The 540000-nt window shown below is 45.4% G+C and overlaps 6 protein-coding genes and 2 long non-coding RNA genes across 25 annotated transcripts in view; 4 read left to right on the top strand and 4 right to left on the bottom strand.

The window, feature by feature from the left end:
* AGBL1 (AGBL carboxypeptidase 1) overlaps positions 1 to 61962 on the bottom strand; it is a 402258-nt gene extending 340296 nt beyond the window's left edge. For both annotated transcript variants that reach the window (XM_083475009.1, XM_083475010.1), the window contains exons 1-5: positions 61486 to 61962; positions 28370 to 28433; positions 27469 to 27615; positions 26450 to 26581; positions 21754 to 21847 (exon numbers count right to left, since the gene is read on the bottom strand). In XM_083475009.1, the coding sequence (XP_083331135.1) occupies positions 21754 to 21847; positions 26450 to 26581; positions 27469 to 27615; positions 28370 to 28433; positions 61486 to 61536 (488 nt within the window). In that variant the 5' untranslated portion in view covers positions 61537 to 61962. The remainder of the gene's footprint in view (positions 1 to 21753; positions 21848 to 26449; positions 26582 to 27468; positions 27616 to 28369; positions 28434 to 61485) is intronic.
* Positions 61963 to 136628: 74666 nt separating this feature from the next.
* Positions 136629 to 142716, top strand: LOC310693769 (uncharacterized protein). The gene is made up of 2 exons (XM_083476133.1): positions 136629 to 137562; positions 138127 to 142716. The coding sequence occupies exons 1-2, from the start codon at positions 136860 to 136862 to the stop codon at positions 138423 to 138425; spliced, it is 1002 nt and encodes a 333-aa protein (XP_083332259.1). The 5' UTR covers positions 136629 to 136859; the 3' UTR covers positions 138426 to 142716.
* Positions 142717 to 148880: 6164 nt separating this feature from the next.
* Positions 148881 to 184355, top strand: KLHL25 (kelch like family member 25). 2 transcript variants are annotated; one of them, XR_014519052.1, is made up of 3 exons: positions 148881 to 149068; positions 170438 to 172380; positions 179610 to 184355. XR_014519052.1 is itself a non-coding variant. In XM_083475102.1 (3 exons), exon 2 carries the CDS (start codon positions 170455 to 170457, stop codon positions 172222 to 172224), a length of 1770 nt encoding a protein of 589 aa, XP_083331228.1. In that variant the 5' UTR covers positions 148881 to 149068; positions 170438 to 170454; the 3' UTR covers positions 172225 to 172264; positions 179610 to 184355. The 2 variants fall into 2 exon arrangements, 1 of the variants encoding a protein (XP_083331228.1); XM_083475102.1 differs by having other exon boundaries at positions 170438 to 172264.
* Positions 183987 to 423185, bottom strand: AKAP13 (A-kinase anchoring protein 13). 12 transcript variants are annotated; one of them, XM_083474930.1, is made up of 40 exons: positions 422921 to 423132; positions 363302 to 363393; positions 349069 to 349112; positions 335724 to 335874; positions 326795 to 327091; positions 318298 to 318481; positions 311199 to 311388; positions 304774 to 307633; positions 296670 to 296746; positions 260489 to 260570; positions 254621 to 254757; positions 248400 to 248767; positions 245185 to 245238; positions 242190 to 242252; positions 240880 to 241072; positions 239085 to 239193; positions 232092 to 232217; positions 230550 to 230592; positions 226817 to 226949; positions 215431 to 215596; positions 213238 to 213305; positions 212088 to 212151; positions 211471 to 211606; positions 210094 to 210203; positions 206838 to 206984; positions 205562 to 205812; positions 204250 to 204375; positions 203789 to 203906; positions 202413 to 202661; positions 200729 to 200805; positions 199113 to 199294; positions 197456 to 197538; positions 196406 to 196585; positions 194829 to 194990; positions 193642 to 193712; positions 192834 to 192878; positions 192217 to 192267; positions 190882 to 191331; positions 189721 to 190021; positions 183987 to 188600 (listed from the first exon to the last, which is right to left on the bottom strand). In XM_083474930.1, exons 3-40 carry the CDS (start codon positions 349099 to 349101, stop codon positions 188551 to 188553), a joined length of 8187 nt encoding a protein of 2728 aa, XP_083331056.1. In that variant the 5' UTR covers positions 349102 to 349112; positions 363302 to 363393; positions 422921 to 423132; the 3' UTR covers positions 183987 to 188550. The 12 variants fall into 12 exon arrangements, with proteins under 12 accessions (XP_083331056.1, XP_083331061.1, XP_083331060.1 ...); XM_083474935.1 differs by having other exon boundaries at positions 248400 to 248764; XM_083474934.1 differs by lacking the exon at positions 422921 to 423132 and adding an exon at positions 413269 to 413318.
* Positions 423186 to 438200: 15015 nt separating this feature from the next.
* On the bottom strand, positions 438201 to 475017 carry PLEKHO2 (pleckstrin homology domain containing O2). Of its 2 annotated transcripts, XR_014519053.1 has the most exons (7): positions 474508 to 474982; positions 464461 to 464613; positions 455614 to 455730; positions 449718 to 449822; positions 445320 to 445418; positions 441277 to 442948; positions 438201 to 441192 (listed from the first exon to the last, which is right to left on the bottom strand). XR_014519053.1 is itself a non-coding variant. In XM_083475123.1 (6 exons), the coding sequence occupies exons 1-6, from the start codon at positions 474514 to 474516 to the stop codon at positions 441767 to 441769; spliced, it is 1665 nt and encodes a 554-aa protein (XP_083331249.1). In that variant the 5' UTR covers positions 474517 to 475017; the 3' UTR covers positions 438201 to 441766. The 2 variants fall into 2 exon arrangements, 1 of the variants encoding a protein (XP_083331249.1); XM_083475123.1 differs by having other exon boundaries at positions 438201 to 442948; positions 474508 to 475017.
* Positions 475018 to 481295: 6278 nt separating this feature from the next.
* Positions 481296 to 498348, top strand: LOC310693335. The gene is made up of 4 exons (XR_014519097.1): positions 481296 to 482849; positions 483804 to 483920; positions 496629 to 496678; positions 497446 to 498348. It is a non-coding gene; the product is annotated as an uncharacterized lncRNA (long non-coding RNA).
* Positions 498349 to 511340: 12992 nt separating this feature from the next.
* LOC310693357 lies at positions 511341 to 518645 on the bottom strand. Its single transcript, XR_014519123.1, has 3 exons — positions 518384 to 518645; positions 518158 to 518205; positions 511341 to 512605 (listed from the first exon to the last, which is right to left on the bottom strand). It is a non-coding gene; the product is annotated as an uncharacterized lncRNA (long non-coding RNA).
* The window catches only part of PCSK6 (proprotein convertase subtilisin/kexin type 6), a 109772-nt gene continuing 87115 nt past the window's right edge, over positions 517344 to 540000 (top strand). For 2 of the 4 annotated variants that reach the window (XR_014519049.1, XM_083475029.1), the window contains exon 1: positions 524012 to 524663. Coding sequence is in view for 1 of the 4 variants with exons in the window: in XM_083475029.1 (XP_083331155.1) it covers positions 524493 to 524663 (171 nt within the window). In the remaining 3 variants the exon portion in view is untranslated. Of the gene's footprint in view, positions 517550 to 518713; positions 518851 to 524011; positions 524664 to 540000 lie in introns of those variants that run through there. The other 2 variants (XM_083475030.1, XM_083475031.1) reach the window with 2 other exon arrangements.

The following is a 540000-nucleotide window of genomic DNA, read 5'->3' as shown; positions in this document are numbered from 1 at the left end:
AAGGCAATTTCAGATCCAGTGCCGATATAGATTGAGATAAGATTCACCACTGTAAAGGCTTGTGGGGAAGGGGAGGGTTTCAATAGACATTGCAAAGAGAATAGAGGTGGCGTCAGTCTGATATGTAAGGGAGAGCATTTTAAAAGGTAAGTTCCAAGTCACATGGTATGGAATGGGCCTTCTAATGAGATGGTATGCAGCTACAGAAGGCTCCATTCTGCAGAACTCAAGTGATTGGTTGGGTCTATGAGATAATCTTCTCTAGTTACAGCACCCCCCCCCCGACTACAGACCTACACCCTCAGTGGGAGTACAACCCTGACCAAAGCACACAACTGACCAATTATCTGGACTCAGGGTCAAGGGAACACCTAGTTGGGCATGTCATTGCTATCACCTTGTTCACGTCATCAGGCCACATCATTGAAATTGATCATGTGACTCACAGGAAATGCTGGAAATAGAAACCTATACAATGGTACCTTGGAAGCTGAACACCTTGGCTCCTGAACAAATCAGCTCCCAAACGATCGAAACCCAGAAGTGAGTGTTCCGGTTTTCGAACATTTTTCAGAAGCCAAACGTCCAGTGTGGCTTTCATGGCTTCCGATTGGCTACAGGACACTCCTGAGGCTAATCAGAAGCTGTGCTTTGGTTTTCAAACAGTTCCGGGAGTCAAACGCACTCCTAGAATGCATTCTGTTTGAGAACCAAGGTATTGTATATTAAATATACATATATATATAAATAAATAATCCATGCTCCAGGTTACGCATGCACACGTCAGCAGCAGAAATATGAAGTTACACAGCTCAGAAAATTCCGCCACTTGTTCTGCATGAATAAGCTAAGACCCAAGCAACTTACATGGGAATATGGGAAACTGCATTATATCAAGTCAGACCATTAATCCAGTATTGTCTATTATAACAATTGACAGTGGCTCTACAGTGTTGGTGCTGACCTTTAAAGCCCTAAATGGGTCCAGTATATCTGAAGGAGCGTCTCCACCCCCATCTATCTACCCGGACTGAGGTCCAGCGCCGAGGGCCTTCTGGTGGTTCCCTCACTGTGAGAGGCCAAGTTACAGGGAACCAGGCACAGGAGGACCTTCTCAGTAGTGGCACCCACCCTGTGGAACACCCTCCCACCAGATGTCAAACAGAACAACAACTACCAGACTTTTAGAAGACATCTGAAGACAGCCCTGTTTAGGGAAGCTTTTAATGTTTTATGAATTACTGTATTTTAATATTTTGTTGGAAGCCACCCAGAGTGGCTGGGGAAGCCCAGCCAGACGGACGGGGTATAAATAATAAATTATTATTATTATTACAGCAAAATTTTCCCATCTCCACCTGCAGATGCTGCAGATTGAACCTGAGGCTTTCTGCATGTAAAAGAGATGCTCTACCACTAAGCTATAGCTCCTCCCATGTGTCCACATGGTCTCTTTTCACTTTTCAATCCTGCTTTTCAATCCTCATTTGTAAGTAGCAGTTAAACCACAGTTTCCCAATTTGGATGTCATAATAAACTGTTGTTTTATAAGCCAGGACAGAAGGACCAAAGCTAAGCATGTAGAAAGGGGGATGGGTGAAAGAGGAGGGAGTAAAGAGAGACCCAGCTCATTCATGGGCTTGTGGCTGGACCATCCCAATACCTCAAAGAAAACCACATCCGAACTTGAGAGGAGGTGGAGTTGCGGGCTTCACGCCCTCTCCACATGTGTGGGGGCTGGCTCTCAGCCTCCGCACAGTTGAGGGGATCCCTGGCCGCATCATCCCCTGGCCAGCCAATCGACTGGCCTGGGGGGGCGTGGCTTGTGCAATATCACACTGGCGCAGCCAGAGATCTCCTTCTTTTGCCGCCTCAGCTCATCGGGTTTCCTACCCTCCCACCCTTTAGGTTTTCCTTTTGACCTTGCTATGGACTTTGGTTGGTCACCGTTAAGGGGCCTGGTAGGAATTTTTTCCACTTGGCAAATTGGCACCAGCCACTTGGTTTTTCGCCTACCTTGTAGCAAATCGCCACAACTTCCTCGGCATTGGTGGTTAGGCATTGGTAGGGGTATTGTCACGTAGATGAAGGGGGGGAGAAAGAGCCATCACCTCACCCGAATATCGAAGGGTAGTCCGGTAAAGAATTCCGGGGGGCGTGGCCCTGTCCAAAGCCTATGGAGGTGAGGGCCTAAGGCATGCCCCCGAGCAGTGACCCCGGGGGAGTTCCTAGTTGATGTGCATCAGCAGGTCTCCCCCTACTGGTGGTTAACCCTTCCCGGTCTTCAAGCAATCGGACTGAAGCCGGATAGTTGGTTAGGACCAATGCCTAAGCCAATACCACTCATTCCTGTAAACAATGAAGTTGTGGCCATTTTTTGCCCATTAACCTAAATATTTGTGTCATGTGTCTATTTCCACTGGGGGGGAGGCGGAAACTCACCATGCAAAGCTTGGGTGCCATGCAGATGTGAGTTTTTAAAAAACCAGGTCTGTGACTGTATAATGAAATTTGTATTTGCTGCATTTGTATTTCAAATTATTTGTTGCATTTGTTTTTCAAATTGTTTGGTTAGGAGCCAGATGACTACTCTGCTGCAAATTATTTAGCAGCTTGACAGTGCTGTTCAAAATGCATAATCATATGAGATGCTTTATAATCAAAAAGCCTTAGAGCTAGAGAAATGGACAAAACCTATAGCGATCTGGCTGCCGAGCCAATCGCTCCGAACAACAAAGGCCTCTGAAGCACCTCCAAAACCAGCATGTTGGACAGGGAACAAGCAAACAGATTGAAAAATGCTTCTTGCACATTCAGTGTGTGCAAACTACGGACATAAGCAAGGAGGAAGCTCTTCATTGTTCTCTGTGCCAAATGAAAATGAGATTATCTAACAAGACTGGACAAGCACAAAGATGTGGTAATAAAGGAAAACAATCTTTTATCTTGATACGGCCAAACCCAGGGGCCCATCAAACTTCACAAAATCCCTCTGCAGAAACACACTTTTGTGTAGAAATTAAGCAGGTATGAGGCCGCATATTGATGGTTTCATGCAGGCAGGATTCGCCATAGCTAGCTACAAGGGAAAACATAGGTGTACACAAACACTGCATGATTTTCATGCTGAGTTCAGCCTGAAACTGTGTCCCATGTAGAATTTTGCAAGATTTCTAACAGCCCCTTAGATCTGGGATACAGCACAATACAAAGGAACAAAGGATGAGATTGTGACTCCACCACCCTGGGGTCCTCTAGCTGGCTGGGGCCAATGGGGGTTGTAGTCCAAAAAATTAAATTGCTTTCCCCACCCCAATTAATTCTCCTTTTGCTTGCAGTGGAAGAACATGGCTTACCTTGGGAAGGCAAATTGAGAGTAGCCAGGCAATCTGCCTCTGCAGCTACTAGTGCGAGTGAACAGTGGAAGGCAGAAGAGCCGTAGCACCATGATGGAAGAATTGTTTTGCATGCAAAAAGTCCCAGGTTCAACCCCTAGCATCTCCAGGTGGGTCTGGGAAATACTCCTGCAAATAATACCAATGGGATCCCCAACCCTTAAGCACTGGGCCATCACAGTTAAGTGTGGGTGAAGGCAAAGCTATTGTGTTAGGTGAGCATTTGGTGTTAATGGACCATGAGGAAGCACACCACAAAACTGTGAGTGGTTCTGGCTCTTCCCTGGGTATCATCATCCCTCCCTTTGTTCCTGTGCATTGTGCTGCATCCCAGCTGTGGCTCAAGCCCAGGGTTTCCCAAACAGTTCCCATCTTCCTTGACCATTGGCCCTGCTCGCTAGGGGTGATAGGAGTTGTAGTCCAAAAAGAGCTGGAGGCCCAAGTTTGGGAAACCCTGCTCTAGCCTGATTAGGCAGTCAAGAAAATCAACAGTTTAAAATATACACTATAACAGGGCTGTCCAACAGGTTGATCGTGATCTACCAGTTGATCGTAGGATCTTCCCCCTGCCCCGCCCCCGCACCAAAAACAAAAAGGTGGACAGCCCTGCACTATGATAAAATTGCAGATTAGAATACATGTCAGCTTTATATGTCAAGGTAAAGGTAAAGGGACCTCTAACCATTAGGTCCAGTCTTGGCTGATCTTGGGGTTGTGGCACTCATCTCGCTTTATTGGCCAAGGGAGCCGGCGTACAGCTTCCGGGTCATGTGGCCAGCATGACTAAGCCGCTTCTGGCGAACCAGAGCAGCGCACGTAAACGCCTCTTACCTTCCTGTTGGAGCGGTACCTATTTATCTACTTGCACTCTGACGTGCTTTCGAACTGCTAGGTTGGCAGGAGCAGGGACCAAACAATGGGAGCTCACCCCATTGCGGGGATTCGAACCGCCGACCTTCTGATCAGCAAGTCCTAGGCTCAGTGGTTTAACCCACAGTGCCAACTGCTTCAAGGAAAGCTTATCTAAATAGAAAGGTTTTTAGAAGGTGCTGAAAAGAATACAATGGGCAGGGAGTTCCAGAGTTTAGGAGCTGCCACACTATAAGATTGATTTGTTACAAATGCAGAAGAATAGCTACACATTATGGTCTGCACATTCATCCTAGAGGTGCAGATTGAGTCAATCCAGACTGGAATTTGCAAAAATCGAACTCCTCATGTCTCCCTCCCCACCCCCTGCCCTAAACTACTATATGCAGGTCACTGAACCCTTCGCCTCCTACAAGCCTCTGCCTCTCCCAACTGCTGCATGTTATAAGGCACTCTGGAGATAAAAGATGCTACCATCAAAAGAGAACCCAATACAGAGTGTTCTCAGACTGTAACGATGTATGGGAGATAAGAAGAGTGCTCATTTTTAGACTTATCTGCAAGGAGATAAAATGCAGCAAAACTAATTTGAAAACGCCGAATGATTGGGGAGGGCTGGGGTGGAACAAACTAGAAAAATGTAAAGACCAACTTATAGCAAGATAAGGGGGAAATTGCAGGATGTGTTCACCCCAACCCTGGCCATGGGGATGAAATGCATGTCAGTGGAGAGGATCTGCTAGAAGAGAGCAATGGGAAACATAATATCATACAATGAGCCCACTGGTTCAGGCCAAAGGTACATCTTGTCAAGCACCCTATTTTCACAGTGACCAAGCAGGTGCCAATTGGACTGGGCCAACGCACCCATGAGGCAAGGTGAGGCAGCCACCTCAGGTGGCAAGATCCTCCAGGGGCAGCAGATCATGATGTCAACCTTTCTTCCTTCCTTCCCTTGTTCCTGGTGTAGATTTTCCCTGATGTCCTTCTTCCCTGGTGGGGAGGGGGAATGCCATTTTGGTGGGTCATTTGAGTGGGGGGCAAATACAGGGATGGGAATCCTGTGGCTCTCCAGATGTGGCTGGACTCCAACTCCAATCATCCATGGGCCGAGTTGATGGGAGCGGGGGTCCAGAAACTACATCTGCAGGGCTGTAGGGACCCACCCCTCACTTAACAATTTTATAAATAAATAAATGCTTCCACCCATTTTGGCGGGTGGGGGGGTTATATTCTGTACCAAAAAGTTTTACAGTTGCTTCCATTCCAGGCGGCATCTTTAAGTGCTGCTTTTCCACAGTGCTGCACAGAAACTGACCCACTGATTTACTGAAAGTTTTTTTTTTCCTCCTGTGAAAAAGGCTTACATTTTTTTCCACCTCAGTCTTGGGACACCTGAGAATTTCTTTAGAATTTCAGCGGGTGCAGGGTTCAGCTCATCATTACAATGTGGATGAGTGGCGTGTGCATGCATTTGTGTTTCTTTCCACTGAATGTTTCTCAGGTTCTCTGCAGCCTCCCTAGCTGCCTGCACTTCCTGATCTGAAAAAGCCCCATGGAAGGAGCTGCCTCGTGATGTCTTCCCCTGGGCCATCACTGAAGGCACCCAGGAAGGCTGCAGAGTGCAGAACCCTGATGAGATGGTCTATAGAATGAAAGAACAGACACTCACAAATACCCCCCGGCTGCTTGAAAAGTAAGGTAAGCAGGACGAAGCCCCTGTACAGTACTCCACCCATGAGAATTTCACCCAATTTTTTTCTCCCCTTTGATTTCTTTTTGAAGTGCCATTTTCTGTTCTCCTAAGTGATGAAGAATGGTCAGGAGAAATGGCAGGAGAAATTTTTGGCACGGCACTAAGCAAGATTTCAGCTCCTCCTTGGATTAAGTCCAGGGGCAACTCAACCCCAGGCTTTGTTTATAGATTTCTGTCTTGGTGCTGTCACTGTTGATAACAGCCAGGGAGGTATGAGTGAGGTGAAGAGTACTGACAAGTTTATCATGGCAGGAGCCTGTGTATTGTCTCCATCGCCAGTCCGCCATGCTGTACCAAACTCATCGTACTTGGCCTTGCACGGAAATTTAGGGTAAATTTAGGAAGGACATTTCCTTGGGGCTGCAGAACCAGGCAAGAATCTGGCAAGTCACAATAAATGCCTAGCATATTTTTTACTGGATTTTCAGACTCTCAATACTGCTCAAGCAATGCTTTTTGGGAAGGGTTGCCCAGTGTAATTTCCAGTTTAATCCTAAAAGGGGAGAGTGGCTTGTCAATTGTTGACACCTACAGTAAGAACATAATAAGAGCCCTAACTGGATTAGGCTATTGGTCCACCTACTTCAGCATCCTGTTCTCACAGTGGCCCCCCACATACCTATGGGGAGCCTGATAGCAGGACCCGAGCTCAAGAGCACTCTCCCCTCCTGTGGTTTCCATCAACTGGTATTCAGAAGCATTCCTGCCTCTGTGGAGGCAGCGCATAGCCATCATGGCTAGTGGCCCTTGGTTGCCTTATCCATGAATTTTCCCAGTCCACCTAAAGCCATCTAAATTGGTGACCATTCTTGTCTTCTATGGGAGTGAATGCCATTGCTGAAGTATCTGCTGAGTTTATCTATGTTCCTGGGTAGCAGACTGAGCAGGCAGATGGGTTACCTGTTCACAATCTCCTCCATTAGGGTGAGATGTATTTCTATTTAAAATGTAGACATTATTTCTAAATTGGCATCTATAATAATAATAATAATAAGAAGAAGAAGAAGAAGAAGAAGAAGAAGAAGAAGAAGAAGAAGTTATTTATATCCTGCCCTCCCCAGCCAAAGGCGGGCTCAGAGCGGCTAACAACAAGTAAAAATAGCACAGTGTACATAAAATCACACAGTCAATTCATTAAAATACATTCTAAAATCAATTCAGAATCAAATTAATGGCAACCATTGGGCTAGAGTTCTGTGAGGATTACAGAAGGAGAGAAGGGGTCAGCCTGTGCCTTGGCCAAAGGCCTGGTGGAACAGCTCCATCTTGCAGGCCCTGCGGAAAGATATCAAGTCCCGCAGGGCCCTAGTTTCTTGTGACAGAACGTTCCACCAGATCGGGGCCACAGCTGAAAAAGCCCTGGCTCTGATCAAGGCCAGCCTAACCTCCCTGTGGCCTGGGATCTCCAAGATGTTTTTATTTGAAGACAGTAAGGTCCTCTGTGGGACATATCAGGAGAGGCGGTCCTGTAGGTACAAATTAGCGCCTTCAAATCTATGTCCTCCTTGTTACTGATAAGGTGTTTTCCCCTGCTTTTGGCGATGAATCACCCAAGCCGACAGAAGCTGCAACGGCAGCAGCTACGCAAAACCTTTCAGGATATAGAATAGCCCCAGGTGATTAAAATTATAATGTGTGTGTGTGTAATCATCTATGGTGAATACAATCAGGAGAGGGGGAATCAAATGTGCACAGTGCTGCTAACAGCTGAATGAAAAACATCCTCTTCTGACACTTCTCAGGAACTGTTTATCATCATGCAGTTCAAGAGCCCTCGCGGGATTCTTTCCCTTTTTGTCTCAGGGACACATGAGGAAACAGCCAGGCAGGAGGGTGAACTGAAACATCTGCTGCCGTTGTCTCTGCAGTGATGGTAATTCCAGAGAGCTTGCATACAGATTTCCTCTGTGCAATCAGAATGTCTGAACAGCGCCAAAATCCATTTTATGACCTGGGCCAGGGGTTGCCAGTGCGGCACCCATGGGTGCAAAGGCACACTTGAGGTGCACAAAAAGCCAATCTTAGATACCTTGCCTCCACACACAGGAGGAGGTGAAGGTGGTTTTCTCCCATGAAAAGTACATGGAACTGGAGGAAGAAGTGGAAAGAGTCAGGATCGACAAAAGGAAGTACGTCTTCACAAAGCACAGAGTTAAATGTAGTTAAACCATTTGCTTCCAAATACCAACATCCTCCTTCAGATGGCGCCAGAGCTGTTGTCACACCATCGCCTTGGCACCTGCCATCTGGAGCAAAGTCCTTTTGCAACTGCCTCTCCCCACCTCGCTGGCTCATCGTCTATTTTCAAAACCTCATCCGAAAGCATCTATTTCCCTCCCGTGACTTTGCCTTTTAATTTTCCAATCTCTCTCCGCTTCTGCCGTTTCGCTCTTCCAGTGCCAATACCATATAATTCGGCACTGTAACTATATTTACCCCGAGAAGCATTTCTGACATAGCGTTGCTATGAAATCAGACTTTATTGCTTATTACAGCTCAGGCAGGTTGTTCTGGGAAGGAAATGATATAGACCGTAAAAACAGATATGCAGGGAGAAGTGTGTAAATGAAGATGCCTTGACTTCAGAGCTCATTTGTTCTATTAAAATGGCCCATTGCATAGAACTCAAATGCAGTGTTTTATTTACTTATCCTACTGATGTCACCTCCCTCTGTGCCATGCAATCTGAAATATGAAGTGAGCTTAATAACTACCTAGTGTAGCAGCGAAGACAAGTTCCTTTCTTCTACAGCACTATAGAAGCAGCACTACTATCTTCAATGCCAGCATGTGTGCTAAGTACTGGACAAAACACAGAACCCCCCCCCCCAAAAAAAAAAATCCCCTGCCTAGTCATAGTGAAAGCTATGGTTTTCCCAGTAGTGATGCATGGAAGTGAGAGCGGGACCATAAAGAAGGCTGATTGCCGAAGAATTGATGCTTTTGAATTATGGTGCTGGAGGAGACTCTTGAGAGTCCCATGGACTCCAAGAAGATCAAACCTATCCATTCTGAAGGAAATCAGCCCTGAGTGCTCACTGGAAGGACAGATCCTGAAGCTGAGGCTCCAATACTTTGGCCACCTCATGAGAAGAGAAGACTCCCTGGAAAAGACCCTGATGCTGGGAAAGATGGAGGGCACAAGGAGAAGGGGACGACAGAGGACGAGATGGTTGGACAGTGTTCTTGAAGCTACAAACATGAGTTTGACCAAACTGCGGGAGGCAGTGGAAGACAGGAGTGCTTGGCATGCTCTGGTCCATGGGGTCATGAAGAGTCGGACACGACTAAACGACTAAACAACAACAACAACAATTATGTGCAAAGTTAAAAAGTCCTTCCTTTTGTCTGTCCTAAATCTTCCGCCATTCAGCTTCACTGGTTGAACCTAGGTTTTAGACTAATGAGAGAGAGGGAGGGGAAACTTCTCTCTGTCCACACCAGGCATAAACTTGTACACCTTCATTCATGTCCCTCCTCGCTCCCCTTGTCTCTCACGGCTTAAAAGCTGCAAATGTTTTAACCAGTACTATTTTTCTAGAAAAAGAGGTGCCGGAACTCACTGCGAACGCCTCCCTTGTTGTCTTATAATGGCAGTGGTGCCCACCTAAGAGATGCTGGAACTGAGCTGTGGCTGAAAAAAAGCCCTGGTTGTAACCTTTCCTTATATGCATAGTAGATGGGAAGCTGCTGTGTCGCTCTTGCCTCCATGTATACAAAGCAACATGCAATTCTACTGTGAGATGCATTCAGCTACAAGCTGTTGTGCCCCAATTAGTGGGAGGTTCTGCCTTGTACACAAGCTGTCCTTCTCAAGAAAGTGCTTTCCTTTTCCTTTCCTCTTTTTTTCCCCTTTCTTTCTTTGCTTAGCAGGATGTTCTATTCTAAATACCATGTGCAGATCTGAAAGGAAAACTCACAAATCTGCCTGTGACCTAGCCAAAAGTACGTATATTTGGAGTTCTCCTCTGGGAACTCCAATAGGGGATCAAGTGAACTGTACAGTAACTTCCAAATAAGTGGGCATTAACTAACAGCGAATTCTTGACTGCATTCCAATAGAATTGTATGTTCCTGTCCAAGTAAACACCCAAGCAGCTCGGCACAATTAATGAGAAATCAGCAACTAACAAGGGGAATTAGGGCTGATTTGCTTCCCGCTTCACCTCCAAAACTGCTGCCAGATAAACATATGTATAAAGCTGTCCGAAGACTATTCCTCAAAATGTACCGATCCTTGGCAGCCACACTTGTATGTTGCCAAGGAACTAATCAGTGTGTCGGTGCACTGAGTTCATTTCTCATGCTCAAAATATTGGCTGGCAGAGACTGAGGGAAGAAGGGGCACTCTTGGGCTTCCAACTTCTGCTCAAACATTGGGAGGCAGAGGCTAGTTCAACCATAGCAGAATTTCACAGCTTGAGCAAACAGTGTGGTCTTCCGGAAGCAACCAGTAGGGTGGTGGTGTCAACCAGATCTCTTGTCACCAGCTTCTCTGCACTTTCTGAGGTGGGAGGAACAACACGGGCATGGTGCAAATGTGTTGGGTTGACTCCACCAGTGTGTTTGTCCCATGCTGTCTTGACCCTGTCCCTTTCGGGAAGCTGCAGTGCCATCAATGGTGGGTGGCCAAGTAAGCACCCCCATGCCGACCACTACCGATGACTTCAAAACCACCATTAGTGTACTCCTCCCTGTCTTTGGCCTTGTTTGAGAACTTGAGAAGCATGCTGGATCAGGCTAGTGGCCCATCTAGTCCAGCTTCCTGTTCTCACAGTGGCTGACCAGATGCTTGTTGGAAACCTACAAGGAAGATCTGAGCACAAGAGCACTTTGTCCGCCTAGCAACTGGTGTTCAGTGGCATACCGCCTCTGACAGTGGAGGTGGAACATGGCTGTTGTGGCTAATAGTCAAGGTTGGCCTTCTCCTCCATGCATCTTTCTAATCCTCTTTTAAAGCCATCCAAGTTGATGGCCACCACAGCCTCCTTTTTTCTTTGCCTGTTACCTTTGGTCCCCCAGTTTCAGCTATCTGAAGGTCTCCTGCTCTCTTCTGTAATGCCTCTAATCTTTCTATTTTGCCTCTGGGGATGCTTAAGGAATTTGATCTTCATGACTTCATATACAAAATTAGCAGATCCACTTCTCTCAGTCTAATGTGTACACGAGAGCTTAAGCTATCCATTGGATTTTATGCTTCTCTGCCACGGGTATCTCCTTTCAGTGTTTTTCAGTTCATTTGCTATTATTTTCTGAGCTGTTTTTCTGTTTTCCTAAGCTCTTTTTATTACATTGTGTGCATCGCCTTGAGACATATGTGGGGAAGATGACTAATAAAAAATAATTTAAACATGTCCAATATGCCTTTTAAATGCATACGTTTGGAGAAAATGTGCATTTAAAAGCACATGTTGAGAGAGAGAGAAATACAGTATACAGTTAAATAGATATTAAACGTTATTTTGTGAGGAATCTTCTTTTTTCAAATTGCAGATTAATGTAGAAACAGAATGGAATCCTGGGTTTAAAATGTGGAAGAATCATAGAGCTATATCCATTCCTAATTGGCTCAGAACAAAAATCTTTCCCAGAACATCTATGTGATCTTCTATGATATGTGATGCCACCTAGCTCTGTTCCTTTAGATCTCGGCACAAAACCATGAATTTTCCTTTGGCTTAAGCCCTTAATCTTTATTCTCAAGTGAAATGAGCATTGAATGCTCATATAGCTGCCTCTGATCATGTTCATTTCTAGTTACCCTCCTTCCTTTCCAACCCTTAGTCAATCAGAAGTTCCCGCAGCCCATGTCAAAATTAGATGGAAAACTCCTTAATGCAAGGATTGGCTGTTGGCTTTGAAAAACACCATATACAGAGGGTGGTGAACCTCTTCAGAGACTGAATAAGTCTGGATCTGGGGACTCTATTCACTAGCCCTGCTTTGAGTGTTTTGGCCTGCCTGGAACAAGTCCTGAACCCTGATAATGCTTCTTGCTCACCTGGATGGAGGGTAGAGAGGGATGCTTGAGTGTGAGAGGAACTAGTGTATTGCACAAGGTAAAATTTACATTCAAAGCTCTGCCCACCTTTGCCTCTGTCCCCACCAACCACTGGCATGTCCAGCCTGGAAGGTTGTCCAGAAGAGAACGTGTTTCTCTGTCTGGAAAAGATTCTCCATTTCCGATATCCAGTGGTGGTGCATTCTTCACCATGGTTGAAAAATGTCAGACATAGCAAATCATTGCATAACCATTCTGGTCACTTTGCTTCTGCCCACCCTCCACAACCACAAAATACAACTGCAAATCCCAAGTTCACTTTATAGATTGAGTTGTATGGTGCTATCTATGTGCATGGCATTTTACGAAGTACAAGAGGACAGATCCCGAGGTACCTACAAATGTTATTTTCATCTCCACTTTCCTCTCTGTCACATCTTGCCCTTAATCAAGATGCCCCCTTGGCTCTGGGCAATACCCACTCAACCTTTCAGTAAAGAGAGGGCAGTGCACTCTGAGCTTATGCCTGTCTTTTCTAAGACAGCCTCTGTTGTTTCGCTTCACAGAGGAACAGGAACTGCTGAAGCACCAATAAACAGCGTTTGAGGATAAGCAGGAGTGCTGATCGCTTATTCCTGCCATAAATTACCTTGTAACCCCAAGGCTAAGTATTGCTTGCATCCGAAGGCCCACCAGTGCCTCGCTGCTCACAATATTAGAAGGCCATCCAGCAAGATTTGACACTTCTTTGAAAGATTGCCACTGGTGAGTTTATTCACTGACGACTGTGAATCGCATAATATTAGAAATGGCTGAAAAATCCGCCCCTATCTGATCCAAGGTGGGGGAGTACATTTCTGACGGGGAATAATGAGTCATTTGGCATGCATCCCAAAAAAGGTCAATTGGGGCATGGGTGAACCTCCATCTAAATAGCCCAGGGGCTGATGCCAGTGAAATAAATAGCACCATGTATCTTGTTACTACATGCTAGCAGGCTTAGTAAATAGCTCTTGTCTCTGTGATTGACAGGGCTGGCTCTCGAAGTGACCTTGGCTTAACCGGGAGATGGCTGGCCACCTTCATGGAATGGGATGTATAGACATCTCTCAGGAGGGGTGAGCTGTGCATTCCATATTCTTGGAACCTAACCAAATAGCAAGGACCATACATGCCTTTTTGAGGGAAAGCTGTCTGCTCCTTCCTTCCAGCCAGAGGAGAGATTTCTGAGTGAGTGCAAGAACTAAAGGGCGGCTGCATTTGTCCGGAGTAAGGGGTAAATGGGCATATGAGGATTGGGGATGGGTGAATATGTCAATTTTGGTTTCTCATGTTTCCAGTCTTAGAGTACAGCAACCCACATCAGTTTGCAATTAAACTACAAAGTCCTCGTGAAAATTCAACAGTGTTTTAGAGCTAATTCTCTAATAATAATAATAATAATAATAATAATAATAATAATAATAATAATAATAATAATAAATGTTTCACTTAATAATCCTGAGCTGGTAAATAGCGTTAGTCAGGAGTTTTAAGATTTTTTTTTCAAAGAAAAAATACACCAGAGGTCGCTTGGTCTGCTATAAGGGATGTGAGTAAGGCATGTACACGCAGGTCCCATAGAACCCTAGAGTTGGAAGGGACCACAAAGATCATCTAGTCCAACCCCCTGAAATGCAGGATTTTCAGCCGAAGACCCTGACATATAGCTCTCCGGCCTGTTTTAGAACCTCCAAGGAAGGCAAGTCCACCACCACTATCCTCACACTCACTATCTGAAAATTCACTTATCTGCATGTAAAAGACGATGCTCAAACCTCACTGTACATTCCACATATTCAGATATCTAATCAGCTGCCTTCCTTATTTCCTTGTTTGTTTACTGGTTGGTGGCAGCCGTTTTCAGGCGGAAACCACGGAGAGTGTGATCAGATGAATCAGAGAACAGGAGAAATTGGATAGACCATTTTTTCCCCTTTTGTTTCTCTTTTTCTGATTGGCTGCAGCCATTTCAGGAGGAAACCATGGAGAGAGGGAGGAAAGAGATTGGACAAATTCCACATTAGAAATGTTTGCATAGGAAATAATGAAACTGTAGACTCGTTATGCGAATGCTCACCTAACAAACGATTTCTAAGGAAGGTATCATGATTGTTAAGAGGGACTGTCACATTTTTAAAAGGTGTAATTATTTTTAAAGTGTCAGAAACACAGAAAAAGAATATTCAGCAAGAAATTCAGCTGAAAACTAAAATTAACACTTAGATTTTACGTTGAAATAAGTGGAATTTTATGGCCACAATCCGAAGCACCCTAAACACATTTACTTGAAAGTAAACCGAGTGCCGCAACCCCAGAGTCGGCCACGACTGGACCTAATGGTCAGGGGTCCCTTTACCTTTACCTTTTTAAACCTCATTGAACACAGTGGGACTTGGATCTGAGTAAGCTTGCAGAGGGTGGCACTGCACAGTGTCTACATTTGACTGAATATTTTTAATGGAATTTACTTCCAAGTAAGTGGGTTTGGGATTAAGGTACTTGTCTGTGACGTTATCACGCAAAGATTGCTCTGAGCATTCCCAGGATAATGGCTGCAAACTTTTGCATTAATGAAGCTCTCAACTGAATGAATTTTCCAGCAGCGTCAAACCTGCTGTTTGGAAGGCCCCAAACCAGCCAGCCATGCTCTGTAATCTCCTAGCCACACTGGTGCATGTCAGATTCCCATTATATATCTGCTTCTCTGGAGCCATAAAGTGCCTCTATGGCTAAACGCTATTCTAATCACAGGCAGCAATCCAGCAGGAAGGACAGAGGGAGGGCAAACAGGATTTGCTTACTCAGTTAAGTGTAGCAGGGACCCATCAATCATGTCTTCAGTAGCTGCAACTGTCTGAGGCCAAGCACTTCAAGAGCCAATGAATTTCCAGGCCCACCGCTTTGCAAAAGCACGCGCATGCACGTACGCCGTGACCCCAGCTCTTAAGAGGCACAGCACATAAATCAAAGAGGAATTTTCCTTAGGATGCTTTGAATGTCTAGGACACACGTGGGTATCATTCATTGAACTGCTCGTTGCCTTCAGCTTTGAATACTAAATGTCTACATCCCCGAGTCTTGTTCGCTGAAAAATACATGGCCAGATATTTAAAAGGAAGGAAGTTGTATGATCAGATGCTTGTTCAGCTCTCAATTAAAGCAGGGCGGATTGTGGCCCAAAACTGTAATGTCAGGGAACTGACATCAGAGCGAGAGGCGAAGGGGAGGCTCTCTGATGATGCGGGAGAAGGACCCAGCAGCAGGGGGAGAAACAGCCCAGTAGAGGGGGAAGCAATTCAGCGCAACACCAGGGATAGAGGGGGGCTGATGGGGGAATCAGAGAGAGGGCTCCAGGATTCTTCACTGGACATCAGTGAGGAGAGCCCAGGTCCTCTGCTGCCCACGCCCTCCCTGCGCAGGAGGCTCCCGCGCAGTGAGAGAAGGCGGAGACTGGGCGTCAAACAACTTTTATGCTGGAAGAGGTTCAAGAAACACCCACTGACGGATTCTGCCAGCGATTGAGGCAGCCACGTTGAGAAGGGGCTGCGCGGTCAGAAAGGTTTAACAAGGCAAATTAGCCTAGAGAGGAACCAGTTTACGCACGAGTAACTCATACCCACTAGATGTAACTTTATAGATTTGGAGCAACTAGAGAGAGCAAAATGTTACCAGAAGGATGACAGTGTTACATGTGTTGTGGCAAAAACCAGGAAGGAGTTTCGTGGAATTCAACTAAGGGTAGAATTCAACATCACACTCTTCCAGTTGCTCCATCTGCTGATGCATTTCAGTCTGCCAGACAGAATGATCCCCTGCACTGTTTGGGGGATTCTCCTGATGCTCCCCAGAGTGAATTTGGGGTTGGGGGCAGGGAGGGGGAGGGGAGGGGGAAAGCCGAAATGTGCAAGCAGAAAAGTCCTCGTGCTTTTCCTTCCACTGACAGGGCTGGCTAGGTTTAATCCCACCCTAGCACATTTATTATGGGATAAGCTTTCACAGACCAGAGTGCACTCCATCAGGTGCATGAAACGTAATCCTAAATTGGCAGGAATAGATACGTTAGAGGTGATGTGAGTTGAGCAGCTAATTTGCAAAGCAACTAGTCACTGTGCACATTCACCGTGCATTTAATCAGTTCACATCATAAAGAGGGAATTGGGCGTATTTCCTGAGCAGTAAGCAATGGGTTGTATTCTGTGCTGGTCCTGCTCAGAGTTGACCCCTTGAAATTAACGGACATGAATAACTTGGGTCCCTTCATGTCAATTGACCTCAAAGAATCCTTGAAGCTGACTTTTTTAAAGGATCTTGAGTGTTGTTAGGAGACCCCTATTCTGATCACAGACCTACAATTTCCAGAGTTTCTTGTGGAGAGGGACTGACTGTTAAACAACTTTGGGAATTGTAACTCGGGGGGGAGGGGGGAAATAGGGGTCTCCTAACATCTCTCAGTGCCCTTAATAAAGTACACTTCCCAAGATTCTTTTAAAGTGTTTAAAGTGTCATCATAGTGCTTTAAATGTATTGTGTGAATGTGGCCTTAATTGGATATAGCACTCCATATCACTCTATACTGGGGTAGTTAACCTTTTTACACCTACCGCCCACTAATGCATCTTTCTTGATGGTAAAATTTCCTTACCACCCACCAGTGCTCAATGGAAGGAGGATTCAGCTTGTGACGTAGAACCCCCTACCGCCCACCTAGAATCCTGAAACGCCCACTAGTGGGCGGTAGGGACCAGGTTGACAACCCCGCTCTAGACAGTGGTACCTCTGTTTAAGAACAGCCTTGTTTACGAACTACGTATTCAGTATACGAACTCTGCAAAACCAGAAGTAGTGTTCCCATTAGCAAACTTTACCTCGGTCTATGAATGGAAGCCGAACGGTGGAAGGACACTGGCAGTGGGAGGCCTCATTAGGGAAAGAACGCCTCAGTTTAAGAACAGCTTTGGTTTAAGAACGGACTTCCAGAACGGATTAAGTTTGTAAACTGAGATACCACTGTACAGTGGTACTTCTGGTTGTGAATGGGATCCGTTCTGGAGGCCCGTTCGCAACATGAGCAGAACGCAACCCGCGTTTGCACATGCGCGGGTCGCAATTTGCCGCTTCTGTGCATGCACGTGACGTCATTTTGTGCATCTGCGCATGCGCGAGCGGCGAAATCCAGAAGTAACCCTTTCTGGCACTTCCAGGTCGCTGCAGGACGCAACCTGAAAACATGCAACCTGAAGCAAATGTAACATGAGGTATGACTGTACAGTGGTACCTCGGGTTAAGTACTTAATTCGTTCCGGGGGTCCGTACTTAACCTGAAACTGTTCTTAACCTGAAGCACCACTTTAGTCGCCAGAGCACAATTTCTGTTCTCATCCTGAAGCAAAGTTCTTAACCTGAAGCACTATTTCTGGGTTAGCGGAGTGTGTAACTTGAAGCGTATGTAACCTGAAGTGTATGTAACCCGAGGTACCACTGTATGCGTATGTAGGAATGTAATGTTTCCTGAGGATGAGCATGCAAGGCTTAGCTGCATGGTAGATGGTCCCAGCTACTGCAATCTGCACACATTCAAAAGCCACATGAATGAGGTTTGCGTTACACACCATCGGTGGGGTGTGTATGGAAGTAATCTTTGGTGGAGAAAATTTGATCAAACGTTTTGAGAAACAAATCACAACATTGGAAGGAAACAGAGAACTGACAGGAATCTGATCTTTTTACATTAAGCTCATGAATCTGCAGATAAGATACATTGATCTACATGCAATGAGAATAAATACTGAACACCTTGTTTGCCAAATATGTTGGCTCAGTGGAAGAAAAGTGACCTAAGGGGTGTTTGTGGGGTTTTGTGGGGTTGGAGGGGGTTATGATGATTCAGACAGAAAATAAAACTGAGGAAAAGGCAACTCTGTAAAACTCTGGCAGCCTTTCTCTACACTTCTGGAACAATGAGGAAAAGGAGAAGATAGATGTGGAAATGATGTGCTCATTAATGCAAGTTATAATGTGAAGAACGGTCTTACGACCGGAGATAAGTAATGGGAGTATCTTGAATTCTTACAAAGGTAATACATGAATTGAAAGCAGATACGATGACATTAATATGTGGCATTAAAATCTTTCATTATGATAAATGCTGTCTGGCGGAAGAAACTTTGAAAAATAAAGGTGAAGAACCAAGCTCTATCTTATGTGAATGTTTGGCTCCAGGTGCTTCTCAGGCTCTTTCTCCTCCCCCCCCCTTTAATCTGTTCTTTGATAGGTTAACGTCCTTTGATGTTTCGTTATATGTATTTGCTGTGCTGTTGAGTGAATTGCAAGTTTCCTTTTGATGATATGGCTGCTGAGGATTGCAACTCAGTCTTGTCACTTTTTTTATTTGTTTGTTAAAACATTGATAGCCCATCCCTCCCCCACCTTAAAAATATGTTTTTGAAACAACAGAAACAAGTAGAACGCAATCAACAGGAACACAACAACTGCAGCACAACAAAGACTTCAAAATCAGCAGAGATAACCACTAAATACAGCAGTAGTGGGAGACCCCAAATTGGGGGTCAAATGCAGCACTCCAAGTCACTCTATCAAGCCCTCTAAACTCTCACCAGACCACACCTACAGTGGCCCTGTGTCACACCCTGAATGCTTTTGCCTGGCTGGAATGGGTCCTTGAACTCTGATCATGCCTCTTGCTTGCCTGGATGGAGAGTAGAGAGGAGTGTTATCAGTTGGTAGAGCATGAGACTCTTGGGACTCAGCTACGTTAGTAAAGAAACAACGATTTGAATGCACTATAAACATGCAACGCCAGATGGTGCCAGAGAGCAGGACATTTTTATACACAATTTTACATAGGGTTTTTTTAAAAAAAATGTTATAACGATTTAATTTCTGACTTATTTATAGAGTTTTTTCTTGCATTGCAAGACGATGAATTAGATGATCCTTGTGGTACCTTCCACTGACACCAAGCAGGCGTTTTCATTGTACTCTTTTCAGAAGTGGCTAAAAACATATTTCTTTAGGAAAGTCTACCCAGATGTGTAGAATGTTGACATGCATTTTAACCTGGGTTTCCTTCCTTCCTTCCTTCCTTCCTTCCTTCCTTCCTTCCTTCCTTCCTTCCTTCCTCTCTCTCTTTCTTTCTTTCTTTCTTTCTTTCTTTCTTCTCTCTCTGTCTCTCTCTGTTTCTTTCTTTCTTTTTGGCTTATTATTGGTTTCTAGTTATTCTTTTAATGTTTTATATGACTGTTTTAAACTGTTTTTGTTCATTATTTTATTTTATTCTTTTCTAAAGTACTCTGAGGTTTGTTTACAATCAAACAGTATATATATATATATATATATATATATATATATATATATATATATATAATGCTCCACCCACATTTGCCTCTGATCCTGTCCATCAGTGGCACATGGCCCTTGGGAGGTTGTTCAGAAAGGAATGTGGCCCTTGTGCTGGAAAATGCAATGCAGAATCGCCATGAAATGAAGGTTCCTCTGAAGAGCCATCTCTTTTCTATGTGGCTGAACAGGCATTGTCGTGAAAAAGAAAATGCATGGTGTTCACTCACTTTGCTGCCCAGGTCCTGCTAACTGTTGGTGTCCCTCCTCTCCTGTCTTACGATGCTTCATCTTTAAACTGGGCTTGGGCCAGAGACCCCTTCAAAGAGAGGGCTCCTTCAAACTGGAGACTGACTTCTGTAAACTAGGCCACATGGCAAACCTAGAAGGCAGCAGGGTGCCCTGACAGCTGCCTGAGTGTGCTGGGTGCAGGTGAAACATTCATTTCATGGCGATTCTGCATTGCCTTTCCAGCACTATATGAAAGAAAAAGAGGACACAGCATTGCATAAAATGCACATGTGCACTGTCCAGATTTCTCCCACCAACCCCAGCCAGTGTGGCTGTTTTGCCTACTTCAGCACAACCCTATGATACTGATGGAACTTGTAGTCCAAAACATCTGGAGTGCACCGGGTAGAGTAACACCTTTATTGGAACCAATGACTACGGTATTGTTTTTATTATTGCTATACAAATTATTAGGGACGCGGGTGGCGCTGTGGGTTCAACCACAGAGCCTAGGACTTGCCAATCAGAGGGTCAGCAGTTCGAATCCCCGCAATGGGGTGAGCTCCCGTTGCTCGGTCCCTGCTCCTGCCTACCTAGCAGTTCAAAAGCACATCAAAGTGCAAGTAAATAAATAGGTACCGCTTCAGCAGGAAGGTAAACAGCGTTTCCGTGCGCTGCTCTGGTTCACCAGAAGTGACTTAGTCATGCTGGCCACATGACCCGGAAGCTGTACACCGGCTCCCTTGGCCAGTAAAGCGAGATGAGCGCCGCATCCCCAGAGTCGGTCACGACTGGACCTAATGCTCAGGGGTCCCTTTACCTTTATACAAATTATTATTGCTGTAGCTATTACTATCATCATCATTATACAGCAATGCTATGTTCTTCTTGCATCCAGCCATCTTAGGGGCATCTCTATTATTGACATATTATTATCATCACCATCATTATCACAATTGTAATTTTGCAGTGCAATGTTCTTCTTGTGTTATTATTATTATTGCTGTTATTATTGTTGCGATGATTCAGCAGCACTGTTATTATTCTTCAGGGGCGCTATGTTCTTCTTGCATCTGTCCATCTTCAGCACATCTTTTCCACAGTCGCCCATGTCTTGAGCTTTGATATTTCTCGGCGCGCCTCTCCTCTTGCTTCCTGCCACATCAAAGCAGCAAGAGAAGCAGAAGCAGGCGCAGCTCTGGGTCACGTGCACCTTCTCTTTTATAAGGCGTGCACGCCTTGTAAATCTCGCTCTGGGAACTGGCTGGGGACAGGACCAGAGCAAGACAGCTGTGTGGCTAATTTTAACTTCACACTGGAGAGTCACAGCAGCTTTCAGACTTGGCAAGGGAGAAAAAGGCACTAAAAATAAATAAATAACAGGGTCTCTCTGACCCTTGAGGTTTTAGTGGGAGATGCATCTGCAAGGCAGCATACTGTGTTATCCATTCAGTATCCAATTCCTCCTCCTGTTTCCATGACATTTAGGGGACGGGCTGCAACGCAGCAGTAGAGTTCATGGTTTCGCATGCAAAAATTCCCAGTTACAATGCACTGTATCTCTAGACAGGACTGGGAAATGCTCCTGTCCGGAGCCCTAGAGAGCAATGGCCAGTCTATGTAGACAAAATATAGGCAACATGATGTTTTCCAGATGTAGGCCAGATGTAGCTCCTTTCATCTGTTAAACGGTCTCCCTCGGGAGGTTGTGGACTGCCCTTCCTTGGAAGTTTATCAGCAGAGGTTGGATGACCACCTGTCATTGATGCTTTAGCTGAGATTCCTGCATCGCAGGGGGTTGGACTGGATTAGCCTTGCAACTCTACACTTCTATGATTCTACCTCTGATGTTGGCTGCAGCTTATGGGAGTTGGAGCATCTACCCCTGACGTAGAGACATATCTGAGCTTGGTGAGCTAATAGTCTGATTTCCTTTATGCATGTGGACATCAACGCCTTGGCTTAATTTGGGCTGGCACCTTAGCATAAGGGGAACATTTACCTCTGTTCACTCCCCAGCCTGTCACTTTGGTCTTAATACCTTTGCCACACACACACACATACACGTCCAGAGAAGGTATCCCAGAAAGTCCCCCCACTACCTTGTCGTTCTGGTGTGCTTCTTGGTGTAAGGTGTAATGACTTTGAAGAGCAGCTCCATAGCTCCATTCACTCCCAACATGGTTCCCACGGTAACTGTGCAAAGGAAGAAAATAGGCAGTCAGGCTAAAACTGGAGGGGGGGGGGAATAGTATGGTTTTGGAATCATAGCCTAAGAAAGTGGGCTTCTGGGGTTGTTAACAAATTTCTGGCTCTCTCAGCAATCTTATTATTATTTTTTATTTGTTTATCCAATTTCTATCCTGCCCTCCCTCTCAAGGGAGCCCAGGGCGGCAAACTACATAGCAGTAAACAGTTTAAAACAAATAAAAACATCCAAACATATTTCAAAAATAAAAACCTCTTTTCAGACCAAGGAAATCTGTAAGGGAATGAGAGCAGTCTTAAAGAGTTGAAGCATTTATCCATCTGGCCCCACTATCCTGCCCCTTGACTTGCTAGTTTTTAAACTGTGGGTTCAGGAACAGGACCAGAGTCAGCAGGTGGTACTCTCAGGTGGATGCTAGGGCCCTAGCAGAGCTTAGAACTGATGCCTGTCCTTGGGGCCCCATTATAATAATCCTTTTTCTTGTGCACTGATGAGCACCAGGCACTGGGCCTGGAAAGCCGTGGCCATTTTTATTCCCCACGATGCATTGCTCTGGGCAATGGAGGACACTAATGCGGTGGCACCCAGTCTTCATTAGAGGACACTTTGCCCAAGGCTTCTTCAAATCTGGAATCAGCCCTTTTGGTGAAACCTGGGGAATTACTCAGTCAGGTGTTCTGTAACTTCCCTGAAAGAGTTTGCCCACTACAGGAAGATATTTCCCTGCTATGCTCAGCAACATGATAAAGTTGGGTGTATTGGGGTTTAGTCATATCTCAAAATGGCAGACTTGTGGCCAGCACTCTGTGTGAACTCTGTGTTCAGTCAGTGTAGAAAAAGGAATACCAACCCTTGGAAGCCAGTGGATTGGACACATTAGGAATTTTGAGGAAATGCTGTGCAAGCCAGTCCCAAAACAGCTCTTATGGAGGTGTTTAAGAGAGGTCAAGCCAGTACAAACAGGAACCAAGCAGGAAGAACAAACACTTTTTAATCTGGTGATCCAATCAACATCAGGGCACACTATGCAATGGACTATCAATCGATTCTAATCACGATTCGTTTTTGCTCAGTAGCAACCCAGTGGAATAGGGACTAAAGCCTGCCCATAAGAACCAGACTCCAAGTGAAACAAATCACTCAGTTTATTAATATACAAAGCTTAAGTGAAATGAAAATGAAATTATGAATCTTATAGAACTTATAGAGAAAATTGAATTTATAGGAATACAAAACAACATAAAATATGATTACATTTAGAGCGACTTAAATCAATTGGATATAATTTGCATATGAGCTATGAAGTAGCATTGACAAAGCAATCAAACTAAACGGAAGATGCACTATTATGGATTAGATCACCAGATTAACAACAGTCTCCCACCCATTGTGGATTTTTGAGTGGAGATTTCTGCACAATATGAGGTACTGGTAGGCACACTTGCACCCAAGGCACCACCCTGACAAGCCCTGGTAGAACATACAGCAGAGTCCTCTGCAACACATACTCTCATAGGTGGCCCATTTCTCAGCTTTGATAAACCATTTGCCCTCGTGATTTCTCCCTTGCCATCTAAGATGATAAATTTGCAGGAATGTACCCAGTCACAAAACTTCACGTTCACACCATTTGTTGAAAGGGCCCTGATGTTGTAAATATTCCCACGATTGCAGAACAACACCGCAGCCATTAACACAACACTGCAAACCCTACAAGTGTCCCTATTTTCCAGAGACAGTCCCAGATCTAGAGAAGCTGTCCCAGTTTCTGATTTGATCCCAGAATGCCCCTATTTCCATTGGAGAAAAGTTGAAGGCTATAAAGTTATGCAGCCCCCGAGCCAAAGAGCTAAGTAACTATAAAACCTTAGAAGACATCTGAAGGCAGCCCTGTACAGTAGTACCTCGGGTTACATACGCTTCAGGTTACAGACTCCGTTAACCAAGAAATATTACCTCGGGTTAAGAACTTTGCTTCAGGATGAGAACAGAAATCGTGCTCCGGCGGTATGGCAGCAGCAGGAGGCCCTATTAGCTAAAGTGGTGCTTCAGGTTAAGAACAGTTTCAGGTTAAGAACAGACCTCCGGAACGAATTAAGTACTTAACCAGAGGTACCACTGTATAGGGATTTTTAAAAATGTTTACTGTTTTAATATATTTTTATTATATATTTTGGAAGCCACCCAGAGTGGCTGGGGCAACCCAGTTCTATGGGTGGGGTATAAATAAAATTGTTGTTGTTGTTGTTGTTGTTGTTGTTGTTGTTGTTGTTGTTGAATAGCAAGTCCCTATTTTCATCGGAGAAACGCTGGAGGTTATGACACTGGCCACACAGAGAGATCAGTGTTGCCAGCTTCTCAAGTGCCTGTACCATATTTTTTTCTGCCATGACAGCAGCAGCACCCACAACTGAGCTTGGCACACACTTTCGACTTAGGCATCCCAAGTGGCTGCTGGCTCCTAAATCTGGCCTTGCACCTCAGCATTCCAGCTCCTCATTCTGCTGCATGTGGCAACCAGGCAAAGTGTGAGCAAGGACCCTGACACTGCAAGGCACATGGAGGGGGGCTGCGGATAAAGCACCCTGCAATCTAAATCCAGATGCATTTCAGTGCCATCTCTGTTACATTCACCTTTCGAATAATGCTTATCTCAGAAGGGCTGGAAGAACATGCTTGGCAGCCTTCCCAGGAAGGTCCATAGTGAGAAGCCAGTGGGGCTCCTGTAAACACATAGGAAACCCACGAGGCCAGCAGCCAGTAGCATTAAATCTTCAGGGGGAAGATCTGAAATGCTAAGCTTGTCGAGCCATGCCAAAGGCTGGTGGCCCAATTAGGATTCTCCAAAGGGGAAACAACCACTAGGTTAGAGGAGGTCAAGAAGGAGCAGCGAGAGCAGTTGGCAAAGACTGATGACGTCGGAAATTTGGGACAGAATCACCAGTCGTTCCGCCAGAGAGAATCATGTGCAGACCTACCACTAAGCAGGGTGAAATAACCTTGGAGAAAGCAGCTAGAGAAATGTCCACCACCACCACCACCACCCCACACACACATCTTTCATAACAGTAAGATCTTGTGGACACTGAATCTTGTGGAAAGCTGAATGTTGGAAGATTCAGGGCATATAAAAGAAAGTCCTTCTTCACGCAGTGCATAGTTAAACTATGGGACTTGGTCCCACAAGTGGCAAGGATGGCCACCAACTTGGATGCCTTTAAAAAAGGATTGGGCAAATTCATGGAGGGGAAGGTTATCAATGGCCACTAGCCGTGGTGGCCAAACTTCCGCCTACATGATTGGAGGCAAAAATGCTTCTGAATACCACTTGCTGGAAACTACAGGCAGGACTAAGGTTGCTAGACTCCAACTCCCATCAGCCTCAGCCAGCATAGTTGATTACCAGGGGTGAAGGAGGGTCCAATATCTGGAGGGTCACAGCTTAGCCATCCCTCTTCTAAAACCTGCCACATTCTACCAACCCAGGTCATAATTGTAGGTGATCACAATGGCACCACTAATTTGCCTGCCTATGATGATCCAGAAGCTGAGAAGTGCCGGTTTGAGTAAGCTGGGGTTCTGAATTTTTAATACAGTGGTATTTAATACAGTGGTACCTCGGTTTTCGAACAGCTTAGTTCATGAACAACTTGGAACCCGAACAGTGCAAAACCAAAAGTAGGTGTTCCAGTTTCTGAACTTTTTTTCAGAAGCTGAAAGTGCTCCATTTTGAATCCCCCTGTGTTTCCTGTTGCGCTGCTAATTTGCATCCCCCCCATTGTAATTCAAGCCTTCTGTTTCTGATTGCAGTGTTCTAAGGTGATATTTGGAGCTTATATTTGGTGCTTTTGTTCTTGCATTTTTTGTTTGAGGATTTTTCAGTTAATTTGTTTTTGTGACTGTGTGGATCCCAGTTCAGCTACTGATTGTTTGGTTGATTGTGTGACTATGGAAATGGATAAAAGCCCCCCATCCAAACAATGACTATCATCAGTGCAGGAAAGAAAAACATTTTTTTTTTTATCATCTACAATGCTGTTTTTTTTAATTTTATAGTACAGCACATTGATTATTGCTTTCATTTTATGGATCAATGGTCTCATTGGATAGTAAAATTCATGTTAAAATGCTGTTTTAGGGGTTGTTTTTTAAAGTCTGGAACGGATTAATCTGTTTTGCATTACTTTCTATGGGAAAGTGCACCTTGGTTTTGGAACGCTTTGGTTTTGGAACAGACTTCTGGAACGGATTAAGGTACCACTGTATTGTCACGATGTTCTGGATTGTGACTCCCATCATCCCATGTGGAACGGAAATCTTCAGTGGGGACAGAGAAGTTGCTAGAAGAAGCCCCCCACTAACCATCTCCTAAACAAAACTTGCTTCCCAAAATTATCCACTCTATTTGCAGGCAGTAAAACTGGGCCGGGGGACCACTTTGACAGATAAAGGGAGAAAAGAGAAATTATCCAGTGATTTGGGGGGGGGGGGTAGGAGTAGGACTGTGCATCAGCATCATTCCATGGAATTATGGGAGGAAAGGGCTGTTAACGTACACAAGGAAGAAGGGAAAGGGATTGCATACTCACCACTAGAGGCATAAACATGCAGTGCCCAAAGGCAGTGGGTGAGATTCTGGTGGTGATTTAGGTTTTTCCTTGCCAAGCTGAGTGTCATATCTATCACCTCCAATCTTTGTGCCTTCAGCCCAAACTTCTTATCTGAGAGACAGCAGGAGGAGGAGGAGGAAATGATTTTGATTATTTATTTTTTAACAAAAATTTTGAATGTCACAGGACGGTTGTCAAACCTCCAAGCAATTTTCAAGAAATATTAAAATTATCAATAAAAACATTTTTCAAACTTATTTTTTAAAAAATTGAAACTAACAGAAAAAGAGATTAAAACACATCAACATCCACGTGCCCGGATAGACTTGCCTTTTTTAAAAAAAATGTCTGACGCAAAGTAAGGTAGCTTCCTGGGTTCCTAGGTCCGCCAACCCCACACCCCGGTCTAAGCCTCAGTGAGGGAAACACAACTGAATACTACCTCTGTGGCTTTGACAGTCCAAAGTGCCTCAACTAGGGACCTCATTTTTTTGAGGTGACAGAAACATCTCACTCTGAGATGTGGGACACAAGGTAAAAGCTAAAAGGTAAAGGACCCCTGGACGGTTAAGTACAGTCAAAGGTGACTATGGGGTGTGATGCTCATCTCACTTTCAGGCCGAGGGAGTCAGCGTTTGTCCACAGACAGCTTTCCCGGTCATGTGGCCAGCATGACTAAACCATTTCTGGCACACAGAGGACTGTGACGGAAACCAGAGCACATGGAAACACCATTTACCTTCCCGCAACATTGGTACCTATTTATCTACTTGCACTGGTGTGCTTTTGAACTGCTAGGTTGACAGGAGTTGGGCAGAGCAACGGGAGCTCACCCCGCTGCAGGGATTCAAACCGCTGACCTTCCGATCGACAAGCCCAAGAGGCTCAGTGGTTTAGACCACAGCGCCACCCGCATCCCTATGTGGAACGCAATGACACAGCTAGCAACACAGCATCGCAATACTGATGGACATGCACCCATGGTTCAGCAGCTGTACCTTTTTGGCCAACTTTGGCCAGCAGGCGAAACAAGGGCAAGAGGATGTCATAGTCTGGTGTGGGAGTTTGTGTCGCATTCACCAGAGCCTGCAGAAGTGCTTCGCTGCCGCCTTTGCTAATTGTATAGTGAAGCCTCCTGTTCGTCCCTAAGTGGAAGCAAGAAAATGGAATAGTTGCCAAGTCCTTTCCCTACCACACATAAACATACAAGCAAATCTTCAAGTCCAACAAGACCCCTGAAAACTCAGAGTGGCTTTCACATTATTTTTTATTTACTTACTTACTTATCTCAACAATCTGTATACCACATAATCACAGTCACCTCTCAGTGGTGTAAAGGAGACTTGATGCAATAGGGCTGAGAGTAAGTTAAAACTTACTATGTTTTTATATTTTATTATGTTTTTATAGTCTGCTGAAAGTTGCCCAGAGTGGCTGGGGAAATGCAGCCAGATGGGTGGGGAATAATAATAATAATAATAATAATAATAATAATAATAATAATAATAATAATAATAATAATAATATCAGAATTCAGCCTGTTGGGCTAATAATAATAACAATAATAATATAGATTTTCAGTTTGAGTCTGTCTGACCTCAATTCCCCATTCACTCTAATGGACCAGCCTTCACTAGAGGGCACCCAGAAAGACTGCACAAAAGTGAAAACAGTGTCATGATTTGTAGAATGAATGAAAGGGCACTCACAAAACTCATCAGCCACCCAGGAAAAAAGGATAAAGTGAAACAAACAAAAACAAAAACCGACCCATAAGTTTTACTGAAAAAAGTTCCCTCCCTTTTTCTAATATTCAAATGCAATATTTCTTTTCTCATTAATTGATGGGGAAGGGATTTTTGGCAATGCACTACATGAAATGTTCACTTTTCCACTTACCAACAGAAAGGAGGCATGTGAGAACACCCAGGATATTCAGAATCACATCCTTATCATAGGAACTCTGCAATATGTAAAGACATTGTTGTAAATGCTATGGTGCATGCCAAAAAGGAATACACAAAGCGCTCTCTCTCTCCCTCTCCCCCACTTTATGAACCCTTTGGGTAAAATGGAATACGGAGAGAAGTTCCACAGAGAAGAGACAAATGATGGGTATTCAACAGTGGAACAGATTCCCATGAGAGGTGGCGGACTCTCCTTCCTTGGAGACTTTTAAGCAGGGGTTGGGTGGCCATTTGTCATGCATGATCTAGTTGAGATTCCTGCATTGCAGGGGGTTGGACTAGATGACCCTTGGGGTCCCTTCCAACTCTACAATTCTAGGATTCATGTGTCACATGCCGCCTGGCATGTGATCACTCTTCACTGTCTTGGAGCATTTGCTGATATCCACATTTAAGAGCTGCTGGGACGGTAAGAGAAATCAAGAGTACAAAAACAGCCGAGTGCCTTCTGGCACCTGAAAACTAAACAAGTTTATTACAGTAAATATCTTCATAAACTGTAGCAACACAGGAAAGTGCTTTATACTGGCTCGGATCATTTGATCCACCTAAATATTTTTTTTAAAAAAAGGTAAAGGGATCCACCTAGCTCAGCATTGTCTATGCCAGCGTTTCCCAAACTTGAGTCTCCAGCTGTTTTTGGACTACAACTCCCATCATCCCTAGCTAGCAGGACCAGTGTCAGGGTTGTTGGGAACTGTGGTCCAAAAACAGTTGGAGACTCAAGTTTGGGAAACCCTGGTCTATGCTGACTGGAAGCAGCTGTCCAGGGTTACAGATCAGAAGCCTTACCCAGCCCAACTTGGAGAGGTCATGCAAAGCAGATGTTCTACCACTGAGCAATGTCCCTTCCCCAACCACAGCAGGGGGTGAGGAACCTCAAGCCTGAGGGCCAAATGTAGTCATCTAGGCCTCTCTGTCTTGCCGGTAGCATTCTTAACAGACTACATCCCTTTCGACAGCCTGTTCTGCACCTTCTTCATGTAATCGTGGGCAATTTGCCCATTCATAAATAAGCAGAAATTGCAGCTTTGAGTAACACCCAAATACTTTTGAAATGAAGCTGCCTGCCATTGCTGATGCTTAATGCTAGATGAAGCACTCAGACACATTTTTCCCCTTCAGATCCTGTAGGGGGCTGGTTTAAAATGTGTTGTTTTTGTTTCCACTGGGTAACATGTTTGAATCTCAGATCAGCTGCTCAGCAAGTCGCCAAAAAAAACCACCTTATGTCATCACCGCTTGTGTTAATGGCTTAGGCAACAGGCAATCCAATCAGCTAAAATAAACAACTCAGTGCAATAGGAGCATAAATCAACACAGTCTTTATTGCTGAAATCTAACCATGAAATCCGTCCACCTGGTGAAGAAAATGATACAGTACCCGCCCCCTAAGGTTTGCAAAGTGACTGGTCAACTTGATCAGGGATGAGCACCATAGGTCTAAGGCTCAAATGCAGACCTCACTACCTGTCCCTTGAGGCTCCTCAAAAGCCACACATCTTATTAGGTGCCCTGCTCTGCTGTTCAGCAACATAAGGCACAGCCCAACCCTAGTGGAACAAGGCAAGCTCTAGGGTAGACAAAGCTCTGGAACCATACTAGCAAGGAACAAGCCGAAACTGAGCCCTTATATAGTAGATGCAACCTGATTGTTAGCACTGCCTGTGCTGCATGTTGCTGCTTGACTTAAAGTGGCCCACTCTTCTCCAGTAATCTCCTACTGTGATAGATTTTGGGGAGGGGGGCTTCAGGATCTCCTGGATCTTCAAAAGCAGAGTCTTCTGAATCAGAAGAAGGCAGTGCCACATCATCAGGCTGGGGGGGTGTTCATCTGATAGCAGAGCTTCTGGGGCTGGCGTTGCTCAGCCTTCCCCACAAGTCCTTGCCTCCATTACTTAGTAAAAAGGAATCTGACTCCTGGTCCCTGACACCAGGGAATATATTTCTATAATGGGATGCAAATAAAAACTTCTGTGTGTGTGTATTAGTTTTATGGCATTTCTGTGGGTGTGTCTACATGTTACAAGGTAATATGGTCAGAAACCCTATGTGAATGTCATAATATTAGTGCAATGGGACATTTCTGGGAGAGAATCACTAAGTAGAAGGGGATGTACTGATTCTCCCTTACAAAGACCCTCACCACATCCTGGCTATGACACTGAAAGTAAACCTAAATGGAAGGAATTTGCGCGGTAGTAGAGACTGGCTAGGGGAAATCCAATAGGTGTTTAAGTGGTTGTGTATGGGACAGGTTTAAGAACCTCCCATTCTTCCATACCCTGTTACTTTTGCAAAAGTGTTTTTGAGAACATGTGTACTGTCACCTTGAGACACCCAGAAAGTGTGTGCTGCTGATCAAACCCAACTTATGGGGAAGGAAAGAAGCAAAACACATAAGAAATTTAGCTCAGGAAAGGAATGCATGACTTCATCTTCCAGACAAGGGGTGGAATATCTGGGGTTGGCAAATCCCAAAATACATGGCTACAAGGCTTCAGGCAGCACTTGAAGTTGCTCCTTCCTTCACCTCTTTCTACATAATTCCCTTTGTCGGAGTTGCTGTTCTGACACTGCTGGCTCCATTGAGTGTTTGTGCTAAATTCAAACGCGAGAAGCAGATCAAAGCCATGCAGAAGTCAAGGTAGCTCTGTTTGTGCCTGATTTAAAGTCACAGAAGAGAAAAGGAAATCTTAGGCAGGGCTGGGTATTCAGCACCAAGGACAGCCAACTCTTGCCACTAAATAAAGTAGGGATGGGGGGGGGATTCAGGTTGGATCCCGCTTTAATGTGAACCTACCTAAATTCACACACCCTGAAACAATACACAAACTGAAGCACAGCTATCCTGAGAAATCTGCAATTCAAAAACTGGTGCCTTGTTGAAGTCAACCCGTTGGTATTTGTGGCTCAGTGGTAGGAATGTGGTTCAATTTGCATTTCCATACAAACCTACCTAATTCACAGTTCTGGAAATGATACACAAACCAAAATACTGCTACCCTTCAAAATTCACACTTCCCTGAATTTTCCAATGTAGTTCTCCAAGCCAAAAAAAAAATGTGTACAGAAAAAGTATACACATTAGAGGTCTGCATAAAAATACAGATAATGCTTAAAATAATGTACAAAAAGGCATTAAACTAAAACAAAGTGCGTACAAAAACGTGTTTTAGGAGAAATGTCCACTATAATGGTGATGAATTTTCAGGAGAACATTTCAAGAAGAAAAAAATGCAAGCTGATGCAGAAATGAACTCAAGAGTGGGAAATGACAAAATGTGGAGAAACTGAAAGTTCACCCATCTTTAACACAAGGCATCATAATTGTTGGGGCTGGGCTACTGGCAGCAGTCTGGAGTTGAGCTAGGAGCCCAATGCTTGGAACTGTGGGATCATCCAGTAGTCAGAACCAAATGGAAACCAAAGAGTACAGAGTAAATCATGGGGCAGGGTCAAGAAGCAAGTCACAAGTTAGGACTGAAGAGCACATCAGGATGGAAGGACAAATGAAGAGGCAGCAGTTGTCAGAGGTATTTCTGGGAGAAGGTCAATGCTGAGGTTGGGGATTATGGGCATGACCCTCCTTTCCCTTCAGTATATATCTGGGGAACACTCCTGTGTCAGTCCCAAGGCATTAAATGTATCCAGACTGCATTAATCACACAAAACCAGTCCACATGTTTCCAAGTGTGATCACATCTTGGAGTAAAGGGAAGACCAAGAAGAGAAATAGAACCAAATCCTCCTATTTTATTCAGTGGGATATTTATCAATAAATATTTTATTTGATGTGAAGGAGGAGAAGAAAATCGCTTTATCTTCCTCAGGGTCATATCAAACGAGCAATTAAAAAATAAAATGCTCTTCCAAGACTGAAGCTGGGCGATGGGTGGGAGAAAACAGGGTTTTTTTGTATTCTCTTTGTATATTAATAATGACTTTTGATTTTTTTAACATTGCAACAAAATCATTGCTAACATCAGCACCACAAAATGGTTTGCCACATATTAAATAGCTGTATGTTAGCCAAACATGAAATGTCCTTTGTTACGTGAGAAATATTTCCCCATAGTTCTACAAATCAACTCCTCTTTTTCCCCTAACACTATTAGAGAGCAATCCTAACCAGCACCAAAGGATAGGTTGGAAGTTGTCTTCCCCCAGTGGAAAGGAGTTCCACCAGAAGGACAGAAGCACTGTGCAACATGCCCTTGGCATATGCAGGGAAAGCTCCAATCCAGTGTTCCCACGGAAGTACCCACAGAGGGAGAAACTCTCCACTGCCAGGAGGCTAAGTGCATAGCTGTACCCTTCCTCACTATCCATCTCTGCTTTAAAGCGAGATTTGGTTCATCGGAACATGATGCTTGGGAATGGCTGTGGAAACTCCACCAGCATCAATTCTCCTGGACCCACTTCTAATGCATTTCTCAAAGCATCCAGTGTTCAAAGCAAAGTTTAGCTGGGTCTTTCTCCAGCTTTTTAAACTACCCCTTCCAATTCTAGTTCCCAGGTCTTTGAGGGCTGTAGTTTTTTCCTGACGTTTGCAATGCCATGGGTTTTTATCGTATTCAGAGTGAATACACATTTCATTCAAAGTCCCACTGCATCCTAGAATTTGCAGAATCAGGGCAAACTAAGACCTTTCCAGTCAAAGAATGTCAATTTATTCAACTGACCTACTGAGCCCTGACCTGGCACCAGCTATGAACCTCTCAGAGGACAAACCAGACAGACTGAACACTTTGAGAAGCAGGCAGGTCCCCTTGAATCCAAAGCTAAGGATATTGGGGCTCTCTTGGTTGATACCATGAAGAACCTCTGAAACTCTAAGAGGAGGAGGTAGAGAAGCCCCCACTCCAATTTCCAACAGCCTTGGTGCCAAAAGCTTTCAGTCCAACCTGAGGAACAATGGCACAGTATGCATCTATGGGCCCAGAGTTATCTGTCTACACAAAGCTCTACTTTGCCTTTTCATCTGCAGGTGTGTCAGTGCTGGACCATAGTCTTGCCTCGGTAATGGACTGGATGAGAGTCAATAAACTGAAACTCAATCCAGATAAGAGTAAGGCACTGTTAGTGGGTTGTTTCCTTGACCGGATGGATGGGAGGCTGCCTGCCCTTGAAGGGGCTACAGTCCCTCTGAAGGAGCAGATACGCTGCTTGGGGGTACTCCTGGACCCATTGCTGTTGCTTAAGGCTCAGGGAGTTTAGTGGCGCAGAGTGCCTTCCATCAGCTTAATTCTGTCATCTATGTGCTCTGGTAACCTCTAGGTCAGATTAATGTGACCTGTTACTATGAAGATGGTTCAGAAACTTCAGCTAGTTCAGAATCAGTGACGTAGCATGGGTGGGCTGGGGGGGGCATGGCGCTTTTCTTGAGGGGGTGCAAACAGAGGCAGCTTCCTCACACAAAGGCCCAACACTGCCAATTGCAACTCCATCTATGGGTCAAACCTAAGCCGAGGGCAGAGAGAGGAGAGTGGGCGGCAACACTGCCACCCGCTAAGGCAGCTTTCTCACACCCAGCCGCAACTCCACTTCCAGGTCAAGCTTGACCCAGGGAAAGAGAGAGGTTCTTTATCACGAGTGTCTACTTCTTAGGGGTTTAGTCTTGTTTTAAATGTAGTTGTTGTTTGGTGTGTTTAACTGTTTTTAAACATCTTGTGTATAAATTGCCTTGAGACAGTGCTTTAGGAGGTGATTAATAAATTAATTAAGGGATGTGGGTGGCACTGTGGTCTAAACCACAGAGCCCAGGGCTTGCCGATCAGAAGGTCGGCAGTTCGAATCCCCATGATGGGGTGAGTTCCCACTGCTCGGTCCCTGCTCCTCCCAACCTAGCAGTTCAAAGTGCAAGTAGATAAATAGGTACCACTCCGGCGGGAAGGTAAATGGCATTTCCGTGCACTGCTCTGGTTCGCCAGAAGTGACTTAGTCATGCTGGCCACATGACCCGGAAGCTGTTGTCCGCAACTGGACCTAACATTCAGGGGTCCCTTTACCTTTAAATAAATTAATTGCATTAATATCATTATTATTAATTGTCTGGGCTTTTCTGCATGGATCAGGCAGAACCTTCTAAATGGCTTGGCATGTGCAAATGGAGAATAGTGTAGGCTCCTCTGTCCTTTCGCCAAACCAAAGTGGCCCTCAACCCAGCATTTCTATTTTGGCCTCAGCAAAAGTAGGCCAAATAAATGCAATGGAGCCTATTTAAAGGTGATGAAAGGGGGCTCTTGAGGCTCAATACAGACATATTAAGTAACAACTTTAATCCTCCAAGAAAAGTGCCCACAGCTGAAGAGGATCGTGTATCCTTCAAACTGTACATTGTGCATCTATGGAGGTTTTTCCAGAACAGGACATGCAGTTGACAAGTTCTCATTCTCTGGTCCTCAAAATTGCTATACAAAAAGTGGCTTCGCACATTACCAAATGTTGACGCGGGACGGAGTCCCTGTTTGCATCTCCTTGTGCACATAAAGGGATGTACAGCATGTATAGAAGGTTGAGTAGACACCATACCCTTGTGCTGTAATTTTTTACACAGGTGTCTGACCTCCACACATAAGGACCAAGGTGTGGGTTTTGCATTCTTTTCCAACATGGGCACAACTTTTGCAAACCATCACAAATGCCTCCAGCTCCTCAAAATTAGAAGTTTGCAGGTGTGTGCAAAGAAAGAAGAGGGGATTGCCACATTACATGTGTGGCTGGTTGCCATGCCCATGCTTCATTGGCAATGTTTAAAATGCCCCCATGCCCCTCCTGGAGATAAACTTGAAACTGAGCCAAAGCATCTGCTATTGAGACTATTGCACAGGAGTCTTTCGCTGTTTACTCCTGATTTCAGGTCTCTTCCTCTGTTGTTTTTCTCCTCTGGCCTTTTCTGCACTATACATTTAAAGCAGTATTATACTGCTCTAAACATGCAAGGCTTTGTTTGTTAAGGGTCCTGAGAGTAACTGGGAAACCCCTATTCCCTTCACAAACCTACAGTTTCCAGAGTGGTTTAACAATCAATCCATCTTCCCAGTAGTGGGGTGGGAGAATGGGGGGGGGGGATCACATCTGACAACCAATGTGCCCCTTTGGTTCCAGATAGCACATGGGTAGACAAGTCTTAAAAGCCCGGGACACAAATTTTAATGGTCTTCTAGCAGCTATGGTGGCTCACTTACAGAAGTAATGTATTTAGAAGTAATGTATTTAGTATTCTCTGGAAGTGTATACTCAATTCTGACCAAACTAGGCCTCCTAGAGCAAAATATACACCAGGAGTTTGGTCAGAATCGAGTCTATACTTCCAGAGTTAATGCTAAACACATCACTTCTGGTAAATGAGCTGCTAGAGGGCTGTGAAAATTTGGGTCCCAGGCTTTTTAGACTCATCTACCCATATACTTTCTGAAACCAAAGGAGGGCATTCAGCTCTCCTACCCCACAACAGGGTTCTCTGAGAATTGTAGCTGTGTGAGCAGAAGAGAGGTCTCCTCCTAATAACTCCCAGAAACCTTAACAAACGACAGTTCCCATGTTCTTTGGGGGAAGTCATGACTATTTAAAGTGGTAAGATACTCCTTTGAAGGGACCTCTGTCAATTTTTAGATTGTAACCACCTCGGGGGGCAGAAACCTGGCCTCTTGTACTCAGTAAAGTGCCATGCCACCTGGTGGCATTTTGTGAAAAATAATTTATGCATTTTCTACATCATATGCTACATCTCCTTGGTTGCTAATCCATAACTGATACAGTGCATTGATATCTCATATCATCTCCTCATTTGAATTTTTGCTGATGTGGCATTAGATCTAGCAATTTAATAAAAGATAGGGAAGTGTTGGATTAAATGACTCTTTGTTCCAATCTCTCTTTAGAAACTGAAAAGCATTTTGAAGTTCAAAATATCCTGGGGTAGCCAAGGGCCTGATTGGAAGGTTCTGAGGGCCAGATGGGAGCCATAGGCTACCATAAGCAGATTCCTAGTGCCCAGACATGGGGCAATTCCACCCTTCAGGACTGGAATTAGGAAGGAACTTGCAACTGAAAGTAATCTCACTGCAACACTCTTTGGTCCATGACGGATAACTGCAAAAACTAGACTCGGTAGCATCAAATCTTGTGAGTCCCTTTTTGTAAACTTAATTGCTTTTCTCCTTTGTTCTCACTCTGGGGTGTGAAGGTTTTTAAAAGATGATTTTTAAAAAACAAAATAGTGCCTCTATGCAAGCTCCCCAGACACCCCTTGAATTGCTTTATGCTGTTTCCCTCCCTTCCGTTACTAATGCATTTTTAATCACACAATTATTTTATTATGCGGTACTTGTCATAAAACACACTATTGTCTAACCTTAAAAGGAGTCTCATCAAATTAGACTATTGAGAGAATCAAAGAAATCTGAAAGAAAATCAAAACACCTGATACTTTGCAAGCAGCGTTTTCAACTTTTCCCCCCTCCCATTAATGTTTCTCATGTTCTTTCAAAAACAAGAAACCCAATTTTCTCTCGGGGGTAACCTTTTATTTCATAATAGGCTTGCTTATAATATACTTCACCTTAACATTTGTTCTCATCATTCGTTTCTTTTTAGTTAATGCATTTTTGTGTCTTTATGTGAACTCTCATTTGTTGAGGGCTGCTGTTTTTCTCCCAGCTGAAACTCTTTCATATGCTGTTAACCAGGTTCTTTAAAATGTGATTTGGGGGACTTTTTAATGACAATAATCTATGTGCAGGTCAGTCCGAAGCAAAATCTTTATTAGGGTGGCTTTGAGCCAACAATTTTAAAGCTATGACTCCCTTAAACCCTGCATGCAAATCATTTAAACTGTGTTCCACTTGAGAGTCAAATCTGGGCTGACTTCGAAGGAGAAAGGAAAGCTCCTAGGTGGGAGGTGGGAGGGTCCACCATTTTCTGTGTGAGACAAGGGTTAAGGGCTACCTTTGTGAGACGACTCTGGGTTTTCTCTTCTCTATTCTCCCTCTGTTTTGTTTTTATTTAGATTAGTTTCTTTTGTCTTAATGTATTATGAAAAAGCTTTCATAAAGTCTTATGGGGGGATGAAATCTGGGCAATGGGAGATGTCAGAAGGGGTTACAAAAAGGCTACAAGATGCCCCTCACACTTTACTTCCATTACAAACCATCTTTTTGTGAAAAAAACGAATGCCAAACCATGGTGCTCATTGAGCTCTTATATGCTCTGTCTTGCTTGGGAAGCAATACTCTTTTTTTTTTTATATAAAATTTTTATTGGTTTTACAGAATTTTTTAAGAAAAACAAACAAACACTTAAAAAGACAAACATACACGTATAGTTTCAAACATATTTTCATAAACCTCTTTTCTTGGACTTCCCCATACCCCCCCTCTCTGCATCCCAATGTCCATAATTCTACAAGCAACTCCCAATTGTTACTTTCCAATCTCTGTCATCTTAGTCCTCTTTTGTATTCTAACCTTATATCCCTGTACCCCTTTGTTTCTGAAAACCACAACATTTTAACATTCATTAAGTTTATAGTAGTCCTTAAGATAACTTTTAAATTTTCTCCATTCTTCTTCCACCGTCTCTTTTCGTTGGTCACGGATTCTGCCTGTCATCTCGGCCAATGTCATATAGTCCATCACTTTCATCTGCCATTCTTCCAGAGTGGGTAAATCTTGTGTCTTCCAATACTTTGCGATGAGTATTCTTGCTGCTGTTGTAGCGTACATGAAAAAAGTTCTATCCTTCTTTGTCACCAATTGGCCGACAATGCCCAAGAGAAAGGCCTCTGGTTTTTTAGGAAAGGTACATTTAAGTACCTTTTTCATTTCATTATAAATCGTTTCCCAGAAGGCCTTAATCTTCGGGCATGTCCACCAAAGGTGGTAGAAGGTACCTTCAGTCTCTTTACACTTCCAACATTTGTTATCGGGCAAATGATAGATTTTTGCCAGCTTGACTGGGGTCATGTACCACCTATAAACCATTTTCATAATGTTTTCCTTTAAGGCATTACATGCCGTAAACTTAATGCCGGTGTTCCATAACCATTCCCAGTCAGCTGACATAATGTTGTGTCCAACATCCTGTGCCCACTTAATCATAGCCGATTTAACTGTTTCATCCTGTGTATTCCATTTCAGCAACAAGTTATACATTCTAGATAAATTCTTAGTATTGGGTTCTAACAGTTCGGTTTCTAATTTTGATTTTTCCACCTGGAAACCGATTTTCCTGTCCTGTTTGAAAAATTCCACTATTTGACGATATTGAAACCAATTTTGTACTTTATATTTCAATTTCTCATGACTTTGGAGTTTGAACTTATCTCCATCCTGTTCTAAAATTTCCCAATACTTCGGCCATCCGACCTCCATATTGAGTTTCTTCACTGCTTTAGCCTCCACTGGTGACACCCATCTAGGGGTTTTATTTTCCAATAGATCTTTATATCTTATCCAAACATTAAACAATGCTTTTCTGACAATGTGATTTTTAAAGGCACTGTTAACTTTGTCATACCAAAGATATGCATGCCAACCAAAAGCATTATTAAAACCTTCCAGATCCAAAATGTCCGTGTTCTCGAGGAGCATCCATTCTTTCAGCCAGCAAAAAGCTGCTGCCTCATAGTACAATTTTAAGTCCGGCAGGGCAAAACCCCCTCTTTCTTTAGCATCTGTCAATATTTTAAATTTAATTCTGGGCTTTTTGCCCTGCCAGACAAATTTCGAGATATCTTTCTGCCACCTCTTAAAGCATTCCATCTTGTCAAGAATCTGCAAGGTCTGAAACAGAAATAACATTCTAGGCAATACATTCATTTTGATCACTGCGATTCGGCCTAACATTGACAATTTCAAATTTGACCATATTTCTAGATCTTTTTTAATTTCTGACCAACATTTTTCATAGTTGTCCTTATACAAATTCACATTTTTAGATGTTAAGTAAACCCCTAGGTATTTCACCTTCTTGACCACTGTCAAACCTGTCTCCTCTTGAAATTTCTCCTTTTCCATATCTGTTAAGTTTTTCCCTAAGACTTTAGTTTTTTGTTTATTCAACTTAAATCCAGCTACCTGGCCAAACTGTTGTATTATTTCTAAAACCTTTTTCGTACTAGTGTTTGGCTCTTGCAAAGTCAATACTAGGTCATCTGCAAACGCTCTTAACTTATAATGTTTAGCTCCGACCTGCACTCCTTTAACCTGCTGGTCATTTCTTATCATGTTCAGCAGCACCTCCAGAACTGAAATAAAAAGTAATGGGGAAATTGGGCACCCCTGTCGTGTTCCTTTTTCTATCTTAAGTTCCTCAGTCACAACATTGTTTACAATGAGTTTAGCTTTTTGTTCAGAATATATTGCAGCCATACCATTCTCAAAACCCTGGCCTACCCCCATCCCATGAAGATTCTTCCTCATAAAACTCCAAGAAATATTATCAAAGGCTTTCTCCGCATCCACAAAGATCAGTACTGCTTTAGTGTTTATATTCACCTCTAGCTTTTCCAGAATGTCTATTACATTCCTTACATTATCTGCTAGGTGTCTTTTAGGGAGAAAGCCTGCTTGGTCCTTATGAATCTTCTCCATCAACACTCTTTTAAATCTTTTTGCCAAAATGTCTGCAAAAATTTTGTAATCCACATTAAGCAATGATATTGGGCGGTAGTTCTTAAGTTGGGTCTTTTCAGTCTCTGACTTTGGTATGAGTGAAATATATGCTTCTTTCCACGATTCAGGTGCCCTTTTTCCCTCAAGGATCTCGTTACAAACTTCTCTTAATGGTTGAGTCAGCCATTCCTTCAGCGATTTGTAGTATCTGGAAGTCAGTCCATCTGGTCCTGGAGATTTGCCCAATTGCATATTCTGAATGGCAGCCTCTATCTCTTGTTCTGAGATTCTCTGGTTCAGATCCATCTTGCTTTGATGAGAGATATTTTGTAGTCCATATTTTCCAAGGAATTTGTCTATATCTTCTTCATTTTGCGGGCCTTGAGTGTAAAGTTTTTTGAAGTAACTCAGAAAGCAGTTTCTAATTTCATTGGGTTTAGATATATTTTTTCCATCCACCTCTAGGCTTGTAACTGTATTTAATTTCTGCCTTTTCTTCAGTTGCCATGCCAAAAGTTTGCCACATTTATTTGCTGATTCAAAAGTCTTTTGCTTCATTTGCTTTATCTTCCATTCAATCTCTTGGTTCATCAATTCCATATATTGTGTTTGATATAACTTGATCTCTCTTAAAATGTCCTGAGACTTTGGTTTTGTTCTTAATTTTCTCTCTCCTTCCTTTATCATTTCCAAAATCTTTTCTTTTTTCTCATTTTGTTTTTTCCTCTTTATTGAATTTTGTTGAATCAAAAATCCTCTCATCACCGCTTTACTTGCATCCCAGATCACTCTTTTCTCCACGTCGGTCCTCAGATTTATTTCAAAATAGTCTTTTAGAGTCTTTTGGGCCTTCGTGAGGATCTCCTTATCTCGAAAGAGGGTGTCATTCATTCTCCATCTAAATTGACCAGTTATTGTAAGTTTCATCTCCATCTTCACGGCATTATGGTCGGAGCAAGTTTTTGGGCAGATTTCCACTTTCTTAATCTTTGGGGCCATACCACTAGTAATCCAAATTTGATCGATTCTGGTCCAGGTCATCATTGCTTGGGAGAAAAAAGTTCCCTCTCTCTCCAGAGGGTTCCTTGTTCTCCATATGTCTATCAAGTCCATATTTTCTGTCATTTCAAAAAAAGTCTTAGGAAGTCTCCCTTCCTTACTAACTGTTAGTCTTTGTGCCTTGTCCATATTAGTGGAGACCACGCCATTCATGTCTCCCATGATTATCATATTGTAATCCAAATAGTCAGTCAGGGTTTCATGAAGTCTCTTAAAGAAGTCAGATTTGCCTTCATTTGGTGCATAAATTCCAACCACTAAAAATTTTTCTCCTTGTATTTGTATCTCCACTGCCAGGTATCTCCCTTGTTCGTCCTTGAATATCATTTTTGGGGCCCATTTCTCTTTCACGTATATTACAACTCCTCTTTTCTTAACTTTATCTGATGAAATAAATTCTTGTCCTAGCCTTTTATTTATAAGTAGTCTCCTGTGGGCTCTAGTTATGTGAGTTTCTTGCAGGCATATCAGGTCCAATTGTTCTCTGTTCAATATATGAAATACTTGTCTTCTCTTCAAAGGCCCATTGAGCCCATTACAATTCCAACTAAGGAATTGCAGAGCCATCTTATTATTTTTCTAAAACTCCTCCAACAGCTCCAAGTTGTTGCTCTTCTTCTGATGGTGGTGGTTTTTGTCCGATCGAGAGATTCAAAATCTCTAGTGCTCTCCTCTGTTCTGCAAGTACGTCCACAGTCCCCTTCTGCAGGTCCTCCTGATTTCTTGCCAAAAATTTGTCCTTATCTTGAATTGTCTTTATTTTCACCTTCTTTGCCTTATAGTCAAATGACAGTCCTTGTGGGAACTTCCACCTAAAGCGGATGGAATTTTTCTTTAACAAAAGAACCAAATCCTTGTAGAAGTTTCTTAAATCCAAAATATATTTTGGAATGTCTTTAAAGATCTGTACAGCTGAATTTCCAATTTGCAAGGCCTTTTCAAAGTGTAGTCCTAATATTTTGTCTCTTTCCTCCTTGGATCTGAGTGTGATCAAGCAGTCTCTTGGGGTCTTTCTGTCTTGCTTTTTACCCAATCTAAAAGCTGTCGTGATTTTAAATTCATCTTCCTCAAGGTCCGAACAATCCACAAACTCCCGTGTCAGATATTCCACAAGATTGTCTCTTTCATTCTCCGGAATCAGTCTTAATTTCAAATTTCTCTCTTTTCTCTGTAACTCCCACAAGGCCAAAGTTGCATCATGCTCATAAACCTTCTTAGCAATCGGCTCTAATTTCTCTTGTGTCTCTCCAGCAGTAGCTTTAGCATCTTCGGCAATTTGACGTGTGGTAGCGTTTTCCTCCACCAATTTATTTATAGATTCTGTGTTCTGGTTTAGTCTTACTGATATTTCTGTTAATTTTTGTGTATTCTCTGAAGTCTGTTTTGTCAAAGACTCCAAAGTTTGGTTTATCTTGAGCAGAGCATCTGTCACAGCTTCCATAGAGGCAGCTGTTCCTTTTTCTTGTCCTGTTGTTCCTGCTGATCCGGCTGTTACGCCTGAAATTGAGCCTCTTTTCTTTGTCTGTTGCTGCTGCAGCTGTTGTTGTTGTTGTTGCTTGGTCTTGGCTCTTGTGACTATCTCTTCTTGTGAGCCACTCATGTCAAGGTCAATTCCCACGGGATCTGTTCCCCGTTGGAAAATTCCACTGTCTTAGGCCGTGCCGGACTTTACTTTATCCTCTAGGGGGAGCAAATCAAAATGGCCATAGAACAGAATATCCAAATACGAAAACAAAGGAGAATGCCCAAAGATGTAAAAAAGGAGATTAACACAGTCAAAGTCAATGTTGGTAGAAACTTATAACTTCAAATTGCCACAGTTGCCCAATTTATACTGTTTCTTCTTATAATGTACTGTAGCCAGGCACTGTGAAAACTTTGTATCACAGTATCACTTTGCAGGAAAAAGTCAGTTCAGTGTCCTAAAAGAGGCAGGCCGTTTCATGCTTTCAATAGGTGAGACAGCAGAGGATTTTTACTTCAAGTAAATCGTGCAATTATTAATCTCATTCACCTCCCCTCTGCCCTGCTAGCTAGAGGGGAGATCAAAGGTCTAAATGTCCGGTTTAGCTGATCAAAGAGTGAGTTTCAACGGATGCAAGTTTAGAGTTCCGTTGCTTTCACTTTCATGCAGTCGGGGGGAGGCAGACTTCCTTGATTTAAATCTCCCCGTTTTTAGCCCAATTTTCAAAATTTAAAGGGTCCCGATTATTTTCCAGCTCTTACTCACGGGAATTCAGTCCGAATTTTCTTTTCAGGAAGGAATCGGCGCTCTCCGCTTATGGCGACGCGGCTTCACTTCGCAGGCTGGGTAGCGACTCTCAGCACCGCGCTCACTCCCGATGTCGATCCGTAGCCTTTAAAAAGGCTCTTTCACGGTACCGGGGGGCGCAAAGGTGCCCACCGAGTCTCCTTGTTCTCAGGCTTCAGCGCCTGGGATTTTAGGGGTCCCCCGCTCGCCGTAGCGGGTAAGACCCGAACTTGCGAAGCAGTCCTTCTCCGGAGCTCGGAGGTAGGACCGCCATTAAGCGCTGGCACCGACCGGAAGTCTCGGAAGCAATGCTCTTTTTGCATACCAGGTCGTACACCAGGTCCCATGAGATCTCATGGAACTGTCCAAGTTCCCGCAAGATCTTGTGGGGCATCCCAGGTATTCTGAAGCCGACATGCAGAGGGGGCTTTGCTTTCCTAGCAAAGCAGAGAGCTTTTAAGCTCTCTGCCTTGCTTGCATTTAACCTGAAGGACTTCAGCCCATGGTCTTCAACCGCATCAGCTCCGCTGCAACAGACCAGGTCCATCAGGCCTCTTTTCTCTCAGCTGTCATCTGGAGGCAGCCATTTTACCAGGGATTGGAAACCGAGTGTTCATTGTATCACCTTTGCTAGATGCCTCACTCCATCACTTCCTGCCTCTGAACTATGGCAGCTGGTCTATACAGGAACAACTATCTAGAAATTGGTGTCTGAGTTTTTAGTTTTATTTTCCTCTTCCCTTCTTGTCCCCCTTTTTCCTTGTGTGTTGTTCATTTTACTGACTGGTTGATAAGAATGTAAGCCTGCAGGTACTTGCAGGTGTCTTGTTTTGATTTAATATAAGCCACTCTGGAAGCCTTTTCTAGCTGAACAGCGGGGTACAAATGCTCTAAATAAATAAACAATATCGTTAAAGTGGCACATAAGTCAATTACACATAAGTTGCAATAGTACCAAATGTTATTTCAGTTTTAGACCGTGGGCTTGCAGGGGGGAGACACACTCTCCTGGGAGCCAAACTGTTTTGGGCCCCCTCAGTATCTTTTGGGAGGGGGCTGGGCACCCCCAATGTTGAGGGGCTGGAGGAGGCTGAGCACTGAGCCAAGTGCAGAGCCGAGCATGGCTCCAGTGGCCAGCTCCTTCTCCTCCTCCAGCTGCTGCAGAGGTGAAGGAGGGTGGAAACATCCTCTTGCGTCCTGACAGTGGCGGCTCCAGGAGGAGGTGGAGGAGGAGCTGCCGGCCATTGAAGCTGCGCAGCCGCCGCATTTGGTTCCATCCCCCAATGTCCTGACATCATGCACACGACGTCCCCCCACCCATCACCCTCACAAGCTGGCACCTCTGCTTGGAAGACTGACATCACTGCTGCCAGAACTTCAAAAGCCAGTTTAGCCAGTCAGAAGCACTTGGGGGTGGGGCATGGGTTGTTAGTTTCTGTGTTTTACCACTGTGCAGTGCTTTTGGAGTCACAGGACTCTGTTTACATTCCAGAGACATTCCAGGCTGTTGGAAGTCTCACGGAAGACAGGAGACGGATGTGATGTTACTGGTTTCCTGTTCCTTTGTTTTCCAGTTGTTCTCTGCCTTCACAGAGAGAGGATGTATTTTTCTTTGCTGTCTGCGTAGATAGTAATAAAGCATAGCCATGTAGCCATAAATCTCATCACTTCCGTGTGCTGCTTTGATTCTCTGCTGAATGGGGTGTGCCTGGAGCCTTATCAGTGGCTCAGGTCGTCAATCACATTGGAGGGCAATTCCGGAGGACAATGAGCTTTATCAGCTCGGTTGAATGCAGATTCTGACATGGAGCAGGGCTTGTGAGGGGTATGACCAAGGGCCACATAGGGAGGCCAGGAGGGCTGCTCCCCCCCCCAATCTGATCTTCCCCACCACTGCTTGAGCAGCAAGAAGTTGTATTTCAAAATTTCTGGAAGGTACCAAATTGGAGGATGCTGCTGTTGCCTCTCTGCTCATTTTCTAAAGTGCTACGGACCAGAAATGCCTCCTTTGTAGATCTCAATACCAACAGGGAATTGGGGGGGGGCTGAAAATATGATGAGAGCTTTTATGATGAGGCCATGAATTTTTCTTTTGGGATAACAAGAGAGAGGGCACTGCAATTGAAGATACCTCTCTCTTTTTCTCATTACGCTCCTTTTCCTGCTTATGCGTAAACTTAGAGAGCCTTACCCAGCAAAGTGGTGCTCCAGACACAATTCTGATAAGATGAGGGATCTATCTGACTTCAGCCGTCCCCTCTGAAACATCCTTCTTTCTTTCTTTTTTACCCAGGCAAAGAGTCACCGCGGCGGATGTGAAGTGGAAGCGCATTTAGGAAATAGATTAGGAGCGAAGGGCGAGCGGAGCTTGTGCTGTACGAGATTGGGCCTGGCTGCATGCATCTCTTATTAACTCACTTGAACTTTGCCTCTCCCCTCTTAACTCTCCTGCTGCTTACCCATGTGGAATGCAGAGTGAACTACAATATCTAATTTATTTCTCTGTCTCCTGTAGGGCCAGGCTATAGCATCACCAGACTAATGTCGCTGTTAAAGCTTGTGCGCGCATGTGTGGATGCAGGTGTCTGGGGGAGACGGGAGAGGGGATTTTTTTTCAGGGGGAACTTGACATAACTCAGCTCTTGCACCTCTCAGGTGGGTGCCATTGCCATTCTAAGAGAAAAAAGGAGACATACATGGTGAGTTCCGGCACCACTTTTCCTAGAAAAATAGCACTAGAGGGGATGATTCAAGCTTTAATACTCTCACTGCAAATTCTAGAGTGTTTTGGAGAGAGGCAAATTTCCACAATGGAAACCCTCCTCCGCAAGTCTCTAATAGGCTCATTTCCTCTTCCTTGCAACTGTTGCTATAGCCCATTTCCTCCCATCTACATCTGGACCCAACTAGTATTATATCTCAAAAGCAGAGGCTGCCAACGTCCTCATCCTGACCATTAGCCCTGGTATATGCATTTTTCTATACATTACTTGGAAGGACAACTGCATTGCGAAATCCAGTGGAATTTCAAAAGACAGCACTGTTTTGGCCCACATATTGTTTTGGAAGGTTTGAATGGGGTACGGTTTCCCTTAAATGTGAACAGAATCTAATCTAAAACCCCACCCCACACCCCTAGCAGTCACACATACGGCATACCCCCCACCTGCAATCTGGAATGCCCAGGAAAATCTTTTCTACTGGAATCAACCCTTTGATTGTATAAACTGGTCCTGGTGTTCATGTACACATATACATAATTGGCCCATTTGTTTCCAGAATAGCAATTTATTCCTGGAAGGATGAAGTACACAGAAAAGCAGCTCAGCTTCCAATGACTTCAGCCATTCAGCATTTTAATCGCAGGAGAAGGTCAGCTGTACCAACCTTCCCTTCCCTGCTGGTGTCCTTCTGTCCATCTGTGCTGCAGACAGGTGGGTAGCTCAGATGCCAACGCAGAAGCATCTGTTCTTCCCACTATTTCCCAACTGCCACCACTCATGCTTCCAGGTAGATCAGTGCAAAGCAGAACAATTGCAACTTCATCTTTCGCAAGAGGCCGTGGCTACCTGATGCTTCCAGTTGCAAAGGCTGTCTAAGGTGGCATTAAATATTCCTTCTTTTCAGCTTTGGCTCTGAATTCATTCAATTTAGCAGGGCTGAAGTATTTCCAAACAGTCACTTATATTATATAAATATGCACTTTTTTCCCAATCATGTTTGGCATGTTCCTGCTTCTCTGCCCTTTCACTCCATGGCCACTATTTTTTCTTTTTCTTTCTCTGCAATTAGTTACAGGGATAATCCCAGCCAATCAGCAATTGTGTCGTGGATGGAATGATGTTACAATGCCAGTGGGTTTTTTCTGGGGGGATGCATAACCCTAAACATTTTGTGAATCTAAGTTTGGCCTCATTGCGGGGCAGTATTTAAATATGAATAGGAAAATGAGAGTACCCCTAAACATTTTTTGGGGGGGAAACACTGCACAATGCTACATAGAATTGCAAAACAAAAACCCCTGACAGCATCTAAAATGAAACATCCAACACAAAACAAACAAACGAAAACCCTGACAGCATCCAAAAACAAAGAAAACATGTCTCAAGATCGGGGGGGGGGGGTATTTTCAGAACAGCCCAACATGTTTCAGCCAAGTGAAATTGAAAAAATGGCCTACAGAGATTTCTGCAAAATATATCTTCCATACAGTTACAAATCAATGTGTAAAGGACATTGAATAACTTTTATTGCACAGATTCCCTAGACCACAGCAGCACAAAGCAAAATACTAAAACGGAAACCAGGAAACAGAATTTGCATAAATGCACATAAAAATCACTACTCAATGTTCGAGATTTGTAATTAGTAAAATTAGCAATCAGGAAAAAATAAAAACATATTAATGTTAAAGCATAAAAAATATTTATAAAATAACACACATTACTGATTTAGTACAAACCATGGTGAACAATGCAAAAGTAAACAAGGAAGACAGCCTGATATAATGAATGATAATAAACTATCAATAAGGGAGTGGCTATTTTTGTGTTAATGAAGGATACTGAACATGTGCAGCAGCGATATAGCTAGCAGATCTCTGCAAGCTGTTTTTCAATTTAACCACATAAGGCCTTTCAACAATTACCGCTCACCCCTTCTGAGAGGTGGGCAGGGTTTGCGACCCAGCACGGGGTTTCCCAGGACCAGGGTGCCACCCACCTTGGCTACAGGGTGGCCTTCACCCCGCCCCCATCCCAGCAGACCAATGGGCTGGGGGCGAGGGCCTGAAAAGGGGTCCCCACCCACTCCCAGCATCTTGAAACAGTGCCACATAGTGAATCAGATCTGGCAATGCTTACTGATGGGGGGAAAAACCTGTAGGAGTGAAAGTCTTGCCATTCATCAAAGCGAAGTGACGTGCTTCAGGTAGGGAAATGGGGTAGATGGAGGCAGGAAATGGAAATAGTTAAACTATGCAATTCGCTCCCACGGGAGGCAGAGATGGCTACCAACCTAGATGGCTTTGAAAGAGTAGGAAAGAGTCCTTGGCCTACAAGGCTCCTAGCAACACTAGCTGTGCCCCGCATCCACAGCTGAAGGCAACAGTGCTTCCAAATGCCAGTTGCTGGAAACCATGAAGTGGGGAATGCACTTGTGTTCAGATCCTGCTAGCTGGATAGGACTAGCTGGGCCCATTGGCCTGATTTAGGCAGCTGTTCTTATGTTCTTGTGTTTCCGGCTCTTGTGGGAGGCACCATTTGTGTTCCACTTGAGGTCACACAATGAGAATGAGCCAGCACCACAACTGAGAGCAAAGGCCATGCTTCCTATATTAGTCACATGGGGACTGCCACTCAATCAGGGATCATACAGTAGGTGGGATGATGTCATAATCCTATTGGGCTGTGTGATGACATCTTAGAGCAAACTCAATAGAAGGGGAGCACAAGGGAGGTTAAAATAAATGAGCAAACATGTGTGTTCCAAAAGTATCTGAAAGGGAGCTATTTTACAACAGTGTCAGAAAGGTCTTTTAAAAACCCACCCTGTGAATCTATTTCAGCCCCGCTAAGTATCATTGCATGCCAACGTCCAAGCTAAAAAAACTGCTGCATGTCAGCTATCAAATACAGACAATATTTGGAAATCAAATACCATCAGACGTCTAATACATGCATCAGCTACTGGCAAGTATTTAGGTAGTGAAGTCCATGTCCCCTGAAAAGGGGGTGGTGTTAAAAACTGTAATAGATAAATAAAATATTTGGCATCAAAATTCACAGAGCATAATTTTCCAAGAGCAACTGCGTGACCCAACTATGCCTGGAAGCACACAGACTCCCCATTCCCTTTTCTAGCAAATACACCCTTCTCTGGCATGCAGGATGGTGCTTTGGGTCCCATTAGCCCATTCCACAGCCCACCAGAAAGCCTCACTGTGGACAGGTGCGCATAGCCTCTCCATGAGGCAAGCTCTTCCGATGAGGGAAGCGGAGAATTCTTTTGTCTCCTAGCTGAACATGATGAGAATGCAGCCTGGGGGCGTGGAACCTGGCAAGCACCCTGGCCCTCAGACGGGGCTTTTAGCAAGGCCTAGCTCAAATTAGTTTGCTTGCACCCAAGTGGGAAACTACTTATTTGGTTTCTATCCCACCCTTCATCCTGTAGGAGAAAATGTATGTGCAGGGAGAGAGGAGATGGTGGGGAAGGACCATAACTCATGGGCTTTGCATGCAGAAGGTCTCAGGCTTAATCCCTGGGTAGTCCTGAGAGAATATGCAACTTGCATGCAACTCTGTCTCTGCTTTCTTGGTGATACCTAAGTGGTCACCTTAATTATCTGGCTGCTTATTGGGTTGAGCTTTGTTCTTTGTTACAGAGAACATAAATACCTATTGGTCTGCATATGGGCCACACTTTCCTCCCTGATCTGGCTAAAACCTCCCAGATCTGGCTAAAACCCGAGTGTGGCCTGTCATCATGCTGCTATAGGTAGAGCTGCAATTTAAGCTAAGACCTTGGGAACCCCACAGAACTTCAGTAAACTTCAGTAGTTTTTGTAAACGGATATTTTACGCCCTTCTCGACAGGTGATGCTGGATGCCCAGTGAATTGTTCACTATGAGACAAGGCAAGAAGTAGTGTGTATTTTTTTAGATTGTAAAAAATACTGGATGGTGCCAGAGATTTATAGTATTTTTCCCCCTTTCAAAGAGATCTTGTTTTAGGGGTGGCTTATATTTGGACCAACGCAGTATACAGTGGTACCTCGGATTACATACGCTTCAGGTTACATGCACTTCAGGTTACAGACTCCGCCTACCCAGAAATAGTGCTTCAGGTTAAGAACTTTGCTTCAGGATGAGAACAGAAATTGTGCTACGGCCGCGCGACGGCAGCAGGAGGCCCCATTAGCTAAAGTGGTGCTTCAGGTTAAGTACAGTTTCAGGTTAAGAACGGACCTCTGGAACGAATTAAGTACTTAACCTGAGGTACCACTGTATTCCACTGCCACCAAGCACTCTGTGCTATCTACTGGGTTGAGAGAGCCCTTGCCTCTCTAGACCAATTTGTTCAGCTGTGACTGAGCTGGGAGCCCAGGTCTCTTTGACTCCTTTCAGAATCCCTGCTTTGATGTGGAGCCCTTTGAAGTCTTCTGGGTTGCCAAATTCCACACGAAAAGCTTGAAGATTAAAGTCACTGTGCTTAGCTTGTGATGAAGCAGTGTTGAATTATCATTCGGTTTTCTGGCAGTGGCACCCACTGAATTCATGGGAAGCTGATTCATGTTGTTGCTCTTTTAAGGAGCACAGGTGAACAACAGAATCGAGTGGCAAAGCTTTTCCAGGACTACCATTTTTCAGTGGCCATCAGGGTGGAAGGAGCACCACACAGCATGTTTGAGTGATATATAAACACCTCCTCTCCGTACCTTATTTTAATATATGAATAGGGTATGTCTGTGACCTGGATTCAAGAACAAAGGTACTTACCATCTCTAAAGAATGGTCCGTATAGTTAAAGCTATGGTTTTCCCAGTAGTGATGTATGGAAGTGAGAGCTGGACCATAAAGAAGGCTGATCACTGAAGAATTGATGCTTTTGAATTATGGTGCTGGAGGAGACTCTTGAGAGTCCCATGGACTGCAAGAAGATCAAACCTATCAATTCTGAAGGAAATCAGCCCTGAGTGCTCACTGGAAGGATAGATCCTGAAGCTGAAGCTCCAATACTTTGGCCACCTCATGAGAAGAGAAGACACCCTCGAAAAGACCCTGATGTTGGGAAAGATGGAGGGCACAAGGAGAAGGGGACGACAGAGGACGAGATGGTTGGACAGTGTTCTCGAAGCTACCAGCATGAGTTTGACCAAACTGTGGGAGGCAGTGGAAGACAGGAGTGCCTGGTGTGCTCTGGTCCATGGGGTCACGAAGAGTCGGATGCGACTAAACGACTAAACAACAAAGAATGGTCACATTGGCCAGGTAATACAATCAGTGACCAGTATCAGCAGGGCCAGATTTAGATGACGAGAGGCCCTAGGCTACTCCACTTGTGAGGCCCCTCCCCCACCCTCACAACTAGAAGAAAATGGAAGAGTGTTGTAAACAAAATTGAGTGAACCCAAGGATGGTGACAGGTATTTAAAATTCTACAATTCACAATTTCTCCTCTAAAGGACATAAGATATTATTGTTAAATACAATGGTGATTTTAAAAAATGCATAAAATTAACACTGAAAAACTTTTGCAAGAACTGAACTTTGTAAACCTTTTGTGGCCTGGGCAGGCCTGGAACTAGTTCCCATGTCTAGTTCCTCTCTAAGGAACCAGGTTCAGCCTTCATGGCATTTAACCATGGCTCAGAATCCTCTGAGGTTAAACTTTGGACCTTTTGGAAGCTTGAAGGTTCCCAAACCTTCTCTAAGTAACTAACAACAGCTGTATCTGCTTTGACTGTTTTAGCAAACTCTTCAGCACACCTTTTGGGTGGTTTACCCTTTGTGGCCATTTCAGAACTGCATACTATACACAAGTCTTCCATGCTAGGCTTTAGCAAGCAGGCCACAGGCCTGGGCAGGCCAGGCCGTCCTCTTATATACCTGCTGGGATTGACAAGGCATCTGACCCTCACCTGAATTTCATAACTCTCCTGTAGCTGCCTCTGATTACGGTAGTTATCATTTAACTCTTGGGGAAAATAATTAGCATCACACGTCATGTGCATGGAAGTTGCCGAACCAATTAACCAACGAGAAGGATTACTGTTAATAACACCAGTTTTCCTCTAACTTAATATTGCTGGATAGTTTTGATGAACTGCAAAAACATTTTTAGTTTTCTGTTGCCACCCTGGACCTTTTCTTTATTAGTGCCACTTTGTTTTGTACGATTCCTTGCAAATGAAGGAAAACAACTTTTCTACTTGTATATGTTGATAATATATTCTTGGTTACTGAGGACAAACAAGATTATACAAAAACAAGATTGGGTGCAAGCATGGCCAGGACATAGGCGTCCTGATTTTGACAAAGGTGACCTGTGTGCATGCTTGCTTGATTAACAGCTGTTGGGAACTTCAAGGTTCCTGCTCTCCCTTCTTATGGTCTTTGTATGGGACCTGGAGAATCCAATAGAGAGCATTCCATGTCAAGGAGGAGGGAAAGTGGGCACTCTATCAAATGAAAGGGCAGGAGTTACACGGAGCAGGGCCTTTTCACTGGTGATGCCCATTGTATGCCTTGCTCTTCCCAGACCTGCTCTCTTTGGCCTGTATTTTGGAGCTTTATAATTTAGGAAGACTTTGGAAGAACTGGTTGACAAGTCTTATCAGTTGCTGACGTATGAGGGGATTTTATTTGCTGCTATTCTGTGCTTCTGGTGCACCAGGATTTACACCAGCGTAATAGGGTTGGCCAGGATGCCAGAAGGGATACAATTTATGAGCTTTCTCCATTATCTGCAAAGCAACAGTGTTCAGTCAACAGTGCAAAGGCTGTGCTGAAGCATTCCCTGCTGGTTACCTGCTTTCAGCAATAGGGGTCGCTGTTTGGTAGTACCCAATTGGTTAGCTGTCAGATTCTAGAGCTCCCTGTTGGTGGCTCTTAGGTAGTTCACAAAATAAAGAGTCCATTCATAAAACACAGTGTTCATTCATAAAGCAGTAACATAAATCTCCATTGCTACATATTGGGTGCATATTTCAGCGGTTGAACGTACAAGTTTATGGCTATGCTGTAGTGTAGTGCTTATGTGACTATGAATAAAAGGTGGCTGGGCTCATTTTCTTGGGGTTTGGCGGGAAAGAGGTGACAAAACTGATTTCCAATAAGTAGCTCCCCTTTTATTTCCATAACAAGTTCTTGAGTCTGTACTCTGAATGGTGACACCAGGGACCTAGAAAGTGCAGGGCTTGTCAGTCCAACCCCTGCACAGTCTCATCAGGGCTGACCTTAAGGCAATTGGAGCAATTTGGCCAAATTGGGCGCCTCGTGCTGCTCCTAAGGGGGCCCCTGCACCAGGGCCCTCTAGATGGATTTTATTTATTTCTATAAGATTTTGCAGACTTTGGCTGTGAACTAGGGCCCTACCAAAAAAAAAAATCAAGTTGCGCCCCACTGCTTCAAATTGGGCCCCACTGGCTAGCCCTGAGTCTCATAGTTGCTGGGCCTGAGTTGCCCTGCCCTGCCCTTGCATGAAGTCTTGAGTTTGCAATTTTGGAAGAGGGGAGACTGAGGCACTGGGGAGAGGGCAGGCTGGTGAGGCCCCCTAGATAGAGGCCCTAGGCTTCAGCCTACGTAGCCTATACATAAATCCGGCACTGAGTTTCTGTGGCACATGTATGATGCTTTTTGGGGTGGTCTTTGGCTAAGGGGCTGGGCAATTTCAAAAGTCTTTAAAGGTTCTTGCCCACCTTTGCTCTGGATCCTCATCTCCTTGCAAGGGGGGAACGGACTCTGAGCAATAGAAAAATAAAGATCTTCCTTGCTTTCAATGGATCCTGCCTCCACTCAATTTTCTCTGACTGATAACGGACTTAGTGGGGACAATGAACCGCTTGGGCTATAAAAGCCAACCTAAACTTTTTCTATAACAGTACCACTTTAAACAATCATGGTTTCCCTCAAGGAATCATGGGAACTGTAGTTAAAGGGTGCTGAGAGTTGTTTGAAAACCCCTGTTCCCCTCCAAGAACTACAATCTACAGTGTGGTTTACCCAACTAAGTCCTCTTCCCAGGAAATTCTGCGAATTGTAGTTCTGTGAGAATAATAAAAGTATTCTAACAATTCTCAGCATCCTTAACTACAGTTTTAAGTATTCCTTTTGGGTACCCCTGACTCTCTAAAGTGATATAGTACTGCTTTAGATGTATAGACCAGATGGGGCCATATAAACATGTTGATTTAAAAAACAAAACAGTAAAAATATTCAAAGACAATTATGAAAAATGTTGGACAGAGGTGAAGAAAGATCTAGAAATATGGTCAAGGTTGAGACTTTCCTTGTTAGGCCGAATTGCTGTCATCAAGATGAATGTATTGCCTAGAATGTTGTTTTTGTTCCAGACACTCCAGATCTTGGACAAGATGGACTGTTTCAAGAGGTGGCAAAAAGACATATCAAAATTTGTCTGGCAGGGCAAGAAGCCCAGAATAAACTTTAAGATTTTAACTGATGCAAAAGATAGAGGGGGTTTTGCCCTGCCGGACCTGAGACTCTATTATGAATCGGCAGCTTTTTGCTGGCTGAAAAATGGCTACTTCTTGAGAATACAGACATTTTGGATCTGGAAGGATACGATAATAGATTTGGCTGGCATGCATACATATGGTATGACAAGGTAAAATTACATAAAGGCTTCAAAAACCATATTGTGAGGAAAGCGCTGTATAATGTTTGGATAAGATATAAAGATTTGTTGGAAAGTAAAACCCCTAGGTGGTTATCACCAATGGAGGCCAAAGAGATAAAAAAACTAAATATGGAGTCCAAATGGCCAAAATATTGCGAAATTTTAGAACAAGATGGCGAAAGAGTTAAATTGCAGAGTTTTGATAAATTAAAGTCTAAGGTACGAGACTGGTTGCACTACCGTCAGATAAATGAGGTATTTAAACAGGACAGGAAAATAGGTTTCCAGATGGAGAGGTCGAAATTAGAAACAGAACTGTTAGAACCCAATACTAAGAACTTGTTGAGAATGTACAATTTGCTGCTGAAGTGGAATACACAAGATGAAGTAGTAAAATCAGCCATGATTAAATGGGCACAAGACATAGGTCATGACATAATGTTTGATGACTGGGAACAGTTATGGAATACAGGTATTAAGTTTACAGCTTGTAATGCATTAAGAGAGAATATAATGAAAATGATCTATAGGTGGTACATGACCCCAGTCAAACTTGCAAAAATCTATCATCTGCCCAGTAATAAATGTTGGAAATGTAATGAGACTGAAGGTACCTTCTATCACCTTTGGTGGACCTGCCCGAAGGTAAAGGCCTACTGGGAAATGATCTATAATGAAATTAGAAAGGTCCTTAAATGGACATTCTTGAAAAAGCCAGAGGCCTTTCTTTTGGGTATGGTAGGCCAATTGGTGCCAAGGAAGGACAAAAATTTTTTTATGTATGCTACCACAGCGGCAAGAACTCTTCTGGCAAAGTATTGGAAGACGCAGCAGCTACCTACTCTGGAAGAATGGCAAGCGAAGGTGACTGAGTACATGGGTATGGCAGAGATGACCGGCAGAATCCGCGACCAGGGGAGAGAGACGGTGGAAGAAGACTGGAAGAAATTTAAAAAATATCTTAAAGACTGTTGTAAAATTGATGATGGCTGAGATGTTATGGTTATAAGAAATAGAGAATTGCAGCTGTAAATCATAACTTTAAAAAATGCATAACGAAAATGAGCGAATTAACTGAAACGAAGGGTTGCTGAGAAAGGGTTAACATAAGGATGCAGAAAAAGGGAGGTATGGGGAAGTCCGGGAAAGAAGGTTTATGAAAATAAGTTTAAGAAATTATACATGTTTATTTGTCTGTATGTTTTGTATGGTTTTGTTTTGTTATTTGTTTTATTATATGTTTGGAAAATTAATAAAAATTATTAAAAAAAAAAAAAACAGTAAAAATAAAATTAAGCTCCCCGAGACAACAGCCCAATGGACACTAAACTCCATGCTGCACCAGAAAACTCCCCTTCAGTTCCCAAAATTGTTTTCCTTTTGGAAAACCTGCAAACAAGGTGTGAAGTTAAAAATTCGCTCACATTGTTGCTCCCCAGTGACTGGGATTCAGAGGCCTGCTGCTGCTGTTCCTGCCATCATAACTCATAAAAAGGTAAAGGTAAAGGGACCCCTGACCATTAGGTCCAGTCGTGACCAACTCTGGGGTTGCAGCTCTCATCTCGCTTTACTGGCCGAGGGAGCCGGTGTACAGCTTCCGGGTCATGTGGCCAGCATGACTAAGCCGCTTCTGGCGAACCAGAGCAGCGCACGGAAATGCCATTTACCTTCCCGCTGGAGCGGGGTACCTATTTATCTACTTGCACTTTGATGTGCTTTCGAACTGCTAGGTTGGCAGGAGCAGGGACCGAGCGACGGGAGCTCACCCCATCGCGAGAATTAGAACCGCCGACCTTCTGATCGGCAAGTCCAAGGTACTGTGATTTAACCCACAGCGCCACCCGCATCCCATATCTTGACTCACAGCCATTCTCAAAAAAAGGTCCCACTATGCTCAATGGGGCTTATGCCCAGGTAGAGACAGGGTAGAAATGTGGTTCACATCTCAGTGCAAACCTACCTAACCTGCAGCTCCCATAACAATACAGAAATGGAAAAACAGCTATCCTTCAGAATTCACACTTCTCCAAATTATTTGATGAGGATCGGGGGGGGGGGACGTATAAAAATATATATGTGGGTCAGTAAGTGAAGATGCATATATTTGTGAAAATGACAAAACAAAAATACATTATATCTGATTTCAGAAATGTGCATTTTAGGAGAAACATGCACTAGGATACTCACAAATTTTCATGAGGACCTTTAAAACGTTTTTGTGTTTTTTTGCAAAAATGCTGTAGAAATGTAGCAAACAGAATTTAAGATTGGAAAGACGGAGGGGGGACAGAATTGACATTTGCCTATCCCTACTCCCAAGTAAGTATGTGTAGGATTGCAGCCTCAGTCAATACCAAACATCATTGCATAGGGTATCAAGGCAGAGGATTTCCCCCTTGACCACTGCATATAGCAATATCTCAGTCTGTCATCTGCAAAGCAAGTGCTGGGAAAGAGGAGGAGGGCAATTCATGATGTCTAAGGGAGGCGCTTGTGTCTGTTCCCTGCTAGGCTCCTGTCTTGTGCAGAGAGGAATCCACACATCCTCCATCAACACATGATTTTCACCTCTTTCGTTTTGAATTGTAGCCTGCTGTCAAGCTGGCTGTCCAGCACACTGGGATGCAGGTCACGCAGGTACCTGCCAGCCGTCCCAGAGAGTGCCAGCTCTAAATGAGCACAATCCAAAACCCAGAGGTTGTGGCCTCAGCAAACATGTGTGCCGTTCCGAGTGCTGGAACTAAATCCAGGATGCCTCATATAGTGTCGGCATCCACTGCCAATGAATAACAAGGGCATCCTGTCATCTTGGGCTTTGGAAAGATATTGGAGGCTCATCAGATCTTATATCTGTTTTAACACATTGGGGTTTTACTTTTTCCCTTCTGACATGCTGTGGAATTACAAGTTATTTAAAAAAAAAAATATCTAGCCTCAACGTTTCTTGTATTTTATTTAAAACTTAGGGGGCTGAATTCAAAGTTCTGTGTCTGCAAACACAGTGGCTCTTGCACTAGTAGGTGCATTCATTTTCATTTAGCATAGCAGAAAAGGTCAAACGCTTTTGAATACTCCCTAATTTTGAACTCTGGGAAACAAAACTTAAAAAAACAACAACTAAGTTGAACTATTTTCCTTGAAGTGCTTGTTTTCCACATGCACGGAGTATTGGGGATGAAGGACACTCAAGCATGCAATGAATAAAAGCCCATGCAGCAAGAAGCAGTATATTCTAGGTTAAGGTGGCACTGCTTTATTTCGCTGATTCGATCAACTGAGTGGTGGGTCTGAATGCTGAACTTCAGAGGATGCATGAAAATAAGGGCTCATTTCAGGACAAATGGAAAAACTAGACTGAATGAGGCCCATTCAGTTCAATTTTCACTTATCTGGAATAAACACAGAGAAGACAGAATGGGCATGAATGGGACTCCTCCTGTGTCCATTCAGACCACGATGGGGGTCACATACCTATCTCAGGTAGTGGCCGAGAAGATATTACCATCATTTATTTTCCTCGCTCCATGAACATCCCAGTGCAGACTTGCTCTGGGATATTTTGTGGGGGAATTGTAGCTGCCACACACAGAGAGAGGTGGGAGAGAGAGAGAGAGAGAGAGAGAGAGAGAGAATGGAACATTTTTCTCCTAGCCACCACCCAACATCACAAATGGTCTGCACTGGGATGTTCAGGGGGGAGCAATTGGAAAGGGGGTACAGAATGTCTGCCAAAAGCAGCTGCTGATGTTCTCTACACTACCTCCACAGGGGAGGACCCAAAATTATTATTTAAAAATAGCGATGTGATTGTGAATACCAACATGAAAAATTAGCAAATACAGAAAGCATTAAAAAAATGGAATTTCAGTGAAGGAAACATGGGATGAACAGATTTTTAGGAATAATAATAATAATAATAACCTTTTTGCGCACTCTTACATGAAATACAAGGTGTGAGTCTTCAATTTGATCTGCATTTTGCAGAGAGAAAATGAATTCTGCAAATCGACAGAGCTCATGAATTTTACACAAGGAACAGTCTGAATACAAACGTCTGCCACACCAAGACATCTGTAGTCTATGTAGTTCTACTTTGAAGCCACTAAGTCTTTTTTCACTTGTCATATGCACTTCCACAACACATGGCACAACACACCACCATTTAATTGCTTCTGCCTGTCTTTGAATAGAGACATTTTTTTAATTGCACCAAGGAATGAAATTTTCCGTGAAAAAGTTCCAGAAATTAAATGGCTTTGCTGCCTGACTTCAATTTTCTTTCTAATTATGTAGCGGGTTTTAATTAATGGGGGAAAGCCAGTGAAGTAGCAATCGTAGTTTTTCGTTTTCTTTATCACATTTTCATTCTGACCTTTTTCCGTGTGGCTCAGGGCAGTGGACAAGGTTTGCCCACTCCTGTTCCACTATCAAAACAGCCCTGTCAGATAGAACATCCCTGTAAAGGAATGACTGGCACAAAATTATCAAATATCCAACATGGCTGAGTGAGAATTTGAACTAAGGCCTCCCTGCTCCTAGTATAAAACTAACTACTAGTTAGTTGTACCCAGAGAAGATCCACTGAAATTAATGAACCTAAGGGAGTAATGTCCATTAACTACCCATTAACAACATACAACAACAACCAACAGTGACTCAGGGGCAGTTTCATTCCTCCATTTGTTCTTTCTCTCATATTTAAGCCATAAATTGTGCATTTTCCACTTAGTGTAGTGCTTAGAGTGTTGGACTGGCACCTGGGTTCAAATAATAATAATAATAATAATAATACCCATCTGGCTGGGTTTCCCCATCCCCACTCAGCCATGAACCTCACAGGTGGGCCAGTCACTGCCTCTGCCTAATTTACCTCACAGGATTGTTGTGGTGATTAAATGAGGCAAGATGAGAACCATTGTACGGATGAGAACCATTGTATGCCGCATTAAGGTGGGCTGACATTAACAACACATTTTAAAAACACCCTTATAACCTCTTCCCTGCCTCCACACACACACAAAAAAACACCCACAAAAAACTGACAAAATCAGGGCTTTGATTTAGCAGGGAAACTTCGGGACCTGCTAAATAGGGACAGAGGAGTGTATATAGCTATCTACCAAGAGCTGGGAACCATTTTTCTCAGCTTGATGCTCACATTCCCTCATGGACTGCCTTCTAAGGGCCACATGCCAATGGTTTGTAGGGCCACAAGCAAAAGTAGGTGGGGCAATTCATGTGATTCCTACCTTTGTACAGAAGGCTAGCTCCCAAACTCAGAGGCTTCTGTACAAACATTCAGACAAGCAAGAGGCATAATCCCAGTCCAATGATACATTCCAGCTAAGCACCTCGTAAAGGTGCAGAGCGGGATCAGTGGTGGCTCCAGAGATGAGCTGTGGCCTGGGAAGGGTCCAGAGGGCCTGGTAGAAATTCCTGGCGTGTGCATTTGCCCCCTGGGACCTGAGATTCCCAAACTTAGAGAGAGGGGGGAGGGAGGGAGAGACCCACTAGGGATCCTGCCATTTCCACCACCCTTCTATTTACTGCCTTCATAAAGGTAAAGGGTTGCGGCGCTCATCTCGCTTTATTGGCTGAAGGAGCCGGCATACAGCTTCCAGGTCATGTGGCCAGCATGACTAAGCCACTTCTGGCGAACCAGAGCAGCACACGGAAACGCCGTTTACCTTCCCGCCAGAGCGGTACCTATTTATCTACTTGCACTTTGATGTGCTTTCAAACTGCTAGGTTGGCAGGAGCAGGGACCGAGCAACGGGAGCTCACCCCATTGCGGGGATTCGAACCGCCGACCTTCTGATCGGCAAGCCCTAGGCTCTGTGGTTTAGACCACAGTGCCACCCGCATCCCTACTGCCTTCATGCTCCTGCCTTAATGACAGACATGCTACATCTCCATTAGTGCAAACTAGGATGCTCCTCTCCCTCCACAGCAGCTGCTGGGAGGTGTCACATCCAAGATGTCAAAGATGCTAGCATAACCAGCACGAGCCTTAATTCCCAAACTGCAAAAATCCACCCTCTGTTTGCAGGTTGGAAGGTTCAACCTCCCTTTGGGCTTTCACCAACATAGGAGAGATTGTTTTTAAGAAAATTCTGTTGAAAGGTTTTTACATATACAGAAATCATTCTTAGGATTCAGGTGTCTGGAGTAAATAACAACAACAGCATCCATTCTATGCAGCTACAAACCCAAGTCTGATTTCTAGCACTTGCTTTTTAAAACAAAAACAAAAAAAGGGGATGCTAGACCTGAATGCATAAACCGGGGGCAAAAATCATTTGTTTTTCTGTTCTGAAACCCAAAACAAATCCCAAACTTGCAGCAGACTTAAAACAGCTAGGACTGCTGCAAGAAAAGATTTCAGTGCAAACAATCTATTGCCTAACATTTACAAGCATCTGAATGTACAAAAAGCACTCTATGTACATTGCAAAGTTGGTCAGTACTGTATTATTCTTTCTGTGTTGCAGACGGAGGGCTGAGAAACAGACGCTTGCCTAAGCTGGCCACCTGATAAGTTCATGGCATGGGTGAGACTTCCTGGTTCAGTGCTCACAGTCTCATTCCATGCACCCAATCTGATTTTGGACAGCAGGGAGGTGTTAAATATCAAAGCAGGTACATCCATTCAATTCTTATGGCTGACCTTGAGACAGGAGGGAGGCAGGCAGGAGGGAGGGGAGAGAGTAAGACAGAACCAACAGGGGTCTCCCCATTCCAGCTACTTTGAAGTCCTCTTACCTGAAGCGTAGAGAGAAGAACTTGCAAGCCACTAACTTCTTGCTCAGCCATGCTGCTCTATGCTCACTCTCTAAGTACTAGCGGTGCATGCAATTCCAACAGTTGCTTTGCTAACAGTCCTCGGCCTGATTCAGAGAGAGCAGCTAAACTCCAGAGCAGGAGAAAGTAAAAAACCAGAGCAATGCAGCTCTAGACCTCCACGCAAGAGATAAATGTACACACAGGCACTCACACTCTCCCTTCACATACACACAGCCCGCCCCCTGGTCTCCTGTCCCTGTAGTGGTCTCCCACGGTGACGGAGAGATTAATTCCTATATAAAGAATCTGAGGGATTAAGCAAAGTGCTCTGCGAAAGGTCCGGGTGTTGGGTGCACAGCCGGAGGCGTGCAGGGTGGGTGGTGATGGCAGCAGGAGGAAAAGGCAAAGAGAGGAGAACCACAGATCCTCTGGGCAAAGCCTGCGAAGAAGGAGGGGAGGGCGATCAAGGCTGCCTGCCTGTCAGACATTCTCAGCTGACCTGCTGATCAGTTCCAGAGAGCCCTCAGAGGCCAGTCTGCTCCGACTGCTTCTGTCCTAGTGAAATTGGAGACACATGGAGATTGACAGGGCCCTAGACATTGGCAAGCAAAGGAGTCCTGCAGGCTTAGTAAACCAGAGCTCTTCACATGCTTTGTTTTTAAAAAAAAGCTGTTTGTAAGCTGCAGCCTATCTTGTATGCAGTACATGAACTGGCCTAGGTGTGTAGAGGGATTTTAATCAATAATCAAGGCAAGTCAGTAGGCTGGTCAGCAGCTGAGAAGAGAGAGCTTGGGGGGCTCCCAGCAATCATTCAAACCTGAGCTGTCAGGTCCAAATGGTGGATCTATTTTAGTACAGCTTTGAACTTTATTATATTATGAATCTTTCCTGTGCATGCAAAAATCTCCAGGATCTCCATGTGAGGATGGAAAAGACTCCAGTCTGAAATCACCAGAGAGCTGCTGTCAGTCAGTGTTGGCAAGACTGAGTTAGATAGTCTGACTTAGGAAGCTGCCTTATTCCACTGGTCCATCTAACTCAGTTTCGTGAACACTGACTGGCGATGGCTCAGTGGGAATCTTCTATGGGAGAAATGGATAAAAATTGGGTGAGGAATTGAGGAAGGATTAACTAAGGCGTGATCCTGATTGATTGCCCTCCCCAAAAAAAAGCTCAACAATTTTGGTCAATCCAATGGATAGATCACTGCCAGTTTTTTTATAGTGGGAGTTGATCACAGTCTCTTGGGAGTTTTACATGCCTGTTTTAGAGTAAGTTGCTCACTAGGAGCTCTCCGTGGTGCTGCAAAAACTTGTCCACCTTACTGCCTTCACAGGATCAGAACACAATGGCTATGTATCCCCCAGCCTCGGAACACTTTAGACAGCCATAATTCTGGTTTTCCAAGATTTCAGCACAATCTGTCATCCAGCAACCATGCTGAAGCTAAGCAGGACTGGCAATGGCCAGTGCTTGGATAGAGAAGACCTCCTATGTTGCTCTGGTAAGGTAAAATGTAAAAGAACTCTGGATGTTTAAGTCCAGTCAAAGGCAACTGTGGGGTGCGGCACTCATCTCACTTTAGGCCGAGGGAGCCAGCGTTTGTCCGCGGACAACTTTACGGGTCATGTGGCCAGCATGACTAAACCACTTCTGAGCACACGGAAACACCGTTTACCTTCCCTATTTATCTACTTGCACTGGTGTGCTTTTGAGCTGCTAGATTGGCAGAAGCTGGGACAGAGCAACGGGAGCTCACCACCATCGAGCAGATTCGAACCGCTGATCTTCCAATTGGCAAGCCCAAGAGGCTCAGTGGTTTAGACCACAGCACCACCTACGTCCCTCGTTGCTCTGGTATGCAGAAGCAGGTGAGTGGATCCTCTGCCCTCTACAACCAAGACCAAACACCAACACACACACAGAGGTGATGGGAGTTGGTGTCCAACAAACCTCTGGAGATCATTATATGGGCTACTCTTGGGCCGGAAAGTGAGCAGCTACAGGAACCTTAATGTTAGTATTTCACGCCTCCGATGCTGCAGATGAGATTGGTGTAAATCACATGCCTGTCTGGGAAGAGTGTGGGAATGGAAGATAGTCTTATCTCTTCCACTGTATGTGCTACTGTACTTTTGCTTTTACTTGTTTCCTGTTGCGTGGCAAGTTCTAGCCTCCCCCCTCAGAAATAAAGACACGAGACACAAGAATTTGGGTTAATGGGTCAAATTAGGCCACAACTTTATTGATTACAGGAATTGAGCAGTATTGGCTTAGGCATTGGTCCTAACAACTAACCGGCTTCATCCCGAAACCTGTCTGGCTGCAGCGCGGCAAAGAGGGAGACCCTCAGCCGTGCCAGACCTAAATGCGGCTAGGCCACGCCCCCCAGGCTAGCCGATTGGCTGGCTCGGGGATGACGCATCCAAGGATTCCCCTGGTATCACGGGGGCTGAAGTCAGCCCCTGCAAGTGTGGGGAAGGGGCGTGAAGCCCGCAACCCCACCTCCTCCCTAGCTCGGAAGTGGCTTTCCTCTCTCAGAGCTGGAGAGAGAAAACGTCATGATTCCTTTGTCTGTACATAGTGTGCATATAAATACGTAGATTAGCTCTACAATGTCTCACGCTTCTTGCTGTGTTATGCTAGAAGATTAGTGTGCATATATCATTTGGTATATGTCGCTGAAGCGCACTGGAGAAGAAGGGAAATGCCTTTTCCAGAGGTGAGCATACCAGAGGATGCTTGGAGTTCGGGGGCTGCAGGGGCACCCCAGGGCGTTTTCCAACACTTAGGTCCTCACTCCCTGTCAGGTAGAACTCCATGCCAACAGTCAGTTTCCTCAGGATTGGAAAGGTAAAAAGAAGCATGCTTAGGCCTCTGGTTGCCCACCATGAGAACTGGTCTGATCTGATGCTGGTCTGATCCAGCAAGCACTTCCTCTTTCATTAAAAGCTGAGATTTTTTGGAAGCTGGACATTGTGCCCTGTTCCACATTGTGTGCTTTCCCTGCACCCCTGCAGAATCACCGCTTACACTCAGCCTTTTGCATAGTCAGATATAGAAACAGGGCAATCAGAAGATATTTCCTTAATAAACCACCGCCGGACGCTTCATCACTTCCCACCACTTCTATCCTGCCATAACACGATTGATAACAGACTTTACATCCTGAGGAGTATTTCCATCCACCTTTGTTCTCAGCTTTGTTCTCGAAGCCTTTGTTCTGAGAGCACCCAAGTGACTTACATCCAAGCCTGGCTATGTAAGAACCCTGATCAATGCTTTTTTCTCCCCCCCCCCTTTTTTTTTTTTTCTTTTAGCCTTCCTCTAGACAATTATGCTTGATGAATAAGCTTTGAGTGATTACAAGCCAGTTAGAAAAATAACAACTAAGGCTGAGGGCCATCCCCAGGTTTGAGAAGGTCTCTTACAAGGTGTCTCCAAGTGCCCAGGTTACTGAGCCACCTGGCCTACCTAGCAACAGTGGCTGAGTCCCAAAAGATGCCCACCATTTTGAATTCCCACAGTGTCCAGAAGTGACACGACATCAGATCCCCCAGAACTCAGTGGGAAACTAAACAAAGCAAAGTGGCTCCCAGATCTAGCAGGCAGAATTCACAGTGCTGGTTATGACCTATAAACCACTATCTGGCTTGGGGCCAAACTACCTGAAAGATCGTATCTCCCTGTGTAAACCTGCCCAGGTGCTAAGATCCTCAGGTGAGCACCTACCCTCAGTCCCTTCAACAACAGAAACACGATTAATGTTGACACGAGAGGGTGCTTTTTCTGTGGCTGCTACCATCTTGCAAAATTCCCCCCCCCCCCAAGAGAGGTTAGATTGGCTCCCTGTTTGCTATCATTCCACCGGCAGGCTAAGACCTTCCTATTCAGACACACCTTACAAAACTAAGGTACAGATGATGCTGATCACTGAGATGCTATTGGGGCAGACTGTATTTTAACTGCTGGTTTGAAATGTCTTTGGGTGTATTTTAACTATTGTTTTTTATCTAGTTTGGTTTTGTTACTTGGCTTTTTATAATGAAATTTTAAATGTTGCAAGCCTTCTTGAGTCCCAGTTTGGGAGAAAGGTGTGATATAAACATATTTAATTTAAATTAAATTAAATTAGCAGCTGCCATTTGATAAATACATAATCAGGAGTAATGTACTGGTGCGCACACACACACGCGCAGAGAGAGAGAGAGAGAAAGAGTTTGTAAGCTCTTGGGAACAAGGACATGTATTTTGTTCATATTATTCTGTAAAGCCCCATTGATGGCATGAGCTAAATGCCTTGATAATAATGTTAAGAACATTAGAGAGACGTATGGAGAGAGGTGAGTGTAAGTGTAGAAACCTCTGACTTTTGCATGGCTATGTTGCCAACAGTGCAAAGACAGGAGTTGCATTCATTGCACCCACTTTTAGCTTTGACTCCACCCACTAATGGCATGTGGTCCCTAGAAGGTTGCCTACAATGGAATGAGGCCCTCAGAATGAAAAAGCTTCCACACGACAAGGTGTATATTTAGAAAGACAGCGAAGCAGAGCAGAGCAGAGTCGGACTACTTGCTGGGCATACTATTCAGATACAGTGGTACCTCGGGTTACATTCGCTTCAGGTTACATACTCTTCAGGTTACAGACTCCACTAACCTAGAAATATTACCTCGGGTTAAGAACTTTACCTCAGGATGAGAACAGAAATTGTGCGGTGGCAGCGGGAGGCCCCATTAGCTAAAGTGGTGCTTCAGGTTAAGAACAGTTTCAGGTTAAGAACGGACCTCTGGAACAAATTAAGTACTTAACCCGAGGTACCATTGTAGCCAGTTTTGCAGATGTGTGCTGAAAATGCAATGTCAGATTACAAGGAAAGCATAATATCTGCTGCCACCCCCCCAAAATGGGGACCAAGTCTTCCTTTCACAGGATGGTTGCCCCTTTATTTGCCTCCTGTGTCTCCCTTGTTTCTGTTGCTTTGATCTGCCCTACCAACCTGACATATTAAAAACAAGTTCTCCTAAAAATACTGCACTCTGCGCATCCTGCAAGAATCTCGACTTGGAGAAATTAACACAGCTGTCAACTGTGCTTCCAGGGTCAATCTCGGAGGCTTTGTCTCACCCTGGCAAGGCCCAGCATGTCTAATAAAAGAATTTTATGTAATAACCAAGGGAGAAGAAGTGTAGAGGAACAATGCTGCGAGATGAGCAAAGGAAGAAAGGAAAGGAAGGGAGAAGGGGGGAAAGCCCTTTGAAAACATATTTTATAAGCCCGGCTAGCACTCAGCATGCTGCAGTGATTAATCCATTGACAAAAAATGACTTTGCAGCTAATTAAAGGCAGCTTAAAGAAGCTGTTTTGCTGGCACCCCTCTCTGGTGCTAGTGGTAATTGCACCTGTCAGCAAAACTGGGTGAAACTATCAATTTCCACAGTGTTATATATTTTTGCACATATACATATATATTTTAAAGGAAAGTGGCATGCGGTGCAGGCCCATAACCCAGTTCAACTACATCATGGGCTTTTCTTCTGACAGCCTCAAAGTAATAGCATTTACTTATGCCATTAATTCTAGTTCCATTGTGGGAATGCCAGCTGTCTGAATCTACTGGAATTGGAATCTATTCTACCTCCAAAAATACCCAATAAGTCTTCCATTTCCTGAAAGTTTAATGGTTCCCTGGATCATTGGTTCTCAACTGGAGAGACCTGGCCCCCTACTGGGCTGCAGCCTAACCCAAGGCACGTTGCAACAGGAGTGCTGCCACATATTGAAAGAAATTATGAAGTGTTTCCTGATTGCATTTGAGGGCTAAATGCAGGTCCCAGATCAGAAGTGGTTGAAGCCTAGTGTTCTAGATCAAGGCTAATTCACATATGCAGTGTGGTCTATCAGTTGATGGATGAACAGGGCTGAATCAGTTTATATTGTTTGCTCCCCTATCTGCGGAAAGAGTAAGAACACACTGTGCCCTCTCCATTAACCCAACATGCCTCCCCCACCTCCAATGTCAGTAGGTGTTCATGAGGAACATAATGTTCTAACAGGAAATATGCAAAAGGAATTCAAAGCATGTAGGCACAGAAATCAACAGCGCAGATATATGGTGACATCATGCGGCAGCTAGACTTGTGGCTGGGGGCGGCCGCCGAGACCATATAACACCAGTCCTGAAAGACCTACATTGGCTCCCAGTACGTTTCTGAACACAATTCAAAGTGTTGGTGCTGACCTTTAAAGCCCGAAACAGCCTCAGCCCAGTATACCTGAAGGAGCATCACCACCCCCATTGTTCTGCCCGGACACTGAGGTCCAGAGCTGAGGGCCTTCTGGTGGTTCCCTCACTGCAAGAAGCAAAGCTACAGGGAACCAGGCAGAGGGCCTTCTCAGTAGTGGCACCTGCCCATCAGATGTCAAAGAGATAAACAACTACCTGACATTTAGAAGACATCTGAAGGCAGCCCTGTTTAGGGAAGTTTTTAATGTGTTACATTTTAATGTATTTTTAATCTTTGTTGGAAGCCACCCAGAGTGGTTGGGGAAACCCAGCCAGATGGGCGGGATACAAATAATTTTATTATTATTATTATTATTATTATTATTATTATTATTATTATTATTATTATTGCATCAGAGGGAGTGCAAGGAGGAGAACCATGCATTTATTTCCCACTACAGGTAGGGGAGCAAACAGAAGCAGCTCACTGGGTAGGGCAGGACTGCCAGGCTAGCAACAGGTGGGCTGCTGTTGCTTACCAGAGCTAAGAGACCTGAGGCAATGGGGAGGTTGGCATGGTTCAAACACACCAGCAGAACCAATCCAGTGCCTCTGCCAGTGCATTTGCACTGCAATGACCTCCTTGCTGCCTCAACCCTCTCCGTTGCAGTAAGCAACAGCAACCAGCCTGCCAGGTACTTCTGGTAGCAAGAGGGGAAAGTATTATATGAGCTGGTTTTTAGTGACTTGCAACAGAATATATGAAATTGTGCTCACTGAAAAGACCCTGTCAACTAGTACTTACCAATCTGAACTTAACTAACAGCAGTCCAGAGAGAGGAACACCTGATGCTGCTGCAGGTAGGGTCATATGGTGATAAGTGGTCCTTCAGATAACCTGGCCATAAGCCATTTAGGGCTTTAAAGGGTGGCCAACAGCACTTTCAGTTCTTGCACTGGCGTCTGCATTTGCATGTAAGGTGATGTCAAGCCAGAATGTCCTTCTTTAATTATCTTCCAGTTAATAACCAGGAAAAACAGCAGGGTTGAAATGTTGATTCTCTATTGAGTATCATTTCTACATTGGACAACAATGTCTGGATTTCTCATTAGAAGTGGAATTCAGAAATAAACCAGAGATATATAGAAAGCTGTTGCTGAAGCTTTGATCTCCCACTGAAAAGATGAAATACTTTTCACCTTCAATCCCTACAATAACTGGGGCCAGAGGGGTTTGATGGTTTCAGATAAGCATTTTAAACAAAGTTCAATTTATTCTCCTTCAACCCTGACAGATTGATTGTCAGATGACTTCTGAAATAGTTTCAGTTAGAAGACCTATTTATGATAAGCTAATCTTATTTTGGGGGGAGGGGGTGTGTGGGTCATGGGCACACAATCTTGGAAGTGAATTCTATTTATTTAACTGCTTGGCTGGTCCCTGCCAACCCCATCACCCCCATGTTCTGGCACCCAATGAACATTCTTACAATGCTAATGAATAGGCTCTGTGCCTACAGATAGGATCCAGTCCATGAACTATGCCTAATTTGTCAGCTGTATAGTTTGGGGAACACTTGATGTGAGACAGAACACTTCACATCTTTTTTTCACATACACAAGCCCCTGGTGTGCTAACCATATGCAATTCCACCAGAGAAGAAATAGCTGCACAATGTGTGAGTTCTTCTCATCACAGAGGAGCTTTCACATCAGCTCAGTGGAATAACGGGTCTGGCTAATTCTGAATATCTCTTTCTAGCATGGAACCATTTTCCAGCTGATGCAGCATCCCAAAAAAAGTCATTGGGAATAAGCACCAGTCTTTAAATACTGCATTTATTTGTGTATAAAGGTAAAGGGACCCCTGACCATTAGGTCCAGTTGTGGCCAACTCTGGGGTTGCAGTGCTCATCTCACTTTATTGGCCGAAGGAGCCGGCGTACAGCTCCCAGGTCATGTGGCGAACCAGAGCAGCACACGGAAACGCCGTTTACCTTCCCACCGGAGCGGTACCTATTTATCTACTTGCACTTTGACGTGCTTTCGAACTGCTAGGTTGGCAGGATCAGGGACCGAGCAACGGGAGCTTACCCTGTTGCGGGGATGCAAACCACCGACCTTCTGATCAGCAAGTCTTAGGCTCTGTGGTTTAACCCACAGCACCACCCATGCCCCATATTATTTGTGTATACATAAATACATAAAGCTCCCAGGTGAGAGCTAGGAGGGTCTGTCATTATGGCCCCATCCGCATTATATATGTAAAGCAGTATGATAGTCATGGCTTCCCACAAAGGTTCCTAGGGATTGTAGTTTGTCAAGGGACCTGAGAATTGCTAGGAGGCCCTATTTTCACACATCAACAATTCTCAGTTTCCTGGGAAGAGGGCTGTTTATTCTGAGAACTATAGCAGCTTAGGGTTGCCATATTTCAAAAAGTGAAAATCCAGACACAAAAGTTGTTCTTTTTTGCAAAATCTCCTATCATAGCTCTATGTGGGGAATAGGAACCTCCCACGAACCAAAGGCAAAAAGCATTTTAATTTACATTTGATTGATATGAATGCCAATTTATTTGAAGGAGGGGAGGGTCATTTGGTTCATACAACAGCCTTGTGCACTATCTCTCAACGTACTTCACAGGGTAGTTATATGGGCAAAATATACCAACCCATGTACAGTGTCGCAAGCTACTCAGTGAAAAGGCAAGATTAAGTGAAATTAGGCTCCCATTCCTAAGGCTACACAAGAGAGCTTCTTGGTAAGTTTCATCCTTGATGATGATGATGATGAACACCAAGGCTTCAGATCTGATCAAAGAAGCATAAGGTAAACAGAGGAGTCCATGGACTCGGTTACACTGGGCAATTATAATGTTAAAAACGTGTTATAAAAATGTGACACCAGAGGATGCTGTAGAGCAGTGATCTGTCCCCAATGGTAAATTGCATTGAGAGCTTTTTAATAGCGTTTTTTTAAATAGCGTTTTCCCTGTTACTCCCTGTTTCCCCCCTTTACTTGATGGTCTCATTACTGAAGTAGAAATATTATCCAGGTTGTTGCTTAAGAAAACAAAAATGTCTTACAAAAACAGACTTCTTTCCAATCTTACATTTCCGTATCTTGTGTTCCATTACTCAACAAAACAATTCCATATTTCGGGGGGGGGGGGAATCAACTGTTCTACAACCTTCCTTCTTTCCTTTGGAAGCAGCTCGGTTAATTTATCAGTTTCCGCAAATCCCTTGCATTAGATCAACCACTCTCTTTTTCTTGGAGCTTGTTGACACTGCCATTTTCTGGCCCATGCTACCTTAGCAGCTACCAACAGAATGCATACTAATGATTTGGTACGAAGTAGAACTGATTAAAAGATTGATGGTGAACAGAAAGGAATATGGAATTTCTTGTCATTTCTTGCAAATCACAAATTAAGAGTTCTCACACCTATTTCCACATAATATTTTTCTCCTTTTTTTCTTTACCTTGCCACTTGCTAAATGTTCACTCCTCCATCCTGTGACTAGCAGAAGTGGAAGAACCCTCATGGACTGCACAGTTGTGACCCAACAGTCATGAATGGTGGCCTGCAAGGGGGATTGGAAACCATTCTGGCTTTGCGCCTAGGGCTGCAAAATTGGTACAGCAGGGACAGAGTTTAAGCAATTGGCTGGCCACAATACATGGCCTGGTATGCTGCATTTGACTTGGTGAACCAAACAGTTTCTGGACCTGCTATCAACTATGGAAAGTATTTTTATTATTATCTTTAAAATAAAAATCCTATCCACTAGTACCAGTCTGATGCTTTGACTTTGAATATCTACAGCCCTATTAAATGTTTCTTGCAAACAAATTGCTCCTTGGCCCAAATCCAGGTGAAAATGTACGTACCAATGCCCTAAGGAACAGTAAAGTCGTAACAATATGGACAAGTGTAAAGACTTTAAAGAGCTCTCCAGGTATACACAATAAGCGCTTGTGCAAATCAAGGAGTAAAGATAAAGGGGGGGTAAGAGAGAATGGAGCTCATAATCATTTTACGACTACATTCATTTTTATGAACATCCTTTTGTGTGTGTGTGTCAGAGCTCTCCTAGACGGATTCAGGTATTGATCTTTCCAGTATTGTTAACTCATAACCAGACCATATTTGAAAACATAAAAGTTTAAGAGGGATCATAAAGAAAAGACAGACGGCTTCGGCAGATCACCTCTCACCACGGGGAATTGGGAAGCATAAATCTCACCAGGTTTGGGGAGGCGGGTGGGAATTATGCACGTCAAAATTAATTCCTGGCCGAGTCTATTTCTTAGGGCATCTATAAGCTTTAAGTCATCATATGAAGATGGAATGACAGATGGCATAAAGTTAGGATGAGGGGAGCTAAGGGAGCTATAAGTAACTAGGAAAGAGGGACTGGAGGAATTATATCTTCCACATACTTCCTGCATGCAGAGCTGAGCAAGCCTGCATGCATTTGCTGAAATTCACTCCTTGTTCTGGAGAAGGAGAACAACTCAGTGGAAGAACACCAGCTTTGAATACAGAGGGTTGGTGGGGATGAATAGGAGCAACAGACCTGGGCTCTGCACCATGCTGGAGGGGGGGCACATTTGGCACTGGCAGCTACAGCAGTCACTGCCTGGCTGGCCTCCTGCTAGGGATGGAGGAGAAAATTGATTTTGTTCACAATTTAACGAGAAAATACCTAATTTGCAATTATTGAACCCATAAACAGAACACAACTATCTTTTGAAATTTGCACTTCTCTGAGTTTCGAGATGCAGTTCTCCAATCAAAAAATATGTGCCAAAATGCATATATTATGGGGGGGGGTGTTAAAGCCCATATGTTAATGAAAATAATATAGCTAAATGTATTATATCACAGCAAAGGGCTTGCCGAAATGTGTCCCTTAGTCAAAACTGCATACAAAAATGTGTTCATTGGGAGAATTTTGCACTAAACTGCTGGCGATTTTGGGGCGGACTGTTGAAAAAAAATCACAAATTGCGGCAGAAGTGAATTTGAAAAATTTGAGAAAGTTAGATAACTGGAATCAGTGGGTTCACACCTGGCTGCCTTCAGCCTCTGGGCGAGGATCTCCACCTTCTCCCCTGCTAAAGTAAGGCAGGGAGAGAGCAAGGAAGTAGAATCAAAGGCTGAGGAGAATTGTTAGAAACTGAGATATGAACGTCAGAAGCTAAATGGCACCTTAAACCTAGGTTATGGGCGCAAGAATGAGATGTTTAATAAGAATAAGAATACATACACACAATACTGGTCTAGATGGACCAATGGTCTGGCTTGGTATAGGATAGCAGATGCCTTTGTTCTGTTGCCATTTTCAGACACTGACTTTGGTGGGTCTGTAGCGAGAACGGTGTCCATGACCAAGCAGCAGACTATGTTGACTAAATCTGATGCACTGATGGTACCATTAAAAGAGTTCCATTGGTGGAACGCAGAGAATGGAATGGTAGGAACTGGACTCAAAAGTATGTTGGGCCGAAGCCAACCAGGGCTTTGTAGTTTATAATCAGTACTTTGAATCCTGCCAGGAAGAGAACAGGGAGAAATTCAACTCTCAAAGTGCAAAGCTTCCCCCACCCCCACCCCAAAAAAGAAAACAAAACTAGTCCTATAAATTAGGAAGCCTTGAAATGAATGCACTCACCAAATGTTTCTATCCTGTAGTCACTTTTACTTAGACGGTGTGCTCATTGTTTATTTTATGTGTTTGGTTGTTTGGTTCTAATTTATGTTCTCTACCCCACCCTGGTATCTGCAGAGACGAAGGCCAGGTTTCAAATACTTGTCATAAATAGATAATAGTAAAATCCACAACAGTAGAACATAACCTTGCCTCGGCCTTCTCTTTTTTCCTGATGTAACTCTCTCTGATGTCCCTTAGATTAAAGCTCCTTTCAACATGAACAGGTGTGGGAAAATGCAACTTGAGTGGTTAAACTGAAAAGCAACCAGCCATTATGCATATTCACCAAAGCTCGTGGAGAATGTGCACATAATCTGCCCATGAAGAGTGAATTGTGCTCATTTCCCAGTCACTATACATAATCTCCAACAGGCCTCCCTATCTAATCCTCAGGAGTTTCCCCATACCACACCCCCTCTCCCCAAGTCACTTTCAATATTCCTCGAGTGATTTTGCCTGGCTGTGTCCTTGAACTCTGGCAATGCTTCTTGCTTGCCTAAATGGAGGATAGAGAAGAGGAAGTGTGTCTGTGCAGAAACTAGCCGACCGTACAAAGGTCATTGTTCTGCCAACTTTTGCCTCTGTCTCTGCCCACCCCTGGCATGTGGCCCTTAGATGTTTTCCCAGAAGGGAAACTGGACCTCAGGCTGAAAAAACGCTCCCCCCCAGAGATTTAGAGGATGGAAAACACGCCAAAGAAAGATTGTCGCTCAGCTGACCTTGTTAACATGCTCAGGGATGGCTGAGGTGGATGATTGTTATCGTGAATCTGCAGCTTTTATCTATTAGCCAGAGGGTTTATATCATGTTTACATTGTGTTTGACACAGTGCAGCCAAATCTGTGTTGCAAGGCTCAAAATGCTCCTGCACAGGGGACACAAGATAGACCAAGCCAAGGGAGACAAGGACAAAAACACTTGTCCCATGCAGCCACTTTGCAGTGGGAAAGATGCTGCAGTCATTAAAATTAGCAATATGTATATACACATGTTTGAAAGAAAGAGCCAATTCCCACTCTGTTTTTTTGCCCAAACACAGCAATGTACCATGAATGAAGTTCCGGGTTATTTACTACTGCCCTCTTCTGGACAAAACCAGAACCAGTTCTGTTTACATCTGGGAGCCTGTTTGTTGCAAATGGTCAAGGATTATGGGAGTTGTAGTCTAGCAGCACCTGGAAGACCACTCAGTCCTAGGGTTGCCATATTTCAAACGGTGAGATATGGCAAAGTTATTGAGCTTTTTTGGCAGATTTGCAAAAAATTAAGTAGTTTTTGAGCTATTTTTAAGGGAAATTGCCAAAAACGACACTCAAACGTGTGTTGCCAGGGTTCAGCCTTCTGCATGTAAATAAGATGTTCTGCCACTGAGCTACAGCCTTTACCCAAACTGCAGGAATAACTGACCACTGACCAGACACACAGATTACCAGGTCACACTCTGCCCTACTCAGGTGGAGATGCATTGCATGACTATTTAAATTATAGTAATTGTTTCTATACATGCTCATTTTATGCAAATCAAGGAGGGTGTGGTGGATTTCTTCTTTTTCCACAGTGTGTAAGTGGCTAACCCGGGGCAGGAGCAGAAAAAGAAAGCAGTTGCCCTGACTGGGTAGGGGTTGACCTCAATGTAAGTTGTTTCGTCTTTCAGCCTTACAAAGAATTGCCGTAGAAATTTTAATTAGAACCACCGAGTCACAGCCAATCCCTTCACGCTCACTGTGTCTGGGAGCAGATTCTGAGCTTGGAAGGAGGCCTCCCTTCAGGATTTCACCGGCTTTTATTTGCACTGCAACTGTATTAATTTTATTCCCTCTGACAGCTGTTTTAGACCATTTCACTCTCGGCTGGAAGCATGATCAAGCCTGAAATGCGGGCTGTAAATAGAAGCCTGAGTCGCACAGTAAACTGATTTAATGTGTAGCATGTTTTATTAATGTTGCAACATTTATTGTGTATTTTAAGTCGTCATTGATTTTTATTAAAATAGACACTTTTATTACGGGCGCTAAATAAAATACTGTGTTTCCTTTCTCCCCCTCTTCTTGCTGTGAATTCTAGTTAATTTGGAAGTGCTTATGGAAGCTGGAGCTGAATCTTTCCAGCTTTAGTCAACTTTACCACTTGGCAGCATAGACATCAAAGAACAGGATCAGAACTACTGGCTCCTTAGCCGCTGAAACTGAAAACCCCCAGTTCCATTAAGGATTACTGCTGAATTCTAGCTAAAGTGGAATTGAGGGCCAGTATTGGGACATATTCAGAAGACTATTGTATTATGAAGAGTTAGGTGTAATGCTCTGCAAATTTCCCCTTGGGATGCCTTCAAAGGTGCCCAGGCACAGACCTGGACATAGCACTTCCTGGTGGTTAAAATAGAGTAGAGCTCTGCAAGAGTTAATCACAACTTGCTAGAGTTAGCATTTTTTATAGAAAGGCCAAGTGATGTAAGGAGTGGGAGACATGAGGCCATGAATCCTTTAGAGAAAGTGCCACCTGGGTCCCCACATGACTGTAAGCAGTGGCGTGGCATGGGGGAAACCACAGGGGCAGTTGCCCCAGACACAAAATTGCTGTCTCAATACAGTGCTGTCTCAATACAGCTGCATGCTTCCATCGCTGGGATCCCTTGAAAATGGCTTTTGCATGTGAACCAGGAAGTGACTTCTCCAAACAACAGAACATCTCTGCTTTTCTTATCTATGCAGCTGCAATCTCCTAGGTGATGTAGATGCCGTAAGGCAGTTGAATGCGCATGCATACTCTGTCTATTTCCCTCCCTACCACCCACCTTCCATATGGCCCCGGTTGCTGGCAACCCACGGTACATCACTGCTCATAAGACACTGACTTTGCACTTTAAGTGCTGAGCAGCATAGCATGGGACCATCTAGGCCACCCCAACGCTTTGCAGCCCACTGTTCATTATGACTACTCCCCTAGACTTGCCAGACAGAAACGTACACAAGGTCATGGGAAGGTGACACTCGTACAGATGCTCAAGTGTTGTCAGGACTCCCAAGTCTTCCAAGGGCCAGTGGGAATCGTAAGGGGAGGGGTGCAAGTTGGTGGTCCTTTTGCTCCCCTTATTTTGACAAGACTTCATTTTCTAAAGATAGCCTTCTTTCCTCTACTATGAAAAAGCATAACAAGTATATATCAGGTGTAGCCAAAGTGGTGCCCTTTAGATGTTGAGGAGTATAACATCAGTCCCAGCCAGCATGGCAAAAAGCCAGAGATGATGGTAAGGTAAAGGTAAAGGGACCCCTGACCATTAGGTCCAGTCGTGACCGACTCTGGGGTTGCGGCGCTCATCTCACTTTATTGGCCGAGGGAGCCGGCGTACACCTTCCGGGTCATGTGGCCAGCATGACTAAGCCACTTCTGACGAACCAGAGCAGTGCACGGAAGCACCGTTTACCTTCCCACTGGAGTGGTACCTTTTTATCTACTTGCACTTTGATGTGCTTTCGAACTGCTAGGTTGGCAGGAGCAGGGACTGAGCAACGGGAGCTCACCCCGTTGCGAGGATTCGAACCACCGACCTTCTGATTGGCAAGCCCTAGGCTCTGTGGATTCACCCACAGCAGATGATGGTAGATTTAGTCAAAAACATCTGGAGGGCACCACGTTGACTACTCTTACTCTTACATTCTTCTGCATGGTTAGCTTGGTTGTCCGATTCCCCCCATAACCTATACATGCGGCACAAAGGCTGTAGAAAATGGGACTTCCGGGTTAGCGCCATCGGCAAATGGCGGAGTTCCTCCGACCGGAGGAACTGGCTCCATGGAAACTGGGTCTTCCCGCCGCGGCGAAGGTGGGGACCCACTAGAAATCCCAGGCGGAGGAAGCCTGGGAACGTGGGGTTTGGCAGGGCACCAGGAGCGCCCCCCAACGCACTGGGAACCCATTTTGGGGCTCCGGAGTGAAGTGGGGTGAGCAGCGCGGTGCTGCGAACTGATTGCTACTTTCACGGAGTGAAGCCGCACAGCCATTGCCGGAGAGCGCTGACTTTTTCCTGTGGACAATTGGATTTAAAACAAGTACCCGTGAGTAGAAACAGAAAATTGGATCAAGAAATATCTTAATTTGGCACCGAAGCGGGAAGGTTCAAAACAGGAAGTCCGCCTTCCGCTTTTTGTACATAGACTGAAGCAAAAACCTTGTAAGCTAAAGCCTGGAAAGTCGTTTAAAAAGTTTAAATTTCCTTCATTTATAATTACTGAAACCCCCTTGGAAGCAGGAGAAGGGGGGGGACTTTGTTTAATGCCTGCAGGAGAGGGAGTGAAGAAAGATAAGTTTCCACCGTCTCTAACCTGGGAACGGGGTGTCAGAGACAGAAATTCTTGGAGAGGTTCATTGACTGTGAATGGAATACTTTGACAGATAGCTAAAGAAGAGAAATAAATTGATTCCAATGTTGCCTTCTGCATTCTAAAGAAACAAAATATCTGAAAAATGAAAGTAATTTTCCTTTGTTGGACTTGCCTTAAAAAAAAAATGGATACAAATAGAAATTGTCTCCACTAGAGGGAGTTTGCTAAACTGTTGCTGCAGTCTACTTGAGGACTCTACAGCTGTCAGATTAAGATCGTGGGACCAGTCCTTTTTGACCTTGACTAAATATGAGCTGGGAGGAAGTTTTGGTGCTTGCTTTATGCAAGACAAGTGCCTTGCTGGAACAGATGCATGAGAAGATGGATTTGATGAATGAGAAAATGGATTTGATGACTGTTGTGGTTAATAACTGTGGACAAACAGGGGATATTGATACAGAAACTATTCAGGGACCAACTCAGGAACCTGTACTGATTGGGCAAGTGCAGAAGATAATGGAGGAGGTTGCGGTTGCACCTCAAATAATACAAATGGAGAGACCCGAGGCCCTACAGGAGCATAAGCTGCTGTCTTTGAAGATTGAAGTTGGAGTCAGCCAGGGGGAGTCTGGAGCTAAGGAGGTTCTTAACTTTGGAGAGACCTCGAAAGATGTTTTTAAATATTTTTTGGACTACATTGATGACTGTGGGGAGTGGGACTCTGGGGAATGGGCTGGTTGGATGAAGGGAGACGAAGATAATTTTGGGTTGGAATCCCCCAGAGACCTACTCCCCAACGAGAAAGGAAAGAAACTAAGAAAGAGACCAACAAAAGACAAGGAAAAGTGCAAGTATAAACAAGAAGAAGAAGATCTGCAGAAGGGACATGGAAGAGACTTAAGGGCCTTGGACATTAGATTACCAGGTTGATGGACTAGATGGAATGGACAGTAAGGACTGACATGACCCGAGACCAGGAAGAAGAGACGTTGGATGAAGATTGGAAGAAAATTTATAAAGATTTTTTTTCCCCTAGGGAATTAGTCTAAAATTAATGAACATTAGGGAAAATGTTGGAATGAAACTATATGACTCTAGTAGAAAAGATATCAGGAGTTATGTATAATCGAGTATTAAGCGTTAAGTTTTAAAGTATTTTTTGGTAAGATAAGGTTAAATAACTTAAGGTAATTTGAATAACAGAATATGGGGAAAGGATGGAAAGGATTTGTTGAGTTAATGAATAGGTTAAATTGTTAAGATAAATTATTTAGTAAAAATTGAGAAAGATGGAAAGAATTTGCTGAAATAATCAATCAAACTAGAATACAAAAAGGGAGGTATGAGGAGGTCAATGAAACAAGCAAATGGAAGTTAAAGATATGTAATATGGGATTTGTGTCTTTTTTCTTCCTTCTTTTTTATCTTTTTGCTGTATTGTTGCATTGGTTTTTATGTCTTGTTTTTTCCCCCTTGTTTTTTCCCCTGTGTTTTGTAGTGTTGTTTTTAATTTTTTCCCCTTTCTTTTCTGTAATTTTGAAATTATTAATAAATATTTTTTTATAAAAAAGGCTGTAGAAAATGAGAGCTACTTTGTACTAAGAGAGAATGCTCAAGCTTACCAGCATGAGCCACATTAAGCCTGGCAGGTGGGTGAGCCACCTACTTGCATCATCCATTAATTCCTAAATGCTCCCCGCAGAAGTTACTTCTTCTCTGAAACCAACCTGCCTTTGAGAGCACCAGAGGACCCTTAAATGTCTGGCCAGCCAAGGTGATTGTGTTCTGAGTGGGACCCATTTATCCCATCACTGGCAAGCATTCCCCACAAACGGCACACTGCTCTTCTCTTCAGGCTTCTGCCTCGCCATTTAGCTCTTGCAATCAGGTCCTGAGAGTGGACAATCAGCTCTTCACATTTGAGCCACATTATTAGGAGGAAGCGGTTTTAAACTCCAAACGTAACAAGAATCCGATCTCTTACTTATTCTGCATACAGACACATCCGTTTCTTACTGGCCCAGGCTTCTATGCTTCTAATAGCAGGGCCGTGCAGAGCTTGTCGGAGGCCCAGGGTAGAATTCTTTTTAGAATAAAGTTATAAACTCAAACAAAAAGAGCAGTCGGTCCCTTGCAGGGCCTTCTAACCAGAATAGCCCTCCAAGGCCTGGGGCAAGTGTACCCAGCTGCAACTCTCTCTTCTACACAGGCCTATCTAACACCAAGTGTGCACACAGGATTTTAGGAGGTGAAGCTCCTACTACTTAGCTCTATTCAAGGAGGAGGTTTTCCCTGCTAAATGTCAGCATGATGGACTGCTAGTTTAATGCTATTGTTTTACTGTATATTTTTATGGGTGGTATTTTAATTTTAATGTTTATTCTGTTGGTTTTTATACTTGTAAACATCTTAGAGTTATGTAAAAAATTATTATTATTATTATTATTATTATTATTATTATTATTATTATTATTACTACTACTACTACTACTACCACTACCACTACTCCCTCATCACCTCTAATTGCTTGCTGTCTAACTTTCAGCAGAAGTAAAACATGGGATAAACTTTTAAAGTTGGACTTTTAAAAGAATTTTTTTACATAGAACAATGCTTCTTTGTTATTTTGACTGAAGAGTAGAGATGGGCAAGTTTGTCAAAAACTGATAAGAGAGAGAAATGGAAATTGACAGACTTGCCCAACTCTTTAGTTCTCCACATATCCACATCACCTTGCAATTTATTTATTTTTTTAAAAGCCTTGTGAAAATTATTAGCATTTTAGTGTGAATTTCTCCCAATATACTTAATTAGCACGCATCTTTGCCTAATGTAAACATTTTAGCAAAGCATATTTCCCCTAATATTTCCATACCATAATGCATATTTATGCACTCTTTACCCTGGTGTATGCATTTTTACACATATTCTTTTGCTAGAGTACTGCATTGCAAAATTCAGAAAAGTGCTAAGTTCAAAGGGTGCCTGTGTTTCAGCTCACCTATCGTTTCAGAAAGTGAGGGTAGCCTCACTTCTGAATGGGAACTGAATTGAATTTCTCCCCCACCCCTACAGAAGAACTAGTGCAACTATCATTGCTAACTTTTCAGTCTTCCACTGTAACTGTGTCCTTTTTTAGAATGGCTTGATCTACAGACATTAGCAGGTAAAAAAAAACATTGATTCCAAAACTGTTTCATTTCCAGCTGATTTCTGATGTTCAAACCACTGTCAAGAACACATGAGGAGGCATTTTTCTTCCTGGGAGAGTTGGTTATACAGTGGTACCTCGGGTTAAGTATTTAATTCGTTCTGGAGGTCCTTTCTTAACCTGAAACTGTTCTTAACCTGAAGCACCACTTTAGCTAATGGGGCCTCCGCCTGCTGCCGAGCCGCCGGAGCACGATTTCTGTTCTTATCCTGAAGCAAAGTTCTTAACCTGAAGCACTATTTCTGGGTTAGCAGAGTCTGTAACCTGAAGCGTATGTAACATGAAGCGTATGTAACCCGGGGTACCACTGTACTATATTCAATGCAACTTTGTTTGGAAATGAGAAGAACTGGTGCCTGTTCTATTGTCACTGACATTATGGAAGTATATCTGTGGGGCTCATCTACATACTTGTTTACAGCAAACTTTGCTGCTCCTGCTTCCTGATTCCTTGAGGTGAAGAGTCTCCCATTTGTCACCGAAGTCAGCCACAGAGACCTTAAGCCGCTTTCTGTTCAGACAAGTTAATCAGGTGCTCCTTGTCATCAGAGTCGTCTTGGGAAGATTCATGAGACCCTCGTACGAGCCGGGTAAGAAAATATACTGGTGTCCATGTTCCACACCATTTTGAAGTTATTTCTGGAAAGCCAATTTCAGCACTCCTCGAGATTAGATGGGCAAGTCAGAGATGGAGAGAGAAAAAGAATCCAGGCCTGTGCTTCGTGAGTGGCTCGCTGAGTGAAAAGTTTCCCTGCTGCAAAATTCCTGAGCTTTTTTTCCGCACTTGCAAGTGGTCTGTGCTTTTAGCAGGTACTTCATAGGCAGAAACCCAGAAGGTGAAGCCTTTATCATCATCACTCTCTGCCCTCCAGCATAATCCACCTGAGGTCAGCCTGACCCTTTCCATAACAGAGGCAGGATTTCAGTCGAGTTCATAATGAACTATTACGGACCTCTGGGTAACGGGGGGGGGGAGAGTATTAAAGGCTAACTATTTGTTAGCAGAAGCTTTAGCCACCTGAGCGCCATTTTGTAGACCATCTGCTTAACACCCTCAGCCTCACCTTTCTGATCAAATGCCTGGGAGAGGCCACTTTTGATTGGGGGGTTTATTGTTCTGGTGTTGTCATCTCTTTTATGCTATAAACTGGCAGGCCTGAAGCAAAACTTCAATTGCTCCAGTACCCGAGTAAGACCTGCTCAGGAATGTGGGGGGGGGGGAGAGAGAGAGAGAATCCTGAGGTGGTAGAATGGACTGTACCATTTCAGACTTCAGGTGAGAGGAGGAGGAGGAATAACATATTTTTTTTAAAAAAATCCCACTTCTTGTTGTTTTAAAAACATCTGTCCGCAAAGTAAAAAAACATGTACACGCAGATCCTGCTATCCAAACACTCATTATGCAAAAATTCACTTATCCAAACACAAGGAATGAGCACACAAACCTCGCTATACACACTATAGATTCAGTTATCCAAACATCTGGAGCTGCATGTGGTACTGTAAACAAATAAGCAGCCTTAAACAAGCCTTACTTTTTGTGTTGGAGATGAAAATGCTTGCTGGTTGGCAATCTTTTGGGGCTTTGAAAAAAGGGGGTGTCAAGGTGGGTGCCATGAGTAGTGCACTGAGGCACTGGCAAATGTCCAGATATGTGGACACTGGACCTGCAACTTCCAGCTTCTTAGGTTTTCCCTTTATGAAACAGCACCTTTATTTATTTGAGAAATTTCTATACTACCCTCCTGCCATACTACCAAGGTAGTTTACATAAGAACGGAACAAAATAAAGAGTGCAAATTACAAAGCCCGGAATCATAACAATATAATTCGCATAGATTGAGAAGAGGTTTCAATTTGTTGAGAGACCGCATTTAGCTCATAGTGGTCCACCTCTGGAGAATAAGAAATGGATATTTTACAGGCCTTTGACACAGAGTTCTACATCTTTAGAATTACACGCCAATCTCTCAAGTTACACAGCTCTTGAGATCAGAAGCAATAAAAAAACCTCTTCACCTGAGGCAAGTTTAACAGCAGCTTTTCTTATTTCTTTAAAAAACAAAACAACCACTGCTTTTAGCATTTCTTGCTACCTCAAGCAAGTTATCACTGATTTGGCATCAGATGCAGATTGTGTGTCATGTCACTGCCAAATAATGTAAGAAATATATCCATATATTCTTATTTATTATCAGTGTTATTCATTAGATTATATATTGTTGACATGCCAAAATGGCTTCTAATAGGAACCAAGAGGAAAAGAACTTTATAAAAGACTGGGGGAAATTGCAGATTATCTTAAATGTTATTGTAGACAGGATTAACTTAAACCAAACAGTTAATGTTAAACGATAACTAGGGAAGAATTGTTAATTGGAGTAATGAAGGAGATGCAGTGTTATAGATTAAAAATTATAAGAAACCGCAAAGGGAATGAGGGGAAGTAAAAATACATATATTTGTTGCAAAATATTGCATTGTATTTATGTAAAAAAAATCTTAAAAATTGAAAAATAAAATGTATATATAAAAAATTATTCCCCCCCCCCCAAAAAAAGGCTTCTAAAAATCTTTTTGCAAATAAAACAGGAATTAGAGCTAAACTTGTGCTATATCCCACAAGAATTTTGGCAGTTGTTGTGTGAAAGCTCAGATATAATGCAAATATTAACCGTTAGGGAAACATAGGGCAAATGGAATAAACTGCTGTGTGGATGCAACCTTGTGTTATATTTTGGTGTACAGTATTTCTGGAAGTGGCTTTTACTTTGTGTTAAAGCTCAAATATAATATGGAAATAAACAAGAAAACATTGGGGAAACAGAATAAACAGCTGTGTGAATGCAGCTACACTCAGCTACCCGTAATCAAATGCAGAAAGTCAAAAGAAGCAGTGTGTGTGTGTGTGTGTGTGTGTGTGTGTGTGAGAGAGAGAGAGAGAGAGAGAGAGAGAGAGAGAGAGAGACTCATCTACACAGCTGCAAATAAAACATTTTTAATGTGTTGTAAAGTGCAGTATACAAATGTGACACTAGATGGCAAAAGTGAGCAATGCAAAATTCCATGTATTTTTCAAAAAAAAAATTTAATCAGTTTCACAGCATTTTTATGTGTGTGTAGATTCCACCAGAGTCTTATGCATTCTTATGAAATGGAAATGCTACAACTCAGAACACCATCTCTTAATCTGTATCATTTATCTCTAGCCACCTGGCAACGACATTTTTCAAATACAGAGGTAATATGTACAACTGAGGGAAATGAAACACTTTCTCACTCAATTTCTTTGGTATGTAAAATGAAAGAAAAAGATTTGTTTCTCTGTGTTAAATGCCTTGCCAGCTCTGTTTATATTGACCCATTCGTTATCTGTTGGTGTAGTTTAACTGTGACATCACTGAGGATTATTTTCCTCCCTCCACAGCATGATTTTCTCATGAGGTCCAGATAGCTCTGTTGTCCAGCCCCACAATGAGAATAGCACTGTAACAAGGTTATAATGTAAAGCACTAAGCAATTAGCTGGCAGATTTACCTCTCTGTCTTAAAAGGATTTTTATTGCTTAATCAATCTCAAGCAATTTATAAACAAGACTGGGGTTTTACGGTGGAACATAAATCTGCCGTATTTGCTTCCTGGATAGAATGGGAGGGTATGTGCGCAAAGATCTAAATTTCAAGGCGACATTTTATCAATTAAAAACTTTTTTTAAAAAACTCTGTAAGGGGTAAAATTCAAAAATAGCAGCTATCCCAGAGAGAGAAAATAGAGAATTGACTTATTAGGCCACAGCTGGGTATTTGCAATGACTTCCAGGTACACAGTTTCTTGAGAGAGCTGAAACATTGATTTACAGTGCTTTTCTATACATGTCTACTCAGAGGCAAGTACATTTGAGTTCAATAGTGTTTACTCCCAGGAAAATGTGTATAGGATTGCTGCCTTTGTCCTGTATATACCACAGCAGTGGTACCTATTTATCTACTTGCCCTGGCATGCTTTTGAACTGCTAGGTTGGCAGAAGCTGGGGCAAAGCAACGGGAGCTCAGCCCATCGTGTGGATTCGAACTACCGACCTTCTGATCAGGAAGCCCAAGAGCTTCCCATAGGACTCTGGTTTACCACTGTGAGAGCAGGATAGTGGGTTACATGGGCCACAGGCCTGATCCAGCAGGCTCTTCTTATATGGTTGGGTTTCAGCTCCCATCACTCCCAACCTCTGTGACCAATGTTGAGGGTTGATGGGAATTGTAGTCCGCAATATCTGGAAGACCATGGGCTCCTCATCCATGCCACAGACACTTAGCGGTGACAGAGCACAAGACAACAACAAATACGTACCTCTGTGATGCCTGAAGAAACAAAGAATATGGTCAGAAAAGCGGCATCTGTTGCTCAGGAAACCCTAAACCTTTAAGAACATAAGAACGTTGGTCAGAAAAGCCTGAACCTTTAAGAAGATTGAATGGTGCCACACTTGCAATCCAGTGTTCGGTTCTTGATGCCACATCACCAAAAGGACTTTGCAATGCTGGAAAAGGTACGGGAATGGGCTGCTAATATGGGAGCAACTCCCCATTGAGGAAAGGTGCAATGTTGAGCCTGTTTAGTTTAGGCATGAAAGCAGACAAAACAGAGGTTCATAAATGTATGCATTGTATGGAGAAAGAAGACAGAGGTGCTTTCCTGCCTTTAATAAAGTCAGAACCTGGGGTCAACCAATGAAGATGAATGGTAGCAGATTCAGGAGAGGGGAAAGAAAGTATGCCAACAAACAGTGCAGAGTTCAACTCCTGTTAAATCTCCTTGGGATGTTTTATAGTACATGATTCATAAATGAAATAAATGAACAGGCTAAGGAATTGACTCCAACATGACCGCCAACTTTAGACTATTTTTAAACGGGATAAGAGAAATTCATGGAGGAAAAGACTACCTAGGGCTACTAGATCATGTGTATCCACAGGAATTTTTCTTAGGTGGGGGGCAAAATAAGACATTGAGCAGGCTCATTACTCACCAAAAAATATGAGCAATGCTTATACTTTTTGTCTTATGACTCAGGTTCTGCAAATGGGAGAAACTCTCTCTTTTTTAATGGAAGCTGGAGATTATGGTTTATCTGGTGGAGGCTATTCCCCACTTGGGACGCAGGTGGCGCTGTGGGTTAAACCACAGAGCCTAGGACTTGCCGATCAGAAGGTCGGCGGTTCGTATCCCCGCAACAGGGTGAGCTCCCGTTGCTCAGTCCCTGGCTCCTTCCAACCTTTCAGTTCGAAAGCACATCAAAGTGCAAGTAGATAAATAGGTACCACTCCAGCGGGAAAGTAAATGGTGTTTCTGTGTGCTGCTCTGGTTCACCAGAAGTGGCTTAGTCATGCTGGCCACATGACCCGGAAGCTGTACGCCGGCTCCCTCAGCCAATAAAGCGAGATGAGTGTCGCAACCCCAGAGTCGGTCCCTTTACCTTTACCTATTCCCCACTTACTCACCACTATGAATGCCCATGTTCAGGATACCAGTGACTAGGGAACCACAGTGGGGAAAGGGCTACTGACCTCATGTGTTGGTTGTGAACTTCCCATAGACATTTGGCTGACCCCTGTGGAAACAGGATGTTGTGCCAGAAAAAAGCTCTGCTGATGTTCTTCTGCCCTTTCAGCCAGGAACTCTCTCATGAAGCATCTGCAGCATCACCTCTCTCTATTTCCACACACACACCTTCAATTCCCCCCCCCAAAAAAAATCTTCCTCTTCATCCTTTGGCTTAATCCCACCTTGCACAGCAGGAATGAGGGACTCCTGCCCCCTGGGCCAAATTAGGCCCTGCAGTTTCCCTTCAGACCAAGGCTACCTGCCCTACACCTGCCATTTTATGTGAGCTAGGTGGAGATGGCAGCTGGAGCACCTGTGCAACTGAGTTTTCCTGTAGGGAACTCAAGCATGCAGCTGATCTCTGCCTATGCTGGGTGTTGCGCTGAGCCACAGGACTGGCAAAGCCCTTTGTGCTACAGTTCCCAAGCGCCCCAGAACCAGCTGAATGCCAGTTACTTCGGAAGCACTGTGCAGGGGACTTTGGCAGATGGCTGGGATAACCTGCCTGTCAATCATCTGGTGCTATGTGATTGACAGGTAGGTTGTCCCACCCACCTGTCAAAATTAGTCTGCAGAGATCTCTATCCCACCAGGCCAAAAAGGTTCCATAGCTCAACAATGTACCACGTGGTGCAAATGTAAAAAGATTTTTTTAAAAAAAAAACTGTGGGGAAATTATTTATAATGAGGTAAAGAAAATGTTCAAATTAACGTTCATCAAAAAACCAGAAGCCTTCCTTTTAGGTATCATGGCTGCAGACATTCCAAAGGAACTAAGGAAGGTATTCATGTATGCAACCACTGCCACGAGAATGCTGATAGCCAAAGGGTGGAAGGGAGATAAAATACCAACTAAAATGGAGTGGCAGGTGAAATTATTTGAATATGCAGAATTGGCAAATATGACAGGAAAAATTAGGAACCAGACAAACCAAAAGTTTAACAAAGAATGGGATGTATATAGGTTATGTTTAAAAGAACATTGTTCACATATGAAATCTTTGACATGCTTTGATTAACTTCTGCAGTGTTATATGCTACAAAGATTATAGATAATTTATGATAAGTTAAAAGTCATACAATATGCAGTCAACAAGGAAACGAAGGACCCATACTGAGGCAGACGGAAGACTCAACGTACTGAAGAACTTTATTTTATATATAACATTTTCTTTGTATTTGATGTGATTTGTTTTTTTTCTTTTGTTCATTTTGTGGTGAATGGATTCAATATTTAAAATCAATAAAGATTAAATTGCCCAAAAAAAAGAAGGTTCCATAGCTCTACTGGATAGAAGCTGAATCTAAGTATGTACAACTGAATTTGTGTGCATTATTCCTCAAAGTACCATTGCCTTACCGTCCTTTCCCTCTGCTTTTCTTGATCTTCTCAAAATTTAGATTGTAAGATGTTCTAGGCAGAGACCTAGCTTTTTCTTGTGTTTTCTAAAGGTCTGCATATGCCAAAGGCATGCCGTGACTGTTGTTAACAGTTCAGAAGTCTCCTGTTTTTAAAAGTCCAAAGCAATTAAACGGCCATAAAAGCATCTGTTCCAGCTGTCAAAAGAGAATACGACAACTTCATTATATTGCATTGCATAAGTAATTTCTCCTCTCCAAAGGATTCCCGGGACAAATGCCTTTAGTCCTTCACTGGGGCACCTTTTCAATTAATCACCTGTCAGCCAAAAGTTGTCCATCAACTGCCAGGCAGCAAATTGAGTGCATGCTTATGAGGGCTAAGGAAATCCCAGGTGACTGCTCACATAGATGTCTAGGAACACGATCTCATTTCTTATTGCAAGAATGGGAGGGAGACTATCTCTGCATGATTTAAAGGGCCTAGTTCTGGAGATAGACTAAATTGAGGGGATTATGCCCACAACAGCACATTCTAACAGTGCTTTTGTGGTTGCATAATTCTAAGGCTGATCGCTGAAGAATTGATGCTTTTGAATTATGGTGCTGGAGGAGACTCTTGAGAGTCCCATGGACTGCAAGAAGATCAAACATATCCATTCTTAAGGAAATCAGCCCTGAGTGCTCACTGGAAGGACAGATCCTGAAGCTGAGGCTCCAATACTTTGGCCACCTCATGAGAAGAGAAGACTCCCTGGAAAAGACCCTGATGTTGGGAAAGATGGAGGGCAGAAGGAGAAGGGGACGACAGAGGACGAGATGGTTGGACAGTGTTCTCGAAGCTACCAGCATGAGTTTGACCAAACTGCAGGAGGCAGTGGAAGACAGGAGTGCCTGGCGTGCTCTGGTCCATGGGGTCACAAAGAGTCGGACACGACTAAACGACTAAACACACACACACAATTCTAACTCATTATAGCAGTGGTACCAGCTTGCATAAAAGTGTCCCCCCCATCTCTCTCTCTCTCTCTCTCTCTCTCTCTCTCTCTCCCCCCCCCCCACTTTTAAATAAAGTGATTTGAGCCTACAGTCTGCACACTTGAGACACAGAGCAATGTAACAGCTTAGAATAGCCATTCCACATTTAGATCTAGTGCTGAGCCAACAGTTCACCAAACAGAACTTTTGATTGCATTGGGGAGCTGGGGTTCCTAGTAATACAGGAGTGTTCTCTGTAGCCTTTGGGGGATTGGGTACACTCTTTTGGGGGGAAAACATTCACCAGCATTCCTGCAGCCTCCCTTTCATTCACAATGTCAGGGTGCCAGCCAGCAATAAATCACATGGAGTACATGAAGTTAACTCTTTATTAGCAGAAACCAGGCCAGCTCAGGGGAGCCAGCAATTTTCATATACATATTTCACATACAAAATCTTATTTCATACACATTTTTCACCTAACATACTCTCTCTTTTTTGGCAAAGCAATTTCCCCTGATGTAATGGATTTTCATATGTTATTTTCACTGGTAGTATATGAATTTTTGTATACCTTACCTGCACAATTCAGAGAAACGCAAATTGTGGAGGAGACCTGTGTTTCAGTTCACATATCGCTTCAAAAAGTGAATTAGGTAGATATGCCTTTAAATGCAAACTGAATCGAATTTCTCTTTACCTCCTCCACGCACGCCCAAGTATATGGGGTTAGAATTGTAGCCTAAGTCATCTGTATTCCCTCCTCACAAAGAAACTGAACCCTGCATTGGCGGTCACATGGGAAAGTGCATAATGGAACAATCTGCTTATTCTCTGCAACCTCAACTACAGAGATCAAGGCCAGACATTCAGAACCCGAGTCCCCTGCTTTTCAGCAAATCATCTACTTCAATTATATATTTTTTAAACACACATCCTTTGAGATAGCCTAGGGGAGTTTTCAGATAGATACAAGTGCAAATTAAGATAAAGCTGTATGTATAGATAGAGATGTAGATAAGCAGATACAGATTCCAATATAGAGATCTGCAAGTGTGTCGCAGAGCCTGTGGGCCATTATGTATTGAATGAGCTATGTTCCGTGCAGTGACTGTACGCAAGGCTCTCGCTTTTCAACACCTAATAGGAACAAATGTATATTCACACAGTTCACTGATTTAACAGCTCTTAGCGTTTTTGATGAATAGCCCATTATATTTTCAATTCCTAGACTTTTATGGCAAAAGGTTGGTGGGGGGAGGGGAGTCAAAGAGCCAGCAACTCACTGGCTTATACCTTCCAAACTCGGCAGATAAACTCTGCTTTGCCCCCCGATTCAACAGCAGGGGGAGGGAAGTCTAAGGCAGGAACAGATCCCCAAAATAAAAGGATGGGAGAATAAAATATTTGCCTGTGCAATTATGTCTAAATTAATACAAGATATAGGATTAAAGCAAGGAATACATAAAACTAATATACATACATAACAGTAGAAAACTGATTACTTTGTATTAACTATTGGAAAAACATAGGACAAATCAATATATATTTTATGTATGTTTTCTTTATTACGATTAAGCTATTAACATCAAGAACAGTAAATAACTTTTATGAATCTGATGACAAAATAGCTTCATACTTCTTTACTCCTTTATCATTGTGTGCATACTGTAAAAAAAAAAATTAATGCAGTTAATAGCCTAGTGTTTGCACAAACATTCTCATTAACGCAATGCAGTAGTTTTCATAAAAACCACCTGTTGGATCAGACCAGTGGCTCATCTATTCCAGCATCCTGTTCTCACAGTGGCCAACCAGATCCCTATGAGAAAACACAAAATAAGACCCAAGACCAAGAGCACTCTGCCCTCTTTTGGTTTCCAGCAACTGGTATTCAGAAGCATTGCTGTATCCAACTGTAGAGGCAGAGCACAGCCACCATGGCTAGTAGCCATGGGTGGCCTTTTCCTCCCTGAATTTGTCCAATCCTCTTTTAAAGCCATCCTAGTTGGTGGCCACGCTGTGAGTTAAACCACAGAGCCTAGGGCTTGCCAATCAGAAGGTCGGCAGTTTGAATCCCCGCGACGGGGTGAGCTCCTGTTGCTCGGTCCCAGCTCCTGCCCACCTAGCAGTTCAAAAGCACATCAAGTGCAAGTAGATAAATAGGTACCGCTCCGGTGGGAAGGTAAACGGCATTTCCGTGCGCTGCTCTGGTTCTCCAGAAGCGGCTTAGTCATGCTGGCCACATGACCTGGAAGCTGTACGCCGGCTCCCTTGGCCAGTAAAGCGAGATGAGCGCCGCAACCCCAGAGTCGGTCACAACCGGACCTAATGGTCAGGGGTCCCTTTACCTTTACCTTAGTTGGTGGCCACCACTGCTTCTTGTGAGAGTGAGTTCCACAGTTCCACTATGCACAGCTTGGAGAAGTACTTTCCTTTGTCTTCCAATGTTCAGCTTCATTGGATGCCCACAAATTCTAGTGTTGTGAGAGAAAGAGAACATCTTTTCTCTACCCACTTATGCTGAGTTGCACCCATGGAAATACTGAGACTCCTTGGAATTCCCCAATCAGAAGCAGTGGACGTATGGTCCCTGAAGGTCCCATAGCTCGGTGGCAGAACATAGGTGTTGCATGATAGAGGTCTCAGGTTCAATCCCTGGCATCTCCAGTAACAGGTTGATCTCTGCCTAAGGTTCTGGAAGGGATGCGGGTGGCGCTGTGGGTTAAACCCAGTGGCGTAGCATGGGGGGTGCAGGGAGGGCCGGCCGCACCGGGCGCAACATCTGGGAGTTAGGGTTAGGGGGCGCAAATCCACGGGTTAGGGGGCGCAAATCCACAGGTTAGGGGGCGCAAATTACTTGCCTTGCCCCAGGTGCTGACAACCCATGCTACGCCACTGGTTAAACCACAGAGTCTAGGACTTGCTGATCAGAAGGTTGGTGGTTCAAATCCCCGCGACGGAGTGAGTGCCCGTTGTTTGGTCCCAGCTCCTGCCAACCTAGCAGTTCGAAAGCAAGTCAAAGTGCAAGTAGATAAACAGGTACCGCTCCAGCGGGAAGGTAGACGGTGTTTCCGTGCGCTGCTCTGGTTCGCTAGAAGCGGCTTAGTCATGCTGCCAACATGACCCGGAAGCTGTACGCCGGCTCCCTCAGCCAATAAAGCAAGATGAGCACCGCAACCCCAGAGTCGGCCACGACTGGACCTAATGGTCAAGGGTCCCTTTACCTTTACCTAAGGTTCTAGAGAGACACAGCCAGTCAGGGTGCCTGATATGATTGGTCTGATCTGGTTTACAGCAACTTCCCATTTTTTTAGGGCAGTTTGCTCATCACTGCCAGGGCTGCTATCCTGGAGACAGCAGCTGGTTCCACAGGTGAGTCAAACAGATGGATTTGTAGCTTGGTCTGAGTTTCAGGCCAAAGTCAGCATGGGCCAGAATCAGACCACTAGTGCCAGATGACGGTGCGCAGGTGAGTGGCAACAGCTCTGACCCCTGCAGCAGAATGTCTCACACCAGATCACTACCTTGAAGCAAGGAGAACCCCAATGGAGACAGGGAATAAAGACTTTGATCCTCCTCTTAAGCCACTAACACTTGTTTGCTACAAACCCACATGCCTCGTAGGCCATTTTGAACATGTTTAGGGCCCATTTCATGTGATGTGCTGCCCAGGTCTTTGGGGCCTCCAGTTGGCATGCATAAGCTGAGATGAAACATTCTCACTGCGGAGGAAGCCCAGTAAGTGCCATGCCTGGCCCTGACCTGGTACCAGAGTCCTTGGATGACAAAGTAGGCACCCCATCCCTCATCCCCACACACACCCTCCTCACCATTTCCACTTCCAGTCAGGGAAGGTGGAACAGGGAGGTATCAAGCAAGCTTGACTCGACCTCTGGCTGCAGAACGTTTGAAATGCACTGACAATGGGTGGGGCCCAATTTTCCACAGCCTTTTTCCCCACTGGTATATTCATCCTCTCCTAAGTGCCTTGGGGCAGGGGCGAAGAAGAAGAAGAAGAAGAAGAAGAAGAAGAGGAGGAGTTTGGATTTGATATCCCACCTTTCACTCCCTTTAAGGAGTCTCAAAGTGGCTAACATTCTCCTTTCCCTTCCTCCCCCACAACAAACACTCTGTGAGGTGAGTGGGGCTGAGACACTTCAAAGAAGTGTGACTGGCCCAAGGTCACCCAGCAGCTGCATGTGGAGGAGCGGAGACGCAAACCCGGTTCCCTAGATTACGAGACTACCGCTCTTAACCACTACACCACACAGCAAAGGGCTGCCTAAGCCTTCTGCTGCCTTCTTGTTGTCCATGCTGAAGGATGAGGACCTAGCCTCCAGGAAAATATGTGTCCACCAGGTGAAAATGAGAAGTCAAATCCACATGGGGCAGCTTCACTAAAGTTTGCTGAAGATGCAGTGGGTAGTCCCCCCCCCCAGCTCTGCTCCTTCATCTCCCATATCAGAAATTTAAAAATAGAGGAGTCAAGCCTGAGAATGTGACCATGTCAGGACCAGCATCATCAGGCATCTGCTAAGGATCACAACCCAGCAGGGGGTCACCCAGAGATCTAACACACACACACACACACACACACACACACACACACACACACTGCCTCTTCAAACATGTGAGTAGTGACAAGTTACAGGCACTGGCCTGAAGGCACCTGAGGCCACCACCTTGCTGAAACTAAGTAGGTCCAGATCAGGTCTAGATATGGTCAGTGCCCACCAGGGAACCACAAATATGTCAACTTGGGTTCTGTCATGGAAGAATGTTGGGGCATGTATATCTTCATATATGCATAGAAACGTAAGGCTGGCGTCACACAGCTCCCATTGGAGGATTTACATTCAGTCAGGACAAGGGATGGAAGCAAAAGAGCAAGCAGGTTTTGAAAAGCACAGATTCAAAAAACAGCAGAGATTTGAATAAAACAGGGAAGCAGGGACTCTGAGGAGTTGTGAGGCTATGTCGGGGGGGGCTTGAAGCAGCTGTGGGGGTGGGGAGTCAATGAAAAATAAAGGGTTGAGGTTGGTAGGGGGTAGGCAGGGTTGGCGAGCAATGCAAGAATGGGGGGTGGCCCCTAGTAATAAAATAAATAAGCAGGATTTGTCCTTGCTGCAGCATTATCTTCAACTTCAGGAAGTGGTAACCATTCACTTCGTTCTGTTTTTGGGAGGAGAGTTAAACCTGCTCACTTCCTCTGAAATCCCAGCCATTTAAAAAAAAAAAAATTTAAAGGCTGCTCCTATATGCACAGCTCCATTGTAATTTCTGTTTCTTTGTTACACAGCAGCCAAGGTGGGGAACCTCAGGGCCAGGGGCCAAATCTAGCCCTCAGAGTAGGAATGGAGAAGAAATTCGATTTTGCTAGCATTTTCTGTCCTCTAGGGCAGTGTTTTTCAACCACTGTTCCACGGCACACTAGTGTGCCGCGAGATGTTGCCTGGTGTGCCGTGGGAAAAATTGAAAAATTCGAAAGATTTTTTTAAAAAAAATGTCACATTTTCGCCCACTAGGCGGGCGCCGGACTGTGTCCACCCTATTTTCCATCCGTCCTGGGTGGGGATCAGATCGGATGGGATCGGATGAGATCGGACAGACGGTCCGCTCTCATCCAATTCCCCATAGAGAGCAGCGGGGCTCTGACATCTCCCTCTCCGCACACAGTGGTGGTGTGCCTCGTGATTTTTTTCATGAAACAAGTGTGCCTTTGCCCAAAAAAGGTTGAAAAACACTGCTCTAGGGGCCCAAGGGTAGTCTGGTACACTAAGGATAAGGAGTAAGCATCCATCCGGTTCAGTTTTCTAGCACCCTTCGGTTCCATCTAAGACACCTCACATTTCCCTTGACATTTTGGACATGAAAGCTAACAACTGTGACCCACACACTAAACATAGACCAAAACTAATTGTCACATGCTGCTGGGTGTAAGTCCTGTGGTACAGCCTGTCAGGAGGGGGTGGTAATTTTTTCCTACTCCTGGTTTATGAGAAGCAAATGCATTAGGTCTTTGCAGACATCAAGGTATTGCCAAGTTTCCTTTTCCCATTAGAGGTCAAACTCTCATTATCTCTCCTTTGGTGCTTTATTTTCCCATTCACACTTCACCAAAATTCAGTTTCTTCAGCATGCTGTTTTCAGCCTAGATTGAATCTAAGTCTTGCATTCCACAAGGGTGAGTGCAGTTACCGTATTTTTCGCTCTATAGGATGCACTTTTCCCCCTCAAAAAATTAAGGGGAAATGTTTGTGCGTCCTATGGAGCGAATGCAGGCTCCTTGGCTTCAGCGATATCAACGCAAAGCCTCTGAAGTGCAGAGGCAGCACTCCCTCCACGCTCCAGAGGCTATGCATTGCTTTCGCTGAAGCCTGGAGAGCGAGAGGGGTCAGTGCGCACCAACCCCTCTCACTCTCCAGGCCCCCAAAGGCTTCAGGTTCCTTTTGCTGAAGCCGGGAGAGCAAGACTCTCCTGGCTTCAGCGAAAGGAACCCGAAGCCTTTGGAGCGCTGCGCGAGGTCCCGCTGCCCTCCAGAGGCTTCGCCGGCTGTCCCAGAAGCCTCCGCAGGGCACGGGGATGAAGGCTCCCCATGCCCTGCGGAGGCTTCGCGCAAAGCTAGACCAGCTATCCCAGTGGCTATCCCAGAAGCCAGAACAGCAAGAGGCTATCCCAGAAGCCAGATCCCTCTTGCTGTTCTGGCAATTCAGATTTTTTTTTCCTTGTTTCCTCCCCCCCCCCCCAACTATCATCTGGTGCGTCCTATAGAGCAAAAAATACGGTACTTGATATGTGTTTGAAAGCCCTTCCCTTGCTTAGGTGAGTCTCATCTTTTTCTGCCCCTCCCCAGCAACACTATGGAAGTTCACAGTCCCTGCTCAAAGCAAAGGAGAAATTAGTCTTCACTTTTAATGTCACACCTTTCTTTGTGGTTGCATAAGCTGTGGTTTAAAGCAGGCAGGCTGCTTACAATTCAGGATTCATATCTCTAAATGTCTCCTCCTTCTTCAATCTCCCGCTCATTAAGTGACAGGATCTAATCACAGCTCTAGTCCCCACATCCAACACACAAACACAAATCTTCCCAGAGATGATCAAAATAGCTATTTTATTTATCTTTATTCTTTCGCAACCCTTTGCTTTATTTGCATATTCAAGTGGTTATTAGGGGGAGAAAAAGTCATGCATGCAAATTTGACATTCAGATGTCAGATCCCTCCATAAATAAGGTCAACTATGATGAGGACACATGTTACGTCTCCAATTATAGGTCTCTTAATGTCTAAATAATGCTAATGTGAAGCATCTGCCATCAGCCCATAGCTCACAAAAAGAAAGTGGGGGGGAGAGGAATGTTTGTCAGTTCATCAGTTTGATTCAGTCTTTGCCATGCCTAACCTGTGAACTCACTAGAGATCTTATATCTAAAACAGGCTAAAAACTGGGCGTTGATTGTTTACGCCCTCCATTTCCCAATTATTGAATAAGCAGCTGTGAAGTCTCAGAATGTTCGCCAACATTTTTCCCTCTGGGGTAAATGTGTCAGCAACAGAACACTGGCTAACAGCACAGTTTCTTCATGTTCAGGAAGCTTTGCATTTGCACACAAAGCAAGAAAAGCGGGGAAAGTTGGAGGTAGGTGCTAAGGAGACTGAATTTGACTTAAATTGACCAGCCCAAGTAGAGACATCACCTTGCCAACAAAGGTCCGTATAGCAAAAGCTATGGTTTTCCCAGTAGTGGTGTATGGAAGTAAAAGCTGGACGATAAAGAAGGCTGATCACCAAAGAATTGATGCTTTTGAATTATGGTGCTGGAGGAGACTCTTGAGAGTCCCGTGGACTGCAAGAAGATCAAACCTATCCATTCTTAAGAAAATCAGCCCTGAGTGCTCACTGGAAGGACAGATCCTGAAGCTGAGGCTCCAATACTTTGGCCGCCTCATGAGAAAAGAAGACTCCCTGGAAAAGACCCTGATGTTGGGAAAGATGGAGGGCACAAGGAGAAGGGGACGACAGAGGACGAGATGGTTGGACAGTGTTCTCGAAGCTACCAGCATGAGTTTGACCAAACTGCAGGAGGCAGTGGAAGACAGGAGTGCCTGGCGTGCTCTGGTCCATGGGGTCACAAAGAGTCGGACACGACTAAACACACAACCAGCCCAATGCATGGTTGCTGGTTTCTAGCCAATATCAAGTTGGTTTTAGAGCAAGAGTACAGAAAAGCTGACAAGTTCGAGGACATCTCCTCTACCTGGCTGAGATTTGGATTCATAGATCCACCTCCATCACCTTCTTCAGCTGACTGTTCACCATTAAGAGTGGTCAGTCTAGGGTTATGATCTAGGAATTACCAGTTCGCTCACTTCACATAAGCACCCCAAATGCAAGCAACCCCCCCCCAAAAAAAAAATAGTTAAGTGCTTTCTCTGTTTCCAAACAAGACACCAGCTGCAAATCTCAGCAATACTCATTCTCTGTCCACCCACTGCCAAGAACATAAATGACAGATGACATTGTATCTCACAAGGCTTTACTGTGCCGCAGATGTCTGAGGTGGTCATCTGCCAGAGCTCTGGTGACAGTTTCACCATCTGATCTCCTGCTGTATATTTATAGTCAAATAGTGTTTCGTGTAGCTGTACGCTTCCTGTTACATAACCACAGGAGAAGGAGCTAATTGATGTCAATGTCTTAAGGTCTCTCGGGTGTCGGATGGCTCAAGCGCTTGTATCATTGCACAGTGCAAAGAAAAGGTGACGGAATATAGAGTGACCAGGGTTGATGGCAAGATTTCAGAGCTTGCCGCCAATTGCCTTTAAGGTTTCTGGGGGCATGTGGGGGACCTGGTTGCTTAGAATCATACAATTGTAGCGTTGAAAGGTATCCCAAGTGTCATCCCTGGTAAGGCCGAAATCTAAAACATCCATGACCCAATCACCATCCAATCTCTCCTTTAAAAGCTCCAATGAAGGAGAGTCCATTCCAAGGGAGTTCCTGCCATCTGCCTGCCCCATCATGTGAGAATGGGCTTTGGCAGTGGCAGCCTCCCCTCCTCACCCATTTTCCAGCAGCCACTACAAGCTGCCCAAGGGAGGAGGCTGGCAGTGGTAGCCATGGGATTCTCCTTCGCCACCGCTGCCACTACCACCACTTGAATCAAGCGCCAACTCATCCTCCTCCCTGAGCTTCGTGGTGCCAGCCCTGGCAGGGGAAATAGGGACATTCCGGGATTAAATCAGAAGCTGCGATGGCTTTTGTAATTCCAGGACCGTCCCTGGAAAATTGAGAGACTTGGAGGGTGTGACTGTAACTCCCATAATTCTTTGGGAACTCTGGCTGTTTGAAGTGCTATGGTGCTTTAAATGTATGGTGTGAATGTGGCCATATGAGATTACTTTTAAACAAGCTGAACCCTGCCCTCCCACCCACCCACCCCCCAAAAAACACCCCTCTAATGGCTGCAGCCTGAGCAGCGGGAGATAATATGAGAGGCAGTGTATGAGATTAAAATCTCTCTCCCGCCTCTCACTTTGATTCCAGTAACTTTCCTTTTACGAAGAATCTCGCCAGCACAAAAAAGAGCCATTAACAATATTTCCATCTCTGCCTCTTCTTCCCTTTCTTTTTATTACATTTATCACGAGTAATAGAGGAAGCCAGCCACTCATATAGTACAAAATGTGCTCATTCAACCCAGTTCCCCCGCACACAATGCGCGGAGCCTATTGCTTCGGCGGCCGCCTTATTTTTCTCTGCCAGGTGCTGAGCGCCACCCACCTCCCTGACAATTGCTTCGGCACAATTACTGTATTGATTTGATGCAGCATTAGCCCCGCACTGGAGATGGTTTATGTTTTTTAATTTGCAATTAGATAAAAAAAAAAACAGCCTGTGTCTCTTCCTCAAAAGACAGCTGACAGTTGTTTAGGCTCCAGCAGAGGGTTGATGGAGTGAACTTTTTACTTGACTTCGTGAAAGCCGTTTTCTTCGCTAACTCTGGAATACGCCGCTGCTTCTCTTTCTCTGAGAGGCCTCTTCATCCCCTAGAAAGACGAAGTCTCTGCCCCACTTGGTTCAAAAGCTGCTTAGGCAGGAAGAGCTGAATAGCAAAGCAACTACAGTGGTACCTCGGGTTGAGTACTTAATTCGTTCCGGAGGTCCGTACTTAACCTGAAACTGTCCTTAACCTGAAGCACCACTTTAGCAAATGGGGTCTCCCGCTGCCGCCGCACCGCCGGAGCACAATTTCTGTTCTTAACCTGAAGCACTATTTCAGGGTTAGCGGAGTCTGTAACCTGAAGCGTATGTAACTTGAAGCGTATGTAACCTGAGGTACCACTGTATCAGGAGAGACCAATGTTATGCTATTGATAAGAGGGGTGGTGATAGCATCTTACATTTTTATCACCTTGTTCATCCTGGAGGATTCAAAAGTGCTCCACTGATTTGAGGGATCCGCTCATCTGATCCTTTCCACTTGCCACCAGCCCACCTCTGGGCTTCAGAAGGCGGAAGAAGCTGAATACAACATGCGGCTAAGCCTTCTTGGGTGCCTCTCAAAGGCCTGGCAGTAAATTCAGTCAAATAATGGTTTCCATCATAGTGCATTGTTGAGATAGACAGAGATGTCAGTGGAAGTTAGGCACAAAGGAAGAACCTGGGTAATTTAAGTGTGTATGGAGAGAGGACAGGGAAAATAAGAACTCTTTTGTCCCCTGAGATGTGCATTATGTTCCCATCATATTCTCAAGTGAGTTGAAGTTGTTGATTTATAGAGCTGCACGAGATGGGCATCCGTTTTGATTTTCAAGCCAAATTCAGCGGTGAGAAAGACATTTCCCCTGGAAAATATTTGGTGCACATATTCACTGTTTTCAGTCATGTTCAGTGCCGTTGTTGCTCATCCAGCATCTCTCCCCCCCCCCCCGGCCTCCCAGTCCTTGTTGCAGCTTGATTAGTCATTCCTGGATGATTTATTCTTATAAACAACACTTTTGTAAAAACAACAACATGGTTACACCATGCCAAGGTTACAACAATTTAATGTTAAAATAAAGTTACACCAATGACTGAAATATAATTAACAATGGCATGAAGGCATCCATAAATACCAGTTGGTTAAAATAAAACTACTTTTTCAAAGGCCTGTCTCAATAGCACTGGGTTCTGGTGACATCTGAAAGAAGGCAGGAATGGTTCCTGCTGAACCTCTGCTGGCAGGGAGTTCCACAGAACAAGGCCTGACGCAGTAAAGACTTGGTCCCTAGTGAAGGCTGGCAGAACCTCAACTGCGAGGGGAACCATAAGACGTGTCCCATCATAGGCTTTGAGTGATCAAGTTGGAGCATAAGTGCTCAGACAGTCCTTAATCACATGGGAATACGTATTGGATAGCAAGGGTCAGCAAACTTTTCCAGCAGGGGGCTGGTCCACTGTCCCTCAGACCTTGTGGGGGGCCGGACTATATTTTGAAAAAAAATAATGAATGAATTCCTATGCCCCACAAATAACCCATAGATGCATTTTAAATAAAAGGACACATTCTACTTATGTAAAAACACACTGATTCCCAGACTGTCCACAGGTCGGATTTAGAAGGTGATTGAGCCGGATCCAGCCACCAGGCCTTAGTTTGCCTATCCATGGAATAGGGCAATGTCCCGACATAATGTAGCAAATAAGCTGTAGCCATATGATGGCCCCTGAGGGTGCTAGGGAGTGAAAGCAGTGCTCCCAGAATTGTGACATGGGTGATCTCACCAGTTGGGAATCCCAGGACTCAGCTACATTCCTAAAGATAAAGCGCTTTATATCCGTTATAACACTGTGACACCAGAGGGCGCTGTGGAGTCCCGTCTTTCGCCAACGGGATTTCCCTCTGTATGAAGTTTACAACACAATTAACTGAATTGCTTTTTTGATGTGCCTAGGTCCAGCCCCACAGTGAACACAATGTTGTTGTTGCGACACTAGAAAGGATCAGATCTGACTCCACTGAAGGCAACTAAAGGCATCTGAGAGCAGGTGAGGGCAGTGTTGAACAAAGAACAAAGGAACAATTTCACAAGGAACTTGTTGGGAGAGTGCTCTGGGCTATCAGCAGCCCCCCCCCCCAATCTCCAAGCATCCTCCGGTGAGCATAGCTCTGGAAAAGGCATCCCCTTTTCCTGGAAAGGGCTCCAGCGACATAAACCAACTTGATTTATGCACACTAGCCTTCTCTCTTGACACAGTACAGTGGTACCTCTGGTTGCGAACAGGATCCGTTCCAGAGGCCCGTTCACAACCTGAAAAGAATGCAACCCGCGTCTGCGCATCTGCACATGCGCGGGTCATGATTTGCCGCTTCTGTGCATGTGAGTGACGTCATTTTATGTGTCTGCGCATGCGCGAGCAGTGAAACCTGGAAGTAACCCATTCCATTACTTCCGGGTCGCCGCGGGACGCAACCTGAAAACGCTCAACCTGAAGCAAACATAACATGAGGTATGACTGTAGAAGAAAGAGGCATCCTAGTTCTAAACTACTATTTATTTACAGAATATTTACAGACAACAGCATCATGGCATCTTTTCTCTCCAGCTCCAAGAACAAACAGAACAGCGTGAAAGTGAAAGTACAGTTTCACAGAAACATACCGGAAGAGAGATAAGACAGTCTTCCATTCTCAGGCTCCACTCAGACAGGTGTGTGAAATATACCAATCATAAAATCAGCATTGGGGAGCATGACCCCCCACCCGGGGGGGGGGAATCATCCCAAAGAGGAGTTGTTTTTAGCTCCTGCCAAAAAATGTTCGTGAAATAATTTCATCTTGCCCTCCAAGTTGCTACTCTTGACCAAGGAGGAGTGGAGCTGGCTGGCATCTAGCTGGCCTGGCCCCAGACCCAAAATGTAGCAAAGGAAACACTCTCAACGCCCCTCCATTCCAGAGATTCTTTCCCTTCTCAGAATGGAATGCATGCACTAGGAGCAAGATGGCATCTCCAAAACAGGCATAAGATTCTGTTCTAAACTTGGGGCGTTCTAAGTGAGCACCAAACGTTCCATGGATGCCATGTTTTCCAGTACATCATCCTCACGGGGGTTTATGCATCTTGTTTATAGTTCCCAATGTGAACTTTGCTCATTTCTAGAGGGCATGCCATAATGTTGGTCGACTGTCAGATAGTTCATGTGTCACTCATCCCTTTGTGGTCTGAAGGAACCTCTCTAACTAGCTGTAATAAGAAAAAACGGGAAAGGGAGATTTGGGGATGAGAAAATACAAGGCTGGATAAGGATGAATTCTATTCGGTTCCCATTTAAAGCCAAATCCATCAAATTTGCATGTTTGTAGAAGCGTGCATTATATTAGGGTAAATTGCTTCCAAAAATGTGTACATTAGTCAAAACGACATATAAAAATGTGTTCATAGGGGGAAATTCACAGTAAAATGCTGATGAATATCCACTTTCCACTCCACTGCCGTAATGCAACCTACGTAGCTACTTATGCAAGTTACGAATTTAATGCAAATAATGACTTAAATATTTCCAAACCATTCATTTCAATGTAAAGGAAAAGTCAATACATTTTTTAAAAAATATATCATTAATTGCAAATCGCTTGCAGGCTTAAAAAATAATAATGTGTGTGTGTATGGATACTGACTGTATTCAATGAATTGATTTCCACTCCAGACAAAAAAGCAAAAGCACAAACAGCAGCAATTTCTATTTCTGCCGCCAGCAGAATTCTGTGACATTCCTCATTACAACCAAGTGTCAGAAGACAGACAAGCCACAGAAAAATAGACTTGCAAGTACAATTTAACCTCAAATTCTGTTTCTTCCTGGGTCAGGTTCCTCCAATTTTCATAATCCTTGGGGATTAGTGTCCTCCACTCTCCTGGAGTGACACTGCAACTCGCAAATCTCTCCATTTTATACTATTTAAACACTTGAAATGTGAAGAGGTGATCCCCTGAGGACGTTTAACAAGAGGCTTAACAAAGCTTGAGAAAAGAAAATTGTTTCACATCGGGGGCAGTCTGAGAAGAGTTTTGTTTGCTTTTTTTAAAAAAAGGCACATACCATAAGTGGGACCATTCAAGGTCAAAACATACATTTATCTATTTGTTATTGGAAAGTGTTGTCACCTAGATATAACTTTAAATTCCCTGTTGCGAAGATCAGGTAGTGGTTTAGACCATACTTTGAGGAATCTCTAAGTATTAACTATTCAGTGGCACAGAGTGCCCTCCATCACCTCCAGAAGGTGGTCCAGCTGAGCCCCTTTCTCGACATGGATAGCCTAACTTTTGTTGCCTATGTTCTGGTAACCTCTAGGTTAGATTTCTGCAATACCTTATATGTGGGGATCCCTCTGAATACGGTTTTGAAACTTCAGCTGATGCAGAATTTGGTGGCCAGGTCTCTTGCGGGGGCAAGGCGATCCTGGCCCGACTGCACTGGCTGCCAATTAGTTTCCGGGCCCAATTCAAAGTGCTGGTTTTGACCTGTAAAACTTTAAATGGCTCAGGACCACAATACCTCAAGTACCACCTCTCTCCATATGAACCTACCCAGACCCTGAGGTCATCACCTGAGGCCCCACTTTGTGGTCCAGAGACTGACAACACAACGATGGGCGTTTTCTGTGGTGGCTCCACATGGATGGAATGCTCTCCCCAGAGAGGCTTGCCTGGTGCTTTCATAACATATCTTTAGGCACCAGGTGAAGACATTCCTCTATAACCAAGCCTTTGGCTGATTATGGTCTTTTAAATGTGTCTGTGGAGAGGGTGTTATTGGTTTGTTACAGGGAACAAGTTACAGGGAACCAGGAAGAGGGCCTTCTCAGCAGTGGCACCCGCCCTGTGGAACGCCCTCCCACCAGATGTCAAAGAGAACAACAACTACCAGACTTTTAGAAGACATCTGAAGGCAGCCCGGTTTAGGGAAGCTTTTAATGTTTGATGCATTACTGTATTTTAATATTTTGTTGGAAGCCGCCCAGAGTAGCTGGTATAAATAATAAATTATTATATTATTATTATTTGTTTCTTCATTATGCATTTTGTATTCTCAGACTGCGTTTTTATACTGTAAACCACCCTCTGATCTTCGGATGAAGGGTGGTATGTAAGTTTCATAAATAAAATAAAATAAATATGAATATAAGAAGAACCAGATGAGTCACCTCAATGGCCCATCTAGACCAGCACCCTGTTCTCACAGATGCCTTTGGGGGACCCTCAAGCAAGACCCAAGCACATGAACAATCTCTCCTTCTGCAGTTTCCAGCAACTGGTAATCAGAAGCCTTGCTGCCTCCAGCTATGGAGGCAGAGCATACTCATCATTGCTAGGGTCCATTTACAGTGGTGCCCCGCAAGACGAATGCCTCGCAAGACGGAAAACTCGCTAGACGAAAGAGTTTTCCGTTTTGGAGGTGCTTCGCAAAACAAATCTCCTATGGGCTTGCTTCGCAAGACGACAATGTCTTGCGAGTTCCTGCTGTTTTTTTTCCTTCCCCCCCCCTTTTTCTAAGCCGCTAAGCCGCTTATCAGCTGATCCGATCAGCAGATAAGCCGCTAAAAGCCGCTTATCAGCTGATCCGATCAGCAGATAAGCCGCTAAAAGCCGCTAATAGCGCTAATAGCGCTAATCCGCTAATCCTTCAATGGGCTTGCTTTGCAAGACGAAAAAACCGCTAGACGAAGAGAATCACAGAACGGATTCTTTTCGTCTTGCGAGGCACCACTGTATAGCCTTCTCCCCAATGAATTGTCCAATCCTCTTTCACAGCCATCCAAGTTGGTGGCCATCACTCCCTCTTGTGGTAGTCAGTTCCAAAGTTTAACTCCACGCTGCACGAAGAAGTATTTTTCTTTTATCTGCCCTGAGCCTTCCAACCGTCAGCTTTGTTGTTGTGGCCACCTGCGAAGTGGTTTGTGGATTTTTAAAAGTTAAATGGAAAAGAACTTTTTTTTAACCCCACAGAACAGTCTGAGAGGGACTGGTGAGCCTTCAGAATGTTGTAATCATGAGGGGACAGCAGGGGCGTATGAAGGGGGGCAGAGGGGACGGTCCTCCCCGGGTACCACTTGGGGGGGTGACAAGATGGCCCGCTGCCTCCCTCCAGCTGTAGAGCGGCCGAGGGCACGCACACAGTCAGTATGGGTGCCACTCGTGCAGTGTCCGTACGCGCTGCCGAGAGTGCGCAGTCCATATGAGATGCCAAGCATGCGCAGTCCATACTGACGTTGCACATGCGCCACCGGGCAGTTCACCCTGCCCCTTGGTATCCCGCCCCGGGTGCCGGAGAGGGTTCCTCCGCCACTGGGTGGCAGTTGAGATGGGTTGAGGGAAAGAAAACTGGTGCGGCCAGGAGTGGCCAGCAGGGAGCAGTGCCGCCATAGACCTCCCCTCCTGGCAGCGATGTTGCTACCATTTCCCCCCCCCCCATGCCTACTGGGACCACCCTCCTCTCTCTTTGACGGGCCTATCTCTCTCCTACTTTCCCCCACCCCCAACTAGCTTGCAGGTTTTTGAAATTAGCCTGGGGGCTGCAGGTTGCCCACAGGTAGGGGCAACACTGCAAAATTGTGTTCTGCATCCCATTTCTAACATCTCATTCCCTGTGTAAGATTGCTTCATGTCTTCATGTGTTTCCTGCACCCCTCGTGGTATCCAGTCACAGCTATCCTCTGCTATTGCAAAGCATTATGCCCAAGTGTGCTTTCCTTCCTTGAGTTTGTGTGATAAACAGCCCTGAATTTCAAAGCGAACCTTGCCTTGGACTTTTAATACACATTGGCCAACAAAATACCTGCTTGATGCTCGACAGGCAGACCTACTGTAGCGGAGATATCAACGCGCTCTGAGTCCCAGGTGATGCAATTACCCACTTAGCTTGTACCGAAGCCTCATGGCTCTGGAGCACATTATCAAACTCATCCAGCACTTATCGCTGGGTACCAAACAACTTGCACCAGTCTTCTCAGATCGGGTTAATCAACCCTCTGGTATGCCAACCGCATCCAAACCACCCAGACTATTTACTTGCTTGCTATTGCGGGTGCCATTGAATAGTTTTATCAGGCTGCTCCACAACAAGGGGGAGCCAGACTGAGAAGAAATACCCATATTTCTCCTCCTAGAGAAACTCAAGTTGATTTGGGGACTCGAGATGTTAGGTCCTGACATAGCATCTGAAAAACACAGATAAAGAAGACAGAACAGCATTATCTTTGGGGGCTGGGAGCGTCTTGTTCTGCGGAGAATGCCTCTTCTCTTATTGACACCACCCAGGAAGGCATTCCTCAGATTATATGAATATATTGCCATGCCCAGAGGCAGAGCATGTTCAATCCCCAGCATTTCAAGGTAGGGCTGGGAGAGATCCCAGGCTGAAATCTTAGACAGGTGCTGCCAGGCAAGACTGAGCTAGATGGCCCAGTGGTCTGACTCAGTAGAAAACAGCATGTTCCATTTAACATTTGTTAAAAAACCTGAAGCATTTTTATTAGGAATTGTAGGGAAAGATCTGCCAAGAAAGCTGAAAAGCATCTTCATGTATGCGGCCGCGAGAGTTCTGGTTAGCACAAGGATGGAAGACTGAAGAAACCCCAACTAAAGAATCATGGCAAGAAAAATTGATGGACTATGCAGAACTGGCCAAACTGGCATACAAGCTACGGGACAAGGATAACTGTGACTTTAAAGATGAATGGGAACCCTTTACAAAGTATTTGAAGACACAACAAAGTGAACTGGACTCCTTGGCTGGTTTTGAATAAACATTCACAAACTTTTTATTGATAATAATCAGCTAAATAGTTTGAGGATTTATACAACAGTGTAACATGCAGAAAACAGCATTTTTAGGGAAATCAAAGACTGGAACTGAGGGAAGTCGGGGGTGGGGGGTGGGTGGGTTCTGTGGGGGGAGGGAGGGGAGGGAGGAAAAATGGGGGGAAATAAGGATGATATGTTTCTGGATAATATGTTTTGTTTTAATTTTGAATAAAAAGTTATTTAAAAAAAAGAAAAGAAAACAGCATCACAAGTTCTCCCAAAGAACCCTGGGAACTAGTTTCTTGTGGGTTCTGAGACTCGTTTGGAGCCCCCTGTTCACACAGCTCCAGTTCCCAGAGTTCCCAAGAAAGAGGGATTGACTTTTAAATCACTCTGAAAACTGAACCTCTGTGAGGTGGTTAGGAACTCTCAGCACCCTTAACAAGCTACACTTCCCATGATTCTTTGAGGGAAGTCATGACTGTACATGGCTACCCACATACTGTACATGGCTACCCACATCTCAAGAGCTTCTTTTTTTTACAAAAGAAATCTTTTGACTTATTTTGATGGTGATGATAAAACTTACTTCTTTGTACACATTAGATGAGAACGGGGGGGGGGAACACCCCAGTTTTCCTGTTAAGCCATATTTCTTCCTCTGTTTATGGCTTCTCTTCTTCCTTTGTTCATTAGGCTCCGAAATATATATGCAATGCAACAAAAGCATTTAGTTAAAGTAAAAGGGTACTTAGTGTTAAAACACATTGTAAAATGCACTATAAGCCTCCCATTTGGTTAAGAATGTGTAAACATGCAGGTTGCCAACTGAGGGTGGGGGAGAAATGTGGATTTGTTTGCATTTTAATAAGAACCTAACTAATTTGTAAGGGACGCGGGTGGCGCTGTGGGTTAAACAACAGAGCCTAGGGCTTGCCGATCAGAAGGTCGGTCGGTCGAATCCCTGCAACGGGGTGAGCTCCCATTGCTCAGTCCCTGCTCCTGCCATCCTAGCAGTTTGAAAGCACGTCAAAGTGCAAGTAGATAAGTAGGTACTGCTCCGGTGGGAAGGTAAACGGCGTTTCCGTGCGCTGCTCTGGTTTGCCAGAAGTGGCTTAGTCATGCTGGCCACATGACCCGGAAGCTGTACGCCAGCTCCCTCGGCCAATAAAGCGAGATGAGCGCTGCAACCCCAGAGCCGGTTACGACTGGACCTAATGGTCAGGGGTCCCTTTACCTTTACCTAATTTGTACTTCTTGAACCAATACGCAAACTGAAACACAGTCATCCCATGAAATTGTCACTGCTCTGAATTTTTGCAATGCCGTTTTCCAGCCAAGCATTATGTACAAAAATGCATATATATACCGGTATATATATAGTGGGTTGCAAGAATGTTTATGTTAGTGCATGATGGATGCAAAAATGTGTTTATTGGGAGGAATCTGCACTAAAAATTTCGCTGACAGTTTTTCGCAAGGTGTGTGTGTGATTGCAAATTGCAAACTGAACTTAAGACTGGGGAAATGAGAAATTGAAATTGACATATCCATTCACCCCTAGCTGCATGTCTCATTTTCATAGATAGATAGATAGATGATAGATAGATAGATAGATAGATAGATAGATAGATAGATAGATAGATAGATAGATAGATAGATAGACTGGTTGCCATTCTGCTCTGCCATTTGGACCTTTAGGGCTTAAGCTGAAAAAGCTGAGGCCATCAGAAGCCAGCTGTATGCAAGGCACCACTTTTGCCTAGCTTCCTCTTTCCTGATCCCCTCCAAGGGATAGTTGATGATTCAGCCATGTAACTAAACCAGTGCCCATTTCAGCCAGGCAGTCTCTGCACAGTGGAGACCTCCTCCTCCATCTACATTCACCTAATGTCGCCTTTACATCCTCTACCAGGACCTAAATTCTTATCAGGCGCACTTACTGACACTCTCCACTCCTCAAGTTGCGCTAACAAGATTTGAAAGATGCTATTAAGCACATTATTCCAACCTCACGTTGGTGCCCGCAAGGTTGTGAGTTGCTGCTGTTGTTTTAATTTAATAAATATATTCTAGCACGATAGCAGAAGCTGTTCTTGGATTAAGGAAAGCAAGGTCATATCAGGGGCAATTCTGCTTATTTGCAGCCTGCAGCTAAATGGGATGGTTGCCACCTTTTTTTCTGTGATTCGGTTCCTGCGCCTTTTTAAATCTGCCAAAGTTTTCTTTTATAAGATAGAGGCTTTTAAGTGGCTGTGCCTAGACTTTGGAAATCTTTCTCTATCCCTCTCTCTGTTGGCCTTTTGCAAGCATGTGAAGATCTTATTTAAACGGGCCTTTGACCTGTCAAGACAATGACTTTCGATTGCTGCTTTTTATTGGGGTTTTTTTTAAAAAAAACAACTGCTGGCTCCTTTAGGCAGCTGATGTAGCGCAGTTAAAGACTCAGTTACAAACTCGGGAAGTCCTTGATTCAAATCCTGCCTCCATCATGAATTCACTAAGTGGCCTTAGGCAAGTGTAAGTGTAGAACAGTTATCGAAAAGCACAGATGAAATGCAAGTATCCACCACAATATTATTTAAAAAACACAGATTTTAAAAATCACAGAATTTCAAACCAAGTGTACAGAACAAAGAACTGCAAATGCAAAATTAAAAGGCGCCTGAGCTTTCCCTCCCCTCGTCCCTCCCCATCTCTTTTTCCTTGTGTGCCGTGCCTTTAGACCAGGCATAGGCAAACGCCGGCCCTCCAGATGTTTGGGACTACAATTCCCATCATCCCTGACCACTGGTCCTGTTAGCTAGGGATGATGGGAATTGTAGTCCCAAACATCTGGAGGGCAGGTGTTTGCCTATGCCTGCTTTAGACTGTATCTCTGAGGGCAGGAATTGTCTTACTAGTCAATCATTTTCTATTACAGTGGTACCTCGGGTTACATACGCTTCAGGTTACAGACTCCGCTAACCCAGAAATAGTGCTTCAGGTTAAGAACTTTGCTTCAGGATAAGAACAGATCGCGCTCCGGCGGCACGGCAGCAGCAGAAGGCCCCATTAGGTAAAGTGGTGCTTCAGGTTAAGAACTGACCTCCGGAACGAATTAAGTACTTAACCTGAGGTACCACTGTATTCCATTCTGCCATGATGATTCAGTTGAGATTCCTGAACTGCAAGGGGGTTGGACTAGATGGGTCCCTTCCAACTCTGCAATTCCAGGCCCCTCTGGGGACCTTACAGCCAAAGAACAGGGTAAAAATGATTTTTAAGAACAACTGAAGGCAGAGGAGCAAGGCTAGCTGTAGTTAATAATGATAATTGAAAAAGCAGCACTAGCAATAATGTGCAGGTGTCCAATGTGATAGCAGGGTAAGACTTTGTATTAGCAGTTCAGGGCCTTGGTCAGCAGAAGGAGCAGAAGAGGGCACCCAAAAGGAAGCTGGGCTTCCTTACCATGATAGAATTGGATAGAATCATGCAGGGCGTGGAGAAAGTGGGTAGAGAGAAGCTTTTCTCCCCCTCTTATAACACCAGAACTCGGGACTTTCAATGAAGCTGAATGCTGCGATATTCAGAACAGATAAAAGAAAGCCCTTCTTCATGCAGTTCAACTATGGAACTCACTGCCACAAGAGGCAATGACGGCCACCCATATGGATGGCTTTCAAAGAGGACTGGACAAAACCATGGAAAGAGAAGGCTAAGCATGACTACTAGCTTTGATTACTATGGTCTGCTTCCACAATCGGAGGCAGTAATGTTTCTTAATACCAGCTGATGAGAAACCACAGAAGGAGATAATGCCAGACCCTCCATGTGTCCCTATTTTCCAGGGATGGTCCCGGATTTACCTACAGAAGCTGTCTCAGTTTCTGATTTGATCCCACTTTCCCTTAGGATGCCCCTATTTTCACTGGGGAAATGTTGGAGGGTATGGTAGGACGTCCCTATTTTCATCGGAGGGTATGGAGTTATGTGACCCCCAAGCCAAGAAGACAACTAACTATACAGCCTTTAGAAGACACCTGAAGGCAGCCCTGTATACTTTTATTATGTTTTTGATGTATGTTGGAAGCCACCCAGAGTGGCTGGAGCGACCCATTCAGATGGGTGGGGTATAAATAATAAAATTATCATTATTATGATGATGATGATGATTATGGAATAGGGCATTGCTATTTTCATCGGAGAAATGTTGGAGGGTATGTAATGCTATTGTACCCGGGTCCTGCCTGCAGGCTTCCCAAAGAAATCTGGGCATCTACTGTGAGAACAATAGGGAAGCCATTGGCCCTTCATATGTTCTTACCATAGATTTATTGATCTATCACATTTACAGTGGTACCTCGGGTTACATACACTTCAGGTTACACACGCTTCAAGTTACATACTCTGCTAACCCAGAAATATTACCTCGGGTTAAGAACTTTGCTTCAGGATGAGAACAGAAATCGTGCTCTGGCGGCGCGGCGGCAGCAGGAGGCCCCATTAGCTACAGTGGTGCTCCAGTTAAGAACTGTTTCAGGTTAAGAACGGACCTCCGGAACGAATTAAGTATTTAACCCGAGGTACCACTGTATATGTCATATCTAAGGAGCTCCTCTTCCTCCTCCTCACCTTATCCTCACAACAACCCTCTGAGGTAGGTTCGGCTAGGAGACAGGGAGGCAAGGTTCACTCATGATGGAATGGGAATTTGAACCCAAGCCTACAAGGTTCTATTCTGACACGCCCAACAACCTAACCTCTACACCACAGTGGCTTTGGAAGTGATGTAATACATATTGCTATCTAAAGTGTAAATAATATTGAGCTGGCTCCAGTCCTGGCCCCCTTCCTAGGAAAAAGGCCACAGCCCATTGACTGAGCCTCTAGTTTGCATGCAGATGGTCTCAGGTTCAATCCCCAACATTTCCAGTTGGGACTGTCTGCTACCCTGGAAAGCTGCTGCCAGCCAGTGTAGACAAAACTGAGCCAGATGGACCGGTGGTCTAATCCAGTATGAGGAAGCTTCCTACGTTCACCTGCTATATACTCATGGTAGACCCATTGAAACTGACGGATTGAAGCTAATCATCTTCATTAACTTCCAAGTAGGCCTAATGTTGCATATAACTCACTAAGTCCAGAGTTTAAAATGGTCAAACTATGCTATTGCTCCCTGGCTGTGAATGTTTGAACATATAGTCTGCAAAGTCTCTTTAAGTTCTGCGCTGGAATAATTCACATTTTTAGGAAAAGCGAAAGGGGGGGCGCTTGTTATCGGAAAAACAAGCCAAGGGAACCCTCTGGAGTTCCTCCGGCACTCATCTCCGCCGTAGTCATTCTTTCCTTGACACCTACTCCCCGCTGGTTCCAATTATGTAGGTTATGTTCCTGCCAGTTTAGCTGTGATGACGGCTTTAATAATTGATATTAACATGCTTAATATGCTCACTTGCTATTGCGTGCGCACGCTTGTGGAAGTGTGCGCTTCTTCTTTCGTGGTTCAGACTGAACCGAAGTCAAAATAGCATTCTGTATGGTTCTTTGGTAGAGCAATGAAGTCCTCTTCGGAAACAGAATGGACATCCTGATGTTTGAAGTCTGGGCCACTAAGAATCTGCGTGGGGTGGTGGTTAGAATATGAGGAGATTTGAATGCTCCCAAATCTTTTCCCACTTTCTGAAGAAGATGAAGAAGAAGAAGAAGAAGAAGAAGAAGAAGAAGAAGAAGAAGAAGAAGAAGAAGAAGAAGAGTAGTAGTAGTAGTAGTAGTAGTAGTAGTAGTAGTAGTAGTAGTAGTTTGGATTTGATATCCCGCTTTATCACTACCCGAAGAAGTCTCAAAGCAGCTAACATTCTCCTTTCCCTTCCTCCCCCACAACAAACACTCTGTGAGGTGAGTGGGGCTGAGAGACTTCAGAGAAGTGTGACTAGCCCAAGGTCACCCAGCAGCTGCATGTGGAGGAGCGGAGACGTGAACCCGGTTCCCCAGATTACGAATCTATCACTCTTAACCACTACACCACACGAGTTCTCTACTTCCTGTGGAACAGAACCTAGGGACAGGGAGCACAAGAAGCTGTCATATACTGAGTCAGACCATTGGTCCACCTAGCTCAGAGTTGTCTGCACTGATTGGAGAAGCTCTCCGGGGTTTCAGACAGGGGTCCCTCCCAGCCCTACTTCTATGTTAGAAGAAGAAGAGTTTGGACTTGATATCCGCCTTTCACTCCTCTTAAGGAGTCTCAAAGCGGATAACAATCTCCTTTCCCTTCCTCCCCCACAACAAACACTCTGTGAGGTGAGTGGGGCTGAGAGAGTTCAAAAAAGTGTGACTAGCCCAAGGTCACCCAGCAGCTGTATGTGGAGAAGCGGGGAAGCAAACCCAGTTCACCAGATTACGAGTCCACCGCTCTTAACCACTCCACCACGCTGGCTGTTAGTACCGACACCTTGAACTTGATCCTGTAACACATTGGCAGCCACTGCAAGCAGTGTGATAAGTGCTGGTGGTAGTTTGCCCCCACAAAAACATTGTAGCCACTACATTCTGCCCCAGCTGTGACCTCCCATGCATTGCAGTAATCCAACCACGAGGTTACAAATCAGGACCAATATATTTTGGCACCTGAGGCAAACCCCCAAGTGGCGACCCCTCCCCTCCAGGGAAGCAGGAGTGTGAGAAGATCTACATCCGGAATAGGGTGTGTGTGGAAGAGATATGGACATTAGGATCTGCTGCCCCAGTGGATCCTGCTCCCTGAGGCAGTCGCCTTACCTTGCCTCATAGGCAGGAAGGCCCTGTTACCATTGCATGGGCAATTGTAGTCAATCCATCCCAATCCCAGAACAGACATAGCTGTTTTACCAACCCATTCTTAAACCGTGTAAGACTAGGTTCTGAAATCACCCAGTTCCACAACTGCCCTTTGGCTCTTTCAATTTTCTCCTCTGAGCGGTGTTCGATTACAGAAAGTTCTGCTTTAAACTAAAAAATATGGGGCAGTTATGCAGTGACCCAGCCAGCCAGTGTTCATATTTTCGGTTACCGGCTGCAGTGTGATTTCATGTGTTGTTGCTCAGGCAAAATTCATCATATCCTGCCCACCAAATCCTAAGTTCCAAATTCCTCAACCTTTTCTTTTGTCAACTGCACTGCAAAATGGGTCTGCTACCAGCAGTTCTTTGTAAACACTCAGTACTTAAGCCCTATTACTGAACATAGAAAACAAATCTTCAGATGCTGGCAGGGACATCTGCCAGTGACCAGTGGCGAAGCTGCATGCTCCGCTACCAGGGGCAAAGAGCAGGCGTGGGTGTGGCTGGTACCCCCGGGGTGTGGTGCGCATCCTGGGGGCGTGGCGTGCATCCCAGGGGTGTGGCACGCATCCGGGGGCATGGTATGCCGCCCGCGAGCGTGTGACGCGTGTTCTGGGGACATGATGTGCCACCTGTGGGGTGTGATGCCCGGCGCACAGGGAGTGCACGGCGCATGTCCAGGGGGGGTGCTGTAATGGCACCCTACCAGAATAGTGGTACCAGCGCGGTCCGTTCCCTCCGCACCCCCGTTCCTCCGCCAGTGCCAGTGACAGACCTTCTTTAGCAATAGATTTCCAAGCTTTGCAGTCAGCTTCAGCTAACAGATGACTGATCTGACCTGTCTAGGAAGGACTGCCCTCACTCTAAACTGATCTGTCCAGCAAGCATTGCCCTCACTCTGCATAGGCTTCACTTGCCCTCTCTGAAATCAACACAGCTGTAACAGCAACAAAGTAGCACAAAAGCAGAAGCAGATTGGGTGAAAACAATGGCTATGAACCCAGTTTTAGAAATTGAACAGTTTCATTGAATTAGGGGTCGACGAAGAAAAATAGTTCCACTCCACAAAGCACAGTCCTACCATATACCTTTAATTAAAATGCTAAATTTCCTCTGTCTTTTGGTTTCTGTTTCTGAAACTGGTGTCAAGACGTTCTGTATGTATGTACTGGTCCAGGAAGTACAAATTAGGTCCGTACCAAATTTCTCCCCCATCATTAACAATGGATGATTTAGCCTTTCCCCCTTTCCTACTGTTATTTAATTCTCATGTGCCCACTCAGGCACAGCTGCAACTTCCATGTCTTTCTTGTACAGATTAAATCTCAATATGGTTTCCAAACATCCTCCCTTTGCTGGAAAAACATTTGACAGCTGATGAAGTTTTCTTTGGGTGCTTCCTTCATCTTCCCCCCTCCCACCCCAGCCCTACCCCCAGCCGCCCACAATCTCAGATGAAATCCTAGTTGGATGAGCAGTTGCTGCAACCAAGTCAGTTTTTGATCGAGTTGTATTAACTTTGAAAAGCTGACTGACTCATGCTTAAAATGGAGCCACTTAAAGGCAGATGAAAGACCTTTTTATCCGCGTTGAAGGAAGTTGTTCAAAAGCAGCAACAGGGTGGTGTGGTTTTTTTTATTCCTGAAGACAAAAGAATCCCTTTTCTTACTTTGCTACTCTCTTGGAAAAGATCCTTTACAGCACTAACTTTGTTCGCCAGAGACGAATAATGGGAGGCACAGAAGGAGGTGGAGTGAAAATTTAATAGGGAGTTTCCTGCAGATTGTATAAAAGGTGGCGTGTAGTTTTTAAACTGATGGTGATAGTGTTTAGGTTGACAAGCAAGCTCCAGAACAAAGCAGGTCATTCCATAATCAGCCTGAGGACGATACACACCACTGTATCCTTTTGTGATTCTGGAATTCCTCAAGGCAGCATTTCTCAAACTGTGGACTGGGGAGAGGGATGGGCAAATTGTCGATTTTTGTTTCTCTCTGATTCCCTCCCTGCCCCTCTGCCATCTTACATTTAGTTCCCCACATTTCAATGTCAGTTTTCATTTTTTTTTTCCTAGTGCAAATTTCTCCTAATATACACGTGTTTCCATTTTGCCTAACATACAAATTTATGCAAAACAATTTATCCTAATAGGGTGCACTTTTTGGTGTTATTTTCACTTATATATGCATATTTAAAAAAACATTAAACACTTCCCAAGTTTATCACTTGGCTGGAGAGGTATATCTTTTGTGCTGGCCTGCATCTGACTTCAGCCTTGACAGAAGCTGCCTTATACCAAGTTAAACCATCGGTCCACCTAGCTCAGTACTTACAACACGGACTGGCAGTGGCTGTCCAGGATTTCAGGCAGGAGTCTGTCCCAGCCCTACCTGGAAGTGCCAGGAATTGAACCTGGAACCTTCTGCTTGCAAGGCAGATGTTCTACCACTGAGCTATGGCACTTCCTCACTCACACACATGACTTCAGGTTTCTTAAATGAACTAACACCTAAACGTATATAGCCACACATTGGAAGCCGAACGCCTTGGCATTCATACGTTTTGACTCCCAAATGCCACAAACCCAGGAGTGTTCCAGTTTGCAAACATTTTTTGGAAGCCGAACGCACTTCATTCATTCCGGAGGTCCGTTCTTAACCTGAAACTGTTCTTAACCTGAAGCACCACTTTAGCTAATGGAGCCTCCCACTGCCGCCGTGCCGCCGGCGCATGATTTCTGTTCTCATCCTGAAGCAAAGTTCTTAACCTGAAGCACTATTTCTGGGTTAGCGGAGTCTGTAACCTGAAGCGTATGTAACCTGAAGCGTATGTAACCCGAGGTACCACTGTAACCATATAAAAATATAGTCATAGAACCATAGCTGTCAACTTTTCCCTTTTCTTGCGAGGAATCCTATTCAGAATAAGGGAATTTCCCTTTTAAAAAGGGAAACATTGACAGCTATGCATAGAACTGTAGAGTTGGAAGGAACCCCAAGGTTCATCTACTCCAGCCCCTTGCAATCCAGTCCAACCCCTGCAATCGTGTATTAATACTTCAAACCCATATATAAATGTGTTTCAGTCCTATTCCTCCTGCACTGCTGAACAGAAAACCTTACCAGCCTTATGCCTTGGGGGGGGGGGATAGATTAATGCACATCCTTTATCACGTTAAGGCTATAATCCTATGCACACTTGCCTGGTAGCAAGATCCATTAAACAGTTTGGCACTTACATCTAAGTAAACATAGATAGAATTGTGCTAAAGTGAAGACTAGCACTCAGCAAGGAAATGATACTTATATCTGATGTAGAAAATTGAGTCAGGCTCTGTGAGTGTCTTCATTTCTCTCCTGAGCCAGTTTGTTTCTTTGGTCAAGGAAATATTTGAGGAGGTGACTCTTACTTGGACATAGGTCTGAATTCTCAAGGAAGCTCAACCTTTGAAGCGTTCTGGCTTTTTTCTTGCAAAACGTGCCACATTCTAGGTTTGAATGTGTCAGGCACAATCAACAAAACAACCCAGCGTGGCCAATGCTTTAACCGCTACTGCCATCTTGTGGTCGGTTTAAAACAACGTCTAGCTGGAAGTTAAAATAAAAAAAATTCCTTCCAGTAGCACCTTAAAGACCAACTAAGTTAGTTCTTGGTATGAGCTTTCGTGTGCATGCACACTTCTTCAGATACACAGTGTGTATCTGAAGAAGTGTGCATGCACACGAAAGCTCATACCAAGAACTAACTTAGTTGGTCTTTAAGGTGCTACTGGAAGGAATTTTTTTTATTTTGACTATGGCAGACCAACACGGCTACCTATCTACTACTAGCTGGAAGTTGTTCAATTGCTCTGGGAAAGGGGCAGGTATATATCAGGGGTGTGGAGCGTCAGGCCCAGAGGGCCTCTCCAACTGAGACGCCCTCCTCCATGTCAAACCTGCCTCTAGCCTTCTTCTGAGCACTCCTTAATGGCTTTTGTCTTGCTGGAATGTGTGCTTGAATTCTGATCCCATCTGCACTATACAATTAAATTGGCACCATACCACTTGGAACCAGTTGCGGCTTCGCCAAATGAATTCTGGGAAGTGTCGTTTGTTAAGGGTGCTGAGAATTTCGGAGACCCTGATTTCCCAAACAGAACTACAATTCCCAGAGTCACACGCCCTCCAACATTTATCCGATGAAAACGGGACATCCCAGTCCATAATGATGATTTTACTATTTATTCCCCACACATCTTAGCGGGTTGCTCCGGCCACTTTTGGCAGCCTTCAACATATATTAAAACATAATAAAACATTAAACATTTTTTTAAAAACTTCTCTATACAGGATTGCCTTCAGACGGCTCGGGTTGGATAACTGCATAACCTTCAACATTTCCGCAATGAAAATAGAGACATCCTAAGGAATAGCGGGACATTCGGGGATCAAATCAGAAACTGGGGCGCCTTCTGTAAATCAGGGACATCCCTAGGAAATAGAGACACTTGGGTGGTCTGAAGTCATTTAACTATCGTTTTCTCTTCCCATGGAACTCTGGGAATTGCAACTCAAGCAGGGGAAGAGGGGTCTCTTAAGAACTCTCAGCACCATTAACAAACTACATTTCCCAGGATTCTTAGGGTGAAGACATGGCTGTTGAAAGTGGTTTGATACTGCATGGAATGTATAGTTTGGGTGGAGTCTGTCATAATGCTCATTGCTTTCCTGGATGGTCAATGGAGCGTGCACTGACTTTTGCATGGCTGGAATATAGCCTGCTGCAAAAAGGTAAGTGCCGCATCCATTGCTCCACCTTCTTTTACATCTGGCCCTGCCCACCATATGCATGTGGCCCCTGGAAGGCTGCCCATGAGGGAAAGTGGCCCTTGGGGTTAAAAGGGCTCCCTGCCCTGGTGTAGACTCTTAAGTCTTCTGTTGCCATGTTGCATGAGGGCAGTGGCCCATTTGCCCTAGTGGACCAGCCTCCACTGCGCCTAATTTATATTTTTTTAAAACCCAACATTAGGTCTTAGAATCATAGAGTTGGAAGGGACCCTGTGGATCACCTAGGCCAGGGGTCTGCAACCCACGGCTCCGGAGCCGCGTGTGGCTCTTTTACACCTTTGCCGCGGCTCTGGGGTGGATACTAGCAAGGGGAGGAGGCGCATGTGCGCCCCGACACTCCCCACTGTGGCGGGCACTGTACTGGCTGTGACGTCACATGGGGGCGGTACGTGCGTTAGTCACGCACCGTCCCGACGTCACCTTCCCACCCGCTGTCAGATCGCGGCTCCGGAGATATATTTGTTTTAAATGTCGCAATGGTTTTGCAGCTCCCAGGTTTTTTTCCTTCAGAAACAGGTCCAAGTGGCTCTTTTTGTCTTAAAGGTTGCAGACCCCTGACCTAGTCCAACCCCCTGCAAAGCAGGCATATGCAGCTGCCCCTTATGGGGATCAAACCTTCAGCCTTGGCGTCACCATCACCACGCTCTAAACAACTGAGCTATCCAGCATCTTGAGATACTGACTGCTCCTATCCCACCAGGTTCCACCTCCTAACCTGACTGTCCCTTGAGCTCCCCAGCTTCACCTCCTGCCTCTGTGTGTGTTTGAGACTCAGAACACCAGGCAACCACCGTGCAGCCAATTCCCATAGACTGCACACGGCCTCTGCAAAATTTCCCAGATTCCACTGCGACATACCTGGGGTCCTGTTCTTATAAGATGATGTGGGGGAAGATTCTCTGTAACAAGGCGGGTCAGCACAGAACCTTGAAAAGCATTGCATAAGATGTTCAAATAGAGTCAATGATGCCGTTCCTTCTTCACATGGTGAATTCATGCTCTAAGACAGTCCTCTCAAACTTGCCACTCTCTAGGGCTTTTGGACTACGATTCCCATCAGCCAGCATGGCCAGTCATATTTAAAAGTATTTGTGCACTAATTAGTCCTTGGTTGGTGGCCATTGTTTCTGTGTGGTTGTGTGCTTTTAAATCTTTGTGTATCTTGTAATAAAAACTGAGAAATCAGCAACCAAACAACAAAAGCAATCTAAATTATATACCACAAGAATCTGAATTCTGTGTCCTGCGTAGATTGTGTGAATTGAGCAAATTTGTATAATATCTCTTATTTTGCTTAATTTAGTCATGCAGCCATAAGGAGATGATAGATAGATAGATAGATAGATAGATAGATAGATAGATAGATAGATAGATAGATAGATAGATAGATGATAGATAGATGATAGATAGATAGATAGATAGATAGATAGATAGATAGATAGATAGATGATAGATAGATAGATAGATAGATAGATAGATAGATAGATAGATAGATAGATATAGATGATAGTAGATAGATAGATCCAAAATAATGAAAGGGCAGCTGTGGTACCCAAGAATTATGGCTCTTGCCATAACAATTTGTTGAAACTCTGCCCCATGCTCTTATTAATGAACCAGACTGGATTCTGCCACTCATTATTCTCAGGCACTACTACTTAAAGGCGAAAAGGTTGCAGCAAGTCCAAGTAGCTCTCTGCAGAAATTGCACATCTCTCTTTTATGGGTTGTTTAGCTGCAATTACTCTTCAGTACAGAGCCAAATGTACATCCCATAAAAAGCACTCTTCTTAGTAACATGCGCAAATGGCCGCCTCACATAAAATACCCATCATTCAACCATCGGTCTCAATATGCGTCTTGCCCCTGAAGCCTCTTTTCCTCAGGGGAAGCCTCCAATTAGTAACTGAATTCCTCCTCTGCCGAACTCTCTTAAAGCATCGGTAAGTAAAGCCAGCCCGTAAAAGATGCGAGGCTGCATGTGTCGCAGGCTCTGCAGCAAATCTGGCAGCAGTACCCAAGGCCCTTGCTATCTTCATCCCAGGGCAGTTCAGGGGCAGGGGAAGCCACAGGAATGCCCATTGCGGCTCTCCAGTGCCACCCTGATAATGGCTGGAAACTGTGCTGCTGCAGCTTGTGAGTCCAACTCGACCAGAAGACTTTGGTGGGATAATAGACATCCTGCTGGCTCGATAGACCTCCTTCAGATTCCTGCCAGTAGCAGTGTGATGAGGAGGAGGAGGAGACACCAGCCATTGAAGCCATGTGGCTTCCATGTTTGGCTCTACCGTGGCTCCTCCCAACATCCTGATCTCACGTGCATGATGTTGCAACATCATGCGTGCAACCTTGCCCCCCCCCCATAAGATGGCACCTCTGCTAGCTAGAAATCATGAGCTACAGGTTCTTGAAATCCAGGCCAGACCCTGCTTCCCTCAGCACTGTACAACTTCCTTGCGTAACCTGACCAACCATCTGCCTGCCTGCGTTACCTATATCGTCTGCCTTTGAGATGACCCCTTGCCTACCTCCAACCACACCAATCACTCAGTCTGACAGCTAGCATCCCATGGACTCTGAAACATGACTGGTTGGGGGATCTCTGACCTCGCTGAGCTGTGATAGTATATCTGGTGAAATGGAAACCAGTGGGGGAGGATTTGCAAAGTGGGGGAGGAGGACGGGGGAGGGTTTACACAAGAAAACCAGTGGGGTGGGGAAAGGGCTAAGCAGACCCTCTCACCTGCCACTTCTCACCTGCAAATGCAAAACTTTGTTGTCCATTCAATGGCCAGTCAGATGCCTGAGGACATGGGTAAACAAATGATGCAGGCAGATGCCTGAGGACATGGGTAGGCCGCGGGCCGAATCAGGCCCAATTGCCTTCTGGATCCGGCCTGTGGACGGTCCGGGAATTGAGGCATGGATTGCCACCACACACATTCTTTCCCTCTCCCTCCCACGGTGGCGGCCCCTCCTCCCTCCCTCCTCCTGGCTTTTCCCCGCCCTGCCTAGAGGAGGAAGGGGGCTGGGCTTTGTTGGTGCCATCAGCAGAAGCAGTGCTTGAGCGGCTGCCATTTTAAGCAGCCCCTCTCCGGAGCCCTTTCATGCGCCACTCATCGTCCTGCCACCGCCAGCCCCTGCCACTTGCAAGACACAGGTAAACAGCTACCAGGGCTTGTGGTGCTCTTGCAGAATTTTTTTTTTTTCAAAATATAGTCCAGCCCCCCACAAGGTCTGAGGGACAGTGGACCGGCCCCCTGCTGAAAAAGTTTGCTGGCCCCTGCCTGAGGACCATAGAAGTCAACTCCTAGGGGGTCAAGGTCCCTTCGGGGGCCCCAAATAAAATATTTGAGAGGGCAGGCCTCCCCAAAGTTGATGGGCACTGCTATTCAAATGGGGTGTGTGCACCGCATCATGCGATCAATTATGCGAAGCGGCGCTTACCTGGCTCCGCCCCCCCCAAAAAAACGTATTTTATTCAAGTTGGCACCCATGCTGCAGACCCAAATGCAACAACCCACTAGTGATTCCCAGCAGCTGGTAAGTAGTGTTTACAATCTGCTGCCTGCACCAGCCACAGGTCAGTGCCAGGCGGGGGATGTTGCAAATCTTTTGTGTCTGGTCTTCCCTTTCCCTCCCTCCCTGCCCAGCCAGGAAATTTAGCCTGGAAGCCTGCAAGCTGTGCTGAAGGAACAGAGAGGTGCCTTCTGTTGCATGACTGGAATACAAACGGATGGCATGCAGTTATCTCGGTGTCACACTCTGATCACTTGGAAAGAGGCATCATCATGCTTCGCTTAGCCTCCCTACACTCTGCACGTAACAAATGTGAAGCTTTGTGTAAGGCCGGGGGGGAGGGGGGAGAGGGAGAGGAGGCAGCTACGTTGCGTTGGCACAGAGGGCACCGCCAGCCCTCTTATCACCTGGAAGGAAGAAGCGGGTGCCAACGGAGAGACAGACGACTGCTGCCCACACGCCCCATATAACTTGGATTAATTAACTGCCTTTCATTTGTGACACCTCAGCATGAATTTTGCATTAGGCTTGATTCAGTAAAGTTCACAACTGACACAGTCCCCTTTTTATGACAATCTTCTCAATTGTTCCTTTCATGGAAGAAAGGGGGGGGAAACACCCAACCTGGCTTTTTTATTTTTTAAAAAAACCCTTTTCACATTTGAGGATGTCATAAAGATGTTTGAGCTGTCTCTGGCGTACCGCTGCCTTTAATCTCGAGAAAGCGATTTTATAACCCACTCATGCCTACAGCATTGTTGAATGAATACTGGGGAATGAGCCCCCACCCCACCCCCCTATCCGTTTACTCTATTAACGCAACAGGCTTTTTTATTTTATTAATGTCAATGAGAGGCAACCAAGGCTCTCGCCTCGGTGCAAGGCTTGTCACGGCAAAAACATTTCAGTGGGAGGAAGCTTAATGAAGGTGATGGATGTGACATGATCGCATCAGTGCGCATCCTCTGGAGTTTTTAATACACAGAGAGTGGATCGCCTTGGCCAATTAGGGCTGGCGGTGTTTATCAAAAACAGAATCTACTCTCTCCTTCCTCAGTCTGGATACACCGAGCCGGACATCCCCAGAGATTTGTCCCCACAAAAAGAGAGAGATGATGAATGTGTTTTTTGAGACTTCGCAGGGAAATATATGTTCATGCTCTTTCAGAGAGGAAGACAGGCAAAGATTGATGAAAGGAGGTACCTAGGAATCTGCGTATCCAACACGTTTACATGTCTGCCATGAAAGCAGAGTCTCTCCAGCTCGTTCTGATCTGAAAATATCCACTACCCACCCATCCCATCTTTCAAAAGGGAAATTTGAGCCTTAAAAATCCTACCCACCCACCCCCCAAAATCAGGCATTGAACTATCTCAGTGTCTTTCCTCTCCCTCCACTTCCAAAATGAAATTCCTTTATTTGGGGGGTGGGGAGCAGAGGGCAGGTGAATTGGATTCCTTCCTTAATTTGTTGACTGATTTTAAAAACTAATCAGAAAGCAAATTATGGAAGCAAATTACCAGACCGAGCTCTACCATTAGGCAGAGTGTGGCAGCTACCTCAGGTGGTGGCTTGCTGGGGATGTGGAGGCCGGTGGCAGAGTGTGCTGGGCCTGGGGGTTAACCCAAGAAACCCGGTCCAGGCCCAGTCCCGAATCCAAGGATTCCGCGAGGAGTCAGTCTGACAGGACCCAGGCAGGACACAAGGCAGGAAACCAGGCTAGATCGGGTGCAGGGTCTCAGGCAGGTTCTAGCAAACATCAATGTTGCTCCCGCCAATACCAACTATGTGAAGGTTGTGTCTATGCGCTTGGTTCTCCAGGACTGTTATTCCGTTGTCCAGAACATTATAAAAGGCTTCTGCCAAGGCTTCATGGAGAGCTAAACGTTTTCACAATTTTCCACTCGTGTGTTTATTTCTGTTACATCTTGCTGAATCTGAGCCATTTCAGCTTTCAGGCTGGATATCTCCTCCATAAGATCAGTAATGTTTTGATCCAAGGCTGAAACTTTGACATCCACCTGAGTTAATTTATCTTGCATTGGTTTCAGGCATTTAGTCTGTGACACAATTTCCTTAAGTGTGTCGGCAATGAAACTCTCCAGTGCCATCTTTCTCTCTTTCCTAGCCTCTTCCATTTTCTGTTTTGTATTTTGCTGCATGTAGTGGGAGTGGGAACAGAGTTTGAATCCCCGCGACAGGGTGGGTTCCCATTGCTTGGTCCCTGCTCCTGCCAACCTAGCAGTTCGAAAGCACGTCAAAGTGCAAGTAGATAAATACCTTCCGGCAGGAAGGTAAACGGTGTTTCTGTGCACTGCTCTGGTTTGCCAGAAGTGGCTTAGTCATGCTGGCCACATGACCTGGAAGCTGTACGCCGGCTCCCTTGGCCAATAAAGTGAGATGAGCGCCGCAACCCCAGAGTTGGTCACGACTGGACCTAATGGTCAGGGGTCCCTTTACCTTTACCTTAGTGGGAGCAGAGGATGGGATGGTTGGGACTTGTCCTTTTTTACTTGCCTTGGCTAACATCAATCACCTTGCCAGTGACAAATGGGAGATAATGAACTTCTAGGAGCCTTTGAAGTTGAAACAGGCCAATGATAAGAATGTTACTTGCCCAAAAATGGAAAGAGGAAGAAGTCCCAGAGAAAGAAGAATGGATACAAAAACAATATGCAGAAATGGCAAAACTTACTGGAAAAATAAGAAATCAAGATAACAAACTGTTTATAAAAGAGTGGAAATGGTTTATTGAATATTTACAAATAAACTGTAAAGAGATAAGGAACATTGGCACGATTATTGTAACCTGCACTTTTATAAGAGTATATATTTAAAGTAGATGAAATAAAGAGCAAATAAGTTAATTTGGATATGCAGAAAATATTAAAAATAAATTTAAGAAACCACAGAAAGAGGGGGAAGGAAGTCGAGTTTTGAAATTATGGTAAAATGATTGTAAAATTATTGAAATGTATAAAATTGAAAATAATAAAAAAGAGACGTCTCCACACAACTTCTGGCCCATCAATCTCAGTTCAGTGCACACCCCTTCCCTCCTTGGTCCTGCTTGTCTGGAAGAGCAAAAACTGGGGTGGGGGTTGCTAAACTATCTATTAGCAATACACAAGTTCAATATGCAGACTGTAAGAGATTATTGGAGTAAAGAATTGGAACTTTCATTATTACCCAGACAGTGGGAAAATGTATTAGCTTCAATACCAAGGTGTTATTAGATTTAAAATTAAGACCAATACAACAGAAAATAACAACAACAACAACAACAACAACAACAACAACAACAACAACAACAACAACGTTAGTTAGTTAGTTAGTTAGTTAGTTATATTCCGCCCTTCTGCCTGTGTTTCCCCAGCCCTTTGGGCAGCTCCCAACAGAACATTAAAAACATGATAAAACATCAAACATTGAAAACTTCCCTAAACAGGGCTGCCTTCAGATGTCTTCTAAAAGTCAGATAGTTGTTTATTTCCATGACATCTGATGGGAGGGCGCCACTACCGAGAAGGCCCTCTGCCTGGTTCCCTGTAACCTCACTTCTTGCAGGGAGGGAACCGCAAGATGGCCCTCGGAACTGGACCTCAGTGTCCAGGCTGAACGATGGGGGTGGAGTTATACTGGGCCAAGGCCGTTTAGGGATTGAAAGATCAGCACCAACACTTTGAATTCTGCTCAGAGATGTACTATTTATTGGACTCTTTATGACTGTATAAGAAAGGATTTGCTAAGATAGCTCAGTGTTGGAGATGTGGTATCACTATGACTGTGCAGAAAAAGTTAAATTTTTCAGCAGAGCATATTTTATTGAGCTATATACCTGCAGTATGGAAATTATCAACGGAACAATGGAAATGGATTTTCCGTGCCCTAATGGTGGCCAAGAGATTGATACTAAGGAACTGGAAAAATAAATATATGATACCCTTCAGCCAATGATGACAATATGATATCACTGGCAATTTATGAACACACCACTTACAGGCACAGATGCTGTATTGATAAATACAATAACATTTGGAATGAGTTTATGCAAAATGCAATAGGCTATTAACATTTACATAAGCATTAGTACAATAACACTATGCCAACTTATACAAGAATGTATGGAAATATCGTACATTGTTGTATGGGGTTTTGTGGTTTTTTTGCATATTTTCGCTTTTATATGTAGCTTTGTTGTCGTTTTTCTCCCTCTCACTTTTCCTTCTTTTTTCTGTATCACTTTATTACTTTTAAATGAAATCTCCTTAATAAAATATATACATATTTTTTAAAATGATGGGCCGTACTTATTGTGGCCAGTCAAAGGTTGTTTAGTTTTGCTAGAAAAAAAGGGAGGTGACCATGTCATTCAGCCCAAGAGAATATCATGGCCCATAAAAGAATACGTAAAAAGAACACACAAGCCCCTTTCTGATGCTGTTAGAATAAAAGCCTAGTTTTATGAACTGAAATGTAATTATGCCTTTGTTTATCGCAAGGATGGGTCCACCAAGCCACTTTTGAGGAGCGCAACATGTTCTGATAAGCGAGACTCTCGCCTGCCCCATGATCCGCCACCTCCCAGCTAAGCCTGCTGCCTTCAAAAACAGCTTCTAATTAATTTAACCCCAAGCACAGCGCAGGCAAAATTTCCTGCTGGCAATTAACAAGAAAATAAAAGCCGGCATTCAGGCAGGATCAGGGGCTCCCTTCAGAGCCTGATGAGCCTGAAGCAGGGGAACTAAACAGGAGTATCAAGGGGGGAACGGATGCCTCCGCTTTTAATTAAGCAACGGAGCACAACCGCTGATAATAAAACGAAACAGAGACCCAAGGAGCCCAAACTGTTGACTGTCTCAGCAGCCAGACATTGAAAGTGTGAGAGAACAAGAGCTGGGGCGGCGTCACCAAAAGAGGAGAGGAAACGCAATGTCAAAAATAAGGTCAGGAGAGGACCCAGGTGTGCATAAAATTTGCACATGCTAATTTATCTGGGCCGATGAAAACTCTGGGCCCCTCCAGGCTGACCTTTCCTTGCGGGTGTATTCTGTAACATGTCACCGATGCAGCCATCGTGATGGGTTTATACTGGACTGTCCACACATAACTCCATTTTTTATTTGTTATTCTGTGGTGTTTCCCCAGGCCACATTCACAACATACCGTATTTTTCCATGTATAAGGCTATATTTCCCCCCAAAAAATTAAAGTTTAAAACTGGGGGGTCGTCTTGGAACATTTCCAGAGGGTGATGCTTGGAAAGTGTTCTTCAGCCCCATGGAGCAATGTGGGGTTCCTTGGGCCCTGATTTTCTCCCCTATGTTGTTTGACATCTACATGAAACCACTGAGTGGGGTCATTCAGAGTCTTGGAGTACAATGTCAGAAATATGCTGATGACACACAGCTCTCGTTCTCCTTTTCATCTGCAGGTGTGGCAGTGGAAGTGCTGGACCATTGTCTTGCCTCAGTAATGGACTAGATGAGAGCCAACAAATTGAAGCTCAATCCAGATAAGACTGGGGCACTGTTAGTGGGCAGTTCCCCAGACCAGATGGATGAGAGGTTGCCTACTCTTGATGGAGATACACTCCCTCTGAAGGAGTGGGTACATAGTTTGGGAGTACTCCTAGATCCTTTGCTGTCGCTTGACGTTCTGTTGGCCTCAATGGCATGGAGTGCCTTCCATCAGCTTCAGCTGGTGGCTCAGCTATGCCCCTATCTGGACAAGGATAACCTAACTTCTGTCATCTATGCTCTGGTAACCTCTAAGCTAGATTACTGCAATGCATTATATGTGGGATTGCCTCTGAAGATGGTTTAGAAACTTCAGCTGGTGCAGAATTCAGCGACCAGCTTACTCACTGGGGCACAATTATGTGAGCACATAACGCCAATCCTGGCCAAACTGCGCTGGCTGTCGATCAGTTTCTGGGCCCAATTCTAAGAATTGATTTGGACCAAGAAAGCTTCAAACAGTTCCTAGGCCTTTGGCTAAGTAAGCAATCTATGGCCTTTTAAACTGGGGGGGGGGGGGAGAGAATGGCTGAATCTACACGTATATAAAAAATGCTGTGAAAATGTTTTTTTTAAAAATGTTTTAAAATATATATTGAATTTGCCATTAGCTCACCTTTGCCATCTAGTGCCACATTAGTATAATTCACTTAAAACAGTACATTTGCAGCTGTATAGCTGAGTCCAATGTTGTTTTTGTTTGTTATCATGGTATGCATTTTTGTGTTTTTATATTGCAAACTGCCCTGCGATCCTTGGGTGGAGGGTGGTCTAGAAAATACATAAATAAAATAATAATGATGTGCATAATAGGAGAAATTTGCATTAAAATGCTGATGGATTTTCACGAGGACTTTAAAAAAATGCACATGGATATGAAAATCTGAATGAACTGAATGGAGCATTACAAAAATGAGAAACTGATATAGAAATTGACAAATTCGCTTGCCTCTGCTCATCCCACTCTGCTTGCCAACACTTTGGGATGGCATTTTGCGAAAAGCACTTCCAAAACACACACTCAAGGAAAATCTTGCCAAGTAACACCCTCCATTTTCTGTCCTTATCGGCACCAGTCATCACTGAGTAATAGCTTGGAGTCAGGGCAGCCTGCTCTCGTGATTGTATGTGTGGCACTTCTTTGGATAAGTGGTTTTTACATGCGGCAAGGTGTGACATCAATCTAACTCTAATTGCCCCGGCAAGAAACCAATTGTATTTTTGAAAATGCAGCCATGGCTAAGAGGCAAAGTTATGACTCAGGCAGGACCCGGTTTGAAATCTCACTTGTGCCATGAACTTGCTAGGTGGCCTTAGAGAAAGCTACGCTCTCGCTCTCTCAGCCTCAGTTTCCCATCTGCAATATGGGGATGTTAATAAGGACTTACCTTACAAGGTTGTCATTATTTATAAAAACAAGGGAATGGACGTGAAGTACTTTGAAGACTGAGAGCTCACTAGGTGCTTAGATAATCATTCTATCAGGATAACACATAACATGTTGTTTTCTTACACGAATGAGAGAATCAAACATGTGCACCTATGTGCTTCATTATATACGAACGCCAGCAACGTGCTCAATTTGTCATGTGTGCATACATGCATCATGTAGCCAGCAAGACATCCATCTACAATCAAAACTTGGTAAATCAGTAAGGTCTTTGTTGTTGTTGTTGTTTAGTCATTTAGTCGTGTCCGACTCTTTCCCTCAATCAGCCCCCCCCACCTGCCCTCTTTCTTACAACCAGTCCAGGAGGTGGCATTGCATGTCAGCTTCCTTCTCCTTGGTCTCAGTGTTGTGCCTTGTAGAAATCATCAGAGAGGAGGATGGGGAGAGAATCAGGATTAGTTGACTCCATCTGCCATTGGCTCTGGCGCCACCTACTGTTGAGCTCCCTGCTTTCTACCCTACCAGTCCTTGTGGGAACCAGCCACCACTGCTGAGGCAATTGCCTCACTCGGCCTAATGATAGTCCAAATCTTCTTGGGAGTGGCGCTCTCAAGATGGCATTAGCTGCCTCCCTGGGATGATGTTCACACACTGTTTCATCCGCCTTGAACTGTTTGTTGTCAAATGCACATTTAATTCATCCATTAAAGTGTGTGTGGTGGATTTACTGCTTTAATTGGGTTGTTAGCCCTAGAGAGCATTCTCTCCTTCCAGTTGCACTCCTGAGGGAAGACAGGCTGTGTGCTGGACGCTGAGGGATTTGGGCGAAACAGCAGCATCATAGATTCCCAGCTATCAAGTTCAGAGACCAAAGTGCCACGTCTCACAACCCTTCATCCAGACACCATTGTTACCTTGCCCTGACCAAATCTGAAGCATGAGGGGGACAATTTGTCACATAAAGAGGCTGCTCTCTTGCTGTGTTCGGAGAGACAGTTTTCACCTTATGAAGTCCCCTGACACGCAGCCCATTTGGGACAGTGTCTGGCCCATTTTCTCCCTGTCTGACAGTCGCACATCAGCGACAGTTCCCATTCGAGGAAGCAGACACCCTAATTGACTCATGAAAAAAGAGAATGGAGGGGGGAAGGAGGGAGGGAAGTGGAGGTCCTCAACCAAAATAAAGCACCCTGAAGCCTTCCATCAGTAAACTTGTTGCCATAGGAACGGCTGGGCATTCTTGCTCATCCACAAGCACAGAGCTACGACGACACCTACAGATCAGTCACAATACAGCAAAAGCTTCACCGGGCTTTGTTTTTTTCATGGCTAAATGACTTGGAAACAGAATGGAAGACCTGCATGGAAATGTGATAACTTAGCATTCCCCCGAGGAGGGATGGAGAACGTCCGACCCAAATGTGGCCTCCCAGACCTCTCTATCTGGCCCTGTGGAGTCTGCCCCTAGGCTGCATCTCCTCAGCCACGCCCCTCACCAGTACCTTCCTGAGTGCTTTTGCCTGGCTGGAATGTGTCCTTGACCTCCAGCCATGCCTTCTGCTTGCCTGGATGGGAAACAGAAACGGACGCATGTAGAAATTAGCCTACTGCACAAAGGTAAAATAACATTCATGGCTCCATCCCATTTTTGCCTCTGGCCCCACCCATGGGGACCCCAGAAGACTGCCCAGAAGCGATTGTGGCCCTCAGGCTCAAAAAGGTCCCTACCCTTGCCCTATAGAGCTTACCAGGGCTTAGCGCCAGAATCTGTTTTTAGGGTGCAGTAGAGTCAGTCATGACTGGACCTAATGGTCAGGGGTCCCTTCACCTTTACCTTTACCACTCCTTTTTGCTCTCTTATTCTCTGCTCTGCTGAGGTGGGATAGAGAGAACAGCTGGCCCACCTCCTTCCATCCTTCCTTCCTCCTTCCATCTACCTTCCTTCTCTCCACACTCACCTGCATGAAATTAGGCCAAAGACCATGGGTTATCCAGCCCTGTGGATATTCTGGTGTAAGGGCCAGCTGCTTGATTTTCATTACCAATGCAACATTGACAATTATGCTATAGTAAGGAATGGGAAAACTTCTGGCCCCCTGGATGTCATCAGGTTTCAACTCCTGTCATCCCTAGCCAACATGGCCATTGGTCAGGGATGGGGCAGCTGTGATCCAACAACATCTGGAGAGCCACAGGTTCCCCATCCCCATCGTCATAGGTTGAACAATAGGGACCAGATAGCACTGTGACACAAACCCTGAACTAAGCAAACTTGTTTGCCACAGTGCACTGAAGTGCCACAAGAAGAGATGAAGGATGCCCTGGAAAAAATTGATCACCGTGTTTGGAGTTTTCTTCACTCTATGCTTTTCAGAGCGAGGAGCTCCAAGGCAGCATTGACCCCTGCTGTCATCCTCTCAAAGGAAGAAGTAAAGATGCAGAGGGATTGCCCACGGTAGTCCAGTGTCACACCTAAGGGTGAAGAAGAAATTGGAGTCAGTTCCTGTTTAAAGGCATATTTTCCCAGTTCGTACTTTCTGAAACATTACGTGGACCAGAACACAACCATCCTTCTAAACTTGCACTTTCCTGAATTTTGCAATGCAGTTCTCCAATCAAGTAATTTGTACAAAAGTGCACATGCTAAAGAATGCATTAGAAATGCATATATTGGTGAAAATAACACACCAGATGCATTATGTTAGGAGAAATTGCTTTGAAAAAAATTCACACCAAAATCCCGATTTATTTTCTTCTTCTTCTTTTTTAATGCAGACTGATATGGAAATGTGGAGATCTGAATTTAAGCTTGGGAAAATGAGAACCTGAGAGAAACAAATCTCAACATATTTATCCATCCCTAGTTGCAGCTGAGTTGTGCTACTGGGAGAATTTTAGAGGCATCACCACTGCCCAGAAAGCACAGCTCCATCCCTGAGCCCTGGCTAACTCAGCAACAAACAGATTATGGCTGTAAGAGCTTAGATATTTTTCTGTCACAATGTCCAGTCTTTGAAACTCTTGGCCTTCAAGAAATCGACAAAAAAGCACTCATATATTCATGTAGGCCCATAAAGAATTGAATCCCCCTCCTCTACCATCTCTCTCTCTCTCTCTCTTAATTCTCTAGGGTGCCCTGATGCAACCTAAGCTGGAGCTGACAGTCATGGCAGGGGCAGGAAGAACCCACAAGTATCACAATGGCTTGTGGGTTCATAGCTCATGGTGCCCTTCTCATCTTTAAAATGGGTGCAATAAATTTTGCAAAACTTTTTTAAAGGACTGCCGCACATATGATGTCATGGCAAGCATGCTAAAAAAAACCTAGATTTTCGATTTGATCAGCACTTAAGTGGGACAGATCTGGGTGAGATGATGTCCCATAAATAAGTGCTGAATGAATAACAACTCTGCTTCCATCCATGCAGAACTTGTTCACTGCCCACCCAACTGCCCATACCCTCCTTTGATACCTCTCAGGGGCCCTTCCCTGCTCTCCAGTGCAGCACCGTTAATGGATGTGTTCCTTTTGTGTTTAATAACCATTCCTTAAGAAATCAGCGGCTGGGAAGGCTAACAAAGCAGCCAATGTGCAAACCGTGAGGAGTGGGGCCCATTATCCTCCTGCTCTTGCTGGCTCCCACGCCATGGGCAGCAGAGTGGAAGAGCCAGCACCTTGTAATTAAGTGCAAACCAAGGAGATCAATTAAAGATGTGGGAGAGGGAAAGAAAGGGAAGCATTGTCATAACAATATAAGACCTCTGAACATGAGCATAGCTGAAGCTGAGCAAGGGGAGGAAATGATAGGGTGGCCTGCAAAATTGGTTCTGGGCATAGCAACGCCCTGAATTAGTGGTCTTTGAATTTTCCATGACCTCGGGGCAAGATATAGGGGAGAAGTTTTATTCAGTTTGCATTTAAAGGAAAACCTGCCATATTTGCACTTTCCAAAACAAATTAGAAAAGTTGGGATGGAGTGAAGGAATACATGAAAATATATGGTTCCGGAACTGGAATATTAATAGATAATGTGTTAAATGTGCAGAGAATAATAAAGGAAACAATAAAAGAATCAATTGAATAATTATTACACTACAACAACACAACAAGATGGAAGAACTGAGATCACACATGGGTGGAGAGGAGTAGGGGGGTATAGGGGAATTTATAAAAAAATCTAATATAATATTTCTAATTCCATTGCATTTATATATAGCAAAGGGAAGTCTATAGCAATTAGGTATATTTTCATCTAGTCAACTATGTAATAGGCTTATGTTACAAAATGAATATGGATTTTGAATTTGATGTTTGTAATTCTTTTTCGGTTTTGGAATAAAGTTTTAAAAAGAGAAAAAACAAATTAGAATAGTTGTGCCTTCTTCTTAGGGAACCCCGGGGATTGTAGCTCAGGGGTCAGGGCGGAAATGGAGATCTCTAGTGAGATTTTTTAGCAGGTGTTGTAGTCAGGCACAGTGAATTAAATGAGCACTATCCCACCACGCTGTCCTGAGAAAAAGCCCAGTCTCCAGGCTTCTCACTCCGTTCCTTTATACTAGATAAATTCTGCCGCAGGCCTGTGCTTAGAGCCCTGCCACAAACTGTATGTAATCCCCTTTTTAAAAAACAAAAAAGCCATTATTGTACATTACAAACACCTATGTGTGACCTGAATCAGTAGTTGAGATTCAGACATCACAGCACTCATACCAAGCTACAGTTCTCATTTTCTGTCTTCCTTTGAACTAGATAAACCCTGTTGCAGGCCTGTGCTTAGATCTTTGCCAGGGACTGTATAGAACCCTGTTTAAAAAAACCTGTTACATCACAAACATCTTTGTGTAACCTAAATCAGCAGTTGTGAGTCAGATATCACAGCAACCACACCAGACTACCAGTCCTTGTATTGGTGGAGGAAATAATGACAGCTGAAAGCTATATTAGTTCTATATAACTTCTTATCCATCCCACCTTTCTACTTCTCTCTGTCTTTTCTATTTCTCCCTTGTGATGAGAGGGGAAGTCACACGTTGTGGTGTTATTGGTGTAACCCACCTTACATCAGCTGACAACCAGCTGTGGGTTCTGATCCACCAACTGAATACCAGTGTCATAGGAACACAAGAAGATGCCTTACAGCATGTCAAACCATTGGTCTATCTTGCACCATATTGCCTGCACTGACTGGCAGAAGCTATCCAGGCTTTCAGACAGGAGTCTCTTCCAGTCTTACCAGGAAATGCCAGGGATTGAACCATATACAGTGGTACCTCTGGATACACACACCTCTGGTTGCGTATCCTTCAGGATGTGAACACGGGTAACCCGAAAGTATATTTCCAGGTTTCGCCACACACACATGCGCAGAAGTGCTTTAGGCGCCGCGTGCATGTGCAGAAGCGGCACCTCCAGTTACAAATTCCTTGGGATCCGACCGGAGTTCTGAAATGGATCCCTTGTGCAACAGGAGGTACCACTGTATCCAGAATTTCCCAGACATGTCTAGAATACCACAGTTGGAAGCAGTGTCCAGGCAGAAATCGTCCAGGAAAATACGGACGTATGGCAAGCCATGTCAGTAGTGTTGGTTTTGCTGATTTTCTTTAAAAATAGCTCCGAAACTTCATTTTGGGGGCAAATAACTTTGGGCAAAACTTTAAAAAGCTCCACAATTTAGGCTTCTAAAAAACCCAACTTTTCTGTCTTGATTTTCACAGTTTGAAATATGACAACCCAATCTTTCCATTGGAAGATGCCCTGCACTACTTACCTGGGAGTAAGCCCCATTGAACTCTGGCTTACTTATGGCACATATGGAATTGCTCTGCAAGGCTGAGTAACATTGGGGCAACTTACATTACGATGTTCTGCCCCAAAGATTGGTGAGGTTTTGTTTTATTAATGTTCCAGAGTGTTTGTTTGCGCATTTGCATTTGTAAAGCTGGGTTTTGTTTCAGCCTACGCCTTTGAAGAAACAGAAAGCTCTTACATCTTAATATGAAATCAAGTTTTCCTCCTAAAGCCATTTCCGACTATAGGGAGGAGAGGGGGTTGCGGTTTAGCCCCTCCTCCCCAAGCGCGGGGGCTAACCTTGGCCCCCGCGAGAGTTGGGGGAATCCCTGGGCGTGCTCGCGACCCCGCCCGCCTATCGGCGGGCCGGGGGGAGGCGTGGCTTAGGGTATTTTAAGCCAGGCACGCCCAGGGTCCGCCCTCTTCACTCCCGACCAGCTGAGAGGTCAGGTCGTCCTTCTCATCGCTGCGACCACGTGGATCAACAGAAAGGGACCTTCTAGCAGGGAAGTGGCTCGTAGCTTTATTCTCGTGCTGTGCGCTCTTCTGCCTGTTGCCCTTGACGTCCCTTGCTCCGGTGTCTCCTCTTTATCCCTGTACGATCCCTTCCTCCTGCCTTCTGCCGCTACCTCCCTTCCTCCCTTCCGTCCGTGATTTCTCCCTTAAAGCTCCTCTGACATGTGTGCGCGCGTTTGATTGGTGTATCGGTTCTCTGTGAGGAGCACCTTGGGTATTGCGAGTGGCAGCCAGCCTTTGCAGGCTTGTTTACTCTTTTAAATACTGCCACGTAAAGCTAGGAAGCAGGGGAACAGATTATAGAGCCTGTTTGAAGGTGTGCGTTACAGCACGTGGGTGTCTCCTTTGTTTTGGTATCAGCTAGCCGGCTCAGTGTATTCAAGCCACCACGTGCGTTTCTGCTGTCCCTATTATTTGCCGTTCCCCTTGCTGAGTGAATTGTTTTTGCAGTCCCTTTGATTCAGTGATCCTGCTTCCCCCCCATTCCCCGTCAGCTTAGTATTTTTTTTTTTTTTTTTTTTTTTTTTTTTAGACATTGTTTTCATTTCCCCCTCCCCTCGCCTAGAGGGAGAGTCGCTTTATTTCCTGTTGCTGCTTAGGGCAAAGGGGGTAAAAGAGCAATAGCAAAGGGCTTTGTCCCACAGCCTTCTCATTTGTAAGAGACAGCGTTTATTCAGGCAAAGTTGCCCTAAAAATCACCAGCTCTCAAAGCTCTCCCTGCCTATTTAAATTGCATGTGGTTGTGGAGTTTTCGTACAAACAGGCTGTTTTGCCCCATGGGGCTTATCTCATTTTAAAATCATTTTGGTCTTAGAAATAGAAATAGTGGGCATTCCCTGCCCCTTCCTTATTCATTTATTTTATTCTGCTCACTTCGTCTGCTGAATCTTATTGCAAGTATCTCATTCTGTTGCCATAGAAGCAGTTGCTGCCTGGGGGGCAGAAGCATAGTAGCTAACGATCGGTAGTTAAGAGCTTTTGTCCCTGAGCCTTCTCCTTTGTAAGAGGCAGCTATACTGTAGCTGCACCCCCAGGGTAATTCTTTGTCCCTAGTTAGCTAGATCGATCAGTATTGTGTCTTTGACTGCCTTTTGTTTGGGGGTCTGAGGGGCAAGTTCTTTGCCTTCCTATTGCCAACTTATTGCAGCTGTTCACTTTATTTCTGTAACTGTTTTACCTCAAGATTGGAGAGTCCCCCTGGTGGTGCAGCAATAAAACTGCTAGCACATTTGCAAAGCTAAGCAGGGTCCGACGTGGTCTCAAATTGGATGGGAGACCAGGTGTTAAAAAGTCAAACATCAGATTGCTAGAAAAAGGTGGAATATATTTCATTTTACTGTTTTACTGCAAAGTATAATATCTGCACATAGTTATTTCTGTGATTTACATTTATAAGTGCGATTTATAAGTTATAACATTTAGGGTTACTATACTAAATATATATATATATATAAAAAATAAAAAATAAAATAAAAATAAAAAAAAAATAAAAAATAAAATAAATAATAATAATAATAATAATAATAATAATAATAATAATATAATAATAATAATAATAATAATAATAATAATAATAATAATAATAAATAAACAAGTTGAAATTGTTTAGAAGTCGGATCCCTTCTCCCAAACTCCTGCCAGTGTAGAACGTACTGAACTTGACAGACTCCCATCTGCGGGAGGCAGTTAGCTAATAATATCCCTGCAGCCACATACACCCTCAGGTTTTGCGGATAGTATCTGATTTGCTTACGCATTCTAAATTTGCTCAGCAGTCATGGATTCCGGAGGAAATCAGCAGTCCACCACTGGCGGCGACCAGCCGGTCCCCTCCACAAGTAATGGGGGCGCGCAGGCTTCAGCCGTACCTTATGATCCTCAATCTTTACAACAGTTTTTCAGGATGTTCGAAACTCTTTATAGGCAATGTAGACCAGGGTCCTCGGCGCTGCCTGCTCTAGAGCCTTCGCAGGACGTAATACCTGATACTCCCCCCTCCAACCAGGGGCTGTCAGGGCCCTCGGCTACAGTGACGGCTGGGGCACAATCGGTCCCACCAGCAGCCGGTGCCCAGGCGACTGCATCGACAGCCGGTGCTCAGCCCGTTGCCGTAGCTAGTGGCCGACCCGGTACGCGGGCGCAGTCCGCCCGCTCTAAAAAAGCAACACAAGCTACCAGTAAAGCCAAGGCCCCAGCAAAGGGCAAAGGTAAGGGGAAGGCACCCAAAAAAGGGAGCGGCAGTAACACCATCTCTCAAGCTATAGGTTTACCAAGTGCCTTTCAGGAGCAGGCGCACAGTTCCACCGAGGACAGCGTGGGTTCTGGTTCCGAAGGGGAACTGGGGGAGAATCAGTCATCTCAGCCATCGGTCGACGCCACTGCCGGTGTGCTACAAGGGGGTAAGAGGAAGTCCAAAAAGAAGCACACGTCGGCCAAGAAGAAGAGGAGCAGGCATTCAGACACCGAGGAGGAGGAATCAGGTACGTCCTCTTCAGATTCTGATTCTGAAGGGCCAATGGATGGCTATTGGGGTATTGGGGAGTCCAATCATGGGATCCCCCTTTGGGCTCATGAGAGGAGGGCCAATTCCCACCGAAAGGTTTTTAACGGGGTTCTGTATTGGAAGGATGGGACATTGGTAGAGGACGTTAAGGTTGCTACCGATCAGCCCACAGACTTCATTCTGGGAAACCACTTGTCACATAGGAAGAGGAATAAGATCCTCAACGGGGATTACGTTGATATGTTTACCCTGCTCCCCCCAACAAAAGTAACAGGAAAAGGTGAGAAAAGACGCTCTTATGGTAGAAGGAAGTATAGAACGCCCAGGGCGGAGCGCACATTCGAGAACTGGCTAGACGGGTACCAGGTTTTCATGGGTGTAGTTTGCGCAGCGTATCCCCACCGCGCCATGGATTTAGTGGCTTACCAGGCTCATGTGAGGCGAGCTCGGGCTCTGGCAGGTGAAAACGCGGCATTAACGTACGACGAGAACTTCCGGAGGAATGCCTCTCTTCACCCCACCGCTCGATGGGACCTCACAGATCCTAACTACTGGGGCTTGGATGTAAACCCCTACATCGAGAAGAAGAGTCAGGAGGCAGCTAAAGCGGGTAAGATTGAGCCAAAGAGGCGTCGACAATGCTGGGAGTTCAACAGGGGCGTGTGCTCTCGCCCCTTTTGTAAGTATCTACATGAATGCGAGCAATGCTGGGGTAATCACCCCGCTTCCGCGTGCTTCAAAAATAAGCCTCAGCCCTTTCGGGGGGGCAGGGGGTACTTCCTTAACAATCCCAGAGGTGCCCCCGGTGCATCCCGTCAAGGTCACACCAATCGCCAGTAACACTGATCTAGGTTTGGCATTCTCCCCTATTCGCCTGCAGCCCCTCAAAGCCCTATTGGAACAATACCCAGATAAAACCGCGGGGAAATACCTCTGGGAGGGGTTTTCTACGAGATTTAGGATCCCGGTGGCTACCCCACCCAACTCCAGGGAGGCGGATAACCAAAAATCTGTTAGGGAACGGCCCGACATAGTCAGAAAGAAAATAGAGAAAGAAATCAGGGCAGGCAGGGTTGCGGGTCCTTTTCTTGAACCGCCTTTTCAGGGGCTTCACCTTTCCCCGCTGGGCATCGTGCCAAAGAAGGCCCCGGGGGAATTCCGCATGATTCACAACCTCTCTTACCCGAGAGGGGGTTCTGTTAATGATGCGATTCCTCAGGAGCTTTGTACAGTGAAATACGCCTCCTTTGATCAGGCTGTAAAAATGATCCGTCGTTTCGGTCAGGGGGCGTTCCTAGCAAAATGCGACATCGAGTCCGCCTTCCGCCTTCTTCCAGTTCACCCAGATGACTTTAAATGGCTGGGCTTTAAATTTGACGGTGCGTATTTCATTGACAAGGCTATGCCCATGGGCTGCTCCGTTGCTTGTGCAGCCTTTGAATCTTTCAGCACATTCCTGGACTGGGCCCTACGCAACAGGACAGGGTCTTTTGGCGTATCACACTATCTTGACGATTTTATTTTGGCCGCAGACAGTAAATTACGGTGCTCCACTATGCTAAAGGCTTTCACATCCCTAGCCGGCGAATTAGGGGTACCCCTAGCCGCCGGCAAGACAGAGGGCCCAGCCACATCCCTAGTCTATCTGGGTATCGAGTTGGACACCGTGGCCCAAACTTCCCGCTTACCCGCTGAAAAATTGGTGGCGCTCAAGACAATCATACAACAGCTCTTGCCTCTAAAGAAAATAACATTGAGACAGATCCAATCCCTGCTAGGCCATTTGAACTTCGCTTGCAGGGTGGTAGCCCCAGGGCGGCCATTTTGCGGCCGTCTGGCTCGATTGGCGGCGGGCCTCAGAGCCCCTCAACACAGGGTGCGCCTCTCCAAGCAGGTAAAAGCTGACCTGGGGGTGTGGTTACAATTCCTAGAGAAGTACAACGGGATTTCATTATGGCAGGATACCCTGCTGCTTAATGCCGACCTCCAAGTTCAATCAGATGCAGCCGGGTCCTCAGGTTTCGGTGTTTATTTTCGCGGACAGTGGTGTGCCAAAAGGTGGCCCGCGGAGTGGCAAGGTCAGCCCATCACCAGGGACCTTACCTTCTTGGAGTTCTTCCCGATTGTCGTAGCGGTGCATTTGTGGGCGGATCAATTTCGTAATCGCAGGGTTTGTTTTAACACCGACAATCAAGCAGTGGTAGCGGTCCTCGCTAGGCAATCTGCACGGTCCACCAGGGTGGGTAATCTATTGCGCGCCTTTGTCCTTCTGTGTTTAGAACAGAATATTTACTTTTCGGCCAAATTCGTGCCTGGCATTAATAATGACATCGCGGACGCTTTATCTCGTTTTCAGATGGAGCGCTTCCGCTCATTAGCGCCAGAAGCGGACCAATCATCGATGCCTTTCCCGGAGCATCTCTGGAGGATTGGGAGCGAGATATAATGAAGGGAGTATTCGGTGCAGTGGCCCCGTCCACAATGAGATCGTATAAGAAGGCTTGGGTCGATTTTTTAAGATTTCGTGCACGCATCCCTGGCTCTAGTAGTCACGCCACTCCCTCAACCAGGGAGGTCCTCCGCTACTTGGCACACATGAGGGAGTTAGGCCGGGCTCCTAAGACACTCAATATTCACTCAGCAGGGATCTCGTACTTTTGTAAAACATTTTTCGAGAAGGACCCCTGCGCAGCCTTCATTGTGCGCAAAACTCTGGAGGGATGGCGTAGGCAGCAACCCCCATGTGCGGACAGGAGGCGGCCTGTAACTTATGAAATTCTGTTTAAGATTCACAAAGTTCTTCGTGAAATTTGCTGGTCAAAGCATGAAGCGCGTTTATTCTCAACAGCGTTTTCCATTGCTTTCTTCGGCGCCCTACGCGTAGGCGAGGTAGTATGTGAAGGGGATGCCAGCCAATCTCAGAGGGGAATTTTGATGAGCGACCTGACCCTGTCTAGAACCGATCTCATAGTGCGGGTGCGGAGCTCAAAGACAGATCAGCAAGGCAAGGGGGCCCTGCTCCGGCTGCCGGCAGCCCACGGGAAGGGCCCTTGTCCGGTTCGGGACACTAGGCGTTTTCTTTACCTAAGGCCTAGCGGCCCTGGTCCGCTGCTGATACATGCGGACGGATCCCGCCTTACTAGACACCAGTTCACTAGGGTTATGCGGTCGGCATTGTCGGCCTGTGGTTTCCCGGCATCAGAATTTGCTGCTCACTCCTTTCGTATTGGCGCAGCCACCACTGCAGTACATATGGGGCTCCCCACGGAGAGGATTAAGGACTTGGGGAGGTGGAAATCTAACGCGTACAAAGCCTATGTGAGAAGCAACTTGTGACTGCGTGTTGCACCCCTGACCTCCGCCCACTGTTCTATTTGCTTTTCAGAACCCACGAGACTGCGCATTTGGTTGGTGGGCCACAGCATCGTGCACTGGGCCAAGTTTCATGCCTTGAGAAATGGTCTGGGCGGCAACCTGAATTTACATCCCAGGGTGGAGCTGGTTTGGATAGCGCGTAGAGGGATGCGCTGGAGTGAATTCAAACCAGCCGTGATGGCCAGGGCTGCGGCCGAGGGTCCGCCTGACGCCCTAGTGATTCAATTGGGAGAAAATGATCTCGCTTATCGCAAGGCGATCGATCTGAGGTGGCACATTTTTGATGATCTGACCGAGTTGGTAATTGCATACCCACATGTCACAATAATTTGGTCCTCGTTGCTTGAGAGGAGGACGTGGAGAGATTGCGTGAGCCCAGTAGGAGTCAACAAGGCGAGAAAGGTTTTAGAACGAGCGGTGGAGCGTAGAGTGGCAGCTCTGGGCGGGTTCGTCATCAGACACCCGGGCATCCAGTTCAGCAACGAGGCCCTCTACAGAAGGGATGGCGTGCATCTGTCAGATGCAGGGAACGACCTATGGTTGGGTGATATCATAGCGGGGATTAGGTCCTGGGTTCAGGGGTTTCCATAGGAGGGCGTAGGAGTTGGTTACAGGTTTGAAGGTATTGGCGGCGAGCTTTGCTCGAGTGGCGGTTAGGCATTGGCTGGGGTTCAATTGTTATGCAAATGGATGGGGGGGAAGGAACGCCATCACCTTCCCCCAGGAAATGGGGTAGTCCGGTACAGGACTCCGAGGGGCGTTGTCTTGTCCGAAACCTACCTAGGTAAGGGCCCCCGGCACGCCCCAAGCGGTGACACCCGTGGGATCCTAGTTGGCGTACTCCAACGGGGGCCTCCCACGGTTAGTGTTAACCCTTCCCGGACATCATGCCGGGTAGCGGATAGGAGCCAATGCCTAGGGCCAATACCTTCAATTCTCTAATCAATAAAGTTGTGGCCATTTCATGCCCATTAAACTTAAACATCGTGTCCTGTGTCTTTCTTTCTGGGGGAGGGGTTTTGACACGCAAAGCCATTTCCGACTATAGGGAGGAGAGGGGGTTGCGGTTTAGCCCCTCCTCCCCAAGCGCGGGGGCTAACCTTGGCCCCCGCGAGAGTTGGGGGAATCCCTGGGCGTGCTCGCGACCCCGCCCGCCTATCGGCGGGCCGGGGGGAGGCGTGGCTTAGGGTATTTTAAGCCAGGCACGCCCAGGGTCCGCCCTCTTCACTCCCGACCAGCTGAGAGGTTTTCCCATCCCACCCACCCTTAGACGCTTAGGTAGCCGTAGGTAGTCATGACCTTGCTATGGACTTCGGTTGGTCGCCGCAAGGGGCCTGGTAGGAATTTTTCCAAGTTGGCGATCTTCCGCCAGTTGGTTTTTTCGCCTACCTCGTAGCAAACCGTCACAACTTTCCCTGTATTGGCGGTTAGGCATTGGCTGGGGTTCAATTGTTATGCAAATGGATGGGGGGGAAGGAACGCCATCACCTTCCCCCAGGAAATGGGGTAGTCCGGTACAGGACTCCGAGGGGCGTTGTCTTGTCCGAAACCTACCTAGGTAAGGGCCCCCGGCACGCCCCAAGCGGTGACACCCGTGGGATCCTAGTTGGCGTACTCCAACGGGGGCCTCCCACGGTTAGTGTTAACCCTTCCCGGACATCATGCCGGGTAGCGGATAGGAGCCAATGCCTAGGGCCAATACCTTCAATTCTCTAATCAATAAAGTTGTGGCCATTTCATGCCCATTAAACTTAAACATCGTGTCCTGTGTCTTTCTTTCTGGGGGAGGGGTTTTGACACGCAATGTCTATTGCTTCCCTCTAAGTGTGCTTCCAATCATAGCCACAGTGGAAGCAGCAAAGTAATGACAAAGTAATTGCATCAGGCACCAGTTACCCAGAAAAAAAGTTGTGTTCTCAAGCATACCTGCAGCTTAGAAAATCCAGTGTGAAATAGCCTCTAAATTGTGAGTTTCAGACTAGGATTTTTTGCCTTCACTAGAGGGCTCTCTCCAGTAAATAAGAATTCCTTCATCATGTAGCAAAAGGGAAATCCCCCTAAAGGTATGAGCTGTAGAAGTACACAAATAAATTCATCAAGGTAAGAGTTGCCAGCAGTCCACCCTGACTGGTTCTTTTGATTTAGGGCCAGCTGACAGAAAAGCAAGGTGAAATAAATAGATTTTTCCTCCACAGCCTTTAAAAAAAAACAGCAACATAAAATCTGATCACATAAGATCAAGGTGGCAACTATCCTCTGGCTCTCCAGATATTGTCGGGCAGCACTTTTCATCTTCCTTGATTATTAGCCATGCTGGCCAGAGTTGGGGTCTTAACAACACCTGGAAGGTGTTAGCTACCCCTGGTCTTAGAATCTCACTACTTCCACTCCCTTACCGCACATGCCTACTTCTGTTGCCCCATGATTCACCCATGGAAATGGCAGGAAATAACTGTATGTTGGCATACTGCCCCTTTCATCACTTAAGTCCCATGATGTTCTGGGTTAAGGGGGCTGCAAACAGATTTAATTTTTTTCCTGGAAGCTAGCAACACAGAAATAAGTGCTAAACTTCCACTGTATTCCACTAGATTTCCAAAAGTGGCTCTTATACCATGCCAAAGCTCAAATATAATGTTGAAATTAACAGGGAAACATCAGGGAAATGGAATAAAGTGCTGTGTGGATGAAGCCTTAATTTAAGTAATTTATCTGGAACTGATATCAGAAAGGAAGAAGTGTCTTTAGAAGAATGGAGGCTGTTTTCCACCGCAGAGGGAATGATTATGCTAAAATATTTCCCTTGGAAGCGGGCTACCCTTTTGCTGCCCCCACCCCAAAGAATAAAATAAACCTCATTTGTGTTGCGTGGGAAGACTGGATGCATTTCAAAGCAATGCAGTTGCTAGTCTTAAGCTATCAGTGTGATTTGGCCCAAACACAATGTCAATCTTTGATTACTTTCAACATCCTCCTTAGAGGCTCTCCCCCATCATATAAACATGGCCATTGTCCCAAAGTCAAGGGGGAACACTCCTTGTGAATGCCTAATTAGTTCCCCATTAGCAGCTCTTACAGAGAGCAGATGCAGATTTCCATCTCCAATGCCATCTGTTGTGCCTTCTCAGTCATTTTGCATGTGAAAGTGTGCTCCTGGTTCTATATTTAATGGCAATGTGCTTGCAGCCATGGAGGCGGAGGAGAAATGCCATTTAAAGTTGGCAACTCAGTGCTTTGTTGTGTCTGCCTTTGTCCCGAGGTGGTGAGGCAGTGGGGTGGAGCTGTCCTCTCAACAACAGCATCACTGCCAGTAACCTGGACAGTGCAGGGGCAAGGCAGCAAGGTCAAGGCTGGGGAGGCCCATTGTGGTACCTCGGGTTAAGTACTTAATTCGTTCCAGAGGTCTGTTCTTAACCTGAAACTGTTCTTAACCTGAAGCACCACTTTAGCTAATGGGGCCTCCTGCTGCCACCGCACCGCTGGAGCACAATTTCTGTTCTCATCCTGAAGCATAGTTCTTAACCTGAGGTACTATTTCTGGGTTAGTGGAGTCTGTAACCTGAAGTGTATGTAACCTGAAGCGTATGTAACCCGAGGTACCACTGTATTTGAATGCTCACAGGATGGTGTTATGAGTTGAAGGGAGGGCAGATCCCCTTAAACTGTTGAATTTAGTAAATATTAGAATTTAGCTAATATCTGGAGCATTAAGAGAAGATGCCAGGTGTAGTGTAAAAATACAGGCTATACCAGTTTTCCTGTTCAGGAGATTGCCTGATAGAAGTGCCATTAAGAAACAAAGAAAGCAGAGTAATGGGCCATTAAGAATGACTGACAAAGCAAATATTGTTGTTCCCCCTGCCCTGAGTAATGGACAGAGACAAAAGAGTTGGGAGGGGCAGGTTGCCAAGGGTACCAGGGGCATGATGTCAGCACAGGGGGAAAGTGTCCTTCTGCATATGGTTTTTGGAAAGAATGAGAAGCAAGTGCGGGGCAGAACTCCATGCGGGCTGCCTGGGAGAGGCTGTACCCAGAGACTGGGAAGCTGGCTTCTACTCTGGACCCGAGCTTGCTGAAGCTATGGGAGAAGCAACAAGAGACAAACTTGGGGCGTACTGTTCTGTATTCCCTCCACCAAGGCTAAGATGCATGTATATGTAAATAAAACCATATATCTTAAAGACACTACGGTCTCCGCTGTGCCTCGTTTTTCTAAAGGAAGACCCCTGGAATCTCTCACCATTCGGCAGAGATTGGAGTGGACCGTAACAATATGCAAGTCAAGGACCTGGATGCCTTTTTGATATCTACTCTCTTTGATGACATCCTGAACAGATTTCATGACAACCCCATCTTGGTGTTCTGCTTCCTGGAATGGGCAGAAACAGAAATGCATCTGGGCTACTTCGAAACACAGCCAACGCAGTTTGACATTCTTTAGCAATATCGTGGAAGAGAATTTCACATTCTGAAAGACATCGCCATGACCATGTGACAACATCTGGAGGGTACCAGGTTGAGGAAGGTCAACTTACCTCAATGGAGGACTCAACCAGGACTGACAAGGTTACTGAAGCAGGCAAAAGCAGTCAGGTTGATGCTCCTTCCAAAAGTGCTCTAATACAGAAGTGGAGAAGCCAGGGCCCTCCAGATAAAAGAAAGTACTTATTTATGTAAAAAGGTAAAGGGACCCCTGAACATTAGGTCCAGTCGTGGCCAACTCTGGGGTTGCAGTGCTCATCTCGCTTTATTGGCCAAGGGAGCCGGCATACAGCTTCCGGGTCATGTGGCCAGCATGACTAAGCCGCTTCTGGCGAATCAGAGCAGCGCACAGAAACGCCGTTTACCTTCCCACCGGAGAGGTACCTATTTATCTATTTGCACTTTGACGTGCTTTCAAACTGCTAGGTTGGCAAGAGGAGGGACCGAGCAATGGGAGCACACCCCATCGCGGGGATTCGAACCACCTACCTTCTGACTGGCAAGTCCTAGGCTCTGTGGTTTAACCCACAGCGCCACCCGCGTCCCTTATTTATTTATGTAGTGCATAGTTAACTTATGGAACTCACTCTCACAGGAGGAAGTGATGGCCACCAACTTGGATGGTTTTAAAATAGGTTTAGACAAATTCATGGAGGAGAAGGCTATAAATGGCTACTCAACCTAATGGCTATGTGATTTCTCAAGTGATGGAAGCAGTATGTCTCTGAATACCCGTTGCTGGAGGCCACAGGAGGGGAGAATGCTCTTGGGCTCAGGTTCTGCTTGAAGGCTTCTCACAGTCATCTGGTTGGCCACTGTGAGAATGGGATGTTGGACTAGATGAGTCACTGGCTTGATTCAACAGGATCTTTTTAAATTGCTGTGGTTTCCAGCTGCCCCCAGTCCCAGCCAGCCTAGCCAATGGTCTGAGATGATTGGAGATGGAGTCCATCCAGCAATATGTAGAGGTCTCCCCCACCTTCTGCAACATATATGGCCACATCATCAGGTGCTCTTGTTGCTGCTCACGATGAGAAGGGATAATTGACATTTCATTTCGCCTAGAAGGAAAACTGACTGGCCCCTAATGCAAGGCAGCTTTTCAAACTGACAAGGCTGCTCCCTTGAGAATTATGCACTCCAAACGCAGTCCTGGGAACAGTTGCAAATAGGCACTCAGGGCAAAATGTCTCATCAGCATCTCCATGCTTCTTAAAATTGCTGTTGGGCAATCTTTTGTCCTAACAGTGCCGCCTGAGGAAGCCATTCGGAGATGGCAAAGAGCAAACAGCTCACGGTTAAGTGAATCTGATGGGCTTTATTACCCTGCGCTCTGTCTTACTGGTGCAAAAAAGGGGCAGTGATGCTGAAGTCCAAGAGCTGCACCAGGGTGTATCTACTCATCATGGGGCAAGAAAGACCCTTCGGAGACAAGGCTCTTTTCTGAAAGGTTTGCAGCTATTTCCTTAGTTGGCTTTCTCTGCAGACAGCCGCTATAAATTTCCCCCTATCCATGGATGTGGATGGCAGGCTGGGTTAGCTAGAGTTTGCTGAGGCAAGAGTTTTGTTTGAGGGGCAGCCCATTGAATCTGCTCTCAGAATTAACAACTGCTGCATTTATGTTCCTCGGTGGATCTTTCCTAGACTGGAGCGGTTGGGCAGAAATTATCTGAAAAGGGGAGGGTAGGCAGCTAATTAACACCATCGTATCTGATATTGCTTTTAGCCATATTTATTACCATTATTATTTCATATTTTGCCACGAGCCACCTTGGAAGGATTTGTAACCTGAAAGGTGAGGTATAAAAATAAACTCCGTCTAATGCTGAAATTGCCGCTGGCTCAGAGTTTGAACTTCTGGCGATGCTAGTAACAGCCCCGAGACCTCAGGGTATAGGGTGGTGTATGAGTTGAATAAATAATAATAATAATAAGAGAAGGAGAGGATCCTAACAATGACATGTCTAGCAACTTACTCTGACAAAATTGTAGTAAGGCGCCCACAGAATAAGGGGACGCGGGTGGCCCTGTGGGTTAAACCACTGAGCCTAGGGCTTGTCGATTGGAAGGTCAGCGGTTCAGATCCCCGCAATGGGGTGAGCTCCCGTTGCTCGGTCCCTGCTCCTGCCAACCTAGTGGTTCGAAAGCACGTCAAAGTGCAAGTAGATAAATAGGTACCGCTCCAGCGGGAAGGTAAACGGCGTTTCCGTGCGCTGCTCTGGTTCGCCAGAAGCAGCTTAGTCATGCTGGCCACATGACCCGGAAGCTGTACGCCGGCTCCCTCGGCCAATAAAGTGAGATGAGCGCCACAACCCCAGAGTCGGCCACGACTGGACCTAATAGTCAGGGGTCCCTTTACCTTTTTTACCCACAGAAATAGAGTGGAAATAGAAGCACTGCAATCTACCAGGGACAAGTGCCAGAAAAATAGGGACTTTTGCCAAGGGCAAAACAAGGATTGTCAGGATATATGACAGTCTGTCAGAGAGACAGTGTAGTATAGTGGCTAGAGCACTGGACTAGGACCTGGGAGACCAGGGTTCAAATCCTCCCTCAGCCATGAAGCACACACTGAATGACATTGGACTGGGGCTGTCTCTCAGCCTAGCCTATATAGTCTAGCCAACTATTTAGAATATTGATTTGTGTTTTAACCTGTTTTTAGTTTATGGTTGATTTTAATTTTTGAATGCTTAAAATTTTTGTTCGTAATATTTTTTTATCTGTAACTTTATTAGTTTAACGTGTGTGTTTAAAAAAAACAATCAAGCAGTGTATTAATTTTATGACATAAATAATAAAATAACCTACCGCACAGTGTTGTTTTGAGGATGAATTGAGGAGTGTGCATACCACATTCAGCTCTTCCGAAGCAAGACAGGATGTAAATGTAACAAATAAACAAATAAATAAAACGTGAGGGGTGGGAAACAGAAGGAAGGGATGAAAAGAGAAAAAAGACAAGTGTAATAAGGGACTGATGCAAGTCGATGCAGTTTCCTAAGTTTAGGGGTTGTTTTGATTGCAGATGGGCACAAATTGACTAAAACTGTTGAATTATGCAATTAAAAACACGCAATTAAAACCTGCTTTTTAAAGGGGATGTTGCCATTTAAATCCCCCGTCTCAAGATAGAAGCCCCTATTTATGTTACCCTCTAACCAGCATTGATAATATTTTATTCTAATTTAGAGGCGCCTGTGCCTTTAATGAGAACAACAACAACAACCAGCCTATGCTGTACTGTACTCCTTTCTTTCCCCCCGCCCCTTTGGAGACTTTCAGACCAATCCTACAGCTCCACCCAAGAATCTTTTCCGCGCCATCTGATTGGTGAATCAAAGCGCTGAGCCACTCGCCTTTTCTCTCCCAGGAGACGCATCGATTGGCGCGGCCGGGTCACTCGTCACAATGCTCCCTCTTCTGATTGGCTGCCTTGCACGTAGGCTGCAACCTCCACCTCCTGTTTGGGGAAACTAGTTACTTTGATCACCCCCCCTCCCCATTACATTGTATCATGTGAATGAGTTACTTTTAAGTGGCGGGGGAGAGGGCATGAGTGCTAATCAGCGGAGGAATCTACTGTGATCCGCGAAGTGAACCATCATCCTGGAGAGATCTTGAAGGTGAGTACTGTACTTTTGATAGGCGCTCTTTTCTGAAGCATCCTTCTTGGGGGCGAAGAGGCGTCACACCGGAGGGAAGAGTCGGTACTGGAGAAGTTAACATACAGAGCGCTGATCTGGATGCAAACGAGATCCAAGTGGGGCCACTGCTGTTACCTCTGAGCAGGTTGCTTTTGAGCCCAGCCTGGACAATCCAGCTCCGACGAGCCCGCGCGAGAGGTCAGGGGTTCGGAGAGAGGGCTCTGCTGGTTGCTGCCTGCCAGGGTTTTGCGAGCAGGGTTTAAGCAATTTGCAAATAATGCTGGAAATAACCAGAAAGGCAGGGAGGGCGAGAAAGAGAGAGAGAGCGCGTTCAGGAGGTGCAAAAACCCTGACTTTGAAAAAACAACCCGCAACGCGTCCAAAATCAGTATTGCTGTCTGAGTTTCAAAACTAGAGGTGGGTTCTATTCTCACCCCCATCCCGATTATTTTATCTTTTGATGCAAAACCTTTTGGCCTGGAAACATTTTTTTTAAATGCATGCTAGCTTAAAAACATTGACATCTTTTTAAATATATAGTCATGGTGTTGGAAGGGAAACGCTTTCTTGCGGATTCGGGTTAAAAAACATGAACTCCTTTGTTTACTACATAGTTATATGATGGCATATGAGGTTAGGATAATACCAGGACAAGCCTACGGTTCGCAGTATGGGATCTGAGCTTTTTTGTTGTTGTTGAATTAACACCCATCTTTTTTCTTGAGCTGGTTGTTTTAAAATAAACTCCGAAAGTCAATGTGGGGTTATTGTGGACGGATGCGTGCTGCATATGAGTGTCTTTTAATGTGTGTCTGTGGTTTTGAGAGAAGGGAGACTTTACAGAACAGCTTTTAGAAGGTGATGTGCACTGCAACATAATTATTTCCAGAACCCTTTCTTGCTCTCTTGAGTGCATTTGAACGCCCAGGGAGACCTTAATTAGGGTCACGGATTGCTGCTTCACTACATTAAATACCTAGCTTCCCTGCTGATGCTGGTATATGACACTCTGGAATGATGTCGTCTTTGTCTGCTGAGCTAAGACACAGCTTTAAAATCCATGATCACCATTCTTTTTTGTTGTCCGAATTCTTCTGATATATACATATACATACATACATATATATATATATATATATATATATAACACACGCATGGAGGTGGGGGAGAAAAGAATATATTGTGTGACCTATATCAGACGATTATATGTGTGAGACTAAGAGACTGCAGGAAGCTTAGCTACTGTAACTGGATGTGTTTGTTCATTAATTTCATATAGCTAGAAATACACTGAAAGTGATATTTGGGTCACCACAGGGTGCTGTTTACTGCAAAAAGCCCCCATTTCCTGCAGTACTTAGCCAAGCCGTTTATAATCTTATTCAGCAGCAAACAATGGATCTTGCTTTGGAGGGCATGCATGCTAGTAAAAAAAGAATGATTGTCTGGAAAGTGACACCCAGAGAACCTTTGTGTATGTGTTGTGTGCCATTGTATGCAGAAGCACCTGATTCAGGCTAATCTAGTTTGAATTGCTTGCTATTTAGGCTATGGTTGTTGTTTTTTTACATACTTCTTCCCTCACATCAGGAATTTTCCTTTATCCCTGCTATCTTGATTTATTTTTCAACAGTGCATATTCCAATATATATATATATTTATGTTAATGAACATGACTAACTTAGGTCTGAAATTTCACTGGTGAATGCCGGCCCCTCCATGAGGCAGATGGAGGCAGCTGCCTCAGGCAGCGGAATCCTAGAGGCCCTTGGGCAGGCAGGCACCCCCTTGATGCCTCTGCAAGAGAAGGGAGGAGAAGAGGCTGTGGTGGCTTTGGGGTCCACTGAGATCTCACAAGAGCAAAATCATGCAGAGGCCTCTGCAGGGCTCTTACATTTTTCACTAGTGGATGTTTCCAAACATTTTTTTTTTTTTAAGGATAGCCTTGTGCACAAGACATTGCAGTAATCCCCTTCTGTCTCCAGCACAGTGCTGCAGCTTGTGTTGGGATGGGCCCAGGTTCAGTTTCTGACACACCCCCAGTTTATAAGAAAGCACCTCTTGCAGAAGAAGTGGCAAAGAAAAGAAAACAAAAACCACATTTGAAACCTTGGAGAATCATTGCCAGTTAATAACCTACAAGTCTTGCTGGATCTGACCAAAGGCCTATCCTGTTTACAGTAGTGTGCCCAACACTGGGGCTTGCTGCTTGCAATCCTGGAGGCAGCCTATAAGCAGTGAGGGCTAGTCCTTTAGCTACCAACCTCAGTCTGCCTCCCTTCCCACTTATCACCAGACTTGGAGATTGCATGAGATGTCAGCTTCTTCCTCCTATTTCTTGCTGTTGTTTAGTCGTGTCCAACTTTTCGTGACCCCATGGACCAGAGCATGCCAGGCACTCCTGTCTTCCACTGCCTCCCGCAGTTTGGTCAAACTCATGTTGGTAGCTTCGAGAACACTGTCCAACCATTTCGTCCTCTGTCGTCCCCTTCTCCTTGTGCCCTCCCAACATCTTTCCCAACATCAGAGTCTTTTCCAGGGAGTCTTCTCTTCTCATGAGGTGGCCAAAGTATTGGAGCCTCCGCTTCAGGATCTGTCCTTTCCTTGAGCACTCAGGGCTGATTTCCTTAAGAATGGAGAGGTTTGATCTTCTTGGAGTCCATGGGACTCTCATGAGTCTCCTCCAGCACCATAATTCAAAAGCATCAATTCTTCGGCGATCAGCCTTCTTTATGGTCCAGCTCTCACTTTCATACATCACTGCTGGGAAAACCATAGCTTTAACTATATGGACCTTTGTCGGCAAGGTGATGTCTCTGCTTTTTAAGATGCTGTCTAGGTATATCATATTAATAGACCACCTTTTCTCCAAGTAGCACAAGGTGGCATACATGAATCTCTTCCTCCTCATTTTCTCCTCATAACATCCCTGTGAGGTAGGGTTAGGTTGAAAGACTGTGACTGACCCAAGGTCACACTGTTAATTTCTTGGCTGAGCAGGAATGGTCCCAGGGTGGTTTACACAATATAGTGGTACCTCTGGATACAAATGAGATCCCATGATGACTTTCTGTGATTTATATCTTATTAGAAGATTTTCATTTATAAAAACATAGTGACCAAAAAGAGGGGGGAAAGTGTGAGAATGAAGAAGGGTGGAAGTCAGTTACATTACCATACATTAGTATAAAGATGTTTATAACTTATTATCTTAATACATTTAATACATATAAATAAACCCCACCTAATATATTCTGTATAAACTCATTCCAAATATCATTATATTTATTTAGTGAAAGTCTGCATCCATAAGCAGTTTGTCCACATGTTGCTAATATTGTCATGTTGTCAAGCCATTGATCATATGTCTATTCGTCCGGTTCATCGGTATCAATCTCCACCATTAGAGCATGTAGATTCCGAAACCTGGGATACTGTGGTCAACAGTATCAAAATCCACCAAGAGATCACAGAGGGTGAGCAGGTTCACACTTCTCCCTCCTCTCTCCTGATAAATGTCATCAACCAGGGTGACCAAGGTAGTTTCAGTGCCATGACCAGACCTGAAGCCAGCCTGGAATGGTTTCACAAACAACACTAATCTGGATAAACGGAACCCATATAGAGAGGGAAACGGGATCATAGTGGCAAATGCCGGCCCCAAACTACACACACTTAGTTGGTCATGGGAACAAACCTTGTGTGTATGGGCTCGGAACATCCAGCCGTAAACTCTGTACATAAGCGCATGTACATTTCATTGTCTCCACACTAAGAGCCAGTGTGTTGTAATGGTGAGGGTTCATGTCCCCACTTGGTCATGAATCTCACTGGCTGAACCTGGGGCAGTCCTCCCCTATCCACCTAATGTACCTCAGAGAATTAACATGAGGATAAAAGGCATGCACTTTGTGGGGCTTCCCTTGGGATTGGTCTGGAAGGTGCAGCTTGGATAGGATGTTGTGGCCAGATTGTCAAGTGGAACACCTGGATGTGCATATTACACCTGCGCTGAAGGAACTGCAGTGGCTGATGATCAGCTAGCAGGCCATGCTTAAGGTACCTGTTATTAACCGATAAAGCCCTCAACAATTCAGGACCAGGTTGCCTGAAAGACTCTTTGCCCCTATATAGACCTGTAAGATCACTTAGATCAGTGTTTCCCAAACTTGGATCATCAATTGTGGTTTTTTTGGATTTCAACTCCCATCATCCCTGGCCACTGGTCCTGCTAGCAAGGGATGATGGGAGTTGTAGTCCAACAACAGCTGGAGACCCAGGTTTGGGAAGCACTGACTTGGATCATCTAGGGAAATTCTACTCCTGGCACAGCACTCTACAGAATATCATAGGGCAGTGACACAGAAATGGGCATTTCCAGCTGTTACCCCTGGTCTGTGGCGTGCCCTTCCCTCTGCCATACATGAGGCAACAACTATTAGCTGTCTTGTGAATGCTTATCTCTTTGTCCAGGCTTTCCATGAAACATAAGATGCTGCTGCTTTGTTGGAGTTTTTTTTGTTGTTGTTCCATTTCTGTTTTAATGACAGTCTTTGCTTTTCTATTGTATACTGCTTAGAGATCTTTAAAAATATTGTAAATGGCTTTGAAAAAAATCAAATAAAATGGGTGTGTTGGCAGAAGGATGGAGAGATATGTATGCTAATAAGCTCATGAGCTGAAAGATGGGATACAAAGGTTGTTGTTGTTTAAAAAAGAAATTGTTATTAGCATGTGTTACTGAAACTGCTGCGTTTTTAACACTTGGCTATAGTTTTTCAGTTATCCGTACAATGATCCTGTAAGGTAGCGAGCATGACGACTCTGAAATCACCGGGGGGGGGGGGGAGGTTGAGTATGAGAGCTGCTATCAATTTCTGGAGGCAGTCGATGGATTCCTGCCTGAGATGAGGTCTGAACCCAGGGCCACCCTGGCTAAAAAGCTCCCTTCTCTCCACCAGTGTGCTTCCTTTGATCTAGTTAAAGCACAAACTGTGAGCCTCATCTCCATAATTCCAAAGCAATTTGCTGGTTCATCAACTTCTTAAGCAACAATCAGAGTCGGGAGCAAGTGGAACAAGATAGACAGGACCAGGTTAAATGTGTGGACAGGCTACAATTAAGGACGTGCCGCAGAACGGTATATACTCTGTGCTTGAAAATCTAGCCTCTGTGCCAAGTTGAGCAAGATTTTGGGCCTAAAATATTTAGTTCTGCAGCCTGAGTACAATGTAGACATGTGTCTCTGTTTTATCCATATCTGTTGTTTTATCTACTAACTTAAAAGAGGTGAATCTTTCCTGTCAGTATTCCTGAAGAAGGCAGCTTGCAGAGAATGTCTGTTGTGTCCTTTTTTTCTAATGGAACAATAAAACTGACTTGTGAAAACTGCAAAAGCTGTAAAACTAAGAGCAACAGAATAAAACCGTATTTTAAAAGGCCTGAGAAAAATAAGGGCACATGATGGCAAAAACACACTACAGAATAGAGAAGGGGACCAAAGCAGCAGCTCCCTGGGAGATGGTGCCACAGCTGAAAAGGCCCAGATCTAAGCATCTGACTAAAATCTGGATGTGCAGGCAAATACACGTGAGAAAGCAACAGTACCTGTGTTTCTGCCTTCCAGGGGAAATGACTTGTTGGAACTATGTACACCTTCAGAATTCTTAGATGACTGGCAGCCCTTGTGATTCATGCATCCCCCTCAATCCTGAGGACTAGCGCCTTGCATTTTATTAAAAACTGAAAATCTTATGGTTCAGAAGGTGCAGCATTGCACATCACACACCAGATTGCCTGCAGGTAGAATACATCATTAGAGACCAGGAGCAGCCAAGAATTTAAGCCTACAAGGAAAAAATCCAGCAGCAAGCAACAGGAGATCTGAGTCGTTGCGGACAATCCCAAGCCAAATAGATGAGGCTTGCATTTATTTAGGTTGCATCTCTCCAACTGTTGCCAGCGATGCTTGGCAATCTGCTGGCCAGATGTACTGTAGGAAAAGGGCAGGTGAATTGGAAGTGCAAATGTTGAAGCTTGTTTATGGAGAGTTGCATTTCTTCCTTTCCCTTGCCAACAGTAAATTAAATTGCTCTGATGCTGCCTAACAGGACCCCGTTCTGCTGGAATGCCTGCTACGAAGCATTTGGGATCAACTTGTTGCATCAGCCCACAACCACCGACTTGACTTTTAACCACAATCACATCAATGCGTCTTTCCTCATCAAGTTTACATCCCCACAGTGACAATTAGCACTAATTCAGCTGGCCAAGGAGCCCTTTCTGCCAATGCTGGGCAGTCCTTTTGCAACTTGTCTGTTTTGCAAACTTGCAGAGGCTTTAAATTCTGATTTGTCGGCCAAAGGCCAGCCCGCCTTTGCCCTTCATTCCAGAGGCGGAGATGGGTGCCTTTGATTTATTAGGCAGGGTGTTCATAAAGGCCAGAGTGAAATAGGGGGAGGGCATGGTGTTGTGGCCTCCTAACCTATGGACCACTAGAGTCATATTGTGGAACAAACTCTTTTCCATTCCAGTGTTAGAAACTCAGCTATATAGGCTAGGCACCAAATGGCTCTTAAAACCAAGGTTACAGTCGCCAAAATTGGGGCAAGATGGCTCTAAAGTCTTATTTTTCAGATGATGGACTGACTCTGATTGATTCTCAATTAATGTTCAGATGACCTTGAACTAGGTTAAGAGCTTTGAGAACTTAAAGAAGAAAAGTCACTTGATCCAGCGAGAGTCCACATATACGGTATATTGGCCTATTCTGACTTCTTTTTCTTAATGGTAGCTGCTCCTGCTCAGGCTGCACAGAAAAAGCAATTTGGCCAGCATGACTAAGCCGCTTCTGGCGAAACCAGAGCAGCGTACGGAAACGTTGTTTACCTTCCCGCTGGAGCGGTACCTATTTATCTACTTGCACTTTGAGGTGCTTTCGAACTGCTAGGTTGGCAAGAGCAGGAACCAAGCAACGGGAGCTCACCCCGTCGCGGGGATTCGAACCGCCGACCTTCCGCTCGGCAAGCCCTAGGCTCTGTGATTGAGACCTGGCGCCTGGCTAATTTTGAACGCTGCCTTTGGCATAGCCTAAGTGCTGTGTGCCGCTCCGATAAAGAGTATCTTTCAACTTCATGCTTTGCCAAGATCTTGTTCACAGCCTCTTGAACCACACAAAAGCAAAGGTACCTATGTACCACTGCAGATATCAGAGAACAGAGAGCAAGGCCTCCATTACTTAGTGGCTGAGCATCTGGTTAGCATGCAAAAGGTCTCAGGTGCAATCCCCAGAATCTCTAGGAAGAGCAGGAAAAGACTCCTGTTTGAAAACTGCTGGCAGTCAGTTTGAAGAGCCGCTGACTGTGGAATATACAGGTTTGAGGTGGATCAATGATGTGAATTGGTATAAGGCTGCTTCCTGTGTTTCTAAGCTTTTGAGATCCGGAACTCTTCGTCAGCAGGGGGGTTAAGGGAAGCAGAAGGTGGGGAGACACTCATTGGTGTTAAAGCGATTGGCCTTAAGGCAGAGTGTGGGAAGAAGTAGCAGGCTTACTAGAATAGGCCAGCCTTTCCTAGGCTGGGGACTTCCAGCTGTTTTAGACAACATTTCCCATCAGCCTCTGCAAGCACAGCTTCATGTTAGCATTGTAGCTCAGTGTCCAAACATCTGCTCTGCATGAAGAAGGTCCCAGGTCCAATTCCTAGACCTGGACCTATTAAAATCTCCTTGTCTAAAACCCTGGAAAGCCACTACCTATCATTGGGAACAGGACTGAGTGAGATGGACCAATAGCCAGGCTTTGTGCTGGATGAAGAAATAAACAACATCTGATGCCTTAGTTTTGAAAACAAAATCCAGCAGTTATCTTAGATCTGTCTCCAGTCTTGAACACGAAACAAAGAGGTTCATTGCGCTAGAGAACAGCAGTTAAAAGAAACCTGGTGATTATTATATTAGCAAAACTAGAGTTTAAATACATACTTTCGAAATAGATATTCCTGGCTATTTCAGGGCATTGGCCAGACAGGACTTAGGCATTGTTAATGCCTCCGAAAAAACAATGGCAATTTGCAACGCTCAGTAAGCTGAAGGCATCAAAGCGTTGGAGCTGCATTGCAGCAAGACTTCAGCGCAATGTTCCTGACTTTGAATCAACAATAGAGCAAACTTTGAAAAGAAAGTCCCTAGAGGTACAAATACATGCCTCATTTGCACACACACATGAAAAAGCATTTCTGCTTACAGAATTGAGGTTTCCCTCTTTGCTTCCACCGTCTCCCAGCTCTAATGATAATAGTAGTGTGGTTGTATTTGATAAATGAAGTCAAATCTAATGGGTAATGTTTTATCTTTGGGGACAAGCTTGCTTCTGAGAGTCGAGACACAAGCTTGTCGGGTTGGAAGCTTGCATGGTTCAACGTATGTTGGAAAAGCAAGACAGATCATTTTGGGCTTAACTAATGTACAAGTTACCTTCAAAAAGATTTCCCCTCCCTGAGGATCCCCAGCGGCGCAGATCTCTTCTAAAGAGTTTTGAATGTGCTCACCCAACTATTGTTTCCATTTCCAGAGGGGTATTATTACTTGTGTTTCAGTGCAACGGACAAAGGGTATTTTGGCACCTTAGATAGGGGGACATTTATTATGGTGCAAGGTTTCATGGACTGTACTTCATCAGATCCACTTGCATCTAGTGAATTGGACTCTAGTCCGTAACCCGTGGAAGCTTAACGTGCCAGAAAATTCTTTCTTATAGTTCCCATGACTCTCAGGCTGGGGACGGTTCTCCAAATGTGGCCCCCTGGTGTCTCTCTGTCCATTGGGACTCTCCCAAGGACACACCCCTTTCTTTCCAGGCCCCCTCTTTCAGCAGCTTTGCTTCCTTGGGTGCTTTTTCCTGTCTGGAAGTATTCTGAGATTATGGTAGCACTTTTTCTTTCTTTCTTGCCTGGATAGAGAGAAATGTGTACAGCAACCTCAGATTTTTGCATGGTTGGAATGTAACCTAGTACACAAAGGCAAGAGTTCCATCCATTGCTTCATGTGCTTTTACCTCTGTTCCTGCCCAGCAGTGGCCCCTGGAAGGTTGCCCATGAGGCAGTGTGGCCCTCTTGCTGAAACAGCTTTCTCACCCCTGCACTAAAATGCACCATCTATTTTGTATCCCTGGGGTTCCTGCAGCAACTGCAGTCTCTAAAATGTTTCTAAGCCTACCTAAATCTTTTTAAAATAAATTTTATTTTAAAAAGATTTTTACATTATTCTTTGCATTACACCACAAACAATCCCAGTATCTTTATGGGGATTCTTCTAAACCCCGGACTTTCCCCCACTCCTGTCCCTGGTTTTCAATATTTATCTCTTCTCGTTTCTGCGTCTAAATACCTTTATACAAACTATTAATTTTCCTTGTTGATGTCCTTTATCAAATTATATTACAAGTGCTAATCCAATCCTGCTAACGTTTTTAGGTGCTTACAGTGTTCCTTCATGTATTCTACAAAAATAATCCATTCCCTTTTAGATTTCTTGTCCTCTTGGTATCTGATCTTCCCGGTCAGTCTCGTCATTTCAGCATAGTCCATCAATTTCCATAGCCCTTCTTCTTTTGATGGGGTTCTTTCTTCTTTCCATAAAGGTAAAGGTAAAGGTACCCCTGACCATTAGGTCCAATCGTGGACGACTCTGGGGTTGTGGCGCTCATCTCGCTTTATTGGCCGAGGGAGCCGGCGTACAGCTTCCGGGTCATGTGGCCAGCATGACTAAGCCACTTCTGGCAAACCAGAGCAGCGCACAGAGACACCGTTTACCTTCCCGCCGGAGCGGTACCTATTTATCTACTTGCATTTTGACATGCTTTCGAACTGCTAGTTTGGCAGGAGCAGGGACCGAGCAACAGGAGCTCACCCCACTGCGGGGATTCGAACCGCCGACCTTCTGATCGGCAAGCCCTAGGCTCTGTAGTTTAAGCCAGGGCACCACCCACGTCCCTTAATCTTGGTTCCACAAGGCTACCTAGAAGATCATTGCTTTGGCTGCAGTCCTTAAAGAGCTTAACAAAGTGCATTTATTTGAGCCCAAGGAAGCTGCTCAGACTGAAGGCGAGGTTGGCTACACCCAAACTTGTGCTGCTTAAAATATAAATGGGGGAACACCCTTTGCTGCTAAGGGTAAGCCAGGACGGCCTTTTCGTAAGGCATTGGCCAAGGGAGCGCCACCCTCTCTTCTCCGGTTGTCTTGCATTAGCCTTGTGGAACTGAGGACATTGCCTACCTAAAATTAATTGGCAGCCCCCGCCTATAAAGGTACAATATCTTTTCTTGTAAATGGGATGGGATGCTTCTTTCAAAACCATTTTTGGCAGCTTCTGGGAGTTTTGCCACCACTAGTTCCCTCTTTTCGTGCTAAGTATAAGTTGCTATTTTTACTCCTCCCTTTCTAAATGTTTACTGGGAGGGTGTAATTAGCAACAAACATCTGTTTAGGCCCAACCAGCTGCAGTGGCCCGTGGGGAAATGTGTTGCTGCAAGAAAGGCCTGGAGGAAGATGATTTGGTTTCTGACTTCAGGAAGATTCCCTCCTTAAAGGCTCTGGTCCTCTGTGGGATGGAGCAAGTGGGAATGTCCAGCTGGAGGCTGGGTGTATCAATGACCATTGGATGTCCCAGAGGTGCCGATTGTTCTTATGCTCCATTATAAAGACATAGGTTTATAGGTTTATATCGAGAGATTTACTCCTACTCCTCAAAATGATCATGGCACTTCCACAGCATGGATGGGGGAGAAATTCCATTCATGTTTGAAGGAAAATTTGACCTAATCCACACTTTCTGAAACAGTATGTGAACTGAAACAGGGCTGTCTTTTGAAATTTGCAGGTCTCTGACCTTTTCAGTGCCAATCTCCAGCCAAGTAAAGTGTACAAAAATATACACTAGTGTATAAAAGTGCAGTATATTAGAGGAAATTGCATACAAACATGTGTATATTAGGAGAAATTAAAATGATTATGAATTTTTGGAAGTTCTTTTTTTAAAAAAATCTCATATGGATATGGAGAATTGAATTTAAGATACGGAAAAATGAGAAACTGAAATCAACATCTTTGCCTAACCCTATTTCACCCTACCCACAAAACTGAAATTGGGCACACATGAAGCTCAGAATGCCCTGATTTCCAGGAAAGTCTAAATGGGTTGATATATGTATAACACCAGCACCCTTAAAAATGAAGAACATGTGGCACACCAGAGAGCTGGTGTAGCACGATGGCCAAAAGACTGAGCTGTGGATCAGGAAGACCCTACTTTGAATTCTGCCTCTGCCATGAGCTCACTAGGAATCCTTAGGCAAGCCTATTCCTCTCAGCCTCTGGCCTCCCATTTGCTAACTAGGGATGCTGAGAGTTGTCCAAAACATCTGTAAGGCCCTTGGTTATCGTAAGGCAAGGTTGGGGAGCCTCTTCCACCTCAAGGGTCACATTCCGTTCTGCGGCAGCCTTCCAGGGACCACATGAGTGGTGAGAGGGGCCAGAGGCAAAAGAGGGTGGAGCAATTGATACAAATATGACCTTTGCCCAACAGCAGTGATGGCAAACCTTTTAGAGACCGAGTGCCCAAACTGCAACCCCAAACCCACTTATTTATCACAAAGTGCCAACAAGGCAATTTAACCTGAATTGGTGCATAATCTGCAGTAGCTGACACTACTCTGACTCCTAAGGTAAAGGTAAAGGTACCCCTGCCCCTCCGGGCCAGTCTTGACAGACTCTAGGGTTGTGCACTCATCTCACTCTAGAGGCCGGGAGCCAGCGCTGTCCGCAGACACTTCCGGGTCACGCGGCTAGCGTGACGAAGCTGCTCCGGCGAACCGGCACCAGAGCAGCACACGGAACACCGTTTACCTTCCCGCTAGAAAGCGGTACCTATTTATCTACTTGCACTTAATTGTGCTTTCGAACTGCTAGGTGGGCAGGAGCTGGGAACGAACGACGGGAGCTCACCCCGCCGCAGGGATTCGAACCACCGACCATGCGATCGGCAAGTCCTAGGCGCTGAGGTTTTACCCACAGCGCCACCCGCGTCCCTCACTCTGACTCCTACTTCGCCCTTAAGAAAGAAGTACCTGGTTACCATATTGCATTGCATTGTATCTGGGGAATTTGTGTGAAGTCTAGGCAAGCTCTGTCAGTGTTTGCACTGAAAGAGAAGATGCATATAGATCTTTTTGCCGTTCATTAACCCAACAATTGCCCATTCTCAACACCGTCGTTTGCCTTCATGAAGGTTAAGTGTAGTTAATATGTTTTGACATCACCACCACGAGACCAGGTTTGTCTTCTCTATGAGATACTCATCTTCACTGTGAGGATAAAATATTTGTTTCTGCAGCAGCCGGAGCAGCTTGTAGAGAAAATAAATTCCAACAGTGTTTTCCCTGCTCCCTCGCCCAGCCCCGACTGGCCCCTACGCAGGGTGTCCGGCGTGTCCCAGGGCACACCCTCACCCGCTGCACTTGGCTGTGGTTGAGCTTGGTGAAGAAGCATGCCAGTAAGTGGGAGGCGATCATGGTGTGGCAAGGCTGCTGGGGCGCAGAGCACCCTGCCCAGCGCCTCCCTTTGGCCCTGGCCAGAGGGTGTGTAAAGCCTCAAGCAGCAGCAGGAGGAAGGTGGCTGCTTGGCTGCCCAAGTTGAGCTGAGGACTCAACACACCGCCCTTGCCTTCTGCCGGCTCTCTGCTGGGGCGACGGCGCACGTGCCCACAGAGAGGGCTCTGAGTGCCCCCTCTGGCATGCGTGCCATAGGTTTGCCACCACTGACCTATAGGCTAGTTTCTAGCCACACCTTATATCCAAGCAAGGAAGAGGCATTGTCAGAGTTCAAGGACACATTCCCACCACTCAAAAGGTAAAAGGACCTGTGACCATTAGTTCCAGTCGCGGATGACTCTGGGGTTGCGGCACTCATCTTGCTTTATTGGCCGAGGGAGCCGGCGTACAGCTTCCGGGTCATGTGGCCAGCATGACTAAGCCACTTCTGGTGAACCAGAGCAGCGCATGGAAATGCCGTTTACCTTCCTGCCGGAGTGGTACCTATTTATCTACTTGTACTTGATGTGCTTTCGAACTGCTAGGTTGGCAGGAGCAGGGACCGAGCAACCCACCACTTAAGGAGAGTATAAAACAGGGGTGTAGGGGGTGTTACCAGAAGAAAATTCTGAGGGTCGTATTTGGCCCCCTGGGCCCGAGAATCCCCAAACCTGTAATAAGGGTTGCAGCTAGAAAAGCATGTGAAGTTCTTTGAACACTTGAAAGTAGCATAGAAATGTTTGAGGGTGCTTATTCCTCCCATGTGTTTATTCAATGAAACAGGAATTCCGTGCACAAGTCACCCAAGATGGGGCAGGGGTGGGGTGGGGATTCCCACTGGGAGGCAAGTAGGTAGATCTGTGCCTGCAGCATGTTAGCTGAATGCGCTAGCGTGCATCCCGTACAACATGTAAGTTGTACAATGCAAGCTGGCATTGAAATGGCAATTAAAGGCGGTGCTGACAGAAGGATTTATTCCCTTATCTTATTTGTCTTTGTCATCTTGCTTCTAGCTGTCCTCAGCAAAATTCCCCCTCTGCTCCCCAACATAGCGTCTTGCTTGCTGTTGATCCCTGCCCAAAAGTTTGAACCAGGTGCCTTCAAACTCCGGCATATTCATCTTTGGCAGATTAGGTGAATAATTAGCTCTCGTGTTTACAGAACACTTTGCCCCTTGAGTCACTCTCCAGAGGAGAAGCTGCTAAATGCCACACAGGATGACGAGGGCAGACATTAAGGGAACTCCACCTCTTGCAAACTAAACTCAATGGGTGGAATATCATCAAGTGGTTAAGGATTGATCAAAGTCAACACCTGGCTAGGAATCCGCTGTGGAACCAGGCCTCAGGAGGGTTGTTTTTTTCCAGACACAGCACTTGGATCGCATCAATGAGGTTGTTGCCTGATTAACAGACTGAGATTTTATATAATTATTTAACTTTGCATGATGGGGGGGGGGGAACAAGGTTCTGCAGCCAAAAATGATGACGCAGAGATCAGTTGCCCTTCTCTTAAAACTGGAGTGGGAAACCTTGTTTCTGTCTACAGTAGTACCTCAGGTTACATACGCTTCAGGTTACATACGCTTCAGGTTACAGACTCCGCTAACCCATAAATAGTGCTTCAGGTTAAGAACTTTGCTTCAGGATGAGAACAGAAATCATGCTCCGGCGGCGTGGCGGCAGCAGGAGGCCCCATTAGCTAAAGTGGTACTTCAGGTTAAGAACAGTTTCAGGTTAAGAACAGAGCTCCGGAACGAATTAAGTACTTAACCAGAGGTACCACTGTACTTACAAAGAGTAGTATTGGGTAACTGCCTTGGCCCACAGAAAATTGCAGGTGACACCATGGATGATTTTGTTGTTTAATATTGATATGAACCTGCTAGGTATGAGACAAGGTGGCCCCATATACTGATGATACCAAGCTCTGTTTCCTGTGTAACATCTGAATCAGGGGAGGCTGTTCATGTCCTGAACCGTAAGAACACAAGAGGAGCCTGCTGGACCCACTTAGTCCAGCATCCAGTGCTCACATTGACCCAAGCAGGACAGCAGAAGAGCACTTCCCCTCCTCTGTGTTTTCCAGCATTCTGGTGTTCAGAAGCATTACTGCCTCCAGCCTGGAGGTAGAGCATAGACATTGTGGCTATCAGCCATTGATAACCACCTTCTCCATCAATTTGTCCAAACATCTTTTAAAGCCATCCATGTTGGTGGCCATCACAGCCTCCTGGGGGAAACGGGTTCCATAGTTTAACTATGCAATGTGTGAAGAAGTCCTTCCTTTTATCTGTCCTGAATTCCAACATCCACCGGATGTCCACAAGTTCTAATATTACAAGAGTGGAAGAAAAGTTTTTCTCCATTTGTTTTCTCCATACCATGCAGTTTTATAAACTTCTATTATGTCATGCCATATTCACTCCCCCCCCCCCAAACTAAAACGTTCCAAACACTGCAGCCCATGCCTGGAATGTGAACTACTAAATAGCAACAGAATCCTGACAAGACAGAGACTGCATCCATACCACACATTTAACACATTCTTATTCCGCTTTAACAGGTATGGCTTTCCCAACACAATTATGAACGTGGGCCCTTTCCGTGGCACGTAGGTGCTACACCACTGAGCTGTGGAGGCATTTGAGTGGTCACTGTGGGTGTCAGGATGCTTGTCAAGATGACTTATTGGCTGGGTGGTGCTGTGGTCTAAACCACTGAGCCTCTTGGGCTTGCCGATCAGAAGGTCGGAGGTTCAAATCCCTGTGAATGGAGTGAGCTTCCGTTGCTCTGTCCCAGCTTCTGCCAACCTAGCAGTTCGAAAGCACGCCAGTGCAAGTAGATAAATAGGTACCGCTCCGGCGGGAAGGTAAGCGCCATTTCCATGCGCTCTGGTTTCCGTCACAGTGTCCCATTGCGCCAGAAGCGGTTTAGTCATGTTGGCCACATGACCTGGAAAGCAGTCTGTAGACGAACGCTGGCTCCCTTGGCCTGAAAACGAGATGAGCACCGCAACCCCATAGTCACCTTTGTCTGGACTTAACCATCCAGGGTTCCTTTATCTTCTTACCTATTAATTTCAAGTATTACTAAGCACTGGTGTGCTGTGGTAAAAATCGTTTGCGTCACATCAGCTGAATGCCTTTGCACCCAGAGCGGCTTCAGTGCCACATCTGCAAATCCGTCATGATTCAGACTAGTTTAAAGGGAAGAGGCAATAAAAGTATGCAGTGCGTACGCCACTCTGCAAAGTTTAACAGTGTGTTTTCTTTTAAATTGTTTCAAATCCTCCGAGCCTTCAGGGATCAGCACAGGAAAGTGAAAGCTTTAAGTGGGTGCTTTTGCATGCTGGGAAAAATGAAAGTGTTGGTTAACTCACTTCTCTGCACAAGCCTAGGTATTTACTGGGTTGTGTGGGTGCCTCAGGAGGCAGATGCCTAAATTGATGCCTTTGAGTAGATTCATACATATTTCATTTGTTGCTGTTTTGGTGATGCTGAAACCTCTTGCATCTGCGCACATCCATCAAATCTTGGGCTAAGCCCCAAACTTTTAATTCAGAGTTGATGTCTTCTTGATGACTCTTGGTTACCCCCGGAATCAGCCCTTCAGGAGCAGAAGCAAGAGCTCTGGTGGGCTTGATTATCTCTGTAGCAACAGGAACCTCAATCTTGCCAATAGAGTCCTGCCAGAAGCGCTTTGCAATAATGCAGTGTTTCCCAAACGTTTTTGGGCAACGGCACACCTGTTAGCCGGAAAAAAATCTCGCGGCACACCACCATTAAAGCCCCGCCCCGTGACGTCAGCGCGCAGCGTCACGCCGGGAGGGACGCACAAAAGCGAAAGTTTTTTCCCTCCCCCTTGCCGGGGTGGGAGGAGGCAGCAGAGCGAGGGCAGCTGAGGCGGCGGCGGCTGTTGTGGTGGTGGCGGCGATAGCGGGCGGAGGAGGAGCCGTCGCCGGGAGTTGCTGCTGCTGCTGCTGCTGCTGCTGCCCGGACATGCCGGCCTCCTCCTCCTCCGCTCCTCCCTTTTGCGCGCGCTGCCCCGCCGCTCGGCACCAGCACCGCGGAGCCGCCCCCGGCTCGACGCGGATCCTCGCCGCCGCCGCCTCTCGCCGCCCGACTCGCCCGCCTCCCTCCCACGGCACACCAGCCGGTGTCTCACGGCACACTAGTGTGCCGCGGAACACCGGTTGGGAAACACTGCAATAATGTACATTGCACATAGAGCCAGACTTGTTCAAATAGCACTCAGCTGGTCACCTGTAAAGGAGTAAAAGTTACTTCTAGGTGAGCAGGAAAGGAATACTTACACAATGCTTCTTTTTTCCTTGTGTATCTGGAAAACTCTCCCGATAGCTAGAGAAGGAGCTGAATTGAAATATTTAATTGGTGGTGGGAAATTCAATAAAGCATGATGCATGCAGTTTAAATTTTATAAGCAAACAAATTCAAAGCTTTACTTGTAAATATTTTAAGGTATTTGACCTCTATAGCAAACACTTCCCTTACATTATTTATATTTGCTGTGGGGGGGTGGGGTGAAGGCACTGCAAACATAGTAATTTTAGCAAGCCTGAAAAACTGCATGTTTCCTAGGAATACTGTATTGACCTAAAATAAAAGCAAGTTAGATTTAATGGGCATTATATTCCTTCCGATTGTCCTTCTTTTTTTATCTTGCCTTTTTTCATTACGCTGCCAGTTTTACTGAAACAATGCATTTCTGTCGAATGTTGTTCTGGGGAAATGTCCAGAAATCTCCCCATTTATGCCCCACACCAGTGACCTGCCCCCCTCAAGTTTCTTCCCCAGGGATTTGAGTCTCTTTCCATTCCCAGAAACATTATAATTGAAACCACCAGTCTCTTTACCTATCATCTGGGAATGTGTACCAGGAAGGCGAGGGGGGGGGGAAGGGAGGGGAAACCACCCCTCAATTATTATTCTGGGATTTTAGCTTTGTAATTTTCCTCTTTATTTCTTGCATGTGTGGCCAAAAATAAAATAAAATAGGCTGTTCCCTCGAGCTAGATCCTAGTCAGCGGGAGTGAGCAATGTGGGCAATTTGCAGCAAAACAAACCCAAATTGGGGATGGAGTCTTTGTGTGGGTAAATAACTCTTGGCAAGGCCTTGTTGTAGCAAGTGGAAGGATGTCTGGAATCCAGATGAGTCACCTCAGAACAGCAGGTGAGGCCTGGCTTGCCAGGAGCCAATGACCACCAGGTGGGCCTGCGCAATTCGTGACCCACCAACCGAGCACAGCCTGCTGGCAATGTGTTGTGGCTGGAAAACACTCCCCAGCACTGCTGCCTTTAAAGAAAAAAATAATATTATTTCTGCAGGCTGAGTTCAAAAGGGTTTGTCAAGCCCTGGAGGGTGGGGAGCCTGGTCAGCTGACTGCAGTTGCTATTTGTCCTATCTTCATAGAGGAGATGGGAGCACTGTTGACCTGGGCTTTATTCATACCATACATTTAAGCGCTGCCAGGGCCAGATTTAAGTTTGATGATGCCCTAAGCTACTGAAGGTAATGGGGCCCTTTATATGTCCAGCTGTCCTTTGTCAACAACAGATCGTCGCTTTTTTGTGTTGAATATATGCTATATGGTATTTTATGGACCTAATAGGTATCTAAAGCCATTTGCACATAACAAAATATGTATTTTATCAAAGTAATTGTTGAACTGAAACCAGTGATATTTTAGGGAGCAGGCTAGCAGGTGGGGCCCATTACTTACAGTACATCATAGGAACCTACACAACACAAAACACTGTTGCTGTATGCAGGTTTTATATTATTTGTTTTTAATCTTATATTTTGGAAATGTACATCCAGTTTTTCCCCCTTTAATATTTTGGGGGGCCCCAAGAGAGTGGGGCCCTAAACTATAGCTTGTTTAGCTTATACGTAAATCTGGCACTGAGCGCTACTATACTACTTTAGAGAGCCATTTAAAAAAAGGTAAAGGACCCTTGACAGTTAAGTCCAGTCGCGAACGACTCTGGGGTTGCGGCGCTCATCTCGCTTTACTGGCCGAGAGAGCCAACGTTTGTCTGCAGACAGTTTTTCCGGGTCATGTGGCCAGCATGACTAAGCCGCTTCTGGCGAAACCAGAGCAGAGCACGGAAACACTCTTTACCTTCCCACCTATTTATCTACTTGCACTTTGACGTGCTTCCAAACTGCTAGGTTGGCAGGAGCTGGGACTGAACAACGGGAGCTCACCTCATCGCAGGGATTCGAACCGCCGACCTTCCACTCGGCAAGCCCTAGGCCCAGTGGTTTAGACCACAGCACCACCCATGCCCCTGCTTAGAAAGTCATGGCTTCCCCCAAAGAATTATTTGTACCCCGATTTTCTACACATAGGTGACCAAAGCATACTAAAATAGAAAATAAAAGATGCATACTAAAAAACATCTCTCCAAGCCTTACTGTCTGAAATATTTTAGGTGGAGCTTTCAGAGGCTGAACCTGTGTTACGTAGTGACTGGGAGTATTGAAGAAGCCCAGCTTCAAATCCCTTATCTGTCCTAGTTCATAAGTTTATTGTTCTGGCCAAAGACCATGACACACAAACCCCTCGTCAACCATGGAAACTAACCTGGTGACCTTGGGACAGACACTATTTCTGAGCCTGCCCTACCTCACAAGGTTGTTGCAAGGATTATGGGGTGTGTGTGAGGGGACTTTCTTTTGGGGAAGGGATATAGGCTCTGTGGTAGTGTCTGCCCTGCATGTGGGAAGGCCCCACATTCAATCTCCAGGTAGGTCTGGGAAAGTCTCCCTGCCTGAATTCCTAGAGAGCAGCTGTAGGTCAATGAAGGCTCTACTGAGCTAGCTGGACTCATGGTCTTAATTCAGAATACAGCTTCCTATATTTCCATGTGTGCACCACCTTCAGTTTCTTGGAGATAGAGTGAGGTGAAAATGCAATAACCTGCGACCTTGCTATGGTTGCTTTCTAGGTGGAGGACAATTTCAGTGGAGTAGCTTCAAAAGATGTAGCTGTCGATTTGCCAGCTGTTCATGGGGTTCCATTAACTCATGTTGTGTTAGCCTGAAGATTGTTATGCTATGGGTGTAGCTTGCCAAGAGATGGAAGGCTGTCATACCCATACAAAAACACTCTAAATAACTATCTAGTTGGGCGGGCGGCTTTGGGAATTATTTGTTTTGTTTTAAACCAGTTGGTAGACAGGTAGGCCTACCCAATTCCCTGATGGGAGCTTAAACCTGTTTTTTGCAAAGCAAATGAGTCTGGCAGAATTGGGAGCACAAGGCTGTGCAGAAACACAGGCTCGAATCTCTGCACCTTGCTAATAGCCACCTATTTTATAAAGAAGCCAAACAGCCTGCCTGCAAATTGCAGCAATTTCTTCTTGCACTCAAAGCCAGCATGACCCAGGCTAAGCCAAGAGCAACACAGCGCCCTTTTCTCTGAAAATACTGTTCCCTTGACCAGGCTTACGAACGCCTGTCTGCATGCAGAGTATAGATTTATTTTTCTTCAATGTCCAGTGGGAGAATGGTGTGAAATTTTCATTTATTTTCATATTTGTTTTGAAAAAAAAGAATGATTTCTTGCGAAATGAATCCCTCCTGACACCCCACGGTTCATGTACAGTTAGAATTGAGAAAATGATGTTAACAGGATTTTTCAGGGTTTGGATTGCAAAACTGAGCCGAGCACATGTCAAAAGGGTGCAGTCTCTGATTTAGTAACTCCTGGAAATCAGAGTAGAATTAAAATCAAGAATATAATAAAGTGCAAAAAATAACAATAAATTTAATAGCAAGGATGATTTATAATAAACCTTTATTTGAAACACTCTCGAGTATTCCAAGTGTTTCCTAGTTGGAATCTTTGCAGCAACTCTGTTAATTTAAGTCAGTATTGTGATCCCCCATATTGCAGATGGAGGGATTGAGGTTTAGAGAGTAAATAACTAGCCAAACGGGGCAATCCTATGACGAGATCTACTGAGATAAGCAGTTTAGGCTGCACTGGATCTCCAACTCAGAAGCTTATTCCTAGTTCAGCTGGATTTAAGGCCCCAACCAGGGCTGGCCAACCCATGAGGCAACCGCCTCAGGTGGCAGGATTCACAGGGGCAGCAGACCCCAATGCAGATTTTTATTCGGCTCTTGTTCATGATGTAGATAGCTGCTTTTCATTGATGTCACTGTTGGATCTGAAGAAGTGTGCATGCACACAAAAAACTTATACCCAGAACAAACTTAGTTGGTCTCTAAGGTGCTGCTGGACAAGTTTTTAATTTTTTTATTTATTTTGACTGTTGGAGATGGATTTAGTCATTCTCCTAGGTGCTCACCCTCAGCGCCTGATAACTGTAGGCATACTTCCACGGAAACAAAACGTTGCATTTAAGTGTTTGGGGCAATATGCAATACATGTTTCTGGCTCATTTTCTTGAATGGCTCTTGGTAGCGTACAAAATGTGTGTCCCCCACCCCCTTTATCCTCACAACAACTTTGTGAGGCAGACTAGACACTGACTAGTACAACATTGTCTGCTGAATTTTCCAGCTGAGGATGGGCTTGAAACTGGGTCTCCCTACTGTTAGTTGAACTTTCTAAGCACTCTGCCACATTGGGTCGTGATAGCCCATGCTCCATGATTCTTGGTTTTTGTAGCGGTGGGCCTGCATTGCTGATCTCAGGTGAGAAAAAGGAGCAGGTGCCAACCTGTTCATTCCTCTGAAACTCAGAATTTCTATGTTCATTTTCTTACAGATAGCAGTCCAGTAGTCATGTCAGTCAGCGTCCATGAAAACCGCAAATCCCGAACGAGCACTGGTTCAATGAACATCTTGCTGTTCCACAAAGCCTCCCATCCAGACTGTGTCCTGTCTCACCTCAACACCATGAGGAAGCACTGCAAGTTCACTGACGTCACCCTCTGGGCCGGGAATAAGTCCTTTCCATGCCACCGGGCTGTGCTTGCTGCTGCCAGCAGGTACTTTGAAGCCATGTTTAGCAACGGCCTTCGCGAGAGCTTGGGTGACAAGGTGAATTTCGACGATAGCCTGCACCCAGAGGTGTTGGAGCTGCTGTTGGACTATGCTTACTCCTCCAAGATCATAATCAACGAGGAGAATGCAGAGTCCCTCCTGGAAGCAGGGGACATGTTGCAGTTCCAGGACATCAGGGATGCAGCTGCCGAGTTCCTTGAGAAGAACCTGCACCCTTCCAACTGTCTGGGCATGATGGTCCTTTCAGATGCTCACCAGTGCAAGAGGCTCTATGAGCTTTCTTGGAGGATGTGCTTGGTCAACTTTGAGACAGTCCACAGAAACGAAGATTTCAATAACCTCTCCAAGGACACCCTGCTGGACTTGATTTCCAGTGACGAGCTGGAAATTGAGGATGAGGAGAAGGTCTTCAAGGCAGTCATGCAGTGGGTGAAGCATGACTTGGACAAGAGGAAGTCTTTCCTCCCAGAGATGTTGAAGCACGTGCGACTGGCCTTGCTGCCTTCCGAGTGCCTGAAGGAAGCCATGACCTACGAGGAGCTGATCACGGCGGAAGACCAGAACAAGCAAATCATGGATGAAGCTCTTTGGTGCAAAAAGAAGATCTTGCAGAACGATGGGGTGGTCACCAGCCCCTGTGCCAGGCCTCGGAAGGCTGGGCACACTTTGCTCATCTTAGGGGGCCAGACGTTTATGTGTGACAAGGTTTACCAAGTAGACCACAAGGCTAAAGAGATCATCCCCAAAGCCGACCTCCCCAGCCCTCGAAAAGAGTTCAGCGCCTGCGCCATTGGCTGCAAAGTCTACATCACTGGAGGCAGGGGCTCCGAAAACGGGGTCTCCAAGGATGTCTGGGTCTACGACACAGTGAACGAGGAGTGGTCCAAAGCTGCCCCAATGCTTATCGCTCGGTTTGGACATGGGTCAGCCGAACTGGAAAACTGCCTCTACGTCGTCGGCGGACACACCGCGGTGGCCGGGGTTTTCCCAGCTTCTCCTTCCGTTTCACTGAAGCAGGTGGAGAAGTACGACCCTCTCGCCAACAAATGGACCATGGTGGCCCCTTTGAGGGATGGCGTCAGCAATGCGGCCGTCGTCAGTGCAAGGCTGAAGCTCTACGTCTTTGGTGGGACCAGCATCCACCGCGACATGGTGTCCAAAGTCCAGTGCTACGACCCGCTGGAGAACCGGTGGACCATCAAAGCCCAGTGCCCCCAGCCCTGGCGCTACACGGCGGGCGCTGTCCTGGGTAGCCAGATCTTTATCATGGGTGGAGACACGGAGTATACGGCGGCCTCCGCCTACCGCTTTGACTGCGAAACAGACCAGTGGACGCGGATTGGGGACATGACGGCCAAGCGGATGTCCTGCCACGCTTTGGCCTCTGGGAACAAGCTTTATGTGGTGGGTGGCTACTTTGGGACCCAGAGGTGCAAGACGCTGGATTGTTACGACCCAACTTCGGACACCTGGAACTGCATTACCACTGTGCCTTACTCTCTCATCCCAACAGCGTTTGTTAGCACTTGGAAACACTTACCGGCTTGAGGCACACAGTCTGCAGGAGAGAACTGAGGAGCTTGAGGAGGTAAGGTATCTTAAGGGAAGTTTCTGCTGATGCCTGCAGATTCCTCTTTTGCATGGACTTCTAGACAGGAACCCTAGAAGCTTAACAAATATAAAAGATGTGACAACCCTGCAAAGGTGTATATTTTGATGGCGTCTTTGCTCTGGTACCATGACAAACATTTATTCATTTATTTTTGAGTTTTGTTGTTTTAAGAAAAATTATAAAGGCCTTCAGCTTTTCTAGGGTGAGTTTATAAAAGCAACAACTAGAGACTTTTTTGTGGGGTGGATGGGAACTGTGCTGAAAGCATTCCAAGCAGAAATAAAAATGCCCTAGTGATTGCCAGCTCTTGAGGGGGTTACACTTCTTTGCTGTGGCTTGAGGCTCAGTTGGCTTGTTGCCACAGAGCACGTTCCATCAGCTTTGGCTGGTAGCCGAGCTGCACACCTACCTATCTGGACAGGGATAGCCTAACTTCTGCCGTCTGGTAACATCTAGGGCTGAGTCTACACACGGGAAAACCCCGCTATAAATAAGTCAGAAAAGAAAAGAAAAACGCTATGGAAAATTGTGTAGATTTTTTTTTTTTTACCCTCCAGTACCATCTAGTGTTGCATGTTTATAACGCATTCAAAACGTGGTTTCTTTCCCAGTGTAGCTGAGCCCCGAGTTGGATTAATGCAACACATTGCATGTTAGGCTGCCACTGAAGATGGTTCATAAACTTCAGCCGGTTCAGAATTCAGCAGCCGGGTTAAAGGGAAGTTCTCTACTCACCGAGGCAAGATGTTTTGAGCACAGGACGCCACTCCTAGCCCAGCTGCACTGGCTGCCAAGTGGTACCTGGGCCCAATTCAAAGTGCTCGTTTTGACTTACAAAGCCTTAAATAGACCAGAACTGCCTTCCATCAAGGACTGTCATATGAATCAACCACATCAACGAGCTTGAGAAGGCCTGGTTAAGCTTGCTGTCCTCTTTGGGGTTCTAACACAGAAAGAAGAGGTCTGCTCTGCCATGAAGCAGCTGCTTGCTGCTGCTATGGGACTGACCTGTGTTTCCCCCAGTTCCAGCCTCCAGTCCTTTCACACCCCATTGCTGCCCCTTCCCACTCCCTCCCCTCCATGCCGCACTGCCTGACAACTGACACAGCCACTTCAGCATCTAATTAACTGCCACTTAGCTATTAAATACTGCTGCAGAATGCATTGAGGAGTCCATCTTTTCTCCAGCTCGGGTTACAGGGCTTCCCCTTAAGAGCTGCTTTCACACCGGAGATTAATTTTATGGGCCTGCCATGCAGCTGCGTCCCACGTAGTGAAGGGCCAGGATGCTTGTATCAGCAGCAGCTGAGGATAATGGCTGGTGGTTTTCTTCCCCATAAGAAAAAGACCCAAGCTTTCGCCATTCTTAACAGAAAGAGGTTTCCACCAGGAAAGCTGTTTCAGCTGGGTATAAGTTGTCACAAAATGCTCTCACATACCAATACATATTAGTTTGTAATTATCCTTTCCTTCTGTCCCTGCACTGTCCCTCAATAACAATAACATCAGGTCCCAGAATGGGAAGTCTCCTGAACAGCAAACTACCAATGTTTTCAAGCCACCTTCAAGGGAATAAAGGTAAAGGTAAAGGGACCCCTGACCATTAGGTCCAGTCGTGACCTACTCTGGGGTTGTGGCGCTCATCTCGCTTTATTGGCTGAGGGAGCCGGCATACAGCTTCCGGGTCATGTGGCCAGCATGACTAAGCCGCTTCTGGCAATCCAGAGCAGCTCATGGAATCGCCGTTTACCTTCCCACCGGAGTGGTACCTATTTATCTACTTGTACTTTGACGTGCTTTCGAACTGCCGACCTTCTGATTGGCAAGTCCTAGGCTCTGTGGTTTGACCCACAGCACCAGGGGATACTCTGCCCTAAAAGGGTTGAGAATGACATAGTTTTACACCTTAAATGTTTGGGCCAGATTTTACTGGGGATTTCAGGCTACCTCTGCTGACAAACAGGTTCTTGGGCTTTTTATAAGCAAAACTGTTGTGTCCCCAATGTGCTCTGTAGTTTAGCAGCAAAACCTGTGCCAAAGAGCAGTGAAAAATCAAAGTTGAAACAGCTGGAAAAACAGTGATGAAGTGTTTGCTGAAATATACACTTCTGTTTCTTTACTTACATGTATATACACGCACACACATACCTTTAACGTCAGTGATGGGGAAACCTTTGGCCCATTAGATGTTGCTTGACACCAACTCCCATCAGCCCCAGCGAGTGCAGTCAGCGTTCATCCATGATGGAGTTGCAGTCTAGCAAGACAGGAAGGGCCCAGATTCTCTTCCTTCTCCAGTATGTTTTCACAAACAGAGCTTCTCCCCTGCAATTAGTACTGGGGCAGGAATGATATTGGCAGAGTCAGATAGGATGCCTCTGCCTTTTTTTGCAAAGGACAGGGCCTCCATTTCAAAGCAAAACGTTGTTGTGAAAAGATATGCAACTCTTAAATCACACTTTCTCAATAAAGGGACCTCCACTGGTTTTCAGACTATGACTCTCAACAGACCTGACCAGTGTGGCCAGTAGCTGATGTGAGTTGTAGTTGAAAATATCTGGACGTCACCAGGCTGGGAAGGTTGTCCTAACCTTTCAAGATCTTACTTGGAGGTTTGTAAATCTGAGCCAGAGATGAGCAGCAAGCTCCCGGCTGGAAGTTCTTGCTGCTGCGGTGGGGACAGATTGGAGTTTTCAAACTTCTGCCTTAACTGGCATTCTCCCTGACAAATTGGCTTCCTTAGGGCTTGGGTTCCTTGTAGTACCAGCAAGCATTCATCCGTTCAACTTCTCCCTACCTTCTGTCCTCCAAGAGCTGCTGCATGAATTGGATCAGCACTTGCCAGTGCCCCCAGAAGCCTGTCCTCTCTCTTCTTTAGAAGTGATTTAAAACAAAACAAAAAGAGGCTGGAATAATCTATGATGATATCGACAAATTGAACCATTGCCCCTGTAACGTATATACGTAATAATGCTGGCTATAAAGGAGGAATGTGACCTGGATTGCCTTTCCCTGGTGTTAATCGCATTAGATCATATTTCAGAATGAATTCTCGTTTGCTGACCAGAACGTCCAGTGACACTAATTTATTACGCAGGCAGTAATTCTGCGGATTAACTCTGATTAACATTGTGAAAGTAAAGCCCAGATATGCTTTCCAAACACAGCACGGTGTCCTAGATTTCTGTGCTGTAAACTGGCTGCTAGTGCTCCATAAAAATGGATTTCAGGTTATATTGGCTCACCATCCCACTGCTGTCCTCGATGCTCACATGATTATCTCCAACCACCTCTTCCATTTACATATATTTAATGCTGTATTGTTTTTAACACTCGATTGGGAGCCGCCCAGAGTGGCTGGGGAAACTCAGCCAGATGGGCAGGGAATAAATAAATAAATAAATAAATAAATAAATAAATAAATACTCTCCTTTTCGCTTGTTGTTTTACTATGTAAAAACCACAGCCTAAATGAGCGTTCCCCAACCTGGTGCCCTCCACATGTTTTGCAGGTGACCACAATTCCAATCAGTGGGAGTGGATGGGAGTTGCAGGCTAAAATTTCTGGAAGGTACCAGGTTAGCAAAGGTTGGCCTCGACTACCAGTTGTCAAACTAGTACGATTTTGTTGGCCTAGCTTGGAAGAAGAGTGAGGCTGTGGTGCTGAACTTCTGGCTCCTTTGCCAATCAACCCATTTATAGTTAAGCAACCCATGGGCCTCAGGGAGTTCAAACACCACGAGTAATTAATTATAGATGGCTCCCCGTGACTCATCTGCTATGAAAAGCTGCCAGCCGTGAAACTCTGCAAGAAGCTGACTGCTTGGCAAGTGAGGTACTCTGGCATTTCCAGTTCATTTGGCACATTTCTGCATTTGGATCTGCACAAGATCCAACCACGCAACTCACCTGCTTCCTCCCTCCCTCCCTCCATTTGTGGAAATCTAGTTTTTCTCCTCTGGGGCTGTAAAAGCAAGCAACCTGCTTAATGTACCAACTTGTGTCTTATCTAATTCCATTCCCTGCATGAGAAGCCCAGCTGGATCAAACCAAAGGTTCGTCCAGCCCAACATCCTGTTCTCACAGTGGCCAGCAAGATGCTTATGGGAAGCATGCAAGCAGGACTCTGACCACTTGTGGTTTCCTGCAGTTATAATAATAAAATAATGATGGTGGTGATGAGGATAATTTATACCCCACCCATCTGGCTGGGTTTCCCCAGCCACTCTGGGCGGCTTCCAGCAAAATATTAAAATACAGTAATTCATCAAATATTAAAAGCTTCCCTAAACAGGGCTGTCTTTAGATGTCTTCTAAAAGTCAGATAGTTGTTTATTTCCTTGCCATCTGCTGAGAGGGAATTCCACAGGGTGGATGCCACTACCAAGAAGGCCCTCTGCCTGGTTCCCTGTAACTTTGCTTCTCACGAGGAGGGAACCGCTAGTGATCTCAGTGTCTGGGCTGAATGATGGGGGTGGAGACGCTACTTCAGGTATCCTGGTTTGCCAAAGCATCCTGCATCTGACAGAGGAAACTCTCCAGGGTTTCAGGCCGGGAACATTCCCAAGTCTTACCTAGAGATGCAGGGGATTGAACCTGGGACCCTGTGTATGCAAAGCAGAAACTCTACCACTGAGCTACAGCTCTTCTCCAACTAGTACCCATTGAGAGCCTCCAGCAGTCCTCATCTAGATAGAGGGGGATCTTGTGTTGCTCAGTTCTTTGGCTGTTAGGGACTTCAACGTGTATGACTGACGGCTCTCGGCATCCCAGATTTGCTTTCCCTTTCCATCCATTTTAGGCTCCCTTTGTCTTGCATCCTCTTCCTTTTCCAGACACCTCCTTTCCTACCCTTCCTCACCTGCTCTGCTCCTTGGTAGCTTCTACACAAGCTCATCCAACAAAGAGCCAAAAGGCCTTTAGTTTTAGAGCAGTTCCGCCAACAAAATCTAGAGCCCCGTCCTCCTCTGACATCAGAGCAGTTCAGCCAATCGTCACCTGAACATTCCTCAGCTGCTGCGAATCCACGTTGTTGGGCTTGAGGTGCATTGCCTCGCAAGGAGGAATTAACTGGAATGTCCTCTGTAACCTGGGTGGGAGAAGACTGGCTACAGAAAACGGGCTGGTTCTGCTGAGCAGATGGTTGTCTCCAGAGCCTGTTTATCAAGCCAAGCTGGGTGGGAGTGGCTGCCTTTTGGAAACAAAGTGTTGTGCAAACCAAGCCTGGATTGAAATCTTAAGGTATGACACAAGCACCAGCACAGAGCACTCTTACACAGCAATAAGGGAAAAAAGGCAACCCTACTCCTTCCTAACATGATGGTCCTGTGCCCAGCATCATGGGTAGGGGTTTCTGAATGTGCCAGGGAACTCTCCAGGTATGCAGAAGATATATTAGGTAAAGGTAAAGAGACCTCTGACCATTAGGTCCAGTCGTGGCCGACTCTGGGGTTGTGGCGCTCATCTCGCTTTATTGGCCGAGGGAGCCGGCGTACAGCTTCCGGGTCACGTGGCCTGCATGACTAAGCCGCTTCTGGCAAACCAGAGCAGCGCACGGAAACACCGTTTACCTTCCCGCCAGAGCGGTACCTATTTATCTACTTGCACTTTGACGTGCTTTCAAACTGCTAGGTTGGCAGGAGAGAAGATATATTAGTTTGCATTAACCCCCCCCCCCAAATAAACTCCTAATGGTCTGATGAGGACTAGGAGCATGCAATCCCCCGCAGAAGCCACAGAATATACAGCATTCAACCCCATCTGCACAGTGCATTTAAAGCAGTATTCTTCCACTTTAAATAGTCATGGTTTCCCTCAAAGAATCCTGGGAACTGTAGTTTGTCATGGGTGGTGCAAGTGCTTAGGAGGCACCCCCCCCCATTCGCCTCACACTTTACAATTCCCAGGGTTCCACAGAAAGAGGAATTGGTTGTTAAACCACACTCTGAATTATACTTCTTTGAAGGGAATAGGGGTCTTCTCGCAACCCTTCACAAACTTACTAAGTCACTCAAACAGTTCCTATCAACAGCTTGTTGCCAGTTTTTTGATTTGAAAGATTCTGGCCCCTCCACCCAGTGACTCTGAGCATGTGCAAAATGAAGTTATGCTGACTGGAACAAGAGAAGTTTTAGTTTGTTAGAACTAAACAAACTAAATGGATGGGGGGCATTGTTAACAAAAGCAAAATTTACTGAACTTGCATTTAGCTCTTCTGCCTGTGCTTAAGGCGGCAAACAACCCAGACACAATACACACAAGTAAAATGGCAAGACGTATAATTAAAAACATGAAAAAGAGTAGCACTTGCAAAGAGTCCAGTCATCAAAATCTTAGCAAGCTCCGGTAACCAAAAACGTAAAATACAGGTCCTGAAGCAACATAGACCTGAAAATCTAAATGCTGTGACAAAAGTTCGGCCTCACAGTAACTTCTGAAACAGTGTTGGGAAATTTGTGGTCTTCCAGATGTTTTTGCCCTGCTGGCTGGGGCTGATGGGAGCTGGAGTCCATCAACATCTGGAGGGCCACAGGTCACCCATCCCTGAGAAATAAATAATAATAATAATAATAATAATAATAATAATAATAATAATAATATTTATAAACCCCCCCCCAATCTGGCTGGGTTTCCCCAGCCACTTTGGGAGGCTCCCAATAGAAAAAAACAGAATAAAACACCAAATTAACCCCTGAGAAGGGAAGGCAGCAGGGGCCTTTAGGTTGCACATCCAGAGTTTGCACCTGAAAAGCAGACTGAGCTGGCCAACAGGGCACCTGGTCAGAGTCCTCCTTAAATGGACATTTTCATTTGTATTTGTATTATTTCCAAAGGTTTGTCCATGCCTAAAAAAATGAGCACATTTAATGCAAATCCCCGTGGTCTTCTGACAACTTCTTTTGGATATACATAAGGGGCCACCCTAGCGACGGGACTCAGTTGCTATGCAGTTCTAATCTCTGGACACAAGATGGAGGACTAGCTCTGGACTGGTGCCATTTTGCTTCGCAGAGGGCAGCTCGGTTTGCTGGTGCTCAAATCGCCAGCTGCTGCGCTGACACATGAAATCAGATAGCTGGGAGAAGGAAAGCAAATAGTCCCACTGTTGGTAGGTAACTGGGAGGCGGACTGGGAGAACGAGGACTGGGCAGTCCATTTCTCTGAGGTGGTTCCTGCAAGCTTTAGTTTATTGTCCAAAAAGCCTTTCTGGAAACAAGAGGCCTCCCCCATCCGGGTGTCCTCCAGATACTTTGGACTCAAGGGAGCATATAAGTAGTTGTGTGGTCAGGATATTAATGTTTTATTCCCTCTCTCCCCACAGATAGCGACACTGAATTTGTATGTCAGTAGTGATACTGGAATCTGCACAAGTGGCTACTGGCTTTGCTGTCTACTGCCTCCCACAGGGCTCATTCCTCGCTGCCTCAGTATGGGAAGGGATGTCAGGCTGCTCCAAGAAGTAACCGGATGGATGGAACCTGAGCAAATCATATTGGTTTGCTCAAAGGTAAAGGGAGCAACGCACTGTGGAATCCTTCGATGGCGGCAGCTTTGCCAGCGCCACATGGGTGCCATGTTGGCATCGGCTGGGTTTGGAAGAGAGCCCAGTAAGGGAAGGGACTGAAAAGCCTCAGCATCTTTCTTCAGACAAAGGAAGCCTTTTGAGGACTTCAGAAACTCGTCTCTCGGCTGCACCACATGAATGAAGCACAGGCACCTCTGCAAGGGCTAGATTTGCGTTGAGTCGTTTTGGAAAAAAAGCAGCACGTCTTTCTTTGTACTACTTTGATGGTTCCCCAGGAGTTCTGACAATTTTAATAAAAGCTCTTTGGGAAGCTGTCTGCTTTGGACGGGGCTGCTTCTTTTTGAAGTACACCTGATGTAGGGATAATGACAGGGCTAGTGAAGCAGTAATTACAAACACACTGTTCCCTGGTATGGTACAGCCTGCAAAACACCGCCGTAGAAATCGAACGAAGCAATGCAACACTGGCAAAAGCGAGGTTGGGGGGGAAGAGGGACAAATACTGAGGCTCTCCTGCAGAACCTGGGAGGGTTAGAGTTAAGCCCTTGTACAAAGGCAACCTCTGTGGGCACAGGCCTTCCCCTGGTGCCCACAATGCCTCATTGTCCCTGCCAGGAACTCCTTCAGCACCCATGAAATATACCCTCAAAAATACACAGCTCACGATTTGGCTCCCCCTACTCTGTTCCTGTCTGCATTGGCGCTCAGCCTATCATGCATTAAATGTGCCCACATTTCACCAGATGCCAGGATTGGGCACCCGCCCTTTCTTCCGTCGAGGTCAAATAGCTTCTCTGTGAGTGAGCTTGGTGGTAGCTCCTTTTTCCTATTGATGGGATGACTGCACCCTTTCGTCCTCTGGTCTGCTCCTTTAGGTGTGGTTTCCATTTTATATTATGCCACACACTCTACAACAGGGGTCAGCAAACCTTTTCAGCCATGGGCCAGTCCACCGTCAGACCATGTGGTGGGCCAGACTATATTTTGAAAAATAATAATGAACAAATTCCTATGCCCCACAAATAACCCAGAGATGCATTTTAAATAAAAGCACACATTCTACTCGTGTAAAAACACGCTAGTTCCCAGTCCGTCTGCGGGCTGGATTGAGAAGGCGATTGGGCCGCATCCGGCCCACGGGCCATAGGTTGCCTACACCTGCTCTACAATAGCCATTTTGTAATTGGTACCCCCTACAAATATCACTCAAGTGTCCCACTCCTGTGCTGCAAAGATGGGAGCCTGTGTCATGTAGCTAGGCTAGGATGGGTAGGAAAGGGACCCGGGTTCAAATCTTTAATCGGCTCTGAAGTTTACCGGGAAAACTTGGGCCGTCTCTCAGCTTCACCTACCTTACAAAGTTGTGAGGACAACAAGGGGTTAGGAGAGTAGGGGGGGCATTTATATCACCTAAGATTCCTGGATCTCTTGGATCCCCTCTCTGTTCCTCTTCTATGGAGCTACTTCTGCACTCCTCTCTTTGTAATTATTTATTTTATACAAACGCATTATTCTTCTAAAAGAAACACCCTAAATCTGAAGAGGTAGTTTAAATTATGCAAAGGAATTCAAACACATGCAAACATATTTAATTTCCAAGATTCTGAACGCAAAGTTTAACATTCTTCCGCAAAGAATTTAAGCAAGCACCTATGTGTTTGGGGTTTTGTTTTGTTTTTCATAATCTTACAAAACACACAACATAAATACAGCTATTTATATGTCACTGAATGCTCAAATAGGCTCCTAAGCAGTTTACAAATATCCATAATTAAAATGTACAATCAGATAATTGCACAGGTAAAATAACAATTCAAAACAGAGACTTGGGTGCATTGCAAAAGACAAACAACAGATTCACGTTTTGGGTTTTTTAAAGCTAGTTTTTCTCTTCTCCCTTGAAAGGCCCTGGGAGGGAGAAGGTTGGGGGAAGAGGGGTGTTACTGGATCACTTTGGAGGACAAAAGAATGAGAAATTATTTGTTCCTCTTTAATCTTTAGACTGGTGTTGGCCCAAAAATCCAATTCAGAGGCGATTGGCAAAAGCAAGAGTAGCCCCCCACAGTCTGTTGCTAAGGGATTAAGTAGGAGGGGGGCACAAAAGAGCCTTTGCAATAGCTGAATAATAAGGTTCAGCCTGAGGGACATTTTGGTTAATGCTTTGGGGAGGGGGAAAGAAACGCTGCATGCTAATACCCAGCCCCAGATTTATTCTCCAGGCTGAAAACAAAGAGCATTTTGTAAACAATGATGGGTTGTCTGCCTTTCAGGGTCAACTGCTTACCCCTTTCTCATGCCCCAAGTCCCGTCTGTTAAGACGCTGCATCCAAGTTGACTGAAAAGAGGGATCAATCTCTGGCATCGTTCCTGGGACATGAGTGTAGCAGAGTATGGCTATCTCGTCCTGTCAGATCAGCCTGCTCAAATTTATCTCCCATGATGCACAGAAGCGTGAGATGGCCATTGCTGTACTAGGCCCCATTTGCAACATACAGTGGTACCTCGGGTTACATACGCTTCAGGTTACAGACTCCGCTAACCCAGAAATAGTGCTTCAGGTTAAGAACTTTGCTTCAGGATAAGAACAGAAATTGGGCTCCAGCGGCGTGGCAGCAGGAGGAGGCCCCATTAGCTAAAGTGGTGCTTCAGGTTAAGAACAGTTTCAGGTTAAGAACAGACCTCCGAAACGAATTAAGTACTTAACCCGAGGTACCACTGTACACTGAAAACACAATGAGATTACTTCAATAGACATTGCCACCGCCCTACCCCCAGCCTGGCAAATAATCCTGGAAACTAGTTAGTTAAGAGTGCTGGCATGTTATGTGACACCAAGAATACTGACCGTGGAGGCCCCAAATCAGGACATTAAATCTCATTAGTTACAGAGTGAAAGTGAGATTCGTAATAAAAAGATGAGTATTACCAGCAGTGAAAATTCATAGCCCAAGCCTATTAGTCTCCAATTTTGCCAGCTCATTACCAAGCAGCAGTGAGGAGAAGGGCTGCAAATTCATCGATTTCAAGGTTTGCTCTGTGCGCTGGGTTTCTAAAGTATGAACGACCTACGCTGTGTAAGAATTACACGGAAAAGCGGAGGACAAAATGGCGTTGTCCACGCTCATCTTTTCTCTTTCATCAGGGTCCATTAAAAGAAGCAAAGCTAGGGACTGACTGCCTTGCGAATCCCAAGTTGAGCAACTTGTGGCACGGTCACAACCAAAGAGGCTGTCATTTCCAGAGAACCCAACAGCCGCCTGCTTGAACTAATCCCGTCTTCACGCTGCCAGCATTCTTCGTGTCCTCGGCTCTCCCAGGCAAAGGTGATGTGCTCCACCACTGGCTCCCTTCCATCGACAAAAAGGGGCCTCTAAAACCCAACTCAAGGGGTTAACCCAGGTTACTCACACAAACACACACACACACACACACAAAGTACAAGGGAAAGGAGTGAAGCATTAGAGTGGAACTGAGCCAAGAGCTCAGCATAAGGAAAGCCCTGCTGGTTTAGATCAAAGGCCCAGCAGCCTATTCTCACAGCAGCCAACATCTGGGAAACCCAACAAGAGGAGCAAAACCCCCACATTTGTGATCCCCAGAGACTGGTATTCAGACGCAGTCCAGAACCAGATGCACCGATGAACCTAAGGCAGTTTCCTATGGCCTAAAGCACTCTTCCAGTGGGGAGTTGTTGTGGTCCATAAGGACTTATGAAGAGCCCTACTACATCGCACCCAAGGCCCATCTCATCCAGCCCCCCGTTCCCACAGCAGCCAAGCAGAGGCCCGTAGGCAATGCTTTTATTTTTGGTTGAAGAAATGAGGTGCCCGTACTCTTTGATAAAGGTGCTGTAGGTGCCAGCACAAAATGGCCGCCAATGACAGCCCGTCCCCCCTGGCCACGGTGAAGACAAGATTCTGGTCTAGATGGGCATTTGGGCCTCATCCAGCAGGCCTCTTGTTATGTTCTTTATTTCTTCCTTACCCAGAGCCTCATGAAGGCATCCCTACCACCCTCACTCTGGGCACTTACATTTTCCTTCCTCTCTTCCTTTGCTGCATGGGAAGAAAATGAAGTATCCATTCCAGGCGTTCAAAGGAAGGGCTTTGAAAATTTCCATTCAACGCAGTTTGATTTGACATGAACAAACAGACAGACACAGGCAGGCAGAAATTCATCAGACTTAAAACCAAGATTTATTTAGAGGGGAGGGGGAAACGACTTTACAAGAAATTGCTCTCATTAATTAATAAGGAAGGCAGATAAATAAAAGCTATTACAAAAATCTGATTTTTTTTCTTCTTTTTTTGCAAATTACAAGGGGGGGGGAGCTTTGTAAAATTTTACAATCAGTAACCTACTTTTTACATAATTACAAATTAACATATAGCAGTTTAGGTTGTTGGTGTTTCTTTACCCTCTTCACTGTTGTATGTTTCTATTTTTAAAGTGTGTTTTTTAAACATTACTTTCAACCAGAAATATGAAACAGGTACCCTTATACAAGCCTAGATAGTGGGGCGGGTGGGAGAGAGAGAGAGAGAGAGAGAGAGAAAGTCCAAATGAGTGGACAACATCATTATAATACATTTCTCTGGCAAGTATGCAAATGTACTCGTTCACTGTCAGAAAGGAATTATCATACCTTTATTTAACCATATATAATTCAGCTTTCCCCAACCTGGTGGCCTTGAGATGCTTTTGGGTCACAACAACTCCCACTGGAAGGAACCAGGTTGAGGAAAGCTGAACCAGAGAATTAATTGAATAGAAGGAACCTTTGAACACCTACAGATTTTATTTAAATACACAAATGCATATCTCCTTTTTTTTTTTACATGTATGTAACACCGGACTCTCTGCGTGAAGAAAAAGAACAACGGCAGCAGACTTTTAGAAACTTTTCTTTTTCTAAAATGTTACCACATGAAATGGCATCCCATTTTGCTCCCAGCCTCTGGTGCCTCTCGGCATCCATGCAACGACCCACGGACAATAATAATAGTAGATTAAACCATTCATCTTGAGCTTTAAAACTGAGCTGCACTGCTAAAGGGGAAACCCTGTGGATCGTGTGTCCTTTGCATGGATGAAAACCGGATTGTAAAGCGCGGACGGGGAAGGGGATGGAGGGGGAAACCATCAACAACAGCTAGTCTGCTATAATTAAATAAAGTTGGAGACAATAGTTTTTGAGAGGAATGAAGGTGGTTCCAGGCAGGCTCTGCTTTCTGTGTCCTATACATGCTCATTTTCTCTCACTGCCACCTCTGGACAAACAGCTTAAGGGGAAAAAAGTTACCCCAGCCTGCAAAAACTCATTTAGCAGCACCGAAAATGGGGTGAGCATATCCAATGTGAGAAGTGATCTGCCTTCAACCTGCCTTTAGATCTCTGAAACGTGGCGAAGAGACACTGGGTTTTAGAGGTTGTTCCCTAGCAGTGGTCAATTGCATTCAATGCTCTACAGGCCATTTTTTTAATTTATCGATTTAATATTTACAGAAGCAAAAAAAACCCCACTTTGGGCTTGACAAAACAGCTCAGTAAATGTTTCTCTCTTCTTTTTAAATCCAGATCTCTTTCAAACAAACAGAAAGATTTATTTATTTTTATGGCAAGCCCAGCTTGCAGTCAAGAGAACAAGCAACAACAACAACAAAATAATTAAAGTAACAACAATAATAAAAAGTAGACCTCCACAGCTGCCTCCTGCTGCGCTTTTGGAGAGTGAATTGCTTAGAGAGCTTTCGGACTCAGCCAGGCTGAGGGAGGTTCTCCATTGCTGGCCAAGACAGACCCGACGTACCTGCCGCGGTCCCAGCACTGAAGGCTTGTTAAAGAGTTTTCTCTGTTTTTCCGCGCAAGATTCTTGCACGGAAAAAAAACAACAACACAAATCCTGAGATGCTCTAAAGGGAGAAGGCATCAGGACAATAGTGCAAACCTTTCGTTAAAAAATAAGTCTGAAAACGTGGTAGGAAAAGGAAGCTTTCAAAATGCTTCAGGGATTTGGCGGGGCAGAGGCAAGGCGAGAGAGCACTATTTGTGCCCTTTTCTCCAGTCTACAGGAGTAATCTCTGGGGAGTCTATATTATTAAAAAAATATCATAACAGGGGACCTTTCATCTTCCCTTGGCATCACCACATAAGGAACTACTTTGCCAGCTTGTTCCACAGTTCTTTTTGCATTGGCACAAGGTGCTAGGGAGAAAGTCCTTTCACACACCAACTCCAAAAAAATTCCCACTGGGGCTGCATCCCTCTCTGCCCTGCTGCCTTCCTGCTCCCAGTGCAATGAAGGATTGAGTTTAATCTCTTCACCCACTCAGGGTCACCGCTTGCTTTGCAGAAGGAAAAACAGCTTTCTGAGATTCCATACAGAAAGCACCAATCTCACAGGATGCATTTCTGAACCTGATAAAGCATCACCTGTACAGGAGTCAGCAGGTGCGCCCATTAAGTGTGACTGGTGGAGCAACGCCAAATAGTCAAGAAGTCATTGGATCTGGCCTGACTCACTATGCTGGTATCCGCCAGAGTGAAGGACGCTCAGTCTGCGACTCAAACACTGGAGTGTGCATGGCCAGAAGAATGAACTGGAGTCCAAAAAGAAAAGAAGGAAGAACTATGCACCAAACCCTCCTAAAGGCTGAGCCACCCAATCATTTAAAAGCTGGGAAACTTGCCATGAATGGATTCCCCCAACCCACAGGGTTCAAATTGCAAAGGGAATTGTCAAAAGTTCACCCATATCACATGGTGCTAAGTCCGAGAAACAAATCCAAGTATTTTCAGATGTCATAAGGAACCATTTTATCAGTTTGGGGGGGGCATTATTTATCTCTTCCACCTCAAAATGATGGTCTGCACTGACGCAACCTGTGATGCCAAATTTGGAACTTTGCAATTCTTAAAGGTGGCAAAACTGTGGCCCTCTAGCGGTTGTCTGACTACAACTCCCATCATCCCTGACCATTTGGCTGTGCAGGCAGGGGGCTGATGGGAGTTGGAGTCCTACTGCAATTAGAAGGCCACACCGTTCGCTCACCCGCCAAGTTCCCCTTACCAGATGAGGAATGTTCAGAAGCTACAGTGGACTCCGCTATGCATGGAAATGAAAGGCCATTGCACTTCTGCTTATATGGCTCATTTCCCACCCAAGTTGCCGTCAGTTGAACACCCTTCAAAATGGCTATGAAGGTAGCACTTCTAGCAAAGAGATGAACCAGCAAATTTGGAGAAAAGCAAAAAGCAGAAAGCCAAGGGAAGAGAAATAAGAATTTGGGCTGCTGTTGATTTTTGCCTCTAACCATCTCTTGGGCAAAAGCAGTCAGTGATCTCTATGGTGAATTAGTGGCTTTCTAGTTGAAACTACTATTAATACTGAAGGCTGAGATGGGAGAGCTGGGAAAGGAGGTGTTCTTGGGCCAGGGAGTCAGGCCTTCCCTTGTGCTCATTTCAAAAGGGACTTGAGAGTAGTTGTGATTTAAACATTGGCCTGTTGCGGCTTTCCTGAAGTGGCTTCTGAAGAAGGGAAGGGGAGCATGTGGCTCTTAAGAAGTTGTTGGACTACAGCTCCCATCAGCCTCAGCCAGCATGGCCAGCAGTCAGGGATGATGGGAACTGGAGTCCAGCAACTTCTCAAGAGCCACAGATTCCCCTTCCCTGTCCCTAAAACATACACTCCATCTCTTTCAATTTTCAAAGATTGCCCGTTCATATTTCATTCCGACTTGGTAGCCTTAGCCAGCTCAAATCCATTCTTACACTTTTGCTTCTATCAAGCAGAAGATGCCTGATACTGTCCCTGGAACTGTGAACCAGCCAAGTGAAGTGCCTCCAGTATTCCCACAATGCACCTGTGTGTGGATCCTGCGGCACAACTTACTCTGTGTGCAAACAGGTCCTCAGAGCCTCTCTAATGGGAAACCACCTTCCTAACTGAGTTGGCCAATTTGCCGCTACGTGGCCTTGAGTCCATTCCCCAACACACAGATGGATATTTTGGGGGAGAAGGTGTTTTTGCCAGTGGAAGAAGCACTAGAACAGAGTGCCAACAAGTAAAGAGATATTTAATATCAACACAGTCCCTGAACAGTTTCAGCTAAACCTTTAGGGAAGAGCTAAGCTCAGCCAGCTTTTTTCTGTACAGAATTAAAGCATACCCCAACGGATATACAGCTACATTTTCTATATTTATATTTATATATAAGTATATATACAGTACTATCTATATATATGGCAATGTAGAAAACATTGCATTAAAGAGCCCCATGCTTTTGCTATAGAGGGCGATGGTTTTTGGTGGACTTCCCCAATAGAAGATCAGCCAAGCTGCCACCCAGGATGCACTTTCCCCCCAATCTTTGGAGATGAAAACAGAAGCAGGGAGTGTCTGTCTTAACAGCCAGCATTGCACACAGAATGGATGCTTTTCTTTTCCTTTCAGAGAGACACGTGCAGCCAAAACCAAGCCCGCCCAGTCTGGCCACACCCAGCATCTGAAGCTTTTGCCTCCCCTGCTTCCTTTTAAAAGGTAATGGATCCAGGACACGGGCAGAGCCGGCAGTTGGGAGCAGGCTGCAAATTGTAGGCACGCAGGTGGGTTTGCGCTGCAAGGACAATTCAGTTCAAGGCAGGCAAGAGTCGCTGCTGCATCTGCCCTGTGCTGGGGAGCGCTCTGCAGGGCACAGCACGGGACAGCCTCATCCTTGCAGGAGGTGGAACAGCGGGGTCAGCAGAAGATTTCCTCGCCCTCCGGTGCTGCTTCTGGCGACTGAGCCTCTGGACAAGGGAAGGAAATCACAAGCAAACGACATCAGGACCATGCAGAAGGGGCACGTATTTCCTGCTCTCCCTGCTCATAGCTGTGAAGACCTTAATGCCCAAATTAAATATTCCAAAGGCAACCTTGAAGGTGCTCCTGACCTGCTTTCAACCCCACCACTGGGTATCGCAACGAATCTTTCCTTGGGCAACAACAAACCTGTGCCTTCAAAGCAGGCAGTAGTGACAGGCTGTTGTAGCAGCAGATTTCTGATTCCCTTTCCAAGGCACGTCAGGAGCTACAGAGGAACCAATTCTCTTCTGTCCGCACCGGAGGAAAGAACTGCAAGCAGTTCACATCGAGCCATGGTGCACCCAAATCCTGGCCCTGAGAATCAGATGACCCTGGCAGTGGTGGAGCTTCATGCTCTGGCACCAGGGGGCGGAGAGCAGGCAGGGGCAGGGCACATCCTGGGGGTGTGGTGCACCACCCACAGGGGCGGGGCATGCGTCTTGGGGGCGGGGCATGCTGCCAGCAGGGGCGTGGTGCCCAGCGCGGGGGGGGGGGCGTGGACAGCCGCAATGGCACCCTGCCAGGATCGCTCTGCTGGGGGCTGTGCACTCCCCCCGCACTCCTCTTCCTCCGCCAGTGGACCCTGGAGAAGATTGCCCGCATTGCTTAAAAGGCACCTCTTCCCCTTCCTCACTTCTTATTTCTTCTAAGTGTCCAAACAGGGCTTGCCTGCTGCTGCCTCTTCCTTCCCTGCTCCAAATAGCTGCTTCCTTTCCAGGTGTGAGGGCTGGTCCATTATGGCAAATGGGGCGCTGCCCCACTAACCTCAGTCTGCCCAGAGCCAGCGCCCCACTTGTCTGCCTTCTTACTTACAACCGGCTCAGGGGGTAACTATGGCTGTTTGCTTCCTCCTCCTCAAGTCTCAGTGTTGCCCTTGTATAACTTAGCAGGGAAGAGAAAGATGGGGACAAAGCTACAATTAATTGGCCCTCGCACCACCTACTGTTGGGCCTCCCAGCCTTCTGCCCTATCTGTCTCAATGGGCAGCAGCAACCACTGCAGGTAAGCTGGTGGAAGGAGGTCTCATGAAGACATCTTAGCAAGAAGAAAGAGCCCTTTGCTTACCGGCTGGCTGAGAACGGTGCCCTTTGCCCTTCTTCTTCTTCTCCTTCTTCTCCTTCGGCTTGGCCAAGCCAAAGAGGCGGTTCTGCACCTGACCCTGTCCGTCAGCTGCCTTGTTGGCTTGGCTCGACGCCGTCGTGCCAAGCAGGTGGAAAGCGCCTTTCTCCTTGTGTGTCCTTGTGAGGCTGTTCCTTTTGGGCGACGCAGACAGTTCTTTCTCCAAATGGCCCTGTTGCCTGGAAGACGAGTTGTCAGGCACAGGAAGGGAAGGTGTCCTGGTCATCTTGCCGTGCTGGTTGGAAAGCTGCAAGGCAGGAGGCAAAACAAGTGGTAGAAGTGAAACAGGTGTGGTGGTGGCGGCACCAGGAGTCCAGGCATCACATGGATAGGAGAATGCCTCCCCACCATGAAAATAAAAGGCTGCCTACTGGATGTTTTAAGCCAGTGTGACACTGTTTTGCAATGAGCAGTCTGCAGGGGATTTGGCTGCGCAATCTGTTCCGCAACAATTTTCCGCTAGGAAGAGATCACAGGATGGCCTGTGGGAAACTAAGCAGGGCCCAAGCACAAGAAACCCTCCTCTCCTGCTGTTTCCAGCAATTGATATTTAGAGGCATGACTACCTCCAGCTGTGAAGGCACAGCACTACCATCTCGTCTAGCCGCAACTGATAGCCCTTCTCCCCCATGAATTTGTCAAATTCTCTTTCCAAGTCATCCAACTCGGTGGCCATCACTGTCTCCAGTGGGAGTGAGCTTTACTGCTTAATATGCACGGTGCGAAGAGATGCTTTCTTTCATCTGTTCTGAAGCCTTCAATCAGCTTCCTTGGATGCCCCCAGGGTCTACTGTTAAGTGAGAGGCAGAAAAGCTTTGCTTTCTCAAATAGGGCTACCCCGAAACCCTGGAGAGTTGCCCCACTGGGCTTCAACTGGTAAGTAAGGACCCAGCACTGGGTCTAAGATGGGTCACAGCTGCAGCACTACGGCAATACAAATACGAAGTTTTACAAAAATAACCAAAACGGGTCTCCTGTTAGAAGGTGGGTCTGATTTCTGAAAAGGCTCAAGTCTTCTGGTGTGGGCCAGTAGGACCAAACTCCGTACAAGGTGGCTTCCTATACGCACCTGCCTTTGCCAAAAACTAGAGTGAGAAGGTGACTTACTGGACTGTGGTTGGGCTCTGCCCGCAGCTGGGAGATCTGCTCCATGTCCCTCTTGAGCTGCTCCTTCTCCTTCTCCAGCTGCTTCTGGGCTGCGCGGAGGTGCTCCAGATCAAGCTGGTAGGTGGCCTTCTTCTGCTGCAGCTCCTCCTGCTCCTTCTCCAGGCTGTGGTGCCCCTTCTGGAGCTGCTCCTCCCGCTGGGCCAGCCGGGCCTCCCGCTCCGCCACCTCCTTCTCGCGGGCCTCCCACTCCCGCTCCCTCTTCCGCTTCTCCTCCTGGTGCTGGGCCTGCTGCTTCTGCAGGTTGGCCAGCTCCTGCCGCTGCTTCTCCAGGCTGCGCTGCTTCTCCTGCTCAATCAGGGAGTTGGGGCGCAGGGAGCTGCGGGTCAGGGCCCTCTCCGTCAGGAGAAGCTTCTGGTCCTCAATGTAGGTGTCCTGCTGCACGACAACAGCCTGTGGAAGGGAGGGAAGGCTTAGGGAAGGCTGGAGCTCGGGGCTCGGAGACACCCTGCCCTCCAGTTCAACCCCTGCTCTCTCCAGGAAGGGCCCGGAGAGACGCTATTCTGAAAGGACAGGAAGAGACTCCTTTCCTTGGATTGCCACTACCAGGTGTTGTAGAGAAGAGATGGGGAACCTGAGCTCATATGTGGCTCTCTAGACTTCTATATCTGAACTTGGAGTTCTACTCAGGCCATGTCACTTCCCTATACCATGTTGTCCTCTGGTGCTGGCCCTGCACCCTCCTTTAGTGTTCTTGCCTGGCTGCAATGTGTCCTTGAACTGTGATAATACCTCTTATTTGCCTTGTGCATAAGAGTGGTGTATTTCTGGCCATGCCCAGTTTGGCCCCATTATCATGTGGCTCCCAGAAGGCTGCCAGCAAGGGAAGGTGGCTCTCGGCTTGAAAAAGGTCTCCTACTCGTGGTGTAGACAAGGCAGAGCTAGTTGTGCCCATGGCCCGAGTGGGTATGAGGCAGCTCCCTCTGTTTCGGACCTCTCCACGCAACGGGGCTGGCTTGAGAGGCATTGTATCCTGACAACACCAATGCCATGCTCTTCCCTTGCACATAATCATCCCTGCTTCTGGGAGAGACCCTTTATTTCGCTGGACCCCTTGCTAGAACTGAGGGCTCCCCCAACATTCTGCCAGCAAGTACACCAGCAGAGGGAAGCTTAGTCTAAGCCTAAGCACCCCAACCCTTCTGATATGGAGAGGACTTGTGAAGACTTTAAGCCAATATTACATGGTGCATTGTGCAAGCGGAGAATCCACACAGCAAAGAGCCCTCGGCCAATGGCCATATTCCTCTCCACCCCCTCCTCCTGGGAGTTACTCACCTGCAACATACCCAGCAAGCTATGGAGGTGAGTGATGCTCTGGAGAACTTGCTGCAGGAGGGGAAAAAAGAAATAAGCTGCTGTCAGCTGCTGATTCAGTTACTGGCGACACTGATCTGCTGCAGTGTTTTAGCCCAAGAGGGGCAGAAGGGAGAGCACACTCTACTATTGATCAACCATTAGCAAACCTCAAGTGAGCCTCTGTAACACTGATCAAGCATCTGACACAACAGAGTGTTCTGGACTGGTGTTCATTGTGAGATGGGTGCTCCTCATGCATGCAAAATTGTTTTGCAGTGTCCACACAATGTGTTTGGCATCAAAATGCAAGCCCGTATCCTGCTCCTTCCACAAACTTAGTGTGGATATCTGCTATTTTTTATTTATTTTAAAGTCTTCTTGCAACAACCCATCTGCAGATTAGACCCTCATCTGGAAGCGCCCATATTCTTTGGATATCGAGTTTTTGTGCTATTTCCTTGCTGGTTGAAAACGTTTTGGTTGTTTTTAATTGTGTTGCATGCTGCTTTGGAAACCGTGATCCTGAAAAGCAGAGACCAGGTTCCTTTGGCTGTGTTCCTCAGCAGAGAAGGCCAAGTGAGAACAGGAATGTTTACCTCATTGTTCCTTTTCAGCACAAACATCAAGTTAGCTGTTCCTCCCTGGGAAGAGATCAGACAGTCTTAATGAGAACAAGGCAGAGGAAAGATAGCAAGGATCAAAGTCAGCCTCAGGCAGCAACACTGATCCCCAGGAGGAGACAACCTGTGACCCTCCACTTATGGATGGACTACAACTCCCATCATCCCTGACACATTGGCCATGGTGCCTGCAGCTGTGGGGAAATGAAATCCAACAAAATTTGGAGGCCCACAGGTTGCCCGCCCATGCCTCGCATCGGGTGTTTAGTCCATTTTGCCTCAAACTCTTTAGAAAGGGGAGACAAGGCAGCAGCTCAGAGGTAGAGCATTTGCCTTGCATGCAGAAGGTCCCACGCTCAACTTCCAGGCAGGGCTGGAAGGACCCTCTCTGCCAGTCAGTGTGAAGAAAATAAAATAAAATAATTAAAAACAAGGCTTTATGTGAAGGGGTTTTAATGTTCCAGAACAGTGATTATTTTTTATTTTGTTTGTTTAAATTGTTGTTGTTTAGTCATTTAGTTGTGTCTGACTCTTCGTGACCCCATGGACCAGAGCACGCCAGGCACTCCTGTCTTCTTTCTTTAAATATCAGGCCTCAAAGTTCATGTTTTTCAGGAGGAAAAATAAGGCGCTGCTGAATGAGCCAGAATGAGCCCCAAGGAAATTGTCTGGGTGGGCACCCACATGGGAGACTGTGGCGTTTGCCTCCTAGTTTGGGTCAAGGAAAGGGTTAAAATGGGTGTGATGTGATTGGCCAGTGAGAATGCCCGCCTCAGTTCCATACCTTCTTCAAAACACTGTCCGACTCTGTCCTCCGAAGATCCTGCACATCGTCTCCTTCAACCTTTTCCACCCCTGAAAAGTCAGATGTTAACGTGAGTTCCTTAGGCCCAGGAAAAAACATAGAATGAATGCAATATTCCAGCCGTAGAGCTGAGGGCAGTCTAGAACCACCTCTCCGCATTCTTGTTTGAAATGAAGTCCTCCACTTTCTTTCTTTAAATTGTTTTAAATCATTTTTTTAAAAAGCAGTTTACAGCAATCACACACACACACAAACAAACACACAGAGAGAATTACAGGTCACTATTTCAGAAAATCGTGGCGATATTCTGAGGCAATCTGCTAAGATGGAGCACAGAGTATAGTTTAACTTGTACAATCAACTCTAACTATTATACAAACATGCTTAATATCTGAGTGTATAATTTACATTGAATATGCACGGAATATTCCTGGGGGTGGGGGTGTGACACCATACAGGGATTCTTCGTTCTGTGTACTTTCAGAAACCAAAAAAAGAAAAGAAAAAGTTTTGTATGTCCAGTTGACAGGGCCTTGTCTGTAGCAGCCCTCTATTAGTGGAATGGCCTCTTGGGTGAGGTGTGTCTGTCTTCCTCATTATTGACTTTCAAAAGGAATTTAAAAATACTACCATCCATGAAAGAAATGGTCCCTACCAACCCTGAAATCACTGTTGGAGATTGTGTGTGTGTGTGTGTGTGTGTGTGTGTGTGTGTGTGTGATTTTTATTGATAAGTTTCTCACCATAGACACCTTCAGGAGGAAGAGTGGGAATATAAATGGAATAAACAGATTTTAATAAAATGTTTAAATGGTCTGCATAAGACTCACAGTATAAAGAAGTTTTCAGCAAACATTTCAAGACTAACACAAAAGATGCCTACTGAATCTCCATGGGGAAAGCATCCCACAAGATGCCACTAAAGACTCAGTTTCCTGTTGATGTCAAATGAGCCTCACCAATTCGGGGGACAACCAGCAAGACTCCCTACAGGTGATCTCAGCGATCGAGCTGAAGCAAAAGGGTTCAGGCGGTCCCTTAAGGTGCCCCAGACCGAAGCTTTTCAGGAATTTACAAATTAAAATGAAGACCTTGGAGCAGATGGGCATGCAAAGACCAACACAAAAGCAGTGTGAATTCTAGGGAACACCATGGCAGATACTCACCCTTGCAGACATTCATTTGGTGACTGTCAAATCCTCCAAATGTCTCTGCCCTCCTGGGGAGGGAGACGGGTCCCACACCCTCTTGCTCCAAGGTGAGGCTGCTCATCTGCTGCCCAAGGGCACTTCCGAGGCTCCTGCTCACCAACCCTTGCAACAGCTCAACTGAAAGGAGAAGAAGCAAGCAACCAGAAGAAGTTGATTATATGACCAAACTCCATCCATGCTAACCTGCTAAGGTAGATTTGAATGTTAGGAAGAAACTAAGTTGTGAAGGCAGTGGTGGGTGACTTATGGGAGTCTGCAAAGTCACCCGCATTCAAGCTAGACATCATGAGGATTCATCCAATGCTTGCAAAGCACACAGGGCTTTACAGAGAGAGTAACATTAAGATGAAAAGTCCCCGAACCCAGAAAAAACTCCCAATCTGCACTGAGACAAAGAGGAAGGGCAAGAGAAACAGGGCAAGAACACGTGCAAATGAAATTATAAATGCTTATGCTAGACTTTGGCAACCTGGTGCCCTACAGAAGTGTTAAGACTACAATTCCCACCAGCCTCAGCCAACATAAATGTGCTTATGTATCGGGACCTTTCAGCAATCAGTCTTTAGGTAAAGGTAAAGGTAAAGGGACCCCTGACCATTAGGTCCAGTCGTGACCGACTCTGGGGTTGCGGCACTCATCTCTCTTTATTGGCCGAGGGAGCCGGCGTACAGCTTCCGGGTCATATGGCCAGCATGACTAAGCCGCTTCTGGCGAACCAGAGCAGCGCACGGAAATGCCGTTTACCTTCCCGCCAGAGCGGTACCTAATATCTACTTGCACTTTGACGTGCTTTCGAATTGCTAGGTTGGCAGGAGCAGGGACCGAGCAACGGGAGCTCACCCCGTCGCAGGGATTTGAACCGCCGACCTTCTGATCGGCAAGTCCTAGGCTCTGTGGTTTAACCCACAGCGCCACCCGCGTCCCCAATCAGTCTTTACTTTCCCTATAAACAAAACTCCCCAAGAGCAGCAACATCTAATAACTGCAACACTCAACAGGCTAGGTAGGGCTGGTGGGAGTTGGGAGTCCAAAACGTCTGAGGAACACCGGGTTGGCAAAAGGTGGCTTAGGCTTAAGTTTCAGAAAAGGATGAAGGTTAAGGGTTTAAGAATTGGGTTGTGGGTTCAGGAGAGATTTGAAATGATGGTGTGTGGGTGCGCATGCCACCAAGCACAGGTGTCCTGCCTGGGAGACTATGCCCCCTGACTTGGGCAAAGTGGTGGACAAAACGGGGGACCAATTCCAACTTCATTTCCTAAATTAAATCTGTCTAACCACTTTAGATCTGTCTCACCTTTGCTGCAGTTTAGATCCCTGCATCCTAGCTTAGGATTGTCTACACTGACTGGCAGCAGCTCCCAGGCCTCCAGACAGGGGATGATGCTCCCTGCCCTCACCTGAAGATGCCAGAATTGAACCTGGAACCTGGAAGTAGACACTGCCGCCCCTGAGCTACTGTGCATTTGCTAAGGCTGAATATACAGGTGAATATACAATTCCTTCTGGGGAGAGGGCAGTGAATGGAAGCTTACCTTCAGTTATCACGCTCTTCATCACACTTTCCCCCTTGGGTGCCTCTTCCGTGTTGGCCCGGAACAAGGTCCTAGCCCCAGAGCTGTCCTCGTGCCCGCTGCAGTCTGTCATGTCCCGAAAGATCTTCTCCTTCTCCTCCAGCAGCGTGATAATCTGCTGGTCTTTTTGATGGAGCTGTTCTGTGGGGTAGAAGGGGAAGGTCAGTCGAAGAACTGCTGCAGAACACAGAATGTGCCTCGGCAACTCGGTGGGACTCGCAATCACTGAGACCCAGGCCCCATCTTCTGGCAAGTCAGGGAATCACAGGAATCGAGAGAAACTCGGGTCACAGAGAGTTATTACCATGGGGAAAGGATGCTTTGCAAAATGAGGGGACAGGGCAAACTGATGCAAAGCAAACCAACACTGTACCTAGTCAGACCATTATTCCTTCCAGCTAAGAACTGTGTAGACAGTGTGGAGCCCTCCAGACGTTCGACTGAGATTCCCACCCATCCTAGCCAACTTGGCTAACAAACAGGGAGTTATAGTCATGTAACATCCAGAAACCCCCAGGTTTGCAAAAGCTGGCTTAGGTTTAGTTTCAGAAGGTTTATCTCGAGGGAGACAAAGCATGGGTTTGGATGACAAGTTAAAACAAAACTGTGGTTCAGCTCACAGCAGCAGCAAGACTAGAAGAGGAACGAAGTGGCCACAATGAGCTACCTCTGGGAGCCCGGCACATTCACACTAAACCATGGTTTGGCTCAGTATTACATATGAACTGAGTCAAAATAGAGTAAGTGAGGGGAGGTTTAAGAGCCAGTGCAGTGCTATAATTAGCGAGTTAGGTCTCAGTACAGGGCATTTGGAATCAAAACACCGTGAAGTTTACTGGGTAGCTTCTAAAAGGCCTGTGGCCCTCCAGTTAGTGCCATCATCACTGACCACAGTGGTTGGGGCTGCTGGGCTTATGACTCTCATATTTGGATGGGCGTTGGTTCCCCAGCTCTGCACATTTATGGCATGTTTTAGGCAAAGGTTTTGGTCACAGCTTCTGTTGTTTTTACCTTTCAGTTCCCGGGCTTTGGTGTCAAGCACTCGCTTTTCCTCCTCCGATTCACTAGGGATGCCTTCATCTTCTTCCTTATCCCTGCAGGAAGAGCCAAAACAGAGTAGAACAGGGCAGGAAAAACATCAACATCTCTGCATCTTTTTTGAAACCCCTGAAGTGCTCATTTGGGATGTCAGTGGGAAGCAAATGTTTTAGGAGGAAGGAAAAGGCTTTCATTCTTTGCAGAGGCGACAAGATTTCTGGCAAGGCTTAGAATGCCTGGACTTGAATATAAGCAAACCTTTAACAAACATTACAGTAAGCCGGCCAGTAGGTGGCCAATTTTGCCTACTGATGTCCAGCATTGGGCAATTTTACATCGGATGGATTTGTAACTTGCATTATTTAGTAATTTTTTTATTTTGTTGCTATTTGTACTGAATTCTTGTCTGGCGGTACATCTTTTCCCGGTTTATTTAACTTTACAGTAAGACACTATCAGTCATATTTAGTTTTATGCTCATTTAAGGTCGTATATAGACAAGATACTTAGCTGTATGTACAGATGCTACTTATTTATATAACAATTCAGTTTTAGCAGCCTGCGGCTAAAAAAGCAAAGTGGTTGATTGATGATTAAACTGCAGAAATGCAGTGGATTAGCTTATCTTAGAATTGCTTTTGTATACCTCATTAACTTTAACAGCGATGTCAACACAGCTCAGTTACACATAGACCTTTTTCCAACAAAGGGATCTGTGTCTTTTGCATGCCTGCTTACTATATAGTCCTGTTTAATAGTTTACAACAACAATCAGCGTGTAGAATGCTCGAGCTAGCCAGAAATTTTGGAACTCCTCCCTTTTATTCAATGTGATGCAAGGACACCGAGCTTAGGAACACAGGAAGAGCTGCCTTATAACTGAATCAGGCCGTTCGTCCATCTAGCTCAGTAAGGTTAAAACCCCTGGACAGTTAAGTCCAGTCAAAGGCAACTATGGGGTTGTGGCTCTCATCTCGCTTTCAGGTCAAGGGAGCTGATGTTTGTCCAAAGACAGCTTTCCGGGTCATGTGGCCAGCATGACTATAAACTGCTTCTGCCACAACGGGACATCATGACGGAAGCCAGAGTGCACAGAAAAGCCATTTACCCTCCCACAGCAGTGATACCTATTGTACTGGCATGCTTTCAAACTGCTAGGTTGGCAGAAGCTGGAACAGAGCAACAGGAGCTCACTCCGTCGTGGGGATTCGAACCGCCGACCTTCTGATCAGCAAGCCTAAGAGGCTCAGTGGTTTAGACCACAGCGCCACCTGCATCCCTTGTCTAGCTCAGTACCCTCACTACCCTGTCTGGAAAGTTGCTCTCCAGGGTTTCAAACAGAGGTCTGCCCCAGCGCTAGCTGGAGATGCTGCGGAAGGCATGCAAAGCAGATGCTCTACCAGATCTATGGTCCTTCCATTCAACATGGCACCACAACACCATCAAAAATGGACATGTGGGTCCTTGACCTGCACATCCTAAGAGCATTCAAATACTGGAGCAATGCTCCAGGGCAGCCTCCACCTTGATGCCACCCTGCCACAGAGACACAGCCAATCCTAAACTTGATTGCAACTGCATTCCACACACAATGCCCATGCATTCCGCAGACCAACCACCAGCTGCTTACATAGTATTCATGGTGTCCTGGATGCTTTGTATCCAGCTGTTGCGCTCTTCCTTTGAGCTGGCGCGAACTTCCACCATTTCTGGGTCCTTCCCTCCCATGCTGATAAGGAACAAACCCTTCTCCTCATGGGCTACTTCTCGGACAATCAGCTTCTTCAGAGATATCACTGTGGATTTTTGATCCTTTTGGGAAGAGAGGGGAAAACAAATCAATCAGCTTTCAGTCTGATGCAGCCTGACAGGCCTACTTTTCTACCTTAACCACTACAAGCCCTAACCAATGGATTATTTAATACATATCCCCCTCTAAGGTACTTCAGTTTAAACACACACACAGGTACAGGGAGTTTCTCAAGCCTGCAGCCAATCTTTTGTTTTTGTTTTATTAAAGATTTTCTTGTTTTACAGAAGTATGTGTAATGTCTCTCTTATTTTTTCCATGTAACGTTTTTACAAATCAGTTTCATTACCTGCAGCCAATCTTAGATGCTGTGGCGAATGAGAGCAAGCAATGTACTAAAGCATTTCAGTAGGTTTTAATGGTAGGGAGAATTTGGACTAGGAAAACATCTTGGCTCAACTCTTCACTACTGCTCTGATTTGTCCAACACAAGTCCACCTACTCTATAATGAAGCTGCCCTAAATCAGAGCCTAAATGGGGCTCTAGATGTTGGTTTAGATTGGATTCATTGTACAGCCGAGGAGGAGAACCAGTGGCCCTTCAGAAGTTCCTGGAGTCCAGTTCTCAGCATCTTTGGCCACCGGTCATGCTGGTTGCGGCTAATGGAAACTGGAGCCCAACAACATCTGGGGAGCCACAGATGCCCCATTCGTGTTGCAGAGAGTCCGGAAACTGACTCTCTTAAGCTGTGCGTTGCTTCCTGACAGTATATTTCCTTACTTATACCAACACAGGAACATCATCACAGATTGCCAAATTCGTTTCTGCGTCTCTGCAAAGGGTAGGACTGAATGGGAAAGGAGAACAATAAACTTTTGAAATGCACAGTTAGGTAATCACTACTGCATGTTATGGCCTTGAGGTCAGCTAATGCAATGAAGACTTCTGGGGAACTTAATCGCTTGCTGCAATCTTGTGGCATTTTGGTTGGTTCTAATAAAGACATTGCCCCACTGGGCATTTTGGAGGTCCCCCCCCTTAAAGATCAAAAGCACCATTGCATTTTATAGGTTTTTGAGAAGATTTTTAAAAACCAGCTTTTTAAATCCCATTTTGTAATTTCATTCTGTACAGTTCTGCTGTTTTAACGTGCTGCTTTATTCCTGCTATTTCTTGCTCTTTTAATAACGGTGAGCTTTGCCCAGAAGGGAGCAAGTGCTTTAATAAAATAATAGTAATAAATTTGAAAGATGCTAAGGAAAATGTACACAGAGAAAATAGGAGCCAGGAATTTTTTGCCCCCAAACAAATATATTCAGAGGCTGTGTGCCTTTCCTTAAAAATGGTAAAAAGGGGTGAAAGGAGCAGATAATTTTAAAAACAAACGAACAAAAACTAAATACAAGAATCATATTTGATTCAGCAACTCATTTTTTAGCCAAAAGTATAGTTATTGTAATTATTATTATTGATTAGAAAATACTAAAGATCTTACCAGAGATGCAAACACATATTTCTGGTCCTTTTCCTGAAGAAATATCAGAACATCTGAGAGGAGAACAGCCTGGACTTCTGGCAAAGAAAAACACAACAGACCATGTAAAAACACACAAACACTTGCTCACTTCTAAACCTCAAGTTCTTTGAGAGACCTGGAAGCTTAGGGAAGAGGTGGCTAAGTGGGCAGGAGAGCGCAAATGCTCCTTATTCACAATCAATGCTTTTGTCCTAAGAGGAAAAGGTGTTAAAACGCTGTTTTTCTAAGGAGTGGTTTTTGCTGGGTATAACTCTCATTGGCTGCAGGCAGCTCTCCATCCACCCACCTCGACCATCAGTATCAAAAGACCAAAGTGTCAGGTCAAGGGGAGTTTCTCCAAAAGTAGTGGCCACAAGCAGCAAGGGCAGTGTTTGCAGCTCATCATTTCACTGTACATGAAGTATTTCTACAATACTAGTTTCTGGAAACTAAAGGAGAATTCTCCTTGACACATGGCAGGATGCTTACAGGACAACCAATATGCTCCAGGGTGAGAGTTCACCCAGAAGGAGAGTTTAACCATCTCCCCCAGACTAAGGTTACCAGATGTCCTCGTTTCCCAGGGACAGTCCCCGGATTTACAAATCAGTCCCCATACAAAATCCACTGAAGTTGAAAAGTGTCCCTGGATTCATTGAAAAAAATCTGGTAACCTTACCCCAAACTGAAGGTGGCACATCCTGGAGCAACTTAGAAGGCAATGGCAAACTTGGTTTCCACAGCCCCCCGGGCTAAACACTATTCCAGCTGAATCACGCTGTACAAGAAGCAATTAGTTCTTTAGGATCCACCTCTGCTATTCAGATAGTTTCCCAGGTACCATATAACAAGTGTCCAGCAAGTATAATGTACCAACCTGGGTCTGTGTGCTGGACAGAAGCATCAGAAGCATCACATGGCTGTGCAGGAAAAAAATATCCCTACAGGTAGCACTGGGAGGGACTCACTTCTGAAATCCTGGAGAGGCCACTGCCAGTCAGAGTAGATAATACTGAGCTAGATGGGCCGATGGTTTGACTTGCTATAAGGCAGCTTACTATGCAGGGGTGGGGGAAACTGTGGCCCTCCAAATACTGGGGGGCTTGGACTCCCATCAACCCCATCTAATAGGGGCAATAGTCAGGGATGACAAGAGCCAGGGTCCAGCAACACCTGGGGGGTTAACTCTGCATGAAGGTCATCCCCCAAGGCCCTGTTGGTGGGCAGCTATACAGGATGGGAGCTTTGCAGCAGTGACATCCAAACTCCCACCCTAGAGAGATTCACCTTGCTTCATCTTGGCTGGGGTTTGGAGAGCACATTAAAGCACTGCAGTTGCAAAAGGCTTATGGGGGTCCACTGCTAAGTGAATGGTTGGTGCTGCTGCCGTCTTATGCCAATATTGCTGGCTTTATTGGCTGTTATTATGGTCCTGATTTTTCTCTCTCTTTACAACACAACAGTTTTAAAGTACTGTAGGCCTTTGGAAATCCACTGAGAGGGGAAAAGGCAGGGCACACATTTTTAAATAAGCAGCTGTGCTTAAGCAGTCTAGGAATTTAAAAGACTGTCCCAATGTGGACACCATGGAGGGTCCAACAAATTACACCTTTATCCAATATGCAGGGACAGGAAGGGAATACAGATGGCAGGGCTCACTTACCTTTCAGTTTGCTGGCTGCATTTCTCAGGGAGATGGGCCCGTCCCGGACAAACTTCCTGCGCCGCAGGTCCTCTCTGGCGAACATCTGCCCGCTCTTCATTCTCATGATAGACTTGCTGTCCGTCCGGGTGTAGATTTCATTGAGGCGCATCTTCTTCTCGTAGTTGCTGACTTTGCTGTTCACAGCAGTGATTACTTCCTTCACCAGGTTTAGGGACAGCACCAAATCTTGATGTTCCTCGTCGTTTTCTTAAAACACAAGGAGACCCACCTTTCAGTTCTCGCTTAATTCTTTTCGCCCAGCTCTTGAGCTTTAGCTAACTTCTTTTACGTTCCCTTTCCCTGACCCTCCCAGCTATTTGCTGAGCACACATTTGACAGTGACACTTAGATCTCTCTCAATTTGTGTAGAGTTGAGGTGGGGAACCTTGGGGCTTGGGGTCGAATGGAGCCCTCCAACCCTCTCTGGCCTTCAAACTCTCCCCTGGCTAAACCCTTTAGCTGGCCCTTCTTCACACCTAGAGTTTTAGATAGATAGATAGATAATACTTTATTCGGCTATAAGCCCACAAGGTAAAAACCAATCAATAAATAAAATAGCATTTTACATTCTAAAATATCAACTAAAATATTTCAACTCATAGTCTCCTTCACATTACATACAATCTCTAGATGTACCATATTGTGGCCTTGATTATAAAGATGGTGGATAGAGTTTACTAGATTTTAATAGTCATGCAGCATTCCATGACGTCTTTTATATGAAAGAACTGAATTCAGGAATCTGGCAACCTGTAATGTTCTATAAGAATCAATGTCCTGGAGTAGATAGGCTAGATGTGATTCAGGTGGTTTAGCAAGAGTTTCCAAAATGATTGAACTCAGAATCCTTGATCGGGGAACAATATATAAAGGACAATTAAACAAGATATGACACCTAGAGTGTTTTTTGGCTCTTGCTTGCCTTGCTTGTAGGGGTGTGGAGAGACAAGCTAACTGTATGGAGGTAAAATTAGCATCGAGATACAGTACAAGTGCCAAAACAGGGATCATTGCCAGAAGCGGCATGAAGAATCAGCAGACCCACACAAACCTACACTTGTGCAATTGAACTAAACAGAAACAACTTAGAAGAATGAGGGTTTCAGAAGCCGCAGGACCATTTCCATGAAATGGAGGCTGCTGTAGAGACAGCTTTCTTTCACCTAGAATATATCCTAAGACAACAGTCTCTCAGCAAGCAAGCACAAAGGGATGCTAAAAGGTTTTGCAATGGGTGCTTTCTATGCCACAAGCCCATTTATAAAATGCCAAGGTTTCTGAGGTCCATATCGCCATTTGCTCACCAAGGTGGAAAATGGCAGCTTTTCTCCTACCTTTGGTATGCTGCAGTATTCTTTGTAGCAGCACAGGATATTTGGTGATCCTCTGTGTTACTAGCAAGATGCACTCAGGAATGCCCAGACGCCTCACCACAGAGCTGCTCATCTTTTTCTAGAGAAAGAAGAATGAAATGAAAGATAAAGGGTACACTCCTCACCATTAGCCTGCTGCTGCTGCGGCTACTGAGCAGTTATTCCTTGCAAACTATCCCTACCTCACCCCACTTTGATCACACACACATATTCTGCCTAGAAACTGGATACTAGAAGCCCAGGGTTAAATATCTGGAGGGCCACAGGCTCCCTATCTTTGCAATATGTGGTTGACTTTGGTGAAAGAATCTGGATTTTTAAGGAGGAAGCACAATATACAAGAAACTTCACCTGCATGCTTCTTCCCCCTATTCCCTACCCCACCTCTATACAAGAGAACATTTGCAAAATACTGGTGTTACCTTGATGAATGCTTGAAACCGTTTCTCCTTGGAATGAAGGTCTTTAAAATAATTCACCGCCTCATTGTGGTGCCCGCAGAACTTGCCGTAGGTTTTCTTCATTTTCTCAGCGTTCTCCCCAGAAAACTGCCAGAAGTTAAAACACATGTTAAGAGTTCACCAGCGGTCTCCCCAAGTGGGTAAGGCAACTTAATCATCAGCCACTCGCTCAGCTGAAACATCACAGCAGACCATGGTTTGTGCTAAACGTCCCAGCACTTCTTGTGGGAAAATGAAAGTGGTGGCTCTCACGGTGGTATTAATGTTTTTATTCATTTATAGTTGTTTACTCATGTCCCACTTTTCACCATCTTATGTCTCAGAGTGTCTTACAACTATAAAAATCCCATAAATTAAGCCTTAGAAATTTAATCTCTTGGAAATTTAAAGGAAGAACATCCATGATGCAAAAGCCTACCGAAATAAAATGGTTTTAACCAGACACCTGGAACTTAGCAGGGACAGGGCCTGTCTGACTTCTAGAGGGAGGAAGTTTGACAGAACTGGGCCCACAGCACTGAATGCATCACTTCTTATTGATGCAAAGCTGTGTTTCTGATCCATGGGAGACCACTAATAGTGCCCCTCCCCCCAATGATGTCAGTGATCAACTTGGGACACTTTTGCATAATATTAAGGGTTACAGTTTTGTTTTTTAAAGCCCCTTTTACACATTTAGGGTTATAATTGGACCTCAGAGAGCTATGAGTTATGCAATCTGACTTCCCTGAGGTTGTGCCCCTTCTTCAGTAAACATGCCGTTCCTTCTGTTGTGCTTCAGTTCTGCTCCCATTGTGGTTTTGCTGCTGCGTGTTTTTCCATTGGATTCACTAAAAGAGCTATCTGACTCCAATCAAGTGAATGTTTAAAATAATCTCAAAATAAATAATGTGTCAATCTTTATGCATCACTGTACAGCATCATTTGGAGCGCTCCACAGAGATGCTGCAAGGAATCAAATAGGTCTGCTTGCAAAAGCAAATACTGCCTTTGACTTCACTAGAACGGCTGGATCCTGCCTCAAGCCTACTAAGCAGGATTTGCAGCGACGTGGGGGCTTTAGGACCCGATATAGCTATTTGCTCCTGCTCACACCTGGCAGAATAAATTGTGCAAAACAGACACTTAATTTGCTAACAGAGGCTGCAGAATTCTGCCATTCCTCACACAGAATCATGGCTTTCAGTTTGCTACATGTGCAACCCAGATTAGTCGGACTGAAACACAGGCTCTGTGCCCTGCGCTGCCCTCAGATACACTTCCCAGTGCTTACTTGGTTCACAAGGATGTCCCCTATCCTCTTGATGACAAAATTCTTCTCGCTTCTGTCCGCCAGCGACTCCTTCTTCCTCTCCAGAATCCGCTGGAAGAACTGGGTGTGGATGTTCAGCAGGTCGTCCAGGCAAGGGAAGACTTTTTCCACCATCTGCTGCTCATACTGCAATTCCTGCACCATTCCTCTGCTGTACACGTCGCTCATGATCTTCAAGGTGCGGACGTGGTGCATTTCTGTCTGCATCAGTTCTGAAGAAGAACAGAGAGGGGTGAAGGCAAGACAGACACAGGGGATGTTAGCAGAGAAGGGCCTGGCAAAGCAGAGAAAAGCCACAAAATGTAGCACTGGCCATTACAACGTTTTCCAGCCTGAGGGCCACAGTCCCCTCTAGGCAAGTTTCCAGTGGCCACATGACAGCAATGGGCCAGAAGCAAAAGAGCAACTCATGCTAATTTTGCTTTTATATAGTAAGCTGGTTAACTACACACCAAGGATAGCCAAGGTGCTGCCCTCCAGATGTTGTCCAACCACAACTTCCATCATTCCTGACCACTGGCCATGCTGGCCGAGGCTGATGGGAGTTGTAGTCTAGAAACATTCAGATGGCATCACATCGGTATCCCCTCTGTAATATATCTTTTTCTACCCTCCATCCAAACAAGCATGAAGAATCATCTGAGTTTAAGGGCTCATTCAACATAGGCGAAAATACTCTAAGGCATTGCAAAGCAGGACTAGTTAGGAGTGTGTCCACAGAGTGCGAAGATTCCTGAAGGCCAGATAAAAAAAGGCTTGGAGGGCCACATCTGCCTCTGTAGTTAGAGGTTCCCCACCCCTGGGTCACAGAACTTGGCTCTCAAAGCATCTCAGCTCTGGTTTAGTAACTGGGAACGTTCCTATACTTGAAATCAGAACTTTCTTGAGGCAGTTCACAGATAATATAAAAGGCAACAAGAATCTCCAAGAATACACACATCAAACAGTAGCAACGTGATAAAACAGGACAGCAAAACAAACAACAGAATCTTAAAAGGATGAATTCTAGAAGAAAAAGAAAACACCAAGGGGGAGAATGCCTTCTGAAATAATGAATGAGATTGGGGGAAAGGGGCTTCAGTCGTCTCTATACCATCTTGTCCCTCCCTGGGATTAGCAGAAGAAATAAATGTAAAAAAGAGAAATCACACACTTTTGCTAATGTACGAAGGTTGCAGAATTTTGCCTCTGTGCTTGCAGAATTTTGATCGCCTTAGAATTAAATTGTGACGCTCACCATAAATGACATCTTGCCGCTTCACAACATCCTTCTTTTGTTGCCGGAGAAACTTGGCGTCTACGACTTGACTCCAGGACTGGGCTTCCAGCTGCTTTGAGTCTGTTTCGAAATCTCCCATGAGCTGGCCTTCATTCATATCTGCACCTGGGTAGTGGAGAGAGGAAATCTGAATGGCAAATGCTCCTAGTATTTTTATCCCCAAGTTTGCTGAGCTGCAGGGTTGATGCTTTTAACAATACATGTGCTACAAAATATAGTATTGGCGTCTCATCAGATGATGACCCAAATTTAGGATCACCTGTCCAGGAAGCATAAGGACCGCAGAATTCATAGAACCTCCTTGAAGACATGTCAGAATCTGAGTTAGCGGATCCTGAACTTTGGAAGAGCAACTCAGACCTTTTGGGTGGGGAGCTTCAGACAATCAAATCCTGGCTTAATAAGCCAGGATGTGCTTGACCCTCTGTGCTTCTTCATACAGCCCCTTCGTACAAGAGAGGATTTAAAAAATCCCCACCCAAAAACAAACCAAGAGCTGGAAGACAGCTTTAGATCACAGCTTCATAGGCCAGGTCACACATAAATGGAAAGTGCAGCTCCCTAGTTTGCTTCCCCACTTCCATGAAGAGAAGAGCTAAGTGGGAGCAAATGGGTAACATGGGTGCACAGAGCTCACGAATATTCTGGATTACTGAGCCAGGATTTGAGCACATGAACCTGTTCCACCCACCACCCAGAAGTGGTTCAGCACAATGAAAATGTACTAGATTGGTTCTGTCAGTGCTTTCGCCTCACTCTTCTCAACACCTTGACCTGCTCTCTCCTAGTAAGTAACAGAGACCCATCTGCAAGGAAGCTAGAATTGAGGCTTTGTCCCCTCCACCCCAGCAAGTTCTTTCTGCCGGTGGCTTGCTTATCTTCCACTGGGGAAGACAAGAGCACCACCGAGGCCATTCCAATGCGCCACTTACAATTTAGTGCACTTTAGTTCAAGAGGCAAGGCTTTGGGAGACATCAGGCCCTGCCTAGGGATGCAAGGACTCAACGGAGGACTCAGCAGAGTCAGCAAGCATTTTGCGACTTCCCTGGGAACTCTCCCGGCAAAGTCCAGGCCTCTATTAGGTCTCTAAAATCTGCACTCAGCCTCTTCAGCTGAACTGCTCCTACTGAAGCTTACTCTCCTTCAGCTTTACACCCCAGGGGCTTGGAAGTTGACCAAACAAGGCGAGCTCCAGCCATTATTTGCATTTATGTGTTACCAATATGGGAAGCATCATTATGTGAATTGGACAGGAGAAGTAACTAGTAGAGATGAACAGAGGAAGGAAGGAAGGGTGGTGCATTTTACAGGGCAAGAGGAACCTCCCCAAGCAGTATCACACCCACCCAAGCAATAATTTTGGAGGAAGGGTCTTTTTCATCCCATTCTGAGTGCAGGCAAGAAGGAATACCCTCAGTGTAGTTTGAGTTCATGATGTTGTTGCACAGTAAAATCTGACTGGCTAAAGGTTGCTTTGATGTCTTTATCACATTACCGAGCGTTGAGATGATCGTTTGTAGAACCATTAAACTCCATTCGGGTAACCATGTAATTCTTTTACCCCCCTTTTGTTTTTCAAAAGTCTTCCATAAGTTACTTGGTAGTTAATGCTTAGTAAATCCGCAATTACAGTGTATATCTCCAAGAGCGAACCATTTATGTAATGACATGTAATTGCATTGTAATTAAGGTGCAATTTATCCGCCTTTGTTTACTCTGGTGAAATTAACAGAATGGTTGAAAGGGGCTCTGCGAAGCCTGCAAATTCGAGCTATGAAAGCAATTAACAGATGAGCCTGGAGCCGAGGATTATCCAGCATAGCAGCACATCGCGCAGCGAGAGAGAGAAGGAAACTGCTTACTTGTACTCTGAATACAATTTTAGAAAAAAATTATCTGCTACCAAAGCAGCCACTGCTCACTGCTGCTTGAAAGGACACCATTCTGCGTGTCTTAGCTGTGCCTAGATAAAATGAATTAACGGATGGGCTATGTCCTGGCGCACAAAGAAATTTGGTTTCCAGGTCCAAAACAACCTACTCAGACATTGAACAGAAAAAGTAATCATTTGATTTGGGAACTATGAAAAGATAGCAGGCCACATAGTGGCAGCAGTCACATACTAACCCAAACCACATGTGGTCTCCCAAGGAGGAGATTGTAGCCACTCTTCTCCCTCATCCTTTTAGCTTAGTAAGTTGCAGCAACTAAACCAAAGTTTAGTTTAGCACACTTTTCAAAACTGGGATTGTGGTTAAGATCTCTTCCCCCTTATCCACAATCTGGAGTGAAGGTTTGGTTTATGATTTTTAGACTGTGGTTAAGAAGGAAAATGCTAAAACATGATCCTGGGCTCAGGTGACTTAGTACCGTATTCACTCGAGTCTAATGAGCCATCAAATCTAATGCACACCTCAGTTTTCAGAACCTTGAAACAAAACAAAAAAAGTATTTGCTGGTGAATGTAAATGTGCCATCGAATCTAATGTGCACCTTAATTTTATCTATGTAATTTGGCAAAAAAAAAAAAAAGACGGTGAGCGTTAGATTTGAGTAAATACGGTAAATCAAACCTTGGCTTAGCTGCCTTGCTGTGATAACAAAAACCAGGAAGGAGCAAAGTGGGTGCAATACCTCTCCAGGAAAAAGCACTGGATCACCATGACATGCAAACCAGACCAGTATATAAGAGTGTGAGAATTGTGTTATAAAAGTGAAACCCCTAATCGTAATTGCCAGCCACAATTAAATTTGGAGCCTAGTTCTAACTGAGGCAATAATCTTGTGTCTAGGCTGTAGCACAGGAGTTTGGACCTCCGGATGCTATTTGGCTACAAAGCCCATCAGTCTTGATGAGCCTTGTCAGTCATCCCCCCCAAAAAGCTCAACAACTCCAGTCCATTCTCCCACACCCTCGCTGCGAGTAGATCACAGTCTCTTGGGAGTTGGACGTGCCTGCAAGAATATATTTGCACATAGTAAAACTAGTCCATCAGGAGGCAGTCTACAATAGACCTAATTTGATTTGGTGGATGTTTTCAAGGACATTTTGTACACATAGGAAGCTTCAAACCATCACCATTTGCAGTTGAATCTTGCTTGCTGATTTTAGCCACTGTGAGAACAGGATGCTGGACTAGATGGGCTATTGGCCTGATCCAGCAGGCTCTTCTTATGATCACTACTTGAGCCTGTTTTACTGTTGCCACTTACCTTCATCTGTTAATGACTCCATGGATTCGTTCACCCGGCTTATTTTATTCAAGGAATCCGTTGACTGGGAGAGGAACTTCCATGAAAGTATGTTTTCATCGTTCCCAACTCTGGAGGGACACAGAGGCAGAAAAGAACAGGCCATTCAGAATTTTACCTTTGCTGGACAGCTGACTCAGGAAACCTGGGTCTCCACTGAGGAATGCAGGGAGGATGTGATATGAGATGGGGAAGGGGCAGCTGCCTGCATCTTCTCCCCTGCAACCCCCATTCCTCCAATAGCATTCCTACCTCAATCAATTGCTTGAAATCTCCAATTATTCAAACACATCAATTATTAACATCCTTCTGCCAGCAGGAGACAGCATTTATGCCCAGATGTGGTTATGGTATCCAAAACCAGGGATGGGATACCTGTGATTCTGCAATTATCGCTGGACTAAAACTCCCAACTCCCATCGTCCCTGACCATGCTAGCTAGGGCTGATGAAAGTTGGATTCTAGTAAACTCTGGAGGAGCAGCGCAGGTTCCCCATCCATACTTCAAATCATCTCACCATACGAAGGTGCGAACCTCCACTCAACACGCCAGGTTGTCTTACAAGGGTGAGGAACCTTTTTGGCTTGGTGGGCCGGATTGTTATCTGTCTCCATCCCCATGGGCCAACGTTGACAGGGCAAACCTCCTGTTGATCACCTGACGTTATGACACCCAGTGAATGGTAGCTGGGTTGTCCTATACCCATCCTTTGCACAATGTTTGGGACCAGCAACAGTAGAGGCTTTCTGCATGGGCCAGCAGTGCAACAATAGTTCCCCCATGGGCGATTATTTTGTGTAATCAATCCAGCCTACGTATAATGGCACGCAGAGACATATAACAGCAGGTAAACCGGGTTGGGCAGAAACAGCCAGAATGAAATCCGTGCTGGGCCAAATATGGCCCATAGCCTGTAGCTTCTCCACCCCAAAGTGAAACCACGTACAGAGGAGTAAAACTACTGATTCATCTAGGCCAGCGGTTCTCAACCTGTGGGTCCCCAGATGTTGGGGGACACTTAGCTAGCAATGCCAGAGCTCAGGGATGATAGGAGTTGTAGTCCAACAATATCTGGGGACCCACAGGTTGAGAACCGCTGATCTAGGCAGTCACTCTCCACTCTGATTCGCATCAGTTCTCCAGAGTTTCAGGCAGGGTTCTCTTGCAGCCCTGCCACTTAAAATCCTTCCATTTGCAAAATAATAATAACCAGGAACTAAGCCTGGGATTTTCTTCACAGGCTCTTCCTTTGAGTTGTGCCTCTACTCACTGTTCAACTCATCAAACCATGCGCTTATTAGCGCCAAATGTACCTGCCCAGAAAGAATGTCCCTTACCCAGCAATGTTCTGGATGGAGACGCTTTTCGAAAGGGAAGGGTTATGCTGGGATCGCCTGCTATTGAACATGGAGGTCACGGTGTTCTCATCAGGGGCTAGAATCGCAGATCGAGGTCTCTCTTTTGGCTGAGAGGCTGCAAAGGAGGACATATTGTCACCATCTCTTTAGTTACAGTCAACAGGCCTGTGAGAATTTTATAGCAACTTACAATAATGTGAATAAAAATACACACATCAGTACAAGTGAAAAAAACAGAATTAAACAACACACATACACACACGGCAATCACGAGTGGTATAAGAAGAACAGGCATCATTACGAAGCTTTGCAGCTGCATTTTCAGCACAACATTCAGAATTCATGCACCACCAAGGTAAGAAAATATATATATATATGCTGGAAAAGTCCTACTCCAGAGTAGACCAGCTGAAATTAATGAGCCCATGTTAGTAATGTGACCAGCACTGGCTACCACTTTATGCTCTGCTCATGATCTTAAAGCACATACAACTGCTTCTATGTCATAATTACAATAAGAAAAGGGGAAAAAAAGCTCTGGTGCCATCTTTTGAGCTGCTGCAGCGAGAAGTAAAGAAGGGGGGGAAGGTACTCACGCTTATTTCTCATAATTACTGTAGGTAACGAGGAAGTATCATTGACTAGAAGGCCTCCTCCTTTCTGGAGATGGAAAGAATAAAGAGTACAAATGAATTGATACTCTGCATTAGAAACAATTTGTTGAAGGAGCTTAAAATGTACACAGGCACCTCCACATTTACCCTTAAAACGTGGCACAGCCAACTTGTTAGTATTCTGAAGACTTTTGTTTCATTCCAGCAGGCATTTTAACTGAATTCTGCTTCTATAGGTTAAGTGGATTTTTACTCTTTTGTACTGAACTTTTGAAAATTGCTTGAGAGGCCTCTGTAGTTAAGCAGTATATAAATTAACAGAATAAATATGTCCAACCATGGTTTGCTTTGTTCAAGCTAACCATGATGATGAACCAAAGTTTGTTCTCACATATGCAAGAACCAGGGCTGGAAACCAATGTATGAACTGCCCCCAGTATGAACTGATACGGACCCTGAAATCCTCATCTAAGGCTTCTCTTCATGTGCCCAGTCTATGGGAGGTCTGGAGAGCAGCTAAACAAGAACAGGCATTTTCAATGGTGGCTCCCTGCTTGTGGAATGCTATTCCAGAGAGGCTCGCCTGGCGCTATCATTACATATTGAGGTTTTACCTTTTTGCATGTCTTAAATTATGGTTGTAAGTCTCTTAGGGATTTGTAAACCACTTTGTAAAAAATAACCAAACAAACCTCAAAGTGGTTTACAATCAAGAAGTAGAAAAAATTATCTACCTGTCTTTAGGTGACAGGCAAATACAATTTCTCCTAGACCTCTGACTTTTAATTATCTGCTGTCTTATTCAGGGAATGTGATGTTTAAGTCCTGCCTTTTCAAAATGGGAATGAGGTTTATATTTTTCTCTGTTTAAACTGGTTTTAATTCATGTTTGTTTATTCTTGTAGGTCAGTTTGAGTTCCGCAGTAGAAAAAAAATACTGAATAAACAAACATTTAAAAACAGCAGAAGACGTGAGATTTTTCAAGACAGAGAAAACCTGCTCTTCTAAAAATCAGAGGTCTGTGCTCTGGACATCCTGGTCATATTACTACCATACGATTTCTAGGCACAAACAGAAAATTTTGGATAATTGTCTCTTTTTTTGCACAAAAGGAAACAAGAGCACTCTTACCTTCATTTTGGCTTTGGCACAAGCAACCACGTTCTCCTTACAGTTTTTATGGACCAGAATACCACAACCTGTATAAAATGAAGGGCAGCAGCACATGTCAATATTTGCCTAGTTTCTCGTGCTGGTCTTCAGAGTTTAACAATTCAGACCTCCTTATGTGCCCAGCAGCCATCGGGACAGCTAAAATTTGCTTTCTTTCGTGTTAATTATTTATGCCACCCAAAAGAAAGACTGGCTCCTCCTAGCATCCTGCCAGCAAATATTCCAACTTTAAAATGCAGAAGAATGGGGAAATATCAAGCTCAGTGGGAAATGAGATGTAAAAGAAAGCCAATGGACCAACATCAAAGTAAATAGAGACATTCTCCATTTCCCCCTTCCCTTACTACTCAGATTTCCAGTAAAGGAACCCTTTGCAATTTGTAAGCACCCAAAACTCACTTCCCATTCCTTCCTCTACAGAACTCACAAGGAGCACTGGTCTTGCTATACACATGCCCTATGCCATCACACCTGGGCTTGCATCATAGAGAATTTGTGATAAAGCAGCTACAGTCAATCTGACTCCTGGGCAAGATGAGCACTTATGGGAGCTGCTATCTGTCCAAACCAGCTGCTTAACTAAGCTATGTTTTTCCATTTCTGCTCTGAGCTTCTTGAGGGAGAGAAATGTTATGTGTTGTCACAGAACATCAGAATAAGTTGTCAACTCTTCCCATCACAAGCCCTACGGCGCTACGTTATGCATACAAGACTTTGGGGGTGGGTGCGAAGAAAGCCGAGCTACTTTCGTTTCTCATAATCCTCGTCATCGCCACAGTCAATACTGGTTGGGCAACAGATAAATGTCTAATCGGTTAACCTTTGCATTTTCACCTGAGTCAATAGCAACAGACCAGCAACTTCAGGTTCTCAGACGAGGAAATGCCCCGTGGAGATAACGTGGCTCAGTTTTGACATTGTACACGTTAGGCAAAGGAAAATACTGAATTGCGTCACAACCTGTGAGTCAGGTATAGATCCCCCAACCCAATGTCTGTTTAACAGATAGCTTTGTTTTATTTACTTATTTTGCTCAAAAGCCTCACTTGAACCCAAACTCATTTTGATTAAGGGCTCACAGCACATGCTGACTTTAAAAGCCCTGACGTAAGGGTCAGTATTCTTAGGTTTTAAAAGGGACTATACAAGGAATATTCTATTCCCCTTCTGAACACTTCCTCCCCCAGGAAACTAACTTGTTAGATGTAATGCCATCATTTTCTATCTGGAAACAATAATAATAATTTTGACCTGATTTTTGTGCTATGTTTCCTGGAATGAAAGGAGGAGGGGATTTGTCTCTGGCTACTTCCGTACACAATGACTTACAGTTCAGTATTCACCCACATCACTAAAGAAAATGTTACATTCTGAAAGGCATCACCTTTTGCCCGGTCATGTGAACCAACTAGTAAGCATATAAACTGAAGACCAGAACTACTAGATGTGTGAGAAGTGATTGAAAATGAACGCATTGCAGTCTAGAAGGTCATTAGCAGAGGTATGCAAAATCGTAACAGGAAAGCAAGAATTTTAATGAATACTTCCTTATGAAAATGGTCCTTACTGCAAAACCGAATTTCGTTTTTTGCGATGATGTCATACACCAAGGGCAAAGGGTTTCAGCTCTCCTGACACTGAACCATTCAAACACCTCCTGATTTCAACTTCTGGAGTCATCCATTCATTTGAACCCAGATTTCCCTGGTCTAAGTCCAACACTCTCTAACTCCGCCACAGCACAATGGATTTTTTTTTAATGATTTTTTTTGGTCCTTGTTTCTTTGCTGCTGTTTACTTTGTACAACACTTAGCGCTGGGTGAAGACTGGATTCAAATCTCCCAAATCATCCATGGAGCTCAATGGGTCAGCTTGCGGCCAGTACCCAACTCTCACCTTAACCTACATCACAAGGTTGTTGGGTGGATAACACGTAAAGGCAAGATATAAAATAAATAAATTTGGCTTGTCCTGGGTGTTCAAATTGGCCTTATTTTTGGAACCAATTTGGAGTCTATGAAATTGCTCTCTGGGACCAAAATGGCAGCCACTTTTGTTAATTTCACCATCACCCACCTACATTTTGATTGGAAAATAATGCTCCACATGTCTGTCCGCAATAGAACACAGGGCAGAAAAATGCCACTCACTTGCACAGGCAAAGGAATCCTTGTTAAAAGGCTTCAAACAGTGGCAACAATGGACAGGCCCCACCGTCGGGGTGGCACTGAAGAGGTGCCCATTTATCATCTTCTTGTCCTTTTCTTTGGAGTCTCTGTCCTTCTCTTTTGTTTTCTCCTTGTCTTTCTCTTTTTCCTAAAAGAAAGAAAGAAAAGAAATGTGTGAGGATGGGAAACCCCAAAGACAATGAGCTCTTGTGTGTGTGTGTGTGTGTGTGTGTAAGACACTTTTCACCTGAGGGAGAACATATTTGGGAGCCATATCACTGGACACCACAGGTATTCTCACCTCCCATTCTGTCTCACACCAAGCTCAGTCCTGAGTCATTGGCTGTGGACATTCAGAATGAGGCACATCTGAATCAGCCACATGACCAAGGCTGTAAGTATTTACCTTTGCAAGTGCCTGCGGACATTCACTCCTGTAAGATTTTTTACTATTGCACTTTTATTAATTTATGAATCACCTTTCTTTGCGTGTGTCAAGGCAATTTACAAACGTATCATAAAAACAGTTAAACTAGGTGGTGGTTGTTTTTAAGTACAAAAAATAACAAGCTAGGTTTAAAAGCAATACAAAGCAAACATCTACAGGAGTAATATTTTCTTCTAGCTGGAAAAGCCTGTTGAAAGAAAAATGTGTGTGTGTGTGTGTGTGTGTGTGTGTGTGTGTGTGTGTGTAATTAATTTTTCCAAACATTTTCACAATAACCATCAAATCAAACAATTACATTATTTCACGAGTTGACTTCCCACTCTCACCTCCACTGTTCTTTTGTTCAAACCTTTTCTTCTGCATTTTATCTTTATCTACAACCAAAAACCCTCTATTACGATATCTTGTCGTTTTTCTTCCACTTGCTTTTATCTCGAATCCCACTCGCAATTTCATTTGACTCTAATGCTTTTTTAAGTAGTCCACGAAAGACCTCCATTCCAAAGAAACATGTTTTTAATTGCTTCTGGAAAGCACAAATAGTGGGTGCCTATCACAGTGATAGCCACCAACTTGGATGGTTTTTTGGGTGTTTTTTTTTAAAAAATGGAGATTAGATAAATTAACGCAGGATAAGGCTATCAGCGGCTGTTTAACCATAGGGCAATGGTTACCTCCACTGTCAGAGGCAAGGCATTATGCCTCTGAATACCTGTTGCCGACCATCAAAAGTGGGAAGAGTACTACTGGACTCAAGTCCTTCTTTTAAGTTTCCCATGGGTATCCAATTGGTCAATGTAAGAACAGGATGCTGGGATAGGTGGACCCAATTTGGTCTGATTCAGCAGTCTCCTTATTATGTTCTTATGACTGATGAACTCGGTCATATTTAGTATGAATCAGCAGATATTTATGGCACTTGTCAAGCCACGGACCTCAAATAGTATTTCGGAGGACAAAAGATGATTTGCAAGTCTGTTTAATTCTATCTGTCTGCCTGCGTAGCAGCGACACAGTTAACTGCAGGAGGGAAGCTGAAAGCGTTGGCAGCGATAGCGGAACGGTGACAAAAATAATGGCAAGCCCTGCAGTCTTCAGGAGGAAAAGCTCTGAGCCCCCTGGATGACACATGCAAATCTTGGTAACATGCTACGTAATTCTGCATCTCCGTGTCTCTCTGAATTCAGTCCTAAGTGTCTCGAGAAGCACAGTGCATACCTACAATTATGACTGTAACCCCTGAGGGAAGTCTTATCTTATCAGCCCCATTTCAAGCACTACATTCCAAAGCGAGAATGCAAAGTTATAAAGCTATAGCAAGCAGTCCTTCTTTCAACTAGGCCTGTCTGAAGCATCAATCCTTCTGTAAACACACTTTCTCGGAAGTAAGCACCACTGAATTTTGTGAGACTTACTTTCAAGTAAACGTGAGCAGGCCTGGGCTGCTTGTCTGCTGTGGCTTCCATAGGTGTTTTATCCTGAGCCTAAGTTTGCTACCCTGATTCCAAGGATGCAATGACTTGGGAGAGTAGTGGAGGCTACTAAGCAAAGATGCTTAGACTGTGGCCTTAAATCTGGGGTAGCCTATGTAATGCCTCCAGATGTTGCTAGACTGCAACTCCCACCATCCCTGGCCATTAGAAAATAAAATAATAATAATAATAATAATAATAATAATAATAATAATAATTTATTACTTATACCCCACCCATTTGGCTAGGTTTCCCTAGCCTCTCTGGGCAGCTCCCAACAGAATATTAAAAACACGATAAAACATTAAACATTAAAAACTTCCCTAAATTAGACCATGCTGGCTGGCTGATGGGAGCCTGCCAGTTTCCAGACTGCACCATGTTGGCTACCTTTGCGCCAAACACATTGCCAAGAGTTGTTGAAAACTACACTCACTGTCAATCCGAAACTTACTTCTTTTCTGAAACCACGGAAGCTTTCGTTACTATTGAACTCCTATCAATGATACAAATCGTGAATTTTAATCTGGGAGAGACATTGCTGAGTGAAGAACGTCATGCGCCCCCCCCCCAAATAAATCACTGGAACAAAGAACAACTACACTGGACGTTGCTGCTTTAAAATATTCAGTAGCATCTGAAACATTGAGGAGTAGGAATTTACAACGTTGCCATTCTCAGGATACAAATGAGATCCTTCAGTCTGCAAAAACAAGTTGGAGCAAAAGAAAAACATACTTTCACCCCACAAGGAATAAATTTTGCTCTTTTTTGCATCTGCCTTTTGCACACCTTGTGTGTCCCCCCCCCCCCCGCAACATGATCTGCACACAGCGTTTGAGGAACTTTACTCTTACTCTCAAGAAGCCCTTCTGCCAATTTAACCCCTTTGTTTGTTTGTTACACAAGAAAATCTTGAATAAAAGATAATTTTACAAACAGCCCTCCTGCCTCACTGTGTTGAACATGAATCTGTGCTGAACCACGTGGGGTCTCAAAGGATGGAACTCTCTCTCTCATTCACGCATAACCCCAAAAACCTACACAGAAAAGGCTAGGCTGAAATCCTTGTCTTTGACATGCAAGTTTTCTATGTAAAGGAAATGCTTTTTATAAGGAGAGGCATTCTGTCACGCAGGCCCCCACCTGACTGAAATGGTACAACCCAGATGGAGGTTTATTGCGTCAGTGAGAACGAGACCCAAGAATGCTGGAAGAAAGTTGCTTGGTGCTGTGGCTAACATCGTGAAATTTACAATTTTACTTTAGTCATGAACTTACTAAGTGGCCTGACGACACACACTTCTCTTATCTTCAACGCTTCCTGAACAGAGCAAGCTTGGGCCAGGTTAAGCATAGCCATTGGGAAGGCAATATCTTTCTGAACGCCAGTTGCTGAGAATCTGAAGCAGAGACTGATGCTGTAGTAGTCAGGTTCTGATTGTGAGCTTCCTACAGGTATCTGGCTGTCCACTGTGAGGACAGGATGCAGGCTAGATGGATGGACCACTGGCCTGATCCAACAGGGCTCTTCTTCTGCATTATAGGAGGTTATTTGGAAAATCCAGGAGGGCCATGATATAGCTCCTAGAGCGCTGGCTGAGACCAGTTTTGAAAGAACATGCCAGAACGGTTCTTAAATACTGTCACTGGTTAGCTGCCTGTTTGCTGGTTTAGGACCCAGGTTACCTAAGGACTGTCATCTATGCCTAAATTAACCTGCCCAAGTATTGAGATTATCTTCAGAGGCCTCTGTCCGTCTGAGATGACATGAGTTGAGACTGAAGGGCCTTTTCGGTGGTGGCACTACAGTTATGAACTCTCCCCACAGAGAGACATGCCTGGTAATGAATCCTTGGCAAGAAAGGGCCTTTTTATTTGCCAGGGTTTTTCAATGATCCACAGCTTTTAAGTGTTAATGGCTGCTGGTCCCTACTGTGTCCTCAAAACAAGCCTGAGAGGTAGTTTGTGTTGGTCACAGGGAATTTCAGCTGAGGGTCTTCCAGTGAGTTTCACGGCTAAGTAGCAGTCTGGACCCAGAATTGCCTCACTCCCAAGTTCTGTGCCACACTGGCTCCATATATTGTAACTGCGAAGAACTATTCTATTCTATACTTGTAAGACGCCTAATTGAAATGACGGGTGCGATGTCGAATTTTTACAAAAAGCAAACAAACAGGAGAGGGTAAATAACACCAACTTATTGAAGGCAGCTGTTGCAAGGATTACTCAGTTAATATGTTTTGAGATGCTTTGAAGGCTCTGAAAAGACTGTGTAAACACTAAGTAGCATTATTGCTTAATCCCGTCTTCTCCTTTTGACATCAAAGAGCACGGATAACTCAAAGAGGCTAACAAGACGCCTACACGCGCAGCATGAATTCTAAGTTTTCTTCTCAACACCTATGGCTCAAGGAGGCTTCTGTGTGAGTCAACAATCCTTCACTTCCAGGACTTTAAGCATCCATTTGTCCATTAAAAAGGTATCTTTTACCTGAGCGCTTTGCTTCTCAGCCAGCAGGACCAAAGCAAGCACCAAGATTCTAAATTCCCCAACAAACATAGCCCTTGTTTTTAAGGGATTGTATGGCTTTTGTTTGGTTTAGGACCAGCCTCACTCCAATAATGAGAGAGAAAAGGGGAGCGGGAGGAGGAGAGAGAAGAGAGAGAGAGGCAGGCAGGCAGGCAGGCAAGCAGACACTGGCTTCAGTTAGAAAACAGGAAATGGTGTATAACAGCTTCAGGAATGGAAAAGGCCTTTTCAAAACACCAATCAAAAAATGTTTTGTTTGTTTTTTAAAGAAACCCACGACCCATCATTGAAAGCAGATAAAATGGAATCTTCTTCCAAATCCAGTAGAGATGGCATGAGAGTTCAGGCCGCACCAGAATGAAAAAACGGTTTTGGGAGGATTTGTTCCACTGTACAGCCAAACCTGGACTTTCAAGACATCAGCCTCCAAATCAGGCACAAGCAACTAATGCTTTCTGTGTTTAACACACACACACACACACACACACACACACACACACACACGCCTCAGCATCCAAGGGCCGTAGCTCAGTGGTAGAACATTTGCTCTGCATGCAGAAGGTCCCAGATTCAATCCCTAGCATCTCCGCTCCTGGTATGGCTGAGGGTATCCCCTGTCTGAAACCCTGGAGAGCCTTTGAGGTAGATTGAGGTATTGAAGTAGATGACCCAATGGCCTGTTTCAGTAGAAGGCCACTTCTTCGCTTATCTGGCGAGACATAGACTCTTACCTCCAAGTGCCACCGTCCAATCAGCCTCACCGTGATCTGGGGTACGTCGGATAATCTGTTCCATTTTAGGGACATGTTTCCCAGAGATATTAGTGCAGGAAGAGCAATGCCGGACACCTATCCATCCATAAGGTTAGTGCGGGGTGTGTGGGGAGAAAACCCTCCTTGCTTGCTGCTAAGGCTGCTGTCATGTAAGGGAGTTTGGGGGAAAGGAAGTCAGAAACAAGTTGAGCAAGAGAAGGAGGGAGGGGAGAAGGAAGGGCTGTTTCTTGCGAGTTTCCTCGAAGAGGATCTTAACCCTTCCGATGCTAGAGAGGTGACAGCTGTTATCTCTCAAGAGATTTTAAAGAAATTTAGAAAAAGTAGTGGATGAGTGCAGGGGAAGCGCTCTCTCTCTGACAGACACAGACACACACACACACACACAGAGAGAGAGAGAGAGAGAGAGAGAGAGAGAGAAAGAAAGAACAACAAGAGTTTATCTCACACCCTTGCTAATAATCATTTCCGATTGCTGGTGGCAAACCAGCAGACTGTAATGATTTGCACTGCTCACTACGGCTTCCCTGCAATTTTCAGCTACAGAGCCAGTTTCAAAAGGCACAGCTGCATCTTTAAGAAGATGGTAACGGCAACCTGCAGTATTAAAAGCAGGCACTGAAAAGAGACTTCCTGTTTCACTTCCTCTTTTGAGATTTTTTTTTTCTTGAAACAGAAAGAAAAGAGGGGAAAGGACAGCCATACACATTTAAGAACACAAGAAAAAGCCCATGCCTCCAGCAATTCAAGACGAAGGAAGCTCTGCCTATGTGTGATGGTTAAAACTGTCAGAACACAACCAGGAGTTCTTTAACTGATGGTGGACTTCATGTTAGAGGGAGCTCATGATGACCACCTCAAGTGGCGGGCGTTCATCAAGCTCTCTGCTCCTGACATCATGGGAGTGCGCATGAGAAGTTAGCACAGGGATAGCATATGCAGCTGACACAGGCGGCCATGTTGAGACACACACTGTCATGGACTGGCTGGGTGCAGAGAAGTGGTGGGAGGCACTGGCTAGGGAACCCCCGGCTAGGGAACCCCCAAGGGCATCGCCAGGGGAAGAAGGCTCAGAGCCAAGGGTGGTGGGGCAACGATGAGTGGTCAGAGGGAGAAGAAGGAGCAGACTGGGAGGAGAAGATGTCGGAAGCTGAAGAGGCAACCGTGTTTGGTGAGCAGGAAGAGGCTGTGGCAGAGGGTATGGGGTCAGGAGACAGGCTACGGAAGAAACCTCCCCCTCCTGCTGCAACCAGCTCCCCTACCCCTGGTCTCCTAGAACATGCAAAGAGGGCAGAACAGAGAGGGGTTGTGCACAGGCACTGTTTGCAACTGCTTGGGAAAGACCCTGGAGAGGAGGAGCTTTAGGACGTGGTGAGAAGGCAGGGACCTTCAGTCCTTGCAACTGCCTTTTTGGAGCAAGACCTACTGGGATGAGCTGCTGGGACCACTAGACCTGTGCTGTTTTGGTTTCTTGAACAAAGAGTTAACTTCACTGGCCTCAGTGTTTTGCTTTGATTGCTGACCTACGCTTGACTCCAGTTACACACACACACAAACACACACACGCACACACACACACACTCCAGTAACACAGGGATGGAGAACCTGTGGCTCTTCAGATCTTGTGGGACTCCAGCTCCCATCAGGCCTAACCTACATAGTCAACAAGAAGACAATATGGAGCCCACCAACAACTGGAGTACCGCAGGCTCCATGCCCCTAAGTTACTGGAATTTTTGGGGTGGAGTGAGAAAAATCTCAACATAGCTACAGTTTTCAGAAGAAGCCCAGCCTTGGTTCCTTACAACATGTAGCTCTGCTTCAAGATGAGGAGCATTCTTCTGAGTGTGGCATAAGAGTGCTGGGACCAGGACCAAAAGATCAAGAATTCAAATCCTTCACTCAGACATGAAGGTCACTGGATGGCTTTGGGCCGGTCATTCTGTCTTGGTCTAAACTACATGACAGGGTTGTTGTGAGGAGAGGGAAACTGTTGAGGGTTTTTGGAGGAAAGGTCAGATATAAATGTAATAAATCTATAAATAATTTGTTTAAGCCAAGGGTGAGGATCCTCCAGGTGCTGTTTGACTCAAACTCCCATCAACACCAGCTAGCATAAAGGTAAAGGGACCCTGACCATTAGGTCCAGTCGTGACCAACTCTGGGGTTGCAGCGCTCATCTCGCTTTACTGGCCGAGGGAGCCGGCGTACAGCTTCCGGGTCATATGGCCAGCATGACTAAGCCACTTCTGGTGAACCAGAGCAGCACACGGAAACGGCGTTTACCTTTCCGCCTGAGTGGTACCTATTTATCTACTGGCACTCTGATGTGCTTTCAAACTGCTAGGTTGGCAGGAGCAGGGACCAAGCAGCGGGAGCTCATCCCATCATGGGGATTCGAACCGCCCACCTTCTGATCGGCAAGTCCTAGGCTCTGTGATTTAACCCATAGCGTCCCCCGCGTCCCCCAGCTAGCATAGCCAATGGTAAAGGATGATGGGAGTTGTAGTCCGGCAACATCAGGGGGAGGATAGGTCTTCCCACCCCCAGTTTCAAGCAATGAAAATTTTACTTTAAATTGCTCTTTTTTTATCCACAGGAGGATGAAAAATAATAACAATCACTTGCTTTGTGTATAGTACAGTAACAATTTCTGACTATAATCTGGAGAAAGCCTGGCTGTGAAATCGATTGAACTGATAAAGCAACTGGGACCTAAGCTGTTATATGTATGTGCAATATCACTTGCTGTACCCTGAACATTTTATTTTTAAGAATGTCTAACAGGCTTCATGGAATATTGTGCAAAGCGAATTAAGTGGTTTATTGAATGTTCTCTCATAAAGGCATAACCTGCATAAGGCAATGGAAACTGAGACCTCCACAGCAAATAGCTAAAGCAGGAGCAGTAAATTGCACAGGGCCCAAAGGGCCACATCACATTGTGGTCAACCCTCCACCATGCACTTGTCAATCACCTGATACCATCGGAGATCAGGTGGATCCGACTCCAGCCAAAAGCTGTGCAGCTTGCATTCAACATCAAAGGTAAACAGTGCTGAATGCAAAGTGTGCTTGCAAAGGGAAAACTGGGAGCAGATTCTAAGGTCGTTCCTTTACAGCCACACCTTTTGCCTGTCCCACATCTGACATCACATGTGATGTCAGTTGAGTGACAGAAGGGCATGGTCCGTGAAAAGCAGCCTCACACACACACACTTTGAAATAAGGAGTGTGGTTTTCCCCTCTCACCATCTTCAGACAAACTCTCACGAAGTCTGTACACACAAGAGACACACACACCCGCAAAAGGAAGCCAGTGTCCCTTGCACAACTTTGTCTAACAGTGTTGTAATCTTTAGGAAAGATCATTGCCCGCACACTAAGGCAGTTTTTTAAAATCAAGTTGTATATAGCAACCAAAGTGCTATTGATACACAGCAACTCAACTTCATATCAAATAGTTGTTCTGCTGAATAATGCAAGCCTTTGGGTTCTTTCCTTATTAACTTTTAAATTCCTTTTCAGATTACTGAATTGTATGAAAAATTGTGGGACAATGCAGTGATATTTAAGATACCAAAGCCCTTAAAAAAAAAAAGTCGTAAGGAAGAAATTCTGGGTGTAGTCAACTGAGTTTTACTCAGAGTAGACCCACTGAAAATAATAAACATGATTAAGGGCTTATCCATACTTACCTTTAGCTCCGCTCTTTCCAGGCAGAGCTTAAAAGCTCTCTGTGTGTTTTCCCTGGAGCTTTCCCCGCAAAAACCTGATCTTTAGTGCTCAACTGGAGCAAACCTCAATTTGGGCTTTCCGTGGATTGCTGTTTGCTCCAATTCAGCTTTAAAGAATGGTTTCTATCTAATCTAATCTATCACAGGGGAAATTCTGGAGCAAAAGAAAGAACACTCAGATATGGAGCTTTAAAGCACAGACCATGCCTAAAAAGAGCAGAGGAAAGTGTGGATAAGCCCTAAGTCAGGTCCATTAATTACAAAGGGTTTACTGTAGTAAAACTTAATTGACTACCACCCCCTTTTTATAACTAAACGAGTCTTTGTTGTTTTTGCAATTTGAGGATGGACAGCTCTAATACTGAAAGAATTGCTATAGCTAAGGCTTTGTTTTCCTTTTTTTGAAGGTTTAATTTAAGAAGAAAAACAACCCCGACAAACTTCTGCTTTTAAAGCTCCTGACTTTTACATCATCCTTCCAAGGCATCACCCGTACTCATCATACAGTCGTCTGCTTCCAGTATCCTAGCTGTGGACTATCGCTAATGCGATCAGGTAGCTCTGCCAAAGGAGAAGTTATTGGCACACCGCATGGGAAAGACTAAGTTAAGCTCAGCTTTCCAAACCTCTCTTGACAAACGTCCTTCCCACCAGCATTTCTTAGAAGAGCAGAAGGGTTGCAGGAGACAGGTGATCTCGCTTGACTCTCAGAGCATAACTATGAGAAATACAGACTTTCTGAGTAGGTTTGAATGTAGGAACATAGGAGGACAATTCCACAGAAGCACAGCTGGTTACCCATTGATTACTAATGTGATTATGATTGTAGCTGAACACGGCTGTGCAGGCAGTGTTAAGAACAAATGAAGATCCCTTAGCCAGCATCCTGTTCTCAAAGCAGCCACCCAAATGTGTGCGGGAAACCCACAAAGCAGCAGCTAAGTGCAACAGCACCCCCCTTCCTGTGGTTTCCAGAAACTAGCATTCAGAAGCATATTCATTCTAAAGCACCAGATTACTGGTGCTATTGGGTGTACAGAATACACAGGATTACCCATACCTCCTTGATGACCCTGTGCATGCTGGGCACACTTCCAGGCAATACATAATCAACAGTGGAGACTGGTGCTCTGCCCCACTAACCTCAGCCTGCCCTCAGCCAGCCTCAACCCAGCTGCTTCCTTGCTTACAGCCAGTCCTGGAGGGGCGGCCCTACCTGCCAGTGTCCTCTTCCTTAGTCTCTGTCGCTCTTGCAAAACACCAGGAGTATGAAGACAGAACTAGAATGAGTTGGCTCTGCCTGTTATTGGCTGCAGCACCTTTGATCTCTCTGCCACCAATCCTACCAGTACCAATGGGCGACAGCCGCCACGAATAGTCAGCTTTTATCTGAATGGAGATGCCTTACTTGTGCACGGAGTTTCCAGCAGACTTCTCTGTGACAGACTAGTTGAATATGGGCAAAGTTCCCCCACAAATAGGGAAACATTCAAACCATGCAATCCCACCACCATCACCCGTACTATGACATGATACAATCCAGGAATCACTTTCCCATCTCTCCTGCTGTTTACTTGAAATTGATTTTTGATTATCTCTGCCTTCAGCTAATTGTATTTTGTTGATAATTTTCTCTATTAGGACCAATTCTCTATCAAGCCGGTTTGATGGCCCTTCCAAGCCTTTTAAAACTGGGCTATAACATGTCTAACGGCTAAGAATAAATAATATCTTCATTCTGACAAGTTTTCAACTGCTAATAGTAAATAACTAATAGTAAAATATCTTCATTCTGACCATGAAGTACATTCAATAAAGATAACTCAGGGGTCTGAATGACATGTTGAAAAGCAGTATTATGTATTTCTAGAAAAAAACATCTCCCCAATGCAATACCACCACAAAACATGGTATGACTCTACCCTGAGTCTCACATCTTCACAAACAGAGCAGGTGACAGGAAGGGTTAATACATGCAAGATAAAACAGGTTCAATATGCCCGTGTCACAATATTTTCAGAGAGAGTTCCTTTGTAGACATCTAGCTCCTTCCTAAAACCAGACAGCCAGGTTGAAGAGGCAGGAGCCGCAGCCATCAGAAATGGCCACGTTTCCCCCTGCAGCTTTCCGTTAACAAAGAGTCATTTGCTAAACCTGCTGTTGAGAGTAAAGCCATTCTGGCTCTCTGTGCTGAGAGATCCTTCCTTACTCTGGAACTGAGTGCACCCACCCACCCGTTCAAGTGTTTTGTACCCTCCACCAGAGGGGGAAGCAATTATGTAGGAAAAGAACCTCAGATTATGAGAATCTCATATTTAACACAAGATCAACCTCCACGCTCTTCCTGCCATGCTCAGTGCGCCGAACCGCCAAGGCCGAGTGAGCCACAAACATCTGGAGTTACTTACTTTGCTCTTCTTACTGCTGACCATTTTATTCTTGAGGTAGCTGAACGTGCGACTGACTTTCGTTCCACTTTTGCTGTCCAAGTCCTTTCTGGATGGGCTGGGAGGCAGGAAATTGCCGCTCTCCTCGCAGATGCTGGAAGCCAAGAGACACAACATTGTCAGGGAGCGCACAGAAACCCCTTCTTTTTCCCACTTCTGACAGCAGAAACTGATTTTGTTTTGTTTTGTTTTATTGTTCTATGTTACCAAGAATTCCAGCCCATTCGTGTCTTTAGATCGTGCATCTTTTTATGATAAATCCAGCATTAAGTTAATGACAACTGCAGCTGCCAACTCTCCTTTACTGACCCTTCTCCTGTGCGGAAGGAGACCACAGATACGAGGGGCTGCTGGTTTGGAGAGTGAGCACATTCAGGAATCTGCCAAAGGAAAAAACACCCTTTGGAGTAGATCCTTTGGAGGATTCCAGGCACTGCCCAGAAACCCTGCTCTGCTGGCAGCAGCAAAGGGGCAGCAACAACAACCTGCCCCTCCTCCTCCTCAATACAGTGGTACCTTGGTTCTCAAACGCCTTGGTACTCAAACAACTTGGAACCCAAACGCTGCAAACCCAGTAAGCGTTCCAGTTTGCGAACCTTTTTCGGAAGCCAAACGTGCTCCGTTTTGAGTGCCACACTTCCATTTTGAGTGCCACACTGTTTTTGCTATTTATTTTGTGTTTTTGTTTTTGAGGCTTTTTGTTTTGTTTTTGTGACTGTGTGGAATCCTGTGTGGCTGCTGATTGATTGTGTGACTGCAATACATTGTTTATTGCTTTCATTTTATAGATCAATGGTCTCGTTAGACAGCAAAATTCATGTCAAACTGCTGTTTTAGGGGTTGTTTTTAAAAGTCTGAAACGGATTAATCCATTTTGCATTACTTTCTATGGGAAAGTGCGCCTTGGTTTTGGAACTGACTTCCGGAACAGATTAAGTTTGAGAACCAAGGTACCACTGTTTTATTTTTAATGATACTTATGACCTGGTCCAGTTCAAGGTGCTACTATTCATACATAAAGCCGCAAACAACTTGGGACCAATTCACCCGCAAGATTGCCTTACCCAATATATGCACACACAACTGCTTCGATCAATGGAACTAGCACCGTTTACAGGGGCCACTTAATACTTGTTCCACAACTGTAAGAAATTGAACTTTTAGTGAGGCAGCACCTACATTTTGGAACTCTCCCCACCTACTGCCATCAGGCAGATGCTTTAACTGTGCTTTTTCAGTGCCTGCTCAAAACCTTTTTGTTTAGACCAGGCATAGGCAAACTCGGCCCTCCAGATGTTTTGGGACTACAACTCCCACTGGTCCTGTTAGCTATCCAGATGTGTAGAATGCCAAAGTTTACTTCAATCTTTTTCTTTTTGTTTACAGTCGATTTTACTTTTTGATTTTTTTAAAAATACTTGCTTTATACTGTCTCTTATTGATAATTATAACAATTTAATCTTTTTGTAAGCTGCTTAGAGGTTGTATTATAACCAAGCAGCATATAAATGTTGTAAAATAATTATACCGAGCATGCCATTAAATATTTTATGTTGTATCTTTGCTGTTTTTTCACTGCAAGCCACTCTGAATACTGTTTTAAATTTAAAGTGGTGCATAAATATTATGTCCTGGCAAATACCGTATTTTTCGCCCTATAGGACGCACTTTTTCCCCTCCAAAAATGAAGGGGAAATGTGGGTACGTCCTATGGGGCGAATACAGGCTTTCGCTGAAGTCTGGAGAGCGAGAGGCTCTCGCTCTCCAGGCTTAAGGAAACTCTGCGCAACCCTCCGGGCTCCGCGCAGCTCTGCGCAACCCTCCGGAGCCCGGCGCCAAGCCGCGCCGGGCTCCGGACAGTTGCGCAGAGCTGCCTGCATTTTGAAGCCTCGGGTGTGCTGAAGAACGTGCCCGGGCTTCCCACAGCTGTCTGCAAGCCTGGGGAGACCGGCACGGCTCCCTAGGCTTGCGGATAGCAGGCTGTTCTGGGGGCTAGGGTCGGGGGAAGCTCGGGCTTCCCCCGCGCCAGCCCCGTGCCTGGGGGGGGGAAATATTTTTTTTTACTTTATTCCCCCCCCCAAAAAAACTAGGTGCGTCCTATGGGGCGAAAAATACGGTATTTTGACAGGCAGAAATTAAGCAGGTGAAGCTTTATCTGTGGCTTCATCTCTGCTCAAGGAAAAGCTTCACATGTGTGCGTGTTTTTTTTAAAAAAAGAAACAATTGCTTTTCTACAGTCAAGCAGTATATAAATTGCATGAAATAAAGTAAATACATTTTAAAACGATAAAAGGGTAAGGTCCATGGGGGGGGGGGAGAGGATCTGGCAACTCTAATGAAAGCTGTGTTGCATATTGCAAATGGGCCCAGCACCTTCTTAACTCAAACAAGGCCTGTTGTGCCTTCAACAGGTGAGGCTTTTTACCCCCAAGCTTCTCTGGTTGCCATTTTCCCTTAAAGGCCAAAGGAGTCCTGCCAAGAGCAGGCAACCAACCATCCTAAGTGCGAAGAATCATATGCATGCTCCAAATACCCACAGTGCCCTCTGCTGTCTGAAAGTGCAAGTACAGCTTCCTGGAAGATGAGGAGGAAATAGAAAGCAGTTTGTGCTGTTTCCGGTAGGCATTTAGGGTGTATGATTGTGTATGATTTTCTCGCCCCCTTAGATTTCAGTAACATGTTTCATTTAGCCAATCAGCACACACAAAAATCAACAAACTGGGAAGGTGTCTTCCACTCTTCCCAATTAATCAGTAAAAGTAAAGGTAAAGGGACCCCTGACTATTAAGTCCAGTCGCGAACGACTCTGGGGTTGCAGCGCTCATCTCGCTTTACAGGCCGAGGGAGCCGGCGTTTGTCCGCTTCCACAGACAGTTTTTCCGAGTCATGTGGCTAGCATGACTAAGCCGCTTCTGGCGAAGCCAGAGCAGCGCATGGAAACGCTGTTTACCTTCCCACCAGAGTGGTACCTATTTATCTATTTGCACTGGCATGCTTTCGAACTGCTAGGTTGGCAGGAGCTGGGACCGAACAACGGGAGCTCACCCCTGCTGACCTTCCAATTGGCAAGTCCAAGCAGCGCAGTGGTTTAAACCACAGCGCCACCCGCATCCCAATTAATCAGTAGGCTAATCTAATTATTTAAAAATTATTTTAATACAAGAACTTATAAAAATTGCAGATAGCTAGGGCCAGTGTTATTTTTCTTTAAAAAATGTTTAGGGGTACTCTCCTTTTCCTACTCATATTGAAATACTGCCCCTCCATGAAGCCAAACTTAGATTCAACAAAATGTTTAGGAGCATGCGTACCCCTGCATGCCCTCAGAAAAAAAGCACTGGCTAGGGCCATTTCTGACGCACCCCCACCCCATCCCTAAAAAAGGAGTAACACCTCTTTTTAAAGCTGATATCTGCTTTTACAGGCATACATCATCTAAAATATGTAAATGAAAGAAAAGAATGATTTATCCCCTTTAGAAGTATTGTCCATTCCTATCATATGCAAAGCCATGCAGTTTTAGTCACTTAATTAATGAATTGACTAAAACTCGCACAGTTAAATCAGCATGATTTCTCTTGATTGGGTGACAGCCCTGATTTTTCTATTTCAAGGAAATGGAGAGAGTTTTAAGAGTTTGCATAACAAAACAAAACCCTGCCTTCAATTTTAGGGGGGGAAACCAAAAGCTCACCTTTGAGTCAATGAACTGCCGGTACTGCTGAAAGATCTGTTACCTGAGGAAAGACAAGGCGAAAAGGTTTTTAATTAACAATAATTGCACCTGGGATTAACCTTGATGGCTATGACACATTCTAACGCAAAATCCCGGTGGAAAATTGGTCCATTGGGTCCACTAAAGGTTTATTAACCATGGTTATAAAAGTAGTAACTCTGAATGGGTTTTCCCCATTCTTTCTTTACAAAGTCCTGAATAATGAAGACAAGAGGGGCTTGCTTGTTCACTTGTTTCCAGATGTTAACACAACTGTCTCCAGAGATACCCTCCGGAGCATCCCAGAACTGGTTACTACTGGCATCTCAGGACCTATGATTTACAAAATAACCAACACAAAAGTTGCACAGAATCCCAAGCGGATTCCTGCACAGCTGGAGAAAAGCGACTCAAACATGACTGTGCAAGCATCACAGGCTCTTATTGGATAGCAGATATGACATCACTGGTGATAACTGGGAAGTAGCCTGCAACCTAAAACTGACAGCTCTCAAGAAAAAGTACAGAGAAGCCCCTTGTTTAGTTTCACCTCCAGGCTGCAAACTGGGTGGATATCAGGCTGTGACCTTTGCAAGACTATCTTGCAAAAGCGGAGACGCAAGCAGAGCGTGCTTTGAGCTAATTGTCAAGATGACTTCATGGCAAGAAGCTCACTATTTGAAATTCCTGTAGTCTATAGAGGCTCCACCCGCCACTAACAGTTTAAAACTGCACAGAGCTCCAGACTGTGGTTGACCAAGGTGCTAAAGGCAAGTGATTATAAAACACTGCTTTGAGTTCTATCCGCCTCTCTCTGCAAATTAAGAAAGTGATCATCACCTGTTCTGATTATCTAGACTGCATCTATGGAGGCCCATGCCAGTTAAAGTCTCAACTTCTCAAAACATAATGGTGTTGGAATAACTTTAACTAGGAGAACTGCCCAGGACCTCCATTTCCCATCCGTAACCTGGGCAAACCAGGGATCTCTATATCACGTGCACCAGAAGCATTATCAAGAAATTTCTCAAGTAAATAATTCAAATGAATTCCTCACCCCTGCTATATATCAAATGTACAATTCCCAAGCAAACACACACGGTTTAAAAACATACACATATCCGTGACTCTTACTGTGAAGCTTTCGACATGCAAGAGTGTGACGTGGCAAAACTACAATGGTGGCGTTGAACCATTGCCCAAAGCAAACACCTTCCCCTTCCTCGCCAAGGAATGACCCACAGTGAAACAGCAAAACAGATTTTCAAAAAGCTTGAGCGCCGTGGCATCTACAGGAGACAGCACAAAAGCACTCTTGGGAGTACCAACGTTTGTAAGCAGTTGCGAAGGGAAGGCATCCCTTTTATGATGCAGCATGTGAAGTTCAGAAGCACAAAGAAAGGGATGAGGCAACTTTAGCAAGCAGCACTTGCATTAAAGAAAAGCCAGGTAAAATGTAAGCGCTTCCCTGCCTAGCGCCACCCCAAAGCCAGCTTCATTCTGCCCAGGCAGATTACTTACTATCCAACTCCTCATCCTCATCACTGGAAGAAGAGCCAATAGAAAAGACAGTTTTAGACTTAGGAATGAGTGGAGAGATGCTGAAGGAGAAGGAAATTCGTCTGGATGGCCGAGTCCGTCCCTGGGCTGAGAAGTGGGTTAACAGCAGACGTTAAAGCATGCATTTCAACAACAACAAACAATAGTAGATAAAGGAGAGGGGGAATGGCAACAGGAGCAGCCAAGAGCAAGCCAAAGAGGGAAAGCAAAACCAATGCAGAGCAGAAGGCTTTCTTTTTTAAGGAGAGAGAGAGAGAAAAATAACACAGGTTGCATTCAATCTGTAAACTATAGGCTTGAGGCTTTTTATTTACTGGCAACCTTTCCCACAGCAATTCTTCAAAGGCAGAGGTTCAAGAGCAATGCTATAAGATGCAGGCATCTCTCTTTAGTGACCCCTGGATGGCCAGCCCTCATTCGCGCAAGGATCTGATTGAGCATGGTGCAACACGGCTATTGAAATCCGCAGACACCTTCTTCTTCAGCTGTGAGCAAAAATCCTCTCCAGCATAATAGCTTGGGGAAAATAGGGACCCACCCCATGACATTAAGACCCCTACAAGCAACTTGGCTGAGGAAGGTATAGCAGGTTTAAGACATGGCTTATAGCATACCATACCATGGTGAGCCAACGCGGCTGATGTTTACAATCTACAGAGACTGCAAGTCATCCCTCTGCGATCTACATCAGGACTTGGTGCTATATTCCTTAAATCGGTTATATCCCAAACCTCTAAGCACTTAGGGTACATTTTTGGATGAATTAAAATTGAAGGTGCAGCCACATTTCGCCCATTAAGTTTGCTTTTGGAGTGTGGATGAGAAAGAATCAGACAAGCACCCACCTGCCCACCCCCATCCCCGCATGAATCATTAGTCTGGATATACCTCCTGGTTGGAAGGAGGCATGCTCAGAGCAGTGACTCTTGCAGGGAAGTAGCAGGGAAGCTCCTCCAAGGGTAGGTAGTTTCAGAGACTTCTCTACATCAAGACTGATTGGATGATCCCAAACATATCTGGTGTAGAGAGAGGGCCAAAGTTACCCTTGGTCCAGTTCACAGGAAGGAGAGCAGAGCAGAGCAGAGCAGTAATGTGAGCAGAGTCACAATGGGCAACCCCCTTTGCATGTTGGTGGGGACTTTGGGGTCACAAAAGAAACTATTAAGTTTGTTGATGGAAGGACCATAGCTAAGGAGTACAGTATGGCCTCTGTATGCAGAAGGGCCTTCAATAAATTAAAATGAGCATTGTTCTATGTGGAACAATGTTTTTAGATGGAAGAGGGTTGAATCACTGAGTCCTTCACCTGCAAGCTAAAGTATGACTTGCTAAGATGCAGACGAAAAGGGACTACAGTCCAGCTACAGAGCATTTGCTCTGCACACAGAAGTTCACAGGCTCGATCTCAGTCAGCTCCAATCAAAAGGCTCAGGCTATGGGATAGATGTTCCTCTGTCTGAAATGTCAGAGTTGCTGCCAGTCAGTGTATACTGAGCTAGATGAATATACAGGCTGCCCTGGGAAAAGTTTCCAAGTTGCTGTCTCTCATAGCACATTAATGGGCCCACCCCACAGAGTTGGGAAATTACTGGTTTAAAACAAGACAAACAACTAAACAGAATTTAGAGGGTACAATACAAGGCAGCACCACCACAGGTAGCAGCAGAAAGCCACCACCCTGAGCAGAACTATCTCCTAAAAGGAAGAGCTCTCTACTGCAGAAGGCTCCAAGTGCAACCTTACCTTGCAGAAACCTTTTTACAAGATCCATGTAATTCTTTAGGGTTCCTCCTGCCCATTAACCCCACAAAGCAATAAGGGTAAAGATAAGGGTAGTTAACTCTCACTGCAATCAAAAAAAATATTTTGGAGAGTCCTGGCTCTACAATACTAAAGATATTCTGCATGGAAATACATCCAATTTCTTTCAGGGAAGCTTCCACATAATGAACAAAATCCAGTCCAAATTGATCATACCCATAATCCCAATCAATTCATCTATGGAGATTTTAAAGACATGTTTGACTTTTCCACTGAAGTTAATGGGGGTTACTGTGCATGTAACCCTAAACCTTGGTTTAGCATTACATGCACAAGCCAGAATGAGCCTGAGCAAAGCCAAATGTCCATCTTCCCTCTCCCATACAGCCAGGAAGAAGGGCTTTGTTAAAGTTTAATTTATGGTTTCAAAGAATCCAGGGTTGATATGTTGGATCATGCTTTGAAATAAACTCTGGTCAGTTTCTTTAAAAAACAACCCAAATCCAACTAATCAGTCTGTTTCAAACCACAATCGCTGGTTTGTATGTAACAAACCTGGATTCACTGAAACTAACTGCTAGGAACGTCCTTCTCCCAGGATCACAGGAGAAGGGGATGGAAGGAAGAGCACTCAAACCCAAGACTTCACTCAGCAACTTGTTTGCATTCATTCGTGTAGGTTCAAACCATGGTTTGGCGTTACATGCAAATTCAGCCCAACGACACCTGAAAGACGCTTCATTTTGGCTGGACTGCACCCGATGTGTAAGCATAGCACACAGCTTTGAAGACTCTTGATGCTCTTTAGTAAAAGCCAGGCCCCATCTCAGCAGTTAAAAGCCTCTGCACAAGCTCAAGGTTTTGGAAGCGGTACATTTGTTTAAACTTTAAATGAATTAGCAAGCACAGGAAAAGGAACAAAGTCAAGCTATTGTCCGATGGCTTAAATCCTCAGTACTGAGGTCCTACCCCTATAGAACCACCCAGGGGGGCGCTGTAACAACTTTTCTTCCCTTAGCTGACCCTTACAGTTGTTCACAAATGGCACTATTACTTCAAAAGGTAAATACACACCCTACTGTATTAAGCTATCAAAAGGGTTCAGTTGCCTTCTTCATAGTATTCTGGCTATTCTTGGAATTCCCTTGAGAAATGCCACCTTTTCTATCGGACCCCTCTTGTGGCTTTCTCAGATATTTCCCTGCAGGAGGAACCTCCAAATTCACTACAAAATCTCAATCCAAGAAAAACGTCTTTGGGAATTGTAGCTTACAGTAGGAAAGGCAAGCAAGACTCAAAACCGAAACAGGTTCGCTTCAATGAACTCCCCGCCATCACCAGCATGCCCTTGGTCCTTCCTTCACTGGGGGGGGTTTCATTCTTTAAAAGCTTCCGGCTGCCTTTAACTACCTCTCACCCCCAGCATTTTCCCCACTGATTTTTTATATTTTTTATCCCCAGGTTAGGAGCAGCCTTTGGGACATTCTGGCAAAAGAGCTCTTCTAAAACCTCCACTTCTACAAAATGCTGACGATGAAGAACAGCCAAGCATCTGCTTGCCAGCAGCCTTTGGGGGGCGGGTCGGGAGGGAAGTGCAACAGCTCAAGGCTCCTACGGGGCTGAGGTTTCCCTCTGCAATGCATCAAGCCATCAGATCCCACATTCTGAGAGAGAGACAAAGAGAGAGACTTAAGCCTGCTTCGCTTTCTCTCAGCTTGTACCGAGGGAATGCAGGAACCCTCAGGCGAAAACGCCTTGTTAGTGCTAATTGAGATCTGAATTCAACCAAGGCCGGAACCAGACCTTTGGGCAGGCATTTGGCTGTCACTCAAGAGTGGTAGCACCACTCCTCCTCCTCCATCCCCACCCCAAAAATTGCTGGGACTACAGAGCATCCACTGCGCTGCATGTTTCTTTGCTGCAATTCACTGGCTCTCTGCAGGGGAAGATCCGCCGTGCAGTGATGGCATTTTTGGGGAGTGGGTAGGATGAGGGGAGAACAGTACAGTGGCAGAGCATGTTTTCTGCAGGCAAAAGGCCACTCCTTCAATCCCTGGCATCTCCAGCTGTGTCTGGGAATGGTCCCTGCATGAAATCCTAGACAATCACTGCCAGTAACTGCAAGCCAGAGATAGGAAAAAGGCAGGTCAGGATCTCCTGGTAGAGACTTGGGTGATCTGCAACAGAACACCAAGGATTTTCAAATCCCAATTGTTCAGGTGTGGGGAACCTTTGGCCCTCCTGCTGAGCTACAACTCCCACCAGCCCTAGCAAACATGGCCAATGTCCAGACGCAATGGGACTTGTAGCTCAGTAACATCTGGAAGGGCAAAGGTTTCCCATGGCTGAATAATAGCAATAGCTCACCACCCTCCACTAATTAGGCTGCTGAAACAAAATCGGTTTGGAGGCAACCCAAGAATGCATTTTTGCATTAAAGAGCTATGCGCTCAGTTGAAAAAAAACAAATTCCTGGGCTAAGTTGCACTCAGAAGTGCCCTCTTCCTTAATTCTATACCTGCTCCCTTTTCTAAGCCACTATTTGGACTTGGATCCAGGCTGATGGTTCGACGAAAAAGCAAAGCAGATCGCTCAAGCTCGCAGTCTGCCCATTCCTGCTGCAGACAAAATACTAAGCTAGATGAGCTAATGGTCTGACTCAATGAGAGGCAGCTTTCTAGATTCCTACTGGATTTCCTTGAGGCAGAGGAACAGGGTGGCAGTTTCAACAGCAGTTACACTTGTGTACAACCATCTACTTCCCGTCAGAGATGTGATGCTTGGTTGCTGCTCTCAAGAGTCCACTGTGCATCCTCCAGATGGTCAACTGCAATGCTGACCCCCACATTTTTATGAGAGTTCTTTCCCCATACCTGCCAAGTCCCAGTTGGTAACATATGCAAAAGGAGATTCTGCAGGGAAGGAGGGAGGAATGTGCACAACGAGCCACAGTTTGCCTCAGACTGATGCAATGCCACTCCTTCCAAGTTGGATGGAAAGTTTTCCTCTAATGGAACAGGCAGGGGGAATCATTCATTTGTCAGGCAAGCCTGTTTTCTGGGAAGAAATCTCCCCCCTCTTTTTATTTTTTGCTTTTAGTGTTTGGTTAGCAACTGAGGAAGAAAAAGATACCAAATGGTTATTTCCTGTTTCTTTTTCTTTATTTTTTAAATGACAGGCTTCGGGAGGGAGAGGAAAATTGGTGCAATAAGGCAAAGCAGATGAAGCGGTTATTTTAATAGATGGACAGCTTAGTGCTTTGGTTACTATTGCTAAGGGACAACAACCTCTAGTCAACATCTTTATTAGTCACAAGTCCTGAGAATGGTTTTTCTAAAAAGGCTTTCCTCCTTGTGAAGCATCCTTAAGAAGCTCCCTAATCAAAAGGGTCTCTCTCCTGTAAGAGCACCCTCTTTGCTAAAATGCTTCAGGAGGGTGACACTTCTGCTTAAAAATAAAGGGTCAAACAAAGGCTGTTGCTGGCTGATATTGATGGGAGTGGCTGTCATCTGGGAAAGACTTTTTTTAAGGAAATGGCAGAAGTCACCTATGAGTCAAAATCCAGATTTCTGAATGAAAATGAATATGGGGCAAATCCAATCAGATGCTCAGGGCTGGCCCAACACATTTTGCTGTCTGAGGAAAGCAGCAAATTGTGCCCTCCTTGAATTCAAGGCACATAATTCCATTACTATTTTGGCACCTGAGACAGAAAATTTCACAAGTGCCTCTCCCTGGCAGTAAAAATAGAACAGAAACATATCGCATAACTAACCCTTGATCCATATTCCCCCCCCCCCGGGGTTTTGCAACCCTTTTATAATAAACCAAAATCAGCTGCCTGAGGCAGCCGCCTCACTCAGCCTATTGTTAGGGCCGGCTGTGCAAATGCCGCAATCTCAAAACCAATATGGAATGGAACTCCTCCACCTAGCGCAAACACTACTATCAGCACACTGCAGAAAAGGTTCAGGCATGGGTACAAAGCATTATAGCAATGACTTCGTTCTCACGTAAGAACAGCATTGCTGGATTAGGCCAAAGGCCCATCTATAGTCCAGGATCCTGTTTTCTTGCAGTGGCCACCCAGATGTTTGTGGGAAGCCTTCAAGCAGGATGGGAGAGCAACAGCACTCTCCCTGCTTACTGTTCCCAGAAACTGGTATTCAGAGGCAATTCTGAACTAGGTGGAGCAAAGGTGTGACTTAGCATAAGGCTGTTCCCTATCACCTAAGGCACCTTTCCCCATGGGAGTTGTGCTGGTCCTTAAGAACACAAAAAAGTCCTGCTGGATCAGAATGAAGGTCCATTTAGTCCAGCATCTTGTTCTCACAGTGGCCAACCAAACGCTTTAAGGAAATCTGCAAGCAAGACATGAGTACCACAGTGCTCTTGCCACTCTATATTCCCAGTAATTCAGAGGCAGAACACAGTCACTGCACATGTGTCAAGGCTCATGAGATGCTCAGTGGATCTGTGCAAACCAGCACTTACTGACATAGCTCTGGCATCAACAAAACACCCTCAAGGCGCACAGTCATCTAACAGGTGTGTCATCGCATATCCGCTGGAGAGTGGAGCAGATGTAGAGATTACTTGTTCTCCACGTCTCTCAAAACTCCAGAGATACGTAAAATCACCAAGTGGGTATTTTTCAAAAGGGGGAGAATGTTAGTCACAGGGATCATGTTTGTGCTTTTTGAGGACCACCGAAGAACCAGCTGCTTCTGATGTGAGCTAGCGCTGTTGGAAGTGGAAAGGTGCAGCAGTGCTGTGTTTCTGGAGGATTGAAGTCCATCCTTGTTCTCTGCAACCACCTCCACCCCAACTTTGTTTATCTGAAGATTGCCAGAAAAGATTGACAGCTCAGTGGGAGGCTGCATGCTTTGTATTCCTAGGTTCAATTCCAGGCAACTCCAGTTAAAAAGACTCTCTGGCAGCCAAGCTGGGGAAAGCCTCACCCTGTGTCTCCTTAGAGAATCACTGCTTATTGGAAGTGGGCAGTAGTGGCCGTGATGGACCAAAGACCTGACTCAGGATAAAGCAGCTCAGTGTGTTTGTGTTCTGCTCCAGTTATTTATATCCAAGCTGCCATGGCACAGGAAAAGGGGAAGGTGCTATTAGTACACACAAGGTGCAGTCACCACCAAACGCTGTATGCAGCAAGAAAGACAAAGAGCCACGTGTACTCACTGTCTGGTCCAGCTTGGCCAATGGTCATCAATGACATGGACTTAGTCAGTGGGGGAGAAACAGGAGTTGCAGTGAAGCTGAAGGCACGGGGCTGAGATCTTTGGCGTATCTGCAAAAAACAAGACAGCAAAGCTGAACTACAAAACCTCACTGCACAAAAGGGGACAGGAAACCCGTTGCCAAGAGGTCCAATCCCTAGCATGATCCCATCTGAAGCCCTGGAGAGCTGCTTCCAGTCAGGGTCGACAATACTGAGCTAGACAGCTCACAGGAGCCCCGAGGAAATTCCCATTTGACTTCCAAAGCAGCAGACTCCAATCCCAAGCACGTGGTCTCTATTATTCACCTGAGTGGATTTCTCCTGTGCAAGCTGAGACCCACCAAGTAAAAGGTTGTTTAACTCTTTCCTCACCAGCATGAGCAAGCAACAACATCTTCAGCAGAGCACCTGTGCATCTCATCTGACCAGTCTCCATTTGCTGACTGCCTTGTGCTGGCGAGTTAAGCAGCTGAGATCGATAATAAGCAGAGGGCTATGTCCAAGTCTCTGTTAATGCTCACAACCGGGGAAGAAGCAGCTAAAGAGCCCTTTGCCTGGGTCTTTGCTTAGGCATGGATGAAACCAATTCAGCACTCTGGAACTTGGGGACAGAAGAAACACTTGGCGAACCTAACATCCACCAACACCGTGGAACCAAAAAGGCACCCAAGCGGACTCCCCATTGTAGGACCACCTTACACACAGGTTCAGACACTAAGTATGCCACAAATGCTAAGCAGGCGCAACACAGAAAGGTGAATGCAGAGTAAATAGCTCAAAGTGGCACAAGCAAGCCCGTCAAGACTAGCCACATGCTGTACATGGGTCCCTCACCACCACCCCAGAAAATATCCCCAGGTGATCTGAAAGGAAGAAACTCCCAGGTTCAATTCACAGCATCGCCACATAGTAATTAGAAGCTCCTGCCTGAAATTCTGGAGAGCCACTGCCAGCCAGTGTGGGCAATGCTGAGTGAGCTAAATGGACCGGCAGTCTGACACTGTGCAAGGCAGCTTCTTCCTGTGCTCCTGTGAAATGGGTTTAAACGCGCAAACCTGCCCATTTTTCATCTCCATAGCAGCCTTCTCATACCTGGTAGCCCAAAACATGCGGAGCGTACAGCTCCCACCATCCCTGGCTACTGGCCATACTGGCTGGGAGCTGTAGTTCATCTGGAGGGCAGCAGGTTGGGCAAGGCTGAAAGAAATATAATTTGCCCTCTTCTCTTAAGCTGTATAAAAGCAGGGTCACAGAGTGGGAGGCAGGCAGATCAAATGAGGAACAACCTGCTACAGATCTATTCAAGGAAACTGGAGTTCCCTTCTGGCAGGAAACGGCCCCCTTATGTCCTCACTGCGACACGACAGTCATTCCGTTGACTCATGTCACTTCTGCCGATATCTGACTGGGCCACACTCAGACCATACATGGGAGCCGCTGAGAGTTGTTAGGAAACCCATATATTCCCCTCACAGAGGTACAATTCCCAGAGTTCCCTGTGATTAACAACTCCTGTAGCTCTGGGAGGGGAATAGGAGTCTCCTAACAAATCGCAGGGCCCTTAACAAACTACAGTTCCCAGAAGCCTTGGGGGGGGGGGGGAGCCTTTACTGTTTAAAGTGGTATCATAGTGCTTTACATATATATGGTGCAAATGTGGCCTGGATGGGCTACTCAGCTCACCGTAGATATCATACAGATGGTATTAAACTCTTAATGAGCGAGGGGGGAGAGGGGGAGAAGAACCTTGTTTACCTGGCGGTTAAGACTTCTAATTGCCCCTTGCTCTAGTTCCAGCTCCTCTTCGGTGAGTGAGACTAGAGACCCACGCTCATCATTTGCCAGGGGGCTTTGCCGGAGATCTTTGGTGTTCAGAGTTGCCGTTTCGAGGCCGGAGGGTGGCTTCTTAGTACCATCACCCTCCCCAGCAAGGCCTTCTAAGCTGTAACTAAAGAGAGAGAAAACAGATCTCAAGCTTCTGCAGATTCTCGGTGGATCAACATACAAGCTCACTGTATATCTGAGAGGAAGCTTCCAATCAAAAATAGGTTTTAAAATCAGGGGTCGCCAACTTTTTTGGAGCTAGTGGGCACATTTGGAATTTTGAGGAAGTTCTGTGGGCACCACTCATAAAATGGTTGCCATTGAGGCATGGCGTAACACCAAACAACTGCCACATCTAAGTGAGCAGAAGTAGATAAAAGCAGGACCACAAAATGGTTCAACCATACTCCCCCCCACCCCCTAAACCAATATGGCAGGGATGGGGAGGCATATATATCAGCTCCTTGCAGACACCACTACATTGGCAACCCCTGGTTTAAATGATTCGGTTGCAAGCACACTCATATCTATCTCATCTCCTTGGTTAGTTAACGTGATCTACTGTTAGTGCAGTTAGCAGCGGAGACAACAACTGAATGGAATATACTGGAAAAGGGCTTCGTTGGCTAGCTCAAACCCTGAACAGGAGCACTTCACACTGCAGTGACTTCCCCCAGGCGAAAGATGCTGAAAAGCATGACCAGTTTGAAAAGCTATTTTGCAATGGTATTTCGTTGGTTTTATGGCTATGCTATATACCTACTTGTCAAACTTCTTGAGAATTTTTTTAGATGTGATTTTCTAGCAGCCACTGACAGCCTTATCCTCCTTGAATTTGTCTAGCCCTCTTTTTAAGCCACCCATGAGGGTAGCCATCACTACATCTTGTGGCAGTGAATTCTGTATTTTTAAATATGCACTGTGTGGATTTTTTTCTTTTGTCAGTCCTGAATAGTCCAACACTCAGATTCAATTGATGGCCCTGAGTTCCAGTACCAAACACACCAACATACCCCTTCTTCAAGTTTGCATGGAGGAAGGGCCACCACAAATTCTGGCTTGCCAAACTTTGAGCATGTGCTCAAAGGCTTCAAAAGGAAGCAAACCAGACAGAGACTGAACAATACTCAAATCAGCAGACACACGGCGACACCACAAGGCTACAAACACCACACCAGAAGCCGATAACTTGGGGTTTGCAAGCTCCCTCTATGGCTGCAGCACATTTATGTATACTCTACCTTCTGCCATTCAGATCAGCACCCATGGCGGTGCACTGGACATCAGAGGGACACCAGCTCAAACTGAGGACACCAAAAGGCAAAAGAGAGAGCAAGAAGGCAGCCATTACAGGGCGGTCAGAGAGGCAGGTGCTAACAAATCCTGCTATCCATTAAAAGGAAAACAGCTCTTTTAAACCAAAGCACCTGATGCTCATTTGTTAATGAGGGAGAGTAGTGGATTGGCAGGCATGCCTCAGCTTTGCAGTAGGGATGTCAGCAAAGAGCTGCTTTCCCCCCATTAACTTTGCATGGACCAGTTTGTGAATGCCTGGACATGTGTTCAACACATACACTGCCACAAAGAAGTCCCTTTCTTCTGATCTTCACATGTGAGAGGGTCTGAGGTGAAGGAGGTGGTCTCTCCTTAGAGAGTTAGAACTTGGGTGAGTTAAGTTCTGGCCCACAGTGCCTGAGAGAAAGCTATGTCTATGTAATTAACTAAAACCTAGACTAGCTATTGGGTGAGCTGCTCTGATGTCACAGAAAACCCACAGACACTGCAGCTCCTAGGGAAGTTTCAGTCCACAGAATATTGACCAGGATTGGGGGGGGGGGGTGTTAGTGAGAGAAAGAGAACAGCCAGTTTGGCTGGGACAGCCCCAATGGAAAGGATATGGCTGAGAGAAATAGGGGTAGGAGTGAGTTAAGGAGACAAGAGAGTTTAACAGATAAGGCACCCAGAAGACAGGGTAATTAAGAATCATGGAACCTTGGGAAAGAATGAATGGAGGAGGTGGAGTTCTGAATGGATGGATAATTCATGAAGGTGATTAATGGAACATTCACATGAGAGGGAGGATTGAGGAAGAACATCACCCAGGATTAGGGATAGCAAGAACTGTGTTTTATTGGCACTGAACAGAATAGAAAGGCAGAAAAAAATCTATGAAAACTATGGAACTGTGGGCCAAAAAAGCCTATGTAGGGGACCAGGAAGAAGGGGGTGTGTGTGCCTGAATACTGAAACAGTTCAGTTATCGTATGTTTGGGCTACATACCTTTATTTAAAAGTATGCCTAAACTCCCAAATGTTTTAAAATCTCTAAGTGGTGTACACTGTGTGCAATATACAAATATCCATTACAACAAAAATACAGCCTAAAAATCAATGAAGCAGAATAAAAACATAAAAGCATATAAAAGGATTCAAACAGATTCAGGCATCTAAAACAGGGTCCAATCTACTGGGTCAGGGAAAGTCTTGTCAAAAGGTTAAGTTTTTACAAGGCACCTGAAGCAACTTTTGTATGCGTTATTAACGCAATCGTGCACTAAATGCGTTGAGACTGACATTTCCTCTTTTCTTTCTTTAATGGGTCTAACACAGTATACCATGGCTGGAGTCTTCCTCTTTCAGCATTTAAAGCTCAACAGTGGGCGTAATAATAATAATAATAATAATAATAATAATAATAATAATAATAGACAATCAATTTTCTAAGCCACCTTCTGCCAAATTTGTAGAAACATGTTTTTGCAAAAATCACCACTCAAGCATGGGATGCCCTATTAATTCTGGCAGGATTAGGCTTGCTGAGGTTTTTTGGTATGGAAATCTACAAATCTGCCTCAAGCAGCGTGTTTAAATTTAAATTAGAGGGTGGAGGAAAAATTCGTTGAACACAGAACGTAACAAAAAACAGGGAGCAGGAACAGACTTATATACCCCCAGCTTTCAAGGGAGTTAGACTGTTTTTGTTTTGTTCTTAAAGGAAAGGGATAAAGAAAAGAAAACCAGCCAGATCATGGGTACTGAATATTTTGTAAATCTGTTTCATCTCCTTCACATCTGCCTATTCTGAAAAATCTAGGGACAGTTTTGCAAACAATTACCGTATTTTTTGCTCTATAAGACTCACTTTTTCCCTCCTAAAAAGGGGAAATGTGTGTGCGTCTTATGGAGCGAATGCAGGCTGCGCAGCTATACCAGAAGCCAGAACAGCAAGAGGGATTGCTGCTTTCGCTGTGCGAAATATTTTTTTCTTGTTTTCCTCCTCCAAAAACTAGGTGCATCTTGTGGTCTGGTGTGTCTTATAGAGCGAAAAATACGGTAATTATATTTAACTGAACTGTTTATATTTTGAGTACTGCCATCTAGTCAAAAGGTTGTGCAGATAGTAGCTCAGTTTACATGGGATAGGCTTTATCCAATACTGGAGCTCTGCTCATGCAAGAAGCTTCTGTGCATGCGATGGAGCTTCCTCTTCTCTCTCCTCCACTAAATTGCACCCAAATTAGTTCAGGAGAGTTGGGGGACCGTCTGGAGAAGATATGGGGGAGTGGGCGGGGAGGAGACGGAGTGGAAGTCCTGTTTTGCGAGTGGAAGTTCCCTCATGCAGGATGGGATACAACCCAATGTTTCCACTCCTCTAAACCACCACTTGGGAGGAGTGGGAACAAGTCTTGTGTCTGCACACTCCTTCCTCCTCTCAGTCAATTAGTTACTTCCTGGCTTGGCAAACCATTGTTTCCTGTTACAGTCAAATAGCCAAATTACAGCTTGCACTACCCCACCCTCAAAATCAAACCTAGAAAGGAGTTCCAAACCATGATTTGCAATTCCTGGACTCTAGACATAGGGGAGAGGAGGTGGGAGGGTGGAGTTACGCAAGCACAAGGCTTATTCCTCCTCAGAAACACTGTGTGTCAACTGATCCATTTTATGGTACATAATGAAGAACATACAATGGGGCTGGGGCACGATCCTGCACATTTACAAAAAGAACCCAAACCCTCAAACTACGCTCTGTTCCTGCCACCTCAAACAGCAAATCCATCCATCCAAGGAAAGTAGTCCAGGAACATTTTGCACTGTCTCAAACTTGAGGGGCAAACCTGCTAACAAGCTGGCCAGTTGTGTTGGGATAAACAAAGAGATGTTGGCATAAAAGCAAAAAGTTAGTAGCCATTCAAATGCAACATGGTTAGTCAGCATCAGAGTGTGGCGCTGTACCTTCTCCTATGGGTGGGAGGCTTCCTTACACCATCCCCCAGCACTCGCATTGAACTGAAAATGAATCATGGACAGTGGTCAGTCAGCAATGACAAAGGCGCAATATGAACAAATGAGCAATCCCCCAGACTGGGACTGGCCGGGGAAGTACTGGGTAAAAGCATGTGGAACAAGAAGTGGAGAAAGGCAACATGTAAATAAGGGCATGTTTTATAAAGCTCCAGCAACGTACCCAGAGAGCAGTAAGAAAGTCACCCTGGGTCTAAATCAACAGACTCAAAAGGTGAAGCTTTTGCAGGACCAGTTCCACTTGTGAACGAAGGTGCAGGAGAGCTGCACGCTTGGATACATCTACACCAGGCATAGGGAGCCTGAGGCCCAGGGGTCTTCAAGCCTCTCTCTGTCTGGCCCTTGGACTCTCCCAGGCCCCCTCCCCTCCCCTTCCTAACTAAACCCCAAACTAGCTGTGCTTTGTGCCCTCTGTTTTTGCAGGTTGGAAAATATCCTTGACCTCAGATAGTGCTTGTCTCAATGGAAGATAAGAGAGGGATACAGAAACTAGCAACAATTTGCATTTCTTGCTTTTTCTGTTTCAGCCTCTAGCCCTGCCCACTGGCTGGCATGTAGCCCCCAGAAGGCTGACGCTAGGGGAATGTGGCCCTCAGACAGATAGAGGTTTCCCATCCCTGTTCTACACACATAGGAAAAGCAGGATGTCAGGGTGAAGGTTCAGACTAACCTGACATCCTATTTTTCTATGTGCATGGAGGGTGTTCTCACCATCACGTGATCATAGGAATGAGCCAGAAGGAGCACAATCTAGGGCAGATTTTGTTCTTTATTCTGCTTATTGTATTTACTGACAGTCTGTCGATTTAAATCGGGGTGGACCCATGCAATCTTAATGGCCCCCAAAGCCATCCCAGAATTATATGCATGGATTTCAATTTAATAATAATAATAATAATAATAAAAAATTTGAGAGGGAGAATAGATGCACAAACTTCAGTCTGCACTCACTTTTAAATTTAGCTTTGGCGTGTAGCTCATGGAGGGTTTGCAGTGAGACAATATGGTTCTCAGATTAGAAAAAAAATTACACCTCCCCTGCTTTAAATGCACAGCTATAATGTCAGGTGACCCCCCCACCTGCCAACACTACCTACCTTCTTTAATCTTGAAGCCTGAAGTGTTACCTGCTTTGCACCTGTAAACTCATCAGCCACTCCCCCCCACCCCCAGTGCATGAGGGTGAGTCGTAATAAGGCAATAATATGAGTCACAAGAATGACTTTGTCCTAAGAATCCTACTAGGTTATAATCACACCGTTGATTGTACACAATCTGGCTTTCTAGTATTCTGTCAATTTTCTTCAGCTATCCCGTTTTTACTTAACACACACAAACAACCTGAAATTAAAGGTTTCCGGCTGCCCCATAGTAACAGACAACAGGGAAAAAAGAAAGTTTCACCTCAATCTGTAAAACCTAAAGTAACATCTGGAGTTGGATTTTATGGCAAAGAGCGAAGTAACTATCTGATTGCTTCTCTTCATGCCATGAAACTTCCAGCCCTGTGCCCTGGACTGAACTGATGCAGTCCAGCAACACACTTCTACCAAGCAGACAAGCAGAGGAGGGATCAAGCAATCCGCTCCTCTTAGCAACCTGTTGCATTTCCATGTGGGTTGCCAAGAAGGGCTTTCCTTCCTCTGTAGCTAGGATACAAGAGCCACCTGCCCCCCTCCAATCCATTCACTCACCTGTGTGAAACTTAAGACACAAGGCTGCTTTAATCCTTTCTGTGGCTTGCTGCGACCCAAGTGCACTCGTTCCAAAACCAAGGACTCGTGCTTGCACTTGTGGGACGCATATTTTGACCTCTCAAATTGAAACAGAAAGTTTTTATCTGGGACTGCACGAATACACGTGACACCTCATCGTTGGTGAGTGCAACTTTCGTTTTCTTGAGCACTTGGGAGAAAAGGGGGCAGAATCTGTGACCATCACCATTGGAGAAGTTCAGAAGGCAGCGCAAAGTGTCTCTCTGATTTCCGAGCTTCTCCGTAGCTCAGTGCAGCAGGGAAGAGATAGCCACACATGCCTCCAGATTGTGGAAAGAGGCTTGTTCTATCATTCAGAGTGCGTCCAAAGTTTAACCAGACATGACTGACAAAAGCCCTGGTCTGTGGCGTGCATAATTTTGTCTGGCTTCTAAAGCTGGCCCCAATTTTTGCCCCCATATTCTGCTATGCTGTATGTATTTATGCTAACAACATTTTTGTTGTTGTATGATAATCAATTTTGCCAGTAACAAAAATATCCAGCCAGTATTTCTACAAATGAGAGGTGGACATGCTATTGATTTGTCTCAATACAGCTTCATGGGTAGATAATTTCTAGCTGATGAACACTGTGTGTCAGCTAACTGAATTTACTCACTGGAATCCATAAAATTATATTTTATGGTCGAAAGTCAAAATAATGTTGTTGGGTTTTTTTTAAAATGTACAAAGAAGGACTTACGGCGATTGATTGTCACAGAATTCCCCCCCTTAGAACTCAAGCAATAAAAGACAGTGGTGCTTTTGCTGACCTTAAAACTCTTCTTACTGCAGCCTTGTATTTAAGAACTAGACAGGCAAGAAAGTGAGGAGGCTGGCAAGGGAGGGACCGATCCTTCCATTCCTCCTTCACTATCCCACTTGGTTTCTGCGCTCGCTGCAGAGGAAGTAAAGCATCTTCTCTCCACATCCAGCACAGCAGCTACACAGGCCGGAGCAGGGAGACAGATCACCCCTGTGCCTCTTTCACTAGTTTGCTTGGTAGAAGGCTATTTTTTAACACTGCTTTGAGAAATTGATTCCCATGCTGGCTGCAGAAAAAGGAGCTCCCATTCTTCCAGATGGAAATATCAGCTACTGTTCCCTTAGCTGGTTAGTAAAAGAGTAATAATAAATATTGGGTTGTATTCAACTAAGTCCTACTCAGAGTAAGACCGCTGGGTGGTATTCCATGGACCTGAGCTAGTCCTAGCTGTATATACTCTGAGTAAAACTTCACTGCATACCGCCCAAAAATTGCAGGCTAATAACTTTTACGAGCTTATTTGCAAGGCTGCCTTACTGCCCTCTCCCACCCCCCAAAAAAATAAAGATCACAAGGCTGAAGTTGCCACAGCTATGGGTCACTGGGTGCCCACATCCTTTACTCACCTTCGATGGTTCATCTCGGCCTCGTTGCTGCCATTCTTCCCAGGGCCCCAGCTATGCCGGCGGAAAGGAGACAGCGGCCTCATGGAGCTCTTCAGGGCAGAGGCAGGAGGGGGCACTTCCGTGATGCTGTCCAGCTCTTCGTCCAGCTCTCCGGAGACGCCAGCTTCGCCATCTTGGCCCTCGGCGCTTGTTGCCATGTTGAAGCAGCTGCCATCCAGGCTGTACCGATCCTTGGGCCTGCTGATGCCTAGTGCCTGAGGGAGGGAGATGTCGCTCCCAAGGGACGAGTTCCTTTCTAGGGACAGCGTATCATCGGCAGAGAAACTAGAACTTGTGCTATCGCCCACCGACTGCTCCTCTTCGGGCTGCTGTGAAGCAGGGGTGGGAGCAAAGGAGGAGGACAACGACAAAACAAGCAGAAACTGTATTAATCTATCTAAAATTATTTGCAGATAATCAAGGCTGCAGGCAATATTTACACAGACCTACATGGCACAGTAAGATAATGAGTTATTTGAAACAACTCCACAGTTATAAAAGTCTTAAAACTACAACCAAATCCATCAAACACCAGCTGAAGGTTGCTGAACGTCTTGCAGCCTTTACAGAAACAAAGAAGAGAGGACCTACTTTTAGAAAAGCAGACCTGTTCCAAAAGTTGAAGCCCACTGCAGTAAAACCCCTGCTTCTCACAGACACAGTGAAGAAGGTGAAGACGAACCCTGCTGGATCAGGTTGAAGGCCCATTTAGTCCAGCAGCCTGTTCTCGCACTGAGTAGCTAGCTAGATGCTTATGAGATGCTCACAGCAGAAGATGAACAGAGTGACATTCTCTTGACCTAGGATTTCCAGCAACTGGAATGTAGACACATAATGCCTCTGGCATTGGAGGTGACATTAGAATTTTAGGAATTCTAGGTGCCAAAATCCCAAGGGAAAAGACGATTTATGTATGTGACCATGGCTGTGCAGATGTTATTGGCCCAGAGATGGAAAGAAGATAAAGTCCCTACCAGAGAAGAATGGCAGGTCAAGTTGATGGATTATGCTGAAATGGCTAAAATGACCGGGTATCAGAAATCAGGAAGACCAAAATTTTAATAAGGAATGGGGAAAATTTATAATTGATCTTAAAAACCATTGTTAACAATTAAAATCATTAGTAGGATTGGAATATCACTTGTAGATTAATGGTGAATTTTGGATACAATGGAGAGGTAAAAGGTTTGGATTATTATAAAATATGCAGGAGGAAATGATTAACAATAGAACCCACAAAGGGGAGGAGGGAATGCCAGAAAATTCTCTGGAATCTTGTTTTTATGTTGTATGCTGGATATGTGACTGTAAAATTTTAATCTGAAAACCAAATAAATAAATTTATATTTTAAAAAAGACATTGGAGGTGGATCTCATCTCCTCCAGGAGCCCATATAAACCCCTAAGAAAGCCTTCTCCACATCTCACAGGAAAGAATTCCATAGTTAAACTATGTGCTTTCCATGCTGGCGCTGTTCATATTGGAGGGCCACAGCTCAGTGGTAGAGCATCTGCTTGCATGCAGAAGGTACCAGATTCAATCCTCAGCATCAGGTAGAGCTGGGTGTATCCCTTTGGCTGAAACCTTGGGAGAGCAGCTGTCATTCGATGTACACAATACTGAGCTAGATGGACCTGTGGTGTAAGGGTCTTCCCTGACCAGTGATAGGTTGTTGACCGGGGCTGATGGGAGCTGGAGTGTAAGAACATCTGGACAGGTGACAGGTTTTGCATTCCTAGCCTACCATCCATTTACAAGAGATTGTCAACAACGCCTCAAGGAAAACTGCAGATTAACAACAAACATGCCTAGATGCGCCTATTTCTCATTATAAAAGCAAATAAAAATAAAAATCTAGCTGCCCTGTGGGCCTCCAGATCTCATTCACATTAAAGATAAATGAATGTGTGTTAGAGGACTGGAACCAATATTAGTTCTACTAAGAATAAAATATACAATTCTATGAGTATCATAGGTCCTTTAGCTACAAAGGGTCTACATTGGGCAGACATACGATTTAAAGATTTTAAAGGTTTTTAAAGATTTCACAGCCAAATTCTGAGATTAGTATTTGGCAGATGCTGTTGGCTTTCTTTTTCTTTTTCCGAATCTTTTTTGAAGTATGACATGGGGTATAACTGTTCAGCATAGCTAGGTTTTTAGTCATGTGTTTTAAAGATTATTATTTTTTGACCATGTAACTTCCATTATATTTTAAAACATCATGGTACTAATATTGCCCCTTTTTGTCTACAACTCCTGAAGGAGTTCTTAACTCTGAAACACCGAGCACCCTCCTGCTTGGTTAACCTCGGCCCCAAATTAAATGTAGAAAGATGAGGCAGCAGAGATAGCTAGGAAGGGTGATCTCACTGGGAACCAACTCTCCCGGAGGGGATTTACAAAACTCTTGCCAGTTATTTTCAAGACAACGTAAAGAAGAAGTGCCTCCCACATCCTCCTTACATAACTGTGACTTTGCACAGAGATGCTTGACAGAAATCCCCTTGAGCATATTTTATGCATAAACTGAACATAGATACCGCATGCAGCATAACACATCACATGGCGGGATGGATCACAAGCCTTACATGAATATTGTTGCAAGAGGTTGTTTTTGAATCCAGGAATTTTTCCATCGCGGTAAAATCAAGAAGATGCCACTTAGATTACAATTAGCATGGTGCAGTGATTACAGTGTTCACAAGGACCGAGGAGACCCAGGTTCAAATCCTGACTTGGCCAGGAGGCTCACTGGGTGACATTGGGCCAGTCAACTATTTCAACAAAACCTCGCTGGGTTCTTATGAGCATGAAATTGGGGAGGGGTGAGAGAAGAGCCACACAAGCCACCTTTAATCTCAGTAGAGGAAAGATGGGAAACAAAATGTAATAAATAATAATACTGTATTGCATCCTCACCAACTCGTAGATTTGCTTCAAGGAACTGTAGTAAAAGGTAAAGTAAAGGACCCCTGACAGTTAAGTCCAGTCGCAGATGACTCTGGGGTTGCGGCGCTCATCTCACTTTACAGGCCGAGGGAGCTGGCGTTTGTCCGCAGACAGTTTTTCCGGGTCATGTGGCCAGCATGACTAAGCCTCTTCTGGCGCAACGGAACACCGAAACCAGAGCAGCGCACGGAAACGCCGTTTACCTTCCTGCTGGAGTGGTACCTATTTATCTACTTGCACTGGCATGCTTTCGAACTGCTAGGTTGGCAGAAGCTGGGATCAAGCAATGGGAGCTCACCCCGTCGCGGGGATTCGAACTGCCGACCTTCTGATCGGCAAGCCCAAGAGGCTCAGTGGTTTAGACCACAGCGCCACCCACGTCCCAAACTCCTGAAATGTCTTACTGCCTTTCTTTTTAAGAACACAAGAACAGCCTGCTAGGTCAAGACCAGTGGCCCATGTAGTCCAGCATCCTGTTCTCACAGTAGCCTACCAGATGCCTGTGGCAAGTCTGCAAGCTGGACATGAGCACAACAGCACTGCATCCATGGCGGTTTCATGCAAGGATCATCTGCATTCAGATGAAGGGATGGCTGCAGTTGGGTTGGAGAGCTTGGAAGGTGAAGTTAAGTTCAGGAGGAGTTTGACAAATGCTAGAATTAGAGTATCATTGTGATCTACTGAGTGACCTTGCTTAGGAGGCACACACCCTCTCACCAGACACAGGTTGACAGGTGAACCTGAGAGCCAAGGGCATCCCTGGCGTCAAGGCCTAGAATCTGTTTTTAGGCCTCTGCCAAACTCCAGGACGGTTTGCAGGTGGGGTGAGGCAGGAGATGTGCTGCAAGCATGGATCTCGACAGAGCAAGAACCAAAATACACGGCCGTTCTCAGGTTGAGAAAGAGACAAAGAGGGCCGAGGCAATCAGTAGGGCTACTCAAGGACCACAAAGTTGCTCAAACTGAGATGTTGGTTTGGATGCGAGGGCTTCGTAAGACCAGGAGGGCTCCTGTTCCCTTTGGGTCAGCTGCTCATGTTTGGGGAAAGTTATCGGCAGGTCATATTCCGGCTAAAACTGCAGCCTGTTTTTTAATTTTTTTTATTTATATACTGCTTAATTGTAAGGGGATGGAAAAAAGACCTCTAAGCAGTTTACAATAAATGTTAGAATTATCAGTAAAAACAATTAAAACCAGTAATTTAAAAAATTATCTAAAAACAGTTAAAATCAGAACTAGACTTAATGATTAAAACGTAACAACCTACAGACTGCTCCTTATCCAGATAATTTGGTGGTCCCTCCTCAGTAGGAGACATGTGATGTTAGGAACCTGGGAAAGGACCTTTTCAGTGGCAGTTCTTTATGTGTGGAATTCTCTAAAGAGATGAATCTGGCCCCATTTCTCTATAGTTTTAGGTGGTTAGTTAAGATACATCTTTTCTAGCAGGCATTTGGAGGAGGAGGAGAAGCCCTGGTTGCTGCTGCTGCTGCTATGTGACTTGTAGTGCTCTTGTGTTCGAATCTTGCTTGTGGGTTTCCCAGAGGCATATGGGTGGCCATTGTGAGAGCATGATGCTGGACTAAGATGGGAGGCTGGCCTGATCCAGCAGGCTCTTCTTATGTTGCTGTTTTCAAAGCACTATGTCAATGTATGTATTTCATTTGCCTTTTATGAACCTCCCTGTGGCTTGTGCAAAGGATGGAATGTAAATAATCTGAAGAAGCATTTCACGCCTGGGGTGCAGTTCTCTGCCCACTCTCCCCCAATTTAATACGCTTCTCTCTTGGGTAGGCGTTTCTTCAGGCACCTTCCAGAACAAAAGGCAGGCGCATTCTCACTGCAACTGTGAGATACTGCTTGCTAATACTGCTTCCAGGAACCCTCTCCTTGCTCAGTTGCAGTCAGGGCTCAGGGAAGCATAAGACGCTTCCTGGGAATTCTCTTGGCTTCTGTCACATCCTTGGTTACCCTCTTGGGATGATGTCACTGCTCATCATCTACTTGCAGAGGGAGAAGGAATGAATGCCTCATGCAGCTTCACTGCTCTCACAGGCAATGATGAGAGGACAGCAATGTGGTTTCCCTGAACAAACTTTGGCCAGCTCCAATTGCAGCCCCAATAACAGAGCGTTTATGCACCCCGGCACACAATCTGAGGATCCACCGACAGAGGTAATGCAATAATAGGTGCTCTGCCAGCACTTCCAAGAACACTCTCATCTGGTTTCAATACTGTGCTCCAAATATTCTACTTATAAACAACTTCCTTTTCAATTCTTTGGTGCTACATTACACAGATGCACGTTAAAAAACAAAAGTCTCTCACAGAGAACAAGAAAGAATAGAAAACCGTTGCAGCAAAGCCAACTATTAGGAGATTTTTTGTGTGTATGGGGGAAAAAAATCTGAATTGCATTAGTGGTAGTTGATTTCCCCCCTTTCCCCCACCCCCCTGGCCAGAAACCAAAGCCAGAATTTTGCAGATGAAAATTACAATTCATCTCTATGCCTCACCCTTTCCTCCGGCACTCCCTGGCTTGTGCACACAGCTGAAGGAGTTGGAAAGTCATTTCTCAACTCCATGTCCAGAACTTTTAGTCTGCTGGCCGGGCGCCCTGTGGCTCTTGTCAATGCTCATCGAAGCACCACCGAGCACGGCACCTATTTCGGCAAGGACCTGACGCTTTATAGTTTCAACATAGCAAAGTTTCTAGCTTGTACAAAGGACTCTGAAAAGAAATTAGGTCTTGGAACGCTAAGGTCACTGGACGTTCAAGGGTCTGCTGGGGAAAGTGACTGGGGCGGGGTGGAACAGAGGGAGGGAGGGAGGCTTTAGCAGAGACGACTGCAGGAAATGACATTAGCGAGCGTGATTCACTCAGATGGGAGAATGTCGCAATGTCTGCCCATAGCACTGAGTGATCATTCTGAGAAAGGATAATGAAGAATAAATCCATTGTGCATAAACAATGGGACCCAGCCCAGGCCATTGCACTGGTGTTGCTGAGTGCGTATCATATCGCCAGATCTCCCCAAGATACTTACTACAGGGCATTTCACAGGGACTAATAATCTCTTAATAAACATCTGGGATAACAGGATGCTAGACTAGGTGGGCGATTGGCCTGATCCAGCAGGGCTCTTCTTGTGTTAAGAGTTTCATTTAGGTGCATCTATGCAGCACCAAAAAAGCAATAATCAAACATGACCAAGACTCAAGCCTTACCTTCCCGAAGTCCACCTCGTCCATCCCATCTCCTGAGAGAGGAAAGAGGTCACATTCGCTCTCAGATCTTCTTTTAAGTACGTCTTGCGATGAGGTACAATCGCCACTTAGTCCATCTTCTAGGAAATTATCACTTTCTGGGGAGGGGGAAAGGAAGGGGGGTGGGGAATATATGGCAGTTTGAGATTGCTCACCAAACTAATGCAAGTGTCATTCAAGAGCTACAGTAGTATAAATATGAACCAAAATATGAATTACCATTGAACTATGGTTCTTCTCCCCCATTCCAAGGAATAATAAAAAAGCTTAATATTTCTATAGCATCTTCTGAAGTTCAAAGTGCCTCACAATCAAGGGTTATTAAATCAAGAACCCTTGCAATAACCCTGTAAGGTTCTTCCATGCTAAGAAAAAGAAGTAAATTCTGCACCCAGGAAATCCCATTTCTGCATTAAGAAAAGCTAAAATTCTGACTGTGACATGTATTCCTTTCTGCAGATTTGCATGATTTCTCATATTCAGCCCATTTCTGAAAATTGTCATTCTGCATACTTTAGGCTGCAGTCCAATAGCTCTGAGGAAGATCAGGTCTTCCCTCTCTGAGGGGAACAGAGCTCTGACATCAGAGGAGGAAATCCAATGGCAGATCCTGCTTCCCTGCCACTACCTGATCCACTGATGTGCTGGCCCCAACCACCAAAGCTGGAGTTCAAACACTGGTGGGGCCCAAAAATGGGTGCACCAGGGGAGGACACAAGGCCATCTGGGTCCCAACATGCCCCTAAACTGGGGAGAAATACAGGCAAGTTCAGGAGTTCAGCCAAGTCTCTTCCTCTTATTTCCCTTCCATTGTTCCCATTGGGAAAGTTGTTTTTTTTTTTCTTTTTAAACAAAGCTGCAAAAATAACAGAGTTGAACCTTTCTCCGTCTTCACTTGAACCCAGCAATGCACTGAATATGCTGGTCAAGCTACCTTTAACCTCCCCCCCCCTTTTTAAATGAAGTCTTTCACAGGCAGGGGCTGAGAACAACGCATGCTACTAAAGCGAAATCCAATAGGAATCATATCCATCCGGACCTCCTGTTTCCACGGATTCTACCCATATCTTTCAAGTACAGTGGTACCTCTGGTGATTAATTTAATTCGTTCCGGAGGTCCGTTCTTAACTTGAAACAGTTCTTAACCTGAGGTACTACTTCCAGGTTAGCGGAGTCTGTAACCTGAAGTGTTTGTAACCCGGGGTGTTTGTAACCCGAGGTACCACTGTATATCTTCCCAGCCATAAGGCCTAGAAACTTTCCTTTGAAAAAGCAAAAACCTGAGCTTCCCAGAACTGCATACAGTGGTACCTCGGGTTACATACGCTTCAGGTTACATACGCTGTTACAGGCTCCGCTAACCCAGAAATAGTGCTTCAGGTTAAGAACTTTGCTTCAGGATGAGAACAGAAATCGTGCTCCAGCGGCGCGGCAGCAGCAGGAGGCCCCATTAGCTAAAGTGGTGCTTCAGGTTAAGAACGGACCTCCGGAACGAATTTAGTACTGTATTTTTCGCCCTATAGGACGCACTTTTCCCCCTCCAAAAACGAAGGGGAAATCTGTGTGCGTCCTATGGGGTGAATACAGGCTTTCACTGAAGCTTGGAGAGCGAGAGGGGTCGGTGCGCATGGGACAAAAAATACGGTACTTAACCCGATGTACCACTGTATTCTTGTAGAATCAGGGCATAGACACATCCCTGCCATTAAACGACACCAGCATTACTGCTCCCATGTTGCAGACTGTGGCTGCAACACAGCTAGGCTTCCTTACAGCTTGAAAAGCAATTCTTTGGCTATGCAAAGAGTCAACACACATTCTGCATCCTCAATGTAATAGGCCTATTTCACGCACCAGAAAAACTCTGCTGGGGGAGATGAGTACCAGGAGTGGAAATACTGGCATTCCACAGAGGTGCTTCCACACCGCGGAGGGAATAGCTCTTTTATTTTATCAGGTGCAGTTTCTTTCCCTGCACCTTCTCCACTTTCAACCCAACCTTGGCAAGTCTGCGTTTCTTTTCCATTGTAAGTGGGAAAGGAAAAAGTTGGGATATGTATGGGTTGAGGAGGGGGGAAGAGACTGAGAGAGGCAGGGGCGGGAGAGAAGACGTAACAAACTGCAAGCCAGCATTCCCACCAAATCCAGCTGGCAATTTAACAGACCATGTCCCACCACATTCCAGACGGAAAAACAAGCCGGCTCCGCAAGAAAGCTCAGATGGAAAATTGAAAAGGACGTTCCAGGCTGGCCACTGGGCACATACCTTGTCCAAAGAAGTTAATCAACTCACGTGCTGAGAAAAGGTACAGCTAGGTCAGCAAGAGGGCATGAGGAAGGTATGAAAGAAAGCACATCTGCCCCCCATAGTAGCAGTAGTAGTACTACTACTACTACTAGTAGTAGTAGTACTACTAGTAGTACTAGTAGTAATAATATTAATAGTAGTAGTAGTGGTGGTGGTGGTAATAATAATAATAATAATAATAATAATAATAATAATAATAATAAATAATAATAATGGGAACTGTAGCTTACCCCTCACATGAGCTACAATTTCCATCACTCTTAACAATCTACACTTCCCAGAATTTTGGGAGGGGGAGCAAAAGTGTTTCAGGTGTGATTTAAATGTGTATGCAGCCTCTCACCCCTCTTTCATTCTCATAAAGTTTCTCAAAATCACTTTACTATTCTAATACAGTCGTATCTTGGTTCTCGAACGCCTTGTGACTCAAACATTTTGGCTCCCTAACGACGCAAACCCAGAAGTGAGTGTTCCGGTTTGCAAATATTTTTTGTAAGCCGAACATCCGACGTGGCTTCTGATTGAGTGCAGGAAGCTCCTGCAGCCAATCGGAAGACGCACCTTGGTTTTCGAACATTTTTAGAAGTTGAATGGACTTCCAGAACGGATTCCGTTCAAGAACCAGGGTACAACTGTAGTGGGATCATATTGACTCAAGTTTTGTCACTGTGTTTTTTTAAAGACATGTATAAAACGGGGTGAATTTGACAATGGCCTGAGTCCAGGCACAATGCAAAACCATGGCTCCCTGCTATGAGAAGGATGGGGAATCTGAGGTCCTCCAGATGTTGTTGGACCACAACTTCCATCATTCCTGACCATTGGGCCATGGCAGCTGGGCTGACAGGAGCCCAGCAACATCTGTCAAGCCCCAGGCTCCTTGTGTGAACAAACCATAGCAAATCTTAGCATATCGCAGGTGGTGACAGGAAGCTTTTCCTTCCAATTTTAAAAGCACACCACAGTTCCCTGTTACATCCAAACATGGGTAAAGTGGTTTTTTTTTTAATAAATAAAAAAATCTTGAGCTGCTGAGCAAACCAGGATCAGAAACAGTGGTGTTTGATCCTAGCTTCTTCTTACTAACAAGAGTTTAAAAAACTTAAGTTAAGATGTAACAGGGAACTGTGGCTTGCTGAAAATGAGAAGCAACAGTTTCCCATCTACTTCTCTGGTGCATGGAAGGAGAGGAAGGGAATGTGCGAGTCAATGGTTTGGTAGGGTGTTATTTGTGTAGTATAAAACCACAACGTCTCATTGCCTCCAAAATGGTCTACCGATTCCAAATTAATGTAAAAATATGAACATGTATTAAGGATTATTTTCAGAAGAGCGTTGGAGATGGGGAATGGAACTATGGTACTGGATGGCATCTAGGGCTGTAATAACCCCATATACCTTTGTTGTGCTTTTCCTCCTATAACTCTAGAACTCCTGCAAATGTGATTTTAAAAACACACACCCAGAGAATGAATTGTTGAAACCTCTTTATGATGGATGATGGAGTTAAAATAACATAATTACTGGCATGAAAGGATGTCTTTCATCAAATCTGGGCAAGTTAGACCCCAAATACCTTGGAAATGCAACTTGCTATTTCCTTACAATCGTTTAAAAATTGGGGCCCGAGTGACCACAATGCCCTTTTACTGAAAGCCTCAAACCATACACACATGCCAGGCTTGAAACACCAAAGGGCAATTAAAGCCTCTGCTATGGAAGAACAAAGGGAGCTATGAAGCAGCACAGGTTTCAAGGAAATTGCTTTTCTCCCACTAGAGTTAGTTATGACCAGAAATGTGTAGAAGGAATCAGAAACAAAGAAGTGTTGAGAAATGGGAGTGGGGGAGGGAGAGAATAATTTGTCCTATGTGCACTAAGAAGGTTGCTTTGGAAGTGTACCATGTCTTCTCAGGTAAAGCCTGGTTTATTGTGGGGGTTTTTATTGCCTTTGCTTTAAGTGTGTGCCTGTGTGTTGTGCAATCTGAGTCCGTTTCCACCTCTACTGATGGCTTGATAAGCCCCTACCAATGAAAACACCATCACAACAAAGCTGGAAGGATGACAACAAGTTCCTAGCACACGTGCCACGGGCTTCCTGAGCACGAGCGATTTAGGGCTTGCATCCGTCAACATCCATCACTTGCAAAGCTCACAGCAAAACGACACTGGGGACCTTTCCAATGTAGGGACTGGCAGAGGCTCCCTGGTCTAAAAACGCAGCAAGAATGAGGTGGTTCAAGGCCAGGGAGGGGAGAACACATGGCCGTACCTCAAACAGCATTTGGGGAAACCTAGTGTCACTTTTATACATTTTCCACCGTATTTCAGTACAAGTCTTTACAAGGTGGCTCACAGTCAAAGAACTCGCTTGTTTTTAAATACTCTTCTATGTTAAAAACTTCCTGCAACAGGAAACCAGCATAGCAGGCAAAGGACTAAGCAAGAATCTCTACCAGTTCTCTGTCTGTAGAGAGGTATCCTCTCTCCTCCCCTTTAAAATAAATAAATAAAAGGAAGCATTTAAAAATATAAGGCCCTGGATAACCTGTGGCCCAATCACCTGAGAGAAGACCGTCTCCCATCCAAGTTGGTTGGAATCTCAGGATCTCTTGGTTGTCCTACCAACTGCACAGCTACATCTTGCAGTGACCAGGAGGTGGGTCTTTTCTGCTGTGATGATCCACCTTCGGAATCACCCCCCGTTCCAAAGGTAAGACAAGCACCACCCATGTCAAAGTTTCAGCACCTTTTAAAGATCCACCTGCTCGCCCGAGCATTTGCTGATGTGTTTTGTTATTACTACATCATCTTGCATGACGTAAGAGGACATGGGGTTTGCCCATTGGGGTGCAGCTTGTATTAAGACTGTGTCTTTCCACAAGGCAGGACTGTTCTGCATACAGAAAAGGTTCTACCATCTTGCCAACAAGGATAGCAGCTGGGAGGTTATGCAGCCACCAGAGGGCATATTTAATATAAACTCGGTTTGCAGGGAGATTATATGATGTTAAGTCAAGCAATTGTGATCCTTTGTGTTCTAACACAATTTCCCATCACTTTCCTTACAGCAAATGGCCCAATTTAGGGAGGGGGGAATGAGTTTGTTGCACACAAGCATGAAATCTCATTGCACAATTTGAGTGTTAGTGTAAGATGCATGGAGGGTCACAGGTTCATCACCCCTGGTCTACACTGACTGGCAGCAGTCAGCACTGATGGGTTCCAGACAGGGTCTTTGGTCCTCTCCAATTCTTCCTGGAGATGCCAAGGATTGAACCTAGGACCTTCTGCACGCAAGGCATGTGCTCTACTGCTGAGCTACGGACCTTCCCAGGGCTTTTTAAAGTTTAGAATTTGCACTGAATCGTGCTTGGAAGCCAACCTTGCCCACTTTAGGCTAGCAAAGAGTTCCAGAGAAATCAAATGCTCTGTGCAGCCTCTCACCCAGAGAAGCCAGCTCAGTAACAACAGCTTGCCTTTCTGATTTTATATCTCGAAGACTAAAGAATTCATCTTACCTGCAGAACGACATGGGTGCTTTGGCTCCAACAGTGACGGATCCTGAGCAGTTTCAACAGGACTCCAGCTTTCACGGTTAATCTAACAGAAAGCAAGAGAGGTGAAAAATTAACGGGGATATTTTCAAGTTGCCTCTGTACTCATGCCAATGGCATCAGACTAAACAGATCCAAAGTTCAGCAAATAAAACCCATTGGTGCCTGGATAAGAGGGAATAGTCTAAGGCTATGCAATCCTTAGAGTGCTGACTTCAGACACACAAACACACAGACACATGTATAACTCCACAAGTAACTGTTTGAAATTCCCTCTCTTTTTAAAGAAAGTGGTTATGTAAACTGCTTCTATCAAAATATATAATAGCTTGTTGGTGGTTGTTTGGTTTTTAAGAAAACTATTTGGAGAAACAATTTAAGACACAAATATAAGATGGGCTATCAACTCTCTGATGATCCATGTAAGAAAATATACAAATGGAATTTAGCAACACCACATGTAAATATTGATACAAGTTTCAATAAGATGTCATTATCAAGTAGTACCCAAAAGACTTCAGAGAATATAAAAATTTACCCAACTTCGTTTATACTGCAGACAGTGAACACAAGGACAGTGCAAGTTCTTATTATAGAAAAAGTTTGAAGGAAACTGCTTGACTATATAAAGTATATTGTTTGGGTTCTCCCTGCTAAGACTTAAACCCCTTCTTATGCACCCTGAAAGACGGAGGCTAAAACTCAAAGCTTTCGAGTCAAACCTAGAGACTGTGTGAAACTAAATCTCTTCTATGCTCTTGATCGCCAACCCCAGATGAAAGGTGGTGAACCTAAGAGAGATATCAGCAGACTTGGGAGAATCAAATGCTTTATTATTTATTTAGAGAGAAATGGAGGAGGGGAGAATGCAACAGACAAATGAAGACATAGTGAGTGTTGGACTACAATCAGAAGCCTGGGGTTCAAATCCTCACTCAGCCATGAAGCTTGCTGAGCGACCTCGGGCCAGCCACAATCTTTCAGCCTAACCCAAAAGGTTGTTGTGAGGATAAAACACAGAGAGAAAAGAACTAGAGAAAAGCTGGAACATAAACGTAGTAGTAGTAGTAGTAGTAGTAGTAGTAGTAGTAGGAATAAAAATAAATATAAATATAATCTCACTGGGAATGGAATATTGACCAGCTGTTGGAGCAGAAAAGAAGTACAAAACCTGAACACGAGCACTTCACGCTGCAACGTTTTGTTGTAGGTCCCACTTTTAAACATGTAAACATACACAAACCTGTCATGTACAGAGTTGGATGGTTGGTCCATAGAGCTCAGTACTACCTACTATTACTCGTTACAGCTCTTCAAGGTTTGAAGCAAAGGTGTTTTCCATCACTTGTTGTCAAAGAGTTCCTTTTTAAATTGGAGATGACAAGAACTGAACTCAGGACTTCATGCATTTAAAGTATGCCTTCCACCACTGAGCTATAGCCCCCTCTCCCCGGTCACCTCAGTACACTCTACACATTTTTTGATGCTGGAAAAGCTCCCTAAGTATAAGTGTTTTTGCAAGATTCACCCTTGCTGATATAGCTATAAAATCAAACTAGAATCACTGGGGGTGGGGGGAGATTATTTTTAGCTTTCATTTCCTTTTAAAACCCTCGGGTCTGCATTTCCTTTAATCATGTTTTAATTTAGCCTCCAGTGTGCAAAGGACACACTTTATTTTCCTGTTTTGATAAAAGGAGCTTCTGATCCCTGTACAATATCAAGCCCACGTCTGTATTTTGGAGGGAAAGAAAGAAAAGTAGTTCAGATGCTGTAAGAAGATTCCTAGCCATGAAGTTGATAAGTAACCCACCTCTCCAGAGTTTTGACTATTTTGGATAACCCCACCCCAACCCCCCAAAAAACCCTCGCAGGGTGCCAAGCTGAGGGGGCACAAAATTGATAACAACAACAACAGTAATAATTTATTTATACCCTGCCCATCTGGCTGGGTTTCCCCAGCCACTCCCCAACAGAATATTAAAAACATGATAAAACATCAAACATTAAAGACTTCCCTAAACAGGGTTGCCTTCAGATGTCTTCTAAAAGTCAGATAGTTGCTTATTTCCTTGACATCTGGGTTGGGAGGGCTTTCCACAGGGCAGGTGTCACTACCGAGAAGGCCCTCTACCTGGTTCCCTGTAACTTGGCTTCTCAAAGGCAGGGGGAACCGCCCTCAGAACTGGACCTCAGTGTCTGGGCTGAGTGATGGGGGTGGAGACGCTCCTTCAGGTATACTGGTCGGAGGCCGCTGAGGGCTTTAAAGGGCAGCACCAACACTTTGAATTGTGCTCGGAAACGTACTGGGAACCAATGTAGGTCTTTCAGGACCAGTGTTATGTGGTCTCGGCAGCCGCCCCCTGTCTAGCTGCCATATTCTGGATTAATTGTCGTTTCCGGATCACCTTCAAAGGTAGCCCCATCATTGGGAAGATCCATTTGGGGTCGCCAAATTTTGGCCTTGCTCAGGGCACCATACTACCAAATACTACTGAACAGGTACACCATGCTCGCATCACACATGCAAGACACGGGGCATTCACGCAACACATCAGTGTGCCTCACAGAGTACACAAGTGGCGTCAGCATGCCACAGGGCATGACCACACCACAGGGCATACTAACATCACGTGGACACACTGCGGGGCATACTGATGTCATGATTGCAGGCTATGGGGGTGTGCACGCCTGGCGTGCTGATGTCTTGCGGCCACAGCCCCCTCAATCGCGGGGGCAAGGCAGTGCGTGTACTACCCAAGTCAACCCTGGGGGAAGACAAGAGAGAACGGGCTGTCGCACAATTCCTGCATGAACAGAGCCGTCAACGTGCTTCTCTAATTAGCTGCTTCTTTCCAGGTGAATCAGAAATAGGTACTTCACCAAAGTGCACGAACACTTACTTAATATGGGAGGCAAACCTGCATGGTTGATTATAGAAGGACAGAGTCGTGAAGGCCAGGTGGGAGAGAGAACCACCATTCATTTTCCCTGGTTGTTTTTCCTGGCGTTTCATATCTGCAGAACTTTAGGACCAGGGGCTTAAATGCAGATATCCAAATATCTCTATCTGGCCCTTGGGACTCAACCTGAAGCCTCACACCCTCTCCACAAACCACACCTGTCTTGGGTCCTACTTTGTACTCTGCATGTTTTTGCCTGGCTGGAATGGATCCCTGAACTCTGATAATACTATAAATGTTAAATTTGCATGCACTGCTCCACCCACTTTTGCTTCTGGCTCCACCTACCACTTGGCCCTTAAAAAGTTTCCCAGAAGGGAATGCGGCCCTCACCCTGGACGACAACATCAACTCAATCTATTATTAACACGGGAAGTCACTGGCCAATGAGAGAAAGCTATCACAGCACTGAAAAGTCGCATTTACAACCACAACCACCAAGAGCACCTTCACAGTCACTCTTATTAACAGCATCTAGAAACTGCATCAGGCTAAACTAGCTGTCCCATCACTCAGCACATCACATCACACATTTAAAGCACACAACTTCCCCAAAGATACTCTATGGCAGGATAAGATGGGATATGAATGAGGATTTCCTAACTCCTAACCATTTCATAGTACAGGGCAAAAGAACAGTGACTTCCAGTTATAGGAAAGTAGTCAGAATCTGGTTCAATTCACCTGATGGCTTTCCACAAATCTGCCTTACAGCCAGATCTGTGTCATGCTTTGGTTCTGCAGGACTGAAAGGAAAGTGTGACGTTGGATATTAAGCACAGAATCCACATTGCTAATAATTTCACCTTCAGTTTTAAAAGGACTTCGCTTTCAGCTTCCAAACTGCAACAAGATGCTTCAAAGACTAAGGGCGCTGTTGGCTAAAACCTCAAATGCCACAGAGGTGGCCAAATGAAATTTCCAGTGACTAGAGGCGTAACTTCAGCAATCTGTATGACCCCTTTTCCCAATTCCATGATAGCAAACCAGAGTTATATCTAAGAGAATGGTACAACCAGTTCTGCAAAAATATTGGCAGAATTTCTGTATATTTGCTGAATTCATGCAGCTCACAGAACTCTGCCCTGTGGGATGCAAGATTCAAGTCACCTTCGCACACAGAGTTTTATTTTTCATTTTTAACTTCGCAAGTTTGATCAGGACAGTTTGGGTTTCTGCTTTGTTTTCCTCCCTCGATGAAAACCAATTGAACTAGACACTTTTGAAATCAGAAACGGCCTGGGAAATCTTATGTGCAATGCCCCTTTAGCCTCCATTTCAGAAATGTCCCTCCTTCCCAACTTTATATCCTAGCCAGACTGCATTGCCCGTTGAACTGGCTGCCTTCCTCCAGTCGCCTTCTCTGCCAGGAAACTAAAGCTCTTAAGAGTGACAAAACATTCCCAGACTGCCACCTTACTGTTTAGTGGAGCAGTTACTAATTTTAGATTTGGGGGCGGGTGGAGGGGGTGAAGAGGGAGAGGGAATGCTAAGAACCGTTAGCCAAGAGAGGTATTTGCAGCTCCCGCCTACACACCCTATTTAAAGGCAAAACTAAATCTTTATTCCAATGAGGAAAAAGAAAACACATATACACAAAGTTCGGGTGGCGGAAGGAGGGGGAAGAGGGAGGCACCCAGCTTTATATTAAAATGCCTTTTTTAGGCAGATGACAAAGTCATCCACACAAAACAAATGGGAACTCAAATCACTTGCATTTTCAAAATCAGTCTCCTGGAGGTGTGGCAACTTGCCTGCTTGGTACAGAAATTTTAATTTCTGGAAGTACACAACTCTTGAAAGATTTGTATTCAGGCACACTTGGTTAGACTGTATACACTGGACAGCGATGGGTTCAGAACTGAAAGGAAATGGACTCACAGAGTTATTCACTTGATGGGAAAATGTGGTTCTGTTAGGGAGGGATTAGTGAGTTCCCATCCACTGGCTGTAGAAGAGCAAAATTTGGAATGGGAAAAGGAGTAAGGAATTGGCAGTTTAAAAAAACACACCAAGAAAACTTATTCTACTACTACTACTACTACTACTACTACTACTACTACCAATTTACATGCCATAAGTAAGTAGTTCCTGCACTAAGTACAGGAGGGGTATTCTCAGGAGGGTTGGACTAGATGACACTTGGGAAAAGCAGAAATTGCCACCCAAAAAAACCCCTGTTGAATTAGGATGCACAGAGTTCAAATTCTCTCTACCATGAAGCTCACTAGTGACTGGTTAGCTGAGCATAATCCAGGGAGCTAATACTGGTTTGATGGACAGAGCACATCATTCGGAATCTGACTGGGGGAAAACCCATTCATATCCATCACTTAGCAATGAACTTTACTGGATGACCGTGAGACTGTCGCTCTCACTCAGCTTAGCCTACCCCATAAGGTTGTTGTGGCAATAGAGCGCTCCACTCTGAACAGCTTGGAGAATACAAACAAAAACAGTGACCAGCAGAATGACTACTGTACAGAGTACAGCAAATGCAACCAAGTCAGATAACTATACCAAAAGCCACCAAACGGACAAGTATAAAGAGAACATTGCCCATCTTTCTATTTTATTTCCATTATTGTAAGCGCACTTGTACTGGGCTTATTACCTCTGCGTTCACCTATCGAACCACCGAGAAAAATGTTTAAGTGAAGGTTGCGTGGGGTCCCCCCTCTTTTCTGAAAACCCTGTGCAATTTTGCCTGTGAACATTGCACACCTCACTTCTGAGTCAACGTGCAAAGGGATCACGCTGCAAAATACTCAGCTCCTTTGCAGTTTTAAAGCAAGCGATTGGAAATGAACGGATTTCCATGTCCTACCAAGTCCCATCATGACAAACAGCTGGGAAGAACAACAGCGGGAGAGAAAGCAAGAAACATCTGGCTTCTTCCTGCAACAGGAGCTAACAGAGATGCAGACCATGAAAACCATGAAAAGAAGCAACAGCACCATACCTTTAAGAGAACAACATCCACAGTTCTGTCCACCTTCGAAATGTCACACAGGCTGTATCGTCTCTTGTGACGTTCGTACATTTTGTCTGAGGATTGGGGTTATGAAGAGCAGGGCTAATCATCAACTCCAGGGTAGATTCAGCAAGCAAGAGAGAACTAAAAAAAAAGCTCTCTCTCCCAGATGTGTTTTTTTGCTAAGGGTCCTGGAGTCTCAGCAAGATCTCTCTCTCTGAATCACATTGAGTCTGGCCAGTTCTCTCAACAGGAAGAAAGGGGGGAGAGAAACTTCACCACTGTGACTGGTTGATTTTTTTTTTTTTAAAAAAAAGACTCATTGGAACATAGAGCTACTTGTATAAAAGATGCAAGCAGTACGCAGGATGGATATGGTTGGCTACGCAGAAGGAGATTTGCTGCTTGGGACAGGGGCACGCCAAAACTTCCTTGAATCTTTTTGCCACCGAAAAGTTTCCCAGTCTGGTTTGAAAAGACTTCAAGATCCAAGGAAGAAGAAAAAAGAGGGAGGGGATAAGGACCCAACAGCCAACAAAATCCAGATGTTTGAAACAGGAACTTTCTATAAACAGACAAAAAAAAAAGGCACGTTGTTGTCTCCCCGTGCAAAAATAAAATAAGATCCAGGCTAGACTAAATCCCAATGTGCCTAATTCAAATGGAGAACAGTAACAAAACACAAACGTTAATTTTGCTGCGGAGGGAGAAAGTGACCGCCAGAGACGTGCCACACTTTTCCTTCTGATCTTCTCTGTGAGTATAGTCAGTTTTCACCAAACGTTGCTCTAGAGTAAGTCAAAAAGTCTAATGACAGCAGACAGCTGGGGGTGGTGGAAAGGATATAAAAACCACTCCCTCCTGACCAGAGTTGAGACGTCACCACTTGCTCACTGCCCTGGTGTTGTGTGAGAGCTGAAAACTTAATTGTAATTTTGGGAATGTGATTCATCTCTTTGGCTGGGGGAGGAGAGGAAGAGGGTTCCTCCTTTCGGTTCGCCTCTTCCACCTTGAGAAGTAGCCACTCTTGCTGCAAGAATAAAAACCGAGGCTAAACCTCCAATTTTGTTTCTGAACAAAAAAACCAGGGCTCTTAGAGGATCAGTCCCACCCGCTTCTCTCTCTTGTCCCGGCCCTCGCCTACAAGCGGTGCCTCTTTTGCTCCCAATAACTTACAGTGGTACCTCGGGTTACAGATGCTTCAGGTTACAGACTCCGCTAACCCAGAAATAGTATCTCAGGTTAAGAACTTTGCTTCAGGATGAGAACAGAAATCGCACAACGGCAGCGGGAGGCCCCATTAGCTAAAGTGGTACCTCAGGTTAAGAACAGTTTCAGGTTAAGAACGGACCTCCAGAACGAATTAAGTTCTTAACCCGAGGTACCACTGTATTCACATCGGCCAAGCCTAGAGAACGAAACACACACTGCCACACAGTTCCTGATTTCAAAATTGACAGGAGCCCCCTTCAGTCTCCACCCCTGGTCTCTCAGGGGACAGGCTCTTTTTTTGTATTTCTGCTTACTTTACTTGAGTTCTTCGCTTCAGAGTCAAAAAGACTCTGTGCAGGGAAAATCGGGGGTGGAGAATTGGACGATGAATCAGGGGGGAAGGATGGCAACTTTTCCACCAATTTCATTACAGGAGAGCAGCTATGCCAGCTTGACACACTAAACACCCAACGCCTGCTTCTTCTCCAGTGAAAAAAGGGTACTCAGCAATAAGTAACGCTTGAGGATTTCAGTCATTGCAAACACTTGCATGCAGTGTGTCCCAAATCCACACCTTTCAGAATAACACACAGATCACCATTTAAATCAAGGATAATGGATATCTCTGAATGCTTTTTGACTCTGAATCCAGTGCTCAGCTAATGAATCAAACTATGTACACTTTTTCAAACTCCCTATATATGTAAGTATCGGTTTCAATGAGGCTGGTTGTTGTTGTTGTTGTTTAAACAAAATAATGGAACAGAAGTACAGGTGAACCTATGCAAAAAGTGACACGGCCCAGAAATAGTTTTGTCCTTCCCTGATCAACAAAGCAGTAACATGTTGGGCAGAGAAAAAGCAGTATGCTCTTATGAGAGTGAACACAGAAAATGTTCACAGTAGGACCGTAGCTCAGTGGCAGAGCATCTGCCTTACATGCAGATGGTCCTGGGTTCAATAATCAGCTTCTCTGGCTAGGGCTGGGGAAAGGCCCCTGCCAGAAATCCTGCAGAGCCGCTGCCAGTCAGACTATGCAGAGTTAGATAGACCAATCATCTGACTCAGTATAAGCCAACTTCCCATGCAATTGGCACCACACATACAGGTATCAAAAGCTGAAAGCTGGTGCAGCTTTCTAAGATGTCTCTTTCTAACATGGTTTAAACTGTCTGTGAGCCTTTAAAATAACTAAAGTGGAACATATCTGTAATCCATTATTATTATTATTATTATTATTATTATTATTATTTACTGGCAAACATGTTGAATATAGCTGCAAAACTGCTCTGGTGATAGGGAGCCAGGTGCGTTGGGAATGTCACAAATGCTTGCCGATAGGTGTCCTCCACAGCTGGTTTCTTCTTTGTTTAAAGGAGGGGTGAATAAACCTTCTGGGCCTTCCAGATGTTGCTGTGGACCACAACTTCTATCATTCCTGACTATGCTGGCTGGGGATGATGAGAATTGGAGTCCAATAATATCTTACTGGGCTGGGGTGCCAAGTTGGGGAAGTCAAGGATAAAGGATTCACGGAGCATAATGCTCTCTAATGCTACAGGTTCAGAGGCAGCATGCTAGCGACAAAAACTGGAGAGGTCTATTTGCCTGGAGGGGCATGTGCAGCACATCTGCTTCGCCACTGTGGGAAAGGTCGCTGGACAACACAGGCCTTTGGTTTGATCCCACAGGGCTCTTCTGGAGTTCTTATTGTAAAATAGGGAGCATGGGCTACGTGAGATGAACTCAAAAAGCAGATCATACATGATTAGGCAGATGTTTGCCTGATCTGATTAAACCGGGGGGGGGGCTGTATTTTCCCATTAAAGATGAGAAGGAAAAACATGTTTAAGGTTTCAAAAAGGAGGCATGACGTGTGGGGAAGCTGATTAACCATTTCCCCTCCAGCCATCACCAAAGGATATTGCAAAAAGGTTCATTCATGCCTATTTTCCACTGTACTGATTTCAGCGATAAGCATCCTCTTCTCCACCGGCCTACCTTTGAAGGGGTACACAGTACAGGCAGGTCACGGCATTAGATGCAGATCAGGCACATTTTCACAGGCCACAGAATCATGTGCTGAGGACACCACAGTCGGAACAAAGATTTGTGGCAAGAAGAGCGCCAGGATTAGCAGAAGGGCCCACGAATGTCCTCATCAGTCTTTCCTGGAAACCTGAAGCAACTCCTATTGCCTTTAAGAGTAGCTAGCTGTTGGCTGGGTCCATCAGCTATGTGTGTGAGCATTGAGGCCATGACATTATTGGGCTCTGTTTACTTGCTATGTTAATATAACCATACCCTTCACGCCAATGCCCTCAAGACTGCTTTCAACTTGAAATAATGGCATGCCATCCAACAGCTGTGATACAAAAGAAAAACTGAATGGGGAGGGCAGAGGAAAATAAGCACCTCCGTGCTCTCACTTTCACGACAAGGTTACCAAGTCATTATAATGAGCGTGTTGAATGGCTGCTGAAGGAGATGCTTCTGGGCCAGGAGGAGCAAAATGGTGGTTAGCTCCAGCCAAGACTATGGAGGGGCCCAGCCGTCTTCCCTCTCTGCTGTAGCCAGTTGGAATGGCTGAAGGAGGAGCAGAGCCAATGGAAGGGGCCTCAGTGGACACATTCACACCATGCATTTGAAGCTCCCCCCCCCCCATGGCTGTAGTTTGTTAGGGGTGCTGAGAGTTGTTAGGAGACCCCAATTCCCCTCATGCAGCTGCAATTCTCAGTGATTTCACAGTCAATTACTCTTGTCAGGGAACTCTGGGGATTGTAAAGCTGAGGGGACAAGGGGTCTTATGGCGGCTCTCAGCACCTGTCACAAACTACAGCTCCCAGGATTCTTGGGGAGCTGTTTAAAGTGGTATCATAGTGCTTTAAATGCATGGTGTTAATGTAACCACTGCCTCACCTCTCAAAGGCCAGGCTGAAGGTGTGGGTTTTGTCATCTAGCCCTCTCTCACCCTACAGGCTAAAGAAAATGAGAAGTGGAAGGCACCAGCCAAGGAACAAAGAGAGGTGGCTGCAAAAGGTGCACTTAAAACAATTTGACCTCAAAGCCTCTTCAAGTCTGAGCATTCTTCTTCAGGGACAAAGAAACGTACCCCACCAAAAGATAGCTAAAAAACATCTGTTAACATGGCCTGTGCAGTTCACATGATATCAGAGAAGTCACATGCTTCAAGAAGGAGTCTTCTTTATCAGAGCCGCTGAGCACAAACTCATGGCATTGGCGTTGTGCAATCGAGGGGTTTCTCTGGCTCTGCACAAAGCCAGAGAGAGAGAGAGAGAAATTACGAAGAGGATCGATAGTCACCAAACTAATCGAGGCGCCTTCTTCTTCTTCTTCTTAACAGGCAAAGTTTACTTGTAGGCAGGGATGACTCAGCTCCACTTCCTTCTTGGACACATAAAATGAACTTTTATGAGCTCTGCTGCAAAAAGACCTTCTAAGCTAGAGACTTGGAAATTAGCAGCGTCGAAAAATGGCAAGCAGCAAAACCGGTAACATGCTACAGCTCAGGGTACTCAGGATTTGCCCAAGGTACGGCACACTCTGGTTGCCCCGACCCCTTCACTTGGAAAACACGGGGAAGGCAATCTTGAGAATTTCTCCCGACTGCCTCCAGCTTTCTCAGGCCCTCCATACAAAGCAAGAATGGTTGTGCTGTTTGGAGTGGCGGGCCCTATGCCAAACTTGGGATCCAAACACATGTTCCTGCTCCAGTGTCAAAGGCAGCATGTGCTTCTGCTGGGAATCACAAGTGGCGAGAGGTCCTGTTGTATTCCGGTCCTGCTTGTGGGCTCCCATCCGCATCTGGTTGCCCAGAGTAAGAATGGGATTGCTGGGCTAGATGAGTCTTCTTATGACATTAACCGTGCCACGGTTTAAACCATGTGTCCTTCCAGTCTGTCCCATTTATTTTCTTTTAAAAAAAACTTCTTCTTCTTTGGCGATCACTTGTAGCTGAGTAAGATTGTCTTCCATGAACACGGTTTTAACAGTGTGTCCGTAAGTGACTGTGGAGGCCAATTCTGGATCCACACGTCCTTCCACAGTGGGGACATTGGTTTCCAGGCGGGAGTTGATCACAGTGTGGATTTGCCAAGCGTGCCTTCCTCTTAGCACGTTTCTCCCTTGCGTCCTGAGTTCGAGTGTCTTCAAAGCCCACGACACCTTTGGTAAAGGCTGTTCTCCAACTGGAGCACTCGCAGGCCAGTGTTTCCCAGTTGTCAGTGTTTATACTACATTTTTTTAGATTTGCCTTGAGGCAGTCTCTAAACCTCTTTTGTTGACCACCAGCATTATGCTTTCCATTTTTAAGTTCGGAATAGAGTAGTTGCTTTGGAAGACAATCACACATACTAACAGCACTTCACTCCGGAAAGTATAGTTCTTTGAAGCTGGTTCTTTTGCTGCATTTAATTTAATATACATATGAGAAACGGTTCCACCTAATGTATTGCCTACCCTGAAACAACATTAATGAATCATGCTCTGTAGCTTTGCCTTCGGCGACAGAGAAGCTCCTGAAAGTTGAAAGATTGGAAATCTGATGGCTCCTCTCACCTTGTCCTCCATTCTTTTGTATATTGCCAGGTTATCCCCATCCTAGGAAAAACAGCACTGGACCGCTAGCACCACTCAGCCTGCTTGGCTCAGAAGATGGGGCCTGGAACCACTGATCAACATTATTAACCCAGACACTTCTGCTTTCAATATTACGACATGTCTTTGCAAATGGCAAGAACCGCGAAGGGGGACTTTTCTGGAGCTGCTCTCTTGCATCCCTGCCTGTATGCCACCAAACAGCATGAAAACTCATGACAGGTATTCCGCATTACTCATGCCCCAGTACAGAAAGTGGGGGAAATCCACACACCCCACAAATAACTTCCAGTTGACAAACAAAACCCTTCTGCCGCTTGATCCAGGAAAGGGCCACAACGAGGAACAACGATGAGTGAAAAAGAAGGTGCGTAACATGACAATGCAATTCTTTTTGGGAACTCCTGTAACTTGCTGTGACGTCCTGTGGAACCCCAAGCCCCTATTGCAGACAATCCCACTTTCTGAGTAGAGCAGCAGGAGTGACTGGTGGTACCACAGGAGAAAGTGGAGTCCCTTAACGTAAGAGTTTGCAACATTTCACATCACTCCTGAGGGACGGTGGTGGACTAAAGGATTCTGTGAAGCCTCAGATGAAAAAATAAATACAGCCTTCGAGTTCATTTCACTAAGGGCTTGACCTGATTTATGTTGTGTGTAATCAACTCCACTGATATGTGCTTTCCTTTGGACCACATCAGCAAGGCCAAGAGGGGGGTCTTGTCATCTGGGCAGCCCAGGACCTCCATACACATGGCTCAGACTTGTGCCCTGCTGAGGTCACTTCCGTGCTGAGGTCACTTCCGTGCTGTTACCCAGCAGTTTGACTTCACCCCTGGAAGTGCACTCCATTGTCTCTCAAGGCGAAGGCCAACAACAAGCCTTCAGAGCTTATATTATTAATCCCTGCTCCACTCCTAATATTAGAGATGGGGAAAGGTGTTTTATTTATTACCTTTATATACCCTACCTTTCCTCCAATATGGTTCTCATTCTCCCCATTTTTTCCTCACAACAACCCTAGGAGGCAAAGTAGACTGGCAGGCAGTGGCTGGTCCAAAGGTCACCCAGTGAGCTTTATGGGCGAGTGGGGATTTGAACCCTAGTCTCCTCAGTCTGTTACTCTAACCACTACACCACAGTGGGACGATCCTCATCTCTTCCACCTTCCAGATTGCAAGTCCTAACCATCAGCCAGTCAGCAAGACTTGCAAAGCACTATTCATGTACAACTCCCCTTTTGGCCCAGCCATGGCTTTTCCTGACCCACAATATGTCAGGTGTAAGGTGGGTGGACATGGCTTGGCCAAAACAGCCTCATGGGTCAAAGTGGATGGCCAAATTCTCCTTCCTCATCCTATAGACCTTGCAGATCATAGGTAAACATCATGGTACACTTCAGATGTTGCAGGAATCCAACCTAGTTGGCCTGACCAATGCCCAGGGATAGTGGGAGTTGTAGCCCAACAACATTTCCAGTACACCAAATGTTTAGTTACCCCCAGCATAGACAATTCTAACCTAGATGAAGTACCAGGCATACTTGGTAGAAAGCAGCTTCCTAAATCCATATGAAAAAGCCTTCTGCCTAGAAGTTCACAGAACGTTTCACCATGGTCAAGACCTCATTCTACATGCCTCAAGCTTACCGAGATCTGGACAATAAAGCCCTACCGAATTGAACCATAAGTCGGTTGCAATGGATTTCGGCAGTAAGGCATGAACAGCAGACAATATCAGACAACCCTTGCTTGATGTGATAAACGACATTGGTCACATGTAAAAGGTCTCTTGCGTTGTGATGCAAGGTCCACAACAGACCAAAATCCAAGGAATCCAGAGTTGCAAACTTGGCTACCGAATTCTATCTCAAACAGATTTCTGTAGCACCCACAAATACACAAATTGCATGACTGTTGTACACAGATCAATCTTCCTGTTCCCCATGACCACACCTCCCTTATTCAAATCACAGCTTCCTTGGTTTAATTTTATATCTGCTTCCATTTCCCAGGGCCTCAGCTGTATACAATTACTGATCGCAGCCCCCTCCCCTTCTTGGTCTGGGGTTTGGGCCACCTCAAGCTTCTTTATGCTGTAAACAGCTGTGGTAAGGAAACGGCCAAACTGCTTGCACACACAGTTGTGAGGAAACCCACTGCACTCTTCTCACATTTGGATAGAATCTCTGCTGCTCCATCGCCCACAGATGGCAGTTCTCGAATTTCAGACGCAAGCAAAGGGCTTTAAACTGTTGGGTCATGTTGGAACATAGGAAACTGCCTTCTACTGAGTCAGACTTGCTCAGTACTGCCTACAATGACGGGCAGCAGCTCTCCAGGGTATCAGGCAAAAGTCTCCATCTGGAAAAATGCTGGGGATTGAACCTGAGACCTTCTATGTGCAAAGATGATGCTCTGCCACTGAGCTACGACCCTTCCCATATGTGTTCCATTTGTGTTTCTCCAATTTAAACTCATACAAGTAACCTCATTCAGCCCACGGGCCACATTCCCTTGGGGGCAATCTTCCAAGGGCTGTGCACCAGAGGTGGCCAGAAAAATAATGTTTTCCTTTGCACAGTAGTATAGTTTTCTCACTAACTCAAACACCCTTTTTGTGCCAGATGGAACAAATTCATTAAATAATTAAGATCCAGCATGCACACACCAAGAAGGAGAATACTGTACACACAGTTAACAAATTTCCAAACTATCTCCAAGGACAGGGATAGAAGACTGGGTGCTTGTACAAGCAGTGGCCATTTTGCTCGGGGGTTCTGTTCCTGACAACCGCCCCCCCGCCCCACATGCATGCATCAGCAGAGAGCGCATTAAGACCAACCCTGTTTGGGGGCCACTTCTGGGTAGGCAGCAACTGTCATGAGCATGTGCATGCATCAATCAGACATGCATAAAATGCTTGCTGCCTGTACACAGCAACCTTTTTTAAAAAAATCAGGCTGGCTGCCAATTTGTTTCTGGAACAAAGCTGCAAATATCCTTAAATTTTTTTATCAGAGGTAGGGAGTCTTTTTCAGCCTGGGGGCCCCAATCCCACAGTGGGTGTGGCGTGGCCAGAGGCAAAACTGGGTGGAACAATGGATGTGACTCTTGGTAAAGGTAAAGGAACCCTGGATGGTTAAGTCCAGTCAAAGGCGACTATGAGGTGCGGCGCTCATCTCGCTTTCAGGCTGAGGGAGCCAGTGTTTGTCCACAGACAGCTTTCTGGGTCATGTGTCCAGTGTAACTAAACCACTTCAGGCACAACAGAACACCGGGACATAAACCAGAGCACACGGAAATGCTGTTTACCTTCCCATCGCTGCGGTACCTATTTATCTACAGTGGTACTTCAGGTTAAGTACTTAATTCGTTCCAGAGGTCCGTTCTTAGCCTGAAACTGTTCTTAACCTGAAGCACCATTTTAGCTAATGGGGCCTCCTGCTGCTGCCGCGCTGCTGGAGCCCAATTTCTGTTCTTATCCTGAAGCAAAGTTCTTAACCTGAAGCACTATTTCTGGGTTAGTGGAGTGTGTAACCTGAAGCGTATGTAAGCCGAGGTACCACTGTACTTGCACTGGCGTGCTTTCAAACTGCTCGGTTGGCAGAAACTGGGACAGAGCAACGGAAGCTCAGCCCGTTGGGGGGGGATTCGAACCACCGACCTTTTGATCGGCAAGCCCAAGAGGCTCAGTTGTTTAGACCACAGCGCCACCTGCGTCCCATGTGACTCTTCCCTTTGTACAACAGGCTACATTCCAGCCATGCAGCCACTGTAAAGTAGGGATCACTAACAGGCTAGCTTACTTTTTTCTTCCTTGAAAACAGCATAGAGCTGAAGGAGGAAGTTGGAAGAAAGATGCTCTCTCTCACTTCCTCTTTCAACTCCATGTGCCGTTTCAAGGCTCAGATTAATTCAACTGGATTCCACTCTTACGCAGATCCCCTTGGAAAGGCAAAGTGCGTACATGTGCACTCTTATCTTTGTCTCTGATGTTGGGAAGAAGTATAGATCTGGGGAAGGGGTTGGGGAGAAGTAACCGGAGGAAGTGGCACCCATAGCACTCACTGAACAACCCAAGTGTGCCCACGGGCCAAAGAAGCTTGGTGACCCCTCTTTTAAAGAAGCTTGCGAACGAGAAGTGCTCAAAACAGAGCAAGGACGAGAAAACCCAGCAGCTAAGCTCTCTAGACTGCTGATGCGACAGTTCCAAGCTGCATTATTAAAAACATCTGGAAGAGCTGCAAAATTGTGTGCTTTGCAGAGCTTTTTTTCTTTTTCTTTTTTAATGGAAGCTAACCAGTCATTTCAATTCCAAACCAAAGTCTAGGGCTGCAGTTTTCAAAAAGACACCCCCCCCACACACAAACTCAATTGTGTGGTACTTCATCCAGAAAATCCTCCTCCCCGTATCATCCCCTTCCACTTGCTGACCTTTTAATAAGGAGGAAATCACAGCCACGCCGAAAACAGAGAACCTCTTTGATATCTGTTTTACATTAGGCTTGTCATGTTGTTATGAAAGCCTGAAAATGATGCAATCTGCAGAAATACTGCAGAGCATTAACGTCCTAAACCGTGTAGCTCTACAGATTAGAGGGGAAAGATGGCAGCTGCTCTTCTTAGCCTGAATCAGACTGATAACCCAAAATCACACCAGATTTCCACAAAAAGAAATAGACACAACCCTAAGAGGTTAGGCATGTCACACTAGGACTTGAGAGGCCCAGAATCAAATCCCCACTCTGCCGTGAAGGTCACTGTGGGAAAGTAGCAGGCTGCAGAAGGGTGAGGAGAATTGAGGTAAGGGCTGCTCATGGTGGGTTCAAATTATTTGCTTATCCCGAAGCACCTCATTGCTCCCACCTTCTGTGAAGTTTCACTGCAAATCAGGGGGAAATCCCTTTACTCAAAGGGACACACACCTTCTCTCAGCTATTCACAGCAAATTCTGGAGGACAGGATCTTTGTGCTGGATGGGAGAACGAGGGGAGGTCACTGTTAGCCTCCTGGCAAGTGACTGCATAGACCTCCGTTTTCAAATTTCTTTCCTTGTTTTCATTGGTCTGTTCGTGGAAGAATATGTCCATCTCTGTGCTTTTGCAGAGGGTTCCAAACACATCCTAGGACACACATACAGCTCACAAGGGACACAGACTGGGCCTCACTGCATTGCATTGCATGACTAGAGTGCCCCCCCCCACACACACTGGTTTCCTTGATACCCATAGCAGTAAAAAGTTCAGTAACAGTGGGTAAGCTGCCTTTTGAGAAAACCATTCTGCCATTCTTTATATTCTCCACCAGGAACTGCTGTGGGTAAGCCTTGAAAAAAAATCCCCAAACACCACTCAGAAACCTCCAGATAGGTTATCACTCTTCCTGTTCTTTGATTCCCCTACACTCAAGTGCCTTCCAGGTAGGAAACATATTTGGAACTACATTCCGTTCAACTGGACCAACTGCCAGAGAAATGTGTTCTAGATGGAGATGCTAGAAAACATTTTGTTTCTTCGGGCAGAAGTAGCTACAAAGGAGAGGGAAACAAGCAACAAGGGGCAGTCTTTAATTTTGCTTTTTGAGGGGGTGGGGCTTGCTTTTGTGTGGAACAGAGAGGCAAAAATTCACTGGATTTAGAATTGGGGTGGAGAACAAATTGGTTTGCATCCATGTCACATATTTGATATATATTTAATCTCTAATGATAACTGGCTGTAATTTTTGCATCTCATTGCCATTCAACTCCTGCCTTACTCTACTTTAGATTTCACTTTGTGCATCTCATGAACAAGGTTCGAATCCATGAAAGCTCATGGCCATAACACATTTGCTAGCCTTTAAGGTTGCACAAGACTCTTGATTGTTTTTACTCAGGAATGGTGCTTTGACAGGTGTACAGGTGACTCTGCAAATTGCCACCGTGAACCAGTTTCTAGGGCTCAGCAAAAATGGCCTCTCAAAATTCTTCACATTATTTTTAGGCAGCGAAACTTGAGAAGCATTTCACCTTGGGAGAAAGAAGTGCATTTCTTCAACTATTTTCCTTAGAAAATCATCTTCCACGGAACACAACTCTTACTATTAATCCATACTGAAAAATCTTATTAAATCTGAATATACAGTTGCACCCAAAGTTAAATGATGGTGAAGAGGGGGGAACAATATTGCCAAATATTCTTCAGAGGAAGAAGGAAGTTTTCAAACAGTTGTGGTCCTAGACAACTGGGGGGGGGGACCCAGGGCTTTTAACCATTTTTCAGAAAACTCTTTTGAGAGATTTCACCTCAGCCCTGCCAACTGCTATTTAGGATCACATTTAAAGTGTGCAAGCATACTGGATATTAAGATTCTAAACCAGGAAAGCAAAGCAGATTCATGATGAGGAGATAGCTTTCTGGAAAAGAAAGAAGCTTAGTCTGTGGTATCAAAAATGACTGATGGGACCCAAGCTGATTTATTTGTGGTTACGCGCTCTCATGGGCAAGAGCCATATAAGTGAAGGATTATACTTTGCTCTTTTATTTTATTTTTTGCTTTCATTATGAAAGAACAAGCACACTGGCAGCTGATGTGGCAGAGACTGCCAAGATCTCGCATTCTAAAGCACAAGGTCCCCACCTCAAGATGGCATCCACAAACTTACTAGGTAATGAGACAGCTAAGACCCTGTCTGCATTTTACATTTAAAGAGGGATTACTCTACCTTAAACAATCATGGCTTCCCGCAAAGAATCCTGGGAACTGTAGTTTGTTAAGGGTGCTGTTAAGAAACCACTATTCCCCTCACAGAGCTACAATTCCCAGGGTGGTTTAACAGCCAATTCCTCTTCCCAAGGGACCCTGGGAATTGTAGCTCTCTGAGGGAAAATAGGGTCTCCTAACAAGTCTCAACATCCTTAGCAAACTACAGCTCCCAGCTTTTTTGTGGGGGGGAGGAAGCCATGACTTTTTAAAGTGCTTTAAATGTTTAGTGCCGACGGTGCCCAGATTAACAGGCAACTAATAAACACAAATAACAGGTGGCCTTAGGCAAGTCTCTGCAAGCTTTGTGCAAGCGAACCAGGATGGTCATTAAACAGGGGTTTTAGCATAAATGCTATTACTTTCTAGAACAGAATGGGTCTTACATAGATCTTAGACAAGATCTAGAAAATCTAGGTTAGGCAGGAGACATATTTTTACATGCACAAATCCCAGCTTAATCTCAAATAAGACAGCTGCCTAAAACTTCTGGAGCATCACTATGGACAACACTGAGCTAGATACACCAATGGTCTGGACTCAATATACAAAGGCAGCTTCCTCTGTTCCTAAGAGCTCAGCCTCTTTTTTCACCCTCTGTTAAACAGAGCTCAGAGGAAGACCTTACAGTACATGACAATAAAGACTTGAAAGTAGATCAAGCCTGAACGCCACCTAGTGGTACAATAATAATAATAATAATATTTTATTTATATCCCGTCCTCCCCAGCCGAAGCCGGGCTCAGAGCAGGGGAAAAAGGCCGGGCTTCTGAACTAGTTTTTTGGGAGGCAACGACAGATGCTGCTGACTCCGGACATCAGCTAGTAAAATCAGGAACGACTGAGAAGCATCAACCAATACCTTCTCACATCTTATTTATCTCGTAAAATATCAATCTTGGTGTACTGATCAAAGTTCGCTGCGTTCCCTGGCTCTTCACAACAAATCCCTGCCAATTTGTTTCTGCAAGCCATAGTTTTGCAGCTTGGCTGTAGCAGCAAACTATGGTTTGCCCCAAAGCTGGAAGGAAACTAACTAAGCAGAGTGTGAGAGAGGAGAAGGGTGGAGTGCCTGATTAGAAGACTCATTCCCACATGCCAGTGCTATGGCTTGGTATGATGCATGAACCAACCTAACTTATCAGTACACCATAACCATGGCCACAATGAAAAGCAGGCTTCTTTCTCGTGTGCCCCCACCAACATACTGTTCCATTAACAAATGAAAACCAGAAGCGGATGGCTTATAAGAAGCAGGGTCCTTTTGGTAGTGGTGCCAGGTACACGTGCTGCTCCTCTCCAGAGAGCTCTGCCAAACCCCTAACACTGGCTTCTTTCACTGCTGACTAGAAAACCGCTGGCTAACATTGTTGTGATTAGAGGAGTTGGAAGGGACCCCAAGAGTCATCCAGTCCACCCCCGACAATGCAGGAATCTCAATATGGCGTTCCCCATCCATTCTGAAACCATACCGGACCCTGCTTAGCTTTGCAAAAGCGTTAACGGTTTTTACTGCTGCACCACTAGGACTGGTCTGTTTTGGTTTTGTTTTCTTCCACTATTGGGGATGTTCTCCAAATACTATTCTGAAAGAAAACTGAGGCATGCCTTAATAAATTAATAATATTTATAATTTATGCAAAATGAGGGTGCAGGAAAGCTGAATAGCTTTGATCAATGAGGATTAGAAGCTACAAGGTAAAGAAGAAAGCAGAAGGAGATCAAGTGCAGGAACTTCACAAAGAAGTAGCAGTGATGGGAGTGGGAAAGTGTTGTTTGCAAATGCTTTGAAAGGATGTGGCTACACTACCAACTTAAATTGGGTTTATACACTTTATGGCCCCTGCCCCACAAAATCCTGGGCGATATAGTTTGGCAAATAGAATTCTCCATTAGAGCTTCCTTTTCCAAAGAACTACAGTTCCCAGGGTTCCCTAGGAAGGAGGAGTCGGCTGTTAAACCAGTTTAAAAGGTAAAGGGACCCCTGACCATTAGGTCCAGCCGTGACCGACTCTGGGGTTGCAGCGCTCATCTCACTTTACTGGCCGAGGGAGCCGGCGTACAGCTTCCGGGTCATGCGGCGAGCATGACTAAGACGCTTCTGGCGAACCAGAGCAGCACACGGAAACACCGTTTACCTTCCCGCTGGAGCGGTACCTATTTATCTACTTGCACTTTGATGTGCTTTCGAACTGCTAGGTTGGCAGGAGCTGGGACCAAACAACGGGAACTCACCCCATCGCGGGGATTCGAACCGCCAACCTTCTGATCGGCAAGTCCTAGGCTCTGTGGTTTAACCCACAGCGCCACCCGCATCCATTTAACCAGGTTAAATGTGCCCAAAATTAAGATGGATCATCACACCAGGAAAAAAAAAAAGCTTTAGCGAACACTGATCCTCTTAGAGAACACATTTTCTCCTGCGTGTTTTGTTTAAAGCTATCACAACACTTGGAATCCATGTGGTTTTGTTTACAGTTCCTGCTGGGCATCCTGATAAAAGTCCGAATGAGAAAGGCGGTCCTCCCCTTTCTCAATTTAGCAAGATAATACAGCAGACAAGGAAACAGTGAGATTAAAATTGATGTGCAGAAAGCATTTAGCATCCAACTGCATTTCCTGGCCAATTGTTTGCTTCATTGCCAATGGCAAGGAGCAGAAGGGATGAAGACACTGGAGTTACTTGTTTCGTCCCTCATTTTTTTCTATTTAGGGAGGCTGGAGGCACCCTTGGACTCCATCATTAGTAATTGGAACAGGTCTGTGATTACAGCAAAGGAACTTCTCTGCCCACGGAACAAGCCAGTAATTACCATTCTAATTGGACCACATATCCATGCTTGTTTGGAAACAAGACAGTTGCAAACAGGGAAATCTAATCCTTCGCCTCCAAAACCCCTTGCAACCAGTGGCAGAATTTATAGACAAATGAATGCACTTCATAAAGCAAGGGGAAACAATCAATAATGTAATTTTTAAAACTCAATAAAACAGAACTTGGCATGGTTCCTTGGCATGGTTGAATTCATTGGAGAGAGACTAAAGCCCCACCTTTTCCTAACATCTCTAAACCCTAAACTCTTGTGACACTTTCAAAATGTTCTTAGCCTTGATTTTTGAAAATTCAGGATGTTCAGGAAGGGGACTGCGTTGTCTCCTTATGCCCTGGGGTGAGCAAGACGCATGTTTGATTGGGTCACTAAGTCAAGATCTCCCTTGTGAAAAGCTAGCCTACCCAGAAGAAGAAGAAGAAGAAGAAGAAGAAGAAGAAGAAGAAGAAGAAGAGTTTGGATTTGATATTCCGCCTTTCACTCCCCTTCAGGAGTCTCAAAGCGGCTAACAATCTCCTTTCCCTTCCTCCCCCACAACAAACACTCTGTGAGGTGAGTGGGGCTGAGAGACTTCAAAGAAGTGTGACTGGCCCAAGGTCACCCAGCAGCTGCATGTGGAGGAGCGGAGACGCGAACCCGGTTACCCAGATTACGTGACTACCGCTCTTAACCACTACACCACACTGGCTCTCGGAGGTGGGTAGGCGGCGTTCTGCATGGGGAGAAAGAATTTAACATGGAGCACACACTTGCCATGTTAAAACTCTCAAAAGGCACCTTCCCCTCTCAACTGTGGATGGTTATGGATGCTTAAGTCCAGTCAAAGGTGACTATCGGGTTGCAGTGCTCATCTTGCTTTCAGGCCGAGAGAGCTGCCGTTTGTCCACAGACAGCTTTCCAGGTCATGTGGCCAGCATGATTAAACCGCTTCTGGCGCAACAGGACACCATGATGGAAACCAGAGTGCACGGAACCTTCCCGTTGCAGTGGTACCTATTTATCTACTTGCGCTGGCGTGCTTTCAAACTGCTAGGTTGGCAGGAACTGTGACAGAGCAATGGGAGCTCACCTCATCGCGGGGATTCGAACTGCCAACTTTCTGATCCGCAAGCCCAAGAGGCTCAGTCCCTGGTATGCAGCCCTTGAAAGGTCTCCTGGGAGCGAATGCATCCCTTGATATGCCAAGTGCTTCCCAATCCCTACCCCCTGGGCTTAGAGCTATTGAAAGTTCAGGCATGGACCGCTTTGAATATCATCCCCTCAAATATCAGCTGGAAGTTTAGGGGGAAAGATGCAACAGAGGAAATGCCCTTTGAAATTCCCAGGACACTGAAGCGTCCAACCATTTATTGAGCCAACCACAAGGAAAAGCCCATGGATAAATCCCACAAAAGCAGATTCCAGTGAAATCAATACAGAACAACAATAAGGGGATTTGGAGGCCTAACAAGGATTACAAGAGATTATTCTGCAAAGCAAGGAAAGAAGGCGGAAAAAAAGAAATTCCGTCCAGTTTGGGGATAGTTAATTAGTTGGTCGGCAACCCACTCCTCATCTATTTACCTCCGTTAGCAGCCTATTGTTGAGGATCAACGTCTGATTTTTTTTTTTTACATCCACAAAAACCAAAACAAAAGACCTCCTTCAAAACATAACACAAAAAAATTAATCAATCCCATATGGAGACATTGACATTATTCCTTGTTTTCATAAGAGGATCAAGTTCTGCTAAAGAAGCTTATTTAATGCAGATGCTGTGGGGGGGGGGTGTAGCGGGAATACAGCATAAGATCTAACAGAGAAACTTTTTCCCTTTAATTTTCTAGCAGAGAGAAGAAGGGACAAGCCAAGGTGGCTGAACAGCTACAAAGAAGCTGGGCTAAGCAGTAAAGTATGCTTCCTGCCCACAGACCTGGTGGATGGGTCACTCGCCATGCCTGAATACTGAAGATGGCCATCCCTGAACTAAGCTAGACGTCTGCAAGGGGGAAACCTGGTTTTCCCTCTCATTTTGCATTATAGGAGCCAGGGTAAGAAAAACAAGCCAGAACTGAGGCTAATTAGGGTTCAGCAGTCAGCCAGAACCAGCTCTCTCTTCCTTCACCACACCTAGATTAGGAATCTCTGACAGGAAGCTGCAAGTGATGATGGCTGTAGAGTAGGGTTGCCATAATTTCCCGGACATAGCCGGTATTCGGCCCTTGTAAACAGAGTATTTTGTAAACAGCAACTTTTGTGTCTGGATTTTCGCTTTTTGAAACATGGCAAACCTTACCATAGAGTCTTCTAGCCTCCACCAACTATGGTGCCCTCTAGATGGAACTACAACCCCCATCAGTCCTAGCGCTGTCTGGAGTTGATGAGAGTTGTAGTCCAAAACATCTGCAGGAAGCTAAACTGGCAAAGGCTGCCCTAAGATTACATCAGCTTCTTGCCATCATTCTTTAAAAAATGGGGAAGGAATCTAATTCCGTCAGAGTTGGGGAGGGAACATATACAATACATTTCTCAGAAAATTTCAGAGAATTTATTTTATTTTATTTTTTGCAATGTATCCGAACACAAAGGTGCAAAATAGGGATGTTGAAGAATTCTAATGAAAATAAAATGCAGAGGACAGTACTAATGCTTGCATATTCATCTCACATCTGGAACAGAAATCCATCTGACAAATACAATCAGTATTTGTTGCTGTTGTTGCTTTTGGTCTGTAAAGTACACATAAATCATTATGTGCCCCCCACAACATTGTGCTTACTTTGTATTGAAATGAACGTGGCGAAAGAATGGGCTGACATTATTTTTTTAAAGTGGAGAAGGAACTCTTAAGCATCTTCTCCAAGGGACAATTCTTCAAGAGACATCTCTCAGATTATTTGCCACTAGGGCTGAGCAGTATCTGGGTTTCAACACTGTGACATATCACCAGCTAAAAACATTGTGATATATTAGCAATATATCACAATGTCTGAAATAAGGATGGAGATATGTAAAGGCATTGGCTGGCTTCAAGGCTTTTCCTGCATCGTGATTTTTGCCGGAGCTGGCTCTTGCGATTCGCTGCCCCCCTGTATGAGGTAGGGAAGAGTTGAGCCAGTAGAGTTAACAGGGGCTGCAGGAATCGAGAGACACATTGGCTGGCTTCACAGTTTTCCCACATTATGATCCCACACCCCATGATTTGCGATATATTGCCAGGGCAAAAATTCTGAAACCGATATAAAGATATGGACTTCAAACTGGGTTTGGCCCTATTTGCCACTGAGGGGAAAGGCATGAGCTTTCTGCCAACAATACCACGTCGTTTCCTCTTGCAGGGAGAACACAAGGCCAACCATCTTGCAAGGTCCAGAAATCTAGGATCACACACACACACACACACACACACACAGAGAGAGAGAGAGAGAGAGAGAGAGAGAGAGAGAGAGAACAAGGAAATAAATGACTAAGCCTCCCCTGGTGATAGTGACATGGCCCAGCTGTCTCCATCCATCAGAGTTCGCGTGTCAGATAATCATCAGTTAAGAACTGCACCCACAGCACTCAGAAAAAGCAAGGGAGACTTCAGGGTGCCAAGCATCAGATTAGAATCAGGGAAGGAAACTGTATCTCCATCTTCCTTGTCGCTGCACTACACCACCAATGCGGAATTTAAAAAAAATCCACAGCCCAGGAACATTTGAAGATGCTGCGTCACAGCTGAGCAAAGAGGCCGTGGACAGAGAACTGGGATTAAGGCACGGGTTCAAATCCTCGCTTCACTATGAAGAAGACCCCTGTGCTTTTAAGCTCTCAGCCTAATCTACCCCACAGGGTCGTTGGGAGGAATGGGAGAGAGGATCGGAGCTCCTTGAAAGGGGGGTAAAAAATTAAAAAGGAAGAGGGGAGGAAGCATTCAGGCAGCTAGGATCTAGAGCTTGGCTCTGAATTGTTGTGACATGTACTATTATCTCAGACGGAAAAAAGTCCTGATGTTGAACAGACCCAATGCCAAGTCTCTGACCTAATGTGTTTGCCCGGCGCTCCTATCTTCTTTCAAGCAACAATTATCAACGTATGAAATGGCCGTGGTGTTTGGGGGAAGGGGAGGGGGGCATGAAGCTCAAGATATTCCCCCACATACTGGAGGTAACAAATAGCAGGAAGGTTAAAAAGGGCAGCCTCTTCCCGCATGAAGGGTGGATATGTCAATTTCTGCTCGGCTCTCTCTATCTTCTTAAAAACGTTGAAAGCTGGCTTGCAGTTTGAGCTTACAGCACGGGTAGGCAAACTAAGGCCTGGGGGCTGGATCTGGCCCAATCACCTTCTAAACCCAGCCTGTGGACGGTCCAGGAATCAGTAGTGTTTATACATGAGTAGAATATGTCCTTTTATTTAAAATGCATCTCTGGGTTATTTGTGGGGCCTGCCTGGTGTTTTTACATGAGCAGAATGTGTGCTTTTATTTAAAATGCATCTCTGGGTTATTTGTGGGGCATAGGAATTCGTTCATATTTTTTTTCAAAATATAATCTGGCCCCCCACAAGGTCTGAGGGACAGTGGACTGGCCCCCTGCTGAAAAAGTTTGCTGACCCCTGTTACAGTGCACCTGCCTGGCAGCTGCACTTGGGAGCTGAGCTTTTGCTGAAAAGCTCACCTGGTCTTGCAGGTTCTCTCTTGCAAAGTGTATTTTCCCTTTCTTTCAATAAGCAGCAGGGGTGGCAAAACCAAAGAAAATTATCTTCAAGGCTGCATGCAGACTTTTAACATCTTGCCCTCACTTCTGCCAAACACCTGTACACAGGCCTAACGTTTGAGAGACTCAATTGAGACAGCCAGGAAATTGACCTTGTCATGTGTTATAAGAATGAAGCAGATCCACCCCCATAGTGAGTGTTTGTGTTCAAAACAAGTACCTGGATATGTGGATGGTAACCATACAAAAAGGACCAGAATTTTACATTAGATCTTCGGTAGTCGGCATGGTGTGTAGTGACTAGGACCTGGGGAACCAGGGTTCAAGTCCCCACTCAGCCTCTTAGTCTAACCTACCTCACAGGGCTGTTGTGAGGGAAGAATCATGTGCACCAGGTCTGTCCAACAGGTCGATCGCGATCTACTGGCCGATTGCGGGGCGCCCCTGGTCAATCGCGTGATCCTGAGCGATCTACACACACACACCCCAAAAAATATGCTGCACAGCACTCAATGTCTGTGAGATGCTGTGGCTTTGGAGCGCGCAGGCTTCCCACTGCCAAAAAAGGTCCCCTGCTGGCTCTCACTCAGCTGTAGGGCAGCCAGCAAGGCAAGTGATCGCCCCCCAAAAAGCTCAACAAATTTGGGCAGATCACTGCCATTTTTTTAATAGTGAGAGTAGATCGCAGTCTCTTGGGAGCTGGACATGCCTAGTGTACACCATTTTGAGGTCCTCGAGAGAAAAAGCTGGGATACAAATGCAAAAAAACCCCAAAAAACAAATCTATGTTGAGGACTATGCTGGCTGGGGTTAATGGGAGTTGTAGTCCACAACATTTGAGAGGACACCACATTGGCTAAGTAGGACAATATGAAGAGGTGGACGACCACCACACTTCCTCATTTTCAACCTATTTCATTGCTTTCAAGGAACACCCTTTCCCCTATGAACCTGCAAGGACACTGCAATAGGCATCTGACATCCTCTGTGCCCCACTAAGTATTGGGGGCGCTGGCCAGAGAACAGGCCTTCTTTGCAATAGCCTGTCCCCAGAATACTCTCCCCAGGTACACCAAGTTCCAACTTCACTATCATTTCGGCATCAGGTGAAAGTGTTGTTTTTTTCCTGGGCAGCTTTAATGGCATTGTTACAGCTATGCAATCCAGGCATAAGCACGGGTGGTTTCTTTAACAATTGTTATTACGCAGCTATTTTGTATTGTTTTTCTGGCATTTTATTGTCTTCTACATACAATAGAGACAAAGGGGGTCTCTACACAAGAAGCTGCCTCATACCAAGTCAGACCACTGGTCCATCTAGTTCAGTATTGCCTACACTGACTGGCAGCAGCTTCCCAGGGTTCCAGGCATGGGACACTCCAAGCCCTACCTGAAGATGTTGGGGATAGAACCCAGGTCCTTCTGCAGGAAAAGCAGGTGGTCTACCACTGAGCTATGGTTCTTTCACTAAAACAAGTCTAATAAATAAAAATCAAATCACTTCCCTTGAACTGAAACGTCCAGACAGTCCTCATGCACAAAGAGCACGTTGCTGGATTTTAATCAAGGCAATGAATGATTGCTCTCATACTCAATGCATTTTGTTTGGGGGGGGGGGAATTGTAGACCTCAGCAACACATTTCAGGTACAGTCCAGTGTACCTTTTGCTTCTCCATTTGGCACTCTCTATAAACATGCCTAAGGAGCCAGGACTTCAAAGCTGCTTGCTGGAGTAATCCAAAAACAAATAATTTATCCTGAGATCTGCTGAGCTCAGAGGCAGCGTTTGCAGTGAACATGACCTTTGCACGGTTCAGTCACGAAGCAAATTGAGTTGGGTATTTACCAGCGGTGAGATTTGCTTCATTCAGAAATTAACTACGCTCAAGAAAACAGACAGGGGATTCTAAAAGGGCCAAGCCATCAGCTGTTCCAATGCCTACACGTCCTCATGAGCGGCCTTCGCTGCCCTATGGCAGACCCCAGTCAGAAAGAGGATGCTGGTGGGTGTGAGAGAGGCAATGACTGGACTGATGCACTGCTCTACAGGCTATGTCATGCTTCCTGGAACAAACAAATCTAGCAGACACAGCCCAGTCGGTAAAGCGCCTGAGCTCCACAAAGTGGAACAATACTAGATGTAATCATTTAGAGCACTGGGTTGCTGCACTCCACATTTGCCCCAGGGTCAACCCGATACTGATCCCATTAGAACACAAGGAAAAGACCTTCTGGATCAAACCAAAGGCCCATCTAGTCCAGTACCGTATTTTTTGCTCTATAAGACTCACTTTTTCCCTCCTAAAAAGTAAGGGGAAATGTGTGTGCGTCTTATGGAGCGAATACAGGCTGCGCAGCTATCCCAGAAGCCAGAACAGCAAGAGGAATTGCTGCTTTCACTGCGCAGTGATCCCTCTTGCTGTTCTGGCTTCTGAGATTCAGAATATATTTTTTTCTTGTTTTCCTCCTCCAAAAACTAGGTGCGTCTTGTGGTCTGGTGCGTCTTATAGAGCAAAAAATACAGTATTCTGTTTTCACAGTGGCTAAAGGGATGCCTAATGGAAGCCAAGCTCCAGCAGGAAACTCACATCCAATGCATTTGTAAGATGAAAGGTTCTTTCTAGGGTAAAATGTCACAGCACCCTTCATTCTGAACATGTGCATCTCTCCTTGACCAGTTCCAAGGAGACTGAAGGACAGGGATGCAGGACAGAAACATCTCCTCGTCATCATCAATAAGTTTATTGTACTAGCCAAAGGTAAAGACTATTTCAGAACAGATAGATAGCCGTGTTGGTCTGCCATAGTCAAAATAAAAAAAAAATTCTTCCAGTAGCACCTTAAAGACCAACTAAGTTAGTTCTTGGTATGAGCTTTCGTGTGCATGCACACTTCTTTCTGAAGAAGTGTGCATGCACACGAAAGCTCATACCAAGAACTAACTTAGTTGGTCTTTAAGGTGCTACTGGAAGAATTTTTTTTTATTTCAGAACAGTTTGCTGAACTACAAACCATAATAAAAACATACACCAAAAATATAAAACAAACCTCAGTAACAGGAAGAAAGAGAAGTCAGAAAAAGCACTGCCTAGCTCAAACCTAGCTCAGCTTCCAGTTAAACCTCTGTTTCTCCATATCAGCTTATAACAATGTTCTCTCTCTCTCTCTCTCTCTCTCTCTCTCATCATTTTTGCAGCCAGTGCATAAAGCACCATGTTATGTGTCACAAAGCTATTAGGATCACTCGAAACGGAACCATTTTTGCCACAGTACGCCTACTTCCATGCATTAGCAAAGCTTTCAAAAATCCAGATCCCTGTAGACGGGGCAAATTAACAAATAATGGATAATGTCTTCCACCTGTGGCTGGTCACAAATACAAAATCTGCCACCCGGGTGGGACATTATTGTAGCAGCCATCCAAGACTGCAGTAAGCATCACTTGAAACCACATCTCATTAAAAGCATTTAAAGAGACAGGCATGAGTTTAGTCAAATAACAGGTTCCAGCTTCTGCCAACTTAGCATTTTGAAAGCATACCAGTGCAAGTAGATAAATAGGTACGGCTGTGGCAGGAAGGTAAACGGTGTTTCCATGTGCTCTGGCACTCGTCACAGTCCTCTGTGCACCAGTAGCAATTTAGTCATGCTGGCCACATGACCCGGAAAGCTGTCTGTGGACAAACTCCAGCTCCCCCGGCCTGAAGCGAGAAGAGCATCACACCCCATAATCGCCTTTGACTGAACTAAACCATTCAGGGGTCCTTAACCTTTTACCTTTTTAAAAACGCACTCTTAAAAAAAATGGTACCATGGAGGAAAATTGGAGTTCCAGATAGGAAAATGGGAAACTGCCTTATACAGAGTCAGCCCATTGATCCACGTAGCTGAGTATTGTCTACACCACTGGTCTGATTTAAGGTGGGTTGCAACAGGTGCACGACCATCATGCAGATGTATGGTGAAAGAAATGGCTCCCCAAAATGCATGTTTGGATTAAAAGTGTGTCCAGGATCTGAAAAGGTTGGTGGTACCTTGACTGACTGGCAACTGACTGGCAAGTGTTTTAGACCAGATTCCCTCCCAGCACCTCGGTTAACGAACTTAATCCGTTCCGGAAGTCCGTTCTTAAACCGAAAACGTTCTTAAACCGAGGTGCACTTTCCCTAATGAGGCCTCCCACCACCGGTGCCCTTCCACCATTTGGATTCCGTTCTTAGACCAAGGTAAAGTTGGCAAACCGGGATACTACTTCCGGTTTTGCGGAGTTCGTAAACCAAATCGTTCGTAAACAGGACTGTTCTTAAACCAAGGTACCACTGTAAATAGGTAACACTGCAGCAGGAATGTAAACAGCGTTTCCATGCGCTCTGGTTTCCGTCACGGTGTTCCACTGCACCAGAAGCGGTTTAGCCAAAGGGTGGAAGGGAGAGAAAGTTCCAACAAAAGAGGAGTGGCAGATAAAACTACTTGAGTATATAGAACTTGGAAAGATGACAGAAATAATCAGGAATCAACCAAATCAAAAGTTTAAAAAAGAGTGCGAGTGTTATAGAGTGTACTTAAAAAAAAAACATTGTTCCCAAGTAACATCTTTGATGTGCTCTGATTAATTTTCCCAGAATATATGACAGACAGATAATGTATTACATATAATACTGGTGAACTGTAAGATGATAAAGGATGCAGTTAAAAAAGGAAGAAAGGACCCGAGGTGAGGTGGGCAGAAGTCATATTCAAACAGTAGAAGGCTAATTATTTGTGATTTATTGTATCGACAGCTTTTGATGTTGAATCTTACTATCATGTTCTGATGTTTCTTGTGTGTTTTTTACTGTTGTATTTGTTTGTTTGTTTGCATCCCCCCTTTAAATTTTTATTATATTTTTAACAATGAACAGAATAGTTGTAACACTTAATAAAATCAATAAAGAGCATTTACCCAAAAAAAGAGAGAAGTGATTTAATCATGCTGGCCACATCAGCCGGAAAGCTGTCTGCGGACAAACGCCGGCTCCCTCGGCCTGAAAGCAAGATGAGCTCCGCATCCCACAGTCGCCTTTGACTGGACTTAACCATCCAGGGGTCCTTTACCTTTTTTTTACCTTAAATGAACTGAAGATCTGACTCAGCCCTTTCTTCAGATCCATGAGGACTAGAATCATACTTTATTTTTACGTCAAGGGCCACAGTTCAGTGGTAGAGTATCTGCTTTGCAAACAGCTTCAATTCCCTGCATCTCCAGGTAAAGCCAGGAACCCTGGAAAGCCACTGCTCATCTAGGTAGATAATAGTGAGCTAGATGGACCTATGGTCTGACTCAATATAAAGCAGTTTATTATGTTAACACCTGCACACAGAAATTAATGGGAGGTATATACTGGTGACTACTCATTTGGGATTTATTGTGAACCTAAATGTGTCGGAGGGTTACACAGAGTTCTGAAGATTTTAAGCGGTGTTAATACAGTGCTGTTGGCTTTTCTTATAAAAAAAAAAAATATTCCATCAAACTTAGCAACAGGAAACTGTGGTCACCAATCCAGCCGCAAACTTTCCATTTGCCTTGGCACTCCCAATCCTGTACCAGAACAGCCAGATTCTGGAGATGGGGAAGAGAGGGAGGCAGGCAGACAAACAAACAGAGGCAGGAAATGATTGGTACAAGCTCATTTTCCCCCTGCAGGGGAACAAAAGAGAAGAGCAAAATAGAAGCTCCAACTTGTATCGCATAATGATGACACTTGTTTTCAAAAGGGTTGCTGCTTTATCCCTTTTCAACTGCCGCAAAAAAAAAATGAGAGAGAAGAGGGCATTTTGATGCCAACTTGTAAGAGGCACCAAGTGTCCTCTAATAAGAGGCAGGTTTGCTCATAAGACGGAACATGAAACAAAATACAGGGTGTATTCTTGTGGCGCTCTCTTTGACAGATGGCCTTTCTGCGCAAAGCAAACGCCCAAGGATTAGTCACAGAAATTATCTATAATAAGATGTGTAGAGCAAGTCAGCAGCAGCACCTTTTAACTTTCTGGTGGCCCAAATCACTTATTATTTATATAAAATGTTTTAACCTTGCTCTCCAGCTGGAAAAGAAAGAAAAGAAAAGCAGCAGCTCCCCATCAGTAATGAAACTATCCTTTCCCTCAGGCTTGCAATATAAAAGACACAACACAAAAGGAAAAGGGAATGGGAGGGAGAAGGAAAAACATAAGTGCAGGGGTGGCACATCCCATTTAACCCTGGCGGCACCCCTGTGCCGCCCACTCCAACTCCACTGGCGCAGAAATCTTGCACACTACGTAAAATCCCATGAGATCTCGCTATAAATTGGCAACTTCTCTGCTGTTGGGGGGCAGAAGGGAACCCATGGGGGCACTGGCTTGGGGGCTTCTGGCACCCATTGGGGCAGCTTCACCCCACCTCATGGGTGGGATATGCTTGCGTAAGTACAGACCCTAGTTCCTTGTTTTGAAAGCTCCTGTTAGTTATTCTTTCCTGCAAGGGAGAACAGCAAGTTTTTTCTTCTCTGCCTGATGGATGGAACCAGGTTGGGCTCCCCTTTGCCGTGATGTTTTTCCTGGGAGGCAGAGGAAGCAGGTCAGAGTGTGCTGCCCTTCATCTGGAAGTTGGGAGCTGAATGTTCTTCTGGGCAAGAGAAGCTTTCCTTCACTAGCTGATAGATAGGACCAGGCTGCTCTCCCTCTTGCCACAGCAGTTATTTCAACAAAGTCTATGCATCCCATTGGGGGAAAAGAAAGCTGATTAGCTTGATGACCAACCTAAAGCAAGTGCCTGGGAGATCAGGCTACGAGTCAGCAAGACCCTGCTTTGAATTTCACCACAGCCACAAAGTCATCGGGTGGCCTGAAACTCCGCTCCTGTCTCTGGGTTGTATCCAATACTATGCCTACTCAGAGTAGACCATTGAGGTAAATAGACACATGAGAATTTTAAGTTCAATAGTTTCAACAGGTCTACACAGTTGGAAGAGCATGAGACTCTTGACCTCAGGGTTGTGGGTTCAAGGCCCCACGTTGGGCAAAAGATTCTGCATTGCAGGGGGTTGGACTAGATGACCCTCGTAGCCCCTTCCCACTCTATGATTCTATGCAAGCCTTTCCTTCCCCTACCCCACAATTTTCAACATGGAGATAATAATAACCTAACTTGCACAGGATTGGAGCAATATAATATATGCAGAAGGCTTTGAATACTTTGAAATGCTATACAGCAGGGATGTCCAAATTAAAAGAGACTGCAATCTACTCCCACTATTAAAAAAACTGGCGGTGATCTGCCCATTGGATTGACTAAAGTTGCTAAGCTTTTTTTTTTTTTTTTTAGGGAGCCAAAGAGCTCTTTTAAGGGAGTCAAAATTATTGAGATTTTTTTTTGGGGGGGGAGGATCTCACGATCAACCGTGATCTACCACGGAGACGGAGATGGAGACACACACACACACACCCGTGATCGTCCAGTAGATCACAACTGACCTGTTGGACATCCCTGCTATACTGGACTCTGACTCTAACCACAGTTTAGTGTGAATATGCAGGTTTCCAGAGTCATCTGCTCCTCTTGATCTGCCAGGGGAAAGGACACTGTGGCAGTGATTGGGCAACCCAGAATGGACAATAAGAGAGGGGTGATAATCTCATTCCTCAAGTCTTTATAAAGAGTGCAAGCCAGAAGGGCATTGCCCCACTGATTTGGTACTGCCATCTCCAAAGGGACATAAGCATTTTTCATGTGGAATATGTAGGAATCATTGATCAAGTACAGCCGAGGGTAATATATTCAATCTTGCGAGGGTAAAAGTGCGTCTATATTTTGGGTTTGCTATATTTTGGGTTTGCAGTTGGTTGAGCTTTTTTTAGGAAGCCAAAGTTGTTCAGCTTGGGGGGGGGGGGAGGTTGATTTCGTGATCAACCATAATCTACCACAGACGACCGACCAGTAGATCACGATTGACCTGTTGGACATCCTTCCTATATCGGACTCTGACTCTAACCACAGTTTAGTGTAAAAAAAAATAACAAATCCTTCCAGTAGCACCTTAAAGACCAACTAAGTTAGTTCTTGGTATGAGCTTTCGTGTGCATGCACACTTCTTCAGTTGGTCTTTAAGGTGCACACTTCTTAGTTGGTCTTTAAGGTGCTACTGGAAGGAATTTTTTTTTTTTTTTTTGACTATGGCAGACCAACACGGCTACCTATCTACTACACAGTTTAATGTGAATATGTTAGTTTCCAGAGAGAAGACTGCAGCTGCTTTGATCCTCCCTCTGGTCCCTTCTGGTACCATATAAGCCATGGTGAGGCCTAGCATGTCATCCAAACACAGGCTTTGCGGCTTCTCTTGCTCCAGAGCTGTAACCATAGACCACAGTTCATGGCTGGTCTGCAGACAGGGCAACCAGGTAAGCAAAGGCTGTTGTTGGCACACACTCTGTGGAGCACTTGCAGCCCAACATTCCCAAACTGTGCACATATGAATAGAGTATGAGACTTAGAATTCACCCCAGAATGCTCTGCAACATGTACAGAGATCCACGGTGGATTAGTCAATCTGAAAACCACCACTGCACAAGAACAGCTTCAAAAGTAGACTTAAACATCACAAGAAAGCAAATCTTTACACAGTTACAGCAACTGCTTGCTGGCATCGACAGCAATACACCAGATGCTGTATACCAAACTAAGATGACAAAACCGGAGTCTATCACTACAGCAGAACCACACACAAGACAACGGCGACAGCTGGTAAATTTTGCAAGCTGTTTTCCTAAAGCAAGTAAGCTTACAGAATGAGATCTTATGCTTTGTTGGGACTGCGATTCCTCCAAGGCACCCCAAGTTATCCCAAGTTGCTCACACCAGGTCTTCAGATAAAAGCACACAGGCATAAAGAGTCCAAAGAATTTACTGAAACGGAACAGAGCTCTCCTCGTCACTTTGCAAGCATCCAATGTGGTTTCAGGATGGTGGGGTGGGAATTCAGCATAAAGAGCCCAGCCTCCTTATGCAGGCAACACATATGCCCCATACATGCAACTCACTAGTCCCAGGTATGTGATGCAGCAACTCAAATTGACACTAAACAGCTCTGTGTTCAATCAATGCTTAGACAGGAAACCCCATTTATTTAACGCATTCCAAAAAGTCTGATACCTAAGGGTACGTAGACTTGTAGCTCCACCTTAACAAACTACAGTTCCCAAGATTCGGGGGGGGGGAGAGAATGCGCTTTACATGTGTCGTGTGCAAGAAGAGACTCGGCTCACTTTAATGCAAGAGGGTAGGTTGAAAATAAGCTCTTTTTCGCCGAGCAAAGAGCTGACTAGATAATAAAAGTACATCTTCTGAATCAAGTGATATATGGAAGGAAAGGGGGGCAGATTCAGCTGCCAGTTGCTGGTCACTGGCATACATAAGACAACTCAGTGGAGGATGACGACCAGAAACCAAGGAAGCCTGTTCAGAAAAGACCAGAGCAGTCATCCCTTGACTGTCAGTCTAGCTTTCCAAGCTACTCTGGACCAGGGCAGTTTCTTTCATCTAGCATATGCCAATGAATCACCCCAAGGCAAGCAGGCATGCAATGACAACTCCATTCTTGGAGCAGGACAGGAAAGATCAACCCACAAACTGACTGGGCATAATCCGCAGGAATTTTTCCAGAGAGGGAGAGGGAGAAGTGCCTGTACCAAAAAAATGAGATTTAGTGCCTGTACATTTTGCTTCGTATCTCAGGTTCTACAAATGCTAGAAACTTATTGTTTTCTCCTTTTCTAAGAAAGCAGAGAATCTGGGAATTATTGTGCACAGAGGGTGCACAAGACAGCAGGCAGGCGGGCAGATGGGTGGATGGGTGGGGGAAGAGAGACAGATCACAGCAGCAAGCCAACTGGCCCAAACTATATTCCTTCCACCATGAGACCAAAAGATCTCCCAGAAACAAAACACCAACTTCAGAAACAATAGTGCTTTCCACAAAAGGGAGAGAAGGAAAACTTGAGGTTGGCTTCCTCATAACAAGGGGAAGGGAGAGAAGGAAAATGGCCATTGATGACACAGAGATTTACTTTCAGACATGATTGAAACAGGAGATATACACAAGAACTCACCATTCCTTCGGAAGCCGAGCTCTCAGCGAGATCCCTCAAGAAACCCACCTCTTCTTCGGTCTTCATCTGTACAGCTTCTGCAGTGACAGAAGGAGAACAGTCATGGGGCTTTTCGGCAAACTTCCCTTCTTGTACCACCAGTACTGCTGATACAACTTTGCTCACCCAAATGCATTCTCAGTCACTCAGCAAGCTCTTCCCACCAACTCCCCCCACCACATCTGCTTTCCACACAGCTGGTTTGTTTTATGTCATTTCTTAAAAACAGCTTGATTTTACAGTAACTCGAAAAGGACAGCACAGTGTGCTGAGAAGCTTCAGGACAAAGATAATGTGAATTTGGAAAGCAGGCAACAAACAGCTCATTGGTAGAGCACACTTGCTTCACATGCCGAATGCCCAAGGTTCAATCACTGCCATCTCCAGTTTCAAAGGATGGGGTGGAATCTGATGAGAAAGACATCTTCCAAACAGAGCAGGGAACACAAGACTAGCAAGACCAATGGTCTGACTCAGTATAAGGCAGTTTTGTGCGCTCACGTGACAACAGCTTACAGGCATGCACCCAGGGGTGTTTTTGTACATTTGATGAGAACTTTTTTGGCTGCTACTATGGCCCACATTGTACTGGCCTGCTAGGCTAGCAACTCTGCAGAGCTGGCTTAGCAACAAGTGATGGGCTGGCTGTTGGGACCATCCTCTAATACTGGGGTTGGGTGCCTTCTTCAGGCTGCATTCCCTCCCAGACAAACTTCCACTTGTCACACATCAGTGGTGGGCAGGGTCAGGAGGAAGTGTGGGCAGAGCAACTAATGTACACATATTCAAACACCCTCTCTGTTTAATAGGTTATTGTATTTTAGTGTTCTGTTGGAAGCCGCCCAGAGTGGCTGGGGAAACCCAGCCAGATGGACAGGGTATAATAAATTTTTTTTTTATTATTATTATTATTATTATTATTATTATTATTATTATTATCATCATCATCATCTTCATCTCTGTATCCTCCCATCCAGACAAGCAAGAAGCCCTTTCAGAATCGAAGGACACATTTCAGCCAGGCAGAAACACTTAGGATTTGATGCAGGGCCAGCGAGGGCTGTGACCTGGGGAGAGCTCCAAGGGCTGGAGGGCCACATTTGGCACCCCAGGGCCCAAAGTGCCTCACCCCTGCTTTAACAGACATTCAAGAAGGAACACACATACAGAAACTGTTCCTTCAGGTTGCCTAAACAGTGACAGATTGAAGAGATCGAATGCGAGGAAATAAATCAAAATTTGGTCTGACCTAGCAATGTCAAAATTTTAATGCTGGATTCAAATTATTTAACACACACATCTAGCAATCTGGGGAGTCATCTTACAAGCCTGCATAAAGGTACCCTACCACTACGACTAGGAGCTTTATCAGGCAGCAGCATCCCCCCAACGCCGGCATAATTTGTGAGGGAGGCACTTCTGGTAACACAGCTCAACATTTTGACAACTTGGCAACAGTTGTAGAAAGATCCAGAGAAATAACGTTGCATTGTTGTTGTTTGGTTGCGAAGCCCCTCTCCTCTCACACAACAAAAGGAGCTGCCAGAAGAGGATTTCATGTTTGTTTTTGTAGCGTAGCGGTTACTTCTCCACAGACTCAAAAGAAGTGCAACTTATGACTTGGCAAGCAAGAACAAGTTCAGCTCCAGCTCAGAACAAGCATTCCAGGCATCCTTGGCCAACAAAATTTACACACACACACACACACACACACACACACACACACTGGTACCTTGGTTTATGAACTTAATCTGTTCCAGAAGTCCGTTCTTAAACCAAAGCGTGCTTTCCCATAGCAGCGGGGGACTCAATTTTCAAATGGAACACACTCAACAGGAAGCAGAACATGTTCTGCTTCCAAGGCAAAGTTCACAAACCAAAACACCTACTTCTAGGTTTGCTGCGTTCTTCATCCAAGTTGTTCACAAACTAAGCTGTTCTTAAACCAAAGTACCACTGTATATATAAAGTCATGGTGATTTGGACCTTTCAGCAGATTTTGCAACAGAACCTTGGAGATAGAAAAGGGGAAAGAAAACCCACCACTTCATCTCTCCAATGAGAGTTGGAAAAGGTTAGAGAAAGGGATCAAGGGCTCAAGGGCAACCTTTGGCCGCTACAGATGTTGTTGCACTCCAGCTCCCAACAGCCCTCAGTCGCCATGGCCAATAGTCAGGAATGATTGGCGCTGTGGTATATCAAACATCTGGAAGGTGCCAGGCTCACACTACCCATGCCACGGGAGGAAAGTCAAAGGTACACAAAGGTCTTTAGTTTGGAGGAGGGAGAAAGGATGGGGCACTCATGAGAGAGAATTTATTATAATCAGTCTGTTCCTCCCCACTCCCCACCCCACTATAATACAGGGTGGGAGAGAAGCATTGGGGTTACCAAAAAGAATCACCCAGCAGGAAGTGCTTGACTGACAGAAGGAACTAGTTATTCACCTGATACATAATCAACTTATGTAATCCCCAGCTGCAAGATGTGTTGAGGCCCACCAGCTGAAATGGCTTTCAAAGGGGTTGGAGGCCTATCCTTCCACAAGTGGTGGCACCCCAGCTATGGAACTCCCTCCCCACTGCAATCTGACTGCCCCCTACATTGCATGCAGTCAGATGCCAACCTCTTTGTTCCAACAGGCCTTTGGAGCACAGACTGCATTCTCATGGCAGTTTATTCAGTTTTCACAACTCTTCCTTAACTGTTAATGCTCTGCATTGCATTTGAGCTTTCACATGACGTATAAGCTACTTCTGGAACTACAGTGGAAGATAGTTCAAAATCAGTGCTCATTTCCCTGTTATTTGCTTCCAGAAATTTTTTTGCAAATATGGAAATGAATGCTAAAGAAGTGTTATATTCTACTACAGTTCCGTGATTCTTCACTTCAGTTCTGGAAGAGACTTTTACGTTGTGTGGAAGCTCAAATATAATGTGGAAATTAATAGTCAGAGAAACATCATGAAAATGGAATAAACTGCCCATGAATGCAGCTATTGTAAAACACAGGTTACCACTCAAGGAGATTTACACAGATTAAAACAACACAGATAAAATATAGAAAGCAGGAAAAATAAAAGATAATAAAAGATAACAATTAAAAAGTGGTTAAACAATATTAAACAATTAAAACTATTTAAAATGATCTATTAAAATACAGATAGTAAAAACAGCACATCGCTATTTAAAAGCGCTGTTAGTCACTTTCCTCACAAAAGTGAGCCATGACATTGCATGATTCAATGTCAAAAAAATTAATGATAGATCCAACTTATGTAACATAAACATCTAGAACCCTGGGAAGTTACTTTCCATGCCTGCATAGATGCACCTCTACTAACTCTTTGTATATGTTTAATTTACAGAACTGCAGAGTTGGAAGGATCATCTAATCCAGGCATGTCCAAAGTCCATTTGGGGGGCCTAATCTGGCCCCTGTGGCAGTTTATGTCCTAGAGTAAAATCCTCAACAACTTTGGGGCAAAACCATAAAAGAGGTCAACAACTTTGCTCTGCCCTCACTTCATCAATACTGGCCCTCTTTGAAAAAAGTTTGGACACCACTGACCTAATACAACTACCGGTATATTAATATACAAATACAAATTTGTACTCATGTAATAATTTAGTCTGTTACAATTCGCATTGTGCTTACATTTCATTTTTAACGTTGTACTATTTTGTCATTAGCTACCTGATCTCTCTTGAAAGGCTGGGCAGCATCAGTAGCTGCAACATCACCACCATTCATGGTTAGAAACAGGACAAGAACAGAAGAAGAGGAGAAGAAGAGCCTGCTGGATCAGGCCGGGGGTCCATCTAGTGCAGCATTCTGCTTTCACAATGGACGACCAAATGCCTGTGAGAAATCTGCAAAGCCAGACCCGAGCGCGAGAGCACTCTCCCCTCCTCAGGTTTCCAGCAACTGATGTTCAGAAGCATTTGTGCCTCCAGCCGTGGAAGGTGGCCTTTTAGTCTGATCCAGCAAGGCTATTATTATTATTATTATTATTATGCAGCTGGACTCAGCAGAAAGGGGAAGGAGACCACCTTTCGCCTCTGCAGCCGGTAGAAAAGTGTTGTGACCTCACCTTCTCTTCCCTCTCAGAAAAGCAACAACAAGCCGGGAGGGAGGAACCAGCAGGTGCTCCAGGGATCAGCAAGGAGGGACTGCCAGGGGAATAGGAGGCAGAAGAGACACGCAAAGCGGAAGGGGTAAAATGAAGGCTATGGATTTTGTCTTTCCAGGGTGTCAATGCTTTCTCCAAGGAGCCTGTTTGCCACACACTGGAGGCAGAGGGGCAGATGGGCACAGTATGAGCAATGGGAATAAATAAATATGGGACGCACTCTAAAGCTGTAGAGATGAGACAGGCACAAGGAAGTTTTCAGAAACACAGAAAAACTGGGTTGCATCCAATGTTAGTCACACTCAGGAGCAAATGGACATGGCAAGGCCCCATCTGCTCTACACATTTAAAGCAGCATCATTTGTGGTCAGGACTTTTATTGCCTGGGTTCAAATACTCAAGTTGGCCACAAAATTAAGGTCCGCTTCACATTAAGGCCCTTCTGTCGGCACTGTGCGTTCAAAGCCGCATCGTACCGCTTTTAAGGCTGTTGTGAACCCTATTCCCCTGACAAAGCTACAATCCTCAGAGTGGTTTAACAGGCAAACCCAGGGAACTCTGGGAACAGGAGTTCTGTGAGGAGAATAAGGTTTTCTAACAACTCTCCGCTCCCTTGACAAACTACAGCTCCCAGAATTCTTTGGGGGAAGGCCTTGCTGTTTAAATCGGTACGACACAGCTGTAAATATATAGCGCAGGTGGGGCCTAACCTGGGTCTATTAATTAAGATGGGTCACCCTACAGTGATTGAACTACATGCTACACTCAGCTGTGTCACAGATAAGGTGGCATACCTTTGTTACTTATTATATATGTATGGATTGCCCCATAAAATAAATTATCTAGGCATCAAACAAATAAGAGAGTGTACAATAAAAGCCATAAAATCATACGCCAAGAAAACCACAGTAAGTAAGCTTAAGAGAGGCAAGCCAGCATAAAACCCCACACCCAAAACAGCACTATAAACTACTAGATTCAGCACAGAACTAAAATCAATCACCAAATACATACATTGAAACCACCAACCATACTACAGATCTTTAAAATCCAGGGGGAAACATACATGCTAAGCTGGTGCCAGAGACAGCAATATGAGTGCCAGCATTCCATAACTGGGAGGCCACCACAAAATAAGGCCCTGTGTTTTGTGGCCATTAAAAAGGGCACTCTCTTGAGTACTCAGGGGCAGACTTCATCTCAAAACCCTTGCCCCGTTATCCCATTGTGAGCTGTTAGACAAATCAAGGTAAACGAGGCAGCTCTCAACTTTGAAAACGACTCTGCAGATTCTGCCAGTCATTCCTGAACGAGCCACTTGGGCAAAGATGTCTAAACAAACAACCACCCTCTGCTTTTTCAATTTCCCCCTTGCCCGACTGCCTGGAAACCGCACCTGCTTTGCATAAGCAAATAGGTCCAAGGCTTTTCAGAGACACTCTGCAACAGCCTTGCCCTGAGCTGGTGCCCTCCATCTGCTTTGGAGGGTTGTGGTCCAAAACATCTGAAGGGCATCAGGTTGAGGGAATGTTGCACTACCAAAAAGCAAAGCAAAAAACAACAGCAACAGCTACTTAGCAGACCCAGCTCTGTTATCGGTGAACACCCTCCTACCTTTTGGCTGAGAAAATGGCGGCGGCTGGTGTTGACAGGAGAGGAACGCTTGCCTCTGCTGTGCTCTGGCATGGTAGGCAAAACTACAGCTTAATCCTGTTTCTGTTTGTTCTCTTCAGCTGCCCAAGAGCCAACGCCAAACTGCACTTAACAAACGGTGCCTGGGCAAAAACAGCATCTCTCCCCACCCACCCCTTCCAGTCCCAGCATCAAGTTTACAGCAGGTGCAGAGCAGGAAGTACTTCTAATTATAGGCTTCCATTCTCAGCCGCTGGCTTGCACCTTCCTACACTCTCTGGCCAACAACACTCCCCCAACAAAGCTGTTTTGGATGCACTGATACCTTTCTCTCTGTTTAAGCTTCCTGCGAAGCCCACCACAGGCAGATAAACCCCCTCGCTTTCCTGAGTCCTCCAGACCTTTCGAGACACGCAGCAGCACTATTATTAGCCACTTGCCAGCCCACCTGGTGAGCTGTCCTTAATTATATCTAGAAGCTTAATTATATCTAAAAGCATGGCGCTTTTCTTTTTAGCTGAAGTTGCAAATGCGGCGGCGTGGCTTCCACCCTTCACCTTTTCCTATTATTCCCTGCACCCATCAAAAGTTTCCGAGAAGGAAAGGTGGAGAAATAAATTTTAGGAAGCAGCCGCTGACGTCCGGAAGGAGGAGGAGGAGCTCCCATGAAGCCAACACTCCAGTGTCTCCCTTGCAACCACTCCCATGCTATTGAAACATCAAACTAAAAATACTGCACAAAATTAAAATGAAATGGGAGCTTGTTAAATGCTGATTCACGCCAAGCAGAGGTGGCAGCTAGATTTTCCACTTTCACATCTAGTTCTTTTTTTCTTCACCACCTTTACACATGGCCCTAAGACATTTCAGCAGCCAGAAACTACTCAAATCTTTTACTCTCTTTGCCAACCAGATTATTATTATTTTTGAAAGAGGGGAGGTTTAAGCTTTTATTTCATGCACATGCAAAAACACCAGCACTTCGATTTGCAGCTCTACTTTGTATTAAGTCTGCTGGCACTAATTTGTTGCAGATCAACCTTTGCTTGAGATGGGATGGGGCTGCTTGCCACACCTGTGATTCCTCGGGGCAAAACAGCATAATAGCACCAGACACCATACACATACGCACACAAAAAAGGGAGGGGGGAGGGAAGGGAGGAATCAGCTGTTTACATTTTAACAGCTGTCTGAGCAGGTGGGGCCCAAAAAGCCTGCATTAAAACTATCATTAAGCGTTGCTAAAGATTCCGCCTCTAGGATTTCAGCTCAGATTGGAAAAAGTCCCTCTCTTTCTCACTTTTTAAACCTTTTTTGTTTTCATTTTTTAAAAAGAAACTAAAAAGTGTTCAATGAACTCTTGTTGCAGAAGAGGCAAAATGCTTTAATAAAGGCGCCCGACCGGTTTGTCCTGATGCTGTCAAGTCCTCTCCTGTCAAAGTTTGCTCATCAGCCAAAATCCATCAACCCTTTGTTTTGTCAAGTCGGAAATAAAGGCTTGAATCCCAGATCCAGCTCTTAAATGTGCTGGGAAGGGCATAATTGTGTTCGGTCAGGGTTTCAGAAATGCAAAAAGGGGATCCGGGTGGGGGCAGGGAGGGGAGTAAGACTCTTTCTCTCACTGTGTGTGTGTGACCTAAAAGTACCACATTTAGAAACTGGCAGGCTCAGACTGGAAGGACACTTTTAGAACTTCAACAGCTGACATGAGGGAGAAGCTTCACACATAGCCCTTCTGGGTTCTCCAATTCCAAGTTAGCAGAGAAAGTTAGCACAAGCGAAGTTTGGATCAGCTTGGGCACTTATTTTAGAAGAAAAAACATAAGGTATAAAGCCCCAGTTGCTAACTATTTAACCATACATAGCCTCTCTCACTAAACAATAAAACGTTTAGTATTTGTTATCCTGGGCTTATTTATATAGCAGCACAGGTACACATTTATGGCAATTAAAAGAAGTAAAAAAATGAGGACAGGGCGAGGTCTCTGCCTCAAGGGGCTTACAATCTGAATTTCAACTACAGGAAAGAGAACAAGCAGCAGGGAGGGACAGGAGAGAACAGCCAGGGAGACATAAGATTCTCTATGGATTGTGGAAATGCAGATTCTGGGAAATTGCTGACAGGATCCATGAAAACAAAATAATGGAAGGAAGATGGGGGAGAAGAAAAGAAGTGATAACCTCATCCCCTCTTTCACACACAACAAGTTCCCATGAACCAAAGAACACATTCCCTTTGCTTGCCTAGGAAAAACACAAATCCCATGGCCCTGACGTAGAATCAGTCTAACTTCACTTACCTGCAACAGGTGAACAGCTTGGAAGTGCTGGGCTTGCAGCTCCCTCCGCCAGTCCGCCAGGCTGCAAACTTAAATCCGCTTCTCCATTAGGGATGGATCCAGCATCCGTCGCACGCTGTGCCTCAGATCTGGACTCTGCTAAGGGGGCGATTTCCACAGAGCTTCCAGCCAGAGACACCAAGGGACCACATGCTTCTGCCACGGCCGTCGCCTGATCGGAGCTTGTAACTGTCTTGTCAACATTATCCACCAAGGGACCGTCAGCTTCTTGAACAGAACCTGCTGCCTCCCCTTTTCCCAGCGGCTCGACAGCCAGGCAGGGAGAGGGTTGCAAAAGCTGGGAATCCTGTTCAGCTTGGCTTCCCTCCCCTGTGCCATTGCTGGGCTGAGCTAGGCCCTCCATCTGGGCTGCTTCAACTCCAGGCCTAGCTTCCCCCTCGCTGGCCAAAAAGAACATTTCAGAGCCAGGGTCCCCATCGCACGGGGGCTCTTCGGCAATCGGCTGAAGCAATACTCTGGAAGGCACGTTCTCCACCTCCTCCCCTCCTTCCCGTGGAAGAATGGCTGCAACAGGTAGATCGCTAGCGACCAAGGGGGCTTCCATTAAATCAGAGACCCCACCAGGTGGAGGGGCTGCACACTGATCTGGGCAGCTGGGCTCAAGTTCTTGGTTCAGCGTAGCATCGGGGAAGGGGGCCTCGCGGGGGCACAGAGAGCCATCCTCTGGCGGTCCAGGGCCTGGCAGGGCATCCCCAGAGACACCCGCCTTCGCATTCTCATCTGTGCCTGAGCTGGAGGCTTCTCCCTTCAACCCTGCTTTAGCATTACTTTCGTTGCCTCCCAGCTCCTTGCCCTGACGACAAGGAGGAGGGGATTGCACAACAGCTGCTGGTGCCGGGCCCTCCGACAAAGCCTCCTCTTTGCCAGGCAGCTCCTGTCCGCTTCCAGGCAGCTGTGTGGAAAAGCCCTCTTGGTTTTCTCCCCGGTGATCCACCAGAGAGAGAGTCTCTGCCGTTTCCTCGCTGCAAACAGGGCTTCCCTCTGCGGCAGCTGCCGTCGGCTCTGTTGCTGTCTCTGCTGCTGCTGCTGCTGCTCCTACTTCCTGGATTTGTTTGGATTCTCTATTATGAATAGCAGAGGGTGTGCCCATTACATTATCCTGTGCACACTCGGTGCCCTTGCCACACAAAGGTAGGGCAAGGTCCTGGTGGTGCAGAGATGCCTCCTGGCCAACAGGGGCCGCTCTGGCCTTGCTCTCCTGAGCGACGATCAGCTGGGCCTGCTGGATCGCTTCTTCGACAAGCAAGGAAGAAGCCAGGGCAATGAATTCCTGAGCGCTTTTGCTAAACCGGTCCAGCTCTCGGCTGCTTTCCTCCACCTCTGACTGTTTGGGAAGGGAAAGAGGCTCCTCTTGGGCAAGGGACGACACTGGAGGGCTGAGCGAGTCTGCCTGCAGTTCAGAGGCATCAGCAGAATCCACACACAATACAGGGGCACTGACTTGTTCCTCAACATTGACAGCTCCTTTCTGAGCATCACAAGTATCAGATGCCCCCTGGCTGAGGCTGGTAGAGGCAGCACTTCCTCCACAGCCACAGCTAGCAGTTTCGGTTCCCGATTGCATCGGCTCAAGGTCTTTTTGCTTATCCCCCACCTCAGCCACAGGCTCTGTTCTCTTATCAGTGACGCCAGGGGCTTTGGGCTCCACCACAAACGTTCGACCCAACTCATCATTTTCCACACTGGCATCAGAATGAGTGTCAGTAGGCAGGTTTCCACCTTCCGGTTTCTGCCCACACTCATGCACTTCCACCCCAGGGTCACGCTTTGGAGAAGACTCTGAGATCCCTGTCACGTTCACTGCTGCTGCCGTCGCTTCTGTCGCAGGGCTCGGGCTTGTGCTCTGCGCCTCCTCACCAGGAAGCTCACAGCCCTCCGGGCACTTTGTAAAATCCTCCCTCCCGCTGTCGCTGGGAGTCTCTGATCCTGCCGTTTTGCTACTTCCGCTCTCGAAAAGACTAACACCTGCGCCACTATCTGCAGGTGCATCACTTTGTAGGTCCACCGCTTCAACCCCCTCACCTTTGCGTGCAGCAGAAGCAGCACTGTCTCCTGGGAAGTTTGCAGCAAGCTCTCTCCGCACTGCACCGGCTGGAAGCAAAGTTTCCGTGGCTCCAGCAGGCTCACAATCCCTCTCCCCATTCGCCACACACTGCTGGGTTGCAGCATCCGCAGTCCCTGTACAGCTCCTGCATTCGCTCTGCCCCATGCTTGCATCCTGGTCCTTGCGGGAAGTCGGAGGCTTCAAAGGGACACTTCCAGCTTCTTTCACTTCAGCTGTCTGCACTTCCTGGTCAGAGGTACCCCTTCCACACAGGTGTCCTTCCTCCAAAGCAACGCTGGGGGTTGTCATCCCAACTTCCTGGCTTGTATTTCCACAGGGCGGGAGGCCGACAGCACTGTGAAGTCCAGCAAGCGGGCTCAGCCTGCCGTCATTTGCCTTCAGTATTGCCCCGGCCTCTACAGCAAAGGCTGACTCCGCCTCTTCCTCTTTGTGCAGCCTGGTAACTGTATTTTGACTCTCACAGGAAGACTCTGGGTTAGCCACTTCCTCCAGCCTCAACGAATCTTTTGGCGTGTCTAAGGGCACCTTCAGCTGTCTATCTTCCTCAGGGCAGGCAAGGGCCAAAACCTGCGTCGCAGCAAGAGCCAGCGGGACAGAAGCGTCTCCTTGGTTTCCTTCTGACGTCATTTCACCAGGATGGCAGTTCAGAACAGCTGTGTGGCCCTCAGCTCCCTGGCCCAAATTACAGTCTTCGCAACTGGTTTCCTGCTCAGGGTGTGGGTGTTCACTGGTATTCTGGAAGAAGAGGAGAGAGATTTAACATTCATTTTATCGTACCATGCTCTGGAAGCAGACGTGCTTTGTTTCTGAGTAACTTTAATAGTTTTCTGCAACAGCTCTAAGTAATTGTTCATGAAAGAAACCACACAGACAACAATTAACCATAGGAAGACATCAGTCCCAGGGTGGCAATCACAGGGACATAAAAAGATAGACCATTGGTCCATCTAGCTCAGTATTGTCTTCACTGATTGGCTCCCCATTGTTTGAGGCAAGAGCCTCTCCCAGCCTGACCTGAAAACGCCAGGGATTAAACTTGGGACTTTATGCTTGCAAAGCAGATGTGTCTTCTGTTAAGATTCTTGAAGCCTTTTACCATCCTGTTTTTCAACTAGGTTTTGTTGGAGAGCCTCTTTGGGATGTGGCCCTTGCCTCCCTTCCACAAGGGAAAAATGTGTGCGCAGACACAGGCACACACAGCAAGGTCCATTGCCCCAGCCTTCATTAACAATTTGCCTCTAAATGCTGTTGTCAGAGACAATATGCCCCTGAGTACCAGTTGCTGAGGATCACAAATGAGGCTGTTGCGCTCAAGAAGCTTGTGAGCTTCTCACAGTCGCCCGGTTGGCAATTGTGGCAACAGGATGCTGGACTAAGATGGGCCATTGGCCTGATTCCAACAGGCCTTTTATTATGCTCTTAAAGTGGCCATGGAAGAGCACCTCAAATGGGGGACTGGGCTCAAAGCTGCCAGCTGACAACTACTTTTCACAGGAGACCCTGTGGCCCTTCCAGCTCCTATCAGCCCCAGTCAGCATGGCAAGTGAGGAGGGATTAAGGGAGTGGTAGTCCACCAATATCGGAAATGCCACTAGTTTCCTGCCCCCAGCCTTTCCTCTGCAAATACCCAGAGCCTCAGTGAGCTTGGCTGCTTTTGGTTTATGACGCACTTTTGCCCAGATTGACCTCCCTAGCTGCTTTTATCATTTCAGGCTGTAGGCTAGATTACTCTCTTCTTTATTATTTCCTTCCCCAGCCCCCAATAAATAGAAAATGCAATTATGCCCTGCATGAAGAAGTTGCAGACTTTCCATGGGCACCTGACTGGCCACTGTGAAAGCAGGATGCTGGGCCAGATATGCCTTCGGTCTGATCCAGCAGGGCGGCTCTTATGCTTTTATCTTACCCTTTGCTTTAAACACGCACACACAGAACTCTGCATAAAGTAACTCAATCTCACTTTCGTGAAAAGCTGGTCTCCCTGAATTATGTTAACATCATACAAACTGAGCAATTAAAAGTAATTCTGAACAATTTGACACACCTTAGCTAGTGAACGGCATCCAAAATGACAAGGACTCAGGACACCCTCCCCATAAGGAAAGGCACTGAAGCTTTTTAGTTTGTGGGAAGAAAGACAACTGAGAGGGGACTTTTCTAGAATGATGAATGGTGTTGAAAAGAGAATTAGAATTCAGGGGACCAGGTAGAGGGTGGGCTGGGGGGGTCAAAGTGATTAGCAGTACTGTTTAAGATAGGCCAAAGGAGAGAACTTCTGAAACTGAGTGTTGAATGTAACATAATTTGCTGCCACAAGTCATGGAGAGACACACTTATTTAGCTGGCTTTAAATGTTAAATTATGCAAGTTAATAGAGAAGTATTTATTAACCGTTATAGCTGTGTGAAACCTCCAGCGACAGAGGCAGTCAACCACTAAATTCCAGCTGCTCTGGAGGGCAAAACTGCTTGCCCTGCTTGCAAGTTTTGCAATGACCCTAAGTATCTGCTGTTGAAAACAGAATGCTGGACTCTAGCTAAACCTTGCAAGGCTTTTGTTATGTGGAGGCGCAAGGAATTATTATGTCGGGCAGAGAACTGCTATCCTCTGGAAATCGTGCTGAACACACCTAAGCTGCCTCTCTCCCTGCTTCTATGATTTCACCATGAACAGAAGAGGCCTGCTGGATTAGATCAAAGGCCCATCTAGTCCACAATGGCCAACCAGGTGCCTGTGGGAAGCCCATAAGCAAGACCTGAGCACAACAGCACTTGTGATTCCCAGCAGCTGAGAGGCAGTACAGAGCTAGCCTTGATAGCTGCAATGCTCACACACATTTCCAAGCCTACAAACTTGACTTTTAAAAATCCAAAGCGGGGGCTCTCTCGGGATGCTGAATCCAGCGTTCAGATTCTGCGCTTGCATGGTGTGTGAGAGCAATGCGCACACAGCTGATTCATAGAAGTAAATGCACCTCTACTCTCGCTCTTTGTCGCAAGTATCACCCACACGTCAGAAAAGAATAGATTTCTCTCCCCTCCCTCTCTGAAAATTATCAGCACAAGTGGACACACTCAAATGAAGCTTTAGCTGAATCTCCTGTGACTATTGATGCTGCTGCAAGAGCAGAGGGAGAATTTTCAGCTGGTTCCCAGCCAGGACCACGAGGGGAGAAAGGGACAAGTGTCACTTGTTCTGGAACACAGAAGTGTCCTGGAGAGAAGCAAAGAGGGAAATGGGAGTTGTCCATCATCCTCTGAATGAAGTCATTCTGCTTCCACACAGACTGAATTGGGGGGGGGGACGACTCAGTCCCTTTCCAGAGGAAGCCGACAGCCTCTCAGCTGACCCTGCACGAACTGAAATGAAATAATTGCAGGCCCTGGTCCAAATCCAAATTAGATTAGATGTGAAGCAAACCAGGCCTCAGAGGAAGGCCATCTAAACATAGCCTTTCCGATTTGTCAGACATGATGTACCCGTATCCAGTGCTTGCGCTATCATTTTTAAAAATCCTGGTACATGATGTGTTGCTGGCTGCACTTTACCGCTAGCTGAAAACCAGTGGGAGTGTGAAGCAACAGGTTAAAGTGTTGTTCTATTTTAATACATACACACACCCCTCTCAATAACCTAGACTCTATTTTACTAATTGGGGTTCCAGGAGCTGATGAAATCTGGACATTTCTCAAAAGAAACACAGTGTTCCCTATTTCCTCCTGCTTAATGCAGGATCTATAATGCAAGATGCAATTACGGCTGGGGTTAAGGAGCCATTTTCAGTCTCAGGGCCACATTCCCTTCTTTGAAACCTTCTGAGGGCCACATGCCAGTGGTGGGAGGGTCCAGAGGCAAAACCGGGTGCAGCAATTTATGTAGTTTTTCTACCTCTGTACAGTGAGCTACTTTCTACACACAACTCTCTCCTCCATTCAGGCACACACGAGGCAATATCCGAGTGGAAGGACACATTCCAGCCAAGCAAAGCACTCAAGTTGCAGAGTCGTGTGAGAGTCAGGTGGCCATGGTTCAGGGGAAAGAGCCTTGTGAGCCAAACTGGGACCCTCGTTGGGCCAGATTTGTGCTGCAGGCTGGACGTTCTCCACTCCTGCCGTAAATGCACGTCATTCCCTCCCTTCCAAAAACGGGAGACAAACAACCCAAATTGTGCGTGAGCAAAAAAAAGCAGGCAATTAAGCACCCATGAAATTCTGAACTGAATGGCTGGAAAGTTTTTTTTAACTCCTTATATAAACTCCAAACTTGGTGTGCCAAACTGACACAGTCCTCTTGCCCTCACCATGTGCTGATGGTTCTGTATGTGCGCTTGGAGGCAGACGACATCGCTCTCCATGCTCGATCCTGCTCCTTCCTTCGTTTCGACCGTCAGGGTATAAATGTTTAGCCCCCGGTGGTACTTCACACAGTACTCCCCGGAATGCACTGTGTGCGACAAGGCGCTCCAGGAATCTGGTTCGCTGGCTCCTTCTCTGAAATGACAAACAGCACCAAAGGTTAAACCCACAAACTCGAGTTAATGCATGACAAAGTTGGCCAACGGGCTATATACTGTAGCCCAAACTAGCTTATTAACGGTACAGTCAAAGCATATCTCTCCAGCTCCTTCCAAGCCCACTCAGGAATCATCAGGAATGCTCTCTTGGAGGCGTATTATCCAAAGACAGTATAGATTACTCTACAAAAATCATCTGCTAAGTGTGATGGATAGAGCATTTGAACAGGGTGACTGAGGTTCAAAATCTTACCTGTCTTTGATTGAGCTGGAGTGTGGTGATGGAATACCTTATGAATCTTCTGCCTGTTCAATTCCTTTTGTAAACTGCTTTCAAGTTTCATTACAACCACACGATATTATAAAACAAAACAAATAAATAATCCTCATTTCAGCTACTCGCAGGATCACTTTACTTCATGTGCCAGCCTGTGCAACTGGCACTGTCATTGCAGGATCTCACCTGCATAGGTTACATTAACTGCATCCCTCTCTCCTCTCCCTTCTTTAAAAAAAAAATTGAACGGATTGCAATTCTACTTATGTAATTAACTTATTATTATGAGTCACACACCACTTTTACACAAAGAAGTGAATGGGGACGAAGTTAACAAGAGCACTGCACTCTGCCTCAGCAACCGGCTTTGTTGCCAGGTGTCCTTCTACAAGATGTTATGCAATTATTTCCTTGGCAGAACAGGTAGAAGACTCAGAGGGTGCTTCCCAATGACCTGTTTACTGAACATTCATCCTAATTTGCTTGCAGGGAGATGAGACAGCATTGGCTGTTTAACAAGCATTTATTCCAATTTGCTTGTGCAGAGCTTAGATGTTTATTCCACACCTGCATAGTGAAGTTTCCCATAACTTGCCTTTTTGCCGCTGCCCCCCCAAAAAAAGTCTGATCTTTTGAGGAAGTGGGTTAGTTGCACAAGAGCTCCTAGACCAGCTATAATGGCACAACCTTAATTTGCTGGTGTGTAGCTGAATCCCAGAGGGACGCGGGTAGTGCTGTGAGTTAAACCACAGAGCCTAGGACTTGCCGATCAGAAGGTCGGCGGTTCGAATCCCCACGACGGGGTGAGCTCCCGTTCCTCGGTCCCTGCTCCTGCCAACCTAGCAGTTCAAAAGCATACCAGTGCAAGTAGATAAATAGGTACTGCTCCGGCGGGAAGGTAAACAGTGTTTCCATGTGCTGCTCTGGTTTCGCCAGAAGTGGCTTAGTCATGCTGGCCACATGACCCAGAAGCTGTACGCCAGCTCCCTCGGCCAATAAAGCGAGATGAACACCACAACCCCAGAGTCGGCCATGACTGGACCTAATGGTCAGCGGTCCCTTTACCTTTTTAGGTGAATCCCACCCCCCAAATAGCAACTGTCTGCAAGGACCCAGAGAAGCAACAAAACTCCTAGGGCACAACCCAAGTATGCAGGGTCACATGAACACCGTACAAAAAATCCTGGGGAACTGTTGCTTGCTCTGTACAGAGATCCAATTCCTACCACCCTTAACATACCAGAGTTCCCAGGATTCTCTGGGGGAAGCCATGTGGTGGCTTAAATCCATGTTGTGGGTGTGGTGTGGTGCCAAGCACACGGTTTTACCCCTGCTCTTCAGATTTCTCTCCCCTCCCCTCACCCTCCAAGCATACACAGAGCTATTCTCACAGGCCAGCAGGGAGCGTTCCCCTCCTCCAAGAGGACAACACCTTTTTAAGCCAACCTGTTTTGAAATGTTCACATTGGATGCCGTGTAGCAAACAAACAAAAAAGAAAACTGCACACAACAGCAGTCGCTGGGGTTACTGCGGCATACGTATTATAAATTCCAGTTGCTGTAACTGCCTCCCATTAGGAGAATCCTGCCTCTGGCTGTGGTTCTCACGCCCATATCAGCTCAGAAATCAAAGTGCTCTTTGGCCACCTGGTGGCTCACAAACGATCCATGCACACCACACATTTAAAGCTTGTTATTTCCCCCCAAAGGATCATGGGAGCTGTAGTTTGCTATGGGTGCTAGGGAACGGAGCTCTGAAAAGGGTAAACTACAGCTCCCAGGATTCTTCAGGAGAAATAATGTGATTTAAATGTCTGGCCAAAAACAGACAACTTCCTTTCAGGATAATCCACCAAGCTGCCCAATAAAGTGCTTTGCCAGCTCAGCACAAGCGTTTGGAACAATGTAATTAAGGTTCTTAATTGCTTTGCTCCCCTTTTTCTTCTTTTCTCTTTTTGTTTTCAATTTTCAATTTTGAGTTATAATATTAATTATTGTTGCTTAAAGCTTACTCAAAATTTTATGTATTCTTCTAAATTCTAACTATCGGCTTGTTTTCATTTTGGTTTTTTAATTCGCAATGTACTGATATGTACATAATTCTAATGGTGGTGGTGGTGGTGATGTAATTCTTGGGTTCTTATACTCTGGATTGAAGATTAACTAAGCCTGAGTACAAAATGGAACTGTTAAAAAACGTTAGCAGGCTGCAATTTTTTTAGGAAGGAAGTGGCCAAGTCTTTCAAGCTCATGTCTCTGCTACAGGGCTGGGGGACGTTATCCAGCAAAAGGACCAGATTCCCTTCAGGTCAGCGTTTTCCCACAGGCCAGGAAGCAGGGGGTTCTTTTCCTTGGGGGGGGGGGGCATTCAAACAGGCCCTCACCTGCAGCCTGAAGTGGTCCAGTTCAGGAAAAACTTTCAGACTCTGCTGAATGTATACAATACAGTGGTACCTCGGGTTACAGACACTTCAGACTACAGACTCCGCTAACTCAGAAAAAGTACCTCAGGTTAAGAACTTTGCTTCAGGATGAGAACAGAAATTGCGCAGCGGCAGCGGGAGGCCCCATTAGCTAAAGTGGTACCTCAGGCTAAGAACAGTTTCAGGTTAAGAACGGACCTCCAGAATGAATTAAGTTCTTAACCCAAGGTATCACTGTACAAACCTAGACCAGGAACATAAGGTGGATAGCTCAGTCAGTAGAGCAGGGGTCAGCAAACTAAGGCCCAGGGGCCGTATCAGGCCCAATTGCCTTCAGGGTCCAGGCTGCTGACTGTCTGTGGATCGGCGTTGGGATTCTGTTCATTCAGGGTGCACCATTTTTTCCCCTACGCCATTCCATTTCCGCCCCCCCCTCTCCCTCTCACACACCGTAGCGGCGCCTCTTCCCTCCCTCCTCCTGGCTTTTCCCTGCCCTGCCTAGAGGAGGAAGGAGGCTGGGCTGGCCCCTTCCAGCTCTATGATTCTATATACTGAGTCAGATCCTTTGTTCTACCTAGCTCAATACTGTCTGCAGTGACTGGCAGAGGCTCTCCAGGGTTTCAGACTGAGGTCTTCTCCAAGCCCAGCCTGGAGAAACTGGGAATTGGTCCTGGGAAGCTGGCAACTTCTGCATTAAAAGCAGGTGCCCTCCCATTGAATTACAGGCGCCACTACCAAGAAGGCCCTTTGCCTGGTTCCCTGGAACCTCACTTCTCGCAGGGAGGGGACTGCTAGAAGGCCCTCAGAGCTTGACTTCAGTGTCCGGGCTGAATGATGGGGGTGGAGATGCTCCTTCAGGGTAAAGCCATTGAGGGCTTTAAAGGTCAGCAACATCACTTTGAATTGTGCTCGGAAACATAATGGGAGCCAATGTAGGTCTTTCAGGGCCAGTGTTATATGGTCTCGGTGGCCACTCCCAGTCACCAGTCTAGCTGCCGCATTCTGGATTAGTTGTAGTTTCTGGGTCACCTTAAAGGTAGCCCCACATAGAGAGCATTGTTGTAGTCCAAGAAGGCACCATGGAATCAGTTCTGCTAAGAGACCACCACTGTTTGGGATGGGCAAGGATTTCCTGTTTGGTTCAATGGGTCAGACTGAACTTGACAGCCACCTTCTGGCTCTGAAATGAAAAAGCCGTGTTGCGCTTCCTTGCTGAAGAGGCAATTTACAGCTTCACAACCTGCTCAGTAACCCTTTATATTGCAGCTCCAAGCCACATTTGCTGAAATAACAGACACATTAAAAAGAAATGCCTGTCCCCCAAAACAAATGACTCCAAGCTTAGAGGAAATTGCTCTAGGATTTGAATATACCCCTTCAAACTTTTAGAATGTAATATGCATGGCAGTCGACGGAGGGGGTGACTCATTCTGGCTCCTAGTACTTCCCTCGATGCTGCCAGGGCCATGATTAGCGGCACAGAGATTACAGGCACTTAGATTAAGAGCTCTAAAGCTGTTTAGGAAGGTGGTACTTGGCAGATGGATGTGCAAGTGGAAAAAGAGGGGACTCAGAGGCAGGAACAGTGATAAGAACATAGGGTTCTTAATAATAATAATAATAATAATAATAATAATAATAAATTTGATTTATATCCCGCCCTCCCCGGCCAGAGCCGGACTCAGGGCAGCTAACACCAATAAAATCACAGTAATAGTGGGGGGAAAGGAGAGAGAGAGAGAGAAAACCAATTTAAAATACAGGTTGAAATGCAATTTAAAATGCAGCCTCATTTTAAAGTAGCCGATAAATCAAGACCATAAGGGGAGGGAAACATAAGGGTCAGACTGAGTCCAAACCAAAGGCCAGATGGAACAGCTCTGTCTTGCAGGCCCTGCGGAAAGATATCAAGTTCCACAGGGCCCTAGTCTCTTGTGACAGAGCGTTCCACCAAGTAGGGGCCAGTAGTGAAAAGGCCCTGGCCCTAGTTAAGACCAATCTAACCACCTTGCGACCTGGGACCTCCAAAATGTTGTCATTTGTGGACCTTGATGTCCTCCGTGAGGCATATCAGGAGAGGCGGTCCCGTAGGTACGTGGGTCCTAGGCCGCATAGGGCTTTAAAGGTCAAAACCAGCAACTTAAACCTGACCCTGTACTCCACCAGGACCAACTCTCCACATGTGAACCTGGCCAGGCTCTGAGATCACCATCTGAGGGGTTTCTCTTCATGCGGCCTCCAAGGGTGGCAAGAGTACAGGAAGGTGGAATGGATGGGCCATTGTTCTTGTGACCACAGAACAGACCCTTTCCGTAGCTCGCCATCTACGGAACGCTCTCCGCAGGGAGGGTTGACTGGCATCACCTTGGTCATAGTTTTGGCACCAGGCACTGATGTTTAGGCCTTCCTGGGTATTTTGGAAGTACCAGTGATAGGGTGTTTTTTATTCCGATTAGATTATTAAGGGGTTTTGTTTTGTTTTGCTTTTTTTTAACCGTTACATTGTATTTTACCCTTGTGGGTCATTTGAGGCTGTTGTGGGAGGTGATAAATACATTGAATAAACTAACTAAGAAAAGAAGAAGAAAAAGAAAAACTAACTGCCGAATTAGACAATTTGCTAGTATAATTATGACTGGCAGCCAGTCTCCAGGGTTTTCCCCACCGCTTGCTAACTGGAAATACCACAGATTAATTATGGGAGCTTCTGAAGGCAAAGTCTTCTCCTCCCTCAACAGCCTTAATTCCACTCATTAATTTGTTATTAAGTTTGTATCCCAACTTTCGTCCGAGGAGCTCCAGATGGTGTATATGCTTCTCTCCCCCCCCCCCCCAATTTTATGAAGCAGGTTAGGCAGAGAGATACAATGACTGGCCCAAGGTCACCAAGTGAGCTTCACGGCTGAGTGGGGACTTGAATCCAGGTCTCCGAAGTCCTAGTCCAGGCTTCCTCAACCTCAGCCCTCCAGATGTTTTTGGCCTACAACTCCCATGATCCCTAGCTAGCAGGACCAGTGGCCAGGGATGATGGGAACTGCAGTCTCAAAACACCTGGAGGGCCGAGGTTGGGGAAGCCTGTCCTAGTCCTACACTCTAACCACTACGCCACACTGTAGAATTGATAGGGATACGGGCTACCTTGGCACTGGTCAGCACACTAACCAGGGCTCCTGTTAAAACTGAAACCAGTTTTACAATGCTAAACCCTGGTTATCATCAACCACAACCAACATCATGCGGTGGTGACACTTTATCATGGCTAAGGTTGTTCAGGAAAGGAATCTGTGCACGTGAGGCGAGAGAGCAGCTACAGAAAACAAAACAAGCATCCCAGGGCATGGTTCATGCACTATGTAGTGGAATAACAACAACAACAACAACAACAACGATAACGATAACAACAATAATAAATTATTTATGCCCTGCCCATCTGGCTGGGTTTCCCCAGCCACTCTGGGCAGCTTCCAAATGAATATTAAAAACAATACAGCATCAGACATTAAAAACTTCCCTAAACAGAGAACAGTTGTCTTTTAAAAGTAAAATAGTTGTTTATTGCCTTGACATCTTCTGGGAGGGCATTCCATAGGGCAGGCACCACTACCGAGAAGGCCCTCTGCTTTTTCCCCAGTAACCTCACTTCTTGCAGAGAGGGAACCACCCGAAGGCCCTCAGAGCTGGACCTTAGTGTCTGGGCTGGATGATGGGGGTGGAGACGCTCCTTCAGGTATACAGGACCGAGGCCGTTTAGGGAACTGGCAATGTTACAAGTGCCACCTATTACTCGTGCCGCATTTGTAAGAAACCTGTCTTTTAGTATGGAATGGTTCGTAACGCCCTGCCTACTGATATCAGGCAGGCATCTTCACTGTACTCAGAATGTTGGGGTGCATATTAATCTAGCTTTTAGCTTATAATTGATTTTAATTATTTTCTTAATGTTTTAACTGTCCTCCTGTTGATAATTTCATTGTGGGTTTTCTTGGGGGGTGGGGGAGGAAACTGCTTTGAGGTTGTTGTTTTTTAAAACAATCAATTTTATGAAATAAAAGAAAACAACCTCACTGAAGCTGAGCAGGTATGGGTCTGGTCAGTGCTTGGATGAGAGACCACTCGGAAACCCCTCGAGTATGACGTCGAGATATAATAAACAGAATCACCATGGCAATCAGAAAGTTAGCCTTACTCTGTCAGGAGTTGATGCAGCTTCTGATATCCCTTCTCCAAGGCCAAGCTCACAGGAGTGGCTCCTTCACGGTTGGGAACACTGAGGGCTCCTCTTCCGCCTGGCTGTTGCAAGAGGAACCACGTAAGTCGCAGCAGTCCAAGCCTTACAGCAAAATGCATCAGTGTCTCCCGGGCAACATTCTCTGAGAGGAAGAAGAACCAGAAGGAAACAAAAGGGGTTTAGCTTTAATGCCCTCTCTAGAAATCTCCATTACTATAAGGAGGTGGAATGAGTGAACATTTGCACTCTCATTCTCTCACATAACACACACACAGAGAGAGAGAGAGAGAGTCAAACAGCTGGTATTAAAGGCCAAAGTGCCATTGCGAGCCAAGAGGAGCTAATAATTAAATCAGTTGGGAAACATATAACAGAGGGCTTATTGGCTCAAACTCAGAAGTTGTTGATCATCCAGGCCTGATTCAAGGTGTTGACATTCGTCTAAAAAAGCCCTAAGGTAAAGGTAAAGGGACCCCTGACCATTGGGTCCAGTCGCGAATGACTCTGGGGTTGCGGCGCTCATCTCGCTTTATTGGCCGAGGGAGCTGGCGTACAGCTTCCAGGTCATGTGGCCAGCATGACTAAGCTGCTTCTGGTGAACCAGAGCAGTGCACGGAAACACCGTTTACCTTCCCGCCGGAGCGGTACCTATTTATCTACTTGCACTTTGATGTGCTTTCAAACTGCTAGGTTGGCAGGAGCAGGGAACGGGCAACGGGAGCTCACCCCGTCACGGGGATTCGAACTGCTGACCTTCTGATCGGCAAGTTCTAGGCTCTGTGGTTTAACCCACAGCGCCACAATAAACACTTTCCATAATACCTGCCTGCCTTAAGATCTGCTGTGATTCCAACCGGGTCTAAACTGAGGTAGGTGGGGGGAAACAGGGGCATGTGCCCTGGGCAGCAGGTTAGTGGGTGGCAAACTGCGTCCTGCTCAGCCCCCAATGATGATGCAGACACAGTGTGGGGGGCGGGGCATGCCCTTGTGTGCTGGGTGACTTGAATTTGGCCCCCAGGGCTGAGGTTCTCCAACCCTACTCTGAAACAAGATACAATACAACCTCTCACTCAGAAAGCAATCTGCACTTAAATGCCACCAAGCACTGTCCTGTTCCCAAATCAAGTAGGTAGCTAAGAGAATTTCTACACCACCTTAAAAGAAAAGCTGGCTTACTGCCTTCATTAGCAGGCTGTCTCTCTCCTTCTCATATCCCATTTCAAATAAATCAGGATTTTGCCATTGCTGAAAGGCAATATGCAACTCAAACACACTGGATTTTTCCAGGACGTAGTAAGAACAACAGGCAGAAAACACTCCAGAGACAGAAAAGAACAGTCCAAAATTCTCTCGCACAAAGGAAATGCAAGACATGTAAACAAAGCGGGGCTTCTTGTTTGTTTGCAGAAAGACCTACTTTGCAGTGCAGCTTTTGTATTGATCATTACTTTTTTATACTGCACTTTGCAGAGTACTACAGAGGCAGTTCTCTGCACAAAGGAACATTATTTAAGGACACACAAACATACGCTTTAGGTAAAAAGGCATCTACAGAAGCTTACAAAAATCAGTGTGTTTTTTTTATCTTAAAGACATGGCACGAAAGGAAAAAGGGATGAGGAGGGCAGCAGTCCAGTTCGTCTAATGAGTAGCTGGGATGGAAACAATTTAGGTAGCCAGATGGAACAGCCAGCACTAGGTGAACACGTGAGCGTTGACCAAAGGCAGGATTTGGCAAGGTTTTACCTGCCTGGGCTGGTCAAGTCCCACGGAGATCTCTCTGTGGGCCGGAGCATGCGCATGCAATTTCCGGCATCTGGGCATGCGCAGACATGATTTCCAGCTCTGCGAAAGCGAGTCCCCGCGCTGTGCCGGTTCAGCGCAGCGCACAGGGACTCGCCAAGTGGGCGGTTCGGGGGCTGGTTAAACTGCCCCTGTGGGCTGCTTGTGGCCCATGGGCAGCAGGTTGCCGACCCCTGACCAAAGGCATCTGGTCTTGGCAAAACTTAGAGGATAAGCACTGCTTCACTCTCCTCCCTTTGTTCTGTGTACAACACAATCTATCAGCATGTGTACGTATCTTCTGGATGACACCTAGCAAGGTCCGAAACAGAATGTTCCTTACCATATTCTCTCCCCATGGTTGACAGACACCACCTGATAGTTTGATAAAATTAAATCTGAGCTGATAGGATGTTTTAGTCCTGCCATTTCAACAGATAGATAGATAGATAGATAGATAGATAGATAGATAGATAGACAGACAGAATTTTAGATTTTATTCTATTTTAGTTTCGAGTTGGTTTTACCATATGCGTTGTTTTTTGTTGTAAATTGCTTTGAGTTACATTTTGTTTAAAAGGCGGGGGGACTAATACGTTCAATAAACAAATAAAATCATCTTGTCTGTCTCAGTCTGTAACCAACTTGAAAGAACTCACCTGCACTACGTGGAATGTATTGTACAGCATTTATCATCTCTGCATTTAGAACTCCTGAGGACATTTTTTATTAATAATGGTAGCATTATAAATGATGTTTGCTTCTGCTACCGCATAGCTCGATAGAGCACAGCTGCAGCAATTCAACCAAGCAAAGAGCTCTGGAAGAGCACCTTGAGCGATAATAGCAGTGATTTATGAGTTTATATAAAACAGGTTGGCTATGAGACCCACAGAAGAAGTTTCCAGTGAAAACCACAACTCTTTCTAGTTTGTCAGTGAGTTAACTGTGGTCTCAAGTGTACAGGTATAAGCCAGGACTGCGTGTTTACTTGGCGATGATGATGATGATGATACAGTGGAACCTTGGTTCTCAAACAGCTTGGCTCCCAAACAGATCACCTCCCAAACGCTGCAAACCCAGAAGTAAGTGTTCCAGTTTGCGAACGTTTTTCGGAAGCCAAATGTCCGACGCGGCTTCCGCTTGAGTGCAGGAAGCTCCTGCAGCCAATCGGAAGCCGTACCTTGGTTTTCAAACGGTTTCAGGAGTTGAACCGATTCCCGGAACAGATTCAGTTTGAGAACCAAGGTACCACTGTGAAGCTTGTGCTCACTTCTGTGACCTGTAAAAAAAAGTATACCAAAATGCCATTTTAAAAATTCGCTTCTTACTATTTTCCATCATTTCTATCCATGGGCTGTTAGGCTGCTAAATGAAAATATAAGAACAGGGAAACTGACTTTCGGGTTTGGTGGTTATGCGTCAGGAAAGGAGGGGAACTAGGGCTAAGAGAGCTGAGTGGGGGGTGCTCGTGTAATCTCACTGTATACAAGTTGTACAAGTGACAATAAAGTATTTCAATTTCAGTTTAGACACAAGAAAGGGAGTGGGTGAGGGACACAAGAAACTAAAGACGGGTAGCACCTTCAGTCTTGGACTTTTTATACCACCAAACCAAGTAAGTATAGCTAATCATAGGAAAATAGCAACATACAAAGCTATCTTACACTGAGTTACACCCAGTGCTGTTTTTCTAGAAAAAGAGGTTCCAGAACTCACCATGAACGCCTCCCTTGTTCTCTTATAATGGCAATGGCGCCCACCTGAGGGGTGCCAGAGTTGAGTTCTGGCTAGAAAAAAAAGCCCTGGTTGCATCATTAGTCCATCTAGCTCAGTATTGTCTCCACTAAATGGCAGAGGCTCTCCGGGGGGTGGGGAGTTAAAGGAGGGAATCATTTCCAGGCCTACCAGGAAATGCCTCTGGAGGCTACATTTCTGGCCTTCTACGTGCAAGGCTGAAGCTCTGCAACCTTTCCCTCAGTGGAAGCTGATGGGAGTTGGAATCCAATCATTTCTGGTACCTGGAACTGCCCTGAGATCTACAGGTATAAGGGCAGTATACAAATTTAATAAATAAATAATGCCTATAGGCAAGAAGGAATTATATGGCAGAAGTTTGGAGTGCTCTGCCCCTCACCTGTGCCCAGGCATAGAAACACAGAGAGTTCCTACAGGACAGGAATTTGTTGTCCCACCTCTGCAATCCCTCAGCAGTCCAGTAATTATTATTATTATTTTGAGATTAGTAACTTTTGCAGGCTTATAATTAGAAGGCTTATTATTGTCCTACTTCTAAACATACCCTCACAACCATGAGGCCCAGAAGCAGCTTGCTTTGTTTTTACAATTAAAGATTCAGGTAAGTAGCCATGTTGGTCTGACACAGTCGAAACATTAAAAAATAAAAATGTCCAGTAGCACCTTAGGGACCAACAAAGTTTGTTCTTGGTATCAGCTTTCATATGCATGCACACTGATATCTGAAGAAGTTTGAATGCACACGAAAGCTTATACCAAGAACAAACTTAGTTGGTCCCTAAGGTGTTACTGGACATTTTTTAATTTTATATGTTTTTACAATTAAAGACAGAAATTATCAAGAGAGCTGGGCTCTACATCCCTCACGAGTGCCACAAACTCCTGGGCTCCTGGAAGCTGTCCCATTCAGGCCAACAGGGTACTGCCCCCCCCCCAAAAAAACCTCAGCCAGCCCCCAGCTGCCTGCCTCCTTGCTTACAGCCACTCCAGTATTGCCCCTTGTATTGCCCCAGCAGGGAGGACAGTAGGGACAAACCCAGAATCAGTTGGTATTGCCTTTCATTTGCTGCAGCTTCACATACAGTTGGGATCCCTGCCTTCTGCCCCACCAACCCCAATGGGCACCAGCAACCATTACAGACACCTGGTTGATAAGGACATCTAAATAAGATCTAGGTTGCCACTGAGGTCATGAAGAACATCTCTCCTGCTACCTGGGGCTCCTGGAACATTTCACCAGCTCCTAAATTTTGCAAACACTTTGGCATACACATCGTCAGAACATAAGGACCTTGTTTCAGTGCTCTGAGTCAAACAGAATTTGCTGTGTGACTCAAAAGCACTTGGGCTCCTTAACCTGTGCTCACAAGCCAAAAAAGGTTCCTGGGTCCTGGCACGCCTCCCCAAGCATATTTGAATTAAACTTGGCAGGAAGCCACTGCAGCCTCACCCCGATAAGAGCCGAACAAGGAATCAACACCTTGTGCGCTTGGTAGCAGGTTTCAAACACACCTGGAACCGTTCAGAGAAAGGAACGCAATTGATCTTGTTCAGAGGCAATATTAATTTGAAGACAGGTAATCTGTTCCTGTCCTGGCTGGAGATGCTGGGGACTAAACCTAGGGCCTTTTGCGTGCAAAGCAGTTGCTCTACCACTAAGCTACTCCTTCCATATCCTGCCTCAGGGTCAGCTCAATAAATTTTGGCACCCAAGGCAAGCCACGAAATGGTACACAAACACACACACACACCAAGCCAGGGAAGAAGTGGAAAGTGAAACTCTACATCAGGAATGGGTGGGGGGTGAAGATCTACATGCAATGTGTTGCTTGGGGGGGTCGCATCTGCTGCCCTGGTGGGTCCTGCCACCCGAGGTGGTCGCCTCACCTTGTGTCTCATGGGAGGGCCGGCCCTGTCCTGCCTCCATCAGCAGCTCTGAACTGCAGGTGGCAACGTTCTACATGCAAAATCACTTTTTTCACAACACAAGGGATGAAGAAATCCACAGGCACAGAATCAGCTTTCTGGTGGTATTTAACTCCGGGATTAACTTCCAAAATCCTTTCTAATTCTCAGGAACCAGAGCAGATCCTTTCGGTGGCTCATTTCCAGCCTTTCTGATCATGTTCCAATATAACCTTTGAGGCTCACTTTCTCAACGAGTTGAAATCTGGTCACCGGGCAAGTCTTTCCAGATACCATCAGCTTATCCTACAGCAAACATGGCTCCCCCACACGAATTTTATGTGCAATTTCCCCATGTAGCTATTTTTCTCTTCTTGGGGCTTCAAACACCTTTCTGTGCCCTTCTTATGCCATTTCTTTCTGATTGCATTTATCCCCTGCCCCCAAGGAGCTCAAAGTAGTGCTCATAGTCCTCCCTCTCCTCTTATCCCCACAACAAACATGGAGTGAGTGCAGGCCCCAAATATGCCCAGGACCCTTCTGCGCCACACAGGGATCTCGTGAGCGTAAGAAGAGCCTGCTGGATCAGGCCAATGGCCCATCTATCCCAGCATCCTGTTCTCACAATGGCCAACAAGATGCCTGAGGAATAAACCCTGAAGCAGGACCTCTGAATTCAAGAGTTTTCGCCTGCAGTTTTCAGCAACTGGTGTTCAGAAGCATTACTGCATCTGTCTGCCTCTGAAAGAGGGGAGGTTTTTTTGTCTGGTGAGCAGAAATGCTTGTGCTGGTGGAATGATCTCCTTAGTGTGTGTGTGTGTTTTTACTGTGACACTGAATTCCACCTAAAGAAATAAAGCAACGTGGCTTAATTTAGGTCCATTCATTTCAATGTGTCTACTGTAACTTGGATGCAGCCCATTGACTTTGACATGCTCAGTGTGATTTTTGGCTCTTGAGCAGCAGAACAGCTGGATCACACATTGCTTTGGGAAGCCCCTCCACCCTGCCGTGTGTCTGAAAAATCTTTTGTTATGTGGCATGGCGGGGGGTGGGAGGGTGGACAACTATTATCAATGCCAAGCCTAAAGCCACCTCCCTCGGGTGTATGGAAATTGCAGGACTCCTTCAGGCCTCGTCTCCAGTCTCTTGGAAGCCCACTTCCACCAGAAGAGGGGATGGCCAACAGCTTAGATGGCTTCAAAAGTCAAATTCAATGACTACTAGCCAGGATTGATTTACATGGCCCCCAGTGTCCGAGGGAGTGTGCCACTTGTTACTACTTTAAACAAACAAACAAACAAACAAACAAACAAACAAACAAACAAAACCCAGCAGTTTTCCAAAAAGCATTTAGATGGAAAACAAAAGTATGTTCTTGCGTTGGATGTTAGCTTTGGAATATTTTGCCCCTGGCTGTACCTTATTTCACCCACCGCCAACCACATTGCTGGGCCAGAAGTGGAATTGGTTAGTTGGTTTTCCAGGCTTTCTGACCTCTGCTTATTCCAGCTAAAACCACTTCCTCCCCCCTATTTCTTGAGTGTTGAGTGGGAGGGAATGTTTATAGAGGGAGAATGGTGAGATAAATGCACACATACTCCCATAATCTCATACATATACCTCATTCTCCAAACACCCATACTTATGTCTTCAAACAGCACCACTCACACACACAAAACCAAAGTACTGAAGTGCAGAACATATCAGAACAGAATACCAGAAATGTTGGTGCCTTTTCTCTCTACGCATATAGTTCTCAGAGTGGTTAAGTAGTCAGTCCCTCTTCGCCCACGACGGGGTGAGCTCCCATTGCTCGGTCTCTGCTCCTGCCAACCTAGCAGTTCGAAAGCACATCAAAGTGCAAATAGATAAATAGGTACCGCTCTGGCGGGAAGGTAAACGTTGTTTCCATGCGCTGCTCTGGTTCGCCAGAAGCGGCTTAGTCATGCTGGCCACATGACCCGGAAGCTGTACACCGGCTCCCTCGGCCAATAAAGCGAGATGAGCGCCGCAACCCCAGAGTCGGCCATGATTGGACCTAATGGTCAGGGGTCCCTTTACCTTTAAGTGTTGAGTGGGAGGGAGAATAATTTCTGCCTCTGAATGTGGAGGCAGAGCATAGCTAGTAGCCGTTGATAGCCTTATCTTATGTTGCAAGAGCGCCTTGGAAGCTGAATCGAGGTAGAGTTTCCTGGCAATTGGAGGTTTTACAGGAAAGAGCTGTGGCTCAGAGGTAGAGCATCTGCTATGTATGCAAAAGGTCCAAAGTTCAACCCTAGCATCCCCTGGTAGGGCTGGCGAAAGACCCCTGCCTGAAACCTTGGAGAGCAGCTGCCAGTCAAAATAGATAATACTGAGCTATTGGTCTGGCCCAATAGAAAGCAGCCTCCTCTCTTCCCAAGTTTGAAGAATGAATGAGAGGATGTGGAGGACTCATGGGTGGTTGATTATGTAGTGCAAGCACGTCATGGCATGCAGAGTGGTTGGGCTTCAGTTTCAAGAAAGCCCACTGAATGCAAACATTGTGACCACTCAGAAACAATTGCTGGTTCAACTGCGGCCACTTTCCTCATGTTTTCCTTGTTTGCATAAAGAACAAATGGTGGTTACTATACAGTAACTCGTGAGCAGCAGCCACAGGGGGGTGGAAGGGGAAACAGCCAGGCAAAGAATCAACCACCATTTAAGAGCATCCCATAGTAACCTGAAGATTCCCCACATATTCAAAAGGAGGGGAAACAGCACAGAGCACAGAGGTCACAATCCCAATTCACCCCGAAGACATTTTCCACAAGTCACAGAAAGAAAGAAGCAACTGAATGGAATCATTTGCAAGAAAACTGAAATAAAAAGTTTTTTTAAAAAAACCAATATCAAAGTCCCATTCAAATATTAGTGTCCAAAACTCATTCAGGTATTTTAATTTAGATTTTCCACTCTACATTTTCATTCAGTTCCATTTAATTTGGCAACATGGATATAAAAGGATCTCAACAAACCATCTTACCATTTGCAGTGTGGTCTGCTCCCAGCACATTCCACCCAGCCGGCAATTTCAGATGACGAAACGCCAAAGCCACTTTCTCATCCAGGAAGTCCACATCCCCAGCCGGCGGCCTGGACTTGTCCAGGAACCTCGTGAAGTTCAGAGCCTGCTGGTTGCCAGCGCAGGTTGCCAAGAACTGAGCTGCGTCATAAGCTTCATCCTGAACAAACTGAAGGCTGTCCTCTGCCACCACCAAGAGAGGGGAGCCTTGCTTGGCAGCGCAGAGAGAGACTTTCACCGTCTCACAGCAATCGTGGCCTGTGGAACAAGAACGGACACAGCTGACAGTCTCCATCTGCAAAAAAAAACTTTCATTGCACCCTAATTCTAAAACCACATTGCAGCCAATTATTCCACTGTAGCATCTACATGCTGGATTCAAATGCTGCTTAAACATTGCACCAGCTTCCTTTCAGATTTGTTCCGCTATGGGCACAGAAAACCATTGTGGCAGTCCCATGCTTATTAGTACTGAGGAAGAATCTCAGCTTGTGCACCACAATGTAATGAGCCTGGGATTAGACTCGATGGGGTTTTGTGGTCACCTCCAGTCCTGTGATTTTAAAGCGGCAAGATGGGATTCTGTAGGAAACGAGGACCACAAAAATTATCAAAACACTTCCTTTATTAAGTAAATAGCCTACCCAGGTCTGTTAAGTAACTGTTTTGTAATTAAGTTAGAGAAGGGTTCCCATCATTCCTGACCACTGGTCCGGCTAGCTAGGGTTGATGGGAGTCGCAGTCCAACAACTGGAGACCCAAGTCTGTGAAACCCTGAGCTAGCACAATGAGTTGCTACAGACACTAAATAGCTAGAGACCCTTCTAAAAGGTGAGTGCAAACACAGATCATTGCACTACAACTACCAAGTGGATTCAGGTTTCTTGGGGGGGGGGGGCACAGGGCAGCATCGGTGCCAGTGTGGTGGAGTGCTTAAGAGTGCCAAACCAGGCCGTCAGAGACCACAGTTCAAATCCCCCACTCAGCCATGATATAGCACACTGGGTGACCATGGGTCAGTTGCTGCCTCTCCACCTGACTCACATCACAGGGTTTAAATGAGAAGAAGAGGAGGAGGAGGAGGAGGAAGAGGAGGAGTAGTTTGGATTTGATATCCCTCTTTATCACTACCCGAAGGAGTCTCAAAGCGGCTAACATTCTCCTTTCCCTTCCTCCCCCACAACAAACACCACTCTGTGAGCTGAGTGGGGCTGAGAGACTTCAGAGAAGTGTGACTGGCCCAAGGTCACCCAGCAGCTGCATGTGGAGGAGAGCGGAGACACGAACCCGGTTTGCCAGATTACGAGTCTTCCGCTCTTAACCACAACACCACACTGGCTCTCTGAGGAGAACCACATACGCCTCCTTGAGCTTCCCGGGGGGGGGGGGGGAGGCAGGGTATAAATAATAGAATTGTAGAGTTGTAAGGGACCCTGTGGATCATCTTGTGCAACCCCCTGCAATATGAAGCAGAGGTGTTGCAAGGTGGGTGCGGTGCGCCCCAGGTGCCACCTCCGAGGGGGATGACAAAATGCTGTGCGGCAGTCAACGGCTGTGAGAGATGCTGTTGCCTTGGCGCACGCAGGCTTCCTGCTGTCAAAATGATCCACCCGCTGGCTCTCCCTCAGCTGTATGGCGGCCGGCAGGTTTCTTGCCGCAAGGCACGCAATCTCCCCAAAAGGAGATGAGGGAGGCGAGAGTAAATATTTGAACTATTTGAAAAGCAATTGTAATAAACAGATTATGCTAGTAGGATTGCAAGAAGTTCTGTAAGGAGGACTTTGTGAAATACTGCAAGGAAGACTATGAAAAGAATTCTTAGTTAAGGACAATTAAAAGTAATAGAGAAATTAAGAAATGCAGAACAAGTGATAAAGAACGGAAAATCTTCAGAGGCTGTTGATGGAAGTCTAAAATATTGTACAGTGGTACCTCGGGTTAAGTTCTTAATTCGTTCCGGAGGTCCATTCTTAACCTGAAACTGTTCTTAACCTGAAGCACCACTTTAGCTAATGGGGCCTCCTGCCGCCGCCGCACCGCCGGAGCACGATTTCTGTTCTCATCCTGAAGCAAAGTTCTTAACCTGAAGCACTATTTCTGGGTTAGCAGAGTGTGTAACCTGAAGCATATGTAACCTGAAGCGTATGCAACCTGAGGTACCACTGTATAAGATAAGAAGTTATGTTAAATGATTGTTGGAAATAATATGTTAAAAAAAAGATAGATGATAGATAGATATAGATAGATGATGTAGATAGATAGATAGATAGATAGATAGATAGATAGATAGATAGAGACAGATAGATATAGATAGGAGATGAGGGAGGCGGATGAAGAGCTAAAGGGTAGCATGCAGATTAGAGCCCAACATCGCCATGCATTTTATTCTCTCTCTTTTTCGAGTGTGTGTGTGTGTGTGTGTGTGTGTGTGTGTGTGTGTAGATATCAATTGCTGTCCCCTTTCTCCCCCACCTTGGCTGACACGTACTGGGATCATGCCACCCCCCTCCTCTGGCCACGGTGCTGGAGAGAGAGAGGGGTAGGCATGCATGCACCAGCGACGCCCTCACCAATGGGATCGTTGGCGAGGCGCTTTCAAAATCTTTGCAGCTCAGTTTGGCCCACCTCTCTGTCCTCTCTGCAAACCCAGATGCTCGTGGGGGACAGAGAAGGAAGCAGGGCAAAAGCTGTTGCTTTGGCGCCCAGCTCCTGCTTGAAGGTAAACTTGGCTGCGGCCATCAACGGCTGTGAGAGACGCTGTTGCTTTGGCGCACGCAGGCTTCCCACTGCCTAAATGATCTGTCCGCTGGCTCTCCCTCAGCTGTATGGCGGCCAGCAGGTTCCTCGTCACAAGGCACACAATCTCCCCGAAAAGGCTCAACAACTTTGGTCCCCCCCAAAAAATGAAATGAAGTCAAACCATAGTTGCAGGCAAAAAAAAGAAAAGAAAAATTCGGGGGGGGGGAGGTGACAAGAAATTTTCTGCACCAGGTACCACCTAACCTTGCTCCGCCACTGATATGAAGCTGCCCCATACAGGGATTGAACCTGCAACCTTGGTATTATCAGCACTATGCTCTAACCAACTACATGCAATAAAATAAATAGATAATAAATACGAATTTATGAGCCTAAGTACTTGAAGGGGGAGAGAGGTGGGGAAGAAAGAGTGTGTTTGGGGCACGTCTTTGACTTTAACCGTCCAAGCAAGTTGTGCAGACCCAGGAAACGCATGACGAACTTCAAACAGCATGCTGAGAGGTGGAAGTTTCATATTTTCAGCACAGCCATTGTTCCATAATTGCCAGCCCAGCCCCCTTTAATAGTCAGGTTGGTGACTTATGTCCTCTGCAGGCTCTGTACCCTCCCTCTTTCCCCACTGATGCACTGACGTCAGGACTCCTTGTGCCAGAACAGCAGAGACCATTCACTAATTACTGGAAAAGTTGCTCTGCCCCATTACCTCAGTCTCTGACTGTGTGAATCAACTCTTATCCTCCTTTTCTCTTTGTTTTTAATTGCATAAATGGAGTCGGATCCCTCATCGCCCCCTTTGCCACCGCCCAGAAAGAAGCTTGAAATTTACAACTAGCTCACTTGGGACAGTGGCAGGCGGGAATGTTCCTTTTCCAGAAGTACAGAAAAGAACTTTGCTCCCAGTTGAAGAGAAGAACCCCCCCCCCCCACCATCAAAGCTGAAATTACAGGCTCAAGCAGACTAGGAAGTTTTAAATAATTGTGACTTCACGAGCAAGGAAAAGGAAGCAGCTGGGGTTGTTCTTTACAGCACTGACTGCATTCATTTCTTTAACCTAGGGAGAAAAACTCAGCCGCTTCGCTCCTCCTGTGCTATTGGGGACTAAGCCATAGTTTGGCTGGTTACATCCAAACCCAGAACTGTGGCTTGTTTCCCCCCCCCCAAAAAAAAACAAACCATAAGCAATAAAAAAGCCAAGAAAAAAGACATTGGTTACATCTTGTGAAAGGTCTGGAGCCAGACAAACCATGAACCCGGGTTTGGTCACAATGCTAATCCAAACCATGGCTTAGCCCTGGTTAATATGGCAGGGACGAGGAGCAGGGGAAGGGGGAAGCAGCCATAACTTTCTCACTGTGCACCAACCATATTGCAGCTTCCAGTTATGTGTGAACGAGTATTATTAAGTACAGGGGCAGGGACTCAGGTAGCGAATTGGGCTGTGAGAAGGGTCAGGCATACACACACATACCTCTGCCTATTTTCACCAGTGAAATTCTGGGAGGGGATGCAGAGCTAAGCAGCATCTGAAAAACCCCAGCTTTCAGAGACTTGGACGAGGTGACAAATTGGATTTGATCAGATCAAACGCATATCCGGCTACAGCAAAGGAGTTTAATGTGTTCCTCGAGGGCAACATGTTCAGTCCCTTTCAAGTGCTTTGATGTCCCCCCCTTCCCTTACAACTGACAAAGATTTGAGGCCAAGAGTGGGGGGGGGCCCTTGGGGCGGGGGGGGGGAGATAAGTTTTTGACTTTGGCAATTAGTTCAAAAGATCAGATTGCTATTCCATAATGAGCAAGCAACTCCAGGAGGCCCCGAACCTGTCACTTGAAATTGTCTGCCTAGTTTCTGCAATAGCCGAAAAGAGAAAAGAATTACGGACACAAAATAGGCCTTGCTAAGGCTTTGTGCTACAAATGTAGTCGAATGCAGAACCAAAACCAACTTGTTAAAAACTGCATAACTCTCCACCCCACCCAAATATGGGAAATGTTTAAATTAAACCCCTATCATTAGGTCTCCTGCATTTCCAGAGCTCTCCTCCAAACAAAATGCAACCCTGCAGCCACTGAGCAGAGAAACCAAACCAAGGATTTCACAGCAAGCTGAGGCTTTTCCTCCCCTATTTATTTTCCCATCTCCGTCATGGCTGCTCTTAAGTGGAATTTAATGCTGTGTGGCGCATGCATTTTATTGTTTGTTTGTTTGTTTGCACTGTACTTTCAAAGGACAAAGGTAGAACAGAATACAGCAGCACCTCGGCTTAGGTTACCTTTGGGTAATGTAAACTTCGGGTTGCGAAAGTGGCAAACCCGGAAGTGTTTCACCGCGCGCACATGCGCAGAAGCGGCCCCTCCGGTTGCGGAAACCTCAGGATCCAACTGGAGCTACGGAACAGATCCTGTCCACAACCGGAGGTACCACTGTAGATAGATAGATGATGATGATAGATAGGTGATAGATGATAGATAGATGGTAGATAGATACAGATAGATGATAGATAGATAGATAGATAGATAGATAGATAGATAGATAGATAGATAGATAGATAGATGATAGATAGATGATAGATAGATAGATAGATAGATAGATAGATGATAGATAGATAGATAGATAGATAGATAGATAGATAGATAGATAGATAGATGGCCTCCAATATGACAGACCCTCCAAGTTCCCTATTTTCCATGCCTTTCTCTAACTTGTAAATGGTAATAAATACCTAATTCCTCACTCTGGACACCGCATGCCTGTCAGCACTGTGACACTGTCCGGCACTTGGAAAAACCACGGGTCGCAGCCAATGCTAGTCCTTCTCAGAGCAGACCAACTGAAATTTTTGCAAATGACTAACTGAAATTCATTGACTTGGCTGGATCTACTCTGAATAGGTACCACTCCGGCGGGAAGGTAAACAGGGTTTCCGTGCGCTGCTCTGGTTCGCCAGAAGCGGCTTAGTCACGCTGGCCACATGACACGGAGCTGCACGCCAGCTCCCTAGGCCAGTAAAGCGAGATGAGCGCCGCAACTCCAGAGTCAGCCACAACTGGACCTAACGGTCAGGGGTCCCTTTACCTTTTTACTCTGAATAGGATTAGCAATTGATAAAACACCATGACACTGCTTGCTGATTTTTGCATTTGCGCAGCAGGAATGAGCTCCTGTTCTCCTGTGCGGTGAGAGAAGGGGCTCACTGCAATCCCCTCCATATAGACACAGTTGGGCTGAGTTTTACACGTGAATTAATTTCTGAAGACCATGCCCTCCCCCCACTGTCTCTGGTCTATGCCCCTACAAAATACACTTTGCAGAATTCTTTGGGACTCTTTAAAGATACTGCTTTAAATGCAAAGTGCAGATAGGGCCTTAGTGCGAAACGGACCTCAATTCTGTAGCCAGTTTGAGTGTTTGAACCCATTGGCCTATCTTTTGAGATAGGGAAGGCAACAAAAGTCTAGACAGGCAAACAGCAAAAAGTGGCGCAGCCCCAGCATTTTGGCTCGCGTCACGGTCAGCCGTTTTCCGAACAAGTGGTAGCCATCCAAGCAGGCTCCTTTATCGTCAAGCTGCATGGAGACAAAAACAGTGCTGTAGCTAAACAAGTGGCAGCTGGAAGCCAAGCTCAGCGCATGACTTCATGGCCTGTCCAGCCAGGAGTGGAAGCCGACCCGTCCAAGAGCTCCTATTTTGAGGACTCGGATCTCACAGAACAAACAATAGGCGTTCAGCTCCAGCAGCTATTTTTAAGTTTCCATAGAAAAGGCAGGATAGTATTGCCTCTGCAGGCAACCGCAGACAGCAGCTCACCAGGACTGAAGTCTGGGGGTGCAAATCTCAAAGTGCATAAAACTAGATTAGGCATCTCTAAAAAGCACCCTTGTGTGTACGCGCACCACACTAAAAGTAGTTTAGGACGTGAAAAGGGGGGAATTTAACTGATTAAGTTGCATTTGTTGGCCACAATGTAAAAGGGATGCCTCAAAGCAACTTAAAGGTAAAGGTAAAGGTACCCCTGACTGTTAGGTCAAATTGCGGGTGACTCAGGCATTGCACACTCATCTTGATCTATAGGCCGAGGGAGCCGGCGTTTGTCCACAGACAGCTTCCGGGGCACGTGGCCAGCATGACTAAGCTGCTTCTGGCGAACCAGAGCAGCAGCGCACAGAAACGCTGTTTACCTTCCCGCCGGAGCGGTTCCTATTTATCTACTTGCACTTGACGTGCTTTCAAACTGCTAGGTGGGCAGCAGCTGGGACCGAACAACGGGAGCTCACCCCGTCGCGGGGATTCAAACTGCTGACCTTCTGATCGGCAAGACCTAGGCTCTGTGGTTTAACCCACAGCGCCACCCGCGTCCCCAAAGCAACTTACGACAGCATAAAATACGAAAGAGCTAAAAAAATCAGTTAAATGTCAGAAAACAAAATGCAATCAACAAAATTATTTTATTCAATAATACTTCGAAAATGGGAAATCCTGCCCCAAACATTTACCAGGAAAGCTATGGTTTCTTGACTTTACTGTAGGGGGTCAGCAACTGGTATATCCCAAGCTAAATCCAGCCCCATTAGAGTTCCTCCTTGGTCTCCCAGGCAACACACATACACATATTGCTCCAACTGGACTGCTTAACTGTGTGTTTCTGGGCACAATTCAAGTTGCTAACATTAAACTCTAAAGCCCTAAATGGCTTCGAACTGGGTTGTCTAAAGGACTGCCTTTGCCCAAATAATCCTGCCATTAAAACCAACTACTGAGTGCTTGCCAAGACAGTCAATTAGATTGGTGGGCACAATAGATAGGGCCTTCCCTGTGCTGGCTCCCATAATTATAGAACTCCCCCTCCAATGGGCTGCACCCGACATTTTCTGTCTGCTAGTATGAGGGAACTTGTGTTAGTGAACAGGTGAGTTTTAATGTCGCATGAGAGAGGAATCAAATGCAGAAGCTGCACTAGTGGGAAACCATTGTGCAACAGACTGTGCAATTCATTGTGCATCGAAGTCACCAGCAACCTTTGCATTCTCTTGTGCAACAACATTTCTCCAGCAGAACAAGTACCACTAAGTGACTTTACCTTAACACTAAATTTGATGCAACCACATGAACTATCTCTTCAGTACAGGTCTTCAAATGTCAAAGACCCATTTGTTCTCGTGTGCCTTTCTTTCTTTCTTTCTTTCTTTCTTTCTTTCTTTCTTTCTTTCTTTCTTTCTTTCTTTCTTTTAATGCCACTGTCTTTACGTAATAAAAGTTAATGGTCAGCCCCTTTAAGGGGCCTTCTAAGAAAAATTCTTGCTCAACAGGGCTTCATGGTGCTCTCTTTTGCCTTTGGGGTGGGGAAATGATGCTATGTTTCATACGAAAGGGTATTTTTTAAGAAAGGAAAATCAAGGCCACATGACTGTTGCTTTCAAGTGACCATCTCTTACACAACTTGTTTACTCTTGTGGTCTCCCAGGACAAAGATTATTTCATAAAAGAAAGAAGAGAAGAGAATTATTTTTACAGCAAACATTTAAAAACTCACAAGAAATTGAGAGAGGGTTGCGCCCTGGGCAAAAATAGCAAAATTAACATATTTATATTTATTAACCTAATTGAACGAGAAGGTAGAAAGCATGCCTTTTTTTTCTTTTTCTTTTTACAAAGCTGCAGATCTTCATAGGCAACTAAGTTAAGAAGGGTGCAGCTGCTCACACAGCCTGTTCCTTGGGCTAAGCAACCACAGACACACAGGGGACACTTGCTTAGTCATGGCTAAATGGTCAAGAGTGCTGAAGGTTATGTGCTTCCTTACGCTGCCCCATCTCTTCCCCACCTCGAGTCGCCCCATCTATCTAAACCACAGTTGATGTTCCCCAGCTACACATCATTTCGCCGGGCTGGAATGTGTCCTTGAATCCTGATAAGGCCTGCTGCTTGCCAGGGAGGAGGAAAAAGGGTGTGTGTTTATAGAAACTAGCCTACTGTACAAATCTAAAGACCCCCAATTTTGCCTCTGGTACTGCTCACAAACTGCCACAGGCTGTCCAGAGAGGAAGGCTGAAAAACAGGTTCACTCGCTCGCCCCTGGCTTATAATGGTAGATTTGCGGGAGATCTTTTTTGTAAAAAAAAAAGAACTTACCAGGAGCAATGGTCTCCAATGTCCCTGAATCAAGCTTCCTAGTGCTGGTGCAGTGCTGAACGGCGGATCCAGTAAACACAAGGTAGAAAACTACATCATCGCTCCCAGCTTTGTCATCCTCGGTAAGCAATACGGTGATTATGCAGTCGCCCTAAAAGGAGAAGAAGATCATAAGGATTTAATATTTCTGGAATTTATTTTTTGCATTTCTGGCTCACAGCCTTGTGAGAGAAGGTGGCTTCATGGCTCAGAGCGGGGATTTGAACCTTGGTCTCCCAGGTCCTAATCCAATACTTCATCCATCCAAAGGTCTGGGGTAAAGATACAACCTAACAACCTCCTTTCCCTTTCCCAAGAAGCACATTTAAAATAAAACGTGTTGGTTTTTTATAATAAAAAAGAATACACAAAGACACAGCCAAAGAGAAGCAATAATTCACTCCTTTCCGTGGGGAGAGCAAAGTCCATTCAGCTGCTACCACCAAGATCAAGCTGCCAGCAGGCACTGAGGAATTCTCTCACACCTCCTAATCGCCAATAAGATAAAGGAAGCATGAATAAAAAACATCAGACCTGGAACTCCAAGACCAGAGTTCAGGTTCCCAGTTACAAAGCTCAGCAGGTGACCTAGGGTCCGCTCTCAGTCTAGTCTACCTAATAGGATTGTCAAGGGGAGAAATCCACACAGGGCCCTAAATTCCTTACGGAAGGGGGTCTGGTACAGATGAGATACTTAGTGCATGTTTTCCAGCTGCGAATTCTTAGGAAAAATTACCACCACCGGTTCTTTCTTTCTTTCTTTCTTTCTTTCTTTTTAAGTAAAACTGGGTCCAGAAATATGTTTCCCTCCCACACACATAATAAACCCTGTCAGTAATATAAATTCACAATTTCTGGTGTAAGGTTCATGGTTTTAAACAACTCTGGAGCTACAGCAAAGCGCAGATGAATTCCTGTAACCTAGGAAGGCAATCTGTTTCCAAAAGCACTGCTGCCCTCAACCCAGAGAGAGACGTTTTAATTCATGCATGTTTACCTTTCCTCATTTATTATTACCCAAATAATGTCATCTGCTTGAGATCACTACCACACAAGGTGGTTATTATAACCCCGGTTCATTTGAAGCAGCCAAGCCGGGCAGCCAAACCCCATTTGGAGAAAACTCTCCCAAGATCAAAAGAGCCTCTGGCACAGGCCGGCAAACAAAAGTATAACTTAATTTCGTACCTAGCTTTGATTGACTAATGTTTACCTGGCTTGGTGCCCCGCTGCCAACGAAAACATGCCATTTAACTCCACCACACACACACGCGCACACACACACACACACACACACACACACACACAAGGGTCACCTTTACTTTCAAGTCAGGAACCTTTCAGAAACGTTTACCTGGAAGTAGCTGCGTCTTCACAGCCCAATCCATTTTTAGCTACAAAAAGTGGGGAAAGCTACACCAACAGTCCCACAGCCAAAAGGCAGCTAGCAGCAATGGTCAAGAGAGCCCTGCTAGATCAGGCCAAAGGTCCAGCATCTTCTTCTCCCAGTGGTCAACCAACTCCAGGCCGAAAGCAGGACCTGGTCATAGCAGCCCTCTCTCTGCTCATGACCTCCAGCAACAGGTAAAGGTAAGGTAAGGGGACCCCTGACCATTAGGTCCAGTCGTGACCGACTCTGGGGTTGCGGTGCTCATCTTGCTTTATTGGCCGAGGGAGCCGGTGTACAGCTTCCGGGTCATGTGGCCAGCATAACTAAGCTGCTTCTGGCAAACCAGAGCAGCAGCGCACGGAAACGCCATTTACCTTCCCGCCAGAGTGGTACCTATTTATCTACTTGCACTTTGACGTGCTTTCGGACTGCTAGGTTGGCAGGAGCAGGGACCGAGCAATGGGAGCTCACCCCGTCACGGGGATTCGAACCGCTGACCTTCTGATCAGCAAGTCCTAGGCTCTGTGGTTTAACCCACAGCGCCACCCGCATCCCTCCAGCAACAGGTACTCAAGAGGAAATCCTGAGCAATGGTCTGGCTTAGCATAAGGCAGTTTGCTATGTCCTACATCAGCCTTCTCTAAGGGAAGACTTAAGAACATAAGAGGAGCCTTGCAGGATCAGACCAGAGGCCCATCTAGTCCAGCATTGTGTTCTCACAGTGGCCAAACGGATGCCTATGGGAAGCTGAGAAGCAGGACCTGAGCAATTGACGTTCAGAGCACACTGCCTCCAATGGTGGGGACTGCACACAGAATTTGTCTCAATTCACTTAGGGAAGGAATGGCTAACATTTTTCTGTCTGAGGGCAAGAGTGACCCACCCTTGCACTTCTTAACGTGGCCCTGGGGAGTGTCCCCCTTTTCCTCCAAATATGAAAAAGAAGGGCAGGTTTTCCTTCAGAGCCAACAATTTGCTCATCGCCGGCAAGCGCATTTGCAAACCACGGTGTCACAGCTATCGCAAGATAGGGATGGCGCTTAAACAAAAGTGTCCACCTACTCTAAACCTACAATCTAATGAAATCCAGACGTCAACACAATGGCTTTTGTTTTCTTTTTAACTGAAGGGCAGCAATTCTTTGCAAAATTAAAAAAACAGCGTGCCAAACGGAATGAAAAACTAACAGTCAACACTTGCTCATAACGCAGCCATTCTCCGCACTAGCAGAGGATTGTTAATACTAAGCAAGCAAAGCCTCTGGTGACAGTTTGCATCAATCCCTTCATAGCAGGACTGGCCACCAAACCGTATCGCAGATGGTCAAGGACGATTTCCCAAAGTGGCTGCCCACAAAACAGACCTGACACCTTTCATCAGCTCCCTTTGTAAGCAGGCGTTAGCCAGGGGAGCATCTAACACTTTGTTAAAGGTTTCTGCCTGGGAGTTAGATTAGATAACACAGACCCATGAACATGTCTAGCTGTTCTACATTTTTTCCCAAAAATAAAATAAAATCCAATTATGTCTCCTGGAGTTAATGTGCAGGTTACATTCTTGGACGAGGGCTACATTCACACCATACATTTAAAGCACTGTGACACCAATTTAAATACCCATGGCTTCCCCACCAAAGAATTATGGGAAGTGTAGTTTGTTAAGGGTGCTGAGAGTGGTGCTGTGGTCTAAACCACTGAGCCTCTTGGGCCTGCCGATCAGAAGGTTGACGGTTCAAATCCCCATGATGGAGTGAGCTCCCCTTGCTCTGTCCCAGCTCCTGCCAACCTAGCAGTTCAAAAACATGCCAGTGCAAGTAGATAAATAGGTACCCCTGCAGCGGGAAGGTAAATGGTGTTTCTGTGCACTCTGGTTTCCGTCACACTGTTCCATTGCACCAGAAGCGTTTTAGTCATGCTGGCTGCATGACCCGGAAAGCTGTCTGTGGACCGGAAAGCTGCATGACCCGGAAAGCTCCCTCGACCTGAAAAGTGAGATAAGAACCACACCCGATAGTCGCCTTTGACTGAACTTAACCGTCCAGGTGTCCTTTACCTTTACCCTTCACAGGGAGCTACGAATTGTAGCTTTGTGAGGTTTAACAAGGTTTGCTGATTTTATCTGTGTTTTATTCATAGAATCTTAATACTAGCAAACTCACACCAATCGCTCGGGAATTCTGAAAGATCACACACACACACACACACACACACACACACACCAGTGCCATTTTGAAATCAGGGATTAACGTTTGTGCTGTTTTGAAAACCTCAGTTCACCATCTTGATTCAAAATGGGATCCAATTGCATCCAAACAGACGAAAACTTGTCCTTTCATCTCAGGAGCCATCATGCAAATGCATAGTGAACAAACAACATTCCAAAATATATAGTACATTATTTTATTATGTACACCACTTAAGAGAGATTTTTCTGATTAAGCAGACTATTCATTTTTCTAAACCAATGAAGTAAAATAAAGTAACTATAGACCAGTGGCATTGGCATGGGAAAATTACTACCCACCAACCCCTAGGCTCTTGCTTATTTATACAGGTTACAAAAATGGTATGAGCTTTAAAAAGAGGCAGCCTCCAATTGCAAACTTACAACCCAAAGGATATACTTCCCCCTGTCCTGCTCCACATGGAAAGATGCCAGGAAAAATGTGCAAATCATATGGGAAAAGGCGAAGAAAGGAGTCTTTAAAAATTCATCTTCTGGGTAGTGATGGATGAAATAAGACAGATCTGCAGGGTTGCAGGGTGGGGTGGGGGGTGGGGGAGAATAAGCTTGGCAGTCACGTGAGCTAAGTCACTAAGACCCCTAGTCTTTATTCGCTGGACTTTAACTGGAGAGATCTGGGCCCAAACTCACACTCATGAACTTCGCTGGCACACCTTTCCTCAGCCACTCTCTCTCATACGAATCTGCCTCTCAGGGTTGTTATGAGCATAAGAACATAGGAAGCTAGATGATACCATTAGCCCATTGAGATCAGTCTTGTATGCTCTGACTGGCAGCCACTCTCCAGATGTTCAGACACATTCCCCGTATTGCCTGCTACCTGGGGATTGACCTTGAGAACTTCTATTTGCAAAGCAGATATTCTGTCGCTGTGGCGGAATGATCTCCACGTCATCCTGAGTTCCTTGCGACCAACTATGTAAACTAAGGAACCTGTGGCTCTCCAGATGTCAGGACTCCCCCCGGCCCAAATCAATATGGCCAATGATCAGGGATGATGGGAGCTGATTGTGCAGCAACACAGGTTACCTGGCCCTGATGCAAACCCTTCCATCACCCAGCCCCAAATTTTTGTCTTTGCACATTTACCCAGAGAACAACACCTGGAAAACTGCCTAGGAATGCATGGGCTTTGCAGGGCTGCAGGTGATGGGTGTTCATAGCGTAAGCCTGTCTCTGAAGCTCGAGAGATACCTGTTTGTGCAACAACAACAAAATAGCCCCCAGTAAAAACAGTGACCTGGGTCAAGAACGCAGAGAAAGAGACATATGTCATATGCCGGCTTCAGCAGATAAATGCCTCCAAGGGAAAAATTCCAGAAATAAATGGAATGGAAAATTGCCTGTTGGAGTTGAGGCATTTCAAGTTACTTGCTGAGTGTAAGAAGAGTATATATCTGCTGCAAGTATTTTCACAACATGCGGGGGAAACACTACATAAAGAAGACATGAAGATATTTCAATTTTACCAAGCTTTACAATTTCATATTGAAATTTCCAGTGTCGTTTTTTAAAAAATAAAATCCACATCGCTTACAAACTGATAATGGTTCCAGGGTTCCAAATATTAAGACTAGGGCCATTTGAGCATACTAGTTTTAGGTGTATATGCTGTTCACATTAACAAACATATTTGAATATGATGAGTAAGCAGCAGCCAGGTAGAGAAAATGAAATTTTGCTTCACGCAATGTCTGTTTCGATGTGACGCTAAAGCACCAATTAGCAGGAATGGGCCATTTAGAAAGAATAGGGCCCCCTTTCCTGCTCTCGTGCCCCAATGCAGCCATGAGACAATTGGAAGCTTCTTTTCTGCTAACTACAGTCTCTTGTTTCATTTGGACAGAGAACCGTGTTTCGTATTACCTATGGTTTGTTATGGTCTTCCCCAACCTGGTGCCCTCCTGGTGTTTTAGACTACAGCTCCCATAATCTGTTAACAATGGCCATTCTGGCTATGGCTGATAGGAGTTGTAGTACAAAAACATTTGAACAACATTTGGGGGAAGCTGGTTTAGGGGAAACAAAGGAAGGATCATAAACCATCATCAAAACTTGGTTTCTTGCCCTAAGCCAGAGGTTTTCAACCTTTTAAAGTCCACGGCTCCCTTGACCAACCACATTCTTTCTGCGGCACCCCGTGGGGCTCAGGAGCCCATTTATGTCACCCCTTGCCTGTAGAGCTCACCCTTTTTCGAACACCCTACCTTGTGGAGTACAGTGGTACCTCGGGTTAAGTACTTAATTCGTTCCGGAGGTCCGTTCTTAACCTGAAACTGTTCTTAACCTGAAGCACCACTTTAGCTAATGGGGCCTCCTGCTGCTGCCGCGCCGACGTAGCACAATTTCTGTTCTTATCCTGAAGCAAAGTTCTTAACCTGAAGCACTATTTCTGGGTTACCGGAGTCTGTAACCTGAAGCGTATGTAACCTGAGGTACCACTGTATTCCCTCAGCCTCCTCTCAAGAGTCCTCCGGGCATCCACTGCTGCCACCCCTGGTCTCTGAGCTGCACCCCCCTGCCCCAAAGAAGTGCCTCCTCACACTGCCTCACGGGGCTCTGGGACTTGTCTGTCCATTCCCAACAGCAATGGCTGGACTGGCTGGCTGGGCTCCCTGGCCTGCTTGCTTGCTTACTGAGGCCACCTCAGCTCCTGGCAACCAGTACCCGCTGGCTAGCCCCAGAGGCACCATTCACCTGCTGAGCTTATAGCCAGGGCTGCTGCAACAAACAGCTGTGCAAGTCTTTGGGAGGCAGAGACATGAGAGGGCATCAGAGGAGGGAGGGCAGGAAAGAGGGACAGAGGCCACTGTTGCCCGCGGCACCCCTGACCATCATTCAAGGCACCCTAGGGTGCCACAGCACACTGGTTGAAAACCACTGCCCAAAACCATAAAGGTAGAGGGACCCCTGACCATCAGGTCCAGTCGTGGCTGACTCTGGGGTTGCGGCACTTATCTCGCTTTATTGGCCAAGGGAGCCGGCGTACAGCTTCCGGGTCATGTGGCCAGCATGACTAAGCCGCTTCTGGTGAAACCAGAGCAGCACACGGAAACGCCGTTTACCTTCCCGCCAGAGTGGTACCTATTTATCTACTTGCACTTCATGCTTTCGAACTGCTAGGTTGGCAGGAGCTGGGACCAAGCAACGGGAGCTCACCCCATCGCAAGGATTCGAACCGTCGACCTTCTGATCGGCAAGCCCTAGGCTCTGTGGTAAACCCACAGCGCCACCCGCATCCCTGCCCAAAACCATAGTTAAGACTAACAATAATATGTCCATATTTGCACATATTGTGTTAGTCAAAAACAGAGGCAAAACTATTTGATCACGTAGCCATACCACGGCAGGGGGGAGGAACATGCAAGCCCCAAGGTTCATGCAACTCTATGATTCTATGTAATGCTCAGCCATAGTTTAGGGTTACATGTGAACCAGGTCAATATGTTAAAACAGCCTTAAGAGCCTTCCTACTGAATACCTACAGAGCAGTAGTTTCTGCCAACAAGGACATTGATCCACTAGAACGTTAAACCCAGAAATTCAGGTGAACCCTCAACACCTAAAGAGCTGACAAATAGTACCACTGTTTAACCGCAGACCACAACTAGGGTAGAAATCTGAAGAGCCCTGGCTCCATCTCTCTGCGGGATAAAAGTGTTTCCATGAAAACTTCAGAACACGTCCCTTAACATTCTTGCTCCTTGAATTATTTTCCAGATCCAAAGTCCAAGGCCAAGATTGCAGAGCTAGTGCTAGCCGACTCTCCGCCTAATCCCCTTAAAGCCATTTGCCAAAAGACACAGCGGGGCCGGGTGGTGCGTTTCAGCTTTTTGAGCAGCTGCTGAAGTATCCCAATGGCAAATATTTCAGACCGAGTTCACGGGTCAGTGCAGATGTAACTCTTAACTCCTCAACAGATGAGGAGCAGCACCGTGCAAATGTAAGACTGGCTCTTCCGACTGCAACTGAGAGATTGGGAGCAGGAGGCAGGCCTGCTTTCTTCCTATCCATGGACCTTCTTTAAATTAAGAGTTTGTAAGTAAATCATTGCCCCCTCTGATAGCAAACACAGAGTCTGTGTGCCAACAGGATTGGCACAGAAAGCTAAGCTACTAGAAGCTAGAAGGGACATTAGGTGAATCCTGAGGAATACAGAAGTATCAATACACACAGAGTGGACAACATCCCTGCCCCTACCAAAAAAAAAATAAATCCCAGTGAGGACACTCTCCAGAAGCCATGGAACATTAAGTTATGATTAGAAAAGAAATATGAAAACTTGAGAAAGAATAAGAGGCTTCCTTGATTGAGTCCCTAACACAAAGGTGGGGAAAACCTTGTCAGCCTGGGGGTCATCCCCCTTCATGAGCAATCACTTGGGGAGGGTCTACACCAGTTGCACACAGGGGGTGCAGAGGTAAAAGGGGGGTGGAGCAACAGAGGTGGCGTTTACCTTTGTGCAGCAGGCTGCAAGTCTGCCATAACAAAGTCTGAAGATTCCTACATGCTATCCCTCCAGCCAGACACACAACAGACATTATCGCAGTTTAAGGACACATTTCTTCCGGGCCAAAGTACCCAAGGAGATCGCGGTGTGGCCTGCGGAGAAGTCCCAAATGGAGGCCGGGGGTGGGTGGGAGGAGGCTCATTCAGTCCCCAGGTCTGAGGGTCCTCACCCAAGGACTCTAAGGGATATGAAGAGGCTCCAAGACAGAAAACTAAATCTTAGTTTCTTATTGACCCTATGTTGATGGTAAGAAACACCGGCAGATGTTCTTCAAATTCAAGACCCTCTGTTTGAAATGTACTACTTCTGTGTCTATTTATTTGGTTGCAAATGAGATTTGCATCATGTAGAAGGCCTCTGAAGAATCGTTGCCAGCAGGGATGACTGACTGGTGGCCTGCATATGTTGCTGGAATACAACTCCCATCATTCATGACCACTGGCCATGCTGGTTAGGGCTGATGGGGTCTGGAGTCCAACAGCAACTGGAGAGTCACAAGTTAGCCAATCCCATCTCAGAGTGACACCTGTAAAGAAGCACTCCTGTTGGAGACTAAGGATATACACAACATTATGTTGCAGGTCCCAGCAAACCATGCTTTGCTCTAGGAAGCAGCAAAAGAGGGAGAGTGCTCATCCGAAGCTGGTTTAGGATCACTTTAAAACACTGAGTAAGAGAGTCAGTGCCTTCTGTTTGCAGCAACCTTAGCTGGAGCAATGGCGATTATTTTGAAAGCAGAGTCTTGATCGAAACAGAAACGCGGTTTGCTAGTATTTCAATGTGAGGGCCACTTCTGCAAAAGCTGAGAGAAACCAGCTTCTTTTGTTTCTTCAAAGTCCCCATTAGCGCTAACAAAGGAAAGGGAAACTTTGGGACAGAAACCAAGATCAGAATTTGGTGTGTATGTTCTGCGGTGGGCACCAGGTGGCGCTGCCCAGCCCTCAACCTAGGCTTGCATTTTACATGCCACACAGACTTAAGAACATGGAGGAGAAGGATGGAAGGGAACAACTAATTTCAGACAAAGCTTCCAAAACTCACTTACAGGCAGTAAACCCTTCAGACTGGCGGCGGAGGGGTTTTTTTGTTTTGTTTTTTGCAAGTGTATTCTGGAAGGTGTCACTGATGCAACAATGGAGCATTAGGTGTGATTTACACTGAACCCTCGATAAGTCATTCCACTTTACTAGTTGCTTCTGCTAAGCTCCACCAATGTTTCTGCATTATTGCCATCTGAGTAACACAGACTCTGGTTCAGGCAACAGCCAGAACTGTTGGCTCTAAGCAATCAGCACCAAACCCACAAAAAACTGCAAGCACCGCCCCCCCCCATATAGCCCCAGCATGCCACTTCCTCTGAAGCACCATGTTACCAGAGCCATGGCCAAGGGGCCTTTTCAAGGAAGCTGGATGTCAGGGGTTCAGGGAGAGAGGCACAGAGCAGGCAGGAGATGGACAACGATTGGGAAGAGTCCGAGGGCAGCGAGGAGGAGGATGACAATGACTCGAGGGATTCCATGAGTCTTTCCAGCGAATCAGAGGATTCCCAGAAGGGGGCGCCTGTGGTCAAGACAAGGGGAGTCCCAGGGGGGGACGCATCAGGAGCAGGGGGCCAGCAGGGGACCCCAAAGTGGCAGCTGGGAATCAGGACCAGCTTCCCCACCAGAGCGCAGCGAAGGGGGGGGGAGGTTCCAGTGTGTCAGGGGAAGCAGCTTCGGCAGCAGAAAAGGAAGGGGGGTCAGAACAGCCCATCCGCCCGGAAGGGGAGGAGGGCAGTGAAGGGAGTAGTGTAACTGTCAAGAGGAAGGTTAGAAGTTGGGCGCGCGCGCCAAGTTCAAATGTGCAGGCGCGCGGAAGAACAGAGAGCCCGGAAGAGGAGCCAGGTCCCAAAGCCCGCAGGAGGGAGGGAGAGCAGTCTGGGGATTCAGCGTCAGGGGAATCCAGGAGGGGCGAAATCCCGGCGGGCAGGAAGACCCTGCGGAAAAGGAGAGAAAGGAAGAGGTGGAGCAGCACAAGCATCTTAAACTGGTGCAGGGGAGGGACTGACTCAGAGGGGACTTCAGCGGTCTAAGCGTAACAGACGTGGGGCTGCGCGCCTCGGCTGTGGAGCGGAAAACGAACTGCAATAAACATCTCTGTATATAAAGTGAACTTGGCGTTGGTCCTTTGTGAGCTGGGACCTGAGGCAGCCCTGACACTGGCCTTCGAAACGGGGCTCGCTTATTGAGTTGCCACCACTGACATCCACACTTATTCCAGGCAATTCCAGGTTTGAAAGCTGTTGCGCCGCAGGTGGGGGGCTTCCCACAGACCTGTTTACTGAGCTTTCATCCCAATTTGCCGCATAAACCTTTCACGGATGTTAAGACTATATACCCAGCCTTCACTGAGAATACGTTCCAATTTTTTATGGAGCGGTTATATGACAATGAGCATTCCTCCTGAACTACTTTCTGCAGTGTTTGCACGTCTTCCTGTTAATTATTCATTCTTCCCAGTTTTCAGTGCATTTCCTGTTACTTTTCTAACCACAAAAAGTACCAGGGCAATAAGAGCACTTAGTTTCACTTTTATTACACAAAGCTATCAAGTTCTGGTAAGTATTTCCATCCCTCCTGCAAAATACTGACAGTCTAGAGGCAACCTAAGAGCCACTTCCCTTCGTGTTTACCATAGGATGATCTGATGATTACCCACCCTCCGTCCTCCTCCAAATGCCCTTCCCACAATCCATCATGGCTCCCCACCAACACAGAGAAACACTTCCATGCACCCCTTTAAATAATAATAATAATAATAATAATAATAATAATAATAATAATAATTTATATCCTGCCCATCTAGCTGGGTTTCCCCAGTCACTCTGGGCAGCTCCCAACAGAATATTAAAAACACGATGAAAGTTTGAACATTAAAAACTTCCCTAAACAGGGCTGCCTTCAGATGTTTTCTAAAACATCTGATGGGAGGGTGCCACTACCGAGAAGGCCCTCTGCCTGGTTCCCTTTGGCTTCACTTCTTGCAGTGGGGGAACCGCCAGAAGGCCCTCAAAGCTGGACCTCAGTGTCCGGGCTGAACCAAGGAGGTGGAGACTCCTTCAGGTATACTGGGCCGAGGCCGTTTGGGGCTTTAAAGGTCAGCACCAACACTTTGAATTGTGCTTGGAAACGTACTGGGAGCCAATGTAGGTCTCTTATAGTGTATAGCAGGTCTTTTCCAAATGTTTCACAGGAAAAAGGCATTGCAAAGCAATGTTCACTTGTTCAAATTATGTCATCCTGTTTTCTCAGTCACACATACTCAGTACTGCACCATTCTCTCAGTCGATATCTCTTTTCTTAAGGAAAATGAGTAAGCATGTACACCTGAATGGAAGTACCAAATATGATCTCCATGACTGCTTGGTGGATTCTGGGATATTGTCCAGAAATCCAAGTGTAAACAAAAATGTGCTCAGCGACCACATTTTAATATAAGGGACCACATGAAAAGGATGTCTGAGCAGCTTACACAGAGCTGGAAAACCGCAGGCTGCATCCTTGCCACAAGGTAATTTGTGTATTATTATTTTTATTAAAAAACCTAGCGTGCAAAGAATTCTTTTTATTAAGCACTATAAAGCAAGGTGGCATTCTACCAACAAATGCAGGTCCCTGACTACTGGCCATCTTCCTTCCTTCACTATGTTAGCAAAGTCACTTAAATAATGCAGATACAGAGTCTAGAGAGAAAAGAAATCCTGGCAACACTTTACTGAAAAAATTGAACGAAAACACTGAGGAGAAATAAACAGAGAGGTGACATTCAACCAAACATAGAGAGGAAAAACTCCCTCAAAACTACATAGCCAATCAGGGCACATGCTACCTCAACAAGCATCAGGCCACTCTTCCTAGTTGTTAAGCAACACCTTCGCTCCCCCCCCCCCTTGGTTAACTGATAACAGAACTAACTGTTAAGCTCCAAAATGAATGTGCTGTTGCACTTCCAATATACCCTACAGCCAATTCCAAGCGGGTGGAAGGGATAATGCAAATCTCACAGCACAACACTTCACACCACACTTTTGGCTTGCTTGGTGACTGGAGCTGTGATCTCTACAGGTGTACAAGCATCACACGGTTCATCCCCCCAAAAGGAGGCTAAGGTTTTGCAAGTGCTCAATTAGACTAGCTAAAGGTTCAAGGTCACTCACAGGAATACCAAACTTGCTCACCTAAGTGACCCTTCTGGTCCAATATCCTGTTCTCACAGTGGCCAAACAGATTCCTCTTTCCCTAAAGCCCCCAAATTTACCTTTGAGGAAGAAAGCGGCAGCAGCTGCTCCCAGGAGCCCAGCAGAACATCCTTCCCCACTAGGAACAGGACACTAATTAGGGTTGCCATATTTAAAACAGTTAAAATCCAGACAGAGAATTTTTATTTTTTGCCAAAGTTGTTGAGCTTCTTTGTCAAAATAGCAAAGAAAGACATTTCTGGGCCCTTTTAAGGAAAATTGGCAAAAACGACACTGCCATACATTGCCAAAAGTCCAGATTTTCACTGACATTTTCCCGATTTCCACCCAGACGCTGCTTATGACTGCGGTATTCTGGATATATCCAGGAAATTCCAGACTTTGGCAACCCTACACTAATCCCGGTATGGTGCAGGGGTTAGGCCTGAGTAACCAAAGTTCAAATCCCCACTCAGCCATGAAGGAGGAACAGAGCGCAGTGGTAGTACATCTCCTTTACATGCAGAAGGTGTCAAGGTTCAATCCTTCCAAAACGTTCAGAAACCAAGCCGCGGCTTCCAATTGGATGCAGGAAGCTCCTGCAGCCAATCAGAAGCCTTGTTAGACTTTCAGGTTCCAAAGAACGTTCGCACACTGGAACACTCACTTCCAGGTTTGTGGCATTCAGGAGCCAAAACGTTCAACTCGCAAGGCATTCGGGATCCAAGGTACGACCAATCTCTAAACTATATGCTGCTTTCAGTAAATCTTGGAATCGAGTCCAGTTTAACTTCTCATCAACAATACTATAATTTCAAACAAATGCAATTGTTTCTCAGTAGCATGGATTTTCAAAGGACATTTGGTTATTAGGTAAAAAGAGTATCGAAGTTTAGTTTCAATAACCCACATGGATGGAAAAAGTAGGTAAAAAAGTTTTACTCACATACAACGGAGCTTGCTGTGGATTAAGTTTCATGACCCAGAACGCTGAAAAAGAAAGGAAAGGAAAAAGAAAAAATGATTACCAGAATAATTTTCCAACATCCACATCACAAAAATAACATCCACTTGATGAAGTGAAATCTAGTACATAAAAGCTTGTGCTTATGTGTTAAGGTTTCACAAGATTCGGTCCAATATTTTCAAAAAAGAACAAACCCTAAAAATTCATACATTATTTCCAAGATCATTCATGGTCATGCTTAAAAATACTTTGAAGGTGTTATTTTACTCAGTTTCTCAATGGCAAATGTTTCTGTTGGGGTTTTTTTTTAGTCAAACACAGTGGAACAAATTAGAGAAACATCATCTGAAGGTTTTCAAGAAACGAAATGCTGAAATAGATTTACACCCTTAAGTGTGGTGTAGTGGTTAAGAGCAGTGGACTCGTAATCTGGTGAACCGGGTTTGCTTCCCCGCTCCTCCACATGCAGCTGCTGGGTGACCTTGGGCTAGTCACACTTCTCTGAAGTCTCTCAGCCCCACTCACCTCACAGAGTGTTTGTTGTGGGGGAGGAAGGGAAAGGAGAATGTTAGCCACTTTGAGACTCCTTTGGGTAGTGATAAAGCGGGATATCAAATCCAAACTCCTCCTCTTCTTCTTAAGAGAACAATCCTAAAGTCATTATTGACAATCACAGTTGACACAGATGCATACCTAAGTCACAGTACTCAACTAGCTGCCTTTGAATGTGACAGCTACACCTGTCAATGCAAATGTACCTCTCCTTCCAGGGTTGCTAGATGCAAAAAAACAGCAGAGACAAAACCTGGGGTCTTGAAATATGCAAACACCTTTTATGTGGCCGAGGTCTGGAGCATGCCAATAGCTGCCATTAGGAACTTCACTTTCAACTTTTCCCACACACCATCTGCTTAACTTATCAGAAAGCTGACCTATCACTGGTTAACAAGAAACATTTAAAGTATGCCCCTAGTATCCCAACTAAAAGAATGTCCACATTGCCTGGGAGAATATGCAAAGCAAAACTTTAGGCACACAAGACAACATAGTTGTGTGTTTATTTGCTGACCTCAACTGATACTGAATCAATGCGAGAGATAAACTCATCAGGATTTCCAGAACATGCAGCTGCCTCTTTTTGCCTGACCTCTAACCTAATCAAATCAGGATCTCTGAAATGATTTAATCTACTTAAAGTCCTAAAGGAAGGTGTCAAATGCCCAAGGCACTGCCACCTCCACCCATTATCCCTTGTTAGAAGGACTCAAGGTTAGAATCCTCCAGCAGATATCTGCACATTATTTGATACTTCCAGAGTCACACAATAAAGTCATGGTCCGTAAGAAATATTCTCAAATCCATTATAAAGGCAATACTTTTATTAGGCCAACAAAAAACACACGCACAAAACAGTGTGCAACCTCTTGTATTCTCCAGAGTTCTTCACTGCCCATCAAAGAACTTGTGTCTAAGGATCTTAGACACTACTGGGTAATAAGTTTTTGTGTCCCCAGGTATGGGGAAACAACCATTGTTGTATTTCTTGTTCTCAGCAAGATGCAAAATTAACGGCTTCAAGTACACCCATTTCCACTTGCCACCACCCTGGTCTGTTTACCACCCTAACTATATATAAAAAAAATTCTACACAACATGGAAACTTGGTCTAATAAAGTTCCCCCCCCCCTACTTGTTTCATCCTCCCCCCCCCCAGCTGCTTCGTAGTGACCAGCATATGAAATCCAATTTCCATCTGTTTTGGAATCTGTCACAAATTTGATTATTAGTTTTCTTTGTTGCCCAACAGCCAATTTCCATGGGTATAAACATATAATTTGCCCCATGGCACACTGCGACACTAGGCTCAAGACCCCAAAATTAAAAACTGTGCCTTTCCATCAGATTGATTCAGTAGGGGAGATGTGAACCAGACCTTATTTACTCCATCAATTATGATATGGCAGACCAGCTCCTACCCCTGAACAGTGCAAGCTGGTACATGTAAGAACAACTGTTCAAGAATTGGCGACTGAGCTTGATTTTTCCTCTTCCTCCCCTATTCCATTTCCCTTGTGTGTTGTGTTTTTAAGATTATAAGCCTGTGGGCAGCCACAGTTTCATTTTAACTGACTGTATGTAAGCTACTATGGAGCCTTCTTTACTTGTCCGCAGAGCAGAAGGAAAGGAGGAGCTTTTTCTGCCTCCCCACGTCCAGCCACTATCTGAAGACTGCAGAAGGGACCCTCAATAAGAATATTAAGGGTGCATGCAGGGAAAGCATGGCTTTGTTTTTGAAATCTTCAGATGAGGCCTAGAACATGTGAAAAATGAACAAGACATTTTAGCTGTGGTTCATTCATTTTCAGCTTTGTATTTTTGTTATAAAAAAGTGTGCCTAGACATTCCATTGTTGCTCCCATAACCTAGGTTTAAGCTGCCGTTCAACTCCTCACTTTTGTATCTCAGTTTCTAACACTGCCTGGCGGGTAGACAGGACCTGTTGTTGGAACAGCCATGCAGCCTCTCACAACAGATCCTGGAATCCTGATCCCTGGACCTTGTCCCTGAACTGTGATTGGGGAACCTTGGAGCACTTCTCCTAAGTTGTTTTGATCCTTGCCTCATCGCTGGAGCCTTAGGGCATCTGGACTGATTCCTGCTCTCCTACTTTTGCTGCGTTTGCACTGTCAAATTGCTAGAATAAAGCTTGGCTTCTTTACTTACAAGAAAGTGCACCTGCTGTTATTCTTGGGCAGGAGCCAGGACTCTGAGCTACAGTTTTCCCCTGTGTGAATATAGGGTTAAGTACACACACACATTGCTCTGATCACATTCAGTCTCCCTACTATCCATGGCTACTTCATTAGACTAAGTAAAACTTGCCAGCAGGCTCTCCATCAGTGAAGGCTAATACATATGGGTAAGTGTGCCACAGCCCCACCAACCTCAGTTTGTCACCAACCCATCCTCACCTGGCTACAATCAGCCCAGGAGATGGTCCTGACTATCAGCCAGGTCTCCATGTTGCCCTTACAGAATGCAGGGAGGAAGATTGAGAATAAACTAGAATCATTAGGCTCTACCAACCATAGGCTCTTGCTCCACTAGCCATTTACTCTGGCACCCCCTACTGCTGGCCTCCCTGCCTTCCGCTCTACTATTCCCCTACTAGCATCCATTGCACTCCATGCATCTCCTGTGTCACACTAAGTTTAGCCCAAAGAACAACTAAGAATATAATTTTTTGGTTGGTTCCAATAAATCGGCCCTCCAGATGTAATTGAACCTTATCTCCCATCAGCCCTAGCAAGAATGGCCAATGATCAGGGGTTATTACCCAATTGTGGAGTTTGATAATCGACTGATAATACTTCCTCTGCTTTTTCTATAGCTTAACTTATTTGCTTTTTCCTCTACCCCACTTCCTTGTTTAAACCATCTAATTTTATTTTTCATTCAAAGTTATTAATGCTTCAATAGCGGAAATGAAAAAGTAATTTTAAAAAACAGCATCACTTTAAACGTGTGTATTTAAAAAGCACTCTAGTATCCTTTGGGCATCTGTATGGGTTTCTTAAGAAACACTAAGTTGAACAAGCCTCTTAAAGATTTGTCAAACGCAGGGACGCCTTGCAGTTTGAAAAGCATAACCATACTTGGTTGCCTCTTACCTTGATAGCTCGTAGCTCATGCAAACCTCAGTTATTAACTGTTCCTTAAATGTTTTCAGAATCTGATAAAACTTCTCCATGTATGGCATTAGTATTGCTGTTATACAATTGTTATACGATTCTCCCATTTCACTCTCTGCCAGACGTACTACGCAAACAATTTGCTCCTGGTACATTTAACAAGACAGATTCTTTGCTCTGGTAACATCATCTTTTTCTTTTCTTGCAGAAACAGGATGCAGAGATTTATAGGAAGGAATAGAGCACTGTGAATAAGAAAGCATTCCATCCAAAATATTAAGGCTATTTTTAGGAAGGGTTGCATGACAATGCCCAAAAATGTTTCCTTTTCAAATTTTGGAAGAAGGCACAACACAACAGGACCTTGTCCTCTTTTTAGCAGGCATCTGTATTACTGATTTAAACAAGATTTAATAACCATTCACAAGCCCCAAGCATGGTGGATGGAAGCCATAGGAATTCTTAGCAACCCTGCCAAACTAAATTTCCCAGAATTCTCTAGTGGAATCCATGACAGCTAAACTAGTATAAAATGGTACACATCTTCGGTATACAGTGGTACCTCTAGGTGCAAACGGGATCCGTTCCGGAGCCCCGTTTGCATCTAGAAGCAAACGTAACCAGCGACGGCACTTCTACGCATGCGCGTGACGTCATTTTGAGCGTCTGCACATGCGCAAGCGGCAAAACCTGGAAGTAACGCGCTCCGTTACTTCTGGGCTGCCGCGGAGCGCAACTCGAACGTGCTCATCCCGAAGCACATTCAACCCGAGGTATGACTGTAAATACACCCAGAGCTGTGTATCCTGTTTATTTTCCAAGCTAAAAATATTCACGTTTTGGAATGGGCAAAAACTACAAATTGAGTCAGTTTCCCGCAAATTAGCACTACTTGCGTATTTGGGTTTTGCTAATCAGCGGGAGGTAAGGAGCAGCAATGCAGGGCAGCAGGTGACAAACCTCTTGAGGCCTAATTTCAAATCATATTTCTAGTACCTCTGGTTTTAATAAGCATTGCTCATGCTGCATCTTATCACAATGCAGGGGTACTAAAAACATTGCTCTTTTTTTCCCCTTTGAGATGAAACCCAAGAAAGCTGAAGCCGTGACACAAACACCACATTCTACATTATTCAGTGCTCCTGCAGAATCACTACAAACTCTCAGCCCTGGCTGAGTACATGCTACCCATTGAAGTGTACCAACATCACAGAAGAGGGAGCCTGTTGTGTCTGATTGTGTATGTTCATGGTTAATGTGAATTAAGCCATTCTCAGGCATTATTATAGCTCTGTCCAAGAGGAGTCTGACCCATTCATCCCTGATTCTTTGTGGCACAGGGAAAACCTGCAGCTTAGTGCAGAGAATCTGCAGAAGGTCTCAGATTCAATCCCCAACATCTCCCAGGGAGGGCGCCGAGAGAACCCTACCTGAAACCGTGAAGATCTGCTGCCAAATCAGTGTAGGCCAGTCATTCCCAACCTGGTGCCCTCCAGATCTTACGTTTCGGTGTTTCACATGAAGCTCAAATCCAAATATACAGCAAAGAGCCTGGTGCCTAGATCCAGCTTCAGATCTACTCCTCTAATCTCAGCAAGAAACAAACTTTCCCAACTGAGGCATTAAACCCATATGTTGCAAAATAAATAAATAACCTGTTTCTTTAAATTAAAAAAACAACAACACACAACGTAAGTCAAGAGTATTGTTTAAACTCGTTTAATGGACAAAATCTCCAGTGAAGAGAAACAGGACACACTGCTGATCTCCGTGTTTTAGCAGACATGCCAAGTGGCCGATATCAAAAGAATTACATTGAGTACTGTATGCAGATACACTAGACTTTTACCCAATCAGCATGTAACAGGTCATCTAGGGGTGCTGAGGTCAAATAAGAGGGAGCAAACAACACCAAACCAGTGGCAAGGTTGCACAAGTTTTAAGAACCAGTCTGCATATGAAGAGAACTGGGATGGGTGGCAGAACATCATACACAGGGGCTGTGGTTTGCACATAGTAAAACACAGCTGTGCCCAGGGCTGGATATTTGCTGGAATTCCATAAGAGAAAAGAATATGAAACTGTATTCAGAATTCAGCTTCGGAACATCGCCTATCATTTTATGTGAAATCAAGTATCTAGACCTTGGGGCTGCAAATATTTACTTGAAAGTTTCTGAGCGACACTTACCAGATTCTAAGAACCCAAGCAGCCGAGTTAAGATTTCCATTGGGGAAATCTTGGGGCAGGGATTCAGTGCTCTGAATAGTTTCTTCCCTTTCCCCAGTAACAGAAAACCCAGATTTTCTGGGTGCAAAAACTGAAGAAAAGCAAAAAAACATTTTTTTAAATGCTCAATTTTCCTAAATTTATAGTGAGCGCTAAGGATAGCAAGATCTGTCAGTTTTTGTTCTCTCGGTTAATCACTTTTTCCAATCTTAAACTTAGTTCTCCAAATTTCTACAAGAAATTGTGGTTTATAAAATCCTCATGAAAACTTACCAGTGCTTTAGTGCAAATTTCTCCTCATCATTTTTCTATGCAGTTCTGACTAATGTACGTATTTCTGCAAGCAATTTTTCTTTAGACAGTGAGTTGTTGTATCTTATTTTCATTAATATATTCATCTGTAGGTATACTTTTATCTAATATATGTGTTTTTGTAAACAATGGTTGGTTGGAGAACTGCGAAATTCAAACAAGCACAATTTTGAAGGACGGCTGTGTTTTGGTTCTCATATTGCTTGAGAAAGTGCGGATTTGACAGATTCATCTTTAGAGGCGAACTGAATCAAATTTCTCCCCCATCCCCACAGAGCACAGAACTTAGCTTTTCTTTGTGCAAAATCTGGATTTCCTGGGTACAGAATTCATTATGTAATCACACGTAGAACTTTCTTACAACCAGGGCTATTGGCTACAAATGACTTGGCCACATGACAAGGGATGACAACACGATGTCTAGGAGAAAGGACTACGTTTGGAGTAGTCCAAAGGAAGTTATGCAAGGGAAGCTCACTGGGGCAAAACAGTTACAGAGACAAAAGTGGAACTTGCTTATAAGTGAGCTATTCAAAGCAGCAAAAAAAAAAAAAAATTGAAAGGAAGGGGGGAAGTAGAGGAAGAGACCACAGATGGGTGGTGGGAGAAAAGAGGTGAGAGATGCAAGCTTAAAGTCTAAACAAAGGAACAATTGTGTTGCATCCTTGACGTTTAACAAGGATGTTTACAGAGCCTCAAGGGAAGATGATCACTGTCAGTGGCTGCTCACAGTATGAAAGGGTTTGGGCTTTTTTTGGTTCTCCTGCTCAGGAGGAGTCTTGGGGTGGGAGGAGGCGGTTGTGGGGAGTTGATTTCCCTACAACAGTGTCTTTCAAGCTCTCCTGCTAGGCTCACAAAAGAACAATCAAAATAAAAAAATTCCTTCCAATAGCACCTTGAAGACCAACTAAGTTAGTTCTTGGTATGAGCTTTCGTGTGCATGCACACTTCTTCAGATACACAGATGTGTATCTGAAGAAGTGTGCATGCACACGAAAGCTCATACCAAGAACTAACTTAGTTGGTCTTCAAGGTGCTATTGGAAGGAATTTTTTTATTTTGACTATGGCAGACCAACACGGCTACCTATCTACTAAAAGAACAATCAGTAAGGGCAGACAAATGTCCCACGACAATAGCATGGCTGATATTACACTGCTGGGGAGTGTCGGGCACATCCCAGGGCATGCCCTAAGATCAACAAAGAGCAATGCTGAGGTCCAGCTCGCTTGGCTGTCGCCCTGCACATCACAGAGACATGTCCAACTATCAGGGTCAGTCCTACCATTAGGCAGAGGGAGACAGCAGATGCTGGGGAAAGGGCAAAGGAACAGAGGTGATGCGCTCGGGACAAAGTCGTGTGAACCACATAGCAGGCCCTGCACCCTCTATGACATGGGTGGGGAACCTCCAGATGTTGCTGAGCTTCATCTCCCATCGGCCCCAGCCAGTGCAGCCAATAGCAAAGCCTGATGGGAGTTGTAGTCCAACATCATCTGGAAGGCCTCCCTGCTTTACAGAACAGTTTCAAGGGAGCAACACACCCCATTAGGAAAACTTCTACTGATTGCTACACTTTGGATGATTTCTATCAGGCAACTTTTATTATTATTTCATTAATTGTTATTGATTAAAAACGGGCAACTTTATACTACCGGATCAAGCTAATAGTTCAGCTGAGTTGTTTAAAGGGTTGTATAACAATGCTGGAGAAGCAGGATTGCACTTGCACAATAGGACTTCCAATTTCTACTCCTCACCCCATGTCTTGTCATCAGCATTGAGACGGGGAAGACCTGCTCCCTGCCTTGCAGGTCTTTTTCCATCTGGCCTGAGAGGGGAGGGCCCTGACTGACGCTAGTTACAAAAGCTGAGACTGCTGAACATACTTTGGGGTTGGAGTGCTATTTAGGGGTTTCTGTTGGCGCAGGGAGTGTTGTTGCTGTTGCTGGTTTCGATATTATTTTTGTATCTTTATTTTATACCTTTTTGTGATTTAATAATAAAAATAAAATACAACAAGAACACCATTTGTAACCCGGCCATCTGACCGGATTGCCCCAGTCACTATGGGCAGCCTTCAGCATATATAAAAACATAGTAGAAATTGTTTAATTTGGTTGTGTCTTTTTGGATGTTTTACTGATAATTACTGCTTTTGTTATGTTTGTAATTATGTTGTTTTTTTCAGCTTGTAAGCCACCTTGAGCATGGTTTTAACTATGGAAAGGTGGCATATGAATAACATCATGCACGTATGTATGTATGTATGTATGTATGTATGTATGTATGCCACCCCTACCCCCAAATCTGCTCCAGAGGGTCCCCCACCTGGAGAGGAAAGGAAAGGAAGGGGAAGTTTTGATGTGCACAAAAAGGTGTGTTGTGCCAGTGGAGCTGCAGTGTTGGATAATACTGAATGCTGTTGTTGTTTTGAAGACATCAGCCTCTAGTAACTTCCATTGGCTCGTTGGGCACCCTTCACAGAAAAGTGCGATACTTTCAAAATCCCTGGGAACAGATGAGACACTGGAGAAGAATGCTGCTGCTGCTGCTGATTTATTTAATTTATATACTGCCCTATATCAGGACGTCTCAGAAGCAGTTCACATAAAAAGGTCACAGCATATAAAATTAAAATAAAAGCAATAACTCAATAATGCCCCCCCTGCAAAAAGAGCCACATTTTAAAAGGGTATGGGATATTGATCAGGTCAACCAAAGGCCTGGTTAAAAAGGAATGTTTTTGACTGGCGACTAAAGGTTTATAATGAAGGTGCCAGGCGAATATTCCTGGGGAGAGCATTCCACAGACGGGGAGCCACTGCAGAGAAGGCCTGTTCTCGTGCTGCCACCCTCCAGACCTCTCGATTAAGGAGCTCAAGCTCAGACCTGCTGGTGGAAGACTCAGCAAGTCATCAGGGTACAAGACACCCAAAACAGGCCAACGTCATTAGCAAAATACAGACATGAAGGAAAATAAATAAGGCTGCTTTTTAAAGCAGACAATGTTTTTACAAAAAGGCTGCACTAAAGTTAAAAGCAAGGCACGCCTGTGCCTTCTTTAGAACTGTTTCGAGAGGAGCTCCACAAACTGATCTCTTCCGTGTTTAAATTGCAACCTGAGTTTCTGGCTTCCTGATGAGAGCCGTCAACTCTTAAGATGTGCTCCGTGAAACACTCACAGAGCACCAGGGTATGTTCCCCAGCAGTATCCTGTCTCCCACAAAGGGAATTGCACTATACCACCCAGAATGTAGCCAGGCAGCAGATACAACAGGAGCTGGTCTGGGCTGAAACTGGATTATACAGTACTTAGAAAAGACAAGTGAAGAAGAAGAAGAAGAAGAAGAAGAAGAAGAAGAAGAAGAAGAAGAGGAGGAGGAGGAGGAGTTTGGATTAGATATCCCGCTTTATCACTACCTGAAGGAGTCTCAAAGCGGCTAACATTCTCCTTTCCCTTCCTCCCCCACAACAAACACTCTGTGAGGTGAGTGGGGCTGAGAGACTTCAAAGAAGTGTGACTAGCCCAAGGTCACCCAGCAGCTGCATGTGGAGGAGCGGAGACGCGAACCCAGTTCACCAGATTACGAGTCTACCGTACCGCTCTTAACCACTACACCACATTGGATTCCCCAACACTCTAGCCTACCTCTCTTCTCAGTGATGCTCTGCACATCTTAGTGAGCACACATAACTGTGCATGCACAAGCCCTCTCCTGCAATTCCTTAGCTCCGTTTTGCCCAACAGTGACACTTCATGCACCCATACAGCATCGCTGCTATGATTTCGCAACCCTATTCATCTCCTCTGTGCAAGGTCCCAACTAGGGCTGCAACAATTGGGTTGACTAATTAAAATCAGGAAGGTGGCTTTAAAAATGACTTGTATCAAACAAATCTTAACATAAAAAACACATAGGTAGAATGTGCACTTTTACAAAAGGTAACCCCCTCTCACGGACAGGCAGGGCAGAATGCCTCTTCTAAGATGGCAGTGGCAGTAACATAGCTAAAAACAGAAGTATTTTTCCTTATGCAAATTGCTTTTTATGCATGTAATGGGTATGGGGTTGCTCGTGCGTAAGTTGCCGCCTCTCCTGGTTATGTTGCCTTGTTAAACCTTTCTGTCTGGACAGCCCTTCAATTCGTGGCTGCCTCAGTCGCTAGCAGAATCCGTCAGTGGGTGTTTCTTAAATCTTTTCCAACATAAAAGTTGTTTGACACCCAGTCTCCTCCTACTCTCTCTGCGCAGAAGTCTTCTGCGCAGGGTGGGCATGGGAAGCGGAGGACCCGTGCTCTCCCCGCTGGTGTCCGGTGAAGAGTCCTGGAGCCCTCTCGCCGATTCCCCCATCAGCCCCTCTATATCCCTGGTGTTGCGCTGATTTGCTTCCTCATCTGCGGAGCTGCCTCTCTCCCTGCTGGGCCCTTCTCCAGCATCATTTGAGAGCCTTCCCTCCGCCTCTAACTCCGATGTCAGTTCCCTGACAATGCATATGCAACTATAGGCATATTTAATTTATATTTAAAACCAACTCAGTTAAGCTTACTAAGATGTTCTTAATAGGGCTAACCGCCTCAATTTCATCATCAACTTCCCGAGAAGCTCGCTTTCACAGCTTAAATGTCCATCCTCTTCAACCTGCTATTAGATACTTCTTAGGAACATGTGAATATAGGAAACTGCTTTATACTGCATGATAGCATTTGTCCACTCAAGTAATTAATAGCCACAGTGATTGGTTGCTGCCTCATCACAACTAACAGGAACAGCACCTCCAGAATTGCAAGACTGGTACAGAAGCAGATAGGAATTCCTAAGCAAATCAGTTTTAAAAACAACAACAACTGGAGGGTGGGGTGAGAGAACGAGAACTTTAAAGAGAAGAGCTAAAGCTCAGAGGGTAGAGGATTCACTTTGCATTCAGAAGGTCCCTGGCATCTCCCAATCCTGGAGATCTGCTGCCAACTGCTGTGAACCTACTGAGCAAGATGGACCAATGGTCAGTACAAAGGCAGCTTCCTCTGCGCCTAAAAATAATCTTTCTGCAAATAGCTCAAAGTGGTTCCAGGAAGAAATGTTGCAAAGTTTTCAACACGCCTCACTCAAAATTCCTAGAAATGCAGCCTCCAGCTCCCTCATCCAAGGAAGTGCTGCAAGCAGACAAAACAGGGACAAGAAGTAAATAATGCCAATAGACATCTTATCGGCCATCCTCTGAGGGAAGGGAGGACAGCAACAGCTTTCCTCCTCTTTGGATCCAGGCGTCTTGCTCTTCTCCTCCATTCCACTTCTGTCCACTCTGCAAAAGACCCCACTCCCACAAACACCATTTTAGAAACCCTGCCAGGAAGCAACTGTCTGCCACTCACCATTCTCGCCCTTTCTGCACTCTCGTTTCGGATAAAGCAGAAATATTGTCGATGCGGTAACGGGTGTGTAAAAGGATTATCAGCTGGCTCTAATAATACTGACTGAGCTCACCCTCGTCATAAGCCTCTTTCCCTTGTCCAGAATCTGTAACACAATGCTCACTGTTTTACCACAAGTATTGATGCACATAGCTGAATGGAGAATACACAATTGCCTGCCCGCGATGACTCAATCTACTTTTTAGAAAGGTATGCGGAACTGAAAGCCAAAGCTAGATAACTCTATTCTGTGACTATTTTTATGCAGTGGCCCTTTCCAAACATAGCCTTGTTCTATCAGCTTTCAAATTGGAAAATAAAGCAGCAACTCAATAGTTGCTTAAGACAACTAAACAACTTCCGTCTTGTTCAGAATACAGCCGCACCAAGTGTTTGTTGTGATATTTTCCAACTGCGAAGCCCCAGTAATGCTGTACCAGAGATCGTTTGCACTATACTCTGAGAACAATATCATGGTATTTTGGGGAACTGCAGTTTGTTATGGGTGCTGAGAGTTGTTAAGAGACACTCTATTCCCCTCACAGAGCTACAGTTCCCAGAGTTCCCTGCGAAGAGGGACTGACTACTTAACCACTCTGAGAACTATATCCATAGAGAGAAAAGGCACCATTTGGATTCTCCATCTTGAGCACCAACATTTCTGATTTTCTGTTCTAACGTGTTCTGCACTTCAGTACAGTGGTACCTTGGTTTACTTAATCAGTTCTGGAAGTCCGTTCTTAAACCAAGGTGTGCTTTCCCATAGCAGCGGGAGACTCAATTTTAAAATGGAACACACTCAACATGAAGCAGAATATGTTCTGCTTCAAAGGCAAAGTTCACAAACCAAAACACGTACTTCCAGGTTTGCAGCGTTCTTAATCCAAGTTGTTCATAAACTAAGCTGTTCTTAAACCAAGGTACCACTGTCCCTCGATTTTATGCGTGAGAGTGGTGCTGTTTGGAGACATAAGTATGGGCTCTTGGAGAATGAGGTATATGTATGAGATTATGGGAGTATGTGTGCATTTATCTCACTGTTCTCCCTCTATAAACATTCCCTCCCACTCAACACTTAAGAAATAGGGGGGAGGAAGTGGTTTTAGCTGAAATAAGCAGAGGTCAGACAGGCTGGAAAACCAACTAACCAATTCCACTTCCGGCCCAGCAATGTGGTTGGCGGTGGGTGAAATAAGGTACAGCCAGGGGCAAAATATTTCAAGAGCTAACATCCAACGCAAGAACATACTTCTGTTCCGTTTAAATGCTTTTTGGAAAACTGCAGGGTTTAGTTTTTTGTTTAAAGCAGTAACAAGTATTTCAAAGTGCAAATTCACAACATTCGCTACATTGAGTGCATTGAAACAAGATTTATCTTGCCACACCTGGAAGACTAAGTACTTAAGAGCAGCCCTGCTGGATCTGACCAATGGTCCATTCAGTCCTGCATCATATTCTCGCAGTGGCAAACCAGATACCTACAGGAAATCTGCAAGCAGAATGCAAGCAACTGCTATTCAGTGGCACGCTCCCTCCGACACTGGGGGCCATGCAAAGCAATCCTGGCTAGTAGTCACTGAATCTGTCTTTTAAAGCCATCTAAGCTGTTGGCCATCCCCTCTTCTGGTGGAAGTGGGCTTCCAAGAGACTTGGCCTGATGGAGTCCTGCAATTTCCATACATCCAAAGGGGTATGGCTTGGCATTGATAATCGTTGTCCCCCCCCCCCGCCCCCAATGTCACATAGCAAAAGATTTCTCAGACACGCAGCGGGGAGGAGGGGCTTCCCAAAGCAATGTGTGATCCAGCTGTTCTGCTGCTCAAGAGCCAAAAACCAACACTGAGCATGTCAAAGTCAATGGGCTGTATCCAAGTTACAGCAGACACATTGAAATGAATGGACCTAAATTAAGCCACGTTGCTTTATTTCTTTAGGTGGAAGTCGGTGTCACAATAAATTTTAAAAAGCTTACTAAGGAGATCATTCCATCAGCATAAGCATTTCTGCTCACCAGACAAAACAACCTCCCTTCTTTCACAGGCAGACAGAAGCAGTAATGCTTCTGGACACCAGTTGCTAGAAACCACACAGTCCTGCTAGGGTCCTGCTTTAAGATTTATTCCCCAGGCATCTGGGTGGCCATTGTGACAACATTGTGAGAACTAGATGGGCCATTGGCCTGATCCAGCAGCCTCTTATTTTTTATTATTTTTTTGTTCTCCCTCCCCACCCCCAATTCTGTTCTGGAGGATTTTCCTGATACTTCCAAGCATTTGGGGAGTGGCAGGGGGAGAAATGTACAGTTGCACTAGTGGGACTTGTTGCGCTAGCACAGCAACTTGGTTGAATCTGACTCAATGGGTCTACTTTGAACAGGACTTGCCTTCCCTTGGACACAACTTTGGATCCCAGCTCATTACATGCATTACAGCATGAGCACCTGAGAATGTAAGAGACCTGCTGGATCAGGCAACAGGCTATCTAGTCTAGCATTCTGTGGTGTCAGGTCAATTGGAAATCTCCATAAAAAGGTATAGATTATTATGTGTGTGTGTGTTTTAACTTACTGTAACTGCATGAAGCAGCATGCAAGCTCCAGCAACTTCTGCCAAACCCCAAGAATCAGGCACAGCAGATCACCATAAATTATGGCAGAGCCCTAGAGAAAAGAGAAAACATTGTGCATAAGTAGAAAACATGGAACTTACCAACAATACAATGACTAGTCTATTTAACTGTTTGGCATATATATTGATCCTTTATTAATTCAACATCTTTGTATTTAAACAAAACGTTCACTTTATTAACACATAAGAAGAAAGAAAAACAAAACAGAATGAAAATTAAGATTAAACACACACACACACACACACGAACAAAAGTTGGGTTGTTTAATTCATATTCCCTGGGGGAATATTATTATTATTATTATTATTATTATTATTATTATTATTAGGGTTGAGGTAGAAATATTTTTTAAAAGATTTAATCTATTTATAAATATAACCTGGAAGTCGTTGTTGTTGTTGTTCTAAGGTGTTTTGTACTTCTGCAAACCTTGAAGTTTGGCAACACTGGCATTTGTGGCTGCTGCATTTTGGTGACATAAATATGTATCAATTTTTAAGGGACAATCGCAAGAACGTTCTGAAAGTGAAAAGGGTACAAACCCACCATTCAACTTTACCCAACAGTAATTCTCGTGCAATAAAACCTGCCCCAGATATTTTAATCACCTTTAACTGTAAATTAAGACCTAATCAAAATTTGAAGGGAAAGCGCTGCAAGAGAGATATAAATATTACTTGGGGAAATTCTCACCAAACTGGTAAATGCATACAAACATCCCAGCCTTGACTGAGCTTACTACTTCTGGTTGCACATTTTGCAGGAAGGACGCACACGAACTGGTCCTCTACACACAAAAAATTGCCTCCGAATAGAAACCTCTCATGACAGAATCCCTGACACACTAGGTTTCTATTTGCAAGGAACCTTTTCACATGGAAGGGCCCTCTTCAACCAGGTGAGCACAGATCTAGGCAGGGTTTTACCACTAACAATGAGAACTTGGTCAAGGGGCAGCAATAGCTGCAAGTGACTTAACTTGGCATAACTGGTGCCAAATGTACTGCTCTTGCTTTCCATTGGACCACATCAGCAAGGCAGAAGAGGACCTCCATACACACTGCCCAGCCTTGCACTTGGGGGAGGTCACTACAGTGATTGCTAACACAGTGGTTTAACTTCACCTCTGGAGACGCACTCCACTGTCTCTCAAGACAGATGGATGTCAACAATGCCATGCAAATATGAATCTAGACTCATGGTTTCAGAATTCAGAGCAGAATCAAAATGAACTTAGGCTTTAGGGATGCTCTAAAGCAGGCTTCCTCAAACTCGGCCCTCCAGATGTTTTTGGCCTACAACTCCCATGATCCCTATCTAGCAGGACCAGTGGTCAGGGATGATGGGAACTGTAGTCTCAAAACACCTGGAGGGCCAAGTTTGAGGAAGCCTGCTCTAAAGCAATGTTAGCAATTAGTCCTATGTAGTATCAAATCAAGGTAGAGGTGAATCAGAGGAGGTGGGATGGGGTGATTTCACAAGAATGAAAAGAAGGCAGAAGGAACTACTCAGCCCCAGAGCCAAATCCTGATACTATGGTTCGGTTTCATATCTCCCAGCCACAATAACTTCTCTTTCCCCCACCCAGTGTTAGAGATATAAGATAGGCGCCAAATAGCTGCTTAAACCAAGGCTGCAGTCACCACAACAGAATGCCACGTTGCCATCTTGGAGCCAGATGGCTCAAAAGTCGTATTTTTCAATAGGACCTTTTGGTTCCTGAAATGCGTTCTGACTGTGCAGATAAGGTATAACTGATCCCCAGGCATACACCCCCACACAGTAAAGATGCCAGGAGCCATCCTAACGCCCGGGCATCTTTAAAGGTAAAGGGACCCCTGACCATTAGGTCCAGTCGTGACCGACTCTGGGGTTGCGGTGCTCATCTTGCTTTATTGGCCGAGGAAGCCGACATTTGTCCACAGACAGTTTTTCCAGGTCATGGGGCCAGCATGACTAAGCCGCTTCTGGCGAACCAGAGCAGCGCACGGAAACGCCATTTACCTTCCCGCCGGAGTGGTACCTATTTATCTACTTGCACTTTGACGTGCTTTCGAACTGCTAGGTTGGCAGGAGCAGGGGCAGAGCAATGGGAGCTCACCCCATCGTGGGGATTCGAACCGCCAACTCTATTACCATGAGTGATCTCTTATAAATTACCATGTCACAAAGGGGATTTATTAGGTAAAGCTTATAAGCGATTAGCAATTTGACTAAGCCAGAAGTAGCAGCTGTTGCAATGTCTCTCAATAGGAAGCAAATTCTAACGATGATTAAAATAATTGTGGCCAAGCAGATCAAATTATGTCTGAATTATCTGAATTTTGAACCCTGTATAAAACAATGCAAACTGGCAATTCTTAAGAGTTTTAAATAATTTATTCAGTCTTTAATAGTCATGGGTGCACAAAGAGGAGGGCTAGGATACCTATGCAAACCACTGACACAATGGAAATAATATTCAGCTGCCTCTTTGACTCCAAGGATTTTAGCAGTCATTACCCACACAGTGCAATCTATGCCACTTCCAGAGCTGCTCCTCTGGAAGACCCCAATGTGCCCTGAGCAATAATGATGATGACGACGACGATTTATCAGTCACTCTTTTCATGAGAAATTATCTAAAGTGGTGCCAGGAGACACAACTTCAGGGGGCCACACAGAGAAGGTTATCATCGCTTCAAGAGGAGGAAAAAATTCTACTGGTGTGCAGGATCTATCTAAGCACCAACTCCCAACCTTTGCCACACTTTCAAGTTACTAGGAAGTGGGGTTGGGCAGGAAGGGAACAGAGGGAGGGAACCCAGCTGAGGGACAGAGCTCACATCTGGCATGGAGAAAGTCCAAAATTCAGCCGCTGGCATCTCCAGTTCAAACAAAAAGGTGATGGGAAATACCTCTACCAAAAGCTTCTGCCAGAGGAGACAGTATCAGCCTACAGCAGGGTGGCTAAATTGAGTGATTCTGTTAGGCTGTAGCTCCCATAATCTCCATTAATGCTGCTTGGGGTTGATGGGATTTGTAGTACAGCAACACTATCCAGAGGGCCACAGTTTGGCCTAGACCAGGCTTCCTCAACCACGACCCTCCAGATGTTTTTGGCCTAAAACTCTCATGATCCCTAGCTAGCAGGACCAGTGGTCAAGGATGATGGGAACTGTAGTCTCAAAACTTCTGGAGGGCCGAGGTTGAGGAAGCCTGGCCTAGACGGACAAATAATCTGACTTGGCATCAGGCAGCTTCTTAGCTTTGGAAGACACATGGTGTTAGGCTGAAGCTTAACCTCCATCTCAACTTCAACCAAACACCTAAAAAGCAACCTTTTGCTTTGTTTTAGGTGATCCGGTCCCTCATAGGGCCTTGTAATTATAAATGTCCACCAATGCTCCACCTGTCACACTATTGCTTTCTCTAGCGTAAGAGTGGGGAACCTTTGCCCCTCCCGATTTCTGCTCAACAACAACTCCCATCAGCCCCCAGGAAGTATAGCCAATGGCCAGGGAGGATGTTGTAGGTTCCCGACACCTGCTATGGGAAAACATCAACACAGCATACAAGATACATACCCTTTCTCCTTGCACTACCGCTGTACTCCCAACACCAAAGCAATGGCACCTTAGCCTGAGGGCTGGAATCCTTTTGCAACACACAATTAAAAGGCCACATCCACACAATACGTCTGTAGAGCTTCCCTCAAAGATTTCTGGGAGATGTGTTTTGTCAAGAGCGTTGAGGATTATTATGGGACCCCTAACCCCCCCCTCAATGAGCTACAATTTTCTGAGTGGTTCCCTCAGAACTGCAGCCCTCCAAGGGGAATTGAGAGCCTCCTGACCACTCTCAGCCCCCTTAACAATTCCCATAATTCTTTGGGTGGAAGCCATGCTTAAAGAGAGTTGCATCATAATGCTTTAAAGGTATGGCATGAATGTGGCCAATTAAGATTCCAGTATCCACCGCACAACAACGTGGTCCTGCAATATCTCTATGCCTCCCCCTTTTCAGGATGTGTAACCTTTGGTGTTTGAAACCCAATGCTTGAAGACTTCTTGTCTCCAAAAAAAAAAAGGGGGGGGGAGACGACTAGCCTACGGACACTGAATTGGAATGTGACGCTCCCAGAGTTTTTAAAAAGAACAGTTAAGAAGCAGATTTATGAGCATTCCTCTCCAATTGTTTACTTTTTGGAGGTGGGGAGGGATTTACTTACGCAACTGCCAGATAAGGAGGCCAAGGTTCTTCCTCCCTGTTATTCCAGGAGCAGGTAGATTGGACACACAGAGGACCCAAAGCACACACACTTACAACTCAGCAGCAAAGACTCGGTTTAATTTTAAAAGGAGCTGCTGCTTCCTGCCCCCAACCCAACACAGGCCTTTTTGCTGGCCTGCTACCTAAGTAACCAATCTCTTGGGAAGTTGGGATGGAGAATAAGCAGCAGGAGCAGATTAAATCCTAAGCAACAAGGATCCTGTTTTCATGTAAATGCCCTGTACAATTAGAAGGAATTGTGAACAGACAAGGGAGCAAGCAAAGACAGAGGGGAGCAGAAGTAGGGTTTCAATGGTTTAAAAAAGGGGGTAGATTTAGAAAACAAACATTTTAAAATTAACATAATTCCCGCTCCCCCAGTCCAAAGAAACAAATGTAATCACATACTGATCTGCTGATCAGGCCAAGACTCTCAGCAGCCGGATTTTATGCAATTTGTGAACTTAAAGCTGCCTTTGTATTCTGTTCTGAAGGCTGGAATTATATTTTATTTGTATTCTGTTGTATTTCTTAAATATATCTTTGTTGATATAAACCACGCTGAGGCCCATTGGCAAAGGACAGAATACAAAACTCCTAAATGAGATTTAAACAGATCTGGCCATTGTAATCTACTGTACAGGACTGGCGCTACTCACTTTTATTGTGTTCTGAGCCTTGAAAGGACCCTGAGCATTTTTGTGATGACAGTAGTTTGTATTTTAGAGACGTTCCCTTAATTTGGGGCACCATGTCAACGCTTTCTTAAAGGGCTGTAATTTGTGGACATGCCCTAGTCATATGGAGCTGTTGAAGCAGAGGAAAAGCAAGAGACTGATGCTGTACAAACTGCTGGCTTGAATTCTGCTGATTAAAGCTGTATTGTTAACGCCTGTCTTACATCTGCAATCTTTTGGATAAAAAAAAAGAAATCACTGCACTGGATAGTCCCGGGTAGCTAAATCCCAGCTTATTTCAAGCCCTCTTTTCATTGCAAGCAATCTCAAAGCAAAGAAAGCCAAGAGTTGTATGTTCTTCCATGAAAAAGACAATGTTCTTCCATGAAAAAGAAAACACACACAGAAAGATGTCATATTGCAATCTCAACTTATTAAGGCTGCATACATATGATACATCTAAAGCAAATTTCCCAATAATAATAATAATAATAATAATAATAATAATAACAGAAACTAGTTTGTTAAGGGTGCTGGGAATTGTAGCTCTGAGGAGTAAACTACAATTCCCATGGTTCTTATTTTTTGGGGGGTTGCTTTAAATATACTTTAAAATGAGTTCATTTTAAAGCATTGTAAAATTAGTTGGGTTCCTTCTGATTGACGCATGCCAACTATTTCTCATCCTCTCCTGTGCTGCTTTGGGAGTGGTTAATGGGGAAGAACATAAGGAACCTATGGCTTGTTTGCTTCCAAGACACCATGTGCTCATTTCTCTTGGGGGGGGGGGAGAATGTCTTCAAAATGACCCACCTCTGACCTCCCCACCGCACACTCCTGACTCAAACAGAGGAAATGAAAATACAAAAAAACAATACGCAGGGTTAGACTTTAAACTAACAAGGAAATTGCAAGTTAAGCCACCAAGCAATGCCCTCGCTTCACCTCTGTGGCATTCCTCGCCCCTACTGCCATTCCGTTCAAAGGCACCCTTTGTCCTTCTGAATACCCAAAACTACAAGAGGGTTTGTCCACAGAAAACAGGTGGCCTCCGCCCCAAATGGACACATGGTCACTTTCTCTCCCTTAAGCCAGACACTCTTGCCTCAGCCCCTTCCCTCCCCATATCTGCAACACAGGCAGAATAAATAAAAGGCATAACAGCATGTGGCTCAAGCATCTCCCCTCAAAACCTGGCATTTCTACAACTTTGCGTTGCTACAAGACTGGGGAAGGGCCTCTGAAATTTGGATGGTTGCAAGGTTAGGGTCAAGCCCTAGCTAAAGGCATGTCTATAGGCCTAACTAAATGGAGAAAGGCATTATACATCAACGGGTATGAAGAAAGAGCTCTCTAATATCGTGCCCATTCGGCAGTTATATTTATGTGCTTTTTAATAATAACAACCAAAACCTCGACGGCTTCATGACTCAACATTCCCATCTCGTCACTCCCTCGTTGTACAAGCCTATCTACCGGTTGTTTCCAACAAGGTTTCTATGGCAACGGCACAAGCAACTAATTAGGAGGGGACATGAGTATTTGTTCAGTGGCTTATAAATCTCCACTCCTAGTCCCAAGTCATAAAAAAGAGTCATCCTGGTGCAACTGGAGGTTTAAAAAGAAAACAAACAAAAAAAACCAACATTAAAAATGAGGAAGGTTTCGTTTTTATCGTTTTGCCATTTTCCAAGCAAATTTTTTATGAAACGGATCGACTGTGGTTTACAACCAATTGAAAGGCCGGAATGTAAAATAGCAAGCTGACAGGAATAACATCACACCACAACACAACATCCACATTCCGACTGAAACAAAAAACCTAAAAAGGGACAAGCTCACACCACACTACCACCCCGGGGAAAATTCAGGTTTAATTCAGTTCACTTCTTTTTCCTTTTAAAAAAAAGTTTTTTTTTATCCTACTTTTCTCCATAGTGGACAGGTTCACCCATGCTAAACCATCGTCTAGTGCTACATGCATGCAGCTGGAAGGAGTCCAAGTGCGGACTTGCATGCTTCCACAAGAGCAAGAGGGGATGACTTCTTCAGAGATTTGTTCTGTTTTCCACAAATCCCGGTTTATTACTCACAAGCCAGAGCACGTCTAGCTTAGGAACAAATGGGTTGAATAAGCCAGCTTCGGAACTCATAGCTTGAAACTGGCTTGCCTTGAAATTGATAAGGGTTTGTTTTAAGCCACAACCCCCGACTTTGCAATTTGCAAACCAAGATTTGTGGAAAGTGGAACGATATGCTGCAGAAGTCCTTCCAGCAACTGCAGGAGAGGAAAGGGGGGAGGTCGAGAGTCAGCTGCTTCACTCAGGGGCAGCTCGTATATGTAGCCCTAAAGCAGCGTACTGTGACGCACAGACCAAGCCAAAGCCTCAATAAATTACACAACAAAGTCCACTTTGTGTGTGTGTTTTTAAAAAAGTCAATAACACAAAAAATATAAATAGGCATAAAAATACATTGTGGGCCCATACTGGATTACTAATGCTCTTGGGGAAGGAGGAGTACATCAAGTACTTTTGGCTAAATCTATGCTGTGGTTTGTTTATGAGAACCAGGATTTGGGTGTAGAGCGCTGTACACCAAATAATACTAAGGAACAGCTGCAGCTTCTTGGTCAAGTATATGCTTTGCAAGTGTAGAGTCCCAAGTTCAATGCCCAGCGTCTCCAGGTATATTTGGGAATGTCCCCAGCCTGCAGAGCTGCTGCCAGCCTGTGTTGGCAGGACTGGGCTAGATGGGTCAGTGGTACAAGGACAGGTTCTTATATTCCTAGAGGAGATTCTTTCATGTTGCAAGCATATATTCACAAAACCATTGTGGAAATCTCCCAGTTATGACAAACAAAACTTTGCCCTTCAGTATTCTCAGTGTAAAAGTACAGCTAGGAACTGTGCGCACTTTAATTTTTAACTTCTACGAAAAAAATGTTATGCACTTTATTTGCTAGTACAGTGGTACCTCAGGTTACAGACGCTTCAGGTTACAGACTCCGCTAACCCAGAAATAGTACCTCGGGTTAAGAACTTTGCTTCAGGATGAGAACAGAAATTGTGTGGCTGCAGGGCAGTGGCAGGCCACATTAGCTAAAGTGGTACCTCACGTTAAGAACAGTTTCAAGTTAAGAACGGACCTCCAGAACGAACCTGAGGTACTACTGTACTCTATGTACCAACTGCTGGTTCTATCATTGTTAATATCCGACCACACTGTAAATGTTCGTCATATCCTATTCCAGCTTATATATTTTTCCTAAATGATAGAAGAACGTCAGCCAATTTAAGAGTGTTCCAGTAATAACACAAACTGCACCTACTCAACCATATAACCCCTTGTAAATTCAGCTGAACCAATTGTGTGTGTTGAGTGTATGCATATTATAATAGCTCAATTTGTTAGTGAGTACACACATGCACATGGTAACCATGGCCAAGTGACCTTGTAGGATCATAGAATCGTAGAATTGCAGAGTTGGAAGAAGAAGAGTTTGGATTTGATATCCCGCCTTTCACTCCCCTTCAGGAGTCTCAAAGCAGCTAACATTCTCCTTTCCCTTCCTCCCCCACAACAAACACTCTGTGAGGTGAGTGGGGCTGAGAGACTTCAAAGAAGTGTGACTGGCCCAAGGTCGCCCAGCAGCTGCATGTGGAGGAGAGCGGAGACATGAACCCGGTTTGCCAGATTATGAGTCTACCGCTCTTAACCACTACGCCACAGTGGAAGGCACCTCAAGGGTCATCTAAGTCCTTATATATGCTTTATGGCCGGAGACGCCAGGGACTGAACCTGGACTCTTGGGTGCTTCCACATGGCAGTTATGGCAAACTGGGTGCTGCTCGTTCATACAAGTTTTCCACAGCATCCGCATGTCATCCTCATCAAAACTCATCTTCATCGAAATGCAGCTCGTATGTTCCCCTAATTTAATCTAGGTTTGATTGCTTTTCATTTTCAGATTTCTGTGGAAACTCTAAATCCAGAGTAAAAAATTGGGGGGGGGGGTCAACACCAATAATTCTGGGCACAGTAACTGCTAACTAGGATGACACTGGCTATTTCAGGAGTCCAACCCCTTCAGTTTTCAAATAATAACCACCCAAGATAGTTTCACAGGAAGGTATGGAAAGGATTCCAAGCAGCCCAATACAGTGGTACCTCGGGTTAAGTACTTAATTCGTTCCGGAGGTCCATTCTTAACCTGAAACTTTTCTTAACTTGAAGCACCACTTTAGCTAATGGGGCCTCCCGCTGCTGCTGCGCCACCGGAGCACGGTTTCTGTTCTTATCCTGAAGCAAAGTTCTTAACCTGAGGTAATATTTCTGGGTTAGTGGAGTCTGTAACCTGAAGCATATATAACCTGAAGCGTATGTAACCCGAGGTACCACTGTATTGGTTTGGTTCTTAAAATGTTAGGAATTGCATCCATTGCTGCAAAAGGCACTTAAACCACCACAACTGTAACTTAGTGGATTTTAGCGAAGCCATGAAATAGAGAATGCCTCCTACACAAGCCTTCCGTTTCACCATCCCAGTTAATAATAATTGTGGGTATCAGGCTGTGTGTGCATTGAAAGCACACACTTTCCGTCCCCTCTTTAAATAAATGCCCAGACCCTGCTTGCAAAAAAGGTATGTTAAAGCATAGTTTAAGAGGAACAAGGTCTGATTTGCAAGATGCAGTAATGAGTAAAACAACTGCTTGACAACACCACAATACGGAGGCAGTGAGATGGGAGTGTGAAAGCATACCCCCAGAATCACAATCCTTTATTATTTGCAAAAAATATTTATGCTCCAAGCCACCGTGCACATTGATCCTTACCACTGGAAGAGCCAACGTGGCAAAAAAAAGTTGGAACGCTAGACAAGAGCATGGGAGCTGTCAAAACTACAGCCTAAATAAGTTAGTTAGTGGGGGGTGGGGTTCATCTTTATCAAGAGCCAAGCGGTGGTGCTGATGAGGGCCTATTCCCACGCTATATCATGTTGTCTCCTACAAAGACATCTTGTGGTCTGGTGCCAAGGAGGGAGGGAGGGAGGGTCAGAGATAAATAACTACCCTTATAGCAAGGGAAAGCAAGAGGAGAACATGAGAGTCATAGAGGCACCTAGGTGACCGAAAGACAGCAGCGGCGTGCGGGGGGGGGGTGCGGGAGGACTTTTGCAAACACCTAACGTTTATCACATCTGCAAAGAAGCTGTTCTGCATGGAATCCAGCTGCTGTGCTAATTACCAGCCCACCACAGTGGGTAGAGGGGACCACACAAGGAAGAAAAGGAAAGGGGAGGGAGGGGAGTTAAGTTGCCTTAACTTGAAGATAAGGCTATCATCAATGCCGACTAGCTATGATGGTTATGCTCTGCCTCTGTGGTCAGAGGCAGTAATGCTTCTAAATGCTATGGAAATGAGAGCTGATCAGAAGGCTGATCGCCGAAGAATTGATGCTTTTGAATTATGGTGCTGGAGGAGACTCTTGAGAGTCCCATGGACTGCAAGAAGATCAAACCTATCCATTCTGAAGGAAATCAGCCCTGAGTGCTCACTGGAAGGACAGATCCTGAAGCTGAGGCTCCAATACTTTGGCCACCTCATGAGAAGAGAAGACTCCCTGGAAAAGACCCTGATGTTGGGAAAGATGGAGGACACAAGGAGAAGGGGATGACAGAGGACGAGATGGTTGGACAGTGTTCTCGAAGCTACCAGCATGAGTTTGACCAAACTGCGGGAGGCAGTGGAAGGCAGGAGTGCCTGGCGTGCTCTGGTCCAGGGGGTCACGAAGAGTCGGACACGACTAAAGGACTAAACAACAGCAACAGAAACTGCAAGATGGGAGAGGGCTCTTGTGCTCAGGTTCTGCTTGAGGGATTCCCACAGGACTCTGGTCAACTACAGCTACAACAGGATGCTATATAAGATGGGGCATTGGCCTGATCCAGCAGGTCCTTATGCCTCTGTTTTACACGAGGGGCAGAACTTTAGGTGCTTACAGAGTTGACAGAAATGACACTTTTCAGTCATGTTTTACTTTGGACTTAGACAACATATACCAAACATATGAAGACCTCCAATATTATTATTATTATTATTATTATTATTATTATTATTATTATTATTATTATTATTATAAAAAGCTCTACCTTGTCCATATTCTGCTTCCAACAACAGCCAACCAAATATCTTTGAAAAGCACTTGCAGAGGTTCTATTTAGATATCCTAATAGTCATTGGTAAACTTGTCCACCTGGGAATGTGACTAATCTTTTAATAAGAAACTGCCCAAAGCTGATCTGTCTCGTAACAAAGAATGGACAGACTTTTTAATTCTCAGGTTCTCATTTTTCTAGTCTCAAGTTCAGTTCATTGCCCTTTTCACATTAGATTGCGATATTTTTTTTTTAAGTCCTCATGAAAATCTGTCATCAGCATGTTCAGGGACATGGGCAAAACTGCTTGCAAGAAATTGTACTGCAATGCATATTTGCATACTATTTTCATAAACATGTGCATTTTTAGGCACACTTTCCCCACTATAAACTCTCTCTTCTTTTTTTAAAAGAACTGCACTGAAAAAATTCAGAGAAGTGCAAAATTTCAAAGGTTAACCGTTTCAGCTCTCGCACTGTTATAGGAAGTGCCGAATTGGTAGGTTTGCCTTCAAATGCACACCAAGCCAAATCCCTATCCCTCCCTGCCAAATGCTGGGAAACAATGTTAGAGGTCAAGTGACACTCTTAGTTGTTTCACATTCAAATGAGCAGAGCTGTATTCTTTAACTATACAGTACAGACGGCTATCGGCTATCAGCATCTCTTACCACAAAGAAGCAAAACAATCAACCAAGCTGTCCTCCTAGCAACTTTGCTTCTCCCACACTGGAAGACATCCAACGGAGTATTTTGGAGAGAGAAGCACAGCTGATGCTCAGATTTGCATGATATCACCAGGCAAGAAGAGTCAGAAATTCAACACAAGAGCCTGTCTGGATCAGGCCACAGGGCCATCTTGTCCAGCATCCTGTTCTCACAGTGGCCAACCCCTGTTGGACTAGATATTCCATGGGGTCCCTTCCAACCAGGGTTAGATGTTAGCCAGACTGGGGAGAGCAGAATGTCACTTAGAGAAGGATCTGAAATATTTTCATTGAAGCTTGAATCATTCTGGATTATTTTATTTGAGGTTTTAATGTGTTGCAAACTGCTTTGAAATTTGTTCTTTAAAATATATAAAGCAGTATAGAAATGAAATGAATAATAATACAGTGGTACCTCGGGTTAAGAACTTAATTCGTTCTGCAGGTCTGTTCTTAACCTGAAACTGTTCTTAACCTGAGGTACCACTTTAGCTAATGGGGCCTCCCGCTGCCGCCACACCACCGGAGCACGATTTCTGTTCTCATCCTGAAGCAAAGTTCTTAACCCCAGGTACTATTTCTGGGTTAGAGCAGTCTAACCTGAAGCGTCTGTAACCTGAGGTACCACTGTAACAGCAACAAACTTCACTGTAGGGGAAAAAAGGTGCCTAGACATCTGTTGTGGCAGCCGTAACCTAGGTTTAAGGTGCCATTTGGCGAATGGATTATATATCTGAATTTCTGACACTGCTTCTAACTCAACAATTCTATGATTCCACGTCTATTGAGAAGCCCACAAGCAGGACCTGAAAGCATCATCATTCTCCTCACCTGTGATTCTCAGCAATTGGTTTTCAATAGCATATTGCCTTCCACAGTGGAAGTAGAACATAGCTTTATCCTCCATCTATGAATTTGTCTAATCTTATAAAGGTCACGGGATGCGGGTGGCACTGCGGGTTAAACCACAGAGCCTAGGACTTGCCAATCAGAAGGTCGGCGGTTCGAATTCCCATGACGGGGTGAGCTCCCATTGCTCGGTCCCTGCTCCTGCCAACCTAGCAGTTCGAAAGCACGTCAAAGTGCAAGTAGATAAATAGGTACCACTCCGGCAGGAAGGTAAATGGTGTTTCCGTGCACTGCTCTGGTTTGCCAGAAGCGGCTTAGTCATGCTGGCCACATGACCCAGAAGCTGTACACTGGCTCCCTCGGCCAATAAAGCGAGATGAGTGCCGCAACCCCAGAGTCAGTCACTACTGGACCTAATGGTCAGGGGTCCCTTTACCTTTATAAAGGTCACATCCACACAAAAGCACAAGGCTTCTCCCAAAGAATCCTGTGAGCTACAATTACCAGCATGCTTAACAAACCACAGCTCCCAGGGATTCTCTGGGGAAAGCCATGCGCTTTTAATACGCATGGCATGGGATGTGACCTAAAATCCAAGGGGCGGGTTGCACCCAGGTCTCACGGCTGATTATTCCTATAACCAAAACAAAAACCAGGAGAGCCAGCTAATGGACCAATGTGCTCCACTTCCTTATAGCAAGTCATTAACTGCTGCAGAAAGAGTGAGCTTTGTTCCTAGCTAAACTGTGCTGGGAAATTGCTGCTAAAAAAGGCAAAAGGTGATGACAGAAGGGTGATGATGGAAGGATGAGGTCAACGAAAGGAGAGGAGGGAATTTGAATGGAAATAGACCTTTCAGGCAGGCTCCTCAGCAGCTGGCCTTTGCTATCATTGCTTCCCATGAATAAGAAAGCCAGGATGAGACACTAGATGGAAGCGTCAAACAGCACTTCAGACAAGTTTGTTATGGAGCCTGGCAAAATGTAGTCCATTGCCAATACCATATATTTATTCCAGTGATGAACAAAACAAATTCTTCATTCTCGCAGCAAAGCATATCTGCTTCCGCTTCCACCAATCGCTCTGTAAAAAAATGGCGCTGTGTCCAAGGTGGTAGTTTTGGAACTTTGAAGAGGGAATGCTCAGAAGGGCTTTGTTCGCTGAAGCTAAGCAATGTTGGTACTATCCTTCAGGTTGAGGCCAGGCTGTGTTAGATGTCCAGTGTGTACATCCACAAGTTCTCCCTATTTGTTAACATTGCTGTAGGTAATGCCAACAGATCCAACAATTACTGGTAAGTCCAACACACAAACAAATGCGTGCAGGGTGGTCCACAGGAGGAAGCCATTTCTGAATTCGCCTGGTCACCAACTGGAGAGAATGCCATCCTTATCAGCTTCAGTTTATCTTATAACAAACATCATTACACAGTGAAATAAGGCCACACCGGCACCATAAATCTAGCGCATTACGACACAGGAAATGGCTGCCTTTTTTTTCTACCCAAGAAACCGCCTTGAAAATTCCCATATCCATATTTGCGGGTGTACACATCCACACCATACATTTAAAACCCTATGATACAACGCGGGTGGTGCTGTGGTCTAAAACACAGGGCCTAGGGCTTGCCAATCAGAAGGTCGGCAGTTCGAATCCCCGCAACGGGGTGAGCTCCTGTTGCTCAGACCCTGCTCCTGCCAACCTAGCAGTTCAAAAGCATGTCAAAGTGTAAGTAGATAAATAGGTACCACTCCGGAGGGAAGGTAAACAGCATTTCCGTGAGCTGCTCTGGCTCACCAGAAGCAGCTTAGTCATGCTGGCCACATGCCCCAGAAGCTGTCTGCAGACAAACGTCAGCTCCCGCGGCCAGTAAAGCAAGATGAGTGCCGCAACCCCAGAGTCGTCTGCGACTGGACTTAACGGTCAGGGGTCCCTTTACCTTTACCTACCACTTTAAATAGCTATAGCTGGGAACTGTAGTTTGTTAAATGTGCTGAGCGTTGTAAGGAGACCCCGATTCCCCTCACAGAGCTACAATTCCCAGAGTTCCCTGGGAAGAGGGGTTGGTTGTTAAACTGCATTGGGAATTGTAGGTCTGTGCAGTTCACATCATAGTTCCGGAGGATCCAATAATAATTAGGGACACCAAGCAAGCTAAAAACCCCGGAATAACACTTAACATATCTCTGCCCAACAGCTGCATAGCTTGACCAGAGCAAGGCAGCCAAAACGAGAACACAAAGGAATGCAAAAAGCTTCTACCTCCCGAGTTAGAAGAAGAATGGAATGCCCACCCCTAAGACTTAATAAAGCTTTTTAAGGAAGAAGTTGAAATAATAATTTGACAATTTAATTATTAAATAATGGAATGGCAGGCTGCCATTGAGATCTTTGGTTAAAAGCACACACACAAAAGTTCTTGTAGCAGTGAATTGTGTATAGAAGAGAGGCATACAATGGCGCTGGCAGTAATCCAACACGCAGGGCCTAGCTGAGAGGTTTGGCTGTGAATCTTTCAGTGCTAAGCAAATGGATATTTATATTCTTCTGTGGCAATAGCAAATGGTCTTCAGTGAATATGAGAGAGAGAGAGAGAGAGAGAGAGAGAGAGAGAGAGAGAGAGAGAGAGAACCAACTACATATAACGCACAGTGTGGATCAATGCTTGAATTTTCAGGCTGCTGTCAATCATGGCATGTACACATGTGAAAAAATTCTCTGAGAACAATAATAATGATTTGGGTTTTGATTATAAAATTAGGTGATCAAGAAAAACTAGCAAGCTATGTTTCAGGAGAATCTAAAGCAAATAATTAGCACCATGAGGATAATCTTTTATACAATTTCTTAGTGAACCCTTCAATATAAGGTCCCAGGGTGGGTTAAAACAATTTTAAAATACAGTATTAAAAACAAATCAGAACAGGTTATAATCGCAACAGTAGGATGGTTCTAAAATCTCTCTCTCTCTCATGTGTCAAAATGTCAGGGTGGAGCATCTTCAGCATTCACAGAAAGCTGTATAGTGAAGGTGTCAAGACACACCTCTGTGGGTTGGGAATTTCTTGACTTAGGGGCTGCCACACAAAACGCCATTTTCCCGGCTGCCACTCTCCATGCAAACACCCCAACAGAGGACAACAGAACTAGCAAAAGGACCCCTTCTGCAGATCTTAAAACCCAAAAGCATTGCTGTAAGGAAGGAGTTAGCCTTTCACAACACAAAAACTGAAATGGCCCATTAGTGAATATACATTGGAAGCAATTCAGCCTGAATTGTGATAAAAACAATTACCGGTATTTGGGACCCCAGATGGGGAGAAAGCAAGGCAAGCATTTCAGCAGGCAGCTCAAGGGCTTATCACCCACATACACTCTGCCGCTCTGGAAATCATTCCCTGCCGATGCCATTTTTGAGGCACAGCAGGTGGAATCTACATAACATGAATTATCTGTGACTTCGTTTTAGTCTGGGAAACTCTGCAAACTGCATTATCTCAATGATACAGCGACTACTAACATGTCAGCAGATAAAAAACAAGAAGATGTAGTGGAAGGTCCTATCAGGTGTAGCTAAAGAATTCCATGAAGGAAGTGCGTCAGATTAAGTCTGTCTCGGGGGCATAATCCAGCCCATAAATCTGGCCCCTGTGGCAGTTTATTTCCTGGGGTAAAACCCTAATAAAAAAAAATTGCAAAAAAAAAGCAAAGCTCAACAACTTTGGTTGGCCCTCACGCATGTTCACTTCATCAAATCTGGCCCTCTTTGAAAAAAGACACCCCTGCATTAAGCGATCAGGGCTTCACATTTTCGCTCACCATGGCGAGCATGCTGCTGCCACCCTCTGACACGTGTGACTGGCCCCAGCTTGCCTCCAAACCTTGAAGTTGCAGGTATGGGAGAGAGCACAGTGGTCACCATCCACTCCCCAAATCCCACAAATGTTTGTCATTTCTGCGCAAGAACTTCATTCTGGCCAGGCCAAACCAGCCACCTCCCCATCCCACGTGGGTCTTGTCAACATTTTCTCATCCACCTCCGAGGCAAATCAGAATGCACCCATTGCCCTTTCCCACAGGCAAGGGAGCTGGGGGAATTTGCTGTGGTTGCACAATGTTCAACTGGGGTAGAAGCAGGAGCCACGATTTTTGGCTTAGCGAAGGCAGGCTAGTCCAGGTTTCCTCAACCTCGGCCCTCCAGATGTGTTGAGACTACAATTCCCAGCATCCCTGACCACAGGTCCTGCTAGCTAGGGATCATGGACGTTGTAGGCCAAAAACATCTGGAGGGCTGAGTTTGAGGAAGCCTGGGCTAGTCAAAACCTTTGGACAAGAGCTAATGCCAGAACATCTTCCCTCCACCCCCAAAACTATTAGGGCAGGAAGAATTACACATGGGTCTATTAAAAACAAAAACCAGAACGAGCTGTGCTGAACATATGCTCAAGCACACACACACACACACACACACACACACACACACGTGTGTTTGGAATTTCCACCTGCTCCTCTGGAATGTGAAAGTCAAAACAACAAATGCCCCACACTTCTGCAATAGTGCCAGGTCAGAACAAAAAGCTACAAGGGTTAAAGCCACAGAACAGGTGCGAGAGGAAGGAGGAGGAAGGGGGAAAGGAAAAGGCGGTCACCTCTCTCCGTCTTGCACATATATTGCTCAGAACAGATGCTTTATCGTCTCGGATGCTCTCGGGAAAGGTAAAATTGGGAAGATGATCTGGAAGATCATGTCTCAGCAGGCTCTAGAGAGCTGCCACCCAACCGGGCGGTACCTTCCACCTCTAAATCTACATGAGAAATGTAAATGTCTCCCCACTGACATGAGCCTTTTCCCTTCACTGCTTCAGAGCCCTCTCCAAAATCTGCCCTGCTTGTAAGGCCAGAGGGCAGAATACACAGGTTCTACTTTGTAAAGTTGCCCATGGGGTTACTGGGCACTTGATGGGCTGGGTCCACACTTGGGAGGGAGAATTCGTTTATAGGTGTGTTTTTGTGAGGCAAAACACTTTACTGCCTTTAGATGACGTTCATTAACACAACTGCAGTTATGTATCAAGTTCCTCCGGTGACACAGAAAGTTTTCCAAAACAGATCATTTTCTGGAAAATTCCCAGTGCTTTATGTTTCTGCAGAACATTTTCTAGTTCATTAGCAACAATGAATAGATGTACAGCTTTAGGGAAGTGTGGCAGTTTGGGTTTTTAACTCTTTGCTAAATGCAATTAAATCCAAGGGGCTTATCAATGCCTTATTGGATTGACGATCCATTTTTGTGTGTGCATTTTATATATATGTACTTTATGTTTGTATTGTAATGGCTGTTGGCTACAAACCATAATAAAAACTTGACTGATAAATACAAGTAAAAGCCAAATATGCTAGATTAGATCATTCTACAGCAAGAGTGGCCAATGTTGTGCCCTCTGGATACTGTGGGACTACAACATGGGTTGGCAAACTAGGGCCCGGGGGCCGGATCCAGCCTAATCGTCTTCTAAATCCGGCCCACAGACAGTCCAGAAATCAGCATGTTTTTACATGAGTAGAATGTGTCCTTTTATTTAAAATGCATCTCTGGGTTATTTGTGGGGCATAGGAATTCGTTCATCCCCCCCCCCCCGCCAAAAAAAATATATAGTCTGGGGAACAGTGGACTGACACTCCCTGCTGAAAAAGTTTGCTGACCCCTTGACTACAACTTCCATCATCCTTTACACATTTTTCTGTGGTGGCTGAGACTAATGAGATTTGTAGTGAAAGGAGGGCACCAAATTGGCTACCCCTGCTCTACAACATGGGGGGGGGGGGGGGAGTCAGATCCTAACTGAAAATTATCAGATGCAGACTACCATAATACGATTAAGAAAATTCATTTTTTTTTCTTCTGGAAAACCCACATCACTGACGGTTGGAGGATGGATGGCGGCTAACAGATTGAGGTTGAATCCTGACAAGACAGAAGTACTGTTTTGGGGGACAGGGGGTGGGCAGGTATGGGGGCCACCCTGGTCCTGAATAGGGTAACTGTGCCCATGAAGGACCAGGTGCGCAGCCTGGGAGTCATTTTGGACTCACAGCTGTCCATGGAGGCACAGGGCAGCTGTTTACCAGCTCCATCTGGTACGTAGGCTGAGACTATCTGCCCGCGGACTGTCTCACCAGAGTGGTGCATGCTCTCGTTATCTCTCACTTGGACTACTGCAATGCACTCTACGTGGGGCAACCTTTGAAGGTGACCCGGAAACTACAACTAATCCAGAATGCGGCAGCTAGACTGGTGACTGGTGACTGGGAGCGGCCACCGAGATCACATAACACCGGTCTTGAAAGACCTCCAATTCAAAGTGTTAGGGCTGACCTTTAAAGCCCTGAACGGCCTCGGTCCAGTATATCTGAAGGAGCATCTCCACCCCCATCGTTCTGCCCGGACACTGAGGTCCAGCGCCGAGGGCCTTCTGGCGGTTCCCTTACTGCGAGAAACCAAGTTACAGGGAACCAGGCAGAGGGCCTTCTCGGTAGTGGCACCCACCCTGTGGAACGCCCTCCCACCAGATGTCAAAGAGAACAACCACCAGACTTTTAGAAGACATCTGAAGGCAGCCCTGTTTAGGGAAGGTTTTAATTTTGATGGATTACTGTATTTTAATATTTTGTTGGAAGCCACCCAAACTGACTGGGGAAGCCCAGCCAGATTGGTTGGGGTATAAATACTAAATTATTATTATTAATTATTATTATTATTCCTCACTCCCCCTCTGCCCATGCAATAAATATGGGAAGGACTACATTGCAGTGGGAAGCACCGCTTTGGATGCAGAAGGTTTCAGGTTCAGTTTGCAGCAGATACAACTGGGAAAGACGCCTAGAGAACTCCTGCTGGCATTCACTTCAATGTACCAACACAACATAAAGCAGCTCCCTATGTACAGCCAAGTGAGCAGACAGCATAAGCGTGCAGACCTACATTCACACTGAACACTGCACACTCAGAGGTGGGGAGAAAGAGCCATTTGAAATCCTGACGCATTCCCCACGCACGACTGGTTGAGTGTATGCGCCAAGGTCTTTCTCAAGCCAGCCCTCCAGAGACCTGGATGCCATTACATCACAGGCACCGCACCCAAGAACCACTAGCTGTACTTGATGCAAAAACAACGTGCCCCTGAAATTCCAATTCCTAAACACAACCAGAGGTCACAACTGAAAACTGTCCACCCATCCACGCCACACACACATATCCTGGCCTTTTGAGTCTGTTTGCATCAATAAAGCCAAGACTCTGCACAGAGCAGTAACCCGGCCTGTATCCCATTTCACATCGTTCAAAGCCCGGTTGACATGAGCAGGTCCGATCGAATTCCTTGCTTTATCCACGCCTGAATGAAGGGCTCGGCCAAGAGCAAGGAAACCGAAAGGCGAGCTATATGATCCTTTGACCCAGTTTTCTGTGACAAAGGGTGAATTGGCCAAAGGCCTGGCTTAGTTAAGAGAAGGTCTCTGACAAAGAAGGCACCTGTGTCGGAAAGCGCTTCCCGGTCTACCTCTGTATACTACGTAGAATCAAGTTTGTGGAATTCGCAAGACATGGCAACTGATGCTGGCTCAAGACTGCTTTCAAAGGAGGGAGTAGCAAACCCATGGAGGACTCTGAAAAAGATGGTGCTGGACTAGGAAGGGCCACAGCTCAGTGGCAGAGCTTTGCATGGAGAAGGTCTTCCAGGTTCAAGCCCCAGCATCTCCGGCTAGGGCTTGAAATGTCCCCTGCCTGATACCCTGGACAGCTGCTGCAGGTCAGCGTGAACAATACGGAACTAAATAGTCTGCCTTGGTATAAAACAACTTCCTACATACTTCTGAGCAGCAGAACAACAGTGCAAGAGAGGGCTGCTGCCATCAAAACCTTGCTTGTGGGCTTCCAAGAGGAACCCAACTGGCCATGGCAGGGAACAGAATGATGGACCTTCGGCCTGAGAAACAGGGATTTTTGTAGGCTGGGATGACCAACATAACACACATGGGTACAACAGTGCCCTTCAAGCCTTTCCCTCCCCGCAAGCACCCACAAAACCTCAGGGATGGATGGACACACACACACACACACACACACACACACACACTGCCCCCTTGGTCATGAGATGGCAAGGGTGATTACCTTATACTCCCATGGAAGGAACACAGAACTAAAGGTGAGCTTGGTAGAATATTGTATTTTGCCCATTTCCTCCATCAGCTGCATTGTGCTTTTCAACACTCATATTAATTCAATCTCCAGGAATAAACTTTTACTCAGATCCTTTCATTCCTATTTTCAGGTGTGCTGGCAGGGGTCGATAGGACTGGATTGCAGTTCAAAGCAGTTCAGAGGGCACCGGGTTGGCAAAGGCTAAGCTGTATGTAGCCTTGCAGGCTTTCAGAGCTATGATGCCAAGTGGGTCAGACGGAGGAAATGTCTCCGCACACTCGTGCGCTAGAACAGATGGCGAACTGGATGAATGAATGAACCCTCTGCAAGCCAATGAAATAGAAGCCAGGCGCTGCTCCTGGATGCTTTGAAAGCAGCTCATTTTCCCGTATCCTGTTACAAGTCATCATCATCGAGAAAGCAAAAAGAAGTGCCCTACAGCAGGAGCTGTACAGAGAAAGTGAGCAAGGAGGATAGAAACCAATTATTTTTAAATTAGAATTTTACATTGGATTTATTTGTTTACATTATTGCAATTATAAATGTCTCTATATAAATACAAATGGATAAAAGTAACATGAAATCTCAATCCAAGGCTGACAAGTTAGAAACTACAGATTATATCCACTAAGTTAGCGGTACACTTGTTCCACTGGTTAAATGTTTTGTGCCAGTCTAATGTCGTTGTGCAAGGGAATGCATAAGCAGGTTGCTGGTAACTTTGTGCAATGCATTCAACAAGTTTCCACTAGCTCAGCTGTTGCACAGGATTCCTCTGTTGAACAACATTAAAACTCGCCTGTCCACTGATGCAACAGCCCTTGTGCTAGCGGACAGAAAACTACCTACTAGGCCTACCGTTCCCACAGGGGTTGGCAGATACACAGGGTAGAGGTCGGAGGTTAAGACAGCTCAGATGTTGTGGACTACAACACCCAACCCAGCATGGACAATGATCAAGGACTATGGGAGTTGTAGTTCACAACATGTGGGGGGCACCAAATCTCATCAGCCAGGCTCACTGCAGCTCATGGGAGTTGTAGTCCACAGCAATATCTGGACAGTAACAGGTTAAGGATGGTTAGGATCAGCGCAGAGGACCAACCTTGTTGCTTCCCACAGTGACCAAGTTGAAGAAACTGCAGGGCAAGAGAGGCTGTGGTGCCCATTTCTGGTTTCTATTGTTCACAGATCTTCTAGTCAGCAAGAGAAAGGGCTGTAGCTCCAATGTTAGGCATTTGAGGTCCCAAGTTCAATTCCCAACATCTCCAAGTAGAGAGAGTCCCCTGGAGAGACACTGCCAGAGTGTCTTTCATACTGAACTAGATGTACCAATGGTCTGATTCTGTATAAATGCAGCTTCCTACATTCCTAGTGGTGCAGGGTACAAGGAACTAGACTCACAGATGCCCTCCCATCCAGAGCCCTAAGGTGCCACACACAGATGTTTAGAAGAATGTAAAATTCTGAACTTGTATACCCTAGGTTACCCACAAACCAATACTGCTTTAGACCCTCTCCAGATTTATGTTTTTAGATGGGTGTATTCTGCAACATTGTGGGTTAAACCACAGAGCCTAGGACTTGCCAATCAGAAGGTCAGTGGTTTGAATCCTCGCAATGGGGTGAGCTCCCGTTGCTCGGTCCCTGCTCCTGCCAACCTAGCAGTTCGAAAGCACATCAAAGTGCAAGTAGATAAGTAGGTACCGTTCCAGCGGGAAGGTAAACGGCATTTCCGTGCGCTGCTCTGGTTTGCAATAAGTGGCTTAGTCATGCTGGCCACATGACCCGGAAGCTGTACACCAGCTCCCTCGGCCAATAAAGCGAGATGAGCGCCGCAACCCCAGAGTCAGCCACGACTGGACCTAATGGTCAGGGGTAATTCTGCAACATGTCACTGATGCAATAAGAGTGTGTTCACGGCAGACCGCTTCATACTGCTTCACTAGCTGTTCTGAAAAGCTTCCCCAGTGTTATCACATTATTGCCATCTGGAGGGACATTCCTGCACTATAGCGCAAGAAAAACAAGGCCAAAAAAAAGCACAGAACATTTGTGGTATGGACAGTTACAGAATTTCAGCAGGAAACTATAGGAAGCTTTGCACTGATTGGAAATGAAAGTGTATGTCTGCCCCCAACAATATTGAAAGCGTGATCACGTATAACCACCCTGATACCATCATGAGCACAAGCAGTCATGAACGCACAATAAGAAAGACCCCTGGAGGGGGCTCTCAGCTTGTCTTGGGAAGCCAGTTAAAACCTTTTAGAGTCCAGGAAAAAGAGATAGGAGAGGGAAAGGGAACCCCCTGGCAATATTTATTCTGAGCAGGAAAGGGGGATTTAATGGACACGCTCTGCAAACAGACCAAACTGAAAGTCGCATTGTTAGCCAAAGAGGCCCAAAGAGAGCCCAGCACAAACAAGTTAAGGGCTCCAGCCTTTCCAAAGAAAACACATCTGGAGAAAAGAGCAGGAATCCTTGCAGAACTTCCTCTGGAAAGCAAGCATGTTGCTACAACAGTTCTCCCCATATGTTAATGCTCCAAAATGCCTGCAAGGTCACTACTGTGCAGATGTCTTCCCCCTGCAAACTCACCAGTCAGTAACATGTTTTGATGGAGATACCATTTTAGCAGATGATAAAGGAACAAAGGGAAGCTGCTGGCTTATACCAAGTCAGACTATTAGGTCCATCTAACTAAGCACTGACTGACAGCAGCTCTCCACCGTTTCAGAGAGGGTCCACTCCCACTTGGAGATGCTGGCGATTGAACCAGTTACCATCTGAATGCATGCTCTGCCACTGGAAAATGGTGGTGAGTCAGATTCCCACATTCCCCCTACACTAGACTACAAGCAGGGCTCACAGCTGTATCCACCACTACACCCACACACATATCCTGGCTTATGAAATGACAACTGAGAGGTTCACACTGTTTCTGGGACGGGTGCAGATTTGACTGCCTAGCTCCCTCTGTTTATCAACACAACAACGGCACACAGAGATGCAATTCCAAAAAGGTGCTTCAAGGTTGCAAGGGAAGAAGCCTTGTTGAAGTTTTCTGCAACACCCTGCTTTCTTCAAGAAACTGGAAGCTCAACTGCTGTGTGTGTGTGTGTGTGTGTGTGTGTGTGTGTCCAAGGGTGACTGGCCTAAAGCAGAAGTGGATGCAAGGTAGAACAGGATCTACTGGTAGATCTCCGGATGATTGGCAAGGATTTCAAACGCCCAATTGTTTAACAATAGCAAACCACCAATTTTTTCCCAATGAAAAAAACCCCAATGAGAGCTGGACTTGTACATGGAAGGTCGGTGAGTGCAGTGCAGCTCCAGTACTGAAAAGGCCATTCCTAGGCGCAGAGTGTGCTCAGATTGTTCTTTAATTTTAACTACAAGTCTCTGCACCTGTTGCTGGTTGGTTGCTCCTCAAGCTCCAGAATAAAAGAAAAAAATCAAAGTAGATTTGATAAGACGACTCAAATCTATCCACCCCGGTGTTAAGTTCTGTAAAAAAAAGTGCAGGTTTCATACATTCCACAAAGCAGCAAAACCAACTCGTTTTACTACTAATGATGCAACTTAAGAGCAAGTCACCTGCAACCCGCAGTTTAACATTGACAAATGTGCATTTAGCACATCCATTATGTGCAGAGGTGTCCCCAAACATGGCTAAATTAACAGGAGCAGCAAACACCTGTTCAAAGTTTACCATCCTCCCCATACACACACACACACACACACACACACACACACACACACAGATGATAGGCAGCTATATAGTAAGTACTTTTTCCTGAGCCCTATGCATTTAAAGCAAGCTATATAACATTTCAGTAACCACTGAAACCCTGCAATGGTAAGTCAACATCCAATACAAAGGAGCAGGGAGATTTAGTGACAAGAGACTGTGGATTGTTTCAAGGCCACCTTGTGCGTTCACACAGCTATGATACCATCTTAAAACACCTCAACTCCCAGATCGTAGTCTTAGTTTTTATACCACATTAGTTCACAACCCCCAAACCACAGACCAGGAAGCACATAAGCAATTACCTCCCATCTTCTCGCAATAATAGAAGTAGGGTTATCCAACGAAGCTGAAAGGTGGAAGATTCTGGCATTAAATCAATGGAATTTGCACCCACAAGATACAATGGCCAAGATACCCAGATGGCTTTAATTCTGGATTAAGGCTACCAATCATGATGGCTCTAGTATCAGAGGATGATGCTACTAAACACCAGCTATTTGGGGAGAAGAGTAGGAGACTGCTGTTGCACCCAGGTTCTGCTTGCAAGCATCTGGTTCACCAATGTATAAATAAAAAGCTGGACTAGGTAGATATTTGGTTTGATCCCAGCACAGCTCCTTTGACGTCTTGTAATGACGAAAGGCAAAAATCCAGCCAATTTGAATCCCTTGCTTTTCACTCAGGGATGTACTTAAAACCCAACATCTAAGAATCTGTATCACATTCACCGAATTAAGGATAGAGGAAGCAGTTAAGAACTCAGCCTGAGTACTGCCTGCAAGGGGGAAGCATTTTGTTTAAATGGGGGGACCATTGCTCAGTGGTAGAGCATCTACTTTGCATGCAGAAGGTCACAAGTTCAATCCCCAGCATCTCCAGATAGGGTTGGGGACATTGCCATCTGAAGCCCTCGAGAGAAAATGCCAATCCATGTACTGCCCTATTTTTCTTTATTTTCAAGGTGTATATCCTTGCTTTCCACCACCTAGGTCTCAAAGAGACTTGCAAGGATAAATATATGCAAAATACAAAATTGAAAGCCTACACTAAACCTCTAAAATTTAAAACCTCAGGAATGTAAAATTAAAAAACAACAACACACAAGCCATCAGAGAAGCATTTGTGATGCAAAGGCCTCCTGAAATGAAACGGTTAACCAGATGTCCTAAACTCAGCAGGGACAGTGCCTAGCTTCTAGTGGAAGGGAGTTCTATAGAAATGGCCCACAACACTGAAGGCATGAGTTCTTGCTGTCATGAGTCATGCCTGGTTTAAAGGGGACCATTAATGGTGCTCCTCCAGCTGATCTCAGGATAACTTTCTTAAGTTACCTGGTGCAAATTATTCAGGGCTCTGTACAAGAATCTTGAATCTGGCCCAGTAGCAGATGGAAAGCCAGTGCAGGCCTTTTAATCCCTTCGTTATGTGTTGGTGCTAGTCTATTCCCATCATCAGTCTAGCTGCAGCACTCAATACTAGCTAAAGCTTCTGGACCAGACTCAAGGGCAACTCTGCAGAAAGCATGTTGCAGTAATCTATGTAATATAGACAATCCCAAGCTATAGGTGGACCAGTGGTCTGACTTGAGTCAAGGCAGTTTCGTATGTTTCAAGTTAGTTGTCTTTCTTCCATGCCCCACATATGCAATCCTAGCTGCACTCAGTTTCCTGGGAGTAAGTACCACCAATGATAGTGGGGCTGGTGTCCAAATGACTTATGGATTGAGACTCTGATGACTCAGGTATATACTTACATGAAGTTAAGAGGCCAGTTAAAAAGTGTATGGATTTCTAGTCTTGTGGGTTTTCCTTGCAAGACTTGGGAGTTAATGGAAATTTGTTCTGGAAGCAGTTCAGCTACAATAGATTTGTACCCAAAATGTTTTCACTCCTCCTCCACTACAAACCCACACGTGCACACGCACCTCTGAATCAATGGTAGTATATTACACAAAACATGAATCACGCGAACAAGGCGCCATCGCACAGAGCATGTCTTTGTATATAAGGAAAAGTCCCTCTGCAAAAGAACAGACACCAGCTAACAGCCCATCAAACCTGCTACAAATGATTATTAAATCAAAAGGAGGCAGAAACAATGTCAGCTCTGTGTGCGCTTTTCGCTGTTGAATAATGACAGTGTTTAACTTTCCAGTGTAAAAAGCATTACCGCTCTGGACCCAACTTGAAAGCTGAACAGACTGTAGACTTAATTAGGCCCTTCCCTCATTAAAGCTACCAGGCTGGAATATTTATCAGGTAGGTCTGCACAGTTTTGTACGCTGAGCTTGCAGAGCTTTGGCAAACATCAGCATATGTCATTTTATTATTGCTTCCTTGCTCCAAAACATACCTTAAGATGAGCGACAAAACAGGAGCCAAGAAAATATTTAACTAGCTTTAGGAACCCAAGCAAAGGCAAAGGAGAACAGGGGCCCCCCAAATTCTCCACTCTCAGCGTCCCAACCAGCTGCCAATGGAGACTATTGATGTACAATATATTTTGCCATGAAGCACAAAGCAAAATTCCAAGGTTTTGCTAGGAAAGGATAATTCAGATTCCTTCAAAGCACTGCACAATTGTATGTTAGAATCCCTACATCCTACCTACAGTTACAAGATTGAGCAGAAAGAGTCGGGTTTGCCTGTCCAGGTTCAGATCGTCGTCTCTTAGCTTTTTGCTCCCTCTCGCCCGCAATCCCAAACACACACACAGGTTCTTCTGTCCTCTCTCAGCGATCTACCTGAACGCAATGCAGAAGTCACCAATTAACTAGAAATTCATGTTTCCTCCAACACCAGGAAAGTACAGTTGGCAGCTTCAGAACATAGAAACCAACCGAACTGTGATTTAAGATCCTGGGTTGCTCCAAAGCTGGTAGCCAGAGTTCCCTAGTTTGGGGCAGGGGGAGAGGAAACTATGGTCAGTTGTAGACTTCTGCATGGCACGCAGGAGTGCCACAAATGGAGGGGGGAAATGGTTGTGTACACGGACCCCAAAGCTCACTCAAACGCAGCCTCTGCCATGCTGTGCTTCCAAGGCTCTCTGAACACATTGGAAGCCCAGCGCAGTCACAGAAATAGATAATCTCCACTGCCTGCTCCCAAGCTCAAGAAGTGTGGAGCTTTTCCATGTTTACACTCCACTGTGGAGATGCTCTTAGCATTTTGCACAGGGACAAGGGAGACTAGCTTCAGCCATCCTACTGAGCAGGGAGCTGGAGAAGAGGGCAGGGAATCAAACCTAAATTACTGTTTGCTTTGGGCTTCGGAGATGCTGGACATGCCTTGGAAACTCAGCGTTAACTGATGTCAGCCAGGAAGGGGGTAGTGGCCTGGCAGCTACAAGTTCTGGCAGGCAACCACACACCAGCATCTCTACATCAGGAACGCCTTTCCTAAGCACCTGATACACAGGGTTTAAATACCGTAGCACTGGAAAAGGTGTATAAAAGCACAACCAAGACGATCAAGGGACTAGAACAACTCTATGAGGAAAGGTCGCAACGTTTGGGACTTTTTAGTTTAGAAAAAAACTGAGTAGGAGGTGGCACAAGAGAAGCTTATGAAATTACGCACTGCATGGGAAAAGTAGAGGAAAGTTCTCAGGGTTCCTTGTGAACAGGGACTTCCCTGTGAGGGAAGCAGGAGCCTCCAAACGACTCTCAGCACTCTTGAGAAACTACAGTTCCCAGAATTCTTTGGGAGAAGCCACAACTGTTTAAAGTGGTATCATAGCACCCTCAAGTATGGATATGGGAACTTGTGAAGAAAAAAAACCAGGCAGCTATTTCCTGGGTCAGCACTTTGGGCAGCAAGATTATAATTAGTTGAAGAGGGAACATTCTTCAGCCACAAGTATTAATTACACTCAGCAAGTCTTGGATACCTCCTGTGGGTCTAATCATCGCTCTGGTACATTTCACAGAGACAAATTCCCCCTCCTCGTTGCTCAACGCCACACACACACACACACACACACACACACACACACACTCTCTTGGCTCTTTTTTTCTTTCTTTCTTTTACACAGACGGTGCATTATCAGAAGTTCCTGCTATTCATCCTGCTTCCTGTTTGGTAGTGAAAAGACCCTTTTTATACATCTCTCTCTCCCCCTGGGCGAGAGAGGCTGTTAAGACAACCAGAAGAAGGGTTTACAATACAGCAGATAAGGCACTTAAGACTTATTCGGCAGGAAGGGGTGGCAAGGCTCAACAGCCGCAGTCAGAAAAATAAAACCTCAGAAACAAAGGCAGCAACTCCAACCATTTTCTTGTTGAAGATGTGTAGCTGCGCACCCTAAAGATGCGTCTTGAAAAAGAGGGTGAAGCAAAATTGGACACCCTTGTGTCCTTGGAGAGCTTTTTGGTAAGCGGAATCTAAAGTTTTGTTTATAACTTTGGGGGAAATCGGGCTCCAAACTGCTCCACTCAGGATTGCAGATTTTTTATTTTGGTGTTTTGGGGGGGTGGCGGCTCAACCATCACTTTCTGCCACTCCCCTTTCCACACCCACAACTCCACAATGTTTCCTTTCCGGCAGTGCTCCTATTTTTGCTGTGCTCTTGAACAGAGGAGCAGAAACTCACTTTGTTCCTTCTTCAGAATTGCAGAAAACACCACACATTAAACACCTCCACACCAGAGACCTGAAAAAATGTGTGCTGAGAATTTACAATTGCTTTCACTTATTATCTGACTGTGCTTAGCATGCTCCTGCACAGAGGGATGCTGTCATATAGTTGCACGAAACAGTAGACTTGAATAGATTTGCACATAACCCCCAACTCCAAAACTGCACAAGCAAATTTACAACTTCCTGACTGTATGCATGTGAACTTCCTCAGCAGGGATTTTTTTTTAAGTGTGCACACAGCTATCTACATGCATGCCTTGTTGCTACTTCAATTGCCAGAACAGAAATTTGAAGAAGAAAAAATCAAAAGGCAGAGACTAACACAAAAGGGACCGCCTACTGGTATAACCGAAATTGCTCCTCACACTGACAGGCAGTGTGCTGTAGTGGTTAGAGCGTCAGATGAGGGCCTGGGAAACCAGTGTTCAAATCCCAACTCAGCCATAAAACTCACTGGGCGACCAGTCACTGCCTCTCAGCCTAACATACTTCACAGGGTTGCTCTGACGACTGAATGAGGGCGAGAGCCATGCACACCACACCTTTGCATTGCAGGGGGCTGGACTAGTTGGCCCTTGGGGCTCCCTTTCCAACTCTACAATTCTGTGACAAATGAAACAATTGCATAAAAAATACAAATTCAAATGCATGTCGGAATGGACTTACAGGGTAGTGAAAAGAATGGTCTTTATGGACATTGGTCAAGCAGGGTGAGTGCAGATGGAACAGAGTTCACCACTAGCATGCCTGGTAAAGTACTTGATTATCTGGAAGGGAATAGGAAGCTTTACAGCATCTGGAAACTCAATTTCGAGTAAGGACTCTGAACAAGCTCTTCCTTTCCAGCAGAGTACAACCAGATGGATTGTTTGCGCTTTAACTCAGTGCAGTGTGACTTAAAAAAAGAAAAGAAAAACCTACACAAACATTGCCATAATCTACAACAACTCAGAAGTGAAACGGGATCTGAAGAATATAGAGAACTCTGCAACCTTCAGGTAGGAAGTATGAAACCAGTAAAAGGCTTTTGGAGGTGGAAGGAGTAGAGATTGATTTTTTTTTTCATTAGAGGAAAGGCTTGATCTTGCAGCGCATTAAGGGGGATTAATAGGCTATAATTCAGCTCCATTCGTGACATCCACTTCACCTAAACACCACATGCATTAGCAAAATATTACAGCCACCACACACCTAACGATCGCCTGCGAAAGAAAATATCGTACACACAAAAACCCAGTAAGGGCCATTTATTACACAGCCTACAAGATGACAGAAACGAAGATTCAATGCGAAATTGTCTTCTCAGGAAACAGTCTGTGCACTGCAATCCAGCAGAATAGATTGCACAATGTGATACTGAACAAAGAATTCAGCAGAGAACGTGTCAAATCTCTTTTCTTTCTTTTTAAAGGAAGGAACCACAACATTCTACCCCTCAAGCGAGCAAGAGCATCGGCAATATCTGCTGTGAAATTCAGAAGCTCAGAATAAAATTCCCAGTGGTCAGCAGTCAGGCTTTCAAGTGTCCAATATAGCTTCTTCTCACCCCTTTTCTGACTAGCAAAAGCGGAATGAAATTTGCAAAACACCCACCAGATTCCTTTAACTTGCATGATTTTTAAGCATCACATAATTCGGGTTATCTTAGTACAGATCGTCTTAATACAGATTAGTCTTTTAGCGCAGAATATATAGAGCCCTGAGAGCATCTTCTTCCCGTAAGGGCAAGGACCCAAGATAAAATCAGTACTTTCCAAATGAAGACCCAAACTGCACTTGCCACATAAGATCAGCATTGACTTTGAACTGAACAACAATGCTGTTTAATCCTCTCATCCCACACAATGTTTCCACAATTTAAGCACCGTACATTCACACACACCTCAAAACTGCTGCCAGGCCCACTAACAGCTCTTCTGGAGTTATAAAAATAAACAGTTCTTGAGAAGTCCTAATGACTGCACAGCTTCCCTATCTAGTCACCTGGAGCACAGTCTTGTGCACCACCAGGAGAGTGGTTATTTACAAGCCCCATACAAAGTGTGACCCCCCCCACACACACACACTTGCCCCTAATGCTGAGCCATCTGTTGTATGCCCACATCACCAAATGGGCCATATAGATTCAATAAGGGCTCTTACTATATGTCCAAACTCACAGCAGCATGGTTTCCTTTTAACCTGTCCAGTTATTCATAAACATCACGGTAGATTTCAGTTAGGCCATACAGCGGCAGGCAGAGAGAAGGCAAGCATGGGACTGAAGAGGAAAGAAAATGTTAACCAGGTTTTAATTTAGTCAGGTTCTTTTGGTTATGCAACGGATTATGTAATAACATGGACACAAGGAGACTGAAGGGCTGGCTTGACTATTATCGCTCATGCCCGTGGGCCAACCTGATTTTCCAAACATTCAGCAATTCCACCTGTATGAGAAAAAGTTGAAACTGAGCTACCTGCGACAAAAAGCACGGGCTTCAGGAGCAGCATCCTTATCCAATGTCTCATGTCTCCATTTTCCAGTCCCTTTGGAGAAATGGGGACCCTGTGCCTCTCTATGTTGCTTGACTGCTCCTCTCACCTTCCCTAACCACTGACCACACTGGCTGAAGATGGTGGGAATAGGAGTCCAACGTCACAAGGATGGCCAAAACTACTGTCATTATATTTTTTAACCCCCTTTCAACACCAGGTCCTAGGACAGGTTACAACCATTTAAAATTCAGAAGTCAGTAACTGTTAAAGCAAATTATAGGGTGGATCCTGAAAACACACATCTCAAGTGTCAAAGAGGCCAGGGTAAAGAGACACATCCTCAGCATTTGCTGAAAACTGCATAAGGAAGCTGACATGTGCAACTTTGGGGGGAGGGATTCCACAACTTAGGGGCTGCCACAGAGAAGACCCGCTTGCAGGCCACAAACTTCTGGTGGCTATGTTCTTCTACCTGTACATAGGTAACAGGCTTCTGAACGCCAGAGAATTGCAAGTGGCAAAAGCACTGCTGTGCTCATGTGGTTTATTGGTTGGCCTCTATGAGAACAGAGCGCTGGACTAGATGGGTGTCAGACTCTTGTCAGGTACGATGCACTCTAGAAGAAAACAGCAGATGAAAGTTCTAAGAGTGGAGGCCACAGGAATGCAGAAAAGGCCAAGGAACACATTAGTTCCTGTACCTTCACCACTCCTCCAGAAGTCGGGGAAAGACATCAAACTAGTCCAAATAATCAGAATAGGTAAAAGGTGAAAAGGTATGTTCTCCTGGGCTTGCTTGTATTATTTATCTATCACATTTGTATTCTGCTCTTCCTCTAAGTAGCTTGCAAATTAACCACTAATTTCTCAAGCCTGAGAGACTGAAGCTAGGAGAAGGCAATCAGCCCCAAACCAGCCAAACAAGCTTTATGACCAAGAAGAAATTTGAACCTAGGTGCCCCCAGTCTTAGTCCAGACTTATCCACTACAAACACAATGGTCCTCAAATGCATATCCACTCTAGACAATAGTGTTTGGAAACTGGGTGCAAGTCAGCCCCAGCAAAGCGTACAGATTCTCCATGTGTGTTTTTAGTTTGATCCAAAAACACACCCACTGGGCGTTTCCTAGAACATAGAAGTGTTGCAATGTTTTTGCCAGGATGGAGTCTACTCATCCTGCAGACTTTGCAAGGGAGTTGGTTCTATCAAGTCACAGCCTTTGTTGTGCCAATCCTTAATTAAATTGAGTATCGTTCCCAGGGTATGTTTCAGAGCCACGTGAAGCTACCACCTTGTTGAAGCTGAGCAGATCAGTGCCTGGATAGAAGAGTGCCTTGAAACATGTACGCCTTTTTTGATTCCAGGACCAAAGGCAGGCAGGATATAAAGACAAATAATTATTCAAGAAGCACACTCATGATGGATCCATTTATTATCAGCAGTTCAAATCATACCCCATATGCCAGTGAAAGAACATATACAGTGGTACCTCTGGTTACATACTTAATTCATTCCGGAGGTCTGTTCTTAACCTGAACTGTTCTTAACCTGAAGCACCACTTTAGCTAATGGGGCCTCCTGCTGCCGCCGCGCCGCCGGAGCACGATTTCTGTTCTCATCCTGAAGCAAAGTTCTTAACCTGAGGTACTATTTCTGGGTTAGCGGAGTCTGTAACCTGAAGCGTCTGTAACCCGAGGTACCACTGTACTCTGTACACAGTCAATCTCCAGGTTCAACACTTGGTTATCTCCACTGAAAGAAGATCTGAAGGATCTGAAAGACTTTCACCTGACAGTGGAGAACGACTGCTATTCAGAATTGACAACACTGGGATAGATGAACTAATGTTCTGACTCAGAATAAGGCAGCTTTAGGTGTGATCAGGCTGCTTCCTCCCCCATCCCCCCAGTTACTGATTCAGAGATGCTGTGCCAATCTGTCACCACATTAGGCAATTACAGGATGACTTAATCTTTAGCAGGTCTGAACCAATTATCCATGTAACTTTTCCATGGAGGCAAATCTGACAGGAAAGCTATTCCAGAGAGGATCCCACATTATTGTTATTTCTTGAACTTGTTTGTTATTGGTGACATACAAAAGGTCTCCGAGTGAGCATAAGAATGGATGGTGGTAAAGTTAATAATAATAATAATAATAATAATAATAATAATAATAATAATAATAATAATAGCAGTGTGCAATTTGTTAAGAAAATCTACAAAACTCCAGCGGCAGAACCAGAAACTAAAATTGGCAAGCATTGTCATCAAAGACTGAGAAAAGCTTTTAACTCAGAACCAAAAGGAAGCCTCTTCCCTTGTTGCCACCCTCTGAACCTCTCAAAGGAAAGCCTCAGATAAAAATCCAAGGGTCTGAGTAGGTTCATCCTGAAAGACATGTTGCAAAAGATAATGGGGGTCATGAGCTGTAAAGGTTTAAGGGTCAAAACATTTTGCCACATGCATAAAGCTGAATGCGCACAAGTTAAATGCATGAAAGTTGCAGGATTATTGTATGATTTGTTACTCAGCGTTGTCTGGTTGGCACAGACCCACAACAGGGCCTTCTCTGTGGTGGCTCCCCGCTTGTGGAGTGCCTTTCCTGGTAAGATGTGTCTGACCCCCCTCTCTATAACTTTCAGGTCTGCCTGGGCATTTGAAGGCTGAATGTTTCTGTTCTAGGCACCTTTGAAACTATTGCTGAGAGAGTATTGCTGTCAGATGTTTTAAACTTGCTAGTTTATTTTAACTTTAATGCTTTAACAGCATTGCATCTGCCATCTTAGGGCTCCTTCAGGAGGAAGGGAAGGGTATAAATTTAACAAATAATTTCTGCGCTAATTGAAGTTTATGGACAGTTTTCAAAGGAAGATTACATTGTAGTGATCTGATCTATGAGAGCATAGATTAGGTAAATCATCACTGTTCAAATAGTGATTCAACTGTGAGGTGACCAGCAGGGTATTTCTTGAAGTACAAAGATTATTTACATACACACCAACCAAGCTTTGAATGTGCCGCAATGACTTAAAGCATGTATCCAAAATTGAGGAGAAACTAAAGAAGATTAGTAAGGAAAGTTGCAAACTAGTTGCTTGTGCCATCTTATCTGCCAATCTAACGAGCAATTCTAAGTCGATGGATCCCTGGAAAAACAGTTACACAGAGAGAAATCAGCGCCATACAGCATTTCCGTATTTATATACCTAACAAGAACATTGGTGGAGAGAGAGAGAGAGAGAGAGAGAGAGAGAGAGAGAGCATGAAGAAGAAAAAAGACATTCAGCGGACACCAAGCATTGTGTCCAAATTGGGGCTATAATCTCCAACTTCCGAGTTTTTATCAATAGTCACACCTCTCTTGGCTGCTAAGTAAACCTGAACTGAGCTTGTAAACACTTCCAGCATTAATAACAAGTTGATATGGGAATTCCGTTTCCTTTGATGACTTGTCAGAGCCAACAATAGAGCCTCAATAATACTGGCACCAGCAGAACTCCTCCATTCCGAGCCGTCATGTGGGAAAGCACTTCCCTTATTTGCTTAGCAATTGCGCTTATCCATTTTTTAAATTTAAAAGGCCAGAACTGATAAATGCGGGTGAAGTTGAGAGTGCTCAAGCTGGCGGGTGTTCAGATGTTCAGATCTTGGGTCAGCGTTGCCCAGAGTAGGTAGAGCAGCTGTTTTTCACACCATTTTTGTTGTTGTTGTTTAGTCGTGTCCAACTCTTCGTGACCCCATGGACCAGAGCACGCCAGGCACTCCTGTCTTCCACTGCCTCCCGCAGTTTGGTCAAACTCATGCTGGTAGCTTCGAAGACACTATCCAACCATCTTGTCCTCTTTTCACACCATACGTCTTTCTAAATAAATTTGATTTCTATTGTGGAAAAACCAGCCAATTCATGGACAGCAAACAGTAGACAGAAGACTACTGCCTACCCTTAAGTTACGTATATACCCTCATACAACAGTTCAACATTAGTTCAACAGTTGGAAGAGGGTCTTTTCAGCAATTGGCTTCAATCCTCTAGAATTACCGTAATTTTTTCCATCTATAAGACTCCCCCATGTATAACACGCTCCCTAATTTTTGACATTATTTTTAAGTGGGAAAGCCTAGTTTTATACACAAAAAATACAGTAATTCTCTAGGTCAGGGGTCAGCAAACTAAGGCTGGATCAGGCCCAATCACCTTCAGGATATGGCCCGCAGACTGTCCATGGATCGGCATGGGGATTCTGTTCGTTCAGGCTGCGTCATTTTTTCCCCTGCGCCATCCCATTTTTTCCCCCTCGCACACACCCCAACGGCACCTCCTCCCTCCTCCTGGCTTCTCCCCGCCCTGCCTAGAGGAGGAAGGGGGCTGGGCTGAGCTGGCTGAGCGCCATTTTAAGCAGTCCCTCTCCAGAGCCAGCCCTTTCGTGCTGCTTATCTCCACCCCCACCGCCCTAGTGCTCTTGTGGGCCAGAGAGCAGCGTGGACGAGCTGCCTCTGCCTACCCACGAGAAGCGGCGGCGGCGGCAGTGGTGGCGGCGGCAGCCCCTGGGAAGGTAAGTGCAGTGGCTGGGGCTGCCTCCCCTCGCCTCTTCTTCCAGCTCCCCCTACTTTGTGTCCCTCCAGCAATGCCTACTTTTGGAGGTGGCTTTGGGAAAGGAAGGGTCTTAAATACTATACTGGTAAATATATTGTAATAGTTTGCTGTACAGGCATTCTATACGCAGTATTATCATGCAAACTGCCCTAATTGACGAGTGGTGAGAGATTCAATTTAAAATATTTACAGATTGCCCCTCAGTCTACAGTTAAATAAACCCTGCTTTATACGATTGCAATGTTATGTGTCAAAAGTCCATTATAAATAAGTTAAATCTGCCATCATGGATTCATGCAAATAAACAGTCTGCACTGTGATACATATTTTACAGTGCCTTGCCCCATTAGGTGGTATGCTGGCAGCATTGCACCTAAGGTAAAGGTAAAGGGACCCCTGACCATTAGGTCCAGTTGTGACCGACTCTGGGGTTGTGGCGCTCATCTCGCTTTATTGGCCAAGGGAGCCGGCGTTTGTCTGCAGACAGCTTCCGGGTCATGTGGCCAGCATGACTAAGCCGCTTCTTGTGAACCAGGGCAGTGCACGGAAACGCCGTTTACCTTCCCGCTTGCACTTTGACGTCCTTTCAAACTGCTAGGTTGGCAGGAGCAGGGACCGTGAAACAGGAGCTCACCCCGTCGCGGGGATTTGAACCGCCGACCTTCTGATTGGCAAGTCCTAGGCTCTGTGGTTTAACCCACAGTGCCACCTGCGTCCCCAGAGCATTGCACCTACAACCATGCAAATTGGTCTAGGACCCTGGAGACAGGGACTCTGCTGCACAAATAGTAATGGGTCTTCAGCCACCTCCGCTCTCACCCAATCCTGGACCACTACACACTTCTGTATATATGCATTTCTGGGGGGGGGGGGGATTAAGACAGATAAAAATGCAGCTCTGAAAGGTCACAGATCAGCGGAAAAGTCTCAGGAGGCCATCACCTTGGTGAAGCTAAGCAGGTCGGGAGCCAGTCAATGGCCAGATAAGGGACAGCCTGGAAACCACATGTACACAGCTGTACAGGATATAAATGCAAAAAAATAAAACGGTCCAGGTCCAGTCCTCATAGCATCATCAGGTAGGGCTTGGAAAGATTTATGCCTGCAGAGCTTCCGCCGCTCCTTGCAGACAGCACTTAGCTACATGGTTTAATGTCCGACTCGACAGAAAGCAGCCGTCTGTGTTCAGTGCTGGATTTACGTATAAGCTAAAAAGCTATAGCTTAGGGCCCCACTCTCTTGGGGGCCCCAAAAAATTAAAGGAAAAGAAACTGGATGTACATTTCCAAAATATAAGATAAAAAAATAAAACAAAACCTACATACAGCAACAGTGTTTTGTGTTGTGTAGGCTCCTATGATGTAAGTAGCCTGCTCCCTAAAATATCACTGGTTTACTCATTTCTATATATAGGGTGCCTACATTCTGCTTGGACTGCTTGTATGGCAACATGTGCAAATGGCTTTAGATAACTATTAGGTCCATAAATTACCATATAGCATATACTCAACACATACAAAAGCGACAATTTGTTGTTGACAAAAGACAGCTGGACATAGAAAGGGCCCTATTACCTTCAGTAGCTTAGGGCCTCATCAAACCTAAATCCGGCCTTGACTGCGTTCCTAAGCACATGAACACACATATGGATTGAAACACGTCAAAAAAGATTAAGTGACAACACTCAGCTGTGATAGATATTAATGGATGAGCAAATGCCTGTCATCTTAGAATGGGGTCTTTCAGAAAGTGCAAGACATGTTTGCAAAATGGGTGGGAGAAATTTGCTAACATGTATGTGGAGAGCAAACATTGACCATTACTGTTTTATGTAAAATGACACTATAAACTCAATGCTAGGTTTATTCATTTATTTTTTCAGAGACTATTAAATTTTATTTAATCAATAAAGAGGGGAAGAGAAAGTGCAAGAACTTCAGAGACAAAAAAAAAAGTCAACATGCAAACTTTTTTGCACATCTCCACTAACTTCTGTCACCTCTGCCCATGACAGACTCCCCACCACTTCCTTCCTTGCGATACGTGCTTTAAGAGACAGCAAACACATGGCTCAGAAAGTGGTTTTAAAAAACCACAATCCAGTTCTACTCCTTGATATAAAAACACAAGCCCCTCTGAACTATTTGGTGGAAGAACAAGGCACTGCAAGTAAAACGAGGCTTGTGTCCAGCTCACCTTTCAGGCTTAGCTCTACCATTCTCCTCCTCTGTCTCTTATCAACAATACTCAAAGGAATGTAGGAAGCTGCTGTGCACCAAAGCAAACCCTTGATCCATCTTGCCTTCATTTGATCCATCTCCTACTTGGAGATACTCTGAATTGAATGAGCATTGCACTATGTCCCTTCTTTATCTCTGCCGCTGGTGTAGACAGTACTGAGCTAGGTAGAACATTGGTCCAACTCTGTAAAAGGTGCCACCAGAAATCAGGTTCCAAGGTCTGGAGATGCTGTCCGAGGCCTTGAGAGACCTCGGAGATTGCATCGGGGGCCCTGCAGTGTGGGTGCTGAGCACCCACAACAAAAAAATGTGGGTGCTCAGACACCCAGAGCCCCCTATTGTTGGCACCCCTTGCTGATGGGCAACACATGAAGATCTGCACAGATGATTCCAATGTATCCCAAATTATTACCATTGTGTAATTATAAGATTACTGTGTAATCTCAGACGGTTGTATAATCTGTGGCTATCATGAAGGGACACTGCACTTCTGAATTTGCCACTAAGCAATCACTACTCTATTTTTTCTAATGGAGCAATAGCTACCTGCAATTTTTTAAAATAATAATAATAATAATAATCCTACTGCTATGTCTTGCTTCTTAGGATTTTTGTGTTCCGGGCCAGCAGCTTTTTTTTTAGTGTTATTCTATTTCTATTCATTGTTTGACTATGTTTAACCTGGTGCTTTGTGGAATTGTTAGTTTCATTTATAATCCCTCCTCTCCAAGAAACTCAAGTGTAAGGAATAGGATTCCCAAATGTTTACCAAACTCAGACCAACTTCATAACAAGATCCTTTCCAAATACAGATACCACTGCCTGAGACAACTGTTGAGCAAATATGAAGAAAGCTAAGGATGAAATAGACAGCTGCTTTGAGTCAAGAACACTGCCAAAAGTTTCGGGCAAATAGACTTCACTACCCGACTATAGATTTGCATTTCTCAACCTCTAATCATTCTGCCAGGATCTGTTTAGTTGAACTGAAGACAGGGTGGATAAAAATCTCTCACACATATACACACAGCACATACAACTTGGATTTAGCATCTGGTGCCCGATTTGCCACTTTCCATAGTACCCTCCTTAAATTCGGCTCCAGCCCCGACTAAAGTGACTGGTGGCATGTTTTGCTGCTTGTCTTCACTTGACCATGTCATATCATAAAACTGGTATGAGCCCAGAAACCTACACCAATCCCTTTCAGGTTTATAATTGAGAAAGCTTGCTTCCGTTGCCCACACACATCCCTGGTCATTCAAGTTTCTTCCTCTTACAGTCTTCCACCTGTTACCACCTCCTCACACTGTTTAAATGTGGATCACCAAGTTTCTGGGGGCAGCAAACTACCCATTTTACTTCTGTTATTCTTGAACATGGGCGTGTAGGCTGATGGTACCATATAAGGAAGATATAAATCATCTCATTTGCTCTGTGCACCTTGTTCCTGTCCAACTAGAAGAGGTTCAAAGACTGTCTCAACGCAAATCTAAAAAATGTAGTATAAGCACCAACAACTGGGAAACACTTGCCTGAAAGTGCTCCAATTGGAGAACAGCCTTTACAAAAGGTGTCATGGGCTTTGAAGACACTTGAACTCAGGACGCAAGGGAGAAACGTGCTAAGAGGAAGGCACCCTTGGCAAATCAGCACCGTGATCAACTCCTGCCCAGAAACCAATGTCCCCGCTGTGGATCCAGAATTGGCCTCCACGGTCACTTACGGACTCATTGTTAAAACCATGTTTATGGAAGACAATCTTACTTGGCTATGAATGATCACCAAAGAAGAAGAAGAAACTTCAAGTGTCCACTTGGTGGGAGAAGGAAAGGAAGTTTATGGTTGCTTAAACACTTGTAGCTTGAAAGCACAATCTTTTGAGTTTTTTTGCCAGTTTGTACATTTGTACTCAATCTGGCTAGTCACGGGGAAGAACACTAGACCCCTATCCGTCAAACCCTGGAAATTTTATTCAGCCACCTTCTGACTTTCAGGATTTTAGCCCATACATTTTCAAGCATATCACAATGACCAGCAATTTTTGTTTTTAAAAAAACTATTTGTTTTCAGGAAGGTAGTGCTATACACTCAGACCTAACTAAAGGGCTGTTTCCTCCCCTGGCATCCCATGTCCTACTTAAAACATGAGGCTTCATAGCCCCCAAAATTGTTTCTTTGAACAAGCGACTGAAGAGCTTATTCCACCAGCTTTCTGACACAAGGGAACTCCCAAATGTGAATAGTAAACTAACGCCAGATAAAGGAACTGACTTATTAAACAGCCAACATCTTTTAAAAAAACAGATACTAAAAGACAGCAGCCACGGCATTCAAACAGGTGTGCCTGCTTACCACAATCCTCCTGTGATTAGACTCTTCCTTTCTGTGAAGGCACCAAAGGCTGTAAACAGAGATTACAGTGAAACTAGGCAGGTTTTCAATTCATTATTCATCAATGGGTGGGTAAAGCTTTCACTTCCGGGAAGGAAGGATCCAAAAAAGTATACGCAGCTAGCAGAGAAAGGCAAAACTCTTCCCAAGTGAGGTTTAATAAACCAGCGCAATGGATGACTAAGCAGTAGCAATGTGCAAGCTCCCTGAGTCCCCCTCATCCTGCCAAAAGTCTCTAATCCAGAGCAGGAAACAGTAAAAAAATACTTGGTCAGCTCCATCTAACTCCTTGCAGACGCTTTGTCATAATGAGAAACCGAATCGCAGCCATTTGCAGCATCCGAAAGAGAGGATGGATTGTTCAGAGAGGGAAATGAGCTACTCTAGAAAGATACAATCATCCTTTATAAAATAAGTTTTATTATTATTTATTGAGCAGTTTCAGAAGGATAAAGAATGTTTCAGAAATTGTTTCAGAACACTTTCAGAAGGATAAAACCCATGTCATTCTAGAAAGGCAAGATACTTTTTTTTAAGTGCATAAATATTTACTTAGGGCAGTTCGGATGTCTAGATATCAAATCTGTCCCTGGTAACCACCTTTTAAAGAAAGGTGCTATTCTTCAGATATCAGTTCTATAGAACTTGCATTTCTAGGCAAGCAGTGATGTTGGTTTCCCAGGGAATTCTGATCTGGAAGTCCTTCCACTTCCCTAAAATAGATTTGAGACCTGTCTATCAGAATTGCAAGCCACTCACATGCTAAAACAGAAACATAACATTAAATTTACATGTTGTAAATAAATAAATAAAAAGTATTTCAGATAGCTAAAAGTAGTTGAATGGAAATATCAGCAAATTCGACAGACTGCATTTTATATGGTTTAAATGTCCTATTTGTCGCCGGAAAACCCCCCCCCCCCAACTCACTGACACGTGTTACACAAGCACCACACTCACACACGCATACATTCCCCTTCCTGACCCTGGAGATGTCCCTTTTAGAGGGACATCCCTTAAAGCCTTCCGTAAATAAGGAAGCGCTGGCTTGACAGCTTCCCGCTATGGCGCTCCGCATCGCCCTATCTTTATTGAGAGTAGACCGGCCGACCGAACTCTGCTGTCAATCGGCGCCCGCCTCAGCCAATCAGCATTATCGAACAGCGCCCCTTGCGGCGGCCACGCGGGTACTGCAGGCTGCTGCCGCTCTCCCTTTTACCTTGACAGCTCTCAATACAAAGTTTCCGAGTTCAATTGACCGTGACTGATCTAATCAAATTGTAGCGAGCCGCTTCCTGAAGGCGAAAGTGCTTTGAACTTCAAAACCAATATTCTTTATAAATTCACTAAAAATCAGTCGTACTTCGGATTTTCACCGGACCACTTTTATTCTGCTGGATATTACGAGAACTATCAAAGGGGGGTGACCTGATATCAAGCGGCCATAATCCCTTAACCGGGCAGTCATGTACTCTGGATTCCTTCCTAGTAGACGTGACCACCTTGATAGCCATCGGTGATGGGCTCAGACGGAAGGCTATCAAGGACACAATGGACTGCATATCTTGGTGTATTCTGCGCGGACTCTCACAAAAGACTGTGACCGGATTCCCCTCAGGGGGGCAGGAACTTCGCCCTTTTTCCTTTGTCCTTGAATATGACTCATGTAGGGAGGGGGAAGGAGGCTCCGGCCAGGTGTCAAGACACTCAAGTTACCTGTGCAGCTCCTCCCCAACTCCTCCTATTGCTAATGTAATCATGATGTAAATATGATGTAATTTTGAGGGTGTAGCTAAGGGGATTAGCAACTAATAAAAGTTAGGGTCTCCCTTTGTTCGGGGCTTCCATTTTGCTTCACCTTGTGGGCGGTGGGAGTCCTGTCGCGACAGTCTTTCTAAATAAAGACCGGGCCTACTGGCTGCTGTTTTGCTCTGACTTGCTCTGGTCGGTGTCTTCATTTGCCCAAGAGGACCCTTGAATTTCCGTTAACATATTCAAAAGCTTTACTTGAAAATCTCTTCTATGAGAATACTTGTAGTAAATGCTTTCAGAGAAGACAGCAGGATAGCATACGCATCCCTTCCATTATTTAGATTTTAACGGGAGGGGGGAGGCACTGTGAAGTGTTAACATACTTGGTTAACTTGAGCATGCCTGCAAACATTAGGGATGGTCAGCTGAAAAAAAGTCAGAAAGCTATTGGTTTCATGTCACAGGTGGTTGCAAGAATGAACTAAGAGACAAGATCGAAAGAGCCATGCAAGGCAAACGTACCAGATTTCAAGTCCTTGCCTCCCATAGCTGTCAACGTTTCCCTTTTTTAAAGGGAAATTGCCTTATTCCAAATAGGATTCCTCGCAAGAAAAGGGAAAAGTTGACAGCTATGCAATAACTCCCCAGCTGGGAAGACAAATCTCCTGAAAGTCTGGAGATCCTTCCCAGAGCTCAGCTGAATGTTGCCTAAGAAGCCACCATAGGAAAGGAAATTTGTGATTGTTATAGTCGCTGCAAATGGAGGTGCCTGGCTGTGCAATGGGAATCTGGAAGCACAGTAGTAATAATTAACAGAGAGCCAGCTGGAAGTGACCTGCAGGCACAATCTTGTGGACGTCAGGAACAGCCACCAGGCTCAAAACACTTTGGGCTCTCATGAGTCAGAGGAATCCAACCACAAAGCATAGCCGGGGTCTATTCAGTTCTTGCAGACAGATAAGCAAAGAGGGTTTGTTTGTTTTCAATGAAGACTCCTTGACAACTCGACTGCCAGGAACATTAGCTTCATTTTCTAGATTCAGGTCCTCAGGTTTACGTAGCAACCACCCAAGGTTTGCTTTCACCCAGGTCTTTAATTATGAATCCTCCCTCCCAAGTCTGGCCTTCAGAGAGACAGGCAGAGGTTCTTACAAAATGTGTACGTTAAGGCAGAAAGATAACAAGTTGAGCTGGTTTTTGACGCAAATCTGATACTTTGAGGGAACATTTACAAAAGGCCTAATAATAGCAACCATATTAATAGCAATACCTACTTGGCTCTTCCTGAATGGTTACAAGAGCTTCAAGTCTGGGTGATTTAAAAATCCCCAAGAAAGAAGGCTAATTGTGAAAATTTGATTTAAAATCAGCTTATTAAGATAAGCATGGGGGGGCCCTCTTGGCAGTTCTCCAAATGTATGTTTGGGTTAAACATGGGTCCTGTATCAGAAAAGATTGAAGACTTCTGCCCTATGGTCATATCCACACCATACATTTAAAGAACTTCACTACCTGCAAAGAATCCTGGGAATTGTAGTTTGTGAAGGGTGTTTGGAATTGTAGCTCTGTGGGTAAGCTACCATTCCTAGGTATTCTTTGGGGAAGCCATACCTGTGATCAGTGCTTGAAGAGCCACTAAGCTAGGCCCCAGCCCACAAGGCCCCTGAAACCAGCATTGCTGAAGAATACTGAACATCCTACAAATTGGACTTCGCACATGGAGATCATTCTTCTGAAAGGCTCTTCAAGCAGAGAAATGCAAGGTTTGGTTACATTTTAGCAGTGTCTGAAATTAGCCAGGTGCCAGGTGCATTTTGCAACCTGGCTTTCAATGACTTGCGACCAAGTGAAGATGCCTGGGCGCCAGGATGACGCCTGACATCGCCACCATCTGGAGGTGCATACCTGGGGATCATTGGATCTGGACTGTTTTCACACGCTAATACCCCATCCTGTACAATTCTATCCGTTATATTTTATCTGCACAAACAGAATGAATTTCTGGAACCCAAATGCTTTTCCTGCGCAGCCTCAGCAGGAGCAGTCACCGTTAAGAAAAAGAGGACGGAATAGGCCAATATATATGTGGACTCTCCCTGGATCAAGTAAGTGGCTTTTCTTTAAGTTCTCGAAGTTCTTAAGCTAGCTCAAGGTTGCCAGCTGAACCAGCCAGGTGTTTAACTGATAATCACAGTCAGTCCATCATTTGAAAAATAAGACTTTAGAGCCTTCTTACCCTAAAGTGACAACTAGACACTCCATTTTAGTGACTGTAACCTTGGTATAAAGAGCCATTTTGGCGCCTAGCTTATATATCTGAGTTTCTAACACTGCATTTTAGGTATCCATAGAGAAGTTGCCGTATGATGCAACCATTAACTGTCCTTTCATATTCACAGAGCAGAACTCCAGAAGATAATCCATTGTCTCCCAAGGCAGACGAAGGACAACACCAAGAACTCTGTATCCCCACTTTACATTAGGTAAAGGGTAAAGGGACCCCTGACTGTTAAGTACAGTCGTGGCCAACTCTGGGGTTGTGACGCTCATCTTGCTTTATTGGCTGAGGGAGCCAGTGTACAACTTCCGGGTCATGTGGCCAGCATGACTAAGCCGCTTCTGGCGAACCAGAGCAGCGCACAGAAACGCCGTTTACCTTCCCCCCGGAGTGGTACCTATTTATCTACTTGCACTTTGACGTGCTTTCGAACTGCTAGGTTGGCAGGAGCTGGGACCGAGCAATGGGAGCTCACCCGGTTGTGGGGATTCGAACCGCCGACCTTCTGATCGGCAAGTCCTAGGCTCTGTGGTTTAATCCACAGCGCCACCCGCATTACATGCTACTTATTGGACACAGGAAGTTGCCTTGCCCACGGTTGCTGGTAGAATCGCTCCTAGGTTCCAGGCAGGAGACCTTCCCAGCCGTACCTGGAGATGCCAGGGATTGAAACTGGAATCTCCTGTGTGAAAAGCAGATGCTCTGCCACTGTGTTACAGCTTCCCCCCCAAAAAAACTCCCCCAAGATCTCAGAACATTGCCTTCCGTTGTTTTGCTGCAGTTAATGCAAGTCGGAGAAAGAAAAATAAGCAGTAATTGAAATCACTCTAGCGGGTTGCCATAATTTTGAGGCAATGCAGCAGACATTGCTTTTACTTTGCTCGATTAGTATCATCTGACATTTCAATTATTTTGTTTTCCACCATGGCTGATACGGTGCTAAATAAGTCCTGAATGTTATCTAAGGGCAACTCCAGGCTGTCGCTGTTTTTTGGATGCAACTCAATCGCATAGCAGAAAATTCAGTCTGAGCAACTGTACGCCGATTGGGAGGCTTTTGCTCAAGGAAAGTGATAAGGAAAGCGACAGGGGAAAGCACTGGGAAAAGTATGAGATAACACTTCCTTTGACACAATGTCGCCTAGCCTCCCACTAACAAATCCAAGCTCATTAAACCAGCCAACTTTATCTAGTCTCCCTGTAATGAAATCAGGATGAATGCTCAACCAGCCAGCCTCCTGGAAGGGTTCTAAGTTACCTGCCGTAGCAGAATCAGACTAAAATGGTACATCTGCAGATCCACACACCATACATTCTAAACACATCTATCACACATTTAAAGCACATGAGTCCTCTCAAAGGATCCTGGAATTGTGGTTTATCCCTCGCAGAGCTACAAATTCCAGGCATATTTAACAAATCATGCTTCCCATGATTCTTCAGGGGAAGTCACGTGCCAACATCCTAGGAAACAGCAACCAAACCTCTGCAAACCTACAACTCAGGTTATAACTGGCCTGATGGCCTCACCCAGTGACACCCACTACAGTTGTACCTCAGGTTACATATGCTTCAGGTTACATATGCTTCAGGTTACAGACTCCGCTAACCCAGAAATAGTGCTTCAGGTTAAGAACTTCGCTTCAGGATGAGAACAGAAATCGTGCTCCTGTGGCGCGGCGGCAGCAGGAGGCCCCATTAGCTAAAGTGCTGCTTCAGGTTAAGAACAGTTTCAGGTTAAGTACGGACCTCCGGAACGAATTAAGTACTTAACCTGAGGTACCACTGTTCTGTTATGCAGCCCCCAAAGGTTGCGAATGCAGGAATGTAGCTCCTTGGCTGAAAAAGGTTCCCCCAGCTCTGGGTTCTCAGACTTTTTTGTCTTTCACCTAGCTTCACATAACTTTGCTCACAAAAAGTTATGTGAGCAACTAGGCCCATCTTTCATGTTCGAAAAGCAAGCCTATACCAGTTACTAAAGTCTGAGTTGTGCACTGTAATTTATAGAACAAAGGAAGTTGATTAAGTGGCCCACAGAAACCCACAGCAATGCTCAAGTGGTCTGTGAGAGCAATATTTGAGAACTGCTGATCTAATTGATTAGATCCTCAGATGTCATAAGTCTACAGGTCATTTCTCGCACTCACAGTTGAAGAACACAGATAGCAAGAAAAGGGTCAAATGAGAACAATATTGGCACATGAACAAGAAGAACCTTTTAGCCTACAAGCCAGTGTGGTGTAGTGGTTAAGAGCGGTAGTCACGTAATCTGGGGAACCGGGTTCACGTCTCCGCTCCTCCACATGCAGCTGCTGGGTGACCTTTTGCCAGTCACACTTCTCTGAAGTCTCTCAGCCCCACTCACCTCACAGAGTGTTTGTTGTGGGGGAGGAAGGGAAAGGAGAATGTTAGCCACTTTGAGACTCCTTAAAGGGAGTGAAAGGTGGGATATCAAATCCAAACTCCTCCTCTTCTTCTTCTTCTTCTTCTTCTTCTTCTTCTTCTTCTTCTCCACATGCTCAACAATTCTGATAATAGCTTGACACAGCATAAGTCCATTTTACTGCCATTATGTAAGGTCTAGTGTTCTGGAAGAGAAGGTGCTTCACCAGCGCAGGGCCAAAAAACAGCCATTTTGCCACAAGCATTTCTTTTCTTTTTGAAGTTCAGATTGCATTACCAAAAAAAAGTGTGTGCACACAAACAACAGGTTTGAAAGATGCTTACAGGTGCACTACATGTTGGGCCACCTCGGAGAGAAGTCATGTAGCTACATGCAGGATGCAGCACGGGAGCAACTTTGAAATGCAAACCTACAGAGAAAGGTATCTGGTCCCATAAGTAGGCAAGGTGGAAAGAGCAGTCCCATCTTAAGAAGGCATGTGTCTCTGGGCTTCCTAACCAACCCACTTTTGAAAAACTGCCCAGTGAATATATCCTGCCACTTCAATCATCCCAGCCTTTGGTCTTTAGCATCAAACCAGAATAACGGAAGACACTATTATGGCAACTCAAATGAAAAGACAAGGGCTTTTAGAGTTCTTGGTCCTATCAGGTGCAAATTAACAACTAGAATGGAAGATTACCGTGCCCACTAATTATTAGGAAAGGCCTCTTGAAATGAGAACAAGGAATTAAATCCAGGCATGGATTTAAACTGCTTTGGGCCGTCGACCTTGATGAACATTACAAACCTCCAGTCACTGAAGCAGATCCAACGTCTGCACAGAAAAAGCCTGTAAAAACATTAATCAAGCGAGGACGGTTGCTAAGCAGTTACCCTCAAAAGGCTTAGAAAGGGCACAAAAGGGGAGTGCACACTGCACATTAGTCAACATCAACACCGCCACCACGAAGAAACTATTCAGGGAATGAAGAAACAACCAGATCAATTTTAGGAAAGGAAGTTTAGTAGCCGAAAAGGAGATTCATGAAGAGAGATGGCAACATGAGGATGCAATTAAGTTGTCCATGTCACCTTTGAACAAGTACTTAAGACCTCTCTATTCTGCAAGGGTTGGGAGTAGGTAGGTTGCGGTATTGGGTACAAATTTACATTTATATCTCACCTTGCCTTCAAGGAGCTCAAGGTGATATACAGCAAATGGTTCTGCTCTCCAAAGAGCTGCAGCTCTGGGGTAGAACATCTATTTTGCATACAGTAGCCACAGGTTCAATCCTCAGAATCTCTGGGTATGGGAGAGACCCTCATCTGAAACCCTGGAGAACCGAACCGCTACCAGATAGTGTGGACTTTGTTCCAAAATAAGCCATTTTATCCTCTCAAGGACCCTGTCAAGTAGATTACACTGAGTGGTCCAACAAGTCATGGCCGAGTAAGGATTTGAACCCTCGCCCAGAGAATAAAAAAATCATTGCAGAGTACATGTTATGTAAAACAAACAAGTTTGCATAGTTTATCAAAGTTGCAGTTCAACCTGGCCTAACACAGAACTTGGAATGCCCACCTCAGTTTTTATCACACACTTGGATTAAGCGCCTATTACAAACAGGGGAGAGTTCTGTTTGGAAACATATTAAGAAATTGTGTGTTGTAATATAATTAAGTGGAAGATACTTGCTTGAATTCTGTCATCACTAAAAAGAGTCACATAGATGTTCTTCTTTAAGGACGGGAAGGGGCGTATATTTTAAGTGGGAATACTGTGCTCCCTATTTTCACTACTCAGAAACCACATCTGCTGAAATACAGCCAGTACAGTTCTTATCACAAACTAAAGGAACACCAAGGTGATGTTTATGGCTTTCTAAAGCAGCTTAAAGATTAACTCCATATGAGGAACACAGCTAAGAAAAGATATTCACTCAGTAAAGCGACTAGAGTTTTTTTTAACAAATATTTTAAGACAGAGGTGGAGAACCTGTGGACCATCCAGATGTTGTTGGGACAACGGAAGTTACAGTCTAACAACATCTGGGGGGCACAGGTCCCCCATACCTGTATTATGTTATTTTAAAAACTTGACCCTGGAAGCAGATTTAACCTCCCTGAATGACTAAGTGGTGTAGATTTATTTCAGGACACTAAAGTCCCCACATTGGCCTGATGTTCAGTTTTGGATGCGGAACAGTCGAAGTGCATCGAGATATAACATGACTAACATCTGAGTACACAGATGACAACAATAAAGGGCGGATGATGTCCCTGAAGGAACATGCGCACAGATGAGCACCAGAAGCAAATGTCTACTAGCCCCGAGGCTGCACCACTCCTCCCTGCCCCTAATCTGATGAAACTCAACTTTTGCAACAGGGAGACTTTTGCATCTATCGCAGTAAAGAAGCCTGGAAGATCAGAGTTTTCCATGGACACAAAACGTTCCCCAATACAGAAGGTTCACTTCTATCACAAAACACAAGGCTTGAATAATTCACCCAATCTTGGGAAGTCAGAGCTGAAACATACATACCCCAGCAGAGCTGCTACACCCATGTTCCTTCTCCACTGGATAAAAGTGCTTAATAAGGCTGAAGTTATCAGGCTAAAACAGCTTTATAACCGTTTTCAAAACACAGGCTGGCATAGGGTGGGAACTGGTATCTGCTTTTGCAAAATGGTTTTGCCTTTCCTTTTCTGGGCTTGTTGTTCAGTTGTTTAGTCGTGTCTAACTCTTCGTGATCCCATGGACCAGAGCATGCCAGGCACTCCTGTCTTCCACTGCCACCCCCAGATTGGTCATACTCATGTTGGTAGTTTCAAGAACACTGTCCAACCATCTCGTCCTCTGTCATCCCCTTCTCCTTGGGCCCTCCATCTTTCCCAACATCAGGGTCTTTTCCAGGGAGTCTTCTCATGAGGTGGCCAAAGGATTCAAGCCCCTTCGCCACGACAAGGCAGTGATCCATGAAGCAGTTTCTGGGCTTAGCAGTGCCCAATTAAAGCACAAGGAGAGTTGGCAAGAGGGAAAATCAAGCCCAAAGTTGCCCCTGCTCCATTTTTCACACTCTACCCCCCACCAATTTATTAAGTGTTCTGGACACAGATCAGGTTCCATACTTGGCACTGTTTTACCTGAATATAACCTGTGACTCTGGGGACAGGTTACACGTTTTTTCGGTTATAGTAATATCTACTTTCTTCCTTCTTTTTTAAAACTTTTGCTCCAAGACTGAAAATATAACTACAGAAGAATTTAGAACAACCAACGGTAACCCAAAAGAGAAATGTTACAGCCACTTGTTCAAAATAAAATCAGGTAAGGAAGGAGAAAAAGATACAGCCATTGCTAATTGAGTGCTGCTTTCTCATTTTTCAGCGTAGGTGACCAGTGACCTGGAAGACTATAATCTGCTGCTGAGTTCCAACCCAAATACCCCAGGTCAGATCTCCAAGATAAAGGTTGTAGGCTTGTTCACATGTCGCACTGAACACAGATACAAGCTGTATTTCACACAAACGTCTGTTCATGTGTAGAGTACACACCCAGGTGAGGTTAAAGCTGGGGAGGGGCTGTGAGATGGGGAGGGTCCGAAGGGTCAAACAGAAAACTCTGGAGGGCCACATTTGGCCCCTGGACTTGGGGTTCATCCAACCCTGCTTTAAAGAAATGTCTCTAGAGGGCTTTGGCACCTGACTGAGGTTGGCAGATCTTGAGCTTCTAGTAGCAAACTAAGTAGATCCCACAAGCCCAAAGTCAGCTCTAATTGCTTTAACAACTCTGAGAATGGAACACTTTGCAACTTACACTTTTTGTAACATTTATCGTTTTTTTAAAAGCCTCAAAGCAGTTTACAAAAAAAAAAAGAATAGAACTGAATTCTCAACAGAACACAGTTAAAAACAAGTATTTAGAACATTCAAAAAATAATTAAAATCAACGATAATCTAAAAGCCAGGTTAAAAACACGTGTCAACATAGCCTTAAACAAAAATGGTTTTTTAGGTGCTGAAAAGAATACAGTGAAGGTGCCTGCCTCGTGTAAATAGGCAGGGAGTTTCAAAGCGTGAGGACTGCCACACTAAATTATTAACTCTTATGTGGTAGGCAGTGTTTCTGATCACACATAGTTCTACCGTTGGTATTGACTGCTAGGAGCCAGGTGCTTTTAAAATCCTGAATCATATTGCCAGGCAACTTGCTATCATAGTAGAGCTGAGCAACATGGCTTGCGATCTATTCTCTATTAACACTTGGGAATGTTAATTAGGAAAAAGCTTGCACATTCAAGATCAGCACATCAGGGATCCGTAAATATGCAATGCCACCTGCTAACATTTTGACACAGAAGTGCCAACAACCCCAAGCATAGGATCCTCACATGGGCAATGTTTTAAAAAACAACCACCTCCCAGATTCACATTTAAGATGCCCAGGCCTAGAAAAAGATTGTAAGGAGGCTGCCAGGAAACCACAGTAAAATGACTTCAGATAAGTGCCACAATAAATGAGCGGACATTTGGTGACACCACAAAAGCAATCTCAGAGTACCTTTTGATGCTCAGAGCACCACAGATCCCATAATGTTTTTCCCCCTTTCAAATCCTTTATTATTTCATTCACATAATATACATTCTTTTCAACAAACAACTCCAAAATAAACAGACAACTCCAAAATAAAATCATATGTAACAAAACCATCAATCTCATGTTTTCATTTACACTGATCTCTGCTCCGATACCTTTACTTGATATTTCTTGCTGCTTTCTGCTTTCCTTATAGAATCTTTATAAAAATGTAAATCTCTTAAATCCTATACCAATCTTTAACAATTTCAATTAATCCCTTCTCCTCCCTCCCCAACAGCCCAGTACCTCCCTTCACCCATGTGTGATCTTCTTTCCCCACTATTATTTTTTGTTATTGTTGCGTTATTCACTTCCTTTGTTATTCCATCCTTAATATATTATTATCCTATCTCCTTGCGCCTTTTAATGTTTGCTTCTAGCCAAAACCCCGATGTTTAAAATTCTGCTGTCAATACTTCGCTGCAAAACTAGAGCGCGTAACAGGAAGTAGCTGTTCCAGGCTTGGGACAGCTGCAGCCACCTGGCCCAAAGAAACTCAAGAGCAGGGCTGTTGCTAAGATACCAAACCCTAACTGCAGCTTTTGGCGTTGGAGACCAGGGTTGGGAGGAGAATGCAAGGACAGCTGGGGGGTAACTGGTGGAATACAAGTCTGGTGTCCTCTGAGGGAGGCAGGGCTTTTTCTTCTAGATAAAGAGGGGCTGAATCTTGTTGACACCCTTCCTAGAGCCATCCTAATGCATAATGGAGGCTGCATCCAAACACGACTTTATTCCATATCCCCAAACGTTTCCATATCCATAGATTTTAATGGTTTATTTCAGATTTCACTCAATGCAACCACGACTTCTGGAAATCGAGTCACATATAAGAGAAGTTTAATGCTGATCTCCATGTTAATTGCTTCCAGGAAAATCACAATTGCAACTTCCTAACCTGGAAAATCGCAGGAGTTTTCCACGCTGTAACTTTCTTGTGGTTTTCATGGATGATACAATGTGATGAAATTTGGGGTGGTATTCTGGCGTACAGTTGTTTTCCCCCAGTTTTCATGAGGGAACAGAAACATGCACACCTATAAAGTGCATGTCCAATGACACACCATTGGTGTGAATTAAATTTAGCGCAACATAGCATTATATGTATCAAAAGCCACAGTTCCTTAAAACAACACACAATGTAGTGTAAAAGGAAAGAAGCGCTAGCATTACAACCAGGAAAATGAATGTGAGACTCCCAATGTCTGAAAAATGCACCTGTAGTGGAGAAGACATTGGACTTAGGCTGGTATCACATCTGCATCATACATTTAAAGCACTATTATACCACTTAAACAGTCATGACTTCCTTCAAAGAATCCTGGGAGCTGTAGTTTGTTGGCTGGGAATTGTTAGGAACCCCCTAACCCCCTCACAGAGTTACAATTTCCAGGGTTCCCTGGGAAGAGGGATTGACTCAAACCATGCTAAGGAGCGTATGGCGCATGCATTGTTAGGATGCGGCCTAGTTCAAATCTCTATAATCCCTGAATATCAAGATGTTACATTGTGAGAAATCATTCGACCCTACCTCACAGGATTGTTGTGGCGATAAAAAGGGGGTGGCATTTATATTCTACTCTAGGGGGAAAGAGGAGGCCTGACATTATCATAGTGGCTTCTTTTTTTGCATCAAAACCCTGGTTGTTTATGCAGGTATTTCAGATAGGCCAATGATACAGTTATTATTATGATTTTCCTTTGGACTTATTTTATTGCTGACAGGTTCAGTTTTCACGTCAAGTTTATATTAACATGCACTGCTTTTATGAACCCATCCCATGGTCTAGTAATACAGGACAAGGCAGAAATATTTAAATTAAATTAAATTTTTAATTTGTTTTCCCAGTAGTTTGCCTCCTCTCAAAATTATCATCTGGAATATTTGAAATAATAATAATAATAATAAATTTTATTTATATCCCGCCCTCCCCAGCCGAAGCCGGGCTCAGGGCGGCTAACAACACTAAAATAGTGCAACATTATAAACATCATAAGAATTAATTAAAATCAAAATTGATGGCAACCATAAACTAAAGTATTGTAAAGATTGCCAAAGGAGGGAGTCAGGCTGTGCCCTAACCAAAGGCCTGGTGGAACAGCTCTGTCTTGCAGGCCCTGCGGAAAGATGTCAAGTCCTGCAGGGCCCTTGTCTCTTGTGACAGAGCGTTCCACCAGGTTGGAGCCGCAGCCGAAAAGGAATGAAGTATTAACGACCGGGAGTGGAGCGACATGCAGTCATTCTACTTTCCTCCGTAGCATCTAAGACCAATCATCTGCAGGGACCACAAGGATCACAATCGCATATCAATAATGTGATTCGTTATGTACAGGGCTCTATAAATGCCTTCGTCAGGGTGGAGAAAGCAGAAAAATAAAAAAAGGAATTCTCTCAACACTAAATTCATGGAAACTGAGATGGTTCTGCCTCAAGGCATCAGGATGATGTGTCCGTCTCAAGTGGCAGATTTTGGGTCGCTGTTCGGAGTCACAGAGAGGGAGACAAATGTTGACTCACAGGACGTTATCCACCACTTCCCATACTGAAATGAATGGGAATGACACATAAGCTTTTTAAAAAAAAAATTGCACTGGTACTTAAAAAAACGCAAGGGAGGGTTTTTACTTGGCTCTGGTAGAGTGCTTTGTAAGTCATATACCCACCCCCAAGTCCTACTACTGCATCAAAATGGCTGTATTGGAAGTCACATTAAATAAGCCACAGTTGTGCTTAAAGCAAATGGGCAGCCTGCTGGTGCATGTGGCTCAAAAACTGGCTCCTCGCCACCACACACTGGGAGCAACTGCTCTCCTTCCCCTGTCATCTGGGAGCAGCCATTTCATCAGACAGCCTTGGTGGGAGAGATGGAAAGCAGGGCTCTCACTCCATCAGAAAAGGCCAGCTCCAACCGTCACCGCCTACCCTTGAGCTGTGTGAGCTGGACATTATAACAGATTAGAAATTAGTGTCCAAGTCTGATTTCCCCCTTCCTTCCCTTTCACCTTGTGTGCCACGGTGGTGGTGTTTTTTTAAGATGGTATGTAACCCTATGGGTGGGACAACCATGTTTTAATTGACTGTGAGCAAGCCACACTCTGGGAGCCTTTTCGGCCGAGGAGAGGGGTAACAAATGCTCTTAGTAATCCCGCATGGCTCCTCGAGATTCATGGTTTGTTACCCACACACAATGAACCATAAGTGGCAAGCCAAAAACCAAACTTGGCTGCAGCTTGTGATTTTTATGGAAGGGAACAAACCACAAACCCACCTTCGGACAACAAGGAAAGACCTCTGAATTGTTGTTCTGATGCATTCAATGGAGGATAGAGAGGGGTACACGAAACTAACCTACTGTACGAAGGTAAAATTCATGTTCATTTATGCCTCTGGCCCCCACCCACCCACCCACCCCGGCATGTGGCCCCCAAGTGGTTGGCCAGAAGGGAATCCAGCCCCCGGGATGAAAAAGGTTCCCCACCTCTGGCAAACCAGGCCAAAGTCTTTGGCTGTGTACCCATTATACCTTCAAAACACATTCTTTCCCTCAAAGAATTCTGGGCTAGTTCTTCCCTTCATAGTTTCAATTCTCGGTAACAATAGAGTCGGAAGGGACTCAAGCGTCATTGAGCCCAAACCCCTGCAATGCAGGAATCTCAACTAGGTCAAAACCCTCAACTACAGTAACCCAAATTCTTTGAGGAAGAATGTGCTTCAAATGTGCTATAAAGATATAGTGTGTGCACACAGCCTTCCTCACGGCGCTCACTTTGTAGAACGGAAGCAGAAAACCTAGAATTGAAGCCGAGATTTTAGAGGCACATTTCATACGCCTCTAACCCAGGTTCTTCACCGGGGAGGGGGGAGCGTTCCTTTTTAATAAAGGGTAAATAAACAAACATACATACATCCACTTTGCACTGACTGGGGGGGAAAACATGTACCGATTATGCTGCAAGATTAAAATCTCCCACGCACATTAGGACAACAACATGAACTACTAGAAGCGCCCCACCCATTCCTTCAACTTCACATAGTTAACTCTGCAAAACAGCTTCAAGAGGCTAAACTAGAGATCAGGCACTGGAGAGAGCCACCCCCAGGCCAAATCTGGCTGACTCAGAATGCAAGGCCCCACCGCAAGGTCGGGCAGGAGGGAAAGATCTCCCCCATCCCACCCGGCAGCAAAGCTGGGTGGCGGAACACCTGCCCTCTTCCCAAATCGGCAGGAGGGGAGGAGTTCTGCAGAACTTTGCCACCCAGTCCCTCTCTGCCCCAAGATGCTGGGGAGACTGGCAGCAAAGCTGGGTGGTGGAATTGGATGCTGCCTCCTGGGAAAGTGCCGCCTGAGGCAACTACCTCATTCTGCCTCATGAGAAGGGCGGCTCCAGACTCAAATAATAATAATAATAATAATAATAACCTAAAATAATAATAAAGTGCCAATGGTGAACATTTTGTGTTTTAAAAATCAAAGCAAACTTCTGTTTATACAAATAAAAACATGGATTCACTGACAACACACAAAAGCTTTTGGAAGATAAAGGGAACATCTACTAGCAGATGTGAAAGGAGAAAACGCAAAATAGCTGTAAATTGCACCTTGGACATGTCCTGAATTATATTTGTGTGTGTGTAGCGAAGGTAGGAAGAAAACAGAGCGCATAAAACATTATTGTTATTACAGAAAAACACATGAATGTACTGTAAATAATTTCAGTATTCCATCAAGGCATACTCTCCGTATCTCCAGATTGTAAATTTTTTCAGGAAGAGATTTAGACACAGACTGTCAACCTAATTTGCACAAATAAAGTGGATTGTAGAATTACTGTTGCCCCAGCGCAACAAATCCACTTTTAAAAACCAAACTTTTTGTGGTTAGGAAAGTGATGGAGAAAAGGCATTTAAAGTGTGGGGTGAATGAATACATGCTCAACAGAGAACTTATGAACAGAAGTATCAGTATATATGCTCATTGTCATACAGCCCATAAACAAATCAGAACAAATGCTCAATAAAGACTGGACATAATCCAACCACCATGTGAGCTTTGAGCAAACAAAACAGAACGAATGCTGAATGAACAAGCTCATAGCAGACCAATGAAATGTACTGCACAGTATTCAGTAATTTCCTATTAAACCTTTCCGCCAGCTATTCATCCACTAAATGGGATGCATGTACTTTCTGCTCAAGAAGTTTTCCCAAAAAACTTTATGCTGTACGCATTTAATAAAGCAACTCTCCACCAGATCTTCCCCTTCCTCTTAACCAGAATATAAAGTGGATCAAAATTAAAATCATTTTGATTATGGTGGTTTATATTTTAATGGGGTTGCTTCGCTGTGTATTTCAAATTTAGATGTGCTTTTTAACAATTTGGGATTTTTACCAATGCTTTGCAGTTCCTTTTCATGTTTTTGCAAACTGCTTAGAAACTACCCAGAGTCTCAATGGTACGCACATTAATGAAAAACAGAATAATGGTAAGAGAGAGTATGTGTGCGCTATAACCGATGGCCTTCAATAAGAACTCTAGAAAGAAAACTTGCAAATTAGCCTGCACATGCAGGAACGATCACAATCCCAAACCAGAATTGGGGGCGAGGGTACAGCATTCAAAAATCAGACTTCATATTAGTGAAAAGGTAGGTGGAGGAGGAATGGAAACCTCACCACAATTAGTTCTTTGTAACGCCTCCCTCCCCCCCCAAAAAAATGGCATTGGGTTTTGTGTGTGTGTTTTTAAGTTTCTCTCAATCACGCTTTCAAAATTTTAAAGTACTACTTGAGAAATTACAGTGTTGCCTGCTCAAATGAAGCTCCGTTTTAAGGCCCAGATGTTACAAAACACCAGCCTATTAGACAGAAAAACATTTGGAAGGGGAGGGGTGGAGAGGAGAGAAGGAACACAATGACTTTACAGGACACAATTGGAAGTGGGGGGGGGGGGAGAGAAAAAAAAACTGAGCTGGGAGGGAGAGGAGGGGGGCCTTCAGACATCCAGGACCTCCCCCCAACCCACAGCACTTAAATCTCCCAAGAGATTCCTGTTTTTGCGTGCACACCATGCCTTTAAAGCACAGCCTCTCTCTGCAGAAAATCGTGGGAACTGTAGTTTACCCCTCCCAGGGCTAGAATTCGCAGCACCCCTTAAGAAACTATACATCCCCCGGGTTCTGGAAGGCGGGGGTGAGAATGGGGTTTAAATGCCTCGTGTGTGCAACAGCCTAGCCCCCCCCAAAAAAAACCCATACAGGGGCACAGTGGAATTCAACAGGCTCACGCACAGTATGTCTCCAAAAGCGCAAAAGGCCGGCAGACATAGCGGCAGTCGGAGGCAGGGGGCCCCCTCATAGGCATAGCACAGCTCACATCCCGTTCCTGGTCTCTACCAAGTCAGATCACCCAAAATGCCAGAGATTAGACCACCACACGCAACCCGAGAGGAACTTTGGAAGAAAAGAAAAAACCAGCTTCCATGCAGTTAAAAGTCCCATTCTCTCCGCCCTACAACATTCTCAAATACTGAAGAATGTGTAGAAAGAGGAGGAAGTTGTTTGGGGGGTGGGGGGTGGAGGAAGAATCCCCCACCCGCATTGCAAAACAATTTAAAAGAGTTGGGGAGAAAAGGAGTCTTCTCCTCCTCCGGCGCCTTTTGCAAAACTTCACACCGACCTCCCCCAAGCGCCCCCCTCCCCTCTAAGATTTGCAACTTTGCCTGGTCTGGAATAAAGCCACGTTTAAATTGAGGAGGGGGCGCTCCCTTCGAAGTAGATAGCGTAAAAGGGAGCTGGAAGGGGGGGCCTTTTGCAAGGGGGAATCAATACACACACACACCCGCCAAACAAGCCCCCTCCCCTTAAAGGAAGAGCAGCAAGGCCCCCCTTCCCGCAAGCACAGACGCCCCCCTTCCTCCTCCCTCTTCCTTTCTACCCACCCCCAAATCTTCGCAGGGGATCCATGATCAGCCCCCCGCCACCCAGAGGCCATCTGTAAAATGTCAGACTTTAGAAATGCTTTTAAAAAGACAAAACTTACCCCCCACCTCGCCCAAGATCACCCTTTAAAGTGGCATCTACCCCCTTTCTGGATCCCATCTTTGCTAACACACCCACAAAGCGGCCGGGGGGGGGGGAGAGAAGAGGCTTACTTCACGCAAGGCGGAATACGGAGGACCCCCCCCCCCACGCGCTTTCCCTGCAAGAGCCGGCCGACGAGCAAAGGAACCTGTTGCCATTATTCGCACGTGGAAGCGCACCGATCATTGACTCGGATTAAAAACCACCGCGCGACGAGTTCCATGGGACTTACTCCCAAGGAGGCGCGCGCGCCGCCAGCCTTGCCACCGTGCGCGCCCGATCCTAAACCCCCAACCGCAAGGAAAAAGCTCGGCCTGGCCAAGATTGAATTGGCACACTTTTCCCCTACAGCAGTTTTTTTAAAAAGCGCAGAAGAGGGTCGCGATCCCCGATCCTGTGCAGCCGCTGCATCGCGGGCTCCCCAAACCAGCAAAGGCAAAGAACAAACAAGAAGGAGGAAAGTTTCCCCGCTCACCACGAGACTCGCCCGCCGAGGAAGTTTCCCTCTTTGGCCGCAGGAAGAGAATTGGAGGGGGGCCCTCCAAGCATCCACGATGGGCAGCCGCGGGGGGAAATGGCCGCTCACACACCGCCCGCTGCTGCTGCGTGGTGGCTGTGGCTCTGTCCGGGACCCGAGCGCTCTGGGCTGCCCCTCCCGCAACAAGCAAGCAGGGAGGCAGGCAGGCAGGCTGCTCTCCAACGCCGTGCGCCTGCGTGGAAAGCACAGCCTTTGAAAGAGGACATTGGAGAAAAACTATTCTTCCCTTTGCGCTTGCATGGAACGCAAATCGGTTCCATGACCGCCACCTATTGGACGGTGAGCTCAAAACACAGGTCCCCCTAAAGCAGAAGTGGGGAACCTTTTTCCGGCCCAATGGGGGGCCACGTTCCCCTCTGGACAACCATTCGAGGGCCGCATGCCAGTGTAGTGGACAAGGCCAAAGCAAAAGTGGACAGGCAATTAATGCAAATTTTGTCTGTGGACCATGGGCTACTTTCTACTTGCACTCCTCTCTAACCTCCTCCCAGGCATGCAAGAGAAATTATCAGGGTTCAAAAAGCACTCAAAGAAGGTGCAAAGCTGTGTCAGTGGCTAAGGAGGAGGTGTAGCATGCAGAAAGTCCCAAGGGCCAGAGACAGGGGCCTGGAGGGCCGCATTTAGCCCCTGGGACGGAGGTTCTTCGGCACTGTTCTTCCTATAAACAAATTGTTTTGCGTTGCACCATAGGGCATGTCTACACTGCAAGGTTAAACCATTTTCAAACCCAGTTTAAAGGGTGTAAGGGAACTGTGGTTCTATTGAAGGGAGAGGAAACTCTTGCAGAGAACACAGCATTTTTGCAGAAGTTCACTTCCTGGCACACTGGAGAGGAAGCCATACAAATTATAATTTGCAGGGCACCTGCACAGAGAGAAATTTGTGCTTAAGCATATGCTCTTACAGCACAGAGCAAGGGGAGCCAATGTGGGCCCCATCAGGTACTGCCTTAAACCTCCACCATCCCTAACCATTGGTTATGCTAGCTGGGGCTGCAGTCCAACACCCTGGGGGGGGGACGACACAATATTGGCTATCCCTGCCCTACAGACCACTTTACCAGTTTCTAGGCTTAATCTTTTAAGGTGCTACAAATATCCTTTGTTGGTTTTGCTGCAGCAAACTAACTGGGCTACACTATTGGAAGGTCTAATACCTGTAAGCACCTAATATTCATTCCGCTAGTCCTCATTACTATTCCAGCGAACACACCTTAAAAGGTTAAGGAGCCACTGCAGAGGGTTCATTGCAAAAATCTCCTTCTCCTCCCCTCCTTATTGTGTCTCATTTGCTGTTTTTACCACTTGAGTTAGCCACCCAGAGATTTCAGATTAGATAGTACTTGAGAGTCTGCTGCAAACAGGTCAATCCCCTGAGGATATTTATTCTTAGATAATACCATTCCTATTGTTTCAGTCATAGGGACATAAGAAGAGCTGTGCTGGATCAGGCCGAGGGACCATCTAGCATAGCATTCTTTCCCCATGTACGTTTCCGAGCACAATTTCAGTGTGTTGGTACTGACCTTTAAAGCCCTAAACGGCCTCGGCCCAGTATACCTTGAAGTAGCGTCTCCACCCCCATCGTTCAGCCCAGACACTGAGGTCTAGCTCCGAGGGCCTTCTGGCGGTTCCCTTACTGCGAGAAGTGAGGTTACAGGGAACCAGGCACAGGGCCTTCTCAGTAGTGGCGCCGCCCTGTGGAACACCCTCCCATCAGATGTCAAGGAAATAAACAACTATCTGACTTTTAGAAGACATCTGAAGGCAGCCCTGTTTAGGGAAGTTTTTAATGTTTGGTATTTTATCGTGTTTTTAATGTTCTGTTGGGAGCCACCCAGAGTGACTGGGGAAACCCAACCCAGATGGGTGGGGTATAAATAATAAATTATTATTATGGCCAACCATATAGATGCCTCTAGGAAGCCCACAAGCCGGGCATGAGCACTACAGCACTCTCCCACTGTCCTCCACAAAATTGCTTCCTCATACCTTTGCAAAACATTCCAAAAATAAACATTCCAAAAATTAAAAAGGAATATTGGGCACCATTAAAACTAACAGAAAGCAAATTAGAGCAGTCTCCATCTGATGCATGAAGCTGGCAAGGCTACCATGACAATATATTGTTGCATAATAGAACATTTATTACAATATCAGAACATGTGCAGCCCACGCTTCACCCGGAAAAGTGGCACTCTCAGGGCAGCTTAAATGCAACCAATTCAAATAAAACAGTCCCCACCAGCTAGGCTTTCTCTAAACAACATGGCACAAAAGGAAGGAGTGACAGAGAGGGAAGAGGAAGAAGCAAAACCCAGCACCAACTCTTAATTGAAGGCACTGAAATGCACAATGTACAACCTATCTACGCAAAGCTCAAACATAAAAGCAGGATGATTCAACACACAGCAGTAATCGATGGCGCCACAATTTTCCCAGTATTGATATGCTAATTTCCCAACCTTGAGGGGGAAAAAATCTGGTTTCACCTGAATTCTAAGTGAATAGAAACAAACTAGCAGATAGCTCAGGAATTCCATGTCCCATTATCCCTTTTTAAATCATTCTGATGAAGAGTGGCTGCTTTCAGGTCAGCCCCATGTAATCCGAAAGCAAGGGATATTCCTCCTCTTCCTTCCTACCAGGCAGACAAGACTGAGTTCCTTGCTCAGCTGCACCTCGCTGCCATGAAGACTGCTGCCCCATCTGCAATGGGTTGATAGTTAAGGGATGGAGGGGACATAAATAGCAAAGGTGTAGTGGTACCTATTGCAACTGTGCATCCCAAGCACATGCATCTTTATAGAGTTCAATGAGAGCTTACTCCTGAGTAAGTAAACATGAGACTGCAGCTGGGGGTTGCTGTAGTTGTGTTGTTCTGACTCTCCTGCTGGACCTTTAAACATCAGCTTGAGATGCAGAATTTATACAGGTAAAGCTTTTCCACCTGCTTAAATCAGCAGGATAGCAGTTGAAGGAACAAGAAAGATAAAAGCATGAAAGCATGAATCACTGGACTCACTCTTTCATTCATGAATCACTTCCTATGAGGCATCCTAAAGCAGCGTACAATAGCACAGAAAGACAGTTACATATATAAAACAGTTTGAAACAATTGCACTGTTTAGGCAGCCCTTCACAATATGAATTTCTGTAAACCGTTTTCTACTGATGTTTTACTAACATTTTTAATTACGTGGCATATTGGTGTTATTGCATTTCATATCGTCGTTATTTATTAAATTTTTATACCACCCTTCACCTGAGGTTCACAGTGTGGTTTACAACATAAAAACACAAAAATGCACAACATGCTAACAAAGAAAACTAATACCACCCCCACCCCAGATTGTTTAGGCCTGGGAGAAGAGGAATGTTTTGCCTGGTGCCTAAAATATACATAATGAAGGCGCCAAGCCAGCCTCCCTGGGTTGAGTATTTCACAAGCAGGGAGCCACCACAGAAAAGGCCTGTTGTTGTGTTGCCACCTTCTGAACCTCTCACAGAGAAGGCACAGGCCTCAGATGATGACCACAGGGTCTGGGGTGGTTCATATGGGGATGTATTGCAGTCCTGAGACACTTAAGGCTTTATAGGTGAAAACCAGCACTTTGAATTGGGCCTGGAAACTAAACAGCAGCCAGTGCAGTTGGACCAGGATTGGCATAATATGCTCAAACTGTCTTGCCCCAGTGAGCAACCTGGCTGCTGAATTCTGAACCAGCTGAAGTTTCCAAACTGTCTTCAGAGGTGGCCCCACATATAACACATTGCAGTAATCTAACCTGGAAGTTACCGGAGCATAGACGACAGAGGTTAGGCTATTCTTGTCCAGATAGAAGAAGAAGAAGAGTTTGGATTTGATATCCCACTTTATCACTACCCGAAGGAGTCTCAAAGCGGCTAACATTCTCCTTTCCCTTCCTCCCCCACAACAAACACTCTGTGAGGTGAGTGGGGCTGAGAGACTTCAAAGAAGTGTGACTGGCCCAAGGTCACCCAGCAGCTGCATGTGGAGGAGCGGAGACACGAACCCAGTTCCCCAGATTGCGAGTCTATCGCTCTTAACCACTACACTACACTGGCTCTCGGGTGCACTGGGGTGCAGTTGGGCCACCAACTGAAACTAATGGATACCTGAGTGTCAAGTGACAGCAAAGGATCCAGGTGTACCCCCAAGCTGTGTACCCACTCCTTCAGAGGGAATGTAACCTCATCAAAGTGGGCAACCTTCCATCCATTCATTCAAGGGAACTAACCACTAACAGTGGCTTGAATATAATTTATCTGAGCAATGCAATATGGGTGGGTTTCCCTTTTTTTGTACATTTGTGAATGAGCTTGCTTCTTCAGCAGTAAGAGCAACAGCACATCTCCCCCCAGTGGTCATGAATTTCATTGCCTAAAATAAATGAATACTTTTGTTTAGCAAGTGTAACTGATACACAAAATCCAACTGTATTGACTCCTAGCTAGAGATGGGGGGGAACCCAGAAAAAGTGGGGAGGCAGGTTTTTCTCCAGAAAAATTGGGGGAAAAGTATGTGGAATATTCAGACTATATCAAACTGTTTTTTTTCATTTTTTTGAGAAAAAACAGCTTAGGAAAAAAACTGGTTTTTTCCCATTTCCCCCCATTTTTTTTCAGGCCTTCCCATCTCTGCTCCTAGCACCCAGATTAAGTATTGGCAAGTCACACAAAAAATGGGACGCGGGTGGCGCTGTGGGTTACCACAGAGCCTAGGACTTGCTGATCAGAAGGTCGGCGGTTCGAATCCCCATGACAGGGTGAGCTCCCGTTGCTTCATCCCTACTCCTGCCAACCTAGCAGTTTGAAAGCACGTCAAAGTGCAAGTAGATAAATAGGTACCGCTCTGGCAGGAAGGTAAACAGCATTTCCGTGCACTGCTCTGGTTCTCCAGAAGCGGCTTAGTCATGCTAGCCACATGACCTGGAAGCTGTATGCCAGCTCCCTCGGCCAATAAAGTGAGATGAGCGCCATAACCCCAGGGTCAGCCATGACTTTTCCTAATGGTCAGGGGTCCCTTTACCTTTAAGACACACAAAATGCTGACACATCTTCGAGCAGGTATGGCATCTTCAACTTTTTCAGACCCAGGACCCACATTTAACCCAAACAGGCATGGGGGGCCCCACTTCTCAATCTTTTATCACATATTTACATGGTGATACTGCTCCTGCTGTGACCCACCTTGGATCAGGCTGCAACTGGTCCCGATCCACCAGCTGAAGACCAGTGCTGTAGAGCAGGTGTGAATAACTTCTGGCTCTCCAGAGGTTGCCGAACGTCAAACATTAGCCATGTTTGCTAGGGCAAATGGTAATTTGTAGATCAGCAACATCTGGAGGGCCAGAGGTTTCCCACACCTGCTCTAGGGCAAAGATTCTCAAATAGTGGTTCAGGAGCTACATTCAGGTTGCCTGAAGGTAGGCTGCAGAATAGCCGAGGAAAAAACTGCATGTGGTGTCCCTGTGCTCAGGAGTTTATGAATTTGTGTTTCCTTTTAGTTTGGGGAGACAACACGGTGCTGCTAGTAGTCACTACAGTGATATAGCTCTGGGTTTCTACATTGCCTCCCATGAACAGCCATCACTTTTACCACTCTAACAAGAGATGGAGGAGGCTTCAGAAACAGCCAGGAAATCCGGTCCATAGGCAAAAGAACTGCATGTCTAAGGAAGTCTGCAGCTGGAGGCTTGAAATCTGGCTGAGCTCACAATCTGTGAACATGCGCCATCTCGTGGTACTTTCCTATCATTAACGGGACTCATCATCACGCACACGCTAATCCATCATCCAAATATAGATATCAATAATCCTGCCACAATTCTGGGGAGGTGGCAAAGCAGATACATGCACAGCAGATTCTGCAATTGCCTGGCCACACAAAGCATAGCTTTCCGGACCCCCAATAACCTGCAAGGCAGCAGTAAATGCATAGCAGTTAGAGATGCACAACCTAAAGAATGTTGCTGCTAAGATGCCCAAAGAATAAAAAGTACATCCAGCACCAAAGAGAATGAAAGATGGCACAAATTTGCATATTCTGTGTCCAGGTGCACATTTAGAATTAATTAAAGGTAAAGGTAAAGGGACCCCTGACCATTAGGTCCAGTCGTGGACGACTCAGGTTGCAGTGCTCATCTCACTTTATTGGCCGAGGGAGCCAGCATTCAGCTTCTGGGTCATGTGGCCAGCATGACTAAGCCACTTCTGGCGAACCAGAGCAGCACATGGAAACACGGTTTACCTTCCTGCCAGAGCGGTACCTATTTATCTACTTGCACTTTGACGTGCTTTCAAACTGCTAGGTTGGCAGGAGCAGGGACTGAGCAATGTCGCAGGGATTCGAACCACCAACTTTCTGATCAGCAATCCCTAGGCTCTGTGGTTTAACCCACAGCACCACCCACATCCCTTAGAATTAATTACTATGATTTAAAAAGAAATTTGATGCATCTCGCCGGAGTGGGGAACAAGGTCTCCTGTGTGCCTCCTCATTCAGTTTGTTGTCTAGATTGCTAACTGTTGATATGCAACTGCAAGCTCCCCCACCGTACGGTTCTTTATCTTTTAATAAGACTTGGACTGGACAGCCCTTCTATTGGGATACAACTTCAAACAGAGGCATGTCCTCTAAAGTAGGACACACGGCCACTAATTGCACAGGGCAGAATATCCAAATGGGAGCAAAAAATGTGTACCAAATCACTTACAGTGTGTTGATTTTAATGGCATCTCGACATTTGCAGCTTGAAGTGGGCAACCCCACTCTTCCCAAGAGTAGGGCTGACTCCCTTTGTTAATTTTATAGACTACTTTTCTTCCATGATGGAACCCAAGGCAACATGCATGTGGCTTCCAGGAAGTCTCCCATCTAGACAATGACCAGACCAAGGCCTCAGCAAATTGGAGGCCTCAAGTGCCTGAGAACGTAGATTATATTGCCTGCCTTTCCGAATACCATCGAGACAGATGTACCACTTGCCCAAAGGAAGGGGCTTGCATTTCATTACTCAGTAAACCAACGCATTCATACCTTCTATTGGTGAAAACCTCGGCTACCTTTGCAGCAAAAAAGGCAATCTCACCTGCTCTGAATTACACTGTGCTAGTTGAGGCTGCAGAGAGGAGAAACTGTTTTCAGTCTTCCCTACAAGTAAAAATAAAAATCTAGCACCTAAGGTGCTAGCCTAGTGTCTGCTAGATATGCTAGTTTTCTAACTGCATGGAGTTGTTTTTTTTTGTGTGTGTGTGTGTGTGTACACACACACTTGTGTTTCAAACACAGAGCAGCATTAAAAGTTTGAACCCCTCCACCTGCAGCCTAAGACATTACAATCCACTCTACCATGGAGAATAGGGCAGTCCAGCCTGTAACACTTCTCCATTTATCTGGATTCAATTCTAGATTTTCAGCAAGGAGGACTCAAAACACCTGCAAGCTTTAACCTAGGAGGGGGCAACTGCCAGCTAACTCCCCAATTTCAGCCTGTCACTCCCTCCTGCCTGCCCTTTAGCCTCTCTTAAGAAAATCACAGTATGAACAAGCAATCTGGCACCAAATATTTGCAGTCAAAAGTGTGCCATCAAATTGCCAGTTCCAAATTAGCCTCCACTAGCATTAGGAAGATAAGCGAATAGGCAGATTCATAAGTCCATTTAGTACATTCTAAACAGCTTGCACCAGTCTTTTTCAAAAATTTATACATGTAGTCTAATTCTTACTTACCCCTAGCAAAGGCCACCGATCTTGCTCAGCTGAGGTCCAAATTCACATGAGGAAAAGCTGACTTTTATCCCAGCAGAACTGTGGGCAGGAGCTGGAACATCTCTCAATCAGGTGCATCTAGGAGATGGTGAATGTGTGGGAAGGTGGCTTATTAAGGAAGAAGGGAGGAAGAGGTGTGGAATGGGAGAGAAGGCAAGGCCTGCTATGGACCCCCCCCCCACCGCCCACCCCATGGTGAATATGATTGAGACTGTGACAAGGTGGCTGCTCTGTAATGAAGAATCTAGGTCACTGGGGCAAAGGGTATGGGAATGTGAGTGAATGAGTTATTTTTAAAGAGACAGTCATTTTATTCAGAGGCCTCCTCCACATCTACCACCTTAAATTCAGTCCTTACTAGCATCATCTGAGGCCTTTCTGCATGAAAGACACCCAGAGAGCAGGAACAAGGGAGAGGGTCTTTTTGGTTGCGGCCCCGCTGCCTGTTAGGCCCTCTTGGCGCCAACACTGACATATTTTAGGCACTGGGTTAAGACTTTGCTCTGAGTAGCCTAACCTGCCTCATAAGGGAGAGAGTGATGGGCTAAAGTTCACGCAGATAACTTTATGGCTGAGTGGGTATTTGAACCCAAATCCTAGTCTGATGCATTTACCACTACAACACGGTGGTGTGATGAACATTCAGAAGTCTAGAACAGGGATGGGAAACTTTGGTCCTCCAGCTGTTCCAGGATGGCAGCGCCCAACATCCCTTGCCATTGTTGGCAAGGGCTGATGGGAATTGGAGTTCAAAAACATCTGGCGGGCCAGAGATTCCCCAGCCCTTACCTGGAGGGACTCTTGTCGCTGGCTAAATAGTGTCAGTTCAAGCATTTGGCTATTTTCTGGGATTGCCCAAACACATTTATCTCCACAGGGCGATTCTAAACATGCTTACTGAGAAATACAATGAATTCAGTGGCACATAAGCGCAATCCTCTACATATCTACAGAGAAGTAAGTCCTGCTAAGTTAAATGGACTGTGATGCTGTGCCCTACTTACCTGTGAGTAAGGCTCATTGAACTCAATGGGATTTACTTCTGAGTAGAGTTTGTATTGGAGTCTGATGTTATTTGGTAATTTGCAAAAGGAAACCCCAAAGTGCTGAAAGCCCCAAACTTTCCCACTTTTTATAGCTCTTCAGAAAGAAGAGAAGCAGAAGAAAAAGAAAGCAGAAGACAGATGCAACTGTATGTTTATTGCCTATTTCAAGGGGCGCAACGTGGTGCCCTTGAGGTCTTCCTCTGGTGCCCACAGGTAGTGATGAGCTTACATTTTCCTCCCCAGAAAAGTATATAAGGCTGAAGGAGGGTGTTGGGAACAAGGGAAGCTGCCTTAGAGTCGGACAATTGGCCCACCCAGCTCAGTATTGTCTACACTGACTTGCAATGGCTTTCTAGTGTTTTAGTCAGAGAGTCTCTCCCAGTCCTATATGTCCATGTCTGAAGGCAAAGCAGATGTTCAGTCTCTGCCACCGAGTTACAACCCTTCCCCTAGTGGTGCTCTTTCCCTTTGCTTGCTCTTTTACATCTATGTGCTTTTCCAAGTCTCAGATTATTTCAGCTGAACCTAACTTGCACCCAGATTGCTTGGAAAAAATGAAGCTCATGAGTGTGCACTTTTTCTCTCTTTTTGTCTCTTTGGAGTGAGGGGCTGATAGAGGGGAGAGAAGTGTCCAGAGCAGGTGGTGCTCATATCGCCCACTCAGAAAAACAGATCTGCCCATGGACCTAAAACAGTGGGTCACCCTTTGTCTATTTCAACAATATGTATTGTTCATGCCACTAGCAAACATGCGTCACAATCTGCCAATTAAATTGTCTGATATGTAGCGATTTATGCAACCCACATTCCAACATTCCACCGCTTTGGTCTGGGGAGGTGTGGCTATGGCTCGTTGGCAGAACCTCTAAATTTGCATGCAGAAGGTCCCAGGGTCAATCTGTGGTATCTCCAGACAGGGCTGGTACAGATCCTGGCCTGAAATCTTGGAGAGCCTCTGCCATGGTAGACAATACTATCGATATGATTCAATGATCTAAGTATGACAGCTTTCTATGTTCCTGTGTTTGCCAGAAGTATGTGTTTGAAATTACTGAAGATGTTAGTTCATGTGCTTTTAATGTGTGTGTGTCTCTCTGTGTGTGTGTTTGTATGGACAACACCAGAAGCTGCCGAGGGAAATGTGTGTCTCTGGCTACAGACCTTCCTGTGGCTCCACTGTCCAGTCTCCTGTCCCAGAATAAATGTTTATAGTTTCTCCAAAGAGGGAAGGAGTGAAGGAGCACTCTTCCTGTTTGAGATGGGCGCAAAGAGGAAGCCAGGAGAGGAAATAAGCTCGTGACAAAATGCAAAGGAAATGTTTGGCAGCTTTAAGGCACTTGGTTTTCATTCTAAGGCACCAAAAATAGACTCTGCATTTGGGGGTGTTAACTTCCTTCCGTGAAGTCTCTGCATGAATTCAAAAGTTGGCAGCAAACCATAAAAAGAGAAGAGAGGAAGCAACAAGACCTCTACATGGCAACCCTTAATTTTGGTTCCCATCTAAAAGATGCCCTTCAGCTGGCAAAGGTTCGTGATGCAGGCCAAGGGGTTGCACCACTCCCCAGTTCTCTGTGGGTGCCCATTTGCCTGCCACCAAACCAAGCAACGACCTTGGAAAGAGGAAACTGCTGATCAGTCTGCAATTTGGCACAAGGATGTAGGAATGTGGTCTGTTAGGGCAAATGGGGCGCTGCCCCACCAACCTCAGTCTTGATTCCCCCAAGCCCACCTGCTTTCTGACTTGCACTGAGTCCTGAGAGCAGCTCTGGCTGTCTGCTTCCTCATCTTTGGACTCAGTGTGGTCCTCCTTAAACTCGGCAGAAGGATGGGGACAAATAATAAGTTCCCTGGCTCCAAATAATAAGTTCCCTGTTGGGCTCATTGCTTTCCACCCCACCAGTCCCAGTGGGCACTACTGCCAACCTAGCGGTTTGAAAGTACACCAGTGCAGTGGGAAGGTAAACGGCATTTCCGTGCACTCTGGTTTCTGTCATTGTGTTCTGTTGCGCCAGAAGTGGTTTAGTCATGCTGGCCACATAACCATCTGTGTGTGGACAAACGCCGGCTCCCTCGGCCTGAAAGCAAGATGAGTGCCACAACCCCATAGTCGCCTTTGACTGGACTTAACCGTCCAGGGATCCTTATTTTACCTTTACTGCCTTCAGGGTGGGACTTTAGGGGAGAAATCCAGAGCTCCAGTCAGCAGAACGGCCAGGAGGGACCCCAAATGCAAGACGGTCAGCTTACTGCATGCATATGCAACCTGATGCCCCCCGGAAATGTTGAACTACAACCATTAACCCCAGTATTCCACAAATGCCACTCTCTGGAGAAGCAGATCTCTGTGTTGTCAGCATACTGCTGCCAACGTCCTTCAAGACTCTGGATGACCCCACTCAGCGCTTTCATGTAGATAGATGTTAAGCAGCATGAGGGAGGAATTAAACCCTGAGGAACCCACGAGGCCAAACAACACTTCACAAGCATCATCCTCTGTGAACAACCATCTAAGTAAGATCAGAACCACCACGAAACAGTGCCGTCCACCCCCAACTTGTACAGCCACTCCAATACCATGGTCAAAAGCCACTGGGAGGTCAAGAATAATGAACAAGGACACATTTTCCCATCTCTCTCCCAACAGAAGTCATCATACAGGATGACCAAAGCAGCTTCTGTGCCAAAACCAGGCCTAAAACCCAATTGAAATGGATCTAGAAAATTGGTTTTCACCAAGAGTCTGGATCTGATCCATGACCACCTGCTCAAGGACCTTGCTCAAGAAGGGGAGATTGACAACTGGCCAGTAATTACTTAAATTTTCAGAAACCAGGGAGTGTTTATTTAGAAGTGTTTTGACCACTTCCTCCTTTAAGCAAGCAAGGACAAACCCATCTCCTGAGGAGGTATTAATCACTTCCCTGGCCCAGACAGCTCCCCTCCCTCCTAGTTTTTATCAGCCAAGTGGGTCAAGGGTCAAGGGTCCCTCTGTATAGATTCACTGATGGTATCTGGGTACTGTATTCTCCAGTGGCTGTTCACAAGATGCTCATCTGCTTGGACCTTTGGCCCAATCCAAGAGAGAATTTCTTACAATCTTAAACATAGGCTAACATTGTTCCCTGCAGTTCCTTGCTTTGCTCTGCATGCTTAAGAACAAGGATCTCCCTCTTCAGCTTTCAGTGGCATATGGGAGGGCTAATCAGCTGTGAAAATATCTCACAGACAAAGAGCCCATTGGGGGTTCCTTCAGCCTGCTGCAGAAATCCAAACTTGCCTTCCTCCATTGGGTCTACTACAGTGTAGATGATGTATTTTTAGTCTGTGTTTATTTATTGACTGTGTTTTAAAACGCAGCTCTGCAGCCCCCGAAAAGCCGGTTTCCTCTTCCATTGAAACCAATGTTGATATTGGCTGGCAACTGTGTGATATTGTGGCGCTGATTTGTATTGGCTCAGGCAGAGCATAGGCGGTGGTGTGTTCTTAGCAGGAAGAATACACTAAGTGCCTACCTAGTAATCCAAAGACAGCCAACCTGTGCCTTCCAGATGTTTTGGACCACAGTTCCCATCATCCCCAACCAGCATGGCCAATTGGTCAGGGATGATGAGAATGAAAGTCCGCAACATCTGGAGAGCACCGTGCTGGCATGACCGACTGCTGTAGTCCATGTATTGGTAACATTGAGGCTGGATTACTGCAATGTGTTCTACATCCAGATGATGCAGAATGCAACATCCAGACTGTTGATGGGGGCATCTTGCCAACAACACGTGATACCATTGCTAAAACATCTGTGCAGGCTGCCCACCTACCACAAAACCAAGCTCAAGGTCTTTGTATTAATTTGCAAAACCTTGAACACCTCGAGTCCAGGGTACCTTAGGGACTGCCTAGGTTCTTATATCCCAGCTCAGTTATCAAAATCGTCTTCAGGAGTATTATTGGTTGCCTTCTGCATTGGTGAGGCTCATGAAGGTGTAGAGCCTTTGGCATCCTTGGCCAAGTCCTAATGAATGCTCTGCCAACAGATTCAGCAGCCACCTTCTGTTTCAACATTTAAAAGCCTGCTGAAAACTTTTCTAAGCTGCCAAGCTTACGCCGCCAGTTAAGAAGGTATCTTTCAATAATGGCTGTTTGATGTTCTCCGATTTTATTTTTTAATGTCTTTTTATTATATATAGATATGATTATAAATCACTTCCATTTTTTATGGGATGGAGGTTCTGAATATAAAGAGCAGGAGAACAGAACACACTTGAACTGCACTGAGTAATCACAGTCATCTCTAGCCTTTTAGGGCAAAGCAGCAGCTGGGATCCTTGGTCCAGGTCACAAAACGCCTCCTGAGCACTTTTCTGTTTGCAGATGCAAACATCGCAACTTGTGGCCGGGAACTTGACAGGCCGCAGGAGCACACCGTGCCTTCCTTATTAGGCAAAGACTCTCTGAAGCTCTGCGAATTGCATCTGGTTTGTGGCTTATCTGCTGGAGGATTTTTGCCGTTTCATAAATACAGCACAGCCAGACAATTCACCCAGCTGTGCCGCAGCAAGGAGAGGTGTTGTGCAGGCTTCGTAAAAGCGCTGGCTTTGCTAGAGGGAGCAGGGGGGAAAGGACTTGCTGGAAAGAGCAGCGCTGTTCTGAAAAACGGACGCTTGCTCACCCGCAGCAGCCAGCTGCTTGAAAAAAGGCCTGTTGTGCGTATGCCAGATTCCACCACCCTATGGCCAACAAGTCGTGCATGTGACTCTGCTGCCATGTGCGCAACCTCCACTCCTCTCTGGCAGCTTCCCTCACAGGCTGGGAAAGGGATGTTTGCGGTTTAGAGGCCTGCAGCCTGCGCTGCCACAGGGGGAAGACTTCAAAAGAGCAGGAGTTCAGAGAAGGGGTCCCAAAGGCAGCAGGATACTACATTTTTAAGCGATATGGTACATGTTATAATCTCAGATGGGTCCTCTCTGTAAGGCCATTCAGTCCAGAGTAGGGAGGGGGTGGGATTCAGCTAGGTTTGCATTTTAATGCAGATCTACCCCCTGGCGTAGCGGCAAATTCAGAAGTGCAGTGTTGCTTCATGAAAGTCACAGCCTCATCGCTGCACCTTTCTAGGATTCTACAACCTTCCAAGATTATACAATAATCTTATAATTCAATATAACAATGATGGAAGACGATGGATGCATTGCGGATCTCAAGTGTTGCCTTTAAGCTAGACGTGCTGCTTTCTGTGCACGTAGACAAGCAAATGTTTTTGAATGCTCCCTTACCTTCTTTGAGACCCGAGTTGTGCTTTCGTTGTACAGTGGTACCTCGGTTTAAGAACAGCCCTGTTTACGAACTATTCGGTATGAGAACTCCGCAAAACCGGAAGTACAGTGGTACCTCAGGTTACAGATGCTTCAGGTTACAGACTCCACTAACCCAGAAATAGTACCTTGGGTTAAGAACTTTGCTTCAGGATGAGAACAGAAATCGTGCTCCAGAGGCATGGCGGCAGCAGAAGGCCCCATTAGCTAAAGTGGTACCTCAGGTTAAGAACAGTTTCATCTTAAGAATGGACCTCCAGAACGAATTAAGTTCTTAACCGGAGGTACCACTGTAGTGTCCCAGTTAGCGTACTTTACCTCAGTCTATGAACAGAAGCCGAACAGTGGAAGGGCACCAGCGGTGGGAGGCCTCATTAGGAAAAGTGTGCCTCGGTTTAAGAATGGACTTCAGGAATGGATTAAGTTTGTAAACCGAGGTACCACTGTACATTATGAAGAACTTGCCCACTGTTCTCTGGAAACTGAAGCGCCTTGCGCTTTCAGTGTTCCTCAATGCTTAGCTTTGGAGGCTTCTCGCTGTTCTTCCTGCACACCTTCTCCGGAGTTAGCCTTGGAGATGGTCCTCAAGGGCCGGCACAGCTCCTTTCACCTTGATTGGCCTCAAAAACCAACAATAGCAGGAAGGACTGCCTGGCCTGGCCTTTCCTACATTAAAAATGCCCCCTTAAACATAACACACATTTCACCGGATGCCATGAGAGATGTGCAAAGAGATTCTCTGTGTGAGGAAATGCCTTTTCTCCCACTAAATGGGGAGCAGACCTCACAGCATTCGTCTCTTTTTCTGCTCTTTCAGAGGTAGCAGTCATTTTGTGTTATGCTACACCCACATGGCAGCCATTTTGCGACTTGCATCTATGGAAATTTCTATAATTTCTAGGTGTGCCCACTGTCCCCAAAAAGTTTTAAGACTCCTGAAATGTTTGCATGTCCTGTTGGTTTTGTTTCATGCTCTATAGAGCACACTCCACATTATTTGGGGGGGGGGTTGTTGAAACATACCCTTAAGCCCAAAGAGAAAAATCAAGACACTAAGAAAATCTTGGTTTAATATATATATATTAGTTTCTCAGGATTTTAAGGACTTGGGTCACCAGTTATCAATATGTGTGCCAGCTACCTCATAGGCTTACAAGGATGCCACACTTTTCAGAATGAAATATTTTGGAAAGCGAGTTCTCCCACAAGAGATTCAATCCAGCCGGTATTGCCAAAAGAGGCTTTAATTTACTCTTATTTACAAGATAGTATAGAAAATAAGTTTTAAGTTACTGTTAGTATATAGGTTGTAGAATATGTAGCTTCTAAATTTATGGTGGGGGGGAACCAGCTGTGACAATTCAGAGGTGACTTTCTTGTTAAGGTTCCTATGGAAAGCACTTTGAGAAAATATATCAGACAGTTATTCAGTGTAAATTAAATATGTACGGCATAAATGGATGATGCAGGAGATACCAGCAGGTATTTCCTTCAGTGCGTAACTAGATAAATAAGGGCCAGTTCACACATTACATGGGGTATAGCCTTGCACATAGCAGGACAATTAATACTAGTGCCTTCAGAAATGTGTCTGTGTGGTTTTGGCTCCAACACGTACAAACATCACTTTCTCTACACTTTATGACTGAGAGTGGAACGTGTGGCATGACTTGGTGTTTTTTTTTAAAAAAGCATTGTGTTAAGAGGTGATGTGTGATCTCTTTTTGAGGTTGATGGCAGCCTGTTCACATGTGCAGATCTCCACACGATGCTTTGCTGGAGATGAAAAGGCATGTGTGAACCAGCTCTTTTTGCAAACATGTGTTACATTCACAATCATACATTTTTTAAGCACACACAAAAGCCATCATGGGGTATACCTAAAACAGTTATGGGGGGGGGGGGAAGTAGCCCTAAACACAAATATCTATCACACTTTATTTAAAAGGAAAGCTGCTAGTGCAAAACAATTGCATATATGCTAAAGAGGAGCCCAGCTTCAATCCAGTTTTGCTCCAAGTTTGGAGAACTAGAACTTAGATATAATCATGTGATGAGTCACATGATCAGAGCAGCAAAGCTCCCAAAAGGCCAAGTTGGGAAAGCAAAGAAGGGCAAGGGAACTAACCTGAGTGAACATAATGAGGTTGTTAGCTATTGGATAACCACTTTTGTGGTGTACGTACAACTATTCAGGGCCAGCTCCAAATTTGAGAGTCCCCTTACATTGGCAGGTCCCTCCATGGCAGCTGGGGCAGGCAGCTACAGGCCACCATTTGACATTTCCCACAATTCCTCCAGCACAGCATAACTCTGGGGTATTGTGAGACATTAAATGGGAATGTAAAATGCTTAAACATGAGCTAGACAACCCACAGTAGGAAGGTGCAAGTGTCATGTGCAAGTGTCAGTACTGGTGGAGACTGCTGGGACAGCAGAGGTCCCAGCAATTGCTTGAGGGTTGCCAGGCCCTGGTACTAGGGCCGAGGTCAGGATTAAAGAAATATGCTCTGAAGTCATGTGGGGCACCATGGAGCAAGAACCGGAAGTCAAGGGACAAAAGCCTCCTGCACCCTGAAGAACCATTCAGCACCCATTGTGCCTGACAACAGGCAGGGTGGCTGCCCTTCCAGCACCCTCATTTAGAGCCAAGCCAAGCCTTATCAACAAACCCTTCAAGGCAGCTTGCCCACTTGCCCACACATATATTTGTTAGTTATTTGAGGCTGGCCACCTGGAGGCAAATTTTATTCACCAGACAGGTTGTTGTTTTCAAGCCTGTTATAGGCATTCACACTATGCTTTGTATTAAAGCGCTCTGATCTACACCAGTTTTGTAGGTGATCCAGAACACTTCCTTCCTTCCTTCCTTCCTTCCTTCCTTCCTTCCTTCCTTCCTTTCTTCCTAGGAGGGGGTTCCAACCCTCAAAGGTGCAGAAAAAACAAAAATGAGCTAAGCCCATACCTTTGGGCTTTGTTAAGTCATTGTTCACCTCACTCACTTTCCTCGTTTACCCTGCAGGAATAGTTGCATGGTGTATTCTGCAAGAGCACAGGGCCACTGTGCTAGAAGTCAGCAACAAGAAGCCCCAACGAGAAATCTCCCTTCCTCCCGTGAAAACAGATGCATCCTTCTCTGCCTCCACACCACCCCACTTGCTTGCCAGTGTACAGATAAAATGAAATCCATGGCAAGGCTTTGCTAGCAGGCCATTTGAGGGGCTGGGGGTAAGGGGCCTCCTCTAGGAAAGCCAGCCAGGGTCATAGCTGCTAAGTACCGCTGTTTCCTGCCACCTAGCCTGCACTGCAAATGATTATTCACCATTCGCTCATTTATTAATGTGGTGCCAATTTAATGCCTGCACAATTGTTGTTGTTGTTTTAATGACATGTGAATGTTAAAAGAAGCATCTGAGGAAAATGTTAAGCACGAGGTTCCCACATGTCAGGCCCCAGAGCGCAAGAAGGGCTCATGTGAGAAAAAAGCAACCAAGCAGAACTGAAAGTAAGTTATTCTGATATCAGGAGTCCTGGAAATGGATAGCATTCATTTCATTGGGGAGGGGGAGCAGGTGTGTAGAAATATTAATACTGGGGTTGGGGGGTGCCTATGCTCATGGGTCTTGCAAGGGTCGTTTTCCTAACATTAGCCCCTTGTTCATATGGTTGCCAAAGCTGCTGCACCATTTCATGGTGGGAATGAAGGCGCATGCCCTCTCCTCCTTCACTGCGCATCTAACACACAATAAGGTCATCTCCACATTAAAAAACAAAACAGAGTTGGGGAGAGCTGTGCCTGCGTTGGCTTCCTGTGGGGAAGCGCCAAGCACCCCATCCTCTACAATTTGCAGTGGATGGCTAGCCTGGCAAGGATAGGAATTCTGCCATTGCTGGAATGCAAGAAGGTTACTATCCATGTCCCCTAAGTGCTTGCTTAAGTCTCTGACTGGAGTCTCACAGCAAGTAGTTAGTGACTCTTCACAGCCTGTTTCCATTTGAAGCTCAGGATCCAGCTGGACAGCCAAAACATAAACTGGCAGTTCCCAAACTTTGGAGACTCCCCCTGCTCCATCTCTTTTAAGAGCTTACTCGGCCTCCATCTCTCTTAAAAACAACAACTTACTTTTCCCAGCCTCAGACCAACCACCTGCTTTAGCTGGTAGGTTTATAGAGATTCTTGTGTGCTGGAGTTTGTGTTATCAATTCCACTTGCAAGAATCTTGTGGGTCAGGACAAATGGCTATTAAAGGTGGGTTTCAGGAGGTGTCCCATCCCTGTTTCCCCCCTACTCTCTTGCCAGGAAGTAAATAACCCCCAGTTTATCTAGGCTTTCAGTTGCTGTTTGCAGAACTGCTGCAAAGGGTCTCCAAGAGAGCAAGAAAAAGAGCAGAGAGAAGCCCTTCCCTTGTCCTCTTAACCCCCCTGCTGCTGTCACCTGACCCACCAAGGGGTTCCAGCCCACAGCTTGAGCTCATCAGAGCAATACTTTAAAATTACGTTTTCCCCTCCTTCTTAGCAGTGCGCAGCAAGATGACATCCCCCCATTTTCGAAACACCGACCTAGCGGAATAGTGGGAAGTTGCGCTGCGATATGGCAACATTTCAGCTAAGCCACAAAAAGCAGAAGCGCCTTCCTTTCAGGGAGCACTTCTCCTATACAGAGTCACTAGATCCTTCTGCGCCCCTTTCCGAAGCCCAGCCGGTTCCTTTTTCAGTTCTCCTAAATCTCTGATCTCTTGCAAGACCTGCGAGGCTTGCTGGAGCTGCTTTGCCGCCTCGTTGAGCAACGTCTCAGCATAGATCGGAGGCCCGTTGCTGCCCGCCTGGCCCTGTTCAAATCCCCCCTGCAAAACCTCCTTCAGAAGTTTCTCTGTTCTTTCCTGCTCGCTGGCCACTTTCCTCTCCATCTGGGCCACTTTGGAGGCAGCTCCCCGCTGGAGGAGTTGTTCCAGAAGGGGCTTCTTGGCTGGTTCCAACAGCAGGTCCCCTACGGAGGCACAGCGAGGCTTGGGAACTGGAGGATTTCCTTCAGGTTGCAAGGAGGGCAGCTGATCTTTAGTCGCCAAGTCCAAACTCTCCTTATTTGCTTCTTGCTCTGACAAAGCTTCTCCCTGCTCCTCTCCATCTTGGAAAACAGTCTCAGAGGTTTCATCGCCAGCAACACCGGGGCTTTCACCATTCGGGACATCGGGTGGGCGTCCGCCTTCAGAAAAATCCACCTCTGAGCTGTTCCTGTTCAATTTCATGCTGGCTCTCAACTTCTCTGACAGAACCTTAGGAGGAGGAGCTGGAGGTTTCAGCGTCTCCTTGGCTGCTTCAGATAAATTTTCTTTACTTCCGTGCACAGACAGATCAACGGCCTCGTCCTCCAGCTGTTTAGAAGCTGGACTGTCCCATGTTACCGTCATCTTATCAGATAAGATCTTTGGGGGAGGAACTGGAACTTTGGGAGCGTTTTTGTGACCCTCCGTTAGGTCCTCTCCGTCTAGGGTGGCTTCAGGTTCTTCGGCATCATCGCCTGTAGCAGCAACATCTTCTTCCGCAGAGTCCGCGTTGTCACCGGGTGCTGCGGTTTCCTTAAGAGGCTTCGCAGGAGGCACGGGGGGCTTCTTGGCTTCTACATCTTTGGGCACGGAGTCGGCGCTCGGCTTCTCCGAAGGAGGCATAGGCGGTTTCGTAGGTGGCATGGGTGGTTTGGGGGTCTCCTTTGGAAGAGAAACGTCAGCGGCCTCGCTTGTGTCCACCATGACGGATGGAGGACCGCTGTCTGGTACGTCCAGGTCAAGCCTCAGGATCCCATCTGACACCCCACTGGCAACCTAGGCAAGGAAACAACAAGACAGATGTTGGGCATCAGGCTGCAGCAGAAAGGGAGATGGGAAGCAGGGCCACCCCAGCAACTCCACTGAGACAATAGCTCCACCAGGTTCTTCCCTTCCGCAACTGTCTTTTGGCAGCAGCCATTCCATCAGGCTGCAGCTAAGGGAAAGAAAATAAGCAGAACCACCCATATCAGCTCTGCTGGGAGACCAGCTACATTTGGCTCCTCCTCTCCCTGAACCATCTCCATTCCACCTGGTCATTACAAGACCTACGCTTTTTTAAAAAAGAAGTGGCCCTTGCTTGTTTTTCCCCTCTCCAGATCCCTTTTTCCTTTTGTGTCATGTCTTCTAGATTGCAAGCCTACAGCGGGGATTGTCTGGCTTTTATTGCTATATGTAAGCTGCTCTAGGAGGTTTTTCATCAGAAGGGCACATTAAAAGAAGATTTACATGATAATCAGTCCTTTGAGCCACCTGGCTTTCAAAGAACAGTTTAGGAACTCCTGAAACCAAAAGGGCAATTACAGTCCTCCCTCGGCTTATGCTACCCTCGGGTAACGTAAACTTTGGGTTGCGAAAGTGGCATGCGCAGAAGTGCTATATCACGCCACATGCATGTGCAGAAGTAGCACCTCTAGTTGCAGAAACCTTGGGATCCGGCCAGAGCTCCAGAATGGATCCCGACTGCAACCAGAGGTACCACTGTACTATAGAGCTAAAATCAGGCATCTGACACAGGCACTGGGTATACACCACTAGTTTTTCCTTACTGACCACCATGCATTTATTTTTTATTTTAGTTAAGTTTTCCTTAATGTGGCAGGTTCACACAGCATGTAGGCAGACACAAGAGTGAGACCTGATCTCATCTTCCCTCCTTATGCAGAACCTCACACATGAACCAAATACTACAGAGGTCCTTCAGCACTGCTGTCGGACAACAGTAACCTTGGTTTTATTGTATTCCTTCCAACATAGAACTGTTGTCTGGAAAGTATGTCACATGGGTCCCTTACATCAGCCTTCACTAACCTGGTGCTCGACAGCTGTTTTGGACAGCAACGTCCATAATCCCCAGGCAGCATGGTTGTGCTGTCCAAAACATCTGGAAGAAACCATGTTGGCTTAAGGCTGTGAGTGGTTTGCATGAGCAGAGCCTTCTCTTGCCCAGGAGGGCCACCCCTCCAATATGCGCCTTTCCTGCCTATTGAGGTCATCATTTAAGTCCTTCTTGTGCATCCTCTCACCATCAGTGAGGGCGTCCGTGGTGACTGTTTTATTCCTTTGGGCTTTCAGTTTGGAGTGACTGTGATGCTCTGGCAATTCACTTTCACTCTACTGGTTATTATCGATTTTTAAATCGTGTACATGTTTAACCTTGATTTATGATCGTTTTACTATCATTTGGATTTGGCTTGTTGGCTAGCAGTTTCAGAGGAAACATTTGGACTAAATATAAGCACCAAATTGTAAGGTTCTGTGCACAGGAGAGGGGCGGCATGAGAGTCCAAGGCTTGACCCCATAGCTTGCAGCATAAATAACTTATATGCACGATTTACTACAGATCTGGAGGTGAGGGGACAGGAAAATGTGCTATATATAATTCCCTTGTCCAAAATTAATCATATACCATATAATATAACATAATATATACTTCCAGAACTCTTTTTCAGCTGGAACTGAGTTCCGGCACGTCAGTTGTGCACAACTGCCATTCTATGAGAACAAGGGAGGTGTTCCTAGTGAGTTCCGGCACCTCTTTTTCTAGAAAAATAGCACTATATATTTCAAACATATACATGCAAAGACAAAGACTCTCAGCTAACAAATTTAATATTTGCTGTAATGACTCTGTTCATCTTTAAGGTGACACAATATATTCTGATTGTTTTCACTACAAGAAACTAATGTGGCTACGTGCCAGGAAATTGTTTACAGGGGGAAAGCCATAGTGCAAGCATGGCCAAACTTGCCCTCCAGCTGTTTAGAGACTACAGTTCCTATCATCCCTGACCACTGGTCCTTTTAGCTAGGGATGATGGGAGTTGTAGTTCCAAAACAGCTGGAGGGCCAAGTTTGGCCATGCCTGCCATAGCGCATAGCTGTGAATGCAGATGGTCCCAGGTTCAGTCCTCAGCAACTGCAGTTGGGGATGAGAGAGACTCCTGCTTGAGACCCTGAGGAGCCACTGCCAATTAGTGCAGACAGTACTGAGGTGGTTGAACCAATGGTCTGACTCAGTATACAGCTGCTTCCTAGGTTCCAAAGACTGAACATATTGGCTCTTGTGGTGCATTTAAGATACAGAATTCAGACTACCAAACATAAAAAGTGGAGTTGGGTTTTTTTTCTAGCCTTGATTATTACCTCTTTGAGATGGTATCTGGTTGGTGGACGACGGCCCTGGGCCAATTTTGCTCTATTTCGTGTCACGTGTTCCAGAGAGAGGTCTGGATCAACCTTCACCTTTAAACAGGGAAGAAAACAGAGGAGGGAAACAACATCACCTTCTTTGCCCATGAATGGATGAAGACTAAAGGAATCCAGCCTTCCAACCCTGCTAAAACTACCAAGTTTCACACATTAATTGATACAGCACAGAAATCAATCACTGCATTAAAAACAACTATGAGGTATAATTTATATAAGAGATGGCCTTGTTTTTCCAACCCTCCCGGCACCAAGTAGAGAGTTAGCCACTTCTGATCTGGAGAGCAGTAGCCCTCGCGTTACAATAGGAAAGGTCTCTGGAACATAGGACTGTAACTCAGTGGTAGAACAGTCTTTGCACACAGGAGGTCCTAACAATTCTACATAAGGCAGGGAAAAATAACAGAAGCATAGAACTGTAGAGTTGGATGGAACCACAAGGGTCATCTAGTCCAACCCCCTGCAATGCACAAATCTTTTGCCCAACGTCGGACTCAAACACACAACTCTGAGATTAAGAGCCCCATGCTCTACCAACTGAGCTACCCTAGGACAGTGTTTCCCAACCACTGTTCCGTGGCACACTAGTGTGCCGCGAGATGTTGCCTGGTGTGCCGCGGGAAAAATTAAAAAATTCGAAAGATATTTTTTTTTTAAGTCAAATTTTCGATTGGGGCGCCGTCACTAGATGACCCCTGGGGTTCCCTCCCTCCCTCCCGCTCTGCGCCTCCCTCCTCCTCCTCCTCCTCCTCCTCCGGGGAGGCCCTTCCTGGCTCTCGGCCAAGGCTTGGCGGCTGCCACTCACTCACTCACTCGCTCGCCCACCCGTCCCTCCATCCCTGCACCCGGCCTCTCCCCCTCCGTCCCCGACGCGGGGGCTGCCGGGATCAGTAGTCCCCTCGGCCTTGGGCTCCGCGCCCGCGCGGGGTGTGCAAACTACGTTTCCCAGCGTGGCCTGGCGGGCCGGGCGTTTTGTTTGAAGCGCTCTTCTCCCGGCCATGGAATGAGCGCAGCGGCGGCAGCCGGGCGGGCAGGGGCTCTTCCGCGCAGACCCCGCGCAGCCTGCCTGCGCCCCCGCGGAGATCGGGCGGCAGGATGGAGCCCGGGGATCCCCGCGGAGGCGGAGCGGCGGAGGCAGCCCCCCAGGTAGGGCTGCGTCGGGGGGGGGGTTAATTTTTGCAATGCTGCATCCACGCTGGAGGGGACGCATCGGACCGCGGGGAGACCCCTTGGCGGGCGTGCAAGGCAATGCATGCGTGCAGGCGTTGCATGGAGTGCAGTGCAATGCAATGGCAACGCGGCGCCCTGCATGCATGCAACTTCCACCGGCGCTCCGGACTTGGCAGGTGAGGGGGGTCCCCAGTGGGCGGCAGAGAGAGCCGGGAGGGCGAAGGGGAGCCGGGGGGGAGCAGCGCTGCTCCCCGAGCCGAGCCCGGGGAGAAACTTCGGCGTCGTTGCCCCGGGTGTTGGAAGCGGAGGCTGGCAGGGGCCCCTCACCTGCAAAACCTGGTTGCCTCTCATATATTTCGTGCATTGCATTCATCGCCCGCTTTCTCCTCCAAGGAGCTCCCGGGGGCGCGCGTGGTTCTCCCCGTGTTATCCTCGCAACAACAGCCCTGCGAGGTGGGTCAGGCGAGTGGCCCAAGGGAGCACCCAGGGATTGTCCTGGCCAGGTGGGGTGATTTGAACCCTGCTCTCTGCCCGGTCTTCGTCCTCATTTAGCCCCCACATGTGCATGACTGTGCATGACTGAGGTTTTCCCCCCTCATCTTGGCTATGGTGTGAGTCTGTGCTGTTAATTAATGGGGTTCTGCCTTCGGAGAAGATGAGCCAGCCCTCAAGGAGGTGATTATGTAATTTGCTAGCAATTCATGTCCCTCCCGGCGTGACGGTGCGCGCTGACGTCACGGGGCTGTAATGGTGGTGTGGCTCGAGATTTTTTTCATGAAACAAGTGTGCCTTTGCCCAAAAAAGGTTGGGAAACACTGCCCTAGGAATCTTATTCTGAAACCCTGAAGAGCCATTTGGTGTAGACAACACTGAGAGAATATCTATGTTCTCTCATCTTATACTAGGAAGGAGGACATGTCAGTTTTCAATCTCAAACTAGACCCTTCCACTCAAACTACTTAGGGTCTCAACAATGCCGTTAACATCTCTTCTCTGCTAAAGAGAGCCCCCTACCACCAGGATGAAAAAGTTGGCTGTCACAAGTTTCTAACATTTGCCAGAGGGGTACAAGCAGGTATTTGGGGTCCATTGTTCAAACTGCCATTGTTCAAACATTTAAAAATTACAAGCTCTTTCTGAAAATCGACTGATTGTGTGTGAAGCAGCCCTGACTTCCAAATAACTATATAGTACATATAATACTGCCATGCAGGGGCTGGTGGTTATATTATCCTTGATATGCAATTGCACTGGAATGTATAGTATATTCGTCATTAATCAATATGTTGTTGTGATTGGCAGTTCATTTTATGATAACCTTAAATGTTACAATGTTCATATAAAATGTTACAATGTTCATATAAAGCACTGATAAACTGACATATTTGTCAGCTTGATGTGTTAAGTTTTGAAATGATTTTAGTATTTGATTGTTGTGAGCAATGATGTATTGACTTATTGATACAATAAGTAAAGATTTTCTGCTGTAGCAGATTCCAATAACCTTAGAATCATGCTGAGATTTTTCAGCAATGGAGAAAAGAGCCCCATTAAAGTCTTTTCTAGCACCCTTCTGGATTCTCTTCTCGTACATAGTTCTTTTTCCAGAAAGACCCAAGTTTTCAGCCTTAGATGCTTTGGAAGCCTGCTCACCCAGGAGACTCTTCCTTTTGGACGCTGTCAGCAAGGGGCAGATGGAGTTCATTAGCACACCCACCCACCAGAGGAAAACAATATGTCCAGACTTCACAATACACTAGTTCAGGGCATCCACAGCCGCCTCTGGCAGCGACTCCATAGATACAGCAAACGCTGCCAGCATCACCCAACATGACATCACTTCTGCAATTCCTTCTTCCTGTGTAACGGGAGCCCTGAATGCCTTGAATTCAGCCTCCCCCCCCCCCCCCCGCCTTGGATTTGCAAGGCAACTGCAATTAGTCTGCTGTTCCCAGCTGGCCCTGTTGTGCTCAGTTTGAGGAGCGGCGATACCACGACGCTCAAAGCCAATTCAGTTCTGCTAGAAGGGGGAAATGTTGTTGGTGGGAGAGGGATGGGTTAGTTCTTATGAAACCGTTTCCTTCTCAACGGTTACAGCTCCACACTGCACACACACACACACAAATCTCCCTTTGGGCTTAATTGCGAGAGAGAGCGAGGAGGGGAGGAGACGGAAAGCCAGACTCCAAGTTCATTCAGAGTTTACATTCCGCTGCCAAAACTGCCCTTGATACAGGCCCACAGAGGGCCAGCCCAAGCGGATTTTCTTCTCCGGCCAAAATAAATCCTTTCCCCTCGGCACCGCCAAGCCTAGAGCTAGATGCAATACTGGGGGGAAAAACCACCCACCTGAAATTCACTTGCTCATGTGATATCACTGCTTATAGGAGGAGCAGGTGTGGGACGTATTGCAGCCTGAGAGCTGCACTCCTTCATGGGAAACCCTCAGGGGGGGCACATGTCAGTGGGGCCAGGGGCTGGGCCAGAAGCAAACGGTGAAGCGGCTGGAAGGACTTTTACCTCTGGATAGGTGACAGAGACGCGGGTGGCGCTGTGGGTTAAACCACAGAGCCTAGGACTTGCCGATCAGAAGGTCGGCGGTTCGAATCCCCGCGACGGGGTGAGTTCCTGTTGCTCAGTCCCAGCTCCTGCCAACCTAGCAGTTCGAAAGCACATCAAAGTGCAAGTAGATAAATAGGTACCGCTCTGGCGGGAAGGTAAACGGCGTTTCTGTGCGCTGCTCTGGTTCGCCAGAAGCAGCTTAGTCATGCTTGCCACATGACCCGGAAGATGTACGCCAGCTCCCTCAGCCAATTAAGCGAGATGAGCGCCGCAACCCCAGAGTCGGTCACAACTGGACCTAATGGTCAGGGGTCACCTTTACCTTTACAGTAGGTGACATTCCAGGAAGGAGAGGTGTGTGTGTGCAGATTTCTGCACGGCTGGGATGTAGCCTGCTGGACAAAAGTAAGAGTCACATCCACTGCTCCACCCAGTTTTGCCTCTGGCCCCACCTACCACGGGCGTGTGGCTCTTGGAAGGCTGCCAATGAGGGAATGTGGCCTCAGGGATGAAAAGGTTTCCCTATTCCTGCTACAGACAATGCTGAGCTGGATGGACCAGTATGAAGCAGAGCAGAAAGCAGCTCCCTGTCGTTCACGCTACCTCGTCCAGTATTCTGTTTTTGCCCCGGTTGATGCCGTCATTGAGAGCTTTCATCCACGACTCCTTTTCTTCCCCGCTGGATGCCTGAAATTTGATATCTTGCACCTGAGAAAGAAAAAGAGAGAGGTGTGGACTATACTCAAGGACTGCAATTTGGGTTTACAGTTGGCTTGTGTGTTTTTTTTTTCTTTGTAAAATAAGATCAATGCCCATCCCGCATTTCAATCAATGCTGAGAAATCCACCGAAGCACGGGCAACGGCTAAACCAGGCAGTTCAAAGGAACAAAGATTTTCTTGTGCTGCAGATCAGGGTTGAAAAAGTTGATCACACCCAACTGCAGAGGACCAGCCACCTTCTAAAGAACCAGCAATCTACTTTCCTGTAGACCAGGGGTGATTAACCTGCAGTCCTCCAGATGTAACTGGACTTCAGGTCCAATCATTCCTGACTATTGGCCATGCTGTTGAAGGCTGTTGAGGGTTGGAAGTCCAAAAACATTTCGAGGGACAAAGGTTTCCCATCCCTGCTGTAACGTGTAAATTCAGTTTTAGCCCAGCTAGAAAATGTGTTTTCAGCCAGGGATGGGGAAGCTATGACCTTCCAGATGTTGTTGGACTTCAACTCCCATCACTATAATATAATATAATATAATATAATATAATATAATATAATATAATATAATATAATATAATATAATATAATATAATATAATATAATATAATATAATATAATATAATATAATATAATATAATATAATATAATATAATATAATATAATATAATATAATATAATAATTTATTATTTATATCCGACCCATCTGGCTGGGTTTCCATGACCATGGCCATGCTCATTGGGGTTGATGGGAGTTGGAGTCCAAAAACATCCAGAGAGCGACACGTTGACCACTGGACTGGTATCTACTGGGTGACTGGATTCTTCCAAAGAATTCTGGAGTTCGTGGGCCTCTGTTATTTACTAGAGACACCTGTAAACATGTAAAAGGTGGCTAACAGCACTTAAAATCAGTGGTTTGGATCTTAACTCTCTTTCTATCTTTGGAAAAGAGTTCACATTTGTGAAAAATGAAAGTAAATGGCTGTGGCGCCCCCAAGCAGAATCCCCAGCATCTTCAGGTAGGGCTGGAGAGTGGCTGCCAGTCAGTGTAGACAACACTGAGCTAGATAGAAGAATCTTCAGACTTGGTATAATGCAGTTTTCAGTGTTCATATAAATGGGACATTGCTGCCTTCTCCTTCCTTCTGTAGTCCCATGTGCTCTTCCGTCTGTTTCTGTGAGCTGGGGGGGGGGTGCAGATGGAGTGGGGGGTTGGGCAGAAATCGCCTTGGCCACATGCATTAATGGAAGAGCAATTTAGGATCTAAGGCAATAAGCACAACAGCAACACCCTAAAAGCTCAGTATTGTCTGGTGGTGGCTCTCCAGGGTTTCAGGCAGTCCAGCCTGGAAGTTCTGAGGACTGAATCTGGGACCTCAACTACTGAACCACAGCTCTTCCTCTAAAAAGTGAGTGAGATTCTAGTCCTCATTATTCTGAATAGTTGATTGGAATGGGGTGCTGCCTTATACCAAGTCAGAATATTGGCCCATCCAGCTCAGTATTGTCCACACTGACTGGCAGCAGTTCTCCAGGGTTTCTAACACAGGACATTCTTATGCCTATCTGGAGATGCCGGGGATTGAACCTGGGACCTTCTGCATGCAAAGCAGATGTTCTTCCACTGAGCTATGTCCCTTCCCCGCCTCTGCCCCCTTGTAGACAATACTGAGCAAGGTCTAACTCTGTAAAAGGCAAACCTGATGGGTTGTTTTTTTTTCCTGCTGCTGCAGCTGCTACCAAGGTAAAAAGGGTCAGCAGCCCAAGCAGACAACCAAGAGGGACAGTTTGCTGGATGGACATTGTGCTCCTCCCAAGTGCCCAGCCAGCTGAGTCTGAGTCACCCTTATAAACACAGCCCTGCAGTGCCAGGAAAAAAAAGCTGTTCTGGCAAATCACAGCATGAGAGCACCCATGCTGAACAACCCGTGCAGCTTACTGTAATTTTAAGAGTGTCCCAATAGCCCAGCCATCTTTTTCCATGACAAGCTGTTGGCTAGAAACCCACAGAATGAAGGCGGGGGGAAAGGTGTGTTTTGGGAAGGGAGTCACACATTTTATTTGGAGAGAGAGAGAGAAGTCACTCGATGCATTCCAAAACAGACACGCTTCCCCCACGAAATAACAGCAGCAGCATCCATCTAAATTGCCCAGAACAGTAAGAAGAGGAGTTGAAGGAGGCCTTCCAAGCCTGTCAGTCTGGTCCACAGGACTTTACCCCAAACCATGTCCCTTTTCACACAGCTCACATCAGTCCTCCAGATGCGGCCCCATAAAGTGCTTCTGCTTGGCTGAAAAGCATCCTTGAACCATGATACCTGTATACCTGAAGGAGCATCTCCACCCCCATCGTTCAGCCCGGGCACTGAGATCCAGCGCCGAGGGCCTTCTGGCGGTTCCCTCATTGCGAGAAGTGAGGTTACAGGGAACCAGACAGAGGGCCTTCTCGCTAGTGGCACCCACCCTGTGGAACACCCTCCCCTTCAGATGTGAAGGAAATAAGCAGCTATCCTATCTTTAAAAGACATCTGAAGGCAGCCCTGTTTAGGGAAGTTTTTAATATTTAATGCTGTATTGTTTTTAACATTTGATTGGGAGCCGCCCAGAGTGGCTGGGGAAACTCAGCCAGATGGGTGGGGTATAAATAATAAATTATTATTATTATTATTATTATTATTATTATTATTATTATTATGCCTCTTGCTTTCCTGGATGAAACGTTCGTGTTGAGGAATACAGTGGTATCTCGGGTTAAGTACTTAATTCGTTCCGGAGGTGTCCGTACTTAACCTGAAACTGTTCTTAACCTGAAGCACCACTTTAGCTAATGGGGCCTCCTGCTGCTGCCGCTGGAGCCCAATTTCTGTTCTTATCCTGAAGCAAAGTTCTTAACCTGAAGCACTATTTCTAGCTTAGTGGAGTGTTTAACCTGAAGCATATGTAACCCGAGGTACCACTGTATAGCCTGCAGTATCAAGGTGATGCTGTAATTTGCTCCACCCACTTTGCCTCTGGCTCCACCCACCAAAGTACGGGGCCCCCGGAATATTGTCCCTACACCTGGTCTGACCAGCAGCAGCACTTTAGGATCTAAGACAAATAAAATTCCACCCCATCCCAGGAGACTTCTGATTGGAAGAGCCAGGGATTGAATCTGGATTTTTTTCTGCACAATATCTTTGGATCTGCATATTCTTCCAAATGGACAGCTGGATTAGACTCCTCATCACGCGACAGAGGCCGTGAAATTTCTAAGCATCCTGGCAAATTTTCAGCATCTAGAGATGCAATATGGGCACGAGTCTCTCCCCGGGCCCCCACCTCCGAAAGTGAACCCATACCCTCACGTCAAATCCTCAGACGTGAGGTGACTCTCTCTCCCCCCCGCCCCACCTCTCATCCTACCCCTTGACAAGAAAAAGCAACTGCAGTCCGCTTGGGGTCAGGGAGTAGAAGGGGCTGAAGCTTCAGGACAGAGGAGCAAGTGTCACAAATGTGTGTTGATGCTCTGTTGATATATCTTCCCACAGCTGCAATTCCAAAACAGGAAAATAAAAAGGGACACACAGTTGTGTATGCTGGCCTGCTAATGGAAGCCCGGTGTAACATCTGCACAATTATGTTGCCTGTCAACACTCGCGCCAGATTCCCAGTGAATGCAAGCTATGTGGGGGTTGGGGAGTCTCTGAACAGTAAACTTTTCGTTGGCGTGAGTCAACCACTCCAGCCACAGAGTTTCATTCTGAAATGGGTCCCCCTGAATCCCTTTGTCCCTCAGCAAGGCAGGATCAGAAACCAAGAACTGCAAAAGGGATTTGTGCACTGAAAGGCTCCGCAAAAACCCCAAATGCCTTTGCAACAGTGTACAGAGATCCTCCATGTGAGGGGTGATCCTGAGCCAGTTATACAGGCGATGAATTTGCAGCTGGTGGGAGACACATCTGGATGGGAGGGGGGCAGAGAAGGCCTACACAGTGTGACCCAGGATCTCACTCTGCCCCCCCTGTGTGTTCTTTCAAGGCATGCAGGAATTAGAATAATGAGTGTGTGGCTAAGAGAAGTTTCATGTTAATGTTAAGTAAAGGAAAAGAGACCCCTGACCAGGTCCAGTCGTGACTGACTCGGGGGTTGCGGTGCTCATCTCGCCTTATTGGCCGAGGAAGCCGGCGTACAGCTTCCGGGTCATGTGGCCAGCATGACTAAGCCGCTTCTGGAGAACCAGAGCAGCGCACGGAAATGCCGTTTACCTTCCTGCCGGAGCAGTACCTATTTATCTACTTGCACTTCGAGGTGCTTTCGAATTGCTAGGTTGGCAGGAGAAGGGACCGAACAACAGGAGCTCACCCCGTCGCAGGGATTCGAACCGCCAACCTTCTGATTGGCAAGTCCTAGGCTCTGTGGTTTAACCCACAGCGCCACCCGCGTCCCTATGTTAATGAGAGGTTATAAGAGAAGCCACTGGTCCTCTGGGCTACTGCCACATAGTAAGTAGTGTAGTGGCAAACTCAGAAGTGCAGGGTCCCTTCATAATAGTCACAGCTATGACTCCTCATTGTCACACCCCCTCACAGCCATGCCCATTCTAAGATTATACAATAATAATAATAATAAGGAATCCATTGCAATGATCAGTGCAGATCTGTGTTGCCTTTTAGCTACTATCTACTATTTTCTGTGCACATACACGGGCAAATGATTTGGAGTGCTCCAATATCTTCCTTTGGAATTACTTAAGTTGCATTTCCCTTATACGTAACAGAACCTACCTACCGTTCTCTTGAAACTGAGTCAGTGACTGACAGTGGCGTAGCGTGGGTTGTCAGCACCCGGGGCAAGGCAAGTAATTTGCGCCCCCTAACCCTTGAGCCAGGTAGGGGCAGAGAGCTGCGAGTGCGCCCCCCCAGATGTTGCGCCCGGTGCGGCCGGCCCCCCCTGCACCCCCCCACGCTACGCCACTGGTGACTGACTCACCTCCTTTCAAGCTGACTGGCTCCAATCAACACAAAGTTGGTTCATCTCAGTAGATAAAAGAACTTCTATTTCATGCTGATTGGGCAGTTCTGGGATGCTAGAGGCACGGACCCTGCTGCAGAAAGCATTGACGGTGTTATGTACTGAGTTGAATAGGATCCAAAATGCAACAGTCTGATTGGTCCTAGAACAATAGGATCCAAAATGCAGCAGTCTGATTGGTCCTAGAACAATAGGATTCAGAATGTAGCAGTCTAATTGGTCCCAGAACTATGCAGCAGTATGATTGGTCTGCAGGAGCCACCCAATCCAGCGCCAGATGGAAGTGAATCCACAACCTGATTGGCCTACAGGAGAATTCCGGAATTAGCCAATCACGTGCAGATACTTTGGGGGAACTTTCATTCCTCCTCACCACTATGAGCTGAATAAAGAGCATGAAATCCACTCTCAACTCCGAGTATATTTCAGACCACTTGCAACCCTGAATCACCTCTGTTTGCTCCCATAAGTCTGACCCTTCCAACAGGCAGAACGAGAAGGCTGCTACACGGGAAAGTCCAGCTCTTCAAGAAGCTACACCATACCCCTAGATAAAGCAACACAGCACACACTTTATATACTGAAGGTTTTCAGTTCAATCTCTGACTTCTCAAGCCAATACATCTGCATGACACTCTGGAGAGCTGTGAAAAAGAACAGCTGTGAAGCATGGATAAGTACACAGCACCAAGAAGAAGTACTGGCTTCTTGGGGAGGGGTGACAGATAAACGCAATTCATCCATGTACAAAGAGAAGGACATCCTACCTTGTGACCCGGAGACCGGATTAAAATGAACCGATTTTTCCTTTTCAGGAGGGCACGCAACTCTTGGCACCTGTCGTACCGTTCCAGCTCCACGGTCTCGACACACTTCTGTTCGTCCTGCAAGGGGCGGGGGAATAAAACGCACTGGGTTACTCTGATCTAGGACATGAAACCAAGTGCAATGTTGTGCGGAGGGCACTGGGCTTGGACTAGGACGGCCTGGGTTCGAATCCTGCCTCAAGCCGAGGCCCAGTGGCCAGGCCTTGACCAGCCATTCTCATTTCAACAAGCGTTCTAGGCTGTGCAATTCTGCAAGGGTGTAAAAAGCTCACAGATTGCAACACTGGACGACAGAAGGCAGCTTGTGAGTGTGGAAATGGAACTTAGTGATTTAAGTTCATGGCCGAAGGAAAAGAACACAGATGTAATAAAATTCACACACAATTAGGAATTTCAAACTTTTACACAGAGATGGAAAATATAAGAGTATGTCTACCATATATGAAAGAAGAGTCATTTTTTCTCATTTTGGATAATTTTTTCCTGCAATTTCCGCTACTTTACATCACTTAAGATGGTTCTGCTTGTGGTGAGGAACGGCAAGGAGTTTCACAGGGAATTGAAATAAATCTCTTTGCCCCCCCAGCCCCCTCAACTGCTGGAAATGTTACATCCTTTTGTGCCTACGGACCAGGTGTGAGGAACCTGCAGCCCTCCATGTTGCTAGACTACAACTCCCATAATCCCTGACCATCAGTCATGCTGATGCTGAGGCTGACAAGGTTTGGAGTCCAGCAACTGCTGGAGGAGCACAGGTTCCTCACAGTGGGAATGTCAGCACAGGTAAGGAGGCCCAATTGACTGCACTGTAGAAGCAACTAAAATGGTCACTGGGCAGCAATATTCTAAGGGTGCAAAAGTGTGCTGTTCCAAATTCCCTTGAGACGAAACATGTCCATATATCTGGTGCTGCTTGCTGGGTAAAGCAGAAAAATAATCTTATCATTATGGGCCCAATCCTGCAAAATCTAGCTTGTGCAAGAACCAAGTCACAGGAAACTGAACACAACGGAAACGTTGAGCAAACACAGATTATTTTTGTCTGGGTCCGTTTGAAGTCACAAGAAGCTCACCAGTCAAAGCATATATAGCTAGATTGAGATTGCCTCTCTCAATATTACTGCCCTGTCCCAGCCCAGCAGAGTCATGGGGTGCCTGAAACCCCACTGGTTTTCATTCTTCTTCTTTTTACTTTCTCTCTCTCTCTCTTTGCATTACAAGCAAATCCCAGCTCATTAAGCACATTTAAACCATACTATAACATATAAGAGCTTGCCCCCAAGGTGAGGCCACAAAACACAGGAGTTCTGCCTCAAACTTTATTGCTTCCATTACATATAAAATCATTTTTCTCACACCTGAAAACTGGCACTGCTTTAGATGCTACGTGGTTTAAATTGTATTTTTACTGCATCTTTTATTTCTTATATATTGCATTTTATTGTATTACAATTTGAATCCCATAGGTTTCATATTGCGATACCATAAAATACAAGACAAGAAGCCATAACAAATACAATTAAAGATCAGTATGGATAGTTACTGTGAAGGACGTGCTGTCTCCCGTCTTCAACTACAAATTAACAGAGACAAACCCTCGCAGAGCTATAATTTGCAGAGTTCTCTGGGAAGAGGCATTGATTGTTAAACCTCTCAGGGAATCGGACCTCTGTGAGGAGTACAGGGGTTAACCATTCTCAGCAATATAACAGATCACAGTTCCCAGGATTCTTTGGAGGAAGCCATAACTGTTTAAAGTGGTTTGATACTGCTTTAAATGAACGGTATGGGTGTGGCCTAAGATTTAGTTTCCAGATTGGTCTGCTTCTGTACATGGAATCTGGGAGCAGGATGTGTCATCTTGTCCTTTGTCTCAGGCAGAAAGACATCATCAGCCAGTCCTGAGCAGGTATGTGTTGGAGAAGGCACGGCTTTAAATATTGAAATACCCAAACCACTTAGGGCTTTATAGGTAATAACCAGCACTTTGAATTGTGCCCAGGAATGAATCATAGAATTGTAGACTTGGAAGTTAGTAAGGTAAAGGGACCCCTGACCATTAGGTCCAGTCGTGACCGACTCTGGGGTTGCGGCGCTCATCTCGCTTTATTGGCTGAGGGAGCCGGCGTACAGCTTCCGGGTCATGTGGCCAACATGACTAAGCCGCTTCTGGCGAACCAGAGCAGCGCACTGAAACGCCGTTTACCTTCCCGCCGGAGCGGTACCTATTTATCTACTTGCACTTTGAGGTGCTTTCGAAGTGCTAGGTTGGCAGGAGCAGGGACAGAGCAATGGGAGCTCACCCCGTCGCAGGATTCGAACCGCCGACCTTCTGATCGGCAAGTCCTAGGCTCTGTGGTTTAACCCACAGTGCCACCCGCGTCCCAAGACTTGGAAGTTACCCTGAGGATAATCTAGGCAAATCCCCTCAATATGCAGGAATATGCAACTGTCCCATGAAGGGATCGAACCTGCAAAGTTGACATGATCAGCACCACCAACGAGCTGGAAGCCAGTTCAGACTGAAAGGGGAAAATAGTATTCTGCTCAAAATACCAGTGAGCCCTGAGAACACTCTGGGAGCTGTATTATTATTATTATTTATTGAATTTATATACCACCCTATACCTGGGGGTCTCAGGGTGATTCACAGAATGAAATCAAGACATAAAACCACAAAATACATAATATTTGCACCAGCTAGCATTTCCTCCTAACTTTTCAAGGGCAGCCCTATGTGAAGCATGTTGCAGTAATCCATGCTAAATGTGCCCAAGGTACATGCGACAGTAGCCAGATCAGCTTCACCTAAAAAAGGGTTGAGTTGGCACACACTCAGACTGTTCCTTATATGATAATACAATAGTGTGGTGTGTGGGTGTGGGTGTGAAGGAATCCCTTTGCTACCTTTCATTGCACAAGGCTAACACTATTGTTATCATTTTATTTATTTATATCCTGCCCTTTTTGCAGAACTGGGATTCAAGGTGGCTCACAAAAATTAAAGCAAACATAAAAAAGCACAGATAGCTAAAAGATAATAGTTAAAAAGGCATTTTATCTACAATAGAATTAAACAAGTTATAGAAATACAGCACAGCACTATTAAAGGCCCCTTCCTTAAAACCAGTCTGTTCCCAAAAGTCTGTTGGAATAAAGCAGTCTTCACCTGCCAGTCAGCCACAATACAACCACTGTCTTATATTTCTCCGTTTGTATTTCATTGTATATTTTGGCCACGCAGAAAAGAATATTTAAAAATACCTATTTCTCTCTATCTACCCTTATACTATGGGAGGGGACTAAGTCCTAGACCCAGAACTACTTTTTCAGATCAAGTACAAATACCATCACACCAATTGCTCATTGCAAGCTTGAGGGACCACCTTCGCCTCTTGCTTGTGTATTTTAAGCTCTCATGCAAACTGACTGTAATTTTTGCAATTCACTGCCATTTACCTCCCACCGTCTAGTTTTCTCCTTTATATATCTGCCAATTAACATTTCCCTTAAATCTGAGTCCACAAGAACTTATGCCATAATAAATTTGTTAAGGCCCAAAGGCTCTTAAATTGCCTTTGCTTCAAGACACCAACCCTATGGAAATCAACTGGAGAAGAAAGTGCTATTGAGCCAGCAACATCTGGAGAGGTATCACCAGAGGTGTCACCATCTAAGGCAGAGAAGAAAACACAATCAGACAAGTGTCCTTCATGCCCATGAATGGGCAAAGAGGAGAAAGGGGAAAGGCAGACCAGAAGGTATGAAGGACAATTGCCTTGGCGCTCAGTAGCAGTCAGGAAGATGAGCCATGGCAATTAAATCAGGGGTTTGTTGTGAGTGCATCTTTTAAATTTCTTATCTCTCCCAGGACTTGATGACTTCCAGCTGCCCAGGGGATTAACGATTGATTAGGAACGCCTATATTTCTCATTGTAGCCTAGCCGCTGCTATCTGGGATCTGGACCACTGGCATGTGTTGCACGTGGAGCTTCCTTTGAAGGCTTTTCATTAAAAGACAATGCGGGGGGGGGGGCGACGGGGGACTGCTAGGCTACCAACCGGGACTGGTGGAAGCAAACACACTTTGCCAGCCCAACGCTCCCAACAGTTGCCAGTCCATTTCCGATCTCAATCCAGGAAGCTTGCCTTAAAAACACAGTAGCATTATGTTGCTGGGATTGAGCAGGGATCCTGACACCGAGTTTAGAGTCTACTGAGGCAACAACATTCACTCCATACATTTAAAGCACCATGACACCGCTTTAAACACCAGTGGCTTCCCTTGAATAATCCTGGGAAATGCCATTTGCTAAGGGAGCCGAGAGTAGTTAGGAGACCCCATTCCCCTCACAGAGCTTCAATTCTCAGAGTGGTTTAGCAATCAAACCCTCTTCACAGGGACCTCTGGGAATTGGAGTGCTGTGGGGATTTTCTAACCCCTCTCAGTACTTTTAACCAACTACACTTCCCAGGATTCATTGGGGGGAACCATGCAGATGGGGCCTGGGTTTATGCTTGAGTAGCCACAGTAGTCTGGTTTCATGGCCTGGAGCCTCACGTGGGCTGCTAAACCCAAGGCTGGGACACAGGAGCCATCTGGACCAGATCTCACAGCACTAGGGCTTATAGAACGAGGACTAGGACCCTCATGGGACCCTCTCCTGGGTCCAAGGAAGTCAGAGGCTGAAAAGGGCTCAATCCAGTCCCAGTCTCCAGTAGAACAGGTTGCCCACTAGAAACTCTCCATGGTCCTGCAGGTTCCTCGGACAAGACCCTTTCTGGTCCAAAGCTGTTCTCTTTATCAATTTTGTACTGGTGACATACTTGGTATTTGTGGGTGCTTGTGTACTTTTACGCTGCATTCCTGAAGGATGGGTTTTAACTGCAGAACAATAGCGAGCCAAGAGACACTGCAAAACTAGAAGGATAAATACTCACCATCTATCATGCAATGGTCTGGAGACCATAACATCCTTGCTATATCTGAACACACATTTTAGAAACATCAGCTTCATTTGTATACATATTTGGACATTTGGTTGGCATGTGGAGAGCTACCTGTGTAAGCTAAGATGGATGTATTGATGGTTATTGTATTGTTAATGTGAGCTGAAATGTTTTTCCTCTCCTGTGTGTTTCTTTCTCTCTCCTGTCCCCCCTTTTCTTCTTCTCCTTTCTATATGTTTTTTTTCCCCTTTCTTCAATAAATTTGCAATACAGTGGTACCTCGGTTTTTGAACATTGCATTGCTCTGTCATTTCTAACAAACCCATCCTTTGACATATTAGATGTCATCTTTCTCAGTGATGGTCTGAACACGGCCCTGAGAGGAAGGGCACCAGATACACACTTTTAAAAATAAATAAGCACCATCGCAATCTTTGCACCATTTTTAATTTTGCAGAGTGCTTTTACAACAGCCTTGCAGAGAAACTCTGCAGCCTCCAGTTTTATTTTGGTTTTATTAGCCTGCGAGCCCACACTTGCCTCTGTTAGCTCTTGCAAGCTCACCGCTGAGGGTGGAGTGCGGGGTGTTCACGCGTGAAGTTACTAGTCACAGCTAGCAGAAAGCTGTGGGAAGAGGGCAGCAGCGTTAGCAGGTGTCAGAATGAACTACACTACTTGTGACGGCAGGAGAAACACCACATTTTCAATCGTTCCCCTCTGTGTGTGCTTGGGGAAGATCTCTGAAAGTAAAAAGCAAGCATAACACGGAGCAGGCTGCTGTACAGAGGCATTGCTTTTCCTTTTAAATTTGCAGGGAGCTCTTACAGTGGATAAGCATTCAAAGATGGCATTGCCCCACCTGAAGTTAAAAGTGGTACAGCCAATTCTACCACTTCAGGGTTCTTGCAGTCTTATTCTGTTGCCTGTGTGGACCAGGTCTATAGCTGGTCACCTGGAGGAAATGGGGGAAATACCACAGTTGACCAGGCAAGTGGTTATTTACAAGCATCTTTTACAATTAAAATAACCCTTTTGCACATCCTGTCCCGTTCCCCCAAGGAGCCAGAGGTTGACATGCAGGGGGGCTGTCTCATATTCTCCTCACAATCACCCTGCAACATAGGCTAGGCTGAGAGCATGTAACTAGCCCAACCTTCACAGACGTCATCACTGAGTGGGGACTTGAACACAGGCCTTACTCCAGATCATGTTCTATGACGCTCTTGCTTAATACAACTACTACCCCATCACTCCACCCCAGTCTTTATTCCCAGCTTCCAGGAAATCCAAGTCTTGTATGTGCAACTGCAAGAGGAGGTCTGTGTTTCTGAATGCTCTCCAATGTGAAAAATGCTCTCCCTTTGCTCTCTTCCCGTTAGACTGTAGGATCCTTGGAGCAGGAACTTACTCCCTTTTGCCTATACTATAAAGGGCTGCAGACACTGATGGGGCTATATATCTCATATTTCTTAAAGTATATTAAATTAGCACTTATTATCCAAAAAAAATATTTTAAAATATCCAAAAATGAAAGGCAGCAAGGAGCATCATTCATAAAATCTTTGCTCGGTTGTCTACGAGGGCTTATTCATTATATAAGTAACCACCGATCCCCAAGTCTGAATTATATCCTGATGCTTAGGTTGCAATCCTAAACTCCAAATTTTCTTCCTCCAAATTTCACATGCACAGGACTGCACCCTTAATTGCTGAAAAGCTGCGAATTAGTCTTCAGTTGATTGTTCCCAAATCCTATGAAGTCATTTCACCTTCTCTTGATGTGGTTTTATTTTCCAGTCAAATCAAAACAAATTATTTGCAAATAATATCCTGGCCAATTCTCAGCAAATGTAAGAAGAGGGTCCTGATATTTGTAAAAATAATAATAAATATTATTATGTTGATTCTCACTAAGTCCTGTGAGGCAAGTCCTTGTTATTCCTGCAGACAGCTGGGAAAAATAAGGCTGAAGGAGAAAAATAGTGACTCACCCAAGGACAAAGAATATTCATGCCGGAGCTATGATTCAAACCCAGTTCTTCAAAGTCCAAACACAGCTCTTAACAAAAGAGCAACACAGAGAGCTCCCTTATCATGAGTCAGACCACTGGTCTATTGTTGACTTTGACTGGCAGTAGCTCTGGTTTCAGACAGAGATTCGCTTCCAGATCTTCCTGGAGATTCCAGGGTTGAACCCGAGACCTTCTGCATGCACAGTAGGATGTCTACTGCTAATCTAACAGGCCTTCACCAACACTGGGCTTCAGACTGCATTTCATTTTCTTCTTCTTTCTTTTTAAAAAGTTCTGCCTACTCAGAATTAAGTCCTGTTGAATTCTACAGAACTTACTGCAATGTAAAATTGCACAGGGTTGCAGCTTTACTGTGACATGAATGTTTGTGGCTTAGAATCTATTTGATCAGATCCTTAGATGGCATAACTGTAGCTCTCACTGGCACACACGAGTATAGAAGGGGGGGGGATGTGTAGCAACGCTTCTAAGAAAATGGGCTCTATTATTACTAGTTCAACATTTAAATCTGTCTTTCTTCTAAGAGTTAGAGCTGCTTACCCCCAAGCAATTAATAAAAGAAAGAAGCAGAGTTAGATATTAAAATCCTGTTTGATGAATAGACATGTTTTCCATTTTTGTCTGAAAAATAACAGGGAGGAAGCTGGGTGAATCTCTGCAGCAGGGCTGGGGAACCTCAGGCTCTGGGGCCAAATGCAGCCCTCCAAATCTCTTTATCTCCCTTGGGACTTTCCCCAAGAAACACCCCAGCTTTGCACCCCAAGTGTTTTTGCCTGGCTGGAACGTACCCTTGAACACAGACAATGTGTCTTGTTAGTCTGGATGGAGAGGTGAGTGAACGTGTGTAGAAATCAGTATAAAGGTAAAGGTAAAGGGACCCCTGACCATTAGGTCCAGTTGATTTTGGGGTTGTGGCGCTCATCTTGCTTTATTGGCCGAGGGAGCCGGCGTACAGCTTCCAGGTCATGTGGCCAGCATGACTAAGCCGCTTCTGGCGAACCAGAGCAGCGCACAGAAATGCCTTTTACCTTCCCGCCGGAGTGGTACCTATTTATCTACTTGCACTTTGACGAGCTCATCCCGTCGCAGGGATTCGAACCGCCAACCTTCTGATTGGCAAGTCCTAGGCTCTGTGCTTTAACCCACAGCGCCACCCGCGTCCCAGAAATCAGTATACTGAACATTTATTGCCTGCCCACTGGCACATGGCTCCCTGCAAAGTTGAACAGAATGCAATGTGGCCCTCGGGATGAAAAAGGCTCCTCATCCTTGCTCTACAGGGAAACCTATTTCCACTACCAAAAGGGCCTAATCTCTTGAGTGGCTGGGGAAATCCAGTCAAGTGGGTTGCATACACATAATTATATTATTATTATTATTATTATTATTATTATTATGCACCTTGGACAATGATACAGACAGCAGGACCTCCAAGGCAGGTATTAAAGCCTGAGCAGGTTGAGATCCCCAAAGCTTCATGCCACAACACGAACCTTTCAAGTGGTACAAGACTGCTGGTTTCTGTTGCAATGGACCAAAACGGCAAGCTCCCTGGAATGTGGTGTCTCATACAAGGGGAGAAACAGGAGCTTATTTTCATACGGAATTGACAGGTGCAACCTTAATGCAGGCGAACTATGAGCGCCACCGGTCTTCAGGATTTAGCAGGCGAACATACTGAAAGGCACCGTGTCAAGACAAGAGTGGCTGATCCTATCATTGCATTGTGGCAGGCCCCAGTGTCACCGAGCACTGAGCAAGAGAACAGCCCTCTCCAGAGAAGCTTCCCTTCAACTGTTCTTACCTCATCTTCGTACACTAACAGTTTGGTTTTGCACAGCTGGATGTAACGCTCCTTCCAGAGACCAAAGAGGCCTGCACTGCTCTTCCTGATCCAGCCAGCTTTCTCCGCTTTAGTAGGACACTTTGGCTTCTCTGGGGTCTCCTCCTTCACACCCTAGAGCCACACCAGGAAAAAATAAATGTTGTCATTAGAAACTCAAACCTTTACACACACACCCCAGCACATTATGCAGCTATACAAGCAACTTTAATTTATGTGCACAGCATAAGAGGTGCTCAGTTTTTCTCCTGTGTCTCTCCCACACCACAATTCTCCGTTATTTAAGGAGAAAAGAAATTGCAATCAAGGCGAGAGCAACCTTTTGTGAAATGTTTGTTTGTTTGTTTGTTTGCATGTGTGTGTGTTTTTATTGCACTGCAAACGAGACAGTCGCCGCCCTCAGGCTCTCAATAAAAAAGACACAGCACACAAGGAAAAAGGAATTGGAGGGAAGAGGAAAACAAGTTCCTCCAAGTTACAGTTCTTATAATTGGCAATTGCCCACAGATCAGATCCAATCCAAGAGGTCAAGGCAGCTCCTGCCATGTAGTCCTTCCGTCAGGATACTAACCCTCCCTCACATATTCATCGAGGACATGAGGCAATGCACTCAAACTGGGGCAAGATGGGCACCCCACTTTTCAGACAGGCTTAACTGAGTCTTGCCTAACATTCCCACTTCCTCCTCCCTCCAACCTTTGAGGACTGGCATGTGGGGGTTCACCTGAGCACCCCTACAGTATAACGTAGAATAAATGCGTTGAAGAGAAAGGTATGGTAAAGGAGAAGTGAGAAATCTAAAGTAAAAAGTAAAAAAAGAGAAAAGGATAATAACATCACAGAAACTGAGATATGAACCAGGAGAGAGGCAAGGATCTGGAGCTCCGGATTCCACGACTTCTACACAGAAGCAGTAATGTTATAAGCAACAATGGTAGACAGCAGGCGGTTGCTTGCTTGGCCAGGCCTGGGATATATAGCAGGAGCCTGGCCTCTCTCTAATCTACTCCTACCACTTCCAGCCACATTGCTCACCCATGGGGACTAGCAGAAAATCAGCAGGGAGACTCGCACCCTGAACATGTGTGTTAGGTGGGGGGACGGGTGCTTTGTCAACGCTACCTCTGGAAACCATCCAACTGACTGAAAACGTATTTTTTAAATTCGTTGAAAGAAATGGTTTAAGATCCCTCAGTAATTCAGGGTTCTCTCTGACAAGACTATACATATATCACATTAGATATATATAAACTGTGGACAGATAGATAACTAAATGTATATATAACTATAAATATAACATGGTGTTTCCTGTTCTCACTTTTCAGTCACATTCATACCCTTTTTTTTGCCTTAAAAAAAATAAGCCTTGGCCTCAGGCACACTTGCTCAGAGCTGCACTAATAGAAGCCCATAGCCAGGACGGCTACTCAAACACACCAATATAGTCTAAGAAAAAAACATCCTAAATTCCACCACACCTTCCTATTAAGGGCAAACAGCTTCTATTTTCCAGGCCAAATAGCCACCTCCCCCCCAATATATCTCTCTCTTTAAATTAAAGTCTCATAATATCTTGTGAGAGCTGACAGGATGAGTTCAAATACACTTTGCAGCACACATTCTCAGAAGATCAGATATAAGCTTCCTTTCATGAGTCTGCCCCCAACATTGGAAAATCTTCAAGATTGGTTTGCATGACTTTCAAATAGCACTGCAAAGGGGAAATATGTTAGAAAGAAAATGGGGGAAAGCACAAACACAGAGAATTGCTGAAATGGATATTCCGGTGATTTGTTTGTTTGTTTGTTTGTTTATATTTTTATTTGATTTACATACCATCCTTTATCAAAAGATCCCAGGGCAGTATTATTATTACTAATATAAGTATTATATTAATAATATAATAACCCTTTATCAAAAGATCCCGGGGCAGTGTACAACATTAAGAACACATTTTATGGAGAATCAATAATAAAAACATAATAAAAAGCATTGCAACAGGCAGCATAATAATAAAATAATCATAATAACAGTCGTACATGCCACCAGCTTTAACACACCGTAAGTTATTTAATGAGTTAAAAGCCCGAGTAAAGAGGAATGTTTTTGCCTGGCATCTAAAGACATGTAATGATGGCACCAGGCGAGTCTCCCTTGGGAAAGCATTCCAGTTGGGGGGCCACCACAGAAACGGCCTGTTCTCTTATTGCCACCCTTTGAACCTCTCTGGGAGGGGGATATAGAGAAGGGCCTGAGATGATAAGTGCAGGGTCTGGATCGGTTTGTATGGGGAGAGGCGGTCCTTAAAGTATTGAGGTCCTGAGGCTTAATAGGTCAACCCCATCACTTTGAATTTGGCCTGGAAACTAACTGACAGCCAGGGCAGATGGGTCAGGATATGCTCCAACCATCTTGTTCTGGCGAACAATCTGGCCATTACATTTTGCACCAGCTGAAGGTTAGGTTATCTTACTCTTTTTTTCTCCCACTGCCAATTAAAAACGTCTCTTCTGTTGCTGCTCAACATATTCACTGTAAGTACTGCTCTTTGTAAAAAAAATTTGTTTGAACATTATTATTTTTGTGCTTGGATCACTGTTGCACTGATGTTTGCTCTTTATTTGTAAGTTGCTCTGAGCAACTGCTTTGTGAAGAGGGAAAGCAGGGCATAAAATTGTTTTGAATAAAAAATAATTAAATCTGGCTATAAATGTGCAATACAAACAAACAAACAAACAAACAAGTACCCCAAATATATTCCTTATGGGAACCTGACTATTCCTAATTTTAATTAGACTGATGCTGAAAAGGTTTGCAATTTAGATTTCTTATTCAAATCTCTTTGAGGGACTGTATTTTATATAATTGACTTTTTATTTCTATTCTTTGTATATTGTATTGTTGTTTTATTGCTGTGGCCGATGGCTGATGCAAATAAAGATTCATTCATTCATTCTTTGAGGGCAAGGATATGAGGAGTGCTTAAATCAGATTAAATGTACTATTTTTAAAAAACAAGAACTCATCTTTCTAATATACCAGGAACTTATGTCTTACTACGTATTACCACTTCCTGCAACTTTCCGTTCTTGTACAAATATAGACATGTCAGGATTTCTGATTAAGCTCCTTTTGGTGCAACTCTTAAAAGCATATCAAGAGTCTATAACTCGAACCTCCTTTGCACAGGGCTAAAAAAAGAAAAACTATGAACCAGATCATTGAAATTCAGGCAGAAATCTTATGGAGTAAGTCCCCACTGAATGTGTATGAGGCTTACTTCTGAGACATATGCAAAATTGCAGTGCAACAAATACAAATTCTGCAAATAGCAGTCCTGGGTTTCTCTGCATGTTTGACCCCAATGATCACACCACTGTCATGTATTTCATAGAATCATAGAATCATAGAGTTGGAAGAGACCACAAGGGCCATCGAGTCCAACCCCCTGCCAAGCAGGAAAGTGGTGGTTTGTTTTTTAGGGTTTGGGGGGGGCAGCCAGTGCATCAAAAATAAAGTTACTCCAGTTGCTGGAACGAGCATACCAGTTCACTTCTTTGTAGTGGTCTGCAGTTAGTGTGGTCCAGCAATAAACGCGGTGGACTTGGAAGCCGCACTACTGCTTTGAAATCAGTGCTCTGACATGGACCCAAAGGATGCCCATTGGCAAGTCACCAGGTATATGGCCAACAGAGGTTAGCTCAGCTGTTTCCAGTGTAACATTGGCTACAGCAGATGTATAACTAGTGGTACCCTCCCTCCTAGTCTCCTCCCACACTGTAACCAAAATGTGCACAGTGGATTTGAACATTAGTGATGAAATTCTGGACTGCACCATTTCAACTTCTGCAGGGGACGATTACATTTTTGGATACTCACACAAAAATTTTCAAACTAGCCTATCTAGAACTTCTTTGGCCCAGAAATGGAAGACACAACATGACTTAAACCACTTGTTGCGGTAGAAGGGTATGTGAGCTCTGGCTATTGCAGAGAAAATAACCCACAAATTACATGTTTCTAAGGGTAAGGAAGACCTGGATCATTTCAAAGCTGTTGGTGGGATTTCATTTCTTTTGCGTCAAATTATGATGTACAAAGCTCTCTTCCCCCACATTAGTGAAAATCTTGATATACAGTCGTACCTTGGATCTCAAATGCCTTGGCTCCCAAACAATTGAAACCCGGAAGTGAATGTTCTGGTTTCTGAATGTTCTTTTGGAACCCGAACGTCCATCATGGTTTCCGATTGGCTCAAGGAGCTTCCTGCAGCCAATCAGAAGTTGCGCTTTGCTTTCCGAACATTTTGGAAGCTGAACGCACTTCCGGAACAGATTACTTTCGACTTCCGAGTTACGACTGTACCAATCTCTCTCCCTCTCTCTCCTGGAGAAGAATACTTTAAGCCTTGCTTCCAAGTATACTCAAATATTACCTGAAGGGAGCTTTGCATTTGTATGTGTGGAAAATTCAGACATATGACTTTACACATACAGTCTAAAAAAGGTCCTGTCCAAAATTTAATCTTTTGGCTTCCATTGTACGCTGAACATTTATTATGGGACAAACAGAAATTCCAATTTGAGGGAGAAGTTGACAAATGTTGGATGGCTTTAATAGTAATCTAATGTTTAGGCTGTATATCTGAAGGAGCGTCTCCACCCCCATCGTTCTACCCGGACATTGAGGTCCAGCACCGAGGGCCTTCTGGCAGTTCCCTCACTGCAAGAAGCCAAGTTACAGGGAACCAGGCAGAGGGCCTTCTCGATAGTGGCACCCACCCTGTGGAACGCCCTCCCACCAGATGTCAAAGAGAACAACAACTACCAGACTTCTAGAAGACATCTGAAGGCAGCCCTGTTTAGGGAAGCTTTTAATGTTTGATGTATGACAGTATTTTAATATTTTTTTGGAAGACGCCCAGAGTGGCTGGGGAAGCCCAGCCAGATGGGCGGGGTATAAATAATAAATTATTATTATTATTATTATTATTATTATTATTATTATTATTATTATATAGGCTTGCCAGGACCCCTGTCCCTTTCCCAATAGGGAACGGTGGGGTGTGTGAATCCTATTTCCCATTCAGCTTCATTCAGAGGCACTTGGAGAATCTACAAGGTGCAGCATAAACTCAGAGGCAGTCAGGAAGAGGGCTTAGACATGTCTTCTGTTGTCTTCAAGACACTCAGAGGACTCTGCAACACAGACTTAAGTTCCAACAAGCATGCCTGTTGGGTTGGTGGACACTCAATGTGGTGAGCAAACTTGTGGACAGTTGCTTCCTGAAGATCTGAGGCCACAATTTCCTTTTGCAATCCTTTCAAAGCAGTTGCCCTCAAACACTTTCAAAAATGATTATTATTTTTTTGCAGTTAAGTTGTCTATGGAGGTTCTGCTGGGCTTTACAAGGGACCAAGCCTTTAGTGTGACAGACCCAGTCCTGTGGAACTCCATACCACTAGAGTTTCAGCAGGAATCTTAAAAAAATGTGTTTCAGACAGGCCTTTGCAATGTGAATTTCTTTTTTAGTAACCAGTATTTACTGATGTTTTAATTAACCTTTTTACAAATTGGTATACTGTATTTGTTTTTTGTTTTTTAATGAAAGCGCAGTCCATAAAGACAGAAAAAAAGATTTCTTTTCTTGCAAATAAAAATGGCACAAGATTGTAAAAAAGCACCTTTGCAATTTTCTGTTGCCTAAAATCCTGGAAACAATTAAGGAAGGTAACAGTGTGAATGTGAAAAAGGAAATAAGAAGATATAATGATGGGAGCCAGCTTTAAAAATGAATCAAATCTATCATCTCTTAATTAGCATGATCAGTGGATACTAGCCAAAATAGGTCAATGTAACCTCCCTGTTCAGTAACGGTTTAGCTGAGAATACCAGATGCTAGTCAAAGGCAAAGTTTATTTTCCAGGGATGGGGAACTTGCAGTCCTTTCGTAACTGCTGGACCACAATTCTCATCATCCCTGGCCATTGTCTGTGCTGGCTGGGACTGATGCGAAGTGGAGTCCAACAATATATAGAGGCCACAAGTTCCCTATCCTTGTTATAATTCCTTAAATGGTCATGAACATGGCAGGCTCAGCCTAGAGATGACACCTGTGGTTGACCTATCCTGTGTGTTAACTAATCCTGAAACAAACCCACTGCTCAATGCCATACTTGCAAGATATGTCACCATTCCCTCAACCACCTGAGTACAGCACAGTGATGACAAAGGACAACTAATTACCGTAAGCTGCAGCACCTTGGGGCTGAAATGGTTTGACTACAACTCCCAGCTAATGAGAACTGTAGTCCAACAGTGTCTGGGGACCCAAGGCTGAAGGACACTGTAGCCTAGCCCATACTTTGCAGAGCCAGTCCAAGGCTTTTTGCTACCTGAGGCAAAGAATAAAATGATGCCTTCCCTTCTGCTACATTCCGGGTAAAAAATCTAACCAGACTGACAGCTGAATCTTACTTCAGCTCCGGTAATGGGACAGTGCCTTCCGCTGCACCTGAGGTCAATAGGCTCACCTAGTGTTCACAATATGGCACACACAGCTTTGTCCATTCCCCAACCCTCAGCATCTACCACCTGAGGCAGCTTCCTCACTCTGCCTAATGGTAGGGTCAGTCTTGAGGTTTTGAATGCAAATGATTCTAGGTTCAAGCCCCAGCCTCTCCAGGTAATTCTGGGGAACTCTCCTTTCTGAAAACCCGGAGAGACACTGTCAATCAGTGCAGACCAGGAATGGGGAACCTGTGGCCCTCCAGATGTTGTCGGACTGTACCTTCCATCGCACCAGCAAGCATGGGCCAATGGACAGGGATGATGAAAGCTGGAGTCCAGCAACATCTAGAAGGCCACAATGTAGACTAAACCAGGGTTTCCCGAAATTGAGTCTTCAGCTCCTTTTGAACTACAACTCCCATCGTCCCTGGCCACTGGTCCTAGTAGCTAGGGATGATGGGAGTTGTAGTCCAAAAACAACAACTGAAGATTCGTTTTGGAAACTGTGGACTAAACCAAGCTTGATGGACAATGATCTGACTCAGTATAAAGCAACATGCTATGTCTCCATGGCAAACTTATATAGATTTTAACAATATAATTGTTGCGGCTTCACCCACACTTTTCTGGGAATCACAGAATGCCTCACAGAACTACAGTTCCCAAGAAGCACTGCGGAGATGGTAGCAGTACTGAACCTTTTTAAAAAGTCTGATGAGTAAATATATGCTCTTATTCTTCACTGCCCAACAGGATTGAAACTGGTTTACATCTGTAGCATCGCCATGCCCTTATAAAGTCTTGCAAGCCATTTCCTTTCCTTTCCCTACTTCCCATTTCTCCAAGAGGACAGAACAGCTGAAGGCTCCATGAAATCTCTTTTAAAAACAAAACAAAACCCACTTGATAGTGCAACAGCCCATTAGCAGAGAGAAAGCAGCTTATGGGTTGCCAGTACAAAAGTGCCCTGACAGAATTGGTGCAAGCACTAGTTTGTTGGCAGAAGGAAGCAGCAGCCCCATTTGAAAAGGCAAGAGTTTCAAAATGCAAAACAAGGGGGAAACCAGGGAAAGAAAGAAGCAGCAGCCTGATCTTCTGGACAGACCCATTTAAACTCTAGGATGAGGGAAAACGGCACACCCCAGGCCAGAGGCGATTTGGGTAGAGATGCCCAAAAGAATAAACAACATTTTAAAGGAGAAGCATGCTAACCTATATAGGAAAGTAGTTTTTAGCTGCAAATAAGCACACACTGAAAGCATGCTAAGTGCTCTTAGCAAAGCAGGTCTCTATCTTGGGTTACCACCTATATCCTATTGCAGCAACATCAGCACAGGAGAAGCAGAATGTAGTAAATATAATGGGTTCAGTTGCCTTCTTGTGACCCTTTGAATTAATTATGTCAAGAGTTTAAATAGCCCGGTGGTCTGTACTGAATTGCTTCCAAGCACAAAATGTAGGAAGGGCAATAGTTCACTGGCAGTGCGCATGCTTTGCATGCAGAAGGTCCCAGGTTTAATCCCAGGCATCTCCAAGAAGGTCTGGAAAAGATTTACTGTCTGAAACCCTGGAGAGCTACTGCCAGTCAATGTAAACCAGAGGTACCCACTAATGTGCTGCTACACTGCAACTCCCATTATCCCTGACTACAGGTCTTGCTAGCTGGGGCTGATGGGAGTTGTAGTCCCATAACATCTGGAAGACACAATGTTGGCTTTCCCAATTGTAGACAATATTGAGCCAGGTAAACTAATTATGAGACTTGACAGCTTCCTATGTTCCTATGAGTCTGAGTATTAATTTATCGAGTTATCTGCCCACCAACTAACAATAGCTATGGGTGTGGGTCATTGTCAAGGATGCTGCTGGGTCCAGGGAGGGATTGCTAAGATGTGTCCATGAGACATAGGAAGCTGCCTCATGCTGAGTCAGACCACTGACCCACCTAGCTGCATACTGTTTGCACTAACTGGCAGCAGCTCTCTGGACTTTCCCGGCCCTACCTAGAGACACTGGGGATTGAAATTGGGACCTATTGCATGCAAAACAGATGAGATACAGGTCTCTCCATCCCAACCAACTGGAAAATAGGAAGCTCCCTTATACTGAATCAGACCACTGGTCCATCTAGCTCAGTACTGTCCACACTGACTGGCAGCAGCTCTCCAGGGTTTCAGTTCAGGGGCATTCCTAATCCTACTAGGATCAAACCTTGGAACTTCAACATGCAAAGCAGACATTCTACCACGGAGCAACAGTCCTTAAAGGCCTTTCTCTCAGGTTGCTTCATCAGACTGCATGTCAGAGTTGCACAATGGGTCACTACGATCTGGAGAGATTGAGGATGCCTGAGTCTGGCCCCTTCTACCCTGGACTATGACAATTCCCTGCTTCTTGTGAGCCATGGCAACCAAGAAACACCCACACACACCCAGCTGTCTTGAGCCAAAAGCACACTCCAAGCAGTTCAATTTATCAGCAACTGCTACCTAAGCATTGCCAGCTTTTGTTTTATTTTTTAAATTGGCCCTGCTCCAAAGTTTTCAACAGCAACTTGGTGCCCAGGAATTAAGCCAGCAAAGCTGTCCCACCAACACTTGATGCCTAAGACTGGAGTGTGCTAAGCGGCTACAAAAGGCACAGGAGCAAGGTTAGACTAGAGCAGGAAGCTTGGCAACTTTCGTCCACCGCCTGAGTTTTCTCATAGCAGGGCAAAGCAACTCCAGAGAGACCTCTGAAGCACGTGCTCCTTTTCCAGCAGCCTCGGACATCCATCAACAAAACAAGCTATGTTCTCCTCCCTCTCCTTTTCCCAGGCCAAAGACCATTCCATGCCAATAGGAAAACAAACTTTTAAAAAGACTTTCATCCAGGCCCTTTTGAGAGCTCCCTCTGTTTAATTTCAGCAGGAAGCAGGGGGAAGGGGGAAGCGTCCAGTCGTCGTCCCCAATTACTTCTATCCTCTACTACAGTATATTTGCCCTCCACCAGCTTTTCCTCCCCCCCCCCAAAAAAAAGGCTTTTGAAACTGACTTACTCCTCTTCGGATGTTAAACTTAACAAGTTCAGACAACTTTCAAAAACAAGATCTGGGTAAGAATGTTTAAGAAGGTAGTTTCTGTTGCATGCTCTGTACCCTAGTTTCTGACAATCTATCGATCTAGGATCCATCGTATTCTCTTGACCGCAATTTGTTTAAACTGATTTTAATATTGTGTTTTCACACGGCTGTAACCCGCCCGGGAACCCACAGCGAAGGGCTGATATGAAATCTAAATAATCACAGGATCAAATACACGCCCAGTCAAGAGGAAAGCAAGCAGTTGGACCCAGCGGACTAGAAACTTAACTTCTTGAACGAACAGAAAAGGGGCGCATTCCTCCCTCCTCTATCTTGCAACTCGCCACATCTCGCCCATTCCTTCTCCCTCCCAAGTATGCAAAGCCTTTTTAAGCTGCCTTCCTTTGCCAACCCATTGCACTTGAAACATTACTCACATCTTCCATGGTGGAGATGGGGGGGTGGAGGGAGAGAGGAAAGAGGAGGGCGATGCGTCTCCCACCCCTTGCAAAAATAATAATAATAATTCTTATTATTATCTGGATTCCTCTCCAAACACGCCGGGCGCGCTTCTTCGCTCGGAGATCGCTTTTTAATGCCTTCTCAGGAGCCTCGGGGCTGTTCTTCCATCCTTCGCCCGGGCTCTGCCGGAGTCCCGGAGCTTGCAAGCAGCAGCAGCCGGCGGATCAAACATGCCGGGTTCGGGCGCTGGGGAGGGAACGGGGAGATGGAGGTTCAACAACTTTCCAGGCTGGCGAAGAGAAAAAGAAAAGTCCAGGGTTCGTTCGGAAGTTGCAAAGAAACCAGCTCCGCCGCCGATGCTGCTTTGCAGCGCCTCTGACTGCGCCTCTGTTTGCTTCGAAACAACTTTGCAAAAAGAAGACACAGCGGCGGCAGCAGCAAAAAAATATTGGTTTCCGGTAGTAGCTTGAGCTCTTAGGGAAGGAGAGGAGGAGGAGGAACCAGCAGCAGCTGAGAAGGGGAAGCTGTTCCCCCCCTCTCCCCACCTACACAGCCACACTGGGTGAGATCCTTGCAGGGCTGTCGCCAGCGTCTACTCGGGAGTAAGTCCCGCATGAGCGCCTCGACTCCAAAGCGAGAGGCTCTGGGGACACCGGACTTGCCCGAGCTAGTGACTCCCAGGTGTTGCTGAACTACAATTCCCCTTTTTGGGTGCTGGGAGTTGTAGGCCAACGACCTCTGGAGGGTGTCATCTTGAGGACCAGCTGGTGTGCATTCTGAACAGCCCTACACGCAATCATTTTATTCATTTGTCACTTTTTTAACAGCAAAAAGTCTCAGAGAGGCATAGAATGGAGGTTTAAACTGCAACACATAAAGACAAACAAACCCACAAATTCAAAACTTGGGGTGTATATAAGGGGACCACCTTACTGCATAATAATCTTGTACATTTGTCTAAAAGTGCAAAGAGCTTCACCTGCATTATCTACTCCTAATCCATGAAACAATTGCCGTAAACAAATTAAAATATATCAAATCCACTGTTAGGCAATACTAGATCCTGCCCCCTTTAGGCTCCCCAGATTCTACACCTCTGATTTAAGACAGCAGAAGACCTTCAGACAGGTGGGTGGGTTCTGGGCTGGAGGAATGAAGGAAACAGGCAGGGATGTATTGGGCTATAAGAAGAGAAAGTGATGGGGACCCAAGACCCCCAGGGAGGGGCACTTAGCACAGTCACAGTTAGTAGCCCCTCTCCTACCTGGGGAATTGTGGTTGTCCTATCAGCCAGCCCTCAGGTCTACTACGGCTGCTGTTGCTGAATACTAGGCCGACTCTGAGTAAGACCTCCCTCACCCATGATCTGATTACAGATGTGGAGGCTGATCTGGACTGTATCACAGAGACCTGGGTGGGTGAGCAGGGTGGAGTTGGTCTCATCTAGCTGTGCTTACCTGGGTGCATAATGCAGTATCAGGGCAGACTTAAGTATGGGAAGGGGAAATTGATATAGTCCATAGGGATTCCATCTCTCTCTCTCCAGTTGCTGCCTAGTAGTCTTCCTGCAGTGTTGAGGACTCCCAGACTCCTGTTTTTGAGGGACTTCAACATCCATGCCAAGGTGAATGGCTCTGGAGTGGCTCAGGACTTCATGGCTGCCATGATGACCATGGGACATGTCATCAGTCCAAGACGTGGCAGGCCACAGTATGGACCTCGTTTTCATAACTGGGAAGAAAGAGGGTGACCTGAAAGTGTAGGGGTGTATTGGCATCAGTCTTTTGTCTGATCACTTCCTGTTGAGATCACTTCCTGTTCAGATTTAGGCTTTCAGCACCTCTTCTGCTCTGCAGAGGTAGGGACCTACAAGGAGGGTCTGCCCTCAAAGGCTGATGGATCCAACTGGCTTCCAGATGGCCCTGTCTAGTGCTGTTGTGATGGATGAGTTGATATGACTGGCACTCCTGTCAAAGCCCTGGCCAACTTATGGAACATTTAAATGGCTCAGGCCCGTTGACACGATCCGCCCCGAGAGTCGTCTCCCACTTCGTAGAGCCTATTTGGTTCTGTGGTTTAGGGCAATGAGACAAGCTGGAATGCAAGTAGAGGAAAACACCCAATAAAAGCATTCAAACACTGGTGGGGGCTCATCATTAAGCCTACTCAGTGGCATCCTCACTCTGCAATACAGAGTTTTCCTTTTGGGCCTTTTACAGTCTGGCCCAAACAAGGTGGTAGAACCAACAGTAACCTGCTGCGACATGTTTGCAAAGCATTTTGAGGATAAAATCCTTTTCATTCACTGGGACCTTGACTCCGCTGTTATAGCAGATGAATCTCAAGAAGTATTCAGAGTACTGTCTAGTGCTATTGTGTTGGATGATTTTCAGTTAGTAAGACTCAAGGATGTGGGCAGGGTGCTTGGATAGGTCAAGGTGATCACCTGCACACTTGAGCCTCTTACCTTGATAGGGTAAGGAAGCTGTAACCCCTGGGGCTGATGGGATTTGTGCTCCAAAACATCTGGAGAGGAACAAGATTGTGGAATGCAGGGATAAGGCCATTGTCATCCACAGGCTTCTCCTTGATTTTTGTGTCCTGCTACGAAAAAAATCTACAAAGCTTGTTGGAGCATACACAATAGTAGTGCAATATTGGGTGGGGATTAGTGTATTTGCATTGCAAGCAACATTGTCTCTCTCGTACCAGTTTCAGATTTCGAAGGAAAAAATAATATTGTTTCTATCTGGCCATAATTGGACAACAACCCACACTCGGCTATCTTTCAAAATGTAACACCCTAGCTTTAAAACAGCACAGCTGGAGGAAATAATGGGTGAGTAACTATAATGACTGGGTGTTGGCCAATAAAATTGCATTTCCTGGAAAATATTAATCAGTTTTTTTAAAAATATTTTTAGACAGCACATGTGTATGTGTGACAATAGAGATTTAACACATACATAAGCGATGTTAGTTTAGAACTTTCCTCTATTTGGGGGGGGGGGTGAAGCTGACAAAACTGTACCAAAGATCAGAGCCTGTGCCATGCACCAAGCAATTTATCCCATCAAGGGCAGGAAGCTCAAGAGAACAATGTAAGAAGACTCCTACTGGATCAGACCATGAGCAAGAAGAGAGCCTACTGAATCAGGCCAGTGGCCCATCTAGTCCAGCATCCTGCTCTCATACATAGCTGTCAACTTACAGATTTGAAAATAAGGGACCAGCAGCCTCGAAAATAAGGGATCAGCAGCAAAATAAGGGATTTTCCAAGCACAGGTATGTTCAGCTTATGAGCCCCTCCGAGCCCAGCCAGCAGCCAAACGAAGCCTCAAGTGGTGGTTCCCATAGCACAGCAACCCGGCAAAGGGGATGCAGCAAGGAAAACCACCGTCACCTCTCCGCCGGGAAGCGCTGAGCAAAGGCGAGTCCCCAGGCAACGCGGCCGATTTGATTGGCACAAGGCATGGAAGCTCCACCCCCCAGTCGTTCTTAGACTCCTTACTGGGCGAGCAATGCAGCCAAGCAACACAGTTGGAGCCTCCCTCCTCCCTGGCCGGCAGGGAGGGAGGGAGAGGAGCTGCTTCCTTTGAAACCCAGGAAATTTAAGGAACATCATCAATAAGGGACAGCAGCGGGACACAGCACTGGGATAAGGGACTTTCCTGCCAAATAAGGGACGGTTGACAGCTATGCTCTCATAGTGGCCAGACAGGTGTCTGTGGGAAACCCGGAACCAGGACCCGAGCACATGAGCATACTCCGCCTATTTGTGATTTACAGCAGCTGGTATTCACTGCCACTGACAGTGGAGGTAGAACATAGCCATTTGGGCTAATAGCCATTTACCATGTACACACCTGGTCCTGCATCCTCCTTCCAATGGACCAGCCCTACCATTGGGCAGAGTGAGGCAGCTGAGGGGTTGCTGGACAAGGCTGTGTGTTCCATGTACTTTGGCCTACACTCCCTTACGCTACCTGGCTGCCCTCAGGTGCAATGGAGGGATGTGGTCCCATTGCAGGGAGTAAAATACAACTGCTAACCCAAGCGGCTTGTGCACATGAAATGTTTGGTGTGTTTTCCCCTCCAACCAGCTTCAATCCAACAAGAAAACTTAAGCCACATTCACTTCATACTACATTTGAGACAGCTATAGAGGATGCTCGGATGAGCACGCAGAGGACAGCTTCATGAATAGGGGTGGCGCTGTGGGTTAAACCACAGAGCCTAGGACTTGCAGATCAGAAGGTCGGCGGTTCAAATCCAACCCAAAGACAGAAAAAAACTAAAAGGTCATGCCTGTCAGGTGAAAACAACCCTGTCCCCCTCTCTGATGTGAACAACACTGTGCAAATGCAGACCCTTCAATTGTCCCTATTTTTCAAGGACGTCCCTGATTTAGAGAAGCCGTCCTGGTTTCTGATTTGATCCCGGAATGTCCCCCTTTTCCTTAGGATGTCCCTATTTTCATTGGAGAAATATTGGAGGGTATGAAGTATGGCGTTATCTGACCCCCAAGGCGTCTGAAGACAATCCTGTATAGGGCAGTTTTTTCAAATGTTGTATTATGTTTTTATATATGTTGGAAGCTGCCCAGTGTGTTGGGGCAACCCAATAAGATGTGTGGGGGTATAAATAGTAAAATTATCATTATGGAATGGGACATCCCTATCTTCGTCAGAGAAATGTTGGAGGTGGGTATGCAAATGTGGCTTGAAACATAGCAAGAATGACCTTGGGGTTTAAGCAGATAATGTAAGCGTAACCTCACTGTACCCAAAGATTTAATAGGTATCCCGACATGGTAAAAATAGGGATAAAGTTGGAACAGTTAATTATGAGCAGACTTACCCTGGTGATCATGAGAAAGAAGTGATTGCAGAAGTGGACCAAAGGAAGGCTGCTTCTGTGTCCAGCCCACGAGACAAGGGTCATAGCTTTCTGAACAAAAATAGATTTTTAAATACCTTTGTTTCCCTGTGCACGGTCTGCACTTTGGGACTCCTCTGGCATCACCCCCAAGGCCTTAAATATCACAGCTGAGTAGCAACGTCATTGCGATTTCGACACACCGGACAGATAGAGGAAGTCATGTGAAGATGAGCATAAGAGCACTTCCCCCAAATGTAAACTGATTTGGATGAGGTTTCCAAGGGGGTGGAGGTGAGGGCGGCAGCATTTAGAACCACAAATGGAAAATGAAGAAGTGCCTACATGAAAGTGTAATAATAAATAAAATAAATCCTCACATCAGCAACTAGCACCCGGACAGCTGCTTGGAATCCAGTTCCCCAGTGGGATTCATTGGCTAAACACAGGTGCAACTGGACTGTAGAATACTATGAGTGGCCATTTTTAATCTCCCACAATGCCCCTGGCATAGCATCGCTCCAAGGCTGCCCCCTCTGAGCCTCCTTAGCCCACTGTAAAACTTCAAACTACTAAAATGGTGAAACTATTTCTCTTGGCTGTGAGCTATGCATGAGGGATGTGTGGGGTAGATAACAGTTACGAGCCGTCAAAATCTATTGATGTTCATTCAAGCACGAGCCATACCCATCAAAGAAGTATATTTGGTTTCTAGCTACCAGGTCCATGTGACACTGGTCCTGAAAGTGCCACACTGGCTGCCAGTGAGCTACCAGCCAAATTCAAAATGTTCGTAGTACTATCATATACAGCCCTAAACAGCTTGGGATCCAAGTAGTACTTAAAAGAGTGCCTTCCCTAATACTCACCATATTGAACCCTGTGATTGGCAAGTGAGGCCTTGTTGGTGGTGACAGGGCCTTTTCAGTGGTGGCTCCTTGGTTGTGGAATGCCCTTCCAATGAGGTGAGCCTGTCTCCATCATTATCAAATTCCTCCATCAGGGTTTACCCAGGCATTTGGTGGCTGAAGGTATTCCAGGCAACCCTCAGATCTTTGGATGGATAGATGTTTGTGACAGCCTTCAGGATGTTTTTAAACTGCAACTGATTTTAGAAATTTTTAATTGTTTTTTAGAATGTTTGTATCATTTGCTTTTTCTTTTAAATGGTGATCTGTTTGCCACCCTGCGCTCCTTGGGGAGGAAGGGCGGGATATAAATTCGAGACGTAAATAAAATACTGAAAAGCTGAGAGGAAATGCCAAGGGCGTTGATGTAAAGCCAACCTCAGAACTCCATGGAGTTGTGCAAGTGTAACGGAGAGAACCAATTTTGCCCTTGAATGAACAAGTCTGTGGCTGGCCAAAGGGACGCTGAAGGAGGACAGGAGATGTAACATTTCTCACTGAGAAAAGGACAGCCCTGTATCCAATATAGAAATGAGAATGGGAAACAGAAAAGTCACGCTCCCAGTGAAATATAATAACACCCCTGCCCCGAAGAGCCATATGTCAGCAAGTATGGGGGAAGCTTTTAATGTTAAATGAAACTCCCGCTTTTGGGACCGATCGCTCTAGATCTCCAGTTTTCAGACTTCAGGACAGGGTTGGCATGATAGGTAAAGGTAAAGGGACCCTGACCATTAGGTCCAGTCGTGGCCGACTCTGGGGTTGTGGCGCTCAACTCGCTTTATTGGCCAAGGGAGCCGGCGTACAGCTTCTGGATCATGTGGCCAGAATGACTAAGCCACTTCTGGAGTACCAGAGCAGCACACGGAAATGCTATTTACCTTCCCGCTGGAGCGGTACCTATTTATCTACTTGCACTTTGAACTGCTAAGTTGGCAGGAGCAGGGACCGAGCAACGGGAGCTCACCAAAATCGTGGGGATTCGAACCGCCGACCTTCTGATCGGCAAGTCCTAGGCTCTGTGGTTCAATCCACAGCGCCACCCGCATCCCTTAGGCATGATAGAGGTGCATATAAAATTATGGATGATGTGAAGAAAGTGGGTAAGGTAGGAATGGGGAGACTCCAGATGTTACTGGACCCTAACCAATGGGGGCTGTGGCCCTTGGGACTGGTAGTGGAGCCCAAAAGTAGGTGGATCCAGAGTCAAAGACAGGCACAGTCAACTAAGTCTAGTGGTGACTGGGAACAGCTGCCGAGACCACATAACACTTACGTTGGCTCCCAGTACGTTTCCGAGCACAATTCAAAGTGTTGGTGCTGACCTTTGAAGCCCTAAATGGCCTCGGCCCAGTATTCCTGAAGGAGCGTCTCCACCCCCATCATTCAGCCCGGACACTGAGGTCCAACGCCAAGGGCCTTCTGGCGGTTCCCTCACTCTAAGAAGTAAGGTTCCAGGGAACCAGGCAGAGGGCCTTCTTGGTAGCGGCACCCGCCCTGTGGAACGCCCTTCCGTCAGATGTCAAGGAAATAAACAACTACAGTGGTACTTCTGGTTGTGAACTTAATTCGTTCCAGAGGTCCATTCTTAACCTGAAACCGTTCTTAACCTGAGGTACCGCTTTAGCTAATGGAGCCTCCCGCTGCCGCCAGTGCACGATTTCTGTTCTCATCCTGAGGTAAAGTTCTTATCCTGAGGTACTACTTCCAGGTTAGTGGAGTCTAACCCGAAGTGTTTGTAACCTGAGGTGTCTGTAACCTGAGGTGTCTGTAACCTGAGGTACAACTGTATTTGACTTTTAGAAGTCATCTGAAGGCAGCCCTCTTTAGGGAAGTTTTTAATGTCTGATGTTTTATTGTATTTTTAATATTTTGTTGGGAGCCGCCCAGAGTGGCTGGGGAAACCCAGCCAGATGGGTGGGGTATAAATAATAAATTATTATTATATTATTATTATTATTGTCTCCATGCTCCTCGCTGCTGAATTCTATAAGGGGCAACACTGAGAATTCAGGAGGATGAATCTATCGGTGAGAGACACCCGTGGACTGGTTGTAAGTGAGAAGGTAGGGAGGTGGGGGCTGCCTGGGGGAAGAGGGGCAGCACCCCACTTGCAAATAGACTTTCCAAACATGCGGAGGAAGCTGTGGAAACACAAACAGGTAAACTATAAACAGTTGTGATAGCTGAGATTGTCTCAAACCATCATCTGTGTTTACGCTTATGGGAGCTAATCCTGGAGACTATAAAATGTGGTTAACCTCGCTAAACAAGATTAAGCCAATATGTATGTATAAATCATTACTCTGATTTCATTATTCTCAGTCCAGCAGATCCCTCTTTCCATACCTAATTATAGATACACCAGCTACATTGGATCAGCACTGTGATCTCAATGACTCTTAGATCTGAAGCAGAATCTTTTGACTTTGGGAGGCAACTCAACCAGAAAGGCCAATCTGAATATATTTATGAAGGAGCCACACTTTCAAATGGGATGAAACCCTTCTGCTGGAAAAAGAAATATGGTGGTGATAATTTAGCATTTATCTGGCACATATATATCTATATATATATCTCATAGATAGATAGATAAAATTTATTTTTATTTTAAAGTTAATTTTGGCAACATTCATCATAAAAAAAACCTTGAAGAGAAACATTGAACAAACCTTATACAATTATACCACTGTTTCACTGACACTTTTATCCAACATATTTCAATAATGTATTATCAAATAAAAATATTATAGGATCATTAATGATTACGACTAAAAAAAAGTCAAACCCAGATTGAGAATGTGGGAGGTAGTAGTTCTCTTGACAGAACATAATTTTTACATTTATAGCCACCCCCTTTTCTCCAAAGAGCTCAAAAAGTGGCATAAACCGTTCTCTCTCTCCCCATTTTTCCCTCACAACAACCCTAGGACAGGCTGAGAGACAGCGAGTGGTCCAAGGTCACGCAGTGAGCTTTGTAGCTGATGGGGATTTGAAACCTGGTCTTTGTCATGAACTGGCAGGACGACACATAAGAGGTTCCTTCTTCACAGAAAGTGTTGTGTAACTCACCAATTATTAGTACAGTGGTACCTCGGGTTAAGTACTTAATTCGTTCCGGAGGTCCGTACTTAACCTGAAACTGTTCTTAACCTGAAGCACCACTTTAGCTAATGGGGCCTCCCACTGCCGCCATGCCGCCGGAGCACAATTTCTGTTCTCATCCTGAAGCAAAGTTCTTAACCTGAAGCACTATTTCAGGGTTAGCGGAGTCTGTAACTTGAAGCGTGTGTATCCTGAAGCATATGTAACCTGAGGTACCACTGTATAGGATCTAGCAGCACCACTAGGTATGGCACATTTCTAAGGGTTCAAAATGCTTCATGTACATGATCTCGGTAGACCTTCTGTCCAAATGCTAACTGTTATACGGGCAACTTCAAAGCCCCTGTTCTCACTTCTTACGGTTCTTATCTTTACACCAGGGATGAGGAACCTACAGCCCTCTGGATGTTGCCTGGATTTCCATACCTGTTAGCCAGTAAAGCCAAGCGGACTTGATCAGGCACATAGATTTCCTGGCTACAGTCATCCCCTCTTTGGTGAGATGCATCATATTTCTATTTAAGGTGTAGTAATAATTTGTGTGTGCATTTTATGCAAATATTTGCCCCATTTTGCCTTATTTATTTGGAGAAGCATTTCCTCTTTTGGGTCATGCATAAGTAGCAGTCATAACCAAGGGCTAAGAAGACAGGGGGCTGGGGGAAGCTGACTCACATATAGCTTGTGTGGGGAATGTACATAGGATACAGAGAATCGGAGTACTTTGGAGGCTGGGCTTCCAACTTCTATCAGTCTTAACTCTCTCTCAAACAAACAGACACACATTCCCTGTATTTGCGAAGAACTGATAGCCATCTGATTCTAAATAGTGCAAATATCAGTGGTGGCTGCTGGCCACTGGGACAAGAAGGGCTGAAGGAGGGAGCCCAACAGTAGGTGCAGCCAAAACTACTGACAGGCAGAGCTAACTTTTGTCTCTGACCTACTCCCTGATGAGTTCTACAAGGAGCAAAACTGAGACTAAAAATCCAGACAGGGGGACAGCTGAGGGCAGGTAATTCAGCACCCACTTGGTCTAATGGACCAGCCTTGACTGGTTATTATGACCCACACATTGGGGACTGAGGCTGAAAGAAAAAGGCAGGGCCACTTCCAAGTTTGAGGGGCCTCTCAGCATGATCTGCTCTGGAGGACACTTCCATAACACTCCTGGGCCTTACCTGATGATGACAGCAATTCTCCAACTAACTGTTGCGGCTGCCATTTTAAATATCCATGGCCAGAAAGCAATGTGATGTAGAGTGCTCTGGGAGCGTTTAAAATAGTGTCTTATAGGAGCACGTCACCCAGGGCAGAGATCAGTGGCAGTGGGCCCTGCCTGAGGAGCAGGGTTGCTAATGCCAGACCAGGATGCAGGCCCTTTAATGAGCTTCTGGCTGTGGTGAGATTTGAATCGGAGACTTCCCAGCTCACACGCTTCTACTATATTGTTTGGGATATTGTTTGTTTGTCAGTTCTGTATGCTCTTAAGACAGCAAAATCAAATTTTGCATGGTTTCTGAGATCAAGGTGCAGGTTTCCGCCTATTTCCACACCATTGGACATCATTTTGATATCAAAATGGCGGAGTGAACCTTTCAGATCTGCATAGGTCTTAACTACTGATTTCATAACAGCACTGATTTGGAGAGGTTTCTTAGAATTTATGATCAATCCTAAGTGTGAGTCTGCTAGTAGCCATTAAGGTCTACTCCACCAGCTCCAAAAAACCAGCACATCTTTTCCAAACGTGGATCTACAGCAATGAGGGAGAACTGAACGGGCAGAGTTTTTTTTGTCTCAGTTTTTGTTGCCCCAGCTAGCACAGCCATGGCAACCCTCTTTGGTGGCTACTGAACATTATTGGGCTGGCAGCGTTCGGAAAGTGGCTCCTGATATCCAGCAGGTCAAAGTGCAGTACAAAGCTGCACAGTTTGCAGAACCTGCAATGGTCCGAGAGGCTTCTCTAAATGGCACTTCACATGCTGCAGGCTCTTAAAATAAACTGCAAACTTATTTTTGCTTAAGCAATGCAGCTCCCAGAGGAAGTGTGCTTGTTGAAACTTTTAAAGGGTGTGGGCCTTGTGTCATCTCTCTTCCCCCTCCAACTTGGCACAAGGTCTCAATGGTAGAGCATCTGCTGTGCATGCAGAGACGTTCCTAAGTTCATTTCCCTGAATTTCCAAGTTGGGCTTAAGGCTGAAAGTGGTGGCTGAGCGTCAGGCAGGAACCACTTCCACGTCTCGGCCACCACTTTCAGTGGGTTTAATTGGGGATGTAAAAAAGAAAGTGATTGAAATCAGATGTTCAAGCTACAAACTCTCACGTTGTGGAATGGGGAACTAGCTGTAATATGGGACAGTTTCTCCCGTGTGTGAAACTTGCAGAAGAAAAGATTTCACGACAACGATTTTTCATCGTATTAGAATACGTTCAGTTGCCTTAAACATATGCATGTGGGTGGTGGTTTTGCATTAATTTGTGTGGTACTGACTTTGCAGATAACAACAACAACAACAACAACAACAACAACAACAACAACAACAACAACAACAACAATTTATTATTTGTACCCCACCCATCTGGCTGGGTTTCCCCAGCCACTCTGGGCAGCTTCCATAGAAACCAAAAAACACAAAAATATCATACATTAAAAACTTCCCTGAACAGGGCTGCCTTAAGATATCTTCTGAATGTCAGGTAGTTGTTTATCATTTTGACATCTGATGGGAGGGTGTTCCACAGGGCGGGCGCCACTACCAAGAAGGCCCTCTGCCTTTGCAGACAAGTCATTTAAGGAGATCTCTGTTTGAAGAGTTTTATGACCCGAGTCTGGTTTAAAGAAAAAGAACCCTGAGAAGGGGAAAGAGGGGCCTTGAAGTTGCCTGTCCCCAGTTAGCGTCTGGACAGCAGACTGAGTGTATACACAGCTCACCTGGTCATAGTTCTCCTCACTCTGGTGAGATGTCTTTCCCCCCCTATTTAAATTATCCCCAAAATGTGTTCTGTCATACTTCACATCCACACTATACATTTAAAGTACATGACTTCTCCCAAGGACTCCAGGGAACTGTAATTTGTTAAGGGCACTGGGAATTGTAGATCTGTGAGGAACACACTACAGTTTCTGGGATCCTCTGGGGAAAGCTATGCGTTTTAAAAGGGACGCGGGTGGCGCTGTGGGTAAAACCTCAGTGCCTAGGGCTTGCCGATCAAATGGTCGGCGGTTCGAATCCCTGCAGCGGGGTGAGCTCCCGTATTTCGGTCCCAGCTCCTGCCCACCTAGCAGTTCGAAAGCACCCTTAAGTGCAAGTAGATAAATAGGTACCGCTTTGTAGCGGGGAAGATAAATGGCTTTTCCGTGTGCTGCGCTGGTGCTGGCTCGCCAGAGCAGCTTTGTCACGCTGGCCACGTGACCCGGAAGTGTCTCCGGACAGCGCTGGCCCCCAGCCTCTTAAGTGAGATGGGCGCACAACCCTAGAGTCGGACACGACTGGCCCGTATGGGCAGGGGTACCTTTACCTTTTACCTTTATGCGCTTTAAATGTATTTTGAATATACTGCATGGATGTGACCTCATTAACTTATTCCCTAAGAATGTCAACAAGTGCATACATAGAGGTGAGGGGGACGCGGGTGGCACTGTGGTCTAAACCACTTAACCTCTTGGGCTTGCAGATCAGAAGGTTGGCGGTTCAGATCCACGCGACAGGGTGAGCTCCCATTGCTCTGTCCCACCTCCTGCCAACCTAGCGATTTGAAAGCACGCCAGTGCAAGTAACTAAATACCACTGTGGCAGGAAGTTAAATGGTGTTTCCATGCACTCTGGCCTCTGTCATGGTGTCCCATTGCACCAGAAGTGGTTTAGTCATGCTGGCCACGTGACCCGGAAAGCTGTCTGTGGACAAACGCCAGCTCCCTCGGCCTGAAAGCGAGCTGAGTGCCGCAACCCCATAGACGCCTTTGAATGAACTTAACTGTCCAAGGATCCTTTACTTTACCTACACATAGAGGCTATCCAACCTGACTCTGTAGCTATTCATGCTGGGAAGGAAGCCCTTTAATGAGCCCTTTAAACTTTAATTGGGTCACCTGAGTTGGCAGCAGAGCCAAAATGGTCAGCCTTTCAGCCTTCTCTCCATTCAAAATTTAGGGTGGCTGGGTGAAAAAAAATGAGGACAGGGTTCCTGCACATATGATGGATGAGTAGAAGAGAAAATGTCAGCACCTGTAGCTTATCTCACAGGATTGTGTCACAGGTCTTTCCCACTACTATCCTTTTTTTCCACCTGGCTACCCTATCTGGTGGTGGCTGGTGCCCATGGGGACTATGTGGGACAGAAGGCAGAGGCCAGAAGAAAGCGGCGTCTGAGCCAATGACAAACAGAGCCAACCCAGTCTAGTTTTTGCTCCATCTTCCTCCCTGGAGAGTTCTACAAGGGGCAACATTAAGAGTAAAAGGTAAAGGTACCTCTGACTGTTAGGTCCAGTTGCAGATGACTCTGGGGTTGCGCGCTCAGCTGGCATTTGTCCGCAGACAGCTTCCGGGTCATGTGGCCAGCATTACTAAGCCGCTTCTGGCAAACCAGAGCAGCACATGGAAACGCCATTTACTTTCCCGCCGGAGCAGTACCTATTTATCTACTTGCACTTTGACGTGCTTTTGAACTGCTAGGTGGGCAGGAGCTGGGACCAAACAACGAGAGCTCACCCCATCGTGGGGATTCGAACCGCTGACCTTCTGATCGGCAAGCCCTAGGCTCTGTGGTTTAGACCACATCACCACCCGCGTCCCATCTAACATTAAGAGTAAGGAGGAGCAATCTGGGAGGCAGTGCTCTCCCCTGGCTGGTTGTAAGTAGGAAGACAGGCAGGTGGGAGCTTACTGAGGGCCGGCCAATGCTGGTGGGGCAGTGCCCCATTCTCCCTGATCAACCAGCCTCCACTGACCCCATTCAAAGTACAGTCTGTGTTAAGAAATAGTTGCTCAGCGTGATCCTGCAGGAAATTCCATACAGCCTCTGCACAATCCCACAGCGATTTTGGATTGGTATCTCAGACGAAGTGGAGTCTTCTGGGTGTATGACATCACATTTTGACAAAAGAACTGAGAAACACACACACACACACACACACACACACACACTTGCTGCATGAGGCAAGGACATTTCAGCTGCCAAAAAGCTGGAGAGGGTTGGTGGCTTTCGCCTAAGATTTGTCATGATCGCGTGAGTTTTGTTGCTGAGCAAGGAGACGAATGCCAATCTCTCGCATCCAAAGACAATGCACTAAGTTTCGCATCAAGCTGACTCTCTGGGTTGAGGTGGGTGTCGTTCCAGTGGCCTTCAGTGCAGGATTATGAGAGGCTGAGACCTCCCGCCACTCTGCAACTAGGAAGGCTGGCATCCATCTGTCTCACAAGACAATGGAAGAGTGTGCCTTCAGAGGTGAAGTCAAACTGTTGGAGTGTTATAGCACCTGCTGTGGCTTTAGAGAACAATGTTTTGTTGCAGCTGGGACAGATGAAGGCATCCAGTTGTGCTGATGCAGGTGTGCCATGGCATTTCTTCTTTCTGCACTCCAACCAGCAATCATTCCTCCTCGGGTCACTGCTGTGAATTTTAATTGTGTTTATTTGAGCCGTATAGCCAGTCCATTTGTTTTCCTGATGTCTTCCTGATGCCATTTCATTTTGAAATGAAGGTCCATGGAATAATTAGCCACTAGGCAAACTGCATAGCAAAAAGACAAGAGAAATCACAAGTGGGCCCTGGAGAGAAAATCAAGATGGGGGACAAGCTTCTTACCAGCCATCATCATTTGTAGGGGAGCAGTGTTAGAAACTGAGGTATGAAAGCTAGGAGCTGAATGGCACCTTAAACCTAGGTTATGGGCGCAACAACGGAATGTCTCGGTGCATTTTTTTATAGCAGGAATACAAAGCTGAAAATGAATGAACTGCAGCTGAAATCTTGTGTTCATTTTTCACATGGTCTAGTCCTCATCTGAAGACTTAAAAAAAAAGCAATGCTTCCCCTGCCTGCCCCCCCCCCCCAATATTCTTAAGAGGGTCCCTTCTGCAGTCTTCAGAGAGTGGTTGGAAGTGGGGAGGCAGAAAAAGGTCCTCTATTCCTTTCACTCTGCAGACAAGCCCTGGATTCTCTCTACACCCCCTTTCCTCCATATAAATATATATTTTCGGCACCACAATTAACACATATTAAAGGCCTATACAGTGGTACCTCAGGTTACATACGCTTCAGGTTACATACACTTCAGGTTACAGACTCCGTTAACCCAGAAATATTACCTCAGGATAAGAACTTTGCTTCAGGATGAGAACAGAAATCGCACAGCAGCGGTGCAGCAGCAGCAGGAGGCCCCATTAGCTAAAGTGGTGCTTCAGGTTAAGAACAGTTTCAGGTTAAGAACAGATCTCCAGAACAAATTAAGTACTTAACTAAGTACTTAACCCAAGATACCACTGTACAACTGATGGCAGAGACACCCGCCTTGAGTGTCCATTTCGCAAACCTAAGACTTAAGGGTCCCTCAATGATTCCACTCCAAAATTTGTTTTTGTTTTAAGCATCACTGTGAGAGTCTAAGGTAGATAACACTTTAACATGCACTACTTAAACCATCATAACTAACTGGCTAGTATATTTCAAATTAAAAGCATGTCATACATTAAAAGTACATTAAACAAGGCAACTAAAACATGAACAAAACATGTTGGGTTTAAAAGAAAAGAAGATAATTTTTGTCAGATCTCCCAATCCATGAATGTTTTACTTGGGAAGAAGCCCCATTGAACTTGGTTGGCATTTATCTCTGGGTAACATTGGCAATTTTAATCTGAAATCTTAAGTGCAGTACTGCACCCATAGCGCAGAAACTGCTCAGGTTTATGAAATTCCTTGTCACAAAATGCACCTAGAACAAGAGTTTTGAAAGCTGTTGGGGAGTATCAGGTGTGCAGTAGTTCCACATGCTCTCATGATGTGGGGATAACAGTGAGCTCTTGCTAATTAACACCCCATGAGCAGGGTTGACTCATCCTTCCCAGGCGAAGGGCTACACTGACCCATGGCTAACCCCTCAGGCCAAAGTGTGTGTGGCCAATGCCAACATTTCTTACTTATTTGTTTTGTTAAAGACACTGAGCCCCACAACCCCCTTTCCCTACTATACCTTATTAATTTCCACTCCAAAAAAAACAAAAAGAGCATCTTCATCACCTTATGAACTTGGGGGCAGTGAGAGGGGCTCAGAGGCTTTGTGGGTACCAAACGAAGGTCACTACCCTGGACTCAACACTAGCATCCACTGGTCTAAGGCTTATTCCTCAGGTAGCCATCTACAGTTTGAGCATCGTGACTGGAACTGGGGGGCTCGGATCCTTAAAAAGATCACTTACTCTAGAGTAGTCCCAGTGAAACCTAACTCTCCACTTTATAACAATGACCATCTTGGCTTTTGTAATGTTCATAGTTTAAAATGGCCTATGTTGGTCATATTATCCCCAATCTGATCCATTTTCTTCTCATTTTAGGCATTTGATCTGCCATTCCTGTCCCAGCAAGAGAATTGCAAGCTGTTAGCTCTCAGAGTGGATGGAAATAGTAGTATCCATTGCATGAGACTGTCCCGTTTAGGTGTTGGCAGCTCCCTGCTAAAAGCAAAAAAATATTTCTGCATTACAAAGAACATGGGAGTCTAGGAGATGTACTTTCCCAGTCAGATTAACCTAATGTAATAATGGCCATTTGCAATCTTAAAGAATAGATTGTTGTGTCTGTGCAATTGGCTGCACATTTCCCCCTCTCCATTCCAAAGATAATCCTGGTGGTGTCCACTTACTTCTGCATACGCATTAGCCAGTTTTGAACAGATTGGTTTCAAACAATTTTGGGTCTGTAATTAGAAAAGCACATAAGAAATGCTGATGTCATAAGCAGGCAAGCACACAGAACTAGGGTGGAGAACCCAGGGCCCACTGTAAGTTGTTGGACTCCAACTCCCATCAGTCTGTTGTTGTATAATTTCCACACAAATATATGCTTAGTAAAGAGCTGTTTATTGAATGTTCGTCCTTGGTTGCATGAAGTATTGTGCAACCAAATTGAGATGAATGTTCAGTAAATAAGTCACCGGAAGGAGCCCAAAATGTTACAGAAGGAAGCCTGCTTATAACTTCCATTTTTGCATGGATGGTGCAATTTTGGCTACCTTTGAGTCTACGATAGATAGATAGATAGATAGATGATAGATAGATAGATAGATAGATAGATGATAGATAGATAGATAGATAGATAGATGATAGATAGATAGATAGATGACATAGTGTGTTAGTTTTTAGAACAGCAACCTTTAAAAGCTGCCCCTGCTGTTTTCTAACGATCAGATCATTGACTCAAACAATTCCATATAATGTTCGGGAATCCAGGCCATGTTGTATGGTTTTTTTTCCCAGTTAACCAGGGTCTAGAGCAGTTCCAGGTCATCCAAAAAGGGAAAAAAATAGCTTTATAAAGACCAGGCCCTGAGACAGCTGATTTGAGGACGTGGATTTCTGGTGGGCTTTTCTTGTGCTTAACATTTTGAGTTTGTTCTAAATAAAATGTTTTGCTCCCTATCCTTCATGCAAAGAGCAGGCTCTCCAAGTGCCCCTATTTTCCAGGGACAGTTCCGGATTTACAGAAGCCGTTTCTCAGTCACATTTTATTTGCCCCTTTCTGAATCTTTTCGAGCTCTAGAATATCCCTTTCGAGATGTGATGGCTGGAACTGTACACAGTACACTAACAGTGGCCAAGTTCATAGATTTATATTTCCCATAACTGGCCTTGGTCTGATTCAAGAAGTAGGTTAGGATAAAGTGGATTAGACATGGATTTACAGGGCAGCACCAAAACCCTTTTCACGTGAAGGTTCTAAATCTTTCACGCCATTATATATGCAGAAAAGGCCTTTTAAGAGGCAGCACATGGCTGCTAATGAATTAATGCAATTGTGGAGCATGCTAAGCATATGAATAAAGTTGCAATGCATTTGCCACATGGACTTTCTTTTTGGAGACGGCAGTCCTGTAGCCAGTATGCATGGGGAATGGGGAGTGGAGATGATTCCAATGGGCCCCAGAACAGTTCTGTTTCTCCCAGAACCCACTGTGCATGGTGCCACAGTGTTCCCCTGAGGATGCTGCAGCTCAGACAGGTTGTTCAAATCTGGCAGAAGCCTTCTGAGACTTTTCTTCCAAGCTCTTAACTACCCTAAAGTTGGGGAACCCCAGGACTGGGAGCCAAATACATCTGTTCAGTCGTCTCTATTGCCTCAGGCCACACACCCTTTCCCCAGGCCTCTCCCCTCACTGGCCCTGATTTACTCATTCCTTGAGTATTTTGGCCTGGCTGAGATGCATCCTTAAACTCTGAAAGTGCACCTTGCTTGGCTGCGCAGAGAGGGGCATGGATGTTTCCAGAGGGTGTTGCTTGGGGAGTGTTCTTGGTTAGTATTTGTATTGTCTTTGCATTGCAAATGTATTTCACAAAGAATAAATAGCATCCTGGAAAGGAGGTAGCAGTTGGCAATTGGTTGGTTATTCAGTTTAGTTGATTCTTTGAGAATGAGGGAGCGTTTTGCCTTCAAGCAGAAGCTGGCTAGAGAAGTTTGTGAGGGCAGGCAAGCTATGTATTAATATAGGGTTGCCATATTTCAAAAAGTAAAAATCCGGACAGAACAGCTTTTTGTCGTTGTTGTTCAAAATCTCAAAATAAAAATAATTGAAGATTTTGAGCTATTTTTAAGGGAAAACGCCAAAAATTACACTGATGACATGGGTTGCCATCCATTCAGATTTTTCCGGTCATTTAAGTGATTTCCACCCGGACACTATGCTGACTATGTCTGGGAAATTCCGGACGTGTGGCAACCCTAATTAATAACTTATGTACTGCTATGAAAGAGTTTAGCAAGCAAAAGGACTAAACCCTCTCTTGGGCTCAGGGGCGCGAAACACGTTGCATTCAATCATAAAGATATATGAATAATACTTGTTGTTCACCCGTTGCCAAACTGGCAAGTAAAGATTTATCTTCAAGTCTTGTGTAAGGCATCTATTTTATCACATAAACCTAATGTTCTTCAGCCCTGTGGAGCCTTCAGCATCACTTTAAAGAATAATGGCTTCCCCCAAAGAATTGTGGGAGCTGTAGGTTGTTAAGGGGTGTCAAGAGTGGTTAGGGGATGCCTATTCCCCTCCCAGCTACAATTCCCAGAGTTCCCTGTGAAGAGAGATTGACTGTTCAACCACTCTGAGAATTGAAGCTCTGTGAGGGGGAAAGGGGTCTCCTCACAACTCTCAGCACCCTTAACAAACTACAGCTCCCAAGATTCTTTGGCGGGGAAGCCATGACTGTATGAAGTGACATTATAGTGCCTTAAATGAGTGGTGTGAATGTGGCCCTCAATTAGGGTGGTCCTACTTTTCATACTAAGTGGGCCTCCTTCTCAAAGCCCAGCACCTTGGTTACGGTACCTGGCTTTGGGAAGGAAGTGAGAGAGCTGGGGGGGGGGGCATCCCATATTGCTGGGGCCCACCAAAAAGGCCTTGAGGGCTGCATATGGCCCTGCTCATTGGACTGCCTTGCCCCTACATCATACTTTAAATCCTGGCCTTTCTTTCCTTGCCTCTCATTGTGTTCACACTTATCTCTCCTACAGCTAAATAGCATCTATTACTGAGAACACTGGAGATTCATGTTTAAATGAATTTTTGAAAGAAAGAAAAAGAGAATTAGAAGAATGTGCTTGGGATTAGTTGTGGGTTTTTTTAATGGTAATCCCAAACTTCAGCCCTCCTGCCAATTTGCTGTTGCGTTTATATACAGAGAGAGCTGTTCTTATTTTATCTGTAAGCCGCCTTGAGTCCCTGTCAAGGAAAAAGGTGGGCTATAAATAAATTCATTATAATCAGTGCTTTATTTTTGTGGGCACGCAGGGGTACACATACCCCTAAACAGCGGCGTAGCGTGGGTTATCAGCACCCGGGGCAAGGCAAGTAATTTGCGCCCCCTAACCCGGGGCAAGGCAAGTAATTTGCGCCCCCTAACACCTAACCATGGTCATTAATACGCCAAGACGCGCGTCTTTGGGCGTCGCGGCGCAGCCTTCTCGGTCTCCCTCCCCGGCCCGGCTAGTCCCGACGCGGCTTCTTTCTGGCGCGGGGAGGGGGCGGCTCTGGGGCCAGTGCGTCGGCCGGCCTCCGGCGCGGGTGGGGGAGCCCCGTCGGGGCGGGTGGGCGGTCTTGGCGCGCAGGCACTAGAGCGCCGCCGATGGCGCGTTTGGCGGGCTGCGCGCGTCCAGACAGCGACCCGAGCCTGGGCGGCGTGGCGCTTGGTGCTGGAGCCTCCGCCCGCAGCGCCCCGTCGGGAGACCCGGCCGGAAGGAGCCTCGAGCCGGCTGTCGGACGCGGTTGAAGCAGCCAGGGCGGCATGGGAGGCGGCGGCGGCTCCTCGGCGACTCCACGCGGCCAGCCAAGCGCGCTGGCCGAGCCCCGCAGGCGAACGCTGCCCGTCGGTGAGGAGGGGCTGCCTGGCGCGCCCTCCGTGGCCCTGACGCGCGGGGACCGCGGCGAGCGCTGAGAGCCGCTGCCAGCTACAGCCTGCGCCCGAGGCTCTTCGGCGACTCCGGAGCCGGCGAGCGCGCCCCCCCAGAAGTTGCGCCCGGTGCGGCTGGCACCCCTGGCACCCCCCACGCTACGCCACTGCCCCTAAACATTTTGTGAATCTTTGTACTTTTATCCATTTACTGTAATAATTTTTCCCGATTTAACTATAAAATGGTGATTTTATTGAGTCAAAATGAGAGTACACCTAAACATTTTTTAGAAAAAAGCACTGATGATGATGATGATGATTATAGCTTTGCAGATGCCTTTTGCACCCCTGACTATGTTTTCCCAAGAGGTTTCCTCTTTGTCTGACTTTGTGGATGTGAAAGTGGACCTGTTGCAAGAAGCACAGATGGCTTTGAGTGTCAGAAGGGAAAGCCCTCATTGTTGAAAGCTTCTTAGTCATCACTTCCCGCCATCCTCAAACTCTCCCCCCCCCCACCGCAGGGGGCGAGAACCTGGCCTTTTACCGGATGCCCTTCATAATCCTCTTCTGTAGCTGATGGTGCTTGCTTCCTGTTTCCTTTGCTGCCTGGGTTACGGCCCTGTAAATACAGCTTAATACAGGCTGCAGTGATAATCCAGCCATCAGACTCTCTGGCCGTTGCTGTGACTGGTGTTAGCTTGGCTCCAGTTTTTTGTTTTTAGATCTTACTTATTAGCTACATCTGATTGTTATGGCTCTATACTGTATGTTGCTTTTAACTTGGGTGGAATCTGCACACATATAAAATCCGTTTTGAAAATGCTTTTTTTTTTTAAGCATTTAAAAAAATACATTGAATTTTCCATAAGGCTCATCATCACTATCTAGTGCCGCATTGTATATGGCACTTAAAACACAATTAAAACATTTTATTTGCAGCTGTATAGGTGAGTCCTTAATGTGTTTTGGGCCAATACTCCAGGGAGCTGTAGTCCAAAATATCTGGAGGGCGCCCGGTTCATACCCCCCAACATTTCTCTGATGAATATAGGGATGTCCTATTTCATAATAATTTTACTATTTATACCATACCCATCTGACTGGGTTGCCCCAGCCACTGTGGGCAGCTTCCAATGTATAAGGCCCCATCTACACTATACATTTAAAGTAGCATCATACCAGTTTAAACAGTGATGGCTTTCCCCAAAGAATCTTGAGGACTGCATTTTTTAAGGGTGGTAAGAGTGGTTAGAAGACCTTATTCCCCTCACTGAGCTACAGTTCTCTGAGTGGTTTAGTAGTTAATCCCTCCAGGAAACTCTGGGAATAGTAGTTCCATGAGGGGAATAGTGGTCTCCTAACCACTTTCAGTACGCTTGAGGCCCTCATGATTCTTTGAGGGAAACCAGACTATTTGAAGTGGTACGAAACTGCTTTAAATGCACAGTACAGATGGGACCCAGGTCAGTTTCATTTAACATAGAAGTTGTAGACCGGGGCTTTAAACTGCAGAGTTGAAGACTATTCATATTAGATATAGATAACCCCAGATGTTATTGATATGGAGCACCCGCTGACACCACAATTATGGCTCTTTTATTTAAGGACTAGAACGAGAAACAACATTGATTTCAGAGGGGAATCAATCAAGGCAGGTAAGAGTAATTGCAGAGTGGGATTAATTAATATATTCAATTAGCAACATTCTTGTTGTTATCATCATCAACATCATCATTCCAGGAAGTGTCCCCCCTGCCTTAGATCTATAACAGAGCCTTACTTAGGATGGCAACTGAAGCAAGTGGGTGGGTGTATAAAAATTAGCAGACGAGTTTGTTCTGTACTGTATTTAATATTATGCAGATAAGGTGCAGAATGCCCACTTAATGAAGAAGAAGAAGAAGAAAGGATAATTCAGAAGGATTTATAGACTAGTTTCAAATCAAAATGTGTGGGATGTTCTGCCCTGTGTAAGATTCCCAAAGAACCCTAGGTATTGTAATTATGGGTGCTTTGAATTCTAGCTCTATAAGGGTTAAACTACAGTTATCAGAATTATTTGGGGGGTGGGGAGCCATGCATGTTGAATGCGCTTTCAGTGTGTGGTGTGGATCGGGGTGGCCAAGGATGTTTTGCCACCTGAGGCAAAACTGAAATTGCCAACTTTTGGTGCCTCCTCCTCCTCCTTTGCAACCCCTTCCCTGCCGCTGCCCACGCCTTCCTCCTCCTTATCTGCAGTGCTCAGGTGCACCAGCACTAAGATTGCTGGTAGGATGCTTGCACGGTGGTCAAGAAGATTATGGGGCAAGGGGGCTGGATGGCACAGGCTCACTGAGGCTCCAGTCACTACCGGAGCATAAACAAGGTGCTGCTGAGACAGATGAGGAGGGAGGCTAAGCCTCTTTTCCCTCCTACCCCACAGGTTGGTGATGAGGGCGCCACCTGCCCCTCCTTGCAAGGGAGGGTCATGAACTTGGCCAGTCAGAGTGGCAAGACTGGCACCAGCCAACTTCTCTTTGCTAACTTCCGCTCTGTTCTTTGTCAAGAAACAAATCCTGCATTAAAATCTCACACCAGTAGAGGACACTCAAAGCCTTCATTTCTTTTCTCGAAACTGGAATTGCCCAACTGATTCTGCAGCCTGCGATTGAACTCTTCCACTGCAAAAAATATATATAGGGCCCACCAAGTCAAGAAATATGAGGTTTGCCTCTGAGAATGAACCAATGTTGTTGCACGGATTTCTGAGGGTTCCCCCCCCCCAAGAGGCTTAGGGTTAGGTAGGAACTGGGCTTACCATTCCTTAGCACAGTTGCATCTTTATGAAATAAAGTTATGTGTTAAATTGAGCTCGCTGATGATGTTGATACCCCACCTCTATCTTCTACCCAGGCAAGCAAAATTATCAAAGTTGAAAGACATATTCCAGCCAGGCAAAAACACTCAAGGAAGGTGCAAAGCAGAGCTGCTGAGAAGAGTGGCCTGGGGAGAGTGAATGTGGCCGTGGAGAGTCCTGAGGGCTAGCTAAAGAGACCTGGGGGGGGCTGCATTTCCCCCCTCCCCTTTTCCAATCAGGCCTGAGATTCCCCATCCATGAGAAAAATAATTCAACACAGCTGTGCTTTTCGACTTGCGGGGGGTTGGGGACATGGTTGTTACAATGAGCTTCTGCTATGGATAGATGAATCTGTCAATTTCTGCTCCCCTCAGCTGGTTATTTTTCCAATCTTTAATTCAGTTTTCCACATTTTCACATCAGTTTGCCTTTAACAAACCATCCACATGAAAATTTGACTATATATTTGCCCCCTTAATCTACGTATGCCTGTATGCAGTTTTGCCTAATATTCACAATTTGCAAAGCAATTTTCTTTGTGATACATTTAAAATGATTTACTGTTTACCCTATTATATGCATTGCTGTATGCACTGATTGACTGGAGAAGTGTGTTGCAAAATTCATAGATGTGCAGATTTCAAAAGGTGGTGGTTTTTTGATTTACGTATTGTTTTGGAAAGTTTGGATTAAATGATTTTTGCCTTTAATTGTGAGCTGAATCAAATTTCTCCCCTATCCGTAGCCTCTACTAATTTCCCACTACACCACAGTGGGGTGGAGGGAGAAAGGGAGAGCCCTAGGCTCCCAAAATGGCTTCCATAAATATGCAGTTGAAGGAGCCTGGTGTGGACAAAGGTCAGGTACTCTGTGATCTTAGCCTTTAAGCTGCTTGTCTCTCTCAGGCTTCCTCCTCCTCTGTCGATTCAAGGCCAAGTGACTCACACTTTCTCCTGGCAGTGTTGCAGCAAAGTGTCTTCTCCAAGTCATTGTCCTCCTGGAAGCCGCTCTTTGCAATTAACAATGTCCAGTTTGAAGGCTGAATCTCACTGAGCAACGGCCTCAAACTCCGACTGGCCTGCAGCACCGGCCACAAAGCCAGAAATCTAAGCCCAGCTGCCAAATTGGCTGTGGCCGAGAAATGAGATAGGGTCACACCTTTCTGGACATCCAGCGATGGCTTGTTAAAATCTGGGATGCTTTGATTGTGGAAAAATGGACCAGATAAGTGAGAGAATTTCTGCATTTGGCTGAAAAGGGTGAAGGAAAGAAAGGAGCTCATACTATTCGGTCCTCATTTTTTCATTTGTCGAAGCAGACATGGAGTTTTCTCTACCCAATCCTGCTCATAGTCAACCTGTTGAAATATAATGGACATGACTAACTTTAGAGTAACTCTGAGTTAAACCTAATTGGGTACAACATCTCTAACTTGGTTCCATTAGTTTCAGTGGGCCTATCTTAAGTAGAACTTGGAACACAACCCAGAGATTCAGCCCATTGCTCATAGAACAGTATTATTATTATTATTATTATTATTATTATTATTATTATTATTATAGAATAAACCATATGTAGTTACAGAGGGTTGTTTAATGGTGTGTACAGAAAGGGGTGTGCACCTACCACACATTTTAGCAGCTCAAGGAGAAGCCAGTGCAACGTCAATTCTTGGATAGCTCAGTTGATTAGAGCATGGTACAGATAATGTCAAGGTTGCAAGTTTGATCCCGTATGGGACAGCTGCATATTCCTGCATTGAAGGGGGTTGGACTATGTGTTCCTCGGGGTCTCTTCCAACTCTACAATTCTGCTGCTCATGGGATAGAAGATCAACAAAGACTCAACACTCTGCTGAGTGGAGTGGGGTGGGAGAATTCTCCTCCTGAGTCAGGAGGGCAGGCGTTCCTCCGAGCTTTGCCACCCATTGCTCTCTGACTTTAGAGGCTGGGAGACCAGCAGAAAAGCTGGGCTGTGGAACAGGATGCTATCCCTTGGGAGATGCCACCACACCCAGCCTCATGGCCAGGCAGGTCCTGATTTGTAGTAATGTGCAGGGAATAGAGGCCTCCTAGACACTCTCAGCATCCTTAAAAAACACAGCTCCCATGATTCTTTGCTTTATATTGTTTTATGAGTGTTATACTGGGTACTATTGTAGATAAATTATATCATATTAAATTTCCCTTCCCAGTTGAAAGAATAAAACAGATGGATCAAGCTGCTCAAAGTTAATTTGGCTCATCTGTGAAGGTTCATTGCTGTCTGGCTTTGAGAGTTTCTTGTTGTGCTCGAGATTAGCTTGTTTTCTTTTCTTCTTTCTTCTTATTTGCGCATTAACACGTTTTGCATATTATCCGTGCCATAATTTTTTTTAAGTAAGATATTTAAGAGGCATAAATGGCATAATGAGAACAGCCCAGTCCAGAGTCGCTAACATTCACATAGATAGAAATGTTTGAAAAAAACATTACAAATTGTTAATAAATATTGCATACCCGCAGTTAAATTACAACCAACTCATACATCAGAGCTGGGACAACAGCTTTTCTGTTTCTGGCATTAGTTTATTATCTTAACATAAAAACAAATTCTGCTGATGGGAACAGAGCCTGGTGATTTTGGAATTGCTTGTGGTCTGGTACAGTTCCCTTGACTTCAGAGAAGTTCATAACAGGTTATGCCTCATGTGTCTATAATAATTTCCTGACTGGGAGCAAGGTCCATGTGTGGTAAATGCTTTGGCTTAAATAGGATTTGTTTCAGCATGGAAATATCCCAAAAGCTTCTTGATCGCCGGGGGTGGAGGGAGGCTGGATGGTGAAAGTACATCTTTATCTCTCTGCTGTTCAGTTCCACAGAAGTATTTCCCGAAATTTACATTTTTCTGGTAGCACAATCTCATTGCAAATATGCAATTTCCTGCATTCTTGATGTCATCTCAAAGATTAGAACAACTCAGGAATTAAAAGATTGTTCTCTTCTCTTCAAACAGCTTGTACCGTTTGCATACGCCTCATCCTTTCTGCAATTGTTATCCCTCCTGTCACCAACTTTTAATTTTTCTGATTTATGGCTCAAGCTACATGTTACATTAGCTCTACAGCTATTTTTTTTAAGTGTGTGAGGGTTGCTTTAACACACTGTATGTGCTGGCCCCCATCCAGACAAGGACCCTTATGTGGGGCCATAGGGAACTTTAACCAGCAGGTTTTGGATGGCTTGGAGAACCCCACAGTTTACCGAAGTACAAAAGGTTTTTTTTGGGGGGGGCAGAATCCAAACCGGGGACTCTCAAAACAACCTAATGAGGAATCGGTGGCCACTGTCAGTCAGACTGACTGACTGGGGCCAATTGGGGTGGGTGGGATTGAGTGGCTGGAATCTTGAACATGAACACTCCATGCTGCAAACTTTTGCTGCAGGTCCCATTCAGAAATTTCTCTCAAGGTGGGCTTGTGGTTAGGACTGCAGCTGTGGATTGTTTGGGGAGAGTGGGCCATAATTCAGTAGAACAACATGCTTTGCGTACAGAAAGTTCTAGACTAGATCCCTGATATTTCGAGTTAAATCACAGGTGGGGAATCTGCCCCCTCCCCCCGGTATGTCATTGGATTTCAACTCCCAGCAGACCCAGCCAGCATGGTCGTTCATCAAGAATGATGTTTGCTGTGGTCCAGAAACATCTGGAGACCTTCAGGTTCGCCACCCTTGAGTTAAAGGTTCTGGTGTATAGGGTTGGGGGAATATGTCAGTTTCATCTTCTCTCAGCTCTTCTTTCTTCCTTAAGTTCTGTTTTCCACCTTTCTACCTCAGTTTGTGATTTGTTTTTTAAGTCTTCATGAAAATTTGCCTGCATTTTAGTGCAGATTTCTTCTAATATGTGTGTTTGTATGCAGTTTTACCTAATATATACATTTTGAAAAGCAATGTTCTCTATTATGGCGCATTATTGTATGCTGCTTTCATGACTATATGCAATTTTGTGCGCTTCTTACCTTAGTACAGGGGTAGGCAACCTAAGGCCCGGATGCCGGATCTGGCCCAATCGCCTTCTAAATCCAGCCCGCAGATAGTCTGGGAATCAGCGTGTTTTTACATGAGTAGAATGTGTGCTTTTATTTAAAATGCATCTCTGGGTTATTTGTGGGGCATAGGAATTTGTTCATATATATTTTTTTTCAAAATATAGTCCAGGCCATCACAATGTCTGAGGGATGGTGGACCAGCCCACGACTGAAAAAGGTTGCTGACCCCTGCCTTAGTATATGCATTTTTGTAAACTGCGTAGCTGGAGAAACACATTGCAAAATTCAGAGAAGAAGAAGAAGAAGAAGAAGAAGAGTTTGGATTTGATATCCTGCCTTTCACTCCCTTTAAGGAGTCTCAAAGCGGCTAACATTCTCCTTTCCCTTCCTCCCCCACAACAAACACTCTGTGAGGTGAGTGGGGCTGAGAGACTTCAAAGAAGTGTGACTAGCCCAAGGTCACCCAGCAGCTGCATGTGGAGGAGCGGAGACGCGAACCCGGTTCACCAGATTACGAGACTACCTTTCTTAACCACTACACCACACTGGCTCTCCAGTGCCGATTTCGACGTACATCTGTGTTTTGTTTCAAGTACTATTTTGGAAAATGTGAATTAGGTAGATTTCCCTTTAAATGCAAATGGAATTGGATCTCTTCCTCATCCCTAGTGGGTAATAAGGACAGCATCTACTAGACAGAATAGATGGACCAATGATTTCTACTCAGAATAAGGCAGCTTCCTGTGTCCATTTTAATGGAGTATGTAGGCACCATAAATTTAAACAGTGTTTCCCCCCCGGGGGTACTCAAGGGTACACAGTACCGGCATCTCTTTTTTTGTTGTTAAAAAGTGTGGCACTTACTGTAACAACTTCATGGTGAATACTGACACCTATTTTTCTGTTTAAAAAAAGCACTGCATTTAATGCACTGTGATACCACTTTAAGGCCCCTATTCACCCCCACAGAGCTACAGTTTCTAGAGTTTTCTGTGAAGAGAGATTGACTGCTAAACCACTCTGCAAAGTGTAGCTCTGTGGGGGGAATAAGGCTCTCCTAACAACTCTCAGCATCCTTAACGAAGTACACTTCCCATAATTCTTTGGGGGAAGCTATGGCTGATTAAGTGGTACAATTGTGCTTTAAATGGTGCGACTATGGCCTGATAACTATAGCAAAATCCCAATGCAAATGCTAGCAAGGCTGTCCCAAGACTCCCATTTTGTGAGTGCTTTTGGCAATGTGTGTGCTTTTGTTTTAATCGCTGCCCTGGGTATGTCTCTGTCCATCTCTTTATCTCTCCCCAGCCCAATCTTATCAAGTGCTTCCTTCCTCCAGGCCAATGTGACTGCTTTCGGTGTGATAGATCTTGCCCTCTGAGCTCTCTGGCCGCTCTCCCATCCATTTGACCAGCTGCTTGCTCGGTGATGGTTGTAATGAGCCCACTCATTCCTCTGCCTTAACCAGAGAGAAACTTATTTAATAGCCTCTGCCTATTATCCTGGCATTTATGTTCAGGGATGAATTATTAGTGCATAGCTTGCGGCAGGCCCTCTCACTTGTTGCGGGCAAGTTTGTGACTCTTGAGGTGGGCCCTTTTGTTTAAAACTTCAGTAAATACACAACAGGATGTTTCTTTTGACTTTTTAGAGGCCTGAAATCTCTTTAGTGTCTTCGTTTGAGATATCTGTTGGAAATGGAAGCAGAAATCAGCGATGTTCACTTATTTGTCCTATGTCTGCAACAGAAATCAATCCAGGAAATATGACTGGTATTCACTGTAGTTGATTTTCAGTCTGCAAATGATACATAATTGATTGCCCCCCCCCCTTTGTACTGCATTTTCTTAGTGTTGAAATTAATGGTGTGAAATAAGATAATGATAACGTAATTAAATTACAGCAGACAGGGGAGACTAATTATGTATATTGTGAGCATTCTTTTTATTTTTATCTAATATATATATATATATATATATATACTGCTCGATGGTAGTAAGACCTTGAAGTGGTTTACAAAAAAAGAATAAAATTATCAGCAAGAAACAACTATTTAAAACATTAAAAAATATATAGTTGAAATCAATAATAAGCTAAAAACTAGATTAAAACAACATTCTGAATAGGCTTGCCTGAACAAAAATGTTTTAGGCAAGTTCTGAAAAGTGTATGTGAAGATGCCTGCCTGATGTCAATAGGGAGTTCCAAAGTATGGAGGCAACTCATTGTCCAATTGGGTTGTGTCCAGCATAGTGCTAAGCTACGTTATGCTTGTTCTGTTGTCAAAACGTTTGGCAGAACATATTTGTGTAAGAAAATATATAAATGGGTTGATGGTAACTCCGTTGCGTAATAGATTGCCCAATCTGCACAAAGAGCTTCAAGGAGCACAACTTGGATTCCTATGTTGCACAACATTTAAACTCACCACTATACTAGCTCAAGAGTTCCTGCACTGTGGGACAAAGAAGGTTGGATAAAGCATAGGTTTTGTCAAAAGCCGAACTGCAGCAGAACAGAAACAGCACTGCATGTGACAAACACCGGTCAGAACAAAAATCAATGCCTACTTAACATCCCTCATCCCCATTGGGCTTTATTTGGGGTTTCCCCTCTACCACCATTAGGTTTTTTTAAAATGTACTTCTGCAACCATTAGAGTCCCCCCGACCCTGCTGATACAGTGGTACCTCAGGTTAAGAACTTAATTTGTTCTGAAGGTCCGTTCTTAACCTGAAACTGTTCTTAACCAGAAGCACCACTTTAGCTAATGGGGCCTCCCGCGCCTCCAGAGCACGATTTCTGTTCTCATCCTGAAGCAAAGTTCTTAACCCAAGGTACTATTTCTGGGTTAGCGGAGTCTGTAACCTGAAGCATCTGTAACCTGAAGTGTATGTAACCTGAGGTACCACTGTACCGCCTTCTTGTGCAAATTTGGTGCACATAAGGATCACCACTCACAGCCTGGAAATCAGAAATGGTGGGCATGATGTTGTCTCTCTCTATGGAGGTCCCATTTCAGTGGTAGCTGGTACCCATAGGCTGGAAGGAATGGGGGCGGGGCAACAGTAGGTGGAGCCAGAGAGAAAGATGGGCAGAGCTAGAACCAATAATAGGCGGAGCTAACTAATTCTTTTGAAGAGGGGGAAGAAGAGTAGGGGAAGAGGACAGGGCCAGCTTCTGGGCTGGTTATAAGCAAGAAGGCTGGCAGGTTAGACTGGCTGAGGGTAGACTGAAGTTGGTGGGGCAGTGCCCCATTTGCCCTAAGGGACCAGGCTCCACTGTTCTATTTAGTTGTCACAAGAGCTATGTGCAGAAAACATTCAAGCAGAAAGTACACTCATCACCAGCACAACTGTGCGATGCTGCCAGTTCCCGTCAGAGCTGAGAGGACTGTAATTTTTTATTATTCAGAACTCGGCGGCTTAAAAAAAAACACCCAGCAAAGGAAACCTAGGACTCTTATTTCTCCTACCTGGAGGATAGCAGGCATGCAAACGAGGCCCTCCATCTGCTTGTTCAAAGTGACTCCTTCCTTCTCGGCAACTCAGGTGGGTCTCCGAGGGATTTCGGAACAGGCAGGATGCCAGCCTCACTTGCAACAGATGCTGAGAGGTAACGGCTGCCCGTCCTGGCACACGCTTTCAAGTGTCCTTAAACTCACAAAGTTTCCCCACACCCTCTCTCGGAAATGTGATGCGATGAAAAGAAAAGCACCATATGCCCATGATGTGCTTTGGGGAAACACAGCCTTTGTGGCAGCTCCCAGATCTTTTCATCGGCTCCGTCGTCCTTCTTCTCGGCTTCTGAGCTTCTTTGTAGTGAAGCTGGAACAGGTGATCTTACGAAATGTTGTATGGCGGAGCAGAATGTGGCCCTCAGGGTCTCTCCATCTGGCCCTCAGAACTCTCACCGGGCTGCCCACTCTTTCCACAGCCTGTTCCAACCACTGGTCCTGCTCCACACTCTCCCCAAGCACTTTTGCCTGGCTGAAACGTGGCCTGATCCAACATACTGTATTTTTCGCTCTATAAGACGCACCAGACCACAAGACGCACCTAGTTTTTGGAGGAGGAAAACAAGGAAAAAAATATTCTGAATCTCAGAAGCCAGAACAGCAAGAGGGATCGCTGCGCAGTGAAAGCAGCAATCCCTCTTGCTGTTCTGGCTTCTGGGATAGCTGCACAGCCTGCATTCGCTCCATAAGATGCACACACATTTCCCCTTACTTTTTAGGAGGGAAAAAGCGAGTCTTATAGAGCAAAAAATACTGTAGCTCTTTTGTGTTCTTAGCTCTACTGAAATTCTGGTAAAGAGCTAATACACAAAACATCTTATTTATAAAAATAATCAGTGTAGGTGTTATAAAGTTGTACCCAATACTAGTCTTGATCAGAGTGGACTGACTTAAATTAACAGACATGGCTCCTATTATTTACTACTACTACTAATTTATTTATACCCCGCCTATCTGGCTGGGTATACTTATTGTATTTATATCCCACCTTTTCCTCCAAAGATGCCATACCTGGTTTTCCTGCTCCTCATTTAATTCCCACAAGCACCTTGTGAGGTAGGTTAGGCTAAGAGGCTGTGGCCGGCGCACTGTCACCCAGAGAGCTTTATGGCTGACTGGGAATTTGAACCCTGGCCTTCCAGGTACTACTCCCAACATTCTAACCATTAAACAACACTGGCTCACTTGGGTCCATTTATTTCAGTGGGTTTACTCTGAGTAGCTCACCTACAGTCTCCAAGGTTACATACACAATCTCCCCCATATACGTATGTTGAAATCTTGAGAAAATAACTCCTCCAAACTGGGTTGTTGAAATCCCAGTGTGCCTTCAGCATACAATAGTTGCATGGCAGCTGAGGAGCTGATTGAAGCAGAGATGTAGCAATAGGGACCACACCCCAAAAAATGCCACCACACACAACAAACCACCCACCAGAACAACAACAACTGTGGGCTAATGAGCTTCCACGTCAGGAATGGATATTTTTGCGCAACAGACTTTCTGCAGAAAGAGAAAAAGGCAAATGAGGAAATGTGGATTGAAAATTAAATCTGGATTTAATGCAAAAAAGCACCGGTTGGCATTTGATGACTGTGATGTCACCTGGACGGTGCGAAAAGCTTTCGTGTATGAGCAGCACCAATTCCACAATAAACTTCCACTGGGAAGCATCCAGTACTATTGAAGCAGGAAACAGTTTCGAAAATAAGAGCAGTAATTCTCTTGTCAGACCAATTCTTTGAAATATAAGTCCCAGTGAGTTCCACAGGGCCTGCTCTCTATTCAGTTTGCACCGGGCAGCAGCTGTACAGTTTGAGGAGGCCACGTTTACTCACAAGAAAACCCCACTGCATTCAGTTGAGTTTACTAGGGATGGACAAATCTGCCAATTTCAGTTTCTCTCAAGGCTCTAATTTTTCCAATCTCAAATTCAGTTCTCCACATCAGTAATAATAATAATAATAATAATAATAATAATAATAATAATAATAATTCATTGGCATATTAGCACAAATTTATCCCAATATATACATTTTTGTTGCAATTTTGACTAATATAAAAAATTTCCCCTAATACAGTAGTGCATTTTGTATGTTTTCTTCCTTCACAAATATATACATTTATGTGTACATCTTTGTATATAGATTTTTGTACCCATTACTTGGTTGGAGAACTGCGTTGAAAAATTCAGAGAAGTACAAATTTGGGAGGATGGCTGTGTTTAATTTGTTTGTTTAATTTAATTGTTTCAGTAAATGCAAATTAGGTAAGCTTGCCTTTAAATGCTAACAGAATCAGATTTCTCTCCCCTCCCCCCTTCCCGGTCAGTGTGCATAAGATTATAGCTTCAATATGAATCTTCCTTGGTCATATCACAAGCCAATATTCAAAGAGCTATTAAAAATATATATAGATAATTGTACAATTTTCAGCCAGAAGAGGAAGAATGTCTGTTTCAAACAGTATCTTTGATCAATTTCCTTTTTGAAAAACTGCCTAGTTTTCTTTCTAATTGGTTACTAAGAGCTTATTAATTTGACACAGGTCACAATTGTGCACCCAAGTAGCTACCAGAAACAGCCATCCTAACACATAAATCATGCTTAATATACAGTATTATTTTTTCAATTTCTACATAATCTTAGTAACATATTAACTTTCCATTAAACAGTAAAAATTCTTTCGGATGCCTCATTTTGGGGCAGAGTGTAATTATGTTTAACAAGGACTAATAAGTCATTTTCAGAATAGAAGCACATTAACTCCTCCCTTCTCTTGCCCTCTCTGAAGGAGAAATGGATGTTTAATTTATCTGGGGCTTAATTTATCGAGTCCAACGTCGAATGTACGTCAGCTACAGCCCATGAATTTTGTTAACATTTCAATCTGTGTTTAGCCTGAAGAACTGCCAGCTTCAATAATGCTGTCTAAATTTTATTTTCTCTGTCTATTAACTATAATTTGAGTTGTATCGTATTTGTTGAGAGAGAACTACCCATATCTCCACTCTGGATCTCAAACTGGGATTAAACACTCCAAGATGCAAATTCGAAAAGCCTAAGGAGAATGCAATTGTGGGGGGACTGTTAAATCTTGCAAGGAGTGCTGTCATTTCCTCCCCCTTTCCAAGACAGGCTCCTGTGCCATTAAATACTACATAACAGGGAGAAATTCAACTGGTGAAGCTTTCCTCACCAATCCATCTCCATCAACACTGGGGAAAGGTGCTGAAGGTGTGTGTTAAGTTCTTATTAAATACTAGAGGCTGCCACTATATCTGGAATCCTTCCTTACACATACACATATCCCTGATGGGCCACATTCCCTTCTGGGCAAGCTTCCGAGGGCCGCGTGACAGTGGTGGGCGGGGCCAGCGGGGAAGTGGGCGGAGCAACAGATGTAAATTTTACCTTTTGCACAGCAGGCTAGTTTCTACACACACACACACACACACACACACACACACACACCCCTCCATCCCGCTGAACAACAGACATTATTGGCTCCATTGAAGGAGACATTCCAGACTGGGGGAAACACTTGAGGAGGCCCCAAAGCAGGGTTGGTGAGGGAGGGAGTTTTGTGGGCCACACAGAGAGGGCTTGAGGGCCGCATTGTTTGTTTTTAACACTTGATTGGAAGCCGCCCAGAGTGGCTGGGGAAACTCAGTCAGATGGGCGGGGTATAAATAATAAATTATTATTATTATTATTATTATTATTATTATTATTATTATTATTTGTCCCCTGGGCCTGAGTTTCCACAGAAGACTAAGCAATGAGAGTAGGGGGTGGAGGGAGTGTTACATCCTCTCCTTTTTGTTTTGCCTGCGCTTGCCTAGTTTAATTATTGCCATTCACTCTTCCTAACATCTGTGTGCTCTGCGAAAATTATTAATGAAGATTCTGCTGTATTAGGTCCCCCTAGCGGCCTGTCTAGAGAGGAGATGAAGCTGGCCGCCGCTTCTGGGGATTACTCAAGGGTAAATTAACAAGATTGCTCTCCAGAGTACACAGCATGCGGCTGTTAAAATTTTAGCTTTAACCACCCCTTTTTTATTTTATAAGGAAGAGCAAGAATTAGCAGGCCGTTTTCTTACAGTTCTCTGATATATCAGGAACATAGGACTCTGCCTTATACTAGGTCACACCATTCGTCCACCTAGCTCAGCATAGTCTACACTGACTGGCAGCTCTCCAGGGTTTCAGGCAGGGAATAGTCCCAGCCTTACCTGGAGATGCCTGGGACTGAACCTTCTGCATTCAAAGCAGATGCTCTGCCACTGAGCTACAGCCCTTCTCCTGAAGCCTTAGCCAATGCAGCACATATAGGGTTGCCAACTGATCAGGGAGGGATCTGTTCTGCTCCTCTAAAAGCCATTGGTTCGGTAGAAATACCGTATTGGCCCGAATATAAGCTGCACCCGAATATAAGCCGCACCTTTAAAATTCAAGAGTGGGGGAAAAGACAATACACTGGTACCTCGGGTTACATACGCTTCAGGTTACATACGCTTCAGGTTACAGACTCCCCTAACCCAGAAATAGTGCTTCAGGTTAAGAACTTTGCTTCAGGATGAGAACAGAAATCGTGCTCCGACAGTGTGGCAGCAGCAGGAGGCCCCCATTAACTAAAGTGGTGCTTCAGGTTAAGAACAATTCGACCTCCGGAACGAATTAAGTACTTAACCCGAGGTACCACTGTATAAGCTTCTCTCTTAAAACTCTGCAGGTACACACACCTGTTCCATTTTACCGCATGTCTGTTTCAGCAGCGATATTGTAAATGCCTATTTTTGTAAGGTCATGAATTTAAGCCCCACTTTAATATTTCACGGTCGGAATTTGGGGAAAAAGTGCGGCTTTTATTCGGGCCAATACGGTAAGCAGGTTAGGCTTTTAATGGTGTACAGAGAAGCATTGTCGTCTGCTTATGTCTACAGATCAAAACTGCTGCTAAATCCCCCTAGCCCCACACAAAACATTTAAAGTATTGGGCTAGATCAATATTGCGTTTCACATTTTAAGCACTTGCCTTAGCATTTATAATATTACAGAGATAGGTCAAGCTGCTGATGGTTTTGCCGTATGGAATAGAATTCCTCAAGGCACCCGAGGGCAGCAAGCTAGTTTAAGGCACGCAGGATAGGCTGTGGGGCACATGCAGGCCTGTCCTCCAACAGAAGGGAAGGCCTCAACAGGCCCTCCGGCAGCTGCCGCCTGAGGCAGTTGCTTCACTCTGCCTCACGGTAGGGCCGTCTGCATTGATACGTTCCAGAGGCTGGTCTAGCTGCCAATGGCTTTGCCAGTATTCCAGATTCTGAGAGCTGCCTTCTGTTTGTTTTGAAACCTCTGGGGCTAAAGGGAATGATTCTACCATCTGTAAATACCTGTCTTTCGGGAGGACAGGTGAGCCTGATGAGCAAGAGCTATTTTTGACAGGGAACATCTTGTGTAAAGGAGGCTGGGGGGATTTCTAAAAAGATGCTCTCTATTCCCTGCTCAGGAAATTCCACCCATCGCTCCTCATCCTGCTGCTGCCGCCGGCCACTCTGCAGTACTCAGTGTGCAGTTCATTCAAGGGCACCTGTTGCCATTTCTCCTGACATTTATGAATAACACCTTTTACCTTGACTGCCTTTTGTCCTGTTCTTCCTCTTCTCTTTTTTTTAATTTAGCATGTTTTACCACACCTCTGTTTAGTTAAGGCAGCGCTGGCAACCTAAGGACAAATCCATACTATACATTTTAAGCACATTCAGTGTGCATTCAAAGCACATGCACACACCCACACCCAAATTCTGGGAACTGTAGTTTCCCCCCCTTACGGTGCTACCCTGTCCAGCACCCATAACAAATTAAAGTTCCCAGAATTCTTTGGGGGAAGTCGTGTGTCAAATATGCTTTAAACGTACAGTGTGGATCTGCTTTCGTATAGCGTTCTTGTCTCACCTGGACTGCTTACCAATGAAACCCAGAGAAAGAATTGCAGCTGCTGGATGCTAAAAATAAAAAGAGGAGGAGGAGGCATTCTTCCTCCTTCCATCACTTATATTGAGGAGAGGGGAGCTGCAGCCCTCCAGATATTCCTGGACTACAGCCCTCATCTTCTCTGTCCATTGGCCATGCTAGCTGGGGGTGATGATCACACCTGGCAGTCAAAAGTCCCCAGACCCCTGCATCCTTGGCAGCATGCAGACAATAACCAAATAATCCCCTCCAAAAGTCCTTTAACCAATAGTGACTTTCCAACAGTCAAGGCAAAAGGTCTTTTCAGCTCAGCTACCTCAGCTCCTTTTACGTAGGTCGGGAATTGGAGGCACAGTAGCAGTTGCTGGTCTGTTCCTTCCATCACCCTTTCACAATTGGCCGTGCTGGCTGGAGATGATAGAAGTGTTAGTCCAACAACATAGGGAGGGCTGCAGGTCCTTCCCCACACACCTGTGCCTTATATATTCCACAATATTTGTAATTGATTTAATTAAGCCACAAACTTCAAAGCTGGGTTTGCCAATGGATCAGGGGGGGGAATGGCCCAGCCTGCTCTTGTGCCTTTTCCAGCAGCTTAATTTGCAGAAATGTGGAGCTTTTGGTGGAATGGAGACGAGTTAGCTGCTCATTCCCACAGACTGGATCACTCTTAAAAGCTGGTAGAGCCTGGAAACAACCAAGTTTTGGAAATAACCAAGAACCTCCTGAAAGCAATGTCCTGAATCCGCTGCATTTTGTCGATTCCATTACTGAAGGCACACACATTTTTTTGTCTGTCTCTCTTTAGAGGCCTTAATGCAGGGGCTGCCGGTCTTTGTGGGTCCATGGGCACATTTGCAAACCAGAGAAACTGTTGTGTGCACCGCAACCATGCATGCACAACATGTATGCACTGCAACCATGAATGTATCACAGCCACACTCCATAATTGCAAACCCACATGTGCATGCAGAATGAAAAGCTTTTTTCAAGCCGAATTTCAGTAGGAGGAGAGATGGGACCCTGTGGATGCCAGGGAACACCTCTAAGGGTGGTTCTGTGCCCGCAATGCTGTATTGGTGACCAATGCCTTTATGTGTTTCTGCTTCCCTCTCTTTGGTGGGAAAGGATGGTGACCACTCAAGGAAGGCCTGGATTTCAGTAACTCCATATTGTGTTGCTAGCCATGGGAAACATTGCGGTTCCTATCTTCTTCGGGGGGGCTTTTCTGTTTCAAGACAAAGCAAGCAAGAAGTGACACAACAGACATATGTAATATTATTCATGGCATGGAGAAAGCGGTCAGAGGACAGTTTTTCTCCCTCTCATAACACTGTAATTTGGGAACATCTAATGTTGGAAGACACAGGACAGATGAAAGGAAATATTTCTCTGTGCATCACATAAACTATTTAACTCTCTCCCACAGGAGGCAGTGAGGCCAGCAATGTGGATGGCTTTAAAATAGGATTGGGCATGTTTCTGGAGGATAAGGATATCAATGCCTACTAGCCATGATGGCTAGGCTCTGCCTCCATGGTCAGAGACAATGATGCTTCAAGTACCAGTTACTGAAAACCACAGGAGGGAACTGTGCTCTTGTGCTTGGGTCCTGCTCGTGGGTTTCCCACAGGCATCTGGTTGGCCACTGTGAGAACAGGATGCTGGACTAGATGGCCATTGGCCTCATCCAGCAGGCTGTTCCCATGTTATAAGGTAAGGTAAGGTAAGGGTAAAGGACCCCTGGATGGTTAAGTCCAGTCAAAGGCGACTATGGGGTTGCGGCACTCATCTCGCTTTCAGGCCAAGGGAGCCGGCGTTTATCCACAGACAGTTTTCCAGGTCGTGTGGCCGGCATGACTAAACCGCTTCTGGCACATAGAGGACCGTGATGAGTGTTAGAGTGCATGGAAACGCCGTTTACCTTCCTGCCGGAGCGGTACCTATTTATCTACTTGCACTGGCATGCTTTCGAACTGCTAGGTTGGCAGGAGCTGGAACAGAGCAATGGGAGCTCACCCGTCGCGGGGATTCGAACCTCCTGTGACGTTAACATATGAGAGTACTGGAGGTGAAATAGTTAAACAGGTTACCCTATCAGAACCCAGGGGGGTGGAGTCAGAGGGATTATAAAACCAGCTCTGGCAGGGGTGAAGGGAGGAGTTCGTTGGGAGTTGGGTGGTTGGTTGGAGTGGGAGTGTGGGTAGGTTGAGTTAGCGTAGCGAAATAAGCTGAGTCAGGAACAGTTAGGGGCTAGGCAGACAAGTAAATATCTGAAAGGTGGTTTAGTGAGTGAGAGCAGGTAGCAGAAGCTATAGGTCTGGTTAGGCACCCCATGATTGTAATTGACCGATACCGTTTATGAAACCACATGCTTGTTAAACTGCAATAAATAAACAAAAGAAGTTTATGTTCCAATTTAACCCTGACTGGACTCAGTATTGTACCAGGTAGGGCCTGGGTGGTGGCAGTGAGAAATAAAGTGGTGGCACAGGGATCAATAGAGGTGAAACGTCGGGGGACCCTGTGTGATTGCCACACTGCCAACCTTCCGATCAGCAAGCCCAAGAGGATCAGTGGTTTGGACCACAGCGCCAGCCCTGCTCCATCCCCAGTGTCTTTAAGAGCAACCCAATGTGGAGAAGTAGAACAGGCTTGGATGCTTTGCATTCTTCCTTTTTGTACCCCAGCCAAGGGAAGCTTCACCCATTGAATTTCTGCCTTTGGGGCCGCTGCCTAAAAGCTGAAGAGTTTGCAAACTCCACAGCCTGGCGATGGCGAGCCAGACTTCTGCCACATCTAAGGAAGAGAGGCTGCTCTTTGTATGCTGCCGGAACAGGACCTCGGTGGTTTTCCACTGTATTTGCATCGACACCAATTTCCAGTGTGGCTCGTGGAGTTTCTCGGGGGTGGGGTGGGGAGGGTGAGCGTTGCACATGGAGAAGACTTTAAAGCTTTATTTCTTTCAATAATATATTGCTTCTTGGGACCAGAGCCATGGAAACGCACACTGAGTGTTTGTATGAAGGCAAAGGAGCAGAAGAAAGCCCAGGCTTTTTCTGTTTGCCTAAGGGAATCCATTGCAGGCCCGCTCTGTATTTACTGAGCACATTCTTTATTTATTTAACTTATTGAACTCGTGCTACTGAGGGTGCCATTGCCCACAGTCCGTCTGGCTTTCCCCGTCACTCTTTTTATGAAAGGAATCTAGGAACCAGTGGTGTGTGGGTATGGGTGAGAAATTTATCTGCTTCACGTTGGCAAAGGTTGAACTAGTGGGTGCTTGGGGTCTAAAGCCTGGAAATACACTGAAAAAGCAACCTGGAGATATGTGCACACTAAAGCTTCAGACCGGCAGATCCTGCAGTGTGACAAAGATGACCATAGGGACAGGAAGCTGAGTCAGACCATTGGTCCATCTAGCTCAGTATTGTATGAACTGACTGGCAGAGGCTTTGCAGGGTTTCATAGAATCGTAGAATTGGAAGGGACCTAAGGGTCCTTTCGGGGGACACAGGTGGTGCTGTGGTCTAAACCACTGAGCCTCTTGGGCTTGCCAATCAGAAGGTCGGCAGTTCAAATCCCCGTGACGGGGTGAGCTCGCATTGCTTGGTTCCAGCTCCTAGCAGTTTGAAAGCACGCCAAAAAGTGCAAGTAGATAAATAGGTTCCGCTCTGGCAGGAAGGTAAACGGCGTTTCTATGCGCTGCTCTGGTTTCGGTGTTCCGTTCCACCAGAAGCGGCTTAGTCATGCTGGCCGCATGACCCGGAAAAACTGTCTGCGGACAAACGAGATGAGCGCCGCAATCCCAGAGTCATGTGTGACTGGACGTAACCATTGGGGGTCCTTTATCTTTACCTTTTTAAGGGTCCTTTCAAACACAGTCTTTCCCAGCCCTACTTGAAGATGCCTGGGGTTGAACCTGGGACCTTCTGCATGCAAAGCAGATGTTCTCCCACTGAGCTATATGGTACCTGTCCCCAATGTTCTCACACCAAGGATCACAGCCTAAGGCAATGGTAGCTAATGTGATGCCCTTCTGATGCTGTGGACTGTCGCTTTCAACAGCCCCATTCAACACAGCCAATGGTCAGGGGCACTCAGATTAATTTGTTGCAAGCCTTTGGTCATCACAAAGATGCAAGCAGCATAGAAACACATTTGAGCACAGGTGGTTCCCAGCACACAGGACCCCATGCTGTACAACAAAATTCTGTCTGATCTGTTGAGCTGTGGAAGCAAACTTAGAAACCTTGCACGAAGCTTATTTATCCCCATCTATCAACAAATAACAGGTTTTCTCTATATTATTCAAAAAAGGAAGCTCTCTGGAGAATTCCTTTGAGAAATCTGTCCCTAGGAGAATTGTACAAGGAGCGATAGTGAACATAATGAACAACACTTTCCACCTCTCCCTGGCTGCAGAATGGTCATGGCTGATGGGAGTTGTATTCCAGCAACAGCTGGAGACAGTGCCTTATCATTAGGCAAAGTGAGTGGTTTAACAGCCAATCTGTCTTCCCAGGGAAATCTGGAAATTGTAGCTCTGTGTGGAGAATAGAGGACTCCTAACAACTCTCAGTGTCTTTAACTAACTGCATTTTCCAGGATTCTTTGAAGGAGGCCATGACTCTTTAAAGTGCTACGATACACCTTCAAATGTTTAGTGAGGATGGGCCCATACTCTTGTCCCTGTAACTATTCACCAGAACTGGAAAGTGCTGAATTAGCTTTGGAACGAACGTCTTCTCTTTTGAAATTCACTGTTTTCCGCCTGACTGCAGTGACCCCCTGAATTCCTTGAGACGTGACAGATTCCTGCCTCACAAGGCACATGCTTCTGAGAGGCTAATCACAGGATTAGATAATAAGATCTGTTTGGTGTGATTCCAATAATCCAGTCTCTGCTTTAGCAAAGTGAAAGGTACAGCAAATCTCAGATAAAAATCAAGCCGGGGTTTTGAGTACTCGATACTTAGGAAAATCTGGTCTTAAGAGTTGAAATCGCCTCGGCTTTTATGGCATCTACTATTCCGTGCTAAGTGGCAAAAAATGCAAGACTGAGTCTTTTGCTAACCCACTGCTTGGAGTTGCAGCATAAGTATAGTCTTATGATCTAATTCAAGGGTAGCCAACTTGGATCTCTCCAGTTGTTGCATGGCCAACAGTCAGGGATGTTTGGGACCACTGGAGGTAATCCATTAGGCAAGTAGAAAGCTGTCCCACCAAGCTCAGTCTGTCCTCAGCCAGCCCCCACCTGCCCACTTCCTTACTTACAACCAGTCCAGGCTGTGGCTTAGATGGTCCACCTCCTTGTCCCTGGTCACAGTGTTGCCCTTGGAGAGCTCAGCAGGGAGGAGGATGGAGACAAACGCAGAATTCACTAGCTCCACTTACCATTGGGGCTAGCTCCACCAGCCATGTGCTCTGGTGCTGGTGTTGGCCTCCTTGACTTTTTTCCTATTCTTCCCAAAGGGCGCCAGTTTCCACTGGGGGGAACTGTAATCCAACAACATCTAGAAGTCATGATATCAGCTACTCTGGGTGTTCCAGACAGGGACTTAAAATGGCAAATAGGTTGGTAACACAAATTGGCAGCTGGCATGTTTTTGCAATGCTGCATTTTCCACAGAAAGGGAAAATCTGGATTCAATTTGAGAAGGGAAGAAAGATAGGCTGGCATTTTGATGCTAACAATGTTGTGTTGACACTGTGGCTGTCTCTACACTAGGCATTTAAAGCACATGCCTTCCCCCAAAGAATCATGGGGGTTGTAATTTACCCCTCACAGAGCTACAATTCCCAGCACCCTTAACAAACTGCAGTTCCCAGAATTCTTTACAGGAAGGCATGTGCTTTAAATGCATGGTGTGTACACAGCCTTTGAAAACTCTGCATTCATAAAGAGCAGCAATCCTCCAATAAACATTTATTTGAAAGCACCCTTTCCCTTCCTTGCTATTGAGAAAGACCTCAGATTGCCATACTGGCTGACTCTAAGAATCTCTGCATACCATTGGCTGATCTGCTCTGACCTCCCAGAAGGACCAGGCAAGACAGGGAGTCCTAGGAAAGGAAGGCTGGAGAAGAATATAAGGGAGCATCTGAAAAAAGGAGAAGGAAAACTGGAAAAGGAACAGAGGAGAGCTGCAGAAGGAAAGGAGCTTCAGAAGTAAAGAAAGCTGAAATTCTTGCAGATACGAACTCTTTCACCTTGCCAATTTTTGCGTCCCCTCCTCCCCTCCCCTCTGGAGAAGTATTTGAAGTGGTTTTTCCTTACCCTTAATTGCTTGGCTCACAAATTTCATTGAACTGTTTGCATCACACAGTGTGCCTCTAGCTTTGAATTGAAACATTCATGCAGGAAAGGTTATTATGATAAATATTCATTTCATGATTGCATCCACTGCCTGGGCTGGAATTCTGGATCCAGTTCGGGGCTGGCATCAGCACCTGGCGCCCCAAGGCCCCTGTAAGCCCTGACAGGGTCCACTGCTGAAGCCCCCACCCCCTACATCAGGCAGCTGTATTTAGCCATACATATCCCACCATGTCCCAACCTGGCAATACTCTGGGACATGAGAGGACATTAAAAGGGTGGCTAGACCCAGCTGCCCAATCAGCACTCTCTGGAGGGCTGTCATGGCAGCCAGATAAACCCAACAGAACACACTGAAAGAAGAGGTGGCTCATCTGAGGACACATTGACCAAATCTGCCCAAACCTGGAGCCCTCCCTGACCCAGTTTGAGGAGATTTGAAATAATAACTAACTACTAACTAGCAGCAGATCTCCAGGGTTTCAGACAGCTGTCATTCCCAGCCCTACCTGAAGATGCTAGGAATTGACCCTGGGCCCCTCAGCATCCCTAAAGCAAAGCATCCCTACCAGTCCTTGGTACATAGGAGCCTATGAAGTCAGGCTGCAACTAGTTCAGTACTGTACTGTTTACACTGCATGACGCTGGCTCTCCAGCTTTTCAGGCAGGGGACATTCCCAGCCCTACGTCAAGATGTTATGGATTGAACCTCTGCATGCAAAGCAGATGCTCTACCACTGAGCTAAGACACTTTCCTCAGGGCCCAGTACCTTAAAGAGAGCAGAAAAAGACAACATTAGCTTCCATGACCTTTGGTTGTATAAAGCAACCTTTGGTCTGTTGCTTGCTATTCCTTCCCTGATTGCACCATCCCAGCAATTATGACACCTTTCTTCCCTAACCAGGAAATGGTCCTTTGTGTGATGCATCATCAGAGGGTCGTAGTCAGGCAGCAAATCAGACTCAGGACATCAATAAAACAACAGCCTTTCCCTTTGATGGCATGTTGGTATAATACATCAGTGGAGCAATGGGTTGCCCCGATTATGTATCGGCGCCATCCATCATTGGCGGAGGAGAACCTCTGAGAATGTATTATTCCTGGCACATCATCATCATTCGATAAACAGAAGCACCATGAGCTAAGAGCCACTGTAAGTTCGCAGGCAAGACAAATATCTGCTCCTTAATGGTCCATTCAGGGAAATCGTAGCTCAATTGCTATGAATTCGTATGGGTTATTCTCTGCTGGTTTTGCTGTAGCTGGAGGGGCTGCAGATGGAACCAAGAGTGAGGGGTGGGTGGGGAGAAGCACATTTCTGTGATGGGAGTTGGCCTCTCCCAAACACACACAGGGTTGAGATTGCTCAGCTGCTTGTGACCATGGCAGCACTGAACCCGGTGAAAACAGCCTTAAAACAAGGACAGGCTAAAATCCTTAGCAGAATATAGAAGCTGAGCTTTTATTTAAAACTCACTGACCCATTTCTAAGCCTTAAAGCAGTGCAGAAAAATGCAAATGTGTGTATGCCCTCTGAATACATACGTATTGAATTATACCTATTGGTAAATGTTTATTTCCACACAAAAAGCTTTATGATGAGTCTTAAAGGCAGAGTTAAGAGGGTTTATTTGGTGTTGGTGGTTGGCTGGTTTGGAATTCTACTCCTCCACTGAAAACAGAAAGGATTTCAAAGTGTTTCACTGTGGCTGGATTGTGATCAACATTAAAAAGACCCAAAAGGAACACAGGAAGCTGCCTTATACTGAGTCAGAGCAATGGTCCATCTAGCTCAGTATTGTCTACACTGACTGGCAGTGGCTCTTTGGGGTTTTCAGACCAGGGACACTCTCAACCCTGTCAGATATGGCACCTGGGACCTTTAGCATACTAAGCCATTCAACAATGAGCTACAACCCTTCCCCCCAAACCAATGAATTAGTAAACTCACAGAAACAACTGAAGCTGCCTATATACTGAGTCAGACTCTTGTTCCATCTAGCCCAGTACTGTCTTCACTGACTGGAAGCAGCTTTCAAGGGTTTCAGTCTCTTGCTGCCTGAAGATGCCGGGGACTGAAATGAGTAGATTTGAGTTGAGAAACAACTATTATACACACACATCCTGCTATTATGCACAGGATAGAAGCTTAAACTTGGGGTCTCCTCCAAGCCACTGCCAAGGTTTTGCAGTCCTTTTGCAGAGTTTTGCAGCCAATAATCCCTCGTGTTTTTAATAATAATAATAATAAATATACCCCGCCTCCCCAGCCGAGACCGGGCTCAGGGTGGCTAACATCAAATATATAATACATTAAAAACACAAAATCAAACGATTAGTTTAAAATACAATTCGAATCACATTTAAAATCAGAATAAAATTAAGTGGGAACCCACAAATCATAACCGTAGGGATAAGGAATTAAAAGTTCACCAGGCCCGGCCACTCGTGTTGAGCCAAGGAGGCCACTTACATACAGGGCCCCATAGAAAGAAGGGGGTCAGACTGTGCCTGGACCAAAGGCCTGGCAGAACAGCTCCATCTTGCAGGCCCTGCAGCATCCTGTAAACTGAGCAATTGATACATCAACCCTGGGGGTCATAGGTAACACCCCAAAAAACCAACATTCTCCAATTCACCCCAAACCGGGGCCAAAGTTTTGCAAAACCCCACATTTTGCAGTGTCCTCCAAACTTAGAAATCAGTACTCAAACTGGGGGTTTGTAGTTAATGAAGCTAAATAGGCTGTGCTTCAGAGTACATGGAAGAGCCAGATGTTGAAAACTGATAAGCTTTGGATAGGTGTTGCAAACCATAATCTGTTCTTAAAGGCCCATCTGCACAGGTGTGAGAGAGAGATGTCACACCATCAACTTAGCATCCCAATCAACATACTGTACAACTGTTGCTTTGTTTTCCAGGCAGTGATGCATTTCCTCTTTATAATCACAGCCACTCATCAAGAGTAAACCTTCCTTTTAAAATGATAAAAGAGACAATGGTCTGCCCTAGACCTGACCCCAAGCTAATCGTGTTTTTTTAAGCAATGGTCAGTGTCCTTTTTTTACAGCAAGGTGCTCAATTCTAGATGTTCTTACATAAAAGAGTTCTAGTTACAGGTAGGTAGCCTTGGTCTGCCATAGTCGAAACAAAATAAAAAAATCCCTTCCAGTAGCACCTTAAAGACCAACTACCGGTAAGTTTGTTACTGGTATGAGCGTTTGTGTATCTGAAGAAGTGTGCATGCACACGAAAGCTCATACCAATAACAAACTTTGTTGGTCTCTAAGGTGCTACTGGAAGGAATTTTTTAATTTTGTTTAGATAAGAGAGTAATCCATGGATGAGGGAGGGGAATCCTCAAGCCCATGGACACTCCCCAGGAGAGATCCCTCGCTGGCCCAACTTTTAATTTTCCTTGAATGTTTTTGTCTGGCCAGAATGTGTCCTTGAACTCTGATTATGCATCCTGTTGGATGCATGGGAACTACAGAGGGTGTGTGTGTGTGTGTGTGTGTGTGTGTGTGTAGAAACTAGCCTACTGTGCAAAGGTAAAATTTGCATTCATTGCCCTGCCTACTTTTGTCTCTGGCTCCACCCAGCACTGATGTGTGGCCCTTGGAATATGAATGCAGCCCTTGGGCTGAAAAATATTCCACAGCACTGGTCTCAAGGGTGGCCCAGCCCATTTTGCCACCTGCTGCTGTGCCTCGCCTCCCACTTTGGCTGCCGCCAGAATGACCCCCTTGCTGAAACTTGGTGAAAGGGGGTGCTCCACAAGGCCTTGGTGCTCATTGCATTCCGTAAGGCCTTGGCAATGCTGTGCGCCAGAATGTCCCCCCTCCCTTTACTGAAACTTGGTGATGACGGAAGCACTCGGATGGGCGGAATGCCTCCTCTTGCACTTCCACTACCTGAGGCAGCTGCTTCACCCTGCCTCGTGGGTGGGCCGGCTCTGCCTGGTCTATGCTGACTGGCAGTGACTCTCTAGGATTTCAGACGGGGACATTCCCAGCCCTACCTGGAGATGCTGAGAATTGAACATGGGACCTTCTGCATGCAAAGCAGATGCTCTGGTCCTGAGCTATGCTTATCGTCTAAGATTGTATATTTATGCACATTTACTTGGTAGCAAGCCTGGTTGAACTGACTGGGCCTTGCTTTTGACTATTCCATTTTTAATGTTCTATTGAAAGCTGCCCAGAGTGGCTGGGGAATAAATATATTATTATTATTATTGACATAGTTTTATGGTGTGAGGATTAGGGGATTGAGTTTGCCTGTGACGGTTATGGTGAATGCCACTAATTTGTTGAGCAGCCTTCCCCAAGCTGGTGCCCTCCAGATGTTTTGGACTACAACTACCATCAGCCCTGACCAGCATAGCTATGCTAGCCAGGACTGATGGGAGTTGTAGTTCAAAGCAGAGGGGTACTGACTTTGGGAAGGCTCGATTGGAGGCAGAGTGGATATGTTTTAAGTAATTCTGGAATGCCAAAGAAAACATGACCACTAGAACCTCAGTGCCTAGGACTTGCCGATCGTATGGTCGGCGGTTCGAATCCCTGCGGCGGGGTGAGCTCCCGTCTTTCGGTCCCAGCTCCTGCCCACCTAGCAGTTCGAAAGCACCCCTAAGTGCAAGTAGATAAATAGGTACCGCTTTATAGCGGGAAGGTAAACGGTGTTTCCGTGCGCTGCGCTGGTGCTGGCTCACCAGAGCAGCTTCGTCATGCTGGCCACGTGACCCGGAAGTGTCTTTGGACAGCGCTGGCTCCCAGCCTCCTAAGTGAGACGAGCGCACAACCCTAGAGTCGGACATGACTGGCCCGTACGGGCAGGGGTAAATTTACCTTTAAGTCAGATGTAGTGCACAATATGTATTTATTATTGTGATTATAAAACTGAGCGAAGTTATTTCTGACATCCCTCCTTTGGTAATTATTTCATCATTTGCTGAATGAATTTTTGCACCCTGTTCTTATTTTCACTTGATCCTTCCCCAAATTATAGAATTTTAGAGCTGAAGGCAACCTCGGAGGTCTAGTCCAACCCTTTGCTTAATGAGGGATCTGCAATTTAGGATGTAACTACAACTGCCCTTGGCAGATGGCTGTTTAGCCTTTGCTTAATTATCTCCAATCAAAGAGAGCCAGACACTGCCCACAGCAGTCTGTCCCACTGCTGAACACCTCTGTTAGGAAGATTCTCCCAACAATTTTTTTAAAAATATATTCCGCTCCCTGCAATTTCTGCCTGTTGATTTCTAGCCCTGTCCTCTGGAGGAACAGACAAGTTTGCTCCATCTTCTGTGTGATGTGGCATACAGAGAAAAATGTAACTCCTAGTCAAAGGTATACTGCTTCTGTGTCTGGAGGTTTTGCTTTATTATCCTGGTTCATGGTCATTGATAGGTCTATAATGAGTTTTGCTTTCCCCCTCCCCATCTAACAGAGACTATGAATTCCCTGGGGCAGAGCCTGGCATTTCTGAGCAACAAGCCTTAAACTCAAATTTAGACACTAGAGGGTATTTGCTTTGTTTCACAACTACTAATATAAGCATATAAGAGAGGTGACCGAGTAAAACACATTAACTCCTGTGGATGTTGTCATATTAAAACTGAGTTTAAATGTACTTATAAATTCTGATTTCTGAGCTCGAAGCATGGGTACCCCCAACAAAAATTTAAAAATCAGTTTTGTAATTTGGAACTAATGTGATTTGATTGGTTTGTTAATAAAAATTATTTTAAAAAATATATAAATTAATAAAAAGGTATGTGAACATGCTTTCTCAAATCAGCTGGGACTCTGCGGATTATTGAGAGGGCCTGGTAGTCACTGATAGTTTTACCTTCCTTGAATTTGTCTCATTCCCTTCTAAGTCCACCCAAGCTGGTATCCAGCACTTCACCCTGAGGTGGCGAACTCCATGGTTTACACTGTGTTGAGTACTTTCTTGTCTCTCTCCCAATATCCAGCTTCATTGGACGACCTGGGTTACAGAAGAGGAAAAAGATTTTCCCCTATCCAGTTTCCTCACACCATGCATAGTTTTATGCAGCTCAATCACGTTTCCTTTTTTTCTGAGCTCAGAAAATCCCCAAACCTTTTCTCACAGGGAGTAACTCCCTTGTGGATCTGGGTTGCCTTTTGGGGCACGTTGTGTAATATTTGTGGGTCCGATGACAAAACACCCTGAAAGTGGAAGTTTTGTGAAGAAGCTTTATTCAATGCGGCCTCGAAGACCTTCTGCTAAAACGCAAAACTAAGAACCTAAGCAGCGGCCCAGATCATGTGACCCAGGAGGGGGTGACCAGGAACGACTGATTTGAACCCCATGCGATCCGCTTTCGCTCGGTTTAGACGGCCAGACCAGTTCTTCCGACTGGGAGGCGGCAGCAACAGCTCCCAAACTCTCCCGCTTTTCCAACAGCGACAAGCTGAAGAATAGCGCGCCAGGAAGGGCTTCGGCGGCTTCCAAATCTGGGATCGCCTCCCCCCGGCGGCGGGCTTGCCAATCTCGGCTTCTGCTGCGCCGCCGGGATCCCGAGCGGATCCTTCCCCGCCTCCATCTCTCCGTCCGCCCCATCCTCCCCCCCCCCCCCCGCTGCCCGGCTGCGCCCGCCTCAAAAAGGCTGAGCTCCCCCCACTGGCCGGCTGAGGCAGGCGGGGGCCTGTCTGCGATTCGCTCGCGCCGGCTTCGGAGCGGGCGTCTGTGCGCGCCGTCGCCGCCAGCGGCTCTCTTGCTTCTCCTGTCCCCGCGCGCAAAGAGCCCTGCGCCGCCGCCGCCACCATGCGCGCCTTCGGGGCTTGCCTCCTCCCCCTCCTGCTGGCGGCGCTGCCCGCTTGCCCGGCCCGGCGCCCCCGGACCGTCTACACCAACCACTGGGCTGTGCGGGTGCTGGGGGGCCCCGACGAGGCGCATCGGCTGGCCTCCGCTTACGGCTACCTGAACCTCGGACAGGTGAGAGAGGCAAAACTTTTCTTTCTTTCCATTCGCTGTTGTGGAACGCGAGGATCCTGCACGAGCGGATCCTGAGTGTGGGGGGGTGCCGGGGATGATTTTTTGGGGTGCTCCAGGCTGTTCCCCGTCTATAGTTTCGTAGCAGCGCTGCTCCCCAGAAGGAACTTTCCGTGCGCCCCCGAAGGAACTTTCGGTCCAGTTTTTGGCACCGCCGTCTCCCTGCTGGGAGAAACCCAGGAAAGGTGCAGTGTCGACGGTGCCGGTCCGGTTTAAGGCAAGCATCGCTTCTGGATCGAAGGGGGTTAGGTAGAAAAATCCGCACGCGCGTGGCAGGTAGCTGCGTGCAAGTGGAAATCAGGAGCCTTGCCGCACCTTTAAGACTAGCACGTTTAAGGTGCAAGCCTGTACGTGTCTGCTCGGCAATAAGCCCACATGGAGTTCACTGGGACTTCAGGCAAATGAGCATAGGATCGCCGCAGTATTAAAGCCGGCTTCCTTACATGCAAACTGGGCTCCAGGCGATGAAAGCCAGGAGGACAACGACCCAGTGAAACCAGTGGAATCCTTAGCAGGTTCCCGGGTTAAGTACTTAATAGATCCCTGCCAGTTTCTGTAGAAGAGTGAAATCTGATCATATTCTTAGCTTTCCTCTTGGAAACGAATGGGGCTTTAAAAGTGCTGAACTCCAACTGGGTGAGTGCCCTAAGAAAATTGTGGCAGATGTTTTCAGGGGCTGGAGTCCAGTTTTGCAGATGTGTGGTCTGTGTAGGTCTCTCTCTCTCTCTCTCTCTCTCTCTCTCTCTCCCCAGCTTTATTTGGTCCCCATGTTTTTGGGACTTTCACTCCCAGTCGTCCCTAGCCAGCATGGCAGTGGTGAGAGATGATGGGAGTTGTAGTCCAACAACATCTGGGGATCCGAGGTTGGGGAAGACTGCCGTAACCTATGAAAATGTACATCACAACATATGTGTGAGTCATTAAAAAAAAAAGATGTCACAGATTCTTTGCTAGGACTGAATCTCTGGGTTTTAAAATATACAACTACAAAGTGCGTAAGACTGATTGATTCTTTTCAGAATGGAGGCTTGTCAGGTCTTTGGGAAGATGCTAGATACTTGAAAGGTAGAGTCCCAGCGTTACAGGTTGTATGTCATTTGGGAGAAGGGCAAGCTACAAGTTGCGGAGACAGAGCAAGCTTTTACGCTCTTACATAGTGAGCTGCCTTATCAGACCATTGCTCCAGCTCTCTCGGTGCTGGCTAGTCTTGAACAGCACTGCCCCTCCAACTCTCAGGCACACAGGCCTTTAATTTGATCATTTACCTGGCATTGCTAAGGGTTGAACCCGGGGCAACCTGGCTTCTTCTTAAGTAAAGAAAAGGTAAAGGTACCCCTGCCCGTACGGGCCAGTCTTGACAGACTCTAGGGTTGTGCGCTCAGTAGGAAGTTTTAAAAGTCCAGGCAGTGTTTCCGTGTTCGATGCTGGCAATTTGCTGCTGCTGGTTCTGTGGAGCTGGATCCTGGATCAGTGGGAGCCAACAGGAATTTTCTTCTTCCCTGCATGACCTCTCCCCTTCCCCACCATCTGCATTCTCTGTAGTCATTCCAGTGACACCCCCTACTCAGCCTCAAATCCCTCTCACTCATTAAATCCATCATGACTCTCCCAGGCTATTGTTCTTCCAGATTCTTTCTTTCTTTCTTTCTTTCTTTCTTTCTTTCTTTCTTTCTTTCTTCAGTCTCCAAAGCTTCTTAGGCTGTGCATGCTCCATACATATAAAGCTTACCCATCCCGAAGAAGGGAACTGTAGTTTATTCAGAGGGAGTTGTAGCTCTATGAGTTGTTACCTACAGTTCCTGGGATTCTTAGACTGCATGTGTGTTTTAAATGTGCTATAAATGTACAGAGAGTATTCAGTAGCCTGCCCTCCTCATCCCGATCCCCACCAATTAATTTTCAGCTCAACCCCAACTTTTGTTGAATGGTTCCATCCAACCGGCTCTAGTTGACACATGATAGCAGATGGACCCAAAAGGTAATTAGTCAGCTAAAGCATGACAGAAAACATCTGAGGCGGACTCCGAGGGGAACTGCCAAGTGGAAATGAATCAATATTTAATTTTTGCACAGCAAAATGCACCCTTATCAATTTAATACCGTTTATAAAGCTATTTTATATATTTCTTCCCCAACTGCTGTACGTAAGACTAATCAATTTTTCTGTGGGTGTTGGGTTTTTTTAAGGGTTGGGGTGTGTGACAGTGGAAGGGGGGAGCGGAGAAGGATTGCTATAAAGATGGAAATGTTTACATTGAGATCACTGCCAAGATTTTTTCATATTTTTTTGGTAATTGCTTGAACTTTATACTATCTTTGCAGATTTTAATAGCAACTCTGCTTGGGGAATTTTTAATTTTTGTTATTTTTAGGTATGCGGGTCATTTAGCGAAGGTGGCAAAAGAACCAGCATGGGACTCATAAAACACACCCGTTGGTGTTTCTTAATTGATTCTGTGAATGTCAGGAAGGGGGCAGAATATCAACTGAAAGCACAAGGGAGATCTGATTAATGGCTCTCTCTGTGTGTGCTCGTGTGTGTGTGTGTGTGTGTGTGTGTGTGTGTGTGTGTAAGTAAGAGAGTGAGATCAAGATCGCAATAAGGACAGTGAAACAACCCAGTTGTGACACACTGGAATGTTTAGGTGGCCCCACTCTGAATTCTTTGCATTTCCAGTTTCCATCCAAATTAAGCCAAGTTTCTAGCTCTCTTGCTGTTGTATTTTAAAGCATCTTGAAATCCAGTGAAAACCAGGGAGGAAACACAGCAACATAAAACCCATCATCATCATCATCATCATCATCATTATCTCAGTTCTCTTGATTTTTAAGACCAGAATAGGAGCCAGTTTCTCCCCAGATGTTTTTGGGCTACAATGCCCATAATCTCTGACCATTGAGCATTCTGGCTGGGCCTCAGTTTTACCCATGGACGGCCATCTGTCTAGATTTTAATTTGCTCTGAACTAATTTTAAGATGTATTTTAATTAATTGATCATCTGTTTTTATGTTCTTATGTTCTTTGTATACTGTGTTAGTTTTATGATGTTAGCCGCCCTGAGCCCGGCTCCGGCAGGGAAGGGCAAGGTACAAAAATTTATTATTATTATTATTATTATTATTATTATTATTATTATTATTGACAAACAACATCAAGAAGGGCCACAGGTTCCCCTGGTCACGTTGATAAGGAGCGGGAGGAGAATGGGCCAAAACTATATGGCATCACTACATATGTTTACACACACATACATGCAACCTGCCAGCGAAGCATCACCTGCATTCTCCAAATAATGTTTTCTCCTGTTGGTCAGATTTGGTCCAGAGGCTGTCAGCTGCTGACCTCTGGTGGAGGAGACTGTGAGAAGCGGCATAGAAGAGGGGAAGGGAACTCAGTCCTCCCAGTATCTGAAAACCTGATCCAGCCTTATGGCTTGAGGAACCTCAGTCCCAAGGGCCAAATGTGGCTCCTAGGCCTCTCCTAACCACTGTTCTTACTGGCCCAGTTTTGCACCCTCCTTGAATGTTTTTGCCTGGCTGGAGGAATAGGGAGGTGAGTGTGTGTAGAAGCCCACCTACTGAATAAAGTAAATTTACATTTGTTGCTTTATCCATTTTTGCCAGCAGCCCCCATCTGCCACTGCCATGTGGCCCCCCAGAAGGCTGCATGGAAGAGGATGTGGTTTTCAGGTTGCAAACGATTCCCCACTCCCGAGTTGCCGTTTAGTGGGGGAGCAGCCATTGGCACGTGCTTCCTACAGCATATGCCATTCAGGCAGGAGTAGCGGGTGGTGAAATGGCACCACCCACCCACGTGGTCTTGCAGAAATGACCTTTCCTTTCTGGGAGTTTGCCAGTGGGTATGTAGAGAGGCCTCCACCCACCTGAAAAATACTTCGCTCTAGAGTCTCGTCATGGCTATATCACCATTTCTCTTGGGAAGATGATCTCACAAGATGATGGAGCAGCAGATTGAATCAGTGTAACTTCCTGCATTTGTAAAAATTCTGGGCTGATGTCTCACCCTCCAGGAGATATGAAAACTGTGAAGCATCACAGGGTGGGAGCCCTGCAGGCTGCAGCCCATTGCTGGGGGTGGGAGAAGAGAGAGAGAGTGAATACCCGCATAAATAAGAACATAAGAATACACAAGCATAAGAGGAGCCTGTTGGATCAGGCAATACCCCCTCTAGTCCAGCATCCTCTTCTCACAGTGGCCCACTAGATGCTTGTGGGAAACCTGCAAGCAAAATTTGAGCATGAGAGCCCTTTCCTCTCATATTGTTTCCAGCCAGGCGTGCCAACCGTGGAGACAGCACATAGCCATCATGGCTAGTGGTCACTGATCATAGAATCATAGAATCATAGAGTTGGAAGAGACCACAAGGGCCATCAAGTCCAACCCCCTGCCAAGCAGGAAACACCATCAGAGCACTCCTGACATATGGTTGTCAAGCCTCTGCTTAAAGACCTCCAAAGAAGGAGACTCCACCACACTCCTTGGCAGCAAATTCCACTGTCGAACAGCTCTTACTGTCAGGAAGTTCTTCCTAATGTTTAGGTGGAATCTTCTTTCTTGTAGTTTGGATCCATTGCTCCGTGTCTGCTTCTCTGGAGCAGCAGAAAACAACCTTTCTCCCTCCTCTATGTGACATCCTTTTATATATTTGAACATGGCTATCATATCACCCCTTAACCTCCTCTTCTCCAGGCTAAACATGCCCAGCTCCCTTAGCCGTTCCTCATAAATAACCTTAGTCCTTCATGAATTTGTTCAGTTCTCTTTTAAAGCCATCCAAATTGCTAGCCATCACTACCTTCTGTAGGAGTGAGTTCCATAGTTTAACTACGCTCTGCTTGAAGAAGTGTTTTTCTTCTATTTATCTTGACTCTTCCAGCATTCCGCTTCAATGGGGAGGCCGTGAGTTCCAATGTTATGTGTGTGTGTGTGTGTGTGTGTGTGAGAGAGAGAGAGAGAGAGAGAGAGAGAGAGAGAAAGAAAGAAAGTAAGGAAGAAAGAAAGAAAGGAAGGTGAACATAGGAAGCCACTTCACACTGGTCATTCTAGCTCAGTGTCATCTGCACTCATTGGCAGGTGGCTCAGAAAAGCGATGTTCTCAGGCTACCTGAAGATGCCAGAGGTTGGACCTGGGACCATTTGCCTGCAAAACACTGACCTACAGCCCTTCCCTGTACCTAATGAGACCAGTGTTCTATCTAGCCCACAAAACTACAATTCCCATAGTTCCCTGGGAAGAATGATTGATTGTTAAAACCACTCTGGGAGCTGCAACAGCTCTCAGCGCTCTCAACAAAGTCCAGCTCCCAGAATTCTTTGGGGGGGCGCCATGCTTGTTAAAAGTGGTACCATAGCTCTTTAAATGTAGGGAGTGAATGTGGCCATGCTGCTGTTATAGAGTTGTGTGCATTCTTTATTAATATTATGGACCTGCTGCTACCTTCTTATTTATGGGGTGTCTTCACTCCCTCCTCTCCCCCATGTGGACAAGGCTATGTGCTACCTCCATTTTTTTGAGGCAGTAGTTAAATTTCTATACCACCTTCATTTGAGAATCTCAGGGCAGTTTACAATACAAAACCACATACCATACAAAACAAACAAAACAAACAAAAACAATACCCCCTCCCACAGCTTAAATGGCCATAGATTGTTTAATTAGCTGTGGAGAAGGGGAATGTTTCTGCCTGGTGCCTATAGATATGTAATGAAGGCAGCAGGTGAGCCTCCGTGGGGAGAGCATTTGGCAAGTGGGGAGCCACTGCAGAAAAGTCCCGTTCTCATGTTGCCACCCTCCAGACCTTTTGTGGAGGAGGCACATGAAGAAGAGTCTCAGTAGAGGAATGCAGGGTAATTATATAATTACAGTTTGCTCAAAAAGAGAAAACCCAGTCTGCTCTCTCAAGGGCAGAAGTAAGTTATTATGAACTTGTAATGTATACAGGCTTTCTCAAGGGGTTTGGGGCGGAGCAGGGCGAGGGGAGCTGGGTTTAGCAAATGCATGCGAACGACAGACACAAGCAATCAAACAGAGTTTAAAGATAAGCTCTTTTTGTAATTCAAACCATAGCGTCTTGCAGTGTTTCCACATGGAGTGTTATCATCCGTGACGGAAACCAGTAAAGAGCAGGGTGCTTTAATGTGAATAGAATTTTTCTTTGCATCACAAATCTTGTCCCAATAGCAGTAACGGGCAGTGATTTTGGTGCTCTGCAAAAGATTATCTCATCCTTTTGTGCTTGCGTGTCTCAGTGGTCTGCCGTGCCTCCGGACTGACAATTTAGAATGGGCTTTCCCTGAGAAAGCTGGACGGCAAGGGGGAAACCATTTTTGGCTCGTGCTTTCTAGGCAGGGGAAAGTGGAAGTACGGATGAGTCCACAGCCTCTTTCCAGGCTTAAGAAACCGTTGCAGACTTCCACTGGCTGAACTCTGCTTCTGTCAATACTTCATTCGTTCTGGAGGTCCGTTCTTAACCTGAAACTGTTCTTAACCTGAAGCACCACTTTAGCTAATGGGGCCTCCCGCTGCTGCCATGCCGCCGGAGCACGATTTCCGTTCACATCCTGGGGCAAAGTTTGCAACCCGGAGCAATTACTTCCAGGTTCACGGAGTTTGTAACCCAAAGCATTTGTACAGTTGTACCTCAGGTTAAGTACTTAATTCTTTCCGGAGGTCCGTTCTTAACCTGAAACTGTTCTTAATCTGAAGCACCACTTTAGCTAATGGGGTCTCCTGCTGCTGCTGCGCCGCCAGAGCACGATTTCTGTTCTCATCCTGAAGCAAAGTTCTTAACCCAAGGTACAATTTCTGGGTTAGCGGAGTCTGTACCTGAAACGTCTGTAACCCAAGGTACCACTGTATTTATCTCAGTAACGGCTATGCTGGCAGGCAGTGGCTGTTCAGGGTTTCAGGCAAGGGGCATCCCCAGTCCTCCTTGCAGATGCCAAGGATTGACCCTGGCATGCAAAGTAGATGTTCTGCCACTGAGCTACAGCTGTTCCCCACTACTTCCTAAATCTTTTTCTTATGCCCTTCAGTTGCAAAGAACAAAGTTGGTGGGTTGGGGCCGGTGGGGGCCAGTTATCCTAGCTTATTGCTTTCCTTTCGGGCTCTGCACTCTTTTGCGGTTCACTGCTCCTCTGCCCAGGTGGCACAGTAATTTGTCTTGGTGCTAAAAAGGATCCGTTATAAATTCTGGCTTGACTTTTAAATTTCAGCCTTGTTCCAGTATAATTAAGCTGGCAGATGTTTGGGTGCAGGAGTGCGAGGGAAGGAACACCAAACCCTGTAAACCACTGTTGGAACCAAAGCTGCCAAAGGGTGGTAGTATATCAATTTAAAAAAATAAAACAGGGATTTCTTGCTGGAAGCTTAAATTGGAGATTTTCCTTAAAAGCCCATCACAATGGAAGTTTGAGAGCAAGTGTGGCATTGAGTCAAATGTTGGGCTTGATCTGGGCTTAGATCTCTGCTTCTCCATGAAATTCACATAGACTGAGTGGCTCAGTCTGCCTTGCAGTATTCTTGAAAAGATGAAATGAGGGTGGGCAGTCATCCTGAGGTACAATACTATTGTGATTCTTTGCAGGGCTTTTATTCCAGCCGGAACTCAGTTCCTGCATCTCTCAGGTGGGTGCCATTGCCATTCTAAGAGAACAAGGGAGGTGTTCATGAGGAATTCCAGCACCTCTTTTTGCCTAGCTTGTTGGCCTGCTCCAGAATTTACCCAACAATATATTTAGACCAGAGTGCTCCAAGCTTGGGTCTCCAGCTGTTTTTGCACTACAACCCTCATCATCCTTGACCACTGGTTCTGCTAGCTAGGGATGGTGGGAGTTGTAGTACAACAACAGCTGCAGACCCAAGTTTGGGAAACCCTGATTTAGACCATGCCATGTGCCTCTAGTCCATTGTGTGTTTTGCTTGCTCCAGAATCCTGTTTGGAACTCCATCGTTTGCCTTTGACCTAACTGGGCAGCTGAATATCCCTCAGGCTTGCATTTACCATCATGACTGGAAGCCATAGGTGACCAGGAGCTGCATGCAGGTGCATGAGCAAGATGGTTGAGTGAGTCAACCTGGCACCTACCATCTCTGCCCTGTCTCAGCCATTGTGACCACCGAGTTGGTGCAATCTGGTCTAGTGGCACTTGCACTTCTTTCATTTGTGGGTGACTCATGCTTGAGCGAGCCTGGCAGGCACCTGCATGTTTAGGGGAGTGGCTCCTATATCATGTTGAGGGTGGGGTGTGTGGAGGGCCAAGGCCAAGGCAACCTGCAGCTAGCATAAGAAGCAGCTGCAGCGGAGTCTGCTAGTTACTCAGACCAGCAAGCGAGGCAACATTTACTCCATACATTCAAACCACCATTGTACCACTTAAACAGCCATGGCTTCCCCCAAAGAATTCTGGGAGCTGTAGTTTGTTAAAGGTGCTGAGAATTGTTAGGAGGCACCATTCCTCTCACAGAGCTACAGTTCCCAGAGCTCCTGGGAAGAGGGGCTGACTGTTAAATCACTCTGGGAATTGTAGCTGTGTGAGGGGAATGAAGGTCTCCTGACAACTCTCAGCACCTTAAAAAAAACTATGGCTCCCAGAATTCTTCAGGGAAGCCTGTTCAAAGTGGTATTGGTGCTTTAATGTGTGAATTTGGCCCAAGTCAGACTCAGAAGCTGTCTAAAGTCGTCTTACCTGTTTTTGGAATGCTGAGGTCCAGTGTGGCATAGTGTAGGGCACCGGACTAGGAGCAGGGAGATCAGGGTTCAAATCCTTGTTCAGCCATTAAGATCTCTGGGTAGTCTTGGGCCAGCCACTATCTCTCAGCCTAATTTACCTTGTGGGGTTGGCGTAAGGATAAAATGGGGAGTTGGAGAACCATGTAATGCCACCTTGAGCTTCTTGGGGGAAAGGTTTGGTATAAAGGTAAAAATAACCCTGGCTTGGCCCCAGGCTGCCTAAAAGAACGTATCTCTCGAAATGAACCTGTTTGGGTCCTAAGATCCTCAGGTGAGCATCTTATCTGGGTCCCGTTAACATCAGAAGCATGGTTGGTGGTGACACAAAAGAGACCCTTTTACTGTGGCTGCTTCCATATTGCAGAATTCCCTCCCAAGAGATTTTAGATTGGCTCCTTCTTTGTTGTTCTTCTGCCAGCAGGCCAAGACCTTCCTCTTCAGTCAGGCTTTTGAAAACGAAGGTGCAGATGATTCTGATCACTGATGGGCAAACTTCTTTTAATGGCTGGTTCTAAATGTGTTCTGATGTATCCTAATTATTGTTCTTAGCTGCTTTGTTTTTCTTAACTTTGCATTTTATAATGTTGTTTTTAAATGTTGTAAGCTGCCCTGAATCTCAGTTTTGGAGGAAGGTGGGATATAAATTCTACTACTACTAATAATAATAAACCGTAAGATGTTGTGTACCAAATCCACATCTTATTCACTTCAGGTCCTAGGTTCAGGACCTGATGTGGGCTTGAGTCCTGAAAACCGCCTAGCAGGCAAGGTGAGGAAGCTTCCACCTTTGGCGCTAAGCCCCACAACCGGAAGATGCTCCAGTACCAGAGAAGGTACTTCCTGTCTCTTGGGCATTCTTGCTTGTGCAGCCTCCGCTGTCAACAATATGTGGAAGTGCCCCAACCCGTACACCATCCTTCTCCATTATGACTTCTTTTGAGCTCAGCTGGTCCGTGATGCATAACGTCCTTGGTCCAATTTCACTAAATAGTGATGAATGGTTCCTTCAGTGCCTGGCAGTTAACACTTAGTCGGATGGAATTGGCAGGGCCCCATTTCCATGGCAACCGAGCCAGCCGTACCCTTCATGTGCAAATGGTGGCATTGCAAGGCAAAAATAACACTTTCTCATTGTTTTGAGACTTGCTTGCTGCAGACGTAAACACCCAGAGCTGAGTGGTGCCAATCTGGGGCTTTGTGACAACAAAGCAGAAATATGCAAAAGAAGGCCAAAAAACCCAAAACCAAAAAGGGACTTTTGCGCTTCAGGAAAACAATAAAACCTACATTGGTTTGAGTTAAAAGCTTAATTGGTGCATGGACTTCTGTCATAGCAGCGTAACATTATTCATCACTTTTGCAAATGGATTTTAACATTGCTGATTGCTTCTATTGCTAGCTAATACTTTCAGGCCCTTGGAAGAATGCAGATGAAAATCTAGTGTGCTGTACCTTCTGATAGCTGCCTGTTTCTGAACTATGCTTGGCACCTGGTCCCAGAGTGCCACTGATGCTGCTGGGAAAGCAGAAGCACAGGAGCTGTCTGCCCACTGTTTCCTTCCATCACTAAATGTATGGGACAAATTGCAACTTGTCCAATGGCTGGGCTGGCCATACAGGAGAGGACAAAGTCATCCTCTGGATGTTGTGGGGCCCCAGCTCCCCTCTTCCCTGATCACTTGCAATGCTGCCTGTGACTGATGAGGAGGCCACAGCTCCCACCCCAGATTTAGAAGATTAGCCAGGCAAGGATGTTGCTTCAGGCAGTACCAAAAACGAAACAAACAAAAAATGTTTGCAATGTGATCATTGCTTATCTCAAATGGTGAAGACTGTTCTTAGCCTCTACAATTCATCAGGGATCTTAATAGGGCTGGAAAAGTCCCTTTCCTGAGATCTTGGACAGCTACTTCAAGTCAGAATAAGACCATTTTATTCTCAGTTAGGTCTACGGAACTTGCAGTCCAGCAACCTCTGTTGGGCCACAGCTGCTTCTTCCCATGGCTAGATGTACCCAGCTTCATATGTGTTCAAAAACTGTTTCCTAAAACCGACTAAATGTATCTAAATTCTCATGGCCCTAATCTTTGTGCATTGGATGGGCATGCTTCTGTGCACTTTAATAATATCAGATTTCGTATGGCATTTGCAAGAGCCTGTGATAATTAGGGATGAGCTAATTAATTTTGGTTTCTTGCGGTTTCTCATTTTTCTACTATTAAGTTCAATTCTCCACATTTCTGCATCAGTGTGCTTAATAAAAAAAGATGTCATGAAAATTCACTAGCCTTTTAGTGTGAATTTAGTGTGAATAATAGCCACATTCTTACATGCGATTATACTTAATGTACAAATTTTGTGTGGAGCGATTTCCCCTAGTATCATTCTTGCATGTTATTTTCGGGTATATGTATGTGTGTGTGTGTGTGTGTGTGTGTATATATATATATATATATATATATATATATATATATATGCTTTCGTAGATTTTATATATATATATATATATATATGCAGGTTTTGGTGTCCTCGGGTGTCTTCCCGTGTAAAAGTTGGGGTGTCTAGGCGACGTTTCGACGAGGTCTCACTCGTCATCTTCAGGCTGGTGCTTTCGGCTTCTTGTTACTGGAACAGAGCGGGATCTCAGTGTTTGAGTTCCTATAAATACTGTAGAGGGGTGTGGTGTATTGCCTCAAAAGTTCTGGGCAGAGGGGAAGTTAGAGGGGAAGTTAGAAGATAGAGAAACACCCTCACAACATGAACAAGCGTGACGACACGTCCCGCCTGCCAGACATCTGGAAATTAGCCCTCCCCACAAAAACCGACACCAGATCCAGAGGCACACAGAACGCCACCACCAATCAACCACACCAGACCCAAACCCAGACCCTCTCCACAGATAAATTACAGACACCATCCAGTAACCAAACCATAGTGGCAACTCCGGATGCTGCACCCCCCTGCAATCCCTACACAGATCTGGCTGGCACAGGGCACAAAACCACAGCTCGCCCCTATACACGAAGCCAAGCCAAAGCACAACTAAGTGCAGTACAGCCATCTTCCCAGAAAAACTCTTCACAAATTCAAGAGGTCAAGACACGAAGGCTTTAGCAACTAATCCACACCTAATGACCCACCTAAGTGGTACTCAGAATATCACTCAAGAAATCACTCAAGATATCCCTCAAGTAATTAAGGAACAAAAGAAGAAAAGAACACTAGCCTGGGAACTTCCCCTCTGCCCAGAACTTTTGAGGCAATACACCACACCCCTCTACAGTATTTATAGGAACTCAAACACTGAGATCCCGCTCTGTTCCAGTAACAAGAAGCCGAAAGCACCAGCCTGAAGATGACGAGTGAGACCTCGTCGAAACGTCGCCTAGACACCCCAACTTTTACACGGGAAGACACCCGAGGACACCAAAACCTGCATTCCTGTACCCGTGAAAATCTACGAAAACATATATATATATATATATATATATATATATATATATATATGAGAAGGCGCACGCGCACACACACACACATTTGAATGAATATATGACACCTGGGAAGAAGGACTGATACACCACTCTGGTAATTCCACCCTGTAACAACTCTCAGCACCCTTAACAAGGTACAGCTCCTAGGATTCTTTGGCTGAAGCCATGACTGTTTAAAGTGGTACCATAGTGCTTTAAATATATGGTGCAGATGTGGCCCTATTGATAAAGCTACGTAGAGCCTTGCACGCAGAAAGTTGCATGTTCAATCCCCAGCATCTCTAGGTGGGATTTGGTAAGACTACAGTGAAACCTTGGTTGTCGAACATAATCCGTTCTGGAAGACGATTGAACTTCCAAGACATTCAACAACCGAGGCGGAAAGGGCAGTCTGCAAAGTTAATGGAAAATTGAGAAATGCCCGTTTGACTTCCGAGGTGCGTTCGAAAATGGAAGCATTTACTTATGAGCTTTCGATGTTTGGCTTCTGAAACATTCAGCAGTCGAGACGTTCGAAAACTGAGGTTCCACTGTATCTGAAACACTAGAGCATGCCCTCCAACATTTCTCTGATGAAAATAGAGATGTCCTATTCCATCATCATAATAATAATTTTACTGCTTATACCCCACCCATCTGACTGGGTTGCCTCAGCCACTCTGGGTGGCTTCCAGCAAAATAAAAGGGTAATAAAACATGAAACATTTTTTTAAAAACTTCCTTATACAAGGCTGCCTTCAGATGGCTTGGGGGTCAGATAACTCCATACCCTCCAACATTTCTCCAATGAAAATAGGGACATCCTAAACGAAAAGCGGGATATTCCAGGATCAGATAAAACACTGGGATAGCTTCTGTAAATCCGGTACCATCCCTGTATAATAGAGACACTTGGAGGGTCTGCTAGAGAGCTGCTGTGGAGCAGACAACAGTGAACTACAGAGACAAATAATTTGACTAGGTATAGGACAGCTTGTTATTTAATATCTGAGCAGGGAACAGACAGGAGAGGTCCAAGATCACACCTTAAGTTCCATGGCTAAGCAGAGATTGGAACTTTAGTCTCCCAGATCAGGGCCTAGTCCAGCGCTCTAACCACTACACCATCCTAGCTCTTTGCCGAGCATCCAGACAAGCCAGAGCCATTATCAACATTCTGGGGCACATTCCAGCCAGGTAAAAGCACTTGAAAAGAGTGCAAATCAGAGCCAATGAAGGATGTGGCCAGAAAAATTTCAAGGGCCACAGAGAGAGGCCTGAAGGGCCGCATCGGTTTCCCACACCTGATAAGGGGACATTCCAGAGGAAATCAAGCAAGAAGCTTCCTAGACAGATTTTGGAAGTGAATCTTGCCATTCAAACTGGGATAACTTCCCAGATACGTCTTCCTGGACCGGCAAGAAATCTTCCTTGGAAGATTTCGCCTGCTCACTAGGCCAAGAGAAGACATCCTTTGCCTGAAGGAAACTGTATTTCCATAGCTTAACTTGGTTTCTCTTTTCTTTCTTTTGCTTTTTGGTTTTGGCCTTGAATTCCTTTCCCTCTTCTGCCCCAACAGCTGCTTGTTTTCCTCTGCTCTTTTGCTAGTGGTGCATTTCAAACCTTGCGTTTAGATTTTACAAATGACAAACACAGGGGACTGCGTAGCTCTTCGCGGGTGGCGGGGAATGTGAGTGCTTCCTTTGCCTTGCTTGTTTATGAATTTAATTTATACTAAAAATGAAGACCCCAGGGGTTGCAGATTAGTAATAGATTTAGAGGTTAGAACTAAATGAACATAATAAAGACTGGAAAATGTAAACTCTTAACAGCAGGGGGGAAGGGGAGAATACTGCAGGAAAGGGGAAAAAATGACTACCCAGCAATGGGGATTGGAGATGGATGCTGGAGAGAGATGCATTTGAATTGCAAACATCTGACGTAGTTTGGTCAGATATTTAATGCAGTTTGCACATGCACACGCAAACTGTAATATCTGTATCGGGATGGCGAGCCCAGTTGTGTAATGGTCCAAGGTTGTGAGAGGGGGGCATCAAAGTCCTGTTACTATTTCTGCATCGGGGTCTGTGTATCCAGCATCCTAGAGCCATCCCATCAGTGTGAAAGGGGACCTTTTTAGCCACCCTGAGTTCCAAAGCTAAGCATTTCGGAACACTGAAAACACAGAGGCTTCAGTTTTAAGAAAATGATGTGCAAGTTCTGTTATGTACAGTGGAAGACACAGCTTAAGTCACTCCAAAAGAAGGTAAGGGAGCACTCCATATCATTTGCCCACGTATGTGCATAGAAAACGGTAGATCTAGCTGAAAGACGACATGTGGATCAATGCATCGATAATAATAATAATAATTTTATACAGTGGTACCTTGGGTTACGAACTTAATTGCTCCAGAGGTTCATTCTTAACCTGAAACCGTTCTTAAACTGAGGCACGCTTTCGCTAATGGGGCTTCCCACTGCCGGCGCGTGATTTCCGTTCTCATCCTGGGGCAAAGTTTGCAACCTGGAGCAATTACTTCCAGGTTCGCGGAGTTTGTAACCCAAAGCATTTGTAACCTGAGGTACCACTGTACAGTGGTACCTCGGGTTAAGTACTTAATTCGTTCCAGAGGTCCGTTCTTAACCTGAAACTGTTCTTAACCTGAAGCACCACTTTAGCTAATGGGGTCTCCTGCTGCCGCTGCGCCGGAAACATCAGACCAAATCAGAGCACCTTGTTTCTGGGTTGCTTTAATCTGTTTGCAAAGAAGAAGAGTTTGGATTTGATACCCCGCCTTCCACTCCCCTTCAGGAGTCTCAAAGCGGCTAACATTCTCCTTTCCCTTCCTCCCCCACAACAAACACTCTGTGAGGTGAGTGGGGCTGAGAGACTTCAGAGAAGTGTGACTAGCCCAAGGTCACCCAGCAGCTGCATGTGGAGGAGCGGGGATGCGAACCCGGTTCACCAGATTAGGAGTCTACAGTGGTACCCCGCAAGACGAACGCCTCGCAAGACGGAAAACCCGCTAGACGAAAGGGTTTTCCGTTTTGGAGG

Source organism: Podarcis liolepis (assembly GCF_965112155.1).
Source record: "Podarcis liolepis genome assembly, chromosome: 14".
NCBI classification, from domain to species: Eukaryota; Metazoa; Chordata; class Lepidosauria; order Squamata; family Lacertidae; genus Podarcis; species Podarcis liolepis.
Note: the sequence above shows the minus strand (reverse complement) of the source record. Positions and strands in the feature narration are given on the sequence as shown.

What these genes read in the sequence shown, in the direction of transcription:
- LOC310693769 (XM_083476133.1), top strand. Translation starts at nt 136,860, where the DNA reads ATGGATTCCGGAGGAAATCAGCAGTCCACCACTGGCGGCGACCAGCCG. An exon ending in CACCGAGGAGGAGGAATCAG is followed by an intron (nt 137,563 to 138,126) that starts GTACGTCCTCTT and finishes GGGACCTCACAG; the next exon opens with ATCCTAACTACTGGGGCTTG.
- AKAP13 (XM_083474930.1), bottom strand. Translation starts at nt 349,101, where the DNA reads ATGAAACTTAATCCACAGCAAGCTCCGTTGTAT. An exon ending in GCGGCAAGATGTCATTTATG is followed by an intron (nt 205,813 to 206,837) that starts GTGAGCGTCACA and finishes GTTCTTCTTCAG; the next exon opens with AACTGATGCAGACAGAAATG. An exon ending in AATACTGCAGCATACCAAAG is followed by an intron (nt 202,662 to 203,788) that starts GTAGGAGAAAAG and finishes TTGTGTTTTAAG; the next exon opens with AAAACGACGAGGAACATCAA.
- PLEKHO2 (XM_083475123.1), bottom strand. An exon ending in TCCGGTCTCCGGGTCACAAG is followed by an intron (nt 449,823 to 455,613) that starts GTAGGATGTCCT and finishes TTTCTTTCTCAG; the next exon opens with GTGCAAGATATCAAATTTCA. An exon ending in CCAGATACCATCTCAAAGAG is followed by an intron (nt 442,949 to 445,319) that starts GTAATAATCAAG and finishes TTCCTTGCCTAG; the next exon opens with GTTGCCAGTGGGGTGTCAGA.
- KLHL25 (XM_083475102.1), top strand. Translation starts at nt 170,455, where the DNA reads ATGTCAGTCAGCGTCCATGAAAACCGCAAATCCCGAACGAGCACTGGT.